At 39.4% G+C, this 576,716-nt stretch overlaps 3 protein-coding genes and 1 non-coding gene across 12 annotated transcripts in view; 2 read left to right on the forward strand and 2 right to left on the reverse strand.

Moving 5' to 3' along the window:
• Positions 1-12,699: 12,699 nt before the first annotated feature.
• On the reverse strand, positions 12,700-374,755 carry KIAA1328 (KIAA1328 ortholog). 2 transcript variants are annotated; one of them, XM_088019426.1, is made up of 12 exons: positions 374,455-374,755; positions 369,050-369,085; positions 368,236-368,375; positions 357,699-357,793; positions 319,493-319,608; positions 234,652-234,779; positions 197,651-197,725; positions 143,613-144,286; positions 136,262-136,369; positions 71,160-71,338; positions 55,484-55,592; positions 12,700-12,918 (listed from the first exon to the last, which is right to left on the reverse strand). In XM_088019426.1, exons 1-12 carry the CDS (start codon positions 374,753-374,755, stop codon positions 12,708-12,710), a joined length of 2,172 nt encoding a protein of 723 aa, XP_087875552.1. In that variant the 3' UTR covers positions 12,700-12,707. The 2 variants fall into 2 exon arrangements, with proteins under 2 accessions (XP_087875552.1, XP_027954200.2); XM_028098399.2 differs by lacking the exon at positions 197,651-197,725.
• On the forward strand, positions 354,905-355,011 carry LOC114205119 (U6 spliceosomal RNA). Its single transcript, XR_003608320.1, has one exon. It is a non-coding gene; the product is annotated as a U6 spliceosomal RNA (small nuclear RNA).
• Positions 374,632-433,966, forward strand: TPGS2 (tubulin polyglutamylase complex subunit 2). Of its 2 annotated transcripts, none has more exons than XM_028098398.2 (7): positions 374,632-374,993; positions 383,290-383,369; positions 415,368-415,455; positions 417,472-417,600; positions 428,848-428,961; positions 430,680-430,840; positions 432,316-433,966. In XM_028098398.2, the coding sequence occupies exons 1-7, from the start codon at positions 374,816-374,818 to the stop codon at positions 432,544-432,546; spliced, it is 981 nt and encodes a 326-aa protein (XP_027954199.1). In that variant the 5' UTR covers positions 374,632-374,815; the 3' UTR covers positions 432,547-433,966. The 2 variants fall into 2 exon arrangements, with proteins under 2 accessions (XP_027954199.1, XP_027954198.1); XM_028098397.2 differs by having other exon boundaries at positions 432,319-433,966.
• A 10,369-nt stretch (positions 433,967-444,335) lies between these two features.
• The window catches only part of FHOD3 (formin homology 2 domain containing 3), a 453,128-nt gene continuing 320,747 nt past the window's right edge, over positions 444,336-576,716 (reverse strand). For 3 of the 7 annotated variants that reach the window (XM_088019284.1, XM_088019281.1, XM_088019282.1), the window contains 19 exons: positions 565,535-565,627; positions 562,694-563,041; positions 562,209-562,283; positions 557,029-557,136; positions 538,315-538,449; positions 534,040-534,090; positions 527,555-527,769; positions 510,866-511,144; positions 501,562-502,442; positions 491,669-491,827; positions 481,699-481,881; positions 480,201-480,320; positions 479,322-479,483; positions 474,812-475,002; positions 469,282-469,474; positions 465,203-465,226; positions 463,508-463,682; positions 457,737-457,898; positions 444,336-444,418 (listed from right to left, as the gene is read on the reverse strand). In XM_088019284.1, the coding sequence (XP_087875410.1) occupies positions 444,336-444,418; positions 457,737-457,898; positions 463,508-463,682; positions 465,203-465,226; positions 469,282-469,474; positions 474,812-475,002; positions 479,322-479,483; positions 480,201-480,320; positions 481,699-481,881; positions 491,669-491,827; positions 501,562-502,442; positions 510,866-511,144; positions 527,555-527,769; positions 534,040-534,090; positions 538,315-538,449; positions 557,029-557,136; positions 562,209-562,283; positions 562,694-563,041; positions 565,535-565,627 (3,637 nt within the window). The remainder of the gene's footprint in view (positions 444,419-457,736; positions 457,899-463,507; positions 463,683-465,202; positions 465,227-469,281; positions 469,475-474,811; positions 475,003-479,321; positions 479,484-480,200; positions 480,321-481,698; positions 481,882-491,668; positions 491,828-501,561; positions 502,443-510,865; positions 511,145-527,554; positions 527,770-534,039; positions 534,091-538,314; positions 538,450-557,028; positions 557,137-562,208; positions 562,284-562,693; positions 563,042-565,534; positions 565,628-576,716) is intronic. The other 4 variants (XM_028098359.1, XM_088019283.1, XM_028098360.1 and 1 more) reach the window with 4 other exon arrangements.

Below are 576,716 nucleotides of genomic sequence, written 5' to 3' on the forward strand. Positions count from 1 at the left end.
CTGTGTGATGCTAATATGAAAAGAATATGTTTAGTGAGAACGTTTAGTGAATAGCTCCCGTCTCCTTCTGGGTTTTTATAAAGATCTGACATTTGTCCTGTCCTGAGCCGGATCGCACACACTCGCTCGCAGGGTGTGAGATGCAGACGCCCCAGAGCTTCCGCACGCATGTGGGTGCTTCCAGGCCCTCCATCCGCCTGCCTCCCAAGCCCTGCTGCAGGTGGGCTGGGCAAAGCGACAGCTCCCTCTGGCATGAGGTCTGCTGGGCCAGCGTTGAAATTATACCAAGTTGAACCCACGAGCATTCCCCATATGGGTAAGGTGGTTAAGGGACAGCTGGGCAGTGAGCTCAGGGACCCAGCCCTCCCAATGGGACATATCAGACTTGGCTGTGAAGACCATTTGTCTGTTTTGCAAAATGGAATCCAACCTCAAATAAAACATCATCTTAGCCACCACCAATACCCCCCCCCCTTTGGTAGACTCCTCATTCCTGGCAGTTGGACTTTCAGTCACTGTGGATTCACTGCCTGCATGAATGAATGAGGGAAAGAAGGAGAGCACAAACTGCAGATGACTGAGGGCACGTTCCAAAGTGGTGGGTGTTCTGAAAATGCTCATTTGGAGTAAGTGTATAGCCCACACTCCCTTTCCCCTCAAATGAGTATTTGCAAGTACAGGCTTTTTACTTGAGAGTTCTCTTTCTCTGCCCCTCCGTCTGCCTCTCTAAGTTGCCCTCCCTTCTCTCTGCGAGTCCTCCCTTTGGTTCCCTGCCCTCTCCCCCACCCCCTCAATGTCTGGTCTTCAGGCCAGCCCCAGGACCCCAGGCCTCTCCTATCACCCCAACTCCTCTTCCCTCATGCTAGCCTGGCTCCTCATCCCTTCGGGGAGCGCCCCCCCAGACCAGGGGGGCGCTCAGAGACTCATGTATCAGAGTGAAGAAGGCAGAGGCTTTGACGTCTGACTGGATGCAAACCCCAGTTCTTTCAAATATCTTCTGTGTCACTTGGGAAAAGTTACCTAACATCTCTGAGCCCCAGTCTCCTCTCTAAAATGGGGATAAGACCACCACCCCAAGAGTTGTGAGGAGTCCATGAGACACAGCCATGCGCAGCTACCCCACCCCAAAGATTCTGAGCTGTGCATTCTTTGATGGTGTAGTATAGATACTCAGAATGAATGCTTCAGGCTTCGATCCCCTTCTTCCCTTTCCTTCATTCCATCCCATTGACAATTCACATCCCGACTGAAGCAAGCTTGAACTTGACATCAGACCACTGTAAGCCACCTTCTCACAGTCCAGCCAGCCCTGTGACACTCCCAGAGAACTCCCGTCATGTTGAGGTGCACACACCTCTGTCTCTTGCTGCTCACACTCTTTCTCAGGGACCCCAATTAGCTGCTGCCCCTGTGCCCCTTCCTTTCTTTGCCCTTTCTCCCAAGAGCATTCCCGGCGCTGCTGCAGCTCTTACAGTCTACAGCCAATCCTCCTCTGGGGTCATATGGCCTCAGGCTGCATATTAATTTGGTCTTTGCATTTTAAAAATGTTACTTGTTTTTTTTTAAAGGTAACATATTCAAAACTCAAAAAGTATGAAGAAGTCTACAGTGAAAGTGTTCCTTCCCACCGTTTCCAGCCAATGTTATCAGTTGTCCCTATTACCCCGTTTAAATGTGTACATGCGGGGTGCATTGGCGTGACAAACTCAGGGGGGAGACCTAGAGCCAGGCAGTGATGGTCCAGGCTCCAACAGCTAGCCTGTGGGACTCCCAGCAGATAAGCCCAGGCCTGGGTACGCTCAGGACCCCACTGGCTGGGTAGAGGAATCAGGGCCCTTCGGCTCACACTCTTATCTTTTGGGGTCTTCTCTTGGAGCCATGCGTGTAGCTACCACTTAGGGGTGCTTGCTCTGAGCCAGACCCTGTGCTGAGCTGCTTAATTATAATCTCACCTAATACTCTGAGGTGGGTGTTTTCATCCCTGTCTTACGAATGAGGAAACAGGCTCTAAGAGGTGCAGTCCCTTGCCCAGATGACCCAGAGTCAGGGCCCAAGCCCGGGGCTGTCTGCAGAGCGGTGGATGCTTTTCATCCCTGCATCCCACCTCCCCGGGCTGTGAACCCTCTGCATAGCAGCTTCCTCCAGCACTGTGTCCTGCCTCCTTGCTCCCCACTTCTCACGGGTTTCTCAACCATCCAGTCTCACCTTTAGGAAACATCTATGTCGACTCTGGTGCCAGGAAAGGTCCTTTCCTCCTCTCCTTCATCAGCGGGGCTGGAGCTGGCGTTCTTAGACATGAGTGAGTGACACGTACTAAGCATGCTGCTAAGGGGTCCAAAATTCTCCCTGCCTGGTAGCACTTGCTGGCCGTGGGGACCGAGGGGGAGCATGGAGGGAAGCAGAAGAACCCAAAGACCCAGTTAGCTTTTATTCTTCACAAGGAGGGGATGTTCAGTGGAAATAAATGGAATATTTATTAACAGTTTAAGCAGCCACCTGGGGTTCAAAACCTTTTGAGCTTGTGTCAGCTCTCCTTTCCCCAGTACACTGAACTCTGGAGAAAACTATAAGCAAATTCTCAAGATCAATGCAAACTGGTTCTCCATCACTCAAAAATCAAGGGGAAAATTTAACCATTTCTGAGGGCCCCACACTCCACTAATTGAGGTAGGAGGATTCCTCTCGTCTCCAGAGTCTCCACGTGAATCGTCTTTGCCATTTGCCCTCCCTCCTTACCTCCTCCTGGGGCCCAGCTCCAGGGGCTGTGGGCTCTGGGGTGGCAGGAAATCGGTGGACCCATGTGCTGCCAACTTTGTCTCCCATCTCCTCTTCCTCCTGGGGTCCAAAGAGGGGCTTCAGTTGTGGTTTGTTTTCACCCTGCACGGGTGGGGCATGGTCGCCATGGGAACCAACATGAGGGCAGCCAGGTGGACCCGATATACCTGCCCCGCTACACGCCAGTGTTGCTCAGGGCCCCAGATCCCACTGTTGGGCGTTTTTCTTGGGTTAGACTTGGGCCTCCATTAGTCCTACTCTTTAAATGAAAATCATCTTGGAATGGGGGGTGCATCTCTTCCCCAAGTCCCAGCACTATGCTAAGGATTCTGGGAGACATAATAATGACAGCCGCCTTCTAGGACAATGCCAAGTGTGTTACGGGTATTCTCTCTAAACCTGGCAGTTATCTGCAGGGTGTTATCACCTTATTTTACCGATGAACAATCAGAGGCTTGGGAAAGGTAAATGACTTGCCCCAAATCACACTGCAAGAAAGTAATGGAGCCCAGATTCGAAATCAGCTGCTCTCCTTCCCCGCTATGAGGCTCCTTGGCAAGCGAAGACAGCTGCGGGGCAGCGTGGTGCAGGGGTCAGGGGAGCCCAGTCTAGGGGGACACTGGGGCTGAGTGTTAGAAGGTGAGCAAGGGATCAATAGACCCCAAGGGAGGGGCCCATGGAGGAACAAAGGACCCCAGCCTTCTGAAGAAGTGCCAAGATGTCTAGGTAGGTGGGGGATATGCGGGGGGAAGACACTGGGCCTTGTTTAAAAACAATCCACCTACTGATGACCCAGACACTGTCCTGCCTACTTCACTGATACCATCCAGTTACCTTCCCAACGACGCTGAACCCCGTTTTACCGATGAGCTTAAGCGGAGTGCTCCAAGTCACACGGTAGGGCAGAGCTGGGGTTTGAGCCCAGGCCCCCTGCTGGCAGATTCTGTGCTTGTCATCACTCTATGCCTTTGGAAGGGTCCACCTGGTCAAGGCCCTGGCATGACGACGCCTCACTCGGAAGCCTCTTCGCCGACGGTATTCCCAAGCCTCACACAAAGACACACAAGCTAACTGCGGGAAGAAAGATCGTCCCGGAAGGGCTCAGACCTCTGCCTCTGCCAGTCTTCCCCTTTGCAAAGTGAGCAGGTGCCCTGGGTCTCAAGGATTTGGCCCAGCTCTCTGCTAAGTGCTGGGAAGGGCCACAGAGAAGAGAGAGGGCAGAGGAGGGAGACCATGAATGCCCTCAGCCTAGCTCTTGAGATAAGAGCCACCTGAATGAGAGAACCCAGCCATGTTTTCTCCACCACTTGATTCTGCTCTCAACTCTGGGCAGAAGCTGAAGCAAGTCTTGACACTTGCTGTCTTGCCCCGAGTGCTGGGCAACTTTAGGGGCCTCTGGGTTCGAGGGACCCCCTTTAATCAAGAACTACTTGAGAGTACGTTGTGCTGGTACATAGTAGGTGCTCCACAATGTTTGCTGAATGGATGAGAAGAGGTGTGGCATGGGGGGGATGCCTCCTGCGGGCCCCATACCTGGCACACTCTCAGCAAGGCCCCTCTTTCTCCCCTTGCCCCAACCCTGCACGAGGATTAGAAGAAAGCCTGGTGCTTCCGGTCTTCTCATTACCTGGGGAGCTGGTGGGATAGGCCTTTGCGAAAAGGTCTCATTGGAGCCCTCAAAGACGGCTTATAAACTTCAGTTTGAAGTTCGCCTGAAGAGAGCTGAGCACCTGTTAGCTGAGCACCTGTTTTCTGACCTCCCATTGACCTCAGCGTGGGGACTACTTCACTGGGCCCTCTTTCCACACTGTTCTGTGCTTCTGTATGTGGCTCCCTCCCCAGCGGAAGTCCCTAAGGAGAAGAAATGAGTTGTCTCCTTTTCCAATCTCTTGTCTAGCACTGGGCTGGTCCAAGAGGGTAGTCAGAACCCAGAAGAAGACTAAGGATTTAAATGGAATGTGCTGAATCATCAAAGGATGCTGAAACTCTCACTAAAGGGTAGAAGAGAAACAATATTTACATAGTCTCAGAGTATCCCCCCTTCCCACACTAATAAATTACAAGGAAAAGTTAATAATTGTACAATTGTACCTTAACTGGTGATTAAAGTTAACATCCCCTGGAATGAAGGAAAGAGCTATCATAGGCCTCCTGCTATGATGTACTGAGGACTCAGCATCACTTTTTCCTGCTGAAAATGCATAACCTGAATGTAATCCTATGAAAACATCAGACAAGCCCAAATTGGGGAACATTTTACAAAACAAGTAGATTGTACTCAGAGACACAATAGTTAAATGCAACTTACCATCCGGGGCCAGAATCGTTTCTCTTTTGTTAAGAAGGATATTTAGGGAAAGGAAACTTGGAAGCTAGGAAGGAAATCTGGCAAACTTCAGTCAAGGTCTGCAGACTAGATGATGGTACCGTGTTCATGTTAGCCTCCAGCCTGGGCTTGCTGTAAGAGAAAGCCCTGTTTGTAGGACATCCATGCTAAACTCGTAGGGGAAAGGAGAGTATTCTGTCGGCAACTTACTATCGAATACTTGACAAAAAATTAATGATATATGTGTTTACATATGTGTGAGAAAGAGGGAATGATAAAGCAAATGAGTTAAAATGTTAACACTTGGGGATTATGGGTGAAGGGCATACAGAAATTCTTTGTACTGTTTCCAAAACGTCTACGTAAGTCTGGCTTCACAATAGAATGAAAAAAAGGTGGCCAGTTTGAAGTTCGCCTGAAGAGAGCCGTCAGCCACGTGGACCAGGCATTGCAGGGCCGGGTTCCCCTCCTCACGGAGGAGGGAACTGGGTGCCCTGAGTGGGGAGGCACCCCACAGCTGGGAAGCAGCAATGGTTGGAATCGATGCAGGTCTCTTTCCACTGGACCCTGCTGCTCCTCCGAGTTTAAGCACCAGGCCTAGCATTCGAGGCTGTGCCGCAGCTGACTGACTCTGGGGGTCTCTGTCTCCGTGCCTTTGACACATGGCTCGTCTGCCTGGAACGCTTCCTTCCCTGCCTTTGCCCAGCCAAAATGTCCCATCTCCGGGGAAGATTCTGACCGAAGCCCCCCTTGCAGGAGCCCCTGTTCAGGCCTCTGTGACGTCTGGCCTGTGGGAGCTGTGGCTGCAGCCGGACGTAGCTCTTGTGTGCTGCTGGGGGTCAGGAAAGATGTCACTGGACTTTGCCTAGGGCAGAGCAGACAATCGGTTCACTGAAGACCAGTGTGTCCTGAACGTTTTGAATCGGATGAAAGCTATGAATCCTCCGGTCTGGTGAGCAGCCAGGTGAGGAGTGAGGTGAGGCAGGTGATGAGAGGGCAGCTCTCTCCCCAGATGGATGGTTTTGGAAGACTGGGGGACTTTTCCTTTCTGAGACAGCCCACTCCACCCCACCCCCCCAGTGGAGGACAGAAGTCCCTGGGCCCCGGACCCATTTCTCTGCTCTTTTCCGAAGCTCAGCTAGCAGATGTGGGGGTTGCACCCCTCGCCAGACCCTCCCCTAGTTTAGCGACACCTGCCATGTCCGAGAGGCAGGGAGAAATTCTGCTGGGGGTCCCTGCTCCCGAGACCCTTCTGACACTCATTGCTACTTGACTTTTTTCCTCCAACACAGTAAATCTCCTTCTATTATTCTCCCAGTTGATATAGTAAGTTGTGTCATTTTGAGAAGAAATACATAATGGTATATTAGAGGAATCATGGGTCTCCTCATTCATGCTTAGAAAAAATTTATTACAATGTAAGAAAGTCTGAATAGCATGAATTTATTATAATGATTTAACACTTCTGCACTTGAGTTAAAAATGCCTCTCCATAAATAACTGTCCCTGGAAAATGTAGCAAATTTACACAGTTTACCATTTCCCAATGTTATATAAATCCAACGCGCTTAGATCACGTCCAGCTGGGAGGAGAAGGCTGCAAACCAGGGCTGTGGAGTTCATCCAGCCTCAGGTGGCAGCGACAAGCAGTAGGACAGCCGGCCTTCCCTACCTCCAGCTCCTCATCTCAGCACGGCGGAAGAGAAGGACACGGAGCGGGGAAGAGCACAGCGCAGAACTGCAGCGCAGGCGAAGGACCCTGGACCGTGGACACCCCGGTCAGGGGGTCAGGCCATTGTCTGTGTGGTGGTGCCAGTGAGGTACCCACCAAGGCCACCAGCTGTGGAGCGCAAGGAAGGGGAGGGAGAGGCAGGTGCCCACGCCCTGCCTGGACCCTGGTCTTCCAGTCAAGCGCCTCTTCTTCTCTCACAAACCCCAACAATGATTGTTACTCCTCGGTCTTCCGGACCCTTACATTCCGTGGAGCCCCCCTCTGGCTCCTCTGGGCACCCCACCTGGGCCTCCTGGCATGGACACTTCTGCCTTATCACTCTCACTTTCCTCTGGGCTAGATCAGCGTTCCAGGCACCAACTTGTAAGGTAGGAATGACCACCCTCTTTTGACAAATAATTTTATGAATTGTTCTATCTGAGGCTTAGAGAGTATAACTTACAAAGCTTAACTTTATAATCCAGTTTAAATTTATAAGGCATAACCTGTCTCAGTGTGTACAGCTCGCAAGTGGGAAGGCTGAGTTGACTCCAAGGTCAGTATTTGTCACCTTTGGACACTTAACCGTTCTAACAGGGAGACAAACAATACAGCGCAGTTTGAGGCGGGATATGACGGAAGGCTCCTGGAGCATTACTGGAGCCAGGAGAAAAGAGTCTATAAGGATGCCTGGGGGGGGGGGGTGGGATCAGAAAAATATGGAAGTGGTGACAACTGAGCTAGGTCTGGAAAGATTCATCCACGACAGAGAGAGACAGATGTGGAAAAGTCACACAGATAGGAAAGAGCAGCATGTCTTTGGGAGGTGGCCAACAGCTGTGAGTTGCAAAGGTGAATGTAGAAGAGAAAGGAGGGAGATGGGGTCAGATGCTAAGTCCTGGCATGTCACTCTAAGGGGTATGCTCCTTGCCCTGTAAGTGTTGTGGAGTCCTTTGGATTTTTAAGCAAGAAAGTTATAAATCTTAGGTTTGTTCTAGAAAGAAAATACGAGTCAGTGTGGGAATGAGGAGGGAGCAATGGAGGTGTCCCTAAGCCCTAAGCCCCTCAGTACAGCCCTCACTTTCTCCTTTATGAGAGAGGGGCAAGCAGCCTGGCATAGTACATAGTACAGAGTACTGGACTTTAGAGGCACAGATCTGTTTAATGGCTTCCTTCCCTCCCTCCTTTCCCTCCCTTTCACCCATGCACCTACCTATCCATCTAACTGATAAATAATACACATAAATAACGTGCCAGGAACCATGCTAAGTTCTTGGGAGTGAGTGACGGCTAAGACCTACATCTTATCCTGGCCACCATGGGGCCTACCATCTAAAGGAGGGATCAAATAAACAGGCATTTCTAGCCCAGCAAGTGTGGTGATAAATGATGTACAAATGGCTAAGAAAGCTCATAAGAAGGTCGGGAGAAGGATATCATAGTGCCTTCAGGAACTATGGAAGTTCACAGCACAGAAGTCAGGAGAAAGAAACAGTGGGGAAATGAAGGGGCCAGAGGTCTACAGTGGGCCAAACCATGAAGGTCCTCGTGCATTATGCTCAGAAGGCCAACCTCTTTCTTAAGCGCAATAGGAAACTAAGTACTGGAACTATCCAACACTTTTAAGCCAGGGCATGACATGGCAAGATGACCCTGGTAGCTTCCTGGAGAACAGAAACAGGTAACCCTTATGAGTGCTTACTTATCTGTGCTGAGCACTCGACATGCATTAGTTCACTGCACTCTCCAATAACCTTTTGTGGTAGGTTCTGTTATGATCCCCATTTAAAGATAAGAGTGAGGCAAAGAAGGGTAAAGTCACTTGTTCAAGGATGAATCCAGGCCATCTGGCGGGAAGACCAATGCACAGACTGTTGCACCAGCAGAGATAAGAGTGAAGGGGCAGGTTGAGAAATAGGAGGTGGACTTGATACTACTTGGGAATTTGACTGGAAGGAGGGGGGGGTGGGAATAATGACCCTCCCACCCCCAGATTCTGAGTTGGAATTCTATTCTTTACTAGCTGATGACCTTAGTTAGGGTTTGTTATGCCTCATTTTCATTATTGGTGCACAAGGTGACACCTTGAAAACTTAGGTGTGCATAGATGTATCCCTGTCCTCATTCCATCAAGGACTTGAGGTGGCTTGTAAGTAACACATATGCAAATGATTTCTTAAAAGTGTGACTCTCATAAGCATTGAATAAGATGGTGCATAGGGCTTGGAGTTGGTTGAGTGATGATTATATCCTCACCACCTCTGCCTCTGAGGGGTACCTGCAGTCTCCTTGGGCAGGTGGAGGTGCTAGGTTGACCGGGGGAACAAGGGGCAGGAGAGGGTCTCTGGCTGTTAATTGAATCTACCAGTATGATCTCAAAACTGGGCATTTCAGGCACACAAGCCCTCGCCTAACATCTCTTAGCACCTAAAGCCAACTAGAAAGGACCATTTTTCCTGTCTCAAAGGGCTGTGATAGTTCTTCCTTGCTGAGCAGTTTGGGTGACGGGCACATGGAAGGGACTCAGAGGTGCACAAAGATCGAAACCTCCATTCTAGCAACCACACAACCTAGAGGAGACTTGGTGTCCACGTAATGGGAGCGAGCTGAAGTCAACCAGGAAAACCTATCAGGTTATGGCAAACCATTTTCTTTCTTTCTGTTGACCCAAGCTTCGGCTGTTTTGACACATACTGAGGAGAATAACATCTGATAACCTGGGGTGCTGTTCTTGCTTTCAAGCTCTGCCCCACTGATCTGATGAGGGGTGTGAAGGGACAACTCGATATCAAGACCACATGAGGAAAATAGCCATGGAGATAATTTATTAACTTAAAATCTCATACATATATAAACAGTTGCCCACAGTAAAAACAATACTCTCCAAGGTGAGGATAAAGCATGCATTGGGAGGGTCTGCCATAGCCTCCATCCACCTCACTAATGACCCCAGACTTCATCCAGCTCCTCTCCTTTAGGCCTATCCCTTCCCAGAGTCTCTGGCCATGGTGCTGGAAGCAGGGCCGAGTAGAAAGAGTGGCTCTGAGGGAGGAGAGAGCCCCTCCCTTCCCCATGACATTTGGGGTTTTCTAGATAAGTCCTCACCACGGGGGATCAGGTTTGGATGAACACAAGTGTGCCTATGTGAAGGATGACTGCCAGAAAAAGCTTTTCCTTGACTGACCTTCGTTTCCTAAATCAAGCACTTTGGGCCCCTGTAGGAGCTTCAGTGGACATACTTTGTCCTGTGCCATTTTGCAAACATGGATTGGTTTTCCAATCTGCCCAACCAGCAGAGTGGGCAATGTTGGGGCATTATCTGCAGCACCCCTAATATGTGTCTAGTCTTGCTCTGAGGAAGCAGCTGGAGGCAACCAGTCACTGTTGTGAGCACTCTACCAGGAAGAAAGGCAGACTCCTCTGTGTCAGACCCTCTCTCTGTAGGATATCTGCAATTAGGTCAAGCTTCCAGGCTCCACAACAGCCTCAAGGCTCTACAACAACCTTTTCATATATATGTGTGTCTCAAAGTCAGACAGATGAAGATGTTAAAATAAACCGTATAAAATAAAAAACTGTTCAGTTCATAAGGAAGACACTGGATTAGACACAAATTCACATCCTGTTGCCCTGACACACAGGAAGGGCCTACAGGATAGAGAAAGGCAACCAGTGGGGGGGGATGTAGCATAAAAAATATATTGATTGACGTGATTGACGCTCTGCTGAAAACCCATCTTTGCTCTTCCAAACTGCTCATGCAGGGGGAGGTAAAGAAGCACTTAAACTCCAATCTGTGGCACGTGACCACCCCTGCCCCCTGCCAAAAGCCCTTAGTTTGTCTCATTTATGATTCTTCTGAAGGCAAACGAGCTTCTTAAAGACAGCATCATCCTTTTGTTGATCCTTCTGGCATGCCCTTATTCTAGAGACCTGTAACGTCACTGGTGTCCAAGTGGCGGAGTGTAGTTATGGCTGATCCAAGGGAGCTGGATGTACTTAAGGTGCTCCTGACACCTGAGGCAAGGAGAAGATAGTTCTGGAAACCTAAATTTAACTGAGAAAATGGCTGAGGGCTCTCAGTTTGTTTCTTCCCATTTTGCCACACCAAAGGAAAGTCAATTTTCCAAATGCTTTCTGAAATGGGATGAAATTGACTCAGTTTCTGTCATGGGGTGAACTTTAAAAGGATACTTTAATCTGCAGTGCTTTTTCAACTTTTCAACTGGATGCCTACAACTAGTCAGTCAATCCTGACCTCAGATTAAGGACTGGTGTTGGTAGAACCCATTCTTATCTTCCCCCAAGAGCAAAAAGACCCAAGTGAAGGAAGGCTGAGTAGAGGTGTTAGGGCCTCAGCCTGAAGAGACAATGAGATTTTGATCTACCCAGATAAGGAATCTCTTTAACAAGGCTTTTGTAGGTTGATATCTAGTTTTGATAAAGAATTCAGGGAAGCCATGCAGGCTCACTAAATGCAGTTCACCCTGGGTGGTCTGACCTTGGCTACCAATGCTGACTGAGAAAGACTCTTGATCCCACTTCAAGCCTGGCATTCGGTGAAAGGGAGAGAGAAACAGAAAGCGACACCCTCCAGATCAAATAAAGTCATCAAGTAGACACATCTGGGGACACACCTCCCTTGCTTCCAATGACTGGGAGGTTGTTAACTCACTGGCTCTACCAGGCTCATCATGCTGCCCATCGGCATGAGAGTGCACTAGAGCCCACTGTAAGCTGAAGGACCCATCTCAAGAGCTCTGCCAAATAGGAGAACAGAGAGAGAATGAGGTCTCAAGTGTACTTCTTCCCCAGGCCTTTTCTGGGTCAAATGGAGGACCCAGTGGGAAAGATTGGAAAAACCAGGAGGATTCTGCTTGGGGGTGGCGGAGGAGAATCTGGCAGGGAGAGACGGTTCTTTGGGATCACGGGACAGTGACTCTGAGCAGAGCATCCAAAAGGCCTGACCAATCTAGGGCCTTTGGTCCTCATGAAGTAAGAGGGAGGACCAGGGAAAGCCTCTCAGCCTGTGGCAGCTGATACTCCTCTCTAGTGGCTTCTCCCCCAGACACAGCCATGGGCAGCTCACAAATATAGACACTTAGGTCAATAAAAAGTACTGAGCTCTTGCTCTTATTTATCCTGGGAAATGGGTGGGTGGCAGGGAAAACATGTCAGTCCTGTGCCTCCATTTTATTTCCTGAGGGCAGTCACTCTGTTACATGACTTAATGCTGATTTCCAAGGGTTGGTTGGATCCCTCCCTCCAGCCCATTGTGCCCTTTGGTTAAGGGCTGATGACCACTGGAACTGACTCACAACTGGTCCTCGTTGTTGCTTGTGATGGTAGGGCACCAACTCCAACTTCGGAATTAAATGACTACACGTGCATAGAAGTAGGCAATGAGGGAATAGAGGTAAAGGAGAGGTGGAGAGGTAGAGTCTGTCTTTCTGAAACTGCTTATGTTACAAAAGGGCTACTTTTAAATCAGAGGGAATCTTTCCGTGAAAAGGTCTTCCTTGTGTATAAAAGAAAGCCAGCCTCTTCTAACAAAGTATGAAGAAGGAAACACTCTGGAAATGAGGCTGAATATCCAAAGGCCTTTGCATGTAGAAAATGTCCTATGTTAATTTTCTAATCTCTGCTTGGCATAGAAAAGATACTGCCCTCCACCCCTATCCCCCCTTAATGTGTTACCTGCTGATGGGTCTGATCAAAACCACTCTGGGTTTGTAGCATGATTACTATGTTCAACATGTAACAGGATGTTAGTGAGAGAGACCCCTGTGAAAGAAGAGACACGGTTACTTTGCAATCAAATAATTTAAAATCCTAGATCAGGATGTTGAGAAGCCCACACATTTCGGATGGAAATTTGTAGCGTGTGTTTCAACGTCAAATGAAAAAGATATCTTCCAGGATTTGATTCTCCTCTAGGTCTTCGGGGGTCCTGCCTGTCCCCATCTTGTTCCAGATTGATTTTCGAGGACTGAGTCGACGAGTACTGTGATTCCAGGCCCCAGCTTCTCTGGAGGGATGGGGCTGAGGTTTGGGAGCAGACTTTGGACTCAGGGATTGAACCAAATCCAGCAGAGATGTCTCATACCTGCAACACACACGGCCCAGACAGAAAACGATCAGACCAGTGGAACATTAGAATCCAAGAAGCCTATAGAGATGGGGGGGCCAGGAGCAAGAATCAGATCACCGATCACATCACGTGTAAGAGGGCCTGCGAGGGGAATTTTAGGGAGGGTAAACAGCAGAAGGCCCCTGCTGCCTGCCTGTAAGCTCTTCTCTTCTGCTGATCACCAACATTCTTTTCTCAGCTGTGAAGAGAGGCTGTGGAGTGGGCAGGGAGTGCCAGTAATGCTGGCACTAGTAGATTTACCATAGGCTTACTAAGTGCTAGGCAGTGTCCTTTTTTTTTTTTAAAGATTTTATTTATTTATTTGCTAGAGAGAGCACAAGTAGGCAAAGCGGCAGGCAGAGGGAGAGGAGAAGCAGGCTCCCTGCTGAGCAGGGACCCCAATTCAGGGCTCGATCCCAGGACCCTGGGATCATGACCTGAGCCGAAGGCCGATGTGACTGAGCCGCCCAGGTGCCCCCCCAGGCACTGTTCTTAATGCTTTACATGTATTCAACCTTCATTTAACCCTCTGAACATGAAGTAGGTACGCTACTAGTCTGATCTCTACTATATACATGAGGAAACCGAGGCTCAGGGAAGGAACTCATCCAACATGAAGCCATTATATGGCACAGTCAGGATTTGGACCCAGATAATTTGTCTCTGGTGCTCTCATTCAGGACATTAAAGCTGCCTGGTTTAAATCTCTGCTCTACCATTTTCAGGCTGTGTGATCTTGGGAAAGTTCTTCAACCTCTCAGTTCAGATTCTCATGCTAAGGGGCTAACAGAACTCCTGTTAGGATTAAATGAGTCGGTTGGTATAAATTAACATAAATAATAAATGCTAGTTCCGTCCTGCTGTCTCACTCCCACTCTCTCTAGAATCTTGGGAAAAGAAACTCTCATCTGAATCTATGAAGAGCTCCCTCCAAAGAAAGACTGCCTTGGTGTCCAGCACTTTCATCAAAAAGGGTAGGCTTAAGCAGCAGAGAGAGAAACTACTAGTGGTCAGTAACACCCTCATCCATGACCCATTTGTATGTATTCCCACTAGGGAAAGTCAAAGGCATAAATGTATCTGCCTCCATACTCATTCATACAAGGGGCCAAGTAATTTCTACAGATATACCATGAAGTCTCAAGCAGTCGCACAGGGCCATGGACTTGGCTTAATGCTCTTCTGTTGCAGTCTTGAAACTCTTGATTGTATCTTTGACTTTGTGTTTACAAATGAAGTCTGATGGGACAAGGAAGCAGGTGTGTGAACAGAGGAGATAAGCTGGGTGTACATATGTGGTTCCAGGCCCACAGGCACAGTGGACAATGGGCAGTGTGTATGCCAAACAGTTGGCCTGCCTGCCTGCCTGCCTGCCTCGAGGTCTGGTGTGCACGTTCCTGCCCAAAGCAGCCTGGGGCGCTGCAGGGATCTGAGGGTGTGGCTGGGGCTGGGACCTGGGCCCATTCTGGTGATGATGATGGTGGCAGCAGGAGGAGCAGTCGTGGTAGCATTTGCTGGCTTGCCTGTCTTTTCCCAGAACCTATCCCCAAGGCAAAATACTGGCGCTCAGCAGTAAATGGCCCCTTCTGTCTCCTGATGCCTGAGCAGAGGTGGGGCAGTCTGCGCTCTCCTTGATGCAGCTTGAGCCTGGTGGGGAGGGGTGAACTACTTTGGAAGCACTGCGTCTGAACCATTGCTTGTGGATTTATAGTAGTTCAGTCATAAAAAAAATTATAATAAAAAAAAATACTAGCTCTCTGGCCTGGGCACTAAGATGAGAATGGTAGCATTTATGTAATATACATCAGTAAAATATTATAATATAAAAGCATACACAGATATAAGAAGAGATAGAAGAATTCTTCAAAGAGTTCAGAATCAGGTTTTAAAACCTGCTGCCCTGGGGCGCCTGGGTGGCTCAGTCAGTTAGGTGTCAGACTCTTGATTTTGGCTTCGGTCATGATCTCAGGGTCCTGGGATCGAGCCCTGCATTAGGCTCTGCGCTGGGCATGGAGCTTGCTTAGGATTCTCTCTCCCTCTGCCCTTTACCCCTTCCCCCCACTCACACGTGTGCTCTCTCTAAAAAAAAAACAAAAACAAAAAACAAAAAACCCAGAAACCCACCCCCCCCAAAACCAGCTGCACCACTGCAAAGTAAATATCCACAGGTTTAGAAATTAAATGTAAAGATTGTTGCATCTGATGGAAAACAATACTATTTTCATATGCAGCTTCAAATGAACCAATTAATGAGGATGACAATTTTAAAATTAATTTTTCTTTGTCATGGAAGATACAGCAATAGAAAGCATAGGTAGGAGTTTTGAATTATATACAAATTGTTAAGTGATTTTGGTTTCTTGTATGACCTCTACAAGTTATGGGACATACCAGAGAAAAACAACATTGAACAAACTTATATTTAAAATTAGATTTTTGACATACATAAAACTAATGTGTATAAAGAGTTGTACCTTTTTAGAAAAATTGTTCTGTGTCATCAGCTCAAGAGGTACTAGAATTTATGTTTTGAAATCATTTATCAGAAATCTATCCTAGTGCTGCCACAGCCTATAAAATATTCCCAACAGCTCCAGTGTCAGTGGATCAGCAGAAAGATTCTTCTCAAAATTAAAAATTACCAAAAATTATGTGTGATCTTTCATTTGCCAAGAGTGACTGATTTGCTTTCAATTGTATCATTTAAAATAAAGTTGCTAAATGTATCGATTTTGATGATCTAATAAATGAATTTAAAGAAAAGTGAGCCAGAAAAATCTTATGATCAGTCATCACATTAATAAAGTATTATTTATTATATAAAATCATGACCTCAAAAATATACATTTTTTTTTGCTATCTGTAGGTTTGTTCTATTACTCATATATCACCATTATTGGTCATGATTTATAAATTTCTTCTTAAAGGAAAAAGCTTTGTATTTTAGTATCTTTAACTGTACATTTTCCTCCTACTTTTTTTCTTCATCCTACTTTTTGAACAAGTGGTCCCACATTTGCATTTTGCATTGGTCTCATAAGTTATGTAGCTGGCCTGCCTCCAAGTTCCAGGCAAGATCAGACTAACATCTCAGGCATGGAAATGTCATATTTTCTATGGTATGAAAAGCTGTAAATTGAAATTCTTTTGAGCAGAATTTTTTTTTTTTTGCAGATTTTATTCTCAAAGCATTAAGGCACTATTTCAATACAATTATCCCTGCCATTCAAAACAATGGTTACTGTGTTCAACCAAAATATCTTCATTTAAGTTGTAAGCCAATGAGTTGGGTACTGTTTCTAAGAAAGTTTCTTTATCAGAAAGAGAGACCTACTTCATGCTCAAGGAATAGGCTTTGTTTGAACCTTCCTTAGAGACATGTGGCAGTCTTATGGTAATAGTCATCTCTTTATACAGACTGTCAAAACTTATTGAAAAGCTAGAAATAATGCAAAGGTGTATTTTTCTATACAATTTCATGCTTAAAACAGCTAGGGAGAAATACTCTGAATGAGGAAATAAACCAGCTGCTTTCTCTGTTAAAAAACAGAATCCAAATAATTGGGGATCAGAAAGTATGTCAGAAATCAATCTTTCAGAGATGCAAGCTAAAATAGAGAGTAATGATAGGGATTTGTGTTTAAAGACTGATTTAATAGGTACCAACTTATTTGATCATTTGAAAAAAAAGCTGTGGGCTTCAAATTACTTCATAGTACTCTTATTCAGATATAATATAGTAGAAAAAACCTGCATAATATGGAAGGAATGACCCACAAAACCATAGAAAGTTAGATCTGATTTATTAGGATAAGTTAGGTTATGCGGCAGAATGAATTAATGTCAAATTCCAATGGCTTCATATAACTCAAATATATGTATGTCATGCTTATGTTATAGGCTCAAAGTAGGTCCAGGCAGAGTGGCTCCACTATCTTCTGGCTACATCACCTGGAACACGTAAGCTTCTCTATCGTTTTGGCAGGGCAGAGAAACTGAAGAGTTGTACACAGGTTTCCACAGCATGGAAGTGATACAGCACCTCTCCTTCTATCTGATAGGCCAGAACTAGTTGTGTAGCTCCAGACCGGGAGGAGAACCAGATATTGGCAAACAGTAATGCTTAGTCATGGAGGCCTGGGTCTTAGACATAATTCGAAATAATTCTCTTATTTTACTGATGAGGAACCTGCGGTCCAGAGAGCTATAAGTGAACTGATTAGGGTTACACAGCAAGTGAGAGGCAGAGCCAAGTGGTTTTTACTCCAGGCACCGTGACTTCCTAGACTTGGGTATCCTCAGTCTTTCCACCAAGATAAATCAGATGTGTAACTCAAGGCAAAGTAAAAGAAGAAAATAGTTGCTGTTTCCAATTGCATTTTATTTTATTTTTATTTATTTATTTTTTTTAAAGAGAGAGAGAATGTGCGTGCATGAGCAGTTGGGTGGGGGGAGGGACAGAGGAGAGGGAGAGAAAGATTCTTAACCAGGTCCAGCGTAGAGCCCAACTCGGGCCTCGATCTCACAACTCTGAGATCATGACCTGAGCCCAAACCAAGAGTTGGACGTTTAACCGCCTGAGCCACCCAGGCGCCCCTACATTTTATTTTTAAAGTACGGTATGATTAGTTGTAACTCAGCGTGAACATATCCACATTCCTAATCAACTGGGCCATCTTTTTGGCAATAATTTCATTTACCCTAAAGTACAAATGCTTATCTGCTTGGTTCTGCTGTTATAAAATTCTCTTTCTCTAGAAGCCATGTTCTATCATGGATTACACTGTGGGAGAAGAGTCAGGAAGTCTGCGGTAGACAAGGGCCTCAGATTTCAGTAGCACCTCATAGCCAATTTCATTCAACAAGTGTTTTAATAGTACTTTTGCTATCAGGAAAAACCAAATAATTTGGCAGATTAAAAAGCAAGAAAATAGCAAAGATTGCTACTAAAAACCAAAGCTTGAGAAATCACCCAATTTTACACCAGAATTATATATGCAATAAAGCGAAATAAAAAAATGAATTCCTATGGCATTTTATAATAAATACCAGCAAAGAGCAATGTTTATCAAATTGTGTTCCATGAGCAGTGTGTCTTAGTTTGCTGAGGTGACATGTGACAGGAGGTTAGTTATAAAGTTGATTAACTTGGCCTGACCCTGATGGGAGTTTGGTATTTCAACAATTTAAAGGGATAGGCAAGTTATTCACATCTATAAAATACCATCCCCAGAACAACTCAGACTTTATTTGTGCCATAGGCATTGACTGTGTTGGCCTTTCTTGCATCTGTACCTCACAGAGCCAGGACTTCCGAGTTCCCTGGGCACACAAGCTGACTTCTAAGCTTCCTTATGGAGAGGTGATAAGCAGAAGGCTTATTTGCTTTATTCTGCCAGTCCCATCCAGGAAGCAATTTGGACTTGGCTGTGCTGACATTAATTCTGTCCTCCTAGAGCTCTCACTCGTTTTGGTTGCCTCTGACCTAGCAAGACACTGAGACAAAACCCAGGGAGGACATGATCTCTGGAGCTTTCCCCTCACATTCCCTTTTATCGTCTTCTGCGATTTCAGATCTCTCCTGATTATGCTTCTCTTCTCTCACCTTTTAAATGATGGCATGTCCCAGGGCTCAATCCTCAGCTTTCATATCTTACGTGATTCCATTCGTTCACATGACTTTTAATAATATCAGTATGTCCTAAACATATAGCTCCAATGTGAAGCTTGCTCCCAAGTTCCAGACTCACATCCCCAACTGCTGCCTGATTTCTCCACTTGGACGTGTAATAGGCATTTCTGACTATCCTAAACAGAACTCATTTTTCCCCCTTTAAATCCTGTTCCTCTCCATCAACGCAGCTACCTCTGGGCCTGCACATGTGCTGTATCCTCTGCTTAGGATGCTCGGCTGTCAGACCTTGTTTGATCTCTCTATTCATTAATGTCATCTCCTCAAAGAGGCCTTCCCTAAATGCTCTATCTGAAATAGCCATCATACCACAGTCACTTTATCTCATTATGGTGTTTTATTTTCTTTATATCACTCAGTACTACCTAAAATACATTATTTATTGCCTACCTCTTTCAACAGTAATGAGCTCCATGAGGGTGGGGTCATTATTTTGTTAATTGATACTATCTCCAGTGCCAAGAATGGTATCTGACACAAGGTAGGTGCTAAATATTTGTTGAAAAAAATAAGTGGTCCAATAGCTTAGATTTTAGCACCTTCCTCCATAAGCAGCTTTTTAAAAATTTTGGACAGCTAGTTTTTTAAAAAATCACAATATGGGGCACCTGGGTGGCTCAGTTGGTTAAGTGGCTGGCTCTTTGTTTCAGCTCAGGTCATGATCTCAGGGTCCTGGGATAGAGCCCCACATCAGGGTCCATGCTTGGTGGGGAGTCTGCTTGAGGTTCTCTCCCTCTGCCCCCTCCCACTCTTTCTTTCTTTAAAATAAATAAATAAAATAAATCTTCAAATGGTGGCTCTACCAAAAAAAAAAATCACAATATATTTCAAACATTCTGAAAAGTATTACCCATCCACATTGTCTTGTTCTCATTTTACAAAAAAAGAATAATACACTTACGGTTTTTACAAACTCCTTTTTCATTTGATATATTGGAACTATTTTTTCCTTATCAATTTTTTTACAACATTATTTTTAATGAAGAGCACTTAGGTTAGGTCCAAAGGTCTTTTGAGATGAAATCAACTATGTCTCTTTTTCCTTCTCTCAACTGGTCAATGCCCAAAGAGTATTCTCCACTGCAATCCATCACAGGTTAGCAAAATACTGCTATCTCTGTTGTATTCTGTACTTCTTCCCTCTTTATTCCCATCCCTTCCCATGCCCTCCAACACTTCTGGAGCTTCTGCTTCATGACATACTTGGCTATATTTTGTACTCTTCTTAGAGTACTTCCTTCATCTCCTATTTTTCCTGAAACCTGGCTCTTTGCTGAGGTCAATGCTTTCCCTACATTATTCACAGTGCACATAGTTTATACTCAACATACCTTATGTATTTCATGGCCAAAGGTAGTATTGGAATCATCTCTGCTTCTATTATTGCTTTTTGATCACTATTCTCCCAGTACCACATTAAATTCTTATCGCTTTGAGTATCCTGTCATCTGCTCTACCACTCTCAACCTCTCTTCATCTATATCATCTATTTACCCACTCACTCTCAATCACTGAAGATGTTAACACTTGATTCAGTCTTCCCCTTCAATTTAACTTTTACCATCATCCTTGCTAATGTTAACATCACATGAATGACACTGGACCAACACTCTGACTTCTTAGTTCCTTGGCATCTCAGGTCAAATATTTTTCTCAGCAAGACTTTCTCTTCATATCCTGGAACCTGTCATCAATTAAAATGGCATCTTTTTTTGAATTCAGTAATTCAAACATTCTACTACTTCCTGATGCCCACATGCTACCTTCAAGCTTGCTTTTTCAACTGCTTCCACTCTTTCTGCCCATTTGTCTCATCAGACTATTAATTCAAACAGTCCTTGTTCTAAGAACTAAGAATAAAGTGGTGAACAAATATAAAATCTCTGTCCTGGTGGGACCATAAATAGCATACTTTCTTCCCAGCTCTTCATCCCTTATCTTGAATTTCATGGTCTGAAATTTCATGGTTCATTCCAATCACTCATTTAACAATGCTCTTAAAAACGTGTCTACTATCTTTCTGTCCTTTCCCCTAAATCTAGCAAAAGCACAATGCTGCGTGAATCTAAACGTCTGCCTTTTCTGTGAGTTACAGTTTGGCAATGTAGTGTAAATAAAACAATGTTCCAAGAAACAAGCAAACAAAGAGCAGATCCAATATAAATTCATTGTTACTAACCTTAAGTGGGTGCTACACATTTTCTGACAAAGCTACTGTATTTCTCTAATCAGCTGTTTTGTTCTCCTCATTTCCCCTTCTCACTACTTTCCTAAACAGATGGCCTTGCTTCCCACTTTAGAGAAAACAGAGGCCATTAAAGAGAAATTGTCTTTATTCTATCAAGTTTACAAGTCTTTCAGCACTCATCATTTCCTCCTTTCACACTGAAGGAAGTGATCCTTCTTTCGGGCAAGACTAACCACTCCATTTATGTTTCTTAGGGACATTTTTGTATTGACTATCCACTCTGGAACCTTCAATCTTTTCCTGCTTTCTGGTTAATCAAGAGCACTTAAGAAGACCTCCCCTTTCATAACCAAACCATTTCTCAATTTATTACAGTCTGGCTTTCATCTTCTACCACACCACTAAAATTGAAATCACAAATTCACCAATGACCTCCATGTTGTTAAATCAAATGGATTTTTTGTAGCACTTATTTTACATAATGTCTCTGCAGCATTCAGTGTGGCTGACTGCTTCTTTATAAACTTCAAACTGTTTTATTGAAATAAAAATACACACAGAAATTACACCTATTGAAAGCATACAGCTCAGTGGTTTCTAGTTTATTAAGAATTAGGCAACTATCATCATAATTTAATTTGAGAACATTTTCATTGCCCCCCAAAGAAACCCTGTTCCTATTAGCAGTCACTCCCTAGTCTCACCCGCCCTTCCAGCCCTAGACAACCACTATCTATCTCCATAAATTTGCCTGGACATTTCATATAAATAAAACCATACAATATATAGCCTTTTGTGACTGGCTTTTTCATTTAGCAAATGTTTTCAAGGTTCAACCATGTTGCACCATGTATCATTGCTTCGCTCCTCTTTGTTGCCAAATAATATTCCAGATTGGATAGACCGCATTTTGTTGATCCATGCATCACATGATAGACATTAGGCTGTTTCCACCCTTTGGTTAGTGTGAACAGTGCCTCAATAAACAGTCATGTACAAATTTCAGCATGGACATACGTGTTCATTTCTCTTGGGCAGATACAGAGTAGTGGGATTACAAGCATGTTTAACCTTGTAGGGAATTGCCAGATTGTTTCCCAAGCTGGACGTACCACTCCATATCAGTATGTGGAGGTCTTTTTTCTGAGACTATTAAGCTTCTTCAGAGAAGAATCTTCCAATATTCTACATGGTAAGGAGATGTGGTCTACTTCTGGGCCAGGGAAGGAAGCCAATCTTTCCATTTATAGACTCTGAATTTATCCTATTTTCGGCCCAATCTGACTCATCTCACCTTCCAAAGTATAACATTCCTTAATGTCTCTTCTGTGTTGAATTTTCTTTTCTTTTTATTTATTTTCTTTTTTTCTTTTTTAATTTTCTTTGAATTTTCTAGATAGAGTTAGCCTCCAGTCTTCTGCTTGGGACTAATACTCCATATGTAGCCCTGTGGCAGAGGTACTGTGTTTTTTAATTCTCACTTCACATGTCCACTCCATAATATTTTTACTTCTACTCCACATCACGACTTTCTATTGTTCATGTTGCTTCTAATTCCCAAAGTTTTCCAAAGTTCTGTGACACCCATGACTTTCTATGTGAATACCTTCCTCAGTGCTTTCTATGTGGTAGCTTCCTCTGTTCTATTTAGCAAGTTACTAATCCTCCATTCACTTTCCATTTTCCAAAAATGTACATAAATCTCTGGTATATTGATGAGTCTTCTGATGTACTTATCCTTTAAAAGCATTTACTTTCTGTCATCATATTGGTGTTTCAGGAAATAGATAAATATAAGTTCTCAATTATCTTAGCTAGAAAATGTATTTTCAGAGAGGTTACATAAATTTCTTTTAGGTTTGTTTGTTTATTTACTTATTCAAAAATTTACTTTAAAAAATTTTTTTCTTGGGGTGCCTGGGTGGCTCAGTTGGTTGGACGACTGCCTTCAGCTCAGGTCATGATCCAGGAGTCCTAGGATCGAGTCCTGCATTGGGCTCCCTGCTTGGCGGGGAGTCTGCTTCTCCCTCTGAGTCTCTACCCGCTCATGCTCTCTCTCTCAAATATATAAATAAAATCTTTAAAAAAAAAGAAAAAAGAAAAAATTTTTCTTTTAGGCTTATTATTAGGAGGAATTCCTTAATTTTTTCATTGCTCATATGAATGAATCCCCCTTCCCCACTGTATCTTTTAAATAGCTAGTGCTGGTAGAGAGATTTATAGTAATTAAGTTTTATACAATATTGAACTCTCTTAATTTCTTTAGATTATTTTTTCAATTGATTCTTATGGGTTTTATAGGTGAGCAATTACATTGAATATAAATAATGATAGGGTTTATGTGTTTTCTATTATTTGTATTACTTTTTCTTATATTACTGTATTGGCTAACACTTCCAAGGAAATGCTAAAACTATAGGTTTTTTTTTTTAAAGATTTTATTTATTTATTTGAGAGACAGTGAGCGAGCGAGAGAGCACACGAACAGGGGCAGAGGGAGAAGGAGAGGGAGAAGCAGACTCCCCTGCTGTGCAGGGAGCCCGATGTGGGGCTCGATCCCAGGACTCTGGGATCATGGCCTGAGCCAAAGGCAGACTCTTAACCAACTGAGCCACCCAGGCTGATCTAAAAGGAATTATCTATTATTTCACTATTAAGTATTTGCCATCCAGATATTCTTTATTATGTTAAGTATTTCCTCTTTTGGCTTACTAAAATCAAGAATGAAAAATTAATTTTACCAAGTAACTTTGCAGTATATATTGAGATAATAACATACTTTTTCTTCTTTGATATATTGCTAAGGAATATTCTGTTTTTGGCTTCCGAAATAATAACCGCATTCAAGGTCCTAGAATATATTCTACTTGGTTATATAGTATTATTCTTTACATATACTACTAAATTAGATTTCTTACAATTATTTAAGGGTTTAAAAAGCTGTATTTATAGGGAATATTTGTTTATAGTCTTTTTTATGGTTCTTTTTCCCCCTTATATATTATCCTTACCTGGGTGGGAGAAAAGGAATGGTACCAATTCAAGAAAGAATGGCTTTATAAAGAAAGTAGAAGGATAACCAATTACCATAGTGGTCCAGGAGTCCTACATAGGTCTTCTCAGGAATCCTAAAATAGTTCTTCTCAAAAGTTCTCTAATTGCTAAAGCAAACCTAGGCTGCTATTCAGGTTTCTTAGCACTTACAGAAGATACAGCATATTTTATAAGTGCTTCACAATCACTTATCAAGCATCAACAAAAAGTCTAGTAAGAATAACAGGGTGGTCTTGAACCTGCCTATGAAACTGCAGACCCCATAGGAGAACTACTGATATAGATGGAGAGAAAATTAGATGTGTGCAGACATAGGATTGAGGGTACTACTCAGAATCTTACCTTTCTGTCTCCTGTTTTCCATTCAACAGAGGTGCTATCACAACAGGACTTTGCTAACTCTAATTTAACATATTTCTTCCTGAAGTGCTTATAAGCCACAGAATGAATACTATGCAAAGTCAGTTCATCTTGAAAGGAGGCTAAAGAATTTACCAGAAAGTCAATGAGTATATGAAAGGTCCTCCAATCAAGAACAATTTTTTAATATATATTTTTTTATTTATTTGAGAGAGACAGAGAGAGAGAGAGTGAGAGTATGCGCGAGCACATGAGTGGAGGGAGGAGCAGAGGGAGAGGGACAAGCAAACTGCCCGCTGAGTGGGGGGCCCAATGCGGGGCTCCAATCCCAGGACTCTGAGATCATGACCAGAGACAAAGTCAGACACTTAACTGACTGAACCACCCACGTGCCCCTCAAGAACAATTTTAATATAACATTAAAAGGCACAGCTAACAGAGTAAAATCTCTTATTCACGTTATTATAATTTATATTTTTCTGTAATTTTACCTTTTCATCTAAATCTCAGTTTCTTATATGAGAAGGAAAAGGAACTACAATTATGAAGAAGAAAACAAAATTGGAAGGCTCATATAACATGGTTTTAAGACTTACTGTAAAGCTATACTAATCAAGACAATGTGGTATTAGTAAAGGATAGACAGATCAATAGAAAAAATAAGAGTCCAGAAATACACCAACACAAATATGATCAACTGAAGTTTTTACAGATGTGAAGTTAATACAGTGGAGAAATATAATACAGTGGAGAAAACTTTTCAACAAATAATGTTGCAACAATTGGACATCCATATACAAGAAGAAGGAGGAGGAGGAGGAAGAAGAAGGAGGAGGGAGGAGGAGAGTTAGAAGAATTATTTCAGCATAAACCTCACACCTTATACAAAAACTAACTTTACATTCACCAAGACAGACCATATTCTGGGCTACAAAACACACCTTAAAAAATTGAAAAGAATAAAAATCATACAGTGTCTATTCTCAGATTACAGTGGAGTTAAAGTAGAAATCAAAAATGGAAAGATAACTGAAAAATCCCAAAGTACATGGAGATGTTAAACAATATTCTTCTAAATAAAATGTAAATCAGAGAATAAATCTCAAGATAAACTAAAATATATTTTTAACTGAATAAAAATGAAAACATAACCAAATCTGTGAGATACAGCAAAAGCAGTGCTTAAAGGGAAATTTATAGCAGTAAATGTATATATTATAAAAAAAGAAATCTAAAATCAATCACCTGTCTACCTTATGAAACTAGAAGAAGAAAAGCAAATTAAATCTGAAGGAAGCAGAAGAAAATAAGCAATAAGGAGAGCAGGAATCAATGTAATTGAAAATAAGAAATCAATAGAGAATCAATGAAATCAAAAGCAGTTCTTTAAAAAGATTGATAAACTTGATAAGCCTTTAGCCAGGCTAACTACGAAAAAAAAAGAGATGACAGATATTACTAATATTAGAAATACAAGAGGAGATATCACTATAGAGCCTATGAACATTAAAAGGATAATCAAAGAATACTATGAACAACTCTATGCCTACAAATGTGATGGCACAGATGAAATGAACGAATTCCTTGAAAGGCACAATGTGCCAAAAATTGCACAAGAAGAAATAGATAATCTGAATTCTCTATTAAAGACATTGAACTGATAATTAATAACCTTCCAAAACAGAAAGCTCCAGGCCCAGATGAAGAAATTAATACCAATTCTCTTTCAGAGGATGAAAGCAGAGGGAATTCTTCCTAACACATTCTATGAGCCAAGCATTACCCTAACACCAAAACTAGACGAAGACACTACAAGATAACTACAGATCAGTATCTTTCATAAACAAGGATGCAAAAATTCTCAACCAAGTAGTATTTATCCCAGATATGCAAGGTTAATTCAACATCTGAAAAATCAATTAACATAATCCATCATATCCACAGGCTGAAAAACACATGATCATATCAATAGCTATAGAAAAAGTAGTTGACATATCCAAAACCCATTAATGATGAAAATGCTCAGTAAGTAATGGGAACCTCCTCAACTTGATAAAGAATATCTACAAAACCCCCAAAGCTAGCATCATACTTAAAAAGTTGAGAAACTTGCAGCTTTCCCTCTAAGTTCAGGTATGAGACATGGATATCCTTTTGCCATTTCTTTTCAACATCATACTGGAAAAACTAGCTGCTGTAATAAGACAAAAAGAGGAAATAAAAGGTGAGAAGAAGGAAATAAAACTGTTTTTGTAGTGTATGGTGATGAACATGATAAAATTAAAAAAAACTGTTTTCGTTCACCGATGACATGATTATCTATGTAGAGAATCCAAAAGAATCAGCAAAAACTCCTGGAACTAATACGTGATTGCAGCCAAGGTTATAGGATACAAGGTTCATGTACAAAAGTCAGTTACTATATACCAGCAATGAACAAGTACAATTTGAAATAAAAAATAGAATACTATTTACACTAGCATCCCCCCAAATCAAATACTTAGTTAGAAATCTGACAAAATAAATACAAGATCTACATGAGGAAAACTAGAAAACTCTGATGAACAAAATCAAAGAACTAAATAAATGGAGAGATATTCCACATTCACAAACAGGAAGACTCAATATGGTCAAGATGTCAGTTCTTTGCAGCTTGATCTATAGATTCAATGTAATTAATCCCAATGAAAATCCCAGCATGTTATTTTGTGGATACTGACAGACTGATTCTAAAGTTTATATGGAGAGAAAAAAGATGAAGAATAACCAACACAGTATTGAAGAACAAAGTTGGAGAACTGACCCTACCAAACTTCAAGACTTACTAATAAAGCTACAGTAATCAAGGCAGTGTGACATTGGTAAAATAACAGACAAATAGATCAATGGAATACAACAGAGAACCAAGAAATAGACCCACATAAGTATAATCAACTGATATTTTGACAAAACAAAGGCAATACAGCAAAGATAGCCTTTTCAACAAATGTTCAAAGATAGCCTGGGACAAATGGACATCCATATGTAAGAAAATAAATCTGGACACAGACCTTTCACCTTTCACACAAATTAACTAAAAATGGACCATAGACCTAAGTGTAAAATGCAAAACTAGAAAATCCCAGAAGATAGAAGAAAAGACCTTGGGTATGGTGATTACTGTGTACAACACCAAAGGCACTAACCATGAAAGGAATAATTGATATGATGGACTTCATTAAAATTAAAAACTTTGCAGCACCTTCTTGCTTGACACGTCTCCAAAGGCAAGGGAAACAAAAGCAAAAATGAACTACTGGGACTTCATCAAGATAAAAAGCTTTTGCAAAGCAAAGGAAATAGTCAACAAAACTAGAAGGCAACCTACAGAAAAGGGAGAAGATATTTGCAAATGTCTTATCAGATAAAAGGTTAATATCCAAAAATCTATAAAGAACTTATCAAACTCAACACCCCAAAAACAAAAAATCCAGCCAAGAAATGGGCAGAAGAAATGAACAGACATTTCTCCAAGGAAGACATGCAAATGGCCATCAGACACATGAAAAAATGCTCAACATCACTCGGCATCAGGGAAATACAAATCAAAACCACATGAAATACCACCTCATACCTGTCAGAGTGGCTAAAATTAACAAGTCAGGAAACAACGGATGTTGGTGAGGATGCAGAGAAACAGGAACCCTTTTACACTATTGATGGGAATGCAAACTGGCACAGCTATGCTGGAAAACAGTATGAAGGTTCCTCAGAAAGTTAAAAATAGAACTACCCTATGACCCAGCAACTACACTACTAGGTATTTATCCAAAGGAACAAACATAGTGATTCAAAGGGGCACATGCACCCCGATGTTTATAGCAACAATGTCCACAATGGCCAAAATATGGAAAGAGCCCAGATGTCCATCAATAGATAAATGGATAAAGAAGTGGTATATATATATAATTTTATTAATACCACACACACAATGGAATATTACTCAGCCATCAAAAAGAATGAAATCTTGCCATTTGCAATGACATGGGTGGAACTAGAGGGTATTATGCTAAGTGAATAAATCAGTCAGAAAAAGACAAACACCATATGACTTCACTCATATGTGGAACTTAAGAAACAAAACAGATGAGCACAGGGAAGGGGAAGAAAAAAGAAAATAAGATAAAAACAGAGAGGGAGGCAAACCATAAGAGATACTGAACTCTAGCAAACAAACTGAGGGTTGCTGGGGGGAGGTGGGTGGGGGATGGGATAACTGGGTGATGGGCATTAAGGAGGGCACTTGATGTAATGAGCACTAGGTGTTATATGCAACTGATGAAGCACTAAATTCTACCCCTGAAACTAATGATATACTATATGTGAACTAAACTGAATTTACATAAAATTTTTTTAAAAAATTAAAAACTCCAACTTTGCAAAAGAAAATGTCAGGAGAATGAGAAGGCAAGCCACAGCCTGGGAGAAAATACTTGCAAAGGTCACATCTGATAAAGGACTATTATCCAAAATGTATAAAGAACAGTTAAAACCCAGTAATAAGAAAACAAACAACCCAATTAAAAAATGGACCAAAGAGCTTAACAGACACCTTATCAATGAAGAAATATAGATGGCAAATAAGCATATGAAAAGATGCTCCACATCTTATGTCATCAGGGAAATGCAAATTAAAACAACCATGAGATACAACACACTTATTGGAATGGCCAAAATCTGGAACACTGACAACACTAAATGCTGGTGAGATATGGAGCATAGGAACTCTCATACATTGCTGGTGGGAAAGCAAAGCAGTACAGACACTTTGGAAAACAGTTTGGAAGTTTCTTACAAGACCAAGCATATTCTTACCACATGATCCAGTAATTGTGCTCCTTGGTATTTACCCAAAAGAGTTAAAAACATGTCTATACAAAAGCCTTCACATGGATACTTATAGCTGCTTTATTCATAATAGCCAAAACTTGAAAGCAACTATGATGTCTTTTAGTAGGTGAATGGATAAATGAATTGTGGTACATAAAGACAATGGAATATTATTTAGCACTAAAAAAAAAAAAACAAAAAAACAAAACCAAAAACAACTATCAAGCCATAAAAAGACATGGAAGAACCTTATATGTATATTACTAAGATAAAAAGGCCAATCTGGAAAGGCTTCATACTGTATGGTTCCAACTATATGACATTCTTGAAAAGGCAAAACTATGGAGACAATAAAAGATCTTTGGTTGCCAGGGGCTGGGAAGGGGGCAGTGCAAACACTATATGATACTGCATGATTCTATAAATGGTGGATACATGTCATTATCAATTTGTCAAAACTCACAGAATGTACACATACATCATGAGTATACCATGTTAACTATGGACTTTAGCTGATTATGATGTGTCAATGTACATTCATTAACTGTAATAAAATGTACCTCTCTGGCAGGGTGTGTTGATAATGAGGAAGATTGTGCAGGTGTGAGGGTAGGGAGTATATGAGAAATTTCTGTATCTTACTCTTAATTTTGCTGTGAACCTAAAACTGCTCTAAAAAATTAAGTCTTTAAAAAAAATTGAACTCTAAATGGATCACAGACTAAGTATGAAACATAAATTGTAAAACTTTTAGAAGAAAATATAGGAAAAAACATCTGTGCCTTGGAGTTAGGCAAAGAATTTTTAGATATGCCATCAGGAGCACAACGAATACAGGAAAAAATTTATAAATTAGACTTCATCAAAATTTAAAACATTTATCTGTGAAAGATACTTTAAGAGAATCAAAGGACAAGTTCTACACTAGGAGAAAATATTTTCAAAATCACATGTCTAACAAAGGACTTCTATCCAGAATATATAAAGAAGTCTCAAACTGATAGCAGATGGAAATCTGGATGGACACAAAGTGGAGCATAACATACATATGAGTTAAATGTATGGTACCAATAGCAGCAAGGCAGGGAGTGGGGGAGTGGAAGTATACTGTTGTATGGGTCTTACACCACACAGGAAGTGCATTAATATTACTTAAAGGTAGACTGTTCCAGTTATTTGGAGCTACTGTAAATGGCACTTTTATGAATTTCAGTCTCCAACTGTTCATTGTTAGTGTTCAGAAGTAGTATTGAATTTTGTGTGTTGCCTTTTACCCTGCAGCCCTTATAAACTCATTAAGTTTTAGGAACCTTCTGCAGAGTCTGTGGGACCTTTTATGTAGACAATTATTCCGCCTGTGAATAGGGACAGTTTTATTTATCCTTTTCCGAGCCTTCATCTCATGTATTTTAGCTTTTCTTTTAGAACAATCAAATTAAAAAAAAAATGTATATCAATATGAATCAAATCTGCAGCAAGGATTAACTAACAAGAAGGATAACAGAGATATCAATTGTATCAGACACAGTCCTCAGATCTGAAGTACCAGTAATCCTATTCTGTCCTTACACATCAGAGAAGTACAAATTTTAGACCAAATTCTACCTTCATGTTTGATTTATATTGTCTCCTTAAGACAGATCTCCATAGTAGACATGCAAATGAAAGGTAAGGAGAGGGGGCGCCTGGGTGGCTCAGTCGGTTAAGTTTGTGCCTTTGGCTCAGGTCATGATTCCAGGATCCTGGGATGAAGCCCTGTGTCAGGCTCCCTGCTCAGCAGGGAGCCTGCTTCTCCCTCTCTCTCTGCTGCTCCCCCTGCTTGTGCTCTCTCACTTTCTCTTTCAAATAAATAAATAAAATATTTAAAATAAATAAACAAATAAATAAATAAATAAATAAAATAAAATAAAATAAAATAAAATCTTCAAGAACAGAGCAGGGCACCTGGGTGGCTCAGCCAGTTAAGCATTGGGGTCTTGAGTTGTGAGATTGAGCCCCACACTGGGCATGGAGGCTGCTTAAGATTCTCTCTCTCTCCCTCTGCCCCCCCCACCCCCCAAAGAAGAAGAGCAGAGCTAAAAGGGCATGGTTACCTAACATGCCAAGTTGGAAAGAGAATCCTTCTTTGTTGAGAATCAAATTTAGATCTTAGGAAGAAAGAGAAACACAGTAAAATAAAGTGGAACAAATTGTTGATTTATCTTTCCATCAAAGAGATTAGACAGCTTTGAAGAATCCCTTTGAAAAGATAAGATTTCTAAGAAACAAAATTTAGTTTTAGACACTCCAACAAAGCCATTGGTATTGCAGGAATTTTCATAGAGTTATTTTTTTAAAGCTCTCATTAAACATAAAAGCAGAATTAAAACTTTCACTCCTCTACCTTCTTCCCCCAATTTCCCCAGCCTCCTTGTCAGTGACCTTCCTATATAGTTCATTAAAAAATATAAGCCACAGGGAACTATACTACTATTCCGAGTGCCAAATTACCAACCTCCTTGCATCTGCATTCAACGTCTTTCTTCCCTCTGTTACAATGAAAGGAGTGGATGTCTCCTAACAAAAGCTGATTGTTCCTTATCTGCTCTGAATTCCATCCCCCATCACCTTCCTGGGGACCTTCATTGTTTGATCATCTCCTCTCTCTTCAATATTATTTTTTTCTCTCTTAACCAAATCACCATCATCAGCATTCAAACAGGCTCTAGTATCTTCCAATATTTAAAAAAAATCCTGAAAGTTCTTCTTTTCAGAAAAATCAAAACTAATAAATGAAGAGGTAACAATAGAAAATTAACCATTGTGCAACCCCTAATCTAGTCAGCAATCATCAATGGCTGCTAAAACCTTAAGTGAAAGGTTGACAGGGACCTTTATTTATTTATTTTTTAAAAGATTTTATTTATTTATTTGACAGAGAGATACAGTGAGAGAGGGAACACAAGCAGGGGGAGTGGGAGAGGGAGAAGCAGGCCTCCCACTGAGCAGGGAGCCCGACTCTCGATCCCAAGACGCTGGGATCACGACCTGAGTGGAAGGCAGACGCTTAACGACTGAGCCACCCAGGCGCCCCGACAGGGACCTTTATAATAGATGGATCAGGATGACGTCATCTAAACCCACTTATCCACTTTATAATCATGAAAGTAGGACAACCAGTAATTATTTTCTTCCTTATCTATTACAATAGAAAGTACACAGCATCACCTATGAAGTACTCTTACTACAGAACAATTACATTTTAGCCTAATCAAACCTCTAGATCTAATTGTCAATTCACAGGAATTACAAAGTATGGTAGAATAGTAAATGATATCATAAGGATATAACCATCCGTGTCCCAGAATGTGTGAAATTCTACAAGACAAATGACTTAGTTACTTCAACAAATAAATGACATTACAAGAAAGGAAACCTGTTATAGATAAAAGATTTAAGAGATCAATCAACCAAATGGAGTATGTAAACTTCAATTAAATAGTGATTAAAAAAATCAATGATAAATATGTATGTTTGAAACAAACCAAGAAAACTGAGCATGGAAAAAGTTTTGGGTGATATTAAAAATTTGTTATTTTGTTGGGTGTATAATGGTACTGTGTTTATGTTTTAAAAAATCATTATCTGTTAGAAATACATACTAAAGTATTCACTGGTAAAATGACATGATGTCTGAGATTCAGAAAAAACAGTGAACATTGAAGGTTTCCGAAACTCAGTAAACCACATGGGTCCATTATATTCTCTCTACTTTTGTGTGTATTTAAGAACTCCTATAGTACAAAATTAAACAAATCTTCCCTTAACCCACATCCCCTTTTGCTCGTCTTTATAACAAGCTTTTTGAAACAGTAGCATGTTTTCTGTCTCTACTTCCTAATCTCTCATTTGGTCTGCAATCACTCCAACTCACCTGACTGTCGTCCCTGAAACTATTCTTGGCACTATATTGGCACTTTTGGCAAATCCAGTAGATAACTTCAATTATTTTTGACCTCTCAGACTTATTCTACAGAGCTGAACTTGTCCATCAACACTTCTCCCTCTGGTTTCATGGGAGACTTTATAACCTTCTGAATTTCTTCTGGCTTTTTGGGTCACTCCTCAATATCATTTCAGTTTTTAAATTTTTTTCTATCCAAATTCAAAATATTGGCACTCCTCAGTGCTTAGGTCAGTATTCTTTTCTCTTTTCAGCTTTTTTCCTCATACTCTTCTCTTCTCTTGAGGTGATCTCAGTATTCTGTAACCGCTCTGTGTCAGTTATCAAATTTATTATCTTTAGTCCAAGCTCCAAAATCTAATCATCTACTTGATTTCCTCACTTGGATAGCTTGAAGCATCTCAGCTTAAAACTTAAGTCTTCATCTTTGTTCTATGTCTATCCCTTCTCCCACGGTAAATCTGCTCCCTCCTCTTCTAGTTTTCTCATTTCAATAAAAGCTCTTTTATCCACTCTATTCCCAAAGCCAAAAATCTTGAGTCATCCTTGACACCTCACTGCTCTCTTCCTTATAAGGTCCTTTGGTGCTACTTCCTAAATATATTATAGTTTTGATTGTTTCTATTCCATTTTATCATCTCTCGTCTGTATTACTGCAGCAGCCTCAGTGGTTTCCCATTTTATTCCTGTTCTCCATACAGAAACCAGAGAATGTTTTTACAAATTCAAAACATATCCTGTCAATCCCCTTCAGGGTCATCCCCTTGCACTTAAAGTACAAAACAGTTTACATGGGTAGTGTGACAGTTAATTTTATGTGTCAACTTGGCTAGGATATGGTGCCCAGCTGTTTGGTCAACCACTAGTCTAGATGTTGCTGTGAAAATATTTTTGGATAAGATTAACATTTACAATCAATTGACTTTAAGTAAGGTAGATTATCCTCCAGAATGTAGGTGGGCCTCATCCAATTAGTTGAAGGCCTTAGAAGCAAGGACTAAGATTTCCTAAAGGAGAAGGAATTCTGCCCTAAGACTGCAACAGATATTCCACCTGAGTTTCTAGACTGCTGGCCTGCCCTATGGATTTCAGTCAAGACTGTAAACATCAACTTTTATCCCAAATTCCCAGCCTGCCCTATGAATTCGTCTTGCCAGATCCCACAACTTATGAGTAAATTGCTTAAAATACAGTCTCCCACCCTCTCTTCCCCTCCTCTGCCCTCCCATCTATGTGTCTCCCATTGGTTCTGTTTCTGTGGAGAACCCTGACTAATGTAGGCAACAGGACCCTGAATGTTATCTCCCCACCTGCTTCTCCTTTCTCATTTCATATGACTCTCTGTTTCTTCATTCATTATGTTCCAGTGTACAGTGGTCTTCTTTCTATTTCTGGATTGGATAAGTTATTCCTGCATCAAGATCTTCCTATTTACTGTTGCATGTGTTAGAATGTTTTTTCTCTCTCAATCTCTCTCCCTTTCTCTCTTCCCTTTTTACTTTTTAATACAGAAGAGTGTGTAGTATTTAGGTATAGTTAAGAATAACAATTTAAACACTTGAATATCAACCATCTGCCTATTTTTCAAATATAAAGCTTCACTCATAATAAGAGAAATGCTAGTTATAACTACGAGTAACCATGTTCATGTTTCAGTCTGGCCAAGAACTAAATTTTTTTTTAAAGATTTTATTTATTTGACAGTGAGAGACACAGCGAGAGAGGGAACACAAGCAGGGGGAGTGGGGGAGGGAGAAGCAGGCTTCTGCTGAGCAGGGAGCCCGATGCGGGGCTCGAGCCCAGGACCCCGGGACCATGACCTGAGCTGAAGGCAGATGCCTAATGACTGAGCCACCCAGGCGCCCCAGAACTAAATTTTTTTTATGCTCTTGAAGGTATAATAAAATTGGCACTTTCAAATATTGTAAGTCGGAACATAAGTTGTACAATCTCTATTGAAGCAATTTAGTGGTATCTTTCAAAATTCATCACGAACTTATATGTGACCGATAATTGCATTTCTAGGAGTTTATCCTATAGATAGCCTTCCACATGTATAAATGACACGTGTAAGAATATTCACAGCAGCCTTCTTTGCAATCACAAAAGACTGCAAATACCCAAATATCCATTCACCACTGGGCTGGCTAAATGCATTATGGTACATCCATATAATGGGACACTGTACAGATTTAAAAGAATAATGCGGCTCTACAGTACACGCATTTGTATACAGTCAAAACTGCACATGTATAATTATCCCTAAAAGGACACAAAGGAAACTGGTAGTGGTTACATCAAACAAAGGAGGGCACTTGGCTGGCTGGGAGCCTGGGGTGTGAGAAAGCCTTATTCAAACAATATCCCTATGAATTTGTACTTCTTGAATAAGACAATAAGACAATAGTTATAAAAACAATTTAGTTCAGTTCAGTTCTCTGTCTCTGACAAGTGAATATTTGACCCATTCGGATCTGAAATACCTTAATGGGTTCCTCCTGTAATCGCATTTTTTTAGTGAGGAGAACAGTGTGAAGAAATGATTTAGAGGAAGGCAGAGACATTGCCTTTTATGGATATTACTGGATTACGAATAAATAAAAGGTCCAATAGTGGTGATGTAGGCTCACAATCCTTATCTGTAATTTTGAAATCTTAAGAGTACTGAAAACTGAAAGTTTTTTCATAACCTTTTTGGTAGCAACATCTGACCTACGTCAAACTTATTTGGTTGCAAACTCTGACTTGAGCTGATATGAGGCTATTTATACTTGTCATTTATTCCATTTAACATGAATAATCCTACATTTTGCTGTACCTCACAGGTACAGCACTTAATAATCTTAAGAAAGATTTAAAAAAATAATGAAAAACTTAAAAAATCTTAGTTATCTCTAGTATCTTAATTATTCTATGAAATCATGAGATTAGATAATGTCCATTTAATATAAAATATTCTCTTTTCTATGGATTTATAACTTCCTACTAATTATGAATTAAAGCCTTATGTTACCTTAAACAATTGAGAATTCCGAAATACATTTAGCTCCAACAGTTGTGTTTGAGGGGCTATGGACCTGGCTCATTTCTTTCCTGGCTGGCAGTCCTGAGTTATGTCTTCACACAAAGATATTATCATGAACAGCAACAGCCTCCTGAAAGTTTCCCAATCTTCAACAATGCCCACCATTCAAGGTTCTTGAGATGCCTACTGCTGGCTTTTTGGTTTTGTTCTCTGGGAGTTTTGGTAAAAGACTATGACTATGCAAGCAATGTATTTGATCTCAGATTTTGATATGGAAAGCAAATTCGGGCAAATCTGACAATTTGTGCAACTATAAAAATAAAATTATTTAAGCAGAATTTCTTTTCTGTCATTGTTGCAGGAACTACATACAGATTAAAAAAATTACCAACCCTGATATCCATGCCTGTACTTTTAAGTAATGAAAAACATGGGGCACCTGGGTGGCCCACTCAGTTAAGCATCTGCCTTCAGCTCATGTCATTATCCCAGGGTCCTGGGATGGAGTTCTGCATCGGGATCCCTGTTCAGTGGGGAGTGAGCTTCTCGCATCTCCCTCCTCCCTTTGGTCCTCCCTCCTCTGGCTTGTGCTCTCTCCTCTCTCTCTCTCAAATAAATAAATAAAATCTTAAGAAAGATTTAAAAAAACACATAATGAAAACCTTTAAAAAATCTTAGTTATTTCTAGTATCTTAATTATTTTATGAAATCATGAGATTAGATAATGTCCATTTAATATAAAATATTCTCTTTTCTATGGATTTATAACTTCCTACTAATTATGAATTAAAGCCTAATTTAGTATGGCTAGACGCTAGAATGACAAGTGAAATTTATAGACCTCAACCTTCATTATCTTGAGAGAAAAGCATTGTTAGCTTGGAACCGAAAAATGTTACCTGCTAGGCTCCAGGAGGAAAAGCAGTAAGCTGACTGTCAGAGAACATAATGTAGAAACCCAAAGCAAGAGAAATGCTTGCCTTATAAATTCTACCAGGCCAAAGTGATGCTAGGTTACCCTGTTTATTAGCATGCACTTTAGAAAGTTCAGGGCACATATGGATATGCATTCATTCCATTTTATGCTACACATTATTGAAAACACATTCTGTAACATAAATAAGTCATCAGTGCATTGCTTGAAGTATAAGATTACAAAACTGAACGATAGTGTTCCATGACCATGTGTACTTTCAAAGAGAAAGACAATATCAATTGATGGACTTTATAACCTTTATATGAACCTACTGGGGACAACAACCCAGCAGAAAAGAAATAACTCCCTCCTCTTACACACACACACACACACACACACACACACACACACACACAATTTCTCTGTGTGCCACAGGCTGTTCTCTTTAGCTTAAGAACAGGTGTTCAGGGCTGCTTTAGCAGGGACGGAATGAACTGGAGAGGAAGGTGTTCTGCTTGTTTTCAGGGCCACAGCTGAAGCTGGGAGACTAGAACTGACTGTGAGCAAGCTGAAAACAGGAGTTTGTTGTAAGGAGGAGACCTGAGATTCTTCCACTTTCAGATAGCAGATTATACTCCTCCATCCTCTGGTCACAAAGATGTTACAGGTTGACTGAGGGCAAAATCATGAAACAACAAAAACCAGTGAATATTTGGTTAAAGAGGTCACCCACTTTGTTGATAGGTATAGATAGCTCCAAAAGAGTCATTATTATTTTTAAAGATTTTATTTATTTATTTGACAGAGAGAGAGAGAGAGAGAGCAGGAACACAAGCAGGGGGAGTGGGAGAGGGAGAAGCAGGCTTCCATGCGGGGCTTGATCCCAGGATGCTGGGATCATGACCTGAGCCGAAGGCAGACACTTAATGACTGAGCCACCCAGGCGCCCCAAGAGTCATTACTTTAAATGGTTTGTTGGGATTGTGAACTCAAAGACTGTTTCCTTAAATCTGGATATGGCTGCATGGGGAGGCATGTTTAGGTTAGTATATGCCCCCCAACAGGCCATTATCTATGACACTGTGGATGAAAATTAGAGATGGGGGAATATCCAACGTTTTGGGAGAGATAAGCACAACCATACACAGTAGCTCAAAAAGGCAATTGCCGAACTCCCCTATTAAATGCAAAATGGAACACCACAGGTGAAGCAATTGATAAGCTGTCAATGCAAGCCATGTTTGATTGCCATTATGGTAACCAGGATGTTCTCCCAATGAATACACCTCTGACCCAGACTACATTAAAAGATGTGATTAGTGTGCACCTAATGTTCCTCTCATGTTACTTTGTTCCAGGGGTGAGGGTAGGAGGATAAGAAATAGTGCAAGAAACTGTATCTGATTTACTGTTCCAACTTCCCCTAATAGGCTTTGCTGATGCTAGGAAAATTAGAACAATTTGGTAGAAAGGTAGGACAGAAAGGAGAGTGAACAGAGAAAACAATGGTAGCCAAATAGGGTGAGCATAGTTCAATCATACATAAATGGAATGGAAAAAGCAGAAATTGACAGGAAAGAAACCAGAGTTTTAACAGAGCATTACCAAGACTGGGGAACCCATGGAGGTTTCTCCCAGTGTGCTGGCAGTAAAAAGACCCATGCAGATCAACTATCTATCCCAGTTTGGAAGAATTTAGAAAATTGGACAAGGAAAATCCCAATGAATTTGATACTGAATACAAGAAGTGTCAATAAGATTGAATCTGATGAAAATTGACAGGAAGGCCAGGATCTCCTTCTGGCTCATTGTAGTTGGCACTGGGCCAGCATAGTAATTGAATCTGATGTCCCTTGTTTGGGTCAAGACAATGATAAGTGGAAGGAAGGAGGTAAAATAAATAAATGGGGTATGCTAAGGTGAAAAACAACATTATTTTGGTGTCTTACGAGAGACTCAGAGCAAGGGAGTAATATTTCTTAGCACAGACTGCAACTGCCTAAAAGGTGAAGCAATATGGCTTGTTAAAGCCACCTGTTTCTGAAAATTGATGAAGTAGAATGGCAACTAGCAAATTTGAGTGGCATCGTCCAGTAAATGCCTTTGTCTTGCATTATTCCTAACCAGGAAGATTCCATTTAATGGAATTTTCCTCTACATTTTTTTTCCTCTACAAAGAAATACATTCCAATTGTGTGACTTAACTTTAATACGTATTTTTCTCATCTCGAAGACAGTTGTAGGAGTCACATTTAGAATGTACCATACACTTTATAGGAGTGATTTATACTACAGATTAAATTTGTGAATACATCCAATAAAGAAGAAAAAAGGCAAGAAGTTTTATTGGAAACACAATCACATTGTAGCATCCCTAAGGTAACTTAGAAGAGAAACAAGTACATCCTCACTCCAACAATCAACCTTGCTAATAGGCCAATCTAGGTAGTTTTATTTAGCATTGCCAATTCCCACCTATCTCGTTCTTATTTATGCATGGAATGGTTACCACAAAAAAGATTTCTGCTTTTTTAACTTCCAGATATTTCACAATTTAGAAAAACTCAGTCTAAAGAAAGAGAAGTGCATAAATAAAAAAAAGAGAAAAGGTTGGAAGGAAATACACTAACTACTAAAATATTAACAGTGTTATACACAGTGTTTACAGTACCTACAGTGGATGGTAGAATTACAGGTTATATAAATGGTACTTAAAAAAAATCTACATCACCGCTACAATTGTCCCAAATAAGCATAAGTGCTTAAGTGATTGCTGTCAAATCACTGGTGTCAGTTTCTTTAAAAACTTATTAGTAAACAGATTCTTGAATGGATTCTTGCTAACTCTGCTGAGTCCTATACACAGCCCTCTAAGAAGGATTACAGTTGATATTATCAGGGAGTGAAAGCTGGGTGCCTATGTCATAGCCAACTGATCTTATTCAGCAGTCTAAGCCTGACTTTAGGACCAAAGGCTGAAGGTGGTGGCAAGAAAGGAAATTTGAAATAGTTCATTATAGGCCCCACAGTATTTCATAATTTTTGTAAAGGCTAAATGAATGTATTTCTTAGAAGTTAATGTTAAATATTTTATGATATTGTTATAATTCTAATCTGTGGTATTTCTTATCTTAAACCTCTGATATGAAAACTTCTCTAATAACTTTTTTATTTAATTAAAAAAATAATTTTAGGGAAAAATGAAGGGGGGGAAATCGGAGGGGGAGATGAACCATGAGAGACTATGGACTCTGAGAAACAAACTGAAGGTTCTAGAGGGGAGGGGGGTGGAGGGATGGGTTAGCCTGGTGATGGGTATTAAAGAGGTAACGTACTGCATGGAGCACTGGGTGTTATATGCAAACAATGAATCATGGAACACTACATCAAAAATTAATGATGTAATGTATGGTGACTAACATAATAAAATAAAATTTTAAAAAAGTAATAATTTTAGTCAAATATCCAATTTATTTATTTATTTATTTATTTATTTATTTATTTATTTGACACAGAGACAGAGATAGTGAGAGGGAACACAAGCAGGGGGAGCAGCAGGCAGAGGGAGAGGGAGCAGCAGGCTCCCGCGGAGCAGGAAGCCTGATGTGGGGCTCGATCCCAGGACCCCGGGATCATGACCTGAGCCAAAGGCAACTGCTTAACTGACTGAGCCACCCAGGTGCCCCTCAAATATCCAATTTAAATATTAAGTTCTCATTTGTTTCCACCATGTTTGCTTTAACCTACTCCAGACTTTACATTAACAGTTTTCTCTACTACGTTTCCTTCTCTCTTCCAAATAAACAGTTGTGTGAAGGAGAAATTTTGATTTTTTTTTTTTTGCCAGCAATAACTGATTAAAAAAGACGTTGGTCCCAGTCTGATTGGTTTTTATACCCAAACATTTGAGGATATCTTGTATCAGTAGCCAAAGGGGATTTCCCCCCCTTTTTTGTGCCTTGAGGCCATACTCATTCATACGATATTAGCTGAAAAAGCGATATTAGCGATCTTAGCTGAAAGGAGTTCTTCCCCCCTCTCCGTCTCCCCTCATATAATAGCTTTCTGACAACAGATTTTTATCTGTCTTTGTTTGAAGATCTCAAATGGATCGACTTTACTTTTTTTTCAATCTAAAATGAATGTGACACAGGGATTTACCCTTTGTGCAACAGGACCAGAGAGAGGATGAAAGACTGTGAAGTCTGCGGGGCATGAAATTAAAATTTCCACACTGATACAAAAACCTCCACTGAAGTAATGATACAATGCTACAATCTTAGCATGAGGCCTTCTGGTCTGAATAAAAGTCATTGCCATGTGACCGACATGTGCACCTCAGTAGAAACATTTTGCTGCTCACAAAAATATGTATATCCAGAGAAAGAAGATAAAAGAACTGGGGCAAGCTGTGGTGAAGCATAAACTTCCGGAAGGGGACAGTTCTGGAAAAGCTACTCAGCTCCAGCAGCACCCGAAGGAGAGCAGAGGGAACATGAGCCCTGGCAGAGGGCGGCTTGTGGGTGAGCACAGCAATCCCATGGGCTCTTAACTCTCCTGTGGTCCAGAGTGGCCGGGGTTCCAGGGGTTTCGGGGCCAGGTCCAATCAGTTCTGCCACACTTAGCTTGTTCCTGTGTAAGTCGGTGGTTGATGTTACAGTTATGATCCACCCCTGAGATGATGCCACACCTCAGCTTTTACCAGAATCTGGTTCTTCTACTACCAGCCCATCTCTTCCCAAAACCCAGAAGACAATGGGGTGTATCAACTGGTCTATATAGAGAAGTTTTATTTTAGGAGCAGCACATTTCTCAGTCATGAGCTGAGATTGTGAAGACAGCAGACGTGGGGCTCAATGGAATGAAAAGTCACTAACTGAGGATTCTCCTCTGAGCTGGCTGGCACAGTACTTCCAACTACCCATGCAGGAGGGAGCCACTTCACGAATGGAGAACATTCAGAAGCATCTTAATGAAAGTCCACACAGAATGCCATTTGTGGTAAATAGTCCAATCTGCATCTGGTAGGGCAGGTGTCCCAAGGGAAGATACTTCTAGCCTTCATCAGGTTACACCAAGAACTAAGTATATGACCATGGTGACTTCTCATGGACAGACTTCTTCCAGGGTGTAGGGAAGAGACTGCCTTCAACAAGAAATAAGTTTAATATTCTCTCCCTCAGCATGGACTGGCATGGTGTTCCAGATCTGGCTTTCAACCTGACTCTTCAAAGTGCCTGCACAGTGTTACTCAGAGCCCCCCCCAAAAAGAGAAACCCCCAAGGTACAACTATTTGCATCTTTTAATTTATTTAATGCATAACATTTACAAAATAATCCCACTGAAAAATAATCCCACTGGCTAGGCATGCATTTTATGGTATCCTCCTTATATATTACTATTATTAAACATAAACATTTATCCAGAATATTTTTAAACTGTCGAAATTTAGAAAGGATGAATTCTTCATGTATGTTAAAAAACAGAAGTGGATATAAGAGTTTTACAAGATGTGCAATTGTATATAAGTTTTGTCGGCTTTCTAACTTGCTGTCCTCTTATTGGGTTGAAGCCTTTCTTCTAGGCTCTAACAATGGGCTATGGTTTTCAGTGGCCCATGTCCAGGGTCCCTATTCTAATACAAACTACAACCCATCTCAGAATCTTCCAGCTCTCCCAAAGGAAGAAACAGCTTCTCACATGTAAAACAATAGTCATTGTGTCCTTGCCTGCCAAGAGACTTACATTCCAACCAAGAGGATGAACTCTCAATCTCAGTAAGAGTCTTACTTTAGTATGCACCCATGACAGAAAAAAAAACATCAATGAAAGTTTTGATAAGTAAACACATAATGCATTGGCCAATTACTCTAGAGCTTCAAGATCAACTTGGAATCTTCCTTCTTTGGGTAATATTAGGATTTGTACACCAAATAGCTTACTGATATTCTCTAAAAGGTAATACAGGAAGGATGCTTTGGTAAGATGATGTATCCAAAAGTCTTAACTAATGAAAATAATAATATTCATGTGTTTCCCTTTACTCTTTCCAAAGAACTTTCATATATATCCATCTCTTAATTTTTGTGGTTAAATTCATAAAACGTTACAGAAAATACGAAATGTTAAAATGAATTTCTCCACAAGAAATAAAGAAAAGAAGGCTGAAAGCAAAAAAAGAGGATCATCTTGTCTTTTTTGGAGGGGGTGTCATATTCCATTAATATGAAAAGCAAATAGTTTATGGGGAAAATATGAAAGGTGTTAAATATCAAAACCACAATGAGGGATCACTTTACACCTGTTAGAATGGCTAAAATATAAAAGATAAGAAATAACAAGTATTGGCAAGGATGCGGAGAAAAGGAATGCTTGTGCACTATTGGTGGGAATGTAAATTGGTGCAGCCAATGTGGAAAACAGTATGGAGGGTCCTTAAAAAATTACAATTAGAAATACCATACATTCCAATAATTTCACCACTGGCTATTTACTCAAAGAAAATGAAAACAGTAATTCGAAAAGATACATGCTTATTACAGCATTATTTACAATAGCCAAGATACAGAAGCAGCTGTCCATTGACAGAAGAATGGATACAGAAGATGTGGTGCACACATGCGTGTGCATGCACGTGCACAGACACACACAGAGGAATATTATGCAGCCATAAAAGGGGATGAGATCTTGCCATTTGCAACAATATAGGTGGACCTAATGGGTATTATGCTAAGTGAAATAAGTCAGACTAAGTTAAATACCATATGACTCATATGTGCAATCTAAAAAACAAATGAATAAACAAACAAAAAGCAGAATCATACCTATAAATATAGAGAACACACTACATGCGGATGGTTGCCAGAGGGTAGGGGGGGTCGAAGGATGGACAAAATGGGCGAAAGGGAGTAGGAGATACAGGTTTCCAGTTATGAATTGAATAAGTCACAGGAATAAAACAGCATAAGGAATACAGTCAATGGTACTGTAATAGCAATGTATGGTGACAGATGGCAGCTAAGCTTGTGATGAGCACAGCATAACGTACAGAGAAGTTGATTCACTATATTGTACACCCGAAACACTGTATCAACTAGACTCAAATAAAAAAGTGTTAAACATATCAAAAGTGGTGTATATATATATATATATATATATATACACACACACACATATATTTAAATATATAAACAGTGTATAAAGATGTCCAGCTGAATTAAGATACATTAACCAATGACCATTAACTACATTATTGTCTGTCTTCTCCTTTATAAGTATTCTTGTTGATAAAGTCTTTGATTTACGCAGTGGCATTTTTTGAACTACCATGCACAATCCTGACCATTCTTTCCCGAAGGCAAAGTATGTAGCTTACACTAAGATATGGTCACCTCTTTCAATGTGGCTAATGACCTCAGTTTGGACTTTAAAGGTGTTAACTTTTTTTTCTGTTTTTCTCTGGGCATCCTCTCTAAAGTAAGATCTGATGTTTTCCAGACATGGTTTCATTTAAACATTAAAAAACAAAAACCCTCAGTAAACACATGTTCACACAGCACAACCTCTGGAAATGTAAATTGCACCCAGTCCCCTGTCAACTGGGAAGGTCAGAGATACCCACATAATTGCTTGGCACCATGCTGTGAATGGTGGGTACCACGTTTATCTACTTAATGTTTCCAAACTACTGGTCAGCACAAAACCCAAAGATTTGAAGGGAAGTTTAAAACATGTTATTTTGAAATCACTTATTTGTTTTTGAAAATGTTTATTTCTCATTTTATTCCCCAAATGTATAAACTACTCTGAAATCAAAAGGAAGATGCACATGATTTCATTTTGATTTTGTCTCTAAACAAAGGGTAAGGCTCAGGCCTAGGATGGAAGGCTGAACTAAAGTTCCATGTGGTCAAGGGACTCTGTCAAGGTTTTGCTGCTAGTTAGCTGTAGAGGCCGGATGAATCCAGGTCTTTGGCCTTTCCTTTAATACTAATGCCCTTTCCTCTAAGCCATCCTGCCTGTCTGCATGAAAGGAACCAGAACAACAAAGTAGCCACAGTCCAAAGCAGAGGCTTCGAAGAAGTTGTATGCTGTGGTTGAACATAAGCAAAGGAATGGCTAAGTGAAGAGACGTGTGAGACACTGTCCAAGCAATCAAATCCCAACGTAGAGAACATGCTGAAATGGCTCACAATTGAGAATCTGCTGCTTGAAAACCTCCTAAAAGCCTAGACATCTTTCAATTCTTATAAAACGGGAACACCTAAAAGTCAATGAAAATGCAAGGAGGTTCTGGGAAGTAAAAGCAGCACAATTAAAGGTATAAGCAGGGCACAAACCCATGGTTCTTTTGTAGATGTGAAGAAGACCTAATGGAAAACAATTGTCTACAGGAATGCCATGAACTGGAAAATTGAAAAGGAAACAGTTACTTTGTGATCATTCTATTTTTTTTAAGATTTTATTTATTTATTTGACAGAGAGAGAAAGCACAAGCAGGGGGTGCAGCAGGCAGAGAGAGAGAGAGAGAAGAAGTGGGCTCCTTGCTGAGCAGAGAGCTGACACAGGACTCGATCCCAGGACCCTGGGATCATGACCTGAGCCAAAGGCAGATGCTTAACGACTGAGTCACCCAGGTGCCCGTGATCATTCATTCTTATTGAATGTCTGTTATGTGCCAGGTCCTGCTCTAAGACAGGGATATAGCAGTGAATATAATAAAAGAAATCCTTGCCCTGGGGCGTCTGGGTGGCTTGGTCCATTGAGCATTTGATTCTTGATTTCGGCTTAGGTTGTGGTCTCAGGGTTGTGAGTTCGAGCCCCCGCTATGGCTCCCTGTTCAGCGGGGAGTCTGCCTCTCTCCTTCTCCCACAGAAAGAAAGGAGTGAACACTGACTGAGTGCACACTATAGCCCAGCACCAAATTAAGGGCTTTGCTTACCTAAAGTTAATACTATGAGCGAATTTTCAAGGTAGTTATTAATATTCCTATTTTCACCTGAGGGGTCATGCTTAGAGAGGTAAAGTAAAAGTCATGTTTGCAAATATGTTTGCATGGTGAAAATGAAAAAATACAACCCTGTTGCTGACTTCTGAGATGAACCTAATCCTATTCCTAACCTTTTGTCAGGGAACACACATAGAGTTTGGAATTACAATAGCAACATCCAAGTCCTAGCTCCTTACAGCTTGTGTGATCTTGGGAAGTTCTACAATGACAACTACTATTTAGCAACATACCTGGACTGTGCTAGGTACTTTATGTAAACTATCTTGCTTAATCATCACGACAGGCCTATGAGGAGATATTATTATCCCCACTTTATAGATTAAATTAATCCTATTAATATGTGCCCTTTGTTTTCTTTTTAAATATTGTTTTAAAAATTATGTAACACAACACTGTAGAATATTTGGAAAATATAGAAAACCGTGAACAATGAAGGAGCTCTTATAACCCCTTCACCCAGAACTTAGAATTCCTGAAACCAAGGACCAGAATTCCAAGTGACTAGTAAATATCAGCTGTTTTAATGTATATTTTCTCTGTGCAGTATGTTTTTTTCTAGGGTAAGAATGTCTTGACAAGCTTCCTCAAGCTGAATTCATTTCTTGGAATTAGGCTATCTCTTTTTTTTTATGTTATGTTAATCACCATACATTACATCATTAGTTTTTGATGTAGTGTTCTATGATTCATTGTTTGCATATAACACCAAGTGCTCCATCCAATACATGCCCTCTTTAATACCCATCACCAGGCTAACCCATCCCCCCCACCTCTAGAACCCTCAATTTGTTTCTCAGAGTCCATAGTCTCTCATGGTTCGTCTCCCCCTCCAAATCCCCCCCTTTCATTTTTCCCTTCCTACTATCTTCTCTTTTTTTTTTAACATATAATGTATTATTTGTTTCAGAGGTACAGGTCTGTGATTCAACAGTCTTACACAAATCACAGTGCTATCTCTTTATTATTTCTACTTAGCCTATTTGTTTCTGTTTTTTAAACTTATACACTGTATAACAGTGTGTGCCAGAGGAATGGATGATTATATTAATGGCTTTTAACAGTGGGAATTACAGTAACAACACAATATCATGGCTTAATTAAAAGCAACATCTTTTCATCAAACACACAAGAATTTCCATGCATTCAACTGTTCTTGGTAGTAATGCACCTGCTGGCAGGGAATTTCAAATTATCAACTCAACTTAAACAAAACCCCCTTTGAATGGCTGAGCTTTTTATCCTTCTGATTAAAGATCGAAGACAGAGAGGCACATTATACTTTTTCTTTTACATATTCAACACATTCTTTTCAGAAGTTTTCAGACTATTCTTTTTACTGTCATCATTTTATGTGCATCATTTCATTAGGCTTTGTTTTTATTTTATTTATAATATACTCAAAATGGAAAAGTTACAGTAAATGCTACTCTGATTGTGGGTGTGCAAACTTACTCTGAGGGCACATAAAGCTAAAATGATAGCTCTTAGCCTAGTAGCCCACGTTTTAGGAAGTCATTTTGAAAAAACCTAAAAAGAAATTTTATCTAATATTTGACAATTGAGTTTTAGTAGTCATTAAAGAGAGCTTTACAATGACATGTTATTTATATGTACATATATTATAAATGGACATATCTGTACATGCCCAACACATGACCTGATATATAATAGACATTCAATGAATAGTGGCCAGTATTGTCACATATGGCCATCATTCACATACTCAAATATATAGAGGCAGTGAGGTCTGCTATTCAAACCTACACATAAACTCAAGTAGTGCCTGTGGGCTCTAGTTTGGGATTTGGGATTTTAGTGTAGCTCCCCTCCCTTCATCCTAGGAGAATAACACATTATTAGGTGCTAGGCACAGGAGAGAATCTAGTTGAATACATGAAATATTTGTGTGAACATACAGGTGAGAAAAAAGTCTGATTTAAAAAAAATATTTTGTTACAGTTAGGATTCTAGGCACAAGTGCAAGAAAATGTTGCAATTTGGCTGTTGTGTGTAATGGAAACACAGCATTTCTCTTTCTCTTGAATGACTGCTTCTTCCTATCAAGCTATAAAAATAAACTATAACTCTTAAGCAAGTTTGTCTCATTCCTACTCTAAACCAGAATTTTATCAGCTTAGTGCCTACAACTTGAGGTGAAATTCAAGTTTCAGGCAGTGTGGAAGAATGAAAAAACACTAAAATTTAGGATCAGAAGAACTATGTTTAGGGCCTCTTTTCTGCTTCATTACTGTGTGACCATGGACAGTTCCAGTCTCGTTCTGTTCCCGTTTCCTCACTGTAAAATGAGGTACTACTGCTACTTATTTCACAGGGTTTGGGTGCATTTTAAATAAGAAAATGCAGGTTAAAAGCATTCTGTCAACTCTGAGGTATTATGCCAGGGATTGTGAGCAGGTAATTATTATTTTCAGCATTATATTTTTGTTACTAGTATGATAGATACATGTTGCTTAACGTAGGTTTTGAATCCCCCGGCTGCTGCCAATCCAGGTTTTTGTTGCCAGAGATAAGACAGATCATTTTTTACAATCAGCAACAGCATATTTACATGATTTTTCCTTCTACATAATCTAATGGTTACTGGCAAATTGAGATGAGAAACTAAACAATGCTTGAACTGCCCAGGTGCTAAGACCTTGGTTTATGACCCACAAAGAACAAAGAGGGACAAATGCAGAAACGTTTGTCCCTCTTCACGGCACAGCAAACAACCAACGTGCACTTTAAAGGTTATATCATCATATCTGGAGCTGCAAGCAACTGGATTTCCATGTCAAGTTACTTAAGGTGAAAATAAAGATAAAAATAACCCCACTTTAAAAAAATCAAAATGGTATATATTTAAAGTATACCATATGATTTTTTTGGAAGAGTTATTCAATATTAGGAAATTATTGATGATATACATATGCATAGTAAATTGATTACTACAATCAAACTAACATATTCACCTCTTCATATAGTTGAAATTTTTTTGTGCTTGTGGTGAGAACACTTGCAATCTATTTTAGCAAATGTCCAATGTTTAATACAGTATTATTAACTATAGCCATCATGCTGTACATTAGATTTCTAGACTTATTCATCCTACAGTATTGCAACTTTGTTCCCTTTGACCACTATCTCCTCATTTCCTCCACCTTCCCATTCCTGGGCACCACCATTCTCCTCTTTGCTTCTATGCTTTGAACTTTTTAGGTTCCACAAATAAGTAAGATCATGCAGTATTTCTGTGTCTGGTTTATTTCATTTAGCATAATGTCCTCCAGGTTAATCCATATTATCACAAATGGCAGATCTCCTTTTTAAAGGCTGAATACTATTCCAAAGTCCATTCATCCACTGATGGGACCATATCTTGGCTACTGTGAATAACGTACAATGAACATGTGAGCACAGATACACTTTGTGGTATTGACTGCATTTCCTCCGAGTATATACCCAGAAGAGGGATTGCTGGATCATATAGTAGTTCTATTTTTAATTTTTTGAGGAACCTCCATACCATTTTCCACATTAGCTATACCAATTTACATTTCTACCAATGATGCACAAGGTTCCCTTTTCTCCACAACCTCACCATTATGTACTTGTTCTCTTCTATCTTTTTGAAAATAGCCATCGTAAAAGGTGTGAGGTAATATCTCATTGTGGTTTTGATGTGCATTTCCCCAATGATTAATGATGTTGAACATCTTTTATACACCTGTTGGCAATTTGTATGTCTTCTTTGAAAAGTTCAACATCCATTCATGACAAAAACTCTTAAGAAAAAATAGAAGAAAATTTCCTCAGCACAATAAAGGCCATTTATAAAAAGCCACAGCTGACATCATAATCAATGGGGAAAAACTGAAGGCTTTTCCTCTGTGATCTGGTACAGGGCTTGCTCTTGTCACTTCTATTACACACAGTACTAGAAATGCAAGCAACAGCAATGAATAAAGAAAAAGAAATAAAAGTCATCCAAATAGTTAAAGAAGTAAAATTATCTCTGCAAATGATATGATTCTATATGTAGACAACCCTACAGACTCCACACACAAAACAACAACAACAAAAACCTTGTTAGAATAAACAAATTTCAGTAATGTTCCAGGATACCAAATCAATATACAAAAATCAGTTGAGTCTCTTTGCACCAACAATGATCTAACCAAAAAGGAAATCAAGAAAAAATTCCATTTATAATAGCATCAAAAAGAATAAAATACTTGGGAATAAATTTAATCAAGTCAGTGAAAGATTTGTACACTGAAAACTATAAAACACTGAAGAAAATAATTGAAGAAGACACAAATAAATGGAAAGATATCCCGTCCCATGGATTGGAAGAATTAATATTGTTAAAATAGCCATACTACCCAAAATGATGTATGGATTCAATGCAATCCCTACCAAAATTCCAATGGCATTTTTCACAGAAATAGAAAAAACAATCTCAAAATTCATATGGAACCACAAGAGACTCTAAATAGCTAAAATCTTGAGAAAAAAGAACAAGGTTGGAGGCATCACACTTCTGGATTTCAAATTATATTACAAAGCTATAGTAATCAAAACATTATGGTACTGGCCATTAAAACAGACACACAAACCAGTGGAACATAATTAAGAACCCAGAGATAAACCAAAGCATAAATGGTCAATGAATTTTCAACAAGGGTACCAAGAATATACAATCAGGAAGGGTAGTTTCATCAATAAATGGTGCTGGGAAAACTAGATATTCCAGAGTCCAATGAGACTGGACTCTCCTCTTTCATGATATAAAAAAAAAACCCTGAGAATGGATTAAAGACTTACATATAAGATCTGGAATTGTAAAATTCCTAGAAGAAAACAGGAAAAAAGCTACTTGACATTGGCCTTTGAAATGATTTTTTGGATATGATACCAAAAGCTCAAGCAACAAAAGCAAAAGTAAACAAATGGGACTGCATCAAACTGTAAAGGAAATGATCACAAACTGAATCTGATCAAAATATATCTGATAAGATATTAATATCCAAAATATATAAGGAATTCTTACACTCAATAGCAAAAACAAAACAAAAAAACCAGTCTGAATAAAAAATGGGCAGAGGATCTGAATAGACAGACTTTCTTCCAAAGAAGACATAGAAAAATACAGTTTTTAAGACAGAGAGAAGTTTAAGTTCTAGACTGCAGGGTACTTGGATCCCTCCAGCTTGGGCTTGGTGTAATGTGGTCCCAGTTTTCCAATATTCTGAGCCTGGTCCTTCAGTCTCAACCTTAACGGATAGAAAGTCTCTACAAGCTTCAAATCAGCTGTGCACAGTTGTCTGTGAGCATGACTGTGCACAAGCATGTGCACTACGGAGAGCTCATCAAGCTGTGAACATACGGCAAATTTTTCAGGACAATTAAGAATATAGTTTGACAGCAAAGGACCACAGTCTTTAAAAAAAAAAAAAAGAACAAATTAAGTTATTTTTTAAGCTATTTTTTAAAAAGCCCCCAAATAAGCTATTAAACCTTTGAAAATACATACTTAAGTATTTTCTTACCTCCCTCAACAAAAAGCAAGCTCCACAAAATCACCCCTCCAACATGTCTAAAAAACAAAGCGAAAGAAAACAACAACTTTCAACTCTGGGGGTGCCTGGGTGGCTCAGGCGGTTAAATGTCTGACTCTTGGTTTCTGCTTGGGTAATGGTCTCATGAGTCATGAAATCGAGCCCCATGTCCTGCTCTGTGCTCACGGGGGAGTCTGTGCACGCATGCACATGCTCTCTCTCTCTAAAATAAGTAAATAAATCTTAAAAATCTTAAAAAAAAAAAAAAGCAGAACTTCCAACTCTGTGTTGTGGTAAAAAACCTTTCTGAAAAAATCTAGAGTAGAGAGAGGTGAGCAGTACTTCCTAGAAATAGGCCAACTATAGACCAGTTCCCAAAATTCAGTAATTGGGCATGCTTTGGTGAGATCTGCTTTTCTCTCTTCACACACACACACACCCACACACACACACACACACACACACACACGAGGGCAAGAGTACCAGCCTTAACTCTTACGCATCAGGGGACAACAGAGAGAAGAAACCTTAGTAACATTTTACTTCAGGGACTCAGAACATAATCCTGCTGCTGCAGGCCTGGTATTTGCCTCTGTTTATCAGTTTGGAACAATTACCACTGAGTTGTGATATGACTGGGAGATAGAAACTTCACTGGTATTTTAAAAAGTGACAAGATTTCTGTTTCACTGAACAATCCCAGAAGACACCGTCTTCATTTTAATATAGAATGTATTAGATCTCCATACCTGGGTAGAAAAAGATACCCACATATAAAGGAGATACAGCTGTAATATGCTTTTTCTCCCCAAATTTGAAATAAAAGATTTGAAGATCCAAAGCTACATTAATGCAAATATCGGTCTGTTACAAGTATACTTTTTGATTAAATTGGCATACATCAAGTACAATTAGAAAGGTTATTTATAACGAAGAAATACATAATTCTGCATCTTAATGGGGATGACAATTACAGCTGATGGTTGCTAATTAACATGACTTCTTTTGCTTTGGGTGTCAGATATTTCCTGTATGATCTTTATTGCTGGCAATGGACATACCTAATTCTGGAAGGTACAGAAGAGTTAATTATCAGTAACAATGGTCCTCATAACAAATTAATTGGTAACCTGACCAGCTCTCGTTTCACCCTGGAGACCAGAGGATCCAGTAGAATCTGTAAACTCTGACTCAGCGTCATGGCAGGAGAAGTATTTGTTGAATTTTCTGATCAAAGGTGCACCTATCCACCAGGTGTTCAGAATGACAGGGAGAAAAGCCCCAGGTGAAGTGGGTTTGGAAGGTGTTGCCTGTTCCAGCCAAGCAGAAATGCATGGCTCTGTCTGGTTCGGCAGCTCCACCCTCTTGTACCAACATGACCATTGTGCTTACTCTCTTGGACAGCTCAGGGGTGTGTGATCAATGCTGGAGGCTGGACGTGAATGAAGAGAAAGAAGCACTGCAGCTCTCAGCACAGAAAACTAGAAAGCCCTCTTTGCTTGTGCTATAAATTACATATTTATTTTGTTAACATGAGATAGATGAATATTTCTACATATAAAGGTGCCCAGCTAAAATCAGGATAAGTGATATTAATGTCCTATGGTCAGTATTACTGAACCTCCAAAGCAATAAACTTTATGAGTCAATAAATATTACATTTGCAACATAGTTAACATTCCTTTACTGTCTCTAGCACTTATTACACATTGTAACCACAAGTCTACAATACATTATTCATATTTGGGTGTCACCAAGTGATGGATTGCTGCAGGAGAGGCTGTCCTTTAAATAAATCAACAAATAAAAATGCAAATGTTAACATTTTCAGCCACAACTTTTCCCATCTTGAATGGGGAATGAAAATTTCACATTATATTGACAGGCAGCAGAGAGAACAATTAACAACCCACATTGTGAATGAGAAAGATGACTTTGCCACGCCTGGTTTTATCACCTGCACGTGGGACAATATGGGACTCTTCTAGGTGTTAGCGCTTTTCAGAGAACAAAGGAAAACCTGTTTCCTACCAGCATCTGTCTCACCCCCATCCTCTTTTGCAAGTTTGGAAAATTCTTGGAATATAGGGTGGATAGGCTTTTACTCTTATTCTCAGTATGTTCAAAGGTTTGTTGGGATGAAGAATAAACAGAGTTTTGTCTTGCATTAAGAGTTTTCATGTAACTGAAAAGTAGTCTATAAAAAATGCCTTTTCTACACTTTGAAATAAAAATAATTCAAATAATCCTGATTCTGAAATCTGGAAAGCAACCACTGTGCCCTCCTGATAACTGATTTTCATAGTACTGAATCTTTTTTTCAACTCTGCATTTTGTATAATAGACCTATAATATGCCATCATGCACTTCTAAGGATGAAACCCAGTGTGTTACACATTGTTTTATTTAGCCAAGTACTCATTATTTAGGAAACCTCTGAGAATCTATATTTAGCTGATTTGCAGTATTAAGAACCAACAGATACAGAATCCCTTTTTTAAGGTCCGTAAATATGAGTCTTCACAGCAATTTTAACCTGGGCTTGTAAAACTGTACTAAGTTGATATGGTCCATTCAGAAAATGTGTGCTGAGAATGTTCTACAAAACTCTTACTGGGGAAACATTTTATTCTTTTTCATGCTTCTCTCTAAACTGAAATGCAATCATCAAAAACACATTAAAGTAGCGTTAAAGATCTCACTTTAATCTTCAATAGGAAAATTCACTAAGAGTGAAAATCCAGATCATTTCTCCTCTTTACCTGTAACTTCTCCAGAGGAAGCCCTCAAGGTGACTGGGATGGATCCTCCTTGAGCACAAGCATTCAGCCACAATGCTGAGTGGTCCAAGGAGGGAGCCCCCCTCAACAGTTCAGAACGACAGCTCAATATGGGTATTTGGAAAATGCTAATAAGGGCAGCATTAAAAATAAAAGAAAGGAGTAATGGACAAAGAATGTGGTAAGCTAGTTAAATTTTCTTTTGATTGTGGGTCACCTTCAAAATAAGGAGGTTGTCATTGTTAACTATTATAGTATTTAAGAAAATGGGCTTTGGAGTCTGAAACACTAGTTCTACCTCTTATTAGCTATGCAACCTTAGGCAAGTCACTCAATCTCTTAGTTCTCTAATTTTGGAAATGAGGATGATAGTAGTACCACTTCATAAGGCTTTGATGAAGATTAAATCAGATAGTCCATACAAAGGGTGGACACATAGTAGGTGCCTAACAGATGGCAGTCATTATTGTCCTCTGTGTTAAGAGTTATTTCCCAAAAGTTCTTTATAATTAAAATTAAGTCTTAAAATCTACATTCATCTGATAAGATGCTGGGAATTTAAGTGCTCAAAGAAGCACATTCCCAAGGAAGCTGAAACTAGGCCCATTTGGTGTTGCTGTTTATATATTCAGCCTTAAATGCATAATAGGGGGGTGGCTTATTGGATGTGAAAAAATTTTAATAATGTATTTCTCTTCCTGACTCCAGAAAAGGCTGATCAAATTCTTAACTCTTCAAATTCTCTGTTATCAGTAAATGCTGACAGTCCTTTAAAACCGTAATACAAAACCCACTATAATTTTCAGTATCAATTAATTCAATTAGTTAAAGTCCAAGTGTATAACAATTCTGTGACAAATTGGGAAAGACCTGCTGCTATGCACATTTTCTGATGAAAAATAGGATTAGCTTTGTGTTTCTCTGTAAATTCTTGCCAATTACCAGTTTCAATTAAGGCGGGGCATGTGTAAAGGAAAGGGCTCCATGAGATCAACCTGGCCAAATCTAGATGCTTCCAAATAAGGCCTCTCTCTTAACAGCTATTAAGAATTGTCAAGACTTTTCCACTCCTTATTAAATGACTCCCTGCCCCCCAAACGCTCTTATTTAAAGAATGTTAAACCAGAGTCCCAGAGGCTTACCTGGAAGTGTCATGCTGCAATACTGATGGGTTTGTGATTACAAGTTCCTTTTGGCTTCCTGTTGTCATAGGAGATGTGGATGCATCTTTTCTAACGCCTGCCACTGTTCCTGTATGAATAATAAAAGGAATTAATTTGGGCATTCAATAAAAGGAAATGGAAAAGTCCATTCTGAGCAATATATTAGACATTCCAAAAATCCCTAAGCTATTTTTTTCCCTCCAAAATGAAACAACGGCAGCTGGAAAACTGAGTGGGTTGTTTTGATATTGTAAACATCAGAGATCCACAGTATCTTGTTTTAAAAAAGTACTTCTGTGCAATAACAGACTGGCTAGTGATTTTGTTTTTAAATGCGATGGCCTGTCATCTTCCTGCTGATTTGAGTTTACTGTGAAAATGCCCAAGAAGGTAGATTACTTTATTTTGTTCCCTTTAACCATTCTAAGAAAAGATCTTTCTTCTGAGTCCAGCACTTTGTACCTCCGAAGTCCCCAAGTTAAACTGCTCTTACCCCTAAAACTTTCAGAGCAGACATAAATCTTGAATGTTCCTTTCAAAGAACTGTACACTGGGCTTAAAACAAGTGTCTGATTGGAAGAGATGCCCACCTTCCAGGGCTGATTTGGTCTCTGTTCCTTTCTAACAAGCAATGTTCAGCTAATAATTATTTTTCTCCTCTGGAGTGCTAAATAAGATGGCGTGGGCAGAAAGATTTTTTGTTTTTGTTTGTTTTCTATTATTATTATTTCTAATAACAATAATTTTCTCCCTCTCCTTTTCCTTCTTAATATTATTTCCCAAACAACACAAAACATCCCTGTCTTTTTCTTGGAAGACTGTCAGAATTTCATCCACGATTTTCTTCTGGTTCCTGGAAAACTATTGTCCAGGCTCCTTAACGAAATTATTTGGGAAGATTTACTCTTTCTTTGAGGAAAGTGTAACTATTTAAATAACATGAAGACAGCTTTGGTGTGTTGGAAATACCAGATCCTCAAATGCCAAGAATATAGTATGCTAATTCTGGGAATGGCACCTCTTCTCGGTGTTACCAGAGAAAATCAGGCCCAGAGAAAGCAAGAGTCTTCTATGTACAGGGAGTAGCATCAAAACAGTCACCATGATCCTTGGTGTTCAAAAGCTATGCTCAATGCTGACTGTTCTCTGTTATGTAGAGATGTAAAAGACCAGCCACCTAAATGCACAATTCAGTCCTCTTTGTTCACACAAACCTGTGGGAGCCTGAACCCAAACCAGTATATTTTCATACGAGACATAAACTCCATCAGTACATACAGTGCATCAGTCAGTAAATATTTACCAAGTACCTAATGATGGGCAAGGGCTGGTGTCAGGATTAAGCTCAGAGTTAGTTTAGGGGAGGGTAAAGAAGATGGGAGAGTAAGAATATGAGATACTCTGAACAATCTGGTAAAGAATCATAAATAACCCAATGCAATATAAGGTGACAACAGCTAACAGATATGGTATGTTTAGTATGTGCCTGGTATTGTTCTAGGACTCTGCCATATACCATTAATCTTTTTTAAAAACAGCTTCATTATAATTTGGATACCATAAAATTTAACCATCTTAAGCATACAGTTTGATAAATAGTAGTAAATTTATATAGCTTACAGCATGGCCACAACCCAGTTTTAAAAATATTTGTTATAAATGGGGCGCCCGGGTGGCTCAATCATTTGAGCGTCTGACTCTTGGTTTCAGCTCAGGTTACAATCTCAGGGTTGTGAGATCGAGCCCTGCGTAGGGCTCCGTGCTCAGTGAGGAGTTTGCTTGAGATCCTTTCCCTCACCCTCTCCCTCTACCCCTCCTGCTGTGTGCACGCTCTCTCTCTCAAATAAATAATTAAAAAAATTTGTCATGGGATTGACATTTCTTTTTACAATCTGGTTTTAGAATATCTCCTCACTCCCAAAAGTTCCCTCATGCTCATTTGTGGCCAGCCCCTTCTCCCTGTCTGTTTTGTTCCTATCCCTCCTCTAGCTCTCTCTCTCTAGTTTTGCCATTTCTAGAAATTATATTTATCCTCATAAAAACCCTTTGTAATAGATACTATTTTTATATCTCATTTATAGATAGGCAAAATAAGCCATAAGGGACTTACATGACCTGCCCAAGCCCACAAAGTTAGTAAGTGATGGAGCCAATATTCATGTCCAGATAATCTGATCCCAGAGTTTTACCATTAGGCTATCCCTCGTAATAAAGAGTACAAAAAGTCTGAGGGATTAAGAAGTGGGAGAGATCACGTATGGCTGTAGGATTAAAGATTTGATGCAGGAGGTGGTATTTTGATAGGAGGGAATAAGGAGCATGGAATTAGCAAAAGCATTAAATTAAAAACCTCAAGGCTAAATATTTAACGTATTCAGGAAATATTTATTGAGCATCATTATGTCCTTGTACCTTGTTAATCACTTTAAATCACTTTACATGCATTATCTCATTATTCCTTCCAACAGTCCTTAAATTATATTATTGTCCTCATTTTATAGATAAGGAAGTGGAAACTGTGAAAGGTAAGGCAGCATGTCCAATATCACACAACTAGTAAGAACAAGGCTGGGTTTTGAATTTGTACTGCAAACTAATCTTAAACATTGTGCTAGTTGGCCTCAAAAATAAAACATAGCAGCAACAAACACAATTAAAGAATAAAAAAACAAACTGGTTTTTGGAGAGATTACTTCTGTGGCAGAATTTGGAAGAGAGTGGGACAGAGAGAACGGAGGCAGGTAAAGCAGCTCATTACTACTATAACTGTCTGGGTAGAGTATTGGGTGGTGTGAGGGGAAATTAAAATGTGCAAATAGGAGTTGAAACAACTGAGAGGGATTTGTGGGTAAGGGGAGGGAGGAAGAAATGCCTGGTAGTGAAAGAATATAATTATCTCTGCAATCACTATTATAGAAGACCTGAACAATAGTCTTATTTATTCTGTTCTGATACTTCTATCAAAAGTTTAGTTGAGATAACTGACATTTGATGGGGACAATTTAAAGTAATTTTAACAGAGGGTCCAGGGACTCCTATGGAATCTATGGATATACTTCATGAATGTGTGACTCCCTCATAATTGCAGGCACAATGATGTGTGTATATGTGTCTGTTCACTCTTTAAGGAAAGGGGCCATCACTTTCATCAAATTCTAAAAAGGTATGAGACCCCCAAAAACTTAAGAATGATTGGTCTAAGACATAGGACAAGTTTATTCCTTTTTCTTAATTCTCTAAGTGCTATTCCTTATTAAGTTTCTGGAAAGCTATATATCAGCTTTTAATTATACTCATTCCTTCTACAAAATCTGATTTCATATTAAGTGTACCAACAATTACATAGTTATGCATATTCATAAAACTACATATCTATTTACACACACACACATATACTTACACACATACACAAAGACAACATATGCATTTTAAAAGTAAAAGCGCATGTGGTGCCTGGGTGGCTCAGTTGGTTAAGCATCCGACTCTTGGTTTCAGCTCAGCTAATGACCTTAGGGTTGTGTGGTTGAGCCCCACATCAGGCTCCATGCTCAGTGGGGAGTATGCTCAAGATTCTCTCTCTCCCTTTCCTCCTACCCCTCCCCCTGCTCATGCACTCTCTCTCTCTAAAATAAATATATCTTTAAAAAAAAGTGCTGATAAGAGTATTATCCATGAGGGTGATAAGTTGTATAAATATGTTTGAATATATTTATGTAAATAAACACATACATATATTTTTGCATACATAGATGAAATTAAACATAATGGAGCATATCCTATTTATATAAAGCTGGGTCTACGTCTGCCCATCCATCAGTCAACATCTCATGATAACATAACTTCTTAGAGTTCAACGTTTAGGAAAAACTCTGTTTCTGGGCCCTTTGTTTTATTTTGCATTTTAAAAGTCACTCAGTTATATTATACATGCAGTTTAGCATAAAGAATAAATTATAAAGAAAATACTAGTATACCACTTTTGTAGATCAAGAAATGAAGTACTGGCAGCAATGCCCCCTGGAAGCATCAATGTCCATCCCTGATCACAGCCTCTTCTCACCTCCAGGAACTGCTACTATTCTCATAACTATTCCCTTTCCATTCTTTATAGTTTTACCATATATGAATGTATCCCAAAACTGTGACTTAGTTTTGCTGTGTTTGAACTTTATAAAAATAGAAATATACTATATATATTCTTTTGAAGACTTCTTTTGCTCAATATTATGTCCATGAGATTTATCTGTGTTGATGATTTATGTAGCTGCAGTTTGTTTTCTTTGCTACATAGGGTCCCACTGTATGCATTTTTGAGTTTTTATCCATTCTATTGATGGATATTTAGAGTATTTCTGGTTTGGGGTTATTATGAAGAACACTTGCTGTGGCAGAGGCTGCCAGTTATTCACCAAAATTCCCTCTGTTCGGAGCACCAGCTAGATTATATTTCCCAATTCCCCTTATAATTATGTGTGGTTGAGTAGAAAACTAGTGGATGTTACACGTGCCATTTCAGGCCTATCCTATAAAAACCTTCCACATGTACTCTATACCTTCCTCCTTCTTGCTGACCTGTTATGGCAGGGCCAACTGCTTCCTGTAAAGGGCCACTTAGTAAATATACTAGGCTTTGTGGGCCATTGAGCTTCTGTTGCAACTATTCAACTCTGTTGTTGTAGTATGAAAGCAACCACAGACAATACATAAAAAATGGAAATCGCTGTATTCTAATAAAACTTCATTAAAACAAGCAGCGGGCCAGATTAGGCCAAGAATAAAGTTTGCTAACCTCTGTGTTATTTTAATACTCAAGGTGATCTTGGAAGAAACTTCTTGCTCCTTAAGCCGTTGCTATTTTTTCTATTTGTTACCATAGTTTAGCCTACCCAACTACATATAGCTGCTATGAACATATTTTAAGTTAATTCTCTCTAGTATATATACTTAGAAATGGAATCTCTTAGATATGGGGTATTTGTTCTTTATCTTCAATAAATAATGCAAAACTGTTTTCCAAAGTGGTTGTATAAATTTACACTCTGATCAGCAGACAAGCATTCCTGGTGCTTTAGTCTTGCTAACACAAGAATGATAATGACAATACAACCTATCATAATTTGTGGGAGGCAGCTAAAGAAATGCTTAGAGAGAAACTTACAGTTTTACATACTTAGAAAAGAAGAAAGATTTAAAATCATTGATCTCAGTTTTCAATTTAAGAAGCTAGGGAAAAAGAGCTAATTAAATCCAAATTAGTACAAAGTAAGTAATAAAAATAAGAACAAGAATCAATGGAATAGAAAACAAGCACATAATAGATAAAAATAAACAAAAAGCAAAGGCTGTTTTTTTTTTCTTTAAAAAAACAGTAAAACTGATTACCCCCTAGCAAAGCTGATCAAGAGAGAAAATTAAAAATTACCAATATCAGGAATGAAAGAGGGATATCACTACAGATGTTAAGGCCATTAAGGAAAAGGCATGTTATGAACAACAATTTTACACCAATAAAGCCAACAACTTAGATGAAATGAGCAAATCCCATGAAAAGCAAAATTTAGCAAAATTGAACACAAAAAGAAATGACAAATCTGAATAGTCCAGTATCTGTTAAAGAAAAATAAAATCCAAAATAAGAAAACTCATACACACACATACCATCACCATCAACACTAACAACAAAAGCAACAACTCCAAGATAGATGTTTCAATGGTGGATTCTATAAAACATGTAAGGAAGAAAAATACCAATCTTACACAAACTCTTTCAGAAAACAGAGGAGAGAAAAAATCCTACCTCATTTATTTTTTAAAAATTGTGGTAAAATACACATTTACCATTTTAACCATTTTAATGTATACAATTTGTTAGTATTAGGTACATTCACAATGTTGTGCAACCATCACACTATCTAGTTCCAGACCTCTTTCATCACTTCAGACAAAAACCCTGTAAAATTAAGCAGTCATTCTCCATTTTCCTCTCCGAAGTCCCTGGTGACCATAAATCTGCTTTGTCTATTCTGGATATTTCATATGAATACAATCATACAACATGTGGCCTTTTGTGTCTCGTGTCTTCCAATTAGCATAATTTTTTCTTTTCTTTTTTAATCTCAAGTAGACTCCATGCCCAGCATGGAGTCCAATGCAGGGCTTGAACTCTTGACCCTGAGATCAAGAGTCAAACATTAACTGACTGAGCCACCCAGATGCCACTAGCATAATGTTTTCAAAGTTCATTTATGCTGTAGCACATACCAGAACTTCATTCCTTCTTACAGTTAAATTATATTCCATCATATGGATATACTGCATTTTGTTTATCCATTCATCTGTTGATGGGCATTTGGGTTGTTCCCATCTTTTGGGTATTGTGAATAGAGCTGCTATGAATATTTGCATACAAAATATATTTAAACACCTGTTGTCAATTATTTTGAATATACACCTCTGAGTACAACTGTTGGGTCATATAGTAGTTCTATGTTTAACTTATTGAAGAATTACCAAACTGTTTTCCATGGTGGCTCTATTATTTTAAATTCCCACCAGCAATGTATGAGGGTTCTGATTTCTCCACATCCTCTCCACCTTGTAATTTTCCATTTTTAAATTATAATAATCATAGTGAGTATGAAGCAGTGTCTCACTGTGGTTTTGATTTGGATTTCCCTAATAATTAGTGATGTTGCACATTTTTTCATATGCTTATTAGCCATTTGAATATCTTCTTAAGAGAAGTATCTATTCAAGCCCTTGGCCCAGGTTTTAATTGAGTTGTTTGTCTTTGTTATTGAGTTGTAAAAGTTCTTTATATATCCTGGATACTAAACCATTAAGAGATATAGGATCTACAAATTTTTATCCCATTTTGTGGGGCATCTTTACATTCTATAGACAGTGTTCTTTGACACAATTAAAAAATTAAGTACAATTTATCTATTTTTTCTTTGATTGCTTGTGCTCTTGTTGTCATATCTAAGAAGCCACTGTCTAATCTATGAGCATGAAGATTTACAAGGATGTTTTTACCTAAGAGTTTTACAGATTTCATTCTTATTTTTAGCTCTTTGATTAATTTTGAATTAATTTTTGTGTATGGTATGAGGTATATAAATGAAGAATCCAACTTCATTTTTTTGCATGTGGATATCCAGTTGTCCCAGCACCATTTGTTGAAAAGACTATTCATTTGTTGAATTATCTTGGCACCCCTGCTGAAAATCAAATGGCCAGAGATGTATGGGTTTATTTCTTGATTCTCAATTCTATTCCGTTGATCTCTCTCTATATATGTATATAACCTCATGCCAGGTATAGGTTTAACCTCAGTATAGTTTTGATTACTATAGCTTTGTAGTAAATTTTGAAGATGGGAAGTATGATGACTTCAACTTTGCTCCTCTTTTCAACATTATGTTAACTATTTGGGGACCCTTGTAATTCTGCATGAATTTTGGAATTGGTTTTTCCATTTCTGCAAAAATGACATTGGAAATTTGACAAAGACTGCATTCAATCTGTAGATCACTTTGGGGAGTACTGACATCTTAACCATATTTAAGTCCTCAAATCCATGAACACAAAATGTCTTTCCACTTATTTAGGTCTTCTTCAATTTGTTTCAGCAATGTTTTGTACTGTTGAGTGTACAACTCTTACACTCTTGGTTTAATTTACTGCTAGGTATTGTATTGTTTTGATGCATTATGATTGGAATTGTTTTTTAAAATTTCCTTTTCAGTAGTTCATTACTAGTATATAGAAATATAAGTGATAATTTTGAGTATTGAATTTTATCCTGCCACTTTGCTGAATTCGTTTGTTAGCTCTAAGGGATTTTTGTGTATCCTCTAGGATTTTCTATATATAAAATCATATTGTCTGCTAAAATAATTTAACTTTTTCCTTTCCAATGTGGATATGTTTTATTTCTTTTTCTTGTCTAACTGCTCTGGCTAGAACTTCCAGCACAGGGTTGAATAGAAGTGGCAAAAGCAGGGATACTTGTCTTGTTCCTGATCTTAGGGGGTAAACTTTCCATCTTTTACAACTGAATATAATATTAGCTGTGGGTTTTTCATATATGCTCTTTACCATGTTGAGGAAGTTTCCTTCTATTCCCACTTTATTGATTGTTTTTATCATGAAAGAGTGTTGGATTTTGTCAAATGTTTTTTCTGTGTCGGGTTGATGTTTTTTCCCCCCATCATTCTATTTTTTTTTTTTTAAAGTAGGCTCCACACCCAGTGTGGTGCTTGAACTCATGACCCTGAGATCATGAGTTGCATGCTCTACTGACTGCATCAGCCAGGCGTCCTTCCCCTTCATTCTATTGATATGTGATATATTGTACTGATTGGTTTTTGTATATTAAACTACCTTTGCATTCCTGGGCTAAATCCTACTTGGTATGTAATTCTTTTAATATGTTGCTGCATTCAGTTTTGTTAGTATTTTATTGAGGAGATTTTCATCTATATTCACAAGTGATTTTGGTGTGTAGTTTTCTTGTGATGTCTTTGTCTGGCTTTGGCATCAGAGTAATGCCTGAAATGAGTGAAGAAGTGTTCCTTCTTCTATTTTTTTTGTAAGTGTTCCCGAAGGATTCATGTTAATTCTTTAAATGTTTGGTAGAATTCACCAGTGAAGCCATCTCCTTCAAGTCCTGGGCTTGTCTTTTTTGGGAGGTTTTTGATTGCTGACTTAATCACTTTACTTGTTTGGGTCTATTCAGATTTCTTATCTTTCTTGAGTCAGTTTTGGTAGTTTGTGTATTTTTTAGGAATTTGTCCATTTCATCTATGGTTGCCTAATTTGTTGGCTTTTGAGTGTCTATTGTTTGGCTCAACTATTACCTTTTTACTTCAGGCAGCAGTGGTGTATTCATTTGGTTTTTAATGTTTGCAAACAATGTTCTACATGTAGTTGCTTCTCTGTCCTGAGAAAGGTCAGGCTTAGGAAAAACCCTGTGTCAATCCTTTAGGAAATAGACAGGTAAAAAGAGACAAACACAATTCCTTGAAAACAAGATCTGTTCTGCCTCCTCTGGGACCAGGTGCTCATATGTGGAACTCAGAATGCCATCTTCAAGAATGCTGCCATGCTGGGGATGGGGATGGGACAAGGCTAACTTAAAATTTCACAAAGTTCTCCTACCATGTTTCAATGGACTTTATATTGGCTAAGCATTTGCTTGATTCTTATCAATCTTTCACTATTTTTCAGAGTTCTGATAAGGCTGATTCTGGCAGTTTTGCCAGTACTTTCAGTATTTCTGGGGGTTGGGGCGGGGGGGCTCTGGAAGTCCCTATCTGCTGACATCCTCCTGACTTATTTATGACACAGCATAACTCTGTTGCCAAACCCTGACAAGGTCATTACCAAAGAAAGGTATTACACACCAATATCTCCCAATCAGTGTAATTTTATCAAATTAACAGAATAAAAAAGAAAATGCATGGTCATCTCAATAGGTACACAAAAAAGACTTGATGAAATTCAACACTCATTATGATAAAGATTCTCAGCAAATGAGGGAACTTTCTTAACCTGATAAAGAGCATTTACAAAAAACCTACAGCTAAAATCATACTAAATGGTGGAAGACAGCTTTCCCTATGAGATCAGGACTTCCTTATGGAAGTTCACTTTTACCATTTTATTCTACATTGTAATAGAAGTCCTAGGCAGTATAATGAGATAATAAAAGAAATAAAAAGCATAAAGACTTGGGAAAAAAGTAGTTGTTATGGACTGAATTGTGCTCCCCCACCCGCCCAAATTCATGTGTTAAAATCCTAACCTTCAGTACACCTCAGAATGTGCCTGTATTTGGAGATAGGACATTTAAAGAGGTAATTAAGGCTAAATGAGGTCATACAGGTGGCCTTTAATCCAATATGATCCTCTGTCCTTAAAAGAAGAGAGAGACAGGGGGTGCCTGGGTGGCTCCATGGGTTCAGCAGTGGACTTTTGGTTTGGGTCAGGATCTCTTGGTCATGAGATCGAGCCCCGCATCGGACTCTGAGCTCAGTGCAGAGTCTGCTTCAGATTCTCTCTCCTTCTTCCCTCCAGCTCATGCTCTCTCTCTCAAATAAATAAATAAAATCTTAAAAAAAAAAAAGGGTGGGGGGAGAGAGACACACCAGGAATGTATGCTCATAGCAAAAAGGCCACGTAAGGCTACAGAAGGCAGCCATGTGCAAACACAGGAGAGAGGCCTCGGGAGGGAATGACTAGAAAGGAAGATGAGTGAGCTTTCATGAAGAATGGAAATGTACTATATCTTAATTGTATGAGTATATATAATTGTCAAAGTTTATCAAAATGTACATTTGAGACCTATGCAGTTTTACTGTATGTAAATTAAATCTGAATCAGAATAAAAGAAAAATTTAAAAACCCTACAGTTTTCTTGATTCTCAAGGCAGTGCTTTTTTTTTTTTTTTAAAGATTTTTATTTATTTGACAGAGAGAGCACAAGCAGAGGGAGAGAAAGGGAGAAGCAGGCTCCCCGCTGAGCAAGGAGCCTGACGTGGGACTCGATCCCAGGACTCTGGGATCATGACCCAGGCTGAAGGCAGCCACTTAACTGACTGAGCCACCCAGGCGTCCCATGGCAGTGCTGTTTTTAAGACCGCACTCTACTGATATCTCTTTGACTCTGCCAATCAGTCACCATAAGGACTTTGAAGGGACAAGCATATATACTTCTTTTTTTTTTTTTGAGTTTTAACGGTTATTTCAAGCATATATACTTCTTAATCACTGTAGGTACTGAGGTCAAAAGGTCTGATTAGATCTTTAAGGCTTGGAAATGGGGCAAAGATATCTGTCTATCTATTGTGTTAAACTAATTCATTCAACAAATATATGATGAGTACCTACTACATGTTAAGCAATGTTCTTATGGGGATGCAACAGTAAAATACAGAGTATTCATATTATAGTGGGAGAATATATAAAATATAAAAAATAAGTAAATTATATAGTATTTTGAGATACTTCTATCATAGAGAATAGGAAATGTAGAGCTTCTGGTTTAAGTGACAATATTTCATAAACAGCAACCTCAACTCTTAATGCTGGTCTCTCGCATTTGAATTCCTTTTTAAAAGGGACTGAGTAGGACAATTTAATCTACGTGTCTGGGTTTATTCATAGCCCTATACCCTGCTTGTCTTCTGTGTTCTGTTGATAAAGGCATCAATTTTTAATAAATCTTTTAGCTCAGACTTCTGGGAATCAGAAGTAATATCTTGTGATACCTTTTCTAATGATTAAACCTACAATAATGATGATGATGTTAATAATAAAAGAAACATAAGAAAGTGTTCTTTAGAGGCAAAGCAGAAATGGCTTCTGAACTTTGGATACTCCAACTTGTTTATTTCTTTAATCGTGCCACCTATATTAATCCATCATGGACTACAAAGAACATTCACATCATTGCAAGTACAGGCTTATTTAGAGGAACAACTAGGAGCTTCAAGGATTATTTCTCTTTTCAGATGAGTCTATAATAATCCTCTTCCAGTAAAAGAAAAATGAGTTTGGGAGCGCCTCAGAGGCCATCAACCAGTGATAGCTGCTGTATATTATATAGCCTAAAAAAGCCCAAAGACAAAATGGAGGGCATGGTCAATACCACCAGTTAAATACAAATTACTTTAGGTTCAGCCTCTCTTGAAGTTTTAAGAAGACTCAGAGATCCATGGAGAAGGAACAAACAGGCATAGCTCTAAATGTAGCAGGGGGCTTTGGGATGGCTTTCAAGCCTCACTTAGAAATGGGCAATACCAAGCCCTGAGGTCTAACATTTCGATTCTGGAACATGTCTGTTCAGTGGCCTCATGGCCTCTGCTAGCCTGTCAGCATCACAGAAGAAAAACGCCCTCAGCTTCCAGGGCTCTTATGAAAGGGAATCAGTGATTGATAAGAAAAGGGTGGTTCGAGGCAAGCTGGAAGAGAAAAACAAACAAACAAAAAACGCTGCTGAGTAGGGAGGAAAAAAGAGGAACGAACAGCGTGTGTTTCCAGATTTGTGCCTTTGGCTTAAAAGTTCTTGACTCAAGTTTAGATTTTCCTAAGTAATGTCTCCTTGTTCCACATAGCTCAATAAAGGCAACTAAAATAGAATATTCCAAGCACTGATGACTGAAAAACAATTTATATTTTAAGTATAATTCTGACAATACTGTACATGTGGTTGTGATCCCAAGGTTGTTTCTTGAGACAAGAATCAGGTCTTTCTTTATATAATTAGTATTAATAAAGTTGATAGAATGGTGAGGAGGACAGAAAAGGTAGAGGAATAAGAGACTGATAATAAAGATTAATGGTCCTGCAGTAAACATCCTATGTGGTACTTAATGATTAAAGACAACAAAAGAAACAAAGAAGAAAAGTATGTTAAAAAATTTAGACACACTAAAGAAGGGAACGCAATTAAGGAGACACTAAACCAAGCAGTGTGACTGAGGCAATTAGTGCTAGGCCACTGGCCTTATGATAAACAGAGTGTCCAAACCCCTCGCAGCCACTTGTAAAGCCCATGTCCCATCTGTCTGGGCATCACCGTAAATGCCCATGCAGCAACTGCTCTGTTCTGTAATCCGTGCATAGCAGCTCTGCAATGAGTAGAATGACTCAGAGGGGCAACTTCAGCTCCTCAATGATCAGTTAGACTGTAATTTGGCCATGGCTCCATATCAGAATAAAAGAAGAGAAAAATATATGACAGTCTTTTTTTTTTTTTTTTTTTAGAGAGGGACAGAGGGAGTGCAAGTGCGTGAATGGGGCTGGGAGGGGCAGAGTTCGGACAGACAGAGAAAGAATCTTAAGCAGGCTCCATGCTCAGCACAGAGCTTGACGTAGGGCTCGATCTCATGATCCTGAGGATCATGACCTGAGCTGACATCAAGAGTTGGACACTTAACCAACTGAGCCACCCAGGCACCCCTTACATGACAATCTTTCTTATAAGTAGAAAAAGAAAAGTTAATTCCTGTGACACCTTAAAACAAAACTCTCTTAAAAAAATGAAAAAGTTTCTATTTTTTTTCCACTGCAACACTACAACCTTTCCCCACCAAAAAACAAAAAACAAAAAAAACCAACAAAAAAAAGGGAAAAAGCTAATGAAAAAAATAAAACTGTGAGTGAAAACTGTTCCTGAAAACTTTGCAGAATTGTAACAGCTTTGTCTTGGTTAAATTGATTGGTATAGCAACATTATAAAATGACTAGTAGGATTCATTGTGTACAACAGAAAGTGCTGAAATGTCAGCAGACTATACAGCAAAAAGTAATGGATTCTGAACCCCTGTTAGTCAAAAATGATTTTGTTTCAAATTAGAAATTGATTTTTTTTGGACACAAGCCCTTTCCAGGCTTATAGCTTCCGTAGCTGGGCCTGGGAGAGATTAACCTCCACCACTGTAAGGGCTGGCCTGATGGTACCTTTCTCAAAGTGCCTTTTCAACTGCAGCCTTCTAATGTGGCGGTGGTCTTAACCAATAACACAAGTTATTTGTCCCTTTGCTGTTACACTCTATTTTTCTCATTTTGCCATTTTACTTTAGTGCTGGCACACAACACAAATTTGTTGACAAGTTAACAGAAAACTATGTTAAGACTTGCAGTGTAACCACCACACACACACACCAGTTTTGGTTGGTTCTCTGTTCTCCAAAGTGCAATGACTAAGACGAGAATACGAGTTTCCCATCTCTGAAGGACTAACAGAGAAAATAAATAAGATTCTATCTCAGCGATGAAGTCTCTTCAATCTCATTTTTGTATCTGGTAGCAAAGTCTACAAAGACAAAAGTTGTTTTAAGTTGTCCTGATGCAATGGAGATCTGCAGAACTTCTGCCTTATGTCAAATAAAATATACTTGCTTTTCAAGATGTGGATAGTTTCTCTTCTGAATCTTGGACTAATTATCATCTCTTAATTATTTGGAAGAAGATTAAACAATTTCTAGATTAATCATAGTTAAAACCAAAAATCAAGTCAAAGGTGGCAGGTGATGAGAGTGTGGTATACAAGATCTGCCCATTTTTCAAACAAATAAATGTAAGAGTGGCTAGAGAGATTAGGAAAAGTTGGTTGCTTAATACCAGAGGTGGGCAGGTGCCAGCCCAGTAAAAAAGGAGGTAAATATGTGGATGGAACTAGAGTGTATTATGTGAAGTGAAATAAGTCAGTCAGAGAAAAACAAATACCATATGATCTCACTCGTGTGGAATTTAAGAAAGAAAACAGACGAACATATGAGAGGGGGAGGAAGGAGAGAGGTGAACAAGCTGTAAGTGACTCTTAAGGAGAGAGAACAGAGGCGCCTGGGTGGCTCAGTCGTTAAGCGTCTGCCTTCGGCTCAGGTCATGATCCCAGGGTCGGGGCTCCCTGCTCCGCGGGAGGCCTGCTTCTCCCTCTCCCACTCCCCCTGCTTGTGTTCCCTCCCTCGCTGTGTCTCTCTCTGTCAAATAAATAAATAAAACCTTAAAAAAAAAGAAAGGAGAGAGAACAAATGGGATTGATGGAGGGAAGGGGTGGGGGATGGACTAGCTCAGTGATGGGCATTAAGGAGGGCACTTGTTGTGAGGAGCCCTGGGGCTTGTATGGAAGTGATGAAGCACTGAATTCTACTCCAGAAACCAGCCACACTGCACTATATTTAACTACCTAAAATTTAAATTAAAAAAAAAAAAAAAAAGAAGGAAGTCAGAGTTAATGGTTGTAAGCAGGTAAGAGGTATCTGGGGAAGAGGTGTGTGCAGAGGGGGCTCCAGGACTTTTTGTGGCCCTTTCTTGCCTGTACCTCTCTCTGTACCAGGAAGCTCAGACCTGCTGCATTCTGCTGTGAAATCGTTCCCTTGGTAATTTTTAGGAGAGGTGAAGCCATAAGCCACTCCAGAAAAAATCAGGAAACACAATTAAATTTTGACTACTTCGCTCAACATTTCACACAGTTATTTTATAATTGATTTTCTTCTAAAATATCTGTGACATCTGGGTGCCTGGCTGGCTCAGTTGGTGGAGCATGCGACTTGATCTCAAGGTTGTGAGTTCAGCCCCCACGGTGGGTGTAGAGTTTACTTAAAAATACAATCTTTTAAAAAAAAATCTGAGACATCTAAAGTAGGAAGAATTACTGGCACTTAAAAGGCTGCTGGGCAATGTATGTTTCAGGCTTATGAAATTTTGTTTTAGCTACAATGTAGAATTGTCTATGACCTCTCCTTTACCCTTCCCATATTTCTAGTTAATTGAGAATTAACTGTAGTTGTTAGAGTTTACTCTCCCAGCAGAAATTTACATTCAATTTCCTGTCCTCTTTACTCACTTTGAACATTATTCTATGCCTATAACCATACTTACTGTTAAATCAGGCTTACGGTTTGCTGCTTGCAAAGAGGGACAAATCGGACAGTTTTTTCTAAGAGTATTCTAAGAGAAATGCTGATGCAATTCAGTGATCTAGCAGATGTGCCACCTGTGGCCTTGCAGACACATGTCAGTTGGTAATATACTTAACTCTTGTTCAGGGTTGTAGAAATCATCTGGAGTTCATGGCTGGCACCCACCAGCACCCACTGGCCCTGGAACAGCTTCTCCTTTTGCTACTTATAGATACTAAGCTTACCTCTTTGGGGTCGATATGTATCTTTCTTTTGACATGTCCATAGGGTATCATCTTCTGTATGTGATGGAAACCCAACTGTCTTCTCCCTTCTAGTCTCATTGCTGTTCGTGGACTCTTGGTACTTTTTGATGGATGATGATCCTCCCAGCAGCCAGCCATCACATTTTGACTTCAATAAACTGAAAAGAATAAACATGAATTAGCTGTAGAGAGCATAGATGGGGGGGTGCATGATCACATAAAGGCATATAAATTCAGCATGGTTGAAATGCAATTCATTGGCAGTAATAACTTTCTTTTTCTTATTGTTTTATTGAAGTATAATTTGAATAATTTACCGAAGGTCTATTTTGTATTTTGCCACAATAATTTTAGAGAAGAAATGGTCTTTATCCTCCAATACTTGGAGTTGGGGAAATGAGACTCAGACCCATGAAGCTGCTAATAAAGCCACAGAGTATGACTAAGAACCAGAATATCTATAGAAATAAAAAGTATGCTAAAACAAGACTTGCATAACTAAAATGTTTCCAAGTACTAAAATTGAACATTAGGGATTAAAATATCACCAATTTGCTTCAAAATGCATTTGTGTTTCTCATTTTCAATTGTTACAGTATTTATTATGTTCCCAGAGTATGTACAGAGCAGTACAATGGTGCACCTGGAATAACCGGTCTCTGTCCTCACATAATTTCATTATAAAGTCAACAAAGCAAGTATGGAGTAAAAGGCATTTTAATGAAAATAAACACATGTACATATGTTTTTCTTTCTAATAAACTGTGTTCCCACCATTAGCACATTTCCTCTTATAACATTTTATTTTTTAGGGAGAAGCGTCCCAATGATGTATGTTCCTTACTATTCTACCAGCCTCTTCCTTTAAATTTAAATTCACTACAAACTCATGACACTTTGGTTTTGTCTTCACCATGCCCCAAAACAATGTGAGAGTTAAAGTGAAAAAAAAAAAAAAGAGAGAGAGAGAAAACATTTACCCAAAAAGTGGAGTCTAAATATTAAGATGTTTAAACCCCCCAGAAGCAGAGGTAATCTCTGGATAAGAATAAGTTGACAGAGTATTATTAATCTCAGTGGACTCTTGACCAGGATTCAAATCATGTAAACCCATCCAAGTCATTGGGCTTCTGGTTTATGTTGATCAGAATTTTTAATAATGTTTGCTCATGTAATAATTTACTAATAAAAACCAAGAAATTAAATGGCTTTATGTTAGGAATGATGTAGAGAAACAAAAACTATTAACAGTATGGCTTTATATGGGCATAATGCAGTGTATTAAATTTATACTCTTAAAATTTTTTTTACCAGAACTCAGGGATCACTTACCCATGTAGTCTCACCAGTGGATGTATATCTTAGCTCATATAACTTCTATTCATGGGACAGGAAAAGTAAGAGAATAAAACTACCTCACTTTGAATGTAAGATAAATTTACTTTAACCCAGAAGCTCCAGATGCAGGCAAATCCAAGGACTACATCTCTGCTTGTTCTTTCTTTCTTTCTTTTTAGAGAGAGAGAGAGAGAGCATGTGTGAGTTGGGGGCTGGGGAGGGGCAGAGGGAGAGGGAAAGAAAGAATCCCAAGCAGACTCCCCACAGAGCATGGAGCCCACAGTGGGGCTTGATTGATCCCATGACCCTGAGATCACAACCTGAGTGCAAATCAAGAGTCAGACACTTAACCGACTGAGCCACCCAGGTGCCCCCATTTTAAAGATTTTATTTATTTGAGAGAGAGAGAGTGCTTGTGCTCCCGTGCTTGCTCTCTCTCTCAAATAAACCCAATCTCTATCTCAACAAGGGACTTGGCTTCTAATTTCTTTAAAATAAAGATGACTACAAAAAATTTCTTATTTCCATCTTTACCTATCTACTATTCCTCTGTTAATGTCTCAGAAGAAAATCACACCTTTTTTCATATTCTTGATATTACTGACCTATGCCCTCTGTGATTATGGTCTGTCAATTATCTCCTTTTCTTATAATTTACAAACTCCTCCTCTCAACTGGATTCTTTCCTAGGATTATGAACAAGATCAGACTTTTCTTTAAAAATCAAAACCTAAGCCTAAAACCAGGAACTCTTCCCTTAAGTGGGAAAGTGTAATGCTCTGCGTCAGTGAGGGTAGGGTGCAGGGACAAGAGCACTGTAATACATTACTAGAGGAACTGCAAACTGGTATAGCCTTCTGATGAGTGATTTGTCAACACAAAATAAAAATGCACCTACCTCCTAACAATTCTGCTTTTAAGAAGTTATCCTATGGAATTACGTTAACAACAGCATGAGAAGATTTGTTCAAGGACAGTCATTGCAGAATTATTTGTAACAGGGGAAAACTGAAGGCAAATATTCAAGAGAAGAATGAGTAAAGAAAAGAAACTGACACAACCATTATAAGGAACGCTATTCAGTCACTAAAAAGAATGAGGTAGTTCTCTACACTATTGTGGAGAAACTTCATGACATACTAATAAGGAAGGAAGGAAGGAAAGGAAAAGAGACAGAGAGAAAGAAAGCAAGCAAGCAGGCAAGCAATTTGCAATAATAGAATGTATAACATGACCTTATTTTTGTAAAAACAAAAATACATAACAAATATTTTTAAAGTTCTGGATGAATGCATACCAAACCTGAGAAGAAGCAGAAATAGAGTGAGGGAGGGAATAGCTTTTATAATTTAATTTATATACTTCTGAATGTTTCCATTTCTTCTAATAGGCATGTACTTTTTAAATTAAAAAACAAACCTTTTACCATCACCTTTACATTACCATCTCCTCTCTCTTTCCCTTGTCTGCCAAACTTTTAGAAAACAATAATCGATTTTAAAAGACATGCCTATTAAAACTGTTTTTCAAAGAACAAATCTGGTGGCTTTTTCTCTTTCAACAGTCTTTTTACTAGATCACTTCACAACAGTTGACTCCTTTTTTTACAACTGTTTATCTTGGACTTCATAATATATCATCAGGATTGGTTTTCTAGTTTTAGGAGGCTTCTACTCAGATTCTTTTACTGGGAACCCCTCTACTTCCTTCCCCTTAAATGCAGACATTCCTCAAGATTCTGTCCTTTGCTTTCTTCTCCCCCCCCATTTAGCACTTTCTTAGTGATTCTTGCCACATCATTGTATTTTCAATTATGATTTCTAAATAGATTCATCTAGCCCCCAGTGCTCTTTAAAACTGCTGACCTGATCCAGTATCTGCCAGAAAGCTGTGAAGGGATGTCTTGTCATACCTCCCAAAGTAACTCCTGGGAAAGCAATTGCATTATATTTATCTTGAAACTAGTTTCTTCAGGCTTCCATTCTCATTTAATGACATCGCCATTCTCTCAGTCACTTATATGAAAACTATCAGTTATCTCAAATTCTCGTTTCCTTGTACCTGTTCAATAAATTACTAAATCAATAATTCCTTTGTATATTCATCAGATATTTATTGAAGACATACTCTATAGGCCTGGTAACGTGCTATGGGGTCAGAGTGGGCAAACATAAAAAATAAATATTTATTGAGTACATTATATATGCTAGGTGCTAAGCATACAAACATGAGCAAGACCTGTTCCTGTTCTCAAGTGATTTTCGTGGTGGAAAGAGACACTGAAACAGATAATTTTTTATTTTTTTTTTAAAGATTTTATTTGTTTATTTGACAGAGAGAGACACAGCAAGAGAGGGAACACAAACAGGAGGAGTGGCAGAGGGAGAAGCAGGCTTCCCGCTGAGCAGGGAGCCCGAGGCAGGGCTCGATCCCAGGACCCTAGAATCATGATCTGAGCCGAAGGCAGATGCTTAATGACTGAGCCACCCAGGCGCCCCGAAACAGATAATTTTTAAAAAAGATTTATTTCTTTATTTTAGCGGGGGAGGGGCAGAGGGTGAGGGAAAGAGAATCCTCAAGCAGACTCTGCTCTGAGTACGGAGCCTGATGCAGGGCTCGATCTCATGACCCTGAGATCCTGACCTGAGCCGAAATAAAGAGTTGGCCACTTAACCGACTGAGCCACCCAGGTACTCCTGAAACAGATCATTTTTATTTTTATTTTTTTAATTTTTATTTATTTATTTATTTTAAGATTTTTATTTATTTATTCATGAGAGACAGAGACAGAGAGAGAGAGAGAGAGAGAGGCAGAGGGAGAAGCAGGCTCCCAAGGAGTAGGGAGCCCGATGCGGGACTCCATCCCAGGACCCTGGGATCATGACCTGAGCCGAAGGCAGACGCTTAACCATCTGAGCCACCCAGACACCCAAAAACAGATCATTTTTAAAACTGTATGATACATGCTATGATTCAGGATACACAGGGTGTTAATGGGAACACAAAGGCAGGGCACCTATCTGTATTACTGAGGGGAAATTCTGGAAGCATTCAAACTAAATCTTGGAGGATAAGCAGGGGATAAGGAAGGATGGAAGGATGTTCTAAGCAGAAAAAACACTATGAGCAAATATACAAACAAGAAAAATATCATATATTTTGAGAAGTGAAGGTAAGGCAGGAGAGACAGGGACACGTTACTTCATGAAAGGTTTGGTTTCTCCTATAAAGGGGCTTGAGCTCTATTTTGTAGGCAAGGCAGAGTCACTGGAAGGTTCTAAGGGGGAAATGGCATAATTCAACTTGAATTTATAAAAAACTCTCCCGGAACGGTGCCACTTAGAAAAGGGACTATGAGAAGCTGGATGAGTCTGAAGGCTGCGGAAACAGCTCTGAGGAGAGCTGATAAAGGTCTGGGATGGAGAAGCAGTCATATGAAATGAAGAGAGTTGGTTTAAAAACCATATTTAGGATTTAAAATTGGTAGAACCTGGAGAGTGTTTGAATGTGAAAAGTGAAGGGAAAAGGTAGTGGGAATGACTGGCAGAATTATGGGGGCATAAACAATACAAAGAGGAAGGATTGGGAATGTGGGAGAAATTAAATGTAGCCTCAGGTACTTATGAAACATTTGGGAAGATATTTCAAGAAAGCATTTGGATCCATAACTCTATAGTGTTTTGCTACTTGGCTGGCTGACTTTAGGGTGGTGGGGTGGAGACAGAGTTGAGGAAGTACATACTTCATTTTCAATGTTCTTGGTGAAGGAGGAGGTAAATTCATTCCTGTGAGTGAAAGAAATGGGTATTGAGGAGAGAAGTGAAGATTTGGAGTATTGAGGGAATTCAAGATAGAAATGACCAAGAACAAGGGAGAAACTGTCCTGCAATGTTGAAGGCCTAACAGTTAGAAATAATAAATTTGTGTCAAGGCTCAGGTGCACAGATGTAAAAGCAGAGAAAGCAGCCTGAGAGCTTGATCCTGGGTTAGGATTTTATTGGGAGGGTGCAGCATACTGGTCAAGGTTCAAGTCCCACCCTGCGCAAGCTCTGATATTCTGTGCCAAGCTGCCCTCCTCTGTGGATCAGGCTCTAACACCATATGATCAAATTTGTTTTGGGGTATGATGTAAAGTAGGAATCAAGGTTCATTTTTTTCCATATTCTATATCCAGTATATCCAGTATTATTTTTTTCGAAGACTCCTTTTTCCATAGACTTGCTTGATACTTTTGTCAAAAAGCAATTGAACATATGACTGTTTGGGTCTATTTCTGGACTCTATTCTGTTCCACTGACCTATTTATCTATGTTAATGTGAATACCAACCTGTCTTGATTATATAATTTTAATTAACACCACAAATTAGGTTCACAAGTCTTTCAATTCATCTAAAATAGCAAAGATTGTTTTTGCGATTCTGGGCCCTTCATATTTCCATATAAATTTTAGAATGTTTGCCAATTTCTATAATAGTAGCTGGTATTTTGACTAAAATTGCATTGAATCTAATCTTCATTTCAGAAAAAATTTGTATCTTCACAATATTGAGTGTTCCAATTCAAGAACATGGTATATCTTTCTGTCCATTTATTAAGTTTTCTTGAATTTATCTCAGCAGTATTTCATAGTGATCAATGTAGAGATTTTGTACATTTCTTGTTAAGTTATTCCCAGGTATTTGATGGCTTTTTATGTTGCTGTAAATGCTTCCTTTTATTTTATATTCTAACTGTTGTTCTATATGTATTGCTATATGGCAGCTAATTGCATTATATAGAAGTAAAATTGATTTTTGTATGTTGAACTTGAACTGGAATTCTCTGAATGTTTTAAATCCACTTAATAATTCTAGTACTTGTTTCTGTAGGTTCTTTAGGATATTTCCATGTGGCTAGCCATTCTATTTGAGAATAAAGACTGTTTTACTTTTTCTTTCCAATATTTTTTATGCCTGATCACACTAGCTAGGACCTCCAGTATAATGTAAATATAAGTGCTAAGTGTGGACATTCTTTCCTTATTCCTAAAAGTGTTCATCACTAAAGAGATGTATCTTTATCCATACCCCTCTATCAGCTTTCTAGTTTAATGACAGGCCATTTTTTCTCCTTATAATGTATGAGCAATGGGAGAGCTATGTTAAATGCTTTTTCTACATCTATTTGAGACACTGGATTTCTTTTTTATTACGTTAATATGGCAGATCACATTGATTTTCAAACGTTAAACCAATTTTACATTCCTGAGATAAACTGTACTTGATTAAACTGGATTATCCTTTTCATATATTCCTGGACTTAATTTGCTAATATTTTGTTAAGAAACTTCTTTGTTTTGCATTTATGTTCATGAGTAAGATCACTTTGTCATTTTCTTTTCTTCTAATGCTTTTACCTGGTTTAGGTCTCACAAAAGGAGTTGGGAAAGTTCTTCTAGTCCAATAGTTCTCAAGAGGGGCAGAGGTGAGGATTTTGTTACATAGAGGACATTTAGCAATGTCTGCAGAGGTTTTTGATAGTCACCAAGGCGGGGTGGGATGCTTCTGGCATCTCATGGGTAGAAGACAGGGATGCTGTTAAACAACCTGCAATGCACAGAATGCCCCAATGAAATCTTATTGTGTGATCTGAAATGTCAATAGTGCTGAGGCTGAAAAACCCTACTCTCGTCTCTGAAAGAATCTGTGTAAGATTGATGTTATTTCTTCTTTAGATGTTGGGTAGAATTCACAAGTCTAGTTTTATTTGTAGGAAATTTCTTAATTAAAAATTAAATTCCTTCAACAGGCATAAGGCTATTCAGATTTTCTAATTTTTTTTGGTAACAATTTTGGTATATTGTGAATTTCAAGGAATTTGTATCATTTAGGTTGTCAAATGTGCTTGCAAGAGATTGTTCATAATATTCCTTAATTACTTTTAAAAATGTTGTTAGAATCTATGGTGACATCTTCTTTTTCATTCCAGATACTGTAATTGTTTTCTCTTTCTATAATAGGTTCATCATCTTGAAAAGGCTTACAGATTTTACTTATATTTTTAAAACATCAACTTTTAGCTTGTAGATTTTCTCTACTGCTTGTTTTCTTCTCCACTGCAAGACTTACCAAAGAGTGGATGCTAGAAAGTTGAAAGCAGAATAGAAATATGGAAGTACTAAAAATTGGACAATGCTGGGAGAACTCAGGAGTTCTGGCAGAGAATGAAGAGGTACTGTTAATGTCCTTGACTTTAGCTGAGACAACAAAAGGTTCACATCCTAGACAAATGTTTATTATAAACCTCTAACAAAGCTTAAAACCAAGCTATGACAAAATACATAGGGAGGAAAGAGTTTGGAGATTGAGTCTTACCAATTTAGAGGGGCTTGGAAAACACCCGACTTTCCAGAGATCTGTCCTCACAAAGCATATAACCAAACCTATCCAAGTTCCAGGTGACTAGCAAGTAACTAAGTTGCTGAGAAAGAACAAAAATCCACACTCTTCAGAGAATGATAATAAAATCCACATCTCTAAATGCATCATCCATAATACACAGGATATAATTCAAATAGCCAAACACAAAAAAGACAAAGTTTGACCCACAGTTAAGGAAAAAAAAATCAATTAAAATTAACCAAAAATGGCCCAGATGTTGGACTTGGGCAGACAGAAACTTCATTTAAATCAGCTATTAAAAATATGTTGATGGATATAAAGGAAAACACGGTCTTAATGAATGAAGAGACAGAGAGTCATAGCAGAGAGAGACAGAGATTCTAGAACAGAACCACATGAAAAATCTAGAGCTAAAAATTACAGTGATTAAAACAAAAACTGGAAAAAAGGAGATGAAAGACCCAAGAATCAGTAGAAATGACCCAATTTGAAGAACACAGAGTAAAAAAGTGGTTGAAGAAAGAAGATGAGAGTCTCAGGGATCTTGTAGACAGTATTAAGCTGTCTAACAAACATATCTGAAGTTGCAGAAAAAAAGACTGAGAATGAGATAGAAAAAATATTTGAAAAAATATATTTTAAAGAAATAATGACAGAATATTTCTCAAATTTGATGAAAAATGTTGACCTACAGATTATAGACAAACTGTTGAAAACCAAAGATAAAGACAATCTTTAAAGCAACTAGATAAACATGTCAATTACATAAAGAAGAATAGTGTAGTGACAGTAACCTCTTATCAGAACAAGGATGGCAAGAGGAAGTAGAACAGTATCTTTAAAGCACTGAAAGGAAAAAAAACCTGTCATCCCATAATTCTGCATCTCATGAACATATCCTTCAACAATGAAGGAGAAATCGGGCGCCTGGGTGGCTTAGTTGGTTGAGTCTCTGACTCTTTGTTTTGGCTCAGGTCATTCACAGTCATGAGATTGAACCCCCCGTTGGGCTCTACCCTGAGCTGGGCATAGAGCCTGCTTGGGATTCTCTCTCTCCCTCTCTCTCTGCCCCTCCCCCCTTCTCACACACTCTCTCTCAAAAATATATAAATTAAAAAAATAAACAAAATGAAGGAGAAATAACATTTTCAGATAAAAAAGAGAAAATCTGTTGTCAGTAGACTTGCAGTACAAGAAATACTAAAGTGTTTTTCAAGTTGGAGGAAAATGACACAAGACAGAAACCTGGATCTATAGAAAGAAATGACAAGCATCAGAAATAGTACATAAATGAATAAATATAAAAGTATTCTTTTTTTTTAAAGATTTTATTTTTATTTACTTTAGAGAGACAGAGAGCATGATGGGGGGGGAGGTGTGGAGGGGGAGGGAGAGAGAATCTGGAGGAGACTCCTCACAGAGCACAGAGCCCAATGTGGGGCTCCATGTCACAACCGCAAGATCATGACCTGAGCTGAAACCAAGAGTCAGATGCTTAACTGGGTGGCCCTAAAAGTCTATATATTCTTATGTTTCTCTCAATGTCATTAAAAGATATATAAATGTTTACAGCAAAAAGATAACACTGTATCATGGGATTTATAATGTACTAAGCTGTAATGTATATGACAATAATATTGCAAAGAACAAGAAAGTAAATAAGCTATGCAATAGAAAGGTTCTTACATTTTACATAAAATGGCACAATATTAGTACCACGTAGACTTTAATAAATTAAGGAAACATACTGAAGTCTCTACAGAATTCCCTAAAGAAAATGCAAAAAAGGGATAGCAAATGAAATAATAGAGGGATTAAAAAAGAAAATGGAAAAAATTTATTTTTCCCCCAATCCCCTCAAAAAATAGAAAAGAAGAAACAGAGTAACAAAGAATAGATGGAATTAATAGAAAGGAAGAATTAAAAGCAAAATGTTAGATCTAAGTCTGAAGGTATTATTAAATTAAATTTAAATGAATTAAAAACTCAAGTCAAATGGAAGAGATTATCAGACTAGAGATAGGAAAATGCAGAACCTAAACCATATGTAGTTTACAAGAGTCACAATTTAAATATGAAAGAATAAATAAATTGACATAAAAGGATAGACGGAAGGAGATGTGCCATGTAAATAGTGCACATGGAAAACTGGAGTGGTTACATAATATTAAATAGAACAGTCGTTAAGAAAAAAAGTACTACCAGAGATAAAGAGAAATATGCCATTGTGATTAAAGTGGAAAATCATCAGACACACATAACAATCCTAAATACATATGCATCTGAAATAGAGTTTCAAAATACAAGGAGTAACTTTGATAAGACTAAAGGAAAAAGTAGAGAAAATCACAATCATATTTGGAGATTTTAATGTCCTCTTATTATCAACTGATAGGAAAAAAAGATAAAAATTCAGTAGGCTAAAGAAGAATTGAACATTATTAACCAAATTGACTTAACTGACATGTACAGAATATTATACTCCACAGCAGAATATACATTTTTTTTAAGTAGGCTCCATGCCCAATGCAGGGCTTGAAGTCATGACCGAGATCAAGACCTGAGCTGATATCCAGAATCAGATGCTTAACCAGCTCAAACACCCAGGCACCCCCAGAATATACATTTTTAAAAAGTACACATGGAATATGACCAAGATAGATATGTTGAACCATAAAATAAATTTCAGTATATTTCAAAACAATGAAAGCTTACAGAGTATGTAATCTTACCACAATGGAGTTAAATTAAAAATAAAAACCGAGTTATCTAGAAAAATCTCAAGTATTTGAAAGTTATGTAATATGCTTCTAAATAATCCATAGGTTAAGAAAATCCCAAGTGAAATTAGTAAATATTTTGAAATGAATGATAATGAAAATATAACTTATCAAGATTTGAGGGATACAGAAGCAGTGCTTACAGGGAAAATAACTTAAATGCTTATATTAGTTAAGAAAAGTTTAAAATCATTGATATAATAAGACATTTTTATAAAGCTAGAAAAAGAAGAGCAAACTAGATATAAAGTAAGTAGAAGAAAGGAAACAATAGAATAGAAGTTCATGAAATAGACAAATAGAAGAAACACAAAGGTGGAGCCTTTGTAAATATTAATAAAATTGATAAATCTCTACCAAGACAAACTATTAAAAAGAAAAAACTCAATTTATGAATCTTAGGAATCAGAAAGAAGATATCACTATAGATTCTATAGATAGTAAAAGAATATTAAGGATATTCATGAGTAACTATGCCATTATATTCAATAATTGAAATGGGATAAAATGCACACATTTCTTCCCCCCCCCCACCAAATTCTTATTTAAACTCTAGTTAGTTAACATACAGTGTAATATTGGTTTCAGGAATAGAATTCAGTGATTCATCATTTACATATAACACCCAGTGCTCATCAAAAGTGCCCTCCTTAATGCCCATCACCCATTAAGCCCATCACCACCCACCTCCCTCCATCAACCCTCAGTCTGTTCTCTATCATTAAGAATCTCTTATGGCTTGCTTCCCTCTCTCTCTCTCTCTCTTTTTTCCCCCTTCTCATATGTTAATCTGTTTTGTTTCCTAAAGTCCACATATGAGTGAAATCATATGGTATTTGTCTTTCTCTGACCAACTTATTTCGCTTAGCATAATACACTCTACCTCCATGTTGTTGCAAATGGCAAGATTTCATTCTTTTTGATGGCTGAGTAATATTCCAGTGTGTGTGTGTGTGTGTGTGTGTATGTGTGTGTGTGTATACACATATACACTACATCTTCTTTATTCATTCTTCAGTCAATGGATACTTGGGCTCTTTCCATAGTTTGGCTATTGTTGATAATGCTGCTATAAACATCAGGATGCATGTGCCCCTTTGAATCTTTGTATCCTTTGGGTAAATACCTAGTGGTGCAATTTCTGGGTCGCAAGGTAGTTCTATTTTTAACTTTTTGAGGAACCTCCATACTGTTAATTTTAGCCATTCTGACAGGTGTGATTTGTATTTCCCTGATGATGAGTGATGTTGAACATCTTTTCATGTGTCTATTAGCCATCTGGATATTTTTGGAAAAATGTCCATTCATGTCTTCTGCCCAAAATGCACACATTTCTTGAAAAATATAACTTGTTAAAACTGACTCAAGAAGAGGGCGCCTGGGTGGCTCAGTTGGTTAAGCGACTGCCTTCGGCTCAGGTTATGATCCTGGAGTCCCGGGATTGAGTCCCACATCGGGCTCCCTGCTCGATGGGGAGTCTGCTTCTCCCTCTGACCCTCCCCCCTCTCATGTGCTCTCTCTTTCATTCTTTCTCTCAAATAAATAAATAAAATCTTTAAAAAAAACTGACTCAAGAAGAAACAGAAAATATGAATAGCTCTATATTTATTAAAGAAATGGAATTCATAACATTCCCACAAAGAAAACTGACCAGATAGCTTCACTTGTAAATTTTATCATATTTAATGAAGAAATATTACTAATCTTACACAAGATTTCAGTAAATAGGAGGGAATATTTCTCATCTCATTTTATGTTACTGTGTGATACCAAAAGCTGATTAAGTTGTTAAAATAAAGTAATATTACAAACTAGTATCCCTCATGAACATAGACATAAGAATCCTCAACTAAATATTAGCAAATCAAATCCAGCAATATATAAAAACGTACTACATCATAGCCAAATGAGTATTTTTCCAAAATGCAATGTTGGCCTAACATTCAAAAATAAATCCATGTAAATCATCACATTAAAAGAATAAAGCAGCAAAACCATATGATTCTATCAATGAATGCAGAAAAAGCATTTGGTAAAATCCTGGTAAAAATTCTCAGCAAACTAGGCAGAAAAGGGAATTTATTTCAATCTGATAAAGAGCGTCTACCAAAAACCTATATTTAATATAATATTTATTGGCAATTATTGAATGTCTTTTCCTTGAGCACAAAGCAAGGATGTCTTCTTTAACCACTTCTATTCAATATTTTATTGGAAGTTTTGGCCAATGCAATAAGGCAAGAATAAGAAACAAATGGCATAAAGCTTGGAAAGGCATATATAAAGCTACTATTCAGACAATGTGACTGTGAACTTGAAAATCCTAAGAAGTCTACCAAAAAAACCCAAAATCCCCAAAACAAAACAAAACAAAAAACCAAGAAACCAAACCAAAACAAAAACCCTGCTAGAATATGTGCATTTATCAAGACTGTTATATAAAGGTAAATATTCAAAAATCGATACTCTTTTTACATACCACCAATAAGTTCAATGAAAAGTGTGCAAGACTGTTACACTGAAAACTACATAGTATTACTGAGTTGAATTTAAAAAGACCTAAATAAATGAAGAGATACACTATGTTCATGGATTAGAAAATTCAGTGTTTTTAGGATGCCAATTCTACCCCAAACTGATCTAATCATATTTCTACTTCTTTAATAGAAGCTGGTAAACTTAATCTAAAATGCAAACAAAAGAACCTGGAATAACCAAAAAATATATATATATTTTTAATATCTGATACTTTTCATTTCTTTTTTTTTTAATGTTTTATTTATTTATTCATGAGAGTCAGAGAGAGAGGCAGAGGCAGAGGGAGAAGCAGGCTCCCTGACGAGCAGGGAGCCCGATGCGGGGCTCGATCCCAGGACCCTGGGATCATGACCTGAGCCGAAGGCAGACGCTTAACCATCTGAGCCACCCAGGTGCCCCCCAAAAATATTTTTAACAAGAAATACAAAGTTGAAGACATACACTATCTGATTTAAAGATTCATTAATTTACTATAAAGCTAAAGTAGTAGGGACCGTGTCACACTGACATAAGAATGGACATTCTTATCAATGGGATGATAGATCAATGGAATAGAAACCCACGAATGTGTGTGTGAGTGTGTGTGTGTGTACATATGCAATTGACTTTTGTAAAGGCATCAGACAATTCAGTGAAGAAAAAATAGTTTTGTTTTTTGTTTCTTACAAATGGTGTTAGAAAAACTGGGTATCTGTATAGAAAAAAATGAAACTTGAACCCTATGTCACACTACACATGAGGGTGTATATGAAATAAATCACACTTAAATGTAAAAGTGAAAACTGTACAACTCTCGTAAGAAAACACAGGAGAATATCTTTTTAACCTTCATCAATAAAAAGTCCTGTTCTTCAAAAACACCATTAAGGAAATAAAAAGGCAAGTCATACACAGGGAGAAAATAATCACAATATATATTGATAAAGGATATATAGACAAATATACAAATAATTGTATGTTCAATACTTGGGTTGTTTACCCAATTAAAAATGGTCAAAATATTTGAACAGATACTTTTGAATGAATGGCCAATAAACATTAAAAGATGCACATTATCATTAGTCATCAGTATACAAAAATCACAATGAGATACCATTTCACATCCACTAAAATGGTTAAAATGAAAAAGGTGGACCATACCAAGCTTTGGTAGTGATGAGGAGCAAATAGAACTCCGGTATTTTTCTGGCGGGACTGTAAAGTTCTATCGTTTTGGAAAATAATTTAGCAGTTTCACGTATAGTTAAAATAGTGGGCTTGGATTGCTCAGTCAGTTAAGCAGCCGACTCTTGATTTTGGCTCAGGTCAAGATTTCAGGGTCGTGAGATCAAGCCCCATGTTGTCGTGCTGGGCATGGAGACTGCTTGAGATTCTCTCTCTCCCTCTCCCTCTGCCCCTTCCGCACTTGTGTATACGCAAAATGATATAGTAACTCAGTATGATATAGTAATTCAATTCCTAGGTATTTACTTAAGAGAAAGAAAACATGCCTGTTAAGAGACTTCTACGCAAATGTTTATAGCAGCTCAGTTTTTTCCCCCTCCCTGTCAAATCTGGAAACAATCTAAATGCCCATCAATAAATGAATTGATAAACAAGTTGTGGTATAATTTATACAATGAACTACTACTCAGGAATAAAAAAGTAATGAACTAATGTAATATACAGCAACATATAAACATATCTAAAAAATATGGTGAGCAAAAGATGCCATATATATGCATACAGTATGATTTCATTTAGATGAAGATTTATAACATTTAAAAGTATCTTGAGTGACAGAAATCAGATCACTGGTTGCCTGGGCCGAGGGTTTGTCTGGGGACTTACTGCAAAGTGGCACAAAATACTTTCTGGGTGATGGATACTTCCTATATTAATTGGGATGTTAGATACAAAAGTATATCTACTTGTTAAAACACACTAACTTGATGTGTACATTTTACTAAGTGTAAATTATATGTCAATAAAGTTGATTAAAAATAAAGTTGAAACAGCAGAGAAAATTTTACCAAATAAACTTTAAGATATACTGCGATATATAAAAATCAATAACTATATGTTATTTCCAAAACAGAGACCTGACTAGTAAAAGAAAAAAGATTCACTGACCATGTATTTTTTACCATTTATTAACTGTGTGAGGCATCATAAAGTCAAAACCTAATTGTCAGATGATCAGTGTTTCTTATCACTTTATACAGTTCAGATGAAATGTGTACAAAATTCATTGAAGGGCTATAACTAATATAGGACAACATCATTCACTGGTGTGATGAAATTATTAGGAATGGTTTTCTGTTCTTATTTAGCATCTGTTGGAGCTGTTAAAGTGATGGTAAAATTATCAAATTCAAGACAGTAACAGAAAAGAGGTTACTTGTGGCATTTAGGACTGCTGCACGGAGTCACTCTTAAGTCACTAACATTTTATCCATATTTTAATATTATAACATAGTAAATGGGAAACTGAGTAGCCCTGACTTAGGATGGGGAAATGCAAAACATTTTCAGTTCTTCAAGTTCAATAAAATTCTAATAATCCAAAGCTCCCTGAACTGTTCTCGCTATTTTGCCCAAATCTCATATCGCGATAGTCTGTCTGAGCTTGAATGGCAAATATTAAATGTCACTCAGGACCAACTGAATACCACTTGTATTTGCATTCCTTAAAAAGTAGAAAAACATTAACCTTTTGTTTTATTGAATTAAAATGCCACGGAAATGCTGATGTAGTCTTGGGAGACTGGAATACTTTTACAAGGAAGAATAGCTGTCATTTATTAAACACAAAGAACAATTACTTGATAGGATGCCTTCTGACAAAAAGCAGATTGGTATTCTCATCATAGAAAAGGCATTATAAAAAAAAATCTAGCCCAGACCTCTGAGATTTGAATAATTTAAAGCTGCATTTGGTGCAATTTGAATTTTTCTTTAGGGAGGCAAAGTTAAATACCTTTAATTTGTTCTAATTATTTCAAATTTGCAAGTTAATTATGGCTGATCATTAAATAACAAAAAGGACTACCGTCTCCATAGAGTTTTACCTCCTACCCTCTGCATTACTTAAGCTAGATTTTAGTATGCATGAATTAACTTTCTAAATAATCACACGGTTTGACTAAATGGCTCAGTAAAATGAGCTCTGATCCTCAGAATAAGCATTAATGGACATTAGAAACGCTACTGGGACTCATGTTACTTACATTATAAGTATTTTTAATGGGGCCTTATTTACCAATCTTTATGTACTGTTCAAGTTAGAACACCATATAGATACATTATTCTGCTTTACTGGAGGAAAAGCCCAATCTTTGAGACAATAAAAACAAATGTCCATTTAACACCAAGTAAATTCATTTTGAAATTAATGCAGGGATATGATGATGGATTTTAACTTGTTTTAGCTGTTCATCTCAATGAATCAATCTAGCAAAAATGGTCTGCTTGGTCTGTAAATGGAATATTATGGATCCACTGATGTGCTAAGTAATTCAAGTAGCAAAAGGAGGGCCACTGAGCTAGTATTTATTTTCCACCTGCTATTTGTAAAGAAAGGATTCATGGTTTCTTGTGAGAGTTTCTAGTTACCACTTCTGTGCATACTTGGCTACCAATGAATGTAAAGCCAGATGGCACATAACCCTTCCGCTTAGAACTCTTAAAAATAATTTTCCTAAATGTCCCAACTAGATCTTTATATTCCCCAGAGATGGACCTGTTGATAAACAAAATATTCTGGAAAAAAGTTTAAAGAGTAAAATATTCTGGAAAAAAATTTAAAGAGTAAAGAGTAAAATTTCAAAAATGATAATATTCCATATGCTGTTAGATCCATCTATTTTCCCACTCCAAAATCATCAACACAAATTTTATTTCTGTATATCCCATTAAAGATGATCTGAGAGCCTACTATGTGTCAATTCCGTGTTTGGTAATAAGAGTATACAGATGAATAAGTGACTATCTTTGAATGTTTACAGGTAAACCAGAAGAAATAGCCAGCCCAATAATGAATACACACTGTGGCAGGTGTTCTGATGACAGTATATGCGAAGTGCTATAGTGAGCTGATAAGCTTGTAAGAAGGGAATGAAGGATCATGAAGGGGATGAGGAAGGTCACTAAAAAGGAATGATAATTTACTACCATATACTATGCAAAGGGCCCTGGCTCCAAAAGATGTGGCCATCGTAGTGAATAATTTATTTATGGGAGTATGCCAAACCCCTTAGGTGTGCTAGGTAGAATAATGGTCTCTGAAAGACAATAGGTACTTCAGAGGCAGAAAAGACATAATTTAGATGTGCATGGCATAAGAAAGAGAGGAGTCTAACCCTGAGGGGTAGGTAGTTAGGGCAGCCTAGTAGTTTAGAATATTAGCTTTAGTGTCAGATAGAACTGGGCTCTAGGTATAAGTTCTCATAGATGTGATTTCTTAAGCAAGTTACATACATATATGTATCACATCTTCTTTATTCATTCATCTTGGCTTCCATATCTTGGTTATTGTAAATAACACTGCAATAAACATAGGAGTGCATGTATCTTTTTGAATTCATGTTTTGGCTTTCTTTGAATAATGTAGGGGCCAAGGGCAGGCTGCCCCAAGATGGGCCACTTTGGCATGAAGATAGTTTTCAGTTAAAAATGATCAAAACCCAGAAGATTCAGGTAAGTCTCTACCTTCCCCTCAAAAGCATGCCTGTACCAGGAAGAGAGCTATTAACAGAGATTCCTCTTTATCTAAGAAACATATCTGCATAATAAGGCAACGTTTGCTTTCTAAACATCTCCTTTCACCTCCCTGTTAATGGTCTTTCTTCCCTTTGTTTCCTCAGACTCTACCCTCTCCTTAGCTCGTATAAGCATCTTGCTGCCTCACTGTCTTTGGAATTTCCATGTACGTGTGGAATCCCTCTATGTACAGTATTAAATTTGATTTTCTCCCATTAATCTGTTTCATGTCAATTTGATTGTTAGTCCAACTAGGAGGATATTGAAAGGCAGAGAAAATTCTTCCTCCTTGACAGTAAATACCTCGTAGTGGAATTACTGGATCATATGGTAGTTCTATTTTTAATTTTTTGAGAAAATTTTTTCCATAGTGGCTGTGCCAATTTACATTCCCACCAAGAGTGCACAAGGATTCCCTTTTCTCCACATCCTTGCTAACACTTGTTATTTCTTGTCTTTTTGATTTTAGCCATTCTGACAGGTGTGAGGTGATCTCTCACACATGGTTTTGTTTTGCATTTCCCTGATGCTTAGTGATATTGGGCATCTTTTCATATGTCTATTGGCCATCGGTATGTCTTCTTTGGAAAATGTCTATTCAGGTCCTCTGCCCATTTTTAATCAGATTATTTGTGTTCTTCTTGTTGTTAGGTTATAGAGTTCTTCGTGTCTTTTGGATATTACCCTCTCATTGGATATATCATTTGCAAATACCTTTGCCTTTTTGTTTTGTTGATCGTTTCTTTTGCTGTTCTTTCTGAATCCCCATAATTGCCTTCCATGGGAATGTACACAGAGAAAAGGCCTAACATACATCTACTGAAGAAATGATTATAATTCACGAGGCATTTGTGGGATTAAAACACAGAAATGTGCATTAGTTAACTGTTATCTCTTCCTTACATTGTAGACCATTCAGAGCCATTCCTAGATCTATAATCCATCTTCTGATTTCATTGAAGCATGTATTTTTGAAGCTTCAAAAGTCTGGCATAAGATGAGAAAGACATTATGAGGTTATGTTTATATGCCAAAAAACACCTTGCAACTGAACTGTGAATACAACACAAAATTTTAGAACCAAGGCTAATCCAATCCAGGGTGCCAAAGACCTATAAATTCACTGGAAATTAAAAAAAACATATAGTAGTCAGTTAAGGACTGTGGTTGAAGATCTTCCTAAAGAAAATCAAGGTCCAATGGTAAATTAACACAGAGCCAGAGTGTCACTGAATATATTAAGTGGGGACTCCCCATGTTGCTGCCATCTCTATAGCAGTGGTTCTCAAGTGTAGTCTGAAGATGTAAAAAAAAAATTCATAACACTAAGATATTATTCATCTTTTTCACTTTCATTCTCTCATAAGTGTACAGTGAAATTTTCCAGGAGGTACATGACATGTGACATCACAGCAGACTGAATGCAGAGCAGATGTGAGAAAATAGCTGTCTTCCATTGAGCCAGATATAAAAGAGATTTGCAAAAACATAAAGCAATGATGTTCTTCTAAATATTTTTTTGTTTTAGAAAATATAGTTTTCATAAAAATACATTATTTGTTTTAATATGCAATGGGTTTACTATTATTTTTAAGTAAATAAATATCTGTTTTAATTCCTAATATATATAATAGATATAACCTACATTAAATAGATATAATGTACATAAAAGTTCTTTGGGGTCCTCAATAAAATTTATGAGTGTAACGGGGTCCTGAGATAAATATGCTTGAGAACTGCTGTTTTATATAGCACGATAAATGATGAGTCCATGAAAATAACTACCAACATGTTCTTTGGGAAATTTAATGTGGCATCAAAATGGAAGATTCTAGAGAATCAATGGTAGGAGAAAACTTTCATGTAAATATTTTATTTTGTTTTTTTAAAGACTTATTTATTTTAGAGAGAGAGAGAAAGAGAGTGCGTGAATGGGGGGAGGGGCAAAGGAAGCAGGAGAGAAATCCTCAAGTAGATTCCCCACTGGGCATGGAGCCCCACACGGGCTGGACCCCAGGACCCTGACAGCGTGACCTGAGCCAAAATCAAGAGTTGCCCACTTAACTGACTGAGCCACCCAGGTGCCCCCATGTAAAGATTTTAATTAAAAACAGATAGATTATAGTAAAATTGACTATTTCTGGGGGGTATATAGCTTTATGAATTTTAATATATCTATAGATTATTTTGACCATAACACAATCGGACACAAAATAGTTCCATTACCTGAAAAACTCCATCTACTCTTCTTGTGTAGTCACACCCTCCTCCCATAACTAACCTCTGGCAACCACTGATGTTCTCCATCACTACAGTTCTGTCTTTTCCAGAATGCTGTGTAAATGGAATCAAACAAGATTCATCTTTTATTTATTTATTTATTTATTTATTTATTTATTTATTTATTTATTTATTTTCTTGAGATTGGCTTCTTTCAGCACAATGTCTTTGAGAGTCATCTAAGTTGTAGCATGTATCAATAGTTCATTCCTTTTAATTACTGAATAGTATTCCTTATATGGACTTACCACAGTTTATTTATCCATTCACTCGCTGAAGGACGTTTGTGTGGTTTCCAGGGTTTGGCTATTGCAAATGAAGTTACTATGAACCTTCAAGTAAATAAAGGAAGCTCCTAAATTTCAGTAAGAGCATAAGGTTGGAAGTCTTCTGGCTCCTAGCACTGATAATAGCATGTATCAAAAAGAGCCTTCGGGGCGCCTGGGTGGCTCAGTCGTTAAGTGTCTGCCTTCAGTTCAGGTCATGATCCCAGGGTTCTGGGATCAAGCCCCGCATCCGGCTCCCTGCTCCGTGGGAAGCCTGCTTCTCCCTCTCCCACCTCCCCTGCTTGTGTTCCCTCTCTCACTGTGTCTCTCTCTGTCAAATAAAAAAATAAAATCTTTTAAAAAAAAAGAGCCTTGTTCCTCTATTCTCAACAAAAGTTTTGTGACAAACTTTAAAAATATCATCCAAAGTTCCTCAAAGCAGACTATATCATATATATTAAGGGAATGTTTTTTCCTATTTATTGAAGAAAAATCAACTAACCTTCAAATAAACTCATGAGAATTTATAAGGAGTTACAATTCTAATTCACTTTTCTCCTCATGTTCATCTAAGAGACTCACAATAACCTCATGTGATCAACAAGTATCACAAAAATAATCTATTTTCTGGCATTCACAGAATCATGTGTTTTGGGATCTGATAGCTGAGTGAAACAACTAGCAAGAGGCCACCAATTGCAAGGGTGGTTCAATATTCACAAAACAATCAATGTGATACTATATTAATAAAAGAAAGGATAAGAACCATATGATCATTTCAGTAGATGTAAAAAAGCATTTGATAAAGTGCAACATCCATTCATGATAAAAGTCCTCAACGAAGTAGGTTAGACGGAACATACCTCAACATAATAAAGGCCATACAAGAAAAACCCACAGTCAATGGGGAAAAACAGAGGTTTTCCTCTATGTCAGGAACAAGATAGGGATGTCTACTCTCATCACTGTTATTTAACATAGTGCTAAAAGTCTCAGCCACAGCAATCAGACAACAAAAAAGAAATAAAAGGCATCCAAATTGGCAAGGAAGAAGTGAAGTTTTCACTATTTGTAGATGACATGATACTCTAATATGGAAAACCCTAAAGACTCCACCAAAAAAAAAAAAAAATGCTAAAGCTGATAAACGAATTCAGTAAAGTTGTAGGATACAAAATCAATGTACAGAAATCTGTTGCTTTTCTACACACTAATAATAAAGCACCAGATAGAGAAATTAAGAAAACAATCCTATTTATAATTATACCAAAACCAATAAGATATCCATGAATAAACTGAACCAAAGAGGTGAAATACCTGTATTCACAAAACTATATAAAACACCAATGAAAGAAATTGAAGATGACACAAAGAAATAGAAAGACATTCCATGCTCATGGACTGGAAAAACAAATGTTGTTAAAATGTCCATACTACCCAAAGCGATCTACATATTTAATACAATCCGTATACTCAGTAGTGCAATTGCTGGGTCATAGGGTAGCTCTATTTTCAACTTTTTGAGGAACCACCACACTGTTTTCCAGAGTGGCTGCACCAGCTTGCATTCCCACCAATAGCATCGGAGGGTTCCCCTTTCTCCGTATCCTTGCCAATATCTCTTGGTTCCTGACTTGTTCATTTTAGCCATTCTGACTGGTATGAGGTAGTATCTCATTGTGGTTTTGATTTGTATTTCCTGGATGCCAAGTGATGTTAAGCATTTTTTCCAGTGTCTGTTGGCCATTTGGATGTCTTCTTTGGAGAAATGTCTGTTCATGTCTTCTGCCCATTTCTTGACTGGATTATTTGTTCTTTGGGTATTGAGTTTGGTAAGTTCTTTATAGGTTTTGGATACTAGCCCTTTATTTGATAAGACATTTGTAAATATCTTCTCCCATTCTGTCAGTTGTCTTTTGGTTTTGTTGACGGTTTCCTTTGCTGTGCAAAAACTTTTTATCTTGATGAAGTCCCAATAGTTCATTTTTGCCTTTGTTTCCCTTGCCTCTGGAGACGTGTCTGGCAAGAAGTTGCTGAAGCCAAGATCACAGAGATTGTTGCCTGTGTTCTCCTCTAGGATTTGATGGATTCCTGTCTCACATTTAGGTCTTTCATCCATTTTGAGTCTATTTTTGTGCATGGTGTAAGGAAATGGTCCAGTTTCATTCTTCTGCATGTGGCTATCCAATTTTCCTAACACCATTTGTTGAACCAGCAGCATTTTTTTAAAGATTTTATTTATTTGATAGAGAGAGAGAGACAGCGAGAGAGGGAACACAAGCAGGGTGAGTGGGAGAGGGAGAAGCAGGCTTTCCGCAGAGCAGAGAGCCCAATGCGGGGCTCAATCCCAGGACCCTGGGATCATGACCTGAGCTGAAGGCAGACGCTTAACGACTGAGCCACCCAGGCGCCCTGAACGAGAAGCATTTTTCACAGAGCTAGAACAAACAATCCTAAAATTTGTATGGAACATAAAAGACCCCAAATAGCCAAATCAACCTTGAAAAAGAAAAGCAAAGCTGGAGGCATCACAATTCTAGACTTCAAGTTATATTACAAAACTGTAGTAATTAAAACAGTATGGTACTGGCACAAAAAGAGACACATAGATCAACAGAACAGAATATAAAACCAAGAAATGAACCTACAATTATATGGTCAACTAATCTTCAACAAAGCAGGAAAGAATATCCAATGGAAAAAATGTAGTCTCTTCAACAAATGGTGTTGGGAAAACTGGATAGCAACATGTAAAAGAATGAAACTGGACCACTTTCTTAAGCCAAACACAAAAATAAATTCAAAATGGATCAAAGACCTAAACGTGAGACCTGAAACCATAAAAATCCTAGAGGAGAACACAGGCAGTAACCTCTTTTACATAGGCCATAGCAACTACTTTCTACATATGTCTCCTAAGGCAAGGGAAATAAAAGCAAAAATAAACTATTGGGTCTACATCAAAATAAAAAGCTGAACAGCAAAGGAAACAATCAACAAAACTAAAAGGTAACCTACAGAATGGGAGAAGATATGTTTGTAAATGACATATCTGATAAAGGTTTAGTATCCAAAATATATAAAGAACTTATAAAACTCAACCAAGGGGTGCCTGGGTGGCTCAGTCGTTAAGCTTCTGCCTTCAGCTCAGGTCATGATCCCAGGGTCCTGGGGTCAAGCCCTGCATCGGGCTCCCTGCTCTGTGGGAAGCCTGCTTCTCCCTCTCCTACTCCCCCTGCTTGTGTTCCCTCTCTTGCTGTGTCTCTCTCTGTCAAATAAATTAATAAAATCTTAAAAAGAAAAACTCAACCAAATAATCTAATTAAAGAATGGGCAGAAGACATGAACAGACATTTTCCCAAAGAAGACATACAGATGGCCAACAGACACATGCAAGGATGTTCAACATTACTGATCATCAGGAAAATACAAATCAAAACTGCAATGAGATATCATCTCACATCTGTCAGAATGGCTAAAATCAACAACACAAGAAACACAGGTGTTTGTAAGGATGCAGAGAAAGGGAAACCCTTGTGCACTGCTGCTGAGAATGCAAAGTGGTACAGCCACTCTGGAAAACACAGCCTCTCCGGAAAACAGTACGGAGGTTCCTCAAAAAGTTAAAAATAGAACTACCCAATGGCCTAGCAATTGCCTTACTAGGTGTTTACCCTAAGAATACAAAAATACTAATTCAAAGTGATGCACGCACCCTGATGTTTACATTTATAGCAGCAATATCAGGGCGTCTGGGTGGCTCAGTCAGTTAGGTATCTGACTCTTGATTTTGACTCAGTTCGTTACCTTGGGGTCGTGAAATTGAGCCCCACATCAGGTTCCACACTCAGAATGGTCTGCTTAAGGTTCTCTCCCTCTGCCCCTTCCCCCACTCTACTCGTGCGTGTTCTCTCTAAAGGAAAAAAAAAAATTATAGCAGCATTATCGACAATAACCAAATTATGGAAACAGTCCAAGTGTCTATCTATAGATGAATGGATAAAGAAGATGTGGTATATATATATATATATATACAATGGAATGTCACTAAGCCATCAAAAAGAATGAAATCTTGCCGTTGGCAATGATATGGATGGAGCTAGAGAGTATCATGCTAAGTGAAATAAGTTAGAGAAAGACAAATACCATATAATTTCACTCATATGTGGAATTTAAGAAACAAAACAGATGAGCAAAGGGGAAAAAAAAGAGAGAGGCAAACCAAGAAATAGACTCTTAACTATAGAGAACAAACTGATGGTGACTAGAGGGGAGGTGGGTAGGAGGATGGGTGATGGGGATTAAGGAGTACACTTGTGGTGAGCACTGAGTGTTGTATGGAAGTCTTGAATCACTATATGGTACACCTGAAACTACTATCACACTGTATATTAACTAAATGAAATTTAAATAAAAACCTAAAAAAATTAAAAGAGGCCATCAAGAAACTTTCTTGTGTCCTTGGGCCAAACAGAGCAAAGAATCTCCCTTTAGGGCTTTGATTATTATATAGGGGACAACCAAGCTGGTAACATGAGACTAAGAATCAATGAACCTTCTATAAAAGTCCTGAGCACACCAAGGGGGCGGAGCAAGATGGCGGAGGAGTAGGAGACCTAGATTTCATCTGGTCTCAGGAATTCAGCTGAATAGGGATCAAACCATTCTGAACACCTACGAACTCAACAGGAGATCCAACAGGAGAGTAGCAACAACTCTCTGAACAGAGAAGCGACCACTTACTGGAAGGTAGGACAGGCGGAGAAGTGAATCCGAGGCGATATTCGGGAGGACAGACGGCGGGGGAGGGGCCTCCATCGGCCCCTTCTGGCAAGTGCTAGAGCCGCGGAGCACAAAATCGGACCTTTTAGAAGTCGGCTCCGCTGAGGGACGTCACTCCAGTGGCTAAGCAGGGGGTGGAATCCTCCCGGGACAGTGTGGTCTCAGGACCCTTGGGGTCACAGAAAGACCAGGGGAGGCTGAGTGCAGCAGAGCTCCCAGGGATCGGAGCGGGGAAGCCAGCTGCAGAGACGGAGCTGAGGCGTGGGCTCTCAGTTTGGGGTTGCCATAAACTGTGATCTGTGGCCCAGTCAGGCCACTGCTCCTGCAGCAGGGACCCAACAAGCGGCAGATCCGGGGAGACTCCCCTTCCTTCCCGGGGAGGAGCGGCGCGGGAACGCACTGCAGGGATCTGCTGGGTTTGGAGACTCCACACAGGGTTGGGTGCCAGAGATAGCAACACTCGGTCACAGGCCAGGTGAGCACGGAGAGCGGCTGGAGACCGGGGACACGGGAGTGACTGTTTTTCTCTGGGGGAGCACTGAGGAGCGGGGCCCCGAGTTCTCGGCTCCTCCGGGTGGAGATTGGGAGGCCACCATTTTTGCCCTGGTCCTCCAAGGCTGTGCAGAGGGCTTGCAGGGAACAAAAGCTCCTGAGATCAAACCCGAGCAGCTTGCTTAGCCCGGACCGACAAGGGCGGGGCAATTCAGCCTCCGGCAAAGACATTTGGAAACCACAGCAACAGGCCCCTCCCCCAGAAGATCAGCACGAACAATCAGCAAGCCAAGACCAAGTTTACCGATCAAGGAGAACAGGAGAACTCCAGCGCTAGGGGAATACTGCACATAGAATTCATGGCTTTTTTTTTCCATGATTCATTAGTTCATCAAAGTTAATTTTTGTTAACTGATTTTTTTTCTTTTTCCCTTTTTCAACCAACATCTTATCAATCTCTTTTTTTAAAAAAAACAAAAAACATTTTTTATTTTTCATTTTTAGAGTCATATTTTATCCCTTCATAGTAGTTACCCTTATTTTTGGCATATATATATAAGTTGTTCTCTCTTTAAAATTTTGAGATACAGTTTCTTCTAACAGATAAAAATATACCCTAAATCACTTGTGTATGGCTCTGTTCTAGTCTCCTGCCTGATCACATTCTCTCCCTTTTTTCTTTATTTTTTTTTAAATCTTCTTTCTTTTTTCAAACAACTTCTTATCTTATCAAGTCCTTTTATAAAATCTTTTATAATTTTCATCTTTACAGTCATCTTCTATCCCTTCATTGTATCAACCCTTATTTTGTACATATATGTCTTTCTTCCTTTAAAATTTTAGGAGGCACTTTTTTCTAACAGACAAAAATACGCCCAAAATCTAGTGTGTGGCACTGATCTATGCACTAACCTGATCATATTTGATCACATTCTGCTTTTTTTGTATTGTTCTGTTTTTGTTTTTATCTTTTTTTTTTTCTCTTTCTTTTCTCTTTCTTTCACTTTCTTTTCCCCTGGTTTCAGGTCTTTTCTGATTTGTATACAGTATATTTGCTGGGGATGTTGTAAACCTGTTAGCATTTTGTTCTCTCATTCATCTATTCTCCTCTGGACAAAATGACAAGACAAAAAAAATCACCTCAGCAAAAGAACAAGAGGTAGTACCGTCTGCCAGGGACCTACTCAATACGGACATTAGTACGATGTCGGACCTAGAGTTCAGAATCATGACTTTAAAGATACTAGCTGGGCTTGAAAAAAGCGAGGAAGTTATTAGAGAAACCCTTTCTGGAGAAATAAAAGAACTAAAATCTAACCAAGTCGAAATCAAAAAGGTTATTGATGAGGTGCAATCAAAAATGGGAGCACTAACTGCTAGGATAAATGAGGCAGAAGAGAGAATCGGTGATATAGAAGACCAAATGATGGAAAATAAAGAGGCTGAGAAAAAGAGGGAGAAACAACTACAGGATCACGAGGGCAGAATTCGAGAGATAAGTGATACGATAAGACAAAACAACATTAGAATAATTGGGATCCCAGAAGAAGAAGAAAGAAAGAGAGGGGCAGAAGGTATACTGGAGCAAATAATAGCAGAGAACTTCCCTAATGTGAGGAAGGAAACAGGCATCAAAATCCAGGAGGCACAGAGAACCCCTCTCAAAATCAATAATAATAGGTCAACACCCCGACATCTAATAGTAAAACTTACGAGTCTCAGAGACAAAGAGAAAATCCTGAAAGCAGCTTGGGAGAAGAGATCTGTAACCTACAATGGTAAAAATATTAGATTGGCAACAGACCTATCCACAGAGACCTGGCAGGCCAGAAAGGACTGGCAAGATATCTTCAGAGCACTAAATGAGAAAAATATGCAGCCAAGAATACTATATCCAGCTAGGCTGTCATTGAAAATAGAAGGAGAGATAAAAAGCTTCCAGAACAAACAAAAACTAAAGGAATTTGCAAACACGAAACCAGCCCTCCAAGAAATATTGAAAGGGGTCCTCTAAGCAAAGAGAGAGCCTAAAAGCAGCATAGATCAGAAAGGAACACAGACAACATACAGTAACAGTAACCTTACAGGCAATACAATGGCACTAAATTCATACCTTTCAATCGTTACCCTGAATGTAAATGGGCTAAATGCCCCAATCAAAAGACACAGGCTATCAGATTGGATTAAAAAAAAAGACCCATCAATATGCTGTCTGCAAGAGACTCATTTTAGACCCAAAGACACCCCCAGATTGAAAGTGAGGGGGTGGAAAACCATTTACCATGCTAATGGACACCAAAAGAAAGATGGGGTGGCAATCCTTATATCAGACAAACTAGATTTTAAAACAAAGACTGTAATAAGAGATGAGGAAGGACACTATATCCTACTTAAAGGGTCTATCCAACAAGAAGATCTAACAATTGTAAATATCTATGCCCCTAACGTGGGAGCAGCCAATTATATAAGGCAATTAATAACAAAAGCAAAGAAACACATTGACAACAATACAATAATAGTGGGGGACTTTAACACCCCCCTGACTGAAATGGACAGATCATCTAAGCAAAAGATCAACAATGAAATAAAGACTTTAAATGACACACTGGACCAAATGGACTTCACAGACATATTCAGAACATTCCATCCCAAAGCAACGGAATACACATTCTTCTCTAGTGCCCATGGAACATTCTCCAGAATTGATCACATCCTAGGTCACAAATCAGGTCTCAACAGGTACCAAAAGATTGGGATCATGCCCTGCATATTTTCAGACCACAGTGCTTTGAAACCAGAACTCAATCACGAGAGGAAAGTCAGAAAGAACTCAAATACATGGAGGCTAAAGAGCATCTTACTAAAGAATGAATGGGTCAACCAGGAAACTAAAGAAGAATTAAAAAAATTCATGGAAACCAATGAAAATGAAAACACAACTGTCCAAAATCTTTGGGATACAGCAAAGGCAGTCCTGAGAGGAAAGTATATAGCAATACAAGCCTTTCTCAAGAAACAAGAAAGGTCTCAAATACACAACCTAACCCTACACCTAAAGGAGCTGGAGAAAGAACAGCAAATAAAGCCTAAACCCAGCAGGAGAAGAGAAGTCATAAAGATCACAGCAGAAATCAATGAACTAGAAACCAAAAGAACAGTAGAACAGATCAACGAAACTAGGAGCTGGTCCTTTGAAAGAATTAACAAGATTGATAAACCCCTGGCCAGACTTCTCAAAAAGAAAAGAGAAATGACCCAAATCAACAAAATCATGAATGAAAGAGGAGAGACCACAACCAACACCAAAGAAATACAAACATAAGAACATATTATGAGCAACTCTATGCCAGCAAATTAGATAACCTGGAAGAAATGGGTGCATTCCTAGAGATGTATCAAGTACCAAAATTGAACCAGGACGAAATAGAAAACCTGAACAGACCTATAACCACTAAGGAAATTGAAGCAGTCATCAAAAATCTCCCAAGAAACAAAAGCCCAGGGCCAGATGGCTTCCCAGGGGAATTCTATCAGACATTTAAAGAAGAATTAATACCTATTCTCCTGAAACTGTTCCAAAAAATAGAAATGGAAGGAAAACTTCCAAACTCATTTTATGAGGCCACCATTACCTTGATCCCAAAACCAGACAAAGATCCCATCCAAAAGGAGAATTAGAGACCAATATCCTTGATGAACATGGTTGCAAAAATTCTCACCAAAATACTAGCCAATAGGATCCAACAGTACATTAAAAGGATTATTCACCATGACCAAGTGGGATTTATTCCTGGGCTGCAAGGCTGGTTCAACATCCGCAAATCAATCAACGTGATACAATACATTAACAAAAGAAAGAACAAGAATCATATGATCCTCTCAATAGATGCAGAAAAAGCATTTGACAAAGTACAGCATCCTTTCTTGATCAAAACTCTCCAGAGTATAGGGATAGAGGGTACATACCTCAATATCATAAAAGCCATCTACGAAAAACCTACAGCGAATATCATTCTCAATGGGGAAAAGCTGAGAGCTTTTCCCCTAAGGTCAGGAACGCGGCAGGGATGTCCACTATCACCACTGCTATTCAACATAGTATTAGAAGTCCTAGCCACAGCTATCAGACAACAAAAAGAAATCAAAGGCATCCAAATCGGCAAAGAGGAAGTCAAACTCTCACTCTTTGCAGATGATGTGATACTTTATGTGGATAACCCAAAAGACTCCACCCCAAAACTGCTAGAACTCATACAGGAATTCAGTCAAGTAGCAGGCTATAAAATCAATGCACAGAAATCAGTGGCATTCCTATACACCACCAACAAGACAGAAGAGAGACAAATCAAGGAGTCGATCCCATTCACAATTGCACCCAAAACCATAAGATACCTAGGAATAAATTTAACCAAAGAGGCAAAGGATCTGTACTCAGAAAACTATAAAATACTCAGGAAAGAAATTGAAGAAGACACAAAGAAATGGAAAAACGTTCCATGCTCATGGATTGGGAGAACCAACATTGTGAAGATGTCAATGCTACCTAGAGCAATCTACACATTCAATGCAATCCCCATCAAAATACCATCCACTTTTTTCAAAGAAATGGAACAAATAATCCTCAAATTTGTATGGAACCAGAAGAGACCCCGAATAGGCAGAAGAATATTGAAAAAGCAAAGCAAAGCTGGCGGCATCACAATTCCGGACTTCCAGCTCTATTACAAAGCTGTCATCATCAAGACAGTATGGTACTGGCACAAAAACAGACACATAGATCAATGGAACAGAATCGAGAGCCCAGAAATGGACCCTCAACTCTATGGTCAACTGATCTTTGACAAAGCAGGCAAGAATGTCCAATGGAAAAAAGACAGTCTCTTCAACAAATGGTGTTGGGAAAATTGGACAGCCACATGCAGAAGAATGAAACTGGACCATTTCCTTACACCACACACAAAAATAGACTCCAAATGGTTGAAAGACCTAAACGTGAGACAGGAGTCCATCAAAATCCTAAAGGAGAACACAGGTAGCAACCTCTTCGACCTCAGCCGCAGCAACTTCTTCCTAGAAACATCACCAAAGGCACGGGAAGCCAGGGCAAAAATGAACTATTGGGATTTCATCAAGATAAAAAGCTTTTGCCCAGCAAAAGAAACAGTCCACAAAACCAAAAGACAACCGACAGAATGGGAGAAAATATTTGCAAATGACATATCAGATAAAGGGCTAGTATCCAAAATCTATAAAGAACTTCTCAAACTCAACACCCAAAGAACAAATAATCCAATCAAGAAATGGGCAGAAGACATGAACAGACATTTTTCCAAAGAAGACATCCAAATGGCCAACAGGCACATGAAAAAGTGCTCAACATCGCTCGGCATCAGGGAAATCCAAATCAAAACCTCAATGAGATACCACCTCACACCAGTCAGAATGGCTAAAATTAACAAGTCAGGGAATGATAGATGTTGGCGGGGATGTGGAGAAAGGGGAACCCTCCTACACTGTTGGTGGGAATGCAAGCTGGTGCAACCCCTCTGGAAAACAGTATGGAGGTTCCTCAAACAGTTGAAATTAGAGCTACCATTCGGGATCCAGCAATTGCACTACTGGGTATTTACCACAAAGATACAAATGTAGGGACCCGAAGGGATACGTGCACCCCAATGTTTATAGCAACAATGTCCACAATAGCCAAACTGTGGAAAGAGCCAAGATGTCCATTGACAGATGAATGGATAAAGAAGATGTGGTATATATACACAATGGATTATTATGCAGCCATCAAAAGGAATGAGATCTTGCCATTTGCAACGACATGAATGGAACTGGAGGGTGTTACGCTGAGTGAAATAAGTCAATCAGAGAAAGACATGTATCATATGACCTCACTGATATGAGGAATTCTTAATCTCAGGAACAAACTGAGGGTTACTGGAGTGGGGGTGGGGTGGGAGGGATGGGGTGGCTGGGTGATAGACATTGGGGAGGGTATGTGCTATGGTGAGCGCTGTGAATTTGTAAGACTGTTGAATCACAGATCTGTACTTCTGAAACAAATAATGCAACATATTTTAAGAAAAAAGAAAAAGAAGAAGATAGCAGGAGAGGAAGAATGAAGGGGAGTAAGTCAGAGGGGGAGACGAACCAGGAGAGATGATGGACTCTGAAAAACAAACTGAGGGTTCTAGAGGGGAGGAGGGTAGGGGGATGGGTTAGCCTGGTGATGGGTATTAAAGAGGGCAAATTCTGCTTGGAGCACTGGGTGTTATGAACAAACAATGAGTCATGGAACACTACACCAAAACAAATGATGTAATATATGGTGATTAACATAACAATAAAAAATTAAAAAAAAAAGTCCTGGGCACATCAACATGCTATAAGATCTTCCATGTTTTCACATACTCAATATGACCATAAGTATATATACACCACTCTCCACCACAGGGGCTTTAGAACTGGCTCACAGCCATGGAGAGCAGGCAGCTTTGGGGAAATGAATAGCAATTTTGAAATCCTTTTTTTTTTTTTCTCCTTCCAATAGATCCTATTCATAAAAACACCATCATCTGCTGAAGTAAATGAGAATGTAATAGAAAGCTGGGCAAAAAGAAAATACAACATTATAGAGGGATTCAAAGAAAAACACTTAAAAGGACCCATAATTAAAGCAGCCAGCTTTTTATAAAACTGTGGATTTCTTACAGTTTGTAAGGGCCTTGCCCTGGCACCCATTTGACCCAGAACCCTCCAACAGTATGAAAAGCCCCAGAGTATGGGGATAAAATGAAAGCCTTTAATTACCCCAGTGTGAGTAATTTAAAGGAAATCAATCATGCTACCTTAATGTTAATAGTTCTATATAATTTACACAAAGACAGTCTTTTGCATGTTCTTCTCATATAACATTTGTTGCTATTGACATTACTGTATAGTTACCAAATGAACCATAGTTTTTAAAATCTGCAATTTAAAATTGGTCTCTGTTGAGTTGTGCTGTTTTGCAAAAAGGCTTCTGTGCAGTAAGTGTGTTTCATCAAAAACCTCACTGTTAGGTGTCATAATGGATTGCTTCTTGGAGAAAAGTGAGAGGTAGGAGCAGAGAGTTACTAAGTACTTAATAACCATTTGGCCATGAAAAACAGATCATGACAGTGTATTATGGCTATTAGTTCATTCATTTAGACATGCAAGCTCCTTTTACATTGCTCAAGGGTTCTGCAAACACAGAAGCAAGGGATCAGAAACCATGGCTCAGAAGGCTGACTTTGGATAGCACTCCTCAGCTACCTTTGGCACATACCTGCTCTAGAAAGCAATGGCGATTTTGGTACTACTTTGAATCTCCAGTGACCATAAAAATATGCAAAAACTATTTGCTAAAGATAATGACAATGGCATTATAATAAAATGCTTACCAAACATCAGTTATATTATAGTAGGACATGTAAGACTTGTAAATTAATTAACACAACATACACAACCTGAGCACAGAAGGGATCTTATCTTGTTGGTCCCCAAACTAGACATTATCAGAATCACCTGGGAGCTTTCTGAACATACAGATTTCTGGGCCTCATCCACAGAAATGGTGATTCAACAGGTGGAGGTTAAATGTTCTGGGATTCTCCCATTATTTCTCCTATAACATGGATTTCAGTTTCCATAGCTCCATGAAGGGACTAAGTAATATCTATAGGATTCTCTCTAAACTCTGTCTTAGCTGCATCCCGCAAGTTTTTATATGTTATGTTTTCACCTTGATTCAGTTCTATATTTTAAATTTTAATTGTTGAATCAGCTTGCTCTACAAAATAATTTATATTTTCACCAGATAATGCATTTTATTATTTTCCCTGAAGCCCTGTAATAATGGGTGTTATCACTCTTTAATTTTTGCCAATATGAAGAATGAGAAGCAATAGTTGTTTGTTTTTTCCTTAATGAGTAAGAAGTCAGTCATGTAAGAATGTAGGGATAGACCATCCCAGGCAAAAGAAACTGCAAGTACAAAGAGACTGGGATGGAATAAGCTTAGCATATTTGAGAAGATGAAAGCCCACAGTGGCTGAAATATCCTGAGAAGAGTGACAGCACTGCACAGTGTCAGACAGGTGTGCATGGACGACAGCACATAGGGTCTTGTAAACCAGGGTAGAATTGAGATTTGTGTTTCAAGTATGATTTGAAGCCATCAGAGGGTTTTAAGCAGAGGACAAACATGATTCTGACACATGATTTAAAATGACTATTCTCATGCCTGGGTCAAGGATAGGCTGCAGGAGTTACAAGTAGAAATAGGCATCTGCAGTAATCTAGGTGGATGGCGATGGTTTGGATTAGGTGGAAGCAATGGACATGGAGGGAAGATGACAGAAAGTGGATATTTTTATAAATAGGATCAATAGGACTTAATAATGAACTGGATATGCAGGGTGAGGGAAGGAAGGAAATAAGTCAAGGTGGTTTATACAGTTTTTGACTTGAGTAACAAGGCTCACATATATTTGAGATGGGTAAAAAAGAAAGTTATAAGGTTGGGTTTTCCAAACATCTTTTTGTGACATGTTAGTGGTATTCTGTAGGAACAGTGGTAATCATATGTTCATTCTGCTTTCCTAGATCGTAAATCATCTTATAATTAAGAATCCTTTCCAGAGGGGCACCTGAACGGCTCAGTCGGTTAAACATCTGCCTTCGGCTCAGGTCATGATCCCAGGGTTGTGGGATCAAGCCCCGCATTGGGCTCCTTGCTCATGGGGAGCCTGCTTCTCCCTCTGCCTGCCGCTCCCCCTGCTTGTGCTCTCTGTCAAATAAATAAATACAATCTTTAAAAAAATCATTTCCAGAATTAATGTCTAGTTCATTGGCATATAATATGATAAATTCTTTTTTTTAAAGATTTATCTATTTATTTGAGAGAGAGACAGAGACAGAGACAGAGAGAACACGTGCACAGGGGGTAGGAGGGTAGAGGGAGAGAGAATCTTATGTGGACTCTGCCCACCCTGAGCGTGGAGCTCATGACCCCAAGATCATGCCCTGAACTGAAACTAAGAGTCAGATACTAAACTGACTTTGCCACCTAGGCACCCCAAATTCTTTTTTTTTTAATTTTAAAGGCAATTTTTCCATCGTTAGCTTCCTGGTACCTCCACAGTTTTCCACAAATCTTCAATTTTATCAATAAATGTTTAGCAGTCTTATCTACATGAACTTTTACTGCCCTGAGATATAAACTGGAAGAACTGAATTTATGTATCTATATCTATGTATATATGTCCATATATGTGTATATTTGTATATTTTAAATAAACTCCCACCTATCTTTTGTTTCAGTTTTCTTGTACCAATGGTTGTTCCACTCTTTCTAGACCAAAGATCATTCATTTTGAGGGGAAAAATAATTGGCTAGTGTTTTATTTGCCATGTGTTAACACATCACAGGTTCTAAACAATAAACCTACCCTTGGTTTGCCCTTGCCCCTTTGAACAAAAGTCAAACAACCTATTTTAGTCATACATGGCATGTTTTAAAATTCTAAACTTATTTGGAACTTAGTATATTTGATAGACTGCTCTCTGAAATTCTCTTATACTTACCCTGAGGTGTATCTTCCTATTTTTGTAGCCACAATTTAAAAAAATCTTTTCTTAATTCCTCAATTAATTTATGTTCACATGGTCAGAATTACACTTTTGATAGTTTCCTAGCTCTTTGGACTCTTACCCTTTTGGGTCTCAGATCAGAAAATCACACTTCTTCTTTCTCTCTGTTTCTTAAGTTTTGGTTATACATTTAATTATGACACATTTTTCATTTGTCATGAACTGGGCTGAACACGACAACTCTACTGGTTGCCTTCATCTCCTTTTAGGATATGAAGAGCTAACAATAGGCAGTCAAGAACTCTTAAGAGTGGAATAAAATTTCCAGTTTTCCTTTCTCTCTGATTTTATCCAAATGCTCTACAGTATAGTAATAACACATGAGAATGCTTTCTCTCTTAAGTCTGACAACCACCCCATGTTTTCTTAAGAAAGGCTGGGGAAACCAAAGCTTTGCAAGGTTAAATAAATAACCCAAGTTCATACAACTGGTAAGTGACAGAGCTAGAGATATTAAATTATTGTACTACACTTCCTTGTAATGATCCCGGATTATGAAATTCCACACCTGTGTATATTTTCCTGACCTATATCACCACTTCAATGTCCTAAGAAACTTACTTTTCCAAAAACGCAGTATAAATTCAATACAGATTTTCCTCAACTTATGATGGGGTTATGTCTTGATAAACCCATCATAAGTTGAAAATATTGTAAGTTAAAAATGCATTTAATACACCTTACCTACTGAACATCACAGCTTAGTCTAGCCTACTTAACATGCTCAGAATGTTTACATTAGCCTACAGTAGGGCCAAAATATCTAACACAAATCCTATTTTATAATAAAGTCTTTAATATCTCATGTAATATACTGATTACTGTACTAAAAGTAAAAAACAGAATGGTTGTCTGGGCACAGAATGGTTGTAAGTGTATCAGTTATTTATCCTCGTGATTGCATGGCAGACTGGGAGCTGTGGCTTGCTGCGCTTGCCCAGCATCATGAAGGAAGGTTGTAGGGTATATCAGTAGGCTGGGGAAAAAAAATCCAAATTCAAAATTCAAAGTACATTTTCTACTTAATTCATATGGCTTTCACACCATAGTAAAGTAAAAAAATCCTAAGTTGAATTTTATATTTCTAAAGTCAATTGAACATGCAGCGCCACAGATCTCTTTCGTGTTTTCCTGGTCAGCTTTCCTTCCCTCTCTGAAGCTCTTCATAGCAGTAATTTCAAGCTTCTTTTACTCTTCAAACCTTCAATTCCACCCTCATTCAGCCTTGTATCTTTCTCACTTCTACCACACTCAAGCAGATCATCTAACCTCTTGCTTCACATGGAGATTTGAAAGTACCACATGGGAACACTTTCAACGACCTGCTAACAAACCTGTCCATCATTTTATAAGGAAATAAATAAGCAAATAAAAGCCCAACACCTGATATTACTATTCTTGTGGAGGGCATTTTAGTGCCACTGGGATTCAGTGCAACTAAATTCTGTTTATAATCCCACCTTATTGCTAAAGTACTGCAGCTACCATTAGATCACACTAAGTAGATATTGAATAATCAGTACATTGTAAAATCACAGTGTTATTTTTTAAAAAAAACTACTCTTTCTCTGATTCATTTACATAATATCCTATCTTTGCACTTCCCTGTTTTTGAAAATAAAATTTTTATTTTAGATTAATTTTGATTTCCAGGGAAGTTGCAAAGATATAGAGACCTTCCCCATACTCTTCACCAAGCTTTCCCTAAAGGTAACATTTTATAATAGCATGATATATTTGTCAAAAAAACAAACAAACAAACAACATTCGTACATTACTATTTAGACTATTAGGATTTCATCAGTTTTTACACTTATGCCTTTGTTGTTGTTGTCCCAGGATATGTTCCAGGATATCATACTGCATTTAATCATCGTATGTTCTTAGTTCCCTCATGTCTGTGACAGTTGCGCAGTCTTTGTCTTTCATGACTATACCTGACCAGTTTTGAGGACTGGTTAGATATTTTGTATAATGTTCCTCAATTTGGATTTGTCTGTTGTTTTTTCCATGATTATAAATGTTTGGGAAGAATACTGCAGTGGTGAAGTTCCCTCCTTATCACATCATACCAGGGGTTGCATGATATCAACACGACTAATCATTGGTCATTTGATTAAGGTAGTGCTCACCATATTTCTCCACTATAAAGTATGATTTTCCCTTTCCCTATCCTATTCCTTGGGTGTGAGTCACTAAGTCTAGCTCGCACTCAAGTGAAGTCAGTACTAAGCTCTACCTCCTGGAGGGAGAAATATTGACTTGGAATTCTTCTGAAGGAACATTTTTCTCCTTTCTTCTATTTGTTTATTCATTCAATCATTTATTTATATCAGTATGGACTCATTTGTACTTATTTTATACTTTGGGTTGTAATAGATTACATTGTTTTGTTGCTCAATGTGTTGTGGCTTTGGCCATTGGAAGCTCTTTTAGGTTGACTTCTCTGTCCCTTTGACATGCCCTCATTCTTTTGATTTTTGAGCACTTCCTTGCTTTCTGGATCCGGGCTCAACTGTCTTTTTCTTTGCGCCATCCATATAATTAGCCATTTCTCTCAGGAGTCCTGGTTTCTTTTATTGGGTAATGGTATTTAGAAACCAAGATCTGGGTGCTGGGTGTGCTTATTGCCACTGGGGATCATTGTTCCTAGGCCCTCTTAGCAGACATAGCTAGGGAATATATATTAAGTATACTAAACTGTATCTAATTTTATTTTTGAATATACTCATCAGTGTGTACACACATACAAACACACTATGGACTGAATTATGCTCTCCCCATTCATGTGTCAAAGCCCTAACTCTCAATGTGATGGTATTTGTATTTGGAGATGGGGACTTTGGGAGGTAATTAGGTTTCAGTGAGTCATGACAGTGAGGTCCTCATGATGGGAGTAGTATACATAGAAGAAGAGATACCAGAAAGCTCGCTGGTTCTCTGTTTCCACCATGTAAGGACACAGTGAGAAGGTGGCCATCTACAAGCCAAGAGAGCCCTCAACATAACTCTGATTTCACACTTCCAGGCTTCAGAACTGTGAGAGAATAAATTTCTGTTGTCTAAGCCACCTAGTTTTTGGTATTTGGTTATGACAGCCAGAGCAGATTGAGACAACATAAAAACGTGAATATATACTAATGTCTCCAACTCTAACCCAGTACCACAGCATTCATTCTAGCCACATATTTTTTTTTTCAATTGACAGACTGTAGGTATCCAGTATTAGTAGCTGTCATGGTATTAGTAGCTGTCATATATCTTACTGGAATAGAAATTTACTCTGGATATGGATTTTCCTTCTGTGTATACAATGCTTCTACCCATGGACCTACAGAATGCCTTACCCACCACCATGGTATTTTACACAGCATCGCCTCTGATCAAGGAACTTACATTTGCTATAAAGTACTGCAATGGGACCATACTAGTGCAATTCATTGGTCTTACCATATCCCCAGTAATCCTAAAACAGCTATCTTGGTAGTATAGTGGAATGGCTTTTAAAGGCTCAGCAACAGTGCCAGCTAGGAAGGAATACCTTGTAGGGCTGGGGAAAGATCCTCCAGTATGTTCTAAATATGCTCTAAATCAGTGCCCAATATATGGTACTGTTTCTCCCATAGCATAGCTAGGATTCATAAGTCCAAAAAAGAAAGGTTGGGAATGGGAGTGGCTCTACTCACTATTTCCTTGAGTGATCTATTAGCAAAATTTTTGCTTCCATTCCCCATGACCTTAGAATCTGTTGGTCCAGAGGTCTTAGTTCCAAAGGAGGAATACTCCTACCAGGAGATGTAACACTGATTTCACTGAACTGGAATTAGACATGCCATGTTGTCACTTTGGGCTCTTCATGGTTCTAACTTAACAACCTAAAAAGATGGTTACTATATAGATTGGGATGATTGATCTGAGAGGGAAATGGGTTGCTACTACACAATGGAGATCAGGAAGAGGATGTCAGGAATATAAGAAATCCCTTAGGGTGTCTCTTAGTACTATGTTCTCTGATTAAAGTCATTGGAAACTACAACAATCCAATTTAGACATGATGCTAATGGCCCACCCCCTCAGGAATGAAGGCTTGGGTCATCTTCCTGGACAAAGATTCATAACCAGTTGAAGTATTTGTTGATGGCAAAGGGAATATGGAATGGGTAACTGAAAAAAACTAGTTATGAATTCCAGCTACAGCCATGTGGCCAGTTGCAGAGATGAAGATTAATATTTTTTCCTTACTTTGTTATGAGTATGTTTGTATATTAACTAAATTTTTTGTTTTCTTTCCTCTCATCCCTTTATTATCTAACATAAGATGCATTAATAATAATTTACACTACATCACAGCATTAAAATTACAATGGATAGCAAGAACAATGACCATCACCCAAAGACTTCACATCCTCCTCTGGGGACTGGGTTTTTCAGCTGTATGCGGGATAACTGTATCACGTAAGGTGGAAGTGTGCCTTTCTTAGTATCTTTATTGGAGATTAAGTATGGTTTAAGGAGATGTGTATGGGTGCCAAGCTGACACCAGGTGTGCTGTGATGCTCTTTTTTATGTGTCAACTTGGCTAGGCTACATTACCCAATGAACACTCATTGGGTCAAACACTCATCTAAGGATTGCTGTGAAGATATTTTACAGATATGATTAAAATCTAGAATATCTTAGGGAATTTGGATGGGCCTGATTCAATTTCTTGAAGTCTTAAAGACAGATCTGAGGCTATCCTGAAAAAGAAGAAATCCCTCCTGTGGACGGCAGCTTCAGCCTGTACCTAACAGTTCCAGTCTGAGTTTCCTGATAGCCTGCCTTATGGACTTCAGACTTGCTTAGCATAAGCCTATTCCTTGCAATACATCTCATAATGTATATCTCCTAATGCTTCTATTCTCTGGTTGACCCTGACTAATGCAGTCCTTTACCATGTCACATGATATAACAAAGAAAGATTCTCTTTCCAACAAATAGCCCAGGGCTCAGATTCAAGGTTAAAGGATTAAAGCTTGCAGACACTGTTTACCAAAGGAGAAAATGCCAAATAGCAAAAGCAACACAGAAATCAATCCTCTTCACCACAGGAGCAATGTGAAAAACAAATGAGTTGAGTTCAGTATGAAATTTTCTCTGTAGGATTATCAAAAATTAGCACTGTTTCATATGAAATAGCCAGTCCTTCTGAGACAGGCATCTACCCACAACAAACCATGGGCTAATCAAGATCACAACCATATCCTCAGACACTTTATGATCAAAATGTATGCTCAGAAACACAGGAATTGTTTCTTTTCATCTTATCTTCAAAGAAAGCTCCAGTTTCTCTATCTACCCAGGACGTCCCTACATACATACTTCTACAAATAAAAGAATGCACTTGTTTTTTAAACCTTTGTGTTTGTATGTGATTATCCTTTGTGTATTCCATCGTCTTGAATCCAGAAATCAATTTTTTAAACTATATCCAGGTGGTTAGAAAAGCCATTTGAAGCTATTGCTAATTAAAAATAAAAACTGTTGGGGTGCCTCGGTGGCTCAGTCGTTAAGCATCTGCCTTTGGCTCAGGTCATGGTCCCAGGGTCCTGGGATCAAGCCCCATGTCGGGCTCCCTGCTTGGCCGGAAGCCTGCTTCTCCCTCTACCACCCCCCTGCCTGTGTTCCCTTCTCTCACTGTGTCTCTCGCTGTCAAATAAATAAACAAAATCTTTAAAAAAATTAATTAAAAAAATAAAATAAAAATAACTGTTTATGGCAAGGAAAAAATGTATATCCTTTCAGAGAGAACTCTTGGGACTTATGAAAACAAAAATTAAAAAACTGACTTAATAATCACGAGTCTTAACCTTGCTGCCTCCATCGTTTTACAGGCATATAAAAATCTTATATGCCAGTGTGACGTTTCTGGTAAGATGTTTTTGGCTTCCATCCATTTTGTCTGACTCCTTCTTGCCACTGCAAAATATCTTATGTGCAAATACTTCCGCTGTATAAATGAAACACAGCAATGTTTACTGATTCCTTTAAAATAAAAATCTTACACACTTGTAGAAAGAAAAAAGGAATCAAGACTTGGACATATCAACTAGGTCCAGAAACTGTCCTTTGGGTACTACCAGCGATTTGATATGATACCGAAATCTGCAGCTGTAGGCTTTAGACTAATTTATCAGGGCTTGCAAAAAAGATGCTACCAAAGAAAAGATACTTTTTTTTTAAAGATTTTATTTATTCATTTGAGAAGACCATTGTTTTTCTCTATCTCCTGGGAAACAATGTTCACTATGCAATATGTTTCCACATTGGAAACAGGAAAGGCAGTTACTGTCTAAACAGAAATCAAACTGCTCTTATTCCAAATAAAACTGGGAATGAGGTTATCAAAGTAAAGCTGACTCAAGTGGCAATGAAACTTCCAATTCCCCAAGCCCACTAATGTTGTCTGGGAAGAAAATTACTTTTATACAAAGATTTGTGTATATTTGTTAAAGCGAAGGATAAAAAACACCATGACTATCCATTTGTGTGCAGCATATAAAATGCAAATGATTACACAATTGATTATCCAGCTCCTTGTATTTAACCAGTGGTAGCAGCAATATTCTTCAGGAAATTACTCTAATTTCTGTAGATGATGCTCTCTACCCCCTGTCCCATATACATATAAATCAGACCCTAGGAAAATGATATGCAGCCAAGTAATCTAATATCCTGAAAATCTACGAATTGGCATCTTAGAAAATATTTATCCCACAAACCCACTATATACTAAGATGACAAATATAATTAAAAAATTATCCAGTCAAGAACATGTAGATTTTACACATGAAGAAGCTAATTCTAGGGATATGCTATGCCATGTACAAGGGGAGAGTGGGTTTGTTTTTTCCTATTTGAGTGCCATCAATATGCAAAGTAACAAAGCATACGTATACAATAGCTGGGGAGAACCTCAAGTAGCCTTATGCTTCAGTCTATTAGTCATCATTTAAAAACTAGTGTTTGTGGGACACCTAGGTGGCTCAGTTGAGTGTCCAACTCTTGATTTCGGCTCAGGTCATGATCTCAGGGTCATGGGATTGAGCCCCGCATCAGGCTCTGTGCTTAGCTTGGAGTCTGCTTGTCTCTCTCCCTCTGCTCCTCCCCCTGCTCTCTCTCTCTTAAATAAATGAATAAATAAAACCTTTAAAAAAAAAAGTTTGTGGCGAGGATACAGAAGGGAGGTGCCCTCGTATGGAATGTAAGAATGAAGCTTTGCTCTTCAAGACTCTACAAGGTCAAGCTCAGGCATGGACAGAACAGGAACCAGACCGGTGAAGTGCTGTCATCTCCTTTATAGCTTAAAATGAAGAAACTAGCAAAGTTGATTTCATAAATTATATTTACCACCAATTTATCTTTTTAAAATTGGTTTTATACAACTTTTAAAAATCAAATTATCATTCACCAAGACATAGGTCTCATAAATAGAATTTGAATATTTGCAACTACTTGTCTTAGTATTATATTTATTTTGAATACAGAATGGGATGTCATCTTGGAGAATTAAGTTTAAAAAAGCAATTACCAACTGGAGGAAGGGGTACGTGGGCAGAAAAATCTTGAGGAAGAAGGCTGATATGGTCTGAGAGCATGCAAAGCTTTGTAACATTTCTTTTGGTGTTATCTCTATTTTGAAAGCTTAACAATATTAAAAATAGAGGAAAAAAATTTTAAGTTATAGTGAGATAAATTTATATACCATAAATTCACCCATTTACAGTAATTCTTAGTAAGTTTAGAGTTGTGCAACCATCACCACAACCTAATTTTAAAATAATTCTAACACCTTCAAAAGAAACCTCATGCTCATTTGCAGTTGCTCCTTATTCTCCACTCCCTGTACTAGGTGATCACTAATTTACATCCTTTATCTATAGATTTGCCATTTCTGGACATTTCATATAAATAGAAGATATAATTCATGATCTTTTGTGAGACCTTTCAGTTAGCTTGTTTTCAAGGTTCATCCACATGGTAGCATGTATTAGTACTTTGTTCCTTTTTATTGTCAAATATTCCCTTGTATGGATAAACAATGTTTTGTTTATCCATTCATCAGTTGCTAGATATTTGGGTTATTTCCACTTTTTGGCTGTTACGGATAATAAGTCTTTGTGTAAATGAATGTTACCTAGGAGTGCTGGGTCATATGGTAATTCTATGTTTAAGTGATGATTTTTATATTTATCAAAAAAGCTAATGATTAAAATAGTGAAATATGGGTCTAGGAGAGTACCAAAAGGAAAGAGGTTTTTCTTTTCATTATGGCTCAAAAGAATTTGAAAGATCTGAGAGATGATGGGAAAATCACTGTCCAATCCCTGAAAATTTCTCTATTATTGGAGCTATGTGACATTCAATTAATAGCAAACATTTTTTCTCATTTTACTTTAGTTATGCTTTACAGTGGGATGTCTTTGAGCCCAATTTTACAATTTTACAGATGACTTCTAGCATGTCTAAGATAGCAGAGATCCCCACCCATGTTAATCATTTATGTTGTTAAAGAATTCTGAAATACTAGAGAAATGTTCCCTTTTTACATGAACAATTTTTTTTAGGATTTTATTTATTTGTCAGAGAGACAGCACAAGCAGGGGGAGTGACAGACTCCCTGCTGAGCAAGGAGCCTGATGTGGGACTCCATACTGAGACCCTGGGATCATGACCTGAACTGAAGGCAGATGCTTAACCTACAGAACCACCCAGGCATCCCTACATGAACAGTTCTTTAGGCCAAAAGGCTGTGAGTTAAAAAGAGGAAAGAGGGACACTTGGGTGGCTCAGTCAGTTGGGTGTCTGACTCTTGGTTTCAGCTCAGGTCACGATCTCCGAGTGTGAGATGTAACCTTGTGTCAGGCTCCATGCTCAGTGGGGAGTCTGCTTGAGATTCTCTCTCTCCCTCTGCCCTTTCCCATTCCCCCCAAAATAAATAAAAATCTTAAAAAAAAAGGAAAGAAATGATGTTAGAAGGTAGGGGAGGATGATCAGAAGGGGAGTTGCTGTGCCAATTATCACTGATAATTAAAAATAATTGTAAAATGATATTGCCATGTTGACCACCAAAGTGATTCTAGCCATTTGCATTCTTTTTTAAATTTAATTTAATTTTATTATGTTATGTTAGTCACCATACAGTATATCATTAGTTTTTGATGTAGTGTTCCATGATTCATTGTTTTTGTATAGCACCCAGTGCTCCATGCAATACATGCCCTCCTTAATACCCATCACTGGGCTAACCCATCTCCCCAACCCCCTCCCCTCTAAAACCCTCAGTTTGTTTCCCAGAGTCCATAGGCTCCCCCTCCGATTTCCCCCCCTTCATTTCTCCCTCCCTTCTCCTAATGTCCTCCATGCTATTCCTTATGTTCCACAAATAAGTGAAACTATATGATAATTGACTTTCTCTGCTTGACGTATTTCACTTAGCATAATCTCCTCCAGTCCCATCCATGTCGATGTAAAAGTTGGGTATTCATCCTTTCTGATGGCTGAGTAATATTCCATTGTATATATGTACCACATCATCTTTATCCATTTGTCTGTTGAAGGGCATCTTGGCTCTTTCCACAGTTTGGCTATTGTGAACATTGCTGCTATGAACATTGGGGTGCACATGGCCCTTCTTTTCACTGCATCTGTGTCTTTGGGGTAAATACCCAGTAGTGCAATTGCTGGGTCACAGGGTAGCTCTATTTTTAATTTTTTGAGGAACTTCCACACTGTTTTCCAAAGTGGCTGTACCAACTTGCATTTCCACCAACAGTGTAAGAGGGTTCCCCTTTCTCCACAACCTCTCCAACATTCGTTGTTTCTTGCCTTGTCAATTTTTGCCATTCTAACTGGTGTAAGGTGGTATCTCAGTGTGGTCTTGATTTGAATTTCCCTGATGGCTAATGATGATGAACATTTTTTCATGTGTCTATTAGCCATTTGTATGTCTTCTTTTGAGAAGTTTCTGTTCATGTCTTCTGCCCATTTTTTGACTTATTTGCATTCTTAACAGCAGTGTATTAAAGTACCTGTTTCCCCACACTCTCTTTAACTCTTGATATTATTAAATCTTTCAATTCAGCCCATTCATTAATTTTAAAAATGTTGCCTTTTTGTTTTGTTTTCAGTTTTTTTCTTTTTAAAAAATTTTTATTTAAGTTCAATTAATTAACATATAGTGTATTATTGGTTTCAGAGGTAGAGTTCAGTGATTCATCAGTTGTATGTAACACCCAGTGCTCATCACATCACATGCCCTCTTTAATGCCCACCACCCAGTTATCCCATCCCCCCTACTCATCTCCCCTCCAGCAACCCTCAGTTTGTTTCCTATAGTTGAGAGTCTCTTATGGTTTGTGTCCCTCTCTGTTTTTATCTTATTTTATTTTTCCTTCCTTCCCCTATGTTCATATATATACCACATCTTCTTTATCCATTCATCTGTTGATAGACATCTGGGCTCTTTCCATAGTTTGGCTATTGTGGACACTGCTGCTATAAACATTGGGATACAGGTGCCCCTTCAGATCACTACATTTGTATCTTTGGGATAAACACCTACTAGTGTAATTGCTGGGTCATAGGGTAGCTCTATTTTTAACTTCTTGAGGAACCTCCCTACTGTTTTCCAGAGTGGCTGCACCAGCTTGCATTCCCACTAGCACTTTCTCCACATCCTCTCCAACATCTGTTGTTTCCTGACTTGTTAATTTTGCCCATTCTGACTGGTGTGAGCTGGCATCTTATTGTGGTTGTATTTCCCAGATGCCAAGTGATGTGTATTTCCCAGATGCCAAGTGATGTTGAACATTTTTTTCATGTGTCCATTGGCCATTTGTATGTCTTCCTTGCAGAAATGTCTGTTCATGTCTTCTGCTCATTTCTTGGATTATTTGTTCTTTGGATGTTGAGTTTGATAAGTTCTTTATAGATTTTGGATACTAACCCTCTATCTGATAAAACATTTGCAAATATCTTCTCCCATTCTGTAGGTCATCTTTTGGTTTTGTCGACTGTTTCCTTTGCTGCACAAAAGCTTTTTATCTTGATGAAGTCCAAATAGGTCATTTATGCCTTTGTTTCCCTTGCCTTTGGAGATGTGTCTAGTTGGAAGTTGCTGTGGCCAAGGTCAAAGAGGTTGCTGCCCGTGTTCTCTTCCAGGAGGGATTCCTGTGTCATATTTAGGTCTTTCATCTGTTTTCATTGGTTTTAATTTTTATTTTCCCAAGATTAGCTGTGAGAAGATTTTATATATGTGTTGGCTGTTTGGGTTTACCCTTCTGAGAATTGCCTCTTAGGCTAGTTTACCTTATTAACTTGAGGGAATTTTTATAATATGGATGCAACACTTCTTAATCATCCCTTTTGATGACTTCTTATTATTCCTTCCCCTGAGATTATTCAAAGTATCTCTTTCCTTCTCCGAGATATTGTCCTTACCACCACCTTTCTTAGTAGATGGTCTCACTTCATTTTTTACTGAGAAGATTGAGATTTTAAAAAATCCATTGCACCAATATTTTATGAACACATACTATGTGCTGAATATTTAATCTTCATAACATATAGAAGATATGTTATAACGTATCATATATAACAAGACAGTTGTGATCTTTGCCCTCATGAAGCTGAAAGTTGGGTGGTGGTATATGGGACTTCAGAATACTGAAACAGGGAACAATGAGAGACATATGCTATACATAGGTGATCAGGAAAGTAACCTCTCAGGAGATAATATTTAAGCTCTCATCTAAAGAAGTTAAGACAAGAAATAATGGGATTAAGAGTGCTAAAAGCAGCTATAGATATGATGCAGCATGTACTAGAAACTGAAAGAAGAAAAAGGGCAATGAAGTTAGAACATAGGATTCAAGGAAGAAAAAAGATAAAGAGCCCTAAAGGCCATGGCAAGAAGTTTAAATTTTAAGTAAGGGTCAGTAAATGTTTAAGAAGGAGAATGGTATAAAATGAGGTAAGCAGAAGCCAGATCAGGTAGAATACTCTAAGACGGGCAAAGATTTCAGATTTCATTCTACATGATTGAGGAGTCTTTGAAGAATTTTAGGCCATGGGTAGACTGCTATTTTTTTAAAATAATTTTTTATTGTTATGTTAATCACCATACATTACATCATTAGTTTTTAAAATAGTTTTTTATTGTTATGTTAATCACCATACATTACATCATTACTTTTTGATGTAGTGTTCCATGATTCATTGTTTGTGCATAACACCCAGTGCTCCACGCACAAAGTGCCCTCCTTAATATCCATCACCAGGCTAACCCATCCCCCCACCCCCCTCCCCTCTAGAACCCTCAGTTTGTTTTTCAGAGTCCATCGTCTCTAATGGTCCATCTACCCCTCCGACTTACTCCCCTTCATTCTTCCCCTCCTGCTATCTTCTTCTTTTTCTTTTTTCTTAACATATATTGCATTATTTGTTTTAGAAGTACAGATCCGTGATTCATCAGTCTTGTACAATTCACAGCGCTCATCATAGCACATACCCTCCCCAATGTCTATCACCCAGCCACCCAATCCCTCCCACCCCCCACCACTCCAGCAACCCTCAGTTTGTTTCCTGAGATTAAAAATTCCTCATATCAGTGAGGTCATATGATACATGTCTTTTTCTGATTGACTTATTTCACTCAGCATAACACCCTCCATTTCTAGCCACGTCATTGCAAATGGCAAGATCTCATTCCTTTTGATGGCTGCATAATATACCATTGTGTATATATACCACTTCTTCTTTATCCATTCATCTGTCAATGGACATCTTGGCTCTTTCCACAGTTTGGCTATTGTGGACATTGCTGCTATAAACATTGGGGTGCACGTACCCCTTTGGATCCCTACATTTGTATCTTTGTGGTAAATACCCAGTAGTGCAATTGCTGGATCATATGGTAGCTCTATTTTCAACTTTTTGAGGAACCTCCATACTGTTTTCCAGAGTGGTTGCACCAGCTTGCATTCCCACCAACAGTGTAGGAGGCTTCCGCTTTCTCCACATCCCCGCCAACATCTGTCGTTTCCTGACTTGTTAATTTTAGCCATTCTGACGGGTGTGAGGTGGTATCTCATGGAGGTTTTGATTTGGATTTCCCTGATGCCGAGCGATGTTGAGCACTTTTTCATGTGTCTGTTGGCCATTTGGATGTCTTCTTTGGAAAAATGTCTGTTCATGTCTTCTGCCCATTTCTTGATTGGATTATTTGTTCTTTGGGTGTTGAGTTTGAGAAGTTCTTTATAGATTTTGGATACTAGCCCTTTATCTGATATGTCATTTGCAAATATTTTCTCCCATTCTGTCGGTTGTCTTTTGGTTTTGTGGACTGTTTCTTTTGCTATGCAAAAGCTTTTTATCTTGATGAAATCCCAATAGTTCATTTTTGCCCTTGCTTCCCTTGCCTTTGGCGATGTTTCTAGGAAGAAGTTGTTGTGGCTGAGGTCGAAGAGGTTGCTGCCTGTGTTCTCCTTTAGGATTTTGATGGACTCCTGTCTCACGTTTAGGTCTTTCAACCATTTGGAGTCTATTTTTGTGTGTGGTGTAAGGAAATGGTCCAGTTTCATTCTTCTGCATGTGGCTGTCCAATTTTCCCAACACTATTTGTTGAAGACACTGTCTTTTTTCCATTGGACATTCTTTCCTACTTTGTCGAAGATGAGTGGACCATAGAGTTGAGGGTCCATTTCTGGGCTCTCTATTCTGTTCCATTGATCTATGTGTCTATTTTTGTGCCAGTACCATACTGTCTTGATGATGACAGCTTTGTAATAGAGCTTGAGGTCCAGAATTGTAATGCCGCCAGCTTTGCTTTGCTTTTTCAATATTCCTCTGGCTATTCGGGGTCTCTTCTAGTTCCATACAAATTTGAGGATTATTTGTTCCATTTCTTTGAAAAAGGTGGATGGTATTTTGATGGGGATTGCATTGAACGTGTAGATTGCTCTAGGTAGCACTGACATCTTCACAATGTTTGTTCTTCCAATCCATGAGCATGGAACGTTTTTCCATTTCTTTGTGTCTTCTTCAATTTCTTTCCTGAGTATTTTATAGTTTTCTGAGTACAGATTCTTTGCCTCTTTGGTTAAATTTATTCCTAGGTATCTTATGGTTTTGGGTGCAATTGTAAATGGGATCGATTCCTTGATTTGTCTCTCTTCTGTCTTGTTGGTGGTGTATAGGAATGCCACTGATTTCTGTGCATTGATTTTATATCCTGCCATTTTACTGAATTCCTGTATGAGTTCTAGCAGTTTTCGGGTGGAGTCTTTTGGGTTTTCCACATACAGTATCACATCATCTGCAAAGAGTGAGAGTTTGACTTCCTCTTTGCCGATTTGGATGCCTTTGATTTCTTTTTGTTGTCTGATAGCTGTGGCTAGGACTTCTAATACTATGTTGAATAGCAGTGGTGATAGTGGACATCCCTGCCACGTTCCTGACCTTAGGGGAAAAGCTCTCAGTTTTCCCCCATTGAGAATGATATTCGCTGTAGGTTTTTCATAGATGGCTTTTATGATACTGAGGTATGTACCCTCTATCCCTATGCTCTGAAGAGTTTTGATCAAGAAAGGATGCTGTACTTTGTCAAATGCTTTTTCTGCAACTATTGAGAGGATAATATGATTCTTGTTCTTTCTTTTGTTAATGTATTGTATCACGTTGATTGATTTGCGGATGTTGAACCAGCCTTGCAGCCCAGGGATAAATCCCACTTGGTCATGGTGAATAATCCTTTTAATGTACCGTTGGATCCTATTGGCTAGTATTTTGGTGAGAATTTTTGCAACCATGTTCATCAAGGATATTGGTCTGTAATTCTCCTTTTTGATGGGGTCTTTGGTTTTGGGATCAAGGTAATGGTGGCCTCATAAAATGAGTTTGGAAGTTTTCCTTCCATTTTTATTTTTTGGAACAGTTTCAGGAGAATAGGTATTAATTTTTCTTTAAATCTCTGATAGAATTCCCCTGGGAAGCCATCTGGCCCTGGGCTTTTGTTTCTTGGGAGATTTTTGATGACTGCTTCAATTTCCTTAGTGGTTATAGGTCTGTTCAGGTTTTCTATTTCGTCCTGGTTCAATTTTGGTACTTGATACATCTCTAGGAATGCACCCATTTCTTCCAGGTTATCTAATTTGCTGGCATAGAGTTGCTCATAATATGTTCTTATAATTGCTTGTATTTCTTTGGTGTTGGTTGTGATCTCTCCTCTTTCATTCATGATTTTGTTGATTTGGGTCATTTCTCTTTTCTTTTTGAGAAGTCTGGCCAGGGGTTTATCAATCTTGTTAATTCTTTCAAAGAACCAGCTCCTAGTTTCGTTGATCTGTTCTACTGTTCTTTTGGTTTCTAGTTCATTGGTTTCTGCTCTGATCTTTATGATTTCTCTTCTCCTGCTGGGTTTAGGCTTTATTTGCTGTTCTTTCTCCAGCTCCTTTAGGTGTAGGGTTAGGTTGTGTATTTGAGACCTTTCTTGTTTCTTGAGAAAGGCTTGTATTGCTATATACTTTCCTCTCAGGACTGCCTTTGCTGTATCCCAAAGATTTTGGACAGTTGTGTTTTCATTTTCATTGGTTTCCATAATTTTTTTTAATTCTTCTTTAGTTTCCTGGTTGACCCATTCATTCTTTAGTAGGATGCTCTTTAGCCTCCATGTATTTGAGTTCTTTCCAACTTTCCTCTTGTGATTGAGTTCTAGTTTCAAAGCACTGTAGTCTGAAAATATGCAGGGAATGATCCCAATCTTTTGGTACCTGTTGAGACCTGATTGTGACCTAGGATGTGATCAATTCTGGAGAATGTTCCATGGGCACTAGAGAAGAATGTGTATTCCGTTGCTTTGGGATGGAATGTTCTGAATATGTCTGTAAAGTCCATTTGGTCCAGTGTGTCATTTAAAGTCTTTATTTCCTTGTTGATCTTTTGCTTAGATGATCTGTTCATTTCAGTGAGGGGAGTGTTAAAGTCCCCCACTATTATTGTATTGTTGTCAATGTGTTTCTTTGCTTTTGTTATTAATTGCCTTATATAATTGGCTGCTCCCACATTAGGGGCATAGATATTTACAATTGTTAGATCTTCTTGTTGGGTAGACCCTTTAAGTAGGATATAGTGTCCTTCTTCATCTCTTATTACAGTCTTTGTTTTAAAATCTAATTTGTCTGATATCAGGATTGCCACCCCATCTTTCTTTTGGTGTCCATTAGCATGGTAAATGGTTTTCCACCCCCTCACTTTCAATCTGGGGGTGTCTTCGGGTCTAAAATGAGTCTCTTGCAGACAGCATATCGATGGGTCTTTTTTTTTAATCCAATCTGATAGCCTGTGTCTTTTGATTGGGGCATTTAGCCCATTTACATTCAGGGTAACTGTTGAAAGGTATGAATTTATTCCCATTGTATTGCCTGTAAGGTGACTGTTACTGTATATTGTCTGTGTTCCTTTCTGATCTATGCTGCTTTTAGGCTCTCTTTTTGCTTAGAGGACCTCTTTCAATATTTCTTGTAGGGCTGGTTTTGTCTTTGCAAATTCCTTTAGTTTTTGTTTGTCCTGGAAACTTTTTATCTCTCCTTCTATTTTCAATGATAGCCTAGCTGGATATAGTATTCTTGGCTGCATATTGTTCTCGTTTAGTGCTCTGAAGATATCATGCCAGTCCTTTCTGGCCTGCCAGGTCTCTGTGGATAGGTCTGTTGCCAATCTAATATTTCTACCATTGTAGGTTACATATCTCTTCTCCCGAGCTGCTTTCAGGATTTTCTCTTTGTCTCTGAGACTCGTAAGCTTTACTATTAGATGTCGGGGTGTTGACCTATTTTTATTGATTTTGAGAGGGGTTCTCTGTGCCTCCTGGATTTTGATGCCTGTTTCCTTCCCCACATTAGGGAAGTTCTCTGCTATTATTTGCTCCAGTATACCTTCTGCCCCTCTCTCTCTTTCTTCTTCTTCTGGGATCCCAATTATTCTAATGTTGTTTTGTCTTATCGTATCGCTTATCTCTCGAATTCTGCCCTCATGATCCTGTAGTTGTTTATCTCTCTTTTTCTCAGCCTCTTTATTTTCCATCATTTGGTCTTCTATATCGCTGATTCTTTCTTTTGCCTCATTTATCCTAGCAGTTAGTGCCCCCATTTTTTATTGTACCTCATTAATAGCCTTCTTGTTTTCGACTTGGTTAGATTTTAGTTCTTTTATTTCTCCAGAAAGGGTTTCTCTAATAACTTCCACGCTTTCTTGAAGCCCAGCTAGTACCTTTAAAGTCATGATTCTGAACTCTAGGTCTGACATCGTACTAATGTCAGTATGGAATAGGTCCCTGGCAGACGGTACTACCTCTTGTTCTTTTTGCTGCGGTGATTTTTTCTTGTAATTTTGTCCAGAGGAGAACAGATGAATGAGAGAACAGAATGCTAACAGGTTAACAACGTCTCCAGCAAATATACTCTATACAAATCAGAAAAGACCTGAAATCAGGGGACAAGAAAGGGAAAGAAAGAAAGAAAAAAAATAAAAAGGAAAAAGAAAAAGATAAAAACAAACAAAAACAGAACAAAATAAAAAAAACCAGAATATGATCAAATATGATCAGGCTAGTGCATAGATCAGTGCCACACACCTGCTTTTGGGCATATTTTGGTCTGTTAGAAGAAAGTGCCTCCTAAAATTTTAAAGGAAGAAAGACTTATATATGTACAAAATAAGGGTTGATACAATGAAGGGATGGCAGTGACTGTAAAGATGAAAATTATAAAAGATTTTATAAAAGGGATTGATAAGATAAGAAGTTGTTTTTAAAAAGAAAGAAGAAGATTTAAAAAGAAAAAGAAAAAAGAAAAAAAAGGGAGAGAATGTGATCAGGCAGGAGACTAGAACAAAGCCATACACTAGTGATTTAGGGTATATTTTGATCTGTTAGAAGAAATTGTATCTCAAAATTTTAAAGAGAGAACAACTTATATATATATTCCAAAAATAAGGGTAACTAGTATGAAGGTATAAAAATATGACTCTAAAAATGAAAAATAAAAAATGTTTTTTTAAAAAAGGGATTGATAAGATGTTGTTTGAAAAAGGGAAAAAGAAAAATTCAAACAAAAATAGTTAAAAAAATTAACTTTGAAAAACTAATGAATTATGGTAAAAAAGCCATGAATTCTATGTGCAGTATTCCCCTAGGGCTGGAGTTCTCCCTTTCTCCTTGATCGGTATTTTGGTCTTGGCTTGCTGGCTGTTCGTGCTGATCTTCTGGGGGAGGAGCCTGTTGCCGTGGTTCCCAAATGTCTTTGCCGGGGGTGGAATTGCCCCGCCCTTATGAGTCCAGGCTAAGCAAGCTGCTCTGGTTTGCTCTCAAGAGCTTTTGTTCCCTGCAAGCTCTCAGTACAGCTTTGGAGGACCAGGGTGAAAATGGTGGCCTCCCAATCTCTGCCCAGAGGAGCTGAGAACTCGGGGCCCTGCTCCTCAGTGCGCCCCCAGAGAAAAGCAGTCACTCCCGTCTCCCCGGTCTCCGGCCGCACTCTGTGCTCACCCGGCCTGTGACTGAGCGTTTCTATCTCTGACACCCGACTCGGTGTGGAGTCTCCAAACCCAGCAGATCCCTGCGGTGCGCTCCCACACTGCTCCTCCCGGGGGAGGAAGGGGAGTCTCCCCGGCTCTGCCGCTTGTTGGGTCCCTGCTGGAGGAGCAGTGTCCCGACTGGGCCGCAGATCACAGTCTACGGCAACCCCGAGCTGAGAGCCCGCGCCTCGGCTCCATCTCTGCAGCCGGCTTCCCTGCTCCGATACCTGGGAGCTCTGCTGCACTCAGGCACCCCCGGTCTTTCTGTGACCCCGAGGGTCCTGAGACCACACTGTCCCGCGAGGGTTCCACCCCCTGCTTAGCCATGGGAGCAACGTCCCTCAGCGGAGCCGACTTCTAAAAGTTCTGATTTTGTGCTCCACGGCTCTATCACTTGCCAGAAGCGGCCGACGGAGGCCCCCCTCCCCCACCGTCTATTCTCCTGAATATCGCCTCGGATTCACTTCTCCGCACGTCCTACCTTCCAGAAAGTGGTCGCTTTTCTGTTCAGAGTGTTGTTACTATTCTTATCTTCGATCTCCTGTTGAGTTTGTAGGTGTTCAGAATGGTTTGATCCCTATTCAGCTGAATTCCTGAGACCAGATGAAATCCAGGTCTCCTACTCCTCCGCCATCTTGCTCCTAGACTGCTATTTTTTTTTTAAAGATTTTATTTATTTATTTGAGAGAGAGAGAGAATGAGAAACAGAGAGCATGAGAGGGAAGAGGGTCAGAGGGAGAAGCAGACTCCCTGCTGAGTAGGGAGCCTGATGTGGGACTCGATCCCAGGACTCCGGGATCACGACCTGAGCCGAAGGCAGTCGCTTAACCAACTGAACCACCCAGGTGCCCCTAGACTGCTATTTTTAAATGATCTTTCAATCTGCTGTGGAAAATGAATTGCATGGGGGTAAGAACAGAACTCTCTACAGAAGCCCATGTTTGAACTATGGTTGGGAGGAGTACATACATTTTGGAGGTAGAACAGAAATAAAACAGTATGCTTATAGGGGCGCCTGGGTGGCTCAGTCATTAAGTGTCTGCCTGTGGCTCAGGTCATGATCCCAGGGTCCTGGGATCGAGCCTCGCATCGGGCTCCTTGCTCTGCAGAAGCCTGCTTCTCCCTCTCCCACTCCCCCTGCTTGTGTTCCCTCTCTCGCTGTGTCTTTCTCTATAAAATAAATAAAATCTTTGAAAAACAAAAGAAAAAAAGTATGCTTATAGATTGCTTGTGAGGGGAGAGAGAAGAAAGGAGAGAAGTGAAGGACACTTTTTGACTTGAGTAGCTAGTATTTATTGAAACGAAATTTGGGATGGTGTGAATATGGAGTCGGGGGTAGAAAAGGGAAATAAGATTTCTGTTTTAGCTTTGTTATCTGTAAGAAGTCTATCAGACAGTTTAGTGGAAATCTTGTATAGACAAGATCCATGGGTTTAATGATTAGGGGAAAGGTCAGGCCTGTAGAAACAAATTTGGGAGTCATCAGCATATAGATGATATTTAAAGCCAAGGGCCTACATAAGGTCACACAGGGAGAATATGTAGAAAAAAAGGAAGAAGGAGTGGGTGCGGGTACAAGCAGAGAAAAAGAAGCCTATAACAAATAAGTGAGAGGTTGACCAGTGATAGAAATTGATCATCCTACCTTTTCTAGGACTGGGCTCCATCAATTATTCATTTCCTGCCATCTTTTCCTTCACCAGTCACTTCTCAGGATTACTAACATTTTAGGTCATTCCTCTCTCCAAAATCATACTCTCTCAACCAAATTTCTGCTTTTCCTCTTTTGTTTCCATGACACAGCCCTAGCCTGCTTCTTTGACAGCTTTTCAGATTGCCACTCTTGTTTTTTCAGACTCCTACATCTAGGCATTTTCTAAGGTTCTGTTTACATTTCTCTGAACTTTTTCTCAGAAATTAATATCCATTCCCATAGGGACAACACCAATCTAGATGACTCCCAAATATAAACTTCTAACTTCAATTTCTCTTAGGAGATTTAGATTCAAATTTCTACTTATATACGAGGTACCTTGGCTTGGAAATCCAACCTGTTTAATAATTAGATAATCATGTTAGAGATGGAAGAAACTCAGTAAAAATCTAATTGAACTTTCTGTTTTTTTTTTTTAAAGATTTTATTTTTTTATTTATTTATTCATGAGAGACAGAGAGAGGGAGAGAAAGAGAGAGGCAGAGGGAGAAGCAGGCTCCCAAGGAGCAGGGAGCCCGATGCAGGACTCGATCCCAGGACTCTGGGATCATGACCTAAGCCGAAGGCAGACGCTTAACCATCTGAGCCACCCAGGCACACTGAACTTTCTGTTTAAAGGCAAGGAGACTGAGGAGCATAGCATTATCCTTAAAGTCACATGGCTAATTTTTGGAAGGACTAAAACCTGGTATTCTTGACCCTCATTCCAATGGTCTTTAATATCAAATTAATCATCTTTATCACAAAATCAGTTCTTTTTCCTGACTTTTTTATTCTTCCAATCACACAGGTCCAAAACCTTTGCCCTGATATTTAAACCCATTCATAATCTAATCTAAGTTATGATTTTAATCTTTAGTTTCATTTTCCCTTACAGTTCTAGTAAAACTAAAGCATACTTCCTGCTATGCCCTTCACATACCATGTGATTTTCTTCCTTATTCATGTCTTCACCCACATGAAACACACATACACACCCAAAGATACTCCTAACCCATCAAAATCATATCTTATCTTTTAGGGCTTTTTTCAAATATTACATCTTCCAAAAACCTTTTCTTGATTTCTTTGAATTTCATTTATAGTCCTTATACTATCTAATAGATGATAAATATCGGGATATTTGCCTTACTCTACTATTAGAGTACTTGATGGTAGGGGATTCTGTATATTTCCTGTAGTACTTTGGCAAGCCAGTTTTTTAAAAAATAATAATAGATGTTTAATAAAAAATGTTATTACTCAGTATTACATAAAAATACAAAAATGGTCGGATTTTTAGAGATCTGCAGAATTACAGAACTAATGTTAATTTTTAAGGGTCATCTTTGCATAGCCAACAAAAAGACACCAAAGTAACTAAAAAAACAAACCAGAAAACCTATAAGCAATCAGAGTTCTTGTGACTCCTTAGGTCATTATCATCTTTCATGTGATAATTATCTTCCAATGGTTTGGCTCAGCTGTGCCCTACTATTTGTCATTAAGGCCTCACATATTATTTATTTTCATTCTATAGCATTTATGCAGGAAGGCAGCAATGTAAGCTCCCTTGCCTGTGATTTTTCCCATAGATAATAGAAAATAAATTGCAATTAGATTTTGGTAATTGTATATAATTAACTCAAAATGAGCTGTTAATTATAAAAAATATGTTTTTCACTTCCTCATTATCTCATTTATTTTAGTTCCAAATTCTTAATGCCTCACTTGAGTAAGTTTAATATTTTAAATACACATTTTTAATACTAGGATAATTTAAATTTCCAAATAAACAAAATTTAGCTTAAAATTAAATTTTATCTAGGGAGTTCCACTGGCAAAATCAAAGAGCCTGCAAGGTAGAAAGAAGGTCATTTCCCACAACAATTTTTTATTATATTTTCTGAAATCAACTGTCATTTTTTAATTTAAATCATTCTGCAAAGGCTTCTCAAGCTGTATGTATTCTCCCTTGACCCATCTCTACCTCTTTCTGGGGTTAGTGGAGACAATATCATTTTCATAGCCAATTGAATCAAGGAGACAGATGATTTCATTGCCTTTACTTCTTTGAATCTCACATTAGATTAAATAATTTAAGTGCTGTTGAGTAAGAATTCTTGGATTTCCAAAGACTGTCAGACTCTGGAAGCAGTTGCCAGAGTTTATTCAAACTCTTACAATGTAGATTAATATTTTAAAAGGTCTATGATATGATAAAAGGCATATTAGGAAATATTTTTTTGGAAGCAGTGTATAGTCTTACCTTGTTTTTGTCATAATTGGAATGTAGGACATGCATGTCCAGATGCACCTAAACTTTTAAAGCATGTCCATCTCTTAGACTGGAGTGCTAGTATGTAAAGCATTCACTACACTTACCTGAACAGCAGTGATGAAAACTTTCATAAATTGCAAGCAGGAGTATGAATTGCTATAATCTTTTGGAAAAGAAAATTGGCATGAACTATTATAATTTATAACTATAACATCAAAATATTTTTATGTAAAAATAGCCTCTGACTTATTCATTTTGGGGAATTTATTCTAAAAAAAAATACAAGTACTAGAACATAAGAATGTAAGTTCAGTCGTGCTTGTTATAGCCTTGTGCATAGTGGTAAAGAACTTAAAAACAACTTGACTGCCCAAAATCAGAGGTGCTGGATAAGTTACTGGATATACAGAAACCATAGACTAATATGCTTTCATAAAAAACAAGTTAGTATTTGTATTAGTTTTCTATTGCTGCTATAATGAATTATCACAAATTTAGTGGTTTCCACAACACAAATGTATTGTTCTACAGTTCTGTAGGTCAGAAGTCTGACACAGGTCTCACTGGGCTAACACTGAGGTATAGGCAGAGCTATGTTCCTTTCTGGAGGCTCTAGGAGAGGATGTTTCCTTGCTTATTTGGGTTGTTGGCAGAATTCAGTTCCCGGCAGTTAGAGGACTGAGGTCCCCATTTCCTTGCTGGCTGTCAGCTGAGGACTGTCCCAAGCTTCTAGAAGCTACTTGCATTCCTTGGCTTGTGACCTCCTCCCTCCATTTTCAAAGCCAGCAATGACAGGTTAAGTCACTCTCGTGCCTGGAATCTCTCCTCCTTCCCTCTCATCTCTCAGACTCAGCAAGAAAAGGTTCTCCACTTTTTGGGACTTGTAATTAGACTAGGCCCACCCAGAAAATCCAGGATAATCACCCACAAAGTCTGTTCCCTTGAGCATATCTGCAAAGTCCTTTTGCCATGTAAGGTAACACATTGAGAGGTTCCAGGAATTAGAGCACAGACATTTTTAGAGAGCAATTATTCTACTTACCACAGTTATATGTCTAAAAATCCAATAGATGACCATTAAGTACTGTTAAGTAAGGGGGAAAATTAACAAGTAATGTGTTCATTTTTATCTCAAATGTTTATAGATGTTGTATATGTATGTAAGCATAAAGGTAGAGAAGGATATACATTAGTGTGTTAACACTAATTCAACCAAGATAGTCAGGATAGGGAACATTAGAATAAGGAATAAAAAATGACTAATTTTTTTCTTAATTTTTCTTTGGATGTTTTACTTTTGATAAGAAAAAATGTTTTTCTTTTGAAATTTAGCAAAGTATAACTAAAAGTAAATTGGAATATGACATACTGGATCACATGGACATAACATATATATTCAGAACATTCCATTCTGGGGCACCTGGGTGGCTCAGTCAGTTATGTGTCTGCCTTTGGCTCAGGTCATGATCTCAGGATCCTGGGTTTGAGCACCGCATTGGGCTCCCTGCTCAGTGGGGAGTCTGCTTCTCCCTCTTCCTTTGTCCCTCCCCACTGCTTGTGTTCTCTCTCTCAAATAAATCAAATCTTAAAAAAAAGAACATTCCATCCCAAAACAGAATATACATTCTTTTCAAGTACACATGGAACGTTCTCTAGAATGGATCGCATTACACCAAAAACAAGTCTCAATAAATTAAAAAAAAAAAAAAACTGAAATCATATCTTGCATCTTTCTGACCACAACAATATGAAACCAGAAATCAGTCATAAGAAAAAAAAATTAGGAAAGAACACAAATATATGGAGGAAAAATAACATGCTACTAAACAATGAATGGATCAACCAGGAAATCAAAGAGGAAATAAAAATCTATGTGGAGACAAATGAAAATGAAAACACAGCAGTCCAAAATCTTTGGGATGCAGCTAAAGCTGTTCTAAGAGGGAAGATTATAATACCGGCCAATCTCAAGAAATAAGAAAAATCTCATACAAACAACGTAACTTTACACCTAAAGGAGCTAGAAAACTATGACCAAACAAAACCCAAAGCCAATAGAAGGAAGGAAATGGTAAAGATTAGAACAGAAATAAATGAAATAGAAACTAAAGAAACAATAGAACAGATGAATGAAACCAGGAGCTGGTTCTTTGAAAAGTTAAACAAAATTGATAAACCTTTAGCCAGACTCATCAAGAAAAAAAGAAAGAAGACTCAAGTAAGTAAAATCAGAAATGAAGGAAGAGATATGACAACCAACACCACAGAAATACAAAGAATTATAAAAGTTATATGCCAACAAACTGGACAATCTAGAAGAAACAGATAAATTCCTAGAAATATATAACCTTCCGAAACTGAATCAGGAAGAAACAGAAAAGTTGAGCAGACCCATTATTAGCCAATGAAATTGAATCAGTAATCAAAAACCTCCCAACAAACAAAAGTCCAGGATCAGATGGCTTCACAGATGAATTCTACCAAACATTTAAAAAAGAGTTAATACCTATTCTTCTCAAACTATTCCAAAAAATGGAAGAAGGAAAGCTTCCAAATTCATTTTATGAGGCCAGCATTACCCTAACACCAAAACCAGATAAAGATACTACAAGAAACCAAGAAAACCCAAAAACACCCCCGCAAAAAACCCAAAACCAAAACCAAAAAGATCCCAAACCAAAAAACTATAGGTCAGTATCTCTGATAAACATAGATGCAAAAATCCTCAACAAAGTATTAGCAAACTGAATCCAACATTACATTAAAAAGATCATTCACCACTATAAAGTAGGATTTATTCCAGGGATGCAAGAGTGATTCAATATTCACAAATCAATCAATGTGATACATCACATTAATAAGAGAAAGAATAAAAACCACATAATCATCTTATTAGAGGGGTTACTATCCAAAGTATATAAAGAACTTATAGAATTTGACACCAAAAAAATGAATAATTCAATTAAAAATTAGATAGATAAACTGAATAGACATTTTCCCAAAGAAGACATACATATGGCCAACAGACACATGAAAAGATGCTCAACAACACTACTCATCAGAGAAGTGGAAATCAAAATCACAACGAGATATCACCTTACATCTGTAAGAATGGCTAAAATAAAAAAAAAAATACAAGAAATAACAAGTATTGGCTAAGATGCAGAGAATAAGGACCCCATGCACCATTAATGGGAATGCAAATTGGTGCAGCCACTGTAGAAAACAGTATGGAATTTCTTCAAAATATTAAAAATAGAATTACCATATGATCTGGTAATTTCAGTATTGGGCATTTACCCCAAGAAAACAAAAACACCTATTCAAAAAGACACACGCACTCCTGTGTTTATTGCAGCATTATTTACAATAGCCAAGATATGGAAGCAACCCAAGTGTCTATCTATAGATAAATGGAAGAAAAAGATGTGGTATATATATATACACAATGGAGTATCACTCAATTATAAAAAAGAATGAAATCTTGCCATTTGAAACATGGATGGATCTAGAGAGTATTATGCTAAGTGAACTAATAAGTCTATCAGAGAAAGAGAAATACCGTATGATTTCACTCATATGTGGAATTTAAGAAACAAAACAAATGAAAAGGAAAAACAAAGAGATAAACCCCAAACCAGACTCTTAACTATAGAACAGAGGGTTACCAAAGGGGAGGTGGGTGGGTGGATGGGTGAAATAGGTGAAGGGGATTAAGAGTACACTTATCTTGACGAGCACTGAGTAATGTATAGAATTGTTGAATCATTATAATGGACACCTGAAACTAACACTGTATGTTAACTATATTGGAATTAAAATTAAAAAAAGAAAAGATGTGGCAAGTGTGCACGCACGCACCCCCCCCACACATACACTGGAATATTAGTCAGCCATAAAAAAAGGAGATCTTGCCATTTGTGGCAACACAGGTGAACTCAGAGGGTATTATATAATGCTAAGTGAAATCAGTCAGACAGATAAAGACCAATACCATATGATTTCACTCAGATGTGAAATTTAATGAATAAACCAAACAAACAAACAAAGAAAAAAGACACAAACAAAAACTAGACTCTTAAATATACAGAACAAACCAATGGTTACCAGAGGGGAGGTGGGCAGGGGAATGGGTGAAATAGATCAAGGGCATCAAGACTATGCTTATACTGATGAGCTCTGAGTGATGTACAGAATTGTTGAATCATTATATTGTACACTGAAACAAATATAACACTGTATGTTAATTATACTTGAATTAAAAAAGTGGAATATGAAACAAAATATGTAATATAATACATATCATATACCATAAAGAAATAAGATCTAGAAGTTATATACTAAAATTTTCTTTAGATGATGAGATTATAGGTATGTGTTAAATTCTTCTTTTGTCTTATCAGCATTTATATATTTTTTTCTACCATAAGCAAGCAAGTAAATATATAAACAGGATAACAGAGGGCTCCAGGAGGGATATCTTAAAAAAACAAAAAACAAAGAAGAAAGAAGGGAATATAGCAGCAAAAGAATACAATGAAGATATGATAGAATAACTAATGTGTTTAAATATATTCAGAGAATTAAACTTTCTGGGTGAGTTTGGGAATTACAAGACATGAGAATGTAAATTGCATAAGGTCAGAAATTTTTGTTTTGTGCATTGCTATAATCCCCAAAGTTTAGAATGTGTCTAACACCTGGTGGGAAACTTTATAAATATTTGAATGAATTAACAAATGAATGAGTACACAGAAAATTAAATACGGCATTTCTAAGCTCTAGAGAAAATAAAAATTAAATTTAATAATCATATAGTATACGGCCCAGCTGTGTATTAAATAGATACAGTCTTATTGTAACCATCTTGTGATACAGCTATATTTAGAGGACAGAATAAAGGGAAAAGCATGTGTGTGGGTACATATATTAGGGGAGGAAGAGAAAAAGGAAAGGAGGCGAGAAGGAAGAAATGTGGGGAAAAGTCAGAAGAGATGGAGAAAGCCAATAGATGGTTATCTGTGAGAGCTAAGTCATCATCTTTCATAGCAGAAAGCTAATACTCAATGCCTACGTCATCCAGAAATATGGATATAATGCTGCAAGAAACAAATAAAAGAAGAAACATCTAAAACAGTTAAAACTTCTTATCTCTGAAGAGTGAAAATTGGGAGTACTGCTGCTCCAGTGTAGAGGAGGATGCTATTTTGCATAAGCCTTGTTGAACGAGTTGAGTTTTTAAACTATGCATATGCTTGATATCAATAGTAAAAATTAAATAAATTACAGCAAGTCATAAAAAGACAAATACTATATGATCCCACTTATATGAGGTAACTAGAGTAATCAAACTATAGAAACGGACAGTAGAAGGGTGGTTGCCAGGTGCTGGCAGGGAGAGGAAATGTGGAGCAGTTTGATGGGTAGGGAGGTTCAATTTTGCAAGATAAAAAAGTTCTGCAGATTGGTTACATAATAATGTGAATATACTTAATACTACTGAACTGTACACTAAAATGGTTGAGATGGTAAATTTTATATTATGTGTATTTTACCAAAATTAAAAGATGGCAAAATTGTACGAAATGAGAATTCTTGGGTTCTGCTTCTAACACTGGCTGAGTAGTATCTATAGGACCAAACTCCCATAATTAATAATATAAACTCTTGGAGGAAAAAACAAAAAAAAAAAAACCAAACCTGAAGCACTGAAGAGTCAATGAAAACAAGCAGAAACTGGAAGAGGATCAGCACTTGAAAGAAGACAGTGGCATTGGGACCTAAAGAATCAGAGGACAGAGTCTGAGCTGACCAAAGCACCTGAAAAAGGAAAAATCCTGGAGAGGTCAGAGAGAAAGAGTGAAAGCCTCAAATTCTGTGTAACAACCCTGCCTGCCAGTTCTGTCTAGCCCCTGAACTACATGCAAATGAGGCAGACTCAGACATCCATCCCAGTTAAAGTTAAAAGCGCTCAGCAGTGATTTTCACTGTTACTCAAGGGAAACAGAGGTTGGTCTTTGAATTCAGTTAAGTTAACAGCTTGCTAACATAAAAATTAACATTGTTTAGAGACTATAACTAAATTCCAGAGTCATTCAAAATACTAGGAAAAAATAAAAATTTGCCAAATGTACAAAGGAAAACATGACCAATACTTAAGAGAAAAGTTGATCAATGGAGACAAATCCCAAGATGATCCTGGTGTTAGAATTGGAGACAAGCATTTTAAAGGAAAAATATATGTGTAATGAATAAAAAAGGAAAGTTCAGCAGAGAAATAGAAATTCTAACAAAGATCCAAATGGAAATTCTAAAACTAAAAAATCCATTATCTAAATAAAAATAAATCATTCTATGGGCTTAACAGCAGATTGGAAATAACAGAAGAGTTGATGAATTTGAGAACAGATCAATAGAAATTATCCACTATGAAGAACAAAGAAAAAAATTTCTAAAAAATTAGCAGAGAGTCAGGGACTTCACTAAAGGCCTAATATACCTATAAATGAAATCCAAAAAGGAAAGAAGAAAGAGAATAGGCAAAAAATTTTTGAAAAAATAATGGCCAAAAATTATTCAAATTTCATGAAAAGAGAATTCTCAAACACAGCTTTGGTGGTGAAAACTGATTTAACTTTTTTGGAAAGCAACTGGGTAATGTGAATCAATCTTAAAAGGATTCATATATACTTTGAGTTAGTGGTTCCATTTATAGAATCTATATCAAAGACACAGGTAGAGATAAAGTAAAAAATTTATTCATACAAATGTTCTTCAAGGCATAATTTATAATAGCAAAATCCTGTATTATCCAATAATAGGCTAATAGAGAAATATTTGTCAGTAAATATTTGTTGAATGAATTAATATCAAGTTTTCATAAAATAAATTATGATATCAGAAAATATGATTCAGTGAAAAAAGCAAAAATTAAAATTCTGCATAAGCATAATCCCTATTACTCAATATAGAATATGTTATCATAAAAGAAAGACAGAAAGGAGAGGGTTCAAAGGATCATCTCTGAATGGTAGGATCATGAATGATTATTTTCTTCTTTACACTTTCCTATATTTTAAAAAAAATTTATAATGAGAATGTATTTATTCATATTATCAGAAAACTGATATAAACCTATATAAAGCTATAAATATATACCAAACATATCCTTAATATCTGTGTTCTACATGTTCTTACTTTCACCCATTAGTCAGATTTACCTTGGTCCAGAGTCATCCCCATTCATATCCAGATTGAAGTCTCGGGGTTTGGTAAACTCTTTAGCAGCAAGGAGTTCTCTTGACTTAAATACAGCTTGAGTTCTTAACCTGAAAAAGTAAATTTAGAGAATTTCTAATCCCGTGGAACCTAAGAAACTGAATGGTAACCCTTGGAAGACCATATTCCTTCAGCTAGACCTCCAGAGATTATTTTGAAATTAAAACTCAGTCTGTCAAAATAAATGCGTACTTCCTAAATACACACATGATGTAAATAAAATAAAATAAACACAAATCCATTTTACAGAACTTAAATTTTCTTTATTTATAGAGGAAATGGGGGAGACTGAGTTGGTCAGAATATCATTCAAAATGTCAACATTATAGATGCTTTAGGAGTACTTTAAGTTTCTTCTCTAGAAATTTTAAGTTTCTCTCTCTTCACTCCTAAGCAAGTGTATTTTGATCACCAGAGTCTTAATGGGAATTCTAGTAACACCAAGTATCATTGACCCTGCCCAATAGATCCATAGGAGGCAACTACTTCCCATATTGACAATTCAAAAAGCTGGGCCTATGTCTCACTGACCAATGTATTTTCTCAGGATAACAGAAAAATGTCCCTCCCCTGCCAAAAATTGGAAGAAATTCTATCTAACGATGCTAACTTACTCCCATCTTTGATGTACTGAGGAGGGAAAGCATCTAAAGAAATTAGCATGTTCTACCAGAAGTTTGGGTAGCAATTGATCACTGGCACCTAATACGTAACATCTTCTACCCATTTTTCTAAGTTTTTTAGAAATATTCTCTGGTTCATTTTTAGAAATGAAATCTATAAAAGTATATTCTTTTAACTATGAAATAAAACCATGAAGAAGGGAAGATATTATTAAAACAGTATCATTTCCATCATTGTCAAAGACAGTCTTATAGCTGCAACTAACTATGTACAGTAATATACAAAGAAAATGTGTAGATTAATTACCCTCTAGGAACTTAAAATTTAATAATAATATTTGGTAGTGACATATAGGTAGGTAAGTGCAGAGAGGAGGGGTAGCTCTACTTATATCAGACAAAATCGACAAATCAAAAATTGTAAAAAGAGACAAAATCACTATATAATAATAAAAAGGTTGATTCATCAAGAGTACATTAGCAATTGTAAATATATATGTACCTAACATTGCAGCACCCAAATTTATTAGGCAAATACTAACATATCTAAAGGGAGAAATAGACAACAATACAATAACAATAGATGACTTCAAAACACCCACTTTCAATAATGGATAGACCATCCAAACATCAAAGAAACACTGGACTTGAATATACTTTATATAAAACAGACCTAATAGACAGATACAGAGCATTCCATCCAACAGCAGCAGAATACGTATTCTTTTCAGGTATAAATACATTTTCCAGGATAGATCATGTTAGGTCACAAAACAACACTTAACAAATTTTAGAAGACTGAAATATACCTTTTCCAAACACAATGGAATAAAACTGTTAAGTCAGTAAGTAACAGGAAAGTTGGAAAATTCACAAGTGGAAATTAAACAATACACTCCTGAACAACCAATGAGTCAAAGAAGAAATCAATAGGGAAACCAAAAAATATCTTGAAACAAACGAAAATAAAAACACAACATACCAAAACTTACGGAATAGGTCAAAAACAGTTTTAAGAGGGAAGTTTAGAGTGATAAATATCTATAGTAAGAAAAAAGAAAGATCTCAAATAAACAACCTACATTTATACCTCAAGGAACCACAAGAAGAAAAACAAACTAAGGCCAAAGTTAGCTGAAGGAAGATAATAACAATGAGCAGAGCAGAAACAGAGACCAGAAAAATAATAGAAAGGGTTACTGAAACTAAAAGCTGGTTTTCTGAAAGGATAAACAAAATTAGCAAACTCTTAGATAGACTAAGAAGAAAAAGAGAGAAGACTCAAATAAAATCAGAAATGAAAGAGAAGACGTTATAACTGATACCACAGAATTACAAAGGATGGTAAGAGTCTAATATAAATAGCTATATGCCAAAATTTGGATAGCCTAGAAGAAATGATAAATTCCTAGGAATATATAACCTACCAAGACTTAATGATGAAGAAACAGAAAATCTTAACAGACCAAAAATGACTAAGGAGATTAAATCAGTGACCAAAAACCTTCCAACAAAGAAAAATCCAGGACTGGAGAGTTTCATTGGTGAATTCTACTAAGCATTTTAAGAAGAATTAATGCAAATCCTTCTAAAATTCTTCCAGGGGCACAAGGGTGGTACAGTCAGTTAAGTGTCTGATTCTTGGTTTCGGCTCAGGTCATGATCTCAGGGTTGTGAGATTGAGTCCTGAGTGGGGCTCTGAGCACAGAACAGAGTCTGCTTGAGGATTCTCTCTCCCTCTCCCTCTGTCTCCCATCCCCATTCTCTCTCTCTCTAAAATAAAATAAATACATCTTTAAAAATAAAATAAGATAAAATAATTCCAAAAAATTTAATAGAAAGGAACACTCCCAAACTCATTCTATAAGGCAGCATTAGCCGAATACCAAAGCCAGTTAAGGACACTACAAGAAAAAAAAAATAGGTCAGTATCCGTAATGAATATAGATGAAAAAAATTCTCAACAAAATACTATCAAATGGAATTTACCACATTAATAGAATAAAGGATAAAAATCATTGATCATCTCAATAGCAGGAAAAGCATTTAGCACAATTTAACATCCTTTCATGATAAAGCTCTCAAGAAACTGAGTATAGAAAGAATATAACTCAACATAATCAAGGGCATATATCACAAGCCCACTACTAACATCATATTCAATGGTGAAAGGTTGAAAACTTTTCCCTTAAGATCAGGAACAAGACAAGGATATCTATTCTTCCCACTTTTATTCAACATAATACTGGAAGTATCAGCCAGAGTAATTAGGCAAGAAAAAGAAATAAAAGATATCCCAATCAGGAAGAAAAGTAAAATCGTCTCTGTTTGCAGGTGACACAATCTTATACATAAAAAACAATGAAGATGCCACCAAACAACTGTTAGAACTAATGAACGAATTCACTAAATTTACAGAATACAAAATCAACATACAAAAATCAGTTGCATTTCTATACACTCACATGAACTATCTAAAAAAGAAATTAAGAAATCAATCCCATTTACCCATGAATCAAAAACAACAAAATACTCAGAATGAAAAATTAATCTTAACTGGATTAAAGACTTAAATGTAAGACCTGAAACTGTAAAACTACTGGAAGAAAACATAGGGAAAAAGCTCCTTGACATTGGTGTTGGCAATGATTTTTTGGATTTGACACCAAAAGCTCAGGCAACAATAGCAAAAATAAGTGGGACCACATCAAGATAAAAGGTTTCTGCACAGCAAAATAAATAAACTATAAAAATGAAAAGGCAACCTATGGAAGGAGAGAAAATATTTGCAAATTACATATATGATATGGGATTATTATATATATGATAAAGGTGATCAAGGGTTAATATTCAAAATATACAAGGAACTAACACAACGCAACAGCAAAAAACCAAATAACCCAATTAAAAAATGGGAAGAGGCACTGAAAGGACATTTTTCCAAAGAAGACAAACAAGTGACTAACAGGTACATGAAAAGATGCTCAACATCACTAATTGTCAGGGAAATACAAATCAAAACTACAATGAGATATTGCCTCACACCTGTTTGGTTGGCTTTGATCAAAAGGAAAAAGAGATAACAAATGGGCAGGATATGGAGAAAAGGAATCCGTATACACTGCTGGCGGGAATGTAAATTGGTACAGCCATTATGAAAAACAATATGGAAGTTTCTCAAGAAAATTAAAAACAGAACTACCATATGATCCAGCAGTACTACTTCTGGGTATCTGTTCAAAGGGGATGAAGTTAGTATCTTAAAGAGATATCTGTACCCCATGTTCACTGCAGTGTTACTTGTAATGAAAACAACCTAAGTGTCTGTCGACAAATAAATGGTAAAAAGAGATACATAAAAATACATATGTATTATTCAGTCATGAGAAAGAAGGAAACCCAGACAGTTGCAACACCACGGAGGAACCTAGAGGAACATTATACTAAGTGAACACATGAACATACCAAAACTTGTGAGACATACTTAAAACAGTGCTGAGACAGAAATGTATAGCAATAAATGCTTCCACCAGAAAAGAAGTCTCCAATCAATAATCTAAGCTCCCACCTTAAGAAATTTAAAAATAGAAGAGAAGATAAATCCAAAGCAAGCAGGAGGAAGAAAATAATAAAAGAAATGAATGAAATAAACGAGACCAGTATTACCTTGATAACAAAATTAGACAAAGACAGTACAAAAAACAAAAATACAGACCAAAATCCCTCACCAGTATTGATGCAAATGCCCTTAACACAATATTAGTAAATGGAATTTGGTAATATATAAGAAGTATTTTACACTGTAGCTAAATGGGGCTTATTTTCCAGGGATGCAACACTAGAGCAATATTCAAAAATCAATAAATGTAATCTACCATATTAGCAGGCTAAATTTTAAAAAAATCACATGATCACATCAATTGATGCATAAAAAACATTCATGATAAAAATTTTATATAATCTATAAGAAAAAAATTGATAAATTAAACTTCACCAAAATTAAAACCTCTTGCTATGTTAAAGATCCTGTTAAGGGATTAAAAGGATAAGCTACAGAATAGGAGGAAATATTTGCAATCCACATATTTGAGAAAGGACATATCTAGAATATATAAAAAGCTCTCAAAATTCAACAGTAAAAAAAACCTTAAGCAATCCAATTAGAATAAAGACAAAGATATTAAAGAAACAATTTACCCAAAAAGATGGAAGAAGGGCAAACAAGCAAATGAAAAGATTTTCAACATCATTAGTCATTGGAGAAATGTAAATTAAGACCACAACAAAGTATCATTATACACAGATTAGAACAGGCAAAATAAAAAATTTGTGACAATTCCAAATGCTGGTAAGGATATAGAGGAAAAAGTCCCTTATACATTGCTGGAGAAGAAGTATTTTATACTAAATGTATAAGCTAAATGTAGATTTAATTTTTTTAAACTAAATAGACACTTATCATATGATCTAGCAATCACAGTGCTAGCTTTAATTTGTAGAAATGAGAACCTTCTTAGTCCACACGGAAACTTGTATAAAAATGTACATAGCAGCTCTATTTGTAACAGGCAAAAAACCAAGTTGTCCTTCAATAGATATAAATGGTTAAACAGATCACGGGATAACCATATCATGGACGACGACTCTGCAATCAAAAGGTACAGTATATGTAACAACCTAGATGGATCTTAAGAACATTGTACTGAGTGAAAAAGGCCACTATCAAAAGTTCACACACTGTACATTTTCATTTATATAACATTCTCAAAATGCCAAAATTATAGATACAAAGATTAGTGGGTTCCAAGGATTAGGGATGGTGGGGGCAGAAAAGGGTAGGCAACTCAAATAGGGTAGTAAAAAGGAAATCTTAATAGTGATGAAATAGTTCTATATTTTGATTGCTGTGGTGATTATGCAAGTCTACACACGTGTAAAATGGCATAGAGGTAGACACACACATTGTACCAATGTTAATTTACTAATTTTGACATTGCATTATAGTTATGTAAGACATAGCCATTGGGAAAAACTGGAGGGGAACCTCTACTGTTTTTGCAACTTCCTGTCAATCTCTAATTATTTCAAAATAAAAAGTTTATAAAAGCTCTATAAATATGTATAAACTTTTGCAATTTATACATAAATAAAACTTGCTCAAAAACTGTTTCATAGCTCTCTCATCTAAGCTAGGATGATCAAGAGAACAATAAAGACTTTATTGTCGTTATGCAGCATTATTTCAATAAACAGTGCTTTCAAATGAACATGATACCTATTCTAAAATTATCCATTCTCCCCTCCTGGACTGTGCCCTCTTTAAAGAGCACATTTGATTCATTTTCTAGCCTAGAACCATTTCTGACATATCACAGGCATTTTATAAACGTTTGTTAAATAACATTCTTAGGAGAGACGACACATTAACTGGAGGATTAGAGACTGGGGTTATAAAACTGAAGCAACCTTTTGGAGTTTGGTGACAATCTTGTAAGAACCTTCATTTTCAGTTACGTTAAATGCCTCCAGCTTTCAACAATGAAGAATAGAACTGTCTGACCATGAATGAAGAGAAAGAGGAAGAGCATTTCTGGTTCCAAGAAAAGTATTACACTCACGGAAAAATGTCAAGACGGAACTCTCAAAGAAATTAGAATCTAAAAAATATTAGGCAGAATCTTTAAGTGAGAGAAAATTAAGAAGTAAAAGAAAATGACATTCATATTAAGTGTGTCTGTATAGGATGTATGAGTGTGTATAAACGGGGAAATAGTAAGTTTGATCAAGAAGGAAATGGCAGGGATATATATATACACATATATAAATAAATATATACACACACACACAAGCATTTCCTTATGACAACTTCTAATTTATTTTTTAAAGACATAAGTGACATATTATGTTTAAAATATGTTATTTTAACATTCTTTCATCTTCATTTCCACTGGTGGAATATGTTAAATAACATTATTATGTTTAAATATAATTGTGTCTGATTTAATAATTTTGCTTGAATACATTAAGATGGCAAACTTTATGATGCTGCGTGGAAAACTATGCTGAGCTACATAATCTCAAAATACCAATTTAGTTTTCTGAAACACTGTTCTTAGGGAAGAATTGTTAAGGGAAGAAGAGTTTAAATGTAGGTAAGTTTATAAGAATTGGTTATTGAACAGGTTATGCTTCATGATGAGAAAAGGCTGAACTGAAAAGGCTCCTATCATTTGTTGTATTTTGTATTATGGTGGATAGACATAAATATGGAATGGTGATAGTTAATCACTCTGCCTCACTATCTGTTTCCACATCCTGAAGTCTCAAATTTTTACTTAATGCCCATTATTCTCTATAATGATCACAAACAGCAAAGTGTTTTTATACAATCATTTCTTTTAAAAATATTCCCTTTGGAATCCAGCAAAAGTGACAATGGATCACTCAGAAGTAGATATTCTAAGCTAACATTCTGGAAGACAAGGTAATCTTCCAAGTCTTCCAAATGAGATAGTGGAATTGACTTAGTTGTCCTAGTGAGCATGCATCTTGAGCAAGCCAAGCCCCCGAGGAACCTCTGTTCCTTCGCAAGTGTTAGAGTAGCACAACAGTTACTTTACACCGTGTTCTCTAAGCTACAGACATTGCTGAAAGAACAAATAAGACTCACCAATTGTAATCCAGTCGAGACTGATGAAGCTGCTGCTGTTTTAGGAGAAGCTTTGTCTCCTGCTGGGTCAGCAGATGCTGAAGGCGCTCTTTTTCAATTTCCAGCTCCATTTTCTGAAGCATAAGTTGCTGTCTTCTATTTTCTGAGAGTTGCTTTTTGACATCAGTTTCACCAGACTGCTGGGTCCCTTGACCATGCATCAGGGATGTCCAGGAGAGCCCACAATAACTGCATGATTCCAGATGTGTTCTGGAATATTGAGGGGCCATGTGTGTAGGATGGCTTTCATGAATAGGATCTACATTTTCAGAAAGTCTATGACCACAACACTGACTGGGAGGAGTAGGCTTCAGGGGTTGGCATTCTTTCATCTTCAATTCTGCTGGTGGAACCTTCTCTGTAGGGACTGCATCTGCCAGTTCTCTCCCTGGAGATCCATAGTCACATGTTCTGGTCTTTGATGACACCCTGTCTAGGTCCGTTTTGGGATAACGGAAGTCTGCTGGTTTCAAAGAATTATTCCTAAACTGCAGAAGGGCTTCTGAAGCTGAGTCCTGGTTTGCAGACTTAGGCCTCTGCTTGGTTTGATAGCAGGATTGTGATTTGGCTACACTCAAGTAGGAACCATCTAGTTCCATAGCTGAAGACTGAAGAGTGCTTTTCCTACTGGATACCTAAAAGGAACCACAAGATCATTTGTCAAATAAGAGTACACTGAAATGAGCTCTTTTGGCTTTTCAGAAATCAATGATATATGTTTACCAAAATGAAGTTGTTGTTTTGTCTTCTTAAATAATAAATGATCATATTCACACAGCTAAACAGACATGTGCCACAAAGCTAAAACCATTTTCAAACAATCTACATTTCAGTAAATCTACAGGGATGATAAAAAGAAAGTGTTGCTATTTGCTGCTTAAGCAAGATGACAGGATGTTGCAAATAATGAGGGTTACATAAAATCAACTTTGAGAAGAGACAAAAACATTAAATTATGTTAATGTCTTAAAATGTTTACTTTTAAATACTAAGCCAAGAAATCCATTCAGCCACCTTAAATACCCTTTCTAATGCCCTTTGTCCATTACACACAATGAGATTTGTTGTAAAACATTTCATCTTACCCTGAATAAGATGTTAGTTACCGTCAGAAATTTGATGAATTTTTATAAATATCTTTATAGCACACAAATAAAACCAAGCACTTTCCAAAAAATATGATTCTAATCAAAAGCAATTATTTAAATACAAAACATATTTAATTTCAGCTATAAACATAAGTGATTTTTCAATTAAACTGTTCAAGTGATTATAGCCTGATACAACTCATGCAGAAAGGAAGTAGTTGCAGGCCAATAGAGTGAGCTTTCCGGTTTTTTAGCCTCAAGCCTGTTCTATCAGGGAGAGCAAAACTTAGTTTATATCAGTGATCCTCAAACTTTAGCATGTATGAAAATCACCTGGAGGAACTGTTAAATGTGAATTGCTGGGCTTCATACCCAGAGTTTTGCATTCAGGAAGTCTGGAGCAGAGTTGGAGAAGCTGCGTTTTTAGCCAGTTGCCAGATGATACTGACGCTGCTCATCTGGGACCACACTTTGAGAACTACTGATCTGTAACATGGGACACCTGACTCCTCCTGTGTCTCATGTTTTGATAACATGGGGCTCACCCAGGTAATCCTGGGTAATTTCCTTATCTCCAGATCATTAACTTAATCACATCTATAAAGTCTCTTGTCATATAAAATCCTTTGTGTCATTGAAAGAGACATTCACAGGCTCCAGGAATTAGAACAGGCTTCAGGAATTAGGACATGGGCATATTTGGCGGGGGGGGGGGAGGGGGGGACATTATCCAGTCTACCACAACTTCTTTTTAAATTAGAACTCATAAACAGTTGAGATGCTTATCTTATTCTGGAGACATGGAATAAATGAATAATTGAGGTCTCTAGGAGAAGGGGGAAAAATCCTGCCAATTTACTTTGCCGTAGTTGAAAATGATGAACTGATTGGTAAAAAATTGGTAAAAAGTGTCAACAGATATACATCAACACCATGTTTCCTATCTTCTGATAAAAGAGGGCTATTAACAAGAACTCTTAAGATTTTGAGTTTCTACAGCAATACTAAAGGGGTTCTATTCAAATGAGAATGAGCCACATCTGGGAAAAAGATGTGGTCCTCTTCAAAGAAGACACATAATCCTTTACACTGAGCAGATGACATTGAATAGGTTGCAAGCTACAGAAAAGAAACCAGTCCTAGGGCAAAATTTATGATAAACTACCTCATAAAAAAATTAACCTTATTTTACAACTAAAGGGAAATTCTAGTCCACATTAATCTCCCCTACTCTGAACTTCTGTAGCACTTACTGTCAAAACAAATATTTAACATTTATCATCTGCTATTTTGTATTCTAAGCTATCTTTTTATAGAATTATTATATTTAAAAAATGACGGGTAAATTTTTTAAAGGTCTGGAAACTTAAATCAACTATTTAACATTATCATATATTTCCTAATCCTTGTTTTAGCAATATAACAATAGCATGTATGTATTATTTTATAGTCTTATTTTTGTTCCTTAACATTATTTACATACGTGCATTTTTAGGTATTGACATAGCTGATACTTATGTTAATGGTACTAATTATTAAAGTATTCATAAATGTCAGGTATTTGGAATATTAAAAAATATTTTTTTTGGTAGTTAACTTTTTCTGTTTTTGAGAGGCAGTTCAACATAATGATTTTGATGCATACTTTGCTCAAAGAGCACACTGCTTTGCCAATTACCTGATGGGTGACTGTGCATGTTGGTAGGCAGGATTCTAAGATGGTCCCCAAGATTCCTGTCTTCTTGGTGTACCCACCTTGTATTATCTCCTCCCCTCAGTATGGGTAGACTTTGGGAATATGACGAGATATGAATCCCGTTGTTATGCTACAGTAAATGGCCAAAGGAATGTTACAGATGTAACTAAGGCTCCTCCTCATCAGCTGGCTTTGAATTAATAAAAAGGAGATTATCTTATATGGGCCAGACCTAATTAAGTGGTCCTTTAAAAAAGGGTCTGGTGCCCTCCCTAATTTTGGAGAGTGGCCTTGAAGAAATAAGCTCACATGTTGTGGGAAGACCAGTGAAGGGGGTCATGTGGCAATGACTTCTAGAGCAGAAGGCAGTTTCCAGCTAACAGCTAGCAAAAAGTGAGCCATCGATCATACAGATGCAAGAAAATAAATTCTGCCGACAACCATGTGAGTTTGGAAGGGGACCGAGAGCTCCAGATTAGAATGCGGTCCAGCTGTCACCTTGACTGCAGCTTTCTAAGACCCAGCAGAGGCCCCAACTAACCTGTGCCCGACTCATGACCTAGAGAAACTGTGAGATAATAAATGTGTATGTGTATTAAACCAGTAAATTTGTAGTAATTTGTTACACAGCAATACAAAGCAAAAAAAAAAGCACATTACTCAACTTGCCTGACCCTTAGTTTTCTCATCAATAAAACAGGGATTAAAGACAGCTTCTACCTCAAAAACTAAACATGGTGGTCAGATGGGCAGTTATCAAGGGTGCCAATTTATAAGGGTACCAATTTACAAAAAGGAAAAAAAAAACCCTTATACTTACCCAAACTTTTTTCAAGGAGAACATTATGGGGTATGTGTGTGTGGCGGGAGGTAAGATCTCCAAGAGACATGTGCAGTTACAGCAGATTACTTCTAAAGAGAATGAGTTTTGTTATCCAGCTTTATTTTGCTGAAGTGAGGATTGGGCCAGAGTTGAAATACTTGAGATAATAGAGAGGTTCTTCATCTCTGTCCTCATACAAAAGATGTCAGTCTTACCCTGACATCCTGCACTGCCTCTTAGGGTTGTTGTGATACTGGATAATTCATATAAAGTGCTCTGGATAGTGCCTAACCTAAAGTCAGTATTCAAACCATGTTTCCTATTAAAATTATTACTACTGTTGTTATCATTGACTTCTCTGCCTCGACCAATCTTGAGGTCAAGGGCTATATTTACTCCTCTGGATATAGAGCACTGGGGCTTGCACATAGTGACTAGGGGCTAACTGTATCAGATAAGTAGAAAGAGTCAAGTTGGGTTATGGGTCACAGAAAATTAGAAATGAAAATTAGAATCCATGATTAGACTGAATTACGTGCTACTATGGAAGAGAAAGAGAGAAGAAATAGAAAACTGCCTGGTAGAATCTGAATATAAGAAATTAAGTTATTTTATTAGTGAAATTGAGACAAATATTGCCTCTGGGACACATGCAAGTCACAATGGGCCTGAATGAAACAGATGTGTTTTTCTTTCCAGAGCTGCTGCTCCATGCTTTCTATGAGATATTTACAAATGTACCTTCTTTTAACTAAGGCTTAAACTAACAAATCCCAAACTGCTGTCTCTAGCATATGGGTTTGATATGAATTTTTCAGATATAGAACACTAATTTAGGAACCAATCGATTTTTTTAATGGAGGCATAATTTACATATAAAAAATGCACATGTCTTAAGTGTACAGCTTGATAAATTTTTACATTTGCATATACCCATGTAATCATTATTACCCCAGAAAGTTCCTTGTGCTCTTTCTAGTCAGACCAACATCTTTACACTCCCAGAGGCAACGATTATTCTCAGTTCTATGACCACAGATTAGTTTTGCCTCATATAAATGGAATCATAAAGTACGCTATTCTTTTGTGACTAGCTTCTTTTTTTTAGATATGTATTTATTTATTTATTTATTTATTTATTTATTTATGAGAGAGTGCGTGAGTGAGTGGAGGGAAGAGGAAGAGGAGAGAGAGAATCCCAATCAGACTCTGCTCTGAGTGCAGAGCCCAATGAGCAGCTCAATCTCACCAACCATGAGATCATGACCCAAGCTGAAATCAAGAGTCACACGCTCAACTGACTGAACCACTCAGGCACCCCTGTGGCTAGATTCTTAAGCTCAACATAATTTTGAGCTTCCTTTATGGTATGTTCTTGTCTGTATCAATATAATTCTTTTTTTATTGCTGCATAGTATTTCATTTTATGAATATAGCAAAATTTGTTTATTCATTCTCTTATTGGATTATGTTGTTTCTTGTTTAGGGCTGCTATGAATAAAGGTGCTAGCAGTTTCTTACACAAGCCTTTTTTTTAAGGGGGGGCAGATGGAGAGGGAGAAAGAGAATCTTAAGCAAGCTCCATGCCCAGCATGGAGCCCAATGCCGTGCTTGATCTCATGACCCTGAGATCATGATCCGAGCCGAAATCAGGAGTAGTATGCTTAACCGACTGAGCCACCCAGGTGCCCCTTTATACAAGTCTTTTTTCTAGTAACAGGTATTTATTTCTCTTGGACACAGGGTAGGCATATGTTTGACTTTATTAGAAACAGCCAATACCTGTTCCAGAGTGGTCATTCTATTCTATGTCTCCATCAGCACAGTAAAAGAGTCCCAGTTGTTTCACATTCACACTAACACTTTTTTTTCGGTGCAAAATTTTGTTAAAGCACAGGTACAGGACCTGTGGACAGAAAGAGCTGCCCACACTGATGGTATGTTTTTACTTTAAGCCAGTCTGGTGTGTAGTGAAATCTCACTGTGATTTTATTTTGCATTTTTCTGATATGTAATGATAGTAATTAACATATGCTTATTGGCCATTTGGATATCTTATTTTGTTAAGTGCTTGGTGAAACCAATACCTTTAAATAATTCAAAATAATTTTTATTTTAAAAATTTTTTAATTTTTAAAAAGATTTTATTTATTTGATACAGACAGAGACAGAGCACAAGCAGGGGGGAAGAGGCAGAGGGAGAGGGAGAAACAGACTCCCCATTGAGCAAGGAGCCTGAAGTGGAGCTTGATCCCAGGACCCCGAGATCATGACCTGAGCCGAAGGCAGATGCTCAACCGACTGAGCCACCCAGGTGCTCCTATAATTCAAAATAATCTTTAAAGAGCTGAGATGAGAAATGAAAAATGAAGGTCAGGGAAGACAACTCTATGCAAATTCTTTCTGATGAGAGAACTTGGCTCTAAATGTTCACCTTCACTTACCACTGAATGCATAACATGCTCCCAGAAAACCTTGTCACTTTGGCCATTCTTAACTCAGAGTTGACTGTGTACTATGCTAAACATTTTACATATTCAACCTGTAATTCTTAGCAACTCTGTAAGCTAGTTATTATAGTTACCATTTCGCAGATAAAAAGATGAAGTTCAATGAATCAATACAACTTGCCCAAGATCACGTCAACATTATATGTGATAAGTGGGAATATGTCTCACTCCAAATCTTAAGTCTTCCATTACTCCATGATGCAGCTTTTTTTTTTTTAAAGATTTTTATTTATTTATTTGAGAGAGAGAGCTAGAGCATGCAGAGGAAGGTCAGAGTGTGAGGAGCAGAGGAGGAGGGAGAGCGACAAGTGGACTCACTGCTGAGCATGGAGCCCGACCTAGGGGCTCAATCCCACGACCCTGAGATCATGACCAGAGCGGAAACCAAAAGTCAGCCACCCAGCTGACTGAGCCACTCAGGCACCCCTTCATGATGTAGCTTTAAAAAAAACTTCTTTAATATGAAATACAATAAACATAGAAAAGTGCACTAAACCAACATAACCATCTCAGTGAATAATCACAAGACAATGTCTGCCCATGTAACCACCATTTGGGAGGCAGACCGTTGTCTATATGCAGAAGACCCTTGATGACACAGCACAATCACTGCTCTCTACCTCTCCTGTCCAAGGAAATGACTATCTTGACTTTTATAGGAATGACTTTCTCTGCTGAATACTTTCCTGCTTAAAAGTCCATACCAGAATTTGGTTTTACCTGTTTATTTTTAAAGTATAAATGGAATAATATGAAATATATTCTTCTGTGTCTGATTTCTTTACCCAACATTATAATTGTGAAGTTTATACACAATATGCCATGTGGTTGTAACTTGTTCATTTTCATAGCTCTACAGCAAAGGTTAGCAAACTTCTGTAAAGGGCCAGATGACAAACATTTTGGACTTTGTAGTCTGTATGGTTTTTGTCATAATTACTCAGTTCCGCTTTTGTAGGTGTGAAAGCAAGAGATAATACATAAATGAATGACTGGTCCAGGATAACCTTATTTATGGACACTGAAATTTGAATTTCAAGGTAATTTTCCCATTTCATGAAATATTCTTTTCTCCCCTAACCATTAAAAAAGTTAACTCATGAGACTGGATTTGGCCTACTATAGTTTGCCAATTAAACCTGATGATTACATTGAGTACTCCTCCAATTAAAGGATTCTACAATATGCTAAGATATGCTTAAAACCCAATAAGCAAACTGAACAATATGACTTGCGATGGGCTATCTGTGTGATGGAAATGAGTTGAAGGGAGTGCTCAATCAGAGATGAAAAGAATGATATTTAGCAGAAAAGCATGCAGAAGAATATACCTGGGCAGGAAAAACAAATAGTATAATTGAAAAAATGAGTTCAGACAGGAAAATGATCTGTAGATCACAACAAATAAAAAAGTTGAGTTCAAAATGGTAGCATGTTAGGGTTTGTATTATATAAAAGGTACCACAAACTCTGACTACATGTTGAGACTCTACAAGTGTCACAAAAAAAGCCAATAAAATCTTTGACGTGATACACTATGGGATACACAGCATAAAAGAAAGATGAGGAGAAATTGCAGGCATTTTTGGCTTATGACATAGTTGGAATACAATGGCTTTTAACTTAGGTAGATATATGTTAATGACAACATAAAAATAACATGGAACATGAGACACAAAATGTGAGAAAAGTATAAGGTTTTTAAAAAAAATGTGAGAGACTTAGCTTGGACACCATGAAGAATTTTCTGAGAGTGGAAATGAGTAAATTTCTGAGTTGGAAGAGGGTTTTCTGAATCTTTAAGATATCTTCTTAAAATATGACATTTTGTCTTATTTATTTTTTATATGACATTTTAGAAAAGACTTCATAGGAAACACAGATGTCTCAAAACACAGTATATGATCTTGTATATACGTATGCGTGCACACACAGGTGGGCAAGCATATACATGAACACGCACAATCACATACCATTCCTATGGTGATACAAGGCTTTCCTGTGTTCTCACGTGTTAAAAAACACAGTAACACCTGCAGTATTACTTTGTGAAATATGATCAACAAGTAAACAGTGATGTTTTGTAAGTTTCTGCAAATCATTTTTACAGGCCTGGCCAATCTCTCTGCTAATGAAGCCATAAGAAAAGAGGTGAATTAAACTGCAGTAATTATTCTTGCAACAGGTAGTTACTTACTCTGCACGATTAGGAAGTGATTATTTATAATGCATTTATGAATTGTTAGCCACAGAATTAGTGGTTAACAATATGAATAAATATTATCGATCTATTGATGATATTCATATCTCTGATGGCAAATACTAATTTACTATCCTGGCAAGCACCCTATTAACAATCCTCACATTCCCACTATAAGAATGAAAATCTCGATTTTATAACTTTAAAATTTCCCCCTTGTGCCCTTCATTGAGATGTCAGGAATTCAATACCTATATTAAATATTTCCAAACCTAAATTACTGTGTGGGACAGGTCATTGCATTACCCAGAACATTTGGAATTAATGTGAAATAAGGCATAGAACGACATGCTGCATTTTTAAAGTCAGACTTACATGCACCAGTTGTCAAGCTGACAGAAGCTATGTAATGCAACAGCTGCACTGTATGGTTTGCCAAAGTCTCATCCCAAATAAATGTTCATTCTCCCCAGTGCAATTAACTCTCTATACTGGCAGATTTTGCTAGAAGATCATCAAGGTAGATTACCTTCCAGCATTATGAACTAAATACTTACAGGTGTTATATCATCAGTTATAACTTACAAACTTTTGCATTTAGGAAGACATCCAGGCAAATGAATCATCTAATTTATGAATTATTTATAAGAAATTCACAGCATGCTCCTGGCATCATCCGTGGCCTTTTCCAGGTCATATGACACCAATTAGAGCTGAATTTTAAATTATTCAATAACCTGAACTCTCTTGTCATTTAACATATAGATATCAATGCAGTAAACAAGTTAAATCTAATGGGCCCTAGAGGTTTAAGCCTCTCTGCTGCTCAGCAGCTGAAGCTGTAGGCTATCAATGGGAGAAAAGTAACAGAATGCAGCAGTCAAATGAATTTGCAAGGCTCTAATAACTTATTCTAGTTCCCACAGGGACTGTGGCACAACCTAGGATTATTGAATCTAAAAGACATTAAAGTCAATAATTATGAGATTTAAAAGAATATAGACACGTGATAATGTACAGATGACAGAATACTGCAACAGATACAAAATGCCATACCAACTTTTAGGGTATATATACCATAACTATGCCAACATTTGTAATAGTAACTACCAGATTCAGAAAAGGCTAAACCTCATAATCTTTCATCGTTACTACATTTCTTAAAAGTTGTAATGTGTTGATTTGCTGTAAGAATGAATGAAAGTGTGAATGACTGGCAGTATACTTGAGTTGAGGTCAAAAGCCCTTGATTAGATTTCCATTTCTGCCACTTAGGAGTTTTTTTTTTTTTTTTTTTGGCCAGTCACTTTACATCTCTTAGGCAGTTTAGACATTTGTAAAATAGGGGGTTGGGTTTGGTAATCTCTATAGTTTAGGCTATTTTAAAGAGCTAAAAAACAGTGGTTGGATTGTTATACCCCAAGGAGATGAAGGAAAAGAAAAGGGTTAGATGAAAAATTATACAAATCAATAAATGTTCAGCTATCAACTAATAGACTTACTGCAAAATTACTGAATGTCCTTTGGTTCTATTTCCCCTAGCAAATTCTGTTTTTTTTAAACAACATTACTGCCTTATGTGATTGACACACTAAAAACTTAAATCAGTATCTTCATTTATCTGATCATTAAATCTGAAAGAGATACAAATGAAGACTGAATAAGGCAAATGCATAGTTGTGAGGATAATCCCAAATACTTTGATGGGATTTAAATATTTTGATAGGATGTCACAACCATTCACCACAGAAATACACAACAGTGGTACTGATTCAAATTGCTTTTACGTATATGATTGTCATTGTTGAAAGAAAAAGAAAAGCAGCTTTATACATGGTTTTCTATATCTACCAAAGGAAACAGATGCACAAGGCTAGTTTTAATTTAATGAAGACCAGAAAGAAGGTGAAATAATCTTATAGAGAAAATGAAATAAAGACAAATTAGAAGTGGTGAGGACAAGCTTCATAGACATAAAAATGAAAACAAAATATTGGGTAATAAAGTCAACTGTACTTAGATTCAGTTAGGGAGGCAGCATAAGAAAATGATTCTTAAGAGTTTACACCAATACTCCCAAACACCCTTCTTGGCTTTATGTTTGTATAGAGTGTATCCTGTGTTTATAGAGTATATCCTGGGGCTCCAAACAGAGGCCCCCTGATCTGTTCACTGCCCTCTCCTCTCTAGCTCCAGTGACCATCAGCCTCAAGAATGGAAAGAAGAAGTGAGTGTAGGCAGATGTTTCAATGTAGTTCTTTTTAAAGGAAGGAAACAAGATTAGTCTGTGTTGAGTGAAGGTAAATCTTTTTTTTTTAAATTTTATTATGTTATGTTAATCACCATACATTACATCATTAGTTTTTGATGTAGTGTTCCATGATTCATTGTTTGCGTATAACACCCAGTGCTCCATGCAGAATGTGCCCTCTTTAATACCCATCACCAGGCTAACCCATCCCCTCACCCCCCCTCCCCTCTAGAACCTCAGTTTGTTTCTCAGAGTCCATAGTCTCTCATGGTTCCTCTCCCCCTCCAGTTTCCCCCCTTCATTTTACCCTTCCTACTATCTTCTTTTTTTTTTTTTTAACATATAATGTATTATTTATTTCAGAGGTACAGGAGTGAAGGTAAATCTTAACAAAGAATTCTTAGTATACTTTCTAGAAAACATAAAGTTAACACCATCCGAACATAACTAACTGTCCCTGAAGGGGAGGTCACAGAATGCATTTATGTTGTTGGCAGAGGTAGAAAAAGTATCTGTGTTGTATTTTTGAAACTAGATAGTAAAAATAAACTCTCCTGAAAAAGAGTATTTAAGAAATTCCAAGAAATATAACCTGTGGTGTACTTGTAGGAAACAGGAGGGAAGGAAAACCAGGCTGTTATTATACCAAGATTTCCTGAAATGAATCACAGCCCTTTTACTAAAGATTAGAGTCTTCTATACCTTTTATCCCCCTACATAGGTGGTTGCTGACCAGGAATATTGAAGAGAGCTAATGAGAAGCATTTCTGAAAGCACAGAGAACTACCAAACCAAAGAGATTTAAGATGGTCACCCTTAAAGCGCTAGCCCTTCCTTGGGGACTCAAGAGCTTTTAGAAATCTTAGTCCTTTAAATGTATAAAGCCAAGTCCTGACTTTTCAAAATTTAGGATATTGTGGGGTGCCTGGGTGGTGCAGTTGGTTAAGTCTCAGACTTGGTTTCAGCCCAGGTCATGATCTCAGGGTCATGAGATCGAGCCCTGCAACAGGCTCCATGCTGGGCGTGGAGCCTGCCTGAGATTCTCCCTCTCCCTCTGCCCCTCCTCATCTTCCACAACTTTGTGCTCTCTGTCTCTAAAAAAATTAAAAAATAAATAAAATAAATGGGTCTTATGTGCAGAGTTGAGGAGCGGAGCATTAGTGAGATTAGATTTGCTTCTAGTGGGGGAAGGGGAAGTTGGGAAGTTTTCATAGTAGAGAAGATATTTCAACTAAATTTTGGAAGACAGAATGGAGTTTATTAATGATAAAGGTATGCATGAAGGTGTGTAGTGTGTGTAGGATAAGACATTCCAGGCAGAGGAGGAAATATGAGTAGAAAAACAAGGATTATGAAGATGAGTATGCACAGTAAACTCTAAGTAGTCCAGAGCATGGTGGACAGGGGGATGGGGAATGGATGAAGCCAAAATGTCAGGTAGATGACAGAGTATAAATGGTGTAAATGTCATGTTAAAGAAGTTTCACTTTAAATTTTCTATACCCACCTAATATAGGAGATGACCAATGAGCCAAATGGTGGGTAGTTGAAAGGAAATAAAATAGAAGTCCTGATAATCTACTCAGTGCTGGAAGGAATCAAGACATGAAGTTTATATAGGGAGACAGAAAAAGACAAAGAAAGAAGGAAGGCCTATCACAAATGAAAACACCTAAAAAAAATTAAATTGAAATAATATAATTAAAACTAACATGTTCCGATCTACACATTATATTGAATGATCTTTGGAGAGTAAGGGGACTGGGTAGAGGATGGATGCCCAGCCAAGGCATAAAAAGGAACTACAGTAGAAGGGAAGTCACCAACAAATTTTCTACAATTTGTTGATTAAGTACTCTTTAGAATTTCTTCAGGGTCTAGTACCTTCAAATTCTCAAAAAGGTTGAACAAAATCCACTGTGGAATAGTTTATTTCAGTCAACCTCCCTTCATGAATAACTATGAGGACAAACTGTTTTAAAAAATCTGTTTGAAAGCACTGATGTGTTACCAAGGTAGTGAAGATGTGAAGAGGCCAGGATCCCAGATTGAAGGTAAACAAGAAAAGATAGTTTGACATTAGTTGTCACCTTTCAGTTCAAGACATTTTAAATTAGGATGCTAGCTGAGAAGCTGAGAAGAGCTATAAGCAGTCTCACAGGGCTGGAAACAAAATTTGGATTTCAGAGCCTGCCCAGAAAGAGGTCCTGTCAAAAAACCCAGGCTTTCCACTGAGACCCTGAAAAGCTAGTAGTAAAAATAAAATAGAAATAGAAAAGCCCATGCACATACTGAAGTTGAACTTCAAAATCCACTCAGTCGCAGACTGAGTTAAGGTAATTTGAATCAAAGCTAACTGCCTAAAAGAAGAAAAAGCATATTCTCTCTGGAGAAAGATAACATCAGAGACCTATATTATAAATAATATTTTCAGAGACACTGTCTGACATTCAATAAAAAATAGGGAAGCATATAAAAAGATAAAAATAACAAACTTACAAGAGGAAAAAAGAGAACAGAAATAACCACAAGAGATTTACATGTTGACATTATCAAATATGGACTTTAAAAGCAACTGTTATTTACAACTAAGAAATTAAATAATATCATGAAGAATACTGCAGAGAACTATAAACTAGAAGAAAAATCAAATGGAACTTTTAGGACTGAAAATATAATACATATAGTTAAAAACTTAACTGCAGGTTAGATGTATCTGAGGAGACAATTAGTGAATTGGAATAAAAGCCAGAAGAAAATATCTAGACCAACTTGAAGACATGGATGTAAAAGGATGGAAATGTATAAAAGAATGTGTGCAACATGATGACAAAAGCCTAAGATAAATACAATACTAGAAGAAGGGAAAAGAGGGAATGAAAAAGAAGTAATATTTGAAGAGATGAAGAATTTTTCAAAACTGTTCTCAAGGCACAAATTTAAGAAGTAGTAAGAATTCAAAGGAGTTAAATATAAAGAAAGCCACACCTAGAGCACATAATGGTAGGACTGCTGAAAACCAAGGAAAAAACATGCTCAACAGCCAACAGAAAAACAAGCACATCAAAGAGACAATAATAAGATTTTCAACTGAAAGTAATTCTGTTGCCTACTGAAAATATTTATTAAAAATGAATGTGACAGATTTTGCTTCCATGTTTGAGGCAGTAAGTGGGTCAAAATTAAGCCCCAATCTTAAAGAAAAACTGACAAAATGTAAGAAAAACCTATTTCAGAAGGTAGGAAACAGGTAGCAGAGATGGTGATGTCTGAAAGAAAAGAAGAAAATCCAGGGCACCTGGGTGGCTCAGTTGTTAAGCGTCTACCTTCAGCTCAGGCCCTGATCCCAGGGTCCTGGGATGGAGCCCCACATTAGGCTCCCTGCTCAGCAGGAGGCCTGCTTCTCCCTTTCCCACTCCCACTCCCCCTGCTTGTGTTCCATCTCTGGCTGTGTTGCTCTCTGTCAAATAAATAAATAAATAAATAAATAAATAAAATCTTTAAGAAAAAGGAAAAAAAGAAAATCCAGTAAATCCTACAATAACATAAGCTTTCTGTCTGAAGGTCACTTCTGAATGGTAGCACAGAGGAGAAGAACACAAATAGAGTCCAACATTCTCAGGTGAGTTGAGAAGTCAGAGATTAGAGTGGAGGAGACTGAAATGGGTAGAATTTGAAGGACTAAGTATCCAAGGGAAGGGAGCAAAAGAGTCTCCTTGATTCTTTGGCTGAATACCAATCTGTACATATATAGGATGAAAACTCATGAGGAATTCCAAGCTAGAAACAATTACAGGAAAGCTCCAAAAAGAACAATTCACAAAGTTTAAGACAGGAAGGTCACAACAGCCATAGAAGAGAGGTTTCACTGAATATAAAGAGCATTCAAAATAGATCACAAAAGGGCCACACCTTAGGTATGTGGCAAAATTGCCCCTAGAGTAAAGGCTAAACTAGAATCACTCTAAAACAGTTTAGAAATAGACCTTGAGGGGTGCCTGGGTGGCTTAGTCAGTTAAGTGTCTCACTCTTGATTTCAGCTGTGGTCATGATCTCCAGGTTGTGAGATTGAGCCCCATGTCAGGCTCCCTGCTCAGCATGGAGTCTGCTTGAGATTCTTTCCCCCTCCATTTCCCTCCCTCTCTGCGCCTCCCCCTGCTCATGTGCATGTATTCTCTCTCTCAAATAAATAAATAAAATCTTTAAAAAATATTTTATTTCTTTATTTATTTGAGAGAGCAAGAGAGAGTGAGCAAGAGAGCGAGAGAGAGCACAAGTGGCGGTGGAGGAGCAGAGGGAGAAAGAGAAGCAGACTCCCTGCTGAGCAGGGAGCCCAACTCAGAGCTCGATCCCAGGACCCTGAGATCACGACCTGGGCTGAAGGCAGACACTTAACCGAATGAGCCACCCAGGTGCCCCTATAAATAAAATCTTAAAAAAAAAAAAAGACCTTGAATGTATCAAACTAAAAGCAACTTTACTGCTGGCCAAACAAAACCTGACACTTCTTAAGGAAACACAACAAAATCCAGTACTCAACAATGGAAAATTCATAACGTATGGCATTTACTTAATACAAATGAAGAAACAAAATGTGACCAATAACCAGGAGAAAAATTCATCAGCAAAAACATAAAAATAACAGAAATTATGGAATTATCAAACAAGAACCTGAAATGAGCTATTATGTTAAAAGACATCACGTAAAACATGATGAGGAGATGCAAAATATATTTTTTAAACATGGCATTTCTAGAGAAGAGAAATACAATATGTGGAAATGAAAATTTCACTTTTTGAGATTAATTGCACATTAGACAACTAAAGAAGAAAAGACCACTTTTTATGCAGATATAAAATGACAAATTATCCAAAGTGAAGCAGAGAGAGAAAAGATGAAAAAAGAGATAAAGAGAAAAACAGTATTGGTAATCCTTGTAAAATATCAAACAATTTAATGTATTTATGTATTTGTGTATCTATATGCATATATGTATACATACATGTACGTGCACACACACACACATAAACACACTGGAGTGCAGAAGAAAACAATGGTGTGGGGGAACAATAGAAAAAATATTTGAAAGAATGGTCTAAATTTTTTCAAATTTGTTAAAGTAGCTCAATAAAGTCCATGTGAGAAAAACACAAGAACCCAAAGCACATCATAATAAAATAGCCAAAAACTAGTGATAAACAATTTCAATAGTATTCAGAGAACAAGGAAACATTACATACATAAAACAGAGAACTATGGCAGACTTCTCATCAGAAACTATGCAAGCCAAATGATGATGATACGACATTTTTAAAGAGCTTAAAGAACTGTCAACCTAGAATTCTATATCCAATGAAAACAGACTTCAGAAATGAAAAGGAAATGATTTTTTTTTCAGAAAAACAAAAGCCAAGGTAATTCACTAACAGCAAACCTGCACTACAAGAAACATCAAACAAGTTTTTTAGGAACAAGGAAATGACAACAGAATCTGGACCTATTGAAAGAAAATTAAAATGTTACAAATGGCAACTTATTATACATGATAACAAAGTAAGTAAATATAAAAGGCTTTTTTTATTCATTAATTAATCTTTCTGAAAGATAACTGATTGTTTAATGCAGTAATAATAAAGTATTTTAAATATATGTGGAAGCAAAATGTTTGACAACAATAGCACAAAGGACAGAAGTATACCGATAGAAGGTTCATATATTCAATATAACATGGAATAGTAGTATTTGAAGGTAGACTGGGATAAGTTATATAAAACTTAGAACTACTAAAAAACAAAACAGAGTCATAGCGAATAACTCAATAGTGGAAATAAAGAAATACTAAAATATAATCAATTAACTTAAAGAAGAGGACAAAAAGAAGTAAAGATGAACAGAGAAAAATTAAACATCAACATGGTAGACTGCAATCCAAATATATCAATAATTATAATAAATGTAAATAAACACCTCAAATTAAAGGCTAAGACTCTCAGGTTGGACAAAAAGCAAGACTCAATTACATGCTTTCTACAGAAACTCACATAAAATGTAAAGACAAAGACAGATTAGAAGTAAACTGAACAGAAAAGCATGTATCATTCAAACATGAAGCAAATAAAAGCTGGAATGGTAATGTTAATTTTAGACAAAGTAGATATTATTTTATTTATTATTATTATTTTATTTTTTTGGAGAGAGAGTGTGGGTGCACGCACACTGGCGAGCAGAGCAGGGAGGAGAAGAAGGAGAGGAAGAGAGAGAAACTTAAGCAGACTCCACGCTCAGAGCAGAGCCTAATGTGGGGCTCAATCTCACGACCCTGAGATCATGACTTGAGCCAAAATCAAGAGTCAGAGGCTTAACTCAGGTGCCCCTGACTAAGGCCCTAGACAAAGTAGATTTTAGAACAATAAAATTGCCAGGGAAAAATAGAAACATTTCATAATGATAAAGGGTTCAATTCATCAAAGCATCAAAGTAATCTTAATGACTGTATACTTATATAATCAAGCTTAAAAATATATGAAGCAAAAATGACAGAAGGAAAATGAAAAAGAGAATTACTAACAATGAAAGTCAGAAATTTTAACACTCTTCTCTTGGTGTTAGAGAAGTAAACAGAAAACAACAGTGTTATGAAAGACCTAAAACAACATTATCAACCAATTTGACCTAATTCACATTCATTTTAAGTGCACACAAAACAACCAGCAATATAAATCATGTGCAGAGTCATAAAACAAACTTCAACAAATTAAAAATAATTGATATTAAGACAAAGAAATAAGAAATCAATAACAGAAAGCTATCTGGAAAATCATCAATTATGTTAAAATTCGAGAACACATCCAAATATCCTATGATCAAAAAAGGAATTGCAAGGGAAATTAGAAAATATTTTGAACTGAATGAAAATGAACACATAACATATCAAAATTTAGGGGATACAGTTAAAGCAGTTTTATTAAGGGAAATTTATAGCTTTATTTATTTTTTTTACTTATTATTTGTATCTTTTTTTTATTTTATTATGTTATGTTAGTCACCATACAATACATCATTAGTTTTTGATGTAGTGATCCACGATTCACATTGTTTTCATATAACACCCAGTATTCCATGCAGTATGTGCCCTCCTTAATACCCATCACCAGGCTAACCCATACCCCCACCCCCCTCCCCTCTAAAAGCCTGTTTGTTTCTCAGAGTCCATAGAAAGACTATGGTCTTTCATGGTTCATCTCTCCCTCCGATTTCTGCCCCCCTTCATTTTTCCCTTCCTTCTCCTAATGTCCTCCATGCTATTCCTTATGTTCCACAAATAAGTGAAACCATATAATTGACTTTCTCTGCTTGACTTATTTCACTTAGCATAATCTCCTCCAGTCCCACCCATGTTGATGTAAAAGTTGGGTATTCATCCTTTCTAATGGCTGAGCAATATTCCATTGTATATATGGACCACATCTTCTTTATCCATTTGTCTGTTGAAGGGCATCTCGGTTCTTTCCACAGTTTGGCTACTGCGTACATTACTGCTATGAACATTGGCATACATATGGCTCATCTTTTCACTACATCTGTGTCATTGGGGTAAATACCCAGCAGTGCAATTGCTGGGTCATAGGGTAGCTCTATTTTTAATTTTCTGAGGAACCTCCACATTGTTTTCCAAAGTGGCTGTACCAACATATATTCCCACCAACAGTGTAAGAGGGTTCCCCTTTCTCCACAGCCTCTCCAACATTCTTGTCAATTTTTGCCATTCTAACTGGTGTAAGGTGGTATCTCAATGTGGTTTTGATTTGAATTTCCCTGATGGCTAATGATGATGAAAATTTTTTCATGTGTCTGTTAGCCATTTGTATGTCTTCTTTGGAGAAGTGTCTGTTCATCTAAATAGGAAAAAATATGCAATGGAGAAAAGATAGTCTCTTCAATAAATGGTGCTTGGAAAATTGGACAGCTACATACAGAAGAATGAAACTGAACCAACCATTCTCTAACACCATAAACAAAGATAAACTCAAAATGGATGAAAGATCTCAATGTGAGACAGGAATCCATCAAAATCCTAGACGAGAACATAGGCAGTAACCTCTCTGACATCCACCATAGCAACTTCTTTCAAGATACATCTCCAAAGGCTAGTGAAACAAAAGCAAAAATGAACTTTTGGGACTTCATCAAGATAAAAAGCTAAGGAAAAAGTCAATAAAACAAAGAGGCAACCCACAGAATGGAAGAAGATATTTGCAAATGACACTACAGATAAAGGGCTGGTATCCAAGGTCTATAAAGAACTTCTCAAACTCAACACCCAAAAACAAATAATCAAGTCAAAAAATGGGCAGAAGACATGAACAGACACTTCTCCAGGGAAATTTATACCTTTAAACACCTATGCTAGAAAAGAAGAAAGATTTGATTCAAGAATGTGAGCTTCCATATTAAAAAAACAGAAGAAGGGGTGCCTGAGTGGCTCAGTCATTAGGTGTCTGCCTTCGGCTCAGGTCATAATTACAGGACCCTGGGATCAAGCGCCACATTGGGCTCCCTGCTCTGCAGGAAGCCTGCTTCTCCCTTGGTTTGTGTTCCCTCTCTTGCTGTCTCTCTCTCTGTCAAATAAATAAATAAAAGCTAAAAAAAATTAAATTAAATTAAAAAAACCAGAAGAAAAGAAAGCATACCAAACCCAAAGGAATCATAACAAAAATAATAAAGATTAGGGCAGAAATGAATGAAGTAGAACAGACAAATAGAGAAATAATGAAAACAAAAACAGATTCTTTGAAAAGATTAAACTTTAGATCAATTAAAGGAGAAAAAAATGTCAATATCAGGAACAAAAGAGACTCCATTACATACCCTAGTCATTAGAAAACTAATAAAGAAATATTACAAATAACTTTATGTTAATAAATTTAATAATCTAGATAAAATGAACAAATTACTTGAAAAATGCAAATTATCAAAATGGATCAAGACAAAAGAGAACACATTAATAGCTCCATATCAATTAAACAAATTGAATTTTTATTAAACACTTCCCATGAAGATAACTTAAGGCTCAGATGGCTTCACTGATGAATTCTCTCAAACACGTAAGTAAAAATAATACCAACTATACAATTTTTTTCATGAAAGAAGAATACCTGCAACTTACTTTATGTGTAATAAAATGCTAGCATTACCCTGATATAAAAACCAAAGACATTATAAGAAAACTACAAACCAATATCCTTCATGAACATGGATGCAAAATTCTTTAGCAAAAATAGTAGCAAGTTAAACACAGCAATAAATAAAAATTTTTATAAAAATATAAAATGACCAAATGGAGTTTATCCCAGAAAAGGTAAGTTGGTCTAACAATTGAAAATCAATCTGTGTAATGCACTATCTTACCAGAATAAAATATAATTATATGGTCACATTGATAGAAACAAAATAAGCCTTTGGCAAAAAACTCAACAACCAGTCAGCAAATTATAAATCAGAAGAAGATTCCTCAAGTAGGTAAAGGGTATTTATGCAAAACCTATAAAAAAACATTAGATTTAATGGTGACTCAATGCATCCTATATGAAATTGGGAAAAAGACAAAGATGTCCACTCTCAGCAAATCTCTTCAGCATTATATTGGAGGTCCTAGCCAGGACAATAAGGAAAATAAATAAATAAATGGCATAAAATGTGGAAACTGAGATATAAAACATGATCATATATGTAGGAAATGAGGAATTCAGAATATCAAAATTACCTATTAAGTTTAGCAAGGTCACAGGATATAACGACAATACAGACAACTCCTCACTTATGATAGTTCAACCTATGATTCTTTGACTTACGATGGTGCAAAAGTGATACACATTCAGTAGAAACTATAATTCAAATTTTTAATTTCGATCCTTTCCTGGGCTAGTGATATGCAGTATAATATTTTCTTATAATGCTGGGGAGGGTCAGCAAGCCACAACTCCTAGTCAACCACATGACAATGAGGGAAAACAACCTATATACTTAAAATCATTCTGTACCCATACAGCCATCATGTTTGTCACTTTCAGTACAGTATTCAATCAACTACATGAGATATTCAACACTTGATTATAAAATAGGTTTTGTGTTAGATAATTTTGCCTAACTGTAGGCTAACCTAAGTGTTCTGAGCACATTTAAGGTAGGCTTGGCTAAGATATGATGTTTGATAGGTTAGGTGTATCAAATGCATTTTTGACTTATGGTATTTTCAATTTATGATGAGTTTATTGGGACCTAATCCCATTATAAGTTCTGGAAGATCTGCATATACAAATAAGGTATATTTTTATATTAGTAAAGAACAATTAAATGAGTTTGGTAGTTTTCCTTCCATTTCTATTTTCTGTAACAGTTTCAGAAGAATAGGTATTAATTCTTCTTTAAATGTTTGGTAGAAACCCCTGGTGAGGCCACCATTACCTTGATCACAAAACCAGACAAAGACCCCATCAAAAAGGAGAATTACAGACCAATATCCCTGATGAACAAAGATGCAAAAATTCTCACCAAAATACTAGCCAGTAGGATCCAACAGTACATTAAAAGGATTATTAATCACAACCAAGTGGGATTTATTCCTGGGCTGCAAGGTTGGTTCAACATCCACAAATCAATCAGTGTGATACAATACATTAATAAAAGAAAGAACAAGAACTATATGATCCTCTCAACAGAGGCAGAAAAAGCATTTGAAAAGGACAGCATCCTTTCTTGATCAAAACTCTTCAGAGTATAGGGATAGAGGGTACATACCTCAATATAATAAAAGGTATCTGTGAAAAACCCACAGTGAATATCATTCTCAATGGGGAAAAACTGACAACTTTCCCTCTAAGGTCAGGAACACGGCAGGGATGTCCACTATCACCACTGCTATTCAACCTAGTACTAGAAGTCCTAGCCACAGCAATCAGACAACAAAAAGAAATAAAAGGCACCCGAATCGGCAAAGAAGAAGTCAAACTCTCACTCTTGGCAGATGATATGATACTTTATGTGGAAAATCCAAAAGACTCCACCCCAAAAGTGCTAGAACTCATACAAGAATTTAGTCAAGTGGCAGGATATAAAATCAATGCACAGAAATCAGTGGCATTCCTATACACCAACAACAAGACAGAAGAGAAATTAAGGAATGGATCCCATTTACAATTGCACCCAAAACGATAAGATACCTAGGAATAAATCTAACCAAAGAGGCAAAGAATCTGTACTCAGAAAACTATAAAATACTCATGAAACAAACTGAGGAAGACACAAAGAAATGGAAAAACATTCCATGCTCATGGATTGGAAGAACAAATATTGTGAAGATGTCAATGCTACCTAGAGCAATCTGCACATTCAATGCAATCCCTATCAAAATACCATCCACTTTTTTCAAAGAAATGGAACAAATAATCCTAAAATTTGTATGGAACCAGAAAATTTGTATGGTACTGGCACAAAAACAGACACATAGATCAATGGAAAAGAACAGAGAGCCCAGAAATGGACCCTCAACTCTATGGTCAACTAATCTTTGACAAAGCAGGAAAGAATGTCCAATAGAAAAAAGACGTCTCTTCAAGAAATGGTGTTGGGAAAATTGGACAGCCACATGCAGAAGAATGAAACTGGACCATTTCCTTACACCACACACAAAAACAGACTCCAAATGGTCGAAAGACCTAAATGTGAGACAGGAGTCCATCAAAATCCTAAAGGAGAACACAGGCAGCAACCTCTTCGACTTCAGCCGCAACAACTTCTTCCTAGAAACATCGCCAAAGGCAAAGGAAGCAAGGGCAAAAATGAACTATTGGGACTTCATCAAGATAAAAAGCTTTTGCACAGCAAAAGAAACAGTCCACAAAACCAAAAGAAAACCGACAGAATGGGAGAAAATATTTGCAAATGACATATCAGATAAAGGGCTAGTATCTAAAATTTATAGAGAACTTATCAAACTCAACACCCAAAGAACAAATAATCCAATCAAGTAATGGGCAGAAGACATGAACAGACAGTTTTCCAAAGAAGACATCCAAATGGCCAAGAGACACATGAAAAAATGCTCAACATCGCTCGGCATCAGGGAAATCCAAATCAAAACCTCCATGAGATACCACCTCACACCCGTCAGAATGGCTAAAATTAACAAGTCAGGAAACGACAGTTGTTGGCGGGGATGTGGAGAAAGGGGAACCCTCCTACACTGTTGGTGGGAATGCAAGCTGGTGCAGCCACTCTGGAAAACAGTATGGAGGTTCCTCAAACAGTTGAAATTAGAGCTACCATTCGATCCAGCAATTGCACTACTGGGTATTTACCCCAATGATACAAATATAGGGATCCAAAGGGGTACATGCAACCCAATGTTTAGAGCAGCAATGTCCACAATAGCCAAACTGTGGAAAGAGCCAAGACGTCCATCGACAGATGAATGCATAAAGAAGATGTGGTATATATATACAATGGAATATTACACAGCCATCAAAAGGAACGAGATCTTGCCATTTGCAACAACGTGGATGGAACTGGAGGGTATCATGCTGAGCGAAATAAGTCAATTAGAGAAAGACATGTATCATATGACCTCACTGATAGGAGGAATTCTTAATCTCAGGAAACAAACTGAGGGTTGCTAGAGTGGTGGGGGGTGGGAGGGATGGGGTGGCTGGGTGATAGACATTGGGTAGGGTATGTGCTATGGTGAGCGCTGTGAATTGTGTAGGACTGTTGAATCACAGATCTGCACTTCTGAAACAAATAATGCAATAGATGTTAAGAAAAAAAAAAAAGAAGATAGTAGCAGGGGGGGAAGATTGAAGGGGAGAATTGGAGGGGGAGACGAACCATGAGAGACGATGGACTCTGAAAAACAAACTGAGGGTTCTAGAGGGGAGGGGGGTGGGAGGATGGGTTAGCCTGGTGATGGGTATTGAGGAGGGCGTGCTCTGCATGGAGCACTGGGTGTTATGTACAAACAATGAATCATGGAACACTACATCAAAAACTAATGATGTAATGTATGGTGGTTAACATAACAATAAAAAATTTTAAAAAAACTTAAAAAAAAGAGTTACAAACTTCTAGCTTTAAAAAAGTAAGTAATGGAATGTAATGTAAGGCACAGGGAAATACAGTCAATAATGTAATAATTTTGTATGGTGACAGATGTTAATTAGACCTATTGTGGTGACCATTTGTAATGTATAAAAATACTGAAACATTCTCAGGTACACCTGAAAGTAATATAATCTCTAAAAAAGTATGTCAATCCTAATTCAATAAAATATAAGTAAAATGTTAAAAAAAAAAGAACTTATCAAACTCAACACCCAAAGAACAGATAATCCAATCAAGTAATGGGCAGAAGACATGAACAGACAGTTTTCCAAAGAAGACATCCAAATGGCCAACAGACACATGAAAAAGTGCTCAACATCGCTCGGCATCAGGGAAATCCAAATCAAAACCCCAATGGGATACCACCTCACACCCGTCAAAATGGCTAAAATTAACAAGTCAGGAAATAACAGATGTTGGCGGGGATGCGGAGAAAGGGGAACCCTCATAAACTGTTGGTGGGAATGCAAGCTGGTGCAGCCACTCTGGAAAACAGCATGGTGGTTCCTCAAAAAGTTAAAAATAGAGCTACCATATGACCCAGTAATTGCACTACTGGGTATTTACCACAAAGATACAAATGTAGTGATCCAAAGGGGTACGTGCACCCCAATGTTTATAGCAGCAATGTCCACAACAGCCAAACTATGGAAAGAGCCAAAATGTCCATCGACAGATGAATGGATAAAGAAGATGTGGTATATATATATATATATATAATGGAATATCAGGCGGCCATCAAAAGGAATGAAATATTGCCATTGGCAATGATGTGGATGGAACTGGAGGGTATTATGCTGAGTGAAATAAGTCAATCAGAGAATGACATGTATCATATGATCTCACTGATATGAGGAATTCTTAATCTCAGGAAACAAACTGAGGGTTTCTGGAATGGTGGGGGGTGGGAGGGATGGGTGGCTGGGTGATAGACATTGAGGAGGGTATGTGCTATGGTGAGTGCTGTGAACTGTGTAAGACTGAATCACAGACCTGTACCTCTGAGACAAATAATACATTATATATTTAAAAAAAAAAGAAAGAAGATGATAGTAGGAAGGGTAAAACGAAGGGGAAGAATCAGAGGGGGAGACGAACCATGAGAGACTATGGACTCTGAGAAACAAACTGAGGGTTCTAGAGGGGAGGGGGTTGGGGGGATGGGTTAGCCTGGTGATGGGTATTAAAGAGGGCACGTATTGAATGAAGCACTGGGTATTATATGCAAACAATGAATCATGGAACACTACATCAAAAACTAATGATGTAATATACGGTGATTAACATAACATAATAAAATTAAAAAAAAAAAGAACTGTTAGAAGTTGAAACAAAAATACTATTTACAATAGCATTCCCAAACATGAAATACTGAGATAAATTCAGCAAAATATGTGCATAATTGTACAATGAAAATTAAAAAGTACTATTGAGAGAAATTGAAGAAGACCTGAATATATGGAGAGATACTGTGACCATGGATCACAGGACTCAATATGGTTAAGATGTCAGTTTCCACCAAATTGATTTATAGTTTCAATGAAATCCCACTATATTCTTTGTAGAAGTTGACAAGCTTAATCTGAAATCTATATGAAAATTCAATGGAACTAGAATAGCAAAAATAATTTTGAAGACAAACTACAGTTAAAGGACTTAACATTGTCTACTTTCAGAATATTTAAAGCTGTATAATGAAGACATTATTTCCCTCCATTAGGATTAGAGAAAGAGAAAACTGGAAAAGGATAGAGTCCAGAAATGGACTCACATATATAAGTGATCAATAGTCTCTTGACAAAGGTAACATATTAGCTTTCTAATGCTATGCAACAATGTACCACAAAGTTAAAAACTTAAAACAACATAAATTTACTATCTCAGGTTTCTGTAATGGTCCTTTGCTCAGGTTCTTACAAGGCTGAAATCATAGTGTTGGCTATCATGAAATCTGAGGCTTGGGGTCCTCTCTTACTCAGTTGGCAGAATTCACTTCCTCACAATTGTAGAACTCCTGAAGGATTATTTCTTCAAGTCCAATAAGAGATCGCTCTCCACAAGGGGCCCTACCTGCTCTTATTGTAATGGCTTTTACTTGATTAAGTCAAGTTTACTCAGGATCTCCTTTTTAATTAACTCAAAATCAACTGACTTGGAACTTTAATTATATCTGCAAAATTCCTTAACCTTTGTCATATCCTATTGGCTAGATGCAAGTCACAAATTCTGCTCCCATTTAAGGGAAGGGAATTATACAAGGGCATGACACATTAGTATGTGTCTGCTACAGATAGAAAGTTAACTCAATGGGGGCTAAAAGACAGTCTGTTCAACAAATGGTCCTGGACAACTGCGTAGCCATGAGGAAAAAAGAAAACATTAACCCTTATGTCACTACATAAAAATATTAGCTCAAAAGGAATTATAGATCTAAACATAAAAACTAAAACTATAAAACTCTAGAAGAAAATATGAGACCATCTTTGCAATTGTATGGTAGGCAAAGTAAGGTTTCCAGATTTAGCAAATCTGGAATATAGGATTCCAGTTAAATTTAAAATTCAGATAAACAATGAACAATTTTGGGGCATAAATATGTCCTAAATATTTCACAGGATATATCAATAATTTTAAAAATTCATCAGTGGATTTGTCTGGTTAAATATACAGACTATTTTGGGTGATGTTGAAATCATATAGAGTCTATGAGCTGCAGACTAGTCTTATACTGGAACCTTAATACGACCTTTACAAATTTTAAGAATAATTTGTCACTTGTATCCTAAAATTATATTAAAATCTGAGAAAATGTTTTTAAAAGTTACATGATTTTCACATGTAATAACTGTGTTACTGTATTAACACTTCAGATTCTTAATCAAGCCTATTTTAAATTTATGATTTATTATTAAGTACTTTGGTTAGTAATATTTTACTTATTTATATCTCCATTTACATGTGGTGAAACAAGCTTCCCTAGATGTTTGGTTAATAAGAGACGTCCCTTTTCTCAACACAGAAGTAGCTTATTACTATGAACCAAATGATGACAATGGAAGCGATGCTGAAGAAATAAAGGCCAAGGGTTCATACTAGCTTTATTTTATACCAGTTTTACTTAAAAGTGTGATCCCTCACATACTGAGGTCAGTTTTGTGTTCATAAATGATGGCAGAGTGCCAAAACCAGAGTGTGTTATTTATTCAGATGTTCTGGCTAAAGTAGCAATAAACTTATCAAACTTAAGTAGTATTTACATACACACATAAATAAATAAGTTAAAAACCAAAGAGTTAAAGAAAAATAGCCATAGTATAAGTTCAGCAAACTAGCTTTGTTTGAAAATAATATTTTAGTGATACAATAACTTCCTTTCCCCTTCTACTTTATACTAACTGTAGTGGTTCTTGATTGTTTTATTAATATACATTCCTAGAAAAAACATCCAGCTTCTGATGTAGGAAAATAATAAAAAACAGAAGACCTGAGGGTAGGAATTTTGCAATGGCAGACTGCAGAGCTCAATAAATCCTCTCCCACTAAAAACAATAAGAAAATCACACTAAATTGTGAAAACAACAACAAACCCAAAACATTTCAGGACAGTGGGAACTGAACAAACACATACAACATATTAAAAGGTATTTAGGAAACTGAGCCTTGAATAAGAATAGGAAGAAACTGACATTTTAGCTTGAGGCTGTGCTCCAATGCCAATTCCCTATGAAGTAGGAAAGGTAAATCTACAGGGGTAAGGCAAGCCCTGAAAACTAGCAGGGTAACTGGAGGCTGCTGACTTGATTTGAAGTGGTATGGAAACTCACCAAACCTCTGAGAGTTGTAGAAACAATACTGAACTTTGTGGCAATAAGGATAACCAATGTGTTAGCTAGCCTGAGGCTACAATTCTGGTTGGGGTAAGCAACTGACTGGTAGAGCAGTCATAAATTTAACAAGACAGATGAATGAGACAGCAAGAGAGAGACTTATATACCTCCCTATATACCAGGCAGTAAGAAAGGCAGTATGCTGTATGCACACTCAACAGAGATTAGACAGGGCTTTAACAATTTATTTATCTCTGTCTGAACATGACATTTTGTACAAACGTAGAGAAGACATGAGAAAGCATGGCAGAAAGTAAAAGCATTCCTCAACTCACAAACAGATCCACTGGTAAAGGGTGGAAGCCATAGGAACTCAAAGTGTTTGAAAACAACCTACTACCAATTGCTAGCTGTTTGCTAATTAAGTTATGCTGACTAAGAGAGGTCCCCTATGAAGCTAGACTTAAAAACAAAAAAAGGAAAAAAATGAAAAAAAAAAACAAGAAAAGTTTGAGTAGAGTACATCTGTGGACACATATTGCAGGGGAGATAAATTCTACAGAATTAATCCAGGTAAGTCATTAAGCAAAGAAAAGAAAGACATCAACACCAATAACCTTTAAGAGAAGAGATCAGAAACCAGAGTTGCTACAATATATTCCATAAAATGTCCATTTTTCAGTAAAAATTAAACATGTAAAGAAACAGGAGAGAGTGACCCAAATTAAGAAAAAAAACAACTGACTGTCTCTGAAGGGTACCAAATATTGGGCTTACAAAGGCTTCAAAGAAGCTATTATAAATATGTTGAAATACCTAAAGAAAAATATATTTAAAGATTTTTTTAAAAGTACAATATTGACAACAAATGGAGAGTCTCAACAGAGAGAAAATATATATATTCCATATCACTATCGTCTATAACTATATCCATATCCATATCTATATCTGTATCTATATCATCCCTATCTGTATCTATAGAACCAAATGGAAATACTGGAATTAAAGCACAATAAGTGAAAATAAAAATTTAGGAGAGGACTCCTCAGCAAATGTGAAATAGCAAAAGAATCAGTAAACTTAAAATTAGATCAATGGAGACGATCTAATCTGAAGGGCAGGAAAAAAAAAAAGAGGAAAAAAATCAACGTTCTCAGAGAGAGGCACCAGGCATATCCATACACATAAAATGAGAGTGCCAGAAGCAAAGGAAAGAGACAAAGGGGCAGAAAAATATTTGAAAAAATAATAGCCAAAAATATATTTTGATGAAAAACATTAATCCACACACTGGAGAAGCTCAATAAATTCCAAGAAGGATAAGTACAAGAGATCCACACTTAGACAAGTCAAGGTCAAAAATCTTGAAAGGAGCAAAGGAAATGACTCATAACATGTAGGGAACAACAATACAGTTAACAACTAACATAAACATCGGAGTCCAAAGGAAGAGGATGGTAAATTCAATGTTTTGAAAGAAATAAACTGTCAACCAAGAATTTTATATGCAGCTAAATTATCCTTCAAAAAATGAAGGCATGAAGGCAGAATAAGGATATTCCCATATTTAAAAACTAAGCAAAACAAAACAAAAAGACTGAAAGAATAGCTGTTGGCGAACTGACTTTTAAGTAATGTTAAAGAAAATCTTTAGGCTAAAAAGAAATTAAACCAGTTACTTGAATCTACAGAAATAAACAACAGCATACAAGATGATCTTAAATAAATGTGAAAGAACTTGTGTGTGTGCATGTGTGTGTGCATTGTCAAACTCTTTATAAGACAATCATATAAATCATAATTATGAAAAAGTATTGATGGGCTTATACCAAAAAGATTATATATACGACAACAGCACCGTGGAATGGAGGATGGAAGCCATAGGAACTCATGCTCATATACTTGAGCTCATCTACTTGAGCAAAGTTTATATTTTACTAGATTACTATTAGTATGCATCTCAAGGATACTGTGGTAATTTAAAATATATATTGTAATTCTTAAGGCAGTGATTAAAAAAATAGCAGAAAAAAATCCAAGGAATTAAATGTTACACTACAAGATATTTATTGAACTCAAAAAAAGACAGTAAAGAAGTATAAGACAAAAACATGTGAGACATACAGAAAATAAAAGAGCAAAATGGAACACAAATCCAAGCACATCACAATTATATTTAATGCAAATGAATTAATCCTTCTTTTTTTAAAAAAAGATTTTATTTATTTATTTGTCAGGGAGAGCGCAAGCACAAGCAGGGGAAGTGGCAGGCAGGGGGAGAAGCAGGCTCCCTGCTGAGCAAGGAGCCCAATGTGAGACTTGATCCCAGGACCCTACGATCATGACCTGAACTGATCATGATGTTTAACCGACTGAGCCACCCAAGGCATCCTTGGATTAAACTTTCTAATCAAAAGTCAAAGATTGTCAAACTAGATAAAATAACAAGATCCAAATGAATGCTGTCCATACAGCCATACTTTAGATTCATACTTAAATAGCTTGAAAGTAAAAAGAAGGAAAAAGATATACCATGCAAATAATAAACATAAGAGAACTGAAGTAGCTATACTAATATACTTTAAGCCAAATATATTACTAGAACTAAAGAGGGACATTTCATGATAACATGATTTGAAGAATTCAGTTTCATTAATGGCAATTCTCCCCAGTTAGACTAAGATTCAATATAATCCCTCTCAAAATCTGAGCAGGCTTTTTAGGAGAAAGTGACAATACAAACCTAAACTTTATATAGAAGGGCAAAGGACCCACAATTCTGAGAAACAACAAAGTTGGAGAACTTACAGTTTTTGATTTAGAAACTTAAAAAGATATAGTCAGACATTCACGATCAACTGGTATTTGACAAAAGTGCCAGGACTATTCACTGGAGGTAAGGATAGCGCTTGCAGGAAAAAAAGGTGCTAGGATTATTAGATAATTACATGCCAAAAATAAAAAAATAAAAAAAGGAATTAAGACCCTTATTTATATCACACAAAAGATAAGAAATTGAATCAAAGAGTAAATGTAAAAACTAAAATTACTAAAATTCTATAAAACATCTAGAGGAAAACAGAGGAGAAAATTTTTTGATTTTTGGATTACATAAAGATTTTTCAGATATAATGTCAAAGTACAATCCATAAAAAATAATGATGAATTTTAGTTCATCTAAATTAAAATCTTTCACACTTCAAAAGATACTGTTAAAAAATAAAAAAAGAAAGCTACAGACTGGGAGAAAATATATGCAAACCATTTTTTCTGATTCAGGAACCTGTATTCAGAGTATATAAAGAACCCTTATAATTCAATAATAAGAAGAAAAATAACCCAATTTAAAAATGGGTCAATAAGTGGGCAAAAGATATAGACATTTCATGAATGAAGACATATAAATTAATGATAACCACATGAAAAGTTGCTCAGCATCATTAATCATTAGGAAACCTAAATGTGATTAGCATGTTAAAATTAAAAGGAGAAAGCACTTCACACCTGTTAAAATGGCAATAATAAAAAATATAGACAATGAGGATTTGGAGAAAATAGAATTCCCATGCACTACTGATGAAAATGTAAAATGGTATGGCCACTTTGGAAAATGTTCAGCAACTTCTTCAAACACTAAACGTAAGATTACCATAATACTCAGCAATTTCTCTCCTAGGTATCTATCCAAGAGAAATGAAAACATATCTCCACACAAACAATCATATGCAAATGTTTACAGGATCATTATTCCTAACAGCCCCAAACTAGAAACAATCCAGATATCTATTAACTGGTGAATTGTGAAATAAAAAGTGGTATATCTATAAAACGGAATACTATTCAGCAATCAAAAGGAACAAACTATTGATCATGCTACAATATGGATGGACCTCAAAAACATGATGCTAAGGGTTGCTTACATAACTCAGCCAGTTAAGCTTCTGACTCTTGATTTCAGCTCAGTTCATGATCTCAGGGTCATGAGATCAAGCCCCAAGTCGGGCTCTGCACCAGCTGTGGAAACTGCTTAAGATTCTCTCTCTGCCCCTCTCCTCCCCGCTCATGTGCTTTCTCTCTCTCTCTAAAAAAACAAAAAACAAAAACCCCAAAACAACATGATACTAAAGGAAAAAAACCAAATACAAATGGCTATCTATTATGTGATCCCATTTATATGAAGTGTCCAGAACAGGCAAATCCACAGAGACAGCAAGTAGATTAGTGGTTCCCTAGGGCTGACAGTAATAGGAATGACTGCAACTGGGCATGAGGGATCCTTTGCGGTGATCAAAATGTTATGAATGTTATTCATAATTCAATAAACTTACCAAAAGCCACCTAATTATATACCTAAAATGGGTGAATTTTATAATAAAAAGATAACTTTCATTCATTTACTATTATTTATTGAATGAATACCATGTATAAAGTACTGTTCTAGTTACCATGGAATTGTTGGTGAATATAGAGTATGCTCTCCTTGCTAATACTGGGCATCCCACACCTGCATTTTCCTGCAGATCCACCTCATCCAACACACTCTCAGCAGGAGTCCATCGAGGCAGTACCACAAGCATGGCAGTGTTCAAGCAGCCCCAACAGGAACCAGAACCACCCCAAAGTGACTTCTACCCCAGGGAGAGGTAAAGATAACTACACATACCAGTTTGGCTGCAGCCCTAACAGAGGGCTGGTGGCAGACAAGTGGTCTGACTGCAGGCCCACCCAACAACCCAGGGAGAGTATCCTGCAGTTTGGTGTGAGCACAGTTCTGGCAAACTCCTGATCTGAACCAACCCATGCCCAAAGCAGCCCAAGACTGGCCACTTAACAACACAGGGACCAATTCCTGCCCACAACAGACAAAGAAAACCACTGCAGATGACTGGACTGAAGGCAAATGCAGCTCAGCCCACGACAGCAGGGTGCACACAACACACATAGGAGATGCTCCTAAAGTGCCAGGTTCTGCTGAACAAGGGACATTGAGCTGCAGGGCACTATAGGAACTTTACCTCATAAGGCCACTACCTTCAAAAGCAGAAGATGTAGCTGACATTCCTAATATACAGAAACAGACACAGAGAGTTAGGCAAAATGAGGAGATGGAGGAATATGTCTCAAATGGAAGACAGGACAAAATTACAGCAAGAACACTAAACAAAATGGAGATAAGTAATATGACTGATAGAAAATTTAAAGTAATGGTTGTAAAGATATCCACTGAACTTGAGAAAAGAGTGGAGAATCTCACTGAGACCCTCAACAAAGAAACAGAAAACATGAAAAAAAATCAGAGATGATGAACTCAATAACTGAAATTTAAAATATACTAAAAAGAATAAAGAGTACACTAGAGGAAGCAGAAGAATGGATTAGTGACCTGCAGGGGACAGAATAATGGATAGTAATCAAGTGGAACAGAAGAAAGAAAAAAGAATAATAAAAAATGAGAATAGATTAAGGGAACTCAGTGATACCATTAAGCATAATAACATTCACATTATAAGGATCCTAAAAGCAGAAGAAAGAGAAAAGGGGTAGAAAATATATTTGAAGAAAGAATAGGTGAAAATTTCCTGAATCTGGGGAAGGAAACAGAAATCCAGATGAAAGAGGCACAGAGAGCCCCCATCAAAATAAATCCAAGAGGTCCACACCAAGGCACATACTAATTAAAATGGCAAAAAGTAGTGATAAAGAGAGAATTTTAAAAGCAGCAAGAGAAAACAATTACATACAAAGCTATCAGCTGATTTTTCAACAGAAAATTTGCAGGCCAGAAGTGAGTGGCATAATATATTCAAAGTGCTGGGGGAAAAAAAAAACCTGCAACTGAGAATACTCTATCCAGGCAGGCTATCATTCAGAATGGGAGAGATAAAGAGCTCCCCACACAAACAAAAATTAAAGGAATTCATGACCACTAAGACAGCCTATATGAAAAATTAAAGGGGATTCTTTGAGTGGAAAGGAAAGACCATTAGCAAGAATAAAAAAGCACAAAAGCAGTAAAATCAAGTATGTCTATAAAAATTGGTCAAGGGATTCACAAAATAAAAGGATGTAAAGTATGACACCATATACCTAAAATGGGGGAAGGGAGAGGAGTAAAAATTTGGTGCTTTTAGAATGGGTTCAAACTTAAGCAATAACTTAATACAGACTGCTATATGCATAAGATGTTATATGTAAACCTAATGGTAATAACAAATAAAAAACCAGTAATAGGCAAAAATAAATAAATAAATAAAGAGAAGGTAATCCAAGCACATTACTAAAGAAAGCCAGCAAACGGTGAGAGAAGAAAGCAAGAGAAGAAAGGAACAGAGAAGAACTACAAAAATAACTACAAAACAAGTAGCAAAATGGCAATATGTACATATCTATCAATAATTACTTTGAGTGTAAATGGGAAAAAATGCTTCAATCAAAAGACACACGGTGACAGAATGGATAAAAGTCTGTATCTATATGCATCTATATGCTGCCTGTAAGAGCCTCATTTCAGACCTAAAGACATATGCAGACTGAAAGTGAAGGGATGGAAAAGCATTTATCATGCAAATGGCAGTTAAAGGAAAGCCAAGGTGGCAATACCTATATGGGACAAAATAGACTTTAAAACAAAGACTATAACAAGAGAAAAACACTACATAACCATAGAGGGATCAATCCAACAAGACACAACAAATGTAAATATTTATGCACCCAACATGGGAGCACCCAAATACATAAAGCAGTGATTAAGAAACATAAAGTAATAGATAGTAATACAATAATGGTAGGTACTTTAACATCCCACTTGTATCAATGGATCCATCACCCACACAGAAAATCAACATGGAAACATTGTCTTTGAAAGACATATTGGACCAGATGGACATAACAGATATATTCAGAACATTCCATCCTAAAACAGGGAGATACACATTCTTTTCAAGTGCACAAAGAACATTCACCAGAATAAATCACGTATTAGGCCACAAAACAAGCCTCAACAAATTGAAAAAGGCTGAAGTTATATTATGCATCTTTTCCAGCCACAAGACTATGAAATTAGAAATCAACCACAAGAAAAAATCTGGAAAGAACACAAATACATGGAGGCTAAATAATATGCTACTAAACAATTAATGGGTCAACCAAGAAATCAAACAACAAATCAAAAAATATATGGAGACAAATGAAAACACAATGGTTCAAAATCTTTGGGATGCAGCAAGAGCTGTTATGAGAGGGAAGTTTACAGCAACAGAGGCCTATCTCAAAAATCAAGAATAATCTCAAATGAACACCCTAATCTTACACCTAAGGGAGCTAGAAAAAGAACATACAAAACCAAAAAGCAGAAGGAGGAAATAACAAAGATTAGAGAAAAAATAAATGAAATAGAAACTAAGAAAACAATAGAACAGATCAATAAAACCAGGAGCTGGTACTTTGAAAAGATCAACAAAATTGATAAACCTTTAGCCAGACTCACCAAAACAAAGGCAAAGAAAAGTGCGGACTAGGGTGCCTGGGTGGCTCAGTTGGTTAAGCGACTTCCTTCGGCTCAGGTCATGATCCTGGAATCGAGTCCCGCATTGGGCTCCCTGCTGAGCAGGGAGTCTGCTTCTCCCTCTGACCCTTCCCCCTCTCATGTACTCTATCTCATTCTCTCTCAAATAAATAAATAAATAAAATATTTTAAAAAAAAGTGCGGACTCAAATAAACAAAACCAGAAATGAAAGAGAAAAATAACAACCAACATCCCAGAAATACAAAGGATTGTAAGAGAATATTATGAAAAATTATATGCCAATAAATTAGACAACCTAAAAGAAATGTATAAATTCCTAGAAATATATAGTCTCTCAAAACTGAACCAGGAAGAAATAGAAAATTTGAACAGACCGATTACCAGCAATGAAGTTGAATCGGAAATCAAAAAACCCCCAACAAGCAAAAGTCCAGGACTAGAAGGTGTTGCAGGTGAATTCTACCAAACATTTAAAAAAGAGTTAATACCTATTCTTCTCAAAGTAATACAAAAATAGAAGAGGAAGGAAAACTTCCAAATTCACTCTGTGAAGCCAGCATTACCCTGATACCAAAACTAGATAAAGACATCACAAAGAGAGAGAGAGAGAGAGGGAGGGAGGGAGAGAACTACAGGCTATCTCTGATGAACATGATGCAAAAATCCTCAACAAAATACTAGCAAACTGAATTCACCAAACATTAAAAAATCATTCACCATGATCAAGTGGGATATATTTCTGGGATGCAGGGTGGTTTAATATTCACATATTAACATCAACAAGAGAAAGGATAAAATCCATATGATTATTTCAATAGATGCAGAAAAGGCATTTGACAAAGTACAACATCCATTCATGAAAAAACCCTCCACAAGTAGGGTTAGAGGGAACATACCTCAACATAAAAAAGGCCATATATGAAAAACCCACAGCTAACATCATACTTAGTGGTGAAAAAGTAAAAGCTTTTCTCCTAAGATCAGGAACAAGACAAGGATGTCCACTCTCACTTTTATTCAAAATATTACTGCCAGTTGTAATCACAGCAATCAGACAAGAAAAAGACATAAAAGACATCCAAATCGGTAAGGAAGAAGTAAAACTTTCACTATTTGCAGATGACATGATACTACATATAGAAAACCCTAAAGACTCCACCAAAAAACTGTTAGAACTGATCAATGAATTTAGTAAGGTCACAGGATACAAAATCAACATACATAAATCTATTGCATTTCTATACACTAATAATGATGAAGTAACAGAAGGAGAAATTAAGAAAACAATTCCATATGTAATTGCACAAAAAGTAATAAAATACCTAGGAATAAACTTAACCAAAGAGGTGAAATACCTATACTCTAAAAACTATAAGACACTGATAAAGAAATTGAAAATGATACAAACAAATGGAAAGATATTCCATGCTCATGGGTCAGGAGAACAAATATTATTAAAATGTCCATACTACCCAAAGCAATCTACAGATTTAATGCAATCCCTATCAGAATACCAACAGCATTTTTCACAAAGCTAGAACAAACAATCCTAAAATTTTTATGGAACCGCAAAAGACCCAGAATAGCCAAAACAACCTTGAAAAAGCAAAGCAAAGCAAAGCTGGAGGCACTGCAATTCTAGACTTCAAGTTATATTGCAAAGCTATAATGATCAATAAAGTATGATACTGGCACAAAAATAGACACACAGATCAATAGAACTGTAGAAAACCCAGAAATAAACCCATAACTATATGGTCAATCTTTGACAAAGCAGGAAATAACATCCAATGCGAAAAAGTCTCTTCCACACATGGTGTTGGGAAAACTGGACAGCAACATGCAAAAGCATGAGACTGGACCACTCTTTTACACCATACACAAAAATAAACCCGAAATGGATTAAAGACCTAAATGTGAGACGTGAAATCATAAAAATCCCAGGAGAGCACAGGCAGTAATTTCTCTGACATTGGCCATAGCAACATTTTTCTAGATACGTCTTCTGAGGCAAGGGAAACAAAAGCAAAAACAAACTCTTCAGATTACATCAAAATAAGAAGCTTCTGCACAGCAAAGGAAACAATCAACAAAACAAAAAGATGACATACTGAATGGCGAGGATGTGGAGAAAAGGAACCTTTATTCACTGTTGATGGAAATGCAAACTGGTGTAGCCACTGTGGAAAACAGCATGGAGGTTCCTCAAAATATTAAAAATAGACATACCCTATGATCCAGTAATTCCACTACTGGTTATTTACCCCAAAGAACACAAAAACACTAAGTCGAAAAGATATATGTACCCCTATGTTTATTGCAGCATTATTTACAATAGCCAAATTATGGAAAGAACCCAAGTATCCATCAATAGATGAATACATAAATAAGAGGTGGTATATATACACAATGGAATATTACTTAGCCACAAAAAAAGAATGAAATCTTACCATTTGCAACAATATGGATGGAACTGAAGAGTATAATACAAAGTGAAAAAAGTCAGTTGGAGAAAGAAATACCATATGATTTCACTCATATGTGGAACTTAAGAAACAAAACAAATGAACAAGGAAAAACAAGACAAAAAACCCCCTGACTCTTAGATATAGAGAACAAACTGGTGGTTACCAGAGGTGAGGTGGGTAGGAGGAATGGGTGAAATAGGTGAAGGGGATTAAGAGTACGTTTATCATGATGAGCACTGAGTGATGTACAAAATTATTGAATCAATATATTGTACAACTGAAATTAATATGACTACTTTAATAATACTGAAATTTAAAAAATAAAAAATAAAATTTTTAAAAACTCTGCTCTAATGAAAACCCATATTCTAGTAGAAAGAGACAAACAAGTAAACAAATAAATTATAAGGTTATTTGTAAAAGTCAAATAAAGACAATAAAAATAGGGCTATTTGTTGAGTAATAATTAGGATGAATGATAGAGACTAAAGGAATCCCTTCTACCTCTGTTATTTGCCTCAAGATTTCTGCTATGATAGGCTATTTGTTTTTAACATGGGAGAGTCACACTTCAACTTTATCTTGTTTCAGGTGGGCCTTTAGAGACTATTGGCTGAAAAGTAATTTGATTTGGGGAGATTTATTGCACAAAACCTATATACTTATGACAATATACAAATAGTGAATAATATAGTTGGTAAGAAACAGGTGGAAAGGGATAAAGCTAACTACAATGACAACAGAACTATCAGCATTTCAAATAGTGTGCCATAAGTTGTCGCTTTCTTCACTAAGAGGGAGTCATGATGAAAATTCAAATGAAAAATTATTGCAACAATATTTATACTATATGGTTTTACTAGGGTCTGCAAATCATTATGAGGTATTGTATACTGTATAATTTTTGGACATGTTTTGGCTGAAGTCATGATTAGGATGATTATTTAAGCTTTTTATTACTTGCAATGGCCTAAAGAGCTAACAGAAATAAATTAGCTCTTTAATCCAGGCTAAATCTAGAAACTAGGAGAAGCCCTGCTCACAGAAGACTGTCCTAAATGCTACTGTGGGGAAAAGGGCAGGGGGACGTGTGGCAGCAACAACATAAACCTGAATTGTGATGGCACTTTTTATGTGGGAAGGAGGGTGGACTCAGGCATTGAAACTGGAGACCGGCCTAGGCAATGACTCCAGACAGAAAGAGCAGGTGCCTGTGAGCATGGACTGGCATACTGGCAACAGTCTTCGTGTTTCTGCATGTTTCAACAAGAACTAATCAACTCAAATTGTATGGAATATCTGTGCATGCCAAGATGTCAGCATCTGTTCAACATGGTTGATGTGTCCAAATGAATTGTATGTAAAAGGCTTCCACCAATCAGTCTCACCTAGAAAGACTGGCACAACTTCAATAGGCATAGACAGCATCCAGGGTCTGTCAGGCTTATTAGCTAAATCCTAATCATCTAGTGATTTAAATGACACTACAGTCAGCATGCTTTTGATTAATCTGTGAACAAAACTTTCTCTTACAGAGAGGACAGGGCAATGCTTCTTCCCAAGAAGTGTTAGAAATCTTGCCTCACTAAGACAGTATTAATCCTATAATCACTGTTAGAATTCCTCTCCCAGTTAATACTTTTCCAGGTTGGTTGAGAGTGTCCAGTGTACACTACAGTTGCAAATCCATCAGAGATTTACTACGTTTCTTGGAAATATAAACAATTATAAATGCTTAGTGGCTTGGCTATGAAAGTCTGCTAAATCAGCTTACTTAAGTGCACAAGAAAGGCATTTTACTTAATGGTCACAAACAATGTTATCTTTCAGTGCTCTCCAGAAACCACTCCAACCAAGTGTGGTTTCCTTCACAGAGCGGCTTTCTGAGGAAAGTTACTAGGCAGCATCAAGCACATGTGCCATCAGATGCTTACAAAACAGGGTCACAAGGTTTTTGGCATTATTGGGAAAACAGAAGCAGCCATTAACATAAGACCTTCCTAACATTCATAAGCCCAAATCTGACTCTAAACACAGATTCTGTCTTCTCTCAAGGCACACTTTAAGAGAAGGCAAGGGGAGAGAGCTGAGGTGTCCCGGAGAAGGAAGAGGAACAGAGGGGAGTGAGGGGACCAGCGGAGGGAGGAAAGGAAGAGCAGCATTTCAACCAGGAAAAGCAATATGGCAAAAAAAAAAAAAAAAAAAAAAAATCACTTCATACATTTCAAACTGGCTTTTAAAAACTAGTTTAAGCTTAAAGGACTCATTTTTTCGTACTAAAAATAGCGTATTTATCTCTAAGCCAAAATTAATTTAAATACTTTTATCAACACAGAAAATTGCAGAAAAGCATATCACAAAACAATGGACGAAACTGATGACAAAGGAAGAGACTGGTAAACCTGAGGATGGATTTTGTTCATTTTCTATCTCAAAGACTCTTGCTTTCTAGCACTTGTGTGACTGAGCACACTGATCATTTCTTCATATAGATAATATGTCTAACCTATCTGTACTAAGAAGATAATTGGGGGAAATGTATTCATAAAACTCTGCATGTGATAGGGCTTACCAGCAGTTTGATCAACAGATGACATTTATTTCCATTACTCTAGCACAAAGGTTCTCTAACTTTAGTGTTCATAGGAATCACCTGTAGGACTTGTTAAAATACAAATTTCTGGGCCCCAATGCTGGAGGTTCTAATTTAGTAAGTGTGGGTTGGGCCTGAGGATATGCATTTTTAAAAAAGGGCCCAAGTGATGTTGCTGCTCCTGATCTGGGAAACACATTTTGAGAACCACTGCATTAGCAAATGCCTCCTGACTTCACAGATGGATTCTGTCTGGCTTTGGGGAGTCTTCAGTTCAGATGTTTTCATTTCCTTATGTCACACGATGGGCTGAATACAATTTCCTTTCCCTCTCTGGCCTCCTCCTTTATGTCTGGTCTATATCCAAACACTTACCACTGATTGTCCTTTTGTGAATACTGGAACAAATAATTCTTTCCCATTATATTAAGTACCTCCTGTCCATCAGTTATCTTTTCCCTAAAGGTCTCTGATGGTGGATATATATGTAACTAATAAAAGAAAAATACATTTGGAGTTCTTTTTACTTCTTTTGCTTTTCCCTCTATTCACATTTTATATCCATTACTTTTCAAAGTATCTTTTAGTCCTGCACAGTACCAGATGTACCTCATGCAGCAATTTTGTTCAACAATGTTGATGAAATTTTCTGCTTCCTAGTTTATGTGAATTTGCTTTTATTTTAAAACCAAATGTATTTATGACAAGAGCACATGAAAACCTTTGGGATGCTGAGGATTATTAACCTATGAGCAACTACTTTTCATTTCTCTATTCAGGGTAGTATCAGATTTTTACAAAGCACTGCATCATAAAGAAGGAACACAAGATATACCTGAGGAGAGCATCTTTTATTGGATGAAGTAAAGGTTTATTTTTATTAAGAGTTAAATTCAATTCATATAAGGAAATGTGAATGAACCTAAAAGACTTGCTCAAAGTACCCTCCCCCTTTTAAGGATTTTGAGAGAGAGAGAGAGCAAGAAAGAGAGCGAGAGAACAAGTGGGGGAGGAGAAGAGGGAGAGGGAGAAGCAGAGCCCCCCTGAGCAGGAAGCCTGACCCAACGCTTAGAGACCATGACCTGAGGGGGCAGCAGATGCTCAACCAACAAAACCATGGAGTTTGCTTCTCAGCCTGGAAGCCAAGACTAAAGGAAATATCTTTATTTCTGCAGTTCTTATTTAAATCTTTATTTCCTTTTTATTACTTTGGGCCCTCAAACTAAGTGCTCTTTACAACATCAATTTGGGCTTCCTTTAATTACAAGTTACAATAAATCTGACAAAAATGTAGCTTCTCTTCCCTTAAATTTTCTCATTTAGGTATTTTTTTTTTTTTTTGGCCCATGAAGTTATATTTTGCCTTCTTTAGAAGAGCAGAAAAACAAAACAAAAAACAAAAACAAAGCAAAACAAACAAAAAAAGAGCAGAAAAACATTCATTACTGTATCTCCTACAAGTTTTTGTTACTATGCATTTATTAAGCTCATGATACACTTTATCCCTCCATAAAGCCTCTTTGTTTTCCTAAGAATATCACTAAATTTGTATGCTAAAACCTAACAACTACATTTAAAATTTAGTTTCAATAAGAATTTCCATTTGGGGGTATTTTGGAGTAACAGGGAATATACTTACCTGCCTACTGTAGACTTGAAAACTGGACAAATATATAAAACCACCATTTTCAGACACTGGAAAACAGGTGGTGCAGGTACAAGAATAAGGCAAACAAATGAGCCTACATTGCCCCTAGATTCCATTTGGACAAATGTTCCAGACTATGGTGCAGAGAAAGTCATCCTAAGCAGAACACAAAAGTCTTGAATTACAGAGACAGAAATCAGAGTTCAGGGAGATTGAGGTAGCCAGATGTTGTAGAACAGAGTCTCAGAGAAGAAAGGACTAAAACCAATGAAATTTTTAAATAGAGCAACTGAAACAAAATTTTCAATTTAAAAATTGAATGTGAGAGATATTTTCAGGCAAACAAAAAATAATTTATTGCCAGCAAACCTGCATGACCATAAACAAACAATTTTCAGGGATAAATAAAATGATACTAGATGGAAACTTGGGATTTACACAAACAAATGTACACTTCCAGAAACAGAAATATAAGCAATATTTTTCATAAATATTTTCATATTTAAAATTTACTTAAAAGATAATAAACTGTCTAGTGCAATAATAACAAAAAATGTGTAGTTTCTAACATGTAAATATATGACAGCAGTAGCAGAAAGGAAGGAAGGGGGGAAATGGAAGCATTCTGTTGTAAGGTTATACACTGTACATCATGCATGGTAAATTATCATTTGAAAACATACTTGTAAAGATGCATACTGCAAACCCTAGAGAAACTACTAAAAATAAAACAAAGAAAAAGAGCCCCAAAAAGAGATAATAAACACTAAAACTGTTTAATCAAAAGTCAGGAAAAACTGAAAAACTGGTTGGAAAATAGGAAAAAAAATGACAAGATGGCAGGTTAAACCCAACTATGTTGATAAGTGCACCAAGTGTAAAGGATCCAAATAGGCCAATAAAAAGCCAGAGGTTGTCAGATAGGATTATAAACGAAAACCCAAAGATATGCTATTTTTGAGAACTATACTTAAATTATAAAGACAAAGATAGGGTAAAAGTTGAAGGATGAAAATAGGATATAATCTAAAAATACAAATTACAAGAATGCTGGAGTGGCTATATTAGTATCATAGAATGTATACTTCAGAACAAGTAATAATACCAGGGATAAAGAGGCATATTTCAAAATGAAAGAAGTTAATGCACCAAGAACACATTACAATCTCAAATGTAAAGGCATCTAATAACTGAAATTCAAAATACATGAAGGGAAAAAAATGAAGGGAAAAATAAACACACTCACAATCATATTTGGAGCTTTTTTTAAACTTTTTTTTTTTTAAGATTTATCCATTTATTTGAGACAGAGACAGAGACAGAGAATATAGGGCAGAGGGGCAGAGGGAGAGAATCCCCAAGCAGACTCCCCCAAGCGTGGAGCCCAATGCGGGGCTTGATCCTATTACCCATGAGATCACGACCTGAGCAGAAACCAAGAGTCCCACGCCCAACTGACTGGGCCATCCAGGTGCCCCCATACTAGTAACTTTTAAAGTCCTCTCTTAGTAACTGATGGAAAAGGTAGACCAAAAAATCAACAGCTATATAGAAGATAAAACTATAAACAAATTGACCCTATTGATATATATGGAACACTTCATTCAGTAATTGCAGATTACATTATTATTAGATGTAGATGAAGTATTTACCAACATAGGCCATATCATAGCATATAAAACAAGTCTCAATAATTTCAAGGTGTTAAAATTGTGGAGAGTACATTTTCTTTTCCTTCTTTTATTTTTTTCATTTTTGGGGGGTGGGGTGGGTAGGGAGAGAGAGAATCTTAAGCAGGCTCCATGCTCAGCACAGAGCCCAAAGCTGGGCTCAATCTCATGATTCTGAGATCATGATCTGAGCCAAAACCAAGAGTCTGACGCTTAACTGATTGAGTCACCCAGGCTCCCTGAGAGTACATCTTCTAACACAAGGGAATTAAATTAGAAATAAGTGACATATCTGAGAAGTCTATAAACATTTGAGATTAAGAATCTTATAAATGTAAACTGTTCAAAGAGGAAATCACAAATTAGAAGGTATTTTGAAATGAAAACAAAAACAACATAAAAATGTATGGGATGCAGATAGAGTTCTCAGAGGGAAATTTATAACTTCAAATGGTTATATTAGAAAAGAATATGCTGGAGTGGTGGGCTGTGGGAGGGATGGGGTGGCTGGGTGATAGATACTGGGGAGGGTATGTGCTATGGTGAGCGCTGTGAATTGTGTAAGACTGTTGAATCACAGACCTGTACCTCTGAAACAAATAATTCATTATAAAAAAAAAAGAAGAAGAAGATAGCAGGAAGGGAAAAATGAAGCGGGGGGAAATCGGAGGGGGAGACGAACCATGAGAGACGATGGACTCTGAGAAACAAAATGAGGGTTCCAGAGAGGAGCGGGGTGGGAGGATGGGTTAGCCTGGTGATGGGTATTAAAGAGGGCATGTTCTGCATGGAGCACTGGGTGTTATACGCAAACAATGAATCATGGAACATTACATCAAAAACTAATGATGTAATGTATGGTGACTAACATAACATAATAAAAAAAAAAAAGAAAAGAATAAAATTCCAAACCAATGAGTTAAATACCCATCTTGGGGTATTTAACTTAGAAAAAACTGCAAATTAAAACTGAAATAAGTAGGGGCACCTGGGTGGCTCAGTCAGTTAAGCGTCTGCCTTTGGCTCAGGTCATGATCTCAGGGTCCTGGGATTGAGTCCCACAGCAGGCTCCCTGCTCAGCAGGGAGTCTGCTTCTCCCTCTGCCTGCTGCTCTCCCTCTGCTTGTGCTCTCTCTCACTCTGTCAAATAAATAAATAAAATCTTAAAAAAAATAAAACAAATAAGTAGAAGGAAGGAAAACTAAACATAAGGCCAGAAATAAATAATATAGAAAACAAACAATAAAGAAAACTGATAACAAAGTTGCTTTGCTAAAGAACTCAATAAGATTAATCATTAAGATACAATCATCAAAATAGAAAATGAAAAAGGAGCACACAGATATAGATGCCACAGATATTAGCAGTTAATAAAGTCATATTATGAACAACCTTATGCTATATATATGACAACTTAAATGAAATGGACACATTTCTTGAAATTACCAAAACTCACTGAAGGCAAAAGAAAAAATTTTAATACCTTCATGTCAATGAAAGAAATTGAAGTAAATTAAAAACATCACCACAAAGAAAACTCCATTCCTGATGACATCACTGGTGAATTCTTTGAGTCATTAAGCAACAACAATAATGCAAAGATAGAAAAAAGAAAAAGAAACAACTTTCAATTCATTTAATGAAGCCAGAATTACTCTAATACCAAGACCAGACAAAACTATTACTAGAAAAGAAAAGTATATATAAATATCCCTTATAAACATGGACAATGTTAAGATATTGCAGAAAAATGAAAAAAGAAGAAAAAAACATTGCAGTGATAACAAAATGGTCAGTTGCTCCTTGCTACCCGCTGCCAAAGAGTCCACATATAATCATCGTCAACTGTAGACCAATTACACACAATGCTTCACAGGTGTTCACAGACATAACATAAAAATGAATCTTCCTTCAGAAATGTAACACTTAAAAAGAGAAATAAAAACTAGAATCAACTCTTCTGCTATTTTATGCTTCACTCCAATGCAGATTTTAAGCAGTCTCCTACTGGTGTGAAAAAAATACCAATCATCTTCATTTGAACTACAGGAGGAGAGTGTGGCTATAAAGTTTAGCTGCAGTATTCAATGAGTGCAGAGCTCACTTGCTACCTACCAGAATTGCAAAACAATATACTCAAATTATTTGCCTGATGGGCTGTGGAAACTTTATCTTAAGTCAACAGAATATATTTGATGGCTTAGATTTTCATAAATATTTGTTCATCTTAATATAACTCTCATCTCTCAAAGCAACGATTTCTTAACAATTTAATGAAAACAAAACCACAGTTAGATAACATCTCTATTTATTACATTCAGATTAAAAATACAAAATGGCAGAAATAAAGGAGTAAATTTGGGACTCTGACAAGTCTCCAGATTCCTTAAACTGCCATGTGACAATACAGTGTACCAAGCAAAATTATCCATAAAGTATTTTTTAAGAGTTTTTCACCACAGAGTGTATGCAATTTAACATCCTAAAGTCTTTAATTTCCACGTTGTATTATTAAATAGCAGCCTTCTCTACAGGCACACTGCTCTCTAAAACAGCAACTCAAACATCTGCCTGCCTGTTCAGTGTAGGTCTCTCAGACTGCAATACCATCCTGGGACTTCAGCCACCTTTAATTTTAAAACCATCATTCTAAAATTTCCATTGGGTGTATAGTGGGTAATTGAGGGTCTACATCAGCTCTCTAATCCCAGGAAATTCTCATTATTACATGAATTTTGAAACGTTAAAATCTACATCCTTCTTATCTGAATATTACTCATTTTTTCATCCATTATACATTTTTCATTCGATATGAGTAGAAATTCTATACGATCAGAAGAGAAATTGGCAATTCTAATACTGCTGGGTGTCACCAGCAGCTCTGCCTTTCTTAAAATCCTCTCTAACCTCAATTTCATTGGGGCACATGCTTGGGTCTCTGCCAGGTCAAGTGCCAACTAAATTCTTCATTAAAAAAAAAATCATTTAAGGACCATTCATGCTCTAACTGCCACAAGGTAACTTTCAAAAAACTATCTTCTTAACACCAAAACAAACACAAAGAAATCCTACCAATAAATTTTAGAGGCTGTGAGATGCCATCTCAAGAGTCAGAAGCTGGTAGTTGTGCTAAAGACATTTTTCCTCCTTAAAAAGAAAAGTTTTTATACAATAGGTTTCATTACAGGAATGTATTGATTGAAACTAGTTTCATTGCCACTAATGTTCTGCTTAATTTTAAAGATAACATAATATTGAACAGAATAATGTGTTCTATTAATAACATTTTATTGAAACAGTAAACTGATTTATTGCATTTGTTTGTCCAAATAAGCACCCAGATCATTTGCCATAAATCTTCTTGAGTCTAAACAGAAGGCTGAGATGCAACTTGATAAAAATAAAAAGTTATCATAAAACATAATGAAAAATCCAATTTGAAAATTAAACAGTGCACTGCTCAGCTTCATGCTTTGTTTAGGGTCTGAAGCTTGAAATGAAGATGGAAGAGCTGCTGTAGTTACTTAAAATAGCCATTGTGAGTCTTCATTTGGGAAAAACTATAAAAGTAATTAAAATCTGTTAGAGGAAGTCTGGCCATTTAGCTGCTCAGGCAATTTGCTCTAATCTCATTGTTTGTACCCTTTAAAATAGTTTATTTTTTATTTAAAAATACTTTTAAGTTGAACTTTATTTGGTGGGGGTGAGAGAGGACAGAACTTAATGCAAGACTTGTGTTCACAAACTATCATACTCTGGTAGCTTCAGTTTTACTCAAAGCCATTCCTATGTGAGTATGTACACCCAGGAGCATGGAAATACACCAACTATTTCCAGCAGATGATATGTGAAAGGATGCACCCAGGTCATCTAAAAGGTCATCCCTTTTAGAAAGGTGATCCAAATACCATTTGGAAGGCAACATTTGGACTTCATAGCCAAGAGGTAAGGTTATGTTCCACTATATTTGCCACTGGTTCTATATAAACTTGTTTATCTGTAGCTGGTTTCCCTGACACAGAAAGCTGTTAAAGGTATCTTTTATATTATTTACCATTTAGAAAAATTCTTGTCTAAATTTATGTATAGCATTCTGGATATCGGGACGTGTAGTGCTGTAATCTTTCAGGCTAATTTTGCAAAAGAAAAGCATTTAACTATTTTCAAGAAATAGTTATGTTTGTAGCACAAGTTTAAAAGCAGTATTACAGAAACCATAATATAGATATTTGCTTTGGTATAAACTAGATTTACGAGTTCAACATTTAAATAAGCTGAATTTATTAACCAATACTCAAGAGTACAATTATATCCCAGTTTACCGAATAACCTGGGTAAACCCTTCACCTATTACTGTATAACAAACCCTAATTTATTCAGCAGTCTCTTATTGATGGAAATTTGGGTATTGTGTTGATTAATGAGGCATGGCTCATGCCACCCTGCATTTAAGTGTAAGATTTGGGAAGCTACAAATCACATATTCCAGACTCCCTTGCAGCCAGGGCTCTGGATGTCTATTAGGTTTAGCCTATGTCACATGATTTTGGAGGTCTCCTTTTGTCTGTCTTTGCTGCCAAGGACAATGGTGAGAACACGAGAATTCTCTCCAGCAATAGCATCTCAGGGAATAATTTTCAGTTTTCTGGGTAAGAAGCAGCAGTTGTGGCAGGAGCAGAAGCACCAATGACTTGTTGATCTGGCTTCCTAACCCTGAGATCTCACTAATGGGGGTCTATTCTGTAGTTTCCTGGGTGCCCACAGACCTCTGAAGCATAGCTCCAGAGATGGTCTCAGCACCTTACTCCCCAAGTATATTAATTCTATATTGTTTTGAAGACACTGCTGGAAGTCCAACATAAAATCTGCCTCTTCAGCCCTTTCAATGCTTTTATTCCTAATATTAAATTTCTTCATGCTTAAAAGATCTAGAGTGGTTTCTGTTCCCAAACCTGATGGACAGTTTTTTGCTATTACAGCTGACCCTGGAACAACATGGGTTTGAACTGTGTGGGTCCACTTATACGTGGATTTTTTCAATAAATACAGTACAGTACTGTAAATATTTTCTCTTATTTATGATTTTCTTAATAACATTTTCTTCTATCTTCCTTTATTGTAAGAATACAATATGTAATACATCTACAAAGTATGTGTTAAATGACTGTTTATGTTATCAGTAAGGCTTCTGGTCAACAGTAGGCTATTAGTAGTTAAGTTTTTGGGGAGTCAAAAGTTATATGCAGATTTCCAACTGTGCAGGGAGTTGGCACCCCTAGCCCCCACATTGTTCAAGAGTCAACTGTAGTAACAATGCATTCACTTTTCTTTTTAAAAAATTACTACAGTTTATACATCATAAGAATCACCCTTCTTAAGTATACAGCTCTTCAAGTTTTGAGAAATGAATGCAGTTGGGTAATCATCATAATAATCAAGATAGTTCTATCATACCACAAAATTTCCCATGATTTGTGGTCAAGCTTTCCCTCCAATCTCAGACTCTGATTTATTTCTATCTCTAGTTTTCCTTTCCTAGAATGTCACAGAATTCGACTCATACAGTATATGGTCTTTTGAGTCTGGCTTTTCTTGCTTAGCAATAATGCACTTGAGATTCATGTAGGTAGTGTGTACATCAATAGTCTGTTCCTTTTTTTTTTTTTGCCAAGTAAGCTTATTTGTATTGTTTCTGGTTTTTAGTGAATATGAATAAAGCCACTGCCAGCATTCACATATGTTTCCATGTGAATACAGACTTACATTTTCCTTGGGTAAAAATCTAGAAGGCAGTCCGGGTGAAATATGGACTTGGCCTAGGGTGACAGCAGTGAAGGTGATAAGAAATGGTAAGAGTTGGGATATATTGAGAAATAAGAATGGGCTGGATTTGATGATGGATTGGATCTGGGGATGAGCAGAAGAGAGAGAGATATCAATTATGACTCCAAAGATGTATTCCAGAGAAACAAAAAGAATGGGAGTGCCATTTACTGAGCTGGATAGATGAGGAAGTTACACTTTAGAAAAGAAATCAAGAGTTCAATTTTAGTCATGCTAAATTTGAGATGTTAGTGGACAGATCAAGTGTATGTTTACTGTTAGCTTCATTAGACTGAAAACATTTAAGGCAGAATCTATATCTTTTACTAATACATGATTTCCTATAATCATAAGGGAACGGATTAGAAGACTGAGGGGGTGTTTTTCATGCCTAAAATGCTAGATTGAGAACCAGATGTCACAGGTGCAAATGTACAGGTGTGCTAAGCTTCTTATATTCCACAAAAGGCTACTTGTAGGGCCCCCATAATTCAGATGAATATGGCATTGCTCTGTGACAGCTAGAACCAGCATGTATATAGCAAAGAAATACCACTTCTGCGAGAGCAAGAGGCAATTTCATGGTTAGGGAATTTTTTATGTTGAATTTTCCATTTTTTGTTTCCGTCAATTACTGCTATGCCTCTACCCTTTTAGGTCAAAACAAACAGTTTTAGATCCTGAGTTCTTTGTGTGGCATAATCTCTAATGACAACATCATTTTAAATGAGTTCTAAGGCTGGAGATAGTGTCTTAGCTTTGATATTGCCCCATAACCAGAAAAGGATCCCAAAGAGCTGAACCAACATTACCTCTTATTCTTCCACAGTCTATACATTGCTTACCTCTATCACTTTCTCTTTAGTGGATCTGCAACCCCAGGCAATGGGGACTAAAGCAGTTAAATCCCTATGTGACCCAAGGTAACTGCAGACCTAGCAGAAATTAATGTGACCAAATGTTGGTGCCAGAATGAAATACATTATAGAAGTGGCTGAAAAGTACCTCATTAAAGAAACCCACAAAATGTTTTCAACTTCCTTTAAGACATCTTTAGCCTTTCAATAATAGGCCAATGTATGAGAGTAGCCCAGCAATTCTGTTTGCCAGATTTTATACTCCTCTACACACCAAGTATATTTTCTTTAAAATGCCTCTTTGCCCAGATATAACATGGTAAGATTTTCCTTATTCTTTTCAATGACTAAAACCTGCTCTTTCTTTTTTTTCAGATTTTATTTTTAAGTAATCTCTACACCCATTGTGGGGCTCGAACTCACAACCCCAAGATCAAGAGTCCCACGCTCTACAGACTGAACCAGCCAGGGGGGGCCCTAAGACTTGCTCTTTAAGATTTATTTATTTATTTGAGAGAAAGAGGGATAGAGAGACTGAGCACACAAAGGGAAAGGGAGAGGAAGAAGCAGGCTCCCCACTGAGCAGGGAGCCTGATGTGGGGCTCAACCCCAGGACCCTGGGATCATAACCTAAGCCGAAGGAAAATGCTTAACCAACTGAACCACCCATGCGCCCCAAGACTTGCTCTTTAAACTAACATTCTTGAGTATACCCTTGCAAAGGCTCTCAAGATTTTAAAAAGAAATTTTACCCTAATTTGTATCTTACAAAAGACTTAACTCTTTTTGGTAGAGACTGCTTTTCCCCTTATGAATTGGTTATTCTTTCCTGGTTCTTTGTATGTAATCTCTTTTTCTTCCTTCTGGTACTCAAATGATATAAAAGTTAGGTCCTTAAGACTCTGTTCATTTTTTCCTAATCTATTTTTTCTTTCTCTTCTTAAGACTGAATAATTTCAGGATGTCTGGGTGGCTCAGTCGTTAAGTGTCTGCCGTCGGCTCAGGTCATGATCCCAGAGTCCTGGCATCAAGCCCCGCATCAGTCTCCCTGCTCGGCGGGAAGCCTGCTTCTCCCTCTCCCACTCCCCCTGCTTGTGTTCCCTCTCTTGCTGTGTCTCTGTCAAATAAATTTAAAAATCTTTAAAAAAAAAAAAAGACTGAATAATTTCTATTGATCTATCTTCAAGTTTACTGACTTCTCCTGTCACTCCATTATGCTGATAAGCCCACCCAGCAAATTTTTTTAGATATTATACTTTTAGGTTCTAAACTTTCTGTTTGTTTCTCTTTAATAGTTTCTATTTCTCCACTGAGACCTTCTATCCATTCATTTCAAGCATGTTTACCTTTATGCTATGGAGAATTGGTATAATAGCTGCATTAAAGTCTTTACCTGGTAATTCCAACATCCGGGTGGCCTTGGGGTTGACATCTGTTGACTTGTCTTCTCCCTTGAGAAATGGTTATAATTTTCTTCTCCTCCTTCTTTTTTTTTTTTTTTTTGTAGGTAGCATTGTTTTGAGTTATATCATGGACATTTTAAATGTTATATTGTGTTGACTTTGAGTCCTGTGACCTGCTATAATCTGCTAGAGAATTTGTTTTAGTAGGTAAATCTGAGGTTCAGACTGCAAGTTCTTTCATTCTCTGAGCAGTGGTTCTAATTTAAGTTCAGTTCTCAGAGCCTTTGGTATGCTGCTGTGGGTCATAGTTCTGATGCTGGTCATATACAAAATGAAGGGACACTCTTAACCTGATCTCTCTTTTTTGAGGTGTTCCTCATGCTCTTTGGCTCAGAGGGGCCTCTTTTCCTAGTTCCTCTGGCAACAAAGGCAGGGCAGCTGCAGCTGCAGCTGGGCAACTGGTCTGTGTCTGGGGCAAAGCTGGGAGAAAAGAGAGAAAGGGAGAAAAAAACAAGGGGATTCCCTTCACACTTCTTAGACTGCTGGGCCCATTTCCTTGGTTCTTCTGGTCAGAAAAATGAAGTTTCTATCAGAGTTTTAGTTGCCAGTGCCAAGCCATGAGAGAAAAGAAACAAACCAAAAACCAAAGAGTAGGAAACTTACCCCCAAACTGCCTCTCCAAGTTTTGACTTCTCACCACTGTCTGCCTGCTTTTGTTTACTTACCTAGCTGCTTTTGCATTTTGTCCAGTTTTTAGTTTTAATCAGCAGAAAAGGTAAGCTATCAGGGTTTACCCCATGATAGCAGGAGTATAAACTTTTTAGAATATCTTTGATGAAAGTCATGCAACTATAAACTTCTATGGAAATTATAGAAACTAGCTGCATAAACCAAACCACAAAATCTTAACAAGCAAAAAACAAAAAATGAAGAAGAAAACATATTTCTTCCTAAATCATATGTGTTAATATAAAACAATCATCAAGATGAAAAAGGAATGTTTCATAGCCAAGTGTCTGAACTGATGAAGTCAGCTGCCAATTGGTCATGCTGGTTATAGAGAAAAAGACCAAAATAATTCCTGAAGAATTTTCTACTGTTGTTTTTTTTAAAGTAACTTTTTGGGTGAGGAATGAAGGGAGAAGGGGACAAACATGAGACTAAGCCAGGACTTTAATATTGGGAAGTCAGAGCATCAACCAGGTGCCTCAGGGTGGTTTCCTTCCACTTGAACATCTTGCAGTGTCACAGACACAGACAGGAAAGCAAATCCAAGTGAGACACAGGCAGTGTTCTGACAGATCCAAATGTCTAGCTCTACACATAATAGATTTTCTCCTAAAACCTTGCCAAAGTAGTGAATCTGACCCTCAGCCTCCTGATACAGTGAAGGCTAGATAAAATACATCTTATGACCTCTCTTGGAATCAGAAACATTAAAGAGTACAGCAAAATAAAGAGGGTACTTCAGAGAAAATTCTTTAGCTTTTCTCAATCTGCAAATGCTAACATCAGAATTCTAATACAAACACGCAGAGCACTCCTCCTTCTGCCTGCCCCCTTCCTCGCATGTAGTCACTTCTTGGTAAGGGTTGGTATACTAAGGGTGGTAAGATGATTATTTCTCATATTACCTTCTGATAGCTTCCCAATTATGTATTTACTTTCTGTTTTTAAAGCTTAGAGCCCTTTTAAGAGACCCAGTAATCAATGAGAACACATAAACATTCTCATCTACTCCAATAACAACCAAACAACTGTGTCAGGATCCTGGTTCTTCTCACTGTAGCCTTAAATAACTGACTTTGAGGAACTTACTTAATCTCCCTGACCTCCATAAAAGAGGATAATGGTGGTGCCTCAGAAGATTAAGGGGTAAAACTTAAGTATGTCAATATATATGAAGAGTTTAACAGTATCTGGTACAGGGTAAGTGCTATGTAAATATCATCTATCATTGTTGCTGCTGTTATTATTAAAATAGGTATGAGTCTAACAAGGTAGAAAAGTAAGAAAAGAATAGATTTTAGAGTCAGAGAGAAGGTTTGGTAGCGTGCCTGACACTAACCATGCAACCTTGGACAAGTTCCTTAGCATTAGAAAAGCTATTTCGGGGTGGCTGGGTGGCTTAGTTGTTAAGCATCTGCCTTCGGCTCAGGTCATGATCCCAGGGCCCTGGGATCGAGCCCTGCATGGGGCTCCCTGCTCGTCGGGAAGCCTGTTTCTCCCTCTCCTACTCCCCCTGCTTGTGTGCCCTTTCTTGCTGTTTCTCTCTCTCAAATAAACAAATAAAATCTTAAAAAAAAAAAAAAAAGAAAAGCTATTTCATCATTTGTGAAAAGGAGACAACAAATAACTACTTACAGCATTTTGAGGATTAATAAAAGATAGTGTTTATAGAACAAATTACAAACAGAGAAGGGATCAATAAATAATAAATAACAGTGATTATTATCATCACCATCACCCAGCTTCTTTCCAAACAATAAGGAATTCTTCTGCCCTCTGGGGAAGCCATGCTTTTTACTTCAAGTTCCTTGAGGGAAACCAGAAAAATGCAAATTTAATTTCACTGCAAACCACCAGCCAAAGGAGAACTTTCCTATATTCCAGGAAAGGCGAAATAGGAGAAAGGTGCATTTATTTAACAGTTTACCAAATCCAATCGTCTGACAAAAGTACACGGAGTGGTTGTCTTGTTAGAGATCTAAGTAAGAACACATTAACAAGGCAGTTTCATCACGTATGCACTGTTCATTTTAAGAGCAATCATTTCACCTTGTTGCTTTACTAATGTATCAGTGATTTTTCTGTACTAAAATATTTTTTGATTTGAGACCTGTAAAAATAAATCAGAGCTTTGATTAAAGTTGGTGGATTGAACAGAAAAGGAATGGCAGGAAAGGAATATAAAGAGGTACAGACACACAGGGGTAAAAAAAAAAAAAGAAAATATACCAACAAAACTTTGGATGTTGGAAAGTGGGATGGATAAATTGGTAAATGAATTAACCTGAACAAAGCAGAATCATAATTCAGAAGTAGGCTGATTGGTATTAGCTCAGGAATGGGAAGCACTAGGTATCACTAAAAATGCGGGTAGAAGTGAGGCTGAAAAGAGGAGTGTTGATCGGAAGTCTCCTTAAGAAGAAGACAGTAGGTTTTAGAAGGAGATTAATTTTGAAAAGAAAGAAGGTATATAAAGTAAAATAAGCAGTGAGAGGTCAAGAAAGCACTCCAGACTATGGGAACCACATGCAGTAGCAGAGTAAAGAGAGAGTAAAGAGAGATGAAAAATTTTCAAAAGCATTAAAAATCACATGATACTAGGAGATACTATGCTGTGCCACTAATTAGCTATGTGAACTACAGTGCCTAAGTTTCCACTTCTGTAAATGAAGGAGTGGATGAGATGAGTGGTTCTCACCCAGGGTTCACAAGACTATCACCTGAGGATAGAATACCTTCTCAAAAATCATGTCTGGAGTCCCATCCACTGAAATTATGATTCCTGGTTATGTGTGTTATAAAAAAGCTCCCCAGCACCGAAGAAGGTGATCTCAAAAACCCATTTCTAATTTCAACATGCTTTGTACTTCAAATAATGAAGAAACATAAGTATAATTAAGCTCACTCAACAGAAACCCCTTGCAAGCTTTCCTTTAAACCATCCTGAAGCACACCAGGGACAGGCATAGAAGAGTAACAATATGAATTTACTCCACTAATGAACGTGTTTGTCAAATGAATGAATGTATCCATGGTAGTACTGTCATGAGTTTAATTTTATAACTCCAATAAAATATGTTCATTTCCAATAAACTACTATAGGATACAAACTTTCCTGATATGAAAAGTTTATAGGCTGTACTGGCCAGTGCCGGGGAGGGGGGCAGGGTCAGGTAAAAGCCTCACAGGAAACCAGACATCAGAGCCCCCCGCATTCGGGGCCCACGAGGGTTATCTGGTGATATTTTGGGGAGTTCAACCACCTGGAAGTCCCACCAAGATCCTTTTGAAAATCCCCTTTGTACCAAAGCCCAAGTCCCTCAATTCAGAAATGGGGAGCCACTGAGGCCCACAGTGATGAGGATCCCATATTTGAGGAATGATATAAGAGAAAGTGTAATCTCTCTCTGGATCATGAAGAATCAGGTGGAAAGGATCAAGGATACACTAAGTGAATCCTTATAGAGGAGCAAGATGGCGGAGGAGTAGGAGACCTACATTTCGTCTGGTCCTAGGAATTCAGCTAGATAACTATCAAACCATTATGTACACCTATGAACTCAACAGGAGATCGAAGAAAAGAACAGCAGCAACTCTCTGAACAGAAAATCAACCACTTTCTGGAAGGTAGGACGTGCAGAGAAGTGAATCCAAGTCTATATTTGGGAAGATAGACGGTGGGGGAGGGAGCCTCGTCAGCCGCTACCGGCAAGTGATAGAGCCGCAGAGCACAAAATCGGAACTTTTAGAAGTCGGCTCCGCTGAGGGATGTCGCTCCAGTGGCTAAGCAGGGGGTGGAACCCTCGCGGGACAGTGTGGTCTCAGGACCCTCGGGGTCACAGAAAGACCGGGGGTGCCTGAGTGCGGCAGAGCTTCGAGGTATCAGAGTGGGGAAGCCGGCTACAGAGATGGAGACGAGGCGCGGGCTCTCAGCTCGGGGTTGCCATAAACTGTGATAAGCGACACAGTCGGGCCACTGCTCTTCCAGCAGGGACCCAACAAGCGGCAGATCCGGGGAAACTCCCCTTCCTCCCCTGGGGAGGAGCAGCGTGGAAGTGCACCGCAGGGAGCGGCTGGGTTTGGAGACTCCACACAGGGTCATGTGCCAGAGACAGAAATGCTAGGTCACGGCCAGGTGAGCATGCAGTGCAGCCGGAGACCGGGGAGACGGGAGTGATTGACTGCTTTTCTCTGGGGGCACACTGAGGAGTGGGACCCCGAGTTCACGGCCGCCCGGAAAGCTTGCAGGGAACAAAAGCTCCTGAGAGTAAACCCGAGCAGATTGCTTAGCCCGGACTGACAAGGGCGGGGCAATTCCGCCTCCGGCAAAGACATTTAGGAACCACGGCAACAGGCCCCTACCCCAGAATATCAGCACGAACAGCCAGCCAAGAACAAGTTTACCGATCAATGAGAACGGGAGATCTCCAGCGCTAGGGGAATACTACACATAGAATTCATGGCTTTTTTCCCCCTGATTCTTTAGTCTTTCAAAGTTAATTTTTTTAATTTTCTTTTTTTTCTTTTTCTGTTTTTTTGAATTCTTCTTTCTCCCTTTTTCAACCAACATCTTATCAATCCCTTTTTTAAAAATCTTTTTTATTTTTCATTTTTAGAGTCATATGCTATCCCTTCATTGTAGTTAACCTTATTTTTGGTGTTTGTATATATATATATATATATATATATATATATATATATATATAGTTCTCTCTTTAAAATTTTGGGATACGGTTTCTGCTAACAGACCAAAATATACCCTAAATCTCTAGTGTATGGCTTTGTTCTAGTCTACTGCCTGATCACATTCTCTCCCCCCTTTTTTTTAATTTCTCTTCATTCTTTTTTCAACCAACTTCTTATTTATCAATTCCTTTTATAAAACCTTTTATAACTTTCATCTTTACAGTCATATTCCATCCCTTCATCATATTTACCCTTATTTTTGTACATATGTAAGTTTTTATTTCTTTAAAATTTTGGGAGGCAGTTTCTTCTAACAGACCAAAATACGCCCAAAATCTAGTGTGTGGAACTGATCTATTCACCAGCCTGATCATATCTGATAATATTCTTTTTTTTCTTTTTCTTTTCCTTTTTTTTTTTCTTTCTTTCCCTTTCTTTTTCACAGGTTTCAGGTCTCTTCTGATTTGTTTAGTGTATATTTTCCTGAGGTCGCTGTTACCCTGTTAGCATTTTGTTCTCTCATTCATCTGTTCCCCTCTGGACAAAATAACAAGACAGAAAAACTCACCTCAAAAAAAAAGAACAAGAGGGAGTACCGACTGCCAGGGACCTAATCAATACGGACATTAGTAAGATGTCAGAACTAGAGTTCAGAATGACGATTGTAAAGATAGTAGCTGGGCTTGAAAAAAGCATGGTAGATACTAGAGAAACTCTTTCTGGAGAAATAAAAGAACTAAAATCTAACCAAGTCGAAATCAAAAAGGCTATTAATGAGGTGCAATAAAAAATGGAGGCTCTAACTGCTAGGATAAATGAGGCAGAAGAGAGAATCAGCGATATAGAAGACCAAATGATGGAGAATAAAGAAACTGAGAAGAAGAGAGATAAACAACTAGTGAATCATGAGGGCAGAATTTGAGAGATAAGTGATACCATAACATGAAGCAATATTAGAATAATTGGGATCCCAGAAGAAGAAGAAAGAGAGAGAGGGGCAGAAGGTATATTGGAGCAAATTATAGCAGGGAACTTCCCTAATTTGGGGAAGGAAACAGGCATCAAAATCCAGGAGACACAGAGAACCCCCCTCAAAACCAATAAAAATAGGCCAACAGCCCAAAATCTAATAGTAAAACTTACAAGTCTCAGAGACAAAGAAAATCCTGAAAGCAGCTTGGGACAAGAGGTGTGTAACCTACAATGGTAGAAATATTAGATTAGAAACAGACCTATCCACAGAGACCTGGCAGGCCAGAAAAGACTGGCATGATATATTCAGAGCACTAAATGAGAAAAATATGCAGCCAAGAATACTATATTTAGCTAGGCTGTCATTGAAAATAAAAGGAGAGATAAAAAGCTTCCAAGACAAACAAAAACTAAAAGAATTTGCAAACATGAAACCCGCCCTACAAGAAATATTGACGGGGTCCTCTAAGCAAAGAGAGAGCCTAAAAGTAACATAGACCAGAAAGGAACAGAGACAATATACAGTAACAGTCACCTTATAGGCAATACAATGGCACTAAATTCATATCTTTCAATAGTTACCCTGAATGTAAATGGGCTAAATGCCCCAATCAAAAGATACAGGGTATCAGATTGGATAAAAAAACACAAGACCCATCGATATGCTGTCTGCAAGACTCATTTTAGACCCAAAGACACCTCTGTGAGGTGTGAGGGGGTGGAAAACCATTTACCATGGAAAACCATTTACCATGCTAATGGACATCAAAAGAAAGCTGGGGTGGCAATCCTTATATCAGACAAATTAGATTTTATTTATTTTTTTAAAAAGATTTATTTATTTATTTGACAGAGAGAGACACAGCGAGAGAGGGAACATAAATAAGCAAGGGGAGTGGGAGAGGGAGAAGCAGGCTTCCCGCTGAGGAGAGAGCCCAATGTGGGGCTCAATCCCAGGACCCTGGGATCATGACCTGAGCTGAAGGCAGATGCTTAATGACTAAGCCACCCAGGCACCCCCAGACAAATTAGATTTTAAACCAAAGACTATAATAAGAGAGGAAGAAGGACACTCTATCATACTTAAAGGGTCTATCCAACAAGAAGATCTAACAATTGTAAATATCTATGCCCCTAACATGGGAGCAGCCAATTATATATGCCAATTAATAACAAAATCAAAGAAACACATCAACAACAATACAATAACAGTAGGGGACTTTAACACCTCCCTCACTGAAATGAACAGATCATCTAAGCAAAAGATCAACAAGGAAATACTTTAAATGACACACTGGAACAAATGGAGTCACAGATATATTCAGAACAATCCATCCCAAAGCAACAGAATACACATTCTTCTCTAGTGCCCAAGGAACATTCTCCAGAATAGATCATATCCTAGGTCACAAAGCAGGTCTCAACTGGTACCAAAAGACTGGGACCATTCCCTGCATACTTTTGGACCACAATCACAAGAGGAAAGTTGGAAAGAACTCAAATACATGGAGGCTAAAGAGCATCCTACTAAAGAATGAAAGGGTCAACCAGGAAATTAAAGAAGAATTTAAAAAATTCAAGGAAACAAAGGAAAATGAAAACACAACTGTTCAAAATCTTTGGGAAGCAGCAAAGGCAGTCCTGAGAGGAAAGTATATAGCAATACAAGCCTTTCTCAAGAAACAAGAAAGATCTCAAATACACAACCTAACCCTACACCTAAAGGAGCTGGAGAAAGAACAGCAAATAAAGCCTAAACCCAGCAGGAGCAAAGAAATAATAAAGATCAAAGCAGAAATCAATGAAATAGAAACCAAAAGAACAGTAGAACAGATCAACGAAACAAGGAGCTGGTTCTTTGAAAGAATTAATAAGATCAATAAACCCCTGGCCAGACTTACCAAAAAGAAAAGAGAAATGACCCAAATCAACAAAATCATGAATGAAAGAGGAGAGCTCACAACCAACACCAAAGAAATACAAACACTTATAAGAACATATTATGATCAACTATATGCCAGCAAATTAGATAATTTGGAAGAAATAGATGCATTGCTAGAGATGTATAAACAACCAAAACTGAACCAGGAAGAAATGGAAAACCTGAACAGACCCATAACCACTAAGGAAATTGAAGCAGTCATCAAAAATCTCCCAAGAAACAAAAGCCCAGGGCCAGATGGCTTCCCAGGGGAATTCTACCAAACATTTAAAGAAGAACTAATACCTATTCTTCTGAAACTGTTCCAAAATACATAAATGGAAGGAAAACTTCCAAACTCATTTTATGAGGCCAGCATTACCTTGATCTCAAAATCAGACAAAGACCCAATCAAAAAGGAGAATTACAGACCAACATCCCTGATGAACATGGATGCAAAAATTCTCCCCAAAATACTAGCAAATAGGATCCAACAGTACATTAAAAGGATTATTAACCACAACCAAGTGGGATTTATTCCTGGGCTGCAAGGTTGGTTTAACATATGCAAATCAATCAGTGTGATACAATACATTAATAAAAGAAAGAACAAGAACTATATGATCCGCTCAATAGATGCAGAAAAAGCATTTGACAATGTACAGCATCCTTTCTTGATTAAAACTCTTCGGAGTGTAGGGATAGAGGGTACATACCTCAGTATCATAAAAAGCATCTATGAAAAACCGAGAGCGAATATCATTCTCAATGGGAAAAACTGAGAGCTTTCCCCCTAAGGTCAGGAACACGGCAGGGATGTCCACTATCACCACTGCTATTCAACCTAGTACTAGAAGTCCTAGCCACAGCAATCAGACAACAAAAAGAAATAAAAGACATCAGAATCGGCAAAGAAGTCAAACTCTCACTGTTGGCAGATGATATGATACTTTATGTGGAAAACCCAAAGACCACCCCAAAACTGCTAGAACTCATACAGGAATTCAATCAAGTGGCAGGATATAAAATCAATGCACAGAAATCAGTGGCATTCCTATACACCAACAACAAGACAGAAGAAAGAGAAATTAAGGAGTGGATCCCATTTACAATTGCACCCAAAACCATAAGATACCTAGGAATAAATCTAACCAAAGAGGCAAAGGATCTGTACTCAGAAAACTATAAAATATTCATGAAACAAAATGAGGAAGACACAAAGAAATGGAAAAACGTTCCATGCTCATGGATTGGAAGAACAAATATTGTGAAGATGTCAATGCTACCTAGAGCAATCTGCACATTTAACGCAATCCCTATCAAAATACCATCCACTTTTTTCAAAGAAATGGAACAAATAATCCTAAAATTTGTATGGAACCAGAAAAGACCCCAAATAGCCAGAGGAATGTTGAAAAAGAAAGCAAAGCCGGTGGCATCATAATTCCGGACTTCAAGCTCTATTACAAAGCTGTCATCATCAAGACAGTATGGTACTGGCACAAAAACAGACACATAGATCAATGGAACAGAACAGAGAGCCCAGAAATGGACCCTCAACTCTATGGTCAACTAATCTTCGACAAAGCAGGAAAGAATGTCCAATGGAAAAAAGACAGTCTTTTCAATAAATGGCGTTGGGAAAATTGGACCATTTCCTTACACCACACACAAAAATAGACTCAAAATGGATGAAACACCTCAATGTGAGACAGGGATCAAAATCCTAGAGGAGAACACAGGCAGCAACCTCTATGACCTCAGCTGCAGCAACTTCTTCCTAGAAACATCGCCAAAGGCAAGGGAAGCCAGGGCAAAAATGAACTATTGGGACTTCATCAAGATAAAAAGCTTTTGCACTTTTGCACAGCAAAGGAAACAGTTGTCAAACCCAAAAGACAACTGACAGAATGTTAGAATATATTTGAAAATGACATATCAGATAAAGGGCTAGTATCCAAAATCTATAAAGGACTTTTCAAACTCAACACCCAAAGAACAAATAATCCAATCAAGAAATGGGCAGAAGACATGAACAGACATTTTTCCAAAGAAGACATCCAAATGGCCAACAGACACATGAAAAAGTGCTCAACATCGCTTGGCATCAGGGAAATCCAATCAAAATCTCAATGAGATACCACCTCACACCCGTCAGAATGGCTAAAATTAACAAGTCAGGAAACGACAGATGTTGGCGAGGATGCGGAGAAAGGGGAACCCTCCTACATGTTGGTGGGAATGCAAGCTGGTGCAGCCACTCTGGAAAACAGTATGGAGGTTCCTCAAACAGTTGAAAATAGAGCTACCCTACGATCCAGCAATTGCACTACTGGGTATTTACCCCAATGATACAAATGTAGGGATCCGAAGGGGTACGTGCACCCCAATGTTTATAGCAGCAATGTCCACAATAGCCAAACTATGGAAAGAGCCAAGATGTCCATAGACAGATAAATGGATAAAGAAGATGTGGTATATAAATACAATGGAATATTATGCGGCCATCAAAAAATGAAATCTTGCCATTTGCAATGACGTGGATAGAACTAAAGGGTATTATGCTAAGTGAAATAAGTCAATTAGAGAAAGATATGTATCATATGATCTCACTGATATGAGGAATTCTTAATCTCAGGAAACAAACTGAGGTTTGCTTGAGTGGGGGGGGTGGGAGGGATGGGGTGGCTGGGTGATAGACATTGGAGAGGGTATGTGCTATGGTGAGCGCTGTGAATTGTGTAAGACTGATGAATCACAGACCAGTACCTCTGAAACAAATAATACATTATATGTTAAAAAAATAAAGGAAAGTTTATAAGTGGATTAATAAACTATATAATATTTATAAGTCTATCCTAGATGTCCTGCTAACTGACTTTACTTTGATGCTGCTGTCTCCCACAACTGCTTCAATTCTTCTGTCACAGCCTTAGCTTTTTTCTTCTTTTTGTATTATTTGAGAAGTAATAAATGAACACAGAAGTAAAAATACAGGTATTAGGAAGAAATAAAATGAAAAGCAAAAGCATCTCTGTCCCCTACTCCCACTCCCACTGACAGAGGTAGACCCTCTCCTCCATTTCTGATCTTCGTTATTCCTGTGTTACATCCACAACTTTACTATATGTAGACTCCTATTTCTTTAATTATAGTTACATATTTATCAAGGAAATCCAGCATTTTCCTCATTGTGAAAGATGCAGAATTTAGCTCACTTATACTACTACATCCTTTAAAATTTTTCTTAGCTACGTTTTTATCTTCAGTTCTATATATTACCTTTCTAACTTAGAATAATAAATATGAGCTCTACTTGATCCCTTACTTTAGACTCTATCTCCTACTCCCCGTTCTGTAAAATGAGAAAATCAGTATCCATACTTCCTTCCACCTCTTTGCCTCCCCATCATATTCCAACTTTTAACACTATGCCATGTCTCTCACATCATCAAGGTTTTAACATCTGTATTCTTTTCAGAAATAATTATTAGATCCTCCATGCTTTGTGTACAGACTTATTATGAAAACAGAAATTCTACAAACAAATAAAATAGGTAGATACTTGTTACAGCAGACACAGGACATGTGATTAGATTAATAGAAAGCAAGAAGTCAGCATATGGTCACCAAACCAGATACTCGAAAGGGAGTATTCTAAATGTAGAGGTCAATGGTATCGCTTTCTAACATTTAACTCCTCAGAATCACATCTCATTTTGGTTTACGTTATTTTGAACCATGCCTTTTTGTTCCAGCTTTTCATTTTTACTACATTTCTAAGTACCTCTTTCTCCCAGTTGGTAAGAATACTTGCTATTCCCTCAGCTCAGAACATTCTTCCTAGGCTCTTCATATGCTGGCTTTTAATATTTGAGGTCTCGGCTCAAGTGATATCTCCTCACCAAAGGATTGCATCTGTTTAATCATTATTTGTAGAAATGCTCAATTAAATGCTGATTTGCTCTCAAGTAGTTTCTTTCCATAACTGCTGCATGGCTGTTCTCCAGCAAAATTAAAAAGAGATCCAGGAAAGATGAACGTACAGCATTTAAGAAACACTGGAACTAACCCAAAAGTACAGCATAAGGAAAGGCCACATGCAGAAAAAATGCAATTGGACCCTTGCCTCACACCAATCCCCCAAATCAATTCCAGATGAACTATAAACCTGCATATCAAAGACAGAACTATAAAACATTTAGAAGATGATGTACAAGAGTATTTTATGCCTTGGAGGAGAGACGGACGCAAAACCCAAAAATCGTAAAAGATGATAAATTCAACTGTTTTAAAATCAAGAACTTCTATTTATCAAAAACACCACAAAGACAGTGAAAGATAAGCCATAAACTGGCCAAGGATGTTTGTAACACATATAACCAACAAAAGAAAACATCCAGATTATGTGAAGAACTTTTACAAATCAACATGAAAAGACAAACTATCCAAGAGAAAAGTGGACAAAACCTGACTAGGCATTTCACAGAAAAGGAAAACGATAATATACATATGGAAAGGTGCTCGACTGCCCTCGTCATAGTCTGAGAAATACAAATGAAAATGACTATGAGATGCCCTTTGTGGTAGCCTGTTATACTGGTGGCCCCTAAAAAAAAAACGACACCTCCCAGTAGTCCCTTCCTGCTGACTCTAGTCTGGGCCAGTTACTCACTTTTTTTTTTTTAAGATTTTATTTATTTATTTGACAGAGAGAGAGAGCACAAGTAGGCAGAAAGGCAGGCAGAGGGAGCAGGAGAAGGAGGTTCCTCGCCGAGCAGAGAGCCCGATGTGGGGCTCGACCCCAGAACCCCAGGATCATGACCTGAGCTGAAGGCAGATGCTTAACTGACTGAGCCACCCAGGTGCCCCAAGTTCCTCAATTTAACCAACAGACACTTTGCCAGTTGTGGACCAAATCTGGAAAAAGATTTGGCAGCTTCCATTCTTGCAGGAGGCCCTGAACCTGCAGGTAATAAGTCTAGCTACTTTGCTAGATGAACTACAGGGAGAGGCTACCTGGGGAGAGAAAGAAAGGCCCAGCCATGCCAGTGTCATAGCTAACAGCCGGTTGCATGAGCCTCATGGGTGACCACAGGCAAGATCAGCAGAACAAGCGCATAGCTGAACCTAGCTCAAACTGCAGAATGTTAGTTGTTTGTCTAAGTTTCGGGGTAGTCTGTTTAGCAGCAAGAGATAACTAAAACTAAAAGTTATTTTACTCTTTTCATCTTGCAAAAACCTGGAAGGTAAAAAAGCTGTCAAATACACTGAGGAAAAAAATCCATTCAGTATTTTTTTTTAAAGATTTTATTTATTTACTTGAGAGAGCACCACTGGAAAATATATGCAACATATTATTAAGAAAATAAAATTATAAAAATTACATGTATAGAATTAGCCTACTTTTCTAAAATTACAGAGAAGAAAATCTGGAGTAGTACACATCGAAGTTAACAGTAGTTACTTCTGAGAAGGAAATTACAGGACTTGGAATTAATATACCATAAATTTTTGAATTGCTTGAATATTCTAAGACCAAAATGTGTTAGCATAACAATAACAAAGAAACAATAAACTATCTTAAAAGAAACTGTCTTTCTTGGTTTGTGTTCACTTTCTAATTCCTTAGCTTTTTCTGGAGTTCCTGAGGCTGAACCTCTATTCTTAATGATTTAAAGCAATCAAAGAACCATGTTTAGATGGGAATAAAAGCAGAAAAAACTGGGGGGAAAATTGAGGGGGGGCTTCTGTCAGTCCCTCTAGATTTACCCACATTGTCTCCTTGATGCCCTGTCCGAGGGCAAATGCTAGTCTGAATGGACCACAGATCAGAGCTTAGGCAGCAATTGTGACAAACCCAAATAACAGGTGGACATAGCAATCCATTTTATCAAGGATCACTTTTCCTTGTGCTTTAAACCAAATGAACACTGGGGGTTACAAAAATTTTATTCTTAGGAGGGGGCGGAGCAAGATGGCGGAGGAGTAGAAGACCTGGATTTCATCTGGTCTCAGGAATTCAGCTGAATAGGGAATCAAACCATTCCTAACACCTACAAACTCAACAGGAGATCGAAGAAGAGAGTAGCAACAACTCTCTGAACAGAGAAGCGACCACTTACTGGAAGGTAGGACGTGCGGAGAAGTGAATCCGAGGCGATATTCCGGAGGATAGACGGTGGGGAGGGGGCCTCCGTTGGCGGCTTCTGGCAAGTGATAGAGCCTTGGAGCACAAAATCGGAATTTTAGAAGTCGGCTCCAATGAGGGACGTCGCTCCAGTGGCTAAGCGGGGGGTGGAACCCTCGCAGGACAGTGTGGTCTCAGGACCCTCGGGGTCACAGAAAAACCGGGGGTGCCTGAGTGCGGCAGAGCTCCCAGGTATCGGAGCGGAGAAGCCGGCTGCAGAGACGGAGCCGAGGCGCAGGCTCTCAGCTCGGGGTTGCCATAAACTGTGATCCGCGGCCCAGTCGGGCCACTGCTCCTCCAGCAGGGACCCAACAAGAGGCAGAGCCGGGGAGACTCCCCTTCCTCCCCTGGGAGGAGCGGTGCGGGAGCGCACCGCAGGGATCTGCTGGGTTTGGAGACTCCACATGGGGTCGGGTGCCAGAGATAGAAACGCTCGGTCACAGGCCGGGTGAGCACGAGTGTGGCTGGAGACCGGGGACACGGGAGTGACTGCTTTTCTCTGGGGGCGCACTGAGGAGCGGGGCCCCGAGTTCTCAGCTCCTCCAGGTGGAGATTGGGAGGCCACCATTTTCACCCTGGTCCTCCAAAGCTGTACCGAGAGCTTGCAGGGAACAAAAGCTCCTGAGAGCAAACCCGAGCAGCTTGCTTAGCCTGGACCGACAAGGGCGGGCAATTCCACCTCCAGCAAAGACATTTGGGAACCACAGCAACAGGCCCCTCCCCCAGAAGATCAGCACGAACAGCCAGCAAGCCAAGACCAAGTTTACCCATCAAGGAGAATGGGAGAACTCCAGCGCTAGGGGAATACTGCACATAGAATTCATGGCTTTTTTTTACCATGATTCATTAGTTTTTCAAAGTTAATTTTTTAACTGTTTTTTTTTAATTTTTCTTTTTCCCTTTTTCAAACATCTTATCAATCTCTTTTTAAAAAAACATTTTTTATTTTTCATTTTTAGAGTCATATTTTATCCCTTCATAGTAGTTACCCTTATTTTTGGCATATATATATATATATACGTTGTTCTCTCTTTAAAATTTTGAGATACAGTTTCTTCTAACAGATCAAAATATACCCTAAATCACTAGTGTATGGCTTTGTTCTAGTCTCCTGCCTGATCACATTCTCTCCCTTTTTTTTTTCTCTTTTTTTTAAATCTTCTTCTTTCTTTTTTCAAACAACTTCTTATCAATTCCTTTTATAAAATCTTTTATAATTTTCATCTTTACAGTCATCTTCCATCCCCTCATTGTATCAACCCTTATTTTGTACATATATAAGTCTTTCTTCCTTTAAAATTTTAGGAGGCACTTTTTTCTAACAGACCAAAATACGCCCAAAATCTAGTGTGTGGCACTGATCTATGCACTAGCCTGATCATATTTGATCATATTCTGTTTTTTTTTGTATTGTTCTGTTTTTGTTTTTATCTTTTTCTTTTTTTTTTTCTCTTTCTTTTCTCTTTCTTTCCCTTTCTTTTCCCCTGGTTTCAGGTCTTTTCTGATTTGTATACAGTATATTTCCTGGGGACGTTGTTAACCTGTTAGCATTTTGTTCTTTCATTCATTTATTCTCCTCTGGACAAAATGACAACACGAAAAAAATCACCTCAGCAAAAAGAACAAGAGGTAGTACCATCAGCCAGGGACCTATTCCATACTGACATTAGTTCGATGTTGGACACAGACTTCAGAATCATGACTTTAAAGATACTAGCTGGGCTTGAAAAAAGCGTGGAAGTTATTAGAGAAACCCTTTCTGGAGAAATAAAAGAACTAAAATCTAACCAAGTCGAAATCAAAAAGGCTATTAATGAGGTGCAATCAAAAATGGGGGCACTAACTGCTAGGATAAATGAGGCAAAAGAAAGAATCAGCGATATAGAAGACCAAATGATGGAAAATAAAGAGGCTGAAAAAAAGAGAGATAAACAACTACAGGATCATGAGGGCAGAATTCGAGAGATAAGCGATACGATAAGATGAAACAACATTAGAATAATTGGGATCCCAGAAGAAGAAGAAAGAGAGGGGCAGAAGGTATACTGGAGCAAATAATAGCAGAGAACTTCCCTAATGTGGGGAAGGAAACAGGCATCAAAATCCAGGAGGCACAGAGAACCCCTCTCAAAATCAATAAAAATAGGTCAACACCCCGACATCTAATAGTAAAACTTACGAGTCTCAGAGACAAAGAGAAAATCCTGAAAGCAGCTCGGGAGAAGAGATATGTAACCTACAATGGTAGAAATATTAGATTGGCAACAGACCTATCCACAGAGACCTGGCAGGCCAGAAAGGACTGGCATGATATCTTCAGAGCACTAAACGAGAAAAATATGCAGCCAAGAATACTATAGCCAGCTAGGCTGTCATTGAAAATAGAAGGAGAGATAAAAATCTTCCAGGACAAACAAAAACTAAAGGAATTTGCAAACACGAAACCAGCCCTCCAAGAAATGTTGAAAGGGGTCCTTTAAGCAAAGAGAGAGAGACTAAAAGCAGCATAGATCAGAAAGGAACACAGACAATATACAGTAACAGTCACCTTACAGGCAATACAATGGCAATAAATTCATACCTTTCAATAGTTACCCTGAATGTAAATGGGCTAAATGCCCCAATCAAAAGACACAGGCTATCAGATTGGATTAAAAAACAAGACCCATCCATATGCTGTCTGCAAGAGACTCATTTTAGACCCAAAGACACCCCCACATTGAAAGTGATGGGGTGGAAAACGATTTCCCATGCTAATGGACACCAAAAGAAAGCTGGGGTGGCAATCCTTATATCAGACAAGTTAGATTTTAAAACAAAGACTGTAATAAGATGAGGAAGGACACTATATCCTACTTAAAGAGTCTATCCAACAAGAAGATCTAACAATTGTAAATATCTATGCCCCTAACATGGGAGCAGCCAACTATATAAGGCAATTAATAACAAAAACAAAGAAACACATTGACAACAATATACAATAATAGTGGGGGACTTTAACACCCCCCTGACTGAAATGGACAGATCATCTAAGCAAAAGATCAACAAGAAAATAAAGACTTCAAATGACACACTGGACGAAATGGACTTCACAGACATATTCAGAACATTCCATCCCAAAACAACGGAATACACATTCTTCTCTAGTGCCCATGGAACATTCTCCAGAATTGATCACATCCTAGGTCACAAATCAGGTCTCAACAGGTACCAAAAGATTGGGATCATTCCCTGCATATTTTCAGACCACAATGATTTGAAACTAGAACCCAATCACAAGAGGAAAGTCAGAAAGAATTCAAATACATGGAGGCTAAAGAGCATCCTACTAAAGAATGAATGGGTCAACCAGGAAATTAAAGAAGAATTAAAAAAATTCATGGAAACCAATGAAAATGAAAACACAACTGTTCAAAATCTTTGGGATACAGCAAAGGCAGTCCTGAGAGGAAAGTATATAGCAATACAAGCCTTTCTCAAGAAACAAGAAAGGTCTCAAATACACAACCTAACCCTACACCTAAAGGAGCTGGAGAAAGAACAGCAAATAAAGCCTAAACCCAGCAGGAGAAGAGAAATCATAAAGATCAGAGCAGAAACCAATGAACTAGAAACCAAAAGAACAGTAGAACAGATCAACGAAACTAGGAGCTGGTTCTTTGAAAGAATTAACAAGATTGATAAACCCCTGGCCAAACTTATCAAAAAGAAAAGAGAAATGACCCAAATCAACAAAATCATGAATGAAAGAGGAGAGATCACAACCAACGCCAAAGAAATACAAACAATTATAAGAACATATTATGAGCAACTCTATGCCAGCAAATTAGATAACCTGGAAGAAATGGGTGTATTCCTAGAGATGTATCAACTACCAAAATTGAACCAGGAAGAAATAGAAAACCTGAACAGACCTATAACCACTAAGGAAATTGAAGCAGTCATCAAAAATCTCCCAACAAACAAAAGCCCAGGGCCAGATGGCTTCCCAGGGGAATTCTATCAGACATTTAAAGAATTAATACCTATTCTCCTGAAACTGTTCCAAAAAATAGAAATGGAAGGAAAACTTCCAAACTCATTTTATGAGACCACCATTACCTTGATCCCAAAATCAAAGACCCCATCAAAAAGGAGAATTACAGACCAATATCCTTGATGAACATGGATGCAAAAATTCTCACCAAAATACTAGGCAATAGGATCCAACAGTACATTAAAAGGATTATTCACCATGACCAAGTGGGATTTATCCCTGGGCTGCAAGGCTGGTTCAACATCCGCAAATCAATCAACGTGATACAATACAATACAGCTTACTATGTAATATAGTTCCTATATTAGGTGGTATCATTTAAAAATGAAATGATGACTGGGTTATTAACATAATCCTAAACTGGCTAAAAATATAAGTCCTGGTCCCAGATGACCAGAGAGTGGGGACAGGCAGAGAAGGGGAGGGGGAATGTAGAAGGCTGTATGGAAGTGTTCTCACATGAATATCAGACTCATGAAAAGAAGGGACCTGGAATGAGAGCAACCACAGGCTTTCCAGCTATAACTGTTAGTCACAAATGGAAATGTCCTATTTTATGTTTTGAAAGCTGGCTTCTTTTTAAGGGACCATGTATGGTTAATGAGTTAAGCTTCTGTGCAAGAAAATTCCTGAGAAATTATGATGCACAGCAAAATGGGGCTAAAATACATGTAAAAGAACAGCAAAAGGGGCAGCATTAGTTGAGTATGAATAAAATCAGGACTACAGTTCAATATAAAGATACATCATAGTGGTACAGCAACTACACAGTTTTTTCCCTCACCAAAACTAAGAACTATGCAGTATTGTCTTGCATCTTCCCCTCCACTATCCAATTCAATCAGTACTCAAAGGTTCTAAAGAAATGTAATTTTTTTTTTCAACAGTTAATTCAGAGCTGGAGGAAAGGGCATACTTGTCATTAAATAACTACCCTTGAAAAGGAGAAATCTCATGAAGTAAAAGACTTGTTTCTGCATGTGAAAATTTAGAAGTAAAATTTCCAGCTAGATATATTCGAGATGACACTCATAGAAATTAATTTCAGTTTCAGAGTATGCTGTGCTTTAAAGACAGAAAAAGTAGAATCAGAGTGACAATCCCACTGGTTGGAAGACGGGAAAACAGCTGCAGAAAGCTCACCAGGCGGTCTTCTGAGAGTTTGTGAGGTACATATGTCACTTTTAGAAACAACCTTTCACACAGCAGACCCTGACATATTTGGTGGTAAAAAGAAAAAAAGTGGAGGGGAAGGTTGCACAAGGGGCAGAAAAAGTGAAGGAGAAATGAGGAATAAAAAAATAATACAAGTTAGAATGGAAAGGACCTTAGAGGTTTTTCTTTTTCCCTCTACTTCCTCATCTTCTATCAAAGAAAATGAAAGATCAAGGTAGTTAAATGATTTATCCAAGTGCACACAACTGAATTATAGAAAGAGCAAAAATTAGAACCCTAAACTCATTTTCAACCAAGCAGCTGAAGTATAACAGCAAGAGCACTGACCTCGAGATCACAAAGTCTGGGTTTGAATTTTCACTACAACTGGCTCATTCAGTGGGCCTGGGCAAGTCAGGGCACCTTATAAACGAACACTTTGAAAGAAACTCACTGGTGGTCTAAGAAAAGTGAGTTAACAGATTTCTGTGAGTAGAGACTAGATTAGCATTAACAGCTTTAAGTTAATGTTAAGAGGTCCCTAAAATATAAGTGGTGAGACCTATAGAAACCAGAGAGAACTTATTACCTCATTACACACAAGGGATAAAATTTCAAGTAATACTGAGGGTATAAACAGAGTAAATATGGGAAAAATACACTTGCATTATATTACCAGTTCTCTCCACCCCAGTCTTTGATACCAACAACAAAAGTCTAGAAGTAAAGCACTAGACTCTGTTTCTCTACTTAACATGGAGTTTTGAGGGTTCTTCATATACTTTATATACAATTTTATCAGATATGCAACTTATCACGATTTTCTCAGAGTTTGTGATTTGAATTTTCATTCTCATATCAGTGTCTTTAAAAACCTCGTTCTTAATTTTGATGAAGTGCAATTTATCAATTTTCCTTTTATGAATCGTGCTTGTGGTACTGATTCTAAGAAATATTTCCTTAACTCAAGGTGAAAAGTTTATTTTTAAATTTTTCTTCTACCAGTTTTATGGCTTTATGTTTTATATTTAAATTTAGGTACAACTGATTATATATCAGGTTTAATTCTGGATGCTGTATTCTGTTCCATTGATCTATTTGTTTATCTTTACATTACTACAGTGTCTTCATTACTAACTTTAAAAATAAGATCCTTCACATTTCAACATGAATTTCAGAATCAATTTCTACAAAAAAAGCCTGCTGGAATTTCAGCTGGTATTGTGCTGAATCTATAGATTTGGGGAGAATTGACATATTAACAATATTGGTTTTCTCATCTATAAACATGGTATATCTTTCCATGTATTTAGGTGTTCTTTAAATTCTTCTGCAGAGTAGTTGTAGGGTATAGGTCACATTTATCTCTGAGTACTTCATATATTTTGACGCTATTACAAAATGGTATTTTAAAAAATTTAACAATTTAAAATGTTTTCAAGTTTTAATATGCTACTTTGTTGCTAACATATAGATAAACAATTGAATATAAACATTTTTACTGTGGTAAAATACATTTTTAAGTATGCAGTTCAGTGGTGTTAAATAAGTAATAATGTTGTGCAACCATCACCACCATCCATCTTCATAACTCTTTTCATTTTGTAAAACTGAAACTCTATACCCATTAAACAATAGCCCCCACTCCCTACCCTACAGCTACTGGCAACAATTTTACTTTCTGTCTCTATGATTTTGATTACTCTAAGTACCTCATACAAGTGTTATACAATTAATTTTTGTAAATTGATCTTATACCTTGCAATCTTTCTAAACTTGTATAATTTCTAGTAGCTTTTTTGGTAAAAGTTCATGTGTACACTTACACTTTAGGTAGACTTACATTTTGATCATGTTATCTTCACATAAAGGTAGTTTTAGTGCTTTTCCAATCTGCATGTCTTTTATTTCTTTTTGCATTGGCTAGAACTTCCCATACAATATTAAATAGACGTAGGAGAAGATTACTTTGCCTTTTTTGATCTTTCACCATAAAAAGTACAATGCTATCTATAAGCCCTTATCGGGTTAAAGACATTCTCTTCTATTCTTAGTTGTTGGAGTTTTATCATGAATGGAAGTGGATTTTCTCAAATTTTTATTTTTTACATCTAGATGTAATGTACTTTTCATTTTTTGACTGCTAATATGGTGAATTACACTGACTGGATTTTCAAATGTTAAACCAACCTCATATTTTTGAAATAAACAACTTAGTTATAATGTGTTATTTTTATATTGTTATTAAAATTGTGTTAATTTTTGCATCTAATTTATGAGGAATATTTGTCTGCAGTGTTCTTTCCTGGTAATGTCTTTGGTTTCGTATCAGTAATGTCAGCCTCAAATAATGAGTTTAGAAGTATTATTTCTTGAATTTTCTGGGAAATGTGCATAGAATTAGTACTATTTCTGTCTTTCTATTTATTATTGAATTAGAGCTGACAATGTTATATTAGTTTCAGTTAAACAACACAGTGATTTTACAATTCTTTACATTAGTCAGTGCTCACTATAGTAAGTGTAGGCACCATCTGTTAACATACAACATTATTACAATATTAACTATATTCCCTATGCTAGTATTTTTCATTTCCATGACTTATAACTGGAAGTTTGTATATCTTAATCCCCTTTACCTATTTAGCTCATTCCTCCCACCCACCTCTCCTTTGGCAACCACCAGTTTATTCTTTGTATTTAAGAGTATATTATTTGGGGGTGTCTGGGTGGCTCAGTCAGTTAAGTGTCTGCCTTCAGCTCAGGTCGTGATCCCAGGGTCCTGGGATTGAGCCCTGCATCGGGCTCGCTGCTTAGCAGGAAGTCCACTTTTCCCTCCCTCCTTCTCTCTCTCTCTCTCTCCCTCTACCCTTCCTCCTGCTCTCTCAAAATAAAATCTTTTAAAAAAAAGAGTATATTTTTTGTTATTGTTCATTCTTCTTGTTTAGATTCTCTATATAGAGAAATCATATAGTATTTGTCTTTCTCTGACTTATTTCACTTAGCATAATATCCTAATAGGTCCAGCCATGTTGTTGTAAATGTCAAGATCTCATTCTTTTTTTTAATGGCTGAGTAATATTCCATTGTGTGTGTGTGTGTGTGTGTGTGTGTGTGTGTGTGTGTGTGTGTGCTTCGCATACCACATCTTCTTTGCCCATTTCTCTATCTATGGAGATTTGGGTTGCTTCCATATCTTGACTATTGTAAATAATGCTGCAATAAACATAGGGGTGCATATATCTTTTCGAATTAGTGTTTTCATTTTCTTTGGGTAAATACCCAATAGTAGAATCACTGGATCGTATGGTATTTCTATTTTCAGTGCTATGAGGAAACTCTAAACTGTTTTCCAGAGTAGCTGCATCAATTTATATTCCCACCAACAGTGCATGAAGTTTCTCTTTTCTCCACATCCTCATCAACACTTCTTTTTTGCCTTTTTTGTACCAATCATTCTGACCATTGTTATGTGATATCTCATTATGGTTTTGATTTACATTTCCCTGATGATTAGTGATGCTGAGCAACTATTCATGTGCCTGTTGGCCATCTGTATGTCTTCTTTGGAAAAATGTCTATTTAGGTCCTCTGCCTATTTTTTAATCAATTTTTATTTTTTGGTGTAGAGTTGTATAAATTCTTTATATATCTTGGATATTAACCCCTTACCACTTGCAAATATCTTCTCCCATTCAGTAGGCTGCCATTTTCTTTTGCTGAAGGTTTCCTTTGCTGTGCAAAAGCTTTTTATTTTGGTGTTGTCCCAACAGTTTATTTTTGCTTTTGTTTCCCCTGCCTTAGAAGACATATCCATAAACATGTTGCTAAGACTGATGTCCAAGAAATTATTGCCTATGTTTTCTTTTAGGAGTTTTATGGTTTTAGGTCTCACATAGGTCTTTAATCCATTTTGAGTTTATTTTTGTGTATGGTGTAAGAAAGTCTTCGAGTTTCATTCTCCTGCATGTAGCTGTCCAGTTTTCTCAATCCCATTTATTTAAAAGACTTTTCCCCCATTGTTTATTCTTGCCTTCTTTGTCATAGATTAATTGACCATAAGCATGGGTTTATTTTCCTATCCTGTTGCACTGACCTATGTGTCTATTTTTGTGCCAGTACCATGCTATTTTTGATTATTATAGCTTTGCAGCCCATCTTGAAATCTGAAATTGTGATACCTCCAGCTTTGCTCTTCTTTCTCAAGATTACTTTGGCTATTCAAGGTCTTTTGTGATTTCATACAAATTTTAGCACTGTGAAAAATGCTGCTGAAATTTTCATAGGGACTACACTGAATCTGTAGGTTGCTTTGGAAGGATAGACATTTTAACAATATTAATTCTTCCAATCCAAGAGCATGGTCTATCTTTCCATTTGTTTGTGCCATCTTCAATTTCTTTCATCAATGTCTTATGGGTTCCAGAGTATGGGTGTTTAATCTCCTAGGCATTTTATTCTTTTTGTGCGATTGTAAAAAAGATTGTTTTCTTAATTTTTCTTTCTCACACTTTGTTATTAGTGTATAGGAACACAACAGAATTCTGTATATTAACTTTGTATCCTGCGATTTTACTGAAATCATTTATCAGTTCTAATAGTTTTTTTTTTTTTTTGGTGGAGTCTTTAGGGTTTTCTATATATAGTATCATGTCATCTGGAAATAGTGACAGTTTTACTTCTTTCTTACCAATTTGGATGCCTTTTCTTTTTCTTATCTGATTGCTGCAGCTAGGACTTCCAATACTAGGTTGAATAAAAGTGGTGAGAGTGGACATCCTTATATTGTTCCTATCTTAGAGGAAAATTTTTGCCATTGACTATGATGTTAGCTATGGGTTTTCAAAAGTTATGGCCTTTATTATGTTGAAGTATGTTCCCTCTAAACCCACTTTGTTGAGTTTTTATCATGAATTGATGTTGTATTTTGACAAATGCTTTCTCTGCATCTGTTGAGATGATTATATGGTTTTTACCTGTCCTCTTTTTTAATGTGATGTATCACATTAGTTGATTTGCAAATCTGAACTACTCTTGCATCCCTGGAATAAATCCTACTTGATCATAATGAATGATTATTTTAACGTATTCTATAACTCATTTGCTAATATTTTGTTGAGGATTTTTGCACCTATTTTCATCATGCATATTGGTCTATAGTTTTCTTTTTAGTACTATCTATTTCTTAAATAAATAATAACATTTGGTAGCATTTACCAGTGACGCCATCTGAGCCTAATGTTTTATTTGTGGGAAGACTGTTAGCTACAAATTCAATATTATAGAGCTATTCAGGTTATCTATTTCTTCTTAAGTAAGCTTTGGTAGTTTGTGTTTTTCAAAGAATTCGTCCTTTATGTAGGTTGTCAAAATTATCAACATAAAAATGTTCATTAAAATTGTTTTCCTTTTAACATCTGTAGAAACTGCAGTAACGTTATATATCCCATTCTTGATATTGATAATTGGTGACTTCTTTCTTTTTTCTTGACCAGTCTGCCTAGAGGTTTATCAACATTATGGATCTTCTCAAAGAATCATGTTTTGGTTTCAATGACTTCTCTTTTTAGTTTTCTATTTCATTGATTTCAGCTCCAGTTTTTTCTTTCTTTTTTTTTTTTTTTTTTTGCTTATTTTGGATTTAAATTTCTCTATTTGTACTTTCTTAAGGCAAAAGCTGAAATCATTTATTTGAAATCTTTCTTTCTGATATAGACAGTCTTATATGTTTTTAGTACTTTATCTGCATACACAAATTTTGGTATTTGTTTTCATCTTCATTTGATTCAGTATACATTATAATTCCCCTTTGATTTCTTCTATGACACATGGGTTGTTTAGCCATTTGTCATTTAATTTCAAATAATTGGTGCTTTCAGAGACAACTTTCCGTTGTGGATTTCTAATTTAATCCCACTGTGGTGAGAGAAGTACTTTGAATAATTTGAATCATTTTAAACTTATTGTGACTTGTTTTAAGGTGCAGAATATAAACTGTCTTATCAAATATTCTGTGTTGTTTGGAAAAAAATTGCACTAGACTATTGGGTGTTTTCTTTAAAAGTCACATCAAATTGGCTAATGTAATTCATTTTTTACATTCTTTAATAGTTTTCTGCTTAACTGTTCTATCAATTATTGAAAGGATATTAAAATATCTAAAATTGTCAATATATCCATTTCTCCTTGCAGTTTTATCATTTTTTACTTCACATATTTTGAAACTGTTACTAAGTGCATGACCATTTAGTATTATTATATTGTCTTGATGAACTGAACACTTTATCATTATGAAATGACCTTTTATTGAAATAGCCTTTGCTCTAAAATATATAACATCTGATATTAACTTAGCTAGTTCAACTTTCTTTTTATTAATGTTAATATGTACACCTTTTTTCCTTAACCTTTTACTTTTAATCTTGCTATTTGTTTTCAAGTTTTCCCTTCAATTTTTTGTTCCCTTTTCTCTCTACTTCTTCCTTCTTTTGGATTATTTTTTTATGATTCCAATCAATCTACACTGTTAATAGCTATAACTTTTTGTCATATTATTTTGGGGACTGAATTAGAGTTGATAGCATATATCTCAAGTTATCATAGTGTACTTTCAGGAGGTATTATGCCACCACAGATATCATATAAGAAACCTTACAACACAGTATGTTAATTACCCTAACCTAGAATTTGTACTACTGTTATACATTTTGCTTCTACATATTATAAATCCCACGTTAATTATCTTTCTTCAAAATTATCTTTTACTCTTAAACAGACTTTAATAATACAAAGAATATTATTTTATATTTACTCACATAATTAGCATTTATGGTATTCATTATTTTACGTAAGTCCATATTTCTATCTACTATCATTTCTTTCGGTTTGAAAGACTTCCTTTAGCATTTCTTGTAATGCAGGCTTGTAGCTGAAGAATTCTTTTGAGCTCTTATAGTCCAAAAAAGTCTTTATTTCACCTTTACTTCTGAAAGATATTTTTTGCTCAGTACAGAATTCTAACTTGAAATTTTTTCTTTCAGGAATTTAAAGATATCATTCCACTGTCTTCTCACTTGCATTATTTGACCAAAAAAAAAAAAATCTGCTTGCATCGTCATCTTTATTTCTCTTTATGTGCCATGGTTTTTCCTCTGGCTGCTTTTAAGAATTTTTCTTTATCACTGGTTTGGTTTTAAGTAATTTGATTATGATGTGACTTCATAGAGTTTTTGCCATTGTTTTTGTGCTTTTAATTTACTGATTCTCTTAGATCCATGGTTTTATAGTTTTCATAATACTGGAAAAATTGGAGGCCATTATTTCTTCAAATATTTCTTTTCTACTCAACTTCTCCAACTCCCCCCCCCCTTCAAGCCCATCATGGAACTCCAATTACATGCATATGAGGCTACCTGCAGTTTTTCTACAGCTCTGTTCTACAGCTCTTAGGCTCTCTTCCTTTCCTTCAGTCCTTTTTTGTCTCTGTTTAATTTTCAGTAGTTCCCACTGCTATGTCTTCATTTTACTAATCTTTTCCTCTGTAATGTTAAAATTGGTGTTAATTCCTTCCAGTGTATTTTTCATTGCAGTTAGTCTTTAGAAGTCTTATTTGAGACTTTAAAAATATATATTGTTTCTAGTTAACAGGCTCAACTTTCCTCTAACTTCTTGAAAATATGTAATGCAATACAGTTACAATAACTTTAGTGTTTTTGTCTATTAATTCTATAATCTATGTCATTTTGGGGTTGGTTTTGATGGATTTTTGTCTCATTTGGGGTCTATTTTCCTCCTTTATGGAGCTAGTAACTTTTTTTCAGGGCTAGTAATTTTTGACTGGATGTCAAGCACTGTGAATTTTACCTTTTTGGTTGCTGGATATTTTTATATTTATTTTTGGCTATAAATATACTTGTGCTTTATTTTGGGTGCAGTTAACTTACTTGGAAATATATCCTACCAAGTATTGTTTTTCAGCTTTTTTAGGGAGAGCCACAGCATCCTTTAGTCTAGGGTTGCTTCTGTCCCTCTACTGATAAAATACCCTTCTGAGTACTGTACTTGATCCCAGTCTGGCTGGTGGAAACAGCATCTGTTCACAGCCTTATGTAAGTTCTAAGGATTTTTCCTCTTTTGGTGGTTCTTTCTCCAGACTCATTAGGCTTTTTTCATACTTAACCATTCATCATCGCTTATTTTAAAACTTGAGAGAGGCCCTCTGCAGATCTCTGGAGCAATCTCTCACCGCAGCTCTCCCTTTACTGGTGTTCTGCCCTGCAATCTCACACTATCTTGGCCTCCTCAAGCTCCTAGCTCCATTTTCTCACAGTCTGGAAACCACCAGTCTCTGCTTGGGTTCCCCCTCTCTGCCTTGCCAGTTGGAATCTCCCTCTCGGAGCATCCTTCAGCAAATGTACGGCTCATCTAGATTGTTTCCCCTCTTTCAGGGATCACACTCTTCAGTGTGTAATGTCCAATATTTTGAAAACCTTTGTATATATATATTCTGTCTAGTTTTCTATTTCTTTTAGTGCATATATTTAGTTGCAATTATTCTATCCTGTCTGGAAGTGGAAGTACTGGAAAGTATTTTTTTTTCTTGTGAAATTTTTTTATGTTCAGTTAGCCAACATATAATACATCATTAGTTTTTGATGTAGTGTTCAGCGATTCATTAGTTGTGTATAACACCCAGTGCTCATCACAACACATGCCCCCCCTTAATACCCATCACCCGGTTACCCCGTCCCCCCACCCTCCTCCCTTCTGTAACTCTCTTTAAACTAGGAATGAAAATAGGTTTTGTTCTAACTCAGATTCACTAATAAGGGCTATTAAGACTATGATAAAGATTATGAGGTCACCTCTGTGTAGCAGGTAATAGTAGCATGTACACTGGCTGTTTACTTATAGCTCTGAATTGCACCAGAGTAATCCTTAAATTCTATGATTACAAAAGTGAACATGGCAAATGACTCTTAACCAAAGAGAAATCAAGAAAATAAAAGATGGCAGGGACTGCAGCCCCAAGATTGCATGGCACTGAGTAGTGGCGGTGGAAGTAATGAGACAGATAATGAAGTAATTATGGCATATAGTCACAGGTGAAGACCTTTATTTAAGAAGTCTTCCATCTGCAAGTGATTACAAACAACATAAGCTTCTCTGAATGAGTAGAGGGACTGATGGTAGGGTGGAAAGAAAAGCCAGAAAGAGAAAGATCAGAACTTGAAAATCATCTACAGACTTGGAGGGAAATAAGGAGAAGCCAAAGAACAAAAGGGGAAAAAGACAGAAACAAGAGTAAATAATGAGTGACAGAAAAGTCTTAGCAATGGACCAGAGAAAAATGATACTAATAAAAAGGAAGGTAATAGCTACAGCAATTGTCAAAATGAGCTGAAAGTCACATAGGTATGGCTTCAAAAAGGAGGCTAATGAACTGGGTGAATCTTAGCAGCTCTTCTCAGTCACCTCTGACTTCTGCACAAACCCTTCTCTATTGCTCCAGCTTTTGTGATGGGCAGTTGACACATTTTCTAATCTCCTACAGTTACTTATTTGGAGACACCAACCTGGTCTCATAAACCGGTCTCATGACCTATTTATGTGCCTTTCCTCTTACTGAGTTTTCTTCTTCCTTCAACAGCTATCTTGTACCTCTATTTTTCTTTCCATATTACAATATTCTCAAAGGGCTCATTCATGTATGCCCTACCTAGTCACTATTACATAGCCTTGTTATTTTCTGAAATTTAATTTCTTTTTCCTTGTTAAATTGTCTTTTGAGATTATATGGTCCATGAAGGCAGATCTGTATCCAGAACACTCAAAACAGTGAGCACATAGTAGGTGCTCAATATACATTTGCCAAATAAATAATTCCATTTATCCTATCCATTCCACTTATCTTTCTCCCATATGAGAAAATTAATCTTTACACATGACATGAACTTTAAAATTTCAATCAGATAATGAGTGTTATTACTATAATGACAGGATTAACCAAGCAAATACTATACTATGGATCAAAATCACATTAATTTGAAAGAAGCAGCAAACAGGCTAGCAAGGGTTCAAATAAAAAGTTAACAAGGGAAGATATAATTTAATGTTCACTGAATAATAAAGACTATAAAAATCAGGCAACAAGAGTGTCTGAAGTTTAACTTAGTTAAAAGGCACTTGAAGGAAGAGAAGTTATGAGAAGGTTTGACTCCATAAATAAGACAGTTATTATATTTTCTGAGATATTATCTGTTTACCTGGAAGGTGCTGTCAAATATCTTCGTCAGTGATACCTGATACAAGAATGTCAGTATTCCCATCCAAAATGGGGGAAAAGGGTGTTTAGGATGTCTTCCAGCTGGTACCTCGGTCCTTTGATAAAAAGCCTAGCTTTGAAAGAGTGCAGATGGACAGTAGGCTGATATCAATGTAATAATAAAAAGTGGCCCAATTCTCTCTTCTGCACTTAGACTTCTTATCTGAGCATGCTGTTGCTAACTCTGTAAAATCAAGGATGACTACTGCAGCTGCTTACATACTGCAGTCAATAGAACTGGTTCCAGATCAAGACTTTCTGCTCCATGAGTAAAAATTCATTCATTCCTGGGCTGACACAATCTATTTATTTATTTATTACTTTATTTTATTTTTTAAGATTTTTAATAGAAAGAGAGTGAGTCAGTCATTAAGATTTTATTTATTTAATAGAAAGAGAGTGAGTGAGTGAGAGCGCATGAGCAGGGGGAGGTGGAGAAGCAGACTCCCCGCCCACTGAGCAGGAAGCCCAATGTGGGGCTCGATCCCATGACCCTGCATGACCTGAGCCAAAGGCAGTCGCTTAACTGACTGAGTTACCCAGCTGCCCCTCAATCTATTTAATTGTGGTCAAAACCACAAACAAAATTTAACCATCTTAACCACTTCTAAAGATACAATACACTAGTTTTAGTCATATACATTGTTGTATAATAGAACTCTAGAATGTTTTCATCTTGCAAAAGTAAAACTCTATATCCTTTGAAAACTAACTACCCTTTCCTCCTCCCCCACCAGCACATTCACCATTCTACTTTCTGTTTACAAGAGTTTGACTACTTTAGAAACCTCATGTAAGTGGAATCCTGTAATAGTGAGACAATCTGTTTAGTATTAGATTCTCTTTCCTATTACATGATGACCTATGACAGCTGGTACAGTCTTAGAGTCACTTGAAATAAACAAACAAAATAGCCTTCTGAGATGTAGGGCTGAGAAAAAAATGTCCAAATAATCAGATACAAAGGCAAACAATACTGACTCCAAAAAGAGTGACCATAAACCTAAGTTGTTCAACATATTTTGACCATGTATCCCAATCATATCTAATGTAGAGAACAAAGTTCAATGTTATTAATACTATCAGCTTAAATATTTTCCAGATTTAATTTTGAATCTGTAACCTATGAGTAGAAAGCCTATTTATTTAAGTCAATAGCCAAGTATTAGTGTCTAGGTTGCAATGAAAAATAGATCTTCTGGTTTGAAAAATATTTGTGGAATACCCAAGTATGTGAAAGACTGTGCACTCAGTACCAATTATCAAGTAATTTGATTTGAAAAATTAATACTAAGACAATAGAAAATATATGTCTTTCATGTTGATTTGGTTTTCAGTGATTATGAGACTTACAGTATGTCACCAAATAATTATTTATTATTCAATTTAGCCTGATTTGAAGATCTGAATTAGGTATGCATGACTTTCAATGCAGTGTATAGAGACTGATCTCTTCTCTCAAATTGGTAGGAAATGGTCTACGCTAATTTGTATAGTTGTCTGAATAAATAATAAAAAGGCCATAATAAATAAGATAATGGGAAAAACATACTGAAAAGTAAAATATTTAAGAACTAGTAAGAATAATCCATTCTGCAGACTGGACAGCCACCGTGACTTCTCTAGCACAAAATTCATATATTTAAATACCAGAAAAATCAAGAATTTAGACAAATGAAAATAAAGATATAAATTTTCACAAAACAAACTAGAATCTTACCTAGAGAAATATGTCCCAAGAATTTCATAAATTTCCAGATACTCAAATACCGCTGTGGTATACAATTTGCTTAACTTCTCGCCTATGGTAAGCAGCTTCTCAAATGAACCCAATGATCCCTATTCCCCTGGTAATCCTGCTCTTGTTTGTGATCATCTCCCTTTGTGTGTACCAGGACCTATGACTTGCCTCTAATACAGCAAAAGTGATGAAAGTTCACTCCTTCAATTAGGTTACATAAAACAACAACTTCTGTCTTGCTAGTAGACCCTATTACCTTCTTGGCTTGTACATTTTGATGAAACAAGGAGCCACCCTGGAGAGGCCTACACAGCAAGGAACTGAGGGTGGCCTCCAGCCATTAGCCAGCTAGGAGGCCCACAATCCAAAAACCCATAAGAAACTGATTTCTGCCAACCACAATGTGATGAACATGGAAGCAGATTCTACCCAACCTTGGTCAAGCCTTTACATAACAATACAGCCTCTGTTAACACCTTCATTGCAGCCTGCAAGAGACCCTGTAGCACAGGAACCAGCTAAGACTTGACTGAATTTTTCTGACCCACAGAAAGTGTTGGAAAATAAACATGTATTTTAAGCCACTAAATTTAGTGGATATTTGTTACAAAGAAGACATAACTAATATACTACCTTCAAAGAAGGGATAGCTCACAGTCTTGTTGCATGAATTAAATGACATGTATTAAATATGAAAAATTAAATTTAGCTTAAAATACAGATATTGGATGGCTATGCTTGCTCTCCAGTTAAGTAATTTATGACATTCCAGCCAAGAGCCAGGAAAACATAGTTCATTAAGAATATAAAACAAGGAGCGCCTGGGTGGCTCAGTCATTAAGCATCTGCCTTCGGCTCAGGTCACTGTCGCATGATCCTGGGATCGAGCCCCGCATTGGGCTACTTGCTTGGTGGGAGGCCTGCTTCTCCCTCTCCCACTCCCCCTGCTTGTGTTCCCTCTCTCGCTGTGTCTCTCTCTGTCAAATAAATAAATAAAATCTTTAAAAAAAAAAAAAGAATATAAAACAAATTTTGGTAACAACTTTACAGTGACTTACTTATACCTGTACTTTCTTTTCATTGTATTTTTTTACATTAATATACTTTTTTAAGAGTTTTAAATTTAAAAATAGATTAAAAACTTTTTAAATAGACAAGATATACTTCCTCTCTTCACCCCATGTTTCCCTGATTTTTAACATCTTCTATTACTGTAGTTTATTTGTTACGACTGATTAAATCAACATTGATGCCTTATTATTACCTGAAGTTCATAAAATTTACATTAGGGTTTAATCTTTGTGTCTTTATGTTATAGGGTTCTATGGGCTTCAAGAAATGCTCTACCTATTTATTTCTTCCCTCCCACTGACCCCAGGCAATCGTTGATCTTTTTTCTGTCTATACACGTTTGCCTTTACCCTATACTTTGAGTTGTAATTTCCTCTAGTAATATAACTTACTCTTTAAAAGACCAGTAACATGCAGTGAGTCAGAGTTAGTAAATGTGACCAAGTATTCAGACTTCTCATGTTCTTTATTGGAGTTCTCCTTACTTACATTTCAGCAAATTCTTCTGCATTTTGATAAATCATTACCTTCTCTGGTACCTTCTATGGTACTCTATGTACCATAAAATAATACTTTTATCCTTATTTAAAGTCAATACTTCTGGTTACTATTAATTACATAAGACTAAATGATATATGTGATCAGTGTTCAAGTTCACATGGTTACTGTAATATGCATAAAGAGCACTGCACTTAAAGAAAACAAAAACTGGTGCTGAAAAAAATCAGTATCTGAAGTTAGGTCTCAAAAAAAGGTGTCCTTAATATTGAAGTTAAAACTTCGTGGATGGTAAAAAAAAAAAAAAAAAAAAAAAAAATTGTGGATGGTATGAAGGGTCTAAATTTATCTTTTCTCTAAGTGTCCAATTGTCCTATCAATGCCTGTTGAAAAGATTATTTTTCCCAATGAATTGCATCAGCATTTTTGTTGAAAATCAATTTACCATAATTGCTAGAGTTTATTTCTGAATTCATAGTTCTGTTCATTGATCTATATGTCCATCATATATATGGCATGTACTATACTGGCAGTACTATACTGTCATGGATACTGTATGTCTTGTTTTCTATTTCTGCATAACGAATTGCCACAAATGCAGTGGTTTAAAATAACACAAATTCATTAGCTCATAGTTCTGTAGGTCAGGGTCCAGGCAGGCTTGGTTAGGTTCTCTGCTTGGTTTCTCATAAGACTAAAAGATGTCAGCTGGGCTGGGCTCTAATCTGGAATATCCGAGGAAGAACCTGCTTCCAAACTCATTCATGTTGTTGACAGAATACATTCCTTGTGGTTGTATGATTTTGCCAAGGGGAAAAAGTCATGTGAGTCAGGTTAAAATTTTATTATACTGCAGCTTTAGAGTAAATTTTGAAATTGGAAAGAATAATTTTCAAATTTGCTCTTCTTTCTCAAAATTGTTTTAGCTATTCTTATTCCTTTGGATTTCCATATAAATTTTTTCACCTTATCAATTTCTCCAAAAACCAAATTATCAAAATATATTGGAAATCTGATAGAAATTGCAATGAATCTACAGATTAACTTGGAAAGAACTGCCACTTTAACAACCTTGAGTCTTGCAATCCATAAACATGGAATAATTTCCATTTATTTAGATCTTTAATTTCTCTCAGCAATGTTTTGCTTGTTTTTAGTGTGTAAGTCTCACACTGCTTTTATTAAATATATCCGTTTTTAAGTTGTTCACTGGTAGTAAACAGAAATACGATTGATTTTTGCCTATTGATCTTGTATCCTGCAACCTTGCTGAACTCAATTATTAGCTCTATCAGGTTTTTTTTTTTTTTTTGATTCCTTAAAATTTTCTACATACAGGGCACCTGGGTGGCTCAGTGGCTAAGCGACTGCCTTCAGGTCAGGTCATGATCCCGGAGTCCCGGGATTGAGTCCCACATCAGGCTCCCTGCTCAGCAGGTAGTCAGCTTCTCCCTCTGACCCCCTCCCCTCTCATGCTCTCTCTCACTCTCTCTAATAAATAAACACAATCTTAAAAAAAAAGATTTTCTACATACAAGATCACACTGTTTATGAATAAAGAGTTTTATCCCAGTAACAGAAAACTTTCTCCAATATAGCTCTCTTCCATTTTCCTCCCTTTGTGCAAATACACATGCCATCTTTATATCTTATAAGCTCAACAATATAGTTTTATTTATTTTATTTTATTTTTTTAAAGATTTTATTTATTTATTTCAGAGAGAGAGAGAGAATGAGAGATAGAAAGCACGAGAGGGAAGAGGGTCAGAGGGAGAAGCAGGCTCCCTGCTGAGCAGGAAGCCCGATGTGGGATTCGATCCTGGGACTCCAGGATCATGACCTGACCCGAAGGCAGTCGCTTAACCAGCTGAGCCACCCAGGCGCCCAACAATATAGTTTTATAATTATTGTTTTATTCAGGTATCTTTTAAGTTATTTAAGAAAAGAGGAATACATAATTACTTTTACCAGTGCTCTATTTCTCAGTGAATTTGAATTACTGTCTTAAGTCATTTCTTTACCTATGAACAAACATCTATTTGTATCGTAAGGCAGGTAAGCTAGCAACCAACTCTCTCAGTCTTTTTTTATTTAGGAATGTCTTTATGTGATCTTTAGTTTTGAAGAATAGCTTTCCTTGCTAGATTGTTGGGTTTTTCCCCCCTTTAGCTCTTTGACTATGAATGCCATCCTACTGTCTAGTTCCTCCATTGCTTCTGATGAGAAGTCAGTTGTTAATTGTATTCTTGTTATATCTATAGATCTTTTATTCTGTGAGGAGCTTAGTACATTTGAGCCAGACATTCTATCATAGATATCCAAAGAGCATGACTTTTTCTTTGATTTGGTTTGTCACAAGTATGGTGAACCTTCTGGACTGCCAATAAAATCTGGGCTTCTTATAACAAACTCAAACTCAAAGGTAGCTTAGTACTAGATGGAATTAAAATAAATATTACACATTAAATACATATTAAAATGCATAAAATTAGAATTAAAATGGTAAGGAACTCAATTACCACATGACTACATATGGCAGTTAAACAACAACAACAAAAATTTAACCAAAAAAAATACATGAAAGTAATCTCAGAACAGGAAGTATTCCTAAGGCACTATGACCCTAAGCACAACAAAAACCTTTTGTTTTTTTAAAGATTTTATTTATTTATTTGACAGAGAGAGACACAGCGAGAGAGGGAACACAAGCAGGGGGAGTGGGAGAGGGAGAAGCAGGCTTCCCGCCGAGCAGGGAGCCTGATGTGGGGCTCGATCCCAGGACCCTGGGATCATGACCTGAGCCGAAGGCAGATGCTTAACAACTGAGCCACCCAGGTGCCCCAACGAAAATTCTTTTGACAAAACTATGGAGACAATGGTAGTAGAAACCACCAAGAAATATTAAACATATACTCAGCAATGATTTATCTTTAGTATATTTCAAATTCTGTTCAATCCACGACCCAGACCCAAATTAAGAAACGTGGAACAAGTAATTATGAACAAGATGGAAAAGTTTCTATAAAAGGCCTTTTACCAGATCAGAACAGCAGAGATTCATTAATATCTACTGCTCATGGCTGAAAAGTAATAATCATTTTGTCCAATTTATAGAAAAGGGGAAATCTCAAAAAGATTCCAAATCTCCTTTTTTTTATATCATCTTGACAAAAAAATGAAGAGGTAAGAAAAACAATAAGGTAGGCCTACATACCAACATTTTTAAGTGACAGTGGGAGAAGCTACTCAAAATGCTACCTAGGCTTTCTCTTAATATAAAGAATACTTCAGAAATACTGTAACATTTCTAAAATGGTAGAGCTATCCAATAAGACTAAAGTAGAAGTTATAAGCATCATAGTTTGAGGTGACATGAAAGTTCAGATTCACAAAAGAGAAATAACACTCAACTGTGATAGGAAAAGCTATACTCTAAAATGTACATTGGCCAAAACTGTGGTTACTAGATCCTCCCACATCCAAGATCACAGTTATACTATGGGTAAGAACTATTTCTTAAGATCAGGAAATGAAGTGGCAGACACACATCAATGAAATATTTTAATCTAAACAGAACATGTGAAAAACATTTCTAGAATCCACAATGAATCCAGGCTGAATAAATGAGAAAATTCACCTTTGAGGCATAGCAAGAAAGAGGATGAGGGAGAAACAAGGAAAAAATGGAGTAAATGGAGTAAATGGAGTAGTTTCAAGGAAATGGCAGAAGTCAAAGAAGAAAATCATATGGTAAGGCATTCTTCTGGTGAACTGTGGATTTAATTAAACTATAAGCAAGATTTATAATATGCAGTTTGAGCCAGATGCCACCAATGCAAAGAAGAAACAGAAAAAGTCTCTTAAAGTCAAATAAATGCCTCATGAAAAATGAACTGCTGGCATCTCCATCATAAAATCTGGATATTAGTTAAATTAAAAAAACACCTTATTTTGAGAACAAATAAAATTTACTGTTTACCTGACATCCTCATTCAGGATCAGAGTTATTACAGTGATGCCCTTCCTGACATAAAACCAACTTGTTGACCAAATTTACCCAATTCCCATGAGAGGGAATGTTCAGGTAAAAGAAGCCTGTCACAAAGAACAAAACAGATAATATAGGAAGCAAGATGACAATCTCCAGTTGGCATTCAAAAAGAAATTTATTTTCCCTCTCTAAACTCAAATGGCAGAGCCTATAAGTAGCTTCAATTTCATTTTCATTGCACATAAGACATAATGACTTGACTATCAGGCACTTACTGAAAACATGGTTTTAAAGTTTTCTCATGACTAAGTCAAAATGAAAATCCAAAAGTATCTCTTTTTTTGCTTTTGAGGGTTCTCTCTCCATGTACTTGGCCAACATCTTCATTCTACTATTAGTGATTTTTTTGGTTTTGTTCCTCAAAGTTAAGGTTAGAGAGTCAGTGTTAATTATGAGGGGTCTCTAGTGAAACCGCCAAGAATCACTAACTTAAACAAAACATTAATACCCGAGAAGGTTTTATTTTCCCCCAATTTCAGAAGTAGATAAAAAAAGAAAAGAGAGAGGCCTCCTTATCTAGAAGTCTTTAGAGCCCCCTAGATGCCTCCAGAGCCCTCTAGTGACTATTTCTTGACTCAGTCTATATATTTAAGGTCCAAAGGCTCTACACTGGCAATCGAAAAACTCTCTGCCTCCCCTCCAATACCCTTGCCAAATAGGTTGCCCTTCATTTTTGTGCCCCCAACACACCTTTGTCATATAGACAGAAGGAGTGGAAACACAAAAGCAAAGGTCAGAAACCTGATCTTTATGGTACAATTTTCTCTAACCCACCCGAGAACAAGAGACAAGGACCACCTTCCAAACTGTCTGCCCTGCTTTCAAAATGGCAGGGAAAATCCAGCCAAACCATCAAGATGAGCTGTCACCATCCTCTATCATTTATAGCCTAGGTTTTTCAGAAAACAGAACAAAAGAAGCTATTTCAAGTTAGAATACAAATAAATCGTTCATACTTTGGCCATTTTTTTTTAGTTTATTTTTCTTAGTAATTTCTACGCCCAGCATGGGGCTTGCCTGAACTCACCACCCCAAGATCAAAAGTCGCATGCTCTACTGACTGAGCCAGCCAGGCAAGGCCATTTCTTGTAAGTGTTGTGACTTCAAAACAAGGTATAAGTCCGAGCTACACAACATTCCAGCAAAATTATTATTTATTATCTTAACCTTTCCATGAGTCTAAACTTTAAGTTCAAAACTGAAGTTTTCTTGGTCCAAACTCTTAACCTATCTGAGATAGTGGTCTCTGGGCTGAACAGCAATGATATTCTTTAGAAGGGTTGCAAAAAATCATTCACAGGACCTGATATTATTCAAAAGGGAAAGATAACACATTAGCACATTAGCCAGGCTTTAGTATTTAATATGAATGGCTTGGACCCTACTGCACAGTTTTTTCTACAACGTTTTAGTATATAACACTTACTGTTCTCATCCATTTGAATATTTAAACTCATTGGGATATGAAAAAATACCAAGTATACTTGCTAGAGGGCAAGAAGTAAGTTTTTAGAGCTTGTTTCACCTCACAATTGGCAGGGTTCTGAACCTTCATTTAATTATACAATATATACCATTTAATGATATATACATAAATGTTATATACAAAGACTCTCATACATACTTATGTGATTAATATATACATACAAACATAAAATCATGCAAAATACTCCAATTTTCTTCAGTTAAAGATTTTATAAGTCACCAAGTCACTTTTATTATTCTAAAAATGTAAACGTGAGTTAGGAAAGGCTCATTAATGTTTTCCACAAGGACAATGAGTAACATCAGCCCACCTGATCTTCATTAAGCAACAGAGCAGTGAGTTTTCTTTACCATTCCTGCTGTGCTTTCTTACAACTAGGAGCTTTCCCACTGACCCAGAGCCTGCTTCAAGTAATCATTCCTGACCTCTGTGCCCCAGGAATAGGAGATGGAAAAAAAAAAAAAAAAGAAGTAAATGACACTACCTCAATCACATGCTTTAAGACAATGTTATATTCTGTGACTCACAGTAAAGGCAAATGATTCTTCAGACATCTTGCTGATCCATTAAAGTCAAGAAAAGGTAAGAATAAAGATGCTTACCTGTTGTTCCTGCATTCTAGCAGCACCAAGTTCTGAGAGAGACATGGTGAGCTTCTCTTGCTGTTCTGATAGATATTTCTGATAGAGACTTAGAAGTTCTTGGCATTCTCTATACTGTAGCTGAAGAGGTGAGATTGTAAATTAAGGGAAAAAAACGAATAAACTGATTCAAACTGAATCTATCAGTGCTGCTTTTCAGATTCCAATAAACAAAAGTGAGACAAAAGTGCAACCATATTTGGTGAGAGTGCACGTAGATGAACACAGTACATATATCCACCCCCCCAAAAAAATCATGAAGACAGTAATTCACAAAGAGAATAGCAATGGTCATCTCATTTGAAGAGAAATTTCTTTCTCAAATCTTTACATTTGAATGAATAAAAACAAATAGGCAAAAGAATGAAGTTCTCATTCTTCATGAGAGACTCCTATCTCACACTATATACAAAAACTAACTGAAAATGGATCAGTGACCTAAATACAAGAGCTGAAACTGTAAAACTCATAAAAGTAAATCTTCATAACCTGGGATTAGGTAATGGTCACCTGAAAGCACAGAAGCCAAAGAATAAACACATAAATTGGACTTAATAAAACAAAAAAACCGACTTTTGCTTCAAAGGACACTTAAGAAATTGAAAAAAAACCTCCGGAATGAGAGAAAATATTTGCAAATCATATAGATGATAAGGGACTGGTATTCAGAATATATAAGGACCTTGTATGATTCAACAATAAGGAACTGTTTAACCTAATTAAAAATGGGCAATGAACTTGAATAGACATTTCCCAAAAGAAAATATACATATGTCCAAGCAGCACAAGAAAATATGTCCAATATCATTAAACATTAGGAAAATGCAAATCAAGACCATAATATGAGATACCACTTTGCATCTACTAGGATGGCTATCATCAAAAAGACTAACAATAAAAAGCTTTGACAAGGATGTGGAAAAATTACAACCCTCCTGTATAGCTAATGGGAATGTAACATGGCACTGCTGCTTCGGAAAATAATTTAGCAGTGCCCTCAAAAGTTAGGCATTGAGTTACATATGACTCAGCAATTGCACATTTAGGTATAAGCACAAGAGAATAAAAAATATGTGTCCATACAAAAACCTGTAAATGAATATTCAGCATAGTATTCTTCGTAATAGTGAAAAAGTCAAAATAACTCAAATGTTACCAAGTGATAAATGGATAAACTAAATGCAGTATATCTATACAACAGAATACTCTTCAGCCATAAAAGGAAACAAAGTATTGCTACATGCTACAATATGGATGAATTTTGAATACATTATGCTAATGAAGACAGACACAAAAGGCACAGACACAAAAATACATTATGCTAATGAAGACAGACACATATTGTATGATTTTATTTATATAAAGATGTTGGTTTTTTTGTTGTTGTTGTTATTGTTTTAAATACCTAGTCCAATCAACTAGGGGAAAGAATACTCAGTTCTAAGTAGACAGGATCACAAATAAGTTTTATTCATCCATGTTCACTTTCTGTCCTCTTCTCCAATTTTCTGAAGTATATATTACATGAGAAAAGCTGAAGGAAAAAAAATATCCAGAATAGGCAAATCCCCCATATAGATAGAAGGTATATTAGTGTTTGCTAGCACTAGGGGTGGGGGGGGGGAATAGGGAACAACTGCATAGGGTACTGGTTCTGGGGGGGCAGGTAATGAACATATTCTGGAATTAGATAGTTGTGTTTGCACAACTTTGGGAATACTCTCAAAACCACTAAATTGTAGACTTCAGACCAGATCGGGCACATTCAGGGTGGTATGGCCATAGACTGAACTGCACACTTCAAAAGGGTAAATTTTATTGTGTGTTATATCTCAGTAAAACTGCTACCAAAAAAATGCAGAGTAGAAGTGATAATACTGGTGTGGTAAAAATAATTACTGCCTAATTTACAAAGAAAGTTCTAACCATATTAAACATAAAGGGATTATAATTAGATTTTTGTCTTGTTTTGTTTTTCTATAATGCCAATTAAGTCAATGTTTCATAAATAAAACCATCATCAGGAAATTTTCTGCCCATATACCTCTCTAAATTTTTCATAGTCTAATGTGAAGAACACAGGAACCCAACTAGGGGTTCCCTCTTCTACAGCTCCTCAAACTTGCAAAGTGCTCAAGATGAAGATGCTAATTGGAAAGGTCACCTAACTGTGTAGATCAGGTGTGTGAGAGACAGTTCCATCCAAAAGAGAGTTCTGTTTCTTCTCGTAGTAATTTCCTCCCCAGGCCCATTTTTCTCTCAGATCATTTCCAAATCTCCCCCCTCGCACTTAATTATGTATGCTGTTGGTATAAAAATCACTGTCCAATGAAATTATTCTGTATAAATACTTTTACAATAGGTCATCACGATTAAGGGTGGGAATAGTATTTCATAAATGTCAAAAATGGTGACTGGTTTCAGTATTCCTTAACATTTTCATAACCTAATCATCGCCTCTGGGCAGGTTCCTGTTCTAATAACTTTTGCCAATCATGACTGCATAAATAACCAATTGCTTCATTATTCTCATTTTTAACCTTTAACAAAAAAAGGAGCCAGAGATGGCTTGTAGAAGAGGAGTGGTTCTAATAAAAGGATAGGTTACTAAGTTTAAAGAATACATTAATTAGAAGAGCTTGTTGAATACTCAATATCTTAAAAACAGTAACAAGAGAAGGGACAGTGTTCTAAATAAGCTAATATGATTTCAAAGTCAATCTATGTCAGACCAGGCTGGTTTTCCATTGCATGCTTTTTGTCAGTAAGCTTCAAAAGACGAGAATGATGTGTGATGGTCCCAAGAGTTCCTGCCAGCTATCATGTACATAAAAAGAAGTTTTTAGTCTGGCTGTTACCATAGGAAGTAATGTTTACAGTAGATGAACATGTTACCTTCATGCAGAATAAGAATTTTACTTTGGAAAAAGCCAGCACAATTATATAGCCTAAGAATTAAATATCAGCATTTGAAGACAAATTACAGGCAAATTCATTTAAACACATGCTATGCGGCAGAATATAAAAACAGGCAGTCCTATCCTTAATCAGTTTTTTATATTTGTCTTGATTCACCAGATTTTGAAATGCCCCCCTTTTCCTGGAAAATCCAAAATATATGTCCAGACAATACAGTAATTTTCCCTCCTCCCTAACACAATGAGACTTTACCCCCCATCTGGAGAAAGAGATTTACATAAAGAAAATGTGGGTAAAATGCTTTCTTCACTGATTTGGGGGCGGGAGTACAGTGAGAAAAAAGACATATTTAACTCAGTCCTGGCCAAATGAGAGAAAAGAATGCAACAGATGTAGAAAATTCAATCTAAGGGAAGATGCACACCAAACCATGACTGACAAAAATCAAACATACAGGGACACCCTGGGTGGCTCAGTTGGTTAGGGATCTGCCTTCGGCTCAGGTCATGATCCCAGGGTCCTGGGATTGAGTCCCGCATCAGGCTCCTTGCTCACTGGGGAGTCTGGTTCTCCCTCTGCCTCTCCCTCCACCTGCAGCTCCCACAGCTTGTGCACTCTCTCTCTCTGACAAATAAATAAATAAAATTTAAAAAAAAGGATATAACATACAGGTAATCTGGAAAACCACCGTTCAAGAACTGAAAGAAACAGCAGTCATCACAACCTCATCAAAGAAAGAAATCTTCATAAGATAAACAATTATAAATTAATATTAAGCAAGAGCATATCAAAACCTAAACATCAAATTAATTAGCCGAAATGGCTGCTGGAAATGATCATTTTGCAAACCTTAAAGTCTTAACTCCAAAATGCATTCTATAGGTAAATACAAGTAAAGGTCAAAATAGAATGAATAGGGACATAGGGAGAAAGAAAAAGAGAAAATTCAAGGGGGGGGGGCGGAGACGGGATATATTATAGTAGGCTGCCAAAGTAGGAAGTGTTTGCCTTAAGCTGGAAGATTTCCTCTGGCATAGCAAAGACCACTCTTTTACCCCATCCCACCCTTGCCTTGCATATTTGGGATACTGAGATCTGGTACTTAGTAATTCTGATTTAATACAGAACTCAGTGAAGGAACGTCTATATGGCAAGAAAAAAAGGGAGCATCATTAAACTAAAAACCAAAACAAAAACCATTAAAAAGCACAATTCTCCTTTTCTGGAACCACGACTCCTTGGAAAAAATGGCTAATTCCCATTTTGGGGTATGAAAAGTACAAAGTAAGCTTGAAACATGTTTCTATGCTATATTGGAAAAAAGTATGTAAAGAGAAATAGATGGGGGCTTGTCAAATGGCATAGAAGCAACCCTGAAGGAGACTCTCATTAGTCAAATTTGGGACAATATGAGCATTGGAAGGAGTGACTCTACAGCAAATTTAATAGATACATATTTACCAGTTCATGGTGATACTTCAAAAAGATAGAAAAGCATGAAAGGGGAAAAAAAATAAAGCCCTTCTTTACAGAAGAATCCTACCTAATTACTTGGAAGGAAAGGTCAAATTTTAAAAATCACCATTTTATAACCCCCAATGCAATAACTCATTCAGACAAGGATCATTAAATGGGGATTGAAACCAGTAGGTGAAAGATTAATAAATAAGATATAAGGTGTCAAGATTAGTTACTTAGAGCAAAGAAGAAAATGTGCCTTTAAATGGTGAAATCTGGTAGTCATTACCCAAAGTGAATTAATTTAAGATCACTAATAGTGAAAAAAATAAAAATAATGAACCTCCTAATGTATAAAGTAGGCAATATTGCCTAGGAAATATTCTTGCTGGATGTTTTATTTGAATTTAATCAAATCTGTAAACCTAACTCCCATTTCAAAGAAATGAGAAAAAAGGAACAAATTAAATTATAGCACAAAGAACCAATCAGACAAATCCAGAATATGGGAGATTTTGCAAAGTATTCTTCAAGCTCTTTGAACTCTTCAAAAAGTCCATGTCATGGGGGTTGGAGGTTAGAGATTGAAGACCCAACCAAATGCAACCCATGGGACCATGACTGGACCCTAGGGTCAGGGGAAAAACAGCTATAAGAGACATTCTTGGGACAATTAGGGAAATTGGAATATTGACTCAACAGTTGATATTATGGAATTATTGCTAATTTTGTTAAGTATCATAATGTGGTTTATAAAGAGAAATGTTCTTATTCTTAGGAGATGAATGTGAAGTATTTAGGGTGACATATGACACTCGACTCAGAAAAAAATAAGCAAATACATTTTTATAAAGTAAATAAATTTATTCATATCTACATAAGTTTATATAGATATATATTTATGTAAATTTGTAATAAAAATAAAAGCAAATATATGAGAGGGCATGAAGCAAATACAGCAAAATGTCAACAACCATGAAATCGAGGTAGCATATATGGTGGTTCACTGCACTATTCTGTCAACTTTTCTATATATTTGAAAATTGCCATAATAAATAGTTTCAGAAAAACTTGTTTTGGTTGTATTTTTTTGTTTTATTCATTCTACTATTATTCAGTCTTCTCTTGTCTTTCTACTTCTACCATAAGTTCCGTGGGAATAAGCAAAATCGTAAGCATCAGGTCAGACTGATGAGAGCTCTCTACAACTCCATGTATCCATGGTCATTAAGTCAGGTCACAAACTGTTAGTACGATCTGATGATATACTAACAGAAACCTATCCTTTAAGCCAAAGATAGGCATATCCAGGGTTGCAAAAAATCATTTTTAAAAAGCTTCTAAAGTTTTCTTCCAGTCATTTAACAAAGGCAGTAAGAGTGACTGGAGCACAGGCTTAGGTGTCACCCAACATTCTTGGGTGAAATCTTAATTCTGGCATTCAGTAATGATGTAACTTTGGATAAGTAACTTCTCTGACATCCTCATCTGAAGATGATCCTACCTACCTCACCTCACAGGGCAACTATGAATATAAATGAGCTAATAAATGAAAAGCACTTAGCATAGCACACAGCACAGAGCATACGTTCAATAGATCTTTTGAAAAGAGATCAAGGGCACAAGAGATAAAAAGTGCTGGCAAGGATGTAGAGAAAAGGGAATCCCAGTGCGCTGTTGGTGGGAATGTAAATTGGTACAGCCACCATAAAAACAGTACGGAAGTTGCCCCCAAAATTAAAAATAGAAGTACTATATATGATTTAGCAATCTTATTTCTGGGTATATATGTGAAGGAAATGAAGTCACTATCTTAAAGAGATATCTACATCCTTATGTTCACTGCAGCATTATTTACAATAGCCAAGACATGGAAGCAACCTAAATGTCAACAGACGGAGTTAAAAATGTGAAACACAAACACACACAGGAATATTATTCAGCTTTAAAAAAGAAAGAAGTCTTCCTATTTGCAATAATATGGATGAAACTTGAGAACATTATGTTAAGTGAAATAAGTCAGACTAAGAAAGACAAATACTGTATAATCTTATTTACATGTGGAATCTAAAAAGCTGAACTCATAAAAACAGAAGGTAGACTGGTGGTTGCTAATGGCTGGGAGGTGGGAGAAATGAGCGATGGTGGTCAAAGGATACAAACTTCCAGTTTTAAGATGAATAAGTTCTGGGGAATCTAATGTATAGCATGGAAACTATAGTTAACAATAGGTAATAGGTACTGTATTGTATCCTTGAAAGTTGCTAAAAGAATAGATCTTAAGTGTTCTCAACACACACACACACACTCACACACACACACACACAAATAAGGGAGATAATGCATGTGCAAACTAATCTTATGGTAATCATTCTGCAATATATACATATATGAAATCATCATGCTGTACACCTTAAACTTATGCAATGTTATATGTCAAATACATCTCAATAAAGGTAGAAAAAATGATATCAAGGGGCTGAGAGAAAGAGACTTAAACAAATAAGGATAATATGTTCTAAGAGAGGCATTTAAACACAGGATACAATAGAGTTTTTTTTTTTAAAGTGGGGGTATGTGGTCAGTTAGACAACAATTGCAGGGGGGCAGTAAAGAGACTCCAGAGCAGAGCAGATGTGAGCCCAGAAATGAATCTTGGTAAAGGAGTATACTGATGCACTGGATAGGTAGGGTGGGGGGGCGGACCCTCAACTAAAAGATCATCAGGAGCAAAGGCATGAAGAAATGAAACTGATATACACACTAAGGAAACTGCAAGCAGCACAGCATGGATGGTTACCTGGTCATAAGTAGGGAGAATGTGTGAAGAGGCTGCAGAGGCAAACAGGGGCCAGATCTGGAATGTTAAACTAAGTCACTGAATTTTATTTCTATATAACTCACTGATGTCTTACAACCAATTTGCATTTTATAAAGATATCTTCTTCGATCCATCTGTAGAAGGCATTGAAGGCTGGACTGGAAAACTTAAGACCAGAATTAAAGCAACCAGTTAGAAACTTGCTACAACAGTCTAAGCGAGAGATGCAAGGGACCTGAACTGAACAGTGGCAGAAATGAGGGGGGTTGGGGTTTTAAAGGGAAATTTAAGACACTGTCAGCTATGAACTGGCTGACAAGACATATGACTAGATGCACAGTTCCCTTTACCAAGACAGAGAATGCACAATAAAGAAAAAGTCTGGGTGAAGGGGGAGAAGCTTTAGACACACTGAGTTGGAGATGCTTGGGGAGCATTTACTCGAGATGGATAATGAAGGACCCTTGGATCCCTGGGCCTGGAATTCAGAAAAGAGGTCTCAGTAGAAATAGAGAATTTGAGAGTTAATCACTTTTTATGTAGTGGCTGAACACATGAGTGTGTAACATTGTCCAGGGAATGTGTGGTTTCATTCATTCATCCGTTCACTCATTTTTTCATTCAACAAGTAAGCTCCATAGAGCAGGAGGAATATTCATGTTTTGTTTATTGCCAAATTCCTTAGCCTACATAATATGTACTCAATAAATATTTATTGAATAAACACATTTACTGAGTACATTAATACTTGAGACTGTGCCAGATGCTAGACATATAGTGATAAACAACAGTAACACTGTCTCCTGCAGGGAGCTTATCATCCAGGAGAAAGGCAGGTAATCAAACACATATTTATAATAACGAATGATGGAAATAATGGCAAGAACGTTATGTCGTGCTATACTAGCACTCCCCGAGGAAACAAGGGACTGAGGAACAAGGGAAAGCCACCTGGAGAAAGAAATCTTCCAAATGAGAGAAGAGAAGGGGGCCAATATAACAATAACATATAAAGAGCAGGCCGAGGAAAAGGAATCAATAAAAAAAGATGTAGTCAACTGTGTCCAGAGCAGCAGGGGCCATATCTGTTAAAGACAGAGAGCTGAAAATGAAACAAGACGAAACCAGAGAGGGAGACAAACCATAGGAGACTCTTAAGCTCAGTAAACAAACTGAGGGTTGCTGGAGTGGGGAGGGGTGGGAGGGCTGGGATGTCTGGGTGATGGACCCTGGGGAGGGTATGAGCTATGGTGAGTGCTGTGAATTGTGTAAGACTGATGAATCACAGACCTGTACCCCTGAAACAAATAGTACATTATATGTTAAATAAATAAATAAATAAATAAATAACTTAAAAAAAAGCACGCACGCGCACACACACACACACAAAGAGAGCTGAGGAGGCTACTGGTGACCCTTGCCAGAACACAAGTCTGACATTACTTAGTTATTCACCATCTACCCCACTGTTTTGGTAGACGGCAGTTATGCTGTTTTTCACATCAAAGAGAGAAGCTTCTGGACAAAAAGAGATGTTTTACTCAGGGTCACCTTGAGACAAAAACAGGTGACCATGAGGGTCCAACTCTAATGCAATCCATTAGTCACCAGACTCCCAGGGAATATAAAGAACTCAAAGATTTTCACTACGGCAGGTACTCCCTTTACTCTGAACACCTACACGCAACATGACATATAAAGATAGCATATACTGTGTATTCTACTTAGGATGTTTTACCTATCCTTATACCTACAAAATTCCTGTAGTATAGTAAATAGCATACAGCTAAAATTATTTGATACTACTACCACCTGAAGTGGCCTGTGTGCTCCTGGAAGTCACAGTGTATTAATTTTGGTATCTCTCTAGTATACAGCAGGCACTTCAAAATGTTAGTGAAATGAACAAAGTAAACGGTTGCCTACTGAATTTCATGCTCGTTTGGGTTGGGAATTGAAACAAACCATAGATAGGTCATATATTCTTTAAACTAGCCAAGAGGATGGCTAAAAAAAACCCTGATTCATTAAAAATTGTAAGTTGTCCTAATCTCGTAAGATTTTCCCATCTTAAAGCAAATATGGCTTCTGACCATGTCATATTTCTCATCTCACAATCATTTCCTCTTCCCCCATTTCAAAAAAAAGTATACAGTGTCTGAGATAAACAGAGGTCCAAATTATATAAGTTTGGTACTCAATGACAATATATGCAATTAAAAATGGATTATTGGTAAAAGAAAAAGTGATACCAAGAGGAATTGATTAGCAGAGCTAGACAAGAACTTCACATAAATGTTTACACCCTTTTATTGAGTTGTGTTCTGTGCTGGAGTACAATCCACTGATACAAGTCTGAAATTTTCCCTTTAATTAAATTTATGGCAAATTCAGTGCAGGCCACAGTGTTTTTCAATTTCCTGATGATAGTAATCTGTTGGGAAGAGGAATAAATCTCCAAAACAAACGGGAAAACTCAGTAGTCTGGACATTTACAAAAGAAGAGAAATGCCTCACCCAGTCTCTTCTAGAAACAGCAACAAAAACAGGAGGCACAGAAAGATATTTAATTAGAGTAATTAACTAGCTTTTTAGTTTTATAAGCATCATAGTTTTTACCTTACTTTCTGCAGAGTTGCCAAACAGGATGGGCTGAAACAGACTCAGAACTGAGATACTTGAGAGTTTGTCTTTGCTCACATCAGCAGACCCTGAGGTTTCAGGAAACCAACCACACAATGAGACTGGAGGTTTAAAGGGAAGGACACTTACTTACGATTAAAAGTTCATATGCAGATATCCTAAAAAGCAGGCAATTAATATGCCAGATTGACCAGAATTTTGATTTCTTTAGAATTTCCTGTTCACATAACACTCTAATAACATACATACACAAGCATTCATGGTAGATGTTAAAGACAAGGTTGCAAAAACAGTTCTATTGAAAGCCATGCATTTTTCTTGCTTCTAACTTGCTTAAAAATTTATCTTTTGTTTAAAAGTTCCATGTTTCAGCTAGACCCAAAGGAGAAGTACTTCCTCCATTTGGAAGGCTGCCTTAATTGGTTCAGACTTTTTTGAGTTACAGGAACTAGTCTAGAATTGTAGAAAGAGAAGGCTCTTATCTCACCCCTCCTCCAAACATTATAAGGTGAATTGTGGTAACAATGATTAACATTTGAAATTTTCCAGTTTTGGGGCACCTGGGTGTCTCAGTCAGTTAACCATCTGTTTTCGGCTTAGGTCACGATCCCAGGACCCTGGGGTCGAGCCCCGCGTCGAGCTACCCACCCAGTGGGGATTTTGCTTCTCCCTCTGCCTGGCTTGTGCTCTCTGTCTCGCACACTCTCTCTCTCAAATAAATAAATAAAATATTAAAAAAAAAAAGAAAATTTCCAGTTTCAGAAAGGGGATATTCCTGACAATACAGACCACTGGAAACTGTCTGCACACAAGTTTTCTAGACTCTGAAAGGCCAATATGTGAAGTTGTGTGTATAATGTTTTGTGAAGGAGAGCTAAACATACCAAGCTGGCTAGCCATGAAGAACAGGCTAAAAGCTCCTTAGAAAGAACTCATCTCATTCTGCTTCTTATCTTCAAGCAGGAGAGTTTCATTCTTGTCATTAAATTAAAACCCTCCATGAACTATCAATATCAATACACGTAATACTTCCCTTTCTTCATATTCCTCTGTCTACTTGAACTATTTATGCTACTATGTAAGACCATTCATTTCCAAGTGGAAACATAGACTGAGTTTAAGAGATCCCTTGTTCTTTTTCAAACTAAGTAATCCAGTGGCATTATATTTTCCTCATACAGTTCACCTTCCAGCTCTTATAATTTTTGTGTTTGTCATCTCTCAATTCCTCATTAGAGTTCTCTTATAAGAGTCCGATACAAAATTAAATGCTTATTACCAGGAATAGGTACCTGAATTAGAGCATCTGTGGATGGCTTTACTTAGGGGCAGGGCACTTCTAAGTGTTTTAAAGACACTGTACCTCATCAAAAGGAAAAAAACATTAAGCACTATTCTTAGTCTCATTTTACAAATAAATTTGCCGCACAGAATGGTCAACCATTTACCTAAGGTTACTCTGTCAGTGAGCTAGGATTTGGAGTAAAGTCTCAGAACCGCTAGCTCAGTGTTTCCTAGACAGTAATGTACACAGGAATCACCTGTGAATCTTGTTAGAAAGCAGATTCTGATTCAGGAGATCTGAGGTAGGGCTCAAGATTCTACATTTCTAACAATCCTTCTTCTGAATGGTCCTGATGGCTGCTCTGGGGACCACACTCTAAGAATGCACGTCTTTCCAAGTACCCTTCCCCTTCCTCGGTATCGGTGGGAGAAAGCCTGTCCCCCTCCTTCATACCAAAACATACGTAACACACTGTCCAACTCCTTTGCTTCTTTCCTTCGATCCATCTGTAGAAGACGACGGGCTTTTTTCTCTCTTTTGGTCAATTGCTTTTGTTTTGGAAAGAAGCATATAAGAAATAAGATAGGAGATGTGAAATAACCTGTTTTCTTCTTTAGAAAGAAGCAATATTCTGGATTTTCAGAGCAATATAACATTCCTCTTGGGACTGGCTGCTCAAGTAATAACAATTAGCAAACATTACCTATAGGGTTTGAGAATTTATACTGGGGGAAGAGTCCATGGGAAATGTAAGCGACATTTTTCTCTTCTACTTTCAAATATCCAGCCTATCTACCTTGTCCAAGTACACTGCTAATCTATGTTTGCAGTATGATTTCTGAATTCAGTCTAACATTGCCAGACCATTAGCTATGGGGGACAGCACTCTTGCCAGAGCTGCATGCACTTTTTCATGAAGTATGAAAATATGACCTATTATAATAATTCTAAGTAAAAATCAAATTATGTTCACAAAACAGTATTTGTAACTAGAGTGAGAAAGGAGATTTCTTATAGAATGGAATCACACCTAACATTTTAAGGTTAAACTGGAAAAAGTAGTAGGAATATCTCATTTCTTTTTATTTTTTTAAAGATTTTATTTATTTATTTGACACACAGAGAAAGCGAGAGAGAGAGAGAGAGAGGGAGAGAGCACAAGCAGGGGGAGCGGCAGGCAGAGGGAGAAGCAGGCTTCCTGCATGAGCAGGGAGCCCGATGTGGGGCTCGATCCCAGGACCCTGGGATCATGACCTGACCTGAAGGCAGCGGTTTAACCAACTGAGCCACCCAGGCGCCCCAGGAATATCTCATTTCTTGCCTCTTTGAAAATGACGGAGTCTACTGCTCACGAATGTAAATTATTGCTCAGAGAAAAATTAAGTAACTTCTATGTGCAGGTTTATTATCTAAACTCAGCAAATGCTGCAAAGACTGAAGGTAATAAAGCATTTTATGAACGACTTCACTTCACTGGTTCCTAATATAATTGAGCTTATGTGAACTGTTTAGCAGAATGATATTTTAAAAACTGGTAAAGAACCAGATTATTTGCTTGACCCTCCACTCAAGAAATGTTACAGAAAAATAGCTCAAAACATTCAAGGAGAAAGTTTTACAGTGCCATTAAAATCATGAGTAGGTTTTGACTTAATAATTTTAACACTATTGACTACTAAATAAATTAATCCAAGAGGCCACATTTAAAAGAACAATCCCTGAGACCTAGGTTTTTTCTTTCTTAATCTATATAGCTTAACAATAGAGAATTAGATCTATCATAAAATTCAAAAGTAATGAACAGAATAGTTAAAGAACAGTTACAGTTAAGGAACAGAACAGTTAAAGCCAAACACAAGTTGTGTTTAGAAAATTGAGGCAATGTCAGTAGCAATGGCTCCATGTCTAGCATGGAGCCCAACGCAGGACTCAAATTCATGACCCTGAGATGAAGACCTGAGCTGAAATCAAGAATCAGATGGATGCGTAACAGACTAAGCCACCCAGGTACCCTGGCAAAAAAAAAAAAAAAAAAAAAAAAAATTAAGAAAAAAGTATGAGTAGTACAGTGGGATTCCTGGTTCCATGTAAGATGAAATAAACATAATTTTCCCTATTCCTCTCACTGAGTACAGTTAAAACCCTGGACATCATATATAAAACAAACATAAAAATAATGAAAGACGCACTCAGCATCGGGGAAATCCAAATCAAAACCTCAATGAGATACCTCCTCACACCCGTCAGAATGGCTAAAATTAACAAGTCAGGAAACGACAGATGTTGGCGGGGATGTGGAGAAAGGGGAACCCTCCTACACTGTTGGTGGGAATGCAAGCTGGTGCAACCACTCTGGAAAACAGTATGGAGGTTCCTCAAACAGTTGAAAATAGAGCTACCATACAATCCAGCAATTGCACTACTGGGTATTTACCCCAAAGATACAAATGTAGGGATCCGAAGGGGTACGTGCACCCCAATGTTTATAGCAGCAATGTCCACAATAGCCAAACTGTGGAAAGAGCCAAGATGTCCATCGACAGATGAATGGATAAAGAAGATGTGGTGTATATACACAATGGAATATTATGCAGCCATCAAAAGGAATGAGATCTTGCCATTTGCAACGACGTGGATGGAACTGGAGGGTGTTATGCTGAGTGAAATAAGTCAATCAGAGAAAGACATGTATCAGATGACCTCACTGATATGAGGAATTTTTAACCTCAGGAAACAAACTGAGGGTTGCTGGAGTGGTGGGGGGTGGGAGGGATGGGGTGGCTGGGTGATAGGCATTGGGGAGGGTATGTGCTATGGTGAGTGCTGTGAATTGTGCAAGACTGTTGAATCACAGATCTGTACTTCTGAAACAAATAATGCAATATATGTTAAGAAAAAAAAAAGAAGAAGATAGCAGGAGGGGAAGAATGAAGGGGAGTAAGTCGGAGGGGAAGACAAACCATGAGAGACGATGGACTCTGAAAAACAAACTGAGGGTTCTAGAGGGGAGGAGGGTGGGGGGATGGGTTAGCCTGGTGATGGGTATTAAAGAGGGCACGTTCTGCATGGAGCACTGGGTGTTATGCACAAACAATGAATCATGGAACACTACATCAGGAACTAATGATGTAATGTATGGTGATTAACATAACAATAAAAAATTTAAAAAAAGAAAATGAAAGATGGAGAGAAGATGGTAGAGACTAGGGGCCTCAGAACCTAGAGAACAACACAGTGGTGTGTTGCCTACTTTTGTTTTCGCTTCAAATACCTTAGACTGAGTGTTGGAGAAGTCAACAACCCAGAAATGCCAATAGACACAGACATACTCAAAATATCTAAGGAAAAGATGAACCATGAGAGACGATGGACTCTGAAAAACAAACTGAGGGTTCTAGAGGGGAGGGGGGTGGGGGGATGGGTTAGCCTGGTGATGGGTATTAAAGAGGGCACATTCTCTGTGGAGCACTGGGTGTTATGCACAAACAATGAATCATGGAACACTACATCAAAAACTAATGATGTAATGTATGGTGATTAACATAACAATAAAAAAATTTTAAAAAAATCTAAGAAAAGCCTATTCCAGTAGCCAAAAAAAAGGCGGGGGGGGGGGAAGGATGCCTAGCAAAATGGAAAACTTTTAGGCTAGAACTGCCTTACTCTAGCCAAGTTGCACAAAAAACACTGCAACCTCACCCTTAACTTCAGGCTAAGCAAGAAGCCTGGTCCTCTAGGTTTTCTTCTACCCTAAAACCCCCTCTCTGCTGGGGTGTTATCAGAGAAGACTGAGTGGGGAGCCAGGATTTTCACCCCTATCTGACAGTAATGGCTCCCTCCTCCACCTTGTTCAGCCTCGTGATTATTAGTAGAGGCCTCATAAGGAGCCTGGATTTCAACTCCCATCTGGCTTTAAAGAGGTGTCCCTCCCTGGTGGGGTGGGATGAGAGGAAGCTGAGTGGAAAGCCAAGACTTTCACATTGCCAGCATTAACAGTGGAGGCCATTTGGGAAGCTCCTGCCCTTCTCAGCCAGGGTGATGTCAGCAGAGGTCTAGGGATGAGCTGAGTTTTCATCCCCACCTAAAATTAAAGAGGGGAAGCCTCTTCTTCCCCCCAATGTGATGTCAGAAAAGATGTTCTAAAAGGGATGACTTAAATAAGACTATATCGTAACACCCAAAATGCCTACAATGAGATTAAAAATCACTGGCCATACCAAGAGCCAGGATAATCTCAACTTGAATGAGAAAAGACAATCAACAGATACCAATACTGAAATGACACAGATGTTGGAATTACCTGACAAGGATTTTAAAGCAGCCATCATGAAATGCTTTAATAAACAAATACAGACATGCTTGAATTAAATGAAAACAATCTCAGCAAAGAAATAGAAAATATAAAGAATGATCAAATGGGAATCTTAGAGCTGAAAAACACAACAGGATAAAAACTTACTGGATGGGCTCAACAACAGAATGGAGAGGACATAGCAAAGAATTGGTGAAGTTGAAGAGAAAACAATACACATTATCCAATCAGAACTAAAGAGAGAAAATAGGCTGAAAAAGAAAATGAACAGAGCCTAGGGATGTGTGGGACTATAATAAAAGATACAGCATTTGTGTCACTGGAGTCCTAGGAGGAGAGCAGAAAGAGGGTAGAGCTGGAAAAACATATTAAGAACTAATGCCTGAAAATTTTCCAAATTCGGCAAGTCAAGAAGTTGAGCAAGCCCCAAACAAGATGAACCCAAAGAAATCCATGTCAAGACATGTCATAACAAAACTTCTGAAAACCAAAGATGAAAAATCTTGAAAGCAAGAGAGAAGCATCACTTATTTATACTCCTTTTTTTTTATTATGTTATCTTAATCACCATACATTACATCATTAGTTTTTGATGTAGGTTCTATGATTCATTGTTTGTGTATAACACCCAGAGCTCCAAGCAGAATGTGCCCTCCTTAATACCCATCACCAGGTTAACCCATCCCCCCACCCCCTTCCCCTCTAGAACCCTCAGTTTGTTTTTCAGAGTCCATCGTCTCTCATGGTTCGTCTCCCCCTCCGATTTACCCCCCTTCCTTCTTCCCCTCCTGCTATGTTCTTCTTCCTTTTTTTTTTAACATATAATGTATTATTTGTTTTAGAGGTACAGGTCTGTGATTCAACAGTCTTGTATAATTCACAGTGCCCACCATAGCACATACCCTCCCCAATGTCTATCACCCAGCCACCCCAACCCTCCCACCCCCCACCACTCCAGCAATCCACGGTTTGTTTCCTGAGATTAAGAATTCCTCATATCAGTGAGGTCATATGATACATGTCTTTCTCTGATTGACTTATTTCGCTCAGAATAATACCCTCCAGTTCCATCCACATCGTTGCAAATGGCAAGATCTCATTCCTTTTGATGGCTGCATAATATTCCATTGTGTGTGTGTGTGTGTGTGTGTGTGTGTGTGTGTGTGTGTATACACACCACATCTTCTTTATCCATTCATCTGTCGATGGACATCTTGGCTCGTTCCACAGTTTGGCTATTGTGGACATTGCTGCTATAAACATCAGGGTGCATGTACCCCTTCAGATCCCTACATTTGTATCTTTGGGGTAAATACCCAGTAGTGCAATTGCTGGGTTGTATGGTAGCTCTATTTTCAACTTTTTGAGGAACCTCCATACTGTTTTCCAGAGTGGGAAGCAGCACTTATTTAAAGGGGGAGAATCAAATGATGATGTATTTTCATCACAAAACATGGGGGCCAAAAGGAAGTGGCACACTTCTCAAGTGCTAAAAGAACGGTCAACCCAGAATTCTATCTATATACAGCAAAAATATCCTTCAAAAGTGCAGAAGAAATCAAGAAATTCTCAAAGGAAGGACATCTAATAGAATTTAGATCTATTCTAAAAGAATGACAAAAGGTTCTCTACAAAGGAAGGAAATGAAGGAATTTTGGAACATCAGGAAGGAAGAAAACAGAAAGAGACCAACTATGGCCAAATAGGCTTTCCTTCCCCTCTTAAATTTTCTAAATTATGTTTGACAGTTGAAACATAAATTATAACATTGTCTGATGGGGATAAAGAAGAAACTTATAATGGAAAAACTAGGGAGTAATAGCTTAAGCAACTGCATTTGGAAGCAAAAATTTTAGTCATTTTTAAGTACAACCTGAAAGTATTTCTCTAAACCAAGTATTTCATAAATAATTCACTGAAAAGGCAGATGGCCAACAATACCTTGTTAAATGTCCCCAACTTCTTCACAACTCCCATCTCAATACATCATTCCCTCAGGTCTCAGCTTTTGATAAATGTTGAATGAATGAGGGAAGGAGTGAATGAATGGATGCTTTCTATGACAAACTTTTCCATCTGTGTTTCTGACTTCACTCTCTTCCATGTCATCTGGATACTGTCCTATAAATTATTTTATCTTTCTCATGATCTCAACAGCTTTTGGTTTCTTCCCATAAGCCTTCAACTAAGTGCACCCTAAGAAAAGCCCTCCTCAAATAATACTTTCTTAAGCTGCCAATATCTCTTTCTCCTCCCATTACGAAAACTCTAAAAGATTAATCTGTACTTACTGACTCAACTTCCTCATTCCAGTTTAATTTTTGGCCCAATATAATAAGTTTTCCTGTCCTGTCACTTTTTTTAAAAAAAGATTTTATTTACTTATTTGAGAGAAACTGAGCAAAAGAGAGAGTGCGCACAAGCAGGGTAAGGGGCAGAGGGAGAAGCAGACTCCCTGCTGAGCAGGGAGCCGATGCAGCTCGATCCCGGGACTCCAGGATCATGACCTGAGCCTAAGGCAGATGCTTAACCAACTAAGCCACCCAGGTGCCCCTGTCCTGTCACATTTTTACACTATATTCACGACAAACATCCTCTATTAATTGCTAAATATAACAACCTGATTTGGGGTTTTATCCTCTTCGCTGGGCACTTTCTCCCTCTTCAAAGGATCTCCTCTCCTGGTTTTTGAGTTACTGGCCCAATCTGCTTTCTCCTTACTAATTGCTCCTTTTTAACTCTCTTTCACTGACCTTCCCCTTCTTTTACCCACCATTAAATACAGATATTTCCTACGATAATGTCCTAGAACTTACTGTTTTCACTACCTCATCCCATGACCTTATCTTCAAGAAAAGCAGTGTAATGTAAGGTTCTATAGCAGTCCCATGTTACAAACATGATTATTACCCAGAAGAGTATATGCATGTATTTGTCACTTACATGGTTTATAAAACGTGAAGTAAGATAATTGTTAAAGCTCCAATTTCTCAAATTGTTCTCAGTATCTTCAAATCATATTGTTGGATTTTTATATTTAAATAACAGAAGTTTACTGCTCCAAAAAAGTTTTAACATCCTACTACTGTTTACAGCATCATCAAATATTGCTGGATGATGTCACTTTAATATAAAGAAAGTGCTAATACATACCACTTTCATTTCAAGGAAACATAAAACTTACTTTACTACAGAATAACATTTGACAATTAGTTCCTGACTTGATTACCCTTTGAAGTGAATCCAGAATGACATATGGTATAATACAAATGAATTAAGTTAGGGTTACCCATATACAATAAAAAAGAAATCACATTGAATAAATTAAGGACTATATTATTCATCAAAATTAAATTTCTTTTTTTCCCAACAAGCATCAAAAAAATTACAGTAATATTTAATTTTCTAGCAGACAAATAAATTGTTTTCTAGTTCCATCTGTATCACTTGTGTAACTGTTTAAAAAAAAACTTAAAAGCGGGGTGCCTGGGTGGCACAGTTGGTTATGCATCTGATTCTTAGTTTCGACTCAGGTCGTGATCTCAAGGTTGTGAGATTGAGCTCCACATCAGGCTCAGCACGGGTCTGCTTGAGATTCTCTGCCTTTGCCCCTCCCCCCATTTATGCGTGGGTACGCGCGCGTGCGCGCATACACACACACACTCTCTCTCTCTCAGATAAATAAAATCTTTAAAAAAATTTAGAAAACTTAAAAGCAATGAAAAATGCTAAGTAACTCCCCATACTAGTAAAATCACTACCAGAACATGTTCATATTAACAGAATAAAGATTATAAGTACTACATTACTTTACTGGATTTAATATTTTCAATGATCAAGCAATTTATACCCCTAGTTCAGATAATGGCTCTGAAATATATAGACCATATAGAAATGATAGACTGTGTCTGAAGATATGCAGATCACCCTACAGGCATCAACAGGTATTAACACTGAACAAGTCAAGAAAAATATCTAAGAAAGGTTTAATAATGAAAGTAGTATGTAATTAAATACTGCAAAAAAATTTTAGTCCCTTTACTCAAGGCAAATCTATTCTTTTATAATAGTTATGTATTCAAAGTTGAATTATAGTGACCTTCATACATGTGTTAGGTACCAATCATCTGACACTCTCTTTCAATATACCAGTCCCAAACAAGGCAGGCATTCTGCACATCTTTCCCGTGGCACATTATTAGATGCTTCAACTCAAAAAAGGGTTTTATGTAAAGATGCCAATGGGCCATGATGCCTATACGCAGTGAGCAGCCTGTGTAGCACTATACCAAATCCCGATAGGGCTTAAGGAAGTAAATTTGTTTTGGCAGCATTTCTAGGGATGATTCCTGGAATAAAGTCTGGGAATGTTCTGTCTCTAGGAAATGGTAGAGGATTTTTAAATTTATGTATTTGTCAATCCAAATGCCAGTGAAATCTCCTTTTTAATAAGTAGTTAGAGTCATGATAATGTGGCTGAAAATATTCACTCCCCAGAATACAGACATAATCTCCCAGCTATATGCTCCAATTTCTATCATACACAAGAGATCAATTAAAAATGAAATGCAAGCTCCACTGGGTGGCACAAGACTAAGCCACTGGAAGAGTTACTTAATACTAAAAATTATTTTGCCTTTTGTTTTCCCATTTAAAAATATATTTAGATTACAAGATTAAAACAAATAAAAGTAACACTGCATAATTTAGCTGTCGTTTTCTACCAAATTGCTTATAACTGTAACCATAAAATGATAATAATCTACCATATGTGCAGCTGCAAAACGAAGAAAAGCACTGGTCAGTGCTGTTGCGAAATGTGAACCTACTACTCCCCCCGGTGCCTGTGCAGCTGAATTGCAATAAAATAAAAAGTTTCATTTTTCCAAGTGGGAAATTTCACAAACTGTCAGTTCTGCTGTAACACTTGTTTTGAAAACACAAAAAATTTTAAGTGTGTTTGATGTATTTGGAAATAATATGAGCAAAATGTGATTATCACCCACGAAAAATACTAGACGCAGCAGAAAACAGCATCCAGCTGCCCCAAGCCCAGTATGAATACAGACACATGCTTGCAAGCCTCACACCTGACATCTATCAGCTAGGGTACCACATCCTGTGTTAGGAGCCACAGCCACCCACAGCTAGTGTTACAACTTGCCATCCAATCTCCTCAACCCTTCTACATTTTACAGTAACTCACAAGGTGCAACCCTTTCCGTGTCTACTTCCACAAGCATTTTGAATGTATTTTCAAGGTAAAGGACTGTATTCATGGTAGGATTTATGCATATTTTCATTTCTTAATATGTATAAAACTATGCTATAATTTTTATTAGGTTCCCTTTTTATTTTTTAAATTTTATTATGTTAATCACCATACATTACATCATTAGTTTTTGACGTAATGTTCCATGATTCATTGTTTGCATATGTTTCATTGATGATGTTTTTAAGTGTTGTTGTGTCCCTAAACTCATTTTTCCCATAAGCCCTGTGGGGTTTTGGGGGCATATTTGATGACTTTTAAAAATGCCTAAGGCTCCTTATAGCAGAAATAACTATATAGTAAATAGTAAAATTTAAATTCTCTACTATATTTGTGTATAGGGCAAGGGTAATTATAAATAATTATCTAAATTTTGTAAGCTAAAAAAGTGTGTTTTATGTGTCTATTTCCATGGGAGTATTATTGACTCTATCTCTTTCTAGAAAGGTTTCATCCTCACAGTTATAGACCTTTATAAAAATTCAGGAGGGAAAAAAATTTATACACACACACATTGCCACTTATCCCATTCAAGCTATTAATCATACCAAATAATTTGTGACCCTGCTCTAATTTGACAACCAAATGCTTTCCAGAAGTCTGAGGTGAGAAAAGGTCCAACTGACTCAAAATTCACCTTGTTTTGTGTTCTTATGACATTCAAAACTAGAATCAGCTAAAAAGTTGCATAAGAAAAATAAGCAATCTGTTAAGGAGGCCAGGGTTCAAGGGAACACAAACAGCCCACAGATATGTTCTCACCAAAGATAAATGCAGTTTTCTTATAGGCTTTCCATTTTTCTGAAAAATACCAGTATTACATTTAGATAAAAGGGAAGCCAGGATAAAACCTTCAGGAATTCATAATCCTTCACTTAGCACTCTTGTTTACAACTAATATTTCACAAGCACAGCAAGCTTAAGCAAGTGCATACCTTCCTTATTAGCAGTTTGTCTACAATGGGTTTAACTTTTCCACATTATTGACCTGTTGTATATAGAGAAAAACTTGCTGTTAGGCAGGAAGTCTATTAGTGTGGTTTATGGACAGCAGCATCGGTATCACCTGGGACCTTGTAAGAAATGCAAAATCCTGGGTTCCTTTCCAGATGTGGATCAGAGTCCACATTTTATTAAGCTGCCCAGGTGATGAATGTACATATTAAAGTCTGAAGACCACTGATCTAAAGTACTATGATGAAGTTCCTGGCTCCATATTTGCCCATCTTGCACTTCTACAGCGTTAAGAAAAGCAGCTTTCCCCTGCCACAAAGTCATAGCATTTTTATAGTGAATTAACTAGAATGTTTTATTTTTTTAATTTGCTGCTATTTTGTTAGTCTTTTAACCTTGTTAGAACACAATCTGTTTGGATCACAATAAATAAGGATGGATAAAATGGGTTGCAAAAGACATCTGGGATAAAACTGATTAAATATGACAATGTTAATTCCTAAAAAGGCAGAGTTTCATACATAAGTATGTATAAAATATAAAATATGGTTTTTTTACATATACATGCAAAACAGCCAACATTTGTGCAATAAAAAGCTTAGCAATTCATGCTTATGTCACATGCCCAGGACATATTTCATTAATTAAACATTTTAAAAAACTAGAGAGAGTTAATGTTTTCTTCATTTGGATATAAAAACACCTGAGTAACCTGGTTACAAAGAATTAAAAACTATGGAAGAAAAGTTTTAATAATGATAGCTTTAGAGGATTATCACAGAGTTTTACTGAAAACCATTATACATCTCATTAGAACACGCATATTGTCATAAAATTTTAAATGCCAAGCACCCAGGAATTCTCTAGTAAAACGACCCCTATTCTTGCAAGCTATCTTCCCTGACATCTTACCATGCACACACGAAGTATGTACTTAACAGGCTAGCCTGGCTGCTTTATTAGGACAAGGAGCTGCAAAGTATTGAAGGGTACACCCTCCACTCTCTTTTTTGTGGGTGTGCTTTTTATAATTAAAATACATTTATACAACACTTTGTAAATTTTTTATTGAAATATATTTGACATCTTATGCTGTGTCAATTTAAAGTGTACAACATGTTAACTTGCTACATTTATACATTGTAATATGATCACCATTTTGGCAATAGCACCTCTATCACATCACATAACTATCATTTCTATTTTGTGGTGGGAATAATTAACATCTAGTGTCTTAGCAAGTCTGGCAATCATAATACCACACTGTTGTCTATACTCACTGTGCATTAGCTCTCCAGGACTTATTTATCTACTTGTTGTAGGTTTTCTTATCTCCTTGGTTTATTTCTTACAAGTCCATCCTGTGCATGCTGTAGAATCTTTAGAAAGGATGACCAGTACCCCCCCAAAGAACCCCATATACAACAATAAGAACAAAAGCAATGAAACAAAGACTAACACCAACCCAACCCAAACTAAACCAAACCCCAAAACCCCATTAACCAACTACATGGTTCCAGACACCATCAGGTGTTAGAGGGCCATAAGCTATCTGGGATGGCAAAGATGGCATTATCTGGGCAGCTTTTCATGAAAGGGGAAAACGCCCTTTTCCTTAAGATATAAATTGAAAAGCCTTACCAAAAGAGCTCCAAAATTTGTTGTTTTATTAAATGACTTCAGGTCTGGGTAAATGTGGAAAGGGAAAAAGGGAACAGGAGAGTAGTGTAAAGGAAGATACAGCAAGAAAGAAAATATGTATGCTCAGATAAACTGACTGAAAAAAATTAGAAACAAAAATGCAAAAATAAATTTCTTCTTACTTCACTGCTTTTGCTTTACTCAGAAAGATAAAGATACAAAATCTTGAAGTGAAATGTTGGAATTCTGAATCCAAGTATTAAAGATTAGAATCAGCAAGATAGGAAAACAAAATAAACAACTGTGTTGGGTAATAAAAGCACAAAAATAGAGATGAAGACAGAGAAGGGAGACCTGTTTGATAAAGATCTCATCTTGGGTGGATGATTTCCACCCAAACTTTGGCAAACTTTTCCCGTTCGCCAGATAGTATTTAGGTTTTGTGGGCCATATGGTGTCCTGCAACTAAACTGTCACTGTTGTGCAAAAGAGCCATAGATAATACATAACCAAATAAGCTATGACTGTGTTCCAATAAAACTTTACTTGCAAAAGTAGGCAGTATCCTGGATTAGTAGACTGTAGTTTGCAACCTCTGCTATAGCCTAGCTGAGAACTAGAAAAAATATGGCTGTACCATCCCCGGGGTTTATGAAAAACAGATTTGAAGAATGATGAGTGAGAATCACTTGACCTTCAGCAAGAAAGCGGTCTCTAAGATCACTGTGACTGGTTTTAAGAGTGATTAGCTCTTTAAAAACTAACTTGGACTAATTTTTAAATAAAAGCTCATACTTATTACAGAGCTTATTTCATTATATTGCAATGACATATAATTTTCCTTTTCCTAAGCTTCATCCTTATTACTTTCATTGATTTTTATAAAGAAATAATTTTTCACTGGAAATGCTACCCAGAGCATTTAGGCAAGAAAAATAAAAGGCATCCAAATCAGAAAGGAAGAAGTAAAACTATCTCTACTTGCAGATGACATGATATTACAGATATAAAAAGGCCTAAGGATTCCACTGAAATGCTGTTAGAATAAACAAATTCAGCAAAGTTAAGGAATAAAAAACACAATATATTAAAATCAGTTATGTTTCTAAACACCAACAAGAAATTATCAGAAAGAGAAATAAAACAATCTCATTTACTGTAGCATCAAAAAGAATAAAATACTTAGAAATAGATTTAACCAAGAAGGTGAAAAATTTGTACACTGAAAACTGTAAGACACTGATGAAAGGAATTGAAGAGAACACAAATAAACGTAAAGGTATTGTTAAAATGTCCATACTACCCAAAGCGATCTACAGGTTCAGTGCAATCCCTATCAAAACTCCAAGGACATTTTTCACAGAAATAGAAAAAACAATCCTAAAATTTGTATGGAACCACAAAAGAACCCAAATAGCCAAAATAATCTTAAAAATGAACAAAGCTGGAGGCATCATGTTCCCTAATTTCAAACTGTATTACAAAGCTATAGTAATCAGTATGATATTGGAATAAAAACAGATACATAGGTCTATGAAATAGAATAGAGAGCCCAGAAATAACCCCACACACATATAGTCAATTAACTTACGATAAAGGAGTCAAAGATCTACAATGGGGAAAGGGCAGTCTCTTCAACAAATGGTGCTGGGAAAACCGGACAGCCACATGCAAAAGAATGAAACGGGACCACCATTTATACCTTACACAAAAATCAACTCAAGATGGATTAAAGACTTAACATAAGACCTGAAACCATAAAACTCCTAGAAGAAAATATAGTTGGTGAGCGACTTGACAACTGGTCTTGGTGATGATGTTTTGAACTAAACATCAAAACCAACGGTAATAGGGGCGCCTGGGTGGCTCAGTTGGTTAAGCGACTGCCTTCGGCTCAGGTCGTGATCCCAGGGTCCTGGGATCGAGCCCCACATCAGGCTCCCTGCTCCTCAGGGAGCCTGCTTCTCCCTCTCCCTCTGCCTGCCACTCCACCTGCTTGTGCTCTCTCTCTCTGTCAAATAAATAATAAAATCTTTAAAAATTAAAAAAAAAACAACGGTAATAAATGCAAAAAATGAACAAGTGAGACTACGTCAAACTAAAAAGCTTCTGCACAGCAAAGGAAATCATCAATAAAATAAAAAGGTAACCTATGGAATGAAAGAAAATATTTGCAAACTACATACCCCATAAAGGGTTAATACCCAAAATATACAAGAAACTCACACAACTCAACAGCAAAAAAACCCACAAATAACCCAATTTTTAAAAATGGGCAAAGGACCATCTTTTTCCAAAAAAGGCATACTAATGGCCAAGAGATATATGAAAAGGTGCTCAATATCATTAATCATCATGGCAATAAAATGATCCTTTATTTGTGGGCAGAAACAGGACTATCAGTGGCAGAGAGCAGTCATGATGGGACTCTAATCAAAACCTATAGCAAACCAAAATGATTGAAAAAGAAATTTAAAAATCTTGCAAAAACTGGTAAAAAGGAAAAGACCAAATTTATCCTTTCACCCCATCTTCACTCTAGAAAATAAGCAAAACTGGCCAAACTAAAGAAATCCCCATTTTTCTTTCTTATTCTTGTACCCTCAATCTTTGACTTGAGTTCCTGATGCTCTACTATTGAAGTTTAGAAGCCCGTCCTTCTGCAGGTAAAAAGATCTATGGAAAAAAAAGCATTAAAAACACCTAGTACAGACATAAAATATATATACCAGGTGCTGAAAATTCAAGTGTGAATATACATTTATCATTTTTTTTTTTTTTTTAGAGAGGGGGAGAGGGGAAGGGTGGAGGGAGAGGGAGAAAGAGAATCTCAAGCAGGCTCCACGCCCAGCACTGAGCCCAACTTGGGACTCAATCTCATGACTGAGATTGTAACCTGAGCCAAAATCAAGAGTCAGACGCTTAACTGACTGAGCCACCCAGGTGCCCCACATTCACCATTTTTATGCACTGATTAAAAAGTGGAATTTGAAGCCAGTCCCAATCTCATAGCAAGGTTTCATCTTCTGATTCTGCAAGCAAAAAGCACATAATATGGAGAACCTCAGTTGTGTTTTTTTGTTTCTTACCTCAGAGCAAATGCCTCAGAATGTGCTATGGAGTGACTTGCCCTCATCTACTGCTGAATTTCATTTCTCTTTTAGGGCTTTAGGTAATTATAGTAAATGTCAGTTATAGAAATACTTGAATAAAATATCAAACTTCTAATGCAAATCAAAGGATTGATCATTGCAAATGTTCATGATCACTGAGGTGGTCTGTGTCATAAAAACAATAAGAGCATCATCACAAGCTTACTTTCAATAAAAACTTACTTCTTTTGTTCATATTATATATTTTTTCCTCTATGCTCCCTTGAAGATGTAAAATAAACGGATAGAGGAGGTTGGGTCACAGATAGAAAGTAGGAGAAAGGCCATTACATTTAAGTGCATATGGTTTAAATCTTTTAGAACTGATTTTGTTAAATTATACATCATACTTTCTGTGTAATGGAATATGCAAGGTGGAATTCTACGGAGCAAAAAACATTCTTATGGAAAATATATAAAAAGTATAACTAAAATGTTAAATGGTAAAACAAAAGTAACATTTAAGAAAAATAGCTAAGCTATGTTGATAATCTTTAAAAATTTACATCGCAGCATATATTCCCTACAGCAAAGAACAGTAAAAACATCACAAAAGAGCAAATTACTGACCACTTTGTTTCTGGTTTAAAATAAAAGCTGGAAAACAAATTAATATATTTCACAATTTTAAAAGTCAGAGAAAAACAAATCTTCAAATATGTGATAGGGCAAAGTGACCTCAAGAGTGAGGTCACTAGAACCAGAAATCCTCCCGCTACTTGGAAAGAAAGAGGTCAGGATGCCTTGAACTGTCTTTGTGAGTCCGAGTCCTATCCAAAGACTTCTTTATTGTTTGGAGATATTGCCCACTTGTTTTTTCTTCTTTCGCTTTTTCACTGGATTGATGTTGGGTTTGTTAAACCAACAAACTGATTCCAAATGATGCTGGAAGAGAGGTTTAGGTCACCAGTCTCGGTGATTGCCCTAATCTGGGGATATATGTGACCAGCAGAGAATTACTAAATGGCATAAACCTAAAAACGTTATTATATCACAAAAACTGGTTAACTGTGGCAAAGTGTAGGGCCCTATGCCTGGACATTGCTTTTTTACTTTAACACTCACAATTATTGTGAGTTGCTATAGAATTATGTGGAACTGTTACAGCATTTAAGCAATACCATAATAATCAGATTCATTCTGAGTAATATATTCTTTATTCATCCTGTATTTAAAATAGAAAAAGAATTAAGGCAAAAATGAGTCGCCATTGCTTTGATCTGATTTAATCCAAAAGTAGAACACTAATTATAAAAGTAGATTTTATAACTAAGTGCAGAGCACGGCAGTAGGTCCATTTTTCTAACACTACAGAATCAAAGCATCTTGATGCACAACTAACTTCATTACACAGCACACTTTATACCATCTCTCCATGGTATGCAAAATGCCTATTAAAGAATATACTTCTATCCACTCATTTCAGCATTGCTACTATTACTTTTTAAATTATTTTTATAACTACTAGTTTACATTATTTTTAAAACTACTACTACTTTAAATTATTATTTATTTATTTATTTTTGAGAGAGAGAGAGAGAGAGCACAAGTGGGAGGTGGGGCACAGGGAGAAGCAGACTCTCCACTGAGCAGGGAGCCCAATGCAGGACTCAATCCCAGGACCCAGGGATCATGACCTGAACCGAAGGCAGACACTTAACCAACGGAGCCACCCAGGCGCCCTAAATTATTTTTAAATCAATACCATTAGATTTAAAATTAGAAAAGGCAGTTCTACAGGTGAATTATTTTTGTCTTAGAACTATTTAACTTATGTGTAAAAGATATATCATGATTAGAAGGGAGGTCCACCCTGCTTAGAATGTAGAAAGTATCTAGATAATGTTGCTTCCACATTGACAATGAGAAAGAGCCAGACAATCTGTAGGATGTAACTGTTTTGGGCCCATCAGAGTTTAGATCACAAGACAATCAGGTAAACTGAATTCCAAAAGGTGACAAGACTCTCTAAGGAGACACGGGACACATACCCCAAAGGAAGCAGTGGTCATCATAAAAGTCAGAGAAGAAGAAAACACCTGAAAATTTTAACAAATTATTTAAAGCTGTGTGTGGACTAGTGTGACAGTTTACACATTCCTGGGAGCACCAGAAATAAGAAGGGTATGCACTCACTAGTTCTTTCACAGGGGCTTATAAGAAATAATAACAGAGCAAGAGACCTAAGAGAATCCCATAAGTGGTATAAAGCTGCTCAATTCTTGGACCCTTCCGTCATGGAAAGAAAAAGCTAGAAGCTTCTATGAGAAAGGTCAGGAAACATTCCTGGGGAGTAGGAACACTAGGAAAAACCCGCAAGTACTCCAGAACCCACACTAAGAGGAAGGTAGCAGAAGCCCACCACTAGAGACAATTAGAGTCTGGTATAGCAGAGATAACTACAGGAACAATAAAGCCCACATCCAATTCAACTACTGGCTAGAATGACTTCAAAGTGCATACTAACTGCCTACCTGACAGAGAGATGTCCATTTCTGAGTATAAATACTACTTACCTCAGTTTCTACTGTTCTTTAACACAAAATGTCAGGTATTAAATAAGTAATAAAGAATTCCTTTTGATGGCCTTATCAGCAGACTGGATACAGCACAGGAAACAATCAACTTGAAAATAAGGGAGCAGAAATGATCCAAAATGAAACACAAAGAAGATAAAAAGAACAGAACATCCCAGATCTGTGGTACCATATTAAACATGTATAAGCAGAATCCTAGACAGAGAGGAGAGAGAAGGGAGGTGGAAGGAATAACCGAAGAGAAAATGAATGGTCGAGAACTTTGCAAAACTAATGAAACATAACAAACTGCAGGTCAAAGAAGCTCAAAGAACTCCAAGCAGGATACACACACACACACACCCCCAGACAGACCAAAGTTAAACTGCTAAAAACCAAAGCCAAAGAGAAAATCTTGAAGACAGCGGGGGGGGGGGGGAGGGACAAAAAAAAAACAGTGTTTACAGTACTGAAACAATAGCATCTCACAATAGCCACCATTCAACATTTGTGACTTGATAATTACAAATAATAAAAACAGGTATGACTAACACCTACTGAGCACTTGTTACATGTCAGTCACTGTTCTAAGTGTCACAAAAACCCTATGAAGTACAATTAACATTTTACTTTATGAAGAAGCTGAAATACAAACAGATTAAGTAATATTGCTTAGGATCACACAGAATCTGTGGAGTCAGGGTTCAAATCCCTGTAGTGTAACACCAGTGTCCATACTCTTAATCACTATACCCTGCATTTTGGTCAAGACCTTCCTTTCCACCCCATTAGGGTACCACAGACAATAATAAATAACACGCCACCATCACCACCATACACACCCTGCCCCATCTGTGCTCCTAAAAGAGAAAGCAACACTGATGTAAGGAGGGACAGAAACTTCCTCCATCACTACTGGGGGGTTGACAGTGAATGTTAGCATAGTTTTTTACAATTCCTTCTAAATTAGATAGACAATTGTAAGCATCAAGAAAATCTGGACTTTGTGTTAAGTGAATCTATTTTTGTGCTGAATTACACCTACTTGTTCTTACAAGGGCACTCCCATTGAGAACCACTTCTCTCCTTTCTTTCCTTTCAAGCACAGTGAACATAATCACATCACAGAAAAAGCTATTACTATTTCTAAATGGTCTCTACTCACAGCAGGCAGTCTCCAGGCAACAGTTTTGTCAGTGTTATGATTAATTAATTTATTTCTAATAAGTTTTTTACCTTAGAATAACTTTAGATTTACAGAAAAGTTGTAAAGATACTACAGAGAGTTCCCATATCCCTCTCACCCGGTTTTCCCTATTGTTAATACTTTACATCACCACGGCATGTTTATCACACCCAAGAAACCAACACTGCTGTATTGCTACTAACTAAACTCCAGACTTGATTCAGATCTCACCAGTTTTCCTTTACCGTCCTTTTTCTCTTCCACAATCTAGTTGGCAGCACATTTAGTTGACATGCCAGTCTCCTCTGGCCTGTGACAATTTCTCAGTCTTTCCTTGTTTTTCATGACTTTGGTCATTTTGAGGAATACTGTCTGGTATTTTTGTAGAATGCTTCTGCATTTAAGCTTGCCTGGTGTTTTCCTCAGGGTAGAGTGGGGTTATGAGTTTTTGAAGAGAATACCATAGAGGTGTCACTGTCATCTCATCATGGCCACGAGACACAGGGTAAGGTGGACCCTGATCACTTGGTGAAGGTGGTGTTTACCAGGTATAAGTCACTAAATTAGCCCACTCTCAGGATCAGGGGTTGAGAGTTAGACTCCATCTTCTGAAAGGATGAATATCTATGTTTATTATTTGAAATTCTTCTATGAGAAAGAGTTGTCTCTTCTCCCCGATTTGACTATATGTTGAAGCTATTGTTTCATATGAGGTGGGCATAAAAGGGTCACATAAAGTAAATGTTTTTTGCTGAGATTTCACTCTCTCAAAGCCAACACACAAGCCCCCCACCCACTTTCCAGCCAGACCCTACTGAAAAGAAAATTTAAAGCATGTAAGTTGAGTAAACAATTGTGCTCAATGCATCTGTGTAAAATTAACCTTAGGAAAGAAGCAAAGTTCATGCAAGGTATGCTGTGAACGGAGGAATGTGGAATAGGAATTGGTCTTCACATGTGCAACCAAAGTGTCTCTCTTTCTCTCACTCTCCCTCCCTTCCTTCTTCCCTCTCTGCTTCCCTCTGAGGTGGAGGTTGAGTAGGATGGAAGGAAGAAAATGAAATGAGTGAAATTGGTGTTCTCTTTTCCTATTAGTAACACAAAGATGTCTGGTGCTGACATCTGCTATTAGAAATTACATCTCTAGAGGCCATGGAAGGCATGATAACCAGATATGTTAAAAGACTTTCCAATTATTCTTGGTTAGGCTATAAATAATTTCTCATTTCCCAGATAATCTGTCCCTCATCCAATCAGCTCCCATGAAACTGAACCCCTTGAGTAAGAGGCTCACCTCATTAATTAGTTTGAACGCATCTAAGGAATAGTGATCTATTTGTGCTGTACAAAAAAGGCTCCAAACTTATCTAAGGTATTCCAGATCTGCCCAGGAAGGTGTTCAACCAGTGGTTTGTAAAACAGAATATTCTATTTCTTTTCCTCACTCAGCCCAGCCCCGCCCCTCCTCTTTCTTGGCTCATACCTCCACTGTTCACACAATTCCAACGGGTCCTCTAGAATCCCAATATTCTACACAAGACACGTCTTTGTGTCTTCTGTCTTTACCTAAAATCCTCCCTCTGATTTGCTTACCTTAAATTTAGATTTCACCTAAAAGTAATCATAATTCCGTAAACTTGGAAGAAAAACTTTAAAATTAAAAAAATACTTTTCTCTTATTCTCTCACTTGATCTTTATAATAAGAAAAACACCATGGTGTGCTATCACTTTACGAATAAAGGGTAACTTACATGACTGAGGGCCATATCAGTTCTGGGATTCCCAAGGACCCTTTACAAATTCACCACAAATGAAGGTTGAATTCACTTGGTAGTTCAGCAAACTGTGGTTCCTAAAGGTTCCCAATGACTTCCTGTTCAACAAATCCAATATATACTTTTTGGTTCTCTTATATGACTTCTCTGGATCAGTAACTCTCTTGAAGTACTATCTTCCTTCAGCTCTTTTGACCCAACTCTTTATGAATACTATTCATTTTTCTCTAGCTAGTCCTTCTCCCTTTCCTTCTACGGCCCTATCTTTCCACACTTAATTAGTGTTAGGGTCTGTCTGTGGCTGTTCTTTCTCCAAGCTCCCTGTTTTTCCTGGGCAATCTCATCCAAACTCTAAGCTTCACAAGCCAATTATACTCTGGTGACTCCCAGAAGCACATATCTGGTCCTTAATTTTATTTTCAACTCCAGATTCTTAATTAAATTGAACTTATCTTTAAGGCTAATGTGGCCAAAATCAGTCATAACCTTTTTTCTCTTTTTAAAACCTGTTTTCCCCCATATATGTCCTATACCATCTACTTATATGACCAATCCAGAAATGAGAGTCATACAGTGCTGTTAGCTCCCACAACAAATCCTCAGACCTATTCTATTTCTAAAGAGCTGTGAATTGTGTAAGACTGTTGAATCACAGACCTGTACCTCTGAAACAAATAATACATTATATGTTAAAAAAAAAAAAGAAATAGAAGAAGATAGCAGGAAGGGAAAAATGATGGGGGGGAAATCGGAGAGGGAGATGAACCATGAGAGACTATGGACTCTGAGAAACAAACTGAAGGTTCTAGAGGGGAGGGGGGTGGGGGGATGGGTTAGCCTGGTGATGGGTATTAAAGAGGACACATTCTGCATGGAGCACTGGGTGTTATGCACAAACAATGAATCATGGAACACTACATCAAAAACTAATGATGTAATATATGGTGATTAACATAACATAATAACAAAGAAATAAAAAAAAAAGAGCTGTCAAGTCGGCCTCCTTTCTATCCTCACTACCTCTGATTTAGTTCAGTCTTTAGCATCTTTCTCATCTGGACTACCGATCTACTATACAATAAGCTTCTGAATACTAATTTCACCCTTTCAATCTACCTTTTGCCACAAAGATTCTTTAAAAACACCAATCAGATCAATTCACCAGCCCCTATCTTCACCAATCAAAACCAAATACTCCTCACCCCTACCCAACTGATAACTCTTGGGGTTGAGTCTAACCCCTTTTGCCATTCACAACATTCTAATTTGGACTAAGCTTACTCTTGTTGCCTCATTTCCTTCCACCTTGCCTTTGTAACTTCCATCACACCATTGCAACCTACACTGTCAGTAAATCAAATTCCTCAAGTTTCCTAAACACATTATGACAGTGTTGTCCAATAGAACTTTCTGTGATGATGTAAATGTTCTATATATCCACTCTATATACTACCAGTCATAGGTAGGTAATTAGGAACTTAAAATGTGGCAAGTGTGTGACTAAGGTACTAAGTTTTTTATTTTATTCAATTCTAGTTAATTTAAATTTAAATGTCAGGTGTAGCTAGTGGCTACCATATTAACCAGTGTAGCTCTATGCTCTCTATATCTTGGGATATGTCCCCCTATCCAGAATGTTCCTTTTTTTTTTTTTTAATCCCTTACTCACTGGCATGGTAACTTTCTATTCATCTTTCAAGTCTCAACTCTATCACTGTTTAAAGTCTTTGCTCCCATCAACTCCCACAAGAGCTTACACATACACACACACACACACACACACACACACACACACACACACGGTACTCTTTATCATACTGTGGTCATTCTTTCAAGAAATATTTACTGAGTGCTTGTTATTAAATGTTGTGCAAGCCACTGATTCACAAAGAGTAAGTCACTATTTTGTAATAAGAAATTTATTACTTATTAGGACAACAGACAACACAAAACTGTGTGAGAGGTGCTACCCTGGAAGTATCTATCTATACTGTTCTCTAAACAATGCCATAATTATGTATATCTTCATGCTTTTTCACATGCTTTACTTTTTGTCTGGCATTCCCTTGTTTGCCTTCTCTACTTGATTAATTCCTTTGTGGTTTAAGATTCAGAGCTAAAGTCACTTCCTCTGGGGAGTCTTCCTTGATCCCTAGTTAGCCTCTCCTCTGTGCTCTGAACTCTTACCCTGAAAGTATCTCTATCATAGATTTAGCATTCTGCATTACAATATCTGGTTTGTTTTCCCCATAGTGTGTATGACAGTGCCTAGTATATAACTGGCACTCAAAAATGTTTGCAAAATATGTGTCTACATAAGAAACAAGAGAGATATTATCAATTAATATTATTCTTCAACTTCTGCCAATAACATTCATACAACTGTGACTTTTCACCTAGGCCTTATAAGCAAATTCATATTCTGAAAGACCTACATGCAAGTTAAAATGAAAAAGCTTATTTAACTTATCCAAGAAACTACCTGAGCCTTGTCCTGAGTCCCTGCCTCTTCAGGGGACCAACACCTACAAGGAAAAAAAAGGTTTTAAGCATTTTGAAACCAAGTAGAATAGATGTTACACATGGTTCACTTTTACTCAAAACACTATAATCACCTATCGCTATTTTAATCATGCACTACCTTTCCTCTTAAATCAAACTAAACAACCTAAGAATTTTGCAACGGCCATTTTGTAATTTTGAAATTAAATAAAATAAATGACAAAAACAGAAAAAAAACCCATATGGATAATAAAAGTCTCCCTCCCACACACACACAAAAAGTATTTGTTGCACTGAACTATTATTATTAAGTTCTATTAACTATTATTAAAGTTCTATACATGTGTGAAGGTAAAGAATTATAAATCAGCTTAAAATGATTTGGACTTCTACTTCCAACTTCCAGTCTTGCGTCAAATCTCAAGTGGAAAAGGTTAATCTTCCCATTTAAGCATAAGGGTAAATTTTTTGTAAATGCCCTAGAACAGATAGATGAAATTTCATTCTATTTCTAGTTGGCAGAGAGAGTTACAAGAAAGAGATACTAGATTTTATTTTTTTCTCTATCTGTTGAAAAAATCATATAGTTTTTTTGGTTTCAGTTAATATGGGTGAAATTACACTGACTGATTTTGAACTGTTAAATCTTGCATTTTAGAAAAATTTTGGTCATGACATGGACTTTTATATTGTTGGATTTGATTTGCAAATATTATGTTGAGAATTATTGCATCTATATTAACAAGGGATACTGGATTGCAATTTATTTGTCTTGTATAATCTTTGTTAGGTTTTCCTATCAGGATAATGCAGTTAAGGAGTTATCTGCTCCTTTTCAATTTTCAGAAACAGTTTGTTTAGGACTGTGTGCAAAAAAGAGGTCTGATTCACTTAAATCTCACACATTTCTAGAAGGACCTGATTTTGTGACTGGCCCTTGGCTGGCTCTTGAGAACTGAATTCTTAGAATGTTCTGACAAAAACTGTTTTGCTCATTTGAACCACACTTACCAATTCATCTATCTGTCTAGACAGTCTGTACAAACAAGGTGATTTATGGTGAATACCTGTTTTTGGTACTATAGTTGGTCATGCAGGCAGTGTGACTGATCCCCGGTGAAAACCCTAGATTATTAGGCTCAAGAAAGTTTCCCTGTTAGACAATACATACATATACATATATATATATATATATATATATGTATATTGCTGTAATTCACTGTTGGTAGAATTAAGTACATCCTGTGGGACACCACTGGGTGAGGACTCTTGGAAGTTTGTACCTGTTTTTTCCCATACTTTGCCTAATGGACCTTTTCCTTTGTTGATTTTGTTGCATATATTTTTGCTGTTAAAAAAATGTAGCTATCAGTAAAATGATTTCTGAATCCTGTGGATCCTTCTAGCAAATCACTAACCCTGGAGGTGGTCCTGGGGAGCCCCAACTCAGTGTGATACTGGGGACCATCAACGAAGACTAGTATTATTTTCTACTTAAATGCTTGGCATCATTCACCAGTGAAGCCATCTGGGCTTGAAATTTTCTTTGTGGAAAGTTGTTTGTTCCCCTCTTAACTAACAGACTATGTTTTTTAGAGCAATTTTAGGTTTATAGAAAATTTGAGCAAAAAGCACAGAGAGTTCCTGTATAGCACCACCCCCCCCCAACAGTTTCCCCTATTATTAATACCATGGATTAGTTTGGTACATTTTTTTACAATTAATGAATGAATCTTGATATGTTATTACTAAGGCTGATAGTTTACTTTAGGGTTCACTCTGTGTGTTGTTAGTTTTATGGAATTTGACAAATGTATACTGTCGTACCCACTATTACAATATCATACAGAATTATTTCACTCCCCTAAAAATCCCCTGTGCTACCCTATTCATCCTCTGCTCCTTCCCTCCAAGTCTCTGGCAACTACTAATCTTTTTACTGTCTCTATAGTTTTATCTTTTCCAGAACTCATATACTTGGAATCATTCAGTATGTAGCCTTTTCAGAGTGGCTTTCTTACTTAGCAATATTTATTTGAAGTTCCTCAATGTCTTTCTGAAGCCTGATAGCTCATTTCTTTCATCGCTGAATAATATCCCATTATTATTCCAATATTCCATTATTCCAATATTCCATTCCATTATTATTCCAATATTCCATTATTCATTTATGGGTATATGATAATTTGTTTATCTGTGCACCTATTGAAGGATATCGTCATTGCTTTCAAGTTAAGGCAATTGTGAATAAAGATGTTATAAACATTCCTGTGCAGGTTTTTGTATAGATATGTTTTCAATTGATTTGGATAAACAACAAGGGGTAGGACTGTTGAATCATATTTTAGGACTGTATAGCTTTGTAAGAAATGGCTTAACTGTCTTCCAAAGTGGTTATACCATTTTGCATTCCTACCAGCAAAATGAGAGTTCCTGTTGCTCTACATTCTCATCAGCACAGGGGGTTTGGCAGTGTTTTTTATTTTAGTCATTCTATTAGGTGTGTAGTAGTATCTCATTGTTGTTTAAACCTGCAATTCACTAGTGACATATTACACCGAGTGTCTTTCATGTGTTTATTTACCATCAGTACTGTCTTCTTCGGTGGAGTGTCTGTCATACCTTTTGCTTATTTTTTAAAAATTGGGTTGTTAGTTTTTTTATTATTGAGTTTTAAGAGTTCTTTGTATATTCTGGATATAAGTCCCTTACCAGAGAATGTGTTTTGCAAAGATTTTTCTCTCATTCTATGGCTCTCTCTTCATTCTCTTAACAGTGTTTTTCATAGAGAAGTTTTCAATTTTAATAAGATCCTACTTATTAGCTTTTCTTTCATGGATTGTGCTTTTGGTGTTGTATCTCAAAACTCACTACCAAACCCAAGGTTACCTAGACTTTCTCCTATCTTCTAGAAGTTTTATAGTTTTGCATTTTATATTTAGGTCTATGATCCATTTGCAGTTAATTTTTATGAAAGATGTAAGGTCTGTGTCTAGATTCATTTCTTTGCATGTCCAGCACTATTTGTTGCAAAGACTATCCTTTCTCTATCAAATTACATTTGCTCCTTTCTCAAAGGTCAGTTCACTATATTTGTGTGGGTCTGTTTATGGGCTTTCTAATCAAGTTTTATTGATCTATTTATCTTTTTGCCGATACCATACTGTCTTTATTACTGTAACTTTATAGTAAGCCTTGAAGTTGGGCAGCGTCATTCCTCCTACCTTGTTCTTCTTCAATATTGTGTTGGCTATGCTGGTTCTTTTGCCTCTTCATATAAATCTTAGTTTAGAATCAGTTTACCGATAACCACAAAGTAACTTGCTGAGGTTCTGATGGGATTGAATTGAATCTATAGATCAAATTGAGAAGAACTGACAAATTGAAAATATTAAGTCTTCATATCCATAAACACAGACTATCTCGCCTTTTATTTAGATCTTCTTTGATTTCATTCTTCAGAGTTTTGCAGTTTTCCTCATATAGATCTTATACGTATTTTGTCAGACTTATACCAAGGTCTGTATCTCCCCCCATCATCTCTCCCCCTTTCTCTCTCCCTCTCCTGCTGTGAATGTAAATGATATTGTCTTTAATTCCAAATCAATTACTCATTGCTAGTATATAGGAAAGCAACTGACTTTTGTATATTAACTTTGTGTCCTGCAACCCTGACAGAATTACTTAATTAGGTTCCAGGATTTTTTTGGTTATTCTTTAGGATTTTCTACAGAGACAGTCATGTTAGCTGTGAACAAACACTGCTTTATTTCTTCTTTCCTGATATGTACCTTCAAATTTTCTTTTTTTTTTTTTTGTCTTATTGCATTAGTAGGACTTTTAGTAGGATGTTGTATAACAGCTTTTAGCTACAAATTCAATTGTGAAAATACATATAGGGCTATTCAAGTATCTATTTCTTCCAGAGTGAGCTTTGGTAGTCTGTGTCTTTTAAGAAATCTATCCCTTTCATTTAAGTTGTCAAATTTATATGCATGAAGTTGTTTTTACTATTTTTTTAACATCTGTAGAATCTGAAATGAGACCTCTTTCATTCCTGACTTGTAATTTGTCTTCTGTTTTTTAGCCTGATCATCAGTATGACTAGAGTTTTATCAATTTTATTATCTTTTCAAAGAACCATATTGGCTTTGTGAATTTTTCTCTGTTGTTTTTCTGCTTTCTGTTTCACTGATTTCCTCCCTGATCTTTATTATATTCTTTGTCCTGAACACCAGGTTTCATTGTTTTTTTTCTTTTTCTACTTTCTCAAGGTGAAAGCTGAGGTTATCAACTTGAAACTTTTCTTTTTTTCTATGTGATGTTTAGTCCTAAAAACTTCTAAGTACTGCTTTAGCTGCATCCAAGTAATTTTCATATGTTGTGTTTTCATTTCCACTTGGATTTCTCCTCTGACACCTAGGTACTCAGAAGTGAAAAGTAAGATAAAAGGAAAAAAAGAACTCATTTATAAATGTCATTACTTTTTGACATGGAGAAAGCACTATTTCTCCTAAAAAAACAAGCCTAAGAATTATGTTCCAAGGCTTGGTATAGTTTCTTCTACTGTCATAAAGCCTCTACATCCAAATGTTATACAAACGCTTTAAACCGAGTATAAGCAAAAGCACCTGTGCTAAATAACACCTAAAAAGTAAATGATTTGTAATAGGGGACAAGTGGTTTGAGCAGGTAACATTGAAGACTAAAAGAAAGAGATAAAGGAAGAGTGCAAAAATATTAAATGAGAAGTTTATCCCATCATGGAGAGGGGTAGGAGAGGGGATATGACAAAAAGATATTCTTCCAAAATAAGTTACATCTACAGTACAAGAATAAAAATGGGGGTAAGCTAAATGTTCAACAATAAGTTTGTTAAATATATTAAAGTATAACACTAAATAGCAGTACTATGCAAAATTAAGACTATTATAGTAACAAACCAAAAGCTACCAAGACTCTTCTCAGGGCAGTATGTAAAATGTCTCCCAAATAATCTCTACCATGAGAAAAACATTCCCAACCTAAGTAACTTGAAGGATGAAACCTGAGTATACTCATATACTCATTAACATTTTTTGTTCTCCATAAATACCAGTTTACCTGTTAAGACTTCTGTTGAGCTAAAAAGCTTTTCTCTTTTATAAAGGCACTGATAAATGGAAAAAAAATATTACCTCTAGAGGCCCAAATGTAAACATTTTTAGATGTAACCAATTCAGAAGGGCATTCACAGGCCAGCCTACTAAATCTGAACCAATCAAAAAGCAGTCTACTAAGTCTTAACATAGAACTATATATAACCTGTTGAATCACAGACCTGTACCTCTGAAACAAATAATACATTATATGTTAAAAAAAAAAAAAGAAGATAACAGGAAGGGAAAAATGAAGGGGGGGAATCGGAGGGGGAGATGAACCATAAAAGACTATGGACTCTGAGAAACAAACTGAGGGTTCTAGAGGGGAGGGGGGCGGGTTAGCCTGCTGATGGGTATTAAAGAGGGCACGTACTGAATGGAGCACTGGGTGTTATACACAAACAATGAATCATGGAACACTACATCAAAAACTAATGATGTAATGTATGGTGATTAACATAATAAAATTAAAAAAAAAAAGAACTACATATAACTTCTGTGGCAAAATACAGACTTCTAAATACCTGAATAAAAAGGAATCTGTAACAAGACGTATTTTTCATGATTGATTTTCCATGATGACACTTTAATATATAAAAATTTTCCAATTTTTATATAAGACCCCAATATATAATATTTTATATATGACCCCAAATATAAAATTTTCAATTACTGAAAAAAAAAAAAAGCACATCAACTCCATACTTTACTTAAAGAGGCAGGCCGTGTTGCCAACTGAGAGATGGAATCGGTGGAGGTGGGCAAACATTTTAGAACCAAATCATAGTATGGCACTACACATAGAATAAAAGGAAGAGAAAGCAGATCCTGCCTTCTTAAGCACTGTATGATCAGAAGGTAAATACACAATTATATTCAAGACATAGCAAACAAAGACAATGGCATTAATACTCAGAAAAACCTAATAATGGTGTTAAATGCTATCCCTATTTTGCTGATATCTATTTAATCTTAAAAAAAAGTGCTATGACTTGACCAAATGATACACGTAGTCATTGTAAAAAAAGTATTTTCAAAAATTTCCAAACCACTCGTGAAATAATAAGTACTTTGACAAAAATGTGAATAAGGGAAAATGAGTACTAGGAGTGGGTTCCTAGAATAATAATGCAGCCATAGTAGGAGCTTGTCAAAATCCAGTAATTTATACGAATCTTGGAAGATTCTGATAGTGATAAGAATGGACCAGGTTAAGTCATACTAAACTTATAAGGTGGGTATCAGTTAAACTTAAGAGCACAGATGACCTAAAGTAAAACTATGTCTAGAATTTCATTCAACCTGAACCACCAAAAAACCCTCTTGTAATCATGATCATAAAAACTGTCTTTTCAAAAGTTTCTGCTTCCACACATAAGGGATGAATTGGGACAAAAATTGCCCTCCTGTCATTCATAATTAGAAAAATGGACAAAACATAGGAAACAACTGTGTTCAAATGTTGGATAAGGACAACACAAGATTATGCTGCCAGAGAAAAGATAAGAAAAAGTTAGGTAAGCCATACAATCACCGTAGCTTACTGCTCAAAGAAGTTGCTAGGCTACAGCACAGTGAGAGGCAATCCAAGCAGAACCTGGTAGGCTTGCTGAGTTACGCAGATACAGACTGACATATAGAGAGACCATGGATGCTAGCCTTTTCAACTCCAGTACCAAACAGGAAAGTGCTGCAGAGAGTGAATGTTCTGGAGATTTGCAGAGGGATGCAGTCTTTGGCTGAGTACTAATCTGCATACTTATCAGGTAAAACACCATGAAGTCAGTGAAAGGACCACTGGCACATAGAAGGCAGAGCTTGCACATGGATGAAAATAGCATTCCTATCAGAGTAGAGACACTACATAATACACAAGGTGTTTGATAGGGTCCTCAGAGAGGCCACACCTTAATAATGGGGCTAACTTACTAGAATAAAAGTTGATATGGACACATTCTACTAAAGCTTAAAAGCAAGATTCAAAAGATGTAAATTGGTTCCAAGTAACTCATGTCTGAACAAAGACAAAACTTTATTATAATCTACAAGAAGGTAAACAAATTAAGGTTCATAGAGTAGTGGGTAAATGCTATTCCACTTTTACAAGGTTCTTTTAACAAGAAGGAATACAATATTGACTCTAACTAGACTTCGGTAATTTAAAGTGCATATGGTAATCCCTAGAGCAACCACTAAATAGTAAAGTGGTAGAGCTAAAATTCCAATAGAAGAATCAATATAATACACTGAATATTCAACTAACACAAAATAAGGCAGGAAATGAGTCTCAGAGATAAAAGACAAATATGACAAACAGTAAACCAAGAGCACAATGGAAGACCTAAATTCAACCATATCAATAATTAAATAAATATAAAAGACTAAGGACTCATGATTAAAACACAGATATTGTCAAATTGAATTTTAAAAAATACCCAATTATATGCTATATATAAGAGATGCACTGGAAGTAAAAGCAACAGGTTGTAAGTATAAAGAATAGAATGAGATATATCATACAAGCAGTAAGTGTAAGAGAGTTGTTGTGACCATATTAATACAAAATACAACAGACTTTGGGAGAAGAAGTATTATCACGGACTTCATAACAGTAAAAGGGTAAATACATCATTTATATATGATAATAATAAAGGCATATATACTTAGTAACACTATTTCAAATGATACCATCAAGCACCTTGATCCAATTAATATTTAAATTTAGAAAATACCCCAAATTGTAAAATACACATTTTTTTTCAAGTGTACACAGAATGTTCATCAAGATATACCACATATTGGGCTGTAATACAACTCATTAAATTTCAAAGGGTAAAATTATACAGAGTATGTTCTCTAAGCTTAAAGGAATTAAATTAGAAATCAATAGCAATATACTTTTAAATAGCTCATGTGTCAAAGAAGAAATTTTTAAAAATTCAAAAATATTTCAAACTGAATGACAATGCAAATATAGTATTTCACAATTTGTGGAATGCAGTTAAATCAGAGCTTAGATGGATATTTACATCTTGAAATGCTTATGTTAAAAATAAAGAAGGGCTTAAAAACAATGATCTCATTTTCTATCTTAAGATGACAGAAAATGATTAGCAAATTAAGCCCAAAGTAAGTGGAAGAATATAAAAGCTGAAATGAAGAAAATGAAGAACACTAGTTGCCAATATCAAAATAAAAGAGCAAATATCATACCCATTTTACACAAATCAAAAGGAGAAAAAAGGGAATCCCATTTCCTGTTATGTGAAGTAGTTTGTTTTGAACCAACCCTCTCACAGGTAACACTATAAAGTTCTAGACACAAAAACTCTAGATATAAAAAAACAACTATCTCAAAGCAGCAGAGGTTAACCAGAAACAGGAAAACTGGGGAGGGAGTTGCCAGTTGGAAGAAGGGAACACTGCGTTAGCTTCCTGTTCTTAATGGCTTTTTACCAAAGTACAGGTTCCAGTAGATACTGAGCAGAATGGCTACATTTTGGAGAAAGCCTTATCTGTTGTTAAATCAGAGAAGAGAATAAAGGATGCTAATAGCAGATGGAAACTGAGGAGAAATATTCCAGCAAGGATACAGGAAGTACACAAATCCTATGTATTAAACTCTGGGCTGACACTTGAATTACACATACACAGCCTCCAAGGAGCTCAGCTAGGACTAAATGAACTGAGCAAAGATTTCAGCTACTGCCCAATCTTGGAAAAGACAGTTTGTTATCTGAATCCAGGGAAAACAAAACAAAATTCAAAACTCTTTAGAGGAATACAACAGAATACAAACTGTCCACAATGTGTCATTCATGATATGAAGAAGGTAATACCAAAAATCAATCAATGACCCATAAAGTCAAGCAATGAAGATTGACCCTAAAATGACTCAGATGCTGGAGTTATCCAACACAGATTTAAAATATCTATTATAACTATGCTCATAATGGATAAACAGATTAAGAAAATCTATACAGAGAAAGAGAAACTACAAGAATTATAAAATGGATATTTTAGAATAAAATAAAATAAAATAAAAAATAAAAATAATCAGAAAACTAGGACTAGAAGGAAACTTAACTTGATAAGGAAATCTATTAAGAGCTTAAAGGTAACATCGATATACAATATGAAAGACTCAATGTTTTCCTCAAGATCAAGAAAAAGTCAAGGATGTCTCCTATGTTCAACACTGTACTGAAGGTCCTGCCAGGAAAATAAATTATAAGAAAAATTAAAGGTATACAGATGGTAAGGAGGAATTGCTTCTATTTGCAAATTACATGGTTATTTAAGTAGAAAACACCAAGGAATCAACAAGAACAACAACAAATCTATGAGAACTGTTAAATGAGCTGAGGAATGTTTCAGTGTACAAAATCAGTGGACAAATATTAATTATGTTGTTAAATGCTACCAGAAAATTGGAAAATGAAATTTTAACCTCCAAGTAAAATAATGTCAAAGAACAAAGTACTTAGGAATACATTTAACAAAAAGTACGCAAAACCTCTACACTGAAAACTTTAAAACATTGGAGAGAAAAATTAAATAAAATAAGTAACTAAATAAATGGAGAGATATACCATTTTCAGGGCCTGGAAGACACAATATTATTAAGATGTCAATTTTCTGCAGATTAATTTATGGATTCAATAGCGTCCTAATCATAATCCCAGCAAGTTTTTTTTTAACAGAAATTGACACCTATTTCTGAAATTTATACAGAAATGCCGAGAACTAGAATAGCCAAAGCAATCTGGACAAATTATGAACAATGATGGAGGATTTACCTGAATTAGACATTTACTATACAGCCACAGTAATCAAGATAGTGTTGTATTGACATAAGAACTGAGAAGTCACGCAGAGTCTAGAAATAGATATTTATCATTAACAAAGATGACACAGCAACAATGGGTACAGAAGTCTTGTCAACAAATGGTGCTGAAACAAATGAAAAGCTAGCTATATGAAAAAAAACTACTTAAACCCCTACCTCACAGCACATATAATTTTAAATCAAGTTAAAAGAAAAAAAACTATAAACATAAAAGCCAAAGCTTTAAAACTTTTAGGGGAAAACATAGGAGAATATTTATGTGACCAAAGGTAGGCAAACATTTCTTTACATAGATCCTAGGTACTATATCAGTAGCAAGTATGCCTGATCCTATATATCTCACAGGGTCCACAAAATAAAAGGATACATTAAGTCTCCCAACTGAAACAAATCAAAGGATGCAGCCTGACTACATAATAGGACCAAGTAAAATTTAAAATCCATAATTCTTTGTTCACGTATGGTTGCCTAATTCATAAAAATTTTTAAAGATCAATTTGATCCCTATATTCAAGATATTACTAAAAATGTAAATTTTCAATATGGTCCATGAAAAATAAGAACTAGTAATAGAAATGTTGATGCCTGAAGTTGCCTAATTGTTATAAACTATATTCATAGAACATGTATATTTATATATTCAAATATTTCACATATAAAATCCAGAGCTCTGTTTAGAGTCATTTACTTTTTTTTTTTTTTTGTCCTTTGCTACAGTAAAAGGATTGAGTAATTCCATACTCATCTGAAAATTTATCTAAACTAACAACTTACCTAGGACTGGGGCAAAACTTCATTCAGTACATTAATGTTATTTGTTATGCAAAACTCCATGTCCTTGAACTTTGGAACATGAAAACATCATGATTAACTCTGCATTTGAGATTTATCCATGTTGTTATGTATATCAATGGTTTGATCTTTTTAACTGCAGAGTAGTATTATATCAAATGGATTTAACAGTTTGTATGTTCATTCACTCACTGAAAGATACTTGGGTTGTTTCTGGTTTTTGGCAATGATGAATTGGGCTGCTATATTCATTTGTATTCAGGATTTTGTGTGATAAGTTTTCATGTCTCTCATTTCATTTCTCATAAATGCCTAGAGCTGAGACTACTGAGTCATACAATAAATTTATGCTTAACTTTATAAGAAACTGCCAAATTTTTTCTAACATGGTTATGCCATTTGCATAGCACCAGAAATATATGAGAATTCCAGTTCTTCTGTATCACTGACAACACTATTGTATTTTTAAAGATTTTACCCATCATACATGTGAAATGGTATCTCACTGTGGTTTTAATTTGCATTTCCTAATGAGTAAAAATGTTGAGCATCTTTTCATGTGTTTACTTGCCATTTGTATGCTGTCTTACATGAAGCGTCTGTCCGGGTTCAGGATATACTACCTCCAAAATATGGCTGGCTGGCACCTTGACATACTGAATCTTTCAAGCTGAAGGAATTTGAAATAAGGAATGTACAGAAAGGACTTTCTGGACCTTCCCCTGAAGCAGGCTATAACATCTTTATACGAGAGGTGCCTTTCCTATACCCAGAGAAAAAGAACATCTTTACCTCCAAAGATGAAGGGACACAGTGGAATCTGAACAAACAGGCTTTGCTATAAATTTCCCACATATTACTATACTTTGTTCATGCTTGTCCTACCACACTGTTCCCTGACATTCCACTCTTCATCAAACCTAGTGTAAACACTCAGGTTTAACCATTTTTCAGGTCTTCATTTCTTTTTTCTTCAAAAATTTTATTTATTTATTTATTTGACAGAGAGAGAAAGCACAAGCAGGGAGAGCAGCAGGCAGAGGGAGAAGCAGGCTCCCCACTGAGCAGGGAACCCAATGCTGGGCTTGATCCCAGGACCCTGGGATCATGACCTGAGCTGAAAGCAGATGCTTAACTGACTGAGCTATCCAGGCGCCCCAGGTCTTCATTTCTTACAAAGTTTCCTGCATTACTTAAAACTTACATTAAATAAATTTGCATGCTCTTCTGTTGTTAATCTAGCCTTTGCTAAAGGGGTTCCAGTTGAGAATTCAAAAGGGTAGAAGAAGAATTTTTTCCTCTCCTACATGTCAGTTCTAATATTTTTCCTTTTTAAAATAAGGGTGTTTTCTTGTTTTGAGGCTTCTTTATATGCTCTGAGTTTACCTCCTTTGTTGGATATGTGATTTGCAAATGTTTATTTCCAATCTGTGGTATTTTTTTTTTTCATTCTCTTTAACAGTGTCTTGCACAGATAAAACTTTTATTTTCATGAAGTCTAATTAATCATTATTTTTCTTTTATGGATCATGATTTCGGTGTCACATCAAAGAACTTTTTCCCTAACAACAGTCACTATTACACCTTTGTCAAAAACCAGTAGTCAAACTTGCGTGGCTCCAGTTCTGGAGTCTCTATTTTGTTCCAAGAAGCTATAGATTTGTCCTTTTGCCAGAACTGCATTGGATCACTCTAGCTAAATTGAGTAGTGGGAGTCTTCCAAATTTTTATTTCTTTTAAAAAACTGTTTTAAATATTCTAGCTTCCTTATCTTTCCATATAAATTTTAGAATTGCCTTGATTATATTTTCAAAGAATCTTGCTGGGACTTTGATAGAGATCTACACTTCTAGGATAACTGATATCTTCATTTTGCTGAATCGTCCACTCCATGAACACGGTTGGTTTGTCCATTTATTTAGGTTTCCTCTAATTTCATTTGTCAACACTTTGTAGTTTTTAGCCTTCAGAATCCGTATGTATTTAATATCAAATTGTTTCATTTGTGGGGGAGATATTGTAAATGGCAATTTTTAAAATTTCAGTTTCCAGTTCTTCATTGTGATAGATATTTGTACATTGATTTTTTTTTCTTGGTACGCTGATCTTCTATCCCATAACACTTTAAACTCATTTAAAAGTTCTAGGAGTTTTTTTTTTGTTTTTTGTTTTGTTTTCTTTGGTTTTTAAGATTCCTTTGGATTTTTATGAAGATAATCAAGATATGAGAGCTTATAGCTAATGTCTAATCTTCTCTTCCACCACCATGTCCAGTATTTTTGCTGTCTCATCAAAAGGTCTTCCCTCGTACAGCACATGTTTATGTGCTTTGGCACACACACGCAAAATAGACTCAACTGAGCAACGTTTGTTTCTTACATCTCTTTCCTACATCTGTATTTGAAAGATGCTATGGTAGAAAAATAAAAAGCTTAAGCGACCACAAAAATCATCCTAAGAATCTGCTACCATGAAACTGCCTTCATGTATATTTTCAGCTAAAATTTATACTACCCAAGTGGTGCAAAATGATAATCTAGATTACAGAGATCACTATATGACAGCACTTTGGGGAAAAAAACCCAAATCTACTTTGGAAAAACCTACTTTTATCACAAACCTCAAGGAATTCCCAAAGATAAAACTACAAACAAGCCAATTCAAAGCCAAAAAAAAAAAAAAAAAAAATTGGTGACTACATAGCAACAAAACACCCTAAGTAAGAATCAGCAAAACAACAGATAGCAGGTACAGACTTCAAAGGCTTCATATAATTATATTTAATATGCCTAATAAAAGAAAACAGAAAGATAAAAACATGAACAGAGGACAGAAAACAATACAGAATGACCAAACAGATCTGAAGACCCAACTGTAACTTTTTAGCTATATAAAAACGGCTGTAATTTAAAATTTCAATAGAAGCACTTAACACGGTAGCTTAGACAGAAATGAAAAGAGAAACAGATTTTAAAAGAGATACGAAAAAGTGAGCCAGAATGTTGCATAGAGAAATAAAGACAATATGAAGAGAAGATACAAAGGATAAAATAAAGTGTTCACAAATACATCTACTCAAAGTTTCCTGAAGGCAAAGAATGAAAGGGGCAACAGCAATATATAAAGAATAATAACTAAAAATGTTTCCTAGCACTGAACTACAAATCGACAGATTCAAGGTAACAGATGACCCCTAAGCAGGGTAAACAGAAATTCATGTCTAGATGCGTCACAGTGAAACCACAGAACAAAACACATACAGAGAAGAGGACTGAGAATTACGTAAACAGATGGCTCTAGGGAACAAAAATGGAAGCCAGAAGATAGTGGAATGAGATCTTCAATGAGCTGGCAAAATGTAAACAACAACTTAGAATTTTAAGAATGAAGCTGAAACAACATTTTTAGACAAACAAAAGTATAGATCAACACCAAGAAATCCACACGCACACACACACACACACACACACACACACACACACACACACACAAAGCGCTAAAGAATGTACTTGAAACAGAAGGTATCTGATGCCAGGTAGAAGGTCTGAGATGCAAGAAATAATTTGTGGTGTTTTCTTTTTTTAAGCCGTAACTCAAAAAGCTTTTTTAAAAAAAAACCCTATAACTTGGGGCACCTGGGTGACTCGGTCATTAAGCGTCTGCCTTCGGCTCAGGTCATGATTCCAAGGTCCTGGGATTGAGCCCCACATAGGGCTCCTGGCTCAGCCAGGAGCGTGCTTCTCCCTCTCCTACTCCCATTGCTTGTGTTCCCTCTCTCGCTGTCTCTCTCTCTGTGGCAAAAAAAAAAAAAAAAATCTATAACTCAAATACATTACAATGACAATATATAAACTGGAGTGCAGTTAATAGAATTAATGTGTTCTATGAGCGAAGAATAAAGATACTAACTTAGACTTTTGGTAAGTTAAATATGTATATGAAAATTTACTGAGTAGCCAGTAAAAAAAAAAAAATATATATATATATATATATATATATACACTTAAAAACAAAGTAGAGAACTTTTCTCAGGGAAAACTATTTAAAAATACACACTATGTGGTATAAATATTTATACGTAATTAATAAAGAACTTTAAAATAAGGGCAGAACATCTCCCAATAGGGTGAGTTACAAAAGATTAATTTCCTTAGTTAGCGGTGGAGAGACTTAGCTTGATAGAGAACACTGTTGTAGCACAGAAAATAGACAACAACATGAATGAGTAAAAGGAAAGGAAATGATTGAACTAAAAAGAAGACTTGTTTTAGGAGAAGATGGCCATAAAACATGGAGTTGACTAATGCAAAGACAAATTGCCAGGCTGGGCATAAATAAAAATAAGCTAATAAAGTATCTGAAACTGTGTCAACTGACTTTTAAATGTATGAAGTGACTATTTGTAAAAAATGGCAACATTATATATGTTGCTGTCAACATGGTAAAGACTGCCACTTAAACATTAATCTCTGCAATAATACTGGAAATTAGAGGAAACTTAAGTATATAAGCAAATTATTTGAGGTGTGAAAAACTGTATGTATTTATAATCAATTAGGCCGCCCTATCTCAATACAGTACATAAAATATGCAATCTATTTTAGTTTTCATCACAAAGCCAACTGCTACTCTAGCATAAGAGTGTCACTGGTAATTGAAAAGAGTTAGAACTTCAAGTATAGCAAGAGCTGTATCCAAACTGCTGGACTACTTACTAATTGATTGGCCAAGTTACACAACCTCTGGGAATTTTAGTTTTCTGAGCTGTAAACATGAGTAAAAGTCACTATTCTTTTCTACCTTGCCATTATTTATTCTTATCACTACAGGTCATCTTGATACATGACTACTGAGAGAGCCTTATTATACTTTCTTCTTTTCTCAAAATCACATCATAGAGGTTATTAAATATATTAGATATTATCACTCTTGGGATGGGACAACTGGGTGGCTCAGTTGGTTAAGCAGCTGCCTTTGGCTCAGGTCATGAACCCAGGGTCCTGGGATCGAGTCCCACATCTGGCTCCTTGCTCAGAGGAGAGCCTGCTTCTCCCTCTACCTGCTGCTCCTCCTCTTGTGCTCTCTGTCAAATAAATAAATAAAATCTTAAAAAAAATTATCATGGGTGCCTGGGTGGCTCAGCCGTTAAGCGTCTACCTTCGGTTCAGGTCATGGTCCCAGGGTCCTGGGATCAAGCCCCACATTGGGCTCCCTGCTCAGCAGGGAAGCCTGCTTCTCCCTCTCCCACTCTCCCTGCTTGTGTTCCCTCTCTCTCTGTCTTTCTCTCTCTGTCAAATAAATAAAATCTTTAAAAAAAAATTATCACTCTTGGGGGGGGTAATACTAAAAGGGGTCAACAGTGTTTACAATTGTAAAAATGACAAATAGTTTCCCAACTCAGTGCATATGAAACTAAGAAACTGTTCTTTAAGTTTGTAGCATTAATGTGTTTCTAAAAAATAATTAAAAAAAAATAATCAATGAAATACAACTTTATTGTGCTCCTTAAAAATTGCCACAACTCTCCCTAAAATCATTGCAGTGAATATCCACTACTAAATAGCTAAATAACAACTTATAACTGCAAAATAAGATTAAAGATTGAAAATGTATTAGATGCTGAAAAGATAGAGTGTTAAAAATGTATTTCATCAACAATGAAAACAACTTCAAAAAATATTTACACAGTTCCTAGAATAACCAATGCTTAAACACAAAAATACAAAAGAAAAAAAAAATCCTGCCAGATATTTACAAAATAAGACTGATTTGTAGAGACCAATGGGAAACTTCAGAACATTTAATAATATTTTTGTATTATCTAAAAGATTTTTGGAAAGTAACATTAGATGAAGATTAGATAAATCAAAACAGGTATCAAACAAAATATACAAGTTGATTTTATCAATGAGAATTTATTTTCTTTTGTATTTTTCTTGGACTCCCCAAATACCATAAGCTGGAATCAGGCTGATAAAACTACTCAGCTGCAAACACGTGCTAGCCTTCATGAAAAGAAAGAATGATTCAAAGGACAGAGCCATGAGTCCACAAGAGTAGAAACTCAATCAAAGAGGATTTTTCCCAGGTACTGAAACCTAACAGATTTTTCCATGGCTGCACTTCAAAATTGCCAGGAACTGGAAACTCCATTCTCCTTCCACTTTCTCCCTTTTTGATGAGAATATTTACAACTTCCATCTCATGCCTGTCCTACCACTGCCTTTTGGGAGCAGATAACTTGTTTCTTCAGTTTCACAAGTTTGCAGATGGATAGGATATGTGCTTTAAGATAAATTATACCCAGAACCTCACCTATTCCTAATTTAGATGATTTAGATGATGAGATTTGAACTTTAGAGCTGACAGGATTTTGAAGAGATTTTTAAACTCTGAGTTGAAACTGTAATGGGTTGAGAATTTGAGAATGTTGTGATGAGGTGAATGTATTTTACATGTGGGACAGACATGAATCTCTGGGGGCCAGAGGATGGACTGTAGTAGGCAGAATAATGGTACACCCAAAGATTTCCATGTCCTCATCCCAAATTCCTGTAAATATGTCACATTACCTAGACAAAGTGACTGTGCATATATGATTAAATTAAGGATCTTGAGATAGGAAGATTATCCAAGATTATCTGGGAGTGCCCAATATAATCACAGGGGTCCTCATAAGGAGGAAAAGGAGCCAGAGTAAGAGAATGAGCTATGATAACAGAAAAAAAGGTTGGATTATCACAGGCAGGGCCAGAAGCCCAGGAATACTGGCAAACTCTAGAAGCTGAGAAGGAGGGGAGGGGGAGATTCTTTTCTAGAGCCTCTGGAAGGGCTCTAGAAAGAATTTCAGCACTGTTGACATGGTAATTTTAACCCACTGAGACTGATTTTTGAATTGACCTTCAGAACTGTAAAGACAATAAATCTGTGTTGTTACATCACTAAGTCCATGATAATTTGTTACAGCATCTATTGAAAATGAATATGAATATTTTTAAAAATTCATATAAACTGATACATTTAACTAAAAGATTAACAGATATGAAGGGAAAAAGTGTTTCAAGGTCTTAATAGTAATCTATAAGATATATAGATATATATATATTCCCTACAATGCATAAAGCATAGAAAGAAGAATATTTTTAATAAGGCCTTGAAAAATTGCTTAGATTTTCCTATTTCCATATTTAACAACAGTAGTAATTAACAACAACAACAACAACAACAACATCATCAAGGAGCTCTTTGTGTTTACTATGTACCAGGCACTATGTTAAGGCTTTATATGCATTTTTCATCACATACCACCTTGTCAATAACAACATGAGGTAGAATCTGTTATATATATATATACACACATACTACATAGGGGGAGTACGAAGCTTAAAAAATAATTTGACCAAATTCATTCAGCTTAAATGGAACATATCCTTGTACTGAATCCAAATAGGCCTTATATTTTTTTCAGCCACTATACTACACAGCTTTGTGGAATTTCTTTCTTTGGGTCTGTGTTTCTTCCTGAGATGCTTTAAGTGCAGATGGCTTGCTTTGCAAGAAAATAAAGCAATTTTTAAAAGCAGATAAAATACATGTAATGTTTTTGTACAAGGTCGCAATGAAGTAATAGAGAGTTAAAGAGAAAATAGGAATTCCAATTGACAAATGACCAAAGCCATTTTTGGTTTAAACACACATTACCAGTTTTAATAGAAAGTCCAAGTCTTCTCTCCTGCCTTGGTAAGCTAAGCATTTTGAAAGAAGAATGTCATATCTGCTTAATGGCTAACAAGGATTCAAAGCCACAATTCTAATTCTTAATTCTAATATTGTCACAAAGGAGGTAGAATAACAGGCTAAAAATGGCAAGATCTTAGGAATTACACTGTAAATTTATTCTAGCAATTTTTTTTGAACTAAACTGTTACATAAAGTGTTTTTTGAATATAAGAGTATAAAACCAAAAGAGCTGTTGGTAGATTTGGGAAGCCTCAAACACATCGCTGATTTTCCTGAATTCAGGATTTCTGCCAAACAACCGGGGATGTACAAGGCAAGAGGGTAAAAAGTAACCTATGGTTTATAAAAGCCAACACAGGGGGGTGGTAGTGATTGGAAGGAGCCAGAAGGGGAAGCTTCTGGCGTGCTGATAATGTGACACATTCACCCTGGGCAATAAAGCATGGACTGGTTCCAAAGACTTTTCATCCTCCTGGGCATGTTTCTCACAACAATGACAGAAACACTCAAGGCCCTTTTTTTTAATGAGTGGGTTTGAATTGGCATATATTTTTAACTCTTGCCTTATTCTATGGGGACAAAATAATACGATTATACACAAAATCAATAGGAAGGTAAACATATGTAACTGTAAAGTCACATGGAAAGTGGATCTAGGAATGGGTGCAGAACTGGGGCCAAATCTATCACACAGACAGACTCTGGTTCAATTCTACTAAGTAAGCCTAGGTAGATAATAAAGCCTTTGGCTTTAGAAATAGGGATACTTTTTTGTACTTGCACTAGCAATACAGTTCATTTCACAATACCGTGTATTATGAAAAGGGGGAGGGGTGCCTGGGTGGCTCAGTCAGTTAAACATCTGACTATTATCTCAGCTCAGATCTTGATTTCAGGGTCCTGCATTCAAGCCCTGAGTTGGGCTCCAACCTGGGCATGGAGTCTACTTTAAAAAAAAAAAAAGAAAGAGGGGAAAGCTGCTCAATTTACATGTGATATATTATTATAAATAATCGGCAATTTTTAAAATATATAAATAATTCATGCATTCTGGATTCATATAGCGGCAAATTGTCTTGCAATGTTCATGTTAATATATTAACACAATCTCCCAAGTCTGCAAACATATGGTCAGAATTAGCTATAAAAAAAAAATCTTTACGGGGCGCCTAGGTGGCTCAGTCATTAAGCGTCTGCCTTCGGCTCAGGTCATGATCCCAGGGTCCTGGGATCGAGTCCCGTGTCGGGCTCCCTGCTCCACAGGAAGCCTGCTTCTCCCTCTCCCACTCCCCCCTGCTTCTGTTCCCTCTCTGTGTCTCTCTCTGTCAAATAAATAAATAAAATCTTTTAAAAAAAATCTTTATGGGTTCTAGACAAATTGCGAATTGATAAAATAAGTGAAAATAAATTACTTTGCTGTCTTAAGAACAACTGTCTCTCTTAAATAAGTTATCAGGCTATCAAGCTCAAGAAATGACAAATAGCAATTTCTCCATAAGGAGGAAAAACCATGTTTTACACATTCCTTTTTAAGTATATTCCAAAGAGGAGGAAAGAAATTTGCTGACTGGGGGGCGGAGCAAGATGGCGGAGGAGTAGGAGACTTGGATTTCATCTGGTCTCAGGAATTCAGCTAGATAAGGATCAAACCATTCTGAACACATACGAACTCAGCAGGAGATGGAAGAAAAGAATAGCAACAACTCTCTGAACAGAAAAGCGACCACTGGAAGGTAGGACGTGCGGAGAAGTGAATCCGAGGCGATATTTGGGAGGATAGACGGCGGGGGAGGGGGCCTCCGTCGGCCGCTTCTGGCAAGTGATAGAGCCGCGGGGCACAAAATCGGAAATTTTAGAAGTCGGCTCCGCTGAGGGACGTCACTCCAGTGGCTAAGCTGGGGGTGGAAACCTCGCGGGACAGTGTGGTCTCAGGACCCTCAGGGTCACAGAAAGACTGGGGGTACCTGAGTGTGGCAGAGCTCCCAGGTATCGGAGCGGGGAAGCCGGCTGCAGAGACGGAGCTGAGGCGCGGGCTCTCAGTTTGGGGTTGCCATAGACTGTGATCCGCGGCCCAGTTGGGCCACTGCTGCTCCAGCAGGGACCCAACAAGCGGCAGAGCCGGGGAGACTCCCTTTCCTCCCCCGGGGAGGAGCGGCGCGGGAGCGCACCGCAGGGATCTGCTGGGTTTGGAGACTCCACACGGGGTCGGGTGCCAGAGATAGAAACGCTCGGTCATGGGCCGGGTGAGCATGGAGTGCGGCCGGAGACTGGGGAGAAGGGAGTGACTGACTGCTTTTCTCTGGGGGAGCACTGAGGAGCGGGGCCCTGAGTTCTCGGCTCCTCCAGGACGGAGATTGGGAGGCTGCCATTTTCACTGTTGTCCTCCAACGCTGTACGGAAAGCTTTCAGGGAACAAAAGCTCCCAAGAGGAAACCCGAACAGATTGCTTAGCCCAGACCGGCAAGGGTGGGGCAATTCCGCCTCCGGCAAAGACATTTGGGAACCACGGCAACAGGCCCCTCCCCCAGAAGATCAGCACGAACAGCCAGCCAAGACCAAGTTTACCAATCAATGAGAACGGCAGAACTCCAGCGCTAGGGGAATACTGCACATAGAATTCATGGCTTTTTTACCATGATTCATTAGTCTTTCAAAGTTAATTTTTTTAACTTTTTTTTTTGAATTCTTCTTTTTCCCTTTTACAACCAACATCTTATCAATCCCTTTTTTTAAAAAAACATTTTTATTTTTCATTTTTAGAGTCATATTCTATCCCTTCATAGTAGTTACCCTTATTTTTGGCAGATATATATATAAGTTGTTCCCTCTTTAAAATTTTGAGATACAGTTTCCTCTAACATATCAAAAATATACCCTAAATCCCTAGTGTATGGCTTTGTTCTAGTCTCCTGCCTGATCACATTCTCTCCCCGCCCCCTTTTTTCTTTCTTTCCTTTTCTTTAATCCTCTTCTTTCTTTTTTCAAACATCTTATCAATTCCTTTTTTAAAATTTTTTATAATTTTCATCTTTACAGTCATATTCCATCCCTTCATTGTATCAACCCTTATTTTGTACATATATAAGTCTTTCTCTCTTTAAAATTTTAGGAGGCACTTTCTTCTAACAGACCACAATACACCCAAAATCTAGTGTGTGGCACTGATCTATGCACTAGCCTGATCATAATTGATCATATTCTGTTTTTTTTTGTTTTGTTCTGTTTTTGTTTGTTTTTATCTTTTTCTTTTTTTTTTCTTTCTTTCCCTTTCTTTTCCCCTGGATTCAGGTCTTTTCTGATTTGATTAGAGTATATTATCTGGGGACGTTGTTAACCTGTTAGCGTTTTGTTCTCTCATTCATCTATTCTCCTTTGGCCAAAATGACAAGACAAAAAAATCACCTCAACAAAAAGAACAAGAGGTAGTACCCTCTGCCAGGGACCTACTCAATACGGACATTAGTGTGATGTCGGACCTAGAGTTCAGAATCATGACTTTAAAGATACTAGCTGGGCTTGAAAAAAGCATGGAAGTTATTAGAGGAACCCTTTCTGGAGAAATAAAAGAACTAAAATCTAACCAAGTCGAAAACAAGAAGGCTATTAATGAGGTGCAATCAAAAATGGGGGCACTAACTGCTAGGATAAATGAGGCAGAAGAGAGAATCAGTGATATAGAAGACCAAATGATGGAAAATAAAGAGGCTGAGAAAAAGAAAGATAAACAACTACTGGATCACAAGGGCAGAATTCGAAGGATAAGTGATACAATAAGACGAAACAACATTAGAATACTTGGGATCCCAGAAGAAGAAGAAAGAGAGAGAGGGGCAGAAGGTATATTGGAGCAAATTATAGAAGAGAACTTCCCTAATGTGGGGAAGGGGACAGGCATCAAAATCCAGGAGGCACAGAGACCCCCTGAAAACCAATAAAAATAGGTCAACACCCCGACATCTAATAGTAAAACTTACGAGTCTCAGAGACAAAGAAAAAATCTTGAAAGCAGCTCGGGAGATGATATATGAAACCTATAACGGTAGAAACATTAGATTGGCAACAGACCTATCCACAGAGATCTGGCAGGCCAGAAAGGGCTGGCATGATATCTTCAGAGCACTAAATGAGAAAAATATGCAGCCAAGAATACTATATCCAGCTAGGCTGTCATTGAAAATAGAAGGAGAGATAAAAATCTTCCAGGACAAACAAAAACTAAAGGAATTTGCAAACACGAAACCAGCCCTCCAAGAAATATTGAAAAGGGTCCTCTAAGCAAAGAGAGACCCTAAAAGCAGCATGGACCAGAAAGGAATACAGACAATACAGTAACAGTCACTTTACAGGCAATACAATGGCACTAAATTCATATCTTTCAATAGTTACCCTGAATGTAAATGGGCTAAATGCCCCAATCAAAAGATACAGGCTATCAGATTGCATAAAAAAATAAGACCCATCGATATGCTGTCTGCACGAGACTCATTTTAGACCCAAAGACACCCCCACATTGAAAGTGAAGGGGTGGATAACCATTTACCATGTTAATGGACACCAAAAGAAAGTTGGGGTGGCAATCCTTATATCAGACAAATTAGATTTTAAAACAAAGACTGTATTAAGAGATGAGGAAGGACACTATATCCTACCTAAAGGGTCTATCGAACAAGAAGATCTAACAATTGTAAATATCTATGCCCCTAACACGGGAGCAGCCAATTATATAAGGCAATTAATAACAAAAGCAAGGAAACACATTGACAACAATACAATAATAGTGGGGGACTTAATCATCCCCCTGACTGAAATGGACAGATCATCTAAGCAAAAGATCAACAAGGAAATAAAGAATGACACACTGGACCAAATGGACTTCACAGACATACTCAGAACATTCCATCCCAAAGCAACAGAATACACATTCTTCTCTAGTGCCCATGGAACATTCTCCAGAATTGATCACATCCTAGGTCACAAATCAGGTCTCAACAGGTACCAAAAGATTGGGATTATTCCCTGCCTATTTTCAGACCACAATGCTTTGAAACTAGAACTCAATCACAGGAGGAAAGTCAGAAAGAACTCAAATACATGGAGGCTAAAGAGCATCCTACTAAAGAATGAATGGGTCAATCAGGAAATTAAAGAAGAATTTAAAAAATTCATGGAAACCGATGAAAATGAAAACACAACTGTTCAAAATCTTTGGGATGCAGCAAAAGCAGCCCTGAGAGGAATGTATATAGCAATACAAGCCTTTCCCAAGAAAGAAAGGTCTCAAATACACAACCTAACCCTACACCTAAAGGAGCTAGAGAAAAAACAGCAAATAAAGCCTAAACCCAGCAGGAGAAGAGAAATAATAAAGATCAGAGCAGAAACCAATGAAATAGAAACCAAAAGAACAGTAGAACAGATCAACGAAACTAGGAGCTGGTTCTTTGAAAGAATTAACAAGATTGATAAACCCCTGGCCAGACTTCTCAAAAAGAAAAGAGAAAGGACCCAAATCAACAAAATCATGAATGAAAGAGGAGAGATCACAACCAACACCAAAGAAATACAAACAGTTATAAGAACATATTATGAGCAACTCTCTGCCAGCAAATTAGATAACCTGGAAGAAATGGATGCATTCCTAGAGATGTATCAACTACCAAAATTGAACCAGGAAGAAACAGAAAACCAACAGGCCTATAACCACTAAGGAAATTGAAGCAGTCATCAAAAATCTCCCAACAAACAAAAGCCCAGGGCCAGATGGCTTCCCAGGGGAAATCTACCAAACATTTAAAGAAGAATTAATACCTATTCACCTGAAACTGTTCCAAAAAATAGAAATGGAAGGAAAACTTCAAACCTCATTTTATGAGGCCACCATTACCTTGATCCCAAGACCAGACAAAGACCCCATCAAAAAGGAGAATTACAGACCAATATCCCTGATGAACAAGGATGCAAAAATTCTCACCAAAATACTAGCCAGTAGGATCCCACAGTATATTAAAAGGATTATTCACCACGACCAAGTGGGATTTATTCCTGGGCTGCAAGGTTGGTTCAACATCCACAAATCAATCAGTGTGATACAATACATTAATGAAAGAAAGAACAAGAACCATATGATCCTCTCAATAGATGCAGAAAAAGCATTTGAAAAGGACAGCATCCTTTCTTGATCAAAACTCTTCTGAGTATAGGGATAGAGGGTACATACCTCAATATCATAAAAGCCATCTATGAAAAACTGACAGCAAATATCATTCTCAATGGGGAAAAACTGAGAGCTTTCCCCCTAAGGTCAGGAACGCGGCAGGGATGTCCACTATCACCACTGCTATTCAACATAGTATTAGAAGTCCTAGCCACAGCAATCAGACAACAAAAAGAAATCAAAGGCATCCAAATCGGCAAGGAGGAAGTCAAACTCTCACTCTTTGCAGATGATATGATACTTTATGTGGAAAATCCAAAAGACTCCACCCCAAAACTGCTAGGACTCATACAGGAAATCAGTCAAGTGGCAGGATAGAAAATCAATGCACAGAAATCAGTGGCATTCCTATACACCAACAACAAGACAGAAGAGAGACAAATTAAGGAGTCGATCCCATTTACAATTGCACCCAAAACCATAAGATACCTAGGAATAAATCTAACCAAAGAGGCTAAGGATCTGTATTCAGAAAACTATAAAATACTCATGAAAGAAATTGAGGAAGACACAAAGAAATGGAAAAACGTTCCATGCTCATGGATTGGAAGAACAAACATTGTGAAGATGTCAATGCTACCTAGAGCAATCTACACATTCGATGCAATCCCGATCAAAATACCATCCACTTTTTTCAAAGATATGGAACAAATAATCCTAAACTTTGTATGAAACCAGAAAAGACCCTGAATAGCCAGAGGAATGTTGAAAAAGAAAAGCAAAGCTGGCGGCATCACAATTCCGGACTTCCAGCTCTATTACAAAGCTGTCATCATCAAGACAGTATGGTACTGGCACAAAAACAGACACATCGATCAATGGAACAGAATCGAGAGCCCAGAAAAGGACCCTCAACTCTATGGTCAACTCATCTTTGACAAAGCAGGAAAGAATGGCCAACGGAAAAAAGACAGTCTCTTTAACAAATGGTGTTGGGAAAATTGGACAGCCACATGCAGAAGAATGAAACTGGACCATTTCCTTACACCACACAAAAAATAGACTCCAAATGGTTGAAAGACCTAAACGTGAGACAGGAGGCCATCAAAATCCTAAAGGAGAACACAGGCAGCAACCTCTTCGACCTCAGCCGCAACTACTTCTTCCTAGAAACATCGCCAAAGGCAAGGGAAGCAAAGGCAAAAATGAACTATTGGGATTTCATCAAGATAAAAAGCTTTTGCACAGCAAAAGAAACAGTCCACAAAACCAAAAGACAACCGACAGAATGGGAGAAAATATTTGCAAATGACATATCAGATAAAGGGCTAGTATCCAAAATCTATAAAGAACTTATCAAATTCAACACCCAAAAGACAAATAATCCAATCAAGAAATGGGCAGAAGACATGAGCAGACATTTTTCCAAAGAAGACATCCAAATGGCCAACAGACACATGAAAAAGTGCTCAACATCGCTCGGCATCAGGGAAATCCAAATCAAAACCTCGATGAGATATCACCTCACACCAGTCAGAATGGCTAAAATTAACAAGTCAGGAAATGACAGATGTTGGCGGGGATGTGGAGAAAGGGGAACCCTCCTACACTGTTGGTGGGAATGCAAGCTGGTGCAACCCCTCTGGAAAACTGTATGGAGGTTCCTCAAAAAGTTGAAAATAGAGCTACCATACAATCCAGAAATTGCATTACTGGGTATTTACCCCAACGATACAAATGTAGGGATCCGAAGGGGTACGTGCACCCCGATGTTTATAGCAGCAATGTCCACAATAGCCAAACTGTGGAAAGAGCCAAGATGTCCATCGACAGATGAATGGATAAAGATGTGGTATATATACACAATGGAATATTATGCAGCCATCAAAAGGAATGAGATCTTGCCATTTGCAATGACGTGGATGGAACTGGAGGGTGTTATGCTGAGTGAAATAAGTCAATCAGAGAAAGACATTTATCATACGACCTCACTGACATGAGGAATTCTTAATGTCAGAAAACAAACTGAGGGTTGCTGGAGTGGTGGGGGGTGGGACAGAGGGGGTGGCTCAGTGATAGACATTGGGGAGGGTATGTGCTATGGTGAGCACTGTGAATTGTGCAAGACTGTTGAATCACAGATCTGTACCTCTGAAACAAATAATACATTATATGTTAAAAAAAAAAAAAGGACGGAGAAGATAGCAGGAGGGGAAGAATGAAGGGGGGGATATCGGAGGGGAAGACGAACCATGAGAGACGATGGACTCTGAAAAACAAACTGAGGGTTCTAGAGGGGAGGGAGTGGGGGGATGGGTTAGCCTGGTGATGGGTACTAAAGAGGGCACGTTCTGCGTGGAGCACTGGGTATTATGGACAAACAATGAATCATGGAACACTACATTAAAAACTAATGATGTAATGTATGGTGATTAACAAAAAATTTTAAAAAAATTTGCTGACTTTATTTCAAATTAGTTAAAATGAACATAATTCAGAAAACTGATTCAGGGCGCCTGGGTGGCTCAGTCAGTTAAACGCCTGCCTTTGGCTCAGGTAGTGATCTCAGGGTCCTGGGATGGAGCCTGTGTTGGACTCCCTGCTCAGCAGGGGGTCTGCTTGTCCCTCTCTTTTCTGCCCCTCTCCTCCACCCCCCCCAACTCGTGTGCTCTCTCTTTCAAATCAATAAAATCTTTTTAAAAAACTGATTCATTTATACACAAATTACTATATTACTCCAAATTTATGTATATAAATTTGAAAATGTAGATGAGATGTACAAAATCCTTGAAACACACAAACTATCAAAGCTTACTCAAAAAGAAATAGATAATCTGAATGGCCCTATATTGATTAAACTTGAATTTGTAGTTTAAAATATTCTTATCAGAAAGGAAAACACAACAACCACCACCCAAACAAAAACCACTCCAAGATCAGATGACTTAATTAGTGAATTCTAACACAAATTTAAAGAAAAAAAAATTAAAATCCAGCCTATATGTTGCAGCAGGAAATAATGTGAGGAAGAGAAATGCTTCCAGCTCATTCTTTGAGGCCAAATTTACACTGATACTAAACCAGATAAAGATATTACAAGGGGAAAAAAAGACCCAACCAACTACAGATCAGTATCTCTTAGGAAACAAAAATCTTTAACAAAATATTAACTAGTAAAATCCAGCAACATATAAAAGTACCCCATATCACATAAGTCGGGTTCAGCCCACGAATGCAAAGCCGCTTCAACATTTAATCTCAGGAAACAAACTGAGGGCTGCTGGAGTGGTGGGGGGGTGGGAGGGATGGGGTGGCTGGGTGATAGACATTGGGGAGGGTATGTGCTATGGTGGACGCTGTGAATTGTGTAAGACTGTTGAATCACAGACCTGTACCTCTGAAACAAACAATACATTATATGTTAAAAAAGAAAAAAGAAGATAGTAGGAAGGGAAAAAATGAAGGGGGGAAATCGGAGGGGGAGACGAACCATGAGAGCCTATGGACTCTGAGAAACAAACAGGGTTCTAGAGGGGAGGGGGGTAGGGGCATGGGTTAGCCTGGTGATGGGTATTAACGAGGGCATGTACTGAATGGAGCACTGGGTGTTATATGCTAACAATGAATCATGGAACACTACATCAAAAACTAATGATGTAATGTATGGTGATTAACATAACATATTAAAAAAATGTAAAATAAAAACAAGTTACATGGTTAAAAAAAAACAATGTAACTCACCACATAATAAATAAGCAACACTATAAGATCATATCAATTGACATAGAAAAAGCCTCCTACAAAATTTAACATCTATTTGTGATAAGAACTATCTGCAAACTAGGAATAGAAGAAACTGCTTCAACCTACTAAAGGGTATATATGTAAAATCTACAGTTAATGAAAGAAACTGAAGACCACACAAACAAATGGAAAGAAATTCCATGCTCATCAACTGGAAGAATTTTTTAAAATGTCAACACTACCCAAAGCAATCTACAGATTCAATGCAATCCTTGTCAAAATTCCAACAGCATTTTTCACAGAACTAGAACAAATAATCCTCAAATTTGTATGGAACCACAAAGACCTCAAATAGCAAAGGAATCCTGAGAAAGAAGAACAAAACCAGAGGTATCACAATCCCAGATTTCAAGATACGCTACAAGCTGTAGTAAACAACAGTATGGTACTGGCATAAAAACAGACATACAGATCAACAGAACAGGATAAAGAGCCCACAAATAAACCCATGCGATGGTCATTTAATTTACAACAAAGGAGGCAAGAATATACAATGAGGAAAAGACAGTCTCTTCAATAAATGATGCTGGGAAAACTGGACAGCTACATGCAAAAGAATGAAAGTGGACCACTTTCTTACACCGTACACAAAAATAAACTCAAAATGGAGTAAGGACCTAAATGTGAGACCTGAAACCAGAAAAATCCTAGAGGAAAGATAGGCAGTAATTTCTTGGATATTGGCCTTTACAACATTTTTCTAGATAAGTCTCCTCAGGCAAGGGAAACAAAAACAAAAATAAACTATTGAGACTACAACAAAATAAAAAGCTTTTGCACAGCAAAGGAAACCATCAAAAGAAAAAGACCACCTACTGAATGGGAGAACATATTCACAAATGGTATCACCAATAAGAGGTTAATATCCAAAATATGTAAAGAACTTATATAACACCAAAACCCCCCCAAATAATCCAATTTAAAAATAGGCATAGAGGCATAAAGGATCTGAATAGATATTTCTCCAAAGAAGACATATGGATGGCCAACAGACAGATGAAAAAATGCTCAACATCACTAATCATCAGGGAAATTCAAAGCAAAATCAGGATGAGATATCACCTCACACCTGTCAGAATGACTAGAATAAAAAAGACAAGACATAATAAATGTTGGCAAGGATATGGAGAAAAAGGAACCCTTGTACACTGTTGGTGGGATGTCAATTGGTGCAGTCACTTTGGAAAACAGTATGGAGGTTCCTAAGAAACTGAAAATAGACATATGACATGATCCAGTAATTCCACTACTGGGTATTTACCCAAAGAAAACAAAAGCACTAATTTGAAAAGATATATGGACTCTTATGTTTATTGCAGCATTATTTACAATAGCCATGCTATGAAATCAACCCAAGTGTCCACCAAAAAATGAATGGATAGAGAAGATGTGGTACATTCACATGCACAGGACTATTATTTGGCCATAAAAAAGGATGAGATCTTGCCATGTGCAAGAACATGGATGAACCTAGGGGGTGTTATGCTAAGTGAAATAAGTCAGACAGAGAAAGACAAATATTATCATATGATTTCACTTATATGTGGAATCTAAAAAATAAAACAAACCAACCAAACAAAAAGCAGAAACAGACTCATAAATAAAGAAAACTGATGGTTGCCAGAGAAGAAAGAAGTGGAGGGATGGGCAAAACGGGTGAGAAGGAGTGGAAGATACAGGCTTCCTATTATGGAATGAAGAAGTCATGGGATAAAAGGTACAGCATAAGGAATATAGTCAATGGTATTGTAATGGCGTTGTATGCTGAGAGGTTAGCTATGCTTGTGGTGAGTATAGCATAATATATAGACTTGTCAAGTCACTATGTTGTACATCCAAAACCAATGTAACATTATCTGTCAACCACACTTCAATTAAAAAAAAAAAAGAAAAAATGCTACAGTTGAAATCATCATTAATGGTGAGAGACTAAATGTTTTCCCACTAAGATCTGGAACAAAGCAATAATGTCCGCTAGAACCATTTTTATTAATATCATATCAGAAATTCTAGTTAATGCAATAAAACAGGTAAAAGAAATAAAAAACATATCAATGGAAAGGAAGAAATAAACCTGTCCTTCTTTTTAGACAACATGATGGCCTATGTGAAAAATATCAAGAGGGTGCCTGGGTGGCTCAGTCAATTAAGCATCTGCCTTGGGGTGCCTGGGTCGCTCAGTCATTAAGCATCTGCCTTCGGCTCAGGTCATGATCCCATGGTCCTGGGATCGAGCCCCACATCGGGCTCCCTGCTCAGTCAGGAGCCTGCTTCTCCCCTCCCACTCCTCCTGCTTGTGTTCCCTCTCTTGCTGTGTCTCTCTCTGTCAAATAAATAAATAAAATCTTTAAAAATAAATAAATAAATAAATAAATAAGTGTCTGCCTTCAGCTCAGCTCATGGTCCCAGGGTTCTGGGATCAAGTCCCACATCAAGCTCCCTGCTCATCGCGGAGTCCACTTCTCCCTCTCCCTCTGCCACTCGCCCTGCTCATGCTCTCTCTCTCTCAAATAAATAAGTAAAATCTTTAAAAAAAATTCTGAATAATCTACAAAAAAACCTCATAAAACTATTAAGTTTAGTAGTCACAGGACACAAGATCAACATACTGAAGTCAAATGCATTCCTTTATACTAGCAGTGAAAAATTAAAATCTGAAAATATTTTAAAAGTTAATACAAATTAGTACCAAAAAAATTACTTAGGTAAAATCTAACAAAACATGTGCAAGATCTGTAGGTGAAAACTACAAAACACTCATTTAAAAAAAAAGATCTAGGGCACCTGGGTGGCTCATTTGGTTAAGCGATTGCCTTCGGCTCAGGTCATGATCCTGGAGTCCCAGGATCGAGTCCTGCATCAGGCTCCCTGCTCAGCGGGGGGTCTGCTTCTCCCTCTGACCCTCTTCCCTCCCATGCTCTCTATCTCTCATTCTCTCTCTGTCAAATAAATAAATAAAATCTTTAAAAAATAAATAAATAAAATTAAAAAAAGATCTAAATGAATTGAGAGATGTACCATGTTCATAAATTGGAAGATGCAATATTGTTAAGATGCATATTCTTTCCAGTCTGATATATACATTCAACACAATCCCATCAAAATCCCAGTAAGCTTTTTTGTAGGTATTGACAAGGTGATCCTAAAATGATAAGGAAAAAAGGGAACTAGATGGCCAAAATAATTCTGAAAAAGAACAAAGCTGGAGGACTCATATAACAGGATCTTAATGCTTACTGTAAAGCTACAGTAATCAAAACAGTGTGAATTGGGAAAGAATAGATCCATAAATCGACAGGACAGAAAGAGAGACTAGAAACAGACTGATACAAATATAATCAACTAATTTTTAACAAAGGGGCAAAGATAACACAGTAGTAAAAAGACAGCCTTCTCAACAAATAGTACTGAAACAAGTGAACACCATATAAAAAAAAAAAAAAGAAAAACAGACAAAATCCAAAGCTGAACCAAGACAGACTTTAAACCTTAAAAAGTTAATTGAAAAGGGATTACAAACCTAACTAAAACTCAGTGACAAAACTGTTCAAAGAAAACATAGAGAAAATATGCATAGCCACAGATTTGATGATGACTTTCTAGATCAATCAACAGCATGAACCATGAAGGAAAAAAACCTGGTAACAATGGATTTTACCATAATAAAAAGCATTTGCTCCGTGAAAGACGCTATTAAGGGAATGAAAAGACAGCCAAAGACTGGACTGGGAGAAAATATTTGCAAATCACATATCTGATAAAGGACTGGTATCCAGAATATATATTAAAATTTTAAAACTCAACAATAAGAAAACAAATAATCCAATTTAAAAACAGGCAAAAGATATGAACAGATATTTCACCAAAGAACTTAAGACAGGTGGCCAATTAACATATGAAAACATGACCAAAATCAAATGTCATTAGGGAAAGGCAAATTAAAAACCACAATAAGCTATCACTACATACCTATTAGAATGGCTAAAATCCAAAAAATTGAAAATAATCACTGCTAGTGAGAATGCAGAGCAAGAGGGATTCTCATTCACTGCTGGTGGGAATGTAAAATCATGCAGCCACTCTGGGAGAGAATTTGTTCCTTACAAATCTAAACAAAGTTTTACCATACAACCCTGCAACCATTCTCCTGAGTATTTACCAAATTGATTTGAAATTTATGTCCACACAAAAACTTGCATGTGAATGTCTATAGTAGCTTTTTTCATAATTGCAACCAAGATATCCTTTAATAAATGAGGAGATGAACAAACTGTGGCACATCCATACAATAGAGTACTATTAACTGATAAAAAGTATAATGGAGTATATCGAGCCCTGCAAAAACACAGATGGGTACTTATCAGCAATGGTTTGCAGATAGGAGATACAGTGAATGAACTGTGCCTACAGGTGAAAAGAAAGGTGGTAAGACCAATGAATCATGGAACACTACATAAAAATCTAATGATGTACTGTATGGTGACCAACATAACATAATAAAATTAAAAAAAAAAAGAAAAAGAAAAGTGGTAAGACAAAGGGCAACCAATTCTCACTCGTAGAAATGACAGTGTGATGACACTAGAGCAACATTTGTAAATTACTAAAGGGAAAAAATCTGAAAAAATGAAGGCAAAATACAGACTTTTTCATAAATGCAAAAACAAAGAATTCATAACAACCTAATGGAAATTGGTCAGGTAGAAGGAAGTGGTAACAGAAATACAGACTTCATGGAGAACACTGAAAGTGGTAACTACCTGGTGAAAATATAAGGCATTTTTCTTGTTATTTAAATCTCCTTAAAGGTAACTGATTATTTAACAAAAATAGTAAGGTATGGGGAAAAAATTAAGATGTATCTTGACAACTGCACAAATGTTAGGAAGAAATGATACTATACTATAGTAAGGTAGCTGAAGTGGTATAAACATCACTGGAAGGTTGACCGTTATTAGTTAAAGATGAATATATATACCTCATAGCAACCATCAAATACCAAAAAGAACAGCGTGATAGCTAATAAGCCAATAAAAGAGATAAAATAAAATTTTTTAAAGATTCAAGTAATCCAAAAGAAGACAGAAAAAAGGAAAAGCGGAGCAAAGATCAAGTGGTACATACTACAAAATGATAAACTCATACTTAACTGTATCAAGAATCACACAAAATGTAAACTGTCTAAATACCCAATGAGGGGCCTGGGTGGCTCAGTCAGTTAAGCATCTGCCTTCAGCTCAGGTGATGATCCTGGGGTCCTGGGAGCCCCACGTTGGGCTCCTTGCTCAGTGGGGAGTCTCCTTCCTCTCCCTCTGCCCCTCCACCTCACTCATGCTCACTCGCTCTCTCTCAAATAAATAAATAAAATCTTTTAAAAAATAAATACCCCAATGAAAAGATAAGGATTTTAAATTGGATAAAAAAAGCAGGACTCACCTGCTTTCTGGCTACAAGAAATGTGCTTTAAATATAAAGAAACAAATACGTTAAAAGTTAAAAGAAAGATATATCATGCTAACACTAATCAAAAGAAACGGGAGTTGCTCAAATATTAGGCAAAGAAGAGTCTGGAACAAAGAATACTACCGTGGATAAAAAAAGTCATTTCCTACTGATAAAGGGGTCAATTCATCAGAAAGAGATAACAATCTCAAACCTTCATGCACTTAAAAACAGATCTTCCAAATACAGGAAGCAAAAACTAATATAATTGCAAGGAGAGATAGATAGATCCACAATTATACTCAGAGATTTCAATTTCCTTTTCTCAAAACTGATAGAATGAGTAGATGAAAAATCAACATGCATACAGAAGCTTTGCATCACACATCTGACAGTTGTAGGAAAATCCACCTTACAGCAGAATACACTCCTCTCATATACACATTCCATCCTATCTGAAGCTAAATATTGGGAAGTGAGAACTTAGACAAGAGAGTAAAAGCTCCACTGCCCATCTCTCTTACACAAAACACTCCTTGTTGCAAGAAATGAGTACAAACAGAGCTGTAATATACAGAGATCTTGATAAAGTACAGATTCTGAAAAAATAAAGTCTCGCACAAGGCCGAAGATTCTGCATTTCTAACAAGTCCCCGGGTGTTGCCCTTGAAGTGGCAAGGGACTAGAAGATGGGAGGAAAGTAAATTAAGGAAGCTAGAGTCACATTAGTTTTGCCCACTACTAGAAAATCAATGACAGATAAAAATGTAACATTTTTTTGAGTGATTCTAATGTGGTTAGTCATGGTACAAAGCATACAATATGCATTATTTCATTTAATCTTCAAAACGACTCTTTGTTTTGAATTATATATATAATTATATATTTATTTTTTATAATTTCATATATATTATTTTATAATACATTATATATATTCTAATATATTATATTGTAATATTATATATTATATATAAATAATACTATAATGTAATATTATATATTATATATATATTACATATATAAATAATACTATAATTATTTTAATTTTTCAGAGACGGAACTTGAAGTTTCAAGAGGTCAGTTATTGACAGCCATCCCAGAGCTATCTAACTGCCTGGCTTAGCAAAGCATAGCTAGGTGTTCTGAGCACTAACTGGGCTCCATGGAAATTTTCTTTTCCCAACATTTCCCCTAAAATCACATCAATTTCAGATTTCTGTTTCTTTTGAGTCCTCCCTCCCCTTCCTCACTGGAAAGACTTAAGCATAACCACAAAACTGAGGCAGAGAACTGTTGCAAAATACAACCGAACTGGCAAGTATTACTATAAATAGATGCCATTAAACATCTTTTGGCTGACTTTTCTGTTGTGTTTAAAAGAGATGTTTAATATTTTAATTGAAATAAAGTATAATTAATTGATACAAAATTAAAGGCAAGAGAGCTGAAAAATTGTAATTTTCACAGTGACATCAAATTAGACCTACTTGCATCCAGGTAGGTCCTCGAGTGATGGTTAAATGATGAACTGGGGAAACAGGAATGGGACATATATACTGATTTCAAGAAGGAAGCAATATTCTGTATTATTCCAAAATATTCTATAATGTACATGTATTGTCTTTAAAACCAGGAAAAAATCAGTTGAAAATTTATAATTGAATACACATTATCAAGTATTCCCTTGACTCATAGAGTTGAAGAAAGATTAACAGATACATATTTGTAATATCTCCAAAGGCTAGAAAATTCTGAGTAAGTACTGTCCTAGCTAATGATGAAAAAAATAAAGAAAATCTATGCAGTGAAAAATCAAATACCCTAAATTAAAGTCTCCTTGAACAGGTGTAACACAGTGAATGCCAAAGAGTCCCTGCAGCTTAGCAGAACAGGTGGTGCTCAGGCAACTCACAGTACTTGAGGTTTATTTCTAAGTACTTTCATCATCTCTAAAAGGGAGGTGGTAATTGTGTTCCCCCAGCTATAAAAGAGAAAATAAATATAAACAAACATGTAATGTCCTCCCAATCACTTGGCACTCTATGGAAAATATCTGATTTTTTTTTTTTTTTAGAATTTTTAACTTCACAAGAAATCTACAAAGAAACTTTCCTAAAACAAAATTTAGAATTATTTTATCCTCTAAGTCGGGGCTTGGAAACCAGTCACATGACACTTAACACACACTTCTTTTGCTGCCTTAAAGGTGGTAAAAGTTCTAATACTTGTCAGATTAAATATCATGGCACTTTAAAACTGAACAGGCAGATGAAATTTTCATTTCAACATTAAACTTCTTTCTAGAAAGGAACAAATGTGGACAAGGAGGAAAAGATAAACAGTATGTTTTGGCAGGAGGGAATGTATTTCTAGTTTTGTGGCAAACTGCACCCAACCAAAAAAAAATTGTCGCTGAAGAATGTAATCACAAATAGTTTTATAAATGGCTGAAAATATTGCCTTGTTGATAAGTGAAGCTAGATTTTCAGAATTTAAAAAAAAAAATTCTCACCTATGTCTGTCTAGCAATCATGAATGCTACATTTGCCCTTGATAGAAGGGTATGACCTACGTTTTCCTTCTAAAGATTTATTTATTTATGGGGGGGGGAGGGCAGGAGAGGAAGAGAGAAATTTTAGCAGACTCCACACTGAGCTCAGAGCCCAACCCAGGGCTCGATCTCACCACCCAAAGATCATGATCTCAGCCAAAAACATGAGTTGGACACTTAACCCGTCTGTGCCACCAGGGGCCCCATGACTAATGTTTTCAATATGATAGTTGAGAAGATCCCATCACTGTGAGAAATACTAATTGCAGACTATTTAAGAGATAACATAGAAAATTCATGAAAAAGTTGGGGTAAAACGATATTTATGAAACCACCTCTATTGTAGTTTCTTCACAATCCTTACCATATTTCTTCACTGACAATTTCCCAAAGAACAGAAGTTCTTGCAAAAATTTCAGTTGCCTCTTGACCTGTTAAGCCAAACAACATTTCTATGCAAACAATCCTTTTATGCTGTATCAGTTTTATGCTATATCAGTTCTAATATATTTTTAGCACGTAATCTGGGGCAAGAATCCTCTTAAAGCTGCTTGTTTACCCTATCTTGTCAGATTGCCAACCTTGCGTTTTGAACTTTGCAAAGTCAGCTCTGGCATAGCAGGTCCACTAAGAGTCAACAAACGGCACAATGCTGCCATGAGCTGTCAGAACATAAGAAAAGAAGGGGCTCCAAAAGACCAAAAAGTGGCAGTACCTTCAGAGTGGGTACCAAAAAGACCTGAATTAACTCTCAAAACAATCCTTTAGTTTATTGCTCTGATTTATCATTTTCCAGCCATCTGATTGACAACATTCACAAAATTATCCACAAATGGTGCAGAAACAAAAGCTGACAGTACACACAGTCTAAAAGGCAAGGAGTTTTTTCATAAAACCTGTCCTTCCATATCAGTTCTGTTACCTCATTGACATGCTCTTGGCCTCCCATCCTGCACCCTTCCCCCACCAACTAATTTTTTTCACATTGAACATCTCCTAAATGCATACTTTTTAAAAAGCTTAGATGCCAGAGAGTATTAACATAACAGTTTCCACCATGAGGTATTACAATCCAAGTTAAGAAACAAAAGGAATAAAATTATAGAGAATACTTTCAGAACTAACACTGTGGTCTGATATATTCAAAGGCACTGAAAAACGTGCACCTCAAGATCAACGCTGCAGAAGCAGAATTCTAAATATTCATAAGGAACAAGATCTTTACTAAGACTCACCTCCTCAGTCAAGACAACAAACTAACTCTAGTCAGGTAGATAGCTATTCGTAATGAACGAAGCATTTTGAGGAGAAAACCAGATTATAACATTTAATCCTGAAAGTTTTATTTCATAAACCTATTTATATGGAGACAGATTCTATATCTAAAAGTGCAGATTTTTTTTAAATTTCCTTCGCCATTTGGAGGATGGAAAAGCATCCCTGATTTGTATATTAAAGCACAAGCATCTGTCCTACTGATGATATTCTAGGGAAGCACATTAGCATAAAATTTAACGATGTCAAATAAGTGGATGTGAAATAGGGACTGCGTAAAGACACTATTTCCAAGGCTGACAGAAACATCACTGTTTAGAAATGCAAATGAAACCATTATGTTCAATAATTATATGAAAATATGAACAGTTCAGCATGTTTTCCAGCCCTGATGGCGGTTAATGGGATGTACGCTTATGTAAATAACTACTATTAAAGCTAATGCTGAAAAAAACTAATAAATTCATACTAAAGCAACTGATTTAGTATGCTTTTAAACCCCAGCAGTGCTCACTTATTAGAAAAGAGTGCATTATTATGTTTAGAACTCATTACTGCTACAAGTCACTGCAACTCCATCAATTACCATGCATTAATGAAAATGGGACACATACAAAAAAAATTATTGCCTCTCAGCAGTTTTCTTTAAAGACAAAATCTAGGGGTATTACCATCATGGGGCCTTGTAGGGAACTTATCTGCACTATAATCTTTATTACTGAAACAGTACTCCCAATATCATCACCCCATGGTATTTTGATCATAAAAAGGGCTAACCTTTATGTAAAAATATCAATATTTTACAAGATTGACCATTTAACATCAATAAGAAATGTTTAATATTTGAATTTTGGCACCTGGTCCCTTTTTTTAAAGGGAGGCTAAGAAATGAAAATACGCAGAGGCAGTTATACCAACATTCCAAGATGTTCCCTGATCTAACAGATAAATGAGTTCTACATTCAGTTCTACATTTCTGTCTCAGTGAATTCTGTGGAACTAAGGTATTGGACTTTTTTTTTAAGATTTTATTTATTTATTCATGAGAGACAGAGAGAGAGAGAGAGAGAGAGACAGAGGGAGAAGCAGGCTCCCAAGGAGCAGGGAGCCCGATGCGGGACTCGATCCCAGGACGCTGGGATCATGACCTAAGCCGAAGGCAGACGCTTAACCATCTGGGCCATCCAGGCGCCTGATATTGGACTTTTAAGAACAAACCTAAAATTTCCTTTTGGGCCACAAGATGGACTTTCCTGTGATATATTAAATATTTAGTACAAGAAATTAAGCTAGAAAAGCCTTGTAGTTAAAAATTCAAGTTTAGCTAACACCTAACAGCATGGAAATGCTGACAGGGCAAGAAATGCTTTTGCTCTCACTCTACTTGTGGCAACTTTCACAATTTGTTCTGTTTAACATATGTAATTAAAGTGATCCTTCACTGTTTTCTAGCATTCAGAAAAACACAAAACACCTCAGTACCCACTAAATGTAAAAATATTTGCTAAATCTCAGACACAGACTTGTTATATATCACGAGTACATGTTTATTTCAAAAGTCTAACAGTCATATCAGTCCAAACATTTGCAGTTTTAGCTCTCATATGTGTATTCATCTCCCAAGAAGCTTTTACTACAATTTACATATAGTATCACCAGGTGGTGGTAGAGTGCTATGATCATGCTCCAGCAATAAAGTGTAAGTTTTCTCCCAAGGGTGACAGAGTGACTCAGGCATTACAACAATTCATTCATGTAACCATTATTTTTCTAGTACATACTGAGTACTATGCACTATACTAGATTCTCAGTATATAACAGTACATAAGACAGAAATGATGTCCCATGAGGGAAACAGACAATAAATGAATATATAATAGACTGCCAAGTGCTATGAATAATCAGTGCCCATTTACAACTAAAAAAAGAAAAAAACAACTTCTTAGCAAACTAGGAAGAAAACAAAAATTCCTCAGTGTGATAAAAGGCACCTATTAAAAACCTATAGCTAATATCAATCTTAAGGATGAAATACATATTTCCCCCTAAGATATAAAACAAGGCAAGAATTTTCTCAGTCATCACTTCTATTCAATACCTAACTAGAGGTACTGCATTAAGCAAGAAAAAGAAATAAAAGGCATAAAGATTAGAAAGAACTAAAATTGTTTTTGTTTGCAGATGCCATAACTGATGATAAAATCCTAAGGAATCTGTAAAACAACTATTAAAATTAACAAGTGACAATTTAGCAAGGTTAAAAGATAAAAGCAATACACAAAAAGCAATTATATTTCTAAATCCAACAGTTATGAATTGAAGTTAAAACTAAATTGAACAAACTTTTCAAAACTAGCAGACTCTTTCCTGCTGGCTAGAATGTGCACATGAGTGCTGAAGCTTAGAAGTCCAAGTTAAAAAGGTATGGCTCCCTAAAACCTATAGGAGTCAGTGTACCTGCCTAAAATTGCCAAAACTCAGATGTTCTTTTACATGGAAAATAAATAAATATGTATCTTGTTTTGATTACTGTTACTTTGGTATTTCTTGTTATACACAAAAAAGTTTAATCCTGACATAGATTCATAAAATATCCTTAAGTATGCTCCACCCACTCAGCCTTTTCAGCTTTGTTTCTGCATTATTTTCCTTGAGATTTCTTCTATGCCTTGGAGATTCCTTAGCAATTCGTAAATGATTTCTCTTGGCAATTAGCTTCTTAAAAATGCTTTAAAAATTTTTAGAGAATGTTCCCTCATATAGCCAAAAACATTTTGCTTCAAAAAAATATAGTCTCTTCAAAAATTAGAAATCTAGTTATTCTCTGGACAACAGAAGTCTAAATGAGGACTCTAAAAGGGAGAAAAAAAATCTTCGAATAGATACATCTGAAATAAAATATTTGCAAGATTTATCAACTATGGCTTTCCATCCATTTTGTATGTTGTAAACTTTTTCAGGGCAAGGAAATATTTTTGTAGACCTTAAATTTTTATAGAACATTTACAGTTTTGAAAATAAATTGCATATTTTAGCTCATTTGCTCACCGTATGTGGTGAATAGTTCAGATATTATTAACATGTTGAAATTAAGACTTGCAGAGGTTTATCCATATCAAACACATAGTTTAAGGCAAAATTAAGTTAAGATTTCAAGTTTTATGATTCCAGGGCTAGAGTGTTCTTGATATACACATTGAGATAAGTCATATTTGAGACTTCCAATCTCTGATTAACTGAAAGTTTACAAAAAGGACTTTTCATATAATTTTTAAGGATAAAAAAGCTGCCTTAACAGTATAAGCACTTCCCTGCTGTCTCAAATTACTATATAATACTATACGAAGATATACTTATAAATGCTGTGATACCGCTCAATGATTACACTTACCATCAAACTAAAACTTCCTCTCATTTCCTTAGCCTCTAGACTGCTTAACTTATCCTTGTGCTTTTAACACTGATGCCTTGGGGGTATTATTGTGAGACAGAGGCATTTGGCAACTTTTCCTTGCATTAGACAGCAGCTATTCTGTCACCATAGCATATAGGCTCTCTTCTCTATTGTCAAACTTCCTCTAGTGCAAATTTCTCACTAGGGCAATTACTATTTCTAACCTTCTTTTCTGTTGCTTTCATCTCCTGTTTACTCTTTTGCCTCTTGCCATTTTTCCTGAGTTTATCAGCTTTTGCGTGGAAAAAGATTTTATAGGCATGGCCCCAAAATAAAATACACACATCCTAACAACTATTTGAAAAACTGCCAACAGGAACACAACAAATATTATCTTTAGATATTTGGATTTTCTAGGCTACATTTATTTAGAAATTCAAGGACCTCTTAAGATGGTATTGACAGAAAGGATTATTTCTCCAGGATTTAAGAAAATAGCTCAATAAATTTGGATTTCTGTATTAACAAAAGATAAGGCATGAATCCTTACCATCTATCTATATGGAGAACTATTTCAGATACTCAGTCAACTTCTGATCATTACATGACTATACAATAATTAGTTTTACTACTTCTGAAAATTTAGAGCTTGGAAATGCAGAATCTTGGGTATAACTATGAAAATAAAAAAGGAAATGTTATTGTATAAGTCTCTAACTGAAATGAGGATATTACCATACTAAAGTTAAGAACACTAAGACAAATTTGATACTAAGTGCTTAATAATAAAGTCATTAATTACATTCTTCAAATCTAAGGCAATTACAAGCTTGTGGTATGGCAAATGGATTTAGCTGAAGAGATTACGTCAGAATAGCCCTTTAAAGATCAGTAATACAAAAGACTAAACAAAATAATGAACTCTCCTGAACAATTATTATGAGACTGATTTACTGAAGGTCTAATTCTTCATGCAAGAACTACTGAAACTTTCCAAAGTAATTTTAAAATGTTAAAATATTTTAAACTGATGTTAAACAGATTTAGTACTGTTTAGCCAGTGCAGAACTATCACTGAAAAAACTTTTTTAATTAAAGAGATGTACAAAGTTTTTCTTTTTTTTTTTGCATTTCAGTCAGCTGAGCTTATTTACCTGTGTGCATCAAAAACAAATGAATCCCTTAGCCTCAAGAGGGCCATTTTAGAAGCCCCAACACACATCGATTTGAATCCCAGTGTTACTCACTATAAAGCAACACTCTGGTGGTGCTAAGGCTCCATATCTGGAGCCTTCAAAAAGCCAAAGAAATAAAAACACTATCAAAATCAAACTTGGGTAGTAAAGGTGTTTGTTTTATTATACAATGGGTACACACCACAGATATTAAAAGGATCTCAGACATAGAAGGTGGAGAAATCCCTAAAAGCAAATCTCATAAGAAATAATACAAAACACTTTAAAAAATAATTATTCAAAGTGTACTAGTGCCAAACCAGGAGAATTAAAAATAAAGGAAAATGATTAGAAATATCTGAAAACACAATAATGTTTAGAAACACTACCCATGTACAATTACACTGCAATACCTTTTCACCTTATCCTTAGAATAAAGGATAAAAATACCAAAGAACTAAGTACATGTTAAATACTGTCTAATTCTGCTTGGGCTGCCATGACAAAGTACCACAGACTAAGGGGCTTAAACAACAGAACTTTATTTTCTCACAGTTCTAGAGTCTGGGAAGTCCAACAACAAGGTCCTGCAGGGTTTGGTTTTCAGTGAGAGCTCTCTTCCTGGCCACCTTGCTGTGTCCTCCTCATAAGGTGCAAGGCTGGGGGTGGGGGATAGGGAGAAGGGATGGAGAGAGAGAGAGATCCTGCCTCCTTGCCTGCAACACCGCAGCTGCTCAAAGAACCATAAGAAACACAAGTTAGGGCAATTAGTATAGGTATGAATTCTATATATAGAGATTCTATAAAGCCTAGTACTATAAAAAAAATTATCAGAGAACAGGTCTTAAAGAGGTTCTGAAGAAGAAGATTAGTAAAAGGAGCAATGACAAAGAAACAGAAATAAACTGTAACAAGCAGGAAAAACCAATGGATCTTTCCTAACTCATATGTAGGGACCACACAAGGGAGGCATAAAAATGAAGGTCACATGTTATGTGATATCAGTAACTGAGCATTTAAATGTCAAAATTAAGAATATGCATTTGATACTTTGGGCCATAAGAAGCCATGGAAAGAGATTAAAAAGCCAAGGGGATGTAATAAAAATAGTCCTTAAGAAAGATTAACCTGACAGCAGTGATGGAATGAAGTGGGTCAAAGGACAGTGGAGAAGGAGACAGTGACAAAAGGACATCACAGTGTAATGGTAGAATGCAGGGAGGTGCCCAAGAAAACAGCAAAAAACAATGGGCTCAGAATTTCAGAGGGAAATGATAAAGGCTTGGTGACTGAATGAAAAAGCCAAAACACAAGAAAATCTCAGGAACATTCTACATGTCTGGATTTCTGGATAACTTAGGTTGAGTTCCAAAAAAAAATTTTAACCAGTTTTGAATAAAAAAGCACTGTATAATATAACCAACTTTCATTAAATTGTGCTTTAACTATAAAGCAAACTAGAAAAGCAAGGCTTATTGATCTTTGTATCATTTACTGCTGCAGAAATAATTTGGTATAATGGAAAGCCACTTGGTGTCAAAGGCTTTCACTCTTAAATGCAATGGGCTGTTTCAGTCACTTCTCCAGACCCGTATCTTATCTGTAAAATGAGAGTAAGAGTATCTGCCTCACTTAACTGTGTTATTGTGAAGATTAAAAAGTACATGGGAGGAGTACCTGGGTGCCTGAGTGGGTTGAGCATCTAACTCTTGATTTTGGTTCAGGTCATGATTTCAGGATGGGGAGATCGAGCCCCGCCCTGGGCTCTGCACGAAACACAGAGTCTCCTTATACCTCTCCCTCCAGCCTGCTCTCTGTCTCAAACAAATAAAATCTTTAAAGAAAATAATAAAAAATAAAGAGTACACATGAAAGTGCTCTGCAAATAGTAAAGTAATATACAAATGTAAGATGTCTTACTAAAATAAAAGAAGTATTGGGCGCCTGGGTGGCTCAGTTGGTTGGGCGACTGCCTTCAGCTCAGGTCATGATCCTGGAGTCCCGGGATCGAGTCCCACATCGGGCTCCCTGCTCGGCGGGGAGTCTGCTTCTCCCTCTGACCCTCTTCCCTCTCATGCTCTCTATCTCTCATTCTCTCTCTCTCAAATAAATAAATAAATAAATAAAAATAAAAATAAAATAAAATAAAATAAAAGAAGTACTAAGAAGTAATGGGGGATAAAAACAATTTAACATTATTTCAATGCCTCAGAATTATCACTATGAATGTTAACTACTGCACTGCATTTATTATATGAAAGCCTTGAGATATATCTAGGTAGCCAGAGTTCTAGACTGCTTGTATTTTCAGTTCTTATGTGGTTTTTAACAGTTTTCCTGTGAAGTCCCCTGTCAGTTTAAATATTCTCACTGTAGCTCCGAACCTTACTTCTAATTTTCTGCTTCTAATCTGCACTGGATTTATAAACTAGACACCAGATACTGAGTTTATTATTATCCATATGGCAGCTTCAGGAATTCTCATACAAGAAAAGTACACACATAGGGGCCCAGAGCAGGTGAGGAGTGCTTCTTTTTATTTTTATTCTTGGATGAGTTCCAGAAAGTAAAGCTGTAAATACAGCGCACTACCCTAGAGTAACTTAACCCCTAAAGGCTTACTGGAATGAAATTAAGTATATGGATACATTTTTATAATTTTTTTTAATTTTCTGCAAACACTTATCCTCAATTCCCCCCTGTAGTTAGCATTAATATCCAAATATTTTTACGAGAACAAAATAATCCTTACGAGAAGTTTAGGCAACAACAATAATAGTAATAATCAGTTCTCTTGCTAGACATGCTTATTTCTCTATAATACAAATGGAAAGAGTTATTTAATCTGTTATTATGATTTTAAATGACATTCCGGGGTAGTATACGATAATAATGGTCCAAAACCTGCTAAAGTTATACAGCATCACAGAGCAAATAAAAGGGTCTCAAGAAGTACAACTTCCACAGCATTAGAGATAATAATTCGATTAGTAGAACTATATTGTCTAGGGCTTGTTAAATTGAGTAAACTGACTTTATCCAAGAATACGAAATATATTCTGTCACCACAGAATTCAATTTATAAACATAAACAACAAAAACCCAGTATTTATTGAAAACAAAAAGGACAAGATTCATCACAGCTGATAAGTGCTTGGCAACATACTTTGTTACATTTGTATACCACATTGTCAAACACCAAAACACCCTCTCCTCTGCTAATCTTCATTTTAAGAAGATTAGAATTTTAATTCTCCCAAAACTATTTCCAAAACTAGAGGGTTTCCTGCCTTCTCTTATGATGGGCCAGAAAAATTAATTAGGAAGGAAAAATTTAACCTTTCTTTTGAAACTTATTTCAACTATCCTTCCCCACCCTTCCTACCCACCCAACAGCACTGCACCCAGATTTATGACAGACTCCTACAATGTGGTTTCTATCCTTGGCAAAAGTCCAACAGCAGATCATGCTAGTCTGACTCCTGTAGTAGAGATGTATAGTTAAATAGGAAGGTTTGAACATCTCTGTTATTCAAACCAGTGATTTCTTTTTACATAATTAGATAAAACTCTTGTGAACTTTCTCTAGTCTATTTCCAGCACATACATCCTGAGACCTTTGACTCATTTTAAAACATTCCTCAAAAAGGTTAAGTTTAGTTTCTTTAAAATTTTTTCTTCCTAAAGCAAGGTTTCTAAAATGACCACCCAGGCAATGGGATCAAGGATCTGAGCTATCAGCACCTCTAAAGACCTCTTCAATTTACTAAGTCTCAATCAGAGAAAAAATGGGAACAGACCAGGAAGAGAAAAAAATTTGTCAGTCCAGTTTCTGGGAGAAGAAAGTGAGACCTAGTTTCCTTTCAATGAGGACCCAATAGGTGTAAGCAGTGTAGAGAAGTTACTCTTGCACAGAAATTAGAAGATAAAGCAGAGAGCCTATCACTTTCACTCTCCCGGTAAGCCTCGAAACTGCCTAGGCACTTGTATAACCTGATGAAAGCCATCAGAGCCCCAATGAAGAAAGGCAAGGAAATAAGAAGGCATTATTAGCTATCCACATACTGTAGAAGAAAACAGAGACTCAGAACTACATTCATTAGTTTTTCAAGGTTAGACAGTAGCTTTTCAAGGTTAGACAGCTTACCAGCATGAAAACAGGATTTTGTCTCTAAAGCCACTGTACTTTCTTCTCTATCACTTCCCTTGTTCTGCCAGTTACAACAGCAAACATCAGATTTTACTTTCCTTCTGTAAGCTTTTGATATCATCCTGACCTGAGACATATGTTCTGAAAATACAATTAGCTCAAATATTAATCAACTTTTCTAATGGTTACATTCTCTGTGTCTTAAACTATTACCCGCTAATATGCTTCAGAACGATTCCTATTGGACATATTTCTCTTTAAGTTTCACATTTATCTCTCCTTTCGTACTCATTTAGGTAGACAAAAATCCACCAGGTTCATCAGACTGCTTGACTTGGTTAATAGTTTATTCATTCACATAGTTAAGTTCTCAGGAAATAAGCACTGTTCAAAGACTGAAAATTACAAGAATTTTTATGTTTTACTAATAAATTCTCTATTCACTGTTAAGAACAAATCTTCAAAAGCCTGGTCCAGATGCAAACACATACAATATCTTTTCTCTTTTTCACCAAGGGACTGGTCTGTGTTTGTATAGTGCAATAAATCAAGTTATTAGAACTTTTAAAATAAAAAACCCATAAATTTAGTATAACACATCTTTAAAATTCCAAAAATCAGAATTCATATAGTTCCTCACACAGAAACAGACTGTAAAATGATCTAAAATTATCTGATTTCATGTATATGAAAGAGTCTGAATCATTCATGTATGATAGGTAAATGTATCTGTAGTTAAAATTATATTGTTTTAAATTATAACCTTGTTTTATGTTTCTAAGTTTTATAAGGTTTTATGTACTGTAAAATCATCTATATTAACCTTTGACAGGTTTATACCAGTAAAGGAGATTTGTACCTGAGTAATCTACTTGGAATAAAAACCATGGGTGTCACTGTTTTTAGGTGATATCTTCTTCTCTCCTTTCTTCCACAGTTCCACAAATACCACCTATCTTTTGGTGATTCAAAAAAATCTTAAGTGAATTATATTAACTAGACCATTTCAATTTTTGATAATGGTCTCACATTTACACCAATCTTCATTCACAATGATAATTAATGCTCAAGTCAAATCCTTTCATATTGTATGTAAAATACTTCCAACTGTGACATATGTCTAAGTCTTTGACTTTATTGACATGCCTTTTCCTTTCCTTTTTAGTGTATAAGACAAATCAGGGGTCAGTAAACTTTTCTGTAGAGAGCCAGAAGTAAATATTTTAGGCTAAGCAGGCCACAGGGTCTTTGTTGCAACTGCTCAGCTCGCAACTGCAGTGCAAAAGCAGCCACAGGTAACACATGAATGAATGGGCGCGGCTGGATGTAGCTGGCACCCTACTGGATTTGGCCCCTGGCAGTGGCTTCCTGATTCCTGAGCTATGTCATTGGAAAAATAGGAAAAATTGTGCTACTACAATCACCTGGGGTATCTTACTACTTAGGCTGACAGAGGAAACTATTCGTAGCTATGCTGAATTCACACTTAAGCACTAAATCCATTAATCTTGACTCAAAGAGTACTAAAATATAATAGTCCACCAAAATTAGATTTAACTTTTCCAGATAGCTACACATTTTGGTTAAGCACGTTACCAAATAAATAAAGCCTTAACTGTGGCCAGGCTTTCAAACTTGTCTACTATCTCCCTTTCTCACCTTATTTCCCTACTTTACCCCAATTTCACTGGACATAATACTAATTTTTTTTTGTCTCAGGAAGGCCAAGACATCATCACCTACCCCCCGTTATATAGAAAAAGATTTCTATTTCCCCTACTTCTGCTACCAGATAGAGTTGGAGGCTGACTTCATTACCAATCTCCTTCTCCATTGCTGCCTTTCACTCTATAGATTGGACAAGGTAAATGCCTACTTTCTCAGCCCCTCCTGCAGCTTAGCATGGCCATGTAATAAAGTTCAGGATAATAAATATCTCATGGAAGACTACTGGAGGTTGGGGGATTGGGAATATGGGGAGCGGGGTGGGGAGTGCCCTGAGAAAGATTTCACATTTTTTTAAAAAAGGAGACAGTCACAACTGCCCGAACTCCTTCCTCCCCTTTCTTCCTGACTTAGGGCAAAGATGATACCTGGAATTACAGCAACCATTCTGCAACCTGAAATTCTGCAACCATTAGAACAAACTAAGGAAACAGTGGAGATCCAGTGCTGAAAATTTTAAGCCATGGAAGCAATGCCAGAGGCCACTTATCTCCAGAGTTGTTACATGGGGAAAAAAGCAGACGCCCTAAACTGAGAATTTTTGTTACAAATAAAAATATTCCTAATCTGCCTTTTCTTGGAAGTCCGAGTCTCCATTCCTTGTGACAAGTGAAGGACCCAAAACGGCTGAGCACAGTTTGTTGTGAGTTCTGACTAAACAGCACTACTTTAACCCAGAGAGAGAAAAGCAGCAGGAAGAAAATCACAAAAGAGGGTCTAACCTGATAGTTGACAGCCTAGTACAATAAAGTCAATGAAGTGGGTGCCTGGGTGGCTCCGCTGGTTAAGCGTTGGCTTTCTGCTCAGAGCATGATCCCAGGGTCCTGGGATCGAGCCCCACATTGGGCTCCCTGCTCACTGGGGAGCCTGCTTCTCCCTCTCCTCGCTCGCTATCTCTGTCTCTCTCTCTCTCAAATAAACAAATAAAATCTAAAAAATTATAAAAAATAATAAATAAATAAATAAATAAATAAAAATAATAAAGTCAATGAAGGAAAAGAAAAGAGAAGATCCAAGATGATTATTCAAATGCTAAAAGTTATAGAAAACAAATAATTGAGAAAGTACACCTAATTTAGAATTGTGGGGAAATAAACCTTATAAATGTTCTACTCAGCAAATCAAATCTGAAAATTCTGATTATATTAATTTCCAATTGTGTATTCCTACTTTTTGAAAAAAAAAGAAATTCAGAACTCATTTTTTACAGTTACATTTTTATGCTTTTTCCCAAGTGACTTAATTTACCTTTATGTTTCTATTTCCCTGGTATTCACAAATGTATAGTTATTGTCCATGTATGATCATTTTTAACACTCGAAGAACCTTTGAAATAATTATTAATGATGAAGTTAATGATGATATTGCCAATAAGGGCACTGGTTCCTTCAAGTATTCATATACTAGGTTAGCTGGCCAATCCTCACCCTAACTTTAGGGACAGTCACTTCTCTTTTATATCAATACCACTGCAAAAACATCCAAAGATAAGTAGCTCAGTCAAAAGAAAGTTCAGAAATATACTTATTTTAACTCGCGTATCCCTTAACGGGTAATGAAGTCTTAAGTTAAAATACCAGTTTTTATTTTACTTTCTTACAAATAATGCAACATAACACACACACACACACACACACACACACACACACACACCTCTCTCTCTAGTTCTAAACCCAACAGTCTTCTCCTCCATGAGAATTTTGGTGGTATTATGTTGTAATGTAAACACTTATCAATTATAACATCTACAAATTACAATGGATTTTTTTTTAATTTTTATGATTTCAGAGTAGAATTCCTTAGGCTGTCAAAGCTTTAGCTAGAAAGAATGCCAAATACAAAGAGGTTTCAGGCTCAATTAGAGTAGTGGAATGGAATTTAGTAAAGCTCCAACACTACATTTTAATGCCCAAATTTCTTATTGTCTTTTTTAGTTGACAAATATGTGCTCCGCAGTATAATAGCGGCAGCAGAACAGCTGGGTGGCCATATCAAGCACAAAGGAAGTAACAGCACATGCTGTTAAGTGTCGTTTTGATTGCCTAAAAATGGCAGCCCACGCAGATTTATTCCATTATAAATTAGAACAATTATTTCTCTGGAGTTTACATTTTCTTCATGGAAGAGCCAAACTTCTTGCACATTAAAAACAGGGGACTTTCAAAAAGGATATCTTCCCTTTCTTTGATGATCAGATCATTCTGTTCTTCCAACTGCCTGATCTTCTTCTCAAATGATTCCTGCTCAGCTCGGAATCGTTCTTCGGTCACTTCCTTTTCCTCGCTTACTCTGAAATACAAAAATGAAAAGAAAATGCCTATGAGAATAAGAAAATACATGCCTAGAGCTGTCATTTACCAAAACTAGATTTCTTCCAGAGGTGTGCTGATTTCTTAAGGGGATAATCTATGCTAGCCTTTTTTAAAAATTAACCTTTCATAAGGCAATCTTGCACACCTTTGTAATAAAATATGAATATGATTTTTACATCAAAAATATTCCCAATCATCAGAACTATCTTAAATATGGAAAGTCCTACATAGAATATAAATTCCCAAATTGTAATCCAGGACAGAAAAATATCCAAACTGAAAACACAGTTTCATTTCTTATCAAAACAGGCACAATCAATTTATTTTGATTTGAATCTTTTCATATTTTTATTTAAATCCTGTCAATGAGATATACAGTCTATATATCTCTGAAACATTTCATTAAATATACACAGGCAATTTTTCTCTTTTCCTTGGTACTGATACCCTGAATTCCTCAGTAGCATATAAGTAACTAGACTAGAATAAAAAGATGGTATTAACATTAAAAAAGGTTTGCATTACAACTATTCTTAGTCCAAAAAGAATTACAAAGTGTTAAAAAACACTGACCAAAATCTGTATCTTTAATGTTTAACTCTGAAAAGTATTCCAACTTGATCCTATCAAAAAGGTGGTTTCTGACAAGAGCACAGGGGGAAAAATTGTTTAAAAACCCCAATTAAACAAGAACAACATTAAAACTTACCTTAAAATGACAACCCTAATTCTGTTACTCTGTGCATAGAGATGTTAGCCCTGAATTCTTCTGTTAGTGGTACTTATGCCTCCAAAGAGAGTACAACATTTATCCTACAAGATACATAGCAATATGTGTAAAGGAAATCCACAGGGACTCCTCTGAGCTCCTGAATTTACTTCCTTCCAGACCCCAGCTCTATGATGGCAATTTCTGAATAACATGAACTCCACAGCCTTTCCTTTGTTGTTAGCCTTCTGGTGAAGATACTTGAAATCAATGAAGTAAAAGAATGAAAATTGGATTTTTGAATGTTTGAGTTGATTGCATCCTGTCTTTGAAATAATTTACATGAAAGTGCATAGCACACAATAGTGTTCAAAAAAGAGGTTTGGGCGCCTGGGTGGCTCAGTCGTTAAGCGTCTGCCTTCGGCTCAGGTCATGATCCCAGGGTCCTGGGATCCAGTCCCACATCGGGCTTCCTGCTCAGCGGGAAGCCTGCTTCTCCCTCTCCCACTCCCCCTGCTTGTGTTCCCTCTCTCGCTGTCTCTCTCTCTCTGTCAAATAAATAAATAAAATCTTTAAAAAAAAAAAAGAGGTTTATGTCTTCTTGTTCATCATGACATTAAAATCATTTCCCCAACCCCTATTATTCATGTTTAGATACTATTAGGTCCATGAATGGGACTCAGGCCCTTCCTTCTAAGAAGGTAAACTCTAAAACTGATAACAAGTACAAAGAACGCAGACAACTAAACAAATAGACATATGAGGACAATTTATCCCCTGGTCTCAGGTTATCCTGCCTCCATTGTTGCCATCCCTTTCCAAGGCCTTCCCCTTTGCTGCCATTACTCTCAAGCACACTTGCCCTACCTTTCAAAATAATTCCTGCTGCCTCTCAGTTTTTCTAGAATTGTCAAACATTTGAACCATGAATTATTTTCTACCATCTAAATCTTCAATCTGTCAGCCAGCTTCTGAAACGCCTTTGCCAAGATACTGTTCCAAATCAAGTAAACCCCCAAAGTGCAAAGTGGAAAACCATGTATACGTGGGGACACTGGAAAACTGTGCTTATTTCTCTAAGCATCATTAGTCTCACTCATGAAGAAAAAAGCTAGACTAGACAATTGTTAAAATTCTCTCCAGCTAAAGTTCTATAATTTCCTTCACTATACTATAAATATCCTAATACTGTATATACATCCTTTATAAATATGGAGAGCATTTGTAAAGGAATAAGAAAGAAGTTCTCAAACATTTGGTCAAGGTGCAAGGCATACAATACTATAATCTAGGCAAAAGATATAGCCATAGGATGAGAGAGAAAGTAGATAAGAGAAATACCAAAAAGCATAAAAATGCAAAATTTAGCCTAACATAAGAAGTGACAAATATGTAGGATTATGCATAAAATAAAGATAAGGGGCACCTGGCTGGCTAAGTCAGAAGAGCAAGCGACTCTTGATCTCAGGGACCTGAGTTTGAGCCCCACCTTGGGTGTAGAGATTACGAAAAACAATAAATAAACTTAAAAAAAATAAGCATGAAATAAGTGATGCTATATATTGTTAGGAGAGAAAAAGCACTGTCAAGGTGAGAAAATGTAGTTTTCTAAGTGTAGCAAAATCTCTCCCCGTTTAGATTGATAAAATCCTAAAGATAAGACTAGAGAATAAAATCTGTAAGTACATAAGAAAACATTTATTTTCATGTAGTTATTAAAAAATATTTATTCAAGGGGTGCCTGTGGCTCAGTCAGTTAAGTGTCTGCCTTCAGCTCAGGTCATGATCCCAGAGTCCTGGGATCCAGCCCCTGTCAGGCTCCCTGCTCAGAGGGGAGTCTGCTTCTCCCTCTCCCCCTGCCCCTCCCCCGATGGTGCTCGCTGGTGCACACGTGCACACTCACTCTCTCAAATGCACACTCTCTCTCTCAAATAAATAAAATCTTAAAAAAAATTTACTGAATGCCTACTATAGAAAAAAATAATCAAAGTAACTTTAGTCAGTTACAGGGTATCCAAAAGGAACATAACAATGGCTCTCTATCAGTTCAAGACTATTCTTAAAGGCCCCTATAAATATAAGGAATGGCCCAAAGATCTGCTTCATCAGCAAGCAATGCTCCAGGGTCAGAAAAATAGTTAAAAAAAAAAAAAAAAGAAAGAAAAAGGTAGAATGCCAAGTTTACCTTAACATTAAACTAAACACAGAGATTATCTCTAGAGCCTACCAGGTCAAAAAACGTAGGTATTCACCAACATTCACTTATTCCCTTTGTTGGGCCTGAAGGAGATTCATGAAAACTCTAAGGATCATTGAAGGCAAAAATGCTTATAGATATATCTCATAATGCCAGAGTCTACAATGAGCTTTTCCCAAAACATAAGTACTCTATCTAGAAAAATCACTCTTCTAAATTTAGTTTCTGGGGTATATTTGAAAAATTTGTTGCTACACTATTTATACAGGGCTTTTTTGTTTTAATCTTTTGTGTTATGCTACTATGATTAGACTACTCTTTAGCAATTATTATACTCTGGAAGGTTATAGACAAGCACAAAAGGCAACACTTCTTCTACAGGCCTATCTAAAGATATGTATTGCTTCTTTGTGGTCTATTAGACTAGTTAATATGAGCACATATATTAATACAACCTTTAAATGCAGAGGACTTGCCAATAAAACAGCCTCCAGATTTGGTATCTACTCTGAAATCTGTTTTCTTTTTAAATTTATATTCAATAGTATTTCCCTTGAGGTATATGTATAAGAAAATATCTGGTATCATGATCTACATTTTTCATCAAAGCACTCTCAGACCACAAAGTAACATAAGAAGACCTAATCCTCTACCTCATGTGGAGCATAGAAATTAATTCATTAAGAAAATGAGCATCTAAGCACAGGGAAGGGAAATATTTGACCAACAGGATTAAAAAGTTAAAACTGGCCAACGACTTTGTAATATAACTTGAAGTCCAGAGTTGTGATGCTCCCACTTTTTCTTTTTCAAGATTGCTTTGGCTATGCAGGGTCTTTTGTGGTTCCATACAAAATTAGGATTGTTTGTTCTAGCTCTGTGAAAAATGCTGGTGGTATTTTGATAGGGACTGAATTAAATGTGTAGACTGCTTTGGGTAGTATAGACATTTTAACAATATTTGCTCTTCCAATCTGTGAGTATGGAACGTTTCTCCATTTCTTTGTGTCATCCTCAATTTCTTTACTAAGTGTTCTATGGTTTTCAGAGTGTAGAGATCTTTTACCTCTTTGGTTAGATTTATTCCTAGGTGTCTTATGGTTTTTGGTTCAACTGTGAATGGTATCGATTCCTTGATTTCTCTTTCTGCTTCTTCATTTTTAGTGTATAGAAATGCAACAGATTTCTGTATGTTGATTTTATATCCTGCAACTTTGCTGAATTTGTGTGTCAGTTCTAGCAAATTTTTGGTAGAGTCTTTTGGGTTTTCTACACAGAGTATCATGTCATCTGCAAATAGTGAGAATTTTACTTCTTTATTGCCAGTTTGGATGCCTTTTATTTCTTTTTGTCGTCTGATTGCTGAAGCTCTAGTCATCAAGATAGTATGGTACTGGCACAAAAACAGACACATAAATCAATGGAACAAAATAGAAAACCAAGAAATGGACCAACAATTATATAGTCAACTAATCTTTGACAAAGCAGGAAAGAATATCCAATGGAAAAAAGACAGTCTCTTCAACAAATGGTGTTGGAAAAACTGGACAGGACATGTAGACGAATGAAACTACCACTTTCTTACACTATACACAAAAATAAATTAAAAATGGATGAAAGACCTAAATGTGAGATAGGAAACCAAAAAACTCCTAGAGGAGAACAGACGCAGCAACCTCTCTGACCTTGGCCATAGCAACTTCTTACTAGACACATCTCCAGAGGCAAGGGAAACAAAAGCAAAAAATGAACTACTGGGACTTCATCAAGATAAAAGGTTTCTCTACAGCAAAGGAAACAATCAACAAAACTAAAAGGCAGCCCACAGAATGGGAGAAGATATTTGCAAATGACATATCTGATAAAGGGTTAGTATCCAAAATCTATAAAGAACTTATCAAATTCGACACCCAAAAAACAAATAATCCAGTTAACAAATGGGCAAAAGACATGAATAGACATTTTTCTAAAGAAGACATCCAGATGGCCAACAGACACATGAAAAGATGCTCAACATCACTCATCATCAAGGAAATAAATCAAAACCACAATGCGATACCACCTCGTACCTGTCAGAATGGCTAAAATTAACAAGATGTTGGAGAGAATGAGGAGAAAGGGGAACACTCTTACACTATTGCTGAGAATGCAAACTGGTGTGGTGACTCTGGGAAACAGTATGGCCATTTCTCAAAAAGTTAAAAATGGAACTACCCTACCACCCAGCAATTGTACTACTAGGTATTTACCCAAAGAATACAAAAATACTGACTTGAAGGGGTACACACATACCGATGTTTATAACAGCACTATCAACAACAGCCAAACTATGGAAAAAGCCAAAAATGTCCACTGCCTGATGAATGGATAAAGATGTGGTATATATACAATGGAATATTACTCAATCATCAAAAAGAATGAAATCTTACCATTTGCAATGATATGGATGGAGCTAGAGTGTATTATGCTAAGCAAAATAAGTCAGAGAAAGACAAATACCATATGATGTCACTCATGTGGGATTTAAGAAACAAAACAGATGAACATATGGGAGGGGGAATAAAGGAGAGAGGGATGCAAACCACAGAGAACAAACTGATGGTTGATGGAGGGGAAATGGGCAGGGGATGGGCTAAATGGGTGACAGGCATCCAGGAGGGCACTTGTGATAAGCACTTAAATGTAAGGGATGAATCACTGAATTCTATTCCTGAAACCAGTACTACACTACATGTTCACTAACTAGAATCTAAATAAAAGCTTGAAAAAAAAATGCATTTACTTAAAAAAGTTAAAACTGGACAAGATAATATTCCAAGTGTAATTTTGTTAATTATTTACAAGAAGGACCAATAGCCTGTTCATGAAGTAAGAAATCACCATTTTCAGCATTTCTTTAATGCCTCAGAGTATTCCTTCAAAAACTTCCACAAAATGCATTCTAATCTATCAAGAAAAGAGAATTTATATCCTTAGAGTTGGATGGTCAGGGTGAAAATTGTGACAAAAGTACTGAATTTCTTTGAAGTCTTATTTTTTTGTTTAAACATCCCTGCACATTCTGTATTTTTCTACATAAAGCAATCTTTTCTATTTTAATATAAAACATTTTCCCACACTCATCTATTCTTAATTTTCTAGTAAAACTAGCATTCTAGAAAAAGATTTATTTTATAGCCTTGCATAACCATGATGTTCTTCCAGATATTCCATGAATGGGTACTTTTACATGAATGTGAAAAGACAAGGTCAAGGCGGCAAAGCCTCTATTCTAAAGAGAATTGCACCTCACCCTATGGTCAACCAGATAAACTTCTTGCCCTGTTTAATGTCTTGTGTTTGGAAGCTGGGTACACTGGTTCCATTTTTTAAATTCTGAATATCAATTTAGTAGTAGGTATGATTTAGAGAAGGAAATAGATTTCATAGGACATTTGATAAAGAGAAAGAGACATAACATACTGTTCTCAAGCAAAAGTAAATACATGCTGAAAAATAAAAGAGCTATTATCATTAAAAAATATTTTGGTGCTATCACCTTAATGCCCTCTTCAGAAATTGTAACATTTGGTTGTTATTTTAAAAGTATCGTCTAAAGGAACACAGATGCTTTAAGAAATCAGAGACATAACAATCTATGCCAAAAGGGCTCTAAGAACTACAGAGTAATATCAAATGAATGTAGACGCAAAAATCCTCAAAAAAAAAAAAAAAAAAGAATACTAGCAAACAGAATCCAGAAATATAACAAAAGGATTCTATATCAAGACCAACTGGGAGTTACCCCAGGAATGAAAAGTTGGTTTAACATTCAAAAATCAATTAATGTAATACAACATATGAATAAAACAAAGGACAAAAACCACATGATCATCTAAGTAGATCTGGAAAAATGAAAAAATCCAACAATGATTCATGATTAAAAAAAGAAAAAAACTCAAAAACATAAAAAGACAAGGGAATTTCCTCAATCTAAAAATAGGCTATTTATGAAAAATGCATTATCTAATATACCATATCTAATAGGAAAAGATCAAATGCTTTCCCCTCTATGATCAACAATAAGACAAGGATGTCTGCTCTTGCCACTTCAGCTCATATTGTACTGGAGATTACAACCAGGGCAATTAAGTAGGAAAAAAGAAATAAAAAGCATCTGGATTCTAAAAGAAGTAAAACCATCTCTACTGCACATGAAATGCTTTTGAATACAGAAAATCTAAGAAACCCACTAAAAAACTATTATAACTAATGAAGGAGTTCAGCGAGGTTACAGGATACAAGATCAATGTACAAAAGTCAATTGTATATTTATACACTAGCAGTAAATAACCCCAAGAGGAAATCAAGGAAACAATTCTATTTATATTTGCATCAAGAAAAATAAAGTACAAAGGAATAAATTCAACAGGAGAAGCAAGACTTGTACACTGAAAGTTAAAAAAAAACACTATCAAAAGAAATTAATGACCTGAATAAATGGAAAGGCATTCCATGTTCATGATTGGAAGACTTAATATTGTTAGGACTGACCTTCAGATTCAACTCAATCTCTACCAAAATCTCAGCTGGTTGATTTGCAGAAACTGACAAGCTGACCCAACTCTAAAAGTAATATGGAAATGAAAGGGACCCAAAATATCTAAAATATTCTTTAAAAAGGAGAAAAAGACAGAGGACTCACATTTTCCAATTTTAAAACTTAGTACAAAACCATAGTAATCATGACAATGTGGTACTTGCATGAAGATAGACACAGAAAACAATGGAACATAAATAAATATACACATTTACAGTACACTGATTTTTCAACCAGGGTATAAAGAAAATCAAAGAGAAAGAATAGTCTTTTCAACAAATAGTGCTGGAACAACTTGCTATCCACATGCAAAAGAATAAAGTTGGACCCCTACCTCACACCACATAAAAACATTAACACTAATTGAATCCAAGACCAAAATGTAAGAGCTAAAACTATAAACTCCTGGAAGAAAATAGAAGCATACATCTTTGTGATCTTGGATTAGGAAATGATTTCTTAGATACATATAACATCAAAAACCATAATCTATGAAAGAAAAATAGATAAATTAGACTTCACCAAAATTAAAAACTTTTGTGTGTGTTTTAAAGATTTTATTTATTTATTTGTCAGAGAGAGAGAGAGTACGCACACACAAGCAGGGGGAGTGGGCAGGCAAAGGCAAAAACAGGCTCTCCGCTGAGCAAGAAGCCCAATGTAGGACTTGATCCCAGGGCCCTGAATCATGACCTGAGCCAAAGGCAGACACTTAACTGACTGAATCACCCAGGAATCCCAAAAACTTTTGTGTTTCAAATGACCCCTTCAAAAAAGTGAAAAACTATGCATAGAACGTATGAAATTTTTGCAAATAATATATCTCATAAGGGACCTGAATGGAGTATATAAAGAACTCTGAAAACTCAACACTAAAAAGACAACCTAATTTAAAGCATCAGAATAGACACTTCTTCAGAGAAGATACACAAATAACCAAGAAGCACATGAAAAGTTGTTCGATGTCATTAGCCATTAAGCAAATGCAAATTAAAACAATTAGATACCACTTCAAAACCACTAGGAAGGTATAATCAAAAAGATAGTTAAAAGCAAATGTTGGCAAAACTATGGAGAAACTGGAACCCTCACAGATTACAAGTAAGAATGTAAAATGGTGCAGCCACTTTGGAAAACAGTCTGGCAGTTCTTCAAAAAGTTAAACATAGAGTTGACATATGACCCAGCAATTCCACTTAAAACACACCCAAGAGAAATGAAAATATATGTTCACAAAAAACTTGTGGACAAATGTTCATAATAGCCAAAAAGGAGAAGCAACCCAAATGTCTATCAACTGATGAATGCATCAAATGATAAAAATGCATATTGTTTTTAACACCCTAAAAATAAAACACATTTCCAAGGAACAAAGCATAAGAGAGAGTAGGATATATAATGCTTAAAGAGGTGAGTTATCTGATCATTTACATTCATGGTTAAATGTGCACCCCAAAAAAGTTAGCATTCTAATACTCACTGATTACTTCTTTTAGTTCATGTGTATACTCAAGTGTATACTCATTTCATGAAGTAGCCATAATCTTACTACTACAATCTAACAAGGACATTATAGAAAACAAAAATTATGGTCCAATCTATCTAATAAATATAGCTGAAAAAAAAATCCAAAAAGAAAAAAAAAATATAGGCAAGGCAAATCCAAATCCAGAGATACAAAAAGATAATACATCCAAGATGAGTTTATCCCAGGAAAGCAAGAGTTATATGAGTTGAAACTTGATGTAATTCACCATGTTAATAGAATAATGGAGAAATCTTCTACATTCATCCATAAATACAGAAAAGGCACTTGTCAAAATTCAACCAATTCATGATAAAAACCTCTACAATCTAGCGACTGAAGGAACTTCCCTAAACTAATAAGGAGCATCTATAAAAAGCTATGGTTATTACAAGGATGGAAAAAAAGAACACTTTCTCCTTAACCATGTACTTAAAACAAGAATGTCAGCTATTACTACTTCTATTCAATATTGATTGGAGTTCCCTGTCAGTCCAATAATGTAAGAGATCAAAGTAAAATGCATACAGGTTAGAAAGAAAGAAGTAAAGTTTTATGTGCAGATAATATGATTATGTATGCAGGAAACATTAAGGGAACTACAGAAGATATATTAGAACATGTAAATTTAAGAAAATCACAGTGTTATTGTGGTAACCAGCCTCTAAAATGGGTCCCAGTGAATCCTGTCTCCTCATATTCATGTCCTGGTTTAATCCCTTCCCCTTGAATGGACCTAGTGACTCTCAAAATTGACTGGATGTTACTTCTAAGATTAGATTACAAATGGTAGTGACTTCTGTCATTATTACTTTTGCTCACTCTGATGGGAGCCAGTTGCCAAGTTGTAAGCTGCCATATGGAGAGGCACTTGAAACAAGGAATGGAGGGAGGCCTCCAGCCAACAGCCAGCAAAGAACTGAAAAAAGCAGTCTTAGAAAGATATTACTGGAAATTGAAGAAAGGGGAAGCACTGTATGTGGTGACAGAAAGTTTACCAATATCATATCATCTTTAGTAATGTGGGAAGTAGGAAATGTGCCTAATGAAGTGAGTAACTAACATATCTAAGGAGATTTCCAAGTAAAGTGTTGAAGGTGCTGCCTGGTTTTTTCCTGGTGCTTATAGTGAATTGGAAGAAAAGATAAATTCAAGGCAAGATTATTAAACCAAAATGAGTCAGGATTTCATAGTTCCAAAGATTCTCAGCCTCTCCACATAGCAAACCTGCTAAAAGTAAGAAACATCTTCAGAATAAATTTCAAATCCAGGATACTACCAGGAAAAACAAGCTCTAGAGATAAAGCCAAGGGTTAACTTGTTAAGACCTTAGAAAGATCAGAGTTGATGCCACAGTGGAGTCATACAAAAGGCCCTGTGAAAGATGAATGGTGGGCCTCACCAATCCTCTCAGTTAAACAATAGGGCCTCTGGTTTAAATATAAGGGGGGGGGGGAATAAGGGAGGGCTCTAGTATTTTAAATGGCTAAAATTTTGTGATGTTAGGGAGCCATAGATAACGTATTTTTACATATTAGTCATTTTAAATTCCTCATCAATTTCAACTGTATCTGTTTCTGTTGCTTTGTCTCTTTTGCACATTTTCCCTTGTCTTTGCAATGCTCATAATTATACTGATATCTGGATAGGACAGTAGAGACTGAGGCAAATAATTTCTATACTTGGTAATGGGCAGACCTTTCCTTTGGTTAGGTTTTTGGTGCAGGAATTGTGTTTATCTGATCAGTAGGTAGGCAGGTTTGGTCTTTGCTGTTGGTATGGTTACCCTCAGAGTGCACCAGAGGCTTCAAATTCCTCCAAGCATAACTTCTCTTCACGTGGGACCACATGTCTGCTGTACCCTCAGCTCTCCGTCTTCCATCCTAGAGGGTTTGTCTCTTTTTAGTTTCTCGCTGGTATTTAACTGTTACTTTTACTAGACACTGGTTAGCTTGGTGGTAGGGGGTCTGGGTGGGGGTGGTGGTCTCCAGTATTCTAACTAGGCCTATGCTAATCAGAATCTGTAAGCCTAAATTTTACAGTGCTCCTCTCTCTCTTCTATACAACAGTTCTGGAACTGCAGTTTTGGGGATGTAATCCTGCATTTCCCCTGAGGTTATTTTCTGTCCCCTCCCTTCCCAGCTTCCGTGTTTTCACCAGTGCCTTTAAGGGCTCTTTAGTTTAAGGTACCCCTCCTTCCTGAATTTAGGATTTTTGTTGCATAGGACAGATGAGGGGGAAGGCTCCAGGACATATTTGTGCCCTTTCCATTGCAACCATTGTTCCCTCTCCCAGGTCTATAGCAAGAGAAATACCTTATCAGGGCTCTCATCAAGTAGGGCTTATGGAGAAAAAGCTTGCAAGACAGTTCAAGCTCCATCTGTATCTACTGCTTTAGGAGGCTCCCCATTCTCTTCTGTCCACTTTTGGCTTCCACCAATTTGTTATCTGTTGCAGCTGAAATGTCTCTACCTATTGCCAGCTGTGTCCACTGAGGTAAGCTAGTGCTCACACTTCATCTTTCCCTGTAGGTACATGTCTCTCCTGAGATTTCAGGTTATGGCTGCTTTGTGAATTGAGCTCTCTGATTGTTTCAAGAAATGTCCTGAGCTTGCAGTTGGTTTCACCTCCCTCCCTCCCTCCCTCCTTCCCTCCTTCCTTCCTTTTTTTCTTTTTAATTATAAGGTTGGGAGCAACATCCTCTGCCATCACTTAGACTTACCTATAATTATTTACACACACTTACATATTTAGTTGTTTTGCTTATTAAAATAATTCAGGGGTGCCTAAGTGGCTCAGTCAGTTAAGTGACTGACTCTTGATTTTAGCAGGGGTTGTGGTCTGAGGGGTCATGGGATGGGGCCAGCACCAGGCTTTGTGCTCAGCGCACAGTCTGTTTGTCCCTCTCCCTCCGCCTCTGTCCCTCCTCTGGAGTGTGCTCTCTCTCTCTCAAATAAATAAATAAAATCTTAATCAATTAATTAACTCAACAAGGAGGCAATTAGACTGAGGTGGCTTTAATGCCTTAGCAGCCTAAGGAAGCAAACCAAATCTTTCACCCATAATGCCTCAAGGTTAAGGAATTAAAACCTAAGAACAATCCATCACCAACAGCCACCTAGCCATTCCCAAATAAGGCAATGGCTTATGCTATCGCCCAGGTAAATACTTTCCTTGCTTTGCTTCCATCTTTTCTCCCATAAAACTCTCTCCCTTAGCTCCTATTGGTGGAGGGCTCCTAACCACTTCCGGTGCTGGGCTGCCTGATTTAAATGGAGTTTTGCTCACACTGAGTCTTAAAACTGTAACATACCTCAGTTTATTTTTTAATACTCTCATTTTCCTAACATGCCCTCCCAATTTTCAAAGCTGGAACAATTTTAACAACAAAATAAATGACAATCATATTAGATTATAACCCACAGATTCATAATATTTATTAATGTGAAAAGATAAACTGAGGCATGTTACATTATGCCATCCATAAGGGTAAAAAATGCTATAGAAAAATTAACCTCTTTTAGGAAGTAGTATCAAGCCAGAACAAAAAAAAAAAAAAATGACTGTCAAGTGCAGGCTAATCAATCAAAAAATATTCTTTGAATTGTACAAGTTCAGAATAGACGATCTGAAAATGAATTTCGGCATACTAACTGTTCTACAGTGTCAAGAGACACTAAAGTTCAAATAATGCCTTTCTACCTAAAGCAAGTCAAAAATTCCTTATGTTTTCTTGAAATTTATTATATAATCCATTATAAATACTATTTATGAAAAAAAAATCCACCAAGGCTTCAAATGGGAAGGCAAAAAAGTAAGTCACTGAAAAATTAAAGTCTAACTTTCTTATTGTACTGCAATATACCTTTAATTATGACAAAAAAGTTATTAGTTTAAAAAAATAAAAGACCAGAATAAATATAAAATAATAATGATCTACTCATTTTACAATGGGAAACTAATGGTGTTATACTTTCTACTTTTCTTCTAAGAAATGGCAAGTAGAAATAGCAAACTGTCCTCTGGGAAAAATCAAAGTATCAGGGCCTAAAAAAGAACCCTGTCCTCAAATGAGTTAGTGCACAAGTATTCACTGGGGAACCATGCATTATTTGACACTGTAGGCATAGGACATGAAATAGTGGGGGGTTTTTAGGCTTCCTGGAACATGGCTTATATATATCAAAAACTACAATTGTGGCCAAGATTATTTTTAAACTTTTTTTTTCTTTAAAGACTAAACTATAGTACAGTTTGTGCATTAGTTTATGGTACCCCTCCCCATCTTAAAAAGTCTCAGTAAAAAAATGCAAATCCATATATAAAGAACTGTCACCATCTTTCAGCACAAACTACAGTATTTTGCAAAGCCATTCATTTTTCAAGTCCCTATAAATGACACTCCTTTTCCCATCTATGCAAACAATTCATTAATTTTACTGTACAAGACTTTCTGAGGTCACTTAATTCAGCAGTCTTGAACCAAAAAAATTCTCTCTATCCTAATACCTCCTAGAAAGATCAATCAATATTCCACTTATCCTTCTGCAAATGTAAATCAATGCTGGACACCTCAGGGAAACCCCTTCATTTACTTGAAACCCATATATCAAGTCATGTCTTAAATTCTTTTCCACAAGCTAAATAATTCATAATACTCCTAATTTATCTTTGTGGTATCTAGTCTCCATTAGCTTGTAAATTTTGATGTGTATTTGTATTCTATTCTTTTATCAGTGTACTTAACAAAACTGAAAAAGTTTCCTGGGCATATAGAGATTATTAAGGAAGGTATCTAAAGATTATTAAAAACTCACACCAGGTTTGTTTGTCTTTGCTTAACTCTATTTGTTTTCTTGCCAAATAGCATAATATTGCTTGTGCATGTTCAGGTTAAATTTAACTAAGAACTGTGCATTCTTTATGTACTGGGGCTAACTGGTAAGTCTTTCTCTAAAATGAATTTCTAATTTATTTTTATCCTTAGGCATATAATAACCTGTACTTGTCATTACTGTCTTTTATCCTGTTTGAATGAATCCATTTTCCAACCTATCATGCCAACTCTGAATTTTATTTGTATCTTCTATTAACATTTATTCTTGTTTAGAAATACCTATAAATTTTATAGGCATCTTTTTGATACATAGATCTTTTTCATACATAACCCCCAAAAAGATACTGACAATAAAGGACCTCACAGCTAGATTTTTAATGGATCCCTCCAAGCTACAGATAAGCCAGTCTGGGAATTTAGACACACAGGGTTTTCCCACTAACATTTTTAAAAGTTAAGGCCATTTTTTTTTTTTAAAGCCTATGCTTTTTAAAAGGTGCTTTTCACCTCAAAGGTACCATTTAAAAGAAGCTACAGGGGCGCCTGGCTGGCTCAGTCGGTTAAGTGTCTGCCTTCGGCTCAGGTCATGATCTCAGGGTCCTGGGATCGAGCCTCGCATCGGGCTCCCTGCTCGGCAGGAAGCCTGCTTCTCCCTCTCCCACTCCCCCTGCTGTTTCCTCTCTCGTTGTCTCTGTCTGTCAAATAAATAAATAAAATCTTTAAAAAAAATAAATAAAAGAAGCTACAGTTATCACTTTACCTTTATACTGCATGTCACCTTGTAATTGAAAAACATGCTATTTATTTTGTATATTCTGCTGAGAGCTATTGACCATGATTTTGAAATATGCTTGCTAATGATCAGTGTCAGGTGCTAAGCACACTCAGTGACTTCTCCCCTAAGATAATGTTAATAGATCTGCACAATATCTGAAATTCTTTAAGTATACTATACCTAAATAGGTCATAGGACTACATAAGGTTTTCCAAATCTTCTAACACTTTCTGCATTTGACTTGACATTTATCACAACTGAAACAATTTTCAATCTTTATACCTAATTTTTACTGGAGATCCTTAAATGAAAACAACTTTTAAAACTTCAGCCTCCTAATTATCCCCTATTAATACCTTTTTCCCCCATTGATACTTTTAAAATTATTCGCTATTTATTCAAGTCTATTAGTTAAAAAAGCCATGTGCCAGGCAAGGTAGGCAGAACACAAAACAAGTAGTATCTGTCCTGTTTTATACGACATGATTTGGAAAGCAAAGTATACAAATTTAAAACAGTGTGTTTATTTATGAACAAGGAAATATATCTAACTATCCTTTATTCAAAGAGAAAACTTTTTTCTCTTCTGAAATGAAAGTTGAGCTTTCATCTCCTCTTTTTCATCTTATTTTCCACTTTCCTTCTTCTTCCTGAACAATTAAGTCCTAAAACCTTGATGTGGGGGCAGACTCAGAATCAGACTGAGATCAGGAGGGTAAATGTACAAGGTTTGCCCAGTAGGATGTCACTGGCCAAGCAGGTTGAGAAGGGCATCAACACATGGCAGGGAGTCCAGCATGGGTGTCTCAGCCTCAGTGAAATGAGAAGACCATCCATGTGGAAGAGTTGCCTAGCATGGGTATAAGAGCCTAAGCATTTGAGGTGGGTATGAGTGGTAGGAGTGACCCAGCATGAAGATTCAGAGCCCAAGTATGGTGAGGCTGAGGCAGGGTCTATGCAGCAGTTGGCAGTAGGTGCTAGTATAGAAAAGCCCACAAGGAGTGAGGAGAACACACACAAATGGTTAACCTCTAGCAGTTTATCAGGGCCCAAGGAAGATGAGGAAGACATACACTCATCATTTCAGAACTCTGGCAGAATGAGAAAGATTATTCTCAAGAAGGAGCAGGCTGGTAAAATGTCAGAGCTTGAGGGTGAGTGAAGAAGGTATCAACACAAGGGAGAGGACCAACGTGGAGGTCAGAGCCAGAAAAGGGTAAGGAGAACATAACTGCAAAGGGGAAGCCTGGTGTGGGGGTCAAAGCCTAAACAGATGAAACACGATATCCAAGTAGTGGGGGCAGCCCAACGAAGAGTCAAAACAGAGTGGAGTGAGGAGGGCTTTCAGGCAGAGTATGGCCTAGACTGGTGTGCTGAAATATAAGCAGGGAAAAGAGGGCATCCATGGGAGGGGGACTGGTAAACTAGAATGCGGAGTCAGAGCTCAAGCAGGATAAAGAAGGCTTCTGTAGAGCAGAAGGAGTAGCAGCAGAGAGGAAGGATTAGTTACATACAAGTGACTAACGAAAAAAGTAAACAAATTAAAGATAATATAAACCAGATTTCTCTATGTCAGCCAAGACAGCTATAATTATAACATTTTATCAAGTACTCACAAACATTTATGAATATCAACCATACCCTGGGCCATGAAATAAACCTCAAAAAAATTTTTAAAAATGTTCTCTGTCCAGAACAGAACCACATCTGAAATCAGTAATACAACAAGAGAAAAATCTCCAAACACTTGGAAATTATAAAATATAGTTCTAAATAAGCCATGGATCAAAAAGGAAGTCTGAATGGAAATTTTAAAAATATATACATACTGAGGGGGGCGGAGCAAGAGACCTGGATTTCGTCTGGTCCCAGAATTCAGCTGGATAGAGATCAAACCATTCTGAACACCTACGAACTCAACAGGTGAGTTGAAAAGAATAGCAACAACTCTCTGAACAGAAAAGTGACCACTTTCTGGAAGGTAGGACTTGCGAAGTGAATCTGAGGCGATATTTGGGAGGATAGACGGCGGGGGAGGAGGCCTCTGATGGCTGCTTCTGGCAAGTGATAGAGCCGCGGAGCACAAAATCGGACCTTTTAGAAGTCGGCTCCAATGAGGGACGTCGCTCCAGTGGCTAAGCAGGAGGTGGAACCCTCGCGGGACAGTGTGGTCTCAGGAACCTCGGGGTCACAGAAAGACCGGGGGTGCCTGAGTGTGGCAGAGCTCCCAGGTATCGGAGTGGGGAAGCCAGCTGCAGAGACTGAGCCGAGGCGTAGGCTCTCAGCTCGGGGTTGCCATAAACTGTGATCCGCGACCCAGTCGGGCCACTGCTCCTCCAGCAGGAACCCAACAAGTGGCAGAGCCGCTGAGACTCCCCTTCCTCCCCCGGGAGGAGCGGTGCAGGAGCGCACCGCAGGGATCTGCTGGGTTTGGTGCCTCCACATGGGGTCGGGTGCCAGAGATAGAAACGCTTGGTCACAGGCCAGGTGAGCACGTAGTGTGGCCGCAGACCGGGGAGACGGGAGTGACTGACTGCTTTTCTCTGGGGGCGCACCGAGGAGTGGGGCCCCGAGTTCATGGCTCCTCTGGGGCGGAGACTGGGAGGCCGCCATTTTCACTCTCGTCCTACAAGACTGCACTGAAAGCTTGCAGGGAACAAAAGCTCCCGAGAGCAAACCCAAGCAGATTGCTTAGCCCCCACCAACAAGGGCGGGGCAATTCCGCCTCCCGCAAAGACATTTGGGAACCACGGCAACAGGCCCCAACCCCAGAGGATCAGCACGAACAGCCAGCAAGCCAAGACCAAGTTTACCGAACAATGAGAATGGCAGAACTCCAGCGCTACAGGAATACTGCACATAGAATTCATGGCTTTTTTCCCATGATTCTTTAGTCTTGCAAAGTTAATTTTTTTTAACTGTCTCTTTTTTGAATTTTTCTTTTTCCCTTTTTCAGCCAACATCGTTATCAATATCTTTTTTAAAAAAATTTTTATATTTCATTTTTAGAGTCATATTCTATCCCTTCATAGTAGTTACCCTTATTTTTGGCATATATGTGTAAGTTGTTCTCTCTTTAAAATTTTGAGATACATTTTCTTCTAACAGATCAAAATATACCCTAAATCTCTAGTGTATGGCTTTGTTCTAGCCTCCTGCCTGATCACATTCTCTTCCTTTTTTTTTCTTTTTTGAATCTTCTTCTTTCTTTTTTCAAACAACTTCTTATCAATTCCTTTTATAATTTTCTTTTATACTTTTCATCTTTACAGTAATATTCCATCCCTTCAACGTATTAATCCTTATTTTTGTACATATATGTTTTTCTTTCCTTAAAATATTTGGAGGCACTTTCTTCTAAAACACCAAAATACACCCAAATCTAGTTGTGTGGCACTTATCTATGCACCAGCCTGATCATATTTGATCATACTCTGTTCTTTTTTGTTTTGTTCTGTTTTAGTTTGTTTTTATCTTTTTCTTATTCTTTTTTTTTTCTTTTTCTTTTTTCTTTCTTTCCCTTTCTTTTCCCCCAGTTTCAGGTCTTTTCTGATTTGTTTAGAGTATATTTTCTGGGGACGTTGTTACCCTGTTAGCATTTTGTTCTCTCATTCATCTATTCTCCTCTGGACAAAATGAAAAGATGAAAAAATCACCTCAACAAAAAGAACAAGAGGCAGTACTGACTGCCTGGGACCTACTCAATACAGACATTAGTATGATGTCAGAATTAGAGTTCAGAATAATGATTTTAAAGATACTAGCTGGGCTTGAAAAAAGCATGGAAGTTATTAGAGAAACCCTTTCTGGAGAAATAAAAGAATTAAAAACCTAACCAAGTCGAAATTAAAAAGGCTATTAATGAGGCGCAATAAAAAATGGGGGCTCTAACTGCTAGGATAAATGAGGGAGAAGAGAAAATTAGTGATAGAGAAGACCAAATGATGGAAAATAAAGAAGCTGAGACAAAGAGAGATAAACAACTACTGGATCACGAGGGCAGAATTCTAGAGATAAGTGATACCATAAGATGAAACAACATTAGAATAATTGGAATCCCAGAAGAAGAAGAAAGAGAGAGGGGGGCAGAAGGTATATTGGAGCAAATTATAGAAGAGAACTTCCCTAATTTGGGGAAGGGGACAGGCATCAAAATCCAGGAGACACAGAGAACCCCTCTCAAAATCAATAAAAATAGGTCAACACCCCGACATTTAATAGTAAAACTTACGAGTCTCAGAGACAAAGAGAAAATCCTGAAAGCAGCTTGGGAGGAGAGATCTGTAACCTACACTGGTAGAAACATTAGATTGGCAACAGACCTATCCACAGAGACCTGGCAGGCCAGGAAGGACTGGCATGATATCTTCAGAGCACTAAACAAGAAAAACATGCAGCCAAGAATACTATATCCAGCTAGGCTGTCATTGATAATAGAAGGAGAGATAAAAAGTTTCCAGGACAAACAAAAACTAAAGGAATTTTGGAAACACGAAACCAGCCCTCCAAGAAATATTGAAAGGGGTCCTCTAAGCAAAGAGAGAGCCTACAAGCAACACGGACCAGAAAGGAACACAGACAATATACAGTCACAGTCACCTTACAGGCAATACAATGGCACTAAATTCATATCTTTCAATAGTTACCCTGAATGTAAATGGGCTAAATGCCCCAATCAAAAGACACAGGCTATCAGATTGCATAAAAAAATAAGACCCATCAATATGCTGTCTGCAAGAGACTCATTTTAGACCCAAAGACAAAACCAGATTGAAAGCAAAGAGGTGGAAAACCATTTACCATGCTAATGGACACCAAAAGAAAGCTGGGGTGGCAATCCCTATATCAGACAAATTAGATTTTAAAACAAAGACTGTAATAAGAGATGAAGAAGGACACTATATCCTACTTAAAGGGTCTATCCAACAAGAAGATCTAACAATTGTAAATATCTATGCCCCTAACATGGGAGCAGCCAATTATATAAGGCAATTAATAACAAAAGCAAGGAAACACATTGACAACAATACAATAATAGTGGGAGACTTTAACACCCCCGTCATTGAACTGGACAGATCATCTAAGCAAAAGATTAACAAGGAAATAAAGACTTCAAATGACACACTGGACCAAAAGGACTTCACAGATATATTCAGAAAATTCCATCCCAAAGCAACGGAATACACATTCTTCTCTAGTGCCCATGGAACATTCTCCAGAATAAATCACATCCTAGGTCACAAATCAGGTCTCAGCTGGTACCAAAAGATGGGGATCATTCCCTGCATATTTTCAGGCCACAATGTTTTGAAACTAGAACTCAGTCACAAGAGGAAAGTCGGAAAGAACTCAAATACATGAAGGCTAAAGAGCATCCTACTAAAGAATGAATGGGTCAACCAGGAAATTAAAGAAGAATTTAAAAAATTCATGGAAACCAATGAAAATGAAAACACAACTGTTCAAAATCTTTGGGATGAGGCAAAGGCAGTCCTGAGAGGAAAGTATATAGCAATACAAGTCTTTCTCAAGAAACAAGAAAGGTCTCAAATATACAACCTAACCCTACACCTAAAGGAGCTGGAGAAAAAACAGCAAATAAAGCCTAAACCCAGCAGGAGAAGAGAAATAATAAAGATCAGAGCAGAAATCAATGAAATAGAAACCAAAAGAACAGTAGAATAGATCAACGAAAAAAGGAGCTGGTTCTTTGAAAGAATTAACAAGATTGATAAACCCCTGGCCAGACATATCAAAAAGAAAAGAGAAAGGACCCAAATCAACAAAATCATAAATGAAGCAGGAGAGATCACAAACCAACACCAAAGAAATACAAACAATTATAAGAACATATAATGAGCAACTATATGCCAGCAAATTAGATAATCTGGAGGAAATGGATGCATTCCTACAGATGTATCAACTACCAAAACTGAACCAGGAAGAAAGAGAAAACGTGAACAGATCTATAACCAGTAAGGAAATTGAAGCAGTCATCAAAAATCTCCCAACAAACAAAAGCTGAGGGCCAGATGGCTTCCCAGGGGAATTCTACCAAACATTTAAAGAAGAATTAATACCTATTATTCTGAAACTGTTCCAAAAAATAGAATTGGAAGGAAAACTTCCAAACTCATTTTATGAGGCCACCATTACCTTGAACCCCAAACCAGACAAAGACCCAATCAAAAAGGAGAACTACAGACCAATATCCTTGATGAACATGGATGCAAAAATTCTCACCAAAATACTAGCCAATAGGATCGAACAGTACATTAAAAGGATTATTCACCACGACCAAGCGGGATTTATTCCTGGGCTGCAAGGTTGGTTCAACATCCGCAAATCAATCATGTGATACAATACATTAATAAAAGAAAGAACAAGAACCATATGATCCTCTCAATAGATGCAGAAAAAGCATCTGACAACATACAGAATCCTTTCTTGATCAAAACTCTTCAGAGTATAGGGATGGAGGGTACATACCTCAATATCATAAAAGCCATCTATGAAAAACTGACAGCGAATATCATTCTCAATGGGGAAAAACTGAGAGCTTCCCCCTAAGGTCAGGAACGTGGCAGGGATGTCCACTATCACCATTGCTATTCAACATAGTATTAGAAGTCCTAGCCACAGCAATCAGACAACAAAAAGAAATTAAAGGCATCCAAATCGGCAAAGAAGTCAAACTCTCACTCTTGGCAGATGATATGATACTTTATGTGGAAAATCCAAAAGATTCCACCCCAAAACTGCTAGGACTCATACAGGAAATCAGTCAAGTGGCAGGATTTAAAAATCAATGCACAGAAATCAGTGGCATTCCTATACACCAACAACAAGACAGAAGAGAGACAAATTAAGGAGTCGATCCCATTGACAATTGCACCCAAAACCATAAGATACCTAGGAATAAATCTAACAAAAGAGGCAAAGAATCTGTACTCCGAAAACTATAAAATACTCATGAAAGAAATTGAGGAAGACACAAAGAAATGGAAAAACGGTCCATGTTCATGGATTGGAAGAACAAATATTGTGAAGGTGTCAATGCTACCTAGAGCAATCTACACATTCAATGCAATCCCCACCAAAATACCATCGATTGAACTTTTTTCAAAGAAATGGAGCAAATAATCCTAAAATTTGTATGGAGTCAGAAAAGACCCCAAATAGCCAGAGGAATGTTGAAAAAGAAAAGCTGGCGGCATCACAATTCCGGACTTCAAGCTCTATTACAAAGCTGTCATCATCAAGACAGTACGGTATTGGCACAAAAACAGACACAGAGATCAATGGAACAGAATAGAGAGCCCAGAAATGGACCCTCAACTCTATGGTCAACTCATCTTCAACAAAGCAGGAAAGAATGTCCAATGGAAAAACAGTCTCTTCAACAAATGGTGTTGGGAAAATTGGATAACCACATCCAGAAGAATGAAACTGGACTATTTCCTTACACCACAAACAAAAACAGACTCAAAATGGTTGAAAGACCTAAACGTGAGACAGGAGTCCATCAACATCCTAAAGGAGAACACAGGCAGCAACTTCCTCGACCTCAGCCACAGCAACTTCTTCTTAGAAACATCGCCAAAGGCAAGGGAAGCAAGGGCAAAAATGAACTATTGGGACTTCATCAAGATAAAAAGCTTTTGCACAGCAAAAGAAACAGTCCACAAAACCAAAAGACAACCGACAGAATGGGAGAAGATATTTGCTAATGACATATCAGATAAAGGGCTAGTATCCAAAATCTATAAATAACTTGTTAAACTCAACACTCAAAGAACAAATGATCCAATTAAGAAATGGGCAGAAGATATGAACAGACATTTTTCCAAAGAAGACATCCAAACGGCCAACAGGCACATGAGAAAGTGCTCAACATCGCTTGGCATCAGGGAAATCCAAATCAAAACCTCAATGAGATATCACCTCACACCAGTCAGAATGGCTAAAATAACAAGTCAGGAAATGAGAGATTTGGCGGGGATGTGGAGGAAGGGTAACCCTCGTACACTGTTGGTGGGAATGCAAGCTGCTGCAGCCACTCTCGAAAACAGTATGGAGGTTCTTCAAAAAGTTGAAAATAGAGCTACCATATGATCCAGCAATTGCACTACTGGCTATTTACTTCAAAGACACAAACGTAGGGATCTGAAGGGGTACATGCAGCACCCCGATGTTTATAGCAGCAATGTCCACAACAGCCAAACTGTGGAAAGAGCCCAGATGTCCATCGACAGATGAATGGATAAAGAAGATGTGGTATATAGATACAATGGAATATTATGCAGCCATCAAAAAGAATGAGATCTTGCCATTGGCAACGACGTGGATGGAACTGGAGGGTTTTATGCTGAGCAAAATAAGTCAATCAGAGAAAGACATGTATCATATGACCTCACTGAAAGGAGGAATTCTTAATCTCAGGAAACAAACTGAGGGTGGCTGGAGTGGTGAGGGGTAGGAGGGAGGGGGTGGCTGGGTGATAGACATTGGGGAGGGTATATGCTATGGTGATTGTTGTGAAGTGTGCAAGACTGTTGAATCACAGATCTGTACCTCTGAAGCAAATAATACATTGTGTGTTAAAAAAAAAAAAAGAAGAAGAAGATAATGGGAGGGGACGAATGGAGGGGGGAATCGGAGTGGGAGACATACCATGAGAGAGTATGGACTCTGAAAAACAAACTGAGGGTTCTAGAGGGGAGGGGGGTGGGGGGATGGGTTAGCCTGGTGATGGGTATTAAAGAGGGCACGTTCTGCATGGAGCACTGGGTATTATATGCAAACAATGAATCATGGAATACTACATCAAAAACTAATGATGTAATGTATGGTGATTAACATAACATAATAAAATAAAAATATATACACACTGAATGCAAATGAAAATAAAACAAATCACAATATGTACAATGCATTGAAAGCAGTAATGAGAAGGAGGATTATAGCACTACATGCTGATGGTAAAAGAGGAATGGTTTTTAAAATTCCTATCTTAAGATACTGGAAAAAGAACAAAATAAATCCAAAGCAACAGGAAGGAAGGAAATAAGGGCAAAAATCAGTTAAATTGAAAATAGGAAAAACAGATAAAATCAATGAAACAAAAAGCTGGTCTCTGGACAATAATAAATAAAACTGATAAATGATAAACCTAGCAAAACTGACTAGAAGAGAAGGTACAAATCAGTGGAGAATTCTATCAAATATTTAAAGAAGAATTCACACCAATTTTATAGTTTCTTTTGGAAAACAGAAAAGGAGAGAATACTTTTTTTATATTTATTATTTATTTATTTATTTTTAAAGATTTTATTTATTTATTCGACATAGAGAGCACAGAATCAGGGGGAGTGACAGGCAGAGGGGCAAGGAGAAGCAGACTCCCTGCTAAGCAGGGAGCCTGATGTGGGGCTCAATCCCAGGACCCCAGGATCATGACCTGAGCTGAAGGCAGACGCTTAATGACTGAGCCACCCCGCTGCCTGGAGAGATTACTTCTTAACTCATTTTATAAGGCTAGTAGTATGAGACTCTGCCAGTAAAAAAAAAAAGGAAAGAAAACCACAGCCCAATTCCTTTCATGAACTTTGATGTAAAAATTCCAAACTAATAGAAAATCAAATTAGAAATGTATAAAAGCATTGACAAGATTTATTAAAAATATGCAAGGCAGGTTCATATTCAAATATCAATAAGATCCACCATGTCAATAGCTAAAACTTCAAGAAAACTCATAAGATCATATTAATTGAAGCACAAAAAATATCAAAAATCTAGTGTGCAATCATAACAAAAACCCTTATAAAATGAGGAATAGAAGGGAACCTCCTCAACTTTATAAAAAGCATCTACAAAAATTCTACAGCTAACATTATATTTGATGATAGACTGAATTTCTCATATAAAATCAGGAATACAGTAAGGTGTCCTCTCTAACCACTCCTATTTACATAGCACTATAATCCCTAGCCAGCACCATGAGGCAGAAAAAAAGAAATAAAAAAAATACACATTGGAAAGAAGGTAATAAAACTGTCCCTAGCTGCAAATTATATGATTGTCATTGTCCCAAGGAATCGACAGCAAAACTCTGAGAACTAACAAGCAAGTTCAGCAAGGTTGCAGGAATTCAGACAAACACACAAAATTCAATCACATTTCAACCACAAACATGAAACAAACATGAAAACCAAAATTTTAAAACACAATACCATTTACAAGTGCTCCAAAGAAAATTAAATACTTAGATATAAGTGTGAGAAAACATGTACAAGATCTGTATCCTGAAAATTACAAAATTCTGATGAAAGAAATCAAAGACCTAAATAAATGGACATACCATATTCATGGACTGGACGATACAACAAAGTAAAGATATCAATTCTTCCCCAAACAGATCTACAGTTTTAGTGTAATACCAGCAAGTTTTTTTTTATAGACATTGACAATCTTATTCTAAAATTATTATGGAAAGCCACAGGAGTAGAAGTGTTAAAATAATTCTGAAAAAGAATAATGTGGGAGAAATCACTCTAGCCAATATTAAGGCTTACAGTATAGCTAGAGTAATCAAGACAGTTGGCAAAAGGAAAAACACATAGATGGATGGATTAGAAAAGAGAACTCCAAAAGAGACACATGTAAATATGTCCAAATGATTTCTGCCAAAGGTATAAAAATTTCAACAAATGGTGCTGGAGCACTTGAATATCAGCAGGCAAAAAAAAAAAAGAAGAAGAAGCTCAACCTAAACTTCATACATCATGCAAAAATTAACTCAAAATGCATCACGGGCTTAATACAGAATGTGAAAATATAAAACTTTAAAAAAAAATAGGAGAGGGGTACCTGGGTGGCTCAGCCGTTAAGCATCTGCCTTTGGTTCAGGTCATGATCCCAGGGTCCTGGGATCGAACCCCGCATTGGGCTCCCTGCTCAGCGGGAAGCCTGCTTCTCCCTCTCCCACTCCCCCTGCTTGTGTTCCCGCTCTCACTGTCTCTCTCCCTCTGTCAAATAAATAAATAAAATCTTTAAAAAAAAATAGGAGAAAACTTAAGTTAGAGTTCCTAGACTTGACAATAAAAGCATGATCCATAAAAGAAAAAATTGATACACTGGACCTAGTTAAATCAAAAACTTTTGCTCTATGAAAGACCTTAGGTAAGCTAAAGATCAGGAAAAGTATTTGCAAATTACATATCCAACAAAGGATTTGTATATAGAACATAAAAAGGACTGTTAAAACTCAACAACAACAACAACAACAAAAACATTCCAACAAAAATGAACAAAAAGGACGAACAGACATTTCACTGAAGAAGATATAGATGGCAAATAAGCATATGAAATAATGTCCAAAACAACTGGTCATCAATGGTCACTAGAGTAATACAAATTAAAACCACAATTAGTTAACACTAAATACCTCTAAGAATGGCTAAAATTAAAAATAATTATAACTAATACTGGCAAGAATGCAGGAGATCTAGATCTCTCTTGCATTGCTGGTGGGAATGATAAATGATAAACCACTTTTGAAAATAGTTTTTCAATGGTTTTTGAAAATAGTTCAGCAGCTTCTTACAAAACTAAATATGCATTATGACACAATGTCCCAAAGAAATGAACATGTTATGCTCACACTAAAACCTATATATGATTGTTCATAGCTTCATTTGTAGCAATCAAAAACTAGAAAGAAGGGGCACCTGACTGGCTCAGTGGGTGGAACATGAGACTCTTGATCTTGGGGTTGTATAATCAAGCCTCACGCTAAGTGTAGAGACTACTTAAAAGAATAAAAAAAATTAAAAAACTGGAAAGAAGCCAAATATCCTTCAACAGATGAATGGTTAAACTGTGGTACATCCACCCATGGAAAAGACTTAGCAATAAAAGGAACAAACTTTGATACATGCAACAATTTGGATGGATCTAAAAGGAATTATAGTGAGTGGAGAAAAAAGCCAATTGCAAAAGATAACAACATACTGTATGATTCCATTTATTATAGCATTCTTAAAAGGACAAAATTATGGAGATGGAGAGTGGATTAATGGTTGCTAAGGATTAGGGAAGGGGTAGGAAGGAAAGTTAGCTGTGTCTATAAAAAGACAACATGAGTAATTTTTTTAACAAAACCATTTTGTGGGGTGCCTGCGTGGCTCAGTCGTTAAGCGTCTGCCTTTGGCTCAGGTCATGATCCCATAGTCCTGGGATTGAGCCCCACATCAGGTTCTCTGCTCCGTGGGAAGCCTGCTTCTCCCTCTCCCACTCCCCCTGCTTGTGTTCCCTCTCTCGCTTTGTCTCTCTCTGTCAAATAAATAAATAAAATCTTAAAAAAAAAATTTGTGTTTTTACTCTGGTGATGGTACACATATCTACATGTGATAAAATTGCATAGAACTATATATATACACAAGTGAGTATATATGAAATCTATACAAGGTTGATGGGTCCTATCAATGTCAATTTCCTGGTTGAAATATTGTGTTATAGTTAATAAAAACACTACCATTGGTGAATATCCGGGAGAGGGGACATGGGCTCTCTCTCTGTATTATTTCTTACCACTATAGGTGAATCCACAATTACCTCAAAATAAAAAGGTTTAAAAAAAAAATGGATCACCTTGGAGGACCTAGGTGGCTCAGTCAGTTGAGTGGCCGACTCTTGATTTTGGCTCAGATCATGATTTCAGGGTCCCAGGATCGAGCCCAAGTCAGGCTTCATGCTCAGCGGGGAGCCTGCCTGAGGATTCTCTCTTTCTCTTTCCCCCTCCTTTGCTCCTCCCTCCCTGCTCTCGTGCACATGTGCGCGCTCTCTCTCTCTCTCTCTAAAATAAATAAATCTTCAAAAAAAAGTATCATCTTGCTATTCTATTTTTGTTTTGGTGAGTCCTAAACTAGAATAAAATAAATGTCCATGAGTACATTATTATTATTATTATTGATAAAAATAAGTGACAAAATGAATACTGAAATCTGTTAATAAATAAATAGAGCAGAAGGGACAGCTCATCCTTAAACAAGAATTCCGATTAGTAAATGCAAAACAAATAGGGGAAACATAAAGTAACTACTATTAGAACATCACAGTAATAGTTGTTGCAGTGAAGTCCCTTTGATGAGTGCTTATGACAGTGAGTAAAAGTTTCAGAAAAAAACAGTGGATTTCAATAATCCCCATGAACCTAATTAATTAATTAGCCAATTTATTAATTACAGAGAACAATGCAACTTTTCAGGGGAGAAACCAGGTACACTCTACATCAACTATATTATCATAATTAAAACCACCATATCAACATCATACAGCCCCTGATATAATATCATAATGCAATATAATCACGAGAAAATATGAAAAAAAAACTGAAAGAAATACTACAAAAATATCTGACCAGTATTCTTCAAAAGTGACAGGTCATGGAAAACAAAGAAAAACTAATATACTGCCACAAATAGGAGACTAAGGAAACATGAAAACTGAATATAAAATGTGATACTGGAACAGAAAAAAAAATTAGTAGGAAAGCTGAGTAAATCTGAATAAACTGTAGTTAATTAATACTATTGTACCAATATTAATGTTTGATCATTGCAATACGTTATTCAAGATGTTAACTACAGCAAGCTAGGTGAAAGGTATCAGAACCCATCATAGCTTTTTTTAAAGAGCTTTATTGAATATAAGTTATATGTAACAAGGTTAACCCATTTAGAGCGTACAATTCAATGGCTTTTCCTATATTTTCAGAGTTCTGCAACTATCACCATAATCTAATTTTATTTTATTTTATATATTTTTTAAAGATTTTTTATTTATTTGACAGGGAGACAGAGAGAGCGAGAGAGAGCACAAGCAGGGGGAACAGCAGAGGGAGAGGGAGAAGCAGGCTCCCTGCTGAGCAGGGAGCACAATGCAGGGCTTGATCCGGATCATGACCCGAGCAGAAGGCAGATGCGTAACCATCTGAGCCACCCAGGCGCCCCCATAATCTAATTTTAGAACATTTTCATCCTTCCCAAAAGAAACCTTGTATTCATTAGCAGCCACTTCACTTCCCATTTCTCATTCCTCCAATACTGTACTATTACAGCAACTTTTCTGTAAGCCTAAAATTATTTCAAAATAATACAAAAAAGTAATGATCATATTACACTGAATTAAAATTTAAATATATAAAAACATATATAAAAATATATACAAAATTATGACACATTACAAATGGCACATAATCAAGAGAGGAAAATAAAGTTACTGAGTTCTAAAGTCCTTGAACTGTTTAGAATAGGGCTAAAAGTATCAATTAATACTAGACTGTGATTAGTCAAGAATGCATATTACAAATCCCCAGGTGACCACAGGTTCATTTAAACAGGAAAATGAGGGGTGCTTAGGTGGCTCATACAGATGAGCATCTGCCTTCAGCTTGGGTCATGATCTCAGGGTCCTGGGATTGAGCCCTGTGGGGGGGCTCCCTGCTCAGCGGGGAGTCTGTTTCTATCTCCCCCCATCCCTCCCCCATGCTCACGCACCCGCATGTGCTCTCTCTCTCAAATAAATATTTTAAAAAATAAAATAATTTAAAAAAAAAAACAGGAAAATTAGTGCATTGAGCACAACTAGTGACCACAGGATCAAATACGTAAGGCAAAAATTGACAAAACTACAAAGTGAAATGCGTAAGTTTCCAATCATGATGTGACCTTCTTTTACCTTAACAACCACTTTTAAAGCCCCCACCTTCAAATACAGTCACACTCTGAGGAACTGGGGGTTAGCATTTCAATATGAATTTGGTGGGGTCACAATTTCGCCCACAAGCACATAATGCATAAAGATGTAATTGGTAAAAATAACAACTCAAAGATTGGGGAACACAGCTGTACAGAGACAGAATTTTTATACACAACTGAAACTAAGTTCGTATGAATTCAAATTAAACTGTTATAAATTTAGGGTGTTAACTGTATTCCCCAGGGTAACCATTAAGAAAATAATTAAAAATTTTACCAAAAAAAAGAAACAAGTACCCAATCAAAATGGTGCGTACACACACACACACACAAAATCAAACAAAAAAAAGATAGCACTATTGGAGTAACCAGAAAACTAAAAAAAAAAGCCTTTTTCATATATATATCTTTTATATATATTTCATATATCTTTTATATATATAAAACATAAATACATACATAACAGCAAAATGGTACTGTGATAAGAAATTACTTTAAATATATATGGGTTATGTTCACCAGTGAAAGAGATTAGGAAAATGGATTTTTTTTTTAAACCCACATCTTAATATATGTTGCTTGTTAGAGACTCAATTTGAATTAAAAGACACAAAGATTGAAAGCTAAAATATGGAAAAAGGTATTTCATGCAAATATCACTTAAATAGTAACCAAAAGGGAGCTGGTTAATTATACTAATATCAGACAAAATAGATTTCAAAACAAAAAATGTTACAAGACAAAGAGATGTCATGTATTGATAAAAGGGTCAGTTCTTCAAGAATGTATTAAAATTATAAAAATAAACCCACCAAACAACAAAGTCCCCAAAACTATGAAGAAAGCACTGACACAAGTGAAGAGGAATATAGTTCAATAATAGTTGGAGACTTCAATAACCAACTATCAATAACAAATAGAACATCTAGATGCAAGATCATCAATAAAAAAAGGGGGGACTCAAACAACACTGTAAGCCAACTAGACTTAAAAGACATATATAGAACACTCCATCAAACAACAGCTGAATCAACATTCTTCTCAAGTGCACATGGAATTTTCTCCAGGATAAATCATATATAAGCTTACAAAACAACTCTCAATATATTTAAAGAGACTGAAAGCATGCAAAGTATCTTTTCCACTGCAATGGACTAAAATTCAAAATCATTAAGGGAAAGAAAAGTGGAAAATTCATAAATACATGGAAATCAAACAACACACTCTTAAACAAATGAATCAAAGGAAAAAAATCAAGGAAAATTAGAAAGTACTTTAAGATGAATGAAACATAACATATCAAAATCTATGGGGTACAGCAAAAGCAGTACTCATAGGGATATTTATGGCATAAATGCCTACATTAGAAAACCAGAGAAATTTCAAGTCAGTAACTTTACACCTTAAGGACTAGAAACTAAAACCCAAACCTTGCAAAAGGAAGAAAATAATAAAGAGCAAAGATAAGTGAAATAGACAATAGAAAGAAAATAGAGAATCTATAAAACCAAAAGTTGGTTCTTTGAAAAGATCAACAAAATTTAAAAATCTTTAGCTTAGATGGATAAATGAAAGATGATGTAAATAAAATGAGAAATTAAAGTAGGGACATTACTACTAACTATACACAAATAAAAAGGATTGTAAGAGAATAGTACAAAAATGATATGTCTTAGACATTGGATAACCTATATGAAATAAACATTCCTAAAAACACAAAAATTACCAACACTGACTCAAGAACAAATGGAAAAATCTAAATAGATCTATAACACATAAGGAGATTTAAACAGTAATCAAAAACTGCCCTGCAAAGACAATCTAAGAACCAGCTAGCTTCATGGATGAATTCTACCAATTTATTTTTCCACCAAATATTTAAAGAAGAATTAACACCAATCCTTCTCAAACTCTTCCAAAGAACCTAAGAAAAGGGAATACTCCCTAGCTCATCCTATGAGGCCAGTAATGCCTGATATCTAACCCAAAGAAACTGAGAAAATAAAACTATACACCAAGATCCCTCATGAATAGATTCAAAAATCCTCAAAAAAAATGCCAACAAACTAAATCCAAAAATGTATTAAAAGGGATTATAAAATATGACCAATTGGTATTTATCCCAAAAATACAAGGATGGTTTAATATAAGAAAATCAATCAATACACATTTGACAAACCAACAAAAATATGTGATCATATCAACTGACACAGAAAAAGCTTTTGAAAAAATCCCCAACACTCAAACTGGGAATAAAAGGAAACTTCTTTAACATGGGAAAGGGAATTTATGAAAAACTAACAGCTGACACCCTATCTCATTGATAAAAAACTGAAAGCTTTCCAGCTAAGTTCAAGAACAAGACAAGGATGCCTGCTTCTACCACTCCATTCAACAATGTGCTGGAACTTCAAGCCAGAAGAAAAACAAATAAGAGCATCCAAACTGGAAAAGAAGTAGAACCATCTTTGCAGATGACATGATACTATATATAGAAAATCCACGGAGAATCCACAAAAAAACTATTAGAGCTGATAAACAAATGTAACAAATTTTCAGGGTACAAGATTAACATACAAAAATCTTCTGTATTTCTATACACCGGCAACGAACAATCTGAAAAGAATATTAAGAAAACAATTCTAATTACAAGAACATCAAAAAAAAAATTCTTGGAAATAAATTTATCCAAAAATGTGAAAGACTTGTACATTGAAACATTGCTAAAAGAAATTAAAGAAGACCTAAATACTGAAAGATATTTCATGTTCATGGACCAGAACACTTAAATATGGCAATATTCCCCAAAGTGATCTACAGATTTAATGTAATCCTATCAAAATCCCAACTGCTTTTTTTTCAGAGGCAGAAAAGCTGATCTTATAATTCATATGGAATTGCAAGGGACCAGAACAGCTCAATCTTCAAAAGGAAAAACAAAGTTGGAAGTCTTGTATTTCATGCTAATAAGATACACTAATCAAAACAGTGTGGTATTGGCATTAGAATAGACATACAGATCAATGAAAAATACTGAGAGTCCAGAAATAAACCCAAATACTTCTGGTCAATCAATTTTTGACAATGGTGCCAAGACCATTAAATGGGAAGAAAACAGTCTCTTCAACAAACAGTGCTGGGACAAATGGATTTCCACACGGCAAAAAAAAAAAAAAAAAAATGAAGTTGAATCCCTCATCATATACAGAAATTAAATCAAAATGGACCAAAGACCCAAATATAAGAGCTAAAACCATAAGACTCATAGAAGAAAACATAGGGTTAAATCTTCATGACTTTTGATATTGCAGTAGTTTCTTAGATATGACACCAAAAGCACAATGACAAGAGGAAAATAGAGAATTTAGACTTCATCAATAGTGAAATCTTTTGTGCTTCAAAGGACACAATCAAGAAAGTGAAAAACCAATCACACAATGGGAGACATTATTGGCAAATCATATATATGTTATTGGTATATAGTATCTAGAATACCTAAAGAACTATTACAACGACGAAAAAACAACCCAATTAAAATATGGGCAAAGGATTTGAATAGACATTTCCCCAAAGAAGATATACAAGTGGCCATTAAACGCATGCTTAATATCATTAGCCACTAGGGAAATATAAACCAAACCACAAATAAGATAACAAGGATGGCTATCACCAAAAAATGGATTATAATTATCGCTGGTGAGAACGTGGAGACAACTGAAATCCTCATATATTGTTCGTAGGAATGGGAAGTAGTTCAGCTATTGTGAAAAACAGTTTGGCAATTCCTTAAAACGCTCTACACAGAATTACCATAAGATCTCACAATTCTGCTACAGGGTATATATATCCAAAATAACTGAAACAGGTGTTCAGACAAAAACTTGCACATGAATATTCAAATCAGCACTAGTTACAATCACTAAAAGGTGGAAACCCAAATGTCCATCAACAAATGAATGGATAAAGAAAATGTGGTGTTATCCATACAATAAGATATTTTTCAGCCAACCCTGAAAATATTATACTAAGTGAAAGAAGGCAGATAGAAGAGGCCATGTACTATATGATTCCAATTACATGAAATACTGAGAGTCAGCAAATGGGTACAGACCAAAACAGATTAGCTGTTGTCAGGGATTGAGAGGAAAGGGAGAATGGGGAGCAACCGCTTAATGAGTAGTTTCATTTGGGGTGAAAATGTTCTGGAACTAGATGGTTATGCAACACTGTGAGTACACTGTCATTAATGTTTAGTTTTATGTTAGAGGTATTCTATCGCATTATGGTATAACACACAATGATTCCACTTATATGAGGTACTAGAAAAGTAACATTCACAGATGGAGAAAGGAGAATGGTGATTATCAGGAGCTGATGGAGGGGGAATGGAGAATTTTAATAGGCACTGAGTTTTAGTTTTGCAAGATGAAAAGAATTCTGGAGACTGGTTGAACAACAATGTGAATGCATTTAACATTACTGACCTGTACACTTAAAAAATGGTTAAGATCATAAATTATATGTTTATATGTATTTTACCATAATTTAAAAAATAAACTAAAAATTCACAGAGATATTTCATGAATACTAGAAGTATTTCTCATGAAACAAAATTCCTTAACAAAAATATTAGCAAATTAAAATCAGCAACATATTAAAAACAAAAACAAAACCTACCATATCCAAGTGGTGTTAAGCTAGGAATGCAAGGTAAATTAAACATTCAAAAACCAATCAATATAATTTACTACATTAACAGAGAAAAAAAGCAAATCATATTATCAGTATAATAAAGAAAAGTCATTTGACAAAGTTCTACTCCTATTTATGATTTAAGAAAAACAACTCTCAGCAAACTAGGAACAAAAATAAATTTCCTCGACCTGATAAAGAACATCTACAAAAAACCTACAGCTTACATTGTACTTGATGGTGAAAAACTTAATTTCAGAAACAAGAAGGCAAAGACATCCACTTTCGTTCAACATTGTAGCGGAGGTCCTAACCAATGCAAAAGGGCAAGAAAAAGAAAGTATCTGCAATTGGAAAGGAAAAAATAAAGTTGTACTTATTTGTAGATGACATGATCATCACTGTATATTGAAAACTCAGAGTATTCTGCCAAAAAAACTATTATAACAAGTGAATTTAAAAAGTGTGACATCAAGCTAATATTTAAAAAAAATTCTGTTTTACCATATGAGAAATGAAATAAAATTTAAAAATGTATAATAAAAATTTTAAATCATGCCATTTACAATAGTATCAAAAACATAAAATACTTAAGAATAACATGTGCATATTTTATAACTTGTACCATGAAAACTACAATTCACTACAGAAAAAAATTTAAGATAATCTAAATAAATGGAGAAATATGACATATCACCAACCAAAAGACTCAATAATGTGAAGATGTCAATTTTCCTCAAGTTGATCTACAAATTCAATACATCCCAAACAAAATTCTAAGAGGCAACTTTCCTTTAAAAATTAACAAGCTAATTCTAAAATTTATAGTGAAATGCAAAGGACCTCAAAAAGCCAAAACAGTTTTCAAAAAGAGCAAAGCTGTAAGATTTACCTGATTTCAAGACTTACTGTAAAATTACAGTAATCAAGTCAGTTTGGTATTGGCCTGAGGGCAACACAAAGATTAGTGGAATGTAATGAAAAGCCCAGGGAAAGACCATGCAAGGTTTTTGACAATGAGGCGGAGGTAATTCTGCAGAAAGGGTAGTCTTTTCTAACAAAGGAAAAAAATCTTTGCTACCTTGGGATAGGCAATATTTTTTAGATAAAACACTAAAGATATGAACCACAAAAGAAAAAAAATGAATTGAAGTTCAACAAAATAATGAATTTTGCTTTACAAAAGAAAACATTAAGATAGTGCTCACTTCAGCAGCATATATACTAAAATTGGAACAATACAGAGACAATTAGCATGGCCCCTGCACAAGGATGACATGCAAATTTGTGAAGCGTTCCCTATTTTTTGGGGGCTGTGAGTTCAAGCCCCATGTTGGGTGTAGAGATTACTTAAAAATAAAAATCTTAAAAAAACAATAAAACATTAGGATAATTAGCAAAGTTGGGGGAAAAACATATATGACAACTTGCATCCAAAATATATAAAGAATACCTCAATAGCAGAAGAGAAAGGGATGGGTCAAAAAAAAAAAAAAAGGCAAAAAATTTTAACAGATACTTAAAAGAATGGCCAATGATCCTATTAATCTTAGGAAAACACAAATTAATTCCACAGGGAGATATCACTACACTCATTAGAATGGCTAAAATTTAAAGAAATGACAATACCAAGAGTTAATGAATATGCTCAACGATGGCATTCTCATCAGTTGCTAGTGGGAGTGTGAAATGACACATTAGGAAACAGTTTGGCAGTTTTTTCTGAAGTTAAATATATACTTAACATAGAACTGAGCAATTCTATACCTAAAGTATTTGCAGAAGAAAAATTAAAACATCATATCCATACAAACACTTGTACATGAATATTATAGAGGCTTTATTCATGAAAGGCAAAAACTTGAACAACCCAAAGTTCTGTTTAACAGATGAATAAACAAACTAAAGTACATGCAAACAATGGAATACTAATCAACAATAAAAAATGAACTACTCCTACACACAACAAACTGAAGAAAAAAAAATCTCAAAAACAGTACTCCCTGAAATAAGCCAAATACAAAAGGACAAATATTCTATGATTCCATTTATGTGAAAGATCTAGAATAGTCAGATTCACAGTGACCCAGAGAATGGTGGTTACCAAGGAGGGGAGAGTGAAGAGTTATTTTTAATGGATACAGAGTTTCAATGATGAAAAAGTTCTGGAAATGGACTGTGGAGATGATGTCACAACAATATGAATGTACTTAATACCACTGAACTGTACAGTTAAAAATGGTTAAGATGATAAATTTTGTTATGTATATTTTACCACAGACACAAAATCATTTTGCTGAGGGCAAAAAGCCAGACAGAAGAGAGTACATACTATATGGCCATTTACATGGCATGTCAGAACATGTAAAACTAAGCAATAATGACAGAAATCACATGAATGGCTGTCTGGGATGGAGAAGAGAGGAAGGAGCTGACTGTAAAAGATCTCAAAGAACTTTTTAAAGTGACTTTACATTTGCCAAAACTCACTGAAATATACACTTAAAATGCATACCTATTTTTAAAAATGCATACATACTAGAGTATGTAAATTGCACTTCCGTATATTTTCAAATAAATAAATAAGCTTGAGGAGGGAATGAAATGCAACAGAGTAAAAAATAAAAATCTATAGACTCTTTTGAGGAATGAGGTTATGTTGTGGTGTACAAAGAAGGTAGTAGCTGGAAGCAAATATGTGGTCTGAGGAGTATTTCTCAAGATGAAAGAGAAATGACTGTATTTAATGCCAACGGGAAACCAGTTATTTGAAACTGAGGACAATAATGGCAACTCAGGACCATTAATAGATGAATTCAAACTAATGGTAATAGCTTTTCAAAGGCATCAAGCATATGTAAGGATATCCATACCATCCGTGTGGTAAAAAGCCTTGTGAGAAGATCACCTGCAAGTATGGAGAGTAACAAATGTTTTCCCAGTACAAAAAACACTATTTGAAGGGAAAGAAAACTCTACTTCAGAGACTAGAACAGCCAAAGAATTCTAGTGAAAGTAATTACTGCTTCTCTCAGGTGGCATATCAAATTTGGACTAAGGTATGTACTTGGAAATAGTCATACCCTGTATCCTAGCCCCCAAAACATCATTGTTGTCATCTTTATAACTGTAATTCTAAGGTAACTTTTTAACTTCAGTCTTTTTATAAAAGCCTCTACAAACATTATTTTAAGGCCTCGACATGAAATAAATTTTGAAACACTTCATATAGCTATTTTAAATTAAAAATGAAGAAAGAAGGAAAAGACCTACTATTTCCAAACATGGAATTCAATGACAAAAACTAGTACTATTTTAATCAACTTTTAGGTATGGCTTTTCCTTAAATTTGACTTTTACAATTTATATTAATACATTCCTCTATTGACATCTTCATTTGTTAAGTATTTTCAGATTCCAAAACTGGATGTGTATATTTACAAAAAAATTACTCCAAGAGATATGCTTCATACACATCATTAATAAGATGGAATAATACAACCAAATTGCTATGAACTATTATTCTCAAAATTCAAAATCCGTTATTTTGAATCCTGAAAGCATCAGGAGTTAGCAAAACAACAGATATTCTTGCAACGGACTAGAGTAAAATGAATGTTCACTTCTGTTCAAATCTACAACAAAACCAAAGGTAATTGCTATGACACTGATTACAATGTATCAACCTACATCGACAGCAGAGCTAAGCTTCTACATTTTCCCTTTCCATAGAGGACTGCTGCGAATATATGCACCAAATAATTTGGGAAATTATATAAACAAGAAAATGTAAATTAGAAAGTGGTTTGTTCTGGTCTTTCCTTCTTACTTTTTTTCCACTTTTCTTTTTCAGAGGCCACAGAATACTTTTTTCTAAAAATCTCTGCTTCCATAAGATCAATGATACAATGACATCAAAACACAGTAATTTCTATTTGCAAAAACAGTTTTCTCTCTTATATAATAATACATTTCATATAAGATTTTATCTCACCTGGCCAGTTCTTTAATTAAATTTGCAATGCGTCTTTTGTCTTCGAGACATAAATCCTTCAACGACGCACTCTTTACTCCTCCCCTGGGGAAATTCTAATACAAAACAAAACAAAAAAAATCATTTGGTTAACTTTTGCTAAAAACAATTTTTAAGACTTTTTGAGAGGGCGCCTGGGTGGCTCAGTTGGTTAAGCGACTGCCTTCGGTTCAGGTCATGATCCCGGAGTCCTGGGATGGAGTCCCACATCAGGCTCCTGGCTCAGGGGGGAGCCTGCTTCTCCTTCTGACCTTCTCCCCTCTCATGCTGTTTCTCTCTCTCTCTCTCTCAAATAAATAAATAAAATCTTTAAAAAAAAAAAGACCTTTTGAGAAATCTCTTAAAATTAGCACAGGAAGTAAAATTTTTCAGATTATCTTTTCTCTGGTGGTACACTTTTTTTTTTTTAAGATTTATTTATTTGAAAGTGAGAGACAAAGATAGTGAGATAGACCATGAGCGGGGAGGACAGGGAGAAGCAGACTCCCGTTAAGCAGGGAGCCTGACGCATGGCTTGATCCCAGGACCGTGGGATCATGACCTGAGCCAAAGGCAGATGCTTAACCTACTGAGCCACCGAGGTGCTCTGGTGGTACACTCTTTACCTGTTTCATTCAAACTTACTATGAATTCAAAACAGGCTAAGGAACTGTCTGTCCAGCAGGGGACATCATAACATTTACATAGAGAAGACCACAACAGGCAGAAATGATCCTGTTTAAATATTAGGGATTATTAAGGAAACAACGTTCCCTTGGTGAATGTCACAAAACACCTCATGGAGGATACTGAGAACTTTTCCTACACTACAGCCCGCAGGCTGCTTAAAAGTACACTAAGGCTGACAGCAGAGACACCAGTTTCCAAGTTCGCAATATATCCTAAACTTCATTCCAATGGGTACTAGACCAAAGAGTAATAATAATAGCTAACACATATCTCATGCTTACTGCATGTCAGGAACATTATAAGTACTTTACACTTACTAATCTGGCCGATTTGCACAACAGTGCTATGAATTAGATATTATTTCTATTTACGGTGAGGGGATATCTTTCCTCAGATTAAAGCAGTTAAAGTAGCAGAACCAGGACTCGAGCACACATCCAGAGTATGTGCTCCCAACCACTGAACTAGCCTATCTCTTGTGCTATAAAAAGTTCTCCTAGTACTTGAATTTCATTAAGAGGAGTCTTTAAAGCAATGAAACTCAGCGAGTCCCAGGGAAACTACAGGTAACATGTAAATGGAAGGAACCCTAGGCATTTGTACAATCACAAAGTAGGTTAGTCCAATTTCTTCAGGTAGCCAAGGACAAAACAAGACCTCTAAAATGAGTCCTGGAAATATTGATAGCCATAGATGGGAAAGATCAGGGAGAAAAAGGAAATGGGGAGAAAGGAGATGGTAAGAAAATAAAATGAGTTTGGTTTTGGATATGGTCAACTTGAGATGCTAGGAAGATAGTCATATGGAAATGTTTAGGAAGGAAGTTGGAAAAATGGGTCTGGCTCTCAAGTCAGAGAAAAATATAAAGATTTAAACTTTAGTCATAGGGTATAATGGATGATATTTAGATTTTTATTATTTTCTTTATACTTCTCTATGTTTTAGATTTTTCCTTAATGTTAAAAAATATTAGTTTTTAAAAATCATCTATGAATCCAAGATAATAAATTAAAGGAAAAAAGAGAATCAGAAGGATATAATATTGTGGGAGAAAAAATGTTTCAAGAAGAGCACAGGGTTAACAGTGCTAATGATCAAAAAAACCTACACAGAATGTGGAAAGCAGTCACTCAATTTGGCAACGGAAAAAGTTGCTGAAAACACACAAGAAGACATCTTAGTGGTGCAGTGAGTAAAAGAACAAACAAGAGAAACCCTTGCACATGGGCAAGAATTTCAACTGCACTGTGTTTGACAGAACGTCCTTGAAAATACAGATGTTGGGGCGCCTGGGTGGCTCAGTTGGTTAAGCGACTGCCTTCGGCTCAGGTCATGATCCTGGAGTCCCGGGATCGAGTCCCACATCGGACTCCCTGCTCAGCAGGGAGTCTGCTTCTCCCTCTGACCCTCCCCCCTCTCGTGCTCTCTATCTCTCATTCTCTCTCTCTCAAATAAATAAATAAAATCTTTAAAAAAAAAGAAAATACAGATGTTTGTCAATTAGAGAATAAACTGTAGCATATTTAGACAATGGAATTCTGTAGGTATTGGTTGTTATGTTACTTATTGATTTTCATCTTCAAACCCACCCTTCCGAGCCCTCCTCTGTGGTGCTGGGTCTCAGACTCTAGGAACCTCATATCTCCTTTGCCAGACGGCTCTCTGTTAAAACCTGCCAATAGGAAGAACTAGAGGGAGACCAAAGGTTGCCTGAAAAAGAAGAAAAGACACAGTCCTTCCTATTTACATCTCATTCCCACTAGTGTCATCCCTGCCAGAGTATGCTGACAAGGATAGCAGATTCCAGATTCCAATTTTCCTGGCCCTGGCAGAACCAGCCTTTAGCATGTCTCTTCGGGGACCGCAGTATCAGTGAGGCTGGCTCCCCATCATCAGAAGTCTATGTTCCAGCTCTAAAGGGCCCCTCCCCCAAGCATCTAAGATTTAATAAATCCAACTTGCTCTGGCTGTTTTCCTAGCCCTAGAGATGGGAGTTGTTTCTTGCCGTTACTACCTACATGATATCTTGGTGTTCTCTGTTTACCTTTTCAGCTCTCTAGCACCAATTTAGCAAGTCTCTATATTAAATATTCTCAGTAAAAAAAAAGTGACTAGACTCTGGCTGAAATATAAGTGAAAATAAATGACATACAATGGGGCGCCTAGGTGGCTCAGTTGGTTAAGTGCCCAACTCAGGTCATGATCTCATGGGTCATGAGATTGAGCCCCACGTTAGGCTCCATGCTCAGCTGGGAGCCTGCTTAAAGATTCTCTCCCTCTGCTCCTCCCCCAACTCTCTCTCTCTCAAATAAATAAATAAATAAAAGAAATGACATATAGCTATATACAATTTAAGTAAATCTCATGAACATATGTTGAGCAAAAAAAGCAAATGATACAATACACATAGTATGAGCTTATTTATGTAAAGTTCCAAATATATTTAACACTGAACATTGTTTAAAAAATAATTATGTATTTAGATTATATTGGACAAGGGTTGGTAAACTACAACTGCAAGCCGAAACTGGCTCACTGCCTATTTTTGTTAAGTAAAGGTTTATTAAAACACAGCCACGTACATTCATTTACACATTGACATATATATGGCTCTTCACACTATAGTAGCAGAGTTGAGTAAGTGAGACAGAGGTCACATGGCTCACAAACATTAAATATTTATTAACTGGCCCTTTACAGAAAAAGTTTGTCTACCCCTAACATTAAGGAAAAAAAAAAAAGAATGATAAACACAAAATTCAGGATAGGGATTACCAAAGCAGATGACAGACTAAGGGAAGGATATACCTCTACAGCCACTTGGTTTACAATGGCATCGTTGCAATTTAAATAGGGAGAAGAATGGTCTTCTCAATAAATAGTGCAGACCAATAGACTGTCAGTATGGAAAAATGAACTAACACCACCATACCCACAATAATTCCTGATGAACAGATTTCACTGTGAGAAGTAAAACAATGTGGCTTCTAAAAGAGAGAGAGAGAACCTGCTGCAAAGAGTGCAGTTGGCTAACAGCCTCACCTAAGTACTGCCATACCTTCAGATCCACTGTGGTGTTCATACCAGTGCCAGTGACTGGAAACAGCAGAGGTACTAGAACTGAGCCATTTCTGTCTGACATGGCATCCTTAAAGAACAATATTTGTTCTGGGGTTCCCCATTAGCCTGACAGACACTACTTCTGACTACAAGGCAGTATGAAGTGTGAGGTTTTTCCTAGTCAATTTTTCTTCTTTCTTTTTTCTCTCACAGATGCTAGACCTGCAATAAAATCCTAAGGCTCTCCTTGTCTATTCCTGTTCACTTTATTCTCTATCCTATGTCAGCTTTTCCTCCACTAAATCTCTTCCATTTTTACTTTCATCTTAGTACCTACTTCCCAGAGGACTTGAACTGACATAATTACCATTTTGAAAACCTTAATGAATTAAGGACCTAGCTATTGAATATCATTGGCTACAAAGATCACATACAGAAAAAATATAAGACATTATTTCTCTGAAGAAAAACACAGACAACATCTATCTAGTTTTGAGAAAAAATGCATATGCATACACACACACACACACCCCACACACATCATTTCTAGTTTTGCAACAAAATAAATACACACATACACAACCTCTACATTCCACTTCTGGGCAAAAAGGAGTAATAGGAACCATGCTTACCCTGCTGCCTAAAACAACCAAAAAACCTGACAAAATATATGAAAAAGCAGTTCTCAAACACTGGACAACAGGCAGCACAGGAAAGTGATCACTGAAAAGAGGGGAACCAAATAAGGTGAGCCATGCAATTATCCTAGCTAAACTGCCTCTGGAGTTTTCAGGGTGCAATCTCCCCAAGTTGAGAAGATAGAACTGGGAGTCCAGGAGAGCCAAACTGTCTAGAATTTGCAGGGCAGAGTCATGGAAAGGATAGAACTTCACAGAAAGAGAGCTCTATAGATCTGCAGAGGGTTCCCTGCACATCAACCACTTAGTACTGATTAGAATTTGTCTATGAGGAAACCCACCAAAAGCCAAGGAAAGAACAAATGAGAATGTGAGAATAATTTCTGTAGCTAATACAGTGTCATCAATAGTCCATGTTCCCACCAGCCAGAGTGGAAAATCTCATAATTCAAGGGGCATCAGGAAGAGTACTCAGAGGGCCACTGCCTATAGAGGGCAAAATTAGCCCTATATTAAAAGCTGCTCTAGTGTCACCTTTAAAAGCTTAAACCCAGCACCTGGGTGGCTCAATTGGTTAACAGACTGCCTTCAGCTCAGGTCATGATTCTGGAGTCCCAGAGTCTAGTCCTGCATCAGGCTCCCTGATCAGCAGGGAGTCGGCTTCTCCCTCTGACCCGCCCCCCTCTCATGCTCTCTCTCTCATTCTCTCTCTCTCAAATAAATAAATAAAAATCTTTGGAAAAAAAAAAAGCTTAAACCCAAGCTTCAGAAAGATCAAACTACTCCCGGGGTGCCTGGGTGGCTCGGTCGTTAAGTGTCTGCCTTTGGCTCAGGTCATGATCCCGGGGTCCTGGGTTTGAGCCCCACATTAGGCTCCCTGCTCTGTGGGAAGCCTGCTTCTCCCTCTCCCACTCCCCCTGCTTGTGTTCCCCCTCTCACTGTGTCTCTCTCTGTCAAATAAATAAATAAAATCTTAAAAAAAAAAATCAAACTACTCCCAAATAACTCAACTTAGTCACAGAAAAAAACCTCAAGATTAATTATAAAAACACAATATATCCAGAACTCAAAAAAGGTATGACTCATACCTTTGGCAGAATCCAATAAAAAACAACCAGGCAGGTAAAGAAGCAGAAAAGTACAATACATAAATAGAAAAATTCCTCATTTGAAATCTCTCCATAAATGACTCAGATGATAGAATTATAAACAAGAACATTAAAATAGCCATTTATATTCCATATGTTCAAGAAACTAGAAGATCCAGCATGTTAAGTAGAGACATGAAATATATAAATAAAAACAAAAGACCCAAATTGAACTTGTAGAGATAAAACATTGTCTTATATAAAAAATACACTGAATGAGATTAGTGGCAGATGATGATTAATGAATTGAGACAAAGCAATATAAACCATCTACAGATAAACACAGAAAACAACAACAACAAAAAAAACTGGATAAAAAAATGAAAAAGCTGTGGAGTAACCTCAAGTGGCCTAATATTTGCATAACTGGAGTCCTCGAAAAATATTAATATCTCAACACATAATGGCCAAAAATTTTCTCAATTTTATGAAAACTATAAACTCTCAAATCCAAAAGACTTAATAAACCCCAACCAAAAGACACATTTAGAAAATTAGTTCAAGGCACACTATAATCAAATTGCTTGAAACTAGGAATAAAAGGAAAATCCCAAAAGTAGTTTAAACTCACATACTAAATACAAAAGAATAAAAGTAAGAATGACAGCAGACTTCTCAAAAACAGTGAAACCAAGCAACAGTGCAATGACATCATTAAAGTACTAAAGGAAAAAAAAACTATCAACTCAAAATTCTGTAATCAGTAAAAATGAAAGTGAAACAAAGACTTCTTCAGGCATACAAAAGCCAAAATATCCATTCCCAGTGCACCTGAACTATCATAATGTTAAAGGAAGTACTTTAAGCAGATGGAGCATATCAATAATATCAAAAAGAGAACAACAGAAATGGTAACTACACAGGTAAATTTAAAAGCCTTTTGTTGAGGGGCACCTATGTACCGACTCTTGGTTTTGGCTCAGGTCGTGATCTCAGAGTCATGAGATCGAGTCCCACATCAGGCTCCACACTCAGCACAGAGTCGGCTTAAGATTCTTTCTCCCTCTCCCACTCATGCTCTTTCTCTCTAAAATAAATAAATCTTTAAAAAAAATAAAACATAAAAATAAAAACCTTCTGTTTAATTATTTGAACCTTTTTAAAACACAATTGAAATAAAAGGAATCCAGATTGGAAAGGGAGATGTAATACTATATTCACAGATGGCATAATCATATATATAAAAAATTGTAAGAAATTCACCAGGGGCGCCTGGGTGGTTCAGTCAGTTAAGCTTCTGCCTTCGGCTCAGGTGATGATCCCAGGGTCTTGGGATTGAGCCCCGCATCAGGCTCCCTGCTCAGCAGGGAGTCTGCTTCTCCCCCTCCTTTCCGCTTATGCCCTCTCTCACTATCTCTGTCCCTCTCAAATAAATACATAAAATATTTTTAAAAAGAAAGGAAGGAAGGAAGGAAGAAAGAAAGAAAATTCAAATTAGTAAGTGAATTTAGAAAGGTTCCAGGATACAAAACTAATAGACAAAATCAACTGTATTTCCATACACGAGCAACAAATAACTCAAAAAATTAAGAAAACAATTCCATTAATAATAGCATCAAAAAGTATAAAATACCTAATCTTTAGAAATAAACTGAACAAAAAGAGCACAAGATACATACACCTAAAACTTCAAAACATCGCTGAAAGAAACTGAAGAAGACCTATGTAAATGAAAAGCTATCTCATACACTATATTCAAGGACTGGAAGAACTGATATTATTGAGAGTACTCTCCAAATTTATCTGAAGATTTACTGCAATTGCTATCAAAATTCAGGCTGACCCTTGTACAGAAATTGCCAAGGTGATTCTATAGTCTCTATGGAAATTCAAGGGATGCAGAATAGCCAAAATCTTAAAAAAGAAAATCAAACTTGGAGAACTTAACATTTCCTGATTCCAAAAAATAATTCCAAATGGTAATTAGCTTGGTATTGGCATAAAAATAGAAATGTTAATCAATGGAATAGAATTGAGAATCCACAAATAAACACTTACATTTACATGGTTAAGGGATTTTCAACAAGGGTGCCAGAACAATCAAAAGGAAAGGAATAGTCTTAACAAATGATGCTGGGACAAGTAGATATCCACATGCAACAGAATGAATTTGGGTCACTACATACAAAAATTAAATCAAAATGGATCAAAGACTAAATGTAATACCTAAAACTATAAAACTCTTAGAAGAAAATATTGGTGTAAATCTTCAAGAACTTGAATTAGGCAATGATTTTTTAGATATGACAGCAAAGCAGAGGTAACAACCGAAAAAAATTGATAAAGTGGACTTCAAAAACATTCATGCTTCAAAGGACACCATTAAGAAAGTGAAAGACAATGCACAGAATGAGAGAAACTCTTTGTAGATCATATATCTTATAAGGGACTTAAACATGGGTATAAAGAACTCTTTTAACTTCATTAGTAAGAAGACAAATAACCCAATTGAAAAGGATCTGAATGGACATTTCTCTAAAGAACATATATAGGGGCACCTGGGTGGCTCAGTCATTAAGCATCTGCCTTCGGCTCAGGTCATGATCCCAGGGTCCTGGGATCGAGCCCCGCATTGGGCTCCCTGCTCAGCGGGGAACCTGCTTCTCCCTCTCCCTCTCCCCCTGCTTGTGTTCTCTCTCTCGCTTGTCTCTCTCTGTCAAATAAATAAATAAAATCTTTAAAAATTTGAAATAAAATACATATATAAATGGCCAAGAAGCACATAAAGAAATGATTATTATTAGTCACTAGGGAAATACAAATCAAAACCACAATGAGATACCACTTCATACTGACTAGGATGGTTATAATAAAAAGGATGGCCATAAAGTGATGGCGAGAATGTGGAGAAACTGGAATCCTCATTCATATATTGCTGGTAATATGTAAATTGGTATAGCCATTTTGGCAGTTCATCAAAAGTTAAACAGAATTATTTACATGACCCAGCAATTCTACTTTTAGGCAAATACCAACAGAACTGAAAACATATATCCACACAAAAACTTGTACGTGAACATTCATAGCAACATTATTCATACAGCCAAAAAGCCTAACAACCCAAAGTCCTTCAACTGGTGAAAGGATAAATATATATTCAGCCATAAAAAGTAATGAAGTAATAATACATGATACCACATAGATAAACCTTGAAATCATTGTGCTAAGTGAAAGAAGCCAGCCACAAAAGGCCACATAATATAGGATTCCATTTACATGAAATGCCCAGAATAGACCAATCTAAAGAGACTAAAGTAGATTAGTGGCTGCTAGGGGCTGAGATGAATAGAAAATGGGAAGTGACTGCTAATGCATATGGAGTTTCTTTCTGGGGTGATGAAAATGTTCTGGAATTAGATTGTGGTGATGGATCCACAACTCTGAGAATATACAGAAAAATAATAATAATTGTACATTTTAAAAGGGTAAGTTTTATGATATGTGAATTATAGGCAAATCTGAAAAAAAAGGACAGTATTAAAGCAAAAGCAATAATGTACTGGGAGTTTACTTATAGAAGTAAAATGTATGACAATATCACGGAAGTCAAGACACAGACTGTTGAAAGGTCCTCAAAATAATAGGTAAAGTGGAAAACATAACTTAAAATAGGCTGTGATAAGTTAAAGACATATACTATAATTCCCAAAGCCAGTGAAATAGCCCAACAAAGAATTATAGTTAATAAGCCAATAGAATCATAAAAAAATATGGACTTCATCCAAAAGAAGGCCATTGTTCAATATTAAATGCACAAACCATTTTATGAAAAAACACTTGCAATTTTGATAAGATCTTGCAAATTCAACTACTATTCACGTCCCAGTGTAAAGTGGGTACAACAGAGATCCAAGTAACAAAGTAGCCCTTTTGGGCAAGTCACAGTTAAATCCCATGGACTACTAAACATAATAATTAGTAACAAACTAGATATTGGAAATGTCCTCAAGAACATAAACCAGCACTGAAAAAAATTTTCTATAAAGGGTTCAATAGTAAATACTTTGGCTTTCTGGACCAACAGCACTATGGTAGCAACTCTACCATTAGAATAGAAAAGCAGCAATAATATTAAGAGAATAAGCATGCTATGTTCCGATAAAACTTTATTCACAAAAACAGGCAGCAAGGAAATTGGGCCTATAGGTCATAGACTGCCAAACCCTGACTTAACCTTAAGAAAAAGTAAAGTAAAATAAACCTATCAGATAAGGACATGTAGCAAAGGAATGTACAGATACTAATACAAAGGCAAAGATGAAGGAGAAATCAATGACTGGGCTATAAAGAGTTTTTATAATATTTTTAAAGTGAAGGAAATAATAATAATAATGCAGGGGAATTTTAACGAAGTTTCTTTCTTATATAGAGAGGTTTATCCAACATCATCTAACAAATTCACAAGAACAAAAATCATAAAGCACACTTAAGAAAAGAAAAAATGGTGGTCAATTTGATTTACTAACTTCACATGGATCAGGATGTAGGTCTTTTGAGACATACTAAGGTAATAAATTTTTCTTAACTAAGGCTTAAGGCAAGCCTAGACATTTTAGAGCAAAACCTCTGAGTATTCTAAATACTTCATATATCCATACCATGTAAAGCATCCTAGAATCCTCTGTACCTTTTATTTTTTTTAAGGTTTTATTTATTTGAGAGAGAGAGACAAGCGAGAGAGGGAACACAAGCAGGGGCAGTGGGAGAGGGAGAAGCAGGCTTTCCCGCTGAGCAGGGAGCCCAATGCGGGGCTCGATCTGAGGACCCTGGGATCATGACCTGAGCCAAAGGCAGAAGACGCCCAATGACTGAGCCATCCAGGCGCCCCTCTTCTGTACCTTTTAAGATTGTAGATTATCTAACTTCTTTCAAAGACTCTTCTACCCGTTTTTATTGGTAATGGCTCAGCATAGAAAAATCACTTATTGGTCCGCATTTATAAAGATTGGAGAATAAGGGGTAAAAAAAAGGGAAATTACTGACCTGTTCATTTACTGAATCTCCTGCACCTTTTAAAGACTCCATGGAGATTGAAGAGGCAGTAACCCTGGAAGTCTTAAGTTTAGCATCAGCTTTTGGACTTAACTTGTGTCTTGATTTGGTATTTCCTTCTGTAGAAATTCCTAAGGATTTCCATCAAACAAAATATCAAAATTATACTTTATTCTCTTAAACTCACCCCCCATGAAGCTCTTCTCTGATATACTTCTTTATGGGACCTGACAGGGTCATTTTAAACCTCTTAGTAAATAATGTATCATGAAAAGATTATGTTCTGAATACATTTAAGATTCAATTGAAATATTTTTAAAAGGTGACATGAAAATTCGTTAAGTCATATTAAAACCAATAAATTACAACATACAATATATACCTTAATGTAGGGGAAATTAAAATCTGATTTTTTCCACATAATTAGGGTACCTTCAATGGCTCAGTTTTACTACTCATTCAGTAATAACCAGTAAGCTTTAAAGAGTCTATCACATAAACCTTATACCAAGAAGTTTTCACATTTTTCTTTGAATTTAGGCTATTATTCATAATACAAAAAATAAGAATCTCTTGCTCTTTAATAGATGAATGAAGTGTTTTACAAATTCATCAAAAGCTCACTTGCCCGACCAGCCCCTAAAATAAGGCAAACCTTAGTAAGGTCTAACCACATTTTTTTTTAATTAGTTTCCAATGGATTGTTCTGCATATAGTTATACCTGCAAAGTGGCCCTACTCTTTTACTTTCTCCTAACACTTAAGAAGCAAAGGAAGCTTATGAAATTAATACAGAAAATCATACCTGGAACATATACTACTGATTGTTCTTCATCAGAAACTATGAAGAAGGACATGAAGGAAAATACTAGAAAAGATCATCCAATATCCAAATGCTGCCTCTATTCTGTACTTCTAATTCCTAATTTCTTTTGACCTGGAAATTTATAATAAGCTTTTAAAAAACAAAACAAGAAAGGAACCCAAGTGACATAAATGTAGCAAAATTAGTAATCTTTTAATGTTCATTTTTACATATTTATAACTATATGTTTTATAAAATTTTTGAAAGGCCTTGTTCCATAAAACTTTTATCCATGCTTACTTCCAAGTGAGATACCCTACCCTATAAATTCTGTTAAGTTCCTTTCATTTCCTTTCCTTTTGTAAACAAGGAGTTAAATGCCCCAGTTTGTTTATTATTGGAGAACTGGTAAGTTATTTAGTCATGAATAAATAATTTCAAAATGAGCTTTAGCTTTGAAGAACAAACAGTGTTTGAGGGCAAGTCAATCATGCAAACACAAAGATTTTATTCTTCTGTAGTGCATTCATGAAATGTCCCAAGAAGCCCTACTAGTTAACAGGTGGAAGATATTTAACTTTTTTTTTTTTAAGAGGAGGAGGGGGAGAGAAACTCTTAAGCAGGCTCCATGCCCATCCTGGAGCCCAAAGTGTGGCTTGATCTCACAACCCTGAGATTATGATCTGAGCCAAAATCAAGAGTCTGAGGCTTAACCAACTGAGCCATCCAGCCACCCCACAAGTGGAAGAAATATAAGACAAAAAGAACTATTTAAAGGAGAAATTTAGAAAGGCTACGATCATCCCACTGGAGAGAAAACAATCCATTTACAACTGCATCAAAAAAGAATACAATATCTAGAAATAAATTTAAACAAGGAGGTGAAAGACCTATATACACTGAAAACTTTAAGACACTGATGAAAGAAACTGAAGACACAAATAGAAAGATAGTTCATGCTTATAAATTGGAATAATATTTTTTAAATGTCTATGCTGATCAAAGGAATCTACAGATTCAGTGCAACCTCTATCAGAATTCCAATGCAGGGGCATCTGGGTGACTCTGTCAGTTGGGCGTCTGCCTTCGGCTCAGGTCAAGATCCCGGAGTCCCAGGATCAGTCCTGTGTCGGGCTCCCTGCTCGGCGGGGAGTCTGCTTCTCCCTCTGACCTTCACCCTGCTTGTGCTATCTCTTGCTTGCTCTCTCTCTCTCTCTCTCTCTCTCAAATAAATAAATAAATAAATAAATAAATAAATAAAATCTTTAAAAAAAATTCCAGTGTAATTTTTCACAGAAATAGAACAAACAAACCTAAAATTTGTATGGAACCACAAAAGACCCCAAATAGCCAAGGAAATCTTAAAAATAAGGTTAAAGCATCACACTTCCTAATTTCAAACTATATTACAAAGCTATAGTAATCAAAACAGTATGGTACTGGCATAAAAGCAGACACAAAGACCCCCATCATAGCTACCCTTTTTCTGCTTTTTCTTCATTCAGATCACCAATAATCATTGGACACAGAACATATTTTACTTATTCATGACCTCATCTCACTAAAATTTAAGCAGCAAGTGGGTGAAGATTTTCCACTGGTTTTGTTCAATGTTTATCTCCTAAAGTAAAAAAATGCCCAGCTCACAGTAAACCATCTATGAAAGAATGAAAGTGGTATTTAATTCTATGAGGCACTGTCCAGCAACTCTTTGGTGTTGTCTCTATCTTGTTGGGGTTCAGAACCCATTACCCCAAGATGTGCCACTTTGGAATGTAAATTGTTTTGAGCTGAAAACAATTAAGGCCCAAAAGACTCATGAAGAAACTTCGACCTCCCACTAACTGCCTAAAAGAATTTGGATAGAGGACCTGCTCCCACAGATAGATATCACCAAAAATAACTACAGTATAATATAAATAAGAGGTGGTAGGGAGGAATTTAGCAAAGTCTGTTTGTTAAAATTCCTATGTCCGATTGTTTCTATATGGCCCAAAAAACATTTGCTTACCAAACATTTATTCCTTTTCATCTTCCTATGAATTGCTTTCCTTTCCTTGAAAGTCCTAGACCTCTACTCCCTTCTCCTTAGTTCGGAATGACAAGCATAACTCATTTTGCTTGTCTTTGGAATCTCTCACATATATGTGGATTCCCCATATGTACCTAATTAAGTTTGATTTTTCTCCTCTTAATCTGTCTCATGTCACTTTAATTCTTAGACCAGTCAGAAGTCCCTTGAAGGGTAGAGGAAAATTTCAAAATACGGGGGCAAAACCCATTAGCTACATCCATGCTAAGTATCTTTTCCAATATAAAAATGCTAAATAAATTGACCTTAACAAGAGTTTTAAAAAATAAGCCTAAAAATATTTGAAATTGCCTCCATCCAACCTATCCTTCCTAATCATTTGTAATCTATCTTCATTTCATCATCTGAAGAACCCAAATATTTACTTTCTTCAAATACAAAGTTTAAAAAAATATACAAACATATTTTATGGAAAAGTCAAGGAAGCATAATATACACCAAATGTATATTGGACCTCTCATTGGGTTCTTTGTGCCACCTCAGTTCTACTTCGGTATCTTTGGAAGTTCTTTACTAAGACTAGTACAGCAAATTATAAAGAATCCTTAATGTTGGTACCAAACTCCAAACCCCAGAATTAAGGCAGTAATTAGAAACCCAAGGTAGAAGTAATAGACAGAAAGACGCATATCTATTCCAGATCACCAAGAGCTGAAGAAAATAAATTTAGGACTGCACACTCTAACTTTTTGAGTTTCAATCACTTACCAACAACACATGTATATGTAATTATTATTGACCCCAGTGACTTTCCTGGCTAGTATATTATTTTAACATCAACATAAAGATTCTACTTTTAATTGAATATTCAATTGCATGGATTATAGTTACTGTAATGTTTTGACCAAGTCCCTTACAATTCGTATTTGTTAACACCAAGTTAAAAACACTGTTAATGATAACACACTGGGGTGTATTTACCAATCAAATATAGATACTGCAGAAACACTAATTTCTTTTGATATAACCAGGAGCTATAATGAAGGAGGAAAGCAGTTTATGGCTGGAGGGGCATATTTTATTTGCAGATTTAACCCATAAAATGACAACATGGCATACTCATTCGTTTACACATAAGGTATAAAAACATACCTTGCGCAAAACAGCCCTGCTGAATCATACTGTGCAGGAGACGCATAACTCATAAAGACAACAGTAAAAAGATGACGTTTAGTCATCTTTGATGATCTGTCCTCACATGACAGAAACATCTAGGACTGGGAAATATCTCAATCACATTTCTCTAATTGTTTAGGCAAAGCACTGAAAATCTGTCTTTCAATAGTGTGAAAGGAATACCTGATTATACGTACATACTTTTTGGTCTTTTACTATTGAAAGCTCTATATAAAGGCTAGGGGGTGTTCTAGGAAGTCATCTGTGTAACAGGAAAAGAGATCCAGATCCAAAGACACATAATTAAACCCAATGATTCATAACTATCCTTATGCTTTTTAGCAAAGATTCATAGCAAATTTACATTTCATTGCTTTTGTGTCCTACGGACATATAAAATGAAAATATCTGAGACTGGATGATAACTGGTCATTATGTGGAATAGGTGGGGGAAATGGGTAATACTAATAACCTTGCAATTCATTTCAAATTGGAATTTCTTTCAATGTAATCACCACCATTTCCCCCATATAATTTCAACTCCTCACTTTTAATGGGAAGATGAGTATTTCACATTAATTTTCAAAGTAAGGGAGAATGTAAGAGAAAAGGGAGGATGTAGGACTTCTACGTGAAATAAGGAATAATATGACCATATGAATAAGTGAGCATACAGGGCTGCTTCGACCAAGAGCACAGGTTCAGTTTTTTACCTATTAACTTAATCAGTGCCACAGCAATACACTGCCCCCCCCACACACACCATTTATACTTATCAGAACAATTAATTCCATTGGTCATAAAGTTAAGGAATAATAACTAAAACCACATAGGTGGTTATGAAAATGATTACACTAACAAAGCATTTTATAAGCTGATAACCTTCAAATATCTCCTCTATCACAAAATTCTATCACTGCAAGCACAGGGTTTTATGAGACGACTCATCCCAATTTCCTGACTTCCTAATTCAGCCCGGTTCCCAATGCACATATTCTCTTTACGTCCTTCCTGATATATAAGGAAAAAAATATTTAATGTGCACAGTGCATTAGTGTGCTTTCATCCACAGTGTATGTGCATGATTTTACTTGATTGTCACCCACCTATCAGAGATAAATGGTAATTATGTTTAGAAAGTGCCTAACACTAAACATTGAGCAGCAAGGAATGCAAAAATATCCCTCCCTCCACATGACACTGTAATCCCAGTACTGTAACTCTATAAGGAAAACTGATAATATAATTTAGTAATTTCACTGGGAGCTAAGTAGACCGTGCAGAGAATGATTCTGCCAAAGTTAACAGCAATGCCTCAAATAATGCTATCAGGAATCCTAGCAAACAGACAACAAGACTTGCTCTGCAGGCACCCAATACAGGGATTGCCCTCCTTTCCTGTAACACTCCTCTAAGGAAAGTGATGTAACTTACCAGGAAAAGATCAGGCTGGGACAGTCAACCTAAACCAAAGAACGAACCAGTTCTGTCACACTTCTCAACACAGTTATTGAACTGGGAACACCACCACAACGGTAAAAGCTCCACAGCTTCTCCACCCCCAAAACAATCCAAGAACTTCAATCCTGCCGGTGGTGACCCAAAACCCGCATGTAAATCAACACTACTTCTAGCAGCAATGATTTGCAACGCTTTTTATTCCGTAACCAGCATCACCAGACCCCGTTCAGCCCCACACCTCTCCGAAAACCGCAGCATGAAAGTAAATTATCACTGACAGGCCTTCGAAGATAGAAAAGGGCCCTTCTTGTTCCCAACAACGCAGACCAAGGACAGTCCTAAACCAAGACAAAAAGGCTCCCTGTCCAGCCAACACCATTCCCTCCGCAGAGGCTCAGCCGGACCGAGGTCACCACGGTCAGAGGGACCCTCCCAGCCCCCCGCAGGGCCACGATTCTAGGCCATCTTTACAAAGCTCACCGCCAAGGAGGGCTGGGAAACATCAGTGCTGATTCCCCACACCTAGTGCTCCAGCCTGGTGACAGTATCAGGCTCTCTGCTACCTAACACCCCAGCCAGGGGAAAGCCCGGCACCTACACGGCGGCTGGAAAGGACGGCCCCGCCCCCGGGGACAGCATCGAGCTTCGCCCCTCCACTCAGAGTCCCACGCGACCGCTCGCCGGTCGCCGCACCCGGGAGGGCGCCGGCGCCCCCTGCCAGGCGGGCAAAGGATACAGTCCCGGCTCCAGAACGCCGCCGCACCCCGGCGGGAGGGGCTCGCCACGTCCGCCATCTTGAAACAACCGCCACTCCGGGCGTCGCGCCGCGGCCGCCCCGCCCCGGCCTTCAGGCCCAGTCCCCATTGGCCGCACCGCGCAGAGGCCCGCCCCCGTTTGCGCGGCCGGCCCCGGCGGGGCGTTAGTGTCCCTGTGGGGGAGCCGCTGTGTCTCGGCTTCGTGGCGTGGAGCGACCGCCGAGGCAACGGGAACAAGTGTGCCGCGGAACTACTACTCCCAGAGCAGCCCAGGCCTTCCATCTCCGCCCCGCAGCGCTCTCAGGCGCCAAGCACTACAACTCCCGGCATGCCGTGAAATTGATGGCCGAGCCTCTGGGGCGGTGTCCAGCCCTCCCACCCGCCCCGCTCTCCCGCTCCGTCCCCGCCGCTGCCCCCGCCGCGCGCGGAGCGGGGACGCGAGTCATGGAGGAGACGCCGCCCCCGGGCTGCAGCAAGCCGCACCTGGAGAAGCTGACCCTGGGGATCACCCGCATCCTAGGTGAGGGGCGCGGGGAGCCGTACGAGGCGACGGCGGAATGAGGGGATGTACACTAGAAGCAAGGTGGGGCGACGCGGGCCCTGTGTGCCAGTGGGCATCAATGCGGTGACTTCCGTTGTTTAGGAGGAGAGGGCAGCCGGGTGCGTGACTAGGCCAGGGGAGCGTTTGCGGGGAGTGTTCGGACGCCGAGCTGGGAAGCCCAAAGTCCCCCCACCCCAACCCAGTCCCACTCCAGGCCCCAGGAAAGACGCAAAGGTGCGCAAAAGGGAGACAGCAGGCAGCTGACAGTGGGGACATTGGGTTTCCCGAGAGGCATTCTTGGCCAGTGGAGTATGCTTGAAACGCAGCCCTTCCTCGGGTAGCAGAGAGCAGGGGAACGCTGCACGCAGCCTCCCAGGGCAACAGTTCTCACGCGCCTCTGGGTACCGCACCCTAAGTGGTTGGAAGGAGTTGAGGCTTGCGCCAATGAATGGGTTTTTCCTTTACAGAACCTTTACTTAGCACCCGCTGCTGTATCACACTCGGGGGCTACAGAGATGGGGTGGGGAACCAAAACAGAGTTCTGTGAAAAAATCAACAGCCTAGGTCCTTCCAGAAGTGCGAAAGGCGACCCGTAGTCCTCTATTATAGCTCTGAAATAGCACACAGGAGGAAGTGATTGACCTTCTCTGGGGAGTCAGGGAGTTAAGGTGTATGTCCTACAGGAGATGATGCTAGATTTTGAAAGACAAATTGAAGTTAGCCAGATAACCAAGGAAGAAAAAAAGTAGCCTAAGTAGGCTGGGTGGCATGCTTTGATGCCTTCCTATCACATTTATAATAAAATCCAAATTCTGTACCGTGACCCTTAAATCCTATGATCTGCCCTCATCTGTCTTTCTGACCTATTTTTACCCTTTTTTTTTTGGCCACAGTGGCCTCCTTGTACCATAAACTCACCAAGCTTGTTCCTGCTTCAAGGCCCTTCCTAGACTAGGGGGAAAAAGTCTGGAGTTATCTTTCCCTCACTTCATTCAAATCTCTGATTAAGTATCATTACCTCAGAGAAGCCTTACCTGACTATACTTCTAGTAACACCCTTCTCTATCATTATCTTCCCTTATCCTTTATATGTTTTTTAATCCTTATAGCTTTATCACTCCTTGGAATTACTTATTTGGTTGCTTTTTTTTAATTTGCCTGTCTCTTCTGTAATAGAAGTACATGAGTTTAGGAACTCTGTGTTTTTCTCCCTTAGTATTCCCCATTGTCTACAGTAAATGCTGCAGCAAATGAGGATGAAACACCATTATATGTTCGGGAGAAATGATAAGCTTTAGAAATGAAGTTATAGGGTTGGGCAAGGAGAGATCTAATCATCAAGACCAACCATATCCTATCTCCTCATTAAAAGAGATATTCTTTTGATTAATGTTTAATCTACTCAAGAGTGGCCAACCATATTTCCCTTAAGCTGTCAGTTCAATTTAAAGACCTAAATAAATAACTAAATATTTTAAATATCATTCATACATTTAATATATTCTATTAAGCATTTCAGATATCTGGCAAACTGGTAACGCAAGGCAAAACCTACCTAAGGAATTAGCTCTGATAGTTAAGTTTATAGTGAAGCTGGCCTCCTGTAAACATTCTAATACTATTTATAAATTTAATCAAAACCTCATAATTTCAAGTTAATAACAAGCCAAAAATCAATTATATTTTTATTTTTTCACATTTGTTTTTTGTTTTGAAAATATATATAAAGAGAGGATTTTTAAAAACAAGGTGGCTGAGGTCAGTGGTGGGTGTGTAGTAAGCGAATAACCATACCAAAATCTTCTCTCTAAATGATGCGTGAAATAACTCCATAACTATGACAATTCTATTGAAAACCAAGCCCAATACTACTTAAAATACAGAGAATGCCAAAAGTGCAAAATAACTATGAGTAAAAAGAAAAAACTACAAATCCTAGCACTGTCCTTGCCCTACTCCTTCACTGCTAGAAGGCTCTGTGGCAAGCAAAGGCAGAGCCAGAAATGATGCCAGCAAAGAGGTTAGTTGAAGCAGCAGAGAGTTTAAAACTGCAGTACAACAGTAACAACAACTGAGTAGATCAGAGCAGGGCTGCAGGAAAGTGACTTCAAAGTAGGTGCTATTTAAAGTGTTGGCCGTGCAATTTAAAGGGACATATATTCCAGAGGAGAAAATGTGCAAAAAAGAAGGAAGAGTCCTTTGGCAATTGATAAAAGAGCAAAGAAAAAGGAAAGCTCACATCTCTCTCCTATTCACAACAAGCCTGCTAAAATATCTGGACTTTGCTTCAACTGACTGGAAAGGCTTTCATTAAAGTAGACATCTTGTTAAACACCACAATTTCACAAAAGGAACAAGAGCAAATAGAGAACAAATGCTAAAATCAGGAAATGAAATGCTAAACAATCAACTGAGGAAAATTTTTTTATGATGATAAACTGTTTCCTACTCAGTGGAACAAGGAGTAGGGAAATGTTACATTTTGATAACAGATTATTAAATATAGTGTGTAAGATCTACCTGAGATACAACAAGATCATTTTCAGTTGACCTTTGAACAACACAGGTTTGAACTGTGGGTTCATTTGTACATGGATTTTTTTACAGTACAATAGTATAAATGTATTTTCTCATGATTTTCTTAACATTTTCTTTTTTCTAGTTTATTGTAATAATACAGTATATAATACATATAACATACAAAATATGTGTTAATCAACTGTTTTATGTTACCAGTAAGGTTTCCCATAGTAGGCTATTAGTAAAGTTTTTGGAGAGTCAAAAGTTATACATGGATTTTCAACTTCATCAGGGGTTGGTTCATAACCCCTAACCCCTGCATTACTCAAGGTTCAACTGTGTAATATCTCTCTCCATCTTAGTCGTCATTTTTTTTTTTTTGTAATTCTTGTTTTAAATCATTTTAATCTTTTCAGCATGATAAGTGTATTCTTTAATCCTCATCCTCTATTTCACCCATTACTCCACCTACCTCCCCTCTGGTAACCATCATTTCTCTATAGTTAAGAGTCTGTTTCTTGGTTTGTCTTTTTTTCTTTCCTCCACTCGTTTGTTTCTAAATTCTACATATGAGTGAGATCATATGGTATTTGTCTTTCTCTGACTGATTTCACTTAGCATGGTACTCTCTAACTCTGTCCATGTTGTTGAAAATGGCCAGATTTCATTTTTAATGGTTGACTAATATTCCATTATATATGTATATCACATCTTTATCCATTCATCAGTCAGTGGATGTTTGGGCTGCTTCCATAGTTTACCTGTTATAAATAATGCTGCAGTAAACATAGTAGTACATGTGTCCCTTTGAATTAGTGTTTTTGTATTCTTTGGGTAAATACCCAGTAGTGTGATTACTGGATCATAGGGTAGTTCTATTTTTAATTTTTTGAGAGACCTCCACACTGTTTTCCACAGTGTCTGTACCAGTTTACATTCCCACCAGTAGTGCAAGAGGATTCCTTTTTCTTCACATCCTCACCAACGCTTGTCATTTCTTGTGTTTTTTATTTTAGCCATTGTGACAGAAGTGAGGTGATAACTCATTGTAATTTTGATTTGCATTTCCCTGATGATAAGTGACGATGAGCATCTTTTCATGTGTCTGTTAGCTATCTGTATGTCTTCTTTGGAGAAATGCCTCTTCATGTCTTCTGCCCATTTTATAATTGGATTATCTGGTTTTTGGGGTGTTGACTTTTATAAGACGTCTGCCTTTGGCTCAGGTCCTGATCCCAGAGTCCTGGGATCAAGTCTCACTTCGAGCTCCTAGCTCAGCGGGGAGCCTGCTTCTCCCTCTGGCTGCCACTCCCCCTGCTTGTGCTTTGTCTCTCACAAATAAATTAATAAAATCTTTAAAACTTAAATGTGGAAATTCAGGTGCGGGAGGGGAAAAGCAGGGTCAGTCAAGCCATCAGTTCCCCTGGTTGCCCAGGGCTTTTAAAAAGGGGAACTTCGCAGGTGGGTTGCCCTGGTTCCTAGTTGTTTAGCTAGTAGCTGTGTCATACAGCTGGCAATTTGTTTATTTAAGATGGATGTATTTGAAATGGAAGGGTTGGCAATCAAAAGCTTCATGTCAGGTACTTATATTAGGTGTGTGTCCTCCAGCAACGCTAGACACTAGAATGCCCTGTGGGTGTAGTCAGATGTCATCATTATGCAACCAGCTGGATTGTTAACAAGGAATTCTGTATTGTTCTGTCCTACAAAAGTTGGAATAATAGGCTGCTTAAGACTGATTGAAGCTAGGCTCTGTATTTGCATAGGATAATTGATAAAGGGCTTTGCTGAGGGAAACACGAAGACTTTTGCACATAAATTCTTAACTAGACCCATATTTGGAGTAAGCCTAGATACTTGGAGTGGCCTAGCCTCTTAGCCTCAATGTCCTTGCTATAAAATGTGAATAATAACATTTACTATTCGCTGTCTTAGCTTTGGTGGTACATTGCCAAATGGGACCACCCCTGAAGGGACGGACAGGATCTTCCATCCTAACTAGTCAGGGGCATAGCAAGGACTTAGCCCAGGTCTAAGGGCTTGAAGCTCATGGTGTTTTTCCACCATAGTACAATGGTTCCCAATATCTTAGAAAGGACATTAAAAAGAAGGCAGAAAAAAAAAATGTGTATATGGTACTTTTTGCTTTTCCAGAGCACCTTTACCTTTACTACTTCTGCTTCCCTTATCAAGGTGAATATTATTATAAATATTGTCTCTCTGAATGCTAAGGAACGTGAAGACTCATCTAAGGTCACACAACTAGTGAATGCTTAAAGCAAGGGTAGAATATGTGGAGTCCAGAATTCTTAGCCTCCTATATTGAATTCTATTGCTGCATCTCAGGATTTGAACTTTGTGATAACCTGGAGGAAACATTATGATGCATAAAAAGGACACTAACATGATTACAGAATCAGTGAACCACATTGTGATATTCTGATTTATAAGAAATCAGCTCACTCAGATGACAGCTGATCCTTGAACAAAGCAGGATTAGGGCTGTTGACAGCCCCCCGCAAAACAGTGCAGTAGAGAATCTGTATATTAAACTTTTAACTGCCCCGAAACTTAACTAATAGCCTAGAGTCGACCAGAAATCTTACTGATAACAGTTGATTAACACATTATTTTGTATGTTGCATGTATTCTGTATTCTCATAATAAAATAGAGAAAAAATGTGATTAAAATAAGAAAAAAATACATTCACAGTACTGTATTTATTGAAAAAAATAGGTGTTCAAGTGGACCCATGCAGTTCAAACCCATGTTGTTCAAGGGTCAACTGTGTATTTTTTCTTAGTCCACAGTTGCTGGCTTACAGCTCCCAAAACCCTTGGAATTTCCCAAGTGTTGAGAGTGGTAAAGATCTTTCATTAAGTTAGTGAGGTGACGTTTGGAAAGCACTTAAGGATGAGGACTGGTTGCCAGTGGATCCAACCATGTGATTAGAGGGTTGGTACTTTTAGTCCCATTCCCTGACCTTTAGGAAAGGAAGAGGGTCTGAAGGGTGAATCAGTCCTCAACGACTAATGATTTAATCAACTGTGCCTATGTAATGAAGCCTCCGTAGAAACCCAGAAACTTCCAGGTTGGTGAACACATGGAGATGTCGGGAGAATAGCCTGCCTAGAGAGGGCATGGAAGCTCCACACCCCTTCCCACATACCTTGTCCTAAGCATCTCTTCCATCTGGCTGTTCCTAGGTTATATTCTTTTATAAGCCAGTAATCTAGTAAGTAAAATGTTTCTCTGAATTCTGTGAGCCACCCTGGCAAATTAGTGGAACCTGAGGAGGGGGTCTTAGGAACCTCCTGATTTATAACCAGTCAGTCAGAAGTACAGGTGACAGCTGGGCCTTGACTGGTGTCTGAAGTACAAGGAGAGGGGGTCTTGAGAACCCCCAATCTGTAGCAGGTCGGTCGGAAAGCACAGGTGAAAACCTGGACTCGTATCTCGTGTCTGAAGTGGGGAGGGTGGCAGTCTTACAGACTGAGCCCATAACCTGTGGTATCTGATGCTGTCTCCTTGTAGGACACCAGGATATCCGAGAATTGCTTGTTGGTATGAGGAAACCTCCCCACAAAAATGTTGGAGGGGTTGGGTCCAGGAGCCATTTTATACATTAAACTAGATTAGAAGTCTCTGCCTTATCCTTAGAGATTTTAAAAAATTCTTTTCAATACATTCCCTGTTTACAGTATTTACTTGTAGTAAATAACCAAAATATGGTTCAAAATAGAATATAATTAAGTATAAGCAAATGTGCATTCTCTCTCTCTCTCTCTCTCTCCCCTCCCTCCCTCCCCCCCACCCTCCCCCTCCCTCCCTCTCAAATAAATAAAATCTTTTTTAAGAAAGGGGTGGGGAGAGGAACCTGGGTGGCTCAGTTGGGTTAAGCATCTGTCTTAGGCTCAGGTCATGATCCCACGGTCCTGGGATGGAGCACCACATCAGGCTCCCTGCTCAGCGGGAGTCTGCTTCTCCCTCTGCCCCTCCCCCTGCTTGTGCACTTGCACACTCTCTCTCTCTCTCTCAAATAAATAAAATCTTTAAAAAAAAAAGTATGAACCTATGTGGACCCAACACTGCATGTGATGGGTTCGGATATTGGGAAAAGCAGAGATCATGGTGAACTAGAGTCATCTGAAATGGTTTCATGGAGGACGTGGAACTTCAGCTTAGCCTTGAAGTGTGGGTAGGACTTGGGTGGGTGGACACATTTGGGTGTGTATAATGGGAAAGGGATACAGCATTATCAAAGATAAGTACAGATTTAGTTTTGGGGCTGGGGGGCACCAGGGTGGAGACAATGAGGAAACTGACACACCTGGAACAGAGGGTTTGGACTACAGGGTGGAAGAAGTTAAGACCAGACAGAGAAGGGTCTTATCCTCCAGACTACAAGGAGAACCCAATAGATCAGATAGGAAACAAGCCTAGGTATGAAGAAAGTCCTCTGCTGGTATGCTGAGGTTGGATCAGAGCACAGAGAGTTTGTGGCTTCAGTTGCATCTACACTTGCAGTGACCATGGCCTAAAACAGTGGTGACAATGGGAATAATCTATGCAATATCACAAAGAGAAAAGCAGATAGACTTTGTGTTAGTTCGCTAGAGCTGCCATAGAATGTACCACAAACCAGGTGGCTTAGAACAACAGATTGATTCTCACAGTCCTAGAGGCCGAAAGCCTGAAACCAAAGGCTTGGCAGTGTCACTCTCATTCTGAAACCTGGAAGGGAAGAACCTGCCTTGCCTCTTTTCTAACTTCTGGTGGTTTGCCAGCAATCTTTAACGTTCCTTGTATTACAGATATACCACTCCATTTCTCCATCTTCGTGTGACCCTCTTCCCTCTATCACTCCACAAAGCATTCTTTTTATAAGGATACCAGTCATATTAGATTTGGGGTCTGCCCTACTCCACTGTGACCTCATCTTAGCTAATTACATATTCACTGACCTTATTTCCAAATCAAGTCCTATTCTAAGGAACTGGCAGTAAGGACTTCAACATATATTTTTTGTGAGGGACACAATTCAACCCATAGCAGATTTTGTGTCTTAGATTAAGGATTTCAAGGTCCTGAGTGTGGGTAAACAGACAAGTAGAGAATGTAGGAGGAGGTATTAAAGTCTGTTGAATTCCAAGTCAGGTGGCTTCTTTTTTACTTCAGAAAGAATGCTAGAACGCAGCCCCACAAAGAGATTATTTGGAGACCTTTTCCTGCTTTCAAGACTTAGAGATATGATTTATTTTGTTTTCAGTATATTTCTGGATGGAATCCATTTTTCATAGTGTTAGCCTAAACTACTCAATCTGGGATCTCAGAGTACAGATGGGTTTTATTTAGAAGAAAAACTAGCAAACAAGTTTTATATCTTGTAAAAGTTTATTGGGGTGCTATTCTTTATTCCTTTTGACCATGTCGTAAGTGAGAAGTTGAGGTATGAAATCACTAGGAATGTAGAATCTCTGATTTTTGTTTAACAACTGAAGTACTGAGCAGTGACTGTGTAGTGGGTGTTCTGATGATGTCCTTTCTACCAGGTTGATTGCATGGTCCTAGGTTGTGGGACTGAGTGCCTTTGAAGGACTGACCAGTTCTTCCTGTTTTTATCACCGTATGGGTAATAAATGCTGCTCAGAGGAATCTGATATTCCTAGGTAATCATCAACAGTCAGCCTCTAGTATTGAAATATGTGAGAGCAGGCCCACTGCAACTCTACAGACTCTCTTTTCCTCTTCCAGAATCTTCCCCAGGTGTGACAGAGGTGACTATCATAGAGAAACCACCTGCTGAACGTCATATGATTTCTTCATGGGAACAAGTAAGTGTTGCCCTTTTGAATCCTCACATCCCCACAAAGAGAGGTCAACTCCAATGGCCCTAAGAAGGAAAAATTAGGGCAGGAAACATGTCCTTACCTCAGGCCACAGCTGCCTTCTGGGTAGAGTTCACCCTTCCTTCTCTTTCTATTCTGGCCACTTAACTTCCCTGCAATTCCATACCATTTCCCAGCCTGGAGAATCTCCTCTGAGCTCCACTATCATTTGGAGGCAGTGGAACATTCAAAGTTGTATACAACAGAGCTAAAAATCCAGCAAGGAAGGAAAAATTAAATATTAATAAGCACCTGGACAGAATGTGGTTAAGTGTTACAGAGAAGTACTAACCAGATTAATAGCTACTGCTTCCCCAACCCTCCTCTGAAATTGTATTTATTCAGTACAAGTTATAAGCTCCTAAAATGGAACTAGGCATCATGCTTGGTGTTGATTCCTGGGGATTCAGTGGTAATCAAAAAACAGTTCCTTACCTCTTAATGTTACTAAGACATAGTGTAGATCTTTATGAGTGTGATTACCAAGCAGATTTAGCACTGTGAGACAGAGGCAAATGGAGCATTGTCAGGAGGCTTGACCTAGTCTGGAGGTTAGGAAAGGTTTTTCTCAAAGAAGTTAGGAGAGCTTGTTAACCAGATAGTTGGGATCTGGGAAGAAGGGGCTTTCAACCTGTGTGAAGGCTTTGAAATGGGAAAGATTAAATTTTCCAAGAGCATAAAGCTGGTTCCTGTGGCTGGTGCACAGGAGAGCAAGAGAGAGAGGTTGGCAAGGACCAGTACATGTAGGCTTCTTAGATGGTCAGGAGTTTGCTCTTTTTTTTTTTTTTTTTTTGGAGGAGGGGAGGCAGAGAAGAGAGAGAATCTTAAGTATGTGGGGCTTGATCTCACAACCCTGAGTTCATGACTTGAGCGGAGATCAAGAGTTGGACGCTTAACTGACTGAGCCACCCAGGTGCCCCTAAGCTTTTAGTTTAATTCCAATTAGTTAACATACAGTATTATATTAGTTTCATGTGTACATTATAGTAATTTAACACTTTCATACATTACCCTGTGCTCATCACAAGTGCACTCCTTAATCCCCGTCACCTATTTAACCCACCCCTCCCCTCTTCCCCTCTGGTAACCATCAGTTTTTTCTCTATAATTAAGGGTCTGTTTCTTGATTTGTCTCTATCTTTTCTTCCCCTTTTGATCATTTGTTTTGTTTCTTAAATTCCACATATGAATGAAATCATTTGGTATTTGTCTTTCTCTGACTTACTTCACTTAGCACAATATACTCTAACTCCATCAATGTCCTTGGAAATGGGAAGATTTCATTCTTTTTTATGGCTGAGTAATAGTCCATTGTATAAATATATATATGCCACATCTTGTTTATCCATTCATCTATAGCTGGAAACTTGGGCTGCTTCCGTATCTTGGCTATAGTAAATGATGCTGTTATATAAATGAGGGGGTGCATGTATCCCTTTGAATCACTGTTTTTATATTCTTTGTGTAGATACCCAATAGTGCAATTGCTGGATTGTAGGCTAGTTCTGTTTTTATCTTTTTGAGGAACCTCTGTACTGTTTTCCACAGTGGCTGCACTGGTTTACATTCCCACCAACAGTGCAAGGGGGTTCCTTTTTCTCCATATCCTCGCCAAACAACACCACTTGTTGTTTCTGTGTTGCTGATTTTAGCCATTCTGACAGGTGGGAGGATATCTCATTGTAGTTTTGATTTGCATTTCCCTGATGATAAGTGATGATGAGCATCTTTTCAGGTGTCTGTTGGCCACCTGTATGTTTTCTTTGGAAAAATGTCTTCTGCCCATTTTATAATTGTATTATTTGATTTTGGGGTGTTGAGTTTGATAAATGCTTTCTATATTTGGGATACTAACCCTTTATCAGATATGTCATTTGCAAATACTTTCTCCCATTCTGTAGGTTGTGTTTTAGTTTTGTTGTTTCCTTTGCTGTGCAGAAGTTTTTTATTTTTATGTAGTCCCAAAAGTTTATTTTTGCTTTTATTTCCCTTGCCTCAGGAGACATATCTAGAAGAAAGTTGATTTGGCTGATGTCAAAGAAGCTACTGCCTGTGTTCTTTTCTAGGATTTTTATAGCTTCAGGTCACACATTTAGGTCCTTAGTCCATTTTGAATTTATTTTTGTGTATGGTGTAAAAAAGTGGTCCAGTTTTTTTTCTTTTGCATGTTGCTGTCCAGTTTTCCCAACACCATTTGTTGAAGAGACTATCTTTTTCGCATTGGATGTTATTTCCTGCTTTGTCAAAGATTGACCTTATAGTTGTGGGTTTATTTCTGGGTTTTCTATCCTGTTCTATTGATCTCTGTGTCTTTTTATGTGCCAGTACCATATTGTTTTTGATTACTGCAGCTTAAAGTCCAGAATTGTGATGCCTACAGCTTTGCTTTTCTTTTTCAAAACTGCTTTGGTTATTTGGGGTCTTTTGTGGTACTGTACAAATTGTTCCAGTTCTGTAAAAAATGCTGTTGGTATTTTGATCAGGATTGCATTAAATGTGTAGATTGCTTTGGGTAGTATGGATATTTTTAACAATATTTGTTCCTCCAACCCATGAGCATGGAATGTTTTTCCATTTTTTTGGTTGTCTTCAATTTCTTTCATCAGTGTTTTTGTTTTTGTTTTTAAAGAGAGAGAGAGTGAGAGCCTGTTAGCAGGGGAAGGGGCAGCGGGAGAGGGAGAATCCTCAAGCCAACTCCCTGCTGGGCACAGAGTCCTACTCGGGGCTTAATCCCAAGACCCTGAGATCATGACTGGGGCTGAAATCAAGAGTCGGATGCTCAACCGACCAAGCCACCCAGGCACCCCTCTTTCACCAGTGTTATAGTTTTCAGAGTACTGGTTTTTCACCTTACTGGCTAGGTTTATTCCTCAGTATCTTATTATTTTTGGTGCAGTTGGAAACAGGATTGTTTTCTTAATTTCTCTTTCTACTGCTTCATTATTGGTGTTTAGAAATGGAGCAGAATTCTCTACATTGATTTTGTATTCTGTGACATTACTGATTTCATTTATCAGTTCTAGAAGTTTTTGGGGGAGTCTTTTAGGTTTTTTATATGGAGTATCCTGTTATCTGCATATAGTGAAAGTTTGACTTTTTCCTTAGCGATTTGGATGCCTTTTGTTTCCTTTTGCTATCTGATTGCTGAGGCTAGGACTTTCAGTACTGTGTTGAATAAAAGTGGTGAGAGTGGACATCCTTGTCTTGTTCCTGACTTTAGGGGAAAGCTCTGTTTTTCCCCATTAAGGATCATATTAGCTGTGAGTTTTTCATATATAGCCTTTATTATGTGGAGGTATGTACTCTCTAAACCTACTTTGTTGAGGATTTTTATCATGAATGGATGTTGTTGTACTTTGTCAGATGCTTTATCTGCATCTATTGAAATAATCATATGGTTCTTGTCCTTTCTCTTATTAATGTGATGTATCACATTGACTGGAGAATATTAAACCACCCTTTTAGCCCAGGAATAAATCCCACTTGATCGTGGGATTTTTTTAATGCATTGTTGGATTTGCTAGTATTTTGTTGAGGATTTTTGCGTCTATGTTCATCAGGGATATTGGCCTGTATGTCTGTTTTTTAGTGATGTCTTTATCTGGTTTTGGTATCAGGGTACTGCTGGCCTTAAGGAATGAATTTGGAAGTTTTCCTTCTTTTTCTATTGTTTGAGAAGAATAAGCATTAACTCTTTGAATGTTTGGTAGAATTCACCTGTAAAACCCTCTGGTCCTGGACTTCTGATTTTTGGGAGTGTTTTTAGCATTCAATTTCTTTGCTCGTTATTGGTCTGTTCAGATTTTCTATTTTTTCCTGTTTCAGTTTTAGGAGTTTATATGTTCTAGGAATGTATCCATTTCTTCTAGGTTGTCCAATTTGTTGGCATATAGTTTTTCATAATATTCTCTTATGATTGTTTGTATTTCTGTAGTGTTGTTATTTCTTCTCTCTCATTTTTTATTTATTTGAGTTCTTTTTCTTTTTTACCTGATAAGTCTGGCCAGAGGCTTGTCATTTTATTGATTTTTTTTTTTTCAAAGAATCAGCTCCTGGTTTTATTGATCTGCTTTATTTTTTTAGTGTCTGTGTCATTTATTTCTGCTCTAGGCTTTATTATTTCCTTCCCTCTGCTGCTTTTAGGCTTTGTTTGTTGTTCTTTTCCTAGCCCCTTTAGGTGTAAGGTTAGGTTGTTTATTTGAGATTTTTCTTGCTTCTTGAGGTAGTCCTGTTTGGCTATAAACTTCCCTCTTAGAACCACTTTTGCTGTATCCCAGAGGTTTTGGACCATCGTATTTTCATTTTCATTTGTTTCCATGTACTTTTTTATTTCTTGTTTGATTTCCTGGTTGACTCATTCATTGTTTAATAGCATGTTATTTAACCTCCATGTGTGTGTGGTCCTTCTAGATTTTTTCTTGTGGTTGACTTCTAGTTTCATAGCATTGTGGTCAGAAGATATGCATGGAATGATTTCGATCTTTTTTTTTAAGATTTTATTTATTTGAGAGAGGAAAGAGAGAGAAAGTGAGCACAAGCAGGGGTGGGGAGGGGCAGAGGAGAGGGAGAAGCAGACTCCCTGCTGAGCAGGAAGCCCACCACGCAGGGCTCAATCTTGGACCCTGAGATCATGACCTAAGCCGAAGGTAGACACTTAACTGACTGGGCCCCCCAGGCGCCCCTGATTTTGATCTTCTTGAATTTGCTGAGGTTTATTTTGGGGGCTAATATGTGATCTGTTCTGGAGAATGTTCTGTGTGCACTTGAAAAGAATGTGTATTCTGCTGTTTTAGAATGGAATGTTCTGAATATATCTGTTAAATCCATCTGGTCCAGTGTGTCATTCAAAGCCAGTGTTTCCTCGTTGATTTTCTGTTTAGATGATCTGTCCATTGATGTAAGTAAGATGTTAAAGTTCCCTACTATTATTATATTATTATCATTTGGTTTCTTTATGTTTGTTAATGTTTTATGTGTTTGAGTGTTCCTATATTGGGTGCATAAATATTTATAATTGTTATATCTTGTTGGAATGTCACCTTCATTGTTGTATAATATCATTCTTTGTCTCTTGTTACAGTCTTTGTTTTAAAGTCAGTTTTGTCCAGGGCGCCTGGGTGGCTCAGTCATTAGGCGTCTGCCTTTGGCTTGGGTCATGATCCCAGGGTCCTGGGATCGAGCCCCACATCGGGCTCCCTGCTCATCGGGAAGCCTGCTTCTCCCTCTCATACTCCCCCTGCTTGTGTTCCCTCTCTCGTTGTGTCTCTGTCAAATAAATAAATAAAATCTTTAAAAAAAAATAAAAAATAAATTTTGTCCAATATAAGTATTGCTATTCCTGCTTTTTTTGACATCCATTTCTATGATAGATGTTTCTCCATCCCCTCATTCTCAATCTGCAGGTGTCTTTAGGTCTAAAATGAGTCTCTTGTATGGGGCACCTAGATGGCTCAGTTGGTTAAGTGTCTGCCTTTGGCTCAGGTTATCATCCCAGGGTCCTGGGGTCAAGCCCTAGATGGCTCAGTTGGTTTAAGGGCCTGCCTTTGGCTCAGGTTATGATCCCAGGGTCCTGGCATCGAGCCCTAGATGGCTCAGTTGGTTAAGTGTCTGCCTTTGGCTCAGGTTATCATCCCAGGTCCTGGGGTCGAGCCCTGCAGTCAGGCTCCCTGCTCAGCAGGGAGTCTGCTTCTCCCTCTGCCCCTCCCCACTGTGAATGTGCACGCGCCCGCTCTCTCACAAAAATAAATAAAATCTTAAAAAACAATAAAATGTGTCTCTTATAGACAGCATATAGATGGGTCTTGGTTTTTTATCTAATATGTCATGCTTTATCTTTTCATGGGAGCATTTAGTACATTTACATTCAAAGTAATTATTGATAGATATATATTTATTGCTATTTTATTATTGTGTTTGTTTCTGAAGATTTTCTCTGATCCTCTCTTGTCTGTCTTTGATGTTTTGCTGATTTTCTTTAATGATATATTTGGATTTCTTTGTCTTTATCTTTGCATATTTATCAGTGTTGTTTTTATATAATTTTTAATATAAAATTTTATATAAAATATGTATATAAATTTTTATATGCCATTAGGTTTGCATATAACATGATCGTTTAAGTTTGAACCCATTCTTTTCTCCTCTCTTCCCCACATTTTTGGTATATGTTATTTTATATCCTTTTTGTGAGTTCTTTGACTGATTTTTTTATAGCAAAATCCATTTTTACTCCTTTTGTGTTTCTTACCTTCATACTATCACTTTGGTCTCTCCTTTCCACTCAAAGGAGGAGTTTGCTTTTTATTATGAGAGCAAAGCAGAGCCATTGAAATGTTTTAAGTAGGGAACTATGAAGGTCAGATTTCTGCTTTGGAAAAGTCACTGTGTCTGAGGAGTAGCAGATGGATTTGACTAGGGGGCAAAAAATTACCCTGCCTTTTAATGAGTGCCTATTAACACATGTCATTCAATTTTATTTTCGTTAATCTTCGTAATAACCCTACAAGGTAGGTATTGATATTTCCATGTTATAGATGAAGAAACTGAGCCCCAGGGAGGTAAAATAATTTGTCCTGGTTCACATAGCTACCAAGCGGCGGAGCCTAAATTCGAACTCAGAGTTACCTGCCTCAAAGCATGTGCCATGTCTGCTCTGCCAGACTGCCCTCATAATGGAGGGCAGCACTGTGGCAGCCTTGCCCTGGTCAGCCAAGTATCCCACAGTATGTGTGCATGTTCAGTCCCTGCCATCAGGGCTCACCCTCCCTGGGCTGAGCCAGCAGGACCTTATCTGGCAGCTCAGTATTTGGTAGTTAAGGTTTCTCTCCTGGACCTCAGCTCAGCCAGCACTCCGACTTCTTAGGGGCTCACTTAGCTCCCACCCCCATTTCCACTCAGTTCATAATAGAAAAGAGAATTCTAGAACAGCGTATATCTTTTGATTCTTACTGGCTGATTGGACAGAGCCTGCTTCCTGAGCAGCTGCGCCAAACCTGGCCTTGTTGACATTGTTACAGCCCTCTGATCCTTAGAAAGCTTAAGTCAGCCCTTTAGGGAGAACTGCTTCAGGGTATTTTTGTGAAAGGGAGATCTTGGTATTTTCCTGTCTGCCTAAGAGGAGGAGATTCCTGGGTTGGAAACCTGAGTTCATAGACCTGGATGGGAGGATGAGAGGGTAGGAATGCCTTGTCCTGGGTGGAACACCATTAAGTTTATGTCAAATTATGTCACTTACTTAATGAAGTAATTTCTGAGGCATATTCCTTGTGTCTTACAACAGATATTCCCCCAGGACTCTCAAAGATGACTTTATTCATTTGTCCTAGTTGAACTTATACTGTAGTTTATTCACTTGGAGCATGGCTGCTTTTTAGGGCTAGAGTTTGTCTCTGATCTCATTCAGATCTAATCTGCCTCCTGGACAATGCATCTTTATCAGGTTCTCTTCAGTTTAGACTGACATTTAGGGGAAAGTAGTTATAGAGCTGGCTAAATCGCCACTGGAGATCTGAAAGAAGTAAAGGGTAAGTGTGAGAGAGAGATTTTTAGCTAACTGAGACCATCAATGGAACATTTTCTTCAGACATACTCAGTTGGGGGAATTTCTGTGAAAGCACCCAGAATAGTAAGATAAATTGATTTGAAATTTTCCATTGAGTCCTTTATTTGAGATATCCTATTAAAGTACAAACAGTATTAGGATCAGTAATAGAAATTTGCTTGTGTGGTTCCTTGGTTGAGCTTTTTGGAGGCCTGTGGGATACTAAAAAGCTAGTGTATGGACAAAGACAATAGAAGGAGTTTGGGGTGTGTACTTTTGTGTTAAGACTCAGTTTTTATCTAACACTTCAGATTATTCTGGACAAAACATGGTCACTACAGAAAATGTGGAAAACACAAAAAGAATTAAAAAATGAAAAGTCCTCTAGGACTTCACCACATAGAGGCAATCACGGTTAGTATACTTATAGTTGTGTGGGTGGATGGAGGGTGACCAGTGAGTAGTGTCTAGGGACCCCCGAAGAATCCGTAAATGGGAAGTGGTTCGTGGACTTCCTGAAATGTATGTCAAATTTACTAATATGTACCTTTTTCTGCAGAGCTATTTCTTCCAATTTTGAAAGGGATTTATAACCCTTAAGAAAAGGTTTTTGTAATTTTTCTTTATTATTATTTTGTGTTTTACTGAAGCATAGTTGACACACAGTGCACATTAGTTTCAGGTGTAGAACATGGTGGTTTGACATGTTTATACATTATGCTATGCTCACCACACATGTAGCTCCCATCTGTCACCATACAGGGCTATTACAGTACTGTTGATGGTATTCCCTACGCTGTGCCTTTTATCCCTGTGACTTATTCATTCCATACTGGAAGCCTGTACCTCCCCTTCCCCTTAACCACTTTTGCCCATCCTCTGCCCCCCCAGCAATCATCAGTTTGATCTTTGCATTTATGGGTCTGTTTCTACTTTTTCTTTGCTTGTTTGTTTTGTTTTTTAGATTCCCCATTTAAGTGCAAAGATGTATTTATCTTTCTCTGTCTGACTTACTTCACTTAGCATAATACCATCTAGGTCCATGCATGTTTTCACAAATGGCAAGACTGCATCCTCTTTATATTCTTTTTTATGGCTGGGTAGTATTCCATTGTACATATATACTATACTTTCTTTATTAATCCTGGCTTCCATATTTTGGCTGTTGTAAATAATGCTGCAACAAATATAGGTATACCTGTATCTTTTTGAAATAGTGTTTTCATTTTGTTGGGGGGGGGTGGAGGATACCCAGTTCTGGAATTACTGGATCATAAGGTAGTTCTATTTTTAATTTTTTGAGAAATCTCCATACTGTTTTCCACAGTGCCTGCACCAATTTACATTCCTACCTATAGTGCACTGAGGTTTCCTTCTTCTTCACATCCTCACCAATACTTGTTTCTTGTCTTTTTGATTCTAGCCATTCTGACAGGTGTGCAGGTGATATCTCATCATGGTTTTGATTTGCATTCCTCTGATGATAAGTGATGTTGAGCATCTTTTCATGTGTCTCTTGGCCATCTGTGTCTTCTTCGGAAAAATGTCTACTCAGGTTCTTTGCCCATGTTTTAATTGGATTATTTGGGAGTTTTTGGTGTTGAGTTGTGTAAGTACTTTATACATTTTAGATATTAACCCCTTATTTGATATACCATTTGTGAATATGTTTTCCCATTCAGTAGGTTGCCTTTCATTTTGTTGACGGTTTCCTTTGCTGTACAAAAATTTTTATGTTGGTATAGTCTCAATAGTTTATTTTTTGCTTTTGTTTCCCTTGCCTGAGGAGACATATCTAGAAATGCAGTAAGTTTTTCATTCAAGATAGAGATAACTTTATGTGTTATTTGTTGGTACCTACTTTTGTCATTTAAGCAGTGGAGGGCAGAAGCTTTGAGCCTGTCTGAAACTCCTTTACTCCACTTATTTATCCTGGTGGTTACTAAAGAGCATGTTTCCACAGGAGCAGGCTTGGCAGGGCTCCCTGACTTGTGCCTGCCCCAGAAAGTGCCTATACGAGAGGAGCAGGAGGGTCCCCAGGGGCTGATGATTCCCACTTTTCTAGAGAACTAATCCTAAAGACTTATCTGCTTGGAGACACGCCAGCCAGGGCCCAGTTGCCATGTGGTACACCTGCTGTCCCTAGCTGTGTCAATACACCAGGGTGACATGGGCCCTCCAAGAAGAGGCCCACTGCTGCTGCTCTGTCCCTTTGGGCAGATGCAGCCCTCAGGGAAACCCACTGACATAAGATACAATAGTAAGGCTGTGGAGGCACTGATGTGGGGAGAACAGCCTGGATGGAGTAGGAAGGAGTCTTCCAGCAGCTCTAGGCCCTTGGCTAGATAATACACCTTCTCTGGGTCTCAGGTTCACCATCTATAAAAGAAGTGGTTTGAAATCAGTGTTATTGAAGGTCCCTTCATCCAGTTCTAATATTTTGTGATTCTTTGGTGAAAACCCAGGAAGAAAAGGCTGAAAACTAAAACTTAAATAACCAGATACCTGCTGCAGTCTCCTTAGGTTAGAGGAATAAGAGAACCACTTCTTTCCATTTTAATGTATTTCACCCGTTTTTGTTCCTTAAAAAGCACTTTCAGTCCGCCTGATTTGTGCAGTTGTATGATTCCTGTATACCGTGCCTGCTTCCTGCCTTTTGTGATGATGGTAGTTAGTAAGACCTAATGTCTGTACTGAGCTTTTCATCTTTCAGGCACAATGAAAGCATCTGCCTCCTCATACTCACAGCATCCTGGTGTCAGGAGAGTTCTATTATTAAGTATTTCAGTGACATTTCATAGTTGCAGAGTGTTTTACAATTCTTGATTGGTTAGACTTTCAATCCCCAGATAAAAATTCAATTTACTGATGGTGAAACTATGGCCTACAGAGACCAAGTGATTTGGCAGAATATCTCCTCTCTTTGTAGGCTCACTTTTTCTACAGTCTACAGAGAGTGGGTTCTGAAACTTCTTGCAGATCTGTCCCTCACATGCCCTGCTATAAGCCTCTGTAGTGGGAGGGTGCAGCCTGTGACACCTTGTCACCAGGGAGCCCTCACCTCGTGCTCCTGCTCTGCTCTGGGAGCCCTTCTGTGCTCTCCACAGCATAGGCCCTCCCTCTCTCCAGTGCTTTGCTTCTTCCTGCTACACTGGCAGCTATCCTAGAGGGTCTCCCCATCTGTTTAAAATTCAAAACAAAACCTGTAACCTTGTGTCTTCCTCTAGCGACTTGGCCATTTGTGTCTTTGCACAGCCAAGCATGTGGAAAAATGGTCTAAATCAGGGGTCAGCACACTTTTTTTTTTTTTTTTTTTTAAGGATCAGAGAGTAAATATTTTAGGTTCTGGGGCTGTATTCTGCCTCAGCCAGTCATCTCTGCAATGGTAGCACTGAAAGCAGCCATGGGCAGAACTGAAATGCATGGGCGTAACTGGGTCCCTGTAAGACATTTGCAAAAACAGGTGGCAGGGTGGAGATATTCAGGGGCCACAGTTTGCTAACCCCTGGTCTAAGTTACCAACCCCTTCTTTCACTTCCCAGTTAGTCTTCATCCTTCCACAGCCTCTCTTTCTCCACTACCATTCCGTGGACACCACTCTCACAAATCACCAGGGACCACTTCACTGCTGAATCCATCTTCCTCTCACGTGGCATCTCCTGCATTTCTGTCCACCACTCCCTTCTTTGCCCAGCCCTCTCCTTGGAGTCTGTGGCACCACCTTCTACCCCCATATCTCCACAACACTTACCCGTTACTTATTTAAATGTCTCTGTAGAAATTAGAAATGTGTTTGGCTCAAGGAAATACAATATTAAACTAAACAAATAGGGATTAATATTTCTTGCATAACAAGACCTGAGGTGGACAGTTGCAGTAGGTTCATCAGCCCTAACATGTTAAGCCATTATTACTAATTCTCTCAGCCTTGTCTTTTAAGGGGCCAAATGACTGCCACAGTCCCACCTATCACCTGCAAGCTCGGGGCAGGAAGAAATAAGGGAATTTGCCAGCCATATCTCTCACCTCTTAACAGGGGAACAAAAATTTTTCTAGAACTCCCCCCTCCCCCACAATTAGACTTGGGTTTACATTTTAATGTCCTGCACTCGTTTTACTTGCCTAAAAACAAGTATTGAACTGGGCACATTGCCATCTCAGACAAAATTAGGGTTCTGTCAAGGAAGAAGATGGATTTAAGTAAGTGATCCATATGTCTGCCCCAGCCTCCTATGTACCTAGCCCCATTCCTTTCTGTTCTTAGTGCCTAGCATGGTATTTATTCCATAATATTTAATAAAGCTTTTTTATCTTTACTACATGAGTGATTTAGATAAAATACAAAGGTCAGAAAGAATATAGAACTTTCCTGAGGTGACCCACCTTCTTTTCCATAAGCATTCTTTTTTTTTAAGATTTTATTTGACAGCGAGAGACAGCAAGACGCAAGAGAGGGAACACAAGCGGGGGTGGGGGGGTGGCGGGAAGTGGGAGAGGGAGAAGCAGGCTTTCCGCCAAGCAGGGAGCCCAATGTGGGGCTCAATCCAGGACCCCGGGACCATGACCTGAGCCGAAGGCAGACACCCAGTGACTGAGCCACCCAAGCGCCCCTCCATAAGCATTCTTTAATTTCAGCCCCAAGAATCAGGCTATGCAGCCAGTGTCTCAGAAGCAAGGAGGCCACAGGGGTCAGGGCTTCTCCCACAAATTCCCCCAGTTGTAGAAACCTGGTGACTAGTTAAGCCAGGGGCCTTGCTGTTGGAAGGCTGTCTTGGCTGATGTCTGTCATATAGAGAGTTTCACCAAGACATGTGGTGCCCCAGGCCAATATTTATATATTTTTTCATTATGCGTTTTTAGAGGAAGACTTGATGGTTGTATGCAGGAAGGATTTTGGGGAGAGTATGTTGCCTCTCTTCTGAGTCTTAAGCAATTCAAACCCAAACATTCGTACGCCACCCACCAAGACAAAGGTTCCAGTTAACCAGCCCCTCCCGCTCTCTTTAGGTGGGAGTTTGAGCATGTATTTGAGAACTCTCCTGGAGGTCTCACCCTATGCCTTCACAGCCCATCCAGGTTTTCCTTTTACTGCATGGGACATCCTCCCTGAGAAGAGTTTCAGTAGATGCAGTTGTCCTCACCGCCTCAGTTTCCAGTTTGATTTTAGTGCAATGGGCGTCCTGCGCAGTTTTTCTTCTGCTGTGGTTGCAAACGGGCACGTGGAGAGCCTGCCCAGCGTGGACAGGCACTTACAGAAACATTAATTTCTGTGCCCTAGCCCCTTTGCCTGCCTGATCCTACATCTGCTGCCCAGCCCACTTTCCCAGCACAGTGACCTCTGAAAGAGAGGGAACAGTGGGGTACAGGAGTCCCACAGTAGAGAGGGTAGCAGGGGAAAGTAGACAGCTCTTAGCCATTCCCTCGAGGCTCAGGCAGTGCTCAGGAAGGTTTTCTGGAAATGAAGTGGATAGCTTCCGAAATATCAGAGTAGCTCAAGTCGTTCAACTGATGAAGCAGTCATACAGCTTCTGGTCGCCTCTTTCTAGTGTAGTTTAAAGAAGCTATTGCAGGTAGCTGCCTCGGGAGAAGAAAGAGAAACGAAAATTGGGAACTCTGTGACAGAATCAGCATTGGGCTACAGAGATTGCAGTATCATGTTGATGCCACTTATTATTTTAGACACTGGTCAGCAGTGAGATTCTCCCTTCTTGACTTTCTCCCGCAGTCCTCCTTCCAATCCTGATACCCCCCTCTTTCATTCACTTTTGGCTCATCTTCCTCCCCTACGCCCTGCAAAATAAAGACAGCATGAACCTGGTGGGCAGAAGCCCTCTGAAGTTGTCAGATTGTTACCTACAGAAGAGCAGTCTCTTTCCAGATTGGGCAGGAAAGAAATTAAAATGTCAGTAGCTCTGAGTCGCTGGCCAGGGTAGAGGAGCTGCCTAAAAGTGTACCCTGAAAGCCCCACTCCGAAGGAAGGGACCAAAGCACTGCAGGACCAGCCGGTCTGGGTGAGGTCTGCAGCCAGGAAGCAGCAGAGCTGGGGCCCACAGTCATTTATATAAGAATGACAGTGCAGGCTTAAGATTTTCATGAACTTGGTCTACTTGACATTGTGTGTGTTTATATTAGTATTTCAATGTATGAAAATTTGATTTCACTGATTTTTGTTCTGTTTATGAATCCTGAATAATTTTTTCATTGATGCTATAAAATAATACCAGAATTTCTTCTTTGAGCAAAATAAATACCATAATAAATGTTACAATTATTTCTACTGGAATTCTCCAGCCTAACTTAAAGATGAACAATGCCACCTTAGCCTTTCTCAACTGGGATTTCATGGAATCCAGGTTAGAAAGGCTGATAGACAGTAATTTCCACATCTCCACCACTAGATGGCACTAGGGACCCAAAAATCTCAGAATAGATGCTGGATTTAGCGGGTGACAGAAGGAACAAGAATTTTGTCAGAACACTGACAATTGTAGGTTTCCTGTACTAGGGTTCTGGGGATGGGAGAAAGGCATTCTGTGTACACACTTTTTCTCTCTGAGAGCATGTAGGAGCAAGCCCTAAACTCCAGACAACTTACTAAGTAGGAAAATAAGTATAAATAAGTTAGCCAAGAAGTCTGAGAATCCCTTAGGTTACACATCTGTGAGATTGGGAACTAGATGGCAAAAGATCAGACAAACCTTATCACAATGCATATTTTCATTCATAGATCAGGAAAATGAAAAACCCATTTCATTAAAATGACACCTACTGTGCACATAATAATTTTAAAACACTGCTTAAAATCACCTGCAAGGTTGAAGTTTTCTTCTCACCTATGGTTCTTGAAGATGCTGTTCTAAAATCTTAATAACCTGCCAAGCTCACACCCCCTCCTGCCTCCGGTGTTTTTTAGACTGTCTGAGAGATTATTCTTGAACCTGGATTCACAGAGTTTAAGTGGTACTCACGGTCACTCAGCTTAGGGACTAAGTTTCCAAAGGAAACTCAGATTGTCCTGCTAGGTTCTAACTTAACCGCACATTGCGCAGAACTGACCAGCAATGTGACCTAGCGCAGTGTTCAGTATCTCATCTTACGGGGCTCCAATAAGCCAAAAGTTTTGGATGGAGTTACTAATAGGTTGCCCTTCTGTCTATATAACCATGACAAGAAGTCAGCCCGAGGGGTCCAGGAAAGGAAGTGAAGAAACTCTCTTTCTGTCCACTCCAGGGGCTGCTTGATTGGCTAGAGAAGACTGATCAGGCATGTGCACAGATGTGAGTTACTTAGAATTTAGGGTGTGCTCCTAGGACCTCTTGAAAGGATACTAAGCTATTCCTTTATTCTTTCCACCACCAGATTGGATGATTTGCTACCCATTCGAAATAGTTGTTCATGTCCTATTGTACATTTTTACTTTCTAAGAACTTTCAGAACTCTTAGGTTCATTACATTAAATGCTCTAGAAGTCTGTACTCTTCACTTTGAAGATGTTCTCATTTATCCAATAATTTGTTTCAGAGAGTAATTTAGGAACGTGGGTCTGGTATGGCAGTGATCATTTTGCTCCAATATCATCAGAATTTTGCCTAGATTCTCCTCACAAACGTTATTCCCCTGATCTGCCTCCTCAGCTGCTTCTTTAGCCTTTCTCCAGCTAACGCCTCTCCCCCGAGGCATTTTCACGGCAGAGCTGGTACCTACTTTATCTGGGAGGCAAAAGAGATCCAACTGGTGACTGTCCTGTAGACTCTGCCTCTCTAATAGAGTTGTTTTTGTTTTCAATGTTACTGAGAGGCGCCTGGGTGGTTGGTTAAGTGTCTGCCTTCAGCTCAGGTCGATCCCGGGATACTGGAATCCAGCCCCACAGCAGGCTCCCTGCTCGATGGGGAGCCTGCTTCTTCCTCTCCTCCCCACTTGTACTCTATCTCTCTCTGTCTCTCTATCTCAAATAAATAAATAAAATCTTTAAAAAAAAGTTACTGAGATATAATTGACATACAATATTGTATTACTTTAGTTTGAGATATATATATAATGATTGATACATATATACATAATGTTGATTACCACAGTATTTTTACTTAACATCCATCACCACACATAATTTTAAATTTTATTTTTCTTATAATGAGAACTTTTAAGATTTACTCTCCTAGCAACTTTCAAATACACAGTACAGTATTGTTAACTACAGTTTCCTTGCTGTATTTTATATCCCCAGACTTATTTATAACTGGATATTGTCCTTTATGATCCATTTTTGCCCACTCCTCACCATGCTAGGAGTTTGGTTGTTTGTTTAGATTCCATATATAAGTGAAATCATGCAATATTTGTCTGACTTATTTCACTTAGCATAATGCCCTTGAAGTCCATCCATGTTGTCACAAATGGCAAGATTTCATTATTTTTTATGGCTGAATAATATTCGTGTGTGTGTGTGTGTGTGTGTGTGTACCATACTTTATCTATTCAGCCATTGGTGGACACTTGAATTTTTTCCATATCTTGGATATATTACATATAGTGCTGCACTGAAACAGGGATGCATAGATCTTTTTGAATTAGTGTTTTTGTTTTCTTTACGTAAATACCCAGAAGTAGAATTGCTGCATCCTATGGTAGTTCCTATTTTTAATTTTTTGAGGAACCTCCATACTGTTTTCCATAGTGACTGCACCAATTTATATTCCCACCAACACTGCACAAGCATCCCCTTTTCTCCACATCCTCGCCAGCACTTGTTTGTCTTTTTGATAATAGCCATTCTCAGAGGTGAGAGGTGACACCTCATTGTGGTTTCAACTTGCATTTCCCTGATAATGTTGAGCACCTTTTCATACGCTTCTTGTCCATCTGTATGTCTTATTTGAACGTCTATTTAGTTCCTCAACCCGTTTATAAATTGGATTGTTTTTTCTGTTGAGTTGTAGGAGTTCTTTATTAAGATTTTATTTATTTATTTGACAGAGAGAGACAGCAAGAGAGGGAACACAAGCAGGGTGAGAGGGAGAGGGAGAAGCAGGCTTCCTGATGAGCAAGGAGCCCGATGCGGGGCTCGATCCCAGGACCCTGGGATCATGACCTGAGCAGAAGGCAGACGCTTAACAACTGAGCCACCCAGGCACCCCTCTTTATATATTTTAGATATTGACCCTTTATCAGGTAAATGATTTGCACATATTTTCTCCCATTCATGAGGTTACCTTTTTATTATGTTGATGGTTTCCTTTGTTGTACATAACAAGTGATATATCCCACTTGTTTATTTTTGCTTTTGTTGCTTTGCTTCGGTTGCCAAATAGAAAAAAAAAATTGCCAACACCAATGTCAAGGAGTTTACCCTGTATGGTTTGTTCTAAGAGTTTTATGGTTTCAGGTCTTACATTCAACTCTTTAATCCATTTTGAGTTGATTATTGTATATGGTGTATGGTAAGATAGCGGCCGAATTTAGTTCTTTTGCATGTGGCTATCCAGTTTTCCTAACACTATTTTTTGAAGAAACTATTCTTTCTGCATTGTATTTTCTTGGTTCCTTTGTCAGAAATTAATTGACCATGTAATGCGCGGGTTTATTTCTGGGCTCTCTGGATCTCTGTGTTTGTTTTTATGCCAATACCACTCAATTTTAATTATAATAGCTTTGTAACATAGTTTGAAATCAAAAACTATAATGCCTTTAGCTTTGTTCTTTTTTTCTCAAGATTGCTTTGGCGCTTTGGGTCTTCTGTGATTCCACACAGACTTTAGGACTGTTTTTTTTTCCGTTTCTGTGAAAAACACCATTGGAATTTTGATAGGGATTGTATCCCTATTCTTCCAGTTCATGAACACTGTATCTTTTCTTTTTTTTTTTTTTTTTTTTTTGGTATTTTCTTCTATTTCTTTTATTAGTGTCATGGAATTTTCAGTGTATAGGCCTTTTACTTCATTAAATTTATTACTAGGTATTTTATTCTTTTTGATACAGTTGTAAATGAGATTGTTTTCTTAATTTCTTTTTCTGATAGTTTTTTACTGGTGTATAGAAATGCAGTTGATTTTTGTATATTTTGTATCCTGCAGTTTTACTGAATTTGGTTATTCTAATAGTTTTTTTGGTGGGGTCTTTAGAGTTTTCTCTAAATAATAGGTCATCTGCAGATAGAGACTGTCTTCTTTCTTCCTGACTGGTATGCCTTTTATTGCTTTTTCTTGCCTGATTTTTCTGGCTCTCGCTTCCAATACTATATTGAAAGTGGGCATGTTTGCCTTGTTCCTGACCCTAAAGGAAAAAGCTTTTAGGGGCGCCTGGGTGGCTCAGTTGGTTAAGCGACTGCCTTCGGCTCAGGTCATGACCCTGGAGTCCCGGGATCGAGTCCCACATCGGGCTCCCTGCTCAGCAGGGAGTCTGCTTCTCCCTCTGACCCTCTTCCCTCTCATGCTCTCTCTCATTCTCTCTCTCTCTCAAATAAATAAATAAAATCTTCAAAAAAAAAAAGAAAAAGCTTTTAGCTTCTCATTGAGTATGATGTTTGCTGTGGGTTTGTCATATACAGCCTTTATTATGTTGAGGTATGTTCTCTACCCACCTTGTTGAAAATTTTTATTATGAATGTATATTGAATTTTGTCAAATGCCTTTTCTGAATCTACTGAGATGATCATATGATTTTTATACTTCATTTTGTTAATGTGGTCTATCATACTGATTTTTAATGTTGAATCATCCTTTCTTCTCTGGAATAATCCCACTTGATCATGGTGTATGATCCTTTTTATGTATTGTTGGTTTTGGTTTGCTGATACTTAGTTGAGGATTTTGCATCTATGTTCATCAGGGTTATTAGCCTGTAATTTTCTTTTCTTATAGTGCCTTTGTCTCTTGGTTGCAAGGTAATGCCAGCCTCGTAAAATGAGTTTGGAAGTGTTAAGAAGGATTTGTATTAAGAATAATTATTTAAATGTTTGGTAGAATTCAGTTATGAAGCCATCTGGTCACAGACATTTGTTTGGAGATTTTTGATTACAAATTCAATCTCATTACTAGTAATTTGCCTGTTCAGATTTTCTATTTCTTCATGATTCAGTCTTAGTAAGTTGAATGTTTCTAGGAATTTGTCCCATCTAGGTTTTCCAGTTTGTTGGTATATAATTACTTGCATTAGTTTTTCTCATTCTTTGTATTCCTGTGATATCTCTTATAACGTCTTCTTTTTCATTTCTGATTTGAGTCCTCTTTTTGTCTTGGGGATTCTAGCTAAAGGCTTATCTATTTTGTTTATTTTTTTTTTAAGAAAAAAGCTCTTAGTTTCACTGATACTTTTCTATCATCTTCTTAGTCTTTGTTTCATTTATTTTTGCTCTAATCTGCTATTTCCTTCCTTTTCTTAATTTTGGCTTAGTTCTTCTTTTTCTAGTTCCTTGAGATGTAAATTTATATTGCATATTTGAGGTCTTTTTTATTTCTTAATGTAGGCATTTATCACTATAACTTCCCTCATAGAACTACTTTTGCTAAATACCTAAGTTTGGGCATGTTGTATTTCCATTTTCATTTGTCACAAGGTATTTTTTATTTCTCTTTTGATTTCTTTTTTGAGCCATGGGTTGTTCTGAGCAAGTTGTCTAATTTCTACATATTTGTGAATCTTCCAGTTTTCATCTCATTGATTTTTAGCTTCATACCATTGTGATTAGAAAGATACTTGATATGATTTCAATCTTTTTAAATTTACTAAGACTTGTTTTGGGGCCTAACATATGCTCTGTCCTGAAGAATGTTCCATGTATGCTTGAGAAAAATGTGTATTCTGCTTGTGGATGTAATGTTCTGTAAGTGTCTATTAAGTTCATCTGGTCTAATCTTCATTTAAGTCCAGTGTCTCTTTATTGACTTTCTGTCTGGATAATCTATTCATCGATGAAAGTAGGGTATTGAAGACCCCTATTATTATTGTATTGCTGTCTATTTCTCCCTTTAGGCCTGCTAATAATTTGATTTATTTATTTAAGTGTGCCTATATTTGGTGCATAAATATCCTCTTGTCAGACTGACCCCTTTATCATTAAATAATGATCTTTTTTGTTTTCTATTACAGTCTTTGTCTTAAAGTGTATTTTTTTTCTGATATAGGTAAAGTTACCTCTGCTTTTTGTGGTTTCTGTTTGCATGAAATGTCTGTTTTCATCCCTTCACTTTGAATATCTGTGTGTCCTTAAAGCTGAAGTTAGTCCAATGTAGGCAGCATTTAACTACTACGTCTTTTTTTTTCTTTAATAGTTGACATACAGTATTATATTGGGTTTAGGTGTACAATGTAATGATTTGAAATTTATATACATTCTGAGATGATCACCAGGGTAAGTCCTGTTTACCATCTGTCATCATACAAAGTTGCTACAGTGTTATTGACTATATTCTCTAGCTGTACTTTACATCCTTGTGATTATTTGTTACACCTGTAAATTGCACGTCTTAATCCCTTTAACCTATTTTGTCCATTCCTCACTCCCCTCCTCTCTGGCAACTACCAGGTTGTTCTCTGTATTTGTGAGTTGTTTCTGTTTTGCTTTGTTTGTTCATTTTGTTTTATTTTTTAGATTCCATATATAAGTGAAATCATATGGTATTTGTTTTTCTCTGATTTATTTCACTTAGTATAATTTCCTTCTAGGTCTGTCTATTTTATTGCAAATGGTAAGATTTCATTCTTTCTTATGGCTGGATAATATTCCACTGTGCTCATTTTTCATTGAATTATTTGGGGGTTTTTTGGTGTTTAGTTGTATGAGTTTTTTTATGGATTTTGGATATTAACCCCTTATTGGATATATCATTTGCAAATATTTTCTTTCTTTTCTTTCTTTTTGTTGATGTTTTCCTTTGCTCTGCAATTTTTTTAGTTTGATATAGTCCTATTTTGTTTATTTTTGCTTTTGGATATTAACCCCTTATTGGATATATCATTTGTAAATATTATCTTTCTTTTCTTTCTTTTTGTTGATTTTTCCTTTGCAATTTTTTTAGTTTGATATAGTCCTATTTTGTTTATTTTTGCTTTATTGTTGTTGCCTGAGGAAACAGATCCAAAAAATTATGGCTGAGACTGATGTCTAAGAGTTTACTACATGTGTTTTCTTTTAGAAGTCTTATGGTTTCAGGTTTTACATTTAAGTCTTTAATCTATTTTGAGGTAAATTTAGTGTAGCTGTCTAGTTTTCCCAACCCCATTCATTGAAGAGACTCTTTTTTTCCCCATTGTATATTCTTGCCTCCTTTGTTGCATATTAACTACCCATACCGCTATGGGTCTATTTCTGGGCTCTCTATTCTGTTCTCTTGGTCTATGTGTCTGCTTTTGTGCCAGTACTATATGGTTTTGATACTATAGCATTGTAGTATAGTTTGCAATCAGGGAGTGTGATACCTCCAGCTTTGTTATTTCTCAAGATTGCTTTGGCTACTTGGGGTCTGTTGTGGTTCCATACAAGTTTTAGGATTGTTTTAGTTCTGTGAAAAATGCCATTGGTATTTTTATAGGGATTGCATTGAATCTGTAGATTTCTTTGGGTAGTTGGGACATTTCAGCAATATTAATTTTCTCATCTATTAGTGTGGTATCTCTTTCCATTTACTTGTGTCATCTTCAATTATTTTGATGAGTGTTACACAGTTTTCAGAGTATAGGTCTCTCACCTCCTTTGTTAAATTTATTGTAGGTATTCTTTTTCTTTTTCATTATTATGTTATGTTAATCACCATACATTACATCATTAGTTTTTTTTAATTTTTTATTGTTATGTTAATCACCATATATTACATAATTTGTTTTGGTGTAGTGTTCCATGATTCATTGTTTGTTCATAACACCCAGTGCTCCATGCAGAATGTGCCCTCTTTAATACCCATCACCAGGTTAACCCATCCCCCCACCCCCGTCCCCTCTAGAACCCTCAGTTTGTTTTCAGAGTCCATCGTCTCTCATGGTTCGTCTCCCCCTCCGATTTACCCCCCCCTTCATTCTTCCCCTCCTGCTATCTTCTACTTCCTTTTTTTTTTTTTTTTAACATATAATGTATTATTTGTTTCAGAGGTACAGGTCTGTGATTCAACAGTCTTACACAATTCACAGTGCTCACCATAGCACATACCCTCCCCAATGTCTATCACCCAGCCACCCCAACCCTCCCACCCCCCACCACTCCAGCAATCCACAGTTTGTTTCCTGAGATTAAGAATTCCTCATATTAGTGAGGTCATGTGATACATATCTTTCCCTGATTGACTTATTTCGCTCAGCATAATACCCTCCAGTTCCATCCACGTCATTGCAAATGGCAAGATTTCATTTCTTTTGATGGTTGCATAATATTCCATTGTATCTATATACCACATCTTCTTTATCCATTCATCTGTCGATGGACATCTGGGCTCTTTCCACAGTTTGGCTATTGTGGACTTTGCTGCTTTAAACATCGGGGTGCACATACCCTTTCAGATCCCTACATTTGTATCATTGGGGTAAATACCCAGTAGTGCAATTGCTGGATCGTATGGTAGCTCTATTTTCAACTTTTTGAAGAACCTCCATACTGTTTTCCAGAGTGGCTGCACCAGCTTGCATTCCCACCAACAGTGTAGGAGGGTTCCCCTTTCTCCACATCCCCACCAACATCTGTCATTTCCTGACTTGTTAATTTTAGCCATTCTGACTGGTGTGAAGTGATATCTCATTGAGGTTTTCATTTGGAGTTCCCTGATGCCGAGCGATGCTGAGCACTTTTTCATTCGTCTCTTGGCCATTTGGATGTCTTCTTTGGAAAAATGTCTGTTCATGTCTTCTGCCCATTTCTTGATTGGATTATTTGTCTTTTGGGTGTTGAATTTGATAAGTTCTTTATAGATTTTGGATACTAGCCCTTTATCTGATACGTCATTAGCAAATATCTTCTCCCATTCTGTCAGTTGTCTTTTGGCTTTATTGACTGTTTCTTTTGCTGTGCAAAAGCTTTTTATCTTGATGAAGTCCCAATAGTTCATTTTTGCCCTTGCTTCCCTTGCCTTTGGAGATGTTTCTAGGAAGAAGTTGCTACGGCTGGGAAGTTGAAGAGGTTGCTGCCTTTGTTCTCCTTTAGGATTTTGATGGACTCCTGTCTCACATTCAGGTCTTTCAACCATTTGAAGTCTTATTTTTGTGTGTGGTGTAAGGAAATAGTCCAGTTTCATTCTTCTGCATGTGGCTGTCCAATTTTCCCAACACCAATTGTTGAAGAGACTGTCTTTTTTCCATTGGACATTCTTTGCTGCTTTGTCGAAGATTAGTTGACCATAGAGTTGAGGGTCCATTTCTGGGCTCTCGATTCTGTTCCATTGATCTATGTGTCTGTTTTTGTGCCAGTACCATACTGTCTTAATGATGACAGCTTTGTAATAGAGCTTGAAGTCCGGAATTGTGATGCCGCCAGCTTTGCTTTTCTTTTTCAACAGTCCTCTGGCTTTTCGGGGTCTTTCCTGGCTCCATAGAAATTTTAGGATTATTTGCTCCATTTCTTTGAAAAAAGTGGATGGTACTTTGATAGGGATTGCATTGAATGTGTAGATTTCTCTAGGTAGCATTGACATCTTCACAATATTTGTTCTTCTAATCCATGAGCATAGAACGTTTTTCCATTTCTTTCATGAGTATTTTATAGTTTTCTGAGTACAGATTCTTTGCCTCTTTAGTTAGATTTATTCCTAGGTATCTTATGGTTTTGGGTGCAATTGTAAATGGGATCGACTCCTTAATTTCTCTTTCTTCTGTCTTTTTGGTGTATAGAAATGCCACTGATTTCTGTGCATTGATTTTTAAAATCCTGCCACTTTACTGAATTCCTTTATGAGTTCTAGCAGTTTTGGGGTGGTCTTTTGGGTTTTCCACATAAAGTATCATATCATCTGCAGAGAGTGAGAGTTTGACTTCTTCTTTCCTGATTTGGATGCCTTCGATTTCTTTTTGTTGTCTGATTGCTGTGGCTAGGACTTCTAATACTATGTTGAATAGCAGTGGTGATAGTGGACATCCCTGCCGCGTTCCTGACCTTAGGGGTAAAGCTCTCAGTTTTTCCCCATTGAGAATGATATTCGCTGTCAGTTTTTCATAGATGGCTTTTATGATATTGAGGTATGTACCATCTGTGCCTATACTCTGAAGAGTTTTGATCAAGAAAGGATGCTGTACTTTGTCCAGTGCTTTTTCTGCATCTATTGAGAGGATCATATGGTTCTTGTTCTTTCTTTTATTAATGTTTATTATTGATTTTTTGTCTGGGTGATGTATCCACTGGTGCATGTAGGGGTGTTAAAATTCTCTAATATTATTGTATTGTTATCCATTTCTCCCTTTATGTCTGTTAATATTTCCTTTACATGTTTAGGTTCTCCCATATTGGGCACATAGGTATTTACAATTGTTATATCTTGTTGGATTGACCTCTTTATCATTATGTAATCTTCTTTGTCTCTTTTTACAGTCTCTGTTGTAAAGTCTGTTTTCTCTGATTCAAGTATTGCTACCCCAGCTTTTTTCATTTCCATTTAAATGGATTATCTTTTTCCATCCCTTCACTTTCAGTCTTTGTGTGTCCTTAGGTCTGGAATGAGTCTCCTGTAGGCAGCATATATATAAGTCTTGTTTTTTTTTTTTTTTGTTTTTTAATCTGTTCAGCTACTGTATGTCTTTTGATTGGAGCTTTTAGTTGATTTACATTTAAAGTAATTATTTTTTTAAGTTTTTATTTTAATTACATTAGTTAACATACACTGTTTTATTAGTTTCAGATGTACAAAATAGTGATTCAGCATTTCCATACATCACTCAGTGCTCAGCACAAGTGCCCTCCTTAATCCCCATCACCTATTTCACCTATCCTCCCATCCCCCTCCCCTCTGGTAACCTTCAGTTCTCTATAATTACAAATCTGTTTCTTGATTTGTCTCTTTCTCTAACTTTTTTTCCCCTTGGATCATCTGTTTTGTTTCTTAAGTTACAGATATGAGTGAAATCATATGGTATTTGTCTTTCTCTGACTCACTTATTTTGTTTATTATGATACGCTCTAGCTCCATCCATGTCATGGCAAATGGAAAGATTTCATTCTTTTTTATGGCTGAATAATATCGATCTATATTTAATACCCTATAGTGCGATTGCTGGATTGTAGGCTAGTTCTATTTTTAACTTTTTGAGGAACCTCCATACTGTTTTCCACAGTGGCTGTACCAGTTTGCATTCCCACTACCAGTGCACAAGGGTTCCTTTTTTCCCACATCCTCACCAACATCTTTTGTTTCTTGTGTTTTTGATTTTAGCTATTCTGATAGGTGTGGGATGATACCTCCTTGTAGTTTTGATTTGCATTTCCCTGATACTGATGTTGAGCATCTTTTTATGTGTCTTTTAGCCAACTGTATGTCTTCTTTGGAAAAATGTCTCTTCATGTCTTCTGCCCATTTTTAAGTTGGATTATTTGTTTTTTGGGTGTTGAGTTTGATAAGTTCTTTCTATATTTGGGATGCTAACCCTTTATTGGATTTGCAAATATTTTTTCCCATTCTGTAAGTTGCCTTTAATTTTGTTGATTGTTTTCTTTGCTGTGCAGAAGCTTTTTAATTTGATTAGTCCCAAAAGTTAATTTTGGTTTTATCCCTTGCCTCAGGAGATATATCTAGAAAAATATTGCTAATGGCCTATGTCAGAGAGGTTACTGCCTGTGTTTTCTTCTAGGATTTTTATGGTTTCAGGTCTTACATTTAGGTCTTTAATCCATTTTTAATTTGTTTTTGTGTATGGTGTAGGAAAATGATCCACTTTTTTTCCTTCCACGTCACTGTCCAGTTCTCCCAGTACCATTTTGTTGAAAAGACTGTCTTTTTCACATTGGTTATTCTTTCCTGCTTTGCTGAAGATTTATTGACCATATAGTTGTGGGTTTATTTCTGGGTTTTCTCTTCTGTTCTATTGATCTGTGTGTCTTTTTTTGTGCCAGTACCATATGTCTTGATGATTACAGCTTTGTAATATAGCTTGAAGTCCGGAATTGTGACACCTCCAGCTTTGGTTTTCTTTTTCAACATTACTTTGGCTATTCAGGGTCTTTTCTGGTTCCACCACATTAATAAAAGAAAGGACAAGAACCATATGATCTTCTCAATAGATGCAGAAAAAGCATTTGACAAAATACAACATCCTTTCTTGATAAAAACTCCCCAGAGTGTAGAGATAGAGGGAACATACCTCAATATCATAAAATACGCACAGAAAATATCATCCTCAATGGGGAAAAACTGACAGCTTTTCCCCTAAAGTCAGGAACATGACAGGGATGTCCACTCTCACCACTGTTGTTCACCATAGCACTGGAAGTCCTAGCCTCAGCAATCAGACAACAAAAAGAAATAAAAGGCATCCAAATTGGCAAAGAAAAAGTTAAACTTTTACTCTTCACAGACAACATGATACTCTATGTAGAAAACCCAAAAGAGCACTAAAAAAATGCTAGAACTGATACAGTTCTAGCGAAGTTGCAGGATATAAAATCAGTGCACAGAAATCAGGTGCATTTCTATACACTGACAGTGAGGCAGAAGAAAGAGAAATCAAGGAATTGATCCCATTTCCAATTGTGCCAAAAACCATAAGATAACTAGGAATAAACCTAACCAAAGAGGTAAAGGATCTGTACTCTGAAAACTATAGAAGACTTATGAAAGAAATTGAGGAAGACAACAAAGAAATGAAAAAAAATTCCATGCTCATGGATTGGAAAAACAAATACTGTTAAAATAATGCAACATATGTTAAGAAAAAAGAAAAAGAAGAAGATAGCAGGAGAGGAAGAATGAAGGGGAGTAAGTCGGAGGGGGAGATGAACCATGAGAGACGATGGACTCTGAAAAACAAACTGAGGGTTCTAGAGGGGAGGAGGTGGGGGGATGGGTTAGCCTGGTGATGGGTATTAAAGAGGGCACATTCTGCATGGAGCACTCGGTGTTATGCACAAACAATGAATCATGGAACACTACATCAAAAACTAATGATGTAATGTATGGTGATTAACATAACAATAAAAAATAAAAAAATAACAAATACTGTTAAAATGTCTATACTATCCAAAGCAATCCCTTTTAAAACACCACCAACATTTTTCACAGAAATGGAACAAAAAATCCTAAATTTTGTGTGGACCATTGTGTTTTCATTTTCATTTGTTTCCATGTACTTTTTAATTTCTTCTTTGATTTTCTGATTGACCGATTCATTATTTAGTAGCATGCTTTTTAACCTCCATGTATCTGTGGTCTTTCCAGATTTTTTCTTGTGGTTGACTTCTAGTTTCATAGTGTTGTGCTTAGAAAATATGCATGGTATGATTTCGATCTTGAATTAGTTGAGGTTTGTTTTGTGGGTTAATATGTGATCTATTCTAGAGAATGTTCTGTGTGCACTTGAAAAGAATGTGTATTCTGCTGTTTTAGAATGGAATGTTCTGAATATATCTGTTAAATCCATCTGTTCCAGTGTGTCAATCAAAACCATTGTTTCCTTGTTGAGCTGATCTATTGATGTAAGTGGGGTGTTAAAGTCTCCCTATGGTTATTGTATTATTATCGATTACGTCCTTTTATGTTTGTCATTAACTGTTTTATGTATTTGGGTGTTCCTGTGTTGGGTGCATAAATATTTACAGTTGTTATTGTAATTTTTATTATTATATAGTGTCCTTTTTTGTCTCTTATTACAGTCTGTATTTTAAAATTAATTTTGTCTGATATAAGTGTTGCTACTCCAGCTTTCTTTTGATACCCATTTGCATGATAGATGTTTCTCCATCCCCTTACTTTCAATCTGCAGGTGTTTTTAGGTCTAAAATGAGACATTTTATGTTCTAAATGTAGACAGCATATAAATGGGTCTTGGTTTTTCACCATTTTGTCACCCTGTGTCTTTTGATTATAGCATTTAGTCCATTTATAGTCAAAGTATTGATAGATACGTATTTATTGTCATTTTATTATTTGTTTTGTCGTTTCTGAAGATTTTCTCTGATCCTTGCCTTTCGTATTTTGCTCATTTTCTTTAGTTATATATTTGGATTTCATTCTCTTTGTACTTTGCATATTTATCAGTGATTTTTGATATATGGTTACCATTAGGTATATATATAACTTGTTTTGCATATAGCAGTGTATATTAAGTTGATGGTTGTTTACATTTGAATCCATTCTTTATTCTTTTCTTCTCCATGTTTTCGGTATATGTTGTCATATTTTACATCCTTTTATCTTGTGAATTCCTGGACTCATTTTTTTACAGCAGTATTCATTTTTACTGATTTTGTGTTTCCTGCCTTTATACTGTCACTGGTCTCTCCTTTCCACTCAAAGAGTCCCCTTTATTTTTCTTGCAGGCTGGTTTAGTGGTTATGAACTCCTTTAGTTTTTGTTTGGGAAACTCTCTCTCTGCTTCTATTCTCACTGGATAGACTATTCCTGGCTGCAGATTTTTCCCATTCAGCACTTTGCCGCTCCCATCTTTCTTGGAAAGTTTCTGCTGAAAAATCCCCACCTAGCCTTATGTATTTTCCCTTGTATGTTACTGTCTTCTTTTGTCTTGCTGCTTTTTTTGTTTTTTTTAATCACTACAATTTGTTAATTTAATTATAATATGTCTTGGTGGGGACCTGCTTTTGTTGATTTTGATGGTGGTTTTCTCTCCCTCCTGGATCGGGGTATGTGTTTCCTTTCCCAGATTAGGGAAGTTTTTAGCCATTATTTCCTCAAATAAATTCTCTTCCCCCTTTTCTCTTTCCTTCAGGGACTCCTGAAATACTCATGCTATTACTTTTGATGGAGTCACTGAGTTCAAGTCTATTCTCATTTCGCATGATTCTTTTTTGTTTGTTTGCTTACTTTCCATTCTGTGTTCTAGGTCGTTAATTTGTTCCTCTGCTTCTTCCAGTGTGCTATTCACTGTCAAGCGTATTTCTTATTTGATTTATTAAGCCCTTGATCTCTATTATGTTGTTCCTTGTCTCTGTGTTTAGGGTCTCACTGATGTCCTCCACTCTTTTCTCAAGTCCAGTAAGTATCCTTATGGTCATTGCTTTAAATTTTCTATCAGGCATGCTACTTACGGTTTCATTTAGATCTCTGGCCATGGCCTTGTCTTGTTCCTTCATTTGAGTTAAATTTTTCTTTCTCCTCATTTTGTCTGCCTGTCTGTATCTGTTTCTGTGTGTTAGGAAGGTCAGCTATTTCTTCTGCACTTGAAAGTAGTGACTTTATGGGCGCCTGGGTGGCTCAGTTGGTTAAGCATCTGCCTTCAGCTTGGGTCATGATCCCAGGGTACTGGGATCAGTCCCGCATTGGGCTTCCTGCTCAGTGGGAAAACTGCTTCTGCCTCTGCCTCTGCCCCTCCCCCATGCTCATGCCCACACTCTTTCTCTCTCAAATAAATAAAATCTTAAAAAGAAAAAAAATAGTGACTTTATGAAGAAGAGGTCCTGGCGTGTCTTGCAGTGCAGTCTCCCCTGTGCACCTGAACTTGGAACTTCAGGAGAGTATCCTATGTGTGGTGCTTATGTCCTACTGTTGTGTCTGAATTACTTTTATTTTCAGTGCGGTTGTCTGCACTGACTCTGCCTGCTCTGGGCTCTGCTTGGTAGAAGCACTATAGCAGCTGGAGGCTGCATGACAGCTCACCTGCAGGCCCAAAGCTGGGCGCAATGCCCAGGGGTGGCTGGGTGCAGCTGAGGCTGGCAAGTGCCTGGGGGCATACAGCAACTGGATGGGATGCCCTGCCTCCCACAGATGGCCCTGGGTTTATGGTTGGGGGCCGGGGGGAGGAAAATGCCACCTGCCAGCTCCCTCATTTTCAAAGAAGTCCCCCAACATGCTCAGAAATCTGTATGAACAGATCTGTCTCCCATTTGCCCCTGGTATTGTATAAACTGCTATCTTTATATTGCCTGTCTGTTCAGGCTGCTGTCCCTTTAAGGGCAGCAGCCCAGCTGTCACCTGCCCTCCCAGCTGGACTGGCTCTACTTGGCTTGTCCCAGCTCGCCCAGTGCTGAGTCAGCTGATTTTTAAAGCTCCAGGCTCCAGGTCCCACTGGTTATACAAACTTAATTCAGCAACTCTGGTCTTCACAAACTTTATGGGGATTAGTCCTCCCCACACGAGCTCCCTAGTACAAGGGCCCATTTCTCTGCCCTCTCCCTGCACGCAGCTGCCTCCCTCCTTTGGGCAGCCTTCCTCCACCTTTCTCACCTTTCTAACCTTTCAGATGCAGCTTCTTCTCTATTTTGTTGTGGAGTTTGTTCTGCCAGAGTGATCGAAATCACTCCCTCATTTATTGACTTGGTTGTGGATGATATCTAGTTGTAAACGTGGGAGGGGTGAGCTCAGGGTCCTACTACACCCTCTTCCCAAGATCCTTTAAAGTAGTTATTGATAGGTATTTACTTACTGCCACAATTGTTTTCAGGTTGTTTTGTAATTCTTTCATGTTCCTTTCTTTTCTTGTTGTCTTATGATTTAGTGACTTTCTTTAGTATGATGTTTGGATTTCCTTCTCTGCTTTTTGTGTATCAAAAGTTTTTAGCTTGTGCTTATCCTGAGGTTCATATATAACTCTCTGTATGTAGCAATCTATTTTAAGTTGATGGTTGCTTAAGTTCAAACACATTCTATAAGCACTGCATTTTTACGCCCCTCCCCAGTTTTTGTATTTATGTATGTCGTATTTTGTATTATTTTGTTTATCCCTTAACTAATTATTGTAGATATAGTTGATTTTACTACTGTTGCCTTTTAACCTTAACCTTCATACTAGCTTTATAAGTAGTTGAGGTACTACCTTCAGTATATGGTTGCTTATATCAGTGAAATTTTTTTCTTTCATAATTTTCATATGCTGTGGCTTCTGTTTTCCATTTAAGGAAGTCCCTTTAACATTTCTTGTAAGGCCAGTTTAATGTGATGAACTCCTTTAGCTTTTGCTTGTCTGGAAAACTTTCTCTCTACTTAAATTCTGAAGGATAATGGTGGTGCTGCAGGATTTCTTTTCCTTCCCGCAGTTCTTGGTCATGCCGCTTTGAAGAATGAAGAGGTAGACAAGACAGAGTGGGGGGCAGCAAAGCAAGGTTTATTGAGTGATAATAGTACAAAGATCCCAAAGAGGGAGGGGACCTGAGGGGGTTGCCACGGGAGTTTCTAAGTCTAGGGGTTTTTATGGGGTTGGTGGTGGACTGTTTTAATCTGATTAACCCTCCATGCACCTGTAATGCAATCAGGTTTTTGTCCTCTTTCTCTCACAGGGGAAAGGCTGGAGGGCTCCTTCCAGGGTGGTGTAAAATCCTTTTAAGTGTGGTTTCCTCTTGGGGTGGGGGTGGGAGGCCTTGTTCCAGCCTGCCTTTCTTCCAACTATTCTTCATCAGTGGGATAGCCAATTAAGAACTGTCTCTTTGTTATAGTCCTATGGGACCTGGAAATGGAAGCCCTTGGCCACCAGAACCAAGTAATCAAGGGTGTGTCCCTTGGGCAGTAGATGCAAAGGCCAGTGCATTAGATGGGTGCACAAGCTCTTTTCTGGGAGATACTGCCGACCTGGAGTAAGGCAGAGTGTGTAAAGATGGTGCCCTCCAGCTTCCCTGTTCTCTGGAGAGTATTTCTGTCGATGTGTGTTAAATTAGGTAACTGCTTCTCAGGTCAATGCTGTAAGATAAGCAAATAAGCCTCTTTCAAAGAAAGTCTGGGTACTTTTCAGTTGGCTGCCGCTATAAAAGGCCCTGGGATGGGAAATCTGCATGCATGAGCCCTTTGAGAACTCTTTCTCAGTTTCCAAATAGCCTTAGGGATCTTGTGGAGCAAGCCCCTTTGGCTTTCAAAGCTAGATGTCTGGGGAGCTCATCTCTCAGATGCAGCTCTTAAAAGGTGGTATGCCAGATAGAGGGTTCAAACCCTTAACTCCTTAGAGGGAAGATCGGGTTTGTGAGTTCTCTCCTAATTGTGTATTGCTGCGCCAGTGGTGGAGTTTATGGTGAGTTGTGTCTCAGCCTCTCCTACCCATTTCGATGTGCATTTTTTCTCATTCACCCAATGTATAGGAGTTGCTAAACCAGCTTCTGGATTTATTTCAGAGGGAATTATTCCACCTGTAGCTATGGATTTGGTGTTTCTATGGGAGGAGGTGAGTTCAGGGGCCTTCTGTTTTGCCATCTTGAACTGGAACTCTCTAATGGAGTTTGTAGGTAATTACCAAAATCTTCCCATTTGGGGGATCTAAAACATGGTATGTAGTATCCCCATTTGCTTTGGGGCATAGCCCTGTGCCCTTTCTCAGTCCTGACCTAACACTCAGCTGCTTTGTGATTCTAGAAAAATAACTGTGTGCTACCTGAGGATGTGAAGAATTTTTACCTGATGACCAATGGCTTCCACATGACATGGAGTGTGAAGCTGGATGGTGAGTCAGCCTTCTTGCTATAGGGTAACATTTCCCTGGCTGAGAGTTTGGGTATCTGGATCGTTTTCATGAGTTCTCCTAAAGTGCAATGTCCAGAAGCTATGATTTTTTCCCCAAAGCCAACACATACCATTGCTTCACCCACCACCCACTATGCCAGAGTCTAGCTGGTACTTACCTAGAAACTCAATTTAGAGGCTTCCTTTTGAAATAGGCTCGTGGGAAATCTTAATCACTACACAAAATTCCTGTACCACCTCAAACTTAAAAGATTCTGATGACTCCACCCCAGAGCATTCTCCTCAGAGTGAGCTGAAGGGACAGCCACGGATGGTCATAAGAGGGGTAACTTCCTTCATTCCCGGCATGGCAATGACCTTAGGGCTGTGACCCTTACACCAGATCTTTAACTTCTCTCCTGCACATCTCCCCAGCCTTAAGTTATCAACCACTCACTTCTCAAGTTGTCATCTTTAGTATTAAAGTGGCTAGGACAGACATTCACGTGCAGACGTGGGAACTCATAACTTGGTAGAGTCAGAAATTGCAGGTACTGCGTACACATGAAAGACGGTGCTGCACATTTAAGTGAAGACTCCTATAAAATTTCATGAGACAAGAACACCTTTTCTCTCAACTGGAGTCCAGCCCATTCCTGCCACAGACTTCCCTGCCCACAAGAGGCCTTTCCTGCCTCTGTATTCCAGCCACCTCCCCAGATTTCCTTTGGTCCTCAGGAAGTACCCAGCACCTCCCATGCTGTCACTGACAATGTGGTAATTCTTACTGCACAGCAGATCTGCAGAACTGACTTCTCCCCTTCGTTTCCTCTGCCCTCTTCCTCTGGGTTCCCTTTTTTTGGTGATTCCCAAAGCCTTCCTGTCTCTGTCACAGCTGGTCAAAGCACTTTTTATAGCTTATTCCTGAGCATTTAACATGAACTTTTAGCTTGGAATTATTTCCTCCATTAGCCCAGAAACCATTCTTGTCACCACCGTTCTGTCACAAGAGCCTTTCTTTGAAGCATGACCATGGCCTTTGGAGTCTGGAGTGAGAGAGAGAATGGACAGAGACTAGACTGATGGTCAGATTTTCCCTTACCCACATCATGAAGACAGGCGAGCCCCTTCACAAGCGCCCCTCGGAGAAGAAACAGGTCACCAAGTTTTCATGAATGAGTCCCTGTTCATTATTCTAATACCTTCTCTCCTTTAATCCTCCCAATCCTAGTCTTCTTATGCTTTCCCCACTCCCATCCCCCTTTCTGTCATTTCCTGAATAAAGTCAACAGCAGAGGTAGCTTCTGATGTTTACGTCTTTAATGGTCTGTTCTGCGTGGACTTCCCATAGTCTCTATACCAGCTGTTTTACTGCCTTCCGTTTTTTTCAACAGTCAGATTTCTAAGTCTTTGTATGCCATCCGGTGGCCGGCATTCTATATGACAAGGATTCTGTATAATAAGGAAGATATACAGTTACCTGTTCCCTATTTACACCCTAATCACAGAAAACTAGGAATCAGGCAAGGTTGATTTCTAGTCTTCTGTCAAGTTCTCTGCAATGAGTAAGAAAAAGTGACAAAGAGAAGGGGAGTGATCTTCCATCATGGGAAGTTTACAAGAAGAGAAGAATGGGTCAGTTATATAATCAAAGCTGTTACCTCTTTGGGAATTATAACCCTTCATGCAAGGGAAAGAGAGAGCAAAAACATTTTTAGATCCTTTGCTCTTCAAACAGGGCCCCTAGCCCTGATTTCTGGGTTCTTCCTGCGCATCCACTTTTTAAATTTTCTTCAATATTCTACCTTAATGCATGCAGTGGGGTCTTTTCACGCATGACTCATTGCTAAAAAAGGTTGGCGCTCTGGGGCATATAGTGCATTGATCCTCTTCCTTCCACTTTCCGTCAGATTCCTCAGCCTGGGATCAAACAAAAGCTGGGTTTAAGCTATTCCAGCAGAAGTCCTTATGATGATCGTGGTAGTAAGACTGTTTCTCTTTGCTAATGTTTCCATAGAGCACACCATTCCATTGGGCAGCATGGCAATTAATAGCATCGCAAAACTGACTCAACTCAACCAGTCTTCCGTGTATTCACTCCCAAATGCACCAACTCTGGCAGACCTGGAGGATGATGCACTTGAAGGTAACCGGAAGGAACTTGTGCTCTGAGTTAGAAATTGGCCTGTTTGTTTCCCTTTTATAATGTTAAAAACCATAGGAAGACGCTGTGGCATTGTAGTACCTTTCCGAAGCCAAAAAAACCTTCCCCATTGTGGCTTCTCAGGACCATGGGAGTAAGGTAAAAAAACAAACAAACAAACAAAAAAAAACAAACCTGTATCAATAAAGGAAATTTTCATGAAGAAAAGCCAAGGTTGAGATTTTTGTTTGGTTTCCAGCACCCACCTCAGTGCTTGGCACATAATCGCTACTTAATAAATGCTTAGTAAATAAACGAATGTTAAAGATTAATTTGACTCAACATTTCAGTATCAAGAGCTTTCAGAGAACATGGACTCTATAAGCAGCTCCCTTCCTCCCTCCAGGCTCTTCGCCATCTCGGATTCAAATGGCTGCTAAAAGCTATGAGCAACTGGGCATAAGTGAGGACTTTGTCAGTTAGAATTGTGTTTGGCTGCATATATCAGAAACCCCATTACAATGTCTAAACTAAATAGGAGTTTACTTTTCTCATAGAAATCTGGAACTAGACTGGTGCAGCTGTTTGAGGAAGTCAATGATAAAGTCTCCCTGTGCCTTCCTCCTGCACCAACCTTTGGATATGGCTTTCATCCTCATCACTGAGGAATGTGGGCTATACCTCCAAGCTTCCAGTCTGTGTTCCAGGGAGGAAAAAGAGTGAAAGGCAAAACAACAAAAACTGTCTTGTGGCAGAATCTCTCCCTTTTTATCAGGAAAACAATAGTTTTCTCAGAAGCTCCTCCCAATAGCCATTGGCCAGAACAGAGTTAAAAAGTTACCATAGCTGCAGGGGAATCTGAGGAAGTATGGTTAGCTGTGCCAGTGTTGTCCCCTCAAACAGAATTGGGGTTTAAGAAAGAAAGGGAGAATGAATGTTGACTAAGCAACTAGTACCTCCAATACTAAGACCTTGGGGTACATTGAAGTTCTGGCAGAGAGAACTGATGCAAGGCTTCTCCATCAACTGCACAAGCAGTTACACACTAGTACAGGCATCCCTTGGAGATATTGCAGGTTTGGTTCCAGATCACCCCAATAAGGCAAGTGCAAATGAATTTGTTGATTTCCCAGTGCATATTAAAGTTAGGGTTATACTATATTATGGCCTATTAAGTGTGATGTCTAAAAAAACAATGTACATACATTAATTAAAAAATACTTTATTGCTAACAAATGCTAACCATCATCAGCTTTCAGCAGTTTGTAATCTTTTTGCTGAATGGAGGGTCTTGCCTCCATGTTGATGGCTGCTTAATGATCAGGGAGGTGGGTTGCTGAAGGTTGGGGTGGCTTGGCAATTTCTTAAAGCAGTGAAGTTTGCTGCATTGATTGACACTTCCTTCCATGAATGATTTCTCTGTAGCATGCCGTGCTGTTTGATAGCATTTTACCCAGAGTAAAACTTCCAAATCGGTGTCTTTCTTCTCAGACCCTGCGACCATTTTATCAACTAAGTTTATGTGATACTCTAAATCCTTTGTGCTAATTTCAGTAGTCTTCATAGCCTCTTCCCCAGGAGTAGAAGCCATCTCAGGAAACCACTTTCTTTACTCATCCGTAAGAAGCAACTCCTCATCCATTCAGGTTTTCTCAGGAGATTGCCAGCAATTCAGTCACATCTTCAGGCTCTCCTAATTCTAGTTCTCTTGCTATTTCCACCACATCTGCAGTGACTTCCTCCACTGAAGTCTTGAATCCCTCAAAGTCATCCATGAGGGTTGGAATCAACTTCTTCTAGAATCCTCTTAATGTTGATAGTTTGACCTCTACCCATGAACCATGAATGTTCTTAATGGCGCCTAGAATGGTGAATCCTTCCCAGAAGGTTTTCACTTTACTTTCCCCAGATCTATCAGAGGAATCACTAGTGATAGCACTTATAGCCTTATGAAACATATTAAGTATTCAGACTTGAAAGTTGAAAAGACTCCTTGACCCATGGGTTGCAGTATGGATGTTGTGTTAGCAGGCACGAGAACAACATTCATCTCATTGTACATCTCCATCAGAGTTCTTGGGTGACCAGGTGCATTGTCAATAAGCAGTAATATTTTGAGAGGAATCTTTTTTTCTGAACAGTTGGTCTCAACAATGGGCTTAAAATATTCAGTAAACCTTTGTTGTTCCATTTACAGAGCACAGGCAGAGTTGATTTTGCATAATTCTTAAAGGCCCTAGGATTTTCAGAATGGTCAGTGAGCATTGGCTTCAACAAAGTCAGCATCTGCAGTAGTCCCCACAAAGAGAGTCAGCCTGTCCTTTGAGGCTTTGAAGCCAGGCACTGACTTCTTTTCTTTTGCTTTGAAAGTCCTAGATGGCATCATCTTCCAACAGAAGAATGTTTTGTCTACATTGAAAATCTGCTATTTAGTGTAGCCACCTTTGTTAATTATCTTAGCTAGATCTTCTGGATAACTTGCTAGTTTGCCTTGCACTTTATGTTATAGAGACAGCTTTTTCCTCAAACCTCATCAACCAACCTCTGCTAGCTTCAGACTTTGTCAGCCTTGCTCTGGATTAAGCTTTGGCTTTTAAAGGCATATTGTGGATGGTTTGATCTTTTATCCAAATCACTTAAAACTTTCTCCATATCAACTATAAGGCTGTTTTACTGCCTTATCATTCACGTGTTCACTGGAGTAGCACTTTTAATTTCCTTCGAGAACATTTCCTTTGCATTTGGCTATTTGGCACAAGAAGTCTAGCATTCAGCCTATCTCAGCTTTCAACATGCCTTCCTCACAAAGCTTAATCTTTCTAGCTTTTGATTTAAAGTGAGAGACATGCAATTCTTCCTTTCACTTGAACCTTCTAAGGCCTTTGTAGGGTTATTGATTGGCCTAATTTCATTACTGTGTCACAGGGAATAGAGAAGCCTGAGGACAGGAAGAGAGATGGAATGGCCAGTCAGTGGTGTTCAGAACACATACATTTATCAGGTTTGCTGCCTTCTGCAGGTGTTTTATGGCACCCCAAAATGGTTACAATAATATCAGAGGTCTTTGGTCAAGAAACTTCAGCAGGCACAAACTTCAGCAGCACCACATCTCCCAATCCCTGCATTTTGCAGGGCTTCAGTCTCTGCAGCAGTGACGATGATGGCAGCTGCAGTGGGCCCTGTGGAAGCCTGAGGGATGCCTTGTTGAGTGCCCCGACCATGCATACTTTGCAGATCCGTTTGGGCTGGCCTCTCCTGGCAGCGGGTCTCATTTTGCAAGCAGACTGGTGCATACCTTTAAAACACACCCCTTCCCTGGCTGGGGACCAAACATTGCCCACAATAGGCAAAGAGAGCCTCTGCAGATAACTGTAATGAAGGAAGAAGAGGCCAGGACACAAGAGGGCACGCACAACACATATAGGAGACAACCGTGAAGTGCCAGGTCCAGGGGACATTGCTTTAGGGAACTATAGAACTGCTTCTTCATAAGGCCATTACTTTCAAGAGCAAGCGATGTAGCTGATCTTCCTAACACACAGAAACAGACACAGAATTAGACAAAATGAGACAGAGGAATATGTCCCAAATGAAAGAACAAAGACAAAACCACAGCAAGAGACCTGAGTGAAACATTAAATAATATGCCTGATAGAGAATTTAAAGTAATGGTCATAAAGATACTTAATGGATTTGAGAAAAGAGTGGAGAACATCAGTGAGACCCTTAACACAGAGATAAAAAAGAATCAGAGATGAAGAACACAATAAATCAAATTTTAAAATGTACATGGTTGGAATAAATAGCAGATTAGAGGAAGCAGAGAAACAAATTAATGACCTGGAAGACAGAGTAATGGAAAGTAATCAGGCTGAACAAATGAGAGAAAAAAGAATTATCCGAAGTAAGAATAGACTTAGGGAACTCCGTGATTCCATCAAGTGTAAGAACATCGATATTATAGAGATCCCAGAAAAGAGAAAAAAAAGGGAGCAGAAAATTTATTTGAAGAAATAATAGCTGAAAACTTCCCAAATCTGGATAAGAAAACAGATATCCTGATCTAGGAAGCACAGAGACACCCCCCCCCCAAAATCAACCCAAGGAGGTCCAAACCAAGACACATAATTAAAATGGCAAAAAGTAGTGATAAAAAAATTTAAAAGCAGCAAGAGAAAAGATCATTACATACAAGGGAAACTCCATAAAGCTATGAGATTTTTCAGCAGAAACTTTGCAGGCCAGAAGCGGGTGGCATGGTATAGTCAAAGTACTGAAAGGATAAAATCTGTAGCTAAGAATTCTCTATCCAGCAAGTCTCTCATTCAGAATAAAAGAGAGAAAGAGTTCCTCAGATAAACAAAAATGAAAGGAGTTCATGTCCACTAAACCAGCCCTGCATGAAATATTAAAGGGGACTCTTTGAGTGGAAAGGAAAGACAATAATTAAGAATATGAAGAACAAAAGCAATAAAAATAAGTGTATCTGTAAAAATCAGTCAAGGGATTTGCAAAATAAAACTATGTAAAATATGAAACTATTATATATCTAAAATGGGGGGGAGGGAGCAAAGAATGGGTTCAAACTTAAAAGGTCATCATAACAAATAATGCAAAAGGTTGAAATATTGCAAGAATTACCAAAATGTAACACAGACACAAAGTGAGCAAATGGTGTTCGAAAAATAGTGCCAATAGACTTGCTCAACACAGCGTTGGTACAAACCTTCAATGTGTAAAAAAAAAAAAAGCATTATCTGTGAAGCACAATAAAGCAAAGCACAATAAAACAAGCTATGCCTGTACTGGAGGGATCCAGGAGCAAAGACTGGAAAGTGATGGGCCTTGGCAAGAGCCTGCCACTCAGAGATGTAGGGAGTCCTCACAAGAAAGGGAAAGGTTACATCTGCTTCCTATGTATGCTGGGACTTTTGAATGCCTCAAGGCAAAGAAATTGTTAAATAAGTAGACTGAATCTTCCCTGCCTTTGAGGTTGGAAGATAGAGGTGGACTGGATACTAGAGAGTTTTCAAGCAAAGGACACAGCTAGGGGTAGAGACCATATTGTCCTACATACCCATAGAGATAGAAACCACTTGGCCTTTTGGTACCTGCTGAGTTCATGCCTTTTAAGATAGTCCAGTAGTTAGACCCAAAGTCTTATAAAACCTAATTGGAAAAACACTGACTTTTTCAGGGTAGTCAACAATCAAAAAGAGGATGATCAGAAAGAAATATCAGGATATACAACTAGGCAAATAAAACTGCTTAGAGGACACAGGTGAAAACCTAAGTAAAAACAAGAATTAGGACAGTTAAAGACATTTAAGACAGCACAAAGGCTTCCTATAGAACAAAAGTAAAAATTCTCAATTGATGAATTGAAGAAGAGTATACATAAGATTGAGTTAGTAGCCTGATAAACCAAGTGCAAGATGTATTTAAAAGCACAGATAGATCGGGGCCCCTGGGTGGCTCAGTTGGTTAAGCGACTGCCTTCGGCTCAGGTCATGATCCTGGAGTCCCGGGATCGAGTCCCGCATCAGGCTCCCTGCTCAGCAGGGAGTCTGCTTCTCCCTCTTCCCTCCCCCCTCTCGTGCTCTCTCTCAAATAAATAAATAAAATCTTTAAAAAAAAAAAAAAGATCAATTTAAAGGGGAAATTATGAGGGGAAAGGTTGAAGGGTAAGAAAAATAGAAAATAGATCCAGAAGATCTTCTGTCATCATAACAGGTGCTCATAAAAAAGAAAAAGACCAGATAGAAAGGCAAGAAACACTGATAAAAGAAAATTTCTCTGCAAATTGAAAGGGCTCTCAGAGACCCAGATTGGACTGATGAGAAAAGAGACACCTAGGTGTTGTATAATGCGGAAAAGAATTACAGGCTTCTAGGCAAAAATAACTTGTGAAGAAATAATAATCAGACTGATACCAGACTTCTCTCTTGTGGCAGTGGAAACTAGAGATAGAAAGCACATACATGTTACTGAGCAACAAGGAGTACAAATCTAGAGTCCTATGTATACAGACCAAACACACCTTCCAGTTTATTAAAAAAAATATGGAAGGATTTGTAAAACTTCAAGAACATTACTCCTCTAACCAGAAGACAAATGAGACTGAATGGAGGTCCCAAAATGTGGGAGAAAAGGAAACAAAGGATCAGTGACCCTCCCATGAAGGGGTTATGCATGCATTTAATCTTAAGAGATAGGAATCTATCAAGATAGCAATGTGTTGTATAACTTTATTTTTAAAGATTTTATTTGAGAGCCAGCACAGGCTGGGGGAGGGGAGAGAGGCAGAGGGAGAGGGAGAAGTAAATTCCCCGCGGAGTGCAGAGCCAGATGTGGGGCTCAATCCCAGGACCCTGAGATCATGACCTAAGCCAAAGTAAGATGCTTAACTGACTGAGCTACCCCAGGTGCCCCTGTGTTATGTAATTATTACTTAAGAGCTTTTGGGGGGCAGCTGGGTGGCTCAGTGAGTTGAGCATCCAACTCTTGATTTTGGCTTAGGTTAATGAGATTGAGCCCCACATCGGGCTTTATGCTCAGCAGGGGTCTGCTTCTCTCCCTCACCCTCTGTCCCCCCACTTTGCCCCTACCCCACAGGCACGTGCTCTCAGAAATCTTTAAAAAAAAAAAAAAAACTCTTGGAAAGAGGGACACAGTGCAAGGAATATTGTAAAACCTACTGTAGTTGATGCTTGAGCAATGTGGGGGTGAAGGGCACTGACCCTCCATGTAGTCAAAAATCCTAATAGAACTTTTTACTCCCCCAGAACTTAATTACTAATAACCTACTATTGACTGGAAGCCTTACCAACAACAATCAATTATCACATATTTTGTATGCTATGTGTAATATACACTATTCCTACAATAAATTAAGAGAAAAGTAAATGTTATGGAAATCGTAAGGAAGAGAAAATACATTGACAACACTGTAAAAAAATCCATGTATAAGTGAGCCCATGCAGTTCAGTCATGTTGTTCAAGGGTCAACTGTATACTGTTTCAGCTAAACCTAAAAGAAAGAGGAAAGATGTAAAAGTGTTATGGGTTAAATTATGCCCCCCCATTCATAAAATGAAGTCCTAACCCCCAGTTCAGAATGAATGTGATCTTATTTGGAAATAGGGTTATTGCAGATATAAGTAGTTAAGATGAGGTCATACTAGAGTAGGGTGGCCCCCAATCCAATATGACTGATGTCCTTAAAGACATTTGGAGATACAGGAAGAATGCCATTTGAAGATGAAGGCAGAGATGGGTGGGACTTCTATACATTAAGGAAAGCTTAAATTTGCCAGTCAACTACCAGAAGCTAGGAGAGAAGCATCGAACAGATTGTTTCCCCACAGCCATCTAAAGAACCAATTCTGCCAACACCTTGATCTTGGATTTGTAGCCTCCAGAACTGTGAGACTATAAATTTTTGTTGTTCAAGCCACTCAGTTTTGGTACTTGGTTACAGCAGCCCTAGCAATTAATATGTAGAGTGTTCTTGGGGTCTTTAATAGTAGAAAAGGTAGGACAAAGGAGGAAAAGAAGCAGAAAGTGGAAGGTCTCCTCCTACTACAGGGAAGAAATAGTACACCTTGTTGGGGGAAACAAGAGTGTCTTGTTTGAGCTTTCTATTTTTGTATAATAGATTACCACAAATTTAATGGCTTAAAACGCCACAAATTTATTATCTAACAGTTTCATGAGTCAAGAATTCAGCCACTAATAAGTAAGGTCTTCCACTTAGGGTCTTTAGGCTAAAATGAAAGTGTCACCTGGTGCTATGATCTCATCCAAGGCACAGAGGCCTCTTCCAAGCTCACTAGTAGTTGGCCTTAGTTTCTTGCAGTTGTGGGACTTAAGTCCCTATTTTCTTGCTGGCTTTTAGCTAGGGCTCACTCTCAGCATCTTTAGGCTCCCCTTAGATTCTAGCCACGTGACCCTCTCACTACATCGCAATTTACTTCTCAGTCAGCAGCGAAATGCCTCTTCGGTTTGCTGCAACAGTCTCCTATCATGTAAGCTAATCAAGGGAGTGACTACTACATCATATTCGCAGATCCTGACTATATTCAAGGGCAGGAGGTCCTGCAAGGTATAGATACCAAGGAGCAGGAATCTTGAGGGCCTTAGAATTCTGCATCCCACACTCGGTTAGGAGAAATAATGGTCTATTGTTTTCAGATAAGGGTAAAGTCTTATTGATCTAATCATACAAACAAACAAAAAAAACAGGAAGATAACCACTAAAGGAATAAAAATCTACCTTAAATCTCCAACCTAATAAGGGAATATTGAATCATAGGAGGAAAAATAAGAGAAAAGAAGGGGCGCCTGGGTGGCTCAGTCGTTAAGCGTCTGCCTTCAGCTCAGGTCATGATCCCAGGGTCCTGGGTTCAAGCCCCATATCGGGCTCCCTGCTCAGCGGGAAGCCTGCTTCTCCCTCTCCCACTCCCCCTGCTTGTGTTCCCTCTCTCGCTGTGTCTCTCTCTGTCAAATAAATAAAATCTTTAAAAAAAAGAGAGAAAAGAAGAAACATAAATTAGGAAACAAAACATTAGGAGAAATAAGACTGATCAATCACGATATTAAATGTGCTGGGATTAAATCTCCCTTTTGAAAAACAAAGACTGTCAGATTGATATAAAAAGCAAGCTCATCTATGTGTTATTTTTAGGAGCATACTTAAACTGACGAAGAGATTTCCTCTTCTGCAAATTAGGTAAACAGGTAATTCAGAGAAGCCTTCCTACCAAAGACAACTGAGAAGTCAGCAAAATATAAAAACCACCTTGCTAAAAACATCAAAGAGCTAACAGGATGATGAGGTAATATCAGATCAAAATCCAGAAGACAGAAATCCAGGGGAGAAGAGATTCAGTATTTGAGATACATTGATTGCCCTTCTTACAACAGGCTATGAGGATGCTGGAAAGCTGTGAATTTGCCCCATTTTGAGACCAGGGGAATAAAACAGAGTCCAGGCCTTACAAAGGATGGCACCCATAAAAACTACCTACTTTTGGGGTTGGCACCATGAAGAGCAGTACCCAGGAGACAGAAAAAAAACAGAAGTAACCATTGTAAGTCATCTGTGTGGCCCAGAAAATGTTAAATTGGAAAATTAGACTAAATTGACTCCAGGTTATTAATCTCCTCAGGGGCCTAGCAGAAACAAATTCACTCTAGAGAAATGTTCTAAAATTGATTGTCTTAATGGTTATATAACTGTAAATATACTAAAAACCATTAAATTGTGTACTTCAAATGAGTAAGTGGTATGGTAGGTGAATGATCTCAATAAAGCTCTTATATAAAAAAGAAAATTCTACCCTAGAGGAGGATAACAGTATCTTAGACCTCAAATTGTTTTTATAAATAATTTTTCAAAAACACTTCCTTCTAAAAAATAACTAGGCACATGAAAAAACACAATGCCATGAACAAAACTAGCACAAATAACAGGTAACAAGAAAGAGATCCACTGGTACTCCCAAGAGTGAAATTATTTGGCACAACAATGTGCTAATGCATACATGGGGATAAAACTAAACTAAAATTTCAGTGAGAAACTAAAAATAGTGACATTGCATATTTGGCAAAAAAGGAAGCAGAAGATTCAAATACTGACTTCTTCCTCCTGGTAATGGCAGAGTACCTTTTACCAAGTCAAGACTACTCGAAACTCTGGGAAAACTTTAAGGACAATGACCTAAAAAGATTGGAGAATAACCAAAAATGAGCAGAAACTGGAGTGACATCTACAAATGGCGGAAAGGAGTTTCCTATTTTGTAATTTTTCACCTGCAGGCAGACCCCAGTTGGCATCAGTCAGGGCAAGGCTGCTGAAACTTGGTGGGACCCTACAGTCTACACTTTGGATCTCACCCAAGATGGGAGTCACAGACCTAATTTTTTTTTTAAAGATTTTATTTATTCACGAGAGACAGAGAGAGAGAGAGAGGCAGAGGGAGAAGCAGGCTCCCAAGGAGCAGGGAGCGGGACTCGATCCCAGAACCCTGGGATCATGACCTGAGCTGAAGGCAGACACTTAACCATCTGAGCCACCCAGGCACCCAGTCACAGACCTAATTTATCTGCCCTCCTGGAACAACAACAGAGAAGATATATAAAAATGGATTTCAAGACACTGACCATCGGGCAATGAAGGACAATGAGCCTGAGAGATGGAAATAAAGAAGGGGAACCTCAGCTTAAGACTCAAGAGTTTTCCAATCCACAGTGTAGAGCCAGGAAGCCAGACAGAACCTTTCATACTCCATGAGTTGAGGACCACATGAAATTAAGAAGAGTATTAAAGTGGGAAGGGAAGGCCATGTTTAAAACATTTTTTTAGTTAGAAATGTAAATATTTATGCATTTGTATAAAATTATATGTATGGCAATATGTAAGTAAAAAATAGTCTTTTTATAGACTTTGTTTTATCCAGTCTCTCCTAGGTTTGTAAACTCTCACCCTCAGTTACTAATACTCATCTTTATTACATAATAGCTGTAACGAAAGAAGCAGGAAAGTTTCTGATGCTTGTATTTCTAAAAATGTCTCTTTTTCCTGGTACTCCATTGTATTTAATTATTAGGTATTTCTAATTGAGCCAGGCTTATCATTAATTATAATGTAATTAATATTAAATATTATACATACATTTTAGACCAAGGAAAAGGGATTCTAATCAAAAGATCATAAAGTGCTATAAATAAGGGGAAAGCAATTATCTGGGAAAAAGAGACGTCAACATCAGGCCAAATTACTTTGCCTTTATGTATTCCCACTTCAGCAAGTTCAGTTTGTATTCCTTGTGTCACCTTCCCCTAGATTCTGTGACACTGTGATAGAGAAGCCCAGACAGAAGGCTTAGCCCATGGATAAGATCCTGGACATTTAGAGTATAGAATTCATTTGGGGGGCGCCTGGGTGGCTCAGTCAGTTAAGTGTCTGACTCTTGGTTTCGGCTCAGGTCATGTCATGATCTCAGGGTCCTGTGCTCAGCGGGGAGTCTGCTTGAGGATTCTCTCTACCCCCCCCATACTCGCTCTCTCTCTATCTCTCTGAAATAAATCTTTAAAAATTTCATTTGGCTCACATTGGAAATAGTAGTTAAGAATATGTCTGAGATAAGGCTTTTTCCCTTTTTTTTCCCCCCTACCCTAGCAATGCTGGATAAGTATGTGTTTGAGTTGAGTATGTTTGAACATAACTATTAACTTCTGGGTTTGCAGCCAGTGAGAACCAGCCAGAGAAGCCTCACTTTGATTCTCGCAGTGTGATATTTGAGCTGGATCCTTGCAATGGGAATGGGAAGGTTTGCCTTGTCTACAAAAGAGGGAAACCAGGTAAGAATCATTGACAAGCATGGTCCTGCAGTTGGGTGTGGCATGGATGACCCTGCTCTGCAGTCACGACACAAAAGGCAACTCCTCTGGACCCATGAGGTGCGGCCAGGTCTCTTGGTGATGTAAAGACCCAGAAAGCCCCTTTGGTCCTCCTTGAACATCCCCTTCTTGGCCAATCGCTAGAGTCTTTAAGCTGTCATCATTTGTGAGTTACTGCAAAATAATGGGAGTACGAAAATAAGTGAGTAAAAACTAAAAGAAATAGTCATTGTGTTTATAGACTCCTGTAGCAGGCTCACGCATTAGAAAAGCATCCAGGAAAAGCATTATCTTTCCTGTATACTTCTCTCTGTAGGCAAGTTAACAACCTATAAACCTGAATGAGTAGACCTCAATCTAAGACCTCAGATGAGAAATCAAGAGGGAAAGTCTCTGGTCCCCGGAGCAGCAGCTGTCACCAGTTCAGGCCCTGCCCTGGGGATGGTGGACAAGGCCCAGCCCTCTTCACGTAGCTCTCAGTCTGTCAGGGTGAGAAAATAGAGATGCCAGGATTTTACCCCTAGAGGAAGGAGGGACCGACTTTGCAAAGTAGCCTTTCATCCACATCTTGGGTTACACGGAGGGGTGGGGCAGGAGGGGTTGTGGGGTAAGGGGAACATCCAGGCGAAGAGACTGGGTAAAGCTATGCCATGGGAAAGTGCAACTGATTTGGAAGGCATGACAATTTCAAATCATAGGGCTACCTGGTTCATCCTGTGGGTGAGGAGTTGGAGCCAGAAGCCATGCACAGCTTGGAAGGAGTTGGGACATGGCAGTGGGAAGTCCAGGTTGTTCAGTAAAGGAACAGCCGAATTGAGGTGGAAATGCCCGTTTGCACAGGCAGTCTTGGAAGAGGAAGAGACTGGAGGGTGTGGGCCACTGAGGGAGCCATTACAGCCATCAGACAGGAGACGAACTAGAGGCCTGCGGGAGGAACGAAAGGTGAGGAGTGAGTGCGAGGCTGGAGCTGCTGTGACCATGCCTGTTTTAGTTCAGCCCGGACCTCCTGCAACAGCACAGGCAGGATCCAGGACAGGAGCTGGTCTGCGCTCCCCCACAGTGGCTGCTCACAGCCCTTCAGGTTCCTGATGGAGACCCCCTCAGAAAACCAGAGCCTTGGGGAGCCTGGGGGGCTCAGTCGGTTAAGCAGCTGCCTTCGGCTCAGGTCATGATCCCAGGGTCCTGGGATCGAGCCCCGCATCGGGCTCCCTGGTCACTGGGGAGTCTGCTTCTCCCTCTCCCTCTGCTGCTCCCCCTGCTTGTGCTCTCTCACTCGTGCTCTCTCTCTCTCTAATAAATAAAATCTTAAAAAAAAAAAAGAATCAGAGGCTTTCAGAGTCTGTCTCCATCAGGAAAGCTGAGACCCCAGTCTGTCCCCACTGAGGCAGGAGGCTGCTGAATAGTCAGCCTGAATGCACAGATGGCCAACGCCCAGCGCACAAGTCAGTCGGCTGACTGATCAGGGATTTGTACAAGAAGACCAGTAAAACCCCTAACAGTGGCCACGGGAGCATGGCCTGGAGGTTGAAAGGGGTAAAAAGGAACTCTTACTTGTATTTTACATCCTTCCACTATTAGAATTTCTTTTTTTTTAACCATGAGAGTATATCGACTTTACAGATAGAAGGAGAAAAGTATTATGCCATCCGTTCATTTCTTCCGTTCATTTGCTATTTCAGCGTTAGCCCAAGACGCTGAGATCTGGTTCCTGGACAGAGCGTTATACTGGCATTTTCTCACCGATTCCTTCACTGCTTACTATCGGCTGCTCATCACGCACCTGGGCCTGCCGCAGTGGCAGTACGCCTTCACCAGCTATGGCATTAGCCCACAGGCCAAGGTAAGGGAGAAACACGTGCCATCTCAAACTGTGGACTGTATCAGAATCTCTGAGGAAGTACTTAAATTGCAGAGTCCCAGCTTCCCCGTCCCATTCAGAAGACCTGGGGTGGAGCCCAGGAACCTGCATTTTCATTAAGCAAGGCAGATGGCGCCAGTGTAGGTGGATAGCCTCACTTAATATTGAACTAAATGGTTCCCAAACTTGGCTGATCCTCAGAATCACCTGGGAGTTTTCTTTCTAATTAAATTTTATTGGGGGCTTAGGTCTGAGTGTTGGTTTTAGATAGGCAGTGCGTGCACACATGAAGAGTGGAAAGTCAGTCTTATTCCCAGGCTCTCCAGCCTCCCAGCCTCCCCCAGAGGCAGCCACTGTTTGCATTTTTCTTGTGCTTTTTGCAGGGTACTTTACTGCATAGAAAGCATACATGCATATGATTTTTGGTTCCTTTTTTTTTTTTTAAGATTTTTTTTTTATTTGAGACAGAGAGAATGAGAGAGAGAGAGAGCACATGAGATGGGGGAGGGTCAGAGGGAGAAGCAGACTCTCTGCCGAGCAGGGAGCCTGATGCGGGACTCGATCCAGGGACTCCTGGATCATGACCTGAGCCGAAGGCAGTCGCTTAACCAACTGAGCCACCCAGACGCCCGGTTCCTTTTTTCTAAATCACAAGTGCACTACTCACATCGTTATGCACCTTCTTTTCACTAACACTCCATCTTGGGGTTCATTCCCTATCAGTACATACAGAACTGTCCTTTTTAGTGATACAGAATATTCCATTGTATGGATGTGCCTTGCTTATATTACAGATCTGGGCAACATTTCAAACATAGAGTTGCCTGGTAATGTTCATATACCCCCTAGTTTGAGACCAGGCATGCCTGGAAGAACTTTGGCTGGGGTGGCAGTGAACTAGGGACTCAGCTCCATGTATGTATTCATCTGGTGAGCCTCACTTTGCCCAAATGTCACCTAACATCCATCCAGTCAACATCATGAGGTCAATAAATGTGATGCTCTTTGCCCAGAAGGGGAAAGGAGCACCAGCACCGGCAGCTTCCCTCAGCCGAGGCCTGCCACTGGCCTCTGTCATGCACCTTCTCTGGGAAGGTGCTGCCATAGCCACCTGATGGGCAGTGGCTGCCGTGAGGACAGAACAATTAGAAGGTCACTGATGATCTGGGACCTAATCCCCATGCTCAGGGCTCAGTAGATCAGAAGGAAGGAAGTTTACTTGCATTCTTAGTCCTTGTGCTGAATTTATTTTAAAGGTTATGAGACCTAATAAAGCAATGTGTGTGCCATCACTTTCACCTCAAAGACGTGCTAACAGATTTTCGAGGCAGTTTTTCATAAAAACTTTTGTTCTCTTTGCCTCACTCCCCACCTCTCTACCTCTGGGTCTCCACTAAAGAGCATAAACAATTGCCTTTCTCCTTCGAATTTTGACCTCTCCCAATTCTCCCTTACAGCAGTGGTTCAACATGTATAAACCCATCACCTACAACACAGACCTACTTGCAGAAGAGACCAACTGCTTCGTGAACAAGCTGGATCCCAGCAAAGTGTTCAAGAGCAAGAACAAGACCTTAATCCCCAAAAAGAAAGGGCCAGTCCAGCCTGCAGGTGGCCAGAAAGGGCCCCTGGGTCCTCCCACCACCTCTAAATCCTCTTCTAGCCCTGGAAACCCTGTCCGGAAATGAGCACCCCAACCTCCCCGCCAGCCCTACAGCAACGATTTCCAGGCACGGATGGCCCAAGCCTCAGATTCTGTGAGTGGCACCATAGGCCTTTTCCCATCTGCGTGAGCCAAGTCCTAGGCCCTTTACCCCCGTTGGCATTAGCCAGGAGTTCAAGGGCATACTCAGGTCTCCCCCAGAGTCCTTTCCTCAGCCCTTGCCTCTGAGAGCTGTGGAGAGTTTCAGAACTTGTTTAAGTAGTTAAATAGAGCTGCTAAGAGTTTTCCTCTCTTTCCACCCCCAACCGTCTACACCCCGCAGCAGGGATTAGAGAAATCCCCTGAAGAAACCACTGATTTTGACCCATGAGGCATTAGAACTGTGCTGTTCAGTTGGTAATCACTAGCCAAAGGTGGCTGTATAAATAAAAAACTCAGTTTGTCAGTTGCATTAGCCACATTGTGAGTATTCATGTGGCTGGTAGCTTCTGTATTCAACAGAGATAATGGAACATTTCCATCATCACAGAAAGTTCTGTTGGGCAGCACTGCATTAGAATATTTTCATGCTGTCCTTACTCAGATCAGTTCATTTTTGTTAGAGAATGTGGATACCTTAATTTGATGGGTCATAATGTTCCATGGAAATTCTTGAAGGTACAGTTGTGTATGTTCTTTTTATTTTTCATAACTCTCACTGGTCCTTTTCAGTTTCCTATAAAGTTTGTTGTTTCCAGTTTTGCAGTGTGATGTTTATACATTACCAAAACTATCTTAGTTTTTTTTTTTTTTTAAGAGGGGGTAATTCTCTACTTGAACCATTTAAAAACGAAAAGCAAAGTCCCAAGCGCTGTTTTACAGGACTCCACATAAAGAGTTCTTATGAAACCACTGTTGACAAGAGCTTTCCACCTGCCCTGCCTACTCCCAGCTCTCAGTAATTCATGCAGTGGCAGAAAGGGACAAAGAGGGACCAAGCTATCAAGGATAACAGCTCAAGTTTGGTCTATTAGAAGAATTTTTCTGCCAGAACTGATCAAATGAAAGGGAGAGCCAACAGCACCAGATCAGTGAGTCCAGCATTGTGGCTGCTGGTCCAAGACCAGTCAAAGTTAGAAGGGGTTTGAGCAGGCGGGTCACCGTCTACTACAGCAGGCCGGCCTCTAGGGCTGATGCATCCCCTGAATCCCTTTGGAGTCAGTCCTGGCCCTGTTCCAGTTTTCACAGGTATAGCCGCAGAGGAATCAGAGTGCAGCGGTGCCCTTCACATCACTGGCAGTCCTCAAAAGGCTATAGAATAGAGAAGGAGGGGGCTCCGCAAAGGAAAGGAGAGCAGTGAAGAGCCGGGCTGGCTACCTGAGTGCAGGACCCAGTGCCAAATGAAGATGGGGGGGCCTCGTGTCCAAAAATTAGGAAAATAGTACCATTAAAAGTACTAAAATGTTCTCACTTTCTTCCGTGGTATCTCTCACATCTTGTTGTGGGTTTTTACTTGCTACTTAGTGCTGTCCTAAGTAACGAAAAATTTAAATTCTAAATCATTAGCATTAATTTTATTCCTCTTTATAGTACACCATTCCAGTTTTAAATGCAACTAGAAGAGCAGAGAACTCATGCAGAATCACCAAAATTAAACAACTTACATTTCATAGCTTATGTATACATGTGGTGTATATATATGTATTTTGTCCTTATTAGGAAACACTCCAAAAAAAAAAAAACCTCGCTCAACTATTATTTCACTTCTTGATATGTACACATTCTATCAACATTCTTGCAGCTTACTGATGAGTAAGGAAGGACTAAAAGAAAAACTAGGAGCTGCCCTATGTTTTCTTTTTTCCTAAGTCATCATTTTCAGCAGATATGGGTGGCTAACGAAGGAAAATGACACGAGTAAACTAAAAACTTAAAAGTAACATGAGTAGAAAAAGGATATGACCGGGTTCCACGGTCATTCATGCTTAGAATGCCATTACCTTCTTTTCGCATTCAAATCAAGTCTGGTTCAAATGGAAAGCATGGCCTCTTGGGGCTCTCAGTGCCCCCACTTACTCAGTTGTAGGAATAACTTGCTTATGCTTTGAATCTCTTCTCAACCGGGACATGGTGGGTCTGCTGGAATTCTGTGCACGCAGGCACCACGACGGCTCTAAGTGAATGGGGTGGTGGGGAACAGTGGACACACTGCATGGATCTCCTCTGCTCCTGTGTGTGTGCCTTTGTCTTACCAGACTTCACTTACAGAACACAAGTTCAAAGACAAAATTAAGAACTTCAGACAGTGACAGGAGAGCATTCAACCACATGTGAGGCCCACTGAGTGTGGGGCCCTCTGTGATGACTCTGGCCACGTGCCTGTGAAGCCGCCCCCAAGAAGGAAGAAGGGAGCTCTCCTGGTGAAAGACGCAGACAACCTGTAAGGGGTGTGTGCTATGTGGGGAGAAAACTCACCCATGAGATTTATGTTTCGAAACGAAAGCAATTTAAATGGCAAGAGGCTCTACTGTAAATCAGCTGCCCAAGAAAAAGATAACTATGCTGGAATCACAAAATCACAAAATCACAATGCATTGATGTAGTTAAGATTGTGCATAACATGCCACATCTTCATGCTTCTTGAGTCCGATAGCAGGGAAGTACCCAAGCCAAGGACAGGACTGATGGGGGGCTCCTTGCACATAATAATCCAGAGGATCTATCCCTTGAAGCTGTGCCTCCCCAAATTTGAACATGCATCAGTGTCACTGGACTTGTGTGTAGAAAATCAGATACATTTTCAAATCCCACTCAGACCCAATAAATCAAAATTGCAAGGAAATACCAGGACTCTTACTCAACTGCAACTGTGATAATAACGCTTACCAAATCTAAAGCTTTCTACTTAATGGGTCTAAGTGGTTGTGCTTTCACTGCATGGAGAAGAACTCTAAATCTGTTTTTCATCTAGAAAAGCATGTACAATGATTGAAACAGAAGGGCCAAGGGACCCTGTGTGAATACATGTATTTTTTAAACCTTTTATTATGGAGAATTTTAAACATTTACAAAGATAGAATAATGAGCCCATGGATACATCACCCAGTTTAAGCAATTCTTAAGGCCAAGCAAATCTATATATCTGGTCTTTGCCCTTCCAATTTTAATTTTTTATATAATTCCATTTTAACTTACCTGTTGATTTTTAAGTTACAGTTCTTCGCATTACACTTTTAACAGTTGCTCTAAGGATTACAATATTCTGTTTCCTATTGAATGCAGTACCCACTCAGACACAGCATCCCTAAGTAGCCATATTTGTGTAGTAGAACTCCGGCCCCCTGATTGCAGGTCACTGGACAGTAGGTGGATACCAATTTAAATTGACTACACTTTAACCCTTTGGGTCTTGTGATGCATTCTCTTCTTTGGTTTAAGCTAACCCAGACTGGATTGTTCTTCTAGCTGAGCATGCCCTGGTTAATACACAGCCTCTATTATGGAGCAATTGTGAAGATTTTAAATCAGCTAATTGGTGAGGAATCCGAATAGTCCCTTCTTTTTCCCTTCTTCCTTTATAATGTGACTCCAACCTTTGTTTCTAGCCATTCACTTTCTGTATGGGCCATCTGGTTCTGTCTTCTGATCCACTCACTTTCCTTGCAAAACACAAGCACGGTTTCCTACCTGCCAGTGCAGGCCAGATGTCCCTGCTCTGCCTCCCAAGGTCCTGCTCCAGTCTACTCCACCTCAGAGTTCTCCATGAAGCCTAGTCCAGCAGCAGAGCCCTCTCTGGGGCAGAGTGCCACACACCGGTACCACTCAAGGAACCTTGGGTCATCTTGCCTTGTTACCTGTCTTCAGTGGTTGGTGAGACAACGACTGTGTGTTACTTTGGCAAGCCATGCTGCTTGGTGTGGAACTCCATGAACCATTAAAGGATTAAACTTCAAATCAATTAATACATAATTTTATGCTAAATCAAGAGCTGCCTCATACTTAAGTCCAGGATAGACCAGTAGGAACAGACAACCAAGCAAAGCAATAAGAAAAAAGCACTGTGAAATGCTGTTAATTTAAATGTTTATGGAAATTGTGAAAAGGCAGCCGCCACTTTATTTTAGAAGCAGGACACTTTAGTTCAGCTCACAGACCACCTCTATCTGAAGACCCTGCCATAACAAAATCTGTGGCTGATATTCCAAAGTTTTGGCATCCAAACAATATCTCCCCGATGGCCTCTTGTCACTCACTGGCTGTGGCTCAACATCTTTTATCAGATAATGTGCCTTGATTTGTGGTTTCAGATATGTAATCTTTGTGATAACCCATTCTTACATTTTTTTATAGCACCTAGCACCCAGGCCTTGCCCAGTACCCACCTGTGGTACGCGTAGCACACAGAACGAAAGACCATCTAACTGGTTGTCTTTGATATCCACCCAGCTAGTTTCACGCAGATAAAATGTGAGCAGGCTTCCTGGATGAGAAGGTGAACTGCAGTAGGGAGGACCAACCAGAGGGCGACATGGTGAGAACAAGCAGTGCAGGAACTGAAATAGTGCTTTATAAAGCTTTATTGCAAAGTGGACTTAGCTCTCGTCAGAGATGTGTGCCCAGCCACAGCTGAGTTATCACAGGGAAGTTCGCACAGCCCTGATGGGGACTCAGGAGAAAGCGCATCTAGGCAGATCCGTCAGGGAGGAGAGTGCATATTTGATTGCACCAAATGCCAATCATATGGCACTCTCCTTTGAGGACAAAAATTCCCAAGGCTCAGAACACAACATGGGCAGCGAGTAGACATAGTTTTGTAGACATGGTTTTAAGTTCTTGGAGTAGACGTAGTCAAAAGCAGTTTTATACACAAATTTTACAAAAAAAAAAAAAACCTTATGTAAAATGAATAAAACAGTAACAAAGTATATACAAAGGTGTATTCTCTCACACCTGTGCTATCCAATACACTAGCGACCAACCCCCACGTAGCCATCTAAACATAAATTCCTATTCCTCAGTCTCTAGCCGCATGTCAAGTGTTCAGCAACCACCTATGTCTAGTGGCTACCATACAGAATGGTGCATATATAGAACATTTCTATCACCACAAAAAGTTCTACAGGGCAGCCCTTGGACCGCAAGGAACTTGTCTTCACCTTAGAATTCTCAGAATAATTCTGTTGCAAAGCCCTTTTATACTCATACCGTACTCAATAAATTACCTGAAGACACTCTTTTTCTAAGTAAGACACTGCATCCTTTCCTACTATGTAGTCTTTTTATAACTCCTGTCTCACAGGGACAGCCAGGGATCAGTGGGCATGTCACTGCACATTGGAAAGGCACAGCGGGCTGTGCAGGTTCTGGGCTTTGCCCTGTGTGGCAGTCAAAGGCCGCCAGGCAGCTCAGCCTCTTGGCCTCTGCAGTGTCCAGCAAGGAAAGCAGACAGAAATGAAAGAGCAAGTTTCTGCATCTTGGAGCCGCTTATCTCCTCTGCCCTTACAGGACCTGGTGGGCCTGACTTTGAGAACACCCTCCTGAGGTCAGAAATAAGGAAGAACATTTCTCAAAATACCTACCATTCCTCTGGAGGGTGGTTACCTTTTTTCACAGCCTAAAGCCCAGCAAAGAATAGCTTGGAGACCAACCAGAGCAGGGACACCGACAGCCCTCAGAATAGGTCAAGTCCAACTAAGGGAGAGACCGCATCCTTCAAGCAAAAGCTTCAAATAAAGGACCAACTACTAAGGGCAAGATTAAACTTCTGGAAAACCCGCTTACCTTTACCAGGGCTCCAGTTCCCAACTGTCTACTTTAAAACTTTATTTGTAAATAAGGTTATCCCTTAGGAGAGAGGTGCAAGTGGATTGCTCTTGAGGGTGCATTTACATGTGTGGAAGTTCGTGAGGCACTTCTCCCACGGATGGCTCTAGGCCATGGCCACACACAGGTTCTGGAATAGAGTATTAGGATTCCAGAATATAGGCTTACTAAGCAACTTTAATAAGAAAACTTTTTCCTTTAAACATTTGGACTAAAATGGACTACTGTGGCCTTAATTACTATCTCTACAAATCATGTGTTAGACCATTTTAAAAAAGTAGGAAATCACCTTCAATATTATCCACTAAAAACAGGAAGAATTCAGTCAAGCACGAGACAAATCCAAAAATTTGTCTTCTATCATTTTTTCATGAATACAACCTTAAAAAGTTTAATATAACCCAAGGGTGAACTTCTATATACATTCGTTGATTCAGGACGTTGTCAATTTCCACAACCTTTACAATTTCAGGACCGTTTTTCTTCCAAAGAGATACGAATTATTCTTTTTCATACCACCTGCTGAGAGGGGCTGCTGGATTAGGACCCATTTCCTTCCACTGAGACTGCATTTCTAAGGTTGGGTTGAGGTGAGAACCAACTTTATTCCCTTGTCATTTCCGATCTTACGCCTTAATCTTCTAAATCAAGAAGGGCTCTGGTGCTGATTGAATTGCTCTAATCCTGAAGCCATGTCTACCACCAGCTGCTGTGTACTGAGTTCTAGTAAAGATGACCTTGTCTAAATCACTGTATCATCTAGGACATTTTTTTCAGAGACCAGATAAAGCAGCTATAAAAGCTTTCCCTAGCACCTAGCTCTTTCTGTATAGCTACCACATTTTTAATCTTATTTGGAAGTTGAGGTTTGCAGAAGTATAATTATTCCATCGGGTACACAGTTTAAGTATTTTTAGGACAGGAGGACTGTCTCCATTTCCTAGCCCACTTCCCTGCCCAGATGCATCTGGCTGTCCATCCCTGGAGCCCCCTTCCAGAGAGTAGTGCAGGTTTAAAAGCATTCCTAGGCAGAGGCTATTAAGGGGCAGAGAGTCAGAAGAAAATTGAGCTTTCTAGTTTATTTTCTGAAAGTGCAAGAGCCAAGGCCCTGCTTAGCTGGGTCCACCAAATAGTCCCAAGGACTGCAGTAACCTCTCCTAGTACAGGAAGACCCGCTGCTGAGACCGTAACAGAAGGTGCCCTACTTACCTTGTGGTTGGTTTAATGTTGTGTATCTGTAATATGCTGTGCAGGTTCTCTCCGGAATATCTTTTCTATTTGACCAAAACCCATCTCTCCCCGTTTCCACCTAAATCAGATAACTTCTAGATTATATTAAAATGAATAGAGGAAATAGACATCAGCTGTCTAGCCCCTCTAATAGGAGATGAGGAGGTGAGTGTGCCTGAGTCTCTGCAGACATGGTGACTGATCCATGCAAACCTCTTCCCGCCCCACCAGCCGCAAGCAAGGAACCTGCAGCATCCAGCCCTGGACGTGCAATGGGCCCAGCACACACTGATCCTACATAATCCTGATGAGCGGGGTGTCACAGTCATTCCCCAGTGATGATCAGGATGTGCTGTTTTTCATTTTCAGCCGTTCTAATTATCCAGCTGATTTAATTTTCCTGTACATGTAATGCTCTACTTCTAAATTACAAAATGTTCTGGAAGCAAATCATTGTTGCTAATCTAGTAGTTAGGAAATTTCCACTAAGTCAACAATTGAAAGGGTGTTTGAACTACAAAATCATAAATTTGTACTTCTTCAGATGGATCATCTTAAACAAATACACTTTTCAAATGCAATAATTAAATAGTGCTCATTAAGAGAATATAAATGGCTTGGCCCTCACTTAGTTGAGTATCAGCAATCTGAATAAACTCTCGCCATATCCTTTCACCAATCAGAGTAGGAATCATTCCATCACGAAGTCACAAAAGATGTTTCTGAGCTTCTGAACCTTTCCGGTTTATGCTAGATGTGTACATGGATGGCTGGGTGGGTGGCTGGGTGAGTGGGCTGCTGATTAATCATTGATGTAAAAATTGTGCATGATTATGAGCCCTTATCGAACAAGAGTTTAGATACACCACCTGGCTTCCAGGGTTAGGCTTGGTCAATGTGGAGCTGACTGGCTCTCCACCCACCAGGCCCAGCCCTGGGTCAGTCTGTGCCACATGCTGAGAAGAGAATATGTTGAAGCAGAGTCCACTGTTGATTAACAGGCTTTCTTAAGGGTTCTAAAAGAACAAAACCAGGACGAGCTTGACAAGCCAGCACATACCACTTCCTGTCTTTTGCCCTTGGGGCAAGTCATTCATTATCTCTCATCCTTACCTTGTTCCTGCGTAAAATGAAAATGGAGAATTGCTAAATGGATTATATAAAATAATACATAACGAGTGACCACACAGAGATGCCATCAATACTTGAGCTCCTGTAAAAATCATTCAGAAAGCCCATCCCCCCACGAATCGCCTAGCAGCACAATTTTTCTACCAAATAAATTGCCTTTTGTGACAAAAATTGATGGGGCATTTTAATATCATGTACCTCAACTGCAACTGCAAAGACATTTCATCCCTTCCCCTAGGCAATCAGCTATTTTTATTTTTACTTCTCTGGCAAAATGTATAAATAGCTGCAGATTAGACTAAATTTTAATTTTAGTTGATGACTACGTCTCATGGCCCCAAGGGGAGGGATCATGACTCTCCTTTTCCCAGCTGAATCCTCAGCTCCTGGCACAGGGTCACCTCTATAATAGGCCCTCGCTGCAGATTTGTGACTGATGGTTGTGACTGATTTTCTAGAGCTGCCATAACAAATTACCACACACTTGGTGGCTTAAAACAATAGGAATTTATTCTCTTACAGTACTAAAGGCCAGAAGTTCAACATTAGTTTTACTGGGCCAAAACCAAGGTGCCAACAGGGCCATGCTCTCTCCAGAGGCTCGGGGGGGAATCTGTTCCTGACCTCTCTCAGTTTCGGCAGGCTGCTGGCACTCCTTAGTATGTGGCCACATTGCTCCAATCACCGCCTGTCTTCGTAAGATCTTCTCCTCTTCTGTGCATATAAAACTTCCCTCTACCTCTCTTAAAAGGACATTGAATGGAGCACTGGGTGTTATACGCAAACAATGAATCATGGAACACTACATCCAAAAAAAAAATTATGATTAGATTTAGGGCACACCTAGATAATCCAGGATTATCTTTCCATATCTGGATCCTTACTTTATTCACATCTGCAAAGACCCTTTTTTTTTTTTTTAAAGATTTTATTTACCAGAGACAGAGCACAAGCAGGGGGACCAGCAGGCAGAGCAGGCAGAGCAGGCAGAGGGAGAAGCAGGCTCCCTGCTGAGCAAGAAGCCCGATGTGGGGCTCAGTCCCAAGACCCTGGGATCATGACCTGAGCCAAAGGCAGAAGCTCAACCAACTGAGCCACCTAGGCATCCCCTGCAAAGACCCTTCTTTATAACATTTACAGGTTCCTGTGATTAGGACCTGCTCTCTTTGGGTGGCCATGATTTAGCCTTTAGATAGTGATACACTATCTCAGGGCCATGAGCATAGAAATGGGGGATTTGGGAGCAGTGGACAATGAGGCAGCCACCCACAGGTTGGGAGCTCAGAAACCAGGTTTCCTGACTCCGATCCTGCTCTTCCTTCCTGCGCTGTGTTCGATGACAGGCTTGTAAGAAAACAAAACGGGGTCTTCAGCCCTCCTGTGCATCCTCCCTTCCATCCCCAAATCCCTCAGTAAGTTATTTTTTAAACAGAAAAAGACTCAATATTCCAAAGAAACCAAAACCCAGGCATCTTTAACTGAAGAGTTGCCTTCTTTACTGGCAGGTCTGTAATTTCAAACTAAATTAAGAAATAGGCATGAGAATATCTATGGTGATGACCAGCAAGAGTAGCAAAGCATCTCCCGAGGGTAAGGTACTATTTATTTAATGCTTCTCAAAGGTCTTTCAGAGAAACTTAACCTCCTGAATTAAAAACAAAACGAAACAAAAACACCACCAACAGAGGGAGCCAGGGTAAGTGGCAACAAGGAGGGAAGAAATGAGCAACAGAAATAGTCCTTCAATTTCACTAAAAACTACTAAACGTAGTTCCCAATAAAAAGACTCTGTACCTAGCTGTAACCAAGAAATTAGTTGACCTTGCTTGCTTCCTCTGAGAATTTTTTAATCCCTAAAATAAAATTAACTTCAGATTTATTCAGTCACTTCCTTCTGAACATGACCTTTTATTCCAAAGCAGTAACTCTCAGCAGAACACCAAGGGCCTCCAGAAGGACATCAAACTATCTGTTCACTAAATGGTGAAACAAAAATGCATCTTCCTTTTGTTTGCACATCCCAATCCCCAGTGATATGGATATTCTATCTGTACTTGGTGCTAAGGTAACAGGCAAAGGCTCTGACAAACAGCCAAATAATACCAGAATATTACATGTAATTTAGAACCATAAGAAAATAAGCAATAACCTATGTATCTTTTTTGATAAAGTGATTAAACTCAATTGTCTAATATACAGACCTACTGTTGGCAGATTCCAGGCTTTCCTGGGGGTGCTCACATTCATCACATATTATTTGACCAATACCTGCTGGAAAGAGCTTCCAGGCTCTCAGCAGAGTGGGGATGCAAAAGCGAGGGTACCCAGTCACGGAGGCCTGTGGAGTGAACATCTGATCTTTCGCTCTTCAGGCAACACAACTACATCTTGTCTGTAAGTCACATACACCCAGGTTCAGGAACACAGAGTCACAGAGGTTTTAAAAGTGATGCAAACGTGGAACTAATAGCTTGGCGATCAACCTGTGCAGTGGTTCACCTCTCCCTCTTTCCAGAGACAGAGGTTCTACCCCGGGAACCGTGCAACACTGGGTGGAGGGGTTTCTGTGGAGGCTCGGCCACCACCCAGGCACCAGCCACCCCGGTGTGGCTCCTGGCAGTGCCTTCCCCACTGGACACCTTAGCTTCTGATGACCGGTACTCGAGTGTCAAGGACTACATCTGTCACTCTGAGGTTCTCTGTAGACAAAATTTTAAATTTCCATTTTGTTTTGGGGACTTAGTAAATTTTTGGAGAAAGTGAATTTTTATGTAAAAAAAGAGTTCCAGAATAGTTCAGTTTTTAAATGCTACTCTAATTTTTGCATCAGCATTACAATGGAGCAAAACAAAAGTACTCCATGGATAAGGTGATCTACATGAGGTCATTGCTCACAGGTCCTGCAACAAACACTGAAGCCTAATAAGGAGTTACAAAGAGCACGTTGGCAGGCACTTCCCACTCTATTAACACACAAAAAAACAAACAACAACAAGAAAGCCAAAGGGCCTCGAGGCCATTCCAAGCCATCAGTCCTTCTGATGAACCTGAGAAGAGGTTTCCCTGATTCAGAAGGAGGTGAGGCTTTGGAGCTGTCTAAGGCCTTACACCCAAGAGAAGAAAAGTTTCCAGTTATGGCATTAAACTCTATTTATTTAGTATTCGAAACATGGTGTACATTTATGAATTTGTATAAACATTTAGTACATCTAAAATCCACAACTGGTAAACAATCTGTGCTTTCTTTTTGTGTACAATTTTAGAGTTTCCATCAGGATATTTTGGTGCTGTGGAGAGACCCAGTCTGCGAACCTAATCAAACTGCCTCATATGACCACAGGAACTGTGACAGAGTGATCTGCTCCTTAAAAGGGCTGCTCCTTGCACAGAAAAGGTGTCACACTTCAGAACTACTAAACCAGGTGTCAAGGAAACAAGAGAAACACAGCTGACACAACGTAGGAAGCGTGAGGAGGAGACTCTCAGAGAGCTCCATCAATGTCCAGGGCGCGACACGCAGACACCTAGAAATGGACACTCCCCTTCAGAACCTGCAGATGTTAGTGTCGAGTCTCTTCACCTCCAACTGGAGGGATTCTGTCCAGCAGGAGTTTGCGCTCTTGGGCACACTTCTTAGGGTGCCCCCAGACGTCACAGCTGCAACTCTGTGGTGCCAACCAGGCCCAGGGCCCTGGCTTCTTCTGGAGTCAGGCCGCTCTTGAGGGTCCTTCGCACTGCAGCAGCACCCGCAGATCACAAAGGGATGAGAAGACAGGGAGGTGTTAGCAGCCAGCACGTGGTGATCCACTGCCCCCCCCACGCTCCCCAAGGACCCCCCCAGGGTAGTCACAGGGTTCACTCTGTGAAGCTCAGCCCCATCCTGCTCCTGCTGAAATGCCTGCCCAACTATCTGCCAGGGCAGGGCAAATTCTGGGGCCGCAAGAGGCTGACCTGAAGAGCCAAGTGGAGGGACTGACCTTGTAAGAGGGGAGAAAGGAAGCCCACCCTTGTAAGCGTTCTGAGAAATGGGTGCAATAGTACAGCACAGACAGCATGTGGAGACCTCAGCCTCTGGCTAGCACAAGGAGGGGGTCAGCGCTGGAACAGTCCTTACAGAACATAGGGGAATGCAAGTTCCAATGATTGCAAACTAGGTCAGATAACCCCACAAATCTGCAGGATGAGCACTGATTTGGGGGACCTGGCCTTGCAGAGCAAGGTGTTAACAAAACTGGGCAAGGGGCAGCAGTCAGGATGAATCTCTACGAACATTGTGGGTCTTAGTCTCAACTCATCAGACGGCCTCTGGAGGCAATAACTAGTGACTCCTCATGGACTGGATACCAAGGAGCAAATGGCCAAACTGCTGACTGGATTTGGTAGATGTTTTCTGTGAAATACACAAGGCCCAAGAAGGACCAACGACACTCTCCTCTGGGACTTACAACTGGCAGGTGGAGGAATGCTCATATGTGACTAAGAATTGGCTTATGTTTAGCTTGGCATTATGGGATTTCCCATTGTTTAGTGCTGATCAATTCTGACATGAAAATAAAGGCTGGATAAGGGTGAATGAGGAGGCCGCTGTCCCTTCCAAGACAAGTCCTCTCATTTGAAAGGTTGCCTAATTACATTTCCCTTAATTTATAACTTGTATTTGGCCTACTTTCCACATAAGGCCATAGGGAGTTTGGGGTATTAGCTCTGTTTTCAGAAGAGATGTGTTATGGATGTACCTTCCACCCTAAATCCTAAATCAGCCAGGGGACCTGTGATGAGCAGGACAGGATCAGATGTGGAGACGATCAGATGTGGAGACGATCAGAATGTGGAGACAATCAGAATGTGGAGACGATCAGATGTGGAGACGATCAGATGTGGAGACGATCAGAATGTGGAGATCAGATGTGGAGATGATCAGATGTGGAGATGATCAGAATGTGGAGATGATCAGAATGTGAAGATGATCAGAATGTGGAGATGATCAGATGTGGAGATGATCAGAATGTGGAGATGATCAGATGTGGAGATGATCAGAATGTGGAGATCATATGTGGAGATGATCAGAATGTGGAGATGATCAGAATGTGGAGATCAGATGTGGAGATGATCAGATGTGGAGATGATCAGATGTGGAGACGATCAGATGTGGAGACGATCAGATGTGGAGACGATCAGAATGTGGAGACGATCAGATGTGGAGACGATCAGAATGTGGAGACGATCAGATGTGGAGACGATCAGATGTGGAGACGATCAGATGTGGAGATGATCAGAATGTGGAGATGATCAGAATATGGAGATGATCAGATGTGGAAATGATCAGAATGTGGAGATCAAATGTGGAGATGATCAGAATGTGGAGATGATCAGATGTGGAGATGATCAGAATGTGGAGACGATCAGATGTGCAGACGATCAGATGTGGAGACGATCAGAATGTGGAGACGATCAGAATGTGGAGATGATCAGACGTGGAGATGATCAGAATGTGGAGATGATCAGATGTGGAGACGATCAGAATGTGGAGATCAGATGTGGAGATGATCAGATGTGGAGATGATCAGACGTGGAGATGATCAGAATGTGGAGATGATCAGATGTGGAGATGATCAGAATGTGGAGATCAGATGTGGAGATGATCAGATGTGGAGATGATCAGATGTGGAGATGATTAGAATGTGGAGATGATCAGATGTGGAGATGATCAGATGTGGAGACGATCAGAATGTGGAGATTAGATGTGGAGACGATCAGATGTGGAGACGATCAGAATGTGGAGATCAGATGTGGAGATGATCAGATGTGGAGATGATCAGAATATGGAGATGATCAGATGTGGAGATGATCAGAATGTGGAGATGATCAGAATGTGGAGATCAGATGTGGAGATGATCAGAATGTGGAGACGATCAGAATGTGGAGATCAGATGTGGAGACGATCAGATGTGGAGACGATCAGATGTGGAGATCAGATGTGGAGATGATCAGATGTGGAGACGATAAGAATGTGGAGATGATCAGAATGTGGAGATCAGATGTGGAGACGATCAGATGTGGAGACGATCAGAATGTGGAGACGATCAGATGTGGAGACGATCAGAATGTGGAGACGATCAGAATGTGGAGACGATCAGATGTGGAGACGATCAGATGTGGAGACGATCAGAATGTGGAGACGATCAGATGTGGAGACGATCAGATGTGGAGATGATCAGAATGTGGAGATGATCAGAATATGGAGATGATCAGAATATGGAGATGATCAGATGTGGAAATGATCAGAATGTGGAGATCAAATGTGGAGATGATCAGAATGTGGAGATGATCAGATGTGGAGATGATCAGAATGTGGAGATGATCAGATGTGCAGACGATCAGATGTGGAGATGATCAGACGTGGAGATGATCAGAATGTGGAGATGATCAGATGTGGAGATGATCAGAATGTGGAGATCAGATGTGGAGATGATCAGATGTGGAGATGATCAGATGTGGAGATGATTAGAATGTGGAGATGATCAGATGTGGAGATGATCAGATGTGGAGATGATCAGAATGTGGAGATTAGATGTGGAGATGATCAGATGTGGAGACGATCAGAATGTGGAGATCAGATGTGGAGATGATCAGATGTGGAGATGATCAGAATATGGAGATGATCAGATGTGGAGATGATCAGAATGTGGAGATGATCAGAATGTGGAGATCAGATGTGGAGATGATCAGAATGTGGAGACGATCAGAATGTGGAGATCAGATGTGGAGACAATCAGATGTGGAGACGATCAGATGTGGAGATCAGATGTGGAGATGATCAGATGTGGAGGCGATAAGAATGTGGAGATGATCAGAATGTGGAGATCAGATGTGGAGACGATCAGATGTGGAGACGATCAGAATGTGGAGACGATCAGATGTGGAGACAATCAGAATGTGGAGACGATCAGAATGTGGAGACGATCAGATGTGGAGACGATCAGATGTGGAGACGATCAGATGTGGAGACGATCAGAATGTGGAGACGATCAGATGTGGAGACGATCAGAATGTGGAGACGATCAGAATGTGGAGACGATCAGATGTGGAGACGATCAGATGTGGAGATGATCAGAATGTGGAGATGATCAGAATGTGGAGATCAGATGTGGAGATGATCAGATGTGGAGATGATCAGAATGTGGAGATGATCAGATGTGGAGATGATCAGAATGTGGAGATGATCAGATGTGGAGATGATCAGAATGTGGAGATCAGATGTGGAGATGATCAGATGTGGAGATGATCAGAATGTGGAGATGATCAGATGTGGGGATGATCAGAATGTGGAGATGATCAGATGTGGGGATGATCAGAATGTGGAGATGATCAGATGTGGAGATGATCAGAATGTGGAGATGATCAGAATGTGGAGATGATCAGATGTGGAGATGATCAGAATGTGGAGATGATCAGAATGTGGAGATGATCAGAATGTGGAGATGATCAGATGTGGAGATGATCAGAATGTGGAGATGATCAGATGTGGAGATGATCAGAATGTGGAGATGATCAGATGTGGAGATGATCAGAATGTGGAGATGATCAGATGTGGAGATGATCAGATGTGGAGATGATCAGAATGTGGAGATGATCAGAATGTGGAGATGATCAGATGTGGAGATGATCAGAATGTGGAGATGATCAGATGTGGAGATGATCAGAATGTGGAGATGATCAGATGTGGAGATGATCAGAATGTGGAGATGATCATAATGTGGAGATCAGATGTGGAGATGATCAGAATGTGGAGAAAGTAAAGCTCACCCCAGTGTCTTCCCATCTTCCCGTGCCAGACCCAACTCCCCTCACCCCTGCGTGGCCTGCATCCTCCCTCTCAGGGGGAGGCCTCAGATGATACGGACGCCAGGATTCCAGCCCATGTGTCTGCAAGGAACACCCCATATTCCACGCTTTCCTGTCCTCCCTTAAGCAAAAGCCCACTCAACCTGTGGACAAAGGATCTGAAGAGATCTGGTAGAATGCACAGGGTCTAAATATCTATGAATCAATGGTTTCTTCTCTCCTGGGAATTAGCACTTTGAACAGGGGTCAACAACGCCTAACCCATCAATTGGTCAATCAACAAATACTTTATGGAGAACCTATTATGTGCTCGGGACCTAAAGAATCGAAACACTGCTGGAGGACTCACACACCTCAAGTGTGGATTTGACACAAACAGAGACACAAAGATCTATGCTGAGGGTTACCCTCAAATCCTGCCACCACACACGACCATATTTTCAAGCTTCGCTCTGGGCCCCCAGCCATCCGTCTGCAGCCTCCTCCTGCACTGGCTCTCCCTCTCCCCACCCTTGGCCCCTGGGCTCCAGACTGTCTCACTGGTCCAGACAAAATGTTTGGCTCCAGAGCCTTGGCTGGAGGCAGATTGCATTTAACTGAGTAATGGAATTTGTTCTATGGGGCAGCAATAAAAATACTAGTTTGTAATAACCTTTTATGTTCTTTAAACACTCCTTCAAGTGTTTGTTAAAGAAAGATAATTTTAATGGCAGAAAATAAGATAAAATATTTCTCATTCTTGACAAGGACTGCCAAGACCTCTCTTCCAAGACACAAAATTTGGCTTGAAGACGACCATGCTCCACGAGCAGGGCGTCTTGAACTTCATTAGGCACAGAAGGTGGCATGGACATGAGTCTATGAACTCTAATCACTGAGCCTTTAGGTATATGTGCTTGGCCAGATGACTACAGAAGTCTTCCCGAACTGATGGGCATTTCACAGGAGGGCATTTAAAGACACTTCCTTAACACCTGGTCACACATTTGCTTTAGTCCTATAACTGTGGTGTTCAGTTCAGTTCATGTAAATACTTGAATAAGGACTCTGGCACCTTGTAGGATGTGCAATAATCTCACTGATACGGGCACTGGGCCAGCCTCTGTGGGGCAGGCAGAGAATAGAACCAAGCTTAATGGTGCTGCTTTGGCCCCGCTGCCTGACTGCGCAGAGATGTGCTCTCAGCCTCGTAGGCTCCTCTTAGTTTTGAGGGGCCACACCCCTTGGGGTCCTCCCTTGCCCCTTCTGCCTGGGCTCAGGTGTTCTCTGCTGCGGAGGAAAAAGCCAGCATAGGCCAGGTCTCTTTGCTCGCCAGGTGTGTCCCTAAAAAGGAATTCATAGAAAAACCTGCCCCATTAATGGAATCCGACTTTCTGTGGGCCTTCGTGGCAACTGAGAAATTCTCTCATATTAAATACAACCACCCCGTCATAAACATATGTATATAGTAATATACATGTACATGTAATATACATATAGAAAGTAATATAGAAACCCCCCAAAGACCTTAAGAATCTGAACCCATTCTTTGTTAAGAAGTCACATTATCACTTGAAAAGACATGCGAAATGAAGATGATTGTTGAAATCGGCTTTGCGCTCCTGTTCAAATTATGCATACGAAGGGCCTCTTTGGGTATCCATTCATCCATCTGCCTGCTCATCAATTCGTTTGTTCATTCATTCATTTATTCATTCACTCACTCAGCAAAGGTTACTTGCGCTTCTACCCTGAGCCAAGTGTTGCGATCAGGGAGGCAGGGGACCGACAGGGACACAGTAGGAGGAGAAAGGCTCAGGGTAGCATACCCTGGCTGGAGAGGGTGTTGGCTCTCACTCAGTTTCTGGAAAGCAACAAAGGACTGGGACATAAGAAAAAGAGGGGGGCGCCTGGGTGGTTCAGATGGTTAAGCGTCTGCCTTCAGCTCAGGTCATGATCCCAGGGTCCTGGGATCGAGTCCTGCATCGGGCTCCCTGCTCCTTGGGAGCCTGCTTCTCCCTCTGCCCCACCCCCCCGTCTCTCATGAATAAATAAAATCTTTAAAAAAAAGAAAAAAAGAAAAAGAGGGGACCAGCAAATGGGCTGGCAGGATATGGAACTTGTACCATAGAAGCAAGTCATCAAACGGGGATTTCTCCAGTCCTAGAGTGGGGGTGGGGTGCTGGCGTATGTCTGATAAGATAACGTCTGGGCCCCTCTCTGCTCCCCACTCCCGCTTCCCGCTTGAACACTCTGGCTATGGCGTAGCTGCTCCCCAGCCTGTCACCTGTGCCCACTTCCCGACCCTGCACCGCTTAACACAGAACAGCCCGTGCAAATGTTTGTCCCTGTGTGCCTTGCAGCTCTTCCCGGAGATGGCACGGGTCACTTTGCCGGCACCAGCAGCCACTTTCTGGCCCAGGCCCTGGTGACAGCTGTCACAAGTGGGATCAGACACAGGAGAGCCTCAGCTGTCAACATGCAGCACAGCGGCGTCTGGGGACTCAGGGAAAAATCGCAAGTTCTTTTTCTCTCCCTGCCCCCAGAATTGAAAAATATTTTGATCCTACAAAAAGCTCTCAGGTGGCTCTTTGCTAAAAATGAGCTGAATCTGAGAATAACAGTGATGGCAGCCTCCATTTACTGAGGGTTAACCTGGATGATTCCATTTATTCTCTATGGAAACCCTATGAGAAGAGTACTGTTATTATTTCTCCAGCAAGTGAGCAGACAGCACAGAGAGATCAAGTCCCTGGCCCGAGGGCACACAGGAAATGGTCCACAGAAGGATTTAAGGCAGGACATGTGAGACACAGCCTACCCTGGAAACGGCAGGACATGTTCCCACCATCTTTCATACCCGTGGGACATCCACTGGGTTTTACTTCCATATGACAGAAATCTATTTGCACTCTTTCACCTAGAGATCACTGATAGTTTTTGTCTCTTTTGCACAGAATGCCAAACAATTTGGAAATAAGTGAGCTTTTTTGTAATCCCTAAGATTCAGCTAAAGATTTTCTACCACGTATACAAAGAGTGGTGTGTCTGGGACTACGGGGGCTAGTATCAGAACTTCAAGAGGTCTTAAATGTATGTACCAGGTGGTTGGGAAGTAACAAGACTGCTGCTATTTATTCATGCCTTGTTTCTTGAGGGACCTGTTCACTAAATGGAGCCAAAATGGCAGGTTCAGTCATGCCTCTTTGGACTTAAATACAGGGAACTGTTTTAAGCTCTATCACAATTACTGATTCCATATTAGACTTTCTGAAGGTTGGTCCATTTTGTTCTGTCAATGTCGATTATCTAACCATCTGAGTTCTTTTTCTTGTTTCCACCCTCCATCTTGTTTTTCCTCATAAATCTATTAGAAGCAGAGGTTTCCCAAATTGACAGGCATTCTACAAAATAACTGACCAGTACTTTTCAAAAGTGTCAAGCTCTTAAAATGTCCTCCACACATCAGAGGAGGCATGCCGTCTCAATGCAATCGAACAGCCTGAGGAGGGTAGTGGAACAGAAAGAGGGCATCCATAGACATACTGGTGAAACCTGAATCCAGCCTCTAGTTCAGTTAATTGTATCGTACTGAGGTTAATTTCTTAGTTTCAATAAATTGTCCTAGGGTATGCAGGGTGTTAACATTAGAGGAAGCTGGGTGAAGGATACAAGGCATGTGTACTCTTTTTGCAACTTGTTTGTACCTCAAACTCTTTCAAAATAAAAAGTAAACACTGACGACAACAACAACAACAACAACAAAATCCAGCACAATAACAAGAAGTAAAGGTTCCCAAACCTGGTTGATTTGAATTCAGCTTCAGACTCAGCCCAGATGCACTGAACTCAAGTCTCTACGAGAGGCCCACGCACTACATTTTAACCTTCCCTAGGAGATTCCGATGGCCAGTGAGGCTTGGGGTCGCAACTTAAATCACTGCCACCTGACTGAGATGCAGAGAAGGGCAGGCCCTCAGGAAGGCGATGGCCTTCATGACGACAGGGCTGAAGGCTCTGAGTTCTGTCTAACCCAGGAGTAAGTTCACCCATGAGGAGACAGCGTTTGGAGATACTTACGGCAGCAGGTGCTTTCTAGAGCCAGTGGTCTGGCCACGGTCTTGGCTCTGCCGACCTGCCTCTGCCTAGCCCGTGGCTACATTCGCATCTAGGACCCCACAATAATCTCTGTCGCTCTTAGGCAGGCCCTGAACAGAAAGTAGTTCAGAAGCAAGAGCAGACTGCCTCATAGGAGTTGTGCTATGGGTGAGGGAAGGGAGACGTGAAATAAGTTCTCTCCATTGTTTCTGGGAGAGCCTACACGAACTTGGGGCATTCTGCAGACAAGAAGGAAGGGGGCTTCAAGATTCACAGACTCCTGAGTTGTCAACATTATTTCCTGGGCAGGACAAAACCGCTTTCTCCCTCTCCAGGTGACATCAGCATGGCAGTTCTCCATCGGAGATGTAGGCAGAACCAGACAAGTACCATGCGGACAACCCAGCCTTCGGTGTACAGCTACAAGCCCACTCAACCAGCAGCCTGGGGGTACAGGAGAGGTGAAGCTGGGTCTGGTCTAATCTCCGCGGGCCGAGTCAGCTGAGTGCCCGTAGCAGAGTAGACTGCTGGGTAGATGTGATTTCTGTGCATGGGCTCTCGTGTGACTTTGGCTTCACATTCCCCCCTGCCTGGGGTCCCGTGGGCAGCAGCGTGACAGAGCCGGGGAGGGAGGGTGGTGGGAACCTGTCAGAGGTACCTCACTCAGTGCTCACAACTGCCTGGGAGGGGGCACTTCTGGCCTCACTGGATGGCAGCGGACGGAGGCTGAGTGGGGCCGAGTGAGTGTAGAGGGACCCCATCTCCTTCTCTGTTGTATGAATGGGCACATTCCACACATGGAAATTGATTCCATTTGAACTGGGCAGCAAAGGCAATGAAATACCCTATCTTCATGTCGGGAAGACGCATGGCACTTTCCAAGGGCCCCTAACAGGAACCCTCTCTGCTTTGCTTTTGGAGCAGCTCTCACCAGCTGGACAGACAGACTCCCAGGTTCCTCTTTTCACTGATCCTCCCTCCTCTTGAATCTCCAACTCTGAGCCAAATGGGCACCTGGCACCCAGACTTGGGGGGAGACACACAAGCCATCCTCTCCTTTTTCAGTGTGCTAGTTCCCAGTATGGGAGGGTGATCTGTCTGAACATGAAACCAGAGAGCCATCCAACAGAGTAAAATATTTCCAGACTCTTCCTGCATCTGCCTCTTTGACCCGAAGCTTCTAGCTGAGCTTACGGCATCAAGAGTCCTGACCTCTGGCCCGGCCTGCGTACACCCTAACGTTGGACCTGCCTTCAGGGCCTGGGTGATGTGGGGTCTGTTGGCCGTTCGGACAGCACCTCCTCTTGTTCAGGCCCGATTTCTCTTCCAAGTTCCCAGACTCTGATTATGCCCTCCATTCCACCCCCACCCCGCACATCCCTTCAAGTCTCTTTCCTGCGTCTGTCCATCCCCACCTCTGAGACGCCCCCAACACAGAGCAAAGGTTGAAAAAGCCTTCCTCACTTCCTGCTCTCGCTTTTCTAGAGAGAAGGCCTTAAAACCACCAGAGGCTTAAAGGCCACGAGAAATCAGAGAGCCACGGTCAGCTCCATCCTGTTCTGTCACCCCCTCCTTTAGCCTGGAGGAGACACTGATGGTGGCACCCCTCCCACAAGGCACGCACCCTCCTGCGGGCCCTCTACAAGGCAGCGACTCTCCACGCGCTTCCGGGAAGAGACTGTCGGTCCTCTCTTGGGTTTCTTTTTGTCCTGTCCCATGGCCTAGACACATCTTTAGAGGAAGGTCAGTCCCCCTGTAATGAACTCTAAGAATAATCAGGGGCTGAGTAACTAGGAATGAGGTTGTTGCGAAGAAGACAAAAGTTTGAGAAATTTTGGTCCTCTCCACTAACATCTTATTTGACTATATTTGCAAGAGCATGGGTTTTCAAGCCTCTGTTTTATTGCCATTGTTAGCTTGCCCTATGAAAGAATATAAAATTGATTCACAGTTGGTAAGCAAAAACTATTTAAACACCACTCAGGGAAGTTTTTCTTAATGGGATTAATGGGAAAATTGCTGAGTATTTCCAAATATCACTTTGGAGAAGTAGAGACAAGTGAACGAAGTTGTGTACTAATCAGATCCAGGGCTGGATCTAATATTTTGTGAGACATATCTCCCGTTTTTCCCTAAAACAAATTCAATAATTTTTCAGATCTGATGGTCTTCTTCCTCCATTAAATTCTACTTAACAGACAGTGTGGTTACATCCCTCAAAATTCTGTAAAAGAAATAAGATTTTAGTTACATCAAATCAATGTGAGCTATGTCGCATGCCCTTTGAGAGGGATGTTGAAGCTTTAGGATGCAATGAGGAGGCCGTCATGGTGGGGGTGGGGTATTGGGGGTTAGGGTATCAGATCAAATCAAGGTTCTGTGCTCCTTCCCCAGCAGTCCCTGGAACTAGACTTCTGGCTCTTTCCACTGAGAAACTGTTCTTATAAGAGTGACCAGTTAAGATCTTAATTAGCTACGAAATGGGCCAGTTTATTTTTAAAGTCACATCAAAGTAATCACATCTTTATAGAAATATAGTTCTGTGCCCAAACTTCATGGGCATGTCACAGGTGGGGCCCAGACCCCCACCTGAGAAGGAAACTCAACAGGAAAATGATATCCAGCCTCTCTCTACTGTGACAAGATCTGGCTCCCCTGGGAAAAGAGAAAAGACAGACTATGAGTCCCTAAACCCTGTTCTGTTCTGCGATGGTCTGGGCTGGTGGCCATAAGAGGCCAGCCAGCTGAGCAGAGACTTTCTTCCAAAGATAGGTCCAAGAGAAAAGAACATCGGGGAGCAGCTCCCCCTTCGTACCAGACACCAGGGCCCATTCCTGCAGAATCACACAGGTAAGGGTATTTCAAATGCCATCCAGCTTCAGGATTTTCTAGAGAAGGCCAACATTCAGGACGCCTAAGAGAACAAACAGCCCTGGGACAGAAAAGCTGCCCCGATATGATGAAAAGAGAAACCTATATAAGAAAAAACCAAGAACCTCCCAGAAGGTTCTCTCTCAGTCTGATCCACCAGCCGATCAGAGAACCTTGGCTAGAATCAGGGGCGGCCACATGAGAGTGCATTGGATCCACCATTTCACAGGCTAAAAATCAACTGGACAAGTCAAAACACTTTACTTAATGAGACCCGAATTGTCACCAGCTGGAAAAGCAAAACTGAGCCATGGTAACCTGCGAATCGATTAAGATGCCTTGCCTGTGTCCCCACCGGCTGCATATTTCAAGCTTTAGCAGGACATTTGGCGTGCACAGTCCTAGTCACCAGCATCAAACACGAAAGCAGACATTTAATTATCTTGGAGAATTCTCAAGCGGCTAGGAGGTCGTAAATTTCTAGGTTATGGGATGGATTCTGTTTGGTTTCCTGCAATAGCTGGACTATTACTGTCTTTAGCCAAATGAGTGATGGCCCAAATACGGTGGTTATCATTACCCACTTGCCTCATCACGGCCATTAAACAATCAAATCAAATACAACATCGTTTGAGGGGGAGGCCCAAACCACGGAACTTCGCATCGATTCTGCAGATTGTTTTTTTTTTTTTTCCTTATTCCTTTAACCTCTTGCGAGAAAGCTGGAGTTTATCATCCCTCTTAAACAGAAATCAAAGTAACTTTGATCCGTATTAAATTTCTGTTGATGGTGCCATTACTAATAAATTAAGCCTGTTACAGATAAACACTTACATACATGCAGGGCTGTATTTGTTGTAGTAACTGCATCGCAGAATAAAATGTGTTTGGCTGAATAAAAAGAATATACGGCTGTTTTGCATAAGATTGGAATGGAAACGATACCACAGGAAATTTAGTTTATATCAACCACAAAAACAGGCAAACTATCTCCCTGGCCAGATTGAAGAGGAAAATTAATTATGACTGTGTTATTGTTCCCAGTGACATTATGTGTCTCTCTAAGAATCTGGTTCTCTCTAGACCAGAGGACAGGGCCTACACTCTTTGCCAACACAGGCATGTAACCTGGGGGAGGAGCACATACCCTCAGCCTCGGGGGACTGGCCAGGTCACTGCCTCATGCGGTCTCCCTTTGTGAGGGCTCTGGCCCCACATGGCCCACCTTCCGTGAGGGCATCCCCTGCCCTTGGGCTCTGCAGCTCAAACCCTGAACCCCTCCTGTGTGAATCTCAAAGGTGGCACCAAAGAGAGTCTGAGTTCTTACTGAACTCCCGCCTACCTGGAGTCACTCTCCTTTCACTTTTTGGAGCCAGTCTAGGCAGAGGTAACCAGGCCTCCTTCTTGTGATGATCATAAATCCCTATGCCCCTCACCATCCCTGATTCCTGAAGGCAGAGTCGGGCGAGACTCAAGCTGGTCTCCTGAGCTGAGTGATGCAGCGTCAGGGCCAAAGGCTGGGGGCTGAGCTTTTTCCTAAAACACGCGAGGGTCATGGCTAGCGCAGACACATGTCAAAGGATACAGAGGAATCCCGTTTCTCTATGGAGAGCAGCCCCTTTGAAAGCAAGCATGGTGCCCACAGAGGCAGTCCCACGCCCATCATTCCGCAGGCAGAAGCAGGCTCAGACAAAGGGGAAAATCAGTCCCTTTGATTTAGTGGAATTCTCTGGTTGGTACCAAAAGAAGCAAAACCAAACTGGTCAACCTAGATTAACGTTAAGAATGCTAAGCACTCTAACGACCATAAAATCATTGTTTTTCACCTTCGACATTTTTGTGAGCAGCAGTGAATCCCTTGGGGACCCATCTTCAGCTAGAAAGTGGTCCCCGCTGCAGAAATATGGCCTCAGCAAAGCATCTGGGGCAGTGCTTGGCAATGGCCCCCCTGTAGCCACCCGTGCACGCCAGGGATATGTAAGGGTCCTTCGGACCTTCCTGGGAACAGTAAGAATGGAGGGAGGCCTGACCAGAAGCGGCAAATATACTGGGCGGGTGTGCCTGCAGCCCCCTCCCCCACAGTGGCAGTGTTGGTTGTCAACCAGGAAACCTTTCATTACTGAGCTCGGGTGGGCCCTCCAGGCATCACTGACAACTGACTGGAGCCGGCCTCTGGGTGTCTGCCCTTCCCAGGGCATATAGAACAGGAGGCCAGCTCCCTGCAGGGCAAGGCCCTCACCCTAGCTCCAAGGCACTTACAAGACTTCCGGTTGGCCCGGGAGCGCTTCCTCTCCCGAGGCACCACCCGCTGACTGGGCACCTGTGTGGCCGACTTGACGATGCGATCCATGATCTCATCGGCTGCATCATCTGTGACGTTAGAGGAGTCATCGGTTCCCATCGTCCAGGAACTAGTGGATCCTGAAGAATTAAACAACCAGAGAGCAGGAACACACTAGAGAAAATGTCAACGCTGCTCTTCTGAGCACAGAGCTCTGACAGCAACAGATCATAGCCTTGGCCAGAGCGAGAGCGTCAGCCTGCCAGATCCGGGGGTACTCACCTGTCCCCCACTGTGACCTTGACCGCTACTCCCACTCATGCACACTTGGAGCATTTACCAATACTACCTTGTGACACAGCTGCTGAAGGCCTCCACCTGACAGGCCCCGTGATCGTGGGAGGGCGGACATCACATCACAGAGCACATCACAGATACTCGGTGATGGACACCCAGTAATGTCCAGAGATACGTGTTAATTCAGTTCTCTATCCATGGCTGTCTAGGCCTAGGGAATGTCAACTAACCTTAACATCTCTTCTACTTAAATAAAAATCATGGATTTTGTCATGGTTTATCTTTGGATTACTTAATCTTTTTTTTTTAAGGAACTTTATTTTAGTTTTTTAAGGTTTATTTATTTTTAGAGAGAGAGAGCTAGTGCAAGCGAGTGCACCGTGTCGGGGGGGGGGGGGCAGAGGGAGAGAGAGAGAGAGAAGCTCAAGCAGACTCCCTGCTGAGCGCAGAGCCCAACACAGAGCTTGATCTGAGGACCCTGAGATCATGACCTGAGCCGAAATCAAGAGTCAACTGCTTAACTGACTGAGCCACCCTGGATTACTTAACCTTTAAAAATCATAACAGGAACAGCACCTGGTTGGTTCAGTTGGTTAAGCATCTGCCTTCAGCTCAGGTCATGATCCCAGGGTCCTGGGGTAGAGCCCTGAGTTGGGTTCCCCGCTTAGCAGGGAGTCTGCTGCTGTGCATGCGTGCATGCGCTTTCTCTCTCTCTCTGTGTCAAATAAATAAAATACTTAAAAAATCAAAACAGGATTACCTTCTTCAACTAGCAAAGCAGGAACAGACATAAATTTTTCTTTGCTTCTTGACTAGAAAAGTACATTTATAAATAATTGTCTATTAAGACAGAGCAGGTCTAAGTCTGGCATAAAAGCATCTGCCTATAGACAAACAAGAAGAAAGCACCACGAAGACATGAGCTCCCAAGTATCAAGAACGTGCCTTCGTGATAAATCAACTTCCTTGTGAAATCTCTTCTATAAGATGGGAAATACGCCTCTGTAAGAAGAAAGACATGCAATGCGCTCAAAATCGTGAATTTCCTCCACATACACGGTCCTTTGTAATAAACATACAACTTCAGAAGCCTGTAGGTGGGTGTTCTCAGACTCTGCCTATGGGACACAGGTATTTGGAGCCTAAGGTCCAGCTGAAGAACAGTCAGCTTTTCACCAACCACAGGCCAGAAATGTTAGTAAACATGTACCTTACATTCTCGAGTTCTATTCCCATACTAATTTTGAAAAGCTTTTGGCATTTGGATATTGACGGCAATAGTTGGGAATAGTGGCTCACAGTTCAGTAGATTGTGATTTTTGTGGACATGTGTTTGTGGTTGAAATTTTACAGTAAATACGTAATATGCTATAATTTAGTCCTAATTTCTGCCAGTAAAATGCACATTGCTGAATTGCATACATAAATGATTCACACTTTGCCAAAGGAGTAGCAGGATTCCTAGGGCTCCACCACATGCATGTATCTATAGGTCAGTATGTTTTCTAATGACAACGTTTGTTGTTATTGTTGATGTTATTTTAAACATTTGTTGTATGAATGGGAGCAGAGCTACAGCACTGGCATATAAAAAAACAGTAAATTGTATTTTTTCTGCTTATGCCCAAGGGCACTTGATCTACTTGTTTCCATCCAATTAGATCTTTCAGCATCATAAAACCCTTTAAAAATAGGCTTCTCTCAGAAAGGAATTTTTGAAATGGCTGAACTTCCCTGCATTCTCAGGATGGGCCAGGTGGTCTAACTGGAGGGAGGAGGCCTCCACTGGCATAGCTCTTACACTGGGACCCTTCTGCACGTCTGAAGAGTGGTCTTCCTCAGATCAGACAGGGCAATCAATAGTACAATGGTGTTTTGCCCAGCAATTTCCTCTTTTCCCTTTTTACCTACTGATTTGTAATTCCGTGTCTCATTTTAAAATGCCAAGCTACCCTTCCAAAAACACGCGTTTTAATCAACTGTATTTGCTCATGATACATTTTCAGAGCACTGGGCCAAAAATGAAGGCATCATCTGATCTTCCTACTAAGGATGACCTCTTCTCCCCATCCTAGACACCCTGAGGGGTCTGCTTGCACTGTAATGTGCCAGGAGAGGCTTCAGAGGGATGTGTTGCCATATGTTCAGGATTGCCAGACTTGGTTTTGTGATGATGTCATTCTTTTATGATCTCAGTCCTGATTCTGCTTTTTTATCTCCCCCCACCTTTGGTTACTTTCCTGCCTGGTAACTGTTTATATGCATTCTTTCTGGTCATGTATAGGATTTTTTTCCCTGGAAACTTGTACCCACATATAGCATCAGGGAAACACTGTCCATACTTTTTACAGACCCCCAAGAGGCTCACAACAGTCTCCCAAGTGTTAGCAAGACATTTCTTTTTTTTTTTTTAAGATTTATTTATTTACTCATCTTAGAGAAAGAGAGAGTGTGTGCGGGTGCGTGTGAGTGGGGCAGGGGGGAACGCAGAGGGAGAGGGAGAGAATCTCAAGCAGACTCCCCCACTGAGTGTGGAGCCCAACACGAGGCTCGATCTCATGACCCTGAGATCATGACCTGAACCGAAATCAAGCGTCGGATGCCTAACCGACTGAGCCACCCAGGCACCCCTCAAGACATTTATATATACTGAGATGTGGTAGAAGGAATGAAGCATTATAGACTGATAGCACCATATCACTTTATTTTGACTTCATTTTAAAAAATATGTAAATCGGTAATGTACACTTGTTGAATTACAATGTTGCACACCTGCAACTAATGTAACATTGTGTGTCAACTATACTGCATTTTAAAAAAAATGTAAATTACAGTTTGAAAGAAAACACTGTAATTTATTTTTTCCCTTAAAAATCTGACCTAAAGTAATAGTCTAAAAGGGGAATAATTATATCAAAAAAGAGATTTTAATGTAATAAAAGTTTGCCTGTGGTTCTGAAAGAATTTCCCTGGATACAGACTTCCCTCTTGGCAGTTTGAAGATGTCATTCCGCTTTCGTCTGACTTTCATAGCTTCTGATAACAGTGAGCCCTCATTCTGATGTTTGTATCTTAGAAGGTAATTTATCTTTTCCATCTGACTTTTTAAAAGATTTTATCTTCATCGTTGGTTTCTAGCAGTCTGCCTACATTACACCTAGGCATGGTTTTCTTTTTATTTATTCTCCTTGGATTTGCTAAGTTTCTTAAATATGTGGGTTGATATATATCATGAGCACTGGGAGATTCTCAGACATTAGCTCTTCAGTTAATGCTGCTTCTCCTTCTCCTTCTGCTGCTCCAATTACACACAGGTGAGACCATTTGATTGTGCACCTCACACCTTACATTTTATTCTGTTCTGTCCATTTCTTCATTATGCTTCACTTTGTACATTTTCTAATAACTTGTCTTTGAATTCACTAATCCTTTCCTTTGCTGGGACAAGTCTGCTCTTAAACCCACACAATGAGTTCCTTATTTCGGCTATTTCTTTTGCAGTTCTTGAATGTCCATTTGTTTTATTTTTAAGTTCCAATTTGCTGTTGAAATGATACACCTTTTAATCAATTTGTCTATAGTTTCCTTTACATCTTTTAACATTTGTAATGGTTAAAACTTGGCTGCAAATTTCAACATCTGGACCACCTGCCTCCTGGTGGAGGGAGGCAGCCCTTCTTCTGTCATCTTAACTGCCTATCAAAGTAAAAACTCCGCTAAAAGGTACAGACAGAATCCAACATTAAGAAGCAAAGGAAGGAACTAGAGTGGTATTGAACTCACCTGAGTTGAGAAACAAAAGAAAAGAAGAAAAACATCTGGTAATTTCATAAAAAGCCTGAAGTGCAGCTCCACTAGGGAATTCCACATAAACCTTAGGGATCTGGAACACTGCCTGGAAGCCCTTTCAAGACTCCTCCATAGATGGCAGCTTGTGGTCCTTGGGTTGATAAGAAGTTCCAAGGAACTACATGCACCACGTAACCCACTCTCTTCTAAAGAAAACTTGAAACTACATTTATTTTTTCTTTTATGTTGAAGTTATTATTACTATCATCCTTTGTTTATATTTAACAGAGTTGACAACAGCAAAATTCCAAAAGCCCTGGTCGGTCTGCAAAGGCAGTTAGAAGTCACCGAAGGGCCTTCTTAGGGGTTTCTCCAGCTTGCAGCTCGACATTCCAGCTGCCCGCCATCTCGTGAGTCTGAATGTTCTCCCAAGCCTGGGACAATGCCTGATGGGCACTGCATGAGCTCATTGTTTTACCGAGTTTCTGTGATAGGTAAGCTAACCCACAACCCAGTTTACCAGGCCTGTTCTCTTTGGTCAGCCAGTATAGTGACTACCAGAACCACTGTCACATGCCAGAGCATGACAGCTTAGACAGTAAGTGGTACGCCTTCTTCTAGCTCTGCACATAGCACGTGCTAAGCAAACACCGAGAGGAGAAAGCCTGTCCTCCAGAAGTTCGTCCTCTTTAGTGATAAAGTCTGTAATCTTGAGGCAGCCTGAACTGGGGGCTCAGAAGTCCATGGGAGGAAGGAGTGGCCCTCTGAATTGAGGAGTATGGAGGAGGAGGTGGATTCTGGAGGTGAATGGGGGCTGGACCGGCAAAGAAAAGGGGACAGCATGAATAGCAGAGGGGGCTCAGGGAGACACAGGGTGCAGAGAAGGGTGGTGCCCATAACATGGGGGTGAGTGAGTGCCAAGTGTGGGAGACAGGCTGGGACCAGACTGCAGGGGGCCCCCAGAGACAGCCTGAATAGTGTGGGCTGTGTGTTGCAGGCAGTATGGAACCTGAAGAGGGACATTCATGTGCTGTCAGGCTGGATCGGGGAACACCACTAAACATTCTCAGGTGAAAAATGCACCTTAACTCTCAATTAAAGTAAAATATCCCTTCCAAGTTATGAAACAAACCTAGAAACTCTTATCTGTCTTTAGCACCTTTAGTTTTCATTTCTTCCTTGTCTCTAAAGATTTAAAAAGGCAAAAAGGGGACGATGCTTGAATCCAGCAAATTTTCCCTACACAGGGCCAGCCAGTGAAAACCTGAGGCCCTACGGGCCCCTCAGTCTCTGCCCCAACCACTCAACTCTGCCACGCCTGGCTGTGTTCCAGTGAAAACCTCATTTACAACATAGGTGGCTGGCTGAATTGGGCCCGGGGCCATGGCTTGCTGACCCCTGCTTTAACCCACGAGGGTCCATTCATAATCATATCTCCTCTTGTGTGAATGAAGTTACACTTGTGGGAGCGCCGTGTGGTTTGGAGATAAGTACTACAGTGAGTCCCAGAGATGTGAGTGAAGGCAAGGGTCTATGGCAGCATGGGCAGCCCTCAGCAGATACTGCCTGGGCACAGTCACCTGCACTGCCATGACGGGGACGGGACCAGACAGGGAAGCCGCCCCCCCCACCCCGCCCCCAGCGCCCTCCGGCCAGGAGTCACCTCGGCTTGCTCGGCTGCGGGTGCGGACGCCCAGCACCGGGGTGGTGTCTTCCATGGCAGGTGACGAGGTCTTCAGCACAGCCTTCATGTTCTCATGCTCCGTGGCGTCCTCCGCGTAGCTCAGGCCCTGCGGCTGGCTCAGGGGTGCTGGAGGGCTGCCAGAGAACTTGCCAGACTGCAAGACCAAAGGAGGGGTTAGGGTGGGAGATGACTCCCCCAAAAACCAACTTCCGTTGAGGAAAACCTTTCTTGTTTATGTGCATTCCACAGACATATTCCCTACGGTGGTCCCTAAGGTTGTGCATGGGCCAGTGACAAACATCCATGGGGACAGGAAGTTCTCTTATCAGAAAGAACAGCGCTGGTCCCAGAAGGCCCACAGCCATCCCTCCACTGCAGTGGCTCTCCTGACTCACCGCAGTACCCGCAGCGGGTGCCTGCTAGGGGCAAATCACATCAACCCGGGGAACAACTCGGAAAGCCCATCTGTTTCTAACACCAAAGCCCTGATAGGAGAATTAAAATATGCCCAGTTAATCAAATGTATTTTTTTTTTTTTTTCATTTAGCACCATAGAGCAGTTAAAATTTTCTTATAGATCACTTAGGATGTTAGCATTTAAAAAGTGGGATTCAGTCACAGAATCCTACTATGGTAAGCACTGGGAAGGATCTTTCCAGAGCTAGCCCCATCCCTTGACAGAGAAGGAAATTGAAGCTCTCCAAGATTCAGTGACTTGCCAAAGGCCCCAGGGGAATCAATTGCAGGGCCCAGACCAGAACAGGACATAGAAATTCATGCTGAAACAGTTTGGCAACACTCATTGCTTCTGGCTGTGTCCAGAAATGGGGTTGCTCATATTCTCTAACTGTAGCTGAGCAAAGAATCAGGGCATATATGTTGTAAAAGAGGTATGCTAGCACAATGGGCCATATGTACACAAGGCGAAAGAGCTGGATGAGAAAGAGAAAGTCAGATCAATGTTTGCAAAGAGCAGTCCCACAGATGCCTGGCTTCCCCTTTGCATCGAGTGTCTCAGCCACGGTAACAGAGCCCAGGCCACATCTGCTTGTACTACCTGCACCTGCTCTCTCATCTTCTGGGGCCAATCGGCCCTGATGTCGTCTCTGGTTCTCCCATCTGCACCAGGGCCAGGAGGAGGAGCCCCTGCCTTCCCACCCCTGCACCCACGAACCCCAATGAATCCGATGGACGTCAGCTGAGAAAAGAGGCACAAGTCAAAGGATGCCCATGAGTGATGACCACTTCCGGGGCCGCTGTCCCACTTCCTCTTTGGTTTTAGGGCTCTTTCCCTGGTTATTCTAGAATCCAGTTCTCATATTTGGGTTGCCAAAAGGCTCAGCCAGGGGGGCAGGAGGGAGGATTCCCTGTCTACTTCCCCAATACGAGGAGAATATCTCCAATATTAGATCAGCTGAACTTGTCAGTCTTGACAGGGCCTGGGACTCAGGGATGGCTTGGAAAATGCAGTTAGCCTTTTGATTCCTGGCATACCCATTATGATGAGAACCCGTGTAAGGAGGTTAGTGATCACACAGAAAGCAACCAGAAAACGATCATGCATGGTTTAGAGCACTGGATGGTGCTGAGGCCTCATGCTGCTTATGTTAGGTTAGACTACACACGCTTGGGAAGGTCAAGTGTGGCATTCTTCATGTTTATAAACAGTCCTACCTCTACTTCATCCTCTTCATCAGTCTACTCGAGAGGACAGGAAAGGATGGAAAAGACAGAAGGGATTCTTAGAAGGTACAGAAGTTAGCAAAGATGAGATCATCTCCATGTCACTCCAAATTCCAAATAAAGAAACTGGCCACCACAACCAGGGTCCACCCTGCTGATGTGGGACCTGCCAGGCCCTGACTGCATAGCCCTCCTGCCCATGTCCAGACATGCCCTCCTCTCAGCCCCAAGGCCAGTTCTGACCAATGTCAGGAGGAATCTGTGGGGCTCCAGACCAACCTCCTGAGGCTGCCCCAGGGCGCATAGCCAGCGTACTTGGTGTCCTGAGTACTACAGACCTAACTCCCAGCTCTGTGCCCTGCTCCTCAGCTGACCACATCCTGTGGAACCTGCCACAGCCTGCCGGTCATCAGGGCCTCTGCAGGTGAACCCGCCTCCACCTGCCTGGTGCTACCTGTCAGCCACCATCCCCCCACCTCATCCCGAGTGCTTGAACCCTCCCTGCCCGGGCTGCCAGGTCTGGGCCTCCATGAATCCTTCCACACACAGGCCAGACAGAACAAGGGCAACAGCTGCCCAAGCAGACTGGGTCCCATTATGCTCTCCTCAGAAACATGAAATTCTGTTCTTTTAAAAATCTTACCTGCCCCTCATGGAGGCTTTCTGAGCAGACATGCCCAACTTTTAATTACCACCAGATAAACTTCTTTAAGTACTTTTTTTTTTAAGATTTTATTTATTTGTTTATTTGATAGAGAGACAGCGAGAGAGGGAGCACAAGCAGGGGGAGTGGGAGAGGGAGAAGCAGGCTTCCCGCCAAGGAGGGAGCCCGATGTGGGGCTCGATCCCAGGACCCTGGGATCATGACCTGAGCTGAGGGCAGACACTTAACAACTGAGCCACCCAGGTGCCTCAGTCCTGCTCTATTTTTATGTCTACCTTAGAGCTTATTTATTTAACCGGGATGGTTGGCATTTTCTCAGCCATCAGCCCATGCACAGGGTACTACATATACAAAATCTCCAGCCTTCTCGACATCCCCCAAAGGAACTACCATTCCCTTTTTACAGAAGACAAAGCTGAGGTGACACGCCTGTAAAACTGAAGGAAACATTTAAAATAGTCAGGACACCAGAGGGGGAGCCTCACATCTTACTACTGTCATCAATTGCAGCCACCAACAGGAAGCAGCCTGCCTTATGACCCAAGAGGGATGAAGATTTTCTCCTCACCTAGCAACAGCCCCGCCAATGAGAAACCACTGCCACCAGGACCGCTCACCTTTATCCAAGGGACATACACTGGAAGCAGCCCCTCCCAATGACCGCTTTGCTCAATAAAGAAATGTTCCTCTCCTTTGTTCTCTGGACTTGCCTATGGTTTTGTCATAGCCTGCGTGTCCCAAATTGCAATTCCTCTGCCATTCCTTAATAATCTCATTTTGCTGCTAAAATAACTGGCTGGTTCATTTTCAACAGAGCTCCCCACCACGCCCTGATGTGGAGGTCCTGAGACTGACAGTCTGAGTTCTTTTTTTTTTTTAAGATTTTATTTATTTATTTGAGAGAGAGAATGAGAGAGAGAGAGAGAGAGAGAGAGAGAGAGAGAGCATGAGAGGGGGGAGGGTCAGAGGAAGAAGCAGACTCCTCACTGAGCAAGGAGCCCGACACGGGACTTGATCCCGGGACTCCAGGATCATGACCTGAGCCGAAGGCAGTCGCTTAACCAACTGAGCCACCCAGGCGCCCCGACAGTCTGAGTTCTTGCAGCCCATCTTGCGTATGACAACAGCAGAAAGGGCCACGGTGGTCTTATGCTGCCCAGTCACCATTTTGTCTAGAACTAGCTCGGGGCAAAAGGATGAGGAATCCCTTCATTTCTCACTGACTCCTACCTGGGAGGGCCCCCGGATTTTGAGAAAGGAAGCCTTCTGCATTTCAGAAACAGAGAAAGAAGAGAAGGGGCAGGCACACAAGGGCAGATACAGGGCAGACTCCACACGCAGGGCTTTCAGATTTTACCCAGGTTTCAGTGTGTCTTAAACAACAGTTGTTTTTCTAAAATCATCTCTGTTTAATTGCTACCACTTCCACATTCATTTTACCCAGCATCTATATTAAAAATGATTTGCCACACAGTTTTCTCGAAAAATCATTTCCAGCTCTAATGTCCAGAGACTCCACCTGTTGCTGCGTTTTGTTTTTAGTGGTTTAAGTTGTGTACGTGTGGTTTTCTAACCAGATCATGAGGACATCCTTGGGGTATAAGCTTGTGACTGCGGCGCTGGGCACACCAGGGGAACCTGAGAGGGGAAAAGAAGCTCTACACTTTGTCTTGAGTGACAATATCCTAAACTTCCAGTAGATGGCAGTCTCTCTACGTGAATGATGCCACTTTGACCAATGAAAACCAGACTAGGTTGAGGATGAACCCTGAAGCCTGCCCTGTCCACATTTTAATGGGAATTTAAATATTTTTCAGTCAAACTCTAGAAACATTTACCCCTGTTTATAAATAGGCAAGCTGGATGTTTTCAGAGAAGGGCAGAATTTGAAAATTAGTAGGATCTGTAAAAAAAAAAAATCTCAAGAATTTGGCAAGAAATTTTTGTCTTCATAACTATAAACATATTGGGCTTATAGTTTTCACCTGCCAATGTGTCTCACTTCCACAGAAATGAGGAAGCCCCTTTTAAAACTTTTAAAAATAACACCTTGGAATGAAAAGTGGGCCACAGTTTGCCCAGATGGATTCAGTTTGCTTCCTGTTGCTGTCCTCTGGGAGGCTACACGTCCTCTGGAACCCAGATTTCAAGAGAGGAGAAGAGAGACTCTCAGCGGGTGGCACTGGCATTCAGAACTGTCAGCGGGCTGTACAAAGGGCCCCTCTGCAGAGAAGTGATCTAAGGGGTGAGAAAATTCCAGGGGAACAAGGAGTCTGGGTGAAGGGATGGTGAGGGGCTGAGTCCCTTGTTGTTCTCAGAAATGCCTTAAAATTACAACAAAATTTTTAAGATAATGGATCCGGTCTCCACATCCGTCAAGCATGTGGGCAGTAATCACGCACCCTCTGTTTCTCCTACAACATGCACACCCACCTGGAGACAGAAGGCAGAACTGATTTTATTCCTCTCCAAAGAAATCTGCCTGACTTGAGCTCAGTTGAGGCTTGCAACCCTCAGGATGATGGCACTCTCTATCACTTGGACATTTACCCATCCCATTCTCCAAATCACTGAGAGCCAGTGTACTTCTCAGATCCATATACAGATGGGTTAAGTTTCATAAAGACCCACCAGAAAGAGGCACCTGCATGGTAGGTCTTTGTCTCTGGCATCTTCACACATCCCTTTCCCCTCCATTGACAGAGCGTCTCGTGTCTGAATGCCCATGGCACCTGTGGCCTGCAGAGTTTGGGGCTGAGGTGGGAGAAGGGAGCCCAGGAGCAGGGGAAGCATACAAGCGTGCAGCCCTCCACCCCCACCCCCAAGGGGCTGTAGGGAACTCCAGTTGGATTCACTGTTCTGCGGATCTCTCCCCACCTAAATATTCTCTGACCTAAGGGACTGCCAAGAACCCCTCAGGTTATGTCTCTGAGCCACCACATCCGTTATTTCTCAATTCAGATGCCTCAAATGGGTGGTCGATGCGTCAACTGACGGGTTGTATAGCACTGTTATAACGATTAAAATCCTGAATCAATTCCCAAATCAGTTTATCTGTCTCCCTAGGATAAGTGGAGTTATCTTCTATATTTTTTTTCTTCTGCAAAAATGCACATCCCAGAGTTTGAAAATGGAATCAAGCCTTTAATGACACCACATCCTACAACACCCCAACATGGGTCAAAATTCCTCCACTAGCCACACACCCTTCATTTACATGTATTTGCCCCACGTCTGTCATATAGCAGATTTTCACTGTAATAGGAGAGGAAGAGTTTAAGAGCACTTTTTAAAAGATGGCATTTTTTTCCAGTCAAAAAAAAAAAAAAAGCACAGCCCCTAAACTGTGGGGGTCGATCTACTTTCACCATAAATGACACAAAGAGATGGAGTTCACGGAACTTACGTCGGTGATCATCTTCCCTCTGGTCTTATTTCTCTCTCTGTGGTTGGCCCGTTTCTGTTTCTGCTGCAAAACCCTTTCCCTGGTGGTACGATACTCCAGTGCAAATTCACTAATGATCCTGCAGAACTTGTTTATGTTCACTTCCCGAATTGCATAAGGTGGGTGACCCATAAAGAGCAAAAAGGAATGGAACCTGCAATGAAAAACCCAAGAGTGGTGATGACTTTGGCTCTAAGGAACAAAAACCAGCTGCCTAAAAACTTTCAGCACGAAACCAATCAGGCAAGCATTGTTCTTCATTCCTGGGGCTCTGGGGTTATAGAGTCTTCTTGAGCAAAAAATTCAACCAGAAGTCAAGTTCAACTCACTTTCTCACTGATGGAAGATGTCTAGGTGGTAGGATTTTAGGAGATTAGTTACTGTTTTCTTTTTGCTTATAAGCACACACTTATAAGTATGTGCAAAGCTTTTGTAAGAAAAAGGATAAAGCATTATCTTAAAGAAAATACTGCACAAGTTTCTAGGTTATGTAAGAATTGAATACGGAATAAAGAAATATAGCTTAGCAATTCTTGAGAACATGCTTTAATGACTACTGGAATAAACACAACCATATGAGTTGTTAACTGATGGTTTGTAAAAATGCTGATTAAGTTTTCTGTGAGTAAATATTCTGAAATATTTTCCTATATTACATACAATTTTTTTTTTGAGAGTGTGCACAAATGAGTGGGGGGAGGGAGGAGGGGCAGAGGGAAAGGGAGAGAGAGAATCCTACAGTCCTATGCAGGCTCCACACCTGGTGTGGAGCTCAACGCGGGGCTCAGTCTCATGACTCTAAGATCATGACCTGAGCTAAAATCAAGAGTCAGATGCTTAACAGACTGAGCCACCCAGGCGCCCCACATACAATCTTAATTTTATTAGGAAACACCACACAGCAGCGCAAAATAAATTTCAGCTATTTAACTTTATAAATTAAAAATTATTGGATTTTATTGACTTAAACATTTTGTAAAGGAAATTAAATAAGCAAACATGTACACCATTTCTAGTTATCAGGAAATGAGAAAGAAGATACTAGGAGACAGAGGGACATTTGTATGTAGACCAAACAGTCTTCTATAAATGATCCCACTATTTGTGGACAACTACTTTTGTTTTTGATCATCTAATTTGTACAGTTTGAATAGGGGTTTCTTTTCTTTTTTTTTTCAGGTGAGGGAAATGGGCTTATTCTTTGTGTGAAGAATAATAAAGTAAAACATACAACTTATAAATAAAGGGGCCGAAAAAAGTGCTGTTTAAAGTCAGAAAATTTAGCTAGAACTATAAAGCTCTTAGAGGAACACAGACTGTAAGCTTCATGACTTTGGATTAATCAATGATTTCCTTCTTACATGTGACACCAAAACCATCAGCAACCAAAGAAAAAAATAGATAAACTCGACTTGATCAAAATTCAACACTTTAGTGTTTCCAAAGACCACCACCAAGACTGAAAAAACAACCCATGGAATGGGAGAGAATTTGCAAATCATACATCTGATAAGAGATTTGTATCCAGAATATATAAAGAAATCTTACAACCCAACACTAAAAAGACAAAGAAAATATGGACAAAGGATGTGAATAGGCATTTCTCCAAAAAAGATACACAAATAGCCAATAAGTGCATGAAAATTTGCTTCATATCACTAGTCATTAGGGGAATGCAAATCAAAACCACAGACAGTAACAAGTGTTGGTGAGGATGGGGAGAAATTGGAGCCCTTATACAGCAGCAGGTAGGAACATAAAATGGTTCAGCTGCTATGGAAAAGTCTGGCAGTTCCTAAAAAGTTACTACCTGACATTATAGAGGGGATATAGGATCTATGATCTATGATATGTTAGCACAGGATAGCGTATCAAGAAAAATCCAGGGGACAATCAATCAGTCTCTTCGCTCTGTTCCATCATCCACTCTTTTCCCCAAGTGTGCCAATGATTATGGGGTCCAGCCCAAGAAGGAGAGGGGTGGAATTTGGGGTACCAGGAAGCCAGTGTGGGTGTCACCTGTCTCCCCATCTCTCCCCCTGGAGTGCCAGCCCCTTGCGGAGTTCTCCGGAGGCCTTCCTGCACTGGCCCGTGTGTGCCAGTGCCTACCACCCTGTGCGTAATGGCCCCACGAGTCTACGGGAGCGAGTGAGCACACCTGTTCAGCCGCGGGGTGGGACGAGGCTGCTGGGGGGTTGCAGCGTGAAAGGAAAGGGGAGTATGCATGTTCAGGCATGCAGAACGAGATGTTCTTAGTCATGCTACGGTTTTGAAAGCTGAGTTTTACCTAAAGAGGATTGTCTAGGTTCTTTTATCTGCCCCTTTACCCAGTGGAGATCCAGTGGAATAACTAAGGGAGGGCCAGACAGGAAGGTGGGTGGCTAGATGTGGGTTCTCATCTCTCTCCAAGGAGGCCCTGGAGTGGAGAGAGGTTTGTTGAGAGGCTAAGAGGTGCTGAGGCCAAGAAGGATTTCTGTCCCACCAGGGGGTCCCTGTGCAAGATAGGGGGTTCCAGGCCCAAACAGAGCACCCCTGGCAGAGTGCAAAGAGCAGCGTGGTTAGATGAGGAAGCAGGAGGGTCTGGCCAGACTCGTCGGGCCTCACGGGATCCTGCGCGGTATACAGTGGGCCCTAGGGAACACAGAGGGTGTGAGCAGAGAGCCTGAGGCTCTGAGGTGATGAGTGGAGCAGGGAGAGGGGAGACCTGACGACTTGTCCCTTCAGCTGCCAATCACAGCAGGGGGTGCCAGCAGAGGCCAGCCTGGCCTGTCCATATGGGAGGCTCGTGAGGTTCCAGACGGCTCCATCCGGGAACCTATCCCCTTCTTCACCACTGAGCTCTGGAAATCACTGTTCTTCCCCAAGGCCAACTCTGAGAGGGTAGCAGGGGCGGGTCGAACTCTTGAAGTCGAACCCAGGAGACTCAAAGTTTAGCTGTTTACATTATCGACTAGGTCAGCAGACTGCTACCCCACCAGGCAGTGGGTCATGAAGCAGCTGGACTGAACAGTGAAGCAAGCAAAAGTTATTCTCTCTGCACGTGTGAGTGTCATGAGAACAGATCTGCAACTCTTGCAACCTGTGAAGGTTTGCGTTCGTCCCCAGGAGCCAGATAACCTTCACACGCTGAGAACCTTTGAGTAGTGTCTGTGGGACAACTGCTTCTTTCAAAAAGTGCCCTCTTAAATGGATTTCTAATTACACAGATAAAAATATAACTCTTACACTTGCAGGTGAGGAAAAAAAGACGAAGGCCTAGCTATTTCCAGCTTTCTAATCTGAAGTCTTCTATCTAGGCTGGTCTGCATGCCCCAAAGGATTCCACCTGTATCCACCTCAGCTAGGGTTTTACTCCTCTCTGGGTCTCAGTTGCCCAGTGTGTAAGGGGAACGTGTTAGATCAGAGCGGTCACAGGCGATGTTCCTGGGAACTGCTGGTAGTTGGGGAGGGGAAGAGGAAGCAGAGCCTCTGGGGCTCTCAGGCCCCCATGGCCATTTCAACAAGATATTCCTACTTTCATCACTTCTACATATTGCGTTCCTGCTACCAACTTCATTTGAAGCCAGGGTTTTATGGTTTAGGTGCTTTGGCTTGGCCACTACCTGGACCCACACTTTAGCCATGGCCCTTTATACTGCCCATGATTCCTAGCTCGTGCTGGTCATCCCCAGTGGGACAGGCACCAGCGAGGAGACAGGGATCTAGGTCATGCAAGAGCAACCATCATTTGGGTGACCAGCTTACCAGGGAGAATGGGACAATCAGAGCAAACATTATATGCATCTTATACACACACACACATACACACACGAGCCTATAGCTTAAGGAATAGCTGTAACACCAAAATGAGTTTTCACCTGTCAGGGATAAAATGGCTAACGTGATCAGGCCTAACAGCTTTACAAGACTTTCAGAAAATTGCTCCAGTTTCAGGACATTCCAAGTGGAAACTATTTGTTTACTTGAGCGGTTTTAAGTTGGAAATTGCTCGTATCATACGAAGCACGGAGGGCCAAAGCAGCTCACATTCCCTGCCTCCACTTTTTAAACATGTTAAGAGCATAGCGTACTTTGATTTCACTAAGAAATCTAACCAAACCTCTGATAAGTCCCTCCACTCCAGGGGGCCCTGTGAGGTCAAGGTGGAGGGCAGCGAGAGGGGTTCACGATTGAATTCCAGAAGTACTGAGTAATGGACAGTCGTCAACCTGGAGGGAAGATTCTGTTCCTTATTCTTGTCCTGGCTAACATTTAAAGACTACCACCGCCTTCTCCGCCCTACAACAGTCTGGATCGAGACCCAGGAGGTATACAGTTACTAAAACAGCAAATGGCACAAGGTGGGTAAAAGCTCGGAGGCAGACAAGACAATTAGGTTGTAGGGGTTCAAGGAGGGTGAGGGAAGGAAAGAAAAAAGAAGGTTAAAGGAGGGTGGGAGGGAAGGAGAGAGATAAAAAGTTAATTAAAAAAAATACAAAACAGACAGGGATAAATGAAAATACCGCCCCTCTGTTTAAAAAAATAATCAAGTGCTTAGACACTGGCCTGGGAATGTACCTGAGGGGGGCAGGTCCCTGGGAAAGGCCCCAAGGGGAGGGCTCCCTTCACAGAACCTCGATGAGGCCTGTTTCAGAAGGCCTGTCACCAGAGCACCTGCTCCAGGTGGACTACAGCCTGCAGGTCTGGAGACCTGCACACCTACTCAGTAAGGCCTGGAACAGAGCATTCGAACCCCAAAGGCCAGGCCAGGGGACCTACAACCATACTCTGTAATACCGCAAAGATACTCTGGTGGTACGTGGTCAGAAACGGCCTAGCCCAGGAAGTCAGAAAACCCAGGTTCTTGTCCCGGTGTTGCCACTGCTTACAGGCGAGCCAGCCCTGGACTGCTATGGAGCAGACCCCAGCCAGCTCCTAGACCCCAGCTAGCCTCCTTGCTGGCAAGCAAGGCCTCATACAGCCCTGCATGTCTCCCAGGGTCCTCTTGGATCCTGGGACTCTAAGGGCAGCTGGTCCAGAGGTGGCACACATTGGGGGCCCAGGCCTCATTTAGGCAGGCTGCTGCACAGCAGCCTTAGAGAATCAGTTAAGTGGAAGGTTCTGGAAGGAGCACTGTAGATTATATAAAGGAGCTTTTCTAACAAGTCAAGCTGCCTTGCTAGGACACGTGCTGTATGCACGCAAAACTGTTTAAGCAGATGCAGAGATACAACTTGTCAGAGAGCTTAGAGAGGCAATTCCGGATCAAATGGGATTTTTGGATCACATTACCTCTGAGATTCCTTCCAACCTCAAAATTCAATGGTATTACATTATTGGGGTGTGTGTGTAAGAAAAATACCCATGAAACAAACATGGGCAAAGGTGTATTTTCTATGTACACAGAACTTACAGTACAACTTTTGTAAACTTAACCTTCAGATCTTGGCTTGTAGAATATTTTTAACGTGCCATTGTATAGGTGTTGCCATTAGTTCCTTCATCCACTTACCTGTTAATTATTCTTCGATGGACAATCTTTAAAATTATAATTCGCTCTGCACAGTCTTTTAGGAACTCTGACATTCGCTGTTTTAAAACTGGTTTCATTTCATGTTTTGCAATTGCCTTGAGGTGATCCCATGAAGCTTTGCATCTTCTCTCCATCTGACATAAATTATCCTGAAGTTGATCAAAGTCAACCTGAAAATCAGAGGGAGAATGATGGCAAATGCACTGAAACAAGCGGACACCAACCTGAACCAGGAAACTCAACTGCCTCCGGGAGAAACAATCATCAAAACCAAATTGGCATCTTGAAATACAAATATATTTATGGCTTAAAAATCATCCACATGTGTGTATTTGTCATTATCTTGACATCAGATTATTTAGTGATAAAGCTATTCCCCCCAATGAACCCAATGCAAATATCACTCCCCCACCCCCAATTTGGAAAGAAATCTTAGGAAAGTCTTTGGGAACTGTAAATTAAAACATGATATCAAGGAACCAGTACAAGATGAACTGAGCAGATGTCTCATAAAATTTTTCAGAGCACTCTTGTTCTTCAGAGATGATTTTTCACTTAGGGTTATAGGAACACACCCGTCATACAGGGATGGTTCTAATATGGTGGGGCCAGCTCAGGGGCGGACGGCGTCTCTTCACAGTGATCTCTTTTACACGGTGTGACAAATTTTATTTCTCCACCCATTCATTCATTTGACCCACACCCAGGGAGAAACTGGTGTATGTCAGTTCCTATAGCAGGCACTGAGAATGCAAAGACAGATGTTGAATGAGACTAAGTTGCTGTTCTCAAGGAGGCTCATTGTATAGACAGGTGTACAGACCAAACGCTGAGGATGTACAGAACCCACAGGTATGCATGCGTGTGTGTCTGTGTGTGTGTGTGTGTGAGAGAGAGAGAAAAAGAGAGAGAGAGAGGTCTTGCTGGCAGATGTAAGCCATGTGTGCAAAGAACAGATGTGACACAGCTCCCACTGTGCTCTTCAGGGAAGTGGAAACAGTCTGGATTAACTGAGGTAGCCTGAAATGAGGCTTTCTAAAGTGATGCTTTTACTGAATTTCTAGACTAGAAATTATGTGAATCAAAGAGTTCGTCAGGGCTGTGGGACAGGGGAAAGAAACTCAGAAAGCAGGTGGTGGGGGGAGGGAGGCAGAAACAGATAAATAGGTGAGCTTTAGGGAGGAGACTGAGGGCACAGAAGTAGATGCAGAGTGGGAGTTGGCGGGAGAAGGCGAACGCTGGGCAAATCAAGGTCAGAGGGAGAAAGCAGATGCATGGAGGTGAGGCGCCATTGCTTAGATGACAGAGGTCAGGGGATGTGAGCCTGGATGGGCGTGCCCAGGGCGTTTGCTGCAGTGGTCCTGCCCTCCACGAGACAATGGAGGGGATCAAGTCAACGAAGGTCAGAAGATCTATCACCAGATGGGATGATGCCAAGCTGAGCACAACGGATGCCCTGGGGACCAGGCAAGACAGGGCAAGTCCTGGGTTTCTTGGGTGCTGAAGAGCCAAAAACAGGAGGCAAGTTTAGGCGGACCCCTGGGATTCAGGTAAGCAGGGGGTTCATGGGACTTTGGGAAAAATATTTTGCCTGAAACCAAAGGAATTCTGGGTCCAGAGTAGAAAAAGCTTCACTTTCCTAGGATATAGTGGAGCTGAGAAAAAAAATCAGGTGTTCAGCCAAGAAGGAAAAAAAAATGTAGAGTTAGAAAAGCACTAAACAGTTCGAAGAGTAAGTCTAGAAAAGGATCCGGATGACCTGGGACTGACAACTACTATGTCTAGGAGATTTCAAGCCGGTTGTAATATGTCTAATCCTAGCTCCCTGGATCTGTCTTCATTTGCATCTGGCAGCTCCCTGATACACAATAAAATAACCTCCATTCCGCTCAGACAGGCCCCGAGCAGGCCCGTGCAGTCTAACGTGGCGAAGCTTGCCCGGCGCGGCAGCGGGTAGATCAGCCAGCGGACGCCGAGTAAGAGACGGTTTTCCGAGGAAGAGTCCACCGCGAGCCCTTAAGGTGGGGGCAGGAGAAAGTAGCCGACTGCCCACAGAAGCCAGGTGGGGGAGCTCTTGATGAGCTGCAATTTGAGGGTTGAGCTTAATGTAGCTTCTCTGGACAGGGTTGGAAGGCTGTCTCATCCGGCTGCCTGTCCGGCCAGAGGCCATGGGCCCAGGCCACCTGAGTCTTCACAATTATCCCCTGATCTCAGGTTCTGTTACTAGCTCCACTTGGGAGGAGACAAGCGGATGCACAGGAGAGGTGAAGTAGCTTGTGAGAGACCACACAGCTCTAAGTAGTGGAACTGGGATCTGAACCCAAATCTCTCTGGCTCCAGAGTCTAAGTTCTCAACCAGCATGCTGTAAGCCTAGATTTGCCCCTAAAAAATTCCACCCCAGAGACAGCACTGGCCTGGCCGCCTCCTTTGAGAAGGAAGTGCTTGCCAGGAAGACCTCTCCTGATGACTGACCCACACGGGCCACTTTCGTGTGTAGGAAGCCCCATGAGCTGTGCTCTGAAGCAGAGTCAAACCTTATCAAGTCAGACTGGGACACTGTGGGACAGCTCAGGGACATGTCTACCCTGCAGATGCCAGAGCAGCCTGCCCCTTGGGGTCCGCAGTGCTGAGGCCCCACGGGCGACACACCAGGGGATGGAGAGAATGCAAGTAGGGCTGAGGTTTCCTGAGGCTTATTTTGTGCCTGTCTACACAGAAGGACCCCTCGATACCCCAAAAGGCTTTGGGAGTAAAGACTGAGAAGTGGTAGATGGCCTCTTGCAAGTCACAGGGAGCTGGATCAACAGTCATCTTTAGCAACTACCACCGTTAATAGGTAAAATCGACCTGCACTTTTGGCTTGTGTAGCCAATCTTTGCATAAGGATAAGTTAGTTTGTTATTACTTAATTAAAAACTGAACAGCCTTTGGGAAAGGCCTGATACTGGGGTGGGGTGGGGGGCCGCTGGGGCAGTCACTGGGGGCCAGCCTGGTGTCAGAACTCCTAGGCCAGGCTGCTTTTGTTCCAAGCAGGCTCCACCTAGAAGGCAGCCCTGGGAAAGAACAAAGGACCACATAACCTAAGGAACTGATTTGTTCTGTGTGGGCCTGGAAACAGGACAAATATGACTGCAGATATGTAGCAGACTCCGTCTCAGACAAAGGTATTCCTAACAAACTGCCTTCTGAGAAGGTGCTCACGGCGGGTGTCAGAACAGCTGCTGGAGGACCCCCAGCTGCCACACGCAGAAGGGCTTTTGGTCTTGGTCAGGACACAGATGCGATATTTGTAAAGACTTCAGAACAGGGCCTGGCACGGAGTAAACACAGGAAGGGTGCCTGTGAAGTAAATGAGTCTGTGTTCTCAGAAGCCTGTGGTCAGCTGTTGGAGCTGGGGGATCGCTGGCCATGCCTCCTTCTGCCACAAGGCAGGCCCACTCTCAGGCCGGCCCAGGGCCCCCTGCTTGCTGTACTTGGCAGCTGCCGGCCTGTTGCTCCTGAGGCAGATGAAGGAGGGTCCCAGCCCCTGGGGCCCCACAAGTCAGTTTTGTGGGAGAAGGCGGCAAGAGAGAGTTCCGTGAGGGAGACTTCAGGGGGCCCCTTCCCCACTGCCCACCACCCTCTCTCCTCTTCTTATACTAGGGTCCAGAGTGTCCCACAACTAAAGGTCGTCCGCTTTCAGCTCCTCAGCCTGCCCAGGCTGGGTTTCCAGAAGTTTCCCACACACTGACCTGACTCCTGTTGCCCTATTCAGCCCTTCCCCATGTGTTTCCTGTTGCTCCCGAGACCCTCACATTGTCCAGCTGTGCTGAGTTGGGGATTCCTCGGGGGTTGTTCAGCCTCAGTGATGCTCCTGCAAGTGGGGGCAGCTGGGAGTCCAGCTACTGCAATGGTCTCTTTTCTAATAAACCACAAGTTCATGAAGATCTTAAGTGTGCACCCAATTTAAGAGTTTGCAGCCGAGGGGCCAAAGCTATATACTGTTTACAGCCCTATAAAACTGTTCCCTCTGTGTAAGATAGGAATAGCCAGCCAATCCGTGAGGGAGCAGAAGGCCAGGTGCCCTCTCTCTCCTGGCTCCACGCCTCACTGCAGGGTCCTATGGAAGTCTGAGGAGGAGCCAAATTGCATCGTTGTGACATTTTTGCCCACCCAAGGCAAGTGGAGAAGTTTTCATGCTCGGGAGAATCCAGGCCTGCTGAGTAACACTGCTCCACGGCGGATGCAGGGCTTAGGACCGGGATGGCGGACCTGCCTCACATAGCTCAGTAGGGAAGAAGCTGATGGAGAACCAGAGGTGGGAAAAGGATCTTAAAAGCCCATTAGAAAAGGCACCAGACAAGTCATATCCACAAAATCTAGAGCAAGGGTTGCAAGCAGCACTTGGACGTTTTTACTTAATAGAGCCTATGTTCCTCAGAGCTGACTGACAAAGATCCAACATCTGAGGGAAAGGCATGGCCCCCTCCTCTGCACCCATGGACGTACCTTGGCTGACCTGGTGACAGCCCCGATCTCAGAGTACAGATCAGAGCTGTCTGGGAAGTTTTCCACCACCATGGTGCACACGTGGTGGAGAAGTGACTGCTTATGCACGGTGTCTTTGACTTCTGGAACCTTCTCGAGGTAGCTTAACTCAAACGCTTTGGCCTGTTTGGTGAACATTAAATAAAAGACAAAAACAAGTTTTACACAGGCTCTCAGAAAGGCACAAAGGGCTAGAATCAATGCCCTGTTGGGGTAGCCTAATATTTCATTCCTCTGTGACTGGAGCTTCTCAGGCCACATGTTCCATCACCCTTAGCTGATCACATAGGGACCAGCTACAACTGAGCATGAAATGGGCCTCCAGCCCTCTTCCACCACAGCCATCAGCCACAAGCTGTCCCAGGCCTCTATCCCTAAATCAGGGAGCTGTAGGGCTGGGTTTCTGCCATCTGGGTATCTACAACTTCTTTCTCTCTTTGCCCTCTACTTTCCTACCTCTTGACCAAAGACAGGACAATTTTTTTTTTAAGTTGGTTTATAATGTGCATAAGTACAAATATTTGAGCGATAAGTTCAGGAAAAAATGGGGGAGGGAGATGGGAGAAATTCTCTCCAACGTCAGTTTTGAGAGTAGCCAAGCCACATAAGGAACAGGATGCTTATTTTTCTAAATTTTCTTATTTAATAGCAAGATACAGACTCAAATAAATAGGCCCTGATAAGTGAAGGACAAAATTCCTTCTAGATTTTCCAGCAAGAAAATACAAAAGTTGCTTCATTTGTGCTTTGGAGGACCAGAGGTACAACCTCCCTCAGCTAATGAAGGGCAGGGATTTTGTGACAAAGGAGGCAGGAGAATAAGGGATATAAAACACTTACATTAGTTCCATTTAGAAAGTTCCCAATGGCTAAGAGAGTAGACAGGATAAAGCCCAAGGTTTTATTGTTCTCCAGTTGGTCTATTCCTTCCTTCAGATCCAAAAGTGGTTCTGCCACTTCCTTTCAATTAAAAAAAGTTGCAAGGTGATGATAAAGAATGCACATTTTGGCTTTACTTTGTTCTTTTTAACTTTTGTACAAGGTAACCAAGTGAAGTTCTCCTTGGTATAAGGCAGTCCCATATGATGGGCCCATGCTGCTAAGTATGGAAAAGTGCCAAAAGGCAGCGGGGAAGTCTAGTCCTCAAACTCTCCTCAGTGGAGACCAAATGGGTATGTGTGGCTACCTGTGCTGGGGTGACAAGTCTCCCCCTGTTCCTGCCCATCTGCCAAGCTCAGGCAGGACCCTTAGACCACCCTCCCCTCTCTCTACTTCCTTTGCATGTACCTTCTGCATCTGGACCACGGTCTTCTTCTTCTCTTTCTCCTTCTAGGCAGATGACTCCAGAAACTGTCCCTCACTGTCCCTGGACCCTTCAGGTTTCCTAACCTCCCCTCTGGGCACTCTGTGGCTGGCACTTTTTAGCCCTGGTTACTTTCTAGAAGACTGTCATCCTCATTACTGCCACTGCCTTCGTAACTGCCACTCTCTCAGACTTCCACACTGGTTTTGAGACTACGTCACACCAAATCACCTCAGCAGTTCTATATCTCTTCATCCTCACTTGATTTCTGAATGAATTCAAACACCATGGTTCCCTCCTGATGCCCCTACACGCACTGCCACCTATCTGGTCCTCAGGATAAAACCCTGCTGCCTCCTTTGCCAGAGGATGGAGACCTTACAGGCTCTCCTATGCTTTGAATCTGTCTCCTTTGGGCACTTCCTCTCAATTAAGCTCATTCCAGCTCACCTTCCATCTCTTTCCCCTCTACTGGTTCCTTCTGCTCAGCCTGTAAAAATACTCCCATTTCCCCAGTCCAGAAGACACCTGCTCCTTCCACTTCTTACTCAGATGAATCTTCCCATGCCTTCACTGTTAAGGTTCCTTTCCTTCTATTCTCCTCTCAACCTCTTAGAGTAGCTCATCCTCAACTTCCTATAGAGATTCTCAAAGTGACTCTGCCAGGCTAACTGCCACAGACAATGGCAGTTTAGGTGACTGTCATCGGGTGGAAGGATTATAAGTCACTTTCTATATTGTGCATTTCTATGTTTTCCAAATTTTTACAATGAGTTTACATAGAAAATTAAAATTTTTTTTAACCAGTCATCTGGTACCCTGAAGCAAGTGTCTGAGGCTTTCTCCAGGCTGCCACTGGAGAAAAATGCCTCACTGCCAGGCCGCCAATCACTCAGTGCAGACACAACCTCATCATAATCAACTTGCCCTTCAAACCCTCACTCAAGAATGATACCTCACTCCCTTCACTAATACAAAACTGACTTTCTCAACACTGGGAGAGAGGGCTGGCTAACTCCCTTCTTAAGCGTATACCTTTTCTGTTGTTTCATAATCCATTTTGAATGCCCAGAGGTGGAGCCGAGCCGAGAGCTCGCTGATGGAGGAGAGCGTGAGGAGGAACTGCTCAGCACTGCCCAGTGGCACATCAGGGTTGGCCAGCTGCGCCTCCTGGATCTTCTGCTTCTCTTCTTCAGTGGGAATCATGGTCAGAATTTTCTGGAAAGGTGGAACAATGTAGTATATTCTTAGTGACAGACCCTACCCCAGCCCTTTGATGTTTCCCAAATCATACTGTAATTTTCCAACCAGGTAGTAGAGAAATTCCATTGTCAGTGTTCATATAATATGTAGGTGCGCACCATTGTAAAACAAATACCATAGAGAAGAAAAGTCCCAGGTAGAGTCTAAATTCACTTTCATTTATTCTAAAATGGTCTCTCTCTCTCTCCTTTAATCTCCTGTTTCAGAAGGAATTTAAAAATCTTGCCCTAAATTTTCTGGATCTCATACATAAAGCACATTCTAGGCAAGAAAGGGGGATGGGACGTGAGAGAAAGGGGAAAGCATAAGCTAGAAGGTTAGAGAGCAGGTCCCTGTTTCAAGAAAAAAGAGAAAATTTGTCTGGACTATATGAGAACTCAGACTGGCTTTTGCACATAGGGCATACTATAATTTTAATTGTTATAAATATTTAAACTATATTTCAAATTTAAGGTAGAAATGAAAACTTTTTTCATTCTTATTTTTTTAGGGAGGGAGAGAGAGGCAGGGAGGGGCAGAGAGAGAGGGAGAGGAAGAGAGAGAATCCCAAGCGGACTCCATGCCCAGCATGGAGCCCGATGTGGCGCTTGATCTCACAACCCTGAGATCATGACCTGAGCCGAAACCAAGAGTCAGACACTTAACCGACTGAGCCCCCAAATGAACAGACTTTAAATAATATCAGAATCAAGTCTGGTTGAGGAAAAATGATGATGGTATTTATAAAAAGCAGTATCTACCTACTAATTTAAAAATACCCTTTGCTTCTATTTGTTTCTGGTTAAAATTAACGATGGAAGGCAGAGGAGGCAAAAAGTCATCAGAAGGATTGATTCTTATAGGTTCAAATTCCTTAGTGACTATAAGTAGTAGTATAAAAGAAGGTAATAGTTCCCATTATAACATTTCACAAACAACATTATTAAAGGTAAGGGGTCATTATGTTTCTCTCATTTCTCCTTCTCCAGTATTGTGACACACTTTTTGGTAACTTCTGTTAATTCATTAATTCTAAGTGGCTTTGGTCACTGCTCTATAGTAGCAAGCATCTGGAGAGAAGTGGAAGGAGCTCTGGTTCTGGGTAAGATGGGGTAGACATCCTCCACCCCATCTCAGTGCTACTGTGTGCCGTGGACAGCATGAATGGAGCAGGTATTGGAAGACTTTAAGAAGTACACAGTGGCAGGTGGATTGGGGAAGAAGATCAGAATTGGAAGTTCAACTCAACTGGTAACTAGCTGACCATCTGTCCTCTGGTATTCCCCAGCCGGAGCTCAGGTAGCCCCAAACCTGGAAGGGGGTATCAGGTGCAGAGACAGCTCCAGGGCAATCCTCTAGCGCCGACTTGAGCAGTGGGAAAGGGGTCTCCTAGTAGCGACAGCAGTGGCAATAGGGGCTGGTGGTCTCCTACAGCTCTGGGGAAGGGAACCTTGCTCTCCAATCAGTGGGGCTATGGCCCCAGCAGGGCCAGACTAAGGGAGTCGACAGGGTAAAGCCCAAGGTTTTATTGCTCTCCAGTTGCTCTACTCCTTCCTTTCGGGTCCCAAAGTGGTTCTGTCACTTCCTTTCAATTAAAACATTGAAAAAACACAATAAAGAATGTACATATTGGCTTTACTTTGTTCTTTTTAATGTTTGTACAAGGTACAAATAGGTACAGTTCTCCTCGGTAGACGGCAATCCCATGTGATGGACACATGTCCCCTGGGCACGTGCTGTCTTCTCTTGGCTTGGCCCCAGACATGGCAACAGTCACAGAAAATACATAGCAAAGTGAGGCGACCGAGCCCCAGCTTTTAGCTGGATGACCAAAAAGGAAAGCCCCAGGGAACTAGAAAGTATTCGGGAGGTCAGGGAAAATGAAGAGCCTGGCAAAGCAAGTGCAAAATATTATTTAAGAACTTCTGGGGTCGGGGCGCCTGGGTGGCTCAGTCATTAGGTGTCTGCCTTTGGAAGCTCAGGTCATGATCCCAGGGTCTGGGGATCGAGCCCCGCATCGGGCTCCCTGCTCAGCGGGAAGCCTGCTTCTCCCTCTCCCACTCCCCCTGCTGGTGTTCCCTCTCTCCCTGTGTCTCTCTCCATCAAATAAATACATAAAAATCTTATTAAAAAAAAGACTTCTGGGGCCATCCCTGAGCTGTTTATGTGTCAATCTGACCTTAAACGTTGTATCAAAGACTTTGAAAATTGAGCTGACACTGGAACCACAGTTTAAAAGAGGCAGGTCAGAACCTGTGGCCTGAACCCAAGCAAGTGGGGAAATAATTTATTTCCTCCCTCCCTCCTTCCACCCTCCCCTTCTCTTTCTATCTTTCCTTTCTTTCTTTTACGAGACCAGAATCACTAGAAAAAAATACTACAAGAAAACTACAGACCAACGTCCCTGATGAACCTAGATGCAAAAATCCTGAACAAAACTATTTTGAGATATATTACATATATATATAAACATATATATATGTTTAAGATATATAAACATTGCTGTATTTCATAAAGTAACATATTAAAAATAATTATATTATTTATATATATATTATTTTATATATTTAATTTATATATATTTATATATTTTTATATATATTATATTAAATATATTATAATATATTAAAAATAATAACAAGATTGGTTCAGTACAAAAAAACCAATAAATGTATTTAATGTAAATGTAATTAATCTACCATATTAATGGTCTGAACAAGAAAATTCACATAATGGTATCAACTGGTGGGCCACTTGGGTGGCTCAGTCAGTTGAGCATCTGACTCTTTTTTTTTTTTTTTTTAAGATTTTATTTATTTATTTGAGAGAGAAAGAATGAGAGATAGAGAGTACGAGAGGGAAGAGGGTCAGAGGGAGAAGCAGACTCCCCGCTGAGCGGGTAGCCTGATGCGGGACTCGATCCCAGGACTCCAGGATCATGACCTGAACCGAAGGCAGTTGCTTAACCAACTGAGCCACCCAGGCGCCCGAGCATCTGACTCTTGATTTCAGCTCAGGTCATCATCTCAGGGATGTGGGATTGAGCCTGGCATCAGGCTCTGCACTCAGTGGGGACTTTGCTTGCAATTCTCTCCCTCTGCCCCTCTCACCATCCCCTCTCAAATCAATAATCTTTAAAAAAAAAAAAAATAATGTCAATTGAATCAAAAAATATTTCTGATATTTTTGATAAAATTCAGTATCCATCCATAACAGAAAACTCTCAGCAACCCAGCAATAGAAGGAATCTCCTCCAGCTGATAAATGACATTTATGAAAAACCTACAGCTCATATCATACTTAATGGTGACAGGCTGAATACTTTCCCTCTGAGATTGGGAACAAGACAGGGTTTATGAAATTTAAAAAAGACATATAGATCAGAAAGGAAAAAGCAAAACTATTCCCATCATAGACAGCATAATTGTCTATGTAAAAAATTGTGAGGAATCTACAAAAAATTTATAAAACCATGAGTTTAACAATATCATATGATTTAAGGTTAATATATAAAAAACCAATTTATCTCTATATTGATAGTAAACAGTTACAAACTGAATTTTTAAAAAAATACTATTTATAGTAAAATATTTAGGTATAAATCTAACAAATCATGTGCAGATCTATATGCTAGAAAGTAAAAGTGCTGGTGAAAGCAATCAAAGACAATCTAAACAAATGGGGATATACTATGTTCCTGGACTGAAAGACTCAATATAGTCAAGATGTTAATTTTCCCCAAACTGATCTACAAATCTGACTCAATTCCAATAAAAATACCACCATGAATTTTTTGTGGATTTAGACAAGCAGGTGCTAAATGCTATATGGCAAAACAAATGAACCAAAACAATTTTGAAAACAGGTAAGATCTACTCTAGAGCTAGAGGAATAAGACGGTGTGGCACAGGTCATGGGACAGACACACGGATCAGGGGGACAATACAGGGAGTCTGGAAATAGAGGACACAAATACAGCCCAGCGATTTTGACCAAGGTGCAAAGGCAGTTCAACAGAGAAAGGATAGTACTTTCAACAAGTGGTGTTGGAACTGGAATTCATATGCAAAAAAAAAAAAAAAAAATGAACCTCAAACCTTAAAAGTTACACAAAAATTAACTCAAAAGGCATCACAGATCTCAAAGTCAAAGGTAACACTACAAAACTTTTAAAAGGAAACACAGAAGGAAATTTTTGTGACCCATGTTAGGGCAACAAACTCTTAAGACATGATATCAAAAAAGAATAGGTTGAGAAACTGTAACTTCATCCAAGTTAAAAAGGCCTTTCCTCTGTGAAAGACACTGTGGAGAGAACAAAAAGACAAATTATAGCTCCTCAAAGTTGTTAAACACAGATTTACCATATGACCCCGGAATTCCATTTGTAGGTATTGACACTAGAACAATGAAAACTTATGTTCACATAAAAACTTATACGTGAGTATCTGTAGCAGCTTAATTCACAATTGCCAAAAACCAAATCAAGCTACATAATCCTTCGACAGACGAACAGACCAACTGTGGTACGCCCTGGTAATGCAGTGGTGCTCAGCAATCAAAAGGGACCAACTACAGTTACATACCACAACTTGGATGAATCTCAAAAGCATCCGTCATGCTGAGTGAAAGAAGCCAGTCTCAAAAGGTTACCCACTGCACGGTTCCACTTTTATGACATTCTCGAAAAGAAAAAACCATAGTCATGGGAAGAGATCAGTGGTCACCAGAGGCTCCAGGTGGGTGAAGGGTGTGACTAGAAAGAGCTAGCACAAGACCTTTTCTGGGACACAGGGTGGTTCTCAATCCTGACTACAATGGTCACTACTAGATTTTAAAAGTCCTAGAACTGGACAAGTCAATTTGCCTTTATATTAATGCAAAAAATTAAGAATAAAATAAAAAACTGGACAAGACAGCCTAATCCACAAATGCACAAATGTTCACATGACTGTGATTCAGGATCTACCCGGGCGGGGTGGCTGGCATCCTGGGTCTGATGACAGAGTTCTCAGGGCTGGTCATCTCTGTAGTTTCTTAGAAGCCAGTGATGCCAAAGTGTTCTGTGCTTTGGTCATGGTGACGCTGCAGAAGGGGAGCCTAGGTTTCCTTCATCGTGGCCCTAACACTGAGACGGTGTGGGTAGAATCTGAGCATCTGGGCACATATTCAGCAACAATGCTCCTTGCTCCCCCAGAGGCTCACGCTCTTGCTCCCACCTGTCTACACAGATGGTATTAAAAAATAACCAAAGCAATCTGAGATGTCACTCCTTTAAAAACATCCAGGATCTGAACTGAACTAGCCTTTATATTTTAACTTTCATACTGCTTAAGTTGTTTGAAGCGTGTACGAGAATTCCAAAACAAAAAATTGTCAGTACTTTTCCCCCAATCCTCAGAAGGCATTTTCCTGCAATGATTTTAGCTGCTTCTTTCCTTTGGGAAAGTAATCAAACACCTTTTGTTTTTTACTTCTCTGACTAATTTAAACCATTTGTTCACCACTGAAGATTTATGAGGTTGCCATCTGCCAGTTTATTTCACTTTATTTTTTTTACACATCCCTGGCGATAAAAATAGCCATAAGACGGGGGAATGGCGGGTTGAAGCCACCTTCAATGAGCTGATGGCCCTCTCTTTCCAGGAGCAGATGATAAGGGGTGAGTGGGAAGAGGTGCCTTTAATTTGCTCTCCCACCATGTCTGTGAATTTACTGATGATTTTATGGTCACCATTTGGTTTCATGGGGAAAAAGATATCAAACAAAACCACTATGTAATAATCTCAAGTGTTTGTTTTCTTTTTTTGCTTTTGCCCAGACGGTGTCCCACCAGCATTGCTTTCAGTCTACTTGCTTGGTTATCTGAAAATCGTAGTTCAGAGAACAATGGAGATGTCTCATTTTTTGTGAACCCAAATGCTTTTGGGTTTGGCCATCTCATTCACCTGCAGATAAGATTATCACGAGTAATTATTCTGCCCCATGAGTTTTGAGCAGAACCTGGCTAGAGCTCTGGGTGAGAATCTAGCACAGGGGTTTTGGTGACAATAGCAGGAAGCTGGAGCACTCAGAGCTGAGGCTGGTTTGTGTACAACTTGCATAACCTCATGAGTCAATGGCTCTCTATTCATGCACTTATTCTTACGCAGGGATTTTTTTCCCTTTACTTCTCAAGGTGTCTTGATCGTATTTTCTTTCATTTTTGTGACTCCTCAGTGAGGCATGTGGGGTAGAAATTGTTGCATCGAATTTGCAGGTGACGTGGTTTGCCTGAAGGTAGGCTGGGTCAATCAAGGCAGAACCACCGAGGAGCCGGCTCCTCCTTTCCCAGCACCATTTCCACAATTTGTGGCCATTCAGCCAGAAAGGCAAAACCACCAGCGTGGCTAAGGCGCCCAGCTGCAGGGACATTCTGGTTCCCTGGCGCGGCTGCATCACTGTGGCTCCCAGACCCAAGCTCATCTGTGTGTCCAGCGCCCACTCGGATGGGGGTTGCACCACACAAATGGCCTGAAAATGTGCTATAGTTTTGTATACTCGGCCAAAGGGACTTTCCATTTCTAGGATACTAGCAGGCCTGGCAGCCAACGTGAGCCAAGGTCAGTGTCATTTGGGACCATCCGATTGTGCTGTTCTCTGTAGATACGGACGATAAAAATTAGAAAAGCTACAGAAAAGAGGAAAACCCTTCATACTTCATTTATGATAAGCTGATGGCATCTTTCATTTGGGAAAATATCATGAATACTATTTAGAGATGGCCCCAAAATGTGCTCTAAAGTTTAATACTCTTATGAAAGATTACTTCCTTAATGAAGTAGCTAACCACTCTCTCAGGTTTTCGTGACAAAGCTGGATACATATCACTGAGTTGCTAGGCAAAGCCACAGGATGTAATTTAATACATCCTAATCACATTTGGTACACAGAGGTTTCAAATGGCCCTATTAAGCTGTGGTACCATGTTACAGTGCCTGCACCCAAGAAGCAGACAGTTTGTTTGGCAAAAGGCCCTTTGGGCATTAGCTGGAAATCTTATTAGTAAAGATCTGTAAGGATACACCTTCCATCTCTTCTCAGTCCTGACTTAGCTCTTGAACAACAACAAGCCCAGAGAGTAAATTCTGGGTAGTGGCTCAGGACATGGATCTAGAGCAGCTATGCCCCCTCAGGTCCGTGAGAACGGCCAGAGAGGGCAGGTGACAGATGAGCGTGTCTGGTTTCCACTGGACTCTTCTCAGCATGACTAACCAGAACTGAAAAATATACATGGTCCCTGGGGTGCCTGGGTGGCTCAGTCGGTTAAGCGTCTGCCTTCGGCTCAGGTCATGATCTCAAGGTCCTGGGACTGAGTCCCAGTTGGTTGGACTCCATACTCAGCGGAGCGTCTGCTTCTCCCTCTGCCCCTCTCCCCTCCCCCCCTACTTGTGTTCTCTCTCTCTTTCAAATAAACAAAATCTTAAAAAAAAAAGAAAAGAAAAGAAAAGAAAAATATACACGGTCCCTGGATTCACGTGGGCAGCCTTCTGATCGGGTATTCTCAGGGGGATTTTGCCCCCAGGGCACATCTGACAAAGCTGGAAACATATTTGGTTGTCCCCAGTGGTGTGGTACCACTGGCCTCTTTGGGTGGACACCAGGGACGCTGCTAACCATCCTACAACGTAGAGAACAGCTCCCGCAACAAAGAAATGTCCAATCCAGAATGTTGGTAGTGACACGGTTGAGAAATGCTGTTTAGATAAACACTGTGATAAAAAATGTGCCAGTCCCTGTGCTGTTGTGAGTGGGGGTGTCCTGACAGTGCTCAGGTTGGGTTCACTGGTGGTTCTACGGCTGTGTCCTCCCGCCATAACCATTCCGCACATCAGCTACTTCCGGGGGCACCCTGTAGGTGGCGCTGTGAGGCAGACTGCTGGCCTCAGGAGTCTTCTCCCTAACCTTTCAGATTCCCTCTTGTTCTTTTTGTCACAAGAGCCTGGGCCCTGACTGACACTGGGACTCTCCCGTCATCTTCAAGATGGGAAACACAATAGTTGTACCTCACGAGTATCTGTGTAGAGCACATGGCTTGTGCCTGGCCCACATGAAGAAAGCTACGGAAGCCACGTTTAGTGGGCCTTGTTGCTCCCGTACCCCTCAGCGGCACTACTGTTGCTGGCATTACTCCTTCCTGGATCAAAGAGGTCCTTGCTGGAAACCAGTCAGAAAAAAACAAGTAATTTGCCTTCTTCTAAAATCGAAGTAACTGATTGTATCTGAAATTTTCCCTGCCCCTAGAGAGCTACGTTTCAGGAAAGAACAAAGGCAAAACCCAAAGGAAATCAATCTTTCCTGACGGACTTTCAAGTTCTCATGACAAGAAGGGGAAATATTTTTCACAGGGGAAGATGTCATTCTTCCCTTCCATCAGGCTGGCTCTGGCTGCATTCGAAGCCTCTCTTTGCATGAATCTGAAGCTTTTGCAATCTCCCAAGGACACTGCTAAGTCAATAGGATGGCTGGAATGTGTGCTAGGGCCTACCATGTAGTTCGCCCTAGATGAAAGACACGTTGCACTGGGTTCTTCCAGGTCGGCAGCTCTCACCTGCCTAGTGGCCAGCCAACGCTCTGCCCTTCCCTCACTTCTCTGGGGGCCCCAGAGAGGGACTGCCTTGTGGGTAGACGTGGATTTTGAAGGGACACTACTAATCTGGTATAAACCTCTAGGAGCACAGTTTTTCCTGTGGGGGCCTCTTCTTTCCAAAGCACAGAGGCATGCCCGCCCTGCTGGGTTCAGACCCACTTGGCCCCATGGGCCCCACTGCTCCTTCCCACACTTGGGGCCATGGATGAGCCTTGTGCCATGGTCCTGGGCCCTTCCTCTCTGTCAGGGGCTCATTCTACCCTCTGCAGCCAGTCTTCACTGGTCCTGTCCACTCTCCAGTCCTCAGATAACCCTGCACATGAATGAACCCCGACTATGGGAAGGCTTTAAAGGGATCCCTGGCTCCTTGCCAACAGGAGGATGGAGTGTCACCCAATGCCACAAAGCAGTGTCCTCACATCCCCATGGTGACCCAGCAAGCCCCAGGCTACATTGCCCTTCGGGAGGAATCTCCATGCTGGGCCGCTTGCCCCACTCCCTCTTTCTTCGTTGCTAGAAGAGGAGCTTTAACTCGCCAGAGAGAGGCAGCAACCCATGGTGGATGCAGAACGGGGCCTGGTGGAAGAGCACTGAGCCCGGCAGGCCCTACAGACCCAGCCAGTGACCCCTCCCTCTTTACTGCCGCCATTCAGATCAACGGTTGCCTACGGCGTGTGGTATGGGTTCTTATCACCCACAGCTTATCACCCACAGGCTAGCTCTACACATCCCAAGGTCATTCACAGGGATGTGAGCACACGCAGGAAGCCCTACTCGCGAGATGGTTCATCCAGCATGTTCAGCGGGAAATGACGTGAAAGAAGACCCCACCAGCCCCCTCAGGAGGTTATCCTTGTCTTCTTTCACGCTGAGGTAGGTGAGCGTGGTCAGAAGGCAGGCAGCAACGGAACCAGAGAGTGAGGCTCACTGAACTTCACAGGCCAAGTGGGGCTTCCTCCCACGACCCAGAACTTAAAAAAAAATATGTGAGAATTATTAACACTATTCAGAGTCTGGGTGAAACAGAAAAAATGGCAAGCCACCCTGTGGAGAAAGTCATATTGGACACAGTAATGCTTTACATATGGGACACGTTAACAGAATACAAATAATGCTTGATAGAGCTTCTCTTACCTCAATTCCTTCTTTGTTTAAGGCATATTCATCAAAATTCAAAATGGCTATCTTAATTGTTCTCGGAGGGGGCAGCACTGTCAGGCCAATATTAATGGCATTGCTCCTCTTGGGGTCTAGGACGATGACCTCCTGCCTTTTTCCATCTGCAGCAGTTTTCTTGGTGATAAAATAAGGAGAATCCAAGATTAATGCATCATCTTTGGTCTTTTCTGTGTCTCATTATTTAAAAGCAAACTCACTACTTATTTAGAGATGAAAACAAATGGCCCCGATTCAGCTCAGGGAAGGACTGGCTACTGCTCAGCACAGAAGAAAGAGATCAAGGATTAGCTCTGAGAAGCCGCCAAGCATGGGTCAGCAATGGAACTTCTCGAGTCAGACACATTACAAAATAAAATTGATTTTCCTTCAATTGGGAAAAATGTGATATTTGGCAAGAAAAAAAAAAACCCCTGTTTTTTTCCATAGAAGCAGTGGAAACAAAACTAAAACCTCTCAGAACTCCCTTCCTGCAGGCTGCAAGGTGTCGGAATGTGCCTTGGTTGGCCCCAGCGCACGCGGTATGAGCCCAGAGATGGAGACCATCAGTATACACGCTGAGAAGACAAGAGCGATGAGGAGAATCCACCATTGTTGGCCAGTCAGCTCCTCTGCATCCCCGGCTGCGTTGTCTCAAGGCTCCTCTCACCATTTCAACATCCTCTGTCCCTAACAACAGAGCACCTGTCACACTTAGACACCCAGGTGGCTGCCCACTGGGTAGGTGAAGAGGGGCCTTCCGAGGAAGGGGAAACCAAAGGGAACCTGCTCAAGACCAATGAGGGATGAAATGGGCACAGGGGCCAAAGAGAGGGACAGGTGTCCTCACAGAGCCCTTGTATATATGGCTTCCCTGCTGACCTGGGTGCTCCATGGGAGGCAAGCCCTGGGCTAGCACGTGACCAGAGCCTAACACGTCTGTGAGGGGGTAAAACCAACCAGTGCCAGGGCCGAGATGACAAGGCCCTCCACTCTCCCCTTCAGTTCTCCAAAAGTTAATGGCGGGAAAAAGTGGCAGAGATCCGGCTCAGCAAGCGCCCTGTTCGTGCTCAGGTTTCTCTTGAGACAAAACAGAGCTGGGAGGATGACTGTGTTCACGTATGTAGCAAGCCCAGGATGACAATGATGAGTAAGGCACAGTGGATCTCCTGAAGGAAAAGACCCATTCAGCACGACGGTGGGAAAGGGCTCAGCGGCGGGGTAACTACCTCACCTGGGGGGTGGAGGGGGTCAGGGTCCGGAGGGGCTGACACTGGAGATGGGCCCTAAACAATGTCTGGGATGGAGCCTGGAACTGGGGAGCGAAAGAGAGAAGAGGCTTTGTCTATTTTGCTGGGAACGGCCAGGGATGACGCTGGAGCCTTGGGGGCCATTGGCAGGGGACATCAGGAGCAGCCGCTCCAGTTCTGCGGCACGCAGGGCCCAGCCGAGGGGCTGAGGCTGCTGTTGGTCGGTCTGCTGTGCGGAGGCCCTCTCGACTGGCCGGGCCTGCGAGCGGCTGGGCCCTCTAGAGAAGCTGGCTTGCTGTAACCCTGGAGGCCGGAAGCTGGCAAGGAGAAACGGGCTGTGGTTCCTTACGTCCTCCTAAGTCCGTCCAAACTCAATTGCTAAAATTCTATTTTAAATCCTTAAATATGCGTTTGGGAATAAATTAAAATTTCCTCACGAAGAAAAGAACTGAAAGCATCCCAGCTGTTCTGGGGCCTGGTGGCCAGGAGGAACAATTCTTGTGGGTGTGATCAGTTTGGAAGGCCCAGGGACATGTGGTGTAGAAGCATCCCTACTCTGCCGGGCAAACGGATCTTCTACGTATTTAATCAAGTAAGCGTATTGGGAGACCCTGAAATTCAGCTTTCAAATCTAAGGTATTTTTTCGTGTGTGGAAAGCGAAGAAGGAATGAGCAAAGGTTTGGCGAAAGGCTGGGTAGAGGCAACGAAGAGGGATGCCAGGACATGGGGCCTGGAGACCCTACGGTAGACATCCGGTGAGCACAAGGAATGGTGCCACTTGAGGAGAGTAGCAGGCAAGGCAGGAGAGGCAATACCCACAGCCAGGCTCCAGGACAGGAGGCATTTTCTGGAAGGCAGGGATTCCCTGGGCATCATTAGCCCTTAGCTCCTCATCTATATAGCCCCTCTCACTCCAAGAGCCTGGAAAGATGCCTGGGCAGACTCAGCCCAACCAGCGTTTGTGCAAATGAGAAAAAGATGCCCCCTCTGGAGAGACACAGCCCCATGGCAAACAGCTTGAGAGAGAAGCACCACTCAGAATTCAGCCCCACCCACCGCCCTGCCCCTGGTCAGCATTCACTTACGGCAAACAACCTGCAGACACCTATGGGACGGCTCTGAGCCTGACACTTCCTTGTCCCCATTCCCAACAGAACTCAATTTACACCAGTGGACGCGCCCACACACTTCCCTATGAGTCAGGGAGCAGCAAGCCACTGAGCATCCTGAAATGACAGGGAGAGCTGTCCCCAAAGACGACTCCATGCGTTTTCAGAGCACTTCAACCCACTTGGTGAAGGAAAGAATAAGAATTAAATATCTGAAATTGAACTTTTCAATCTCTGGATTTCATCCAAGAGGTGTTTTAAATGTTGTTCTTCATAATTAAAACAGACTCCACTGGATGCTGCTGAGCACGCAAGTGCCCCAGGGTCTGTTCTGCCTGAGACAAAGGAGGGGTCATGTGGGGATGTCCAACTCTCTCCTTCCCTCCCACAATAACCTAGAGAAGCACCTTCAAGGGTGAGCCAGAGTTCTCTGTGCCTGGAAGCACATGTCCATGTCTCAGGATCAGCAGTCATCGAGTCTGATCGCTTTCAATTATCTTTCTGTGGTCAAAGCCCCAGAGTAGCAAGTGTGACCTTCACGATGTCCTTCACATGGCCCTATGACAGAGTACCTATTTGCAGGGCCCTGCGTCTTAGAGCAGATTGGTTCCAGAGAGCAGACCCCAATCCGGGAAGCTGACAACTAGGCGAATCTGGGGCTGCAGGGAATGGTCACAGCTCTCCCCAAGCCTTAGTAGCTAGCGATGACCACTTAAATTGATGACCTTCTCTATGCTTCTCAAAAATCCTCTAACCCTTGTGGCCGTGGGTGCTGCCTATTTGAAGCTTCTTCCTGGAAGGGCTCACTGCTGCCTTCCTGGAAGCTAGACCTCCAGGCTTCTTGCATAGCTTGGAAAAAGGGAGTTGAATTGTTTTAGGGACCTCCTTCCTGACCCTTCTGAGAGATCTCGGCTCGCCTTGACAGAATCCCTTTCCATGAAGGGTAACCTCTCCTCTTACCAGTTTGGCCATCTACACTGCGCCCCCCCCCCGCCCCTGCTTAGCAATATTCTTGGCCGAATCAGAAACAAAAACAAACCAAAGCCCTACATGGCATCCAAGGCTGAAACATTTCCCCAGAGACAGTATTTCTGGAAAGGCAACTATTGGCATGCTGGAGGATCCCTGATAGCTGGGGTTTCAAAGGTGGTGCTCTCCTAGACGCTAAGCATTGCTGCCTGGTCCTGCTCAAGAGTTCCGGTTAACCAGGCTCTCTGGAAGCAAAACTGAGCCTGGCTTCTTCCCAGGGTACCCTGACCCATGAAAGAAGTTTCCCCTTTCCCCTGAACACTTCAGGACATATTTGGAGAAGTGGCATGTTCAGATACAGCTTCACAGTGGTTTCCCCACCCTGCCTCGCTACCACTCTGTTGTTGGGGCAACTATCTTACCCCCGAGTCTGCTGTTCCTGTTTTCACTTTCCACCAAGCCCTAGTCTAGCAGGCTGTGCCCAGAGCCTGGGCCCTCAGGAGCCTCCTTCCAGCACTCCTTTCCTCCCTGAGAGTTCTTGAGACTCACTGAGGTGGAGGACAGAGCTTTGGCTGATGACCTTTTATCAAAAAGCAGTAGAAACAAAATGGAATCCAAGGACCACATGGACAGACTTGGGACCCCTGAAAGGGAGCTTCAGCTGGGATCTGACCATTCACGGCTGTGTGACTTTGGCAAGTCACTGGACCTCTCTGTGCCTCAGTTTCCTCTCTGGTACATATCTCACAAGGTTTGCTGTGAGAATCAATGAGACAATGGATGTAAAGCAGTGAGACTAATGCCTGGCTCACGGTAGGCACTACAGAAGTATTTGCCAGAACAATCAGAATAATATTACTGGGATTAATACATGTAAAGTCCTTATGACAATGCCTGGAACATACTGCTTTCTAATAATGAGTTCTTACTTATTACACCAAGAGTGATTCCTTTTTATTGTTTTTACTCCATTGACATTTTAGAAATATGTGGTCTAGCAATGTATATTTTTCATGCCTAATGCATTTACCACGCTTACTGATCAAATGCACCTCTACAAACAGAAATGTCAGATCAGATCAGTGTCCCCACCCTGGAGAGTGATAGTTCTAGCGGCAAGTGTAGAGACCCAATACTCAATGTAGCCCACAGAGCTGCTTGCCGGGCACATGGCACATTGCATGGGGCTTTGTGAATGACTGAAAATAGCTCATAAGTGTTCATTAGAGTCTAGACCTCCAGGCACATGGAATCCCAGAAAATGAGTACACTTTCAGGGGTACTAATGATCTTCCAAAAATAAATGTAGAGAACATCTTGGTTTATGTTTTTAATGAAGAGTATCACGGTGATTTCCACATGCCAAATTCCCTTCCGAAGCTAACAGACTGGTCTCCAGGACTAACACAAAGGGATATTCTGGAGAAAGTACAGGAGATTCTCCTTTTCCATGGCTGCCTCCATGACTGATGGGTAAACATTAAGTCACTACCACTAGCTGGGAGAAATTCAACATCATGTATCTGAGGAGGAAACAGGCCTGATCAATCTACTGACACTTTCTGAAGGAAAACCAGAAAATGTAGTTCTGTTTACACCAACACTTTACAACTGTGGGTACACAAAGAATCTTCGGTGGTACTTCTAAACATCAGTGACACCTGGGTTCTATCCTCTGAGATTCTGATCTCCTTGGTCTGGAGAAGGGCACACGGGTCATAGACGTTAAATAATCTCTTACACAATTAGAGTCACTGATTTAGACTTTGTGTAAGTCTAAAGGCTTTTGAGACAGGATTGTTCTTTCAAGAGGAATGCAATTTAAAAATAGGAAACGAAAGGCAGGGATAAGAGATTATTTCTTAAAATAGAAAAAGAGTAACAGGGTCCTCCTGTCCATTCTAAGATGTAACGAGGACCGGTTCTGCCATTTTTATGAATGATGTAGGATAAAGTCCCAACAGCTATAGACAATACAGGGAGGTTTTTGGTTTTTTTTTTAATCAATGTTACAACGAGACTGACATGCCCAACAAATGCCAAGCTCACATCCCAGCACAGGGAGCTAAGCTGTCAGCTACAGAGAAACAGTCTTTCCACACTCAGGGGTAAAGCAGCACGGGAGGCTCTGGGGTTGGGTGCAGCTGACTCCTGAAGACACGGGTACACATTCTGCCACAGCTAACACCACGCAACCACATCATGGGTGTGGCTCTTGGAAATAAAACAGGAAACCTGGCTCTTCCTCTCCACACAGACCTGGGGCTTCTGTCTGTGGCACACCACGGTAGGGAGGACCAAGGTCCAGAGTAGGGCTCCAGTGAAGGCAGAAAACTCCTCACGAGGGGTGAGTATGAAATGAGAAGTGTGGGGGTGGGGGGAAAGGGGACAGGTGTGGAGGCATGCAATCTGGGCAGGTAAACAGGGCTTGGTTTCCAGTCTCCTGGTGCTTCCATGAAGAGTCACTCCTTTGAATTTTTAAAGGTTGATTTTACTAGAAATAAAGGATGCAACCTTTAAAGAGTGGATATTCAGTGTACAGAACTTGTGACCCAGATGGTGCTGTGACTGAACGTAGAAACTGTGCTCAGGATGTGATTTATTAGATGAACAGCCCTAAGCTGGAGAACACTCCCATGAAATGCATGACCTCTAAAATGCTTCTCAGCATCGCTGTCACAGACCCTGGGTCTGGCTCAGCAAAGCACAGGCTTTACAATGATAAATCATCCCTCCTCACTCCCTGCTAACTGCCAGAAGAGTGACGCCAGAGGATATTTTCAAAACTGCCTTTTGAGAAAGTGACAATGACAATGAGGCCACGATACAGATGTCATAAAGATGTGACAACTGTGGAATTTTCCTAAGTCCTGTAACAAGGGAGACCGATACACATGGGTGAGCATTAAGGCAACATCACCAATGATGTCTAAATAAAGACTGAAAATCCCATAGTTAGGAATGGAGTCTCTGAGGAACTTGCTAGAATAGGCTAGCCTTATCATGAAGTTTAGGAAAAAAAGTATTAATTTCCCAGTTCTTCTGCAGTAGTCTTCTATAGCTGAGGCCCGCTGCAAAACAGCTACATTTCCCATGGTAATGGAGTGTGTCTAGTACCCTAACCAGGAGACCCCTGAGGGAGAAAGGGAGTGCTCTTGATAATCATGCCGGGACAATAGGCATACACCTGGGCCAACCTGGGTACACCAGATGTATGGTCGGCCCACTTAAGTTCCAATGCTGGGTTTTGAACTTCCAGAGAGAATTCAGTTTTCTGAAGGCAATGTTAAATAAAATAACATTTCTGTATGTCCTGAACTAGAATACAGGGGAGGAAAACTTGACTCTCTTCTCGGGGGAGAATAAAACGGAGTAGGGTAGGTGGTGGGGGAGCCAACATGGAGAGTGGTGGTGGAGGGGATCAACGCCCTCCTCAGTGGTGCCTCATTTTTCACTCTAAATCAGTGGTGCACAACTTTGGTTGAGTCCCTGGGGAGCTTTTAAAAATAACCCAGGCTGGGGCTCACCCCAGACCAAATAAATCCTCATTCTCTGAATTTTCTTAACAAGTCACTGCTAATTGTTTCTGATATACTTTGAAATGCCAGGGTAAATAAAGTTGAAAAAATTTCTCCAAACCCATTTTGCAACTCCCTCTCCATAATAAACCTAAAGAGCCCAAGGGAGTAAGACAGGATTGAGTCCCCAAAAGGGGAAACCAAGTCAATTCCTTCCTTCTGTTTCCTCTTCCACTTCACACCTGTCTGAGTCTGTCTGTAACTTAGGATCTAAAAACTGCCTTTTGGGAGCAGGAGGGACTTTGCTACTCTTGATTAGGCACACAGGTTGAAGACCACTTCCTGGGGACTCCTCAGGATGATGGCAGGTCCACAGGGATATTTTCCCCCTACCTCCAGGGGCTTTCTGCCCTGACATCTTTCTCTGGGGTCACTCCTCTGATTTCCTCTGTGATTTGCCACACCTCAGACCAGCAGTAGAAATACAACATGATGAAACTTAGCACAGGATTTCTGCCTTTCTCCACAAAACATAATTAAAGTCATCTTACTAAAAAGCTATATATATTTCCTGCTGAGAGAGAAACATAGCTCCAGTTTCAAAAACTATTTCGAAAGGAAATACAAAAGCATATTTTTCTGGACTTATTTCTACTAAGTGGTCACCCAGCCTTGGGTCTGGAACATGAATCTTTATTTTGGGGGTGACCTGGATGGTCATAAGAATGTTCCAGAAATCTGGTCTGCTATAAGTTTTCTGACAAAACCGAAAACCAGTTCCTTCTGCTCTGTGCTGGCTTGTGAAGTCTATTCCGTTTTATTTGTGTTGCTCGCTATTGTGTTTAATGAAAAACTTCTCATGAGCCAGAATTCGGAAGTGGCTGTTTACAGCTGTGTTTTATGAAAATCACAGTCAAGGATTAGAAACAGAAGTAAAATTGGTTATATCTGCATTGCTAACGTACACTTAAGGGATTCAACTCTCCAATGTGATGTATTTTAATCTTAATGTGCATTTTCACCTTTTGTAACTTTTGTGAATTAGTTCCTGCTCACATGTCTTATTGCCCCCCCCCGCCCCGGCCCGCCCCACCCAAAGAACAAAGGTATGGCCTTCTGGGTCCCACTGAAGAACATACTTGAATCCATTTGGTAAATTTTTCAATACACTATTACTTTTCTCTTATGCTCTCACCTTATAAAAACTAGGCAAACATTTGTCCTTCAGCCAGGCAATGAAGTATTTTATGAGGTCACCACCTACTTCAAGCAAGAATGGAACTTCGGGCTACTGAGAGGGCACTAACCAGACCCTTGTCACCAACCAGAGTAGGGCCACGAGAAGGAGGGAGGCAAGCGGACTGCCCATTTTGGGTTCTCTCAGTGAAGCTTTTAATCTTGCTATTTCCTTTGTAAAAATGAAGTCAGAAGTAACTTCACTGCCGAATCGATACTCCCTGTCTTCCTCCCCCCAAGTCAAGGCCCAGCAACCTATGGGTGCTGAGCAACCAGGGGAAGCCCAGAGGGCGCACCAGCCAGATGAGCCCACGTTGGGAGGTGGTGGCTGAGGGAGACCAGCCAACTAGATCGGTGGGTTGGAGAGTGGCGTGAGGGAGGGCAGGTCCTGGGTAACCCTGGGCCACCTGAGACTGCTCTTTTAACCAGCCAGGCCTGTCTTCTCCCAAATGCCGGGCTGCACTGGAAGAACCGAAGGGGGCATGTGGGTGGCTCAGCACCACATGTCACCAGTCCTGGCAAAGTCAGGACACAGACACACAGAGCGGGTGCCCAACCTCACTTTCCTTGATGTCATTTCCTAGAGAGGACAAAAGGGGGATCTACTTACAGCTGAAGGACAGCAGTGACAGGACATGATTTGCTGTGTTGGATCCTAGCTGTCTGGATTTATAAGCAGGAGGAAGCTTTAATTCTGACACGGGGGGATTCCTGAGGCTGGAATAGTTTAGATTCACATCCTTGCTGAGACTGGGCAGCAACTGACACCAGGGTGAAGGTCAACTCAGGAAGAGCAGCCCTACTCCCGCCCCCCCCCACCAGGCACTGACCCTGTCACCTGGCCCCTTGTCTGAAGGACACTCTTGTCCTGAGGATGCTGCACATACTTTGTGAATCAGAATTGGTACTCGACTGCCAGGTCGGGAAGCCCAACTCAGGTAGCTTTAGACTCACCCAAAATGCTGATAAATGGAACAACACATGGAGCTAAAACTAATTTATGGTAAGTTCTTGCAGGTAAGTCTTGCAGACTCTAAATTACTGTGTGCTTACAGCCGAGGTTCCAATTACCACTACCATCAACTATAATCAATCAAGGTAAGAGTAAATAGACCCATGGATAAAGTCCATGTGTTTGATAAATTTGCAAGATGACTTTCCTCCAGGGAAGAATGAAGGGGAGTAAATCGGAGGGAGAGACAAACCATGAGAGACGATGGACTCTGAAAAACAAACTGAGGGTTCTAGAGGGGAGGGGGGGTGGGGGGATGGGTTAGGTTAGCCTGGTGATGGGTATTAAAGAGGGCACGTTCTGCGTGGAGCACTGGGTGTTATGCACAAACAATGAATCATGGAACACTACATCAAAAACTAATGATGTAATGTATGGTGATTAACATAACAATAAAAAAATTTAAAGAAAAAAAAAGATGACTTTCCTCCAGTTAATGTCAGCGTCTACGATTGGGCTATGCTAATGTTCTCTGGTGAATCGTTCCATCTTTTCCTCTGGGTTATTTGGTTCTTTGAAAGCTACTTTGCCTAACGGTGTTTGTAGGCTGCCGTCCATGTTAGCCAACCAAGGGTCCTGTACTCATGCATCTTACCCCTAGTGTAGGGCACAGACTAATCTCTAAAAGGTCAGATTTTTATACCGACCACCTTTTCTCCCCCCACCACATAGCCAAAGCAGCACGAAGGGATTTTTAAATACAACAGATCTCTCAGCCCTACTCAACAGTGGAAAGGAACTCTGCAAATCAAGAAGCATGTGGGATGCTAGCGGTACCTTGGAGACGGACAGTTCCTTAGATTTAGACTCAAACAGGTGCTCCAGCCTGGAAGTGTCCACCTTGATGGGTTCCAGTTTCGACCACAGGAATTCTCTGCAGCGCCGGTTGTTCTTACATGGCCACTCGAACGGCCGCACTTCATTCCAGAAGAGACGGATGGTCTTCTTTTTCTTGGTGAATGCCGGCTGACCCCGGGGGACCTGGGGCCACCCTAAGCCCTGAGGAGCGTTGACTACTGGAGGAGGAGCCAATAAATTACCAGGGACTGGAGGGGGAGGCACGCTGTCCAGCAGGGGCGGTGGGGGCGGGGGCGGCAAACCCAGAAAGGTGGGCGGGGGTGGGGGCGGCGGCCCCGGGGCCTCCCTGGGACCCAGGTCCACGTCCAGGACGTCCACATCATCCTCCTCCCCCAGGTCGGTGAAGTCCATGTCTTGGATTCTGAGCTCCCTCGGGTTGGCCATGAGCTGGTCCCAGATGTAGTCAGATTCTGTCTTCGGCTGTGTGGATGCTTTCTCTGGGACCTTGTCATTAGGCTCGGGGTCAGGGGAGACGGACCCTCTCCCTAGGTCCCCGCTGTTGAATTTCTCAGCGAAGGCTTTCACACTGCCCCGATTGTCCAGACAGCCAACGTCCACCCTCCTGACGCTCTCATCCTGGGCCACAGAGTTGGCCTGCAGGGTGGATATCCTGCTAGCCAGGCTGGCCACCGCCTCCGCACTGGGCTCAGTCCTCCCGCTCTCGCCCTCCCCCTTCTCCTCGTCATCCGTGGGCTTTCTGTTATGGGCATACAGCATGTCCAGCATGAACCGTTTGTTGGTGAGGATGTCGCCACACTGTTCATTTACACCGGCATCCTGAACACCCGCCGACCACAAGCCTGAAATCATATAGGAGAGGAAAAAAACAGAGTGAGCCAAGTGGCAGGTGCCTCAATCTCATGAGAAACCAATTAGGTAATAACGGAGGCCTCACACACAGAGTGACTTCAGAGAAGACACTGAAATAAAGCGATTGAAGAGGCAGGTGGTCACAGCTGACAGGATGCTCTTGACCAGGAAGAGATGTTGCATCAAAGTCGCAATGACCTGTTCCAGGACTCAAGACGCTTGTAGGTAGGATACCACTCTTGGCTCCCACCTGGCTCATGGGAGTGTTTTCCTCACTCTTCCTGCCCACCCATGACAGCGAGTCACGACCCGCCCAGACACAGGTAACTAAGGGGCTTCTGTCCTAACTAGACACAGGAAGGCAAGGAAGATGCTCCCTCACCCACCATAGGACAGGTGTTGGAAAGGCTGCAGAGTTATGTCTGTTTCCCCCCCTATACTCCACATCTGCATCAGCGCAGATCAAACGCCTGGGGAAACACTGGTCATACCTTAAGTCCATGGGCACCAGTCTTCAGGAAACCCTTAATGCTACCTGGCAGCCTCACCCACGACCTCTCCTTTTCCCACCTCCCCTCTCTACTCTAACCTCCCCACCATCTCATCTGCAAACCAGCATAGCCTTGCTTCCTAGTTCAACAGCTTAGTGGAAGAAGTCAGAAGAGATCTTCCAGGGTCTCATCCAGCCTCCCCTTGCCCCCCGCCACCCGCACCTGAACCCCAACCATGGTCTCCCTCCTGTGACTACCGATAAACCATCCCCTTCAGCAGAGTCAACCACTCCACATGTGCATCTGGAAGCCAGTCCTGCAGTTCTCTGTCCTGCATTTCCCATGTTCCTCCCACTAGACCTTCCTGCTGGCATATAAACATGGTATAATTTCACCCATCTTAAAAAAAAAAAAGCAAAAAAAACTCAACTCCACTTAGCCCTCAGCTATAATCCAACTTTTCTTCTTTCCTTTAAAGTAAAGCTGCTTATCAGAGTTGTTTGTCTCACTGCTCCAAGTTTTCTCTTTATTCCCTCTCTTGAACCCAGTCTAATGAAGTTTTTGCTCTCACCACTTTTCAAAGCTGCTCCTTCCCAGGCGGCCGAAGACTTTGGTGCTACACTAGACCCAGCAGCTCACTCCCTCCTTTACTTATATCCTTCAGGTGACTTCTAGGACACTGTACTCACCTGGTCTGCTGCCTTTTCTCTGGCTGCTCTTTCTCAATCTCCTATGCCAGTTCCTCCTTATCTTTGCCCGTTAAATGTCCTTGGACCTCTTGTGTCCTTGTACACTTAGTTCCCGTCTCATCCAGTCTTCCGGCTTTAGCTCCCACCTCTGCCCTCATCCCCACCCTCTCTCCAAACCTGCTTCTCCTGCAGCCCTTGCCTATCTCAGACATGGCAACTTTCATCCATCCTGCTGTCAATTCCAAAAATCTGTCATCGGACTCCTCCTGTTCTTTCATGCACGCATCTAACACAGCAGGGTATCCTGTTAGCTAAATCTTCAAGTCACATCCAGAATCCACCCACTTTTCTCATCACCTGCCCTGCTGTGGTCCTGGTCTGAGCCAGCATGGTTTCTTGCCTGCAACACTGCAGGGGTGTCCCTTAGCTGGTCCCAACTTCCGTGCACGTCCCTTGAGAGTCAGTTCTTAACAGCAATGCCATGTGGTAAAATGTCTGATCAGATCTTTCTGCTCAAAGACTTTTAATGCTGCCACATTTCACCAAGTAAAAACCCAGTGACCTTTCAATGTTCCCAAGCCTTGCGTGAACACGCCTTAATTTTCTTGCCGAACCTGGACCTCTTTAGCTACAGTAGCTGCTTGACCTTCCTAGACCTCACCAGGCATGGTCTGGCCTCAGGGCCTTTGCCCATCCCAGGACAAGCGGCACCCATTTAACCACACAATTTGCTTCTCAACCTCCTTTTAGGTCTTTGCTCAAACAGTATCTTCCCAATGAAGTCCTCCCCAACCACCTTATTTAAAATTGTGCAACACTCCCTCCCTCTCCCCAGTGCCATTTATCGCCCTTTCCGGCATTCGTCACCAGAGCACTTATTACTGCCTCATTTTCCTTATTTATTTTATTGCTGCCTTTGTCCTACCACTGGAACAGTTATAATTGTTAAAACATCCTCTTCATTGGCATGTAAACTCTGTAAGAGCAGGGATTGGGGTTTTGTTGTTGCTGTTGTTCACTGTTGTACTCCCAGCATCTCGGATGAATCAATGAATCAATGAATGGTCAGGAATGTTATTCCTCTGAGTTTGCTTCCTAAGGGCCAGCAGGACTGTTTGGCAGGCATTCAGGATGTGAGTTCCATCATATACCCAAGGCCTCTGTGGATACTTGTGTTGGGGGATGGCAGGGACCTAGGCCACGGACATGCGCATCAGGAGCTTTTGTTCCACCAAAGAAGAATGGCCCAATCAAACATGCTGGGAGGGACACTGGTCTCTCCAACATGGCCCTGCCTTGATCTCAGAGGAGGCATTATTGGGGAGCACAAAGGTCCCCTGGTGCTCTGTTTCCTCTGTAGCTTTGTCCTCTGCTCAGCAACGACCTAACCTCACCAAAGGACCAATACCCGAACAAGGAGCTCTTGAACCCTCTTGCAGGTTTCAAAGAATACACTTAGGAGACAACCACCATCAAAGAGGGAGGACACAGGGGTGCCTCGGTGGCTCAGTCGTTAAGCATCTGCCTTCGGCTCAGGTCATGATCCCACGGTCCTGGGATGGACCCGCAGACAAACAACTGTGATAAGCAGCTTTACTTTACCCACATCGGGCTTCCTGCTCAGCCGGGAGACCGCTTCTCCCTCTCCCTTTGCCGCTTCCCCCTGCTTGTGTTCCCTCTCTAGCTGTCTCTGTGTCAAATAAATAAACAAATAAATCTAAAAAAAAAAAGAAAGAAAAGAAAAGAAAAGAGGGAAGACACAGCATTTGAGGACATGATGGGAAAATCTGGGTATCTGGAGTCCCTATAACTAGCCAGACAGTCCTATAAATAGGAAGACTGCTTTGAGGTCAGGGGGCTGCAGCCCATAAAGTGGAAAAGGAAAAAGAAAAGGACACAATCAGGTAATATTTTAAATGCTGATTTTCAGGGCGCCTGGGTGGCTCAGTCGTTAAGTATCTGCCTTCGGCTCAGGTCATAATCCCAGGATTCCGGGATCGAGCCCCGCATTGGGCTCCCTGCTTGGCGGGAAGCCTGCTTCTCCCTCTCCCACTCCCCCTGCTTGTGTTCCCTCTCTCGCTGTCTCTTTCTCTCTGTGTCAAATAAATAAATAAAATCTTTAAAAAAAAATAAATGCTGGTTTTCTCCCTTATTCTCTTTATTCACTTAGGTCTTCTTGGATCATTATGTAGTGTTGCTTCTTTGTCTCTAGTAATTTCCTTTGCTCTGAAGTCTACTTTATCCGATATTAATATAGCCTCTCCTGCTTTTCTTTGATTAATGGTAGCATGGTATATCTTTTCCCAACTTTTAACTTTCCACCTACCTACGCCCTTATGTTTAAAAGGATTCTTGTATACATAGCATATAGTTGGGTTATATTTTTATCCACTCTGCAAATCTCCATCTTTTAATTTAAAGTGATTATTGGGGCACCTGGCTGGCTCAGTTGGTAGAGTATGTGACTCTCAATCCTGAGGCTGTGGATCCGAGCCCCATGTTAGGTATAGAAACTACTTTAAAAAAGAATAAATTATTATGTTAGGGCTTCAGTCTGTCTCTTTATTTTTTGTTCGTTCCCTTTGTTTTAGTTCCTGTTTCTCCATTTTGGGTCACAGGTGGGTTACCTGAATATTTTTTAGAATTTCAATTTGACTTTTACTGTTTTTGAGTACACTGCTTCCTATAATTTTCTTAGCAGTTGCTCTAGGAATTACGATATAAACACTAACTTCTCTGCGTGCTGGTATTGATGTTCTACTACTTTGAAGCATAGAACCCTTAATTCCATTTTAGATCATTTTACCCTCCCTACTTTAAAAACAGTATTGTCTTAAGTATTTCCTCTACATACTTGAGCACAACACATCACATTCTAATTCTTGCTTCCACCATCACATATGATTTAAGAAACTTATGAGGCAAAAGACAGTCTTTTTTATTTACTATTTTTACCTATTCCATTGTTCTGGTTTTTTTCCCCAAATTCCGAGCCGCCTTCTGTCATCATTCTCTTTCTGTTCAGAGAACATCCTTTGGCCGTTCTTTGAGAATGGCCTGCTAGTGGCAAATTCTCCTAGTTTTTCTTTAACTGAGAATGTCCTCATTTTCTCTTCGTTCTTAAAGGCTACTTTTGCTGGATCCAGAATTCAGGGTTGATAATTCTCGTCTTTCAGCACTTGACAAATGCTGTGCCCCTTCCTGCTCACCTCCATGTTTCAGATGAAACATCTGAATTGGTGTTCTTCTATAGGTAACACATTTTTCTTCCTACTCCCTTTCAAGATTTTTTATTTTCGGTTTTTAGTTTTCAGAAGTTTATCATTTGTTTTGGTGTGAATTTCTCTGGATTTATCCCTATCAGTATTTGCTTAACTTCTTGAGTCTGGAGGTTTATGCTTTTTGCCAAATTTGGGAAATTTTCAGTCATTATTTCTTCATGTATTTTTCCAGCCCTGCAGGCTTTCTCCTCTCCCTCTCAGACTCTGATGAAATGAATGTTAGTTCTGTTGATAACAGTCTTACAGGTCCCTGAGGTTCTGTTCATTCCTTAGTCTATTTTCCCCTCTGTTATTCAGATTTGGTAATTTCTACTGATCTGTTTTCAACTGCACAGATTATTTCCTTTATTGTCTCCAATCTACTACGGAGCCCAACAAGTATTTTATTTTGGTCATTGTATTTTTCAGTTCTATAATTTCTCTTTGGTTCTTTTTAATATCTTCTATTTCTCTGCTAAGATATTTCATTTCTTTCATATGTTTCCTGAATGTTTGGAACCGTTCACTGAAGCATTATCATGATGGGTGCTTTAAAATTATCTTGTCGATAATTCCAACATCCAGCTGATCTCGGTGTTGGCATCTGTTGTCTTTTCCCATTCAGGTTGTGATTGCCCTAGTTCTTGATATATGTGATTTTAGAGTGTGTCCTGGATATTTTGGGGATTACTTGCTAGACTCTGGATCACGTTTTCTCTTTCAGCAGGCGCTCACCCTGTTTAGTTGTGGTGTACAGGTCTTGGTGGGGGTAGATGTTCAGCTCCCTACTGGGTCCGACTGTCACCACTCCAGCAAGAGGGCTGACTCACCCTCACTGCAGATGGGCAGGGTGGGGGTACAGCAGCCCCTTGACCCCACTGGCATCTTCCCAGTGAAAGTGGAACACTTACTCACACTGCCTGCAAGTGGAGGCGAAGGCTCACCTTCCCATTGGTCTCTACTGATTCTGGGTTGGGGAGAATAGATTGGAGACTAGTTCTACCTCCAACCACATCTTTCTACCTTTTTTATGCCAGGTGGGGATAGACACTGAGCTCCCTGCTGGGCCCAGCTGGTGTCAGAGAAGGAGGGCAGGGGCAACAGAATGCTGGTTAGTCCTCTTCCACTGCCTCAAGTCTCTCTCCTACTGGGTGAAGGTGTAAGCTCAGATCTCTATAGGACCCACTGACACTACCCCGATAGGGGAACTGGGACGCCACTTGCTTCTGCCCCGTAGGGGATGGAGTATCAATTCTCCATTAGGCCAGAACTACCCCAGCAAGGAAATGAGAGAGCACTCTTGGCTGCTATTGGGCAGGGGATAGAGGACTAGCTCCCTCCTGAGTCCCACGGACACCACAGAGTTGGAGGGAGGGGAGAATGGGAACTGTGTCACTCCTGTTTCCATGGAGTGGAGGTTATAGCAGATCACTTCCTCTTTGGTCCCACTGAAACTACCAGGTGGCGGAGGAGTAGTACAGTAGCAGACTTTCCGTTAATAATTTTCTGGGGTAGGGCAATGTATTTATAGCCAAAAAGATTATCTGTTCTGTTAGGCAATCCTTTTCCCAATTCTTTGGCTATGGGACTAGGATTTACTTAGAGCTTCACTGCCATGTCATTAAAGTCCAAAGGCCCTTAGACAGTCTGCCTTCTTTCCAATTTTTGGAGTCCTCCTATGGTTGATTGTTGAGTTATGCCCAGGGTGTTCCTAGTTTAGTTGTCAGAGGAAGGAACTGGGAACAATAGAGCTGCTCTATCTTAGCCAGATGCCTCTTCATTCAATTATTCATCAGTGGTTTTTTTTGAGCATCTACTATGTCCAGTCCTACAGCTAGTGAGTCCTCACTTCCTCCACTTCCTGGAGGAAGTGAGGACTCACAATGAGCAAGAGGGACATCCCCATCCTCACAAAGCTTACATTCAAGTGGAGGTAAAGGACAGTTATAGAAGGCATTACAGCAAAGTGTAACAAATGCTACGATAAAACCTCTCACACGAACACCATGGAGCGGAACATATGAGACAAAAAGAAAGCCACACAACCAGAATAAGTTGAGACTCTTTCAAGCCCTACAGATTCATTTTGGAGTAATGGATACAATCATTAGGATCATTAGGATTGCTTTTGTGATTTGAGAACACTCTGTAAGCTAAGAGCTGCCTGACTTCACAGCTGCTGATGGTACCTGGGAGCAGTGGGATTTTCTAGGAACTAAGAAGCTACAACAAATAAACATGATCGCATCTTTTAATAGCCCCAGACTGAAGCAGAAAAAAAGTCACTGCAAAGCCCTAATTCCTGAGTCAATACTCTTGGACACCAGCTTTTGGTAGAAAGTCAATGGTTCTTCACTGGGAGTAGAGTCTCCATTTTTGGAAAGTTGCCCTTATTTGGAAAAATATTGGACAATCCTGATCTAAGAAAGTTCTGTTCCTTGGCTTCTTTTCACTAACCCAACTTGTTGGTATGTTTTAGGCTTCCTAAAACTAGTGATGACGAATAATTCCTACAGCTATTTATAATAAAACATGATTTAAGACCAAACTGATCAAGAAGACTTACCCGACCTGACCCCCTGTACTGTGACCCTAATCACATTAAATGTGAATTCTAACAAGTACAATTTGGGAGACTAACTGCCATCTGACTTTGAAAGAAAATTAAGTAAATATCAATATATGTACTACCTTCTAGCACATACATCTTCAACCAGACACGAGATTTTCAATGCAATAATTACTAAGATGCAAGCTAATAAAGTCTTTCAGTTCTTCTTCAGTGCATCATAATGACCAGCAATATAAAGAATAAAACTTATTAATATGGCTGGTAAAAACTCAAATATCAGCTAGGACTAAGACATTGATTGATAGGTCTCATGGCAGGCATTACAGCTCCATTCATTCATTCATTCAATTTTCATGCACACATACAAGCTTCAGAGACCATGTATTCTTAATCTGTGAGCTAATGAGGCATGCATGGGTCATGGCATCAGCTGGCAAGCCCTTGTGGTGCCTTCATGATGCACTTTGAGCCCAAGACATAGGCTCCTTGTGTGTGTATCAGCCTGTAGGTTAATGAAGGCTGGCCAGTAAGACATGCCTCCCCTGGTGGAGGGTGTTAGTTGAGAGAGGTGGCTGTCATCTCAACAGCATGCAAGTCGTGGGTAGGAAAACCAACCCTATGGTGTTGCATGTGAACCATAATTCAAATGATGATATGAATCCTTTACAATTCCTATAATCCTCTGTGGCACCCTCCCCGAGTCCCCAGGGAGGATTAACATTCCATTTGGTCTCTCATCATATAGTTACCATGACACAGATGAACTGAATATCAGCTATAATGCCAAAAAGATCTAATTTCATAAAGAAAAGCAGATACTTTCTAACTAAAGAGCAGCCCTGAGCATACTGTAGAAAGTTACTTAAACCATGTATATTCCACTAGAGTACATCAAATTGACTTCAGCACACGTTGAACTGCCACTTTCTAGAAGCACTCATTCAGTTCATTTTAACAAACACATTGCTGTGGTCTGCAATGTCCATCATAATGGCTTAGCACACTTCACTGACGAAACCTCCAAGGGAGCAGATAGCAACATGACGTACGTCTAAATTTAACCCAGAAAAAAAGCTACATTTACTATTAACGAGCAATTAGAAGGAAATGAGGAAGTTCTCTTTTGGGACTTATTCCTCAGGAAAAGTCCTTTGCTGTCCTCATTACTGGGCCCTTTTCCCACCTGGTACGACAGCATGGCACAGGGCATGGGGGCCACCACCCCACGGGGCAGGAAGCTGAGGGCTGCCCAGAGTGTGGCCACACCCTTCGCCTCCCGACACCAGGGGACACAGCCCAGGGAGCGAGCTGACCCAGCAGGGTCATCTCAGTGGCCAGCAAACCAAGTCCCCCACCCAGGGTTCCCCGGAACGTATTTACTGAGAAAAGGGGCTGTATTACCAGGTCCCCTGTCCCTGGAGAGCTTGTCCTCCTTCTCCTCCCTCTCCAACGTGCTGCTGGAGGACGAGATGCTGGAGGCAGAGCAGTTGTCCTTCTCGTTCACCTCCTCGCTCTGCCTCTCTTTCTCACTGAGGGCGGCCCGCTCTTCCAGCTCTTGTTCCAGCGCGCGCTCCACTTCCTTCTCCGCTGCCACGCGGGCCGGCGCTACTTCTGGGCTCGCCTCATGCGTACCCTGCCCCACCTCCGCCTCCGGTCCAGGCTCAGGATCCCCAGCACTCGCTGGTGGAGACAACAATGGAGATTATAATCACAACAGGAATTTCTTGGCAATGTCAAGTGAGGTGTGAAAGACATGACGTGGATTTCTCTCTGCAGCTTGTTGTGGGCAGATTTCTAAAGATGGTCCCCAGGATTCCCATCCCCTGGCCATTCAGCCAAACACTCCTCTAGGCACTGCTGGGAAGGGATCGGGCAGCTGATGGAACAGTGTCTAGTCACTTGACTCTAAGATGTGGAGATTATCTAGAGGGGCCTGATACAATCTGGTGAGACTTTTACAAGCACAGTGTTTTCTGGCTGGCCACAAAAAAACAAAGTCAGAGAGATTAGAAGCATGTGGCTTTAAAGATGGAGGGGTGATGTGACAGACGTGGAGTGTGAGTGGCCTCTAGAAGTTGAGAGTAATTCCTGGCCAACATAAAACAAAGAACAGGGACTTTGGGCTTGTGAGCCCAAGAAACTGACTTCTGCCAACAACCTAAATGAACCTGGAGGTGGATTCTTCCCAGGGCCTCCCGGTGAGAGACAGGCCAGCTACAGCCTTGAGTGGAGCCTCGTCATACCCAGGGCTGAGCACCCAGTTGCACTCTGCTGTACTTCTGACCTACGGAAACCGTGAGATAATGAATGGGTCTATTTTGAATCGCTGTTTGTGGTAATTTGTTACACACCAGGAGCTGCCCTATGTTTTATCGGTAGCCAAACCAATGAGGACTGTCGCCCTTTGCTTGAATTAGGTTTGCTCATAATTTGATTAGCCCATGACTTTGAAAGTTGTTCAGGAGAATCTCAGACAGAGGACTATTTGTAAACCTATCAGGACTGGAAATTTGATGCTCATAGCAAGGTAAAATGTTCATGCTCCCATGTGTGCCATCCTCTACAGAACAGGAAAATGGCATAGTATGGCTTTGCGCGGTTTTACTGAGCAAAATTCTCAGCTGTTCACTGTGTATGGGTAGCAAAATGATTGAGAATACAGAAAATCCTGAGCGAACTGCCACATGTGAAGGCCAGAGGGAGACAGGTCACTCCTGAGAGAGTGATCCTCAGGCCTGGACAAAACCACATTGCTGGACTCATGGCAGTGTGCCCCAAGAGTGTGTGCTCAAGCCCTAGGCATATGCTACACAAATACAGAAATCCAGCAAGGATCTGCATGGGGCAGGAACTGTAGGAAACCTGCCCAGACCCTAGGAAGACAAGCAGATCAGGGTGCTTCCTCTGTGGAGGCAACCTGCTGGCTCAGGTGAGTGGGGATGGCTGGCAATGGAATTGGCAGAAGAGGCCCTCCAGCAGGCCAGGCACTGCCATTGCTACGGGAGAGGAGAGCTCAGGCCTCACTGGGCAGGGAGCCCAGCTGCCCTCAGCTTCCCACCCAGAAGTCATTCTGCTAGGACTCCCGGGGTCCAATTCACCCACCCCTCATCTTCTCCCAGGCTGCCCTTCCTCTGAGAAAGAGGGAATTGGGGAAGGTGCAACGTCAGCTTCTCTTTATGTCCTTGGGTAGCTTCCAACCACCAAAGGAAGAATGACTCCTCCAGGAGAGTCTCTCCAGTGCCCTTTAGGTAGGAACTGAGTGTAGAGGTCACAGAAGGCCTCTCCCTTCCACCTGCCTGTGGCTTCATGACAGGTTGTACATCTTCTAGTCTAGTACAGGAACCTGCTTCCCTGGGAGACAGGAGGAAGGCAGGCCATGGCAGCAAAGGCCCTCTGCTGTCTACTGGCTGCCCCTGCTGGGTGTCCCCAAGAACTGGTGATATGAGGACAAAGTTTCTAGGCCGAGATGTGCTGCTTGGCAGTAGCAGGAGGAAACCAAAGGACATACAACCGTGAGCCCACATACCTAAGCATGGTACTGTCAGACACTCTTCTTCAAAAGCAAAGACTGAGCTGAGCACAGGGAAAGAGTGAATACACCCTTGAGAAAAATTCCCTTTGGTATCAGAGGAATTTTTATGGTGATTTCTTCTTCATCTGATAATAAAATATTTAGCAAGGAGCTACAAACACCCCTTCATTTACAAGCATGGCAGAAGCACCGTGTTACCAATACCACTGTCATCCAGTGGTTGACAGAAGGCATATGTCCTTGCGCACATTTACTTCAGAATAGCCACATCAAAACAAAAATGTGTTTCCAACAGTCTAGCATGTGGCAGGCGTTTGAGTTTTAACTGGTGAGCATATGGCGAACACTGGCTGGGGTGCCTCCATGGGGCTTTATCACTGACAGGGAGATGGGTGCGGTGGGTTGCCATAAGCCTGTGTCTACTCCCCATCCTCAGGAGACTAGGCACACGAAGTAGGAAAAACCCATGATTTGGTGGCGGTGTGACTTCAGCCCATGCACACGCCACCATCATGTTTCCTTCCGTGGAAGCAGCAACTCTGGCCCGATGAGCAGTGGCGGTCTGGACAGGTGTGGTAACGGACACGCACATGCTAGAGAGCCACGCATGCTTATGGCTAAAACACTAAGCAATTTCCACCCCCCCCCATACTAGGGCCTCACTTCGTGGAGTCATTTGTGTGTGTGATCCGACCACCAGGTGGTTTCTCTGTGTCATTACTGCTGGGGAGGTAGGCATCTCCAAAACCGCCTCCTGACCAGAATGCAGACTGCAGTACGAAGCCCGACTGCAAATCTGTGGCACGTGAGGTTGTCCTAGTGATGGACAAATAATATTCACACACATTCGAGTTAAGCAAAACCAGTGAAGCCAGAGAGCGACGGTGTGAGAGCAAACATATTGTTGCTCCTTCCTGACAAATATCTGCCCCACACACACCAGGCGGCACACTTGTCACTGACAGAACACACATCCCGGCTTTCAGAGGGCTCACTCCTTGGCTAGGGAAACAGGACGTAAAAACCCATCAACGGGGATCACAGTGGTATGTCGCCGGGCACCCAAGAGAAGGCACTGGATAACAAATGACAGGGGTCCCCTGGAAGGAGCAGCCGGGATCCATGGCAGGGCCCTTCTGCAGCTGCATTAACCAAACACAGGAATGACAAGGGCAAAAGGTCCCCGAGGGCTGAGACCTGACATTCCTCTCATGTCCACAAGCCCCCAGCACAGTACTGGGCCGACATCTGCTCACAAAGGCTTTGCTGACACCCAGGAAGCTCCCGGAGACCACACCCCGAGTTCCAGAGTATTTCTGCTCCCCTTTCCCATTCTCTTTCATCAGGACCTCTCTCATCAGCACCCCATCCACACATACACACCCATTCCTGGAGTCACTACCCTCTGCCAGGCTGCCCCACTCTGGGCAAACAGGGAAAAAGTATCATCTACCCTCACGGAGTGCCCAGGAAGCAGGAGGAACTGTATCCTATGAGTCTCCAGGAGGAGCCCGAAGGAGAGCTAAGGCATTTCTCAATACCTAGGGGTGGAAACTGCTCACAACTTCCCACTATTGCCCGTCCTTATATTAAATGAGCCTTTCTTTAGCCTAACAATGGTGTTGGTGGTGAAAGACACAGTGATACATGAGAGACACAAGTGACAGACCCAGTGCTTGCCATCATAGGGATTACAGAGGAGCAGAGAGAACCTATGTGCCTGGCCATGGCCTTTGCATGGCAAAGGTGGGGGAACCCTACCACCAATGAACATGGAAATCCCAGCCCCTTGGCTCACCCAGACACAGTTAAACATATCTATACACATGACAGTGTGCTAAAAGCAAAAGCATGGTGCCCTGGGGGGTTGGGGGGGGTATGGCAAGGGACTTTGGCAAGGCCTGGGAAGGAACATAAGTTGCTGTGCCAAAATGACATTTAGGCAGGGTCTCCAAGGAGGAAAATGAGTTAAAAGGGGGAAGAGCGGACATGAGAATGTTTTGGGCAGAGGGAAGAGCATGTGCGGAGACCAGGAGCATGGGCCATGCTGGAGGAAGGAAAGCGACCTGGCGTTGGAGCTCTGGCAATGGGCCTTGCAAGGTGGGGTGAGGACCTGGGACATCACGCTGAGGGCAATGATGGCAGCTATAGGTAGACACAGGCAAACACTTCCCGCTGGGACAGCTGACACATGCCCGGTGCTATGGATGAAGCTCCTCAGTCGTGCAGAGCACATAGTCCAGGAAATAAACCCTGAAGACAGAGACCGAGGAGGAAGAAGCGAATGCCAGACATGGGCTCAACAGACGATGATGAATAAAAACGTGGTGCCAATGGGAAGCTGTTCCCCACGCCAGAGAGCCACTGGGGGACGTAACGTGTCAGCATCTGAGGACTGCAGCTGAGCACACCTCACGTGAACAGGCTACTAAATCCACACAACCCCTCTGTGGGGAGGCCTCTCATGTTGCCCTCAGAAAGCAAGGCTGGGGAGAAAAAAGTGAAGACCCAGGCCATGGTGTTGGGCAGGAAGAGGCAGGGTACCCACTCCCGAGCACATGCCTGTAAGGACCCTGAAGCCCTGCCTTTGATGCAGGGTCAGAAGTGACTGCAATAAACCTGCAAGTCAGGAGCTGCCAGGGCCCCCCAGCTTTTCTATCACCAGCCATGCCCGCCCATCACCTCAGACGGAGGAAGGATGTGACGATCTGGGGCTGGGCCGAGAAGGAGAGGAGTTGCAAGAAGTTCCTGGGCCAGGGGCCAGGTAGTCCTTCCTCCCGCGTTAGGCATGAGTGTGGAAGTGAAGGGAGGACACGGTAAGAAATGCCTGGCAACATAAAAGGCATCCAAAACCAGGACCCATCTTCCTGGACCCCATCCTAAACTAGCAGACTGATGGGATCCTGGTGTTGCCAGAATGCGCTTAGCAAAGGCCAGAAAAATGTATTTGGCCAGAACCTGCACTGACCTGATTCAAAGGGCTTTAAATTAAATTTTAAGGTGGGAGTGCGGAGAGGAGAAAAAGGAGAAAAAACAAAATTAAACTGCATACAGGGATACAGGAAGGGATAATTTAGGTCATGTGGAAGAAATCACTGGAAGGAAGAGATCCACAGTCTACTCAGAAAGAAGTAACAAGGAACCTGGTCGTCGCCATCCTGGGAATGGGCCTGTAACCTGAACACGAGCACTCAAGGGAATTCTTCATCCAAAGAAAACAGACATTACAGGACAGGGAGATTGGGTGTGGGAGCAGGATGGGAACCCATCAACATAAGAACCACAGGGAAAGAGGGAAAACTTCACTGCTTTTGTTGAGAGAATATAAAAGGGCGCCCCGGTCAGATGCTGGGACTTCCCTCACACAGATCACAAAGCTGGGAGGGAGCTGAGAGAGAGCAGGCCCGGAGGAATTCAGCCAGGGCAGAGGATGGCTCCTAGCAGCTAGCTCTCTTTGTCCCTCCAAAAGCCCAACACCAACTCCTCATCTGGTCCCGGAAACCTCACTAGATGTCAGGCCCAGCGTACTGGGTCCCGAGTGCCTTCTATACCCTGTTGCGTCCCTGGAACCACATACACACCACTCTCTGGAGCCCTCACATCAGCAGCATGAAGATTAGTGTCCCCATGTGAGAACTGAGGACACCTCTCCAGAGAGGTTAAGCAACTTGTCCGGGGCTACACAGTGGGCCGGATGCTCACAGCTGCTCCTCCAGAGCCGCCCTCTGCTCTGCTCTTTGCCCCCGGGAGGCTGGGAGGGAGGGAGGGAGGAGTATTTATGCCACCACTCTCTTCACGTGGGGCCTCAATTTGGCAGAAGTGGTCAGGCCACCATTTCTATCCTGTGCGCTCCTTCCCAAGGCTACAGCTCTGAGTCCCAGGCATGGACCCAGTTCCTCCAGGCCTGGAGGTGGGAGCAGTGTTGATAGTCCCCCACTGCTGCTCGTCTCTGGGGACTTCTCCACCCAATGGTCCTATGACCTTCCCCCCACCTCCGTGAACTGTCCCTTCACTGGCTGCCCTCAGGCACCCTCTGAGCATGTCCATCTCCTTCCAGCCTCACTGACAAGCAGAGCTGGGATTTAGACCCCAACGGGACTGACTGAAAACCTCAGGCTATTAATCACGATGGTACACTGTGAGGTGGGTGACTTATGCTGTAAAGGAGCAGCACATAATCATTCCTGAAGAGACAAACAAACAAATATAACATGCAGGGTGCACGAACGTTCCAGGTCTGCTTTCATCCATGTCCCTGACAGCTGAGTCCAGAGGGTCCAGTTGGAATCTCCTATCATGCAACTTTTCTTTGAAGAGATAAATTGCTGATAGAAAGATCTGAACTTAATAAGTCTTTGGGTGGCTTCAATTGATTTCAGTCTGTGATGGTGTCTCGATGACTCTGACAGGACTTGGCTTTCTGGCGGGTCTTACGAAACCAAGGGCTGGGCTAGCCAATTCTATAATAGTTGCTCCAAATCATGTACATTCCAGGGACCTCCCCAGTTCAGAGCTAATAACTAACACCATCAACTTTAAACTTGTGGTTTAATCACATAAATGTGAAAAAGGTCCCAAGAGGAAAAGCTCACAACTTTGAAAATTCTTCAGACTTTGCCTTTGGTGTTGGGCCAGTTCATGCTAAGCTGTTCACTCACATTCACTCTAGAGCAGGATTTCTTGGCCTTGATACCATGGATATTTGGGGTTGGAGAATTCTTGGTTGTGGGAGGGCTGTCCTGTGCACTGTAGGGTGTTCAGCAGCATTCCTGGCCTCTACCCACTAGAGGCCAATAGCACCTCCTCCTCAGTTGGGACAACTAAAAATATCTCCAGACGCTGCCAAATATCTCTTGGAGGGAGTGGGGGAGGGGGCAGCAGGGATCATCCTGTGTTGAGAATCACTACCCTAAGGGAACAGTTTCATTAGGATGGGCTCAAACTCAGCCTTTTCAAGCTTTATACAAACAAACAAACGAGAAAAAAACCCCATTTTATCATGTGCAAAATACTGATCCATCAGTCTAGTGAATTCGTATGTCTTCAAAATTTAGCCCTGTTTTATTCTCAAAATTGAGAACTAGATTTTCTAAACAGGCTCAGCCTGAACCACCTCTTAAAATGAAAACCCTACGTGGCCAAAATTACTTTTGGAAGGCCTTTTGGAAGATGCCATTTTATAGATACCATACCAACCCTCACAGTTCCAACAATCAAGGTGTTCATTTAGTTTCAATGGAATGCCATGAGAAGTATTGGGCTTGTAGTACCACGAAACACAAATCCTTACTCTAAAATCACATTTGATGCAGCATGCTGTTCATACTATAAGAGGCACATGAAAGTCAGGAATAACTCAAACAGATCCGTGGCCCTCATGTCATGCTCATCACATGGAAACCTACATCTTAGTTGCATGTTGGGCAGGATTACGAGCACTATTCAAATTGTGATTTTTCACTCCCCCCACCTTTGCCCCTCAGATTATGCTTCTGATGGAGTTCACTTGGTTAAACATGTATAGGATGTAATTCCTCTGCATTATCAGGACAGTTTCTAGTTTCGGGTCCAATTATTGCAATATCGGTTAATGGATAGATTCTATTTCACACTATAAACAGAAAATGAAAAAAAAGCAATTTAAGATTATTGTATCATGTATCATTACTCTATCCGTATTGTATCATTGCTTTCTCATTATCTTGAACTAGAACCATATGACCCCAAACATCAACCCCTGGATATGAAGACTTCCTTTGAGCTTGTTTAAATTCTTCTAAAATCAGATAGAGAGATCTTGTCTTGGCTCAGGATCAGTTCAGGATCAGCTCCAATACACATTTGTCTTTCCATGCCCAGTAGGGCTGGTGGAGCTTCTAGGTTAACTACATGCTCATTTTCTCAAAAGAGCAAAGAGGACGACAAGCCTTTCCTCAAGGATGGAGACATTGTCTAATGCCAAACCGGCAATGCATTTCAAGAGCACCTCTAGCTCTTGTCATAGCCCCAGACAGAACATCGATGACATCAAAACAAAATGGCTATTTTGGAAAGTATACACTAGCATTAAAATGGATAGTCCTGAGTAATAACAGCTAGCAAATAAATTGATTGAACTTGAGTTTTTTGATTAATTCACTTTTTCAGGCTTAGCGGGAGGTAGTTACTTTTAATTAGATGTTCTAATGTAATTAGTAGCAACACTCACTCTACCAATATTTATTGATACCTCTGATGTGCCAGGCACTGTGCTAGGCATAAGGAAATCAGATGTGAAAAATATCTTCCCCCAAATATTTTTCAGGATAAAGTGGTCTAGCCAAGAGAAATTATGGACTCAAAACAACTATAATCTAAAGAAAATATTAGCTCTTCCTGCCAGTAAGTCTGACCATGCCTAAGCAGAACCAGCTGGCCTACAATTGGGGTACAACTAGAAATCTCACTTTTAAGCTCTCACCCCAAACAGTTGACCCTTCTTCACTTATATTTAGTCACTAATCCACTTAGTCAACAACTTAGTTTATCTGAACTTGTTGGCAAATTTCACAAAAAAAATGGAGAAAGACCCACTTAAAATAAGAGGTAATTTAATAGGTGGTTGAATAAATATCTTAATTATCAATTTATCAAGAGTCAACCTCTGAATTTTCTTCCTCCTTTAGGGTTAGATCCTCAGAAGGAAATGGCCCACGTATGTTAATTCTCTGCCACAGTTCCCTTTCTACATTAACCCACCATCCTTCCTTCAGTCTTTCGAGAGTAGATGAGATTTTCAAATATGTGTCCTCCATCATGACCCATGTAGTAAATTTCTGGATAGAGGGGAAACAGCTGTCTCTACAGATTAATATATTTTATTTTTTCATGCTATTTGTTCATTCACTAGCTCATAAAACATTTACCGAATGTCTATTCTGCTCCAAGCATTGGGCGATAACAAAGGTGAGTGCAGGCATGGGCTCTCCTCTGGGGAACACACAGATGAAGAGGGGCGGACCATTTATTGCATATACAGTGAGACAAGCCCTATATCCCTGGCATGCACAAGATGTAAGGCAAACACATAAGATAATCCAAGTAGGCTTTAGAAAAGATGCTTCAACTAGATGGCTAAGAGCCCCGTGGGCACCAAGAGGAAGAGGGCTCTCGAGCACAGAAGCACAGAAACGTACATAGCACCTTTCAGGTAGTGACTGTGGTTTGGTGCTGATGCAAAGTAACAGGTAGGGGTGGTTGTGGAGGTAAAAGACTGGTAGTAGGGCCTGGATAACCAAAGTCTTGAATGCCATGTAAGGTCTTGTCTTTATGCCATAGATAATGGAGAGCCACTAGAGCTGTTTAAAAACAGATATGATTTTTTTTTTTGGCTGGGTTGCTAATAGGAACCTGGAAGATATGAGATCTATTAGAAGTTACTGAAATGATCCAGATGAGAGATGGTTAAGAGCAGGAGTAAGGCATTGGCAACAGGGAGACAGGAAAGAAGGCTGAGCTGAGAGAAAGAAGCACAGGAACACTTGGTGGTTGCATGTAGGTGCGAGTATTAAGGGAGGAGTAAAAAATAATATGCATGCTTCCAGCTTAAATGACTAGGCCAAGAGAAATGGTCTAAACCAGATGAGGATTGGAAGGTATGAACAGGTTTGGGGGGGTAGGGAGTTTACGGGTGAGAGATGGGTGAATCTCCCATCTGAGTGCCCCTGACGGGCACCTGTTGAGTGTGACATATCTGTGGAGCATTCAGATGCTGATGTCTAAGGAGGTTGGATACATGTGTCCTGAGCTCAAGAAGGCCAAGGCTGGAGATGCAGACCTGGAGGTTTTCATATGGTAGGTAGTTAAGAATCACAGGTGGGGATGTTGAGAAAACGGCCAGAAGTTAGGTATAAAAACAGAGGGTTGCTGGGAAAGGTCCCTTGGAAAAACCCAATACTTAGGAGGCAGGCAGGAGAAGAGTCAGTAAGAAGACTGAAACAGAATGACGAGAAAGATAGATAAAGGATGAGAAAACAGTGATGAGAAATGCAGAAGATATGAAAGCCAAATAACATGCTGAGTCTGGAAATTATCTGGGGGATACATAAGGAAGGACCAAGAACTGCTCGATCTAGAGAGTCAACAAACATCTACTGGAACTTCCAACTGTATCTGGTGGAAGCAGGTTTCTCAGAGGATGTTCCAGCTTCCGAAGGCTCTAAAGATTTGTGCCCTGTTCAGAGGCAGCTAAGATGCACTGCAGGGTCACTGACCCCAGGAGTTCTCTTGGAAAAGCATACTTTAGGGACAGGAAAGCTAATATGTGATTATTCCGCCACAGTGCAAACAGTCTATCATTTTGCACAAATGCCTTATCAGGGTGGGTGAGGGAAAGACAGGGGTGGTAGAGTGGGGGCAGGGGTGCTGGAGGGAAAAGTGGAGTGGCAGAGTGGTGATCGAGGTCCTCACCACAGGTTAAGAATGCTACAAGGAACCGGGTAGTTACTCGTCTTTGTTATTTCTCAGTTCTTAGTCAACGACTCTGGAAATTCAAAGTTACCACACTGACTGAAGAATGCTCAGTGTTCCTATCTGCGGAGGCCTCCTGAATGTCCCCGGGATCTTCTGCCCAAGGCTCCCACCTGGGATGAAAGGCACTGATGTCTTTCCAGATTCCCTGTTAGCACCTCCAGATGTAGACAAGCTCATTCACCCCCAGTGCCTCCTCCAGACTGGGTCTTGCAACTCCTGATGCACCTTCCTTTTGTCAAATAAGAACAAACAAGCTAATTCCTGTTCTAAAGTTGAATATTTTGTTTCTGTTAAACAGATTTTTAAGATGCAAATTTGTAAATCTGGTTAAAAACCATTATAATCCAATGCTTGGAAACAATTCTCCATGGGTTTCTTGTGTTTCTGCAGTCTTATGAGCAGAGGCACTGACAGTCTTAGTTCTGGGATATCTTTCTAAAGATGTGTGCATAGCAAATGGCCTTGGAAGACACAGGTGGTGTCTCCCCTGAAGCAAAGAACTGGCTGGTTTATAGCTCACTGTGATAAAGATAATGTGTCCCTCTGGGACAAAAGGAAGACATGTTTACTGCCCACTATAAAAGATGTGGGGTCCCTAAGTTCAAGGTTCCTCTCTGTGTATGCAGCCATCACTTGGGCCTACTCACATCAACTTGCAGGAACTGGGGCTAGGAGAAATGGCACAAATGCTGATACTCTGGCTACTACTATTGCTGTGAATAATGAAGTCCATTGTCTCTGACCCTGCAGTTTCATTTCTTGTGCCCCCATCCATAAAATTGTGGCAAGCTAACTTATTAACTTACAAGTCTGTAAAGTCTTAGAGCCTTCATTTTTTTTTTAAGATTTTATTTATTTATTTGACAGAGAGAGACACAGCGAGAGAGGGAATACAAGCAGTGGGAGTGGGAGAGGGAGAAGCAGGCTTCCCACCGAGCAGGGAGCCCGATGCGGGTCTCGATCCTAGGACCTGGAATCATGACCCAAGCTGAAGGCAGACGCTTAACAACTGAGCCACCCAGGCGCCCCAGACCTTTCAGTTTTTGATACCTAATTACTACCTATGAAATGATCAACATACCATTCTTTAACAACTTTTCTAATGCCATTCCATGCTTTGTCTTCACTTAAGCATACTTAACTAAGACTCATGCTTGATCTACTTTGAAAGGATTCAAGACTATGTTTTAAGATATGGTGCATGAAAACAGGCTGCAGGCAACGGTCATTTTCTATAGGAGGGGAAAAAGGGAAAGTTTTGCCCTTTTCCATTTTTAGAGGCAGAGAAAAAGCGAGGCAGGAAAACCCAATGATTTGCAAAGGCTCATAAAGCAGTTCCACAGCAGGTGTTGCAGGTAGTGCCTTGGCCTTGGGTAGAGTTTCTGAGAGATTTTGTCTAACTGACCAAATGGCATCAAGTTGTAGCAGTCAGGTGACGTGTGGGGAGGTGGGGCCGCCCTGAGTCACAGAACCACAAGGAATCTAGTTTCCTGCCAATTCATGAAATACTGGACTGGAGGTGTCCAAAAGCTTTATGCAAGGGAACCAGCATGCATTAGGCTGATGACTGATGATAGTCTATTGTTACTGTGCCAAGTGGAAACAGGATACCAGATGTTTCTGATTTCTGCCACCTGGATTGGGTAACTTAGGAGAGTGTCTACACCTGAAGGAGACTCAAGACATGTCACACAAGGTGACAAAGGTGCTCAATGACTGGTAACAATGACAACAGCTGTGATGATGAACGATGCCTACGTGAAAAATTATTATTCATTTAAGCCAATGGAACATTTCAGGATATAACTATAGGTCTATATTTTATTTCCAGGCGAGAGGATGAGGAAGAGTCCTATTTACCAGCACTTTTAAAAGCTTGGATCTGTGAGCGAAAATATCAGTACAGCTTGTCAGTAATTTCTGTAAATGCCTCCAGGTGAATGCTGGTGAGTAGGCCATGGCCATGTAGGTTATATTTTATATCTCGAAGGCCGAACAATAAGACATTTGGAAATATCTAGGAACCCAGGTCCGGGAAGGAAAAAAAAATCACCATTGAACATATTTTTCCCTGACATAAAATTAATATGGTGTGGTGAAGTTTTCAAATGCATCTCTAAAGTACTACTTCTGTGTGCAATGTAGAGAGCACCGAGCTAAAAGTAAGAAAAATAATCTAGCCACGATGTATGCTTTCATGGCTGCATTAGTGGGTAAAAGCCACTTGTGAATTCAGGACACTAACTGCTTTTGAACGGGAAAGGTAATTTCTCTCCACTTAGCCTTGGGCTGGACGCAGGTGTATCAGCCAGGGAACGAGAAAGCCATCCAGCGCTAGCCTCCAGGAAAGGCGGTTTTTAAACAGGGCCACCCGGCAGGGACCAACCTCAACACCCGGTTTTGAGATGCATGGTTTCTCCATTTTCTTTCCATGAAATAGGTTATGCAGATCTGACACCCACTAGGATAATAGCTTACTTGGCTAAAATGATCTCACTTGTGGGTACACAGATTATTTTTATTCCTCAGTAACTTCCTCAAGTGTCATAGCAAAGAACTCTCTCCCAATAAGAATACTGAACCTTTTTCTCTAATTAGTGAGAATAACTTATTTCCAGAGACATCTGTGAGTTTCTTACAATAATAGAAAGTAAACTTACTAGATATTCTGATCTATACTACCAGGGCTCAGTGAAAATAAGGAAAGGCTAATTAAAGCCATGAAGAGAGAGGCCCTTCGTGTTTACCTAAATTGGGGGCTGATTGTCTCCATTAATTGCAGCACACTGCAAGTGAGAACACATGTATGTGTTTGTTCCTCACTCGGGCTTGGTAGTTTCACACAGAGGAAAAATATTCAGACCATCACCACGAAGTCTAGGCAGTACTGGGACACACATCTGCTGTGAGCCACAAGAGGGCCAGATGGAAAAATAATTCAAGCACACACTGACTTGATGGTGGGGGTAGTGGCTTAAGTTATACAAAAGTTACAGCAGATTTAGCTGGCAAGTTTTTTGGCTGAAAGATCTCACTAGATGGCACATAATGCTATTGGTATTTTAACATTTACCCTGCCTTCTTTCTAAATATATTTTGTAAGAGAAAAGGTAAAGAAGTGTTTAATGTTTTCCTATTTTCTGTTATTAAAAATTCTCCAGAATCTTTAATAAAAAAACCCATAAAGTGACCTTTAATCCCGAGGTATATATAATTCAGTCACAAATATCTGTTTTTCCTTTTCTTTGCAAACATAACTCTGAAATGCCGGCCGCGGTGCACGCAGATATTGCGGAAGGAGTCAAAGGAAAGGGATGGTGTGGCATGAATGGGAACACCGCCACAAGTACTGGGGCGCCAGCACGTCCTGATAAGCGCCTGAGCTGAGCGTGAAAAGACGGGTTCTACTCCCCAGGGTGGTGCCAACAAGATCTGCAAACGATGGCCCCTTCCCATTTATTTGAGTCTCAGTGATATATGGATAGTCGCATCTCTCCCCAGCTTCCTCAGATGCCCGAGGTGTTAAACAGTAGCATTTGGGAGGGAGGGACAGAGCACTACACAAGGGTGAAGATGATCATCATGATTCCACAAGCAGAGACAACGAAAAAGTGAGTCAACCTGGGCATGTTTGGACCACAGAGTGCCAGGTGTTTGGAGCAGGATAAACATCTGGATGCGTGATTTGATTTTTTTTTATTCTTCCCCCAGATGTTGGGATATTGTAAATGTTAGGGGTAAGCAAAAAACTACTTTGAGTCTTTAAAAATGGGACCTGGTAAAAAGAACAGACTATGAATTGGAGGAATGAATCAAGTAGAACGCTTCAGAGAACAACAGCAAGCCAGGCTGAGAAAAACCTTGCTGCCAGTCCAACTTTGTGTTTCTGCCATAAGGGCAAAGGTCTCCAAATCAGAAGGAAGTCTCAGCACTTTTCTGAGACAGTCCTCTCATAGCATTTCTTCTTATACGCTTACAATTGCCAATTGTGTAATTCAGTGATGTATGAGGACCAGACTTTAGATTACTTTGCTGGTTCCGACTGATGTGGATAATTACTTAATGTATGACGGACAGCTTTCCCGGGTTCCACAAGAACCACTGCTTTGTTTTTTTTTGGACAAAGAAAACATCATACAATGCCATTTCATTAATTTGTAATTATGTCTCATTTCAAGCCCAGTATTCCTATTTCATATGCATGTGGTGTGATTTCAGTCGAACATTCTCCCAGTCTGAGTCCCTTCTCTGGAGAGGAAAATGACATCTACTATTAATCTTTCTGAAAGCATACTGAAATAACTTTATTTTCCCCCAATGCATATTGCAGGTACCCCAGATAAGTATTTTCTGTGTTCTTCCTGAAGTTTAAAATATTCTGCCTTTTGGGGCACCTGGGTGGCTCAGTTGGTTAAGCATCTGCCTTCAGCTCAGGTCATGATCATGGGGTCCTGGGCTCGAGTCCCACATCGGGCTCCCTGCTCAGTACTGGGCTTCCTGCTTAGTGGGGAGTCTGCTTCTCCCCCTCCCTCTGCTTGTGTTCTCTCTCTCTCTCAGTTGCTCTCTGTCTCAAATAAATAAAATCTTTAAAAAAATATATTCTGCCTCTTTAATTGGTTAGAACAGCCTCAAGTTTGACCATCACTGGGCAAAATACTCAAGGAACTGCCTTTTCATCACAAACATCAAGAGGACTAAAAGTTTTGAGGACAATTTTTATAGATACTGACAATTCTCTCTCGGCTTGGGGCCGCTGTGTATTTCCCAGTTTAGACAACCATTCTGTAAACTGGAGAGGATACAACTTTTAGAGTTAAAAGTCCCAAGATTAAGTGCTGAACCACAACTTTGCAGGGGAATGTTTTTCATATCGCCTCTGGCAATACCACAATTCAGATAGAGCAGGGATACCAGGCAGGGTCTGGAAAGCACAGAGCTGTCCTAGAACAGTCTGTTTTCCTGATTCTTCGAGTCTCAGGATTTTCAGACCGACATTACTCATCTATGACCGAGCCATCTGCCCGGGACAATCTTCCACGGCTCAGGGACCAGCAGGAACTGGATGTGATAGAAAGCCGCAGGGAAGCCAGCCTGCTCCTGCAGAATGAGCCCCAAGGCTTGGAGAGCCAGCGAAGACTTGGACAGACAAGACTGTTCCGTTACATCCAGTTCTGCTGAGTTCATGCAGTCCTGCCTTGTTGAAATCAAACTTGACGCCATATTTAGTCAGCCCTCTGAGAGTTAAAAGTTGAGCTTCTCTGTTGCCTTCCGTTGGCTAAGCCTCGGTCAGGCTGCAAGCCATAACACCCGGTCACACTGAACAGTGCTAGCTGCAGGCTCATCAACACGCAGTGTAGACGGCAGTGCCCAAGACCCATCCTCTCTGTTAATGTGAGAGAAAACGGACCCAACCGTCCTCAGAGCAATCAGGAAAACAGCTGATGCTCTCAGGCTGCAGTGCACAACACTGTTTTTCTCCAAATAAAGCTAAGATGACAGACAATTTCTCCAGGGAGAGCCTGTCTGTCTGCACACAAGCGTCTACACCCCCACCACACGCGCCAGTGATCACTACTATCTTCCCTTTCTCCTGCCTCAGTGTTTAACTTCTATTTCCACTAAGTCCGCATTTTCCTTGCTTGCTTTGATTAATTTTATTCTCCATCGGTTTAATTGGAAACAGACCCATAATTCCTAAGGTCAGAACATTCTAAAGTGGTCGCTTTACTGGGCAGAGCCAATAAATAAATAATGTCCAAATTATAGGGTACTAAGTTAATACCCTGTGATTTAGGAAGAAATGGCCAAGTAAGCCTTATTTTCAATATTCTCCCTTCTCAATGACCATGCACTGACAATCTTCACACATAATTTTGCTTTAACAGAAGTGGCTCTGAAGGCAGCTGGTTTATTAGTGTGGAGCAGTTGCTCTGAGTTTACCCTTAGTTACTACTTGGTACCACTTTGCACGTAGCACTGGTCCCTACTGCCCAGAAGCCTAACACAAATTACCCCATCAAAGTTCCCTCTACCATCCCAGCACTCACCTTGGGGATGCTGAGCTGTTCCCGGAGAGGAGGCGGCTCCCGGGAGAGCCTCTTGTGAGTCTAGAGATGGAGGGCTCCTGTGCAGAGAGGTGGGGGAGGCAGGGGCTGCTGGGGAGGTCAGGTCCAAGGAGAGGTCACCTCTGCCCCGGCTCACACTCCGGCTTCTCAGTTCCTTCTCGTGCGCCTCGGCTGCCAACTGTTCCAAGTATTTGTATCTGAAAGTTAAATTCCAAAGGGTTTCCGTAAAAACAATGAGGAGCCCGTGGCTGATGCTTGTTTATGGCTGAAACACCTGCAGAGTGAGCTGGTCTCCTGATGCACAGAGCACAGCACAGGGCTGGCTGGAGGGCCAGTCTGCCAAAAACAGCCAGCAAAGCCAAGATGCTAATGATTAAAAACCCCGCATCATTCATAACCAAACAAATTGGGAGAAATGGCAACATCACACGGTCTCCAGATACTGGATCACTGCTGCAGAATCCGATTTTGCTCTTTTAGGAAACATGTGTACAAATAAGCAAAACAGCAGTAATGCCCATTACAGAGCCCCAGCAATGACAGCTGAAAACCACACGCACTCAGAGCTTGCAGCTGTGAGATGGGAGGGTGCCTTGGTGCGGTGGAGAGAAACAATGCCCCCAAAATACCAAAAGGGGTTGTTGGACGAAGCCCTCCCTGAATTTCTGAACCTGCTTCAATGCTAACAGCAATGCGACTGGAATTCACTTTGTTCTCTCAGTGTCGACCATGGAAACTTTTTTATATTCTAAAATATTTCTGAGTAGGACTCAGCCATCCAATAGCTTGGACCTGACGTCACATATAGTTTATTCATCAAAGTCAGTTTAAAAGAACAAAGATACATCTGTTTTGCATTTCAGGCAGGCAGAACTCACTGTTTATTAAGACCAGCTACCAATCATATTCCTCATAGTGCGCTTTATAGATCAGACCAAAATAACTTTGAAATATGTGCCTCTTCCAGATGTCTGCTAATTTTACCATTATTTGTTCAGAAATAAATTTCTGAATTCAGCTGGAGCAGGTTTCTATCTCACCAACCACTAAACTTTGAGGCAGGTTATTCAAGACCCTCACTCACATCCACCCAGACTCACTGCTTCAGTTCATCCCAATGGGCAAGCCCCCCAACTCTAGCCCACCGGAGCCCCCACCAGACGCTGCACACGGCATTCTGAATTGACTCGCATGAGAAAGGCAGAGCGCATATATAAAACCTTTAAAAAGAAGGCATTGAAAAAGCATGCATTTCTTCATGCATCCATAAGGTGGGTGTGGCTCCCCCATGTCTGTCTGTCCGCGGTCCTCACCCCTTCTCCCTGCCAGGCCAAAGGCAATCTGCACTGCAGGCCAGGCTCACATGCGTATCTCCCTCAGCGAGGCCTGCCTTGACCACCACAGCTGGAAGTGATCTTGGCCTTGCCTCTGAACTCATGTCGGATATGTAGTCCATTCAACTCAGATGGCATTTTACATTTACTGCCTGGCATATTTAGTCATCTTTTCACATGTGTGTGTCTGTTCTCAACAAGCAGATAATAGGATTTCTGAGAACAGAAGATTAGCATCCTTTGTTCTTTCCCTCGGCGCCTTGCATTTGCCAGGCAGAGGAGAAGCAGGCAAAGTGTGTGGCGAGGAGCCTTGGAGGCAGCACCCCACCTGCAGAGGTCTCCCTGCAGCACCTGGAGGCCCAGGGTGGCAAATGCATCGATCTCACTTGCTGATAAAGGTGCGTGATGGGTCTGCCCACACAAACGTCTGGGGCATTGTTTGGAGAGCGGCTGCCTCACGGTGACAGGGCGAGGGAACTCTGCCCAGACAGAAAGCTTCAGAAACTCTGGACTTTCCTCACCAACAATGTCACCTCTCAAAAGGTAGGAGAGGGAACAAAAGGAAGCTATTTCTGAACTTGGACCAGCAAGGAAAACCACCTGGCTGCGGAATCTTGGAAGAAAGTGACCATGAGGGCAAGACTCAGAGTCCTAACAGGAGGCAGGTTCTAAATGAGGTGGTGGCACCCTCAGGCCAGCAATGCTGAGAGCCCAGGAGGGGTGTGGGAGGTATCCCCACGCTGAGTCCAAGCCTTCTGCCACAGGAGAAAGGGGTGGCCAAGAAATGGAGTGCAGACAAGGAGACCTACAAAGGTCCAAGGCTACAGGCCAGAGGACAAGCCATTTATGACCTTCATTTCCGGTGGCCCAGTGCTGGATCTGGCCTCTCCACAGCCCTACCTGTGGGCAGCCAGACTAGCAGGGATGTGGGGTTCACCTCACTTTCCAGGGGATGCCAGGGGTTGTTCATCCACGGTCTGGATAGACAGGACTCAAGGGTTTCCTGCACACCCTCTGCTTCACAGATGTCATCCATAGAGGATCCAGAGGACATGGGAAGAGTCAAGGATTTAATATGAAATCTTCTGAGGAGGCTTACCTGGTAGACAAAAATTGCAGGGGAGAAGGCCTGGGGACTTGTCTGGTGGGTATCAAGTTTCAGTTTTACGAGACGGAATGAGTTCTGGAGACGGTCACACAACAATGTGACCATACCTACCAATATTGAATTGTACGCTTAAAATGGTTAAAATGGTAAATTGGACATTATGTGTATTTTGCCACAATCAAGACTTTTATTTTTACTTATTTTTTTTGAGAGAGAGAGTGTGCACATGTGCGTGCAAGTGGGGGCGGGAGGGTGCATAGGGAGAGGGAGAGAGAGAGAATCTTAAGCAGGCTCCACACCCAGCATGGACCCTCATGACCCTGAGATCATGACCTGAGCCGAAACCAAGAGTCAGACGCTTAACGGACTGAGCCACCCAGGCGCCGCCCCCCCCGCCACAATTAAAGACATTTAAAAAATGGCAGGGATGGGGGGCTGGCACCGAGGTCAAGAGTGACTAAATCTGGGGCGCCTCGTGGCTCAGTCGTTAAGCGTCTGCCTTCGGCTCAGGTCATGATCCCAGGGTCCTGGGATCGAGCCCCACATCGGGCTCCTTGCTCAGTGGGAAGTCAGCTTCTCCCTCTCTCACTTCCCCTGCTTGTGTTCCCTCTCTCGCTGCCTCTCTTTCTGTCAAATAAATAAAATTAAAAAGTGACCAAATCTTTGTGGAAGAGCAGGGTCAGTGTCCATGTGCAATGGGCCAGAGATCCTGGGAAGGGCTAAGCCACCTGGCATTAACTGCTGTACAGCTTCACAACCTCTCCTGACCCATGTCGACCTCTGGCAGTCCCTGCAGAAGAAGCTCGCCCTAGATGACAACCTTCCCTTACAGACACACTGAGTGCCCTGAGAGGCCCAACAGTACCTGATCCCAGGAGCCCAGCAGCCCACGAGAAGGCGATCGTATGTCCCCATGGCTTTACCCGACAGACTCTCTTGAAGTTTCCTGTGTGCAAACCCTGGGTTTTCCATCCCTAGACCACAGCCTCAAGGAGAGACTTTTCACCTTTCCCACTTTCATCTAAACATCTCTGCCTGTATCTTTTGTTTATTCATTCATCTTTTCATTATTTATTGAACATTTGTTGAGTGCCTGTCATGTGCTAAGAGCTGCCGTAGGTACTAGAGATTTTATAATAAACAAGAAAACCCCCACCCTCGTGGAGCTCACAGTTCAGTGGGAAAGATAGGCAAACAAACCTTAGGAATGAATTCACACAGCCGCCAAGGTCATGGGCTGCAGGGGTTGGTAGAACAGTCGAGGGAACATATATAGGGCCCTGTAGAAACTGCTTGACTTGAGATTAACCCAAACCTACTTACTGATGACTCTTCCTGCCACTCTCCTACTTATGAACTCTCCCTTACATTAAACCGAAATCTGGCTCCTTCTCAGTTCTACTCTGTCCTCAGACCTGCCAAGCCATGCTCAGAATCCTCCCTTACTGCTTCACTCATCACTTTTATGCATCATTTCTCCAACCCTAGCCCAGTCCTGACCCTTGCACTCTGTTCCCGTAACCCCCACTTGTCATAGGCATTTCCTATGCCATCCACCTTAGACGAATCCCTGCCCCAACCTCACCCCAACATGTGTTCAGCCTGGATCTTGTTCCTTCTTATTCCCTTAAAAAGATTATTTGTGAATGTCACTTAATCATGATCAGATAAAGCCTTTCTCCTAATACTACAAAAAAAAAAAAAAAAAAAATCAGAAGTACCACCTGAACAGAATCTTACTCTGGGTCTGCACCATTGTCAATAAAATAGTTTGCCTGAGATTATGGAATGAGATAATAGGAAATAAATCAAAATAAAATCAAATGTGCCTGGATGGCTATTACACCTCAGAAGAGCAAAAGCACACTCCCCTTGTTATACTACAAACCTCAGAAAACCCTCTGCTGTGACTCTGGCCATGTTTCTCTGAGTCATTGCATTTAGAGTAAGAGACGTGGGAGCCAACAAACACACCTGGCTCTACCAAGAGTTGCTGGGGGCGCTTGGGTGGCACAGTTGGTTAAGTATCCAACTCTTGGTTTCAGTAGTGACCTCAGGGTCATGAGACTGAGCCCCCTGTGGGGCTTCGCACTCAGTGGGGAGTCTGCTTAAGTTTCTCTCTCCCTCTCCCCTTCCCCCTTCTCTGTCTCTCTCTCTCTCAAATAAATAAATGTTAAAAAAAAAAACTTTCTATGGAGTCCTCTTCCTTATTTCTGAACCTCTTTCCACCTCTGATCTCCAGTTTCCCCATCCATTTCTGAATCCCATTATACTTGGAAAGCTTATCTTTTCCTGGTCTACCAGAAAGCCCCAACAGCTTTCCAAACAGGGACAAAAGTTTATATCCCTCTCTCCCTTCTTCACCAGGTAACTCAAGAAGCACACTAACCAAGAAAAGTGACTGGTCCAAACCAAAGGGAAATTCTTGGCTGCTTCCATAACCCTCCGTGTAAGCAGAGATGGGGCCCACATGAGGCCATGGAGAGCTCACTCCCATACCAGCGAAGAAGGCCCAGACAGATGGGTGGCATGGGGCAAGGACTGATGTCAGAACAAGAGGAGCCAGGAGACGAGTGGCAAACACCCCTCTGTATAGGTTTTCCAGGCATAAGTGCTGCTGTGCTTTGCTATCCAGAAAGAGGGAGGCTTCAATCCTTTGGGAAAATTCTGAGGTCAGTCTGAGCCAGTACAGGCCTTGATATCTCCCCAGAAGCTTTCAAGCCTTGCTTGTGCAGATATAACCTGACAGTCAAGTTGTCAAAGGCTCAAAAAAAAAAAAAAATGCAGAATCTGGAGGGAAAGCTAAAAAATAAAATAAAATTTGGTATCTTAAGCCTGGGCATGAAGTCGACAGCATTTTCAGTAAAAGTCTATGTCCTCCAAAGTCAAAAATGGGTATGAATTAGAAAAATAGAAGTTTCTTGTTTCTTTCACTCTAAATTTGCTGGCCACAACTGGTTATTATGATGGCAATAATCTAATAAAACACTAGAATTAAAGCAATGCCATAGTTTTATTTCTAAGCCTGACCTAAGGATCTAATTGTTTAATTGGTCACAGGCAGACTCCATCCACTCTTCCCTGCCCTCAGACTGTCTTGAACTATTTAGCTGAAGGTGTCTAAGACAATTCAGCAAAATTCCACTTATTGGCATAGTTCACAGATGGTGAGGTTCCCAACCGGCTCTAGTATGAAATCAGCCTTTTCATTGCTCCATGTACTATTGCCATCTGGTGGTGGAGGGAATTGCTACAGGGTCAAAACTTGCCCTTTGCTCGTTTACTTCCAAAAACAGTCTCTCTTGCTTATCTTAGTTTATCAGACATTGAATACATTCACTTTGGATATTTTAGTAGGATTCAAAGCATGGTGCCATTGAAGGCACAAAACAGTTCAGAGCTTAATATTCTAAATAAAGCTGTGGGTTCATTTGCTCATTTATTCCATCTATCCTTCCTAAGTGCCTGCTATGGGCCAAGCACTGTGGAGGGCACTGCGACAACAAGGAAAGTGAGACATGGGTCCTGCCGCCTAGGAACTGAGAACAGTTCGGTAGGGAGGCAGGCAAGTGGTCAGACATATCCTGCAAGAGTCTCAGGAACGTTTGGCACCTCAGTCCACGCCTGGCATAGCATGCACCTTCAAATATTTGTTAAAGGAATGCTGAATGAGCGACCTGGAAGCACACAGTAGGGACACCTACCCCAAGCTCAGTGGTGGTGGTGCAGGGTATTTAAAATATATACCATATGTCAATCTGCTAAACTAATGTGCTCATGTGGAGAGGAGTCTGGAGGAACAGACATGTATTTCACACCATGATGGCACCCATACAAAATCTGTACTTTCCTGGAAAATTTAGATAACTAAGACACTCTATTCCACAAAATACCAGTTACCCAAAGTCTTAGATATCTTAAGTGAAGCTATTTATTTTAACTAACACAGTGTCCTTAGCATGCTTGGTTAGGAATGCAAAGTCAAGTGACATTCGGTTGTAATGGGAAAGAAGAAATATACAAACCTTTCTTCTCTTGCTTGTCTTTGCTCCTCTCTTTTGTCTAAATACTCTCGGCTAATGGAAATATGCAGGAGAAACAAAATAGGGAAGGAAAATAACAGAATTAGATGCTCATGAAATTGCCAAGAAATTATTGACAGTGTATCATGAAAGACTTTATTGCCTCAGAAGTGGGAAGTGGTTGTGTTGGATTTAAAAACAACAACAACAACAACAACAATACAAAGGCTACACTTTAAAAGTACTAAATATAATGGATTTCCTATAAAATCACAGGGATGAGAACATGGAAGACTACAATTAAAGAAAGAAGAATTTAGGTATATGGGGGAGAGGGGAGAAGAAAAAACTTTTTAAAATGTCAAACAATACACAAGTAACATATGGCAATTGCAAGCAAGCAATAGCTTTCAGAGACTATTAACATCCAATCAAATTCTGGTAGGTTCCACAACTTTCATCTCAAGAATTAAATCTGGGTGGGTCCAGGCATCTTGGCCATTTTGTGTGGCACTCCACAGTTTGGACACTCATCCCACAGTGCAGGATTCTTTCTCTTCACCCTTCACATTCCCAGTTTCTATGCAGGGATCATGGGAAGCTCTTACTTTGCACATTTTCTTGTTTGCACTCACAAAATGCCAAATTTCGTCCAATTTTAATGTTTGTTGTCCTGCTCCAGTTGATGAGATTCCAGCTTGAATCTAAGTTTAAGACTTAAGATCAGCCACTTCTCAGTGGACCACTTATTTTCTTGAAAAATTATGACTTCATGGTTTTCTACACCATATCTCACAATGAAGTTAAGTATTCTACCCCTCCATGCACTGGTAACAGGATACGAAGGGACAGTAAGTCAGAGCAATTAAAGCAGGAGAAGGAGAAAACTAGCAAAGACCCGGATTTGTTATCATTTATAAGCACCTGCCCTCATCATTTTCCACATTAGAACCCAGGAAGCTTAAGATCATATTCAACAAAAATAACAACAGATAAGGATGCTTTGCAAGGGAAAAAGCACAAGAAGACTGAGTAACTTAATAAAATGGCTGAAGAAAGGTCAGCCATTTGGGTAATCCCAGGGACTACTTGATAAAGCTTTTCCTATTTCCTTTTTTGAATTTCTTTTCATTCACGTCCTAAGACTTTCAGGATGGAACTACAGTCATCATAATTAATAGCTGTATGTAGTCTGTCCTGATGATCAACATTCCTTCTTGGACAGAGTTGTTTTGCCAGGATCTCTCTGTGTCTTAAATGAGAAGTGAGACCCACTTGGGATCAAGAGCAAATAGTGGATAGTTACAAGTTCAGTCTCTGCCTACATACATACATACAGACAGGCAGACAGCTTAATATACAGTACAATGCACTCTTGTCCTGGTCTTCTGGGACACTCAACTATATGAGTGCGAGGCATTCTGTTATTGTTCTATAGGTCCTTGAGAGACTGTACATTTTTTCTAATGTTTTGCTTCATTTTTTGGATTGGATAATATTTCTATTGTTCTATCTTCCAGTTTAATGACCCTTTCTTCTCTCATCTCCACTCTGCTATTGAACCCATCCAATGAATTTTTCATTTTGATTACTGTATTTCTCAGTTCTATAAGTATTTCCATTTGGTTCTTCTTTATAGCTTCTACTTCTTTACAGAGAATTATCTTTTCATTAGTTTCAAAAGTATTTGCTTTTACATCTTAGAACATGTTTATAGTAGCTGCTTTAGTCTTTGTCTGATAATGACATCTATGTCCTTCTGCAATTAGAGTATTTTGATTCTCTTTTTCCTTTAAGATTCTCCTGGGTTTTTTTTTTGTGTGTGTGACAAGTTACTTTGGATTGCATTGGGAACATTTTAAATATTTTGAAAGGAGACTCTGGGTCTTCCTTGAATTCTATAAAGAATCTGGTTTTGCTTTAGCAGGCAATCAACTAGGTTAGGTTCAGCCTGCAAGTTCTGACTGCCTTCTGACATTGGTTCTGATATTAGCTCAATTTTCAAATACTTTTAATTTTCTCCAAATCAAGCCCTTGTGTGCACCCATCCAGTGGCCAGTCTGGGACACTCTGTATTTAGTTCTCAAAGTCTGTGATGTAGTTTAGGGTTTAAGCTACATGTGTACAACTGCAGATGAGCTAGGAGTGCTCTCTTGATTTTCTACTCTTTGTGGCCTTCCTATAATTTTCTGGCTTCCCTGGGTCTCCCTTCCTGCTCCTCTAGCCAGAAAGCTTGAGCTTTATCTTCTATGCTCTGCTGCTACTTTCAGTAACTCCATCTGCACCCATCTGCAGTGTGCCAGAAGGACACAGAGGGAAAAAAAATGGTGATTTCCCTAGCGCTCTTGGAGTCATAGTTCCTCTGGTCAGAGGAAGGTTCTCCTTGAGTTTTAGGCACCTATGGACACTGCTGCCATCATTGTGCTTCTGTAACAACATAGTTTCAAGGCTGGGGTAGGAAAAAAGGGGGGAAATATGAAAAACAAGACATTTCTCCAGTCTCTGACTCTTAGGACCTCTGTTTGCTGCTCCTTGGTCCAGAAAGAGAGGCTCTCTCTTAGAGTTCTCAGTTCACACTTAGTATGTGTTTCTGGGTTTTGGGGTACCTCTGAGGACACACAAGGTGATAGTGGAGGAAAAGAAGGGTATGCTCTCACTGGCTTGGAACTTTGAAGACTAGCCTCTGTCCCCAGTTCACCTGCTCCCTTTTACAGTAAGGAATTTTCAGAGCTCCACCCATTCCGTCCATGATTTCTGATTGCATTCAGTGATGAAGTAGAAGAGACAGGAGGGAGTATGCATATTTCATCTTCCCCCAAACTGGCACCCAGTTTTAATAGGTTTTTCCAACAAAATCCTTATATATGTCAACGAATCTCTGAATCTTCCAAGTGTTTCTGTCAGATTCTCCACTTCTACTTGGCAGCAAAATATGCAAATCTCTCAGAAAGCCCTGCTCAGGAAGGATTTAACCTGTTCCAGTGGTTTTACAAATGGTCTTTCCAGAAGTGACAACTTCCAAACTTACCTCCTAAGAAATAGTGTATACAGGTGTGGCATTTCCATGTATAATTTGGGAAAAGTCTGACAGCTCAGGGTATGCCATGCAATCACAGTGGAGGAATGATGTTGGTTTACTTCATGCAGGCCATTAACCCAGCCTTACAAAAGCCAGGATTTGCACTTCACCCAAGACTTGGGAGATTTGTTTCCATGTAATAGCGTTACAGTTAAGGCAACCTCATAACTCTGCTTATATTTTGACCATCTCTACAATCACACATACTCTCCTGGGTTCTGAAAAAACATATTGAACTTGTAAATCCTCCCTGACAATGTTTTATACTCTTTATGGGTTTAAATGGGAGTAATTGAAGGGAATACTGTTTGCAAAAGAAATTGAACTGAGGAAACAGGAAGTGAAGATGGGGTGAGAAAAGAAAACAAGAAAGAACATAGAAGGTCTAGGAGCAATGACTGGGAAGATGACAAAGGGGGAGATTAGGAGAAGGAGAGGAAGCAGGGAAAGGAAGAGTAGAAGGAATGAAATGTGTGAGGAAAGACTCAGCAGGTGTCCATAGAGCACCACACAGCACGAAGCTCAGGGGAGAGAAGTGGAAGGAGGTCGACCAGGAGGCTGGGGGAGAACAGGTGCACAGGCTGGAGCTGGAGGAGAAACAGAGCAATGCTGGATTCAGCGGGGATGGACAGGCCGTGACAGGAACACAGCCTCAGAGCTGGTTGGAGACCAAAGAGATCAGTGGGATAATGGGCTGGGAGTAATCGTCAGAATGGCTTTCTCCTCCATAGGAGGAGAGATTATTGTTCAAAAAAATACACTGAAAATTGCTACAGGGAGCAAAGAAGCAAACCAGAAAGTGGGAAAAGCATCTTCTTTTGGCATCCAATAGAATATGAATAAAACAGGAGTACCTTTAGGGGGAAATGACAAATTAAGTTAAGACAATTAGGCTCTCAGTCTTCAGGAAGGCCTGGATAAGACCATTTTAGATAATGGAGGACCCCAAAATACACAAGTTCCTAATTGTATTTGGCTGGCTTTCTGTGCTTCCTGCCATATGGTTAGAGGAAAAAGGCCATAACAAGCCAGAGCTAGCCCATTTCAGGAATGTCTTGCTGTTCCTTAAAAACAGAGGCAGAATCTAAAGCAAACATATTCTTACCTAACCCCTCAGACCAGTATTAATCAAATAGAGCAGGAAGGTACATGCTTTAATTTTCAATTTGTTATTTACAAAATCTTGAAATTCCTCTTACTTGAATTTGTTCCTTTCTTCCCGTTCTATTCTCTGCAGTCTTTCTTCTCTCTCCTGCCGCCGCCGTGCTCTCTCTGCTGCCCATGACTCTTGGTGCTGTCTAAAGGGTGAGGTGAGAAGGCCACTCAGTGATGACCTAAAGACACAGAGTTCGGGCTTTAGTGGTGTGGCCTGCGATGAAAAGTACCCAAGCAGGAACCAGCCAGACTGCAGTTAGAACTGAGCGTCTGGTCCACTGATACCTAGGGATTGCTGGGGGAAAATAACTGAGCGTCTCAGGTTCTTCATCTGCAAATGGAGGTAAGTAACACACTTCATGTGCTGGAAGGACAAGAAGGTGGTAATGTGTATAAAGTACTAAGCACCATGCTTGGCATACAAGCAGTCATCAATAATGGTGCTGTTATTACCCAAAAGAATTCCAGTAATATGCATAACATAAATACAGGTTCATTCTCACCCTCCCCCTCCCTCTCTCTCTCTTTATAGAGAGGTACACACACATTTTAAATTTGTCTACAGAAAGATTATATAGAATCAACATTCAATCTAAAACTGTTTTCTTACTCAGCCATCAATAAAAACAATGAAATCTTACATTTGCAACGACACGGATGGAACTAGAGGGTATTATGTTAAGCAAAGTCAGTCAGTCAGAGAAAGACAATTATCATATGATCTCACTCATATGTGGAATTTAAGAAACAAAACAGAGGATCATAGGGGAAAGGAGGGAAAAAGAAAATAGACAAAATCAGAGAGGGAGACAAACCATAAGAGACTCTTAACTATAGGAAGCGAACTGAGGGTTGCTAAAGGGGAGGGGGTGGGCGGATGGGGTAACTGGGTGATGGGCATTAATTACATGATGTAATGAGCACCTGGTGTTTTTTTTTTTTTTTTAAAGATTTTATTTATTTATTCACAAGAGACAGAGGGAGAGAGAGAGAGAGAAGCAGAGACAGAGGCAGTCTCCCAAGGAGCAGGGAGCCCGATGCGGGACTCGATCCCAGGACCCTGGGATCATGACCTGAGCCGAAGGCAGATGCTTAACCATCTGAGCCACCCAGGTGCCCCAACACTAGGTGTTCCTTACAAGTGATGAATCACTGACCTCTACCTCTGAAACCAATAATACATTATATGTTAATTGAATGCAAATAAAATAAAATAAAAATAAATCTATCTTTAGGACAGAAACTGTTTTCTATTTTATATATGCTAAAAGTATTTTACTGTACACTAGATTCTCAATAGACCCCCTCAAAATAATTGTGTCATCTTAAAACAGGTGTTGGGATAACAGATGAAGAAAAAAAAAGACACAGCAATGGTCTGAAATCTGATTGGAATTAAGGAAATTTCATTCTATGTCAAGAAGCACCCGAGAACATACAGCATGTTCAAAGCACTTGACTCGTGGTGATACCACACAATCTGGACTGTCCACTGAAGATGGCATTGTGGGGACAGCCAGCTATGGGAGGCCTCAGTGAGGGATCATAGGGGTGGATATCACAGGAAATGTTAAGTCAGGAGAATGGGTGGGAAAAGGGAAAATTATGTAAGCACGTGAACAATAAGGAAGGGAGTTTGTTGGGAAGAGGAGTCTGTTGGACCTCTGGGGAATAATAAAACAAATCTGTATGGACAAGGAGGCCTTAATTTATTGAAAAAAAATTCCAAGACTAAGATATAACTATTTCTCAAATATTGGTTGGGTGAAATCATACTGGAATTCAGTGAAAATATGCCTGCCTAGTGGAGAACACAAGGTTCCTTAGTGCAAGAGGAAGATGACTCTGGTATCACTCACATTCTGCCGTAAGTCCCACAGCTGTTCTCCCTAGAAAAGTGGGGTGCCTCTGGCTCTCACTCACAGGTGGCAGAAGTAGAGGGAAGAAACTGCCATTCCTGGTAGCTACAGGAAGGGAGAATCCTATACTCCAGGCTCACTAAGGAGCTACTCCCTCAGCCCTGGACACTCAGGCATGTATAGAATTTGATTTCTCCTTCACATGAATGAAGTCCAGACTATCTCAAGTTGCTCTTATTTATTTTTCTGTTACATGCAGCTAAATCTAAGCCACAAAGTGGAAAGGTTTACTATAATTCTCACACAGTGATAATTGTCATGGACATAACAGATTTTTTCAACTTGATTCATAAGTTTAACATGACAAAGGAACATATATACCCAATGCCCCAACTTAGAGAAAGCATTCTTCTCAAATACACAGAGACTGTCTAAAAACTGACCACCGATCCTGCCATAAAGCTCATAAAGAGACACCAAAAATTGGTTTCATATGGGCTACCTTCTTAACCACAATGCAACTGAGTTGAAAATAATAAAATTTAAAAATTGATATAATTGGAAAACTGTAAACACTTCTAAATAACTCAGGCCAAAGAAGAAAAGTATAGGGTCACCTGGGTGGCTCAGTTGTTAAGCGTCTGCCTTCGGCTCAGGTCATGATCCCAGGGTCCTGGGATCGAGCCCCGCATTGGGCTCCCTGCTACGTGGGAAGCCTGCTTCTCCCTCTCCCACTCTGCCTGCTTGTGTCCCCTCTCTCACTGTCTCTCTCTGTCAAATAAATAAATAAAATCTTAAAAAAAGAAGTAGAGAAAATTGGAAAATATTCAAAGGGTACTATAATGAAAAAGCTATAGGATGCTTCCATAGTAGTACCTAGAAGGAGATTTATTGCCTGCAGTGTTTATAATAGAAAAGAAGTTAACTCAATAATCTGAAAAGCAACAGTAGAATAAATTCAAAGACGGCAAAAGAAAGGAAATAAAGGTATGAATGAAATAGAGAAATCAAGATACATAGAGAAAATCAACAAAATCGAAGCTGATTTATAATTTTTAAAAATAATAATATATTCTGTCAAAATTGTTCAAGAAAAAAACTACAAATAAGCAATATTCAAAACTGGTATGTAGATATAACCACAAATATAACAAGAGACAAAATTATGAGAAAATGAGGAGAAATTTTTATGACCATATATTTGGAAACTTCGAAGAAATGGACAATTTTTTTTTTAAAGATCTTATTTATTTTTTTGACAGAGAGAGACACAGCGAGAGCAGGAACACTAGCAGGGGGAGTGGGAGAGGGAGAAGCAGGCTTCCCGCTGAGCAGGGAGCCCGATGCGGGGCTCGATCCCAGGACCCTGGAATCATGACCTGAGCCGAAGGCAGACGCTTAATGACTGAGCCACCCAGGCGCCCAAAATGGACAATTTTCTAAAAATAACTTACCAAATCTAAGAAACAGATATTTTAGAAAGCCCTATTAACCTTAAGAAATCGAACCAATTAATTACAGATATATCCATACACACCAAAATGAAATAACCCCCCCACAAGTATCAGATTTTTAAAGGTATTTTCTATAAAATAATCAAAGAAGAGCTCATTTTAATCATATACAGAGTTTCAGAGAATATAAAAAGCTCCCCAGCTCATGTTATGTGATTGCTAATACTCTGACACAAAAACCAAACAAGAACAGTATGAAGACAGAAACTTATATACTGACTGCAAATATAAACACCACTGCAAGATCTAAAATAAAATCATGTTTTGTTTGTCTAATGAATGCAAGGATGTTTAAGATGAAAATATCAATGACTGTAATTTACCACATTAATAGATATAGGAGAAAAGCCATGACTACCTCTGTAGATGCAGAAAAAGCTTTAAATGCAACACTCATTTGTTATTAAACAACACAACAACAACTTCAGCAAGCATAGGATTGGAGAGCACTGTCTTAACCTGACAATGGGTATTTAGCAAATTTTTTTTAAAACTATGGTAAACATTACTCAATGCTGGAACATTAAGAGCATCTTAATGTTAGAATTGATCAATCAGTGGGGAAATGATGGACTATTTAACAATTGCACTACTAGCCACATAAAGCAAAATACAATTAGGCCTTCCACATACCGAACACAAAAATAAATCCTAGGAGTTTTTGTGGAAAATGTAAAAAGCAAAACTTTGCAATGTTTAGGTCTCAAGAAAGAATTTTTATACCAGAAACCAAAAAGGGCAATTAAACAGGAAAAACTTGATACATTAACATTTAAAATTTGTATGCATTTTTTTAAGAACAAAGAGAAGCCACCACCTAGGAGGAGCTACTTGTAACACATATAAACCACAAAGGATTAGTATATGTACAACAAAAAGAACCAACCACTCCACATAAAAAAAAAAAAAAAAGAAACCACTCAGTGGAAAAATGAGCAAAAGATAATGGACATTTTGCTGAAGAAGAAAATTAAATGGCCAATAAATATACAAATGATCTCATCTTCACTAGAAATGAGGGAAAAAGAATGCAAATTAAACCCATAGTGATGTATTGTTTCAGATGTCTCAGATTGCAGATTGACAAAAACTAATGCCTAATGACCTGAAGCATTGGTACAGAACAAGACAAGAACTCTCTTATGTTGCTTCTGGGAGTCTAAGTTGATAAAATCATTTTGGAGAAGCACTTAATGCATTTGAAGATGTGCATATCCTACCACCCAGCAATTCCACTTTTAGATTTATACAAGAGAGCAACTTTTGCATGCTAAAGATGGCCAATACATACAAAAATACTGCATGTTACACTGTTTTGTATTGTTAATGGTTAATGATTAGAAACATCTATATAGAAAAAGATATATATATTTTTACAAAGAAATACCTTACACCTGTGAAAAACGAATAGAGTGAAATGGACTAACATGGGTGATTCTCAAAAGCACAATATATTTACAAGAAAAGTAGTTTGAAGAATATGAATAGTATGCTATTATTTATGTGAAGTTTAAATACACGCAAAGCAAAATCATACACTATTTAGGGATATATTTATATTTAGTAAAAATATAGCAACATATATGGAAATGATAAAACCAATTTCAGGTGGTCATCACTGGGGAAGAAAAAAATCAAAGGGACAGGGCTTCAATTTTATATACAATGTTCTTTATAGCTCCTACAACTTTCTGTCATTATCTAAAATCTTCTGTAAGCTTGGAATATATTTTTGGACGCCAATCTTTTGCTTTTTAAGAATCAAAAGTACTTCTCTTTTATTTATTTATTTATTTTTTAAAGATTTTATTTATTTGACAGAGACACAGCCAGAGAGGGAACACAAGCAGGAGGAGTGGGAGAGGGAGAAGCAGGCTTCCCGCCGAGCAGGGAGCCCGATGCGGGGCTCGATCCCGGGACCCTGGGATTATGACCTGAGCCGAAGGCAGATGCTTAATGACTGAGCCACCCAGGCGCCCCAAAAGGACTTCTCTTTTAATATCAAATATCTTCGAAGCTCCAAGCTAGCTGGACATCAAAAGTTAAGTCTAGTTCCAGAATTTTATTTATAAGATTTTACTTATTTACTTAAGAGCGAGTGAGAGAGAGAGCACAAGTGGGGGAGAGGAAGAAGCAGGTTCCCCGCTGAGCAAGTAGCCCAATGTGGGGCTTGAACCCAGAACCCTGGGATCATGACCTGAGCCGAAGGCACATGCTTACTCGATGGAGCCACCCAGGTGCCCCTAGTTCCAGAATTTTAAAACAAAAAATAACATACTTTACACAGGAGAATTATTTTAGGGACTGTTTCTCCCCTATATGGGGGATTTGAATCCAGCACAGCTTCCCAGCCTGTCCTGTGTGGTAGTCTCTTTAAGCCCTAGCAGCTTTACCTTCTGAGATCTCTTTTCAGAGGTAAGAGACAGGAGCAAACTTGGTGGTCTGTGTTCTTGGGTGAAGAGCAAGATAAGGACCTTGCCATTCGCCTTACACTTCTGACTTTAGTTTTTTCTTCTAAATGTTTCTGCTTATTTTAGGAAAAACTTAATATATAACTTAATGATGGGCCACTAATGGCTATGCTAATGAAGCCACAGTGAAGCTTCTCTATATGGTACATAACATCATTTCCTTATATAAACTATGAATATTAGAACCTGTTAATTAAATTAATTAATTAAAGTAGTATTAGAACTTGAGAAAGTTAAGGAGGGTCCAGTTTAGTCAAATGGATAGGCCATTCCTTCCTGCAGATTGTGCTCCTGCCCACTTGGACCTTGTAGGAAGCTCTCATATTGACTCTCTGGTCAGAACACAGCAAACGCTCTGTCAGGCAGCATTAATAATACGTGAAGTCTCCTTCCTTAATAAGTTCAGTTCGGAAAGAACCAAAATGTGAGCTGTTAACTCAAAGCAATGCAGAATGGTTCCTCTTTTCTGGAAATGAAACAAAATGCCTTGAACAACTCAAGATCCATTCTCTTGAGCACCCTAACACAGATTCCTGTAGCAGGAAGTGAGAATTAAAAGACCCCTCCTCCCCACAATGAGCTTTTCTGTCCTAGATGCATATTAGCCACTTTGGTCATACTGGAAACAAAAGACTATAAACATAATATTAATAAATTAATAAAGACCTCCCTAGGTCTCCTGGATAAGTCCAACATGTGAGAACATAAACTGTGGTCCTATAAATCCTGTTTCTGGAAATGGGCTCAACCTATTAATATCAATGCTGGAATGCATTCAAACCAAAGGGGAATATCCCAAATCATCCTTAAAAAACAAAAAACAAACACCCAAATGCCAAAATTCAAGCTAGCACGGTAAGTTCTTCTCCTTATAAAGGCATCTTTAACAGATTTTTATCTTTCATATTAAGTTTTCCAGGAAAAATACCTACAGTGATTGGAAGTTGCTGTGATGTTTAATCTTGGCCGGTCTGAGGGCCAGCTATGGCAAAAAGGAATGAGCACAAGGCTTAGAGAAAACCTGAGCATGGCCCATCATTGAACACCTGTGAGCCTAGTTTACTTGTTTGTAAAATGGTGGTAATACTACTAGCAACTCATGAAGCACTGTAAGGTTAACATGAGAGTTTAGGTAGGCATTTGCTTAGAACAGCATCTGGGCCATAACAGGTACATGACACATCTCAGTTTATGTGGGGAGCCTATAATCTCTAAATGTGGTGGGAAAGCTAAGCCGCCATCCCCAAGGCCAGATCTGGAATAGGACCCTGGCAGTTCCCAGGCTGAGAGGCGGGAGTGGGCTGGGGATCTGATCCGAAACTTCCTGCCGCGACTTCCAGCCGGGTGAGTCACCGGGACGGCGAGCCACCCCAGAACACAGCTGGAAAGCTGAAGTCACGTAAGTTACACCCGAGGCAACTGCAACTGAGTGAAGCCACCTAAGAATGCAGGTGGAGCAGAGCCAGAGATTTTGCAACAGAGCGGATGATATACTCTGAGGGAGAGGAATTGCAATATTTAATCTTGGCCATACCAGGTCCCAGGGGCTGCCCCAGAAACACATCTGGTTAAAGCCTCCCTCGCCAGGATGTCTGAAACAGGAACTCCATTTCACTGAAATGTGGTTGATAATAAGAGTTACCATTTATGGAGACAATAATACCGTGTGGCAATTATTTTATGTGAAATGATTCTTTAAACCCTACGACCTCTTGCACAAAGTTCCATTATTGTCCCCTTTATAGATGAGGAAACGGAGGCCAGAGGAGTCCCATTTGGGATACAGCAGAGCTGGGTATATAAACAAGTCCGATAGGCCAGACCACCAGTGTTGACCAATGTCTTAGAGAAAGTTCAAGAGGAAGGAATACATTTCATCTCATTTTATGAGGCCAGCAGTACTCCGGTGTACAACCATTTTGGAATACAGCTTGGCAATTTCTTAAAAAGCTAAACATGCACCTACCATATGACTCAGCTATTTCATTTGTAGGTATTTCAGCAAGAGAAATGAAAGCACATTCCCATACCAAGACTTGCAAACAAATGCTCATAGCCAAAGTTTGGAAACAACTCAAATGTCCATCGACAGGTCCACAGATAAACTGTGGTCTATTTCTACAACGGAGTACTAGTCAGCAATAAAAAGGAATGAAGTCTTTAAACGTACAACACAATGACTGGATTTTAAAACGGTTATGTTAATTGAAAGACGTCAACCCCTCCCTAAGAGACCACACAGTGTGATTACATTTATATAAAACTCTAAAAAATGTAAACTAATCTACAATGACAGAAAGCAGACCTGCGGTTGCTTGGGATGGGGAGCGGCAGCTATAAGCACAGAAGGGCATGAGACAGTGTCCGGGCTGACGAAGATCTGCCGGCACTGTTTCACCCACACATATGTACGTCGACACTTCTGCTCAACTTTTTTATGTCAATTATACTGCATAAGCTATTTAAACACACACACTTCTTTTGGTAAGTTGGAGTTAAGTAAAAGTCTTATTTGTAAAGCAGCAGATCTTCAACATTTTTTATTAAAAAAAAATGATCTCTGGTGATACAGGCACAGAAGTCAAACTAAGGTCACAAATTATCTGATGTTTGAAATGATCACTTAAGGGGTGCCTGGGTGGCTCAGACGGTTAAGCGTCTGCCTTCGGCTCAGGTCATGATTTGAGCCCCGCACCGGGTTCCTTGCTCAGCAGAAAGCCTGCTTCTCCCTCTCCTTCTACTGCTCCCCCTGCTTGTGTTCTCTCGCTCTCTCTGTCAAATAAATAAATAAAATCTTTAAAAAAAAAAAAAAAAAAGAAGAGGGGCACCTGGGTGGCTCAGTCGTTGGGCATCTGCCTTCGGCTCAGGTCATGATCCCAGGGTCCTGGGATCGAGCCCCACATCGGGATCCCTGCTCCACGGGAAACCTGCATCTCCCTCTCCCCACTCCCCCTGCTTGTGTTCCCTCTCTCGCTATGTCCCTCTCTGTCAAATAAATAAATAAAATCTTAAAAAAAAAAGAAATCACTTAATTCACAAGTAGATAATTTAATATGAAGATACAGAGGTCAAAGAATAGTAATAAAATGGCAATTTGACAATGCACAACAGTGAGGTTGTCCTCACAGCCTGGCTGTGAAGTTGGGGGTCACCTGATCTAAGGATCACAGGAGAAGAGATAACTCTGGGTGATGCCTCGCTATAAAAGGCGTCTGCTTGCCCTGAAGTGAGGAAATGTCTGAATCTTCTTTCATACTCCGGGGCTACATCTCAGCTCTCAAGATGAAATGAGCAAACCCCAGAGGCAGCCCCAAGAAACAGGCAACCTTTCTCTATCATCACTGCTACAATCCCGGAGACCTCTGCTATCAAAGATGGGGACATGGGTTTAAGGCTTCCTTTTGCTTTCCCTTCTCCAGCCTGTCCCATGCTGCTTCAACAGGTCTGAGCTTTCCAGACAGAGCGGGGAAGAGAAGAGCTCGTGCGGCATGCCATGGAGACTGGCCTCATGTGCAGCCTCACGTGACTGTGCTCACTCACCGGCAGGCCATGAGGCCGTTCCTCCAGGCCTAGCTGGCGTCAGGCTTCGACCTGTCCTCTGGCCCCTTCTTCAGGCCCTGACCCCAGGCTCATAGCAGTTCTTGCCAGTTCGTTCTTACTTTCCACCCTCCTGTCCAAGATCAAATGAGTCCGCCAGCCGGGAGGCCAGTCTTCCCGTCACAGCTCCAGGACCAACCCAATGTGGCTTCATAATTAAACTCTTCCTGCAGCTTCCAAAACATGGATAGCCACCAGAAGCTCTTGCATCATGGCTTCCTGGCCTTGCGGGCCCAGACAGAGGTCCATCCTCCCCGTCTTCTATCTTCCTCTCCTCTCCAGGCCAACTTATACCTCCCATGCATGCCTACCCCTTCTCTAAACACCAAATCTCTTCCAAACATAGTTCTCTAGCTCAGGATCTGTTTTGAAGACAGACGTGGACTCACTCTTTTTTTTTTTTTTTTTTAATTTTCCTCATTTAAATGGGCTTGCTCGCCTCATCATGAGAGCCGGCAAGCCTAGGGATAAAATGCAGCAGGTCTTACACTGGTGAGTCAGTTTCCCAGACCTCTTACCAGAGGTGTCCCTCACGAGGACTGAGCACCTATGCTAGGCTCTCCACTTTGATGGCCTCTAAGCTCTTCTATGAAATTTCATTTTCTTCACAAAATTTACTGCAATGGAAACTCTCTATTTGCTGATGGTTTGCTTATCATCTGTTTCTGCCACTAGAGTGTGAGCCCAGTGAAGCCAGGAGCAGGTTCTGATTAAATCAATGCTGGATTCCCATGCCGGCATAGGGGGGGCACATCATGAGCACTGAATAAATACTTGCTGAATGAAATAGAAGGGTCATTATACGTGTGTATGAGCAGGTGCAGCCCCCAGTGGCTAGGTTTCCGGTTGTCACTGGCTACTTTGGTTTTGTACTGGCACCGTACAAAGATTAGAGAGTGAGAAAGTGTGGGGGGAGGGTCTATCTATATATCTTGCTATCTGTCTACACACACATACTCTTTCTCAAATCAACCCAGGAAGAAACTCAGTCTCTCCCATTCTAATAGTAATGCTTATTTACTTATGGCTGGGTTTTGTGGGAAGCAGTGGGGGGAAATGGGACAAGGGACCCAGGAGGACATTTTCAGAGTGAGCAATCTTTCCCTCATTCTTACCCTTTTTCACTCTGTAATTTTTGTACAATGCTAGTGTAAAACCACGGTGGCCAATGATAACCAGAAACCAGCTCATCAGGGGCTGACCCACTAGGAGCAGGTGCACAGAAGGGGGATGGCACAGGGACTCGGTGCACAGCACGGGGTAACAGTCTGCTGCTCTGTGGGCACAGCTGTTCTGAGGAGTGGTATTTGCATTTCCTTGTCAGAGATCTCACCTAACTCTGTTACACACACTGTTCTCACTTCCCAAAAGAATTACGATACGTATCCTTGAAGGTTGCTATGTTTACCTTTTATAGAAACAAGGATGAGAGAACTGTGTAATTAAAAAAAATCTATTCTAATCCCACTTTCCAAAGGAAGAAAACAGGATTCTGTGAGATTAAACCTGGCCAGGCATCTGTGCACCTGTTTATTTGACAAAGAGGTTTGGGGCAGGGCAGCGAACAGGAGGCTGGGGACTCTCACATGGGAGACACAGAAATGGCTCTGCCCAACAGCAGCGAAGAAGAAGCAGTTGTCCTACAGGAGAAGGCAAGGAACGCGAGATCAGCACAGAGTGCTTTTTGCCTTGCAAAAAGAAAAACGGTCTCTTTAGAAGTCATGTGAACATGGATCCTATAGCACATCGTCCTGCTTGTCTTAATGATTTTCTCCAAATCTTATAATAAAATGGCCAGTCTAGGAAAGTTAACCATCTTGATCCCATGGCTTTGTGGGACCCAAGTCCACTACCACAGACCACTGCAGATTTGTGAACCCAATTTTTGAAACAAAAGGGTAAACGCATAATGATTCGAAGGGCCGAGAGCTGAAATAGAGGTGTGTGAATCCACAAAGACGTTACAGTTCATTCTGTCTGAGGAAGTCAGAGGAGTTTTATAGGACAGATGTCATCTACATGGCTTTCGGAGGCCAAGAAGAAATCAAGTGAATGAATAAAGGAGAGGCTAGTCAAAGAACAGAGCAAATTTGGCAGAAGGGGCCTCAGGGGAGCATGGTATGCTCATGGCATCTCCATGGGGGTAAAGTACAGTGAGGATGGGGGACATGATGGCTGATGAAGCTGGGAGGTGCATGCAGGACCCAAATGTGAGAGATCCTATTGGTGATGTTAATCAGGCTGGGCTTCACTGATAGGCAGTGGGAGTCATTCGAAGTTTCTAAGCAGGAAAAGTCACCGGCTCAGATCTACATTTCAGAAGGACACTGATCACTCAATAGCTAGTCCAGGCATGACACAGATCTTGAACTAAATCTCTGGTGGTAGGAATGGTGAGGAGTCGGCTCCAAAACACACGAGGGAGAAAGAGTCTCTAAAGTCTATTTAGGATTCGGAGTCCTCCTGCAGGACAGAGGGCTGATGGTCCCCCAACACCCAGAGTCACCGCATGAAGCTGCCATAAGGGAGCCAGACCTACCGCAAACTCACTTGGCCAATGCACCGGTGCTTCTCCCCTCCTGCGCTTTGGGTGTAACACAGTCAATTAATCAGGACCACACTGAGCCTTACAGGACCTCAGGGTAACAAGACAGGGATCAGGAATTAGCAGCAGGTGAGAAGGAAGTCTACATGGTAAAAGGAGAACACAACTTCTTCGAATGGTAGGGACTCAGTCCACACTGGTACCTTTTATTTCCTACTGGCAGTTATGGACTGGGTGCCATTGATTGTGGATCACATAGTAAGGCAATGCCTTTTATCCTATTTTATATACTATTCAGGATTTTCTCAGTGATGTTCAAGGTTTATTTATTTATTTTTTTTAATATACTTTGACGGGCTGCCTGGGTGGCTCGGTTGCTTAAATGTCTGCCTTGGGCTCAGGTCATGATCCCAGGGTCCTGGGATTGAGCCCTGCATCAGGCTCCCTGCTCAGCGGGGAGCCTGCTTCTCCCTCTGCCTGCAGCTCCCCCCTGGTTATGTTCTCTCTTTCTGAGAAATAAAATCTTTTAAAGAATTCTACTTTGACCAATTTAAATTTAAAATTAAAGAAAAAAAAAACCTTTAACTAAGGCCCCAATGGACAGTGGGGCTCTTGACTCCACTAACACAATTTTTAACAAAGTACCATATAGATCAAGGGGTGGAACATAGCCAGCAAGTATTTGAGATCCAGAAAAACACACGAATCATATATTTGGAGAAGGCAGTGGTTTGAAGACCAAACAAGCAAAACCTCAAGGCACATGTAGGTACTAGTGAAGAGGCAAGAAATGACAAAAGCCAAAGCTGACCAGAACAAGAGGACACAAGCATGCAGATCCATGCTGAACAGAAAGCCCGCGGGGAGGAGGAAATCAGGATGAGGAAGACAGAGGTATCAGCAAGTTACACTCAGGGCAACAGTCAAAAGGTCTGCCCATCACGTAATAAATACAAGAGCTAAAGTACCTGAAAACACGCAGGAAATGCATGGAAACAGACATCTTCATTCTGAGGAAGAAATTACCACACCAGTGGTGGAGACAGGTGTTGAAGGGGGTCACAGGAAGTGACATCCCACAAGGGGGAGCTTAACTTGGGAGAAGTCACTGCTCAACACAGCAGGCTCCCATTCTCCTGGTCCTTGCTGCTCTGTCGCAGGCTCCCCAAATACCCCTCGTTCTCTATTCCATATGTCAATCACTATAAAAAAACTGCACAACAGCAGATGACAAAAATAATGGGACCATTTCAAGGTAGCCCATGATACAGTCCTACTCCAAAGACAACTGACTGAACGGTAAAGACAAGAACTGGGAGGAAGGAGAGCTCCTGACAGCCTCAGAGAAGGCAGGAGGCGGGAGCTGCTCCTAAGGGAACAGTTTGAACACAGACCCATGCTTGAATCTGTGTTCCTGTCGGTGTACGACCAATTGGTAGGGAAACGATGGATTATTCACTAAATGGTATGCAAACAAGTGAAAACATTTAAGGTGGATCTCTGCCTCATGCTATGTGCCAAAATAACTTCCAGATAGATAAAATATTTCAATGTGAAAATTGTAGCTCGAAATTCTGGAAGCAAGCATGGGAGAAAAGGTTTGCCTCATGAGGAACACAAAACCAGAAGACAAGAAAGATTAATACTTTTAACTCATAAAATTTAAATTTTTCTGCATGGCAAAAATACCAGAAATGAAGTAAAAAGACCAATGATTGAGGAAAATAATTGCTGTTCTTATCATAGTCCATAAATAACCCCTACACTTGGGTAAGAACTCAGTGACCATGAACCAAACATTCCCAGAAAAGGAAATATTGAAGGCTTGTGGATATACGAAAACACATTCAATCACACTCACGGTAAGAGAAGCGCAAATTTAAATTTTTACTGACATATAACTCTTCACTACCAGGTAAGCAAAGGTTGAGAAGTTGAATGGTCCTTTTGCAGGGGGATGGGCAAACACGCTCTATCACACACTATGGTTGACAATCAAAACAGGTACAATCTTCATGAAGAGCAATTTGACAAAATTTAAAATGCATCAACAACCGACTTACCAAATCTATTTCTAGGAACTTACCCTACGGATAACCACACATATGCAACATAACACATGGGTAAGAATTATACTGCAGTGTCACTGGTCACAGCAAAACACTGGGGCCCAGCAACATGGAATTGGATATATGAAGAGAGGAAAGAAGGATGCAGTCATTAAAAAGAATGCAACAATTATAAAAGTACTGTGGTACATGTTTAAAGTGAAAAAGCAAAATGCAGAACAGTTTGTACAGTGTATTACTCTTTGTGTAAAGATTATTAAACATGTCTACGCTTCTGTGAACATCAAATATCTCTGGAAGCAAAGCACACGTGCTGCCGAAGCGAGCTCATCTCTGGAAGCATAGCTAAGAAACTGCCAGGAGTAGCCGCTTCTGGGGAGAGGGTTCACTTTCACTGAACAGCCCTTCACACCTTTTAAATGCTATGTGGTGTACATGTCAAGCCCATATAAAACTAAAATTTAAAGTTGCATCCTTTACTCATCCCTTATTATCCATTATTACTCTCAATGGAGGTGCCATTACTTATATGTGGGTTTACTGTCATCCAGGAATTAGGAAAAGCTCTGCTGGGACAACTACACGGGGCAGACAATTCCCAAACTTTTCTAAAGGCTCTTGATAGGAATCTATAAAACAGGCAGCTGATTGTCATTTCTAGTAACCAATGGTACTGTTGTTAACTGGAAGAGAGAACACAATCATTGCTTAAGGCACATACTGATCCTTCAGGTTTCAGCTCAACGGGGGTTCAAAGAAGTCCCCCCTGACCCCCTGAAATCTAGGCCTGGGGTTCTTCCAGTGTGCTCCCACCGAGCACTCAGTGTGTTTACCTAATGCCCCCTTTCGTGGTATAAGCTGGGCCTCATTATCAGCGTACTCCCCAGGCCAAGCGCCAAGACTGATGGCCTCAAAGTACCTTCAGGCACAGGCACTAGACTTCCGACCCCCTCACAATCACCCAGTAACTGCAGTCACCACACCAAACAAGCGCCTGGCCATTTCTGAAAAGGCCCACAAGATGGAGATGTCACTGCAGGGATGGAAAGAGAACGCGCTCTGCCCTTCCCACCTTCCCAGACACATTTGCTGTGGCATAATTATTGTTTGCTTGTTTGTCTCATTTGAATACTCAACGTGAATGGTTCAAATATTCTTGCAATTTTTTCTTCTAAAAATATTTAGAACGTTCCCATTCAAAAAGCACATTTTCAAAATTGAAGCACTTAGAAAGTCTGCTTTCCTTAAACAGTTGCATCTTGTATCCCTGAGGGCCTTCGCAAATAGTTCTGGTTTTCTTATTTTCCTTTGTTTTGGCACAACTCAACTTCCAATTTCATGTAAATTAATGTTACACTGTTTCTGAAAGAGAGTCCTATAAATGAAGCTATAATAGGAGATGTGGAGATGGATTCATTTTAATACCCTTGCCTTGACTTAACTCTGTATATTGTTTCTTCAGTTCTTCCTTTCTAGGTCAATTTATCATTCCAAATTTGATGAATGTCCAATATACTAGTATGCTTGGGAAAAATATGGAAAACTCTAAGCTCACAATGATGCCTGGTGGTATTTGGGCCTGTTCTAAGTGGCCCGACCTGCCTGAAGAGCTGTTTTAGTTGGCCTGATTCTCCTAGGACTTCAGGGAAAGGAGTCTTATTTCCAAATCAAGGGAATAGAGTTCTAGATCTTTCCAGTACTGCACAGGACCCTGACAAGCTGTTTATTCGTCAGGAGTGTGTTAACCGAAGATGTGGTTTCTCACTGCAAAAATCCAACTATTGTTCATAATCCTTCAACATTTTTCCTGAGTTTTTCACTTTGGTTTCAATAATTATGGGTATATAAAACATCTCAACAACCTTACAAATTCTACTAAAGTATCTACCTCAGTAAAAACAATCATATACCTTAATAGGGCAGGAAATGGTCATAAATGTGAACACAGATTATGAGGGACATCCAAATAATCCAGCAGTCAAAAATGAAAAAGAAAAAAATTAAGCTGCATTAAACTATATAATACATACAACTGACATTGTACATTTGGGTGATGGTATACAAATATGAGTTGGAGTTGGGGGCCCTTCTTATTTTTCTTTTTTTTACAGTCACCGATATAAGCCAGCAAAGTAAGAGTAAAACATGGTGGCACAGCCAGGCCTGGGGCCTTGCTGGTCTTAATGAAACACCACATCTGATGTTTCAAATGATTCATCATATGGTTTTGCAAAGCCATAGACAGTGACAGTTGAGGAAAAAAAAACATGCAAATGTAAAGGAAGTAATAAACCCTCTGAAGCTTTACTTGCTAGTGGATAGAGTAGATGGTGCAGGTAAAGAACTTTCTGTGGCAGAGAACGCTGTAAGAGAGAAAAGACCACTTAGGAGAGGAAAGGCCTCCATTACTGGTTTCTCTGGTCACCAGGTCTCAGCAGGCTGCCTGGAGGGATTTCATGCCAGTACCTTCTTCAAGCCAAGGACCACTGAGTCCACCTCCCTGGGGCCCCCCAACATCTCTCTGGGTGTCATACAGACTCCTCGTGCCTTGCATGCCCCAGGCTGAACATCTCCACCTTCAATTTCCTTTTCTTCCAGTAACTTCTGTCTCAGTTCCTAGTTTCTAACACCCTCATGTTCGAGCAAGCCTGAACCCTCACTCATTCTGCTACACCTGCTCCCACCCTCCTCCAAGTCTGCCCAAACCCATTGCTCCTCTCAAGCCCCACGGCCACTGCCCTTCCTGGGCATGGTCAACTCTCTCGGACTCAGATGCAGCTTCTGGCAGCCCCTGTCCCTGTGGCCTCAACCCACTGACTCCATTTATGGATGTGTTAGAGCACTTCACCAGCTGCTTCAAAAGCCTAACAGCTCCTCAGGTCTCAGGATGAAGACTAGCCTCCTCCCCAGACACCCTAGGATCCAGCCCCACCCTTCCTCTTTTAATCCTCATCCCCACCCCACCCCGGGCCCCGAGAGACACTCAGCCAGATGGAGCAGGGAAGGAGACAAGAGCAGAAGTCTTTCCAGAGGGCTCCACAGCTCAAACCTGGAACTGGGCTTCCAGGGGATGAGAAGGAGGCAGAGGCTGGGGCTTCCTCTTTAGGACCTAGGGGCAATTTCCCACAAAGCCCAGGGCTTTGGAAACCTGCAAACTTCCCATCCTTATAACTTGTCACCTTCAGGGACCTCCACACTGTGGGTGTGGGTAATAACCGATAAGTGGGTAATTCACCTAATCCTTCAACTAGTGTTTACTGCCAGTGCTGCCAAAGCCAGGCCTCAGGTACTATGGGGCACACAGCAATGAATGGGACCTGCTTCTTGTCCCCAAGTTGCTGTCCACCTAGCAGGTACAAGATGTGAGATGTAATATCAGTAAAACTCTAATATTCCTGACTTTGGCCCCCAAAACTCACATCCCTTACGACAAGGATCCTCTTCATTGGTGACCTCTGTGGGACCAGAAGTGATCTCAGCTGATCCTAAGAAGAGGTACCCAAGGGTGAAGGACAGAGTCTTCAAGGTAATCAACTTATTATCTTACTGCCAAAACCTAACTATGCCCAGCCCAGAGCCATGCTGGGCTGTGGAACCTGAGATTTTGACAACATGGAGCTTATATGCCCCTTGGAGATTAATGTGATGGGTGGTGAGATAAAGCTTATTGGACAGCCCCCCTTCCTGGGGCTGTAAGGTCTTGCCTGCTCTCCATCTCAGCCAAACCTCGAATCACCAGCCACGCTCGACAAAACACACTTCAGAATATGCAGAAGATGATCAAAGTATGGAATACAGGTTGAGTTTGTTTTACATTCGTGATTTGAGGCAAATTATCTCTGTGAATTGCTCCGGTCTAGATTTCTGATAGCTCATGAGCCGCTGGATGTTCTATCTTATGACATATTGTCACTTCGCACTGGACCCACATGGTGGGGTTCACACAGTGCTTTCATGGGTACCTTTTCATTGGCTCATCAAAACCACCCTCTAAGGTAAGAGTTGGCATAAGTGGTATTTCACCTTCAGGGATTAAATAACTTCCCAGTGATTATGTTGGAAACCTGGCCAGTCTTCTCTAACTCAGCACTCTTGCCATATAAGGGTAACTGTTTTTAATTGTTCTAAAATTACAGGTCTTACCTTTTCCTTGTAAACACATCCTTGTGCAATCACTGGTTTCCAGAAGTAATAATTAGTTAATTTCTAGTGGTCTAATACTCTTGCCAAGTTACATTCCTTCCATGGACCCGTGCAATTCTTTTCTCTTCTGGTAGGTCCTGGATTAATTACATTAGGGTATTGACCTTAATGGGCCCGCTACCCCCTGATTTATATGGAATTAATCATTCAAAGGCAAAAACTGATGTTTATAGGACAAAATGCAGACCTTACACAAAATCTAGACTGGTTTTTCATAGGTCAATCAAAGCATTCACATTTATGTATTTGGGAAAAATTTTTATACTTTCTATGGAAAGTTTATAAGGAGATGAGACAATAATAACAAATATTACCTCTAATATAATATTTACTTTGGAGATAGTATCAAAGAGAAGATATTCATGCGTCTGGACTACATAATGTAAAGGAAAATACCTCAGATTATGCTTTTTATTTATACTTTTCCTTTAGTCACTCTTAAACTGATTTCCTTCCCTGGAGGACAGTGAAGCGCTCAGCATGCTTCTTATAAAACCCACCTTTCCAGCCTGGCTTCCTCTGGGGGTGAGAGAGATGGCGTGGGGGTGGCGGGCACAGCAGATCCAGAAGGTCTTGAGTGATGAGAGGTGTTGCCAAGGCTGCTGTATCTAAACAGTGCAGAAGTTTAAGGTGGGGAAGAGGGTGGAAGGACAGAGAGATGAGTACAAGTCAGTAAATGAATAACATTTAGCAAACTATCGTAATTTTTGCAAGAAAATCAGGCTTGGAAATGCTAATACCGCTAGTGATTATCCTAACTTAAAGAGATTTACTAACTGCTTTGTTTTGATTACTTCTCATTTAGAGAGGTTTCTCAAGGCCAACACTGTTAGGCAGCAGGATTTATGACAAAGGGTTGAAGTAAAACCCTATTTCCTTGTTAAATGTATGTTAAAATTCTTTGCTAACAAAAAGTCCAAATTACTTTCATTTGAAAATATGAAGATTCTTCATGCCTCTCATGGTGCTACAGCTAATGTTAAATCCATCAGAGATCTGTAGAAAATACCAAATGATAAGCTAAACAAATGTCTTTTTAAAAAATTCTGCTTTAGGTATTTCCAAATCAATGCCATTCATTAAATGTCATCTTGTCACGTGCCCGATGACCAAGGAGAAAATGTCCTCAGAATTTCTGGACTGATCTGCTGACCAGAGGTACATGTATTCACGTTTTCAACCAGTATTTCTTTTGAACCAAGAGTACAGTCACTGGGTCTAAATGATCCTTTATCATTTCCCAGTCATCTGTCACAAGTTTCAGGATTTGTAAAGTTCTAGAGCTTTCTTTCTGTTTTTCCAAATAGCTGTCCTTTAGCAGTTTGCATTTAGCTAGTATCGCTCAGTGTTTTCCCAGAAAACAAATAATCCCCTGAAGCCCTCGTGGCGGAGGAAGGAGAGTTGCGGAGCAGACACTCATGATTAGTTACAATGAGATTCAAAGAGCTCTGCCTCTCAACCAACTCAGCCACAAGGCAGGGCTGACTCCTTTCCCTAAACTGGTTGGGGATTCTGTATTTGGGTGTGTGGGATCCCATGGGTCACTATGATATAAGGGCTCAAGGACCTTCCTGCACACAGTGAATCCAGTCCAAGCTCCCATCAACAGAAATCAGCATGGGAACCATTCTGGGAAGCAAGTTAACATCAAATGTGAGTATCTTTTCACAGAAGTAAGCCTACTTTTAGGAAGCTAACATAACCTTATGGTTACTTACATACTGAAAATGTCATGCATGGTGATAGTCACTGGAACATTATTAAGATCATAGTGGAAAAGCTGGAAATTACCCAAGTAGGTAACGACGCAAGAATGGCTGAAAAGTGTAATCTATTATTTATCAATGGAATATTATAAAACCATTAAAAATGACTGCTAATTCTGTACATGATAGTAGGGAACATGTTTATATACAGGCTGAAGTAAAACATCAAAAAATAATATTCATACCAAGTTAGATTACAACTGTATAAAAATATTCTCAAAGATCAAAAGCTATGTATAGAAAAAAATTAAAAACTGGACATCTATTTTAAAAAGTGCAATATAGATATATTTTCCATCTGACTTAATAAATTACATTATTATAATGGTAAATAAAATATTTATATTACCCCAAATCTATCCTGTGCTGCTAAGTCTGGTCTGCTTAGCTATCGTTCTTCTTGTGTATTTGGTATCACATGTCAGGACTGTGCTTAGTACTCAGGCATGCCACCAGGCAGATGAAGACTCAGATCACACACTCTTACTCTACTGTCCTCCTCAGTTAACGCATCACCTTCATGGGACTTGGTTTCTGGGCATTCCTTTTCTTTTCTCTTTAACAACCCAATGTGCTTTGTGTCTAACAGGTTCACTGCTTCTCCATATGAGGGTTGGTTTGACTTTTTGAGAATGCTCCCAAACCACAGGGCATGGAGAGGGCAGAAAAGCAAAGGGTGAAAAGAACATACAAAAAAAGGAGGCAGCAGAGAAAGGAGAAAAAAGCTTAGGAGAGGAGGGAGAGAAGCAGGCAGAGAGCGCTGTGATGTGGGCAGGGAAGCAGGCTGCCATCAGGAGCTCTGAGTCCTAAGGGAGCTGAGGCCCCTGTGCTCAGGCTTCAGCCCTGCATCCCCCAGCCGCCTGGACACTCAGCTTGTTACTCCACACAAGCATCTGAAACAATCCCCTTCCCACCAAAAGTGGACATCTTGGAGAATGTTTTAATAACAGGATTACTTTATTAAAATTGAGTTTAAATGACCTGATAGAAATAAAAACAAGCATAATGCATATTCTCCCCTGCTTTGGTTTTTCTAATGGCCAAGCAATTAATTCAAAAACCTCACAGTCCATTCAGTTTTGCTTCTCAATTTCAGCCCAATGAACTGGTTCCTATGACTCACTCAATTCACTGTACGTTTTTCCTTTGGTGCTTTACACGGACTAACTGGTTGGTATCTACTAGAACCGGCTCAATGGCAGTCAACCACTGAGCTGTACAGACTCCATGAAAACCACAGTGAGTGAACATCAGAAAATTAATAGGTACAAACAATATTTATACAGCATTCAAATTCCTGCCAGACAAAAGATAAAAAATTGTTAAATTTAGGGCAATCTTCATGCACAAGCATGAAGCAGTTTCTCTTATGTGTATATTCATTACAGCGATTTATGTGTTTCTATTACTCCCATCCCCCAAGACTATAAGCAGTGGCGATGACCAAGTGGGAAGGACCTGGGCCCAGGAAAGCCCCATCAGAGGCCGTGAGACCATCAGCAGAAAGTCCAGAATCACCCTCATGGGCTACCACCACCCTGCTGGGGAAGATGAGGTTGCCAAGTTATTTTTATTCCAGGCAAATGTACAGCTCTTAACTTGCACATAGATACTGTTCTTGGAGGACCTAAGAGCCGTGTTGGAGGCGCTCCATAAAAATCACGGGAGAGATCCAGCAAGCCCACAGTTTGAGACCTACGAGAGACTCCTAGAGAACCTGCAGTTTGAAGGTGCTCAAAGTGGAGTCCACACACTCCTGCAGGCAAACCAAGCCAACCTAGAAACAAGAGGAAATGAGTTCCGTATCTGCTCTCTTCTTAAAATGGGTCTGCCTGTGGCCACTCCTAAGGTCTCCAAGTTCTCCTCTCCTGCCTCCCCTTCCAGGATGGCCTTCCACTTTGAGGGAAAGAAAGCAACATCCTCACCCAGGCCAAATCAGCGTGGGGCAGTGCTTTGAGCGGCAAAACCTCCAGGGTGCCAGGCAAAGGAACAGCGTGCACAAGCCTCATTCTTGAGGGAATCCCCTTAAGAAATACTGAGTAAGGAGAAGGCACCACTTTATCCAGGACTAAACTCAGAGCGAGGCCTCACGCATTCCCCCTATCTACCTGCCCACCTACCTGGGAATTGTGTTTAAATGACATTATGGTAATAAAACAAGCATAATTCGTTTTTCCCTCTGTTGGTTTTTTGAAATAGCTGAGCAATTAGTCCAAATACCTCACAGTCTGTCCAGTTTTGCTTCTCAATTCTAGAAGTGAGGTGGTTGTCACAGGGATATGCGCATATTTGAACTGAAACGTGAAGTCAGCCTTTCTGACAGAAACTCAGTCTCATTCGTCTGAGAACAGGCTTTGCCAATCAGGCATACACAAGTGTTTCCCAGAATTTAATCATTTAAATCTGAAACCCCAAGGTTTTGACAAAAAGGAATTTAAAGCACATATACAATAGACAAATTACATCTTTTACAACTGTTTAAACTCCTAACAAAAAACTTGAGACAGGCTATTTAAAACTGAGGGAAGTATGGGGCGCCTGGGTGGCCCAGTTGGTTAAGCCTCTGACTCTTGGTTTTGGCTCAGGTCATGATCTCATGGGTCATGGGATCGAGCCCCAGGTAGGGCTCCACACTCAAGGAGGAGTCTGCTTGAGATTCTCTCCCTCTGCTCCTCCCCAACCATGTGCACACGCGCGCGCTCTCTCTGTCTCTAAATAAATAAATCTTTTTTTTATAAAGTATTCTTTTTTTTTTTTAAAGATTTTATTTATTTATTCATGAGAGACAGAGAGAGAGAGGCAAAGGGAGAAGCAGGCTCCCAAGGAGCAGGGAGCCTGATGCGGGACTCGATCCCAGGACTCTGGGATCATGACCTGAGCCAAAGGCAGATGCTCAACCATCTGAGCTACCCAGGTGCCCTAAATTAATAAATCTTTAATAAAAAAAAACTTTGAGGGAAGTGTCAAAATATTCTTAGGTCATATGAAAGGCTGATGGTCACAGTTCTAGATTAATTCTCCTATTTATTAGATGAAGTATCTGACGCCCATTGCAACTGGTCCTATTTGTGGTGTGAAAGAGTGGTTCTTCAGGTCTGGATCCCATTCGCCTTCATTCAAAACAAGGTGTAACTTCTTGCTGGGCACCCAGGCTGAGGGTCCCCCAAATACAGGCTCTGGCAGAAACATTTTGTTGACAAGGACTTGCCCAAAGAACCCGTCACAGGGAGCGGCCAGGGTTCAGGTATTTGGAGTTGCTGTGTAGATGACCCCAGGAAGGAGAGAGACAGACTGCCTAAAAGAGAGGCCTGTACAACCTACAAGTTAGGATCAGAACCTGGAGCAGGATGCTTGGGTTAGAAACCACTCCCCATTTCCATGGCTCTCTGTGCCTTAGTTTCCTCCTTGTAAATAAGGGCTAGTAACAGAACCTACCTCTTAGGATTAAGTAATACTTTAAGATGCTAATTTCATGGGAAGTATAGGGAAGTAATAATCAATGATTATTACTCTAAGATAGGAGAAGCCATCGGTATTATCAATCACTGATTTGGGACAATTGGTTTTTCAAAATATTTAAACCCTCCGTCCCCCTTTCCCCACCCTGCAGAGAACTCCTAAGCCAGGCAACAGTGAAGGGCAGGCACACAGGCACGCGACAAGCCCTGCTAAAATTTCCTTGCGCCGTTCTGATTTGCACACCCCCCTCCCTCTGCTCCTCTCTCCAATTTTTGCAAGAATTATCGCAGCGCTCATGCTTAAGTCACGTAATTGCACCAATGCCTGTGAAGGGATTCAAATTGCAATTGCTTGCCATCTCATGGGGAGCCATGAGCAATCTTTGAAAGAAAAACGCACACATTAGAATAGAAAGAGGAAGTAATAGAAGAGGGAGAGAAAATAAAGACACCCACCTATTAGAAGAGAAAGACCGGAAGTTGTAAGGTTCACAGGCAGAATACGTGCCCAAATGGAGAGAATCAGAGGGACTGTTAAAGGAAGGAAAATCCCACTCAAAACACTGCACGGAAAGAGGGCAGAACACTTCGCTACATTCTGCAGGTCAAACAAGACCCACACAGGTAGGTGCAAAATGTATAGATTTTGTCAGACCATGCATATTTTTTAAAAACCATATGCTTAAAAGTCCACTTTTAGTAATTGTATTATTGCAGAAGAGCTCTTTGATTCAAACGGATGACAATTTTCTTCTGCCTCTTGCCTAAACACTGGTAGTTAGTTAGTTAGTGGTTAGGGAGTTAGTTTATGCCACAACTGCCCTCAGCTTGGACTGGAATCCACACGAACACAGCCGAAGGCAAGCCAGAAGGTATGGTCAACATGCTGTGTCTCCTTCCCTGGATGAAGTTCACACAGGCCTCCAGGAGGCTAGATCTACCTGCTTTCCTTCAGGGACTCAGCCTCCTTTTCCTTGGCGGACAAGGGCGAATCCTCGAAGTCATAGGAGAAGAGGTGGAAAGGGCTGTGGGGCACATAGGGCAGCTTCTCTATGGTCGGTGATGCCTTCGGGGGGCCGGGTGCAGTGGAGGAAGGCCGGGAGGCCGAGACAGGGGTCAAGGGCGGTGACAGAAGGGCAGCCCCGGAGGACCCGCTGTGCAAGGGACTCCCCACCGCAGTGCTGGCCGGAAGCCACTTTCCCTGCGAGGTGGCACTGGAGAGGGCTGAGCTCTCGGGAGCAGCATCCTTGCTGGCGGGACTCTGCTCCGAGGCAGGTCTGGCCTCTCTGCTGACCCAGCCGGGAGGACGGGAAGTGAGGGAAGGAGAGGGAAGCAAAGGTTAGGAAAGCAAACAGGGCACAGAAATCCCACTACTGTTAGGGTCACCTAACTCCAGAATCAGCTGTTGCTTGAACCGCAGCATGGAAGCCCACCACCAGAAGCTTTTGTTCTCCCAACAATCCCGGCGCCTGGGCTTGTCAATCTGGGAGGCAAGACTTGTCGAGAGAACGCAACGACACATTCCTGCAAATCAGTCTGGCCTCTGGGCCTTCAGACGCTTTTGGGTGGGGATTTAATGGAGCCCCTAAGGCTCTTCCTCAACAGCTCCCCAGTCTCCCCAGTTTCTCCCCACTGATTGTACCGGCACCTGAATTTCCACGATTTGAACTTCATTTCTTTCTCTTGGTCAAATCGAGGTTCTGCCCTCCTCCTAAAAAGCCCAGCCTGGAGGAAGAAGGATTCCCCAAGCCTCGGCCTTTAGGTCCCTGCTTTCAGGTGCTTCCTCAAAAGGAGGAATGGAAAAGGACAAAGGAGAGGGGATGCCAGCAAGGAATGCAAACAGCCAGAAAAGAGGGACTGGCACATGCAAGTCAAATTTGGCCCACTTCACACTTTCTCCACCACCCACCTCTACGACGAAGCCTTAGACATCTGGACTCCTTCAGGCAGCCCAATTCTGCCACAGCTGTAAAACTTTTCCATTTTCACAGGACTGGATTTGGACCACTGAGCTCTTTGGACGTACACTCTTATAACCAGAGAACCTCTGTTAAGCTCTGCATTTTTCAAAACCACGGTCCTTCTCCCGGAGCACTTGACTCCCAGCCATGCCCATTCGGGAAAGGGACATGATCTGTTTTCTTTTCTACCTCAAATTCGGAGCTCCCTCTGTATAGAGGGGCAGGGACATAGCAGTTCCCCTGGCTGGATGAGGGGATGGCAGTTAAATATGCCCCGGTGTTACATATGCACCACTTTATTTCCTAAAACCTGAAAGCCTAACTATATTTTGAACAAGGATGCCTCCAGCATCAGATCATATAGAAAAAAGACCTTACAGAACAATAAACCACCATTTACCCGTGGAAATAACAACCCTATGTAAAGACAGCACAACATCAAGAGGGATGCTTTGAAGGTTGCCCTTTCTAGCCAGATTCTTCCTTCTGGTCGGAGGTGCTGTATCATGAGAGTAGCCGAGGGCGATGGGCTTGTGTGGGTGGGACAGACCACGCACATGTAAGCACATACAGAGCCAGACCAGTGTATTCACTGAGGGTCTACAGGATCTCTGGTGGCTGATATTCAACCTAAGGTGGGACTATCAACCAAACTTCCTCCCTCCCCAGAGCACTGCTGGGTATCATTACCCCCAGGCATGGCAGCTCCCCATTGGTGAGGGGCTGTGGCTAATGACAATCTTTCTCCCCCCTCATTCTGACATGGGTAGCTCACTTTTTGTGACCAGGTCATTCTTTTCCTCCCTCCACACTCCCACCCTGCTGGCTTCTTCCCAGACATTTCCAAAGCGGGGAAACAATCACTAGTTTGTCGGATCAGAGAGGATTCCACGGCCCCTGGGAATGGCGGGTGTCTCAGCACGTCAAACGACCCCTTTTTTGTGCACTGGTGGCCTAGAGAAAGAGGCCAAGCAGCAAGGAATCCCACTGATTTTGAAGTTTGTAAGAAAGATGTTTCGTCCTAATTTATCCAAGATCTCTTTTGTTTTGCTTATTTGTGGAAAACCAGTAAAAATATTCAATTTGCAGTGTAGTGTTAGAAGATGAAATTACTGGTGATCAACTTTTATCTTTTATAAACACATCGTTTGGGGAAAATACCTACAAAATTAAAAAAATATCTGCAAGGTTTCTGTATCTATTAACGCTGCCTGAAGATAGAAAGAATGCATACTTGAAAAGTATTAGCAGAGGACAGTAAACTCCTTCAAAAGGCTGTAGAATCATGGTACTTATTCTCAGGGTGAAAATAGATAATGGGAAAATTTTCTGGGCTGCATGGGGTGAAAAGTACTCCTGTCCATTTGGATAAAAAACCAACCTGCATCATTAACATAGTTGTTACCCACACACTTTAGCAACTGTTACATTGGTAAAATTAGTAGGAAGAAGGGGACACATGGAATTATCCTTCCTACAACGCTGAAAGGGTTACTAACATTTTCCGAGCAGACATGAACATCTTTCTAGTCAGCGTCAACCTAAGCCAAAGCACTAATGAGGGAGGGAACAGCAGGGAGAAAACCAGTTATGCGATTTTTTTCCATAAAGCAAGGTCAGGAAGGGACAGTGCGGTTCTCTGATGAACACGTGCTCAGCTGTTTCTACAAAACTAGTCACTCTGTGGCCCTGTGTTCAGGGTAAAGACTGCCAGTGGAAGCCAAGTGAGGAAGGGAGATCTCTGAAAGGTGGCTGCAAACCATCTGTTAGGAAGGAACCTCAGGCTGTTAGTGGGAGCCTGGGAGGGTCCAGGCTCAGTACCTGTCCTTGCCCTGACAGGGGGCATCGTCCTCTCTCTCTTCCTCTGAATCGGGCTCCATGACTGGCCATTCCTCTTCCTCCTTCTCCTCTTCCCTGAGACAAGGCGAGGAAAAGAGAAATGCGCAGACACGAGATGGGAAAGTGAGATAAGCATGACAAACAGGAAGATGAAGCTTTAAAAACCAAAACAAAACACAACACTCCAGCTGGCTGAAATGGAAAGAACACACTTGGTCCATTAGGCGAGAGGAGACGGTTCTGAGATGAGGACAATGAAACGTGGGTAGAGATACAATAAGCTGGCACAGGCCAAGTTTCTCTGTCAGGTGGGCCAGATGCCCCTGCCCTGCACCCCTCCCGCACCAGGCAGTTCAGAGCAGCTTCTGGCCGAGGGCAGGCCCCTGCCGCACTCTGCCTCCTCCACATGGAGTCACGCGGTGAGTGTTCTTGGCGACATCCCGCTCCTGTAGAGAGCACAGAGTCCTCACTTCCCCGCACCCCTCTGGCTTAGAGACCACCGGGGGTCAGGCCAATCTGGCACTTACCTCCATGGGGGACACGGTTTTTACCGTCTACTCCCTTGCCCCCAGGGAACGTGGTGCAGGGGGCTGATCCGCTCCCACTTCGAGCATGGACACATGGTCCTGAGTGGAGTCAGCAGTGTCACCCCTGGGACTTCTCTGGGTGCCTTCCGGGATGAGTAACCGTAAGGGCACCCGAACTGTGGAGCTACAAGTGGAGGAAGGCTGCCTGTCACTAAAGGCCAACCCAAGAAAAGCAGAGTTGGTGGCAGGCCGGGAGGGGGGGGGGTGCGGTTGCAGGTAGCCATCCCATGACAATTTCAACACCTGGATCCAGTACTTTTGAAGCTCTACCCTAGCCTTTCACTAATGGAAGATAATAAATTCTCACTTGTGCTTAAGACAGTTTAACTTGGCTTTTGTCCTTGCAGCGACATGAGTACAGACTTTGATAACCAAATCATTACCCTCCTTTGGGCTCTGAGCCCTGTCAACACCTGACTCATATCACGCTCCACACGGAATACCTACCCCAGGCCCTCTGGACTTCTCCTTCCTTTGTGTTCTTGAACTCCAGTGACCTTCACCTTTTTTCACTTCGGCCCCTCATACTCTGGACCTCACCATCAGACAGGACCAGTCCACTTTAGAAAACTTACATCCAAATTTCCTACCCCACCCCCGACCACAAACCCCCACTCAGCCCCATCTCTCATTCCTCTCCTCCCACTGGAGCTCAACTGCTCTATCAACGTGGCCATCTCCTTCTTGCCGTCAGTCCTCACCAATCTACCTTTCCCCACCTCAGGCATCATTTTGCCAAGATCCTTAACTCTTTTGCCCCCACTGTCCTTCACTCGTGTTTTCTCTTTCTACTGAAGTATGAGGTACATTCAGAATAGTATGCAAATCATGGACGTTTCACAAAATAATCACATCCTTATAACCAGTAGTCCCTTAATGCTCCCTTCCAATTGCTTCCCTTCCCTACCTCACTTCAAAGAGCAGAGATTAGCCTGGCTGGTTTTTCTTCTGTCTAGAAGGAACAATGTCCAGCTTCTTTTGTTCAACAGCACGTTTGGGAGATTCATTGACGTTGTTATGTGCCACGGAAGAGGATTCATTCTCATTGTTATATAATACTCCCTTGTATGAACAGACCACAATTTAGTTAGCCATTCTACTGTTGATGATAACCAGGCACTTTTCAGTTTGGGGTTATTTTGAATAGGGCTATTATAAGCACTGTAGTATATGTCTTTCATTCAATGTATATATTACTATGCAGTATGTATCTAGGAATGGCATTTCTGTACTCATGTCGCTTGGGTTCATCTTTATTAGAGACTGTTAAACAGTGTTCTTAAAATGTACATTCCTGTAAGTAATATATGAGCATCCTGGCTATCCTACATCCTTGCCAAGATTTGGCATTTTTTTGTCTATTTCATTTTAGTCCATCTAATCTGTTTGTATTAACATTTCACTGTGGTTTTAGTTTGCTTTCCCTGATGACTAGTGAAGCTGGGCACTTTTGTCATACTTTTAGGTTGTCCTCCATTTAGATACCCTCTTTTTGAAGTATAAGTACTTTGCCCATTATTCAAAACCTAGGTTGTATTTTTCTTTTTGATTTGTAGGAGTTCTTTATATAATTTGGGTACAAGTCTTTTGTCATACTTAATGTGTTGCAAGAATCTTTTCCCTGTGGGTTGCCTTTGGATTCACTTCATGGTGTCTTTTAATAAACAAAAGTTCTTAATCTTAATGAAGTCCTATTTGCCCTTTTCTTTGATAGTTAGTGCCCTTTGCATCTTGTTTTAAAATTTTTTGCCTACACCAAGGTCTTAAAGGTATTCTCTGTGTATCCCTCTAAACACTTATTACCTTTCATGTTTCTATTTGCAATTCACCCAGAATTGATTTTTGTACATCACGTGAGGTGTTAGACATATTGTTCCTCAATATGGATATAAACTGGCCCAGAATCATTTAGTAAAAAGGTCATTCTTTTCCCCCACATCAGTATCATCATTATCATAAATCAGGTAAATATCTGTGGGTTTTGGGACTTTTTCTTACCAAAGGTGAATTTTTCTGTGTGTGACTACCTTGCTATCTTACTTACTATAGTTTTATGAGAGATCTTGACATTGGTAGTGTTAAGTCCTTAGCCCTTTGCATTTCTATGAGAATTTTGAATCAGCCTATTAAGTTCCATAAAAACTCTGCTGGACTACTGTTTGGGATTACACTAAATTTATATACAAATTTGCAGAACTGACATCTACATATTGAGTCTTTCACACCATGGTCTGGTATAGTCTCTATTTAGATCTACTCTTATTCCATCCTTCTTTAATATCTCCTAATAGTCTGGTAATTTTTCAGAAGAGATCCTACATACCTATTGTTAAATTTATTTCTGGTATAATTTTGATGCTACGTTACATTTATCAATTTCTAAACTTCATTTTCTATTTGATGGTATAATTTTTTAAAAATCTACCTTGTATCTAGCAACTTTTCCAAATGTATTGACTGTAATACTTCTTATATAGATTCTTTTAGACTTCCTATGTAGACAATCATATCATCCGTAAGTAATGACAGTTGTGCGTATCGCTGTCAAATTCTCATGCCTTTCTTGCCTTATTACCCTGGCTATGAACTCCAATACTACATTAAATTGAAGTGAGGAATTTAAGTATTCCTTTATTTTTTCCAAATATCAGGGAAATGTATGAGATTGCCATAGTTTTGTGTGGGTATTCTTTATCAAAGTTGCCTTATTTGCCAAGAATTTTTTATCATAAAAGAATGTCAAATTCTGTCAGATGTTTTTTTTTCACATAAAAAGATAATCCTGTAATTTTCCCCTTTTTCTATTAGCAATGAATTACAAAGACTGCTTTTTTAAAATATTAAACCAACCTTGTATACCAGGAATAAACCCTTCGTTGTTGTATTATTCTTTTTATATACAGCTGGGTTCTATTTGTTGATATCATGACTTTTTTTTTTTTTACATACATCTTCTGCAAAAATTGATCTGCAGTTCCTCTTTCTTATAATGTATGTGTCAGGTTCCGGAGTCAAAGGTATGCAAGCCTCATAAAGAATTAGGGAGAGCAGCGAGGGTGACAACTGTGGGACTAAGGAAGAAGGGATGGGATCCAAAAAAGATGAAAGCAGACTTGGCTGAACTTGGTGACTGATTAGATGTGGCAGAAAAAGGGGAGAGAAGCATTGGCAAAACCCAATGATTACATGCCCCGTACCTGGACTGAAGGGCACCTCCATCAAACAAGCAGGCCAGCATTCCTCCTGTAATGCCACCAGATGCAAAGCCACACACCTCGTCTGTCCTGAGCCTGGTATAGCTTTCACTCACACATCACCCCCTATCAGCCTTAATCTTCTTTTCTTGCACCTGCTCCAACAGCAGCTCAGATAAAAACTGTTCCCTCTACCTTCAGCCTGATGCCCCCTTCACTCAGCGTGAGTGGGAATGTGCAGATGCTATTACTTCTAGTCTACCAAGAATGCCCTCTACCCTGACAACTAATAGGACTCTCTTCTTTAAAAGAGAACACTGAGTCGCTCCCTCCAAAATGTCTTGATTTTACTTGCTCCCCCAGGAGGTAAAGTCATCAGAAGCCAAATGTGCTAGAGTTAGAGACGCTCAGAGCCAGGCTGCCGGGGTGGTACTCCAGCTACATCACTTACTGTTATGTGACTTTGGGTCCCACGTTCCTCACCCCTACATGGGACGATAACAGTACCTACACCTTGTAGGAGGGTTGAATTCATATGTAAAAGCACTTTTTTTTTCTTTTTTTTTTTTTTTTTTTTTTTTGGTAAGAGCACTTTGAAAAGGCTTGGCATGGGGCAGACAAATCAGTTTGTTTTAGCTCTCGGCCATCATCAACAACATCACCATGCCTTTTTGGGCCCCTCTCAGGAAATCTCTAACATCTCCCACCAATGGACACTCAGAACTCTGCTTGATGCCCTAAAAAAGAGGACACAGTACTCTGCAAAGCATTCTACACCACTGACAGACAGCAACACTTTTCCATTTTTAACTTCTGCTTGTGTAAACTCTTTTTGATCCCTCTCTCTTCTGCATAGTTGCCCCACAGATGTCTGAAGATCACTCTCCTGACCCACATTCCAAACTGTATCCTCTTTGTGCTTAACACCTGCTGATCCTGCACCAAACTGTCACATGACTTGTGCGTGCCTAGCTTTACTATCATGAGTGGTGGGACAGGACCAACGGCAGGCAGCACAATGACCTACTTGGAGGGCCCACTTCCAGGGAGCCCTACGGTCAAGGCACTGACCTTGCCCTATAATCGAAATGGATGGAGAAAGAAATACTCTCTTCATGGTACATAGGATTTTCTTTGCTTGATTTTAGTTTTGGCCCATGATGAATTAGTCAAACAGAATCTTTTGTGTTGATAGTATTTAAGATGAAGAATTAGTTCAGACAATTTTGCTTTTCCCCTAGCTGAATTTTCTTTTAAAGAATAATTTTGTTTACATTTGTGCAGAAAGAATCCTGGGTCTCTGGCCTTTGGCCTTCAAATACCACGAGGAGTGTTTTGTCTTTAACTGATAAGCAGTTGCTCCAGTGTACAGGTCTACTCTGAACTCAACAGGCACTGTCCTTTTTACCACAGGCAATCTCAGACTGGAGGCCACCCTTTCCATATTAGAAAAGAGACCCAGAGACCCACAGTCTGACCAGTTCTGCAGGGTGTAGTTCCCTTCAAAGCCAACTTTACTTCCCAAATTTGGATCTCAGGCTGGTGGCACATTTCTTAGGCTTCAAAAGACAAACAAAAAGGAAAAAGAATGTTGCTGAACCTTTCAAAAGTACAAAAAACCATTTAAAGCAGTGTTAAAGTAGATTCTAAGACCAAAATGCTATGGATGAGGAAAAGTCAAGCAATGAATTCAGAGAAGGCATTCCAGTACATCTAATAGACATAACTCATCTCAAAAATACACAAAGATATATTTGAAAAATAAAAACACAACTATAAAATTGGGCAAAATACATGATCATGGCCAATAAACTTCTATGAAGAGATATTTTAACCTATCAATCAGGAACTATAAATCAAGACCACAGTGAGATACCATCTTATCTCTACTTGGAAAAGTTAATTAGTCTGGTAACACCAAGTCCTGAAGAGAATGTAGATCAACGGACTCACATATTGCTGACAGGAGTGTGCACTGCTATAATAACTTTGGCAAAATAATTGGTGCTATCATGTAAAGTCAAACACCCATATCATGACCCAGCAATGCCACTGCTAGATGCCACTGCTATACCCCAGAGCAGTGGTTCTGAACTAGGGTGATTCACTACCCCCCCGCAAGGGACATTTGTCAGCAGAGATACTTTTAGTTGTCACAGCTAGGGAGGGGGTGCTGTCGTCATCAAGCAGGTAAAGGTCAAGGATGCTGCTAAACATCCTGCAATGTGCAGGACAGTCCTCCACAACAAAGAAGCATCCAGTCCAAAATGTCAGTAGTGCCAAGGTTGAGAAACCCTCCCTAGAGATACTGCAACACTCATGCGCTAAGATAGGAGTCTAAAAATATTCTCAGCAGCACTGTTTGTAATTGCCAAGAAATGGAAACAACCCAAATACTCAGCAGATGCTCACCAACAAGAAAAATGGTAAACAGATTGAGGTATAGTCCAAGTGGTGAAAAATAGCTTCACGTGATGATATGGATGAACATTAGATATGTACTGTGGAGAAAGCAAGTGTAAGAAGGGGCATAAAATAGGATATACTTTCTACAAGCTCAAAAAGGCACAACTGTATAATGGGTTTAGTTATACATAGGTGTCTGATAATACTATAAAACAACAAACCTCTAAAGACAACGATAAATAATATTTGAGAGTGTTGGTTATCCAGGCACAGAGATGGGAAACATGGAAGCAAATGGGTAAGTGGAGGTTAGGGGACACACTCTGGTTTTTTAGCTAGGCCATATTCTCATTGATGTTTTTATATATCAGTAAGTAAATTTTATATAAAAACAAATGAGGAGAGGGCCACACATGGACCAAGAATGACAATACACCATAAACTAAGGATTATGACTGATCCAACACTCTACAACCGGGATTTTTACAATAGGTTTATCTCAGAGCGGTTTTAGGTTCACAGCAAAACTGAGCAGATAATATAGAGATTTACCATAAGTAATGACTGTTTTTTTTTTCAAAAGCAAAAAAGTCTACTTTATCTCTCACTCCCTTTATCCAACAAATATTTATTGAGCATTTATTTTATGCAAGACTCTGGTTCCTACCCTTGGAGTTTACAGGCCCATGGTGGAGCAAGACATTATACAACGAATTGTACCAGGAAGTATTCAGCTGGGGACTGGCCTAAAAGCAAGACTTCCACGAAGTTTTGCTGCTGGAGCAAAACTTGGAAGGCTGAGGAGGAAATGACCAGAGGAGAAGATGGGCATTTGCACATGACATTCCTCTACTCAAACCTGAGGACCAACCCAATTTGCCCAGCTAATACTCTAACTCCCTCTACCATCTCTCCAACTTCATCTCTCACTCTCCCTTCCTAAACCTCCCTCCCCAGTCTTAATGGGTCTATTCATCTATCTGCCCAATGCCGGCATATTTCAGCTACAGCGTCCCCCCCGCAGAAGCCATTCCCCTGCCTGGAGTTATTCCTCCAGCTGTTTCTCCAGTGGACCCAGCCCCCAGGGACATCTAGTAAATACCTGCTGACTGTTGTAGTTCTTTGGCACTGTGGACCTAGCATGATGTTCAGCACGGAGGCACCTGCTAAGGGTGGTCAAGAAACAAGATTGGCAAGAACTGAGATAGGGCCTTAGAGACCTCCCATGTTACAGATAAGAAAGATGAGGTCCAGAGAGGGCAAGATCACACAACCTGCCAGGAAGAACTCTGGTCTCCTGATATCCAGGCTACCGTCCTTTCTACCAGCCAGCCTACCCGATGAAACCAAAGCAAATCTCCAGTGGTTTTACCACTCTGTCATCACTGCACTGTCCTTCTCAGCAACTGTCTCCTGCACTTTGCTTCTCAATCCTCCTCCCACATAGCACAGACAATATGATACACAACACACTAGAATAATGGATGAGGCTGCTTATGGGCCCCAGTTACTCCAGACCCGCCTGGTTGCCTTGAGGAGATCAGCGTCTTGACCTAAGTATGACACTTGATATTGGTATGGCATTTGTGGCAATTAACTAGAAAGCTCTGGCTTCAGGTTTAGATAAAACACATATATTTTACATGCTTCATTTAGTTCTGTAAAATGTGCATGACTTATCAAAATTAGATGAAAAAATATTTCATAAAAATGTTTTGTTAAATTTATGACAGAGAAAGCATCCCCTTGGCTCTGTTTGCATCACCCTGTGTTAACGAATACCTAAACCACTTTGGATTTAGCTTTGCAGTGACTCACACTTTCTGTTAACTTTAAGACTGTTTCTAGGTTACCAAGGACCAAGGTGAGATTTGAAAACTTCCAATTAGGGGTCTTAATCAGTTAAGACATATATCTGACCAAGTGAAGCAGTGATTTCATTCAAAAATAGTTTTATTATCCACCAAATTAAAAAAAAAAAATTCTCTTAAAAGATTTTTGCCAGCCAAGAGAATGAAAAGACATTTAACCGAGCCCAGCTGTTGTTCTGATGTTTCCATGGTGAGAACCCAAATTTAGACAGGAAAGTATTTATTGTCCCCATAGCCTGCAAAGTTTAGAAGGAGTATAAAGCACAGGCCATGGATACCGAATATATCTAAGAAGTGGACTACTGGCCAGAATCTTAACGCATAAGCCATTATCTTGTTATTCTGTTTTAGAAGAAAATACTAATGGATCCAACACATTCTTTCTGAAAACATGGAGTAGTTTAATATAACGGAATTCCAATCTACAGAGTATAAGCAGCAATAGGAAAAGATACATTAGCTAGGTTGCAGCTAATTCAGGTGTAAAGGTAATTCAGGTGTCAAGCAAATCAATCCAATGATAGCTACAGAGAGTAGTGAGGCGTCTCACTACTTTGTGTGTACTTTGATTTTATGTTTAAAAAAAAAAACTTATTCTAAGCCATAGATACTAGTAAATTGTGTTAAGTGTCCCTTAGAGATCTAGGAGAGAAGTGAAACTAAGAAAAGGGAGACTGGAATTCTCTATGATCTTGTGGAAATGGACGGATACCAAGTCCCAGGCTGAGGTTTCAAGATGGTGGCCTCCAGAGGTTAAAAACAGCCCTGCCCTGGGTCTGGCTTGGCTTCCTACTTATCTCACTCATATAATAAAGTGGAACAGGAGGATGGGAGCTTCCAGCTCTGGTGGTCTGTGACAGCTGAAGACACAAAATTGTGTGGGCATCAGACAAGTTCTCCCATTTCCAGAACTTGTGCAACTACTAGTCTAATACATGTTTACTGGTCAAGTTTAATTTTAAATGTTTCATATAATGGCCCCTCTTACACACATTCTGTTTTTCACAAATGGGAAGAGAATTATACTAAAGAGTGAAAAACTTTTAGTTATAAATCAAAGAAACAGGATATGTGTGTCTTTGAGAACCAGATACCAAACGCAACCACCATGAGGAAGCCAACATGTTTCAGAGTTTGTGTGCAGTAATACCTTTCTAACTCATGATTCAGTTTGCTTCTAGAATTCTAATCGCCCTTTCACATGCTTTAGACTTGAACCCACCAGAGTCAACTCTTAATATGGTAATAAAGTACAGATAATTAACAGCTGGAGATAAACCTCAAATCTTATATTTCATCTGGGGTTTTTCTCAACAACCTCATTTTCTATTTTCTACCCCCTCAAGTCATGCCTCCAAATTACCAATAGTAACCACATGGACTTGTGTGGGTAGCATTTGCTTTCTACTTCACTGGCCATCTGCTGGTGAAAATGCCAATGAAGAATGAATTGTATAAAAAGGAGATAATAGGAAGAGAAAAAAGAGCAGCAAAGGGCCAGAATTATCTACAAGGACTATCACCAAAGGAACTGAACACGGGCCACCAGTCCACATGCTGCCATGCAAAGTCACACAGTCCGCATAGTGTCCCGGTTTAGGGCTCAGCCTGGTCCAAGAGGGAGATCCAGCAGTGAGGACTACTGATTCTTTCTCCAGTGTGGGCCTCAAATTCTCCATGGCCCATAGCAACCACCAGCCTAGTGATTCTCCCCCTTGAGATACAGGATTTTAAAATGTTAATGCTCAGGTCCTACCTTTAGAAATTGTATTCTACCATTTTGAGGTGTAGTCTGATCACAGGTTATTTTCAGTGCTCCACAGGGTTGAGAACCACTGCCCGAGTCCAACGTACCAATGTTTTTCAGTAGTTCTGCATCAAGAGCTATCACCCAGCCTCCCAATGTCCACGTTTCCTCACCTCCAATCTGATCCCCACAAGGAAGACAGGCATCTCCTCAGAGGTGCATGGCTAAGGCTTGCATGTCAAATAACCACCAGACCCCATGCTATGGTTTCCAAGGTCCTGCAGGATGTAACCTGCTTGCTGTGCAACCTCATCTCATCTCTGTGGCACCTGTGTCCCCAGTCCATGCTCTACAACCCTGTCTCTTGAGACCCTTATTTGTTACCCGGGGACAACAAGCCCTTTCCTCCCTTGCCACTGAACACGCATTCCTCAGCCCAAGGAGTTCTTCTCATCTTTCAGGATTCAGGCTAACTGCCTGAGGAGACAACTTGGACCACTCCAATCCCACTCTCCTTTTTTTCTAAAGAACCTTTTAAAAATGAGTATGTAATTACAGGAATACATGCTTCCTTCAAAAAAGTATAAGACTACTGATAAAAGTTCCCTTTGATCAGAGATAACCACTGCTATAAATCTGGTGGGTAAATTTCCAGATTAAAAGAAAATTTAAACATATATTATCCTATAATCTTTTTATACAGTAACTGATACAGCAAGAACTGTAGTACTTCTGGTAGGGTACGTTTCTTATAGCTGCTGGTTGCATTCCATAATTTGCCCATTCCATGTTTTCCTTAGCTAGCCATTCCCCAATTCTTTGCTCTTACAAATGATACTATAATGAAGTCCCTGCCCATAGCTTTGTGCCCTTCTGCGAGTTCTCCTCGGGGGTATGTCCGCATATTCCTGTTACCCTCTACCACCCAGCCCTGTTTGCTTCCTTCAAAAGCCCTCTTCCAAAGCTGCACATATTTATTTACTACGCTGTTTATGCACACACCATCTGAGGCTTCCTAAGGGTCATTTTCACCATTGTATCTCAGAATGTGGTAGATACAAGAATATAGGAGCTGGATGAAGAATGAATGAATGAATGAATGAATAGGATTTTGCCTTCCTTCTGCCACACACTCAAAGCAGTCATCCTAACATCAAGGCTCAAAAATGTCAATATTAAGAAGTCCATCAAGGTGAAGTCACTCTGAAATGAGATGCTCAGGACTGGGGGATTTCTCTTCCAGAGGTTTGGTGGCTTGCTCATTGACTTACATACACAAGCTATCATGATGTGGACCCAAGCCCCAGCCATGTTTTTACAAACACAGTGGTACCTCATCTTTGCTTGTTTTTTTTTCCC

Source organism: Eumetopias jubatus, unplaced genomic scaffold (genome assembly GCF_037043125.1).
Source record: "Eumetopias jubatus isolate StellerSeaLion01/CBP00866 unplaced genomic scaffold, mEumJub1_p1.0 scaffold_16, whole genome shotgun sequence".
NCBI classification, from domain to species: Eukaryota; Metazoa; Chordata; class Mammalia; order Carnivora; family Otariidae; genus Eumetopias; species Eumetopias jubatus.

Coding starts and splice junctions, on each gene's coding strand:
- KIAA1328 (XM_088019426.1), bottom strand. CDS start 374,755: ATGGAAGGCCTGGGCTGCTCTGGGAGTAGTAGTTCCGCGGCACACTTG. Junction 197,726..234,651: donor CTAGAATGCAGGAACAACAG/GTAAGCATCTTT, acceptor GTTTCCCTCAAG/GAACTTGAAGTAAAAAGCAT. Junction 144,287..197,650: donor TGGAAAGAAGCTGGGTGATG/GTGATGATAATA, acceptor GGTTCCTTTTAG/GTATCCAGTAGGAAAAGCAC.
- TPGS2 (XM_028098398.2), top strand. CDS start 374,816: ATGGCCGAGCCTCTGGGGCGGTGTCCAGCCCTCCCACCCGCCCCGCTC. Junction 415,456..417,471: donor ATGGAGTGTGAAGCTGGATG/GTGAGTCAGCCT, acceptor ATGTTTCCATAG/AGCACACCATTCCATTGGGC. Junction 428,962..430,679: donor CTACAAAAGAGGGAAACCAG/GTAAGAATCATT, acceptor TTGCTATTTCAG/CGTTAGCCCAAGACGCTGAG.